This window comes from Halichoerus grypus, chromosome 7, assembly GCF_964656455.1.
Source record: "Halichoerus grypus chromosome 7, mHalGry1.hap1.1, whole genome shotgun sequence".
NCBI lineage: Eukaryota > Metazoa > Chordata > Mammalia > Carnivora > Phocidae > Halichoerus > Halichoerus grypus.
Window position 1 is genome coordinate 24,935,054 of NC_135718.1, and position 506,805 is coordinate 25,441,858.

The following is a 506,805-nucleotide window of genomic DNA, read 5'->3' on the forward strand; positions in this document are numbered from 1 at the left end:
AGGGACAAACATTTGGAACCCAAATAGTGAGGATTTCCTCTCAAGTTAGGAGTTGAATCTACAGTCTACCTTCTACAAGTCTGGATAGTTTACTTTCCCGGTGGTCTCTCCTGAGTACCTCACATACGATCCTGGGAAAAAACCTACCATTCAGCGTGCACTGAACTGCTGGCAGCAACACCCAGGGACGCACCGAACGTTGTGTGGTCCGCTGGCCGCCTGTTTCACAGCCTGACCACCACCTGCCGTGGATCATCATGGGGATTCTGAACAAGGAGCTCATAAGGCCTTCAGAATTTCAAACTTTTCACTACGTAATGAAAACTTCTTGGGTAAAATGAATGACTGCATCACACCTTTTAAACTGTTTAGCCTAAAAGGTGAATCAAGTAATAGTAGCTTCAGGGGCTCAAGTATTAGATCCCCTTTAATGGCTCTTACCTTTATTAATCAGACCTGATCCGAGTGTTCCTTAGTTACTACATTTACCTTTCCAAGCTATCCGGAGTCTTCAGAGTCCTATGCGCAACTGAATTAGGATAAAAGTCCAAACCTGCTACCTTCTCTGGACAGAATCAGAAAGGGGATGGGCAGACATGAGACATACCCTCAGCTGGATGGCAATGGGTCTGAGCCTGTTTCACTTAAAAAAAAAAGTCAAGAATGAGCTTGATAGTGTGTGATGCTCCTGGGTTAGAAAAGGATACACTGTGCCTCCCTCCAGCCAAGCTGAACACTCGCCAAATGACGGTGCCTAGTGTCTACTGACTCTTTCATGAACGTATCAATGATGGAAAGAGGTTATTTTTAGCAGAAGTGAGGTCATATGGTTAAGTGAAATGTTTGGTGAGAAAAATAATCCATCCCAAGGGAAGAAAAATTAAATGTCTATTTTTAATATATATTACATATAGAATACATATATGTTATATATATTTAATATATAATTTATTTTAAGCACCACCCAAAGGAGGGGTTTGTATGCTGAAAGACACCGCCCTCCGAGTTACCAGTAAAAACTACATTCTTGTGTGTGGTGATGAGTCAGGTAGGAACACAGGCAAGTCTGGAAGGGTCCGAAGGCCTGGAGGACTGTGAGGGTTAAAAATGAAACCAAAAAATGTTGCAAGATGTTCTCATGAAGGACAACCCAGTATCAAAGATTCTTAATAAAAGACTGCTTCCCAGAGTAGATTAAGAAATAACTTTATTTTTCATTTGTCAATCCCATGATTGAAAAGACATGTTGCTCCCAAATAGACAAGAGGCATAATCAGAAACAAAAGTCTTCCTGAAAATTTAGCTCATGAAGTTATTACACTGCAAAAATCAGCAAAGAATCACCAAAAGCTGCAGCCAACATTTAAAACTGGTATAACATTCTACTCAAGCTTAGCAGAAATTTTAAAGCCGTATCAAAACCACGTCAGCCACAGACTAGCAACAATGGAGGCATTAACTGTTGTGCCTTCAAGAAAAGCATTTAAAATAGCCCATTTCCTATAAAAGATCATCTCCCCAAAAAGAGTGATTTATTTCATCGGCAGACTCTCAGAACTGGTAAGTAACTCTCCTCTTCCACCCCAGTTCTAGGCTTTCCTTTAATCAACAATATCTAGAACTCATCTTGGACAGAATTTGGCTTCTCAGAAGAGTCTTTGTCATGTAAGCACAGTGTGGAATGGGAGAAAGTGTGTAGTTACCAGGGAACTAACAGAGTACAAAAGACAGTCACTTCTGAACTCGCTGATGCTCAAGAAATCAGAGACCCTCCATTAAAGAGGGTCTCATATGCCTGAGAGCTTTGTGCTTGAGGAAACACTACTTAGAGGTAGCTCTGGTTCTGGTTTATATTTAATTACAATTTGCTGTATCCTGTCACAGGAAAGTTCTAATATTTTCAACAAAGTATAAGCACTCTCAATTTTCTCTTTATCCCCACCCCCCATAGCTTCCCCATTGAAAAGGGTAGGAAAAAGCTTAATTGTGACTCCATAAAGAATAGCAGCTAACTCAGCAATTCACACCCAACTACGACTGACAGGACAAGGAAAGGCAACCTGGTGCGACCAGCTCTGCGAGCTAGGCCTGCAGAAGTGCAGTGCGTGCTGTGTTCACAGCATGCGGGGAGAAGAGGGAGGATGTCGTCGGGGCGCACGTGGAGAATTTCTTTTATGTGTTTCATAGCACATTCTGCCACAGCAACAAAACCACCACATCAGCAATGGATCCGATTGTACTCTTTCAAAGAAGTCTGTGCCCCTCCCCAACTCCCCACCTACACTTCATGCAAGATTAAAAAAAAAAAAAGAACAAATGATCACTATTATCTATTTGAATATAGGGCTCAAAAGAAGTGAGCAGGGATGGGTAAAAACAGCATATTCTATAACAAAACACTTTTTGAAAAGATTTGTGTAACTTTAAGCATTAAAATGAATGTTTCACCTCTACACATGTATCATTTTGCAGTCCTGCCCCCACATGAATATGGTCATATTTGAAAGAGAACTCCAGCATGAACACTGAATCCAAAAGGCAGTTTTATGGGTTTTCCAAGATTTGCTAATAAACTTACCAGAGTGTCAACCGTTCTACTCTGAGCCTCTTTTCTTTATTCAATACTCTCATGTCAAGTTGAAAGGAATAAAAAGAATCAAATATTCAGACCAAATTAATTATGTGCCACAAACTAAGACACAGGATTATCCTTTAAAAGATCCTGAAAAAGTGTACACTACCTGAAATAATTTTTTTATAAAAGCCAATGAACTGAAAATTTCAAAGGAGAGATTGGTATGAGAACCTTCTTCCTCTCTCCCTCTGTAAATAAATCATTAAATATATTGGGTAACATTATACTGTCATTTTTATCATAACAATATAAACAATTTCCATCATCATCCTGAATATTACTTTATAAAGATATATACTTTAAAAGGCTTTCAAAACATTTTCAACCCAGCATTTGAGAATAAAGCATTAAAAGAGTTTTGTATACAGTAACACATTCAATGTGATAAGTGTATGAATTTACAACCATATATTTTATATATATATATATATATATATATATATGTATATATATGTATATAAAAAACAAACTTGGCCAGAAGTTAAGGCTACCTACAGAGTTGTCCAAGAAATTATGCTTGTCAAAACAATTACAAAATTAAAATCACATGCATTTTCAAATCATCTAAATCACTGACAAAATAAGGTTCGCATTCAAAATTTTCAAATTAACTGCAAGAAAGTGCTACAGATATTTACATTTTCTTAATATGAATCAGTGTTCCCACAAAATTACACTTAAATTTTTCGCCAGCCTCAAATGTCAAATAACTAAAAACTGAAACGTCTACAGTTTGGTACTTAGTACTCTTAAAAGAGAATAGGTTGAAAATGGCAAACAGCAAGCATCATTTACAAATGGGCCATCTATTCAGCCACCAAAGTACATTGCATAATACTGTATGACCTGACTAGGACTTGGAATTCTGAGTCACAAGAGGGACCAAGAGTGAACATTTCATTAATAATTACATGTATCAGCAACCACATGATAAAGGTTTCAGGCTTTTCCCACTCAAATCAAAGTAAATAATTTAAACATGGGACTAAATAAAACCAAAATACAAATGACTTTCAACAACAACAAAGTCATTTCTGACATTGCCTAAATATTTTATTTAAATGCTTTTTTAAAAAGTATTCTGAACAAATGCCTCTTTTAAGATTAATTTCAGAAAATACATTTATAAGTATAACAGAGCCTGCAGGCCTCAGGCAGAGTTTTCAATGAACAAAATGTGCTAGGATGGGAGAGGTCACTTAACCAGATCACGGATTATTTTAGGCAATAAGCTAGGAACCTAAGTCTATACTTCTTTTAATTTGGTGTGTTATATTTCCAATTTCAATATCTAAAAACTACCTTTTTTTAAATCTTTTCAACTTTGTACAACATATATTTTAGGATGAAAATTTCTATCAAATGGTAATAGGAGCAAGATTTAAAACACAATAATGCTTAATGCTAAGGATGTTTGTCCCTGTTGAATCAAAAAAGGAAATCCTACTTTAGACTCAATTGAAATTTAGTGTTTTAGGCACTATTTTAATAAAATTAGCACCCTTATTAGCTCATGACTAAACAGGTTATTAGACAAATTATTTCAATAATGTTTCTTTTTTAAAAGAGTCTGTTGCTATTTAAAGACAAAATAGATTTATTTATTCAATCAATATGGTATTTTGAGCAACTCAGAGCTTTGTCTTGAGAGCTGATTCACCAAAAGGAAATTATTCCAACTCTCTACAGCAGAGTTGCAGCTATAGAATTTAGGCATCACTGAGAAGTTAGGCCAGGTAAAAAGATATTCACTAATATTCAGTGGCCTAACAGCTTTTTAAAAAAAAAAAAACTTCAGACATCATACTAACAGTTTTTCAGGTAACAGTGTCTAAAGAACACAATTTTTAAGATTAACATACAAAATCACCTTAGGGAATTACTGCAAGATGCCACTTTGCCAACATGGCCCAGCATCTGTCTTGGTTCCTTTCCCTTCATCTTTGCTAAACAAACAAACAAAATAAACAAACAAACAAAACACCTAGAAGGTGAGGCAGGTGATTGTCTTCATAAGCTCTCTGATATAGATTGTGGCAGAAGATGAAGAAAACAGAATGACATATTTAAAAAGCCAAACCCAATCACAGAATGTTTCCTATTGTTACGACCCAGTGGAATGCAAGCTAGGAATAGGATAGAACTTGGAAATCCGGCTCTGTGTTGATGGGTTAAGGCATTCAGACTCCCCAGTCATTTTAAAGAACACCTCCTGTTCCTGCAGTTTCCTGGCAAACTCTTCTTCCAGTGTCTTAAAAAGGAAGGGAAAAAAGAAATTATGTGCTAGTATTTCAAACAGAATTTACTCTGACAGCCAAGAATAAAACTATTTGCTCAAAACGCTCTCTCTGTATGTTATCCTAAGGAAGACCAGAGTGCTCAACAGTTAGATTAGGCTGTGCACAGCCCTAGATTGAAGCCTTTGGCTCAGCCATATGAATGTATAACTTGGGTCAATGACTTAACTTCTATTACAGAATCATCTCATTCTTCTGTTATAAAATAGGTAGAGTATCACCTACCTCACTGGGTTGCTACATGAGGATTAAATCATGATGTACTTAACACCTACCAGGCACTCAATAGATGACACCTATTATTAACTACTACCTTTCTCTCCCACATGGCACTTTCCATTTTCTGTTTATTTTCATTTTTGATGTGCATGTCTTTTCTTTCACACTGAACTATAAGCTGTTTGAAGGTAAGCCCTAAACCAGATTCAGCTTTACATCCCCACAATACAGATGGCATATAGTAAGTGCTGGATAAACACTTGTATCAGTGATTTTGCAGACAAGTGATTCAGGGATGCTGCAGAGGCACAAAGTACAGCAGAGGACTGAAAGATATAGGAGTGTTTCTCAGAAGAGGTGAAACATGAGCTCAGTCTTAAAGGGAAGAAAAGAATTTGATAGACAGGATGCAGATGGCATGCCAGACAGAGGGGGCTGAAACAATGCACACAGGCAGGAAACCACAGACGTGGTGTGCGTAATGGTGATTATACCCAATATCAGAATATGACCAGGGAACAAAGTGCCTTGTGGGAGATACTGCTAGAAAGTCTGATTGTGGCCAATGTACGGCACTATGACAGCCACAAAGTCAAACTGAGGCATTTCCACTTTATTCTGATAGAACTAAAGATTTATTAACACCACAATGCCAGTACCAGGGATGTTCTTGAATATAAATACTCTGGTGATGGCAGACAAGCAGGAAGAAAGGAAAAGGAACTTGAGATCAGAAGGCCCATTAGGACATTACTGAACATTTTTAAGCAGTAGAATGATAGTAATGGGAAAGAGAAATATTATAAAAAGAGAGTTAAAATTATTTGTCATCTCACTGAAATGGGATGTGATAGAAATGAAAGACAATTCAGGTTGTTAGACTAGATGTCAATTAGATGGACAGGGATGTCGGGAAGCACACTGATGGTGGGTGGGAACACATGGGGGAACAAAGTGAGATGGGGATGATGGAGAAAGGCTGTGAAGTTCAGTTTTATCTCCACTGAGCTTACAATCTTTAGTCAATATTCAATAGGTATGTATTGATTGTTACAATATGCCAGGAACTATTCTAGAAGCTGACATATACCAGTGAACTGAGAGATAACGCTCCTGCTTTCAAGGAGCATACATTCTTGTGGGAAAAGACAGACAATAAACAACTGTGTCTGGGGCGCCTGGGGGGCTCAGTCGTTAAGTGTCTTCCTTCAGCTCAGGTCATGATCCCAGAGTCCTGGGATCGAGCCCCGCATCGGGCTCCCTGCTCTGCAGGAAGCCTGCTTCTCCCTCTCCCACATCTCCTGCTTGTGTTCCTTCTCTCACTGTGTCTCTCTCTGTCAAATAAATAAATAAAATCTTTAAAAAAAAAAAAAAAAACACAACTGTGGCTGGTGGTGAAGAATGTTATGAAGGAAAACAAAGGTGATGGGATAGGGAATGTCTGAGGTGGGCATGGAAGCTATTATATATATATAATCATCAGAAAAAGGAACCTTTGGTGAGATAATGTTGGAACAGAGGCCCGAATGAAATAAGAAGGAATGGAACATCCAGGTGGGAAATGGGCGCTTAGAGCATGAACCAATAATAACAAAACAAGAAACAGTAAGAGCAATGGTAACTACTCATTGAACCCTGACTACAGCTCAGGTATTAGGAAATGCTATAGACACACATCACTTCTTTTAGGTCTTAACAACCCCAGTTGGGTACCTAGTGTCATCTTTGTTTTACAAATGAGTAAAACTGGGCTTGGGAATGTTAAGTAACAAAATTAATCATGTCAGCACTGAGATCTGAACCCAGATCTGTAGGACTTCAGAATTTGTACTTTATACAACCCCTACTTAATACAAGTGCTGGGACTGTCCTTAAATGTGCAGCAGATGAAGCCATGACTAGGCACAGGATCATCAAGGGTGTAAAGCTGTGAGATGTCTAATGTTTCAGGTGACTGGAAGACAAAGGAAAAGTGATAAAGAGCACAGAGAAGGAAGAGTTAGGTCATAAAAGTCGGATGAGAAGAGAATTTTTTTTTATAGATTTTATTTATTTATTTATTTATTTGAGAGTGAGAGAGAGCACAAGCAGGGAGAGTGGCAGAGGGAGAAGCAGGATCCCCACTGAGGAGAAAGCCCGATGTGGGGCTCAATCCCAGGACCCCAAGATCATGACCCGAGCCGAAGGCAGACACTTAACCGAATGAGCCACCCAGGTGCCCCGAGAAGAGAATTTTAAGAAACAAGATTTCTAATGACAACAGTTAGATAATACCATAGGATCTGGCTGTTAGCAATTCATACTGTCAATGAGTTCAACTGGGGAGTCTGAGGTGAAAGCTAGACTTCAAAGAGCTAAAGAAACCGGGAAAAGGCCCTTCTGTACCTTTTGAATTCCAATCCAATCCAGGAAGGCCAAGAGAAAATAAAGGTTTGAGTTTGAGAGCTAGCAAAGGGAGAGGATCACATAGTTATAGAAAAAAAATGAGTTGAAGTGGTTGACCAATTGGACCAGGCCAGCAGGGAGTCAAAAAGGAAGTACAAAATAGGAAGATGGCTGATAGCTGGATGGGGGGAAGGGAGACTTTCCTATTTTACTATCATATGAGAGCCTTATAACCTGGCTCCTGTCAACTTGTCCAGACTAAGCTGTCCTCCCTTCCTTCCCTCTCGCCCTCCTTAATGCCTACACACAGGCACACTCCCCCAGTGCCCCAATGGCAGGGCGCTACTTGCAATTCCTGTACACATCATTTTCACCCATTCTCTTCTCTGAACTTACATTTCCATCACACCCTAACCTGTCTGTATGCCTAGCCAGCTGTTACTCATCCTGAAGTCTCACTTGGCTTATAAGGCATCTTCTCTGTAAAGCCTCCCTAACTTCCCAGGCAGACTGAAGCACTCCTCGTCCTTGGCCTCAACACTGTGCTCCTGTCTCCTATCCTTACCTCCCTCACAGCAGTGTTCCTACTGAACTGTAATTGCTTGTCACTACATTCTGAACCTTTGGGGGAGAGGGACTTTGTCTCTTCATCTCTTACTTCCTGTCTCTGACACTGTACGCCACATATTAAACAGCCAATAACTGGGTGGACAAATGGATGAACACAAATGTATTTTATCTAAAGCTTTTAAAATTACCTTTTTCCTGGGTCTCAATTTCTCTCTCCATTCCTTTAATTCTTGGCTGTGCTCCTCATCCAACTCCTTCAGTTTCTGAGTCTCATGCTCAACCAATAGGTGGCATTTTTCATTCTGAAAATAAAATTTGGATTAAAAATTTTCAGATCAACTAAGCAATTTTTCACAAATGTAATTATCTTCCAATAATAAAGCATTCATTAAACATCAAACTATTTTTTTTTTTTGTTTAGATTTTATTTATTTTTTGACAGAGAGAGAGATAGCGAGAGAGAGAACACAAGCAGGGGGAGTGGCAGAGGGAGAAGCAGGCTTCCCACTGAGCAGGGAGCCTGATGCGGGGCTTGATCCCAGGACCCTGGGATCATGACCTGAGCCAAAGGCAGATGCTTAACGACTGAGCCACCCAGGCGCCCCTAAACATCAAACTATTACTGAGGTTCAGCCTCTTCCCTGAAAACCAAGGGCTCAAATGAATTATAGCTTCATTTCTGCAGGTTTAGAAGCTAGATCTCTTACTTACCATATGGAAAGAACTTAAATAGAGTTAGTTTGATCCTGTTTTTCCTTTCTAAGAAGGTTTGCTCATAAAATTGACACTTCAAAGGACACCTTATATGGATTTTACCCACTGGTACTAGAATGTGGGATTAGGAACTATTCTACTCTAGTAAATTAAGCAAATATGTAGAGTATCCATAATGTTTACACTATCCATAGTGTAACGGATAATAATGTTTACACTATTCTGAAATTTTAAACATTTTAGGCTATATAATAGATGGGCTGCATACTCTAGGTAAGGCCCCAAAACAGTCCCCCTAAAGTAACCTTTAAATTTCTTAGGAGAAAAATTCTCATATATTTAGTTTATCACTTTTTTCAAACACCTAGAAGAAAATGAACTATTTCTCCCTAAATAAAATTTTAAATTCAGAATCTGATAACAAAACCATCTACCTCATTTTGAAAACTTTGTTCATTTTCTTCGCAAAAGAGACTAAAAATACTCAATACTGCTTTTGAAAGATTCAACTTCTTAGGCTATAATTTAGCCTCATGTTTATATTAACCATGGTTATATAAAAGCTAAATAAGTGCCTATGATACTAACCTGATCTTTATTTGGATCTATACAGAAAACAAAACCTCTCAATCCCAGCATTTTCATGAGTAAAGTACAGTTTATTTTGGTTAGCTACTGTTCTCTCCAAACCAGCCACTCGTGCTGCCCCGTTGCCACCAGCTCAGTTTTCATGATCCTGTATCTGACCTGCAGCTGATGCAACTCGCGGACGTTGGCTTCACACTGCAACTGAAGATCCCGCATTTGATTTTCGTGTTTCTGATGCTGAGCCATTCTCTCATTTTTCTGCCTCTTTTCTTCTTGAGCAGCAAACTATAAATTAAAAAAAATATGGTTAACAAGCAATGTAATTTCTGCATCTTCCAAAGGAGTAATTAAGGAATTTAACAAGACTTAAAGTACAATAAACTAAAGTTGCAAGTAATAATAATATACTGTGACTTGAGCTGGAATCTACATTATGGCTTTGGTGGGGAGAGAGGGTGCTTCTGATTAAAACCTTGTTCCTCCCATCTGCTTAGTGACCGTAGTTCATTTGTGTGTGGGACCTATGACTATAGAAGCAAAGTGAAGCCCTATGTTTTTCAAAAGCTGTCCAAGTCACCTAATTCCCAGGACTGGTCTTAGGACCAGTCTAGCCCAAAATCTGGTGTAGGGTATGGGGCGGAGGGCTTTGCCCTCTGTGGCCACCAACCTACAAACACTAAGTTGGTATATGCCACATATCTAGCCCCAGCCCATAAAGCCAAAGAGAACATCAACAAGCCCAAGATGGCTTGAAATGTTTACAACACAATTATGTGACATTTCTAAAGGACACTCACATTTTTTAAATCTAAAAAAGAAGAGACTAACTGGCTTATTTACCTGTTTAATTTTGTCACGGTCCTGATCTGGTGTGGCCGTTGAGTTAATTCTCAAGCTTTTCTTAAACATGGCCATTCGAGTCTTGGCTTCACTGCGCTGAATCTTAGGCAGTCTTGCTCTTTCTTGAGTCTGTCTGTTTTTTAATTCCTCAATAAGTCGTTGATTGTAACGCTGCATTTGTTCTGTTTCCTAAGAAAGTATCAAACAGAGTCCAGTGATGTAGATATATTTTATTTTTATTATTTTTTTAAAGATTTTATTTATTTATTTGAGAGAGAAAGAATGAGAAACAGAGAGCATGAGAGGGAGGAGGGTCAGAGGGAGAAGCAGACTGCCTGCTGAGCAGGGAGCCCGATGTGGACTTGATCCCGGAACTCTGGGATCATGACTTGAGCTGAAGGCAGTCGCTTAACCAACTGAGCCACCCAGGCGCCCGAGGGAGATATAATTTAATACTCAGTACTCACATGTATGCTCAAACATGTCATTTTGTTGTTTCTCAAAATTGCTCTTTCCCTTGTTGCATTACCAACCAGCAAACTTTTACTCAAAATATAATTTATAATAAAAATATAGCTTTTAGTAATAAGAATCTTTTTTTTTTTTTAAGATTTATCTATTTATATTAGAGAAAGAGAGCACAAGTGGGAGGGGCAGAGGGAGAGGGAGAAAGAATCTCAAGCAGACTCCACGCTGAGTGCAGGAGTCCAACATGGGGCTTGATCCCACAACACCGAGATCACCATCCACAGACCTGAGATCACGATCGGTCACCCAACCAACTGTGCCACCCAGGTGCCCAGAATGAGTCTTATATTAAAATTCTTTTACTAAGTCAGGGAGTCCACATTTTTAAGATATTTGAACCATAAATGGAGCCACAATAGCTACCTTTGAGAGACAGGATGAAAATTATAATGTAGAAGAGAACTTAAAGCACTGTACTAGTCACCTTCCATGAAATTCATAAAGAAGTTTGCAGTCACGATAAGACACAATTAATTACTCCAAACTTCACCAAATAAATTTTAGGATTAAAAATATATAGAGAGAGAATTCATTCTCTAAGAAATAGTTTCAGAAATAACTCTATAAACTTGAACAAAAAGTAAACCAATTTTCCTTTCATTAACCTTCTCATGACGCTTAAGTAGCTGATGTCTTTGCATGAAATACTGATCTTTAAGTTGCTGTTTGAGCAGCTGGTGTTTTTCTTGTAAGTGTCGTTCTTCAAGCTCCCAAATTGCAGCTTCTCGAGCTAGAAGAAGAAAGCAATTTTCAAAACGTCACTTTGTTCTTTTTACACATGTACTTTGGTCTTCATTTTAATATTTACATTAAAAGTGTTCTATATACACTAACTTATACACACAATGACATTCTGAACTATAAATGAAATACTACCAGTGCACAGGTAATACTCATCACCACTTACCATTCTGTTCTAATGTCCTATAAACAGAGAGTGTCCCACCCCCAACACCAAAACTCCTTTTAATCATCTTAATGATAAAGAAAAAAATCTTAGCTTTTTATTAAGGGAAATAAGTGTTTAAAATCCCATTCCATTGTGTAGCCATTAAGTATACCAACAATTATAAGGCACAATGAGTATACCAAACTATTCAGGTAAAGTTCTAGCACCATCTGAACAAAAAGATGTTTTAAGAATTATATGTTTTTTGTTTACTTCTCCTGTCGTAAAGGCATTTATTCGATGTCTTACAGTATTTATAAAGAATTTTAAAATTTTTAATTCTTAAAATTTAACATAGTTTTTCCTCTTATTAACCTCAACTTTATCTTTCTACCACTCTAGCAAAGGAGAGCATTCAAATAATTTCCAATTATTTGATATTATGGGTATTAGATATATCCATATATCTCAGCAATGTTCTTCAGGTACCATTTTATATACACACATATGCTGCGTAATTTCATATACCTCTCATGAGTTGCTGTTTGTTATTCAGGCACTCTCTTTCAATATTGGCTAGCTCTGCCTTCTGCTGTTGGATGATCTTTTTCAGAGAGCCATCTAATTCTTGTTGTTGCTTCTGAACAAATTCCTGTTCCTATTAGACACAGTTAACCATCAGTTAATAAGCATCTACTGAGTGAAACATCCATTTATCTATATGACTATATTAGTGGTTAACAAGATTTCTAAGCCAAGTTTCTAAAAAAAAATCACCAATTATATAGCATATATAATATAAATGTATTAGTAACTCAAGCCCAGAAAAAAAGTACGAGAATACAATAAACTCACTATTAAAAATAACACACAGAGGTAACCCTCTCAGGTCCCCTCCCTCTTCAGGAGCTCTGTACTATCACTCAATAAACCTTACTAAGCTCTCAATAAACTTTGCTGCCCACCAAAGGAAAAAAAAATACACACAAAAGACTACAATTCACTCATAATTAAAATGCCTTATTACATGAACAGCTTTAGTAAAATAACAAATTTAGAGCTTCAAAAACTGACAATTCATTACACTATGGTGTGGATAAAACAAGAATAAACAAGAAATGCCTTTTAGGAAAAAGAGAATAAAGAGCAAATAAGTAAAACACATATCAGAATTTTAAATATCTCTATTTTTCCAAGAAATAAAGAGTTAGGAAGAAATACCATGGCTACACTAACAGAGAAAGATAGTTTCTATATCTAGTATTTGCCTAAAAATAACAATAGTTTGTAGACAATGAGAAATAGTACATTGCTAGAGAAATGTGAACTAAGAAGAGTAAAGTGAGTTACGTTTTATAAATATATATATAAAATTCCTTATAATCAGAGAATTCTACCAACATGTTTGGGATTCACTCGTTCATTCAACAAATATTTATTGAATACATACTATTTGCCCAAGTGCCAAATTTATGCTTAAAAAAAAAAAATCCTTCAATAACTGTGTAAGAAAAGGAAATGTTAAAGTGACTTATGGTCTTTGTGCTAGATCACACATTTACAGAAGGAAGAAATACTATCCAAATTGAAGAAATATGTTGAAATAATATGGAAAAATAAGTTTTGCCAGTAAACATTTGGCTCTCCATCCCTCTTGGCAGTTACAGCAGTCTGTGATTAGCAAAACGGATATTCTGATCAATTTGAGTGTGGATTTAGAGATTTAGGATTGAAGCAGCACTCCACCTATAATCCCTCCTCTTGCACATCCTAGAGAAGATGAAAGCCCAAGATCCATTTGGATCTATTCTTTATGCCTTGGGCAGAGTCTGACAGGATCTGGATCACTGCCAGCCTGGTTTTCAATACATGAAGAGTGAGTCTAGCTGTGTTCCTCAAGGTGCTTGCCTTACTACTATGTCTCTGGAGGGGAGAATCAGGTTTTATCATTCGTGATGTCCTGTTAAAGTAATCTGGAGCTATAAATACTGCTGTCTCATCTGTGTCAAAGTTTGTACTTTAGCATAAATACAAATATACACTAGTAGAAAGACTAATGAATTGCCTCTATAAAATACAACTGTGAATTGACTACAGTCACCTACATTATCACAGAAAAAAAAAAAACCCACAATGAATATTTAATTTCAACTATTTAGAATAAGGCCTTTTGAGTTTTAAAGAGATGCAAAATCTCCATGCCTATCTTGTAAGCAACTATAACAAAGAAAGTTGCTTAAGCTTTATATTTTCTTACAGTAAATATCACCTATAATAAAAATTACATTGTTTCTCTAATTTCATTGTAAAATTTCTATATGCAAACTTGTATAATAAACTTAATATAATCTGCAGCTATATCAAAGGGTTTTCTTTTGTTCAACATTTGTACCATTAATTTGCATAAAGGACTTTTAAAAAATATCTGTGTAGACAGAAACAATGGGCCCAATATTTAATTACTCTAAATATAAATATTACATTTAGACTCAAATCAAATGCAAAAGTGTAAGATGGGGGTGAATAAATATTTATGTGAAAATTAAAAAGGGTAAATATAAGCCAGTGCCACTAAAAAAGTGAATGCAATTTCTTGTCAATTCAATTCTTGGTTATATTAATATATGTATGTCTAGATTAAGCAAGATAAGAGCTGGGTTCAAAGAAAACCTTTACTAAGTACTTAGTAAATGTTGGATACTGTACTAGTTATGGGGTTACTAAAATTAAAAAAAGACAGTATTGCCTTTAAGGAGCTTCTAGTAGTTCCAAATTGGTTTTGTCTGTCCATATAGAGAGCAGTGGGCCCCTTCCCTTAGTATCACATTTTCAAAAGTTCAAAAGTAAACCATAGAAAACCAAAAGCTGGAATACAGGGTCTAGAAACCATGCCACACAATGAGCAACGGAAAGAACTACAGAAGTATGCAGCAGCTAATACATAAGGGGAAAAGAAGAGCTGAGACTATTATATAGGAGGAGGCAGAATTAGCATGTGCTGGTCCAGAAAGTAAAATAAGGATTAATAGGTAAGAGTCAAGGTAGGCTTCTGTATGCAAGTGCTTCCAACAGTGAGAGTTAGCAAAGACAGCAGTTGTCTTACAGAGTCACAGACTTAAATAATTAAGCAGAGTCTGGATAATTACGTAGTCAAAAATACTGTGCAAATAATTTTTTCTTTCTCTTTCTTTCCTTCCTTCCTTCACTTATTCATTTATTTAAGTAATCTCTACACCCAACGTGGGCTCAAATTCACAACCCCAAGATCAAGAGTTGCACACTCTTCCAACTGAGCCAGCCAGGCACCTCAAATAATTTTCTTTATTAAAGCTAAAATTTACCTGAAAGGTCCAGATCCCTCACATACTAATTCATATATTTTATTACCTCAAAAGAAATGAAATTTTAGTATTATTGAGCTTTCATTAAATTTCCTAAATTTCATTAAGTTTCCTAACAAAAGGCAAGTACAATATATTCACGTTGGAATTTTTCATTAGAAATTACTTTTAGGATCTAAAAGGAAAGTGATCTTACATTCCAAAAAGATTGAACAAATCACATTTACCCTAAAAAAAAAAAAGATGTAGTTGATCACTAAAAGTAACAAATAATTTTAAATGAACACATAAACTGTAAAATGAGCACCCTTTCAAAGTACAAGTTTAAATGCTGGTAAGAAATTTTATCATATTAATCAGATAACTATAAACATTAAAAATACAACTTTGGGTTCTAGAAAACTATAGGAAAGGTTTATGACATACTGAGCTATTTGTACAAAATTTGATTCTAACTCAAAAGAAAAGCTAAAAATGGTAATGATCAGAAAAGTGATCGTAATTCATAATTTCTCCCTCTCATTAAAAAAATTAATGTTTTGCCTACTCTTTAGAAAACTATAGAGCCCAGCAGCTGCCAATAATAAAAAAGAAAAGTAAGTCTAATTTCAGGAGAGGGGAAGGGAGGGGTTGAAATCAAGCTGTATTCTATCTACTCCAGTTGTGTATATCAAACATCACAAACAAAAATTACAGTTAAATAAGCTAGTCACTTCCCTATAGAAACTGTGAGAAAGAATACAGCCTGGAATTCCAGACTTAATTTAAAACTACAGCAAGGAGAAGAGCAACTCACTATTCATTATGGACAATTTGAATAGTGAAAACTAGAGTTAAATGGAACTACAATCACTACTTTTAATATGGCTTTTCTGACCATATCCATAATTAAAACATATATGTAAACATAAATGCAATCAAAATGTCACTTCACACAAAGATAAAAATCTAATCACAGCATTCAATTTCTCACATGTGCAAAGCTTATAAAATACTACTGGGAAGGTATTTCTCGAAAAAGATGAAAATCTCAAAATTTGTGGTGAAGGTAGACAGAAAAAAGAACACTATTATAAATATTCTAATTCCAGCTCTACCATTAATGTCTTTTTTGACTTTAAGTAGACCACTTAGTCTTCTGTGCCTTGATTTCCTTGCCGGTAAAATGGACACACTCCATCCCTGTATTAGGGTGGTGGCAGTGTGAATCAAATGTGAAAACTCTTTGAAGAATACTATACTATAAAAAGTTCGTTTCAGGTTATTACTATATTGTCATTACTGACATTATCATCTATCAATCTTCTAGATTTTAACAAATGAAGCGAACAATGAAAAGGCACATGTGAGCTGAAGAAAAAACAGATAAAACAAGAGAAGGCAAGGCATCCTCCCACAGACACGTGGGACTTACGTCCTGCAACTGGGCCTTGAAGACTGCACAAGATGACAACTGAAAAGACTGAATCATGACCTGAGCAATACCCTGTGGATTAGAATACAATGCACCGCCCAGGTGAGAATATAGCTGATGACTTTTTGTAAATGGAAAGAATAATTATACAAATGTTGAGTTTCAGGATGTGTAGAACAAGTTACTTAACAGAGAGGTCTCTTTCTCATCTGTAAAAGGAAGGTTTTGAACTAGATCGGTGGTTTCTGAACTCTAGTTTGTATTGTTTTTTAAACCAGTCAAATCCTCTTTTAAAAAATGTACCATAAAATTTATGAAACAGATGAAACGTCATGCTGCGTGACATGAAGCAGAAGCAGGGCCCTAAAGCCCTACAGTCCTCTCTTTCTGAAGGATTCTCGAGGTGCTTCTTCCAAACTCAAGAGCTCCTGGGAGTACAGCTTAAAAACCACTGAACTAGTTGATCAAATACATTCTGGCCCCATGACTATATAACTATTATTCACAAATTCTCAAAAAGTTTAAAATAGACTCTGCAAAGTTACTGTTTTAGCACCTTCACGAAAAGCAGTAGCAAAAGAGAAATACTTTTTAATTTGTTAGATTACTAAATTCTTCATTAAATTTACAAAAAGAAATTTACTATTGCTTTCAGCTTTAGTTGAAAATATAGGCTAGTCCCCAAAATTTTATGAAAAATCACCAGCAAAGGTTTTTTTTTTTTTGAAGATTTTATTTATTTTTTGAAACAGAGAGAGAGAGACACAGCAAGAGAGGGAACACAAGCAGGGGGAGTGGGAGAGGGAGAAGCAGGCCTCCCGCCGAGCAGGGAGCCCGACATGGGGCTCGATCCCAGGACCCGGGGATCATGACCTGAGCCGAAGGCAGACGCTTAACCGACCGAGCCACCCAGGTGCCCACCAACAAAGTTTTATTAAAGCATAGGATCACCTAACTCCTTCAACACTAAATTCTCAATTTCAACTCTAGCATCTGAAACATTACCTTTTGGAATTTAAAAAGTCTGTATTTCTATAGGAGGAAAACTTATTATTGTTCTTGTTTGAAATCCAAGTTATCCAAAATTAGATGTATGGCAAGTAAGGACTTCCTCTTCAATTACTCACAACATGACCAACAACCACTGGACTAAGCTGACAGGAGTTTAGATTAAACACAGAAATAACAGTTTAGACATGAGAGGCAGTACAGTGTGGTGGTTCACATGTGCTCTCATTTCCTCCCCTGAAGAACAGAGGTAGTAAGAGTAACCACCCTCATATGTTGTGAAGTTAAATGAGTTCATGCAGGTGAAGTACTCAGAATAGTGCTTTACACATGGTAAATGCTGTGTTTGCTATTATCACTTTATTTTTTTAAAAGATTTTATTTATTTGATAGAGAGAGAGCAGGCTTTTCCCTCTCCGGGAGAGGGAAAAGCAGGCTTCCCCCTGAGTAGAGAACCCAACACAGGGCTCTATCCCAGGACCCTGGGAACATGACCTGAGCCGAAGGCAGACACTTAACCATGTGAGCCACCCAGGCACCCCTTACTTTAACTAGTAATCCCCACACTAGGCCAAGACAAAATTTTTCACTGGCTCAAACAAAAAAAAAAAAAAAAAAAAAAAGTACTCAATTTATTAAAATAAGCTAGTTTTGTTAAAATTTTAAATTCCAAAATATTTTCTTTATTTTTCATGGTGTTAAAATATTCTTTCCTTTAAAATGATGGTGACAAGTAAACAGCACTTTAAAATATCCTTCTGAAAATAAAATATCCTCTGGACAAAAAGAAAAAATTTTTTAAATGTTATTCCATTTGTCATGGTCCCCAGTGGTTTTTGTTTCTTCTATCTTTTTTCACAGGTCCGTAAAAGTTTGGGAACCACTTTTTAATCACATAAAACCACATTAAAATGATAATGGAAAACAGTCATTAACATATAATCCATGTCTCTTCTTCCTTTGACATATGTAACTACAAATTGAGCTCACTTCTCTCTTTGCTTCCAAACTGAGTGCAAACTTAATTAAAAGAAAAATGATTCCTAGTATAAATGACCTTGTAGAGTCATATGAGATAATTCTAGAAAAATCTGCTTAAAATACTATCTTGTCTAGTTTTATAAAGAATTCACCCATCTTAATAGGCCCAGCCTTATCATAACCTAGAATCAAGATTATACAGGCAGTATTTTTTAACTGCTGGATTCTGAATCAAAAAGAAAAAACAACATACTTAATATTCAAAATCTGGTTTTAAGGTACTTATGTTGTTGAGTTAATAGTAATAAACATTAGATCTCCATTTAACATTACCATTTACCACTGTTCTTTTAACTTCCAACTATATAAAAATAATGGTCTTTTAAATAGGCATTCTTGTCATATGCACAAAGCCTATACACTCATCCTCTGTATTTTGTCATAAAGTCTTCTATCAAACACTGACATCTTCTACCAAACACTGACTACTTAAAAATATAAGCTTCCATATGATTATAATAAGAATACAGTGGATTACACATTAACATACTTGTTCATTTCATCTGGAGTCAGCTTTCCAAACATTCCACTTAATTTCATATTAGCAACTTAAATGTCACCATTAGTGTGATTTTAGTTTTATATAAAGAATGCCCTGGGAACCTTTGTATGAGCAGAAGTCAACATCATATAGTAAGTACAGCAGGAGTTTGCCCTTTCAACCATGGTTTACTGAGCTGTGAGAATAATGCTGCTTTCTGTTTTTAGTAGCATTAAGCTGCTGCTGTTACCTGAGCATGCTGGCTTTGTGCAAGCTCCTCTTTCCTGCGTTTCATGAGCTCTTTTCTCAGCTCTTTGGGTGCTTTCTCCACTTCATTTATAACCTACAGTGTATAAGCATGCAGGAGGTGGGGAAATAATACTTTCTCCACAGCAAGCATTTATGTGAGCAGACACACTACAAGTCAAAGATTAGAGCTGTTAAAAAGTTCCTTTCAACATGCAATAGCATAGGTGTTAGTTCGGTGAAAAAGAATGAAAGGATAGAACATGCTTAATCTCAGTGCAGAAAGGGACATCACACCATACAAAGGTTAATCAGATGCTTAATTATCCCTACATATTATTCTCTCTTAAAGATCCAAAACAATCAGTAAAGGATTACTAGCAGCACTGATTATGAACTAAAGATGATAAATTCAACTGACCTTCTTGAAAGATCATAAAACTATAAACATATCTATTGACATTGTTTGAAATGTTCAAAATAAGGAAAGTTAATGCCATTTATAAAAGTGCAAAATTTCATAATTGGCTTGATAAGACCAAAGAAATAACTCTACATTCATTTAATGACACCAAAAAAAAAACAAAAAAAAAAAAAGGAGAAATAAATGGATACTATGTTTTCTTTTCTCATAAAACACACCATTTTATACATGGTGTGATAAAAATGAACACATTTGATGATTTTGTGTTGGATCAGAATAACACTCTCCTTTGCTGACAATTTAAGCCAAACTTAATTGTCAATGTCAGTATCATAAGCACTCACAAAGTAACAGTTCAGTATGCTAGGATTTATTACACCAGATAAAGTATATAAGATGAAGTATAATTTAAAGCTCCTTCTTTTAATCATTTCAAAATCCTAGATATGTATTCCACCTAAGCAGATCTGTAGTCCAACTATGAAAAACAATCATGTGTTTACAAGTAGAAGCACCAAAAGCAATCAGATTCCAAATCACCGCATGCTACTGATGGTCTGTGAAAGAGACTGATTTTGATTGAAGAGAGTGTATTTAAAATTCCCCATCAGTAATCCCTCATGAAACCAAATCACCATTAAAAGGAAGAGATTCCCCAAATGCAAGAAATTTAGCGATAAAGAAGAAAATACATTAATAGAATTATTTAAAATACGCATATCACGACTCAAACATGTTCACCAGCTAAAAATCTCCAAACCCAAAACAGTAAAAATAACTACAGACTTTTATATATTTAGGATTAAATCATATATTTACCTATAAATTTTTAAAAATTTAATCTGATATTAAAAAATAATCTCTCAGTAAAAACTATCCATAGTTTCAAGAAAACTGACATGGAGCCTCACTCAAGTCATACATCATGGTGCAACCCTACATAAAATATTAAACAGTAAGCAACCCTACATAAAATATTAAACAGTAAGAAAACTAATTTTTAGAAATGGTAGCTACATCAAATAAAGTTATATACCATTTCATTATTTACCTAAAAAAATTATAGAATGCATTGTATTTATTAATGTTAGATCCTATGCTTTTAAAGTAGATCCTCAAGTTCAGCAATATCATTTCAGTTTTAAGCATAATTAAATGTTAAAGCCAACACGAACCTGGGTATTTTAGATGTACAACAAAAGTGAAAATGCATTTGCAGGTTTGGTTGAGATTTTTATTCCAATTCTAGTAGAACTAATCATACTTATTGTCCCTGGGGTCTTTTGTATCATGAAAAGGTAAATTCTTCCCCCACACCTTTAGTGTATTAGTATAAATCATAAAATCATATTTGCTAATATGTATAAAACTTTTATTTTAATTTGGGGGAGAAAAAGACATTAATACAATATACCAATCCTCTTTCTGAATCAATGACAATCTTTCACAGTAAATAACCGCACAGATTCTATAACAAAATGGAACAGTTTCAGGAAAAATTTAAAAATTCATTGTAAAGAAACCACTTTACACAGATATTTTCCACATGTGATTCTTTAAGTATCTCTCAATTTGATGAATTTACAGATATAATTTCAAATTTCAGGGTACTCAGCTTTTGTTTTGGCACAATGTTCAAGAAAGGCAATCAAGCTAACCAAGAAAAAAAATTTTAAGTATGAATTAAATATTACAAATAAATAATAAGATGAATTATTGTTGCCACCTGCAAACACAACATAGTAAGTTTTCTTCAAAGAAGTAATTTCTACAGAGGCCTTAACTATTGCATTAATAAAGAAAAAATGGTAGACTGGAAGGAAAATGAATTAGACTTAATTTGAAGACTTGGTTCAAGGTTTAGCTGGACATTTAATGGTAGTTTGTGAACTTGAACAGACCATTAAAAACCTCTTCTATTCCAGTCTTCTTGACAGTAAAATGGGATAACACCTGACCTTACTACTACCCTACATAACTGCTGGGAAGACCGAAATAAAGAATAAATGAGCACTATTTAACTCTCAAGTATTATTCCTAATTCTGTAGTTTTAAGTGTACATTAAAAAAACAGCTGTCGTAATTAAAAGCAGTAGTTACACTTACCTCCTTCTTTCGATTCTTTAACATATTCTGGAATTTGGACAACTCTTTCTCTTGTTCTCCTTTAATGCGTTTGGCTTCATCTCGTAAGCGATTTGTGTGTTCTTGTTCTAGACGTTCAATAGTCTGTTTCTGCTGTTTTTCTAGATTCTCAATTTCTTGATCATACTGTCGCTTTTTGCTCTGTAAAACAATGTTGCTCAATATCATTTAACTTTTCTATCATTCATATTAACTCATTATAATGATGATGTTTACTAAGAGTACATAACCAGCATTTAAATTTAGTGATGTGACACACAACATTTGCAATACTGAAAAAGTTGAATGCACTAAAATACATTATGGAATTTTTTTAAAAGGTGAGCATTTTGGGGTGCCTGGGTGGCTCAGTCAGTTAAGCATCTGCCTTCAGCTCAGATCATGATTCCAGGGTCCTAGGATTAAGCCATGCAACAGGGTCCCTGCTCAGCAGGGAGTCTGCTTCTCCCTCTCCCTCTGCCCCTTCCCCCACTCATGCATTCTCTCTCTCTTGCTCTCGCTCTCTCTCTCAAATAAATAAAATCTTTAAAAAATGAGCATTTCATTTTTTTCTAACACAGAAAATACTTCTTTCTATTATACAAGTAGAATGTTCAAAATTTTTAAACCATCGAGACAATATCCAGTTGCTATGAAGTACTAAAGTTAGAAAAATTTCAATATTTATCCAATAAATGTTTGATAAATCAAAGGTCTTATCCAAAGTCTATTTTAATAATGTACCATTATTTATCATATTCAGATTTACTCGTCCTCATTAAGATTCTTCTTTTTTATTTTTTTTTATTTTTTTTATTTTTTTTTTATTTTTTAAAGATTTTATTTATTTATTTGACAGAGAGAGACATAGCGAGACAGGGAACACAAGCAGGGGGAGTAGGAGAGGGAGAAGCAGGCTTCCCCGCGGTGCAGGGAGCCCGATGTGGGGCTCGATCCCAGGACCCTGGGATCACGACCTGAGCCGAAGGCAGACGCTTAACGACTGAGCCACCCAGGCGCCCCGATTCTTCTTTTTTAAAGATTTTATTTATTTGCAAGAGAGAGAGACAGAGAGACAGAGTGAGCAAGAGCACAAGCGGGGGAGGCAGACAGAGAGGGAGAAGCAGACTCCCCACTGAGCAGGGAGCCCAACACAGGGCTCAATCCCAAGACCCTGAGATCATGACCTGAACTGAAGGCAGACACTTAACCAATGGAGCTACCCAGGTGCCCTACCCCCTCACATTAAGATTCTTAAACATCCTATTTCACTGAGACAACTCTTTTGAAATTATAAATCTGCTCTTTCAACAAAAGATTCCTACTTATTTAATACTTGAGTATTATATAATTTTGGATATAGGTAAAGCTAAATATTTATAAAGGTATTTTAAAAACATAAGTAAAGGGGCACCTGGAAGGCTCAGTTTAATCATCCGATTCTTGATTTTGGCACAGGTCACAATCTCAGGGTTGTGAGATCAAGCTCCACATCGGGCTCTGTGCTAGGCATGAAGCCTGCTTAAGATTCTCTCTCCCTCTCCCCCTACCCCTCCCTTCAGCTCTAAAAACTAAAAATAAAAAATAAAAAAATAAAAAGCAAAACATTTCAGAAAATATTTGGGGGGAAAAGAGATGCAATTTTTATAAGGTTCCTGAAAATAGAATGTTGAGTACTATAAAAACAGTCAATGAGAACAAAAGTTCAGTATTTTCTTAAGAATTCTCAGTTATGGGGGTGCCTGGGTGGTTCAGTCGTTAAGCATCTGCCTTTGGCTCAGGTCATGATCCCGGGGTCCTGGGATCGATCCCCACATGGGGCTCCCTGCTCCACGGGAAGCCTGCTTCTCCCTCTCCCACTTCCCCTGCTGGTGTTCCCTCTCTCGCAGTGTCTCTCTTCGTCAAATAAATAAATAAAATCTTCAAAAAAAAAAAAAAAAAAAGGAATTCTCAGTTATGATCCAACAAATGTAATCAACAATGCCACACTTCACAGAAAACAATCCTTACTACTTACAAAAGAACTATAGTCAAAACATGAATACTGTAACATCTGAAATGATCTTTTTTCTAACCTTCATTAAGCTAGATGTTTCAATAAATTACTGAAATTTTATAACACATTACTTATTCCTTTTCCAACTTTGGACCCAAGGTAAAAATTGAAAGACTCTATGACAAGTACCCTTGGCTAGTCGGCACCAATTTCTCTAGCAGCTGTGAACAGGGATGTGGAAGCTTAACTGTAGGAGCCAGAGACACAAGCATGTTTTGAACAAGCCCCAAGTAGTTCTAATATTCAGACAGGCTTGAAGACAACTATTCTAGACTGCCTTAAAATCTTGGATCCTAAATCTGAGAGGTCAAATTGTAACACTGAAAAATTATCCAGAAATACGCACACCTAAGAACTTTACAGACCATCTACTGGCTTCATGATCCAGGTTTTCATGATAAATTTTAATCAAAGAAAACTGGAATACACCCATCACACTGTAAGTCAGTGACAGGAAGACTGAGATAGAAGATCCTTTCATGCAAAAGGAAAAAAGACATACTAGAACACCAAAGAGATAAAGGCCAGAAATACTAACAAAGTCAGAGAAAATCTCATAGTCAGAGAAAATCTCATAATCAAAGAACAAGTTCTAAAGGTGGGGTTTTTTTTAAAGCATTAAATTTCAGTATAATAAAATGGTATAAAATCTAAGACTTTACCATCATTTCTTGCTCAAAGCGCCGGAAAATTTGTTCTCGCTGTTGTTGCAGCTTGCTATTGAGCTGTTGTTGGGCTCTTTGCTCTTCTTTTTGAAGGAATCTTAACTCCCGAAGCTCCTGACGTCTGATAAAATTTAACAGCAATAATAGGGGAAGACAGCAAAAATTACACCTTTGAAGTAATGCTTTTTAAGAAAAAAAAAAACTTTAACAATAACAGTATTTTCAAATGATAAAGTAATAAAAATAATCCAAAATTAGCCAAGACTTTAGTCTTGTTTCTCTATTCTTCATACTTTGCAGAGACTGAAAGGAAGTCACAAAACCAGTTTTAATTATGTTCTCTACTCACCTAAGAAACCTCAACTCTTCAGTTTTGGAATCACTATCTGTAACTATCTTTGACGTTGTTACACTCACTTCTACACCATCAACAACAAATTTGCGTGTTTTCTTCAAAGTCTTCTTTTGTCTTCTTGTTTCCTGAGTGAGATTTTATTTTAGTTAGGCTTTATATGGAAAATACTGGAGACAGAAAACATTTTCTTCTTAACAAAACACAACACAACACAGAACTGTGCATGTGTGATTTTTATGATACCACATCATAATTAGGCACAAGTGGTAAAAAACAATTCACATAAATGTCTAATTAGTATAACTTTTACATGTTAATCATTTTTCTTCCTCTTTTGACCGTAAGTTCTCAGATACCTCTGCTTTTCAGTTTTAGAACCACTGACAAAACACTTAAAAATAAATGCCTGGGGCTCATCCCTTAAAGAATCTAAATTAATAGGGTGGCTGAGAATTTGCATTCTAGAAAGGCTCCCCAAGTAATTTTTACACACTACCAGGACTGGGAATCAAAATCCATTTCATCAGCAACAATAATATCAACAGCCCTCCTCCATCTCAGAAACAGAGGTGGACTTGTGATTTTAGAGTTATTAGAAAGATACCAACTTCTACTGCCTGATAGCTATTGCCTACCATTCTCTATCAAGACCAAATTCCATTCCTCAGCTGGTATCCAAATGCTTTTTAAATCCAAATAGAGGGCGCCTGGGTGGCTCAGTTGGTTAAGCGACTGCCTTCGGCTCAGGTCATGATCCTGGAGTCCCAGGATCGAGTCCCGCATCGGGCTCCCTGCTCGGCAGGGAGTCTGCTTCTCCCTCTGACCCTCCTCCCTCTCATGCTCTCTGTCTCTCATTCTCTCTCTCTCTCAAATAAATAAATCTTTAAAAAATAAATAAATAAATAAATAAATAAATAAATCCAAATAGAAATAACAGAAATATAACATGCCAAAAAATACAGTTGGAATACATAAGTATTGAGAATAATTACTTGGTTTTGATATGGGGGGAAGGGTCTGAAAGCAGAGGGAGCAAAAGTGGAATATGAAAATACTAAATTCAAAATGCATTAGGATTTTAGTTTGTCTCTGGCACTTTCCAATCACCTTTCTGCAACCTCTTAGTGTTCGACTCTCCAGGCTGCCAGTATACTCATGCTTCTCTTCCTAAGTCCTGGACTATGGCACCCTATCTAGCCAGGCTTCCCCTAAAATCTAAGGTGCGCATGCCACCCTGTAAATCCAAACTTTCTATTTCTTCAGTTCCTACTCAAGTATCTACAATTAATATCACCTTAATCCTCAAAAAAAGTATCTGTATTTTTTTAAAAGGCTATTAAGTCAGTTCAAATGAACGGAATTTAACTGAAGACAATCTAGGCAGTATGTGTAATAATTTGGTACAGACAGGCAGACGCATCAGTCATGCCCTGGAGTCCTGTTCCTAAGGTCAGTTTCCTAAGTTGTTCCTGCTTTGTACAGTCTTCCCTTCTGCTATCAACCCAGAGCAACTAAGTAGTCTGTGGCTCACCTGATTCAGAATTCCATGGGATCTTCTGTTACAAATACTGATCTTGGGCCCTACCCCAGACCTCAACATAGCTCTCCCTGAAACTCCTTTTCAAAATAATTTATTCATGCTGAGTATACTTGACATATAATAAATAGTATATTAGTTTCAGGTGTACAACGTAAAGATTCAACATTTGCATGTGTTGGTAAATGATCACCATTAGCACCATTAAGTCTCGTTTATACCCCTGATCATGTAGACCCCTGGTAACTCTTCAGTGCATTCAGGTTTGAGAATGGCTCTAAAGGCTCCAAGTGTTCTGTGTTCTAGTTTTTGATTTTTTGTTTGTTCTCCCACAGTGGTTCTCACGGCAGTATTAACTATGGCTGAGGAGGCAACAATGTATGGGCCACTGGTAAATCAAGGACCATTTATACTCTAAATGTGCTTAAAAAGAGATCATTCTTTCAATTCCTCAATTCTTTCATATATTATGGATTCTTCCTAAAATATATCTAAATATGTGCAATAAGAGAACGCAAACAAACCAAGTAACTTCCACTGTTTACATCAAGTTGGCAAAAATAAATAGGTATTACCAAAAAATTGAAAGATTATATCCAGCACCTCTCTCCTTGATTCTTTATAGTTGATTGCCTTCATAGGCCTTAAGAATTTTATAGGGTTAGTACTACACTGATTTAGTGCTGTTTTATTTTCAAAATATCTGTTTCACATATACTGTAAATTGCCAAAACGATGAAAAACCCAAACAAGGACCCACATATACTTACTTGCAAAGATATTGATCCACTGTCTTTAGTTTTGCTTAAGAAGCTAGAAATGGATAAATTCAAGTCAATGCTGCTATTATCAGCAGTGGAACCAGTGCCTGAATCAGTATCATTTTCCTTTTGATTCTCGGATTCTGGAAGCAGCATGGTTTCAGTTCTTGATAAAACACCTATTTCCCCTTTATTTTCTGCATCTTCAGAGTTGATATTAATACTGGGTATTGGAACAGGCTGAGGTTCACTGGGCTGTGAAGAGGGAGTCACTTGAGGTTCTGTTTTAATTGGCACTTCACATGGGATTGCTTTTTGCTCTGTATCTATCTGAGCAGGGGCTTCTTGAGCATCCCGAGTTTCACTTCCTAAGGCCTTCTGGTCAGGATGAGTTACTACACGTCTAACCTCTCTTTCTTCAGTGCTACTGGACTCAGTAATTTCCTCACCTTCGTTTGTCCCAGATTCCTCATTGGTCTTCACTATGTTCTCCAAACTGTTGATTAATTGTTCCTCATCTTTACCTTCCACAGATTTCTGATCTATCTCATTAGTTTCTACTACGTCTTTAATAGGAACTTCCTCAGTACCACCAGCCTCAGGACCCTCTGTGGGCTTACTTACTAATTTCTGGTCTACTTCAACCACTTCTTTCCCATCATTACTCTGAGCATCCTCAGCATTGTTTTCAACTGCCTTCTGAGCAACATCTCCTGCCTCATTTGTTCCTATCAAATGGCTTGTATCACTGATCACATCTTCTAGAATTTTGTCATCTTTTCCCAATTTCTCTTGGGTGTCTTCCTTTGGAAGCGCAACTTCATTTTCAACTGGCTGAATGTCTGCCTCTTTTTCTCCAGTCTCTTGAGAAACTAAATCCATTGTTTGAAGAGTGTCTTTAATTTCTTCAGATTTCATAATCTTATTTTCAAATATCTGTTTCTTTTCCTGATCCCCTTCTTCCACAGGTTTCAGAATCTGTTCAATATCTGTTTCTAAAGTCATCATTATGTTATTCTCTTTTCCTTCACTGACTGAATTAATGTCCACTGTTTCTTGGTCTTCTGTGTCAGGCAAATTTTCAAGCTTGGGTCTCTTCTCCTCTCTCCCATTTTCCTCAATTACTGTTGTTCTATTATGAGGTTCAGCCATAGCTTCTAAGTGAACATCATTAATATGTTCATTAATATCCTCTGCAGCTTTTTCAGGTTCATCAGTGATGAGTTTTTCATTAAGAACTTTGTTGTTAAATTTATCTTCAGAAGCATTACGTTCTGTTTTTTCTGAGACAGATTCCAAAATACAAGCATTCTGTGAAAGTTTATCTTCTTCAGAGCTGGCAATACTGAGGTCAGACGAGGCACGCTTACTTGCAGGTATTGGCTAAAAAAGATTTTATACAATTTTAGTGTTAAAACATAACTTCAAGATGGGGATCAAAACAATATATATTTTGTATCTAGATAAATACATGATTTAAATAATATATAATGATTTAGTATCTTAATTAAAATTTGATGAGGTTATAAAAATAATTTAAAGAACTGACAAATCTTCAAATAAATACAACAAAAATGGACAGCAAAGGGCAAACTTGTTAATCTTCACCCTTAAAATTAAATATTTTATACTGCTACCTCCCAATTAATCTTTAGACACAGGTGCAATTCCACCTCAAAACCTGACTCTAAACATTTCCTTTCTAAATACTGACCAAAGAATTTTCTGTTTCTTCATCATCATCTTCCTCTTTGCCATCTTCAACTTCTTCTGTTACTTCAGCCTTTGCCTCTGCAATCAGCTCTCGAATTGGTTTGTTGGAATCAACCGTAACAAAGGGATGCTGTTTGATCATTAAGAAGAGCATACTTAATATCAGCTGAAATGCTTGCTTATAAAATTTCAAACACATAATACACACGTTATTATGTGGTAAAAATATAAACACGTGGGTAACAAAAATATAAACAACTTCAAATAATGTTACATCTGGGCAAGGAAGGAGGAGAAGGGGACTGAGCAGGAATAGGGCTGCCTGCAACTATGTACTTTTTAAGAATCTGAAGGAAATATGTCAAAAATGGTAACACATTTCTGGGTAGTAGGTACATGTACTTTTCTGTATGTTTGAAATTTCATAATCTAAATTAAATTTTAAAGCAAGTTTCAAATTGACACAGTTTTAGTTCTTAAAAAGTAACAACAATATATATAAATCCTGGATAAAGCCTCAATAAAAGAATTATACAAAGCTTTAGAGTTCTGTTAAAAGTGTCTGCAAATAAGGGCACCTGGGTGGCTCAGTCGGTTAAGCATCTGCCTTCAGCTCAGGTCATGATCCCAGGGTCCTGAGATCGAGTCCTGCATCGGGCTCCCCGCTGAGCGGGGGGGCCTGCTTCTCCCTCTCCCTCTCCCCCCTGCTCATGCTCTCTCTCTCAAATAAATAAAATCTTTAAAAAAACAAAAAAGTGTCTGCAAATAACTGTTTTGACAAGGTTCTAATATTCTTAAGAGTAAGAAGCCATTTTATTCATTTTTGTACACTCAGCAGCACTGCCACAGACTAAGATCTTCTAAGGGGGGGTAATAAAATAATAAGAGAAAGTGTGTCCTAGGGATGTACCTCTTGCACAGAGCAAGGCAATTTTTTCTTTTTTCTCCTGTGATAAACAGATCAACCTAAAATACTACAATGCAGGAGTTACAAAGTAACTCAATCTAACAGGTAACTGCCTCAAGATTTGTCATTCTGTTTGTCTACCTGTAATATTATTTAACAAATTTCTCTTTCAGATATTACAAATAGGTCCTGCTATAAAACAAAATTATCCAATCACTTTAACACCATTTTTCAAAAAAAAGTCAGCAGTATTTACTGAATATTTATCCTCACTGTAAGAGATATAAAAAAAAATTAATTAGCTCATGACCCCTGCCCCCAAGGGGCTTGCTATCTAGTAACTGGAGAGACAAACTGGAAATAACTAACTAAGTGGAAATAATTAACAGAATAAAAAGAACACAATTAAACTGAATCGAAAAAGCACAAAAGGAATGCCTTACAAGCTAAATGCCTTTTGGTAACGGCAGCACGTATGTTTGTAAAGCAAATGCTTACTACTACAATGTATTCTGAGTTTCCACAGGAAAACTCAAGTGAAAAGAGAATACACTGAAATTGTATTCTTCTTAATGAGATGTTAAAACAATTACATGATCACTGTCGTCATATTACTCTTCTCTTACCTGCAGTAGCTGAGATGTACTCCACCTGGAATCCACATTCTTTTCCAAGCATTTCTTTAGAAAGTCCTTAAAATTTGAAGACCTTCAAAATAAAATTTTAACAATGACATTTCTATTTTATTTCCTGTTATTAAAAATCAAACAAAACTCTGATAAGTTATGGTTGTGTTTTATTATGTATGTTAATACTATTCAACATAAGAAAACTAGTTAATGAGACTACTAAGATTTCATAATAATAAGATGAATATTAAGATATCATCTGTAAACACATAATTAAATATATATGTATGTAGAGTCATAGTTTTAGACATTGAGAGACATAGTCATATATTCACAAGTATGCGAAAAATCACAGAAACTCTTCTATTAAATTCCACAAATATAAATCAATCACATATATACCTCACTTTCTTACAGTACAGAAAATACTGTATTATATACAGTTGTTTCCTGTAGACCTCAAATCACTGATACTTTCAAATTTATGGGAAAAGTTAGTTATAAGAGTTTGTATGGTCCTTAAGTCTTAAAAAAAAATTACCAAAAATCAGTTTTCTACTCATACAGTCTTTGTACCATGTAACTAAATTTAAATACCCTTGAAAAGCTGGGAGAATAAAACATCAAGTTTTGCTTCGTAAAAGGCTTCATTTAGAATATTTTACCATTTTGATGGCTGTGCTAATGTAGGGGGCTCTGATTTTGCTATTTTTAGCAGCACTCGCATTGGGTTTAATTCATGATGAGGTGGTTCTATCTCAGCCATTTCTATTAAAGTGATACCCAGGGACCAAACATCAGCTTTGTAGTCATAGGGTCTGTCCTTAGATGTTTCACACATGACTACTTCAGGAGCCATCCTATGAAGACAGAGAATTAAAACTTAAGATGTTTAACTTAAGAATTTAACGATTGCAAGCCACATTAAAGACAGTATAATCAATTATGTGGACAAAATTAATGCGTAATAGGTGATAAGAGCTTCTGACATAATACTATAAATCCATAAAAAGCTGAATACATACCAATATGGTGTGCCAATAAAGGAATCTCTTCTTTGAATTGTCCTTGTGTTTTTAGCTGATACTCCAAAATCCGCTTGAAATAAGCAATCATACAAAAGTATTAATAGTTTTTTAGCAAAGTTCACTGTATTTAACATAGGGAAAAGCATTTCAAGTCTTTAACAAGGCCACTCTTATTAAAGCGTAAACAAAACAGAGAGAGTAACTTCTCTACCATCCTAATTTTGAACACACTCCTTCTACCACAACCCCCCCTCCAAAAAAACTGCCAAAGAAAATATCCTATCATTAATACACTTAATACTACCATCTTTATACATATTCAGATCATGAATTCTTCAGAATTGATAAAAAAAAAAATAGTAACTTTAAAATAGACCAGTCTACCCACTTCAAAACAAATGCCAACTAGTGGTACATGCTATAATTAAATTGATAGACATAAACATTTTTTTCTATAGTGTGAAAAGCAGAAATTACAAAGTAGCCTTTATGACAGCATATGTCTTGCTAATTTCTTCATAAAATTATATTACAAAGAAAAAAACCATATTTTCTGATTTAAATTATAGAGAACAACAACATTATAGCTTTATCACTTGTCAACCCCACCTTTTCAGCTTAGAGCTTAGAGAACAATTAATAGCAACACAAATTTGCTCTTGCTGCATAATTACCTCATACCATTTATACATAACTTTTAGGTTTCATGTTGGACATGCCGTAATTCTCAAAATGAATAAATATCAAAAATCCAATATTTGGTGCTCAAACCGCAAGAAGTGGCACAGAATATATACTCAATAAATGGTAGCTACTATTAGTAGCCGTATCTATAATTTTAACCTTTGTGCTCTTTTGTTGGTAGAACTCTTAAAGCTCATAAAATCCTGACGGTATTCTAATTATTTGTGTCTATTATATGGTGGGGGTTTTTTTTGGACCACATAATTCTCCCACTTAAAAGATAGTGGTAGCTACCTATTGTCTGTGGAATGAATTTTAAGCTTCCTAATGTGGTGTACAAAGTCCTTTATTACATATTTCAGTAATGTTTTATAATGAAATTCATAAATGAGTAAGCAAATAAAACATACTAAACTTGGAAGATATATTTGTGGAAGATACAGTGTAAATAGATTTATTCAGGACTCTTCACCACTATCCCTCCCCACCGACCCCCAACCTCCTCAACTTAAAAGCTTCTCTTATGTTTTTGGGAGGAAGGACTTGAAACAATTTAAATTGCTGCAGAAGAGGTTCCGTACTCAGGTAAATTCAGCTCAGTACTTATTCTAGTGTTTTTCTAGAGCCTATTAATGCTCTTTTCAACTCTCTCCCCTCAGAATATGACTGGGGAAGGAGGTCCAGAAACAGGCCTAAACAACAACTGTCCCTTGTCTACATTCTTATCTCTCTAAGCACCCAAGGTAAACTAAAGATGGACAAAAAGGCACCATTAATTAATTGCTGTGCAAAGGGGAAAATTAAGGTTGCTATGTGCTTTGTAGTTCTACATATAATGATGCAGCATGTATATGTTGGTCTGTTTAAATAGCATTTTACACATTTATTTCCATTTGCAACAATATGACCTGATAAAATCATCATAAAAATTTTGTTACTGTAGTATATTGAATAGTTCTTGAGGATAGTATGGTTCTTTACAGCTGTGTACATGTAACAGGGTATCACAGAAATAGAAGGTTCTCTAAGTATTTACAAATTAATAAAACAAAAATTGCAACTGTCAACCGAGTCAAGACTATTTTGGCATTCCTAAATCTTCAATAATTGACTTAAAGGTATGCACTATTTTACACAAAAGTATGTTCCTATATTGAAGATTCTAAATACATTTATAGAAAAATGTGCACCAGAATGGATCAAAATGATAATGTACTATTTTTAAATGAGCTACCAGAGTTTAAAAAATGATATAAAACATAAAAGAGTAACATACATCAGAATTACAAAACCTCAATTATGAGGTAACAGAACTCAAGAAAAATTAGAAAAAATCATTTTAGAAACAAAGACTAAACTAGGAGAAATGCAAGAGCAAATAAACAACAAATTCACACCCATTACCACTTTACATTCATTAAGATGGCTATCATCAAAAATACAGAAAATGACAAGTGTTGACAAGGATGTGGAGAAATTGGAACCCTTGTGCATTGCTGATGGGAATGTAAAATGGTACAACTACTATGGAAAATGGTAGTTCCTCAAAAAATTAAATACAGAATTACCACATGATCCAGCAATTCCATTTCCAGAACATCCAAAAGAACTGAAAGCAGGGAGTCAAACAGGTATTTGTATACCCATGTTCATAGCAGCATTATTCACAAGAGCCAAAAAGTAGAAGGTAAAGTGTCCATCAATGGATGAATGGATAAACAAAATGTGTGTACATGTAAGTAACAGAACATTGTTCAGCCTTTAAAAGACCATTCATGGTCTTTAAAGCTACATAAATACAACATGGTTGAACCTTGAAGACATTATGCTAACTAAAATAAGCCAGTCATAAAAAGACAAATATTGTATGATTCCACTTACATGAGGTACCTAGAGTAGTCAAATTCATAGAGACAGAAAGTAGAATGGTAGTTGCCAGGAGCTGGGGGGAGGGAGGAATTGGGAGTTAGTGTTTAATGGGTACAGAGTGTCAATTGGGAAAGATGAAAAAAGTTCTAGAGATGGATAGTGGTGATGGTTGCATAATGATGGGAATATACTTAATGCTACAGAACTGTACACTTAAAAATAGCTGAAACAGTAAACTTTAAGTATATTTCACCACAATTTTTTTTAAATGAAGAAAGATAAAAAGAATCTGGGAGAAAGTTTTTAAATATTGATGACTGGAAAAGCCAACAAACAAAAAAGTCCCTAAAAATGATAGTCAATGCAAGGGAACAGAACAAATACTCAAACCTGTAATTCCAGAAAACCTTCCTGGAAAAAAAAAAAAAAAAAAGCCTTGAATATTATAAGAACATATTAGAGAAAAGTCTAGTCAAATTATTGGTACTTGAAGAAAAAAAATTCTTTGGCATCTAGGCAAATGAGCACATGACTTCAAAGAGAAAGAAAATCAGATTATCATCAGACTTTTCAACAACAACACTTTATAACAGAAGAAAACAGAGTAACGTATTTCAGATACTCAAGGAAAGAAATGTTAGCCAAGGATTTTCTATCCAGCAAAACTGACCTTCAAAGTATAAATATGGGTAGAACTGTTATCATTAGATAAGAACTCAGAGAGGCCCTCCAGAGTTATCTACCAGAGAATAAACTTCAGACAACCAACATGACCAAAGAGATAGCAACATAAGGACTAGTGGTGAGCATTAAATATAGAAAAGGGAACTAAAGTAAGTAATTATGGGATGTTCTAAATCTATCATCAATGTCCTTGAGAACCAGGACTCTCAGGATAGAAGGAGATACACATGTAATACCAAAGAGGTTAGGTTAAAAACAAAAACAAAAACAAACATCCTGAATTTGATTAGGAAATACATAGGAACTCATGAGAACCTAGCTCTGTCCTCTGGAAAGGCCTAGAATGATGGCCAATCCAGAAACTGTTAATCACTTCTAAATTCAGATGTAGTCTTGAAATACCATATCCTACTAAAAGAAACTAGGGCTTCTTAAAGAAATGGCTAAATTACAGGTTGGAGGTAGGAAATATATAAGATAAGCCTGAAACACCGCAACCTAATATATAGTAACAAAGAAGCTATCAAAGGTTACTAAAGTCATGTCAAAAGGATTAACATACCAACTTGAAGAGGCTCCCATTGATCAAAGATGGTATAATGTGAGCTTTAATAAGGATAAAAATTATAGATTTCATATCTATAAAATTAAATTAAATTCATGAATTAATAATATTTTTAAAATACCGGTTACCAACTGAGGATGAGAGAGAACCAATTCATGGTCTTTAAAGCTACATAAATAAAAAGAAGGAATCAAGCATTTTTCCTCTCTTGTCCATTTGAACTATACTCCTGAGTAACCAAACAGTTGAAGGGAGGTGTCATCTTATATAATTATTCCTAATTCTACAATGATAAATAAAAATAATGAAATAATTGGCAAATAATTATATCAAAATTATAATCAAAAAAATAAATGAAAACAAAGTGATAGAATTCATTTTGCAACTCAAACCAAAGAACAGATCTAGGCATTAAGCATCAAGAGCTGTAAAGAAAAAAAAAAAAAAAGAAAAAGGAAAAGGCAGACATGTGTCTCCCCAGTGAAAGGACACAAAACCACCTAAATATAGTCTGGCCAAAGAATCAAATTTGAGACTGATGAGGCCTTTGCATTTATCTGCAAATATGAAGGAAATAAAATGATCATGAGTATGCAATTGGCAAAATGCAGGTTGAGGGAAACTCTACAGGTCCAACACCCAGGTCTCATAGTTCAGTGCTTCTCAACGTTTTTTTCATCATCATTCTCCTACCGAGCCTCTTTAGACATTTTTTCCTAATCCTCCTGTCCCCCGTGAAATTTTAACACCACAGATATACTATCTGTTTGTGTACTGTGGGCCTTTGGAGGATTATTAAACACTGTAATATCTAAGATCTTTTTTGCCCCCTAAGAACCAATTTTGGCCCCCATGAAAATGCATGCCATAAATAAAACGTAAAGAAAAGAAAGAAATGGGGGGGGAACCTATAAATTAAGAGACTTAGAAGAAAAATCAGGTTTTAAATATGGGAAAGTCTAAACTGTAAAGTCAAGAGATGAACACTGGATGATAGAGACATAAAGAAACGCAAGGAAAAAAAAAACTCAAAGAAGTGATCACTATAAAGGTCAGGATAAAGGTTACCTGTGGAGAAGAGAGGGACAGTGATTAAGATGGGACACATGGAAGAGCCGCTAGTTCTATTTCTTGACCTAGGTGGTAGTTACAAAGCTATCATCTACAAAGCTACGAAATCACTAAGCTACACAATTACTTGTGTGGTTTTCTATATCTATATTATTTCACAACAAAAAGGTTAAAATTTAGTATATCAAATTATACCTGTTTATTTTTTTTAAAGGTTTTATTTATTTATTTGTCAGAGAGAGAGAGCACAAGCAGGCGGAGCGGCAGGCAGAGGGAGAAGCAGGCTCCCTGCTGAGCAAGGAGCCCAATGAGGGACTCTATCCCAGGACCCTGGGATCATGACCTGAGCTGAAGGCAGACACTTAACTGACTGAGCCACCCAGGCATCCCAATTATACCTATTTAGATGTCATGAAAAAAGTGAAATGATTATGATCAATGGTATCACAAGATGGCCTGTGAATATATTTTATCTTTTCATCCTTCCAAATTACAAAAATTTATTTATTTAAGATTTTATTCATTTATTTGTCAGAGAGAGAGCACAAGCAGGGGAAGTGGCAGGCAGAGGGAGAAGCAGGCTCCCCGAAGAGCAAGGAGCCCGATGTGGGACTCGATCCCAGGACCCTGGGATCATGACCCTGGGATCAGACGCTTAACCGACTGAGCCACCCAGGTGTCCCGACAAATTTAGACTTCATCACCAAATTTTTTTTAAAAATTCTTGTCTTGGATACACTTAAAGAGGACTGTATCTTCCATTTGTATGTGTACATTGGAAATTAATCAGTTTTCCATCTAAAATCTATATCTATTTGCTCCTTATGAAGTTATCATTTATTTCCTCAGTGTAAAAAACAAAATTAAAAATTCTAGTCCTTTATACTTATTTTAGACATCCTTTTCAGGCCTACTTTGTTAGTTTAGCCAGATACCATATTTATAAAATGGAGTATAAAACTAAACATGGGAAAAGAAAAGCACTAGACATGAGTTTTGGAAATGAAGATAAAACTAAGTTAGCTTTTTTATGTATTATCTCATTCTAAATGTATTACAAGTATTAAGTCTATATACAAAAATTTAGGAGTAAAAAGAATTAACCGGTCTTTCTAAAGCTTGTCTTTTTGAAATCCATCCTTTCTTACCTTCTTTTTAAAGTGTCTTTATATTAGTTGCCTCTACTTAGGAATTCTGGGAGTTAATGAATTATTTATCCAAGGCAGTATTTAAAAAATTAACATGGAGTAATTTCTCCATGTTTGACACATCTGAGTCATAACAAAACAATATTAAGTCACGTACATACAGGGGAAAATCTCAGCACAAATTCACATGTTTTACTTAAGGGAAGAAACTTACCCAACTTAATATCTCCATCTAAGGTAAAAAGAATGTTGCCAGCCTTTAGATCTCTGTGGATTATTTTATTATCATGCAAGTAGTTCAAGGCCTCTAGAGTCTGTTTACAAACTACTTGTATTTGGGACTCAGTTAATGGTCTCTCGAGTTCTATAAGGAAAAGAGTAAACAAATCTGCATTGTTATACTGTGAAAACACATCAGCAAGATGTATACCTTTACCATCAATGTCAAAGATCACATTTAGTGAATTATTTTAGAAGAACTAAATATCGACAAAGATTACTTTCTTCACGTATTATTATTTTTTTTAAGATTTTTATTTATTTATTTGAGAGAGAGAATGAGATAGACAGCATGAGAGGGGGGAGGGTCAAAGGGAGAAGCAGACTCCCTGCTGAGCAGGGATCCCAATGTGGGACTCGATCCCAGGACTCCAGGATCATGACCTGAGCCGAAGGCAGTCACTTAACCAACTGAGCCACCCAGGCGCCCTCTTCACATGTTATATTCAACATTTCATTTTAGAATTTTGTTACAATTATCTAAGAATATAAAATGTAATTAGGCTGATTTCTTAATTTATTGAGCTTCACCCAAGATACCTATTCAAGATATATATATAAGGTTAAATGTTTGAAATCCTTTGATTAAGTATAATTTAAGATACAAACATAAAGAACAAAAACACGTTTACCAAGCATCACAGCATCCACTGCTCCACCTGCACAAAATTCAATGAGGATCTGCAAGCAAACAAAAAAAGCATGTGTCTAACATGACACTGAGTTTGAGTATTTTTTCTTCAATTTAGCAAAAAAGCTAAAGGAATCACTAGGCTATGGAAACAATATTATGCTGATATCCTTACGCCATAAAGATTTTCTGTCAAAAGAGTTAAGAGTCTTAATGATACACATTTTGAGAAAGCACAAAGAGAACACATTGTAGACATATGTGCATTTTTTAATCACCATTTTTAGTGTCCCTGCTTCTCTAAAATTACTAGGTACACAATTTTTATTGAGGACAGTATCATATATCCATTTCATCACCACCGAAAGATGACACTCATTTTTATTTAATGTAACTACTATGATTTAAGTGACCAAATCTGTTTTTTAACTTTATTAATAGGAATAAATCCTCAAAATACTTAGACTTCTTTTAGTTAAAACACACATACCCCACACACAAAAGCTTCAGATCCTAGCTCAATTATCACATTCTGATGGATGCCTTCCCGGATCTCCCTGGGACAAACCACCATGTACTTTTCCATCTTACCCCATCACAGCTGTAATTTTATATATATAATTCCTTGAAGTATTAATTATAGATAATTAATTCTACATCTCTCACTAGCCTGTCCCTCACAGATGTCCAACCTTTTATTTTGCAACAATTTCAAGTAAAGATCTTACCTGTTTACTGTCCAGGAGTTCACTTTCATTATAATCTCTGAGAACACTCTACTAGACCCCTGAACAACTATATTAGAGGACACCACACAAAAATAATTATTAAAAATTACTTGTCAAATTATATAGCTTGCTGCTTTTTTCCCCTTTGTATATACTCTATTTTTTATAGGTGCTTGCCAATTACAAATTATTTTCAAATTCGTTATATCATTTGAAAAATAATTTGGAAGGTAGATCACTCATCTTATAGATGAGTAAACAGACTCAGAGGTTAACTGACTTATTCAAGCTCCTACCTAGCAGCACCAGGATCAAAAAATATAGGGCTTTCAATTTCCAAAGTATTACTTGCACTACACTACCTACTCTTCTCTCCTAACACTTCCATCATAACACTTTTCTTCAAGGAGAAAAACAAAAACTCCCATTTCAGGAAGGCGTCTTGGTTAAATTAGTGTCAGCAGAGAGCAAGTGACTGACCAATTATAATAAATATGATTTTATCTCTATATGTATTTGTGCCTAATATTTTCTACAAATGAACAAAATTTATACATGCAGACTTAGCCACTCTATCATGTACCAAAGGTGAGTCTGATAATATAGAAGATAAATATTTAACATTTCTAGTAAGTATTCTATACTTTATTACATGATTTACAAAGAGTTTAGGGTAAGAAATTATAAACAATTTCTAAGAAAACAAAAGAAATTTCCAAAAAAATTTTTAAGTAAATGCCTAAATTTAAATTACAAACAAGACCATTTAATTTCATAATTTAGGAAATTTAATATTCTTAACCAAGTTCTTCCATTTGGGTCCAATGTCAATCATGAAATACTGTAAAACTGGAAATACACATCGGAACATCTGTTGAAGCTAAGGATAATTATGTTGTTAATGACCCTCTCATCAGATAAATTCAAGTAACATAAGTAATTAAACAGAAGAAGTAGCAGGTTTTCACAACTTAATAAACCTCTTTCAGACAATTAACTCATTTTGGCTCTTACAGATCAACAGAAAATAGTTACCCAAAGATTGTTCTCATAATAGAAGGCATCCAGAAGTTTGACTATATTTGGGTGATCACAAGACGCTAATATATCAATCTCAACCATGTAATCTTCAAGTTCTTCTTCAGATTTCGTGTCAATCACCTTTGCAGCAGCTAAAACATTGGTCTCTTTATTCTGGGCCTAAAAATGAAAGCATCACAAGTGTCACACAATGCATACTTGATTTTTAAAATTTTATTTTCCATTTTTTTAAATAAACTTTATTTTTTTAGAGTAGTTTCAGGTTCACAACAAAGCTGAGCAGAAAGTACAGTGTTCTCATACGGTCCCAGCCCCTGACAATGCACAGCCTCTCCCACTATCAACATTCTGTACCTTAGTAGTATGCCTGCTACAACTGATGAATCTATAATGACACATCATCCCCAAAGACCATGGTTTTCATTAGGATTTACTCTTGGAGTTTACTCTACGGGTTTTGACAAATGTATGACATGTATCTACCATTATATCATACAGAAGAGTTTCACTGCCCTAAATATTCTCTATGCTCAGCCTATTCATCCCTCCCTTTTTCCTAAACCCTAGCAACCACTAACCTTGTTACTGCATCCATAGTTTAGCTTTTCCAGAACTCATATAATTGGAATCATACAGTATACAGCCTTTCCAGATTGGCTTCTTTCACTTAGTAACATGCATTTAAGCTTCCTCCATGTCTTATCATGGTTTGATAGTTCATTTCTTTTTGGGATTGAAGTGGATAGATGTGCCACAGTTTATCCATTCATCTACTGAAGGCATCTTGGTTATTTCCAAGTTTTAGAAATTCTGAATAAAGCTGCTATAAACAACCATGTGTGGGTTTTTGTATAGATTTAAGTTTTCAACTTCTCTGGGTAAATACCAAGGAACACAATTACTAGATCATATGGTAAAAGTATGTTTAGTTTTGTAAGAAACTGCCAAACTGTCTTCCAAACTGCTATGCCATTTTGTAATCCCACCAGCAATGAATGAGAGTTCCTGTTGTTCCACATCCTCACATGCATTTCGTATTGTCAGTATGAATTTTTTTGTCATTCTAATAGGTGTATAGTGGTATCTCCTCTTTTAATTTGCCATTTTCTAATAACATATGATGTCAAGCATCTTTTCATGTGCTTACTGGACACCTATATATCTTCTTTGGTAACTGTCCAGATATTTAGCTCATTTTTTTAATGAAATTGTTGATTTTCTAATTGCTGTGTTTTAAGAATTCTTCATATATTTTGAGTAACTGTCCTTTATCAGATATGTTTTGGCAAATATTTTCTCCCAATCAGTGGCTTCTCTTCTCATTCTCTTGACATACTTATTCTTAAAAGATAGCCTAAACATATATATATTAACTAATAAATGTTATGCACTGTGGTAAGTGCTTTATATGCACATAGAATAGTGTTTCAAATTGCAGGCTCTACCGGGTCAGACTGTTAAGGTTCAAACTGTAGTTCTACCACTTAATAACTGTGTTGCCTGGGGCAACTTACAAAATCTTTTAGTTTCCTCATAATAAGACATATTAACATCTCACAAGTTTGTGAGAATTAAGATATTATTAGCCGAGTGAAAAAAATACATATAAATATTTAATAAAATGCTTGCCATAGACAGTAAGGATTCAGTAATATTAGATATAATTATTACTATTATTTAATCCTCACAACAACTGCATGATATATTATTATCCTTAAAAGAGGATATACAAACTTGGAGAGGTTAAAAAGCTTCCCCAAGGTCATGTAGTAAGAGACAGAATCAGGATTCAAATCCAGGTTTGTTTCCAAAGGCCTTTCTTTATCTGAATCATTACCCTTTCCAGTTTTCCTATACTTCCATCAGTTATTTTTCTTTGCACTTAGTACTTTAACTTTTCCATTTTCTTTCTTTGGTGAATAACTTCTCATTTCCATTTATTATAAATGAAAGGCTTCCAAATACACTGTAGGAGCCAAGACCATTTGTTAAAAAGTTAAGAATCAGATCTTAAAAATACTAATTAGGTTTTTAAAAGACATTTCAATATTTTATGTTATCATCGTTTCAGCAAAACTGCATCTAATACCTTAAAAAAAGAAAAAATACCAAACTCTTAAAATCTAGTAAAAGTTTCAATAAATAAATTAATGTCCAAATTCCACTTTTAAGAATTTATCATAAGAAGAGGCATCTAGGTGGTGCAGTCAGTTAAGTCTCTGATTCTTGGTTTCAGCTCAGGTCATGATCTCAGGGTTGTGAGATTTAAGCCCTGCATCAGCTCCGTGCACAGTGTGGCGTCTACTTGAGATTCTCCCTCTCCCTTTGCCCCTCCCCCTGCTTGTGCTCTCTCTCTCTCTCTAAAATAAATAAAAAATCTTTAAAAAAAATTTTATCATGAGATAATTATACAAAATTAAAAATATGCATACACAAAATTATTCATCAAAGCCTGAATGAACCTAAATATCCATTAGCAGGAACCTGCTTAAATAATCAGCACATTTCTACAATGGAAAATGATACAGCCATTAAAATCAATAACTAATCAATTAATATTTAAGATGGAACAGTAGCTGTAACACAACACTGAATGGAATAAAAGGCAACTTACTACACACAAGAAGTATGTAATTTTACAAAAACCACAAATCTACTTTCACACATGAAAAGCTGCATGAGAAGTATCTGGAAAGACATCATCACCCCTGAGAATAGTGGAATTTCAGGTACTTTTGACTTTTTCTGTATTTTTTGTATTGTTTGAATTTTTTAAATGAACTTATTTTTATAGAAGCAGTAAAGTACTAAAAAATATCAGCGTATGGGAGATTTCTTAGGGACCTATTATCTAACCTTGGAAATGATGAAAAGAATAAACAAAGCAGGTATCAGGCTGTATACAGAATTTTCCTAAGTAGACTGTTGTTTTACTTCCTTAAGAAAAAACAAAAGTAAAAAGTAATACTAATTACTAATTAAGTAATTAAGTAACTCTCATGTTTAGGGTTCAGAAAATATGTTTTGGATAAAAAGATAACTTTATACTGGTCATTGCTACCACTCCAGAAGAATATTCTGATCTACCACATTTTGTCAACTCTGGGATGCACTACTATTGGGGCACCTGGGTGGCTCAGTTGGTTAAAAGTCTGCCTCTGGCTTCGGTCATGATCCCAGGGTCCTGGGATGGAGACCCACGGCAGGTATCTGCTCAGCGGGGAGCCTGTTTCTCCCTCTCCCTCTACCTGCCGCTCCCCCTGCTAGTGCTCTCTCTCTCTCTCTCTCTGTGTCAAATAAATAAAATTTTTTTAAAAAATGCATCATTTTATGTTCCACTCAGGAAGGAAAAATGCCAATTAAACTACAAGGTTTTATCATTTTGAATTCTTATGTTATATATTATTTATTTTTTTTAAGATTTTATTTATTTGAAATAGAGAGAGAATGAGCGAGAGCACAAGCTGGGGGGGGGGGAGGGGAAGAAGGAGAGGGAGAAGCAGACTCCGCACTGAGCAGGGAGCCTGATGCACAGCTCCATCCCAGGACCCCAGGATCATGACCTGGGCCAAAGGCAGACACTTAACGGACCGAGCCACTCAGCCCCATGTTATACCTTTTTAAAGAGCTCATTTGGACACATTTAGACAAGGATTGTTTAGACCAGTATTGCTGGACACATTTAGACAAGGATTGTTACTGTATATCTATTCTCCTTGTGCACAAATAAGAGGTTAAATACTTAAAAGTTTGACTCTTCTGAATCACTTTTTCACTCAGAGTTACCTAATGTCTGTGTTTTTCCACAGGATACCATTCTCTGGCCATTAAAAGCTTTGGTAAAAGACTGCTTCTCTACGACCGTCACCAAGAGTTTCTTTGAAACGTATTTTCTTGATCTTAACCAAGGTGCTAAAAGATTTTTAGGTAACAACCAGGTCTCACATTCTTTCTTCAAAAGGTACTTAAATAGTTTATTGATTGAAACATCAAGGGGCTGAAACTATATGACACTAAGGATACAACTAAGTTCACAATGCACAGGCAATGACAGATATATCACAACTGCCCCTCGGCCAACAATACTAAAACATCTATGGATAAAAGACATATCCCAATTTCAGAGATGTTAAAAAGTAAAAACTGTCATAACTAGTGAAACATGGTATCAAGTCTGTCTCTCAAAGAAAGAGACTACAGTTGAGCCAACAATAATTAGAACTCACCCTCCCCTGAGTCAGAGGAAATAAGCCAGTGAAAGATAAGCTATTCTCTCACCATTTTAATGTAACACTTTGGGAGGAAAAAGACCCGAGGAACTGTCCTTGAAGAGGAACACTATAAAATATGAGCCTTGGTAAGAGACCAAGTGGGGTTAAAAGTCATCCTGCTTCTGCATGCTTCTACTGATGTCCTTGGAGATTTTTAAGATATGTCATGTAAATGGATGACATAAAGGGGAAAAAATAATTAACACTAGATAATCTCTAAAGTACTTTATAGTGACAAACTCCATTATTCTAGTCCTCTGGATATAATGATTAAACCAACAACAGTACCATTTGGTTACTCTAAGTAATAAATAAAAGTTACATTAGAAAATATAATGCCGGGGCGCCTGGGTGGCTCAGTCGTTAAGCGTCTGCCTTCAGCTCAGGTCATAATCCAAGGTCCTGGGATCGAGCCCCACATGGGGCTCTCTGCTCAGCAGGAAGCCTGCTTCTCCCTCTCCCACTCCCCCTGCTTGTGTTCCCTCTCTCCCTGTGTGTCTCTCTGTGTCAAATAAATAAATAAAATCTTAAAAAATATATATATATAGTGCCTTTTATATAATTGCTTGAAAATGACTTGATTACTCTTCAGGATCTGGTTCTAGAGAACTCTGAAAATCAAAACTGAAATAAATATTGGCAAATGTGTGAAAATATCCTTTGAACAAATATAAAATGTTAAAAAAGAAATAGCTTCATCTATCTACTACCTAAAAGCACGAAAATTCTTCACATAAAGATTTAATGAAATAACTAAACAAATGGAATAATGAATATTGATTTAAAGAAGATATAACTTCTATTGATAAAGTTTTCAAAGATCAATCATGATCACCTAAAAATCTATGTTTTTTCTTTTTCTCTTTTCTTAACGATTTCATTTACTTATTTGACAGAGAGAGAGAGAGCACAAGCAGGGGGAGTGGCAGAGGGAAAGGGAGAAGCAGGCTCCCTGCCAAGCAGAGAGCCCGATGTGGGGCTGGATCCCAGGACCCTGGGATCACGACCAGAGCCAAAGGCAGACACTTAACCGACGAGCCACCCAGGCACCCTTCAATGTTTTTGTTCTCATGAATCATGAATAGAGTGTGGCCACATTACTACAGGGAAACATAACTTATCTGAGTTTCCTGAACTGGTTTCATGTTCTAAAAGAAAAACTATATCCTCTTATATTACCCTTGTTTTAACAGTTTATTTCTCGGGTGGTGAGAATATGAGTAATTTTTAAATCTTTATTTTCTTCCTACATTTCTATATTTTCTAAGACTAATATTTCCATAATGAGAAATATATTTTAATAAAATTGTCAGCTGGAAATTGAAACACCAGCACAGAAAATATAGATGACTTCTTTAGTACCAGAGAGGTGTTAGTTAATCAAAATGGGAAGGCCAAAGGAAAAAAAAAAAAAGGATAAATACAGAAAGAATCTAAAAGAGAAAGAGAAGAATTCAATCACTTTGATAATCACTGAGATTGATTCTACTGATTTGGATGATTTGAACGAAAAGGTTGAGAACTCAAAGGTATTCCTCCTACCACCAAGACAAGAGATAAGACCCTAACTGTCCAGTGCATAAGGACATGCAACCATAACAAAATATAAAAACTAAACAATCCAAATCACAGTTAATGTTAATCAACCACCTACAGACATTGGTCAGAGCTGTAGAAACACAAACACAGCACTCCACAAAAATCTGTATACGCAGTATACAAATCTATTAAAGTGTGCTCAAGAGTTATCTGCTAAAATTAATTCATTCTTTCAATACTTACTGAGTGCCTTTTATGTCAGACACTGTTCCAGATGCTGACAATGTAAAGAATATACAAAATCTCTCTGCCCTCATGGCACTTAAATTGTGGGGAGAGGACAGTCAATAGGCAAATAAAGAGTATATTAGTAATTAGTACTATGGAAAAAATAAGGTAATAAGATGAGGAGATAGTCGAGTGGGCACAGGAAAGAGGTTACAATTTAAATAGGGTAGTTAAGTTAGACCTCACTAAGAGGTGATATTTGAGCATATCGATATTAATGTGATTATGTTTTTTGAGCTATGTAAACTGGAAATTTTAGTATTTTGCAAAGAAAAGGCTATAAAAATCCCAAGTTCTTTCAAGTATGCTAGTCTATATAATAATATCCACTAAGCTATTAGATGTTTTTCATTGAGCAATTACCTTGCACCAAACACTGTTCTCTGCACTCTCCATTTATTATTTAATCTTTGTACCAGAAAAGGCCCAGCTACAGAAAGAAATCAATGTATTTTAACAGAATTCAATATCTTTATTAACTATGTTGGTATGTAGGTAACTAAAAAGATAAAGAAAGAACATGAGAGACAAGGGAGGTAACAAGTGCAGGGAGAAGCTACCACCCATAGGACCAGAGGAGCGAAGGTAAAAGACTGGAATTATTAAAACCTCAAGGCTTGCAGGGAAGGTTCTACACCACTGAAACTCAGATCCCTGAGGAAAGAGTGCTGCTTGGCTGGTGCCAACATCTCTGATTTTGGAAGAGGGGGTCCTGTTGAACTTGGGTGTCTTTAAAGGAAGAGCGGACTAGCCAAATACAGCCGGTGTTATGAAAGGCATTGATGAGGCCAACTCTTAAGTACTGGAAAACTACAAACTGGATTCAACTGCTGCCTCAGAGAGAAACCACTGTTGCTGGGGTGAAGAACTCCCCTAGGATGGTGGTCACACTAACACAAAAACAGAGAGACAAGGAGCCCACAGGAGACAAAGAGAAAGTCCATGCAAGCCCCTTCTTCCTCCTCCTCCCTGCAGCCTCCCTCTAGCGCCCTGTATATGTGAAACCTAAAAGTGAGCAGCTGACAAGGCAGAAATGTGGTTTGCAAAATCTTAGAACAGCATTATAAAGCAAGAGCAGAGAAGGGTGTGTTTGGAGCTGAAAGACAGTAACTTAATAGTTGTTGGCATAATCCTTCTAAAACTGACGAGGATAACAGATGAGAGAAGGAACGAACAGAGTAGTATGAAGTATTTGGGTAAAAAATACCCAGAGTTCCAAACAGCTGTCAAGTGAAAAGAAAGGAAACAGCACTGAAGGAAGCATATACTTTTAGACTATTGACACTGCTGTTACCTGTTTCCGTGATCTCTTCAGAGTCCTAATAAGATTTTGGTAGGAACAAGTGTCAGAATTAGAGTAAAATTACTAAACATGACTTAGTAAAGATATGCAGTTGATTTTCATTATTTGTGGTAGTTATGTTCTATAAAGTCACTGCAAACACTGAATTAGCAAATACTGACCCACTGCCCCTAGAGAAACACGTACACAAACATATATATCTCATATAGATTATAATCCTATATCCTAAACACAATTCATTCTGGTAGATTCTATCATTTTTATTGTACAAAAGAGAAAATGAGGTTCAAACGTATTACGTGCCTTGCTTGAGGCTGCCCCAAAGTAGGTACCAGAGTTTGGGATTCAAATCCTATCCAACTGGTACCAAAGCCAGACTTCACACTACACTGCACTGCCCTCTACTGTCTCCCATCTTCCAGTCAAGTCTGTGTGAGGGCTGAAAGAAGACAGCGTCAGTTTGTTCCATCTCAGCTGGGAACGTGCAGGTCTAGGGACTCGATTTCCCCAACTCTGCACATATATGCAAATGAATGAAAGCACGGAGTACAGACTTTGGAGCCACAAATAAATTTTAACAAGTAGACAAATTCACAAATACAGAATCTGCAAATAATGAGGACTGTACATGCTCTAAAATTTCTACAAAATATTACAGAAATCCTTTCTTAAAAAATCATTTTCATATTATTTTCTCAATTCTGCAGAAGTAAAAGGAATATACTTTATATTCTCTTTATATTCCAAAACACTATTTTATTTATAGTGTTCTGGTTACTTATTCAAAACTTAGTCATTGATCAGTCAAGATAACCACCAACAAAATTATGTCAATAATAAGTTAACACTGGCTAAATCTGCACTTTCCAAAATGTTTTACCAATTATCAGATCACACAGTCTTCCCACTTACTTCAAGGACTTGCTGATTCTGAGGTACATGAATAAACTAAAACATAATTGACAACTGTGTGATAGATAAGCTGATGGAATTTGCACAGATCCCACAGTTGAAAAGATGGAAAACTGAGAACACAAAAAGACAATTACAAAAAAATATTTAAAAGACAAAGATGTACTACTTCTGAAGATTCATTCAAGAAAAATAAAGGTGTTTAGATGGTAAAGAAGATCATTTCCACACAAATATTCTCAACACTAAAATTATAAAGGACCAAAACGCAAGGCTGTTAAGGTAAGAAACTCACCATGAATTTTACAAGGAAAGAAAAAAAAAAGCCAGCATGTTAAAGTTATTTTTATAGTCCAAAGTTTCAGCTACCTCTTTAAAACATAAAGGTATATGTGCTAGGAATTTGGACTTCATGTGGTATCGAATACAAAGCATAGTATTTAATAAATGCCAAATAACTTTAACAGTATAATACAGAAATAGTCACCTGCCTGAAAGGAGACTCTCTCCTTTCATAGAAAAAGAGAGAAAAAAAATGAATGAGTATATGGAGAGAAAAAAAACGTGAAAAGGAGAATTGTTAAGTGAAATAACAATGCAGAGTATTTAGAAGTATGACCCAGAATATGGGGGTCCATTTGTGACAACATAGATGGACCCTGAAGGCATTATGCTAAGTGAAATAAGTCAGACAGATAAAGACAAATACCGTATGATCTCACTTACATGCGGAATCTAAAAACAAAAACAAAAAACCAAGCTCATAGATACAGACAATAGACTCTGGTGATTGCCAGAGGCAGGGGGTAAGGGGTGGGAAAAATGGGTGAAGGAGGTCAAAAGTACCAAACTACCAGTTATAAAGTAAGCACGGTGATGGAATATACTGCATGGTGACTATAGTTAACAATGCTGTACTGCATATTTATTTATTTATTTTAAATATTTTATTTACTTATTTGACAGAGAGAGAGAGCACAAGCACGGGGAACAGCAGACGGAGAGGAAGAAGCAGGCTCCCTGCCGAGTAGGGAGTCCGACTCAGGGCCTGATCCCAGGAGAACCAGAACCAAAGGCAGACGCTTAACTAACTGAGCCAACCAGGTGCCCCTGTACTGCATATTTAAAAGTTGCTAAGAGACTAGATCTTAAAAGTTCTCATCACAAGAAAAAAAAATTTTTTGTAACTATGTAAGGTAACAAATGTTAACTAGACTTACTGTGATCACTTTACAATATATACACATATGGAATAATTGTGTTGTACACCTGAAACTAATATAATGTTATACGTCAATTATACCTCAATTTAAAATTGTTAATACAAGTATGACCCCTTACTTTATTTTGAAATATTCAAACCTACAGAAAAAGTGAATGAACTGAACAGTGAACGCTCATATACCTATACCCCTCACCTGTCACCAATTATTAACATTTTGTCACATCTGATACTCTCGCTCTCATATACACACACAAGCATACATACACGTATATTTTACATATAGATATGTACACACACACACATACGGGCATTTCCTTTTTATTATACCATTTGGAAAGTAAACTGCACTTCAATTCCCAAAACTTCAGCATGTGTCCACCAAGAACAAAGATACTCTCAACAAACGACAATTATCATGCCCAAAGAATTTAACATTGATATATCTAATATGTACTCCATATTCAAATGTCTTCAAATGTCTTTATCTTTTTTTTAAGATTTATTTATTTTAAAGAGAGAGAGAAAGAGTGAGAGCACGCATGAGGGGTGGGGCAGAGGGAGAGAATCTTTCAAACAGACTCCCCACCAAGCAGGGAGACCAATGACAGGGAGACCCATGACAGCTTGACCCCACGACCCATGAGATTATGACCTGAGCCGAAACCCAAGAGTCGGATGCTCAACTGACTGAGAAACCCAAGTGTCCCTCCTCAAATGTCTTTTAAAACTCCTTTATTGTTTACATTTTTTAAAAGATTTTATTTATTTGAGAGAGATTGTGATTGAGAGAGAGATTTATTTGGGAGAGATTATTTATTGAGAGAGTGAGCAAGAGCGAGAGCACGAATGGGGCAGAGGGAGAAGCAGACGCCCCTGCTGAGCAGGGAGCCCAACAGGGCTAGATCCCAGGACCCTGGGATTGTGACCTGGGCAGAAGGCAGGCACTTAACCAACTGATCCACCGAGGCACCCCTACTGCTTATTTAAAAGCCCAAACCATTTATCTGTAGAATATCCCATTATCTGGATTTGTCTTTATATTAGATTCAAGTTAACTACTTTTGACAAGAATACTACATTAGGTGATTATATATCTCCCATCGAATTACATCAGAAAACACATAATGACAGTTTGTCCTATTACTGGTGATTAACCTTATTTGATCACTTAAGACAGTACCCATCAGACCTCTCTACTGTAAAAAGTACCCTTATAGGGTGATACTTTCTTTTTTTTTTTTTAAAGATTTTATTTATTTGACAGAGAGAGCACAAGCAGAGGGAGAGAGAGAGAGAAGCAGGCTCCCTGCTGAGCAAGGAGCCCGATGTGGGACTCGATCCCAGGACCCTGGGATCATGACCCGGGCCGAAGGCAGCCGCTTAACCGACTGAGCCACCCAGGCGTCCCTAGGGTGATACTTTCAAACCATGTATATAAATCCTGTTCCTCCAAAACTTTTCACACAATGATCTTAGCATCTATCAATAATCTTTGCCTGAATTATTATCGTATGGTTGCAAAACAGTGGTTTTTCTAATTTTATCAATCTATTTGTATTAACTACCATTCTTCTATTAAGTTACTATTTTGTCACTGATATTTTTGTTCAAACTATCCTTAATCTTTGGCCTGTCCCCATTAGTTTTTGAGCATGTCCTTGCTTTCTGGCATATTCCAGGCTCTTTTGGGAAAAAAAAGGACTAGTGAAAAGGCTTTCACTTTTCAATTTTATCATTTCTGTACTTTCCTACCCTAGACCTGGATGAGCCATTTCAATGAGCTCTGGTTCTTTTTAGTGGGGATTGGGATTTAGAAGCCAAGAACTGGGAATACTAGTTATAGTATAATTATTTGTAGGCCATTTCAGAGAGAATGGAAATGTGTGTGTGTATTTACTATCTGAATAACTGAAACTGCTAATTCAAAAATCAACATCACAGAGTTCTTTCTCATCTTTTCCCCATTCTAAGTTTCTAACTCCTTTCTCCCAGAACTTCAACCCTAGTTTCTAAAACATCAATATATCATCTCATTTGCTCCATCCTATAATATATACAAAGGTAGTTTCAGAATTATATTAATATAACTACTAGTAACAAACCTATTTAACAAGAATTCTTTCCCATTTGGGAAAAAGAACTGGTGGGGAAGACTTTCATTTTTTAATCTTATCATTTTTGTACTGCTCAAATATCTAACCATATTAATATCACCTTGAGTTTTTTAAAAAACTGCTAACAAGGGCACCTGGGTGGCTCAGTCGGTTAAGTGGCTGCCTTTGGCTCAGGTCATGATCCCAGAGTCCTGGGATCGAGCCCCACGCTGGGCTCTCTGCTCAGCGGGGAGCCTGCTTCTCCCTCTCCCTCTGCCTGCAGCTCCCCCTGCTTGTGCTCTCTCTGTCAAATCAATAAATAAAATCTTTTAAAAAATAAAATAAAAAAATAAAAAACTGCTAACAAAGTTATCTACATGGTAAAATTATTTTTATATATTCTTTATACTTTGCTATATTTTCAAAACAATAGCATTTAAATTTCTGGAAATGATAAAATATACATTTTGGTTTTTTGGGTAGAAATAAAGCCTCATATCAATCCAAACAGAAAATTAAATTCCAGATGAACTAAAATTCCTTATAACTGAACTATTAAAAAGTCAAGAAGAATGTATAAATATTTAACTAATTTCTGGGTAGGGAAGGTTTATCTAAGCATGAAAGCAAAGAAAAAACAACAACAAAGTAACTCATTGACAGATTTTGCAGAATAAAGAATACTGTGTGTCTTTATATCAGAAAAACAACATAAACTAATAAGGTAACTATAAACTAACTGCAGCATCTATGATAAAGTGTTCATTTCCATAGTACATAAAAAGTACTTTCAGGGGTGCCTGGGTGGTTCAGTCGGTTAAGTGTCTGCTTTCAGCTCAGGTCATGATCCCGGGGTCCTGGGATCAAGCCCCCAAGTCAGGCTCCCTGCTCAGTGGGAAGTCTGCTTGTCCCTCTCCCTCTGCCTCTCCCCCCACAAGTGCTCCTCCCTCTCTCAAATAAATAAATGAAATCTTTAAAAACATAATAAAGTATGCTCAAATCAACAAGAAAACACTCTATTAGAATATGGATAATTAGATTATTTTTTAAAATGTGTAATCTCTCTAGAAATCAAAGAAATGTAAAATGAAATAAACTGATACTTTTGCCCATTGAAAAAGCAAATACCTTTTTTTAAAGGATAAGAACTAACACTGAATTCAGGTTAAGGAACAAAGGCACAGATATAGACCACTGTTGGGTTGTCTTAACAGGTAGAACTCATGTACAGATATAAAAGTACATACAAAAATAATCTGGAAACATATACATGAAACTGATAATAATAGGTACAACTATGGATATAAAAGAAGGAAAAGTAATTGGAGTAATGGTCAAGAAGACTAACTTTATTTCTAGTAAGTTAATTTTTACAATAAATATTCTTTAATTATTTGTATAATTAAAAATTAATTGAAAAATAAATTTGCACAACCTTTCTAGGGTAATTTCACAGTAAGCATCAATAAATGATCTTTATTTTGTCCTAACAATTCTACTTCTAGGAATCTGTCCTATAGAAATAATATATACCATGTATATGGACATTTGATATATGATGGAGGCACTGCAAAAGCAGTAAGGAAAGGATGGTCTTTTCAGTAAATGGTGCCAGGATAACTGGGTATCTATACAGAAGAAATGAAACTGTTGAGCAAAAGAAGCTAGACACAAAAGAACACATATATGATTACATTTATATGAAGCTCAAAACGCACCAATAACTTGCAGTAGTCTAGGTAAGAGGTAATGGCAATTTTGACTAGTATTGCGACAGTGAAGAAAGAAGATAATTCAAGAAATATTTAATAGGTAGAATTAACAGGCCTTGGTAATTACACTGGGTTTTGTGGGTAAGGAAGCAGAAGGTGTTAAGAATGACCTCCAGGTCTCTGGCCTATGTAACTGGTAGACAGAGATGTCAATTACTGAATGGAGAACGTAAGAGAAGCAAATATGAGGCTGACATCAAGAGATCAATTAGTTCGTGTTTTGGACTTGTTGTTTAAGAAAACTGTGAGATATCCAAGTGGAAATCTCTAATAGATACTTAGATGCATGCGTCTGGAATTCAAAAGGGAGGTCTTGGAGTAGAGACATAAATTGCATTTAGACTGTAATTGAAGCCATGGGAGAAGATGGACTCTTATTGGAAAAGAAAAAGAAAACAGGGCCTACACCCAAGTCCTGTGGAATCCCAACACTTAAAAGTCAAAAAAGGAAGAAAAGCCAGCAAAAGTCTGAGGAGTGGACACAGAAATGGGAAAAATATCAAGAGTGTGGTGATCTAAAAACTAAAAGATGAGCTTTTTAAAGAAAAGGATTGGTCAAATGTATCAAATGCTCCTGAGAATATAAGTATGGTGTAAGTATCCAGTGAATTTAGAAACATGGGAAATCCTGAGGCCACAGCAAGAACCATTGCCTAGGGGGCTGGTCCAAATAAATAATACATAAAAATGTCACAGAACCAAAGGATACCGGTTTTTGGATTGAAAGGACTAACCAAGAGGCCAGCAAAATGAAAAGCACAGGGAAAACTTATATCAAAGTTCATCACCACGAAAAGGGAGGGGATTAAAAGAAATCTTAAAAGCTATGAAAAGAAAAAGATCACAAAGAATCATAAAACAAAATGGCATGGGGCTTTTTTTTACTTACCATTTTATTTATTTCTTTGTCAGAAAGAGAGAGAGAGAGAGAGAGAGAGCACAAGCAGGGGGAGGGGCAGAGGACGAGGGAGAAGCAGGCTCCCCACTGAGCAGGGAGCCCAATGCGGGACTCAATCCCAGGACCCCAGGATCATGACCTGAGCTGAAGGCAGACGCTTAACTGACTGAGCCACCCAGGCTCCCGGCATGGGACTCTTAATAGCAACACTTGAAGATAAAAGGCAATGAATGGGAAAAGTCTATAAAATTCACAAAAAACTTATTTTTTAAATATTTTATTTATTTGAGACAGAGAGAGAGCACGAATGTACAAGCAGGGAGGAGGGTCAGAGGGAGAGGGAGAAGCAGACTCTCCACTGAGCAGCAAGCCCGATGTGGGGTTCGACTCCAGGACCCTGAGATCATGACCTGAGCCAAAGGCAGACGCTTAACCGACTGAGCCACCCAGGCACCCCAGAAAAACTTATCTCTGAACTAGAATTCTATAACCAAACTATACATCAAATATGACATTATAATAAAGATATATTCAGACAGGCAATGTACCTTCCATGGATCCTTTCTCAGAAGACTTACTGAAAACTGTATACAACCAAAACAAGTTGGAAACTCCAACAGGAAACACAAAGCATTTAAGACACTCTTGAAGTGCCTGGGTGGCTCGGTAGGTTAAGTGTCTGACTCTTGATTTCAGCTCAGGTCGTATCTCAGTGTTGTGAGTTGGGGCTATGTCAGGCTCTGTGCTCAGTGGGGAGTCTACTTGAGATTCTCTCCCTCTCCCTCTGCCCCTCCCCGCACTCATGCTCTGTCTCTTGTCCTCTCTCTTTCTCTCTCTCCGCCCCCCCAAATAAATAAATCTTAAAAAAAAAAGGGGGGGGGGGCGCCTGGGTGGCTCAGTCGTTAAGCGTCTGCCTTCAGCTCAGGTCATGATCCCAGCGTCCTGGGATCGAGCCCAGCATCGGGTTCCCTGCTCCGCGGGAAGCCTGCTTCTCCCTCTCCCACTCCCCCTGCTTGTGTTCCCTCTTTCACTGTCTCTCTCTGTCAAATAAATAAATAAAATCTTCAAAAAAAAAAAAAAATTAAAAAAAAAAAAAAAGACACTCTGGAAGCAGTCTGAACTCCCAAGACTTCTAGGGAGAAAAATTATAATCCATTATTGAGAAATACTAAAAAAGGCCTAGAGGTAAAACATATGCATAAATAGGAAGACTCAATATCAGAGATGTTAATTTTTTCAAAACTGATTTATAAATTTAATAAAATCTCTCCAAAAAAACACAGCAGGGTTTTGTGGAACTTAAGCCAATTCTACAATGTACACGCAAGCACAATGAGCCAAGGATATACTAGATACTGTTAATGAAGAACATGGGGAAGCTGTACTCTAGCAGAGATTTATTTTAAGGCTTTCCTAATTAAGACAGTGAAAAAATGGTACAGGAACAGAAACACATCAATGGAAAAAAGAAATCAAGATCACAAAAACAGGTATGTTATATAATAGATAGGGCCCTGTAACGCAGTGAGAAAAAAGTTTACCCCCGATGATGGGTTCTGGGATAATGAGGCATTCGGATGAGGAAAAAAATGAAATTAGACCCTTACCTCAAACCATTTACAAAAACCTATTCTAGGTGGGTTGGAAACCTAACTTAAAGGCAAAATCATAAAGACTTTAGAAGATAATACTAGGCGTTATCTTCATGATCTCAGGTTAGGAAATAATTTTTTTTTTTTTTTAAAGATTTTATTTATTTATTTGACAGAGAGAGACACAGCGAGAGAGGGAACACAAGCAGGGGGAGTGGGAGAGGGAGAAGCAGGCTTCCCGTCGAGCAGGGAGCCCGATGTGGGGCTCGATCCCAGGACCCTGGGATCATGACCTGAGCTGAAGGCAGACGCTTAACGACTGAGCCACCCAGGCGCCCAGGAAATAATTTCTTAAAACACAATACAAAAAGTATTAACTGAAAGGAAGAAACTGACAAATTGCACCACATTAAAATCAAGAACTTCCTGTTCATAGAAAGACACCATAAAGAAAATAAAAAGACAAGTCACAGAATGAGAATATATTTAGTAAATGGTTAAAATCCAGAATACACTACAAATAAACAAGAAAAGGACATCCAATAGGAACATGAATAAAAAACTTGAACACAAAAGAGGAAATCCATATTACCAAAAAAACTTATAAAAACAATTACTTAGCAGTCAGAGAAAGATGAATTAAAACCATAATGAAAAACGTAACATAAGATTGTCAAAAATTAAAAATTCTGACAATACCAAATGTTTGTTGAAAAGAAGATGCAGAGCAAGGAAATTCTCATACACTTCTTGTGGGAACATTGATAGTTTGGTATCACTAGTGAAATTAAAGTTACACTACTCTATAACCCAGCAATTCCACTCCTAAGTTAAGTCTCAGCAAAACTTATGCATAAATATACCAGAACTGGGTATAACAGCCCAAAACTGGAAATGAATGATATATCCATTAATAGTACAATGGTAAATAATGGTGATATAATCATAAAATGGAATTCCATGCAACAATGGAAATAAACTACAGCTCTAGGTGGTAAACATGAACCTCACATACATATTTCACTATTTTTTTTAAAAAGGCACATGCCCATCAGGGCCATAGAAAGAATCACTTTCATCCAGCACACAGTCAGGAATTCAGTTTCTATTCAATACATGATTTTATGTCATTCTTTTTTTGTTAAAAGCAACAAAAACCCAAACATAAAAAACCGTGAGAGATATTACATATCTTCGTTCGTAAGTCAAATAATACTACATTTAAAAGAGAAAATAAAATAGTGAAGATTTTTCAGGCAAGAAAGTAACTGTTACAGAGTTGTATAGTGCTGAACCAAGTGGAAAGAATATAACTGTATGATAGAAAAATGTTTCAAATAAACTAAATATATACATGAGATCGTTGCCTATTTACCATTTAATCTTTGTAACAATTACTAATTTTCACAAACAAATTAGACTCAATTTTAGAAACAGTTTTCTACTGCATACTACTACATACAATATTAAGGTTTGCTAGCTTGTTCCTCCACAAAGAGGAAGTCTATATATTTAAAATTTCTAGAGATCTTGGAAAACAAAAAACTTTTAGGAAAAAGGCAAAACAGGCCAGGTAAGCTTAAATTTTAAATTTTCTTTTTTTTTTTTAAAGGTTTTATTTATTTATTTGACAGAGAGAGAGCACAAGCAGGGGCAGCGGCAGGCAGAGGGAGAAGCAGGCTCCCCACCGAGCAGGGAGCCCAACGCGGGCAGGGACTCCGTCCCAGGACCCTGGGATCATGACCTGAGCCGAAGGCAGATGCTTAACGACTGAGCCACCCAGGCGCCCCTTAAATTTTCTTTAAAAAAAAAAATCTCAGAGCCCATTCCTTGGAAGCACAGAATACTGAAATGAAAAAGTAAAATGCAAAGAACTCATACTTTTCAAATATCACCCTAAAATAATCATCAAGCTCACAAATATTACCTTTGACACAATTTTATAGTGTTCAACTACATGGAGTAAGTCTCTTATTTTTCAGAAAATTTTCAATTTATGTTTCACTATAGGAAGTATATGTTACATTTTGTAGCAAGTGTCATTAAAAAATGAAATCCCCACAACCTGCCTGTGCCATGGGAAAACAAGAAAATGGTTTACTATCTTCGTAGGCCCCTTTTCCTGTCCCATCCCATATTTTGCTTCTGAGCTCTAAATGGAATAACAGTAATCTCTACCACTCGCTGAGCCCTTTCCACATGCCTTACATTTATTCCTTTAATTCCCACACACTGAGGACCAAGTCTTACTGATGAGAAAAGTGAGACATGAACAGTTAAGTAACTTGTCCAAGGTCACAGGCTGCTTTTGAGAGAGCCCAGATATAGTCCAACTCCAGAGCCAGTGTCTTAATACTACACTGTTTCTATTTGATAAAACATGTATACCATGAAAAGTGCCCATAATCACCTACTGCCTTCTAACTACTGGATTCCAGATGCCCTGAGGATTTATTTTTGCCCTTCTTAAATAACTGCATACTCACAGTACGATAATGAGTGAAGGAATCTGAACAAATGTTCAGGGAAATGCAGAATTTTTCAGCTAAAAAAACGAAGATCCAGAGAAGTGAAGTGTTCTGTTCAAGACCACAAAGCTGGTTTGTGACAGCCAGCACTAAGACAATTCTTGACTCCCAAAAGTGATCTTCCCACAGCACTAAAAGCTCTTCCCACCTTACACTGTACTGTAAGTTCTTGCTGCAACCCATACTCTACCCTCCACACAAACAATGGAGTTTATTTTGCCAACTTTGACAGCATACGATAGCTTCAATAGCATTCACCTGCAGGTAACAAACATTCTTTCAATTCAACAGAGAGAGAGATGTACTATGTGCTCAGGCAATAGATGAACCCAAACATATAGCACAATCCAGGGCCCTAGTTTCATCATTAACTACAATATGTAACAAGTGCTATGGTAGCCATGCGACAATGGGTTTTGAAAGAACACAGAGAGGAGTGGCTATTCCATCCTGAGTGAAAAAATGAGGACTGGGAGCTGTGACATGCATCTGAGGCAGGGCAAAGGCAAAAGTGTGATGATACTTAGAAGAAAAATGCTGTCATTTCCACCATAAGACATTAAGTGAAAAACGATAGCAAATACAGGGTCGGAAGACTGGAGTTCAAATCTGTGACTTAAGTGACTTTGAAAATTTTCTGAGTCTCAGTGTCCTCATCTGTGAAATGCAGATATTACTGACCTGCCTACCTCACAGGCATTTTTTTTTTGGGGGGGGGGGGGGGATTACGTGAAAGTGACTTAAAAACTGCAAAATCCTGTATAAACATAAGTTATTTATGTTTTCACTTCTAGGCAACCTTGTGGGTCCTTCCCCCGAACTGTGTCTCATAAAAACCTCACCCTTCAGGATGAAAATATTCCAATGACATCATTCATATACTGCTTATGAAATATAAACAGTTAACATTAATCCTTCATGTTGAGACATCAAAACTCTACTGAAATATACATAAAAATATGTCTGCATATATGGGTTTTGTTTTTTTTTTTTAATTTCTTAAGCACTAGTAGCGACTTCTAGTCAGTGCTTGCTGTAATTATATTTAGAAACTAGTACCAGATGCAGGTTTTCTTCTGGAAAATTTCTATCAGAAATTCCATTCCGTTTTGTAGTATGTTGTCAAGCAACCAACTGAAGAATAGCCTGCAAGTAGCAATCACTTTGCTCTCATCCCAGAAGACTGGTTATATATTAGCCATAAATAAAACCAAATACATGCCCTGGACCCTAAAAAGGGAACTGCTTTAGTACAAGCATGCATAAATGAATGCAAACAGCTAGCAGACAAATATAAATCCACTGAAAAGCACACTGAGTTTCTGATTTTAAAACCAGACCCCTCCTTTAAATTAACGAACACCCTCATTTCCTTTAAAGTTTGACAGAGGAGACTCTATAACCCTGCTTCCCTTTAGCTATCAGTCTAAACTACATGCAGGCCCCATTTTGTTCAACCTTACCCTCATGGTCTTAGCTACTCCTTGGATGATAACCTAAATAAAGTTCTAATGTACCTTTACGAAGTCAAAAGAAGGGGCAAGAGACGGGAAAGGGACAAGGGGAGCAAGAAATCCTCGTGCCACCCCAGACCAGTGGCTGTTTTACCTTACAAGTGCAACTTCCCGTTTTCTCCTTCTTACCTTGTACACTTTCCCAAAGGCTCCGTCCCCCAATTCTCCTATAATTTCCCAAAACTCCTCGGGGTTCAGATCCCTCTTCACATGTTCGTATTGCTTCTTCTTCTTGTCACTCCCCAACTTGAAGATCTTACGGAAATTGAAGAAGGACATTTTTCCTCCCGGCAGAGTTCCTTGCACTTAAGGACTAAAAGCAACAATAAAAAGCAAAGTTTCTCCTCCCTCTTCTCCGCGCGAGCCCGGCGGGCGGGCGGGCGGGCGGCGACGGCGGGCGCGGGCTTTCCCGGCTCCCGCCGCTCCGGCCGGGCCGTGCCCGGGGAGGGCGGGGCGCGACTCGGGCTCCGGCCCTCGGGACGAGGGGGGGTGCGGTTGCGGGCTGCACGGGCTGCCCCTCGGCTGAGCCCGGGTCACGGGCCGCGCCAGTGGGCGCTGGGCGCCCGGCCGGCCCTCAGGGGGCGGCACCTGCCCGGACGCTAGTCCCCACCCGGCCCGGCCCGACGGGTCCGAGCGGTCCGGACGTCCGCAGCGCCGCGGCTTAGGCCCGTGTCACGGCGAATCTCCTGGGGCGGCGGCCACTCCGGGCGAGGGACGCGGCGGCGGCCCCTGAAGCGGGCAGTCGACCGGCCGAGCTCTCTCGCCTCGGGCCGCGAGCCCAGGGTGTCCCCGCAGCCGTCTGCTCCCGCGGCTCGAGGCCCGCGCGTCCCTTCAGCTCTGAGGCGCCGCTGCCGCCTCGCTCGCTCCCCAGCCCACACAGCCTCGTCCTGGAGCGCGCGCAGACGCCGACGCCGCAACGCGCCCGCGCTCCCTCGGCCGCGCGCCCCGCTCACCGCGCGCTCGCGCAGGGGCGGCCCCTCTAGCCCTGCGCACGCGCGTTGAGCTCCGCTTGCTGGCGGCCGGGAGGGGCTTGTAGGCAGCCTGGAGGAGCGTGCGATATGGGCGCCAGAGCCTCTTGCTCCTTGACGGTCGCTCCCGGTTTGCCCTCCAAGCCCCAAATCCTTGGCCCACCGCTCTGGTGGCGTTGCCGGGTGGGCACGACCCTGTTGGTAGTGCTAGCTGATGTTGCCTCCGTTCTGGACCTGGAAAATTTGTAAAGAGTGAAAGCTGAGCCGGCGTTTGGAGCCCGAAAGTGGAACTTTTCTCTCTAAGCGATCCCAGAGTATTGTGAGAAGGGAGTATGTTTTGTGGCTGGGAACTTTGGAGCCAGAGCTTGACAGCTCTGTGACCTTGGGCGGGTAACCTCTCCGAGCTTTAGTTTCTTCATGGTGAAATGCAGACCTGGGGGAGTTGTGGCGAAGAATAAATGAGGCAATAGATGTTAGCCCTTAACAGGCTGCCTGCGCAAGTAAACGCTCAATTTTAGTTCTTGCTGTTGGTACAAGTGTGCAGGTAAGAGAGACAGAAATATATAAATACTGCTTAAGCCCACTTCTCAAGTGATGACAACGACACTCTCTTGAGGGTCCTCTGCCTTCTCCTATCCACTTCCACAGTCATAACCCTGGTGCCACCCTTCTTGACTCTATCAGAACCATTTACTAAGAACTTCACTTCTTGACCTGGCTCTGGCCCCCTTGGGCAGCAGTAGTGGAAGACTGCCTAGTGTGGCAGCGTGGGCGTTGGCTGGAATCTGCCGCTGGTGACCTGCCTTCCCCTCCTCCAGCAGAAGACAGCGCTTTCAGGACCGTGATTTGTTGCTCATCTTGGCATCCAAGAACCTGGCAACATTCCTGACATATAATGGGAAGGCAGATCCCAGGAAGGAAGGAAGGAAGGAAGGGCAAAGGAAAGGAAAGGAAAAAGGAAAGTTATCTGGAGCAAAGGTTGTGTTGCTATCTATATAGCACCCACATAACCCTCCCTAACCAATTTGCCTTCCAGCCCCAAAATGGCATAACAAACCCCTCTTCCAGTAAGTTTAGATGATTTTGTTTCTCAAGATCCTCTTGTCTTTTAAATAGTTTTATTGAGGTATAACTGGCATGCAATAAGTTGCACATATTTTAAATAAACATTTAATGTTTTGAAAAATATATATACCTGTGAAAACAATACCATAACCCATTCTAATTACTGTCATATATCTAATACCTTAGATATTAAGGTAACATACTCATTATGGAAAATTAAGAAATGCACAAGGAATAAAAAGTCCTATAAGTCTACCATCCAGAGATAACCATGGGTAAGATTTTATTATACACACAGTATTTCCAAATAGAATTTTTTGGCTATGCATTAACTTTTTTTTTTACAGGGATGAAATTGTACTGCATATAAAGGTTTACATCCTGTACTTTTCATATTCCAGTATTATTAGTAATTATTTTCTTCCATCATGAGATATTTAGATTACTTAGAACTTTTCTCTGTTTTAGATAAAACACTGATAAATACTTTTGTTCACAAATGCTTTTCCACATATTTGATTATTTCCTTGGAATAAATTATCAGAAGTAGATTGGGGTCAAAGGGTTTAAATCTGTTTCCTTTTTTTTTTTTTTGTTCTTTTCAAAACAGAAAAACCTTTACTGTTTTCTCAAAAGAGAGCAAGCATATCCTTGTTGTAAATTAATTCAAATAATACAGAAATGATAAAGTACAAAGCTGGCTGTCATTCTCTCCTCCCGCTTTCCCCTCCCCAACTTCACCCCCATCCTAGACACGGTGAAAAGTTAAGCCTATGAGCATGAGGGAACTTTGGGGGTGGGTGTGTAACCAGAAAGTTCTAAAACTGGATGGTGGTGATTTTTTTTAAAGATTTATTTATTTGAGAGAAGCATGTGCACATGCACACGAGCGTGGAGAGGGGCAGAAGGAGAGGGAGAGAATCCCAAGCAGAGTCCTCACTGAGGGCAGAGTGTGGAGATGGGAGCCCACAGGCCACCAGATCCCACGACAATGAGATCATGACCTGAGCTGAAACCAAGAGTTGGATGCTTAACAACCGACTGCGCCATCCAGGTGCCCCTGGATTGTGGTGATTATTGTACAACTGTATACATTTACTAAAAATCATTGGATTGTACACTTACAATGGGGAATTTTATGGTACATAAAACATAATAAAGCTGCTTTTAAAAAGTTAGACTTATACAGATATATAGAACCATATTTTTTCTATGCATACACTTTTTAAATATAAAAATGGTATCCAGTATGGATCATGGACATCTTTCCATGACAAATAGATCTATCTAATCCTTTTTTTTTTTTTTTTTAATTTATTTATTTTGACAGAGAGAGAGGGTCACAAGTAGGCAGACAGGCAGGCAGAGGGAGGGGGAGAAGAAGACTCCCTGCTGAGCAAGGGGCCTGATGTGGGACCTGATCCCAGAACGCTGGGATCATGACCTGAGCCGAAGGCAGACGCTTAGCTGACTGAGCCACCCAGCACCCCTATCTAATCCTTTCTAATGGGTGCGTAGAATCCCAGTGTACAGCTCTACCATAATTTATTTAAGAATTTCTTTACTGTTAGGCATATAGGTAGTTTCCAATTTTTTGTCATCATAAACATGCAGTGAGCATGCAAATGCAAACATCTTTGTATTTTTCGGATTACATTTCCTTACAACAAAATTCAAGTGAAATTGCTGGGTTAAAGACTGTATTAATATTAGAACTTTTTTTCCCCAAATTGGCCTCTAAAAGGTTGTGCTAATGTATACTCCTACCAACCATGTATGAGAGTACCAATTTCACCAGACCCTCAATAGCACCAAGGTATTGTCCCATATTCTTAATCTTTGCCAAGCTGATAACCCAAAATAACCTCTAATATGCAATTATCTGAGTATTAGTGGTGTAACACCTTTCCATATGTCCATTGGCCACTTTTATTTCTTACTCATCGTATCAATCAATAATATCAAATGATGTTAGTATTGTATCAATGAGGTGCTGAAGCCTAAAATATTTTGGTGAGATGATCATGGAGTTAATAATAGCTTATACATTTTTTCCATGAAGTTATAGCCACAGAAATTATTTAATAATACCAGAGGAGATGTCATTTAGACAGATTCAGATTCTCCCAGTAATGACCATGATATTGAGATGTTTGTATTATTTGTAAATTGTAATTCGGCTTCCTTGAATTTTTCAACCATTAAAAATGAAGTTTAACCAGTGGCCATGTATTCATATAGTACACAATTTTTTGGCTCAACCCACCTTAAAAATAGTTTAAAACATTCTCACTAACACCTTGGTGAAGGAAGACCTGTCTTCACAATTACACAATAAACTTCACAGATAACAATAAGGATATCATCGGGGCACTTGGGTGGCTCAGTCGGTTAAGCGGCTGACTTCGGCTCAGGTCATGATCCTGGGGTCCTGGGATCGATCCCCACGTCCGGCTCCCTGCTCAGCGGAGAGCCTGCTTCTCCCTCTCCCTCTGCCTGCCACTCTGCCTACTTGTGCTCCCTCTCCCTCTATCTGTCGAATAAATAAATAAAATCTTAAAAAAAAAAAAAAACCAATAAGGATATCATCAAAAATTGAATATGTATCGAGTGGTTACTACAGGCCAGGCTAAGGGCTAAATGGTTTTGACCCATCATCTCATTTCAACCTCCTATCAACCCAGTGAGGCGGGTGTTATTGTAGCCCTGATGTAAAAGCAAGGAAAATTGAGACAGAGTTAAATAACATGGTCATTGCCTCAAAGATAATAATGGCAGATTAGAACTTAAATCTGGGTCTTGGTAAACCATACTCCCTAGCATTTAGCAACTCCTCCTAAGACTCTTTCCTTAGCCTTACTGAGTCTCTGTAATAGCTATCTCACAGGACTGTTAACACTGAGATTTTTTTCTCACTGCCTCCACATTTTTAGCTCCCAAACACATGTGGATGGGAGTGTGTATTTGTGGGTGTATATGTGTTTATATGTGAATATGTATGTGAGTATGCATGTATGTATATTTGTGTATGAGCATGCATGCATATATTGTGTGAATGTGTGTATACATATGTGAATATATGTGTATATGGTTATGTGTGGGGACTTTTGTGTGTGAAATGTATATAGGTGAGATGTCTGTGAGGATGTATGTTTCTCTCTCTAGGCTAGGGCACTTTGAGGGCAGGGACTGCTTCTTGCTCATCCTTACATCCTCTGCATAAAACTCTATGTCTTCCAATCCCATAAATTTTTGTTGAATAATGAATGAAACTGAAAGAACTTTATACCTACTGAAAGTAAATTACATCTCAATTTCTTTTCCCTTCCTTATTTCTGATTTAGGCAGTAAATTTACTAGTACATTCTTTAAATGCTGCTGCGTAGATTACATGGAAGTAACAAATTCCTTTGGTGTACAAGTGCTCTGTGGTGTAAATACATTTTTCTGTCCTTGTGGAGTTATATTTTTAGGAAGCATTTTTTTCAGGTATTTTAAAGAAAGTAACCTGCAATTATAGCAATTATTCTCCTAAAATAGGATTGTGTGTCATTTCAAAATTCCAAATCTGATTCTTGGTTATTTTTTTCCTATTTTAAAGTAAACAAATCACGCGGCGCATAGGTGGCTCAGTCGTTTAGGTGGTGCGGTCATTAAGTGTCTGCCTTCAGCTCAGGTCATGATCCCAGGGTCCTGGGATCGAGCCCCGCATCGGGCTCCCTGCTCAGCGGGAAGCCTGCTTCTCCCTCACCCACTCCCCCTGCTTGTGTTCTCTCTCTCACTGTGTCTCTCTCTGTCAAATAAAAATAAAAAAAAATCTTTAAAGTAAACAAATCACCTGATTTAAGCTGTTTTTGTTTCAAAAGGGGAATCTAAAAATATCCTCCTTTCTACTTCATCTCCCTTTTTGCGTCATACAGAATTGGTACACTCACACTCCCACCCTCTCCTCATTCCTCGCTACTTCTGCTGAAATGAATCATAAGCATTTGGCAGTGTAATGACAAGTCTTAACATGTTCAAATCTTGAGAACTTAAAAAATGAAAACTGTATAGACATAGTTCTTTTCCAAGTGGTATTCAAATGCCAGTTTAAAAAATCCAGACACTAACATCTTTTGAACTGTAAGGACTTGAATGGTCAATATTGAATTTATTTCATTCAGACATTAACTCGCTGCAGCACTCAAGCAGCCAGTTCTCTGGGGTTGATAAAAGCCTTTGGGCTATTCTATCGCTCCATACTCTTATGTATTATATTTCTTCTGTCTTTGTTGCATAAGATATGTTGGATGTGATACGTTAGGGAACTGGCTCAAAATTGTCCTGTCGTTAACCGGCTCTATGGGCAAGTCACTACTCAACACTGAGTCTCTCACATGAGCTTCAGTTTTTAACAGAGGTGGCTTCAGGGAAACGAAACCATTCAGAATCACTCAGAAAATAGGCAAACTGCCCAGGTAAGATCTTTGTAGTAGTTTGCCTCTTCAAAATGATCATATGATCTCTAAGAGCCCTTGCAACTATAAAATTCTGTTTTCGTTGTGCCCCTAACTTTAGTTGCCTTATGTATGTGAACTTGTGTCCATTTTTCTGATATAATTGTGAATGAAGAGTAAATAAATGCAGCTGGAATTTAAGAAAGCAGGGCATGTCTGTCAAAAATCTTTGAGAATCCTATTTGCCCTGAAAAAAATTTTTTTTTGAGAGAGAGAGAGAGAGAGGCAGAGGGAGAGAATCTTAAGCAGGCTCCACACCCAGTGCAGAGCCCAATCTCATAACCCAGAGATCATGACCTGAGCTGAAATCAAGAGTCAGATGCTTAACCGACTGAGCCACCTAGGCGTCCCTGAAAATTTTTTGTGAGATGACCCTTAATAAATTTACCAAGTGAGGGACGCCTGGGTGGCTCAGTCAGTTCAGCATCTGCCTTCGGCTCAGGTCATGATCTCAGGGTCCTGGGATCGAGCCCTGAATCAGGCTCCCTGCTCAGTGGGGAGCCTGCTTCTCCCTCTTCACCGCCCCCCCCCCCACTCATGGGCACGTGCTCTCTCTCGCTCTCTCTCTCAAATAAATAAATAAAATCTTTAAAGAAAAAAAAAGAAATTTACCAAGTGAGATGGGAAAGCCCACTACACCCATTGTCCAGGGAAGGAGGGATGTTTTCAGAGTAAAGTCAATGCCTGTCTTCCAGAAGAAATGTTCAGGTTTTTGCTCTAAAGAAATAACTTCCCAAGTCCTTACTACCATCCTGTACTCTACCTCATTTCCTCTTCTAATCTTTCAGAATCTGGCACCTCACCCAGGTTTTTAATGAAAACTTTGTTACTGCAAGTTCCTGTTTCACAAAGCTATCACAGCAATTATAAACCACCGTTTGTAGCTTATTAGAGTAAATTATTAACACAAGCTTGAGACACTGTCCATTTGTCTGGAAAATCACAATCCACTTTATTTCCATGGCTCGTTTTTCATATTGCTACAGGAAGAAATTAACCAATATAGATTCCTATTAGAAGTATATTTATTCTCAATATATATCCATGTGAACTTCATTTCTAACAAAAATGGACAGATTATTTGTGATTGAGTGTTCAGCTGAATACAAAATATGTATTCCAAAGTTGACTCTTCTAATAACTATTTAGAATTAGGGACACTCAGGTGGCTCAGTCAGTTGAGTGTCTGACTCTTGATTTCAGCTTAGGTCTTTATTTATTTTAAGATTTTATTTATTTGAGAGAGAGAGAGCGCGCGCATGATTGGGGGGGAGCAGAGGGAGAGAGAGAAGCAGACTCCCTGCTGAGCAGGGAGACTGATGTGGGGCTCGATTCCAGGACCCTGGGATCATTACCTGAGCTGAAGGCAGATGCTTAACTCACTGAGCCACCCAGGCGCCCCTCAGCTTAGCTCTTGATCTCAGAGTCGTGAGTTCAAGCCCCACGTTGGGCTCCAGGCTGGACATGGGGCCTATATTAAAAAAAAAAAAAAAGAATTGCTACCTTTTATTCACTCCCTCACTCAACAGACAGTGTTGATTTTCTGCTATATGCCAGGCAGTCTCCTAGGGACTGGGGAAATCGAATCAAAACAGACCAAATAAAACAAAAACAAACAAACAAACAAAAATCTGTATTCCTTGGAATTTATATTCTAGATGGCTAAGTGGGATTTAGACAAATAATAAAAGAGAGATATTATCTTCTAGCCCAGTGATTCTCAATTAGGGGTGATTTTGCCTGTCCCCCAGGCCCCCAGGACATTTAGCAATTTCTGCAGACAGTTTTGGTTGTCACAACTGGGGAGTTGGATGCTATTGGCATCTGATGGGTAGAGGCCAGGGATACTGCTAAACGTCCTTCACAGTCTGCAAAGAACAGCCCCCACCTCACCCCCAACAAAAAGCTATCCAGCTGAGATTGAGAACCCCGGTACTAATCTTTAGTGTTAGAAGTCAGAATGTTGGTTACCCTCGAGGGCGTGGTAACTGGAAGAGGGCGTAAGGTGGGGGAGGCTTCTGGATGCTGATTACATGAGTGAATTTATTATGCAAAAATCTACTAAACTCTGCTCTTATGATTTGTGTTTTTCTGTAGGTATAATTTAACATATATAGCCACTACATACTTTGAGACTCCTTCCATCAAGACATGAAGTGTCTATGTCCCCTGCCCTTGAATCTTGGATCTGTGACGGCTTGACCAACGTAATATAGCTGAAGTAAGACTGTGCCCGCTTCCAGACCCAGACGTTAAGAAATCAGCAGCTTCCACTTGCTGTCACAGGGGACACCTACTCTTGGAACCCAACCACCATGCTCCTAAGAAGGCTGAACAACTGGTGGAGAGGCCCGTGTGGAGATACCCGTGTGGAAAGGAACAGAGGCCCCAGGCCCTCAGAACTGATTGACCTCCCCTGACAACCAGCATCAACCTGCCAGCAATGTGAGTAAACCATCCTGACATTGGTCTTCCAACCTCTAATCAAACTACCCCAGCTGAAATCAAGTGAAGAAAAGCCAAGCCTTAACCACTGAGCTCTGCCCAGATTGCAGATTCATGAACTAAATAAGTGACTGTTGTTAATTTAAGCCCCTAAATTTTAAGGAAGTTTGTCAAGCAACAGTCTGTAATGGAAGAGTGGTAAGTAAATCAAAATTTTACTTTAAAAAGTAGGACTATAGCCACATAATTTTGGGAACTTCTTGGTTAAATAAAGTTTTAAAGGTTTTCTTACTACGAAACTTTTAATGGGCTAATGTGCTTTGTGTTTTTGCCACAAGAGTAACCAGTGTTTCTCAAACATTTTAAACCCCAGAATCTGTATTTTAAGGCATCATCTTGCAGGATTGGGGCTCCATGGCCCAGACTTTAAGAAAACCACACTACCCTTTCAGTAATTCAGAGTTAATATCAGCATAGTTTTAACTGAATTCATATGTAATACAGTTAATTCTGATAAGGTGAAATACCTTTAATTTGCCTAATGAAATATTTTTAAATTATTTGAAAAGTTTTAATGGTAGTTAAAAAGGTTAGATGACATACCAGTAGCTATTTCAAAGTCCCTGAGGTCATAATCAATGGCTACATAAATTTAAAAAAACACACACTAAATTCTGTTTTACTTGGAAAACAGTAGTAGCAATGTATACTCTGATTGAGTTGTTGAATGTTATAAAGTGCTTTCCACGTTTCCTTAAATTCTCACTTGATATTAGGTTAAACTATACAACCTGATACAAAGTTGGCTGTTTATTTGTCTAGACCTTAAAAGCAACATTGGACTGAAGTGGATAAATTGAGAAAGTATATCCTGTCTCATGTCTAGTGGAATTCAAGTTTATTCTTCATGGTCATCATCCAAAATCAAATGGAGGTTTTGTTTTGGTTTTCTTATCGAAGACCAACAATCCCCAGTTCTCCCATGTCTCAGCTCAGACATTTCCTTTCAGCATGAGGGAACTTTGGAATAAAAACACAGTGTTAAAAGTATAGCATTATGAAGGCTAGGATACTGACCAGTTTCCCAGGAGTCCCTTTCCATCATTCCCCTTCAGCCTCTCAGACCCTTTGCTGGAAGCTGACCTCTGGAGGTAGAGTTCTCCAATCAGTCTTCTTTAGTCCATGCTCACCCTGGATCTACAGTGCTTTGCTCTCCATCCCAGAGCCTTACTACCAAGTCTTAGCCACCCTCCTCTACGCCTGATTGCTGGAAAAGTTATTGTCTGGGTGAACCTTCATCTTCAAACTGTGCTGACCATAATCACCATACTCCCAAACCAACTGAGTTAGGAATTCTTGTTTCTAGATTTCTCTTTGGCTTGTGGAAAGACCGTTTGTTTGGTTTTTGTGTACCACACAGAACCACACCACCAAAAGGGCAGGAGAAGGCTGAAATCCAGGCGACGCTTCATGAACGAGGCTGAGTGCCTGGGAGTCTGTTAGCCCAAAGGGACATCTTTTTCTGGATTTAACAAAGGTGATTTATAAAGTAGTGTTTGCACTGGCTTCTACCAAAGGCCTCTGGGATGTCATTTGAACATCCAGGATATTCTCTTCCCTATCTTTTCTGTTACCTTAGGTTCTGTCCCATTCTATAATATTTCAGACATGTCCTTTAAATATGAGAATTTGACTGAGTGACTTCTAAAACAGTCTGTGCTCTCAAGTTCTATGATTCTATATTCTGTTCTTGCTATCTCTCCTCTTCTTATGGACTTGGTGCCCTATCTCTCTACCTAAGAGGCTGTCACCTACCCCTGCTACAACTGAACAGACTCTTTAGTTCTTTCTGATCCTCCTGGACATCATCTCCTTTCACAACATTCTTACTTAGAGAGATGCCCAAATACCCAATTAAAATTTAAAGGTAAGTCCTATTGACCTCTATTACAACTTTTAAAATAGTTGAAAACTATGATCACTTTTTTTTTTTAAAGATTTTATTATTTCTTTATTTGACAGAGAGAGACACAGCAAGAGAGGGAACACAAGCAGGAGGAGTGGGAGAGGGAGAAGCAGGCTTCCCGTGGAGCAGGGAGCCCAATGCAGGGGCTCGATCCCAGAACCCTGGGATCATGACCTGAGCCAAAGGCAGACACTTAACAACTGAGCTACCCAGGCGCCCCCTATGATCACTTTTTAATGAGGTCATTTTTTTTTTCTCAGAGAAAATCTAAAATAATTGTAACATGTTGTGCATACCTCACCAAGGACAGGGGAAGATGGATGTCCCAGCTCAGAGAGCTGAAGTGCTCTTCCTCTGCGTTTTGGTTCTATATAGGCTCTCAGCACGTAGATGATGTCCACCTGCCTTGCTGACGGTGGGTCTCCTTTACTCACTCTACCAATTCAAATGCTGATCTTTTCCACAACACCCTCACAGACACAACCCAGAAATAAGGCTTTACCAGCTATCTGAGCATCGCTTAGCCCAGTCAACTTGATACATAAAGTTAAGCATCACACCATACCACATAACACTACTTGGCAATGAAAGGAACGTACCATTAGATGCATACATTGATCAAGAATTATACTGAGTGAAAGAAGGCGGACAAAAAAGAGTACATTCCATCTATACAGTAAATGGAAACTAAAATGCAAACTCAACTATAGTGATAGAAAACACATCAATGGTTGTCTGAGGGTGGGGGAGGGAGCAGTTACACAGAGGCACATGGGAACTTGAGGGGGACAGTAAATATGTACCTTAGTTTGATTATGGTTATGGATTCACAGGTGAATATATATGTCAAAACCTACCAAATTGTACATTTTAAATGTGCAATTTATTATACCAGTTATACCTTGATGAAACTGAAAACCTGGGCACCTGGGTGGCTCAGTCAACTGTTAAGCATCTGCCTTTGGCTCAGGTCATGATCCTGGGGTCTTGGGATTGAGTCCCGCGTTGGGCTCCCTGCTCCACAGGGAGTCTGCTTCTCCCTCTGCCCCTCCTCCCACACATTCTCTCAATTTCTCTCTCTCTCTCAAATAAATAAATAAAATCTTAAAAAGAAAAACTGAAAACCACATTTTAATCATGTTATCTAATCAAATAATTATCATCTAATCAAGGCATAATTATTATAATCAATTCATAATTATTGGGACCTTGTATCTTATTCAAAATCAACTCCTAGGTTTGCCTTAATAATAATAATAAACCCAGGTTTACATTATAGATGTGCACCTAACTAACGTTTACACTCAGGGCCCCTAAGCAAAACATTAAGAAGTGATCCTTCACTGGTAATTGAAAATTGAAAATCCATTTTCACGGAAAAGACAAATGGTAGCATGGAGGGCTGACCTGAGTGGGCTTTGGTAGCCCCATTATCTCTACTGGCAACCATGCCCTCCATTCTTTGAAATGGACAAATATTATAGACGTAGTTTTTCTCAACATTACACAAAATGCGATGTAAATAAAGCTTGGAGGTAAGTTCTCCGACCTCCAGTTCCAAATCAATAAGCTATCCATAAGCTTCCTGTCCCCACATACAATTCTGGGTCACCAATTGGAGAGACTTCCCCTTTTTGTGACCCTTCCTATAATACGGAAGCCACTTGGGTGGTTTTTATACCTGTGATTAGCACCAATAATCATGCTGAGATTCGTAGAACATTTTGCTTCTAAGCAGTATTCACTCCGTTTCTCAAAACATAGGCTTCGAGTGGAACCCTGCAAGCTCTTTGCTCCCATTGAAACTTCCTGCCTCACTCAGGAGACCATCCTAATTCCATTGTACACTTTGCCTTTCAAATGTTTGCTGGCTCACATGACAACGAGGATTAGGAAATTATTAAAGGATAAAGACTGCTTTGAAGCCAAGTATTACTGCCATCCAACCCCAGACCAACCGATCTTGCTAAACCCACAAAATCAGAAGCACTAGCTCTCTTTCAGAGAGCTTTCCTTGTCTTCCTCTCAAGTCCCATGATTTACTTTCCCAAAGGGAGGTTATGTTCCATTATGTTTTGATAGCATCCAGATTCTCCAGATAAACTCATTTACAATGTGGTACACTCCTGTAAACAAGGCCAGCTGAATTATTTTCAAATTACCCTTTTATTGAGCTAGCAAAACAAGCTAGCTGGATTATTAATATAAAAGCGCTGTAAGGTGATGTGCTTCTTTGGCTTCAATAAAACATCATTTTTATTAAAGAACAAGAGTTTCTGTGTAGTCAGAGTATTACTTTTTGCATGTTCTGCAGAAGCAAAAATCAGTCTTCTCTTAACGAAGAGCAGGTAGCAAATTAACCAGAGGATTTAAAACTGTTTCAGTAGTAGTCTCAAACAATGAGTGGGTGGAAGTAGGGTTTGGAAGGAAGGAAGGAAGGAAGGAAGGAAGGAAGGAAGGAAGGAAGGAAGAAGGGAAGGAAGGAAGGAAAGGAGGGAGGAAAGTGATGTTTCTGATATAGAAGACATTTCATCATTTACAATTTAACATGAGAGTTAAGAGCCAAGAAGACTGACAATTAAATGATGTTAGCTGAGGGGCACCTAGGTGGCTCAGTGGGTTAAGTGTCCGACTCGTGACTTTGGCTCAGGTCATGATCTTATGGGTCTTGAGATCAAGCCCCGTGTCAGTCTCCGTGCTCATCGGGGAATCTGCTTGAGATTCTCTCTCTCCCTCTTCCTCTGCCCCTCCCCCGATCTCTCTCTCTTGCAAAATAAATATAACTCTTAAAAAAATGATGTTGGTTGATATTTTAATCTGAGAAGCCAGAGTGGAGGACCAAGAGCCCAAAGCCAGTGCTGTCCTCAGCTGCATCAGCTGTCTTTGAAAGAGCTAACTGTGCGGGGTTTTACTGACAAATCTGAAGTGTCATCAGACCCGCAGAATATAGGCTCTGCTACAGAAATGGTGCTGAGCATGTCACCCATTTCCCTTTCCAGGACTGAAGGGCTTATTTCCTCAGGTGGTGGGAGTCAGTTCTCTCCAGAAATGGCTCCGCTCAAAAGCTTCCTCTCCCCAGGTCATGTGGTCTTCTTGAGATGGCCTCAGCCATTGTCTGGTTGCTGCCAGCATCCGTCAGGCCTGGCCCTTCCCCCTGGAGGCAGGACAGCTCTGAAGGGCTATCCCAGCCCCAGAGATCACAATGGATTTAGCTGAGGCTTTCGTTGAGACCGTTTCACGGTGTACCTTCTTCCCAGCTGATCCTGCTTCCTTCCCTTTCCTTCTCTTCCACGGATGTTGAACCCAAGAGGGCTTGCCAAGTAATAAACTTTCAGCACACCTATCTCTTTGAGCTGGCTTCCCCAGAACCTCCATTTTTTCCCCAGCTTTGTTGAGATGTAATTGACATGTAATATTGTGTAACTTTGAGGTGTACAATGTGTTGACTTGATACACTTATATATTGCAAAATGACTGCCATCATAGCCTTTAGCTAACACCTCCATCACTTCACATAATTACCATCTCTTTTTTTGTGGTGAGAACATTTAAGATCTACCCTCTTAGCAACTTTCAAGTACATAATGCAGTATTATTAACTATAATCATAATTCTGTACATTAGATCCCCAGAACATATTCATCTGGAAGCTTGTATTCTTTGACCAACATCTCCCCTTTTTTCCCACACTGCAGCCCCTGGTAGCCATCCTTCTAGTCTCTGTTCCTATGGGTTCAGCTCTTTTAGATTCCACATATAAGTGATATCCTACAGTATTTGTCTTTCTCTGTCTGACTCATTTCACTTAGTCCTTAAGTTCCATCCATGTTGTTCCAAATGCCAAATGTTTTTCTTTCTCACAGCTGAATAATATTCCATCATCAATATTGCAGTATTCCAATATGCCATATCTTCTTTATCCATTTATTCACTGACAGACACTTAGGTTGTTTCCATATCTTGGCTATTGTGAATAATGCTGCAATGAACAGGGGAGCCAAAAACTCTTTTATTTATTTTCATCTTATTTTCAAAATATAGTTAAACAACATAATGGGACATAGTTAAGCAACAAAATGGCGACTAAAATCCCACACCCCCACTCCCCTAGTTTCCCAGAAGGAACCACTTTTAACTATTGCTTATATATCCTTCCAGAAATGCCCTTTAAGTCTACAACCACATACACATATATATCACTTTTCTTTTTTTACAAATGAGAGTATACTATGTAAGCGTTGTGCAACCCGACTGACTTCATTTAAATATATTCTGTGTATCTTTTCATATCATTACAGGTTTCTTCAGAGTGGTTCCATATTATATCATTATATAGATAGACCATAATTTTTTTCACCAGACTTTTCTGCATGAATAGGTAGGTAGTTTTTGGTTTCCTCTTTCGCAAATAATATTGCAAGAAACATCCTTGAATGTTATCTTTCCCCATTTCTGTGGTGTATCTATAGCGTAAATGTTAGAAATAGAATTCCTAGATCCAATGCTGTGAGAATTAAAAAAAAAAAATTTAAGACATTGCCACACTGCTTCCCTAAAAAGCAGCCCCAATTTAAATTCTGAAAATTCCCCAAATCAATGCAAGAGAATGCCTCTTTCCTCACACCCTCATCAGCTATGGGCATAACAAAACGTTTTAATTTTTGCCGATAACAAGAGGTGGGAAATATTACTTCACAAGTCCCCTGCAAACCCATGGAGTGCCTCTGTGTGAATTTTAAAAAGGTGTCCCCTTGGGTGAATGAATTTTAAAAATTCCTTGCTCCCGGTCCTGCAACCTTTCAGGTAGACAGAAGCCAGGCCAGAACATGGAATTTGGCATTGAGAGCTTCATTTTCACCCCACTCCCCTCCTTGACCAGTCACCTTTGCACAGTGCTCAAACTAAACAACTATGCATGCAGTGCTGGAAACATAATGTTTGAAATTGCATTTCTTTAACTGTGAGTCTGATCCATACAACCCTCAGTATTTTTATTGGCCATTTGTTTTTCATTTTATCTTTATGGAGAGTTGTTCTGAGTAGCTGAAAACCCATCAAGGCGGTATTTTCATGAATCTGGGTAATACCACAATGGCACAGATGAATAGTAAATGATAATATCATTTGGTATTTGATGTACTGTATGAAAACAAGTCATGTTTACCTTTTGTCATTCCAGGCCATTAGCTCATCCACCTCAACTAAAATTGTATATCCAAATGTATGAAGTAATTCCTAGTTACTTGCTCTCTTTTAAGAGCACTAGAAATAATGATCAAAATAATAGATATCATTAATCCAGTGCCTAGTATATGGTGAGCAGATGAGGAGACAGTAGAGCTTAGAATCCCCACACCCTCACTAGCTGGGTCTAACCTAAGGCACACATTTTGAGGTCTCATTGACTGTAGTCTGGCCTCTGCTCTCTGCCTCTTACAACCTGGGCAGCTTGGATAATTTACTTCACCTCTCAGAAACTTAGTCTCCTTGCCTCTAAAATGGGGCTAACAATAGTACTACCTCCCTGATGAGGTTGTGGTAAAGATTAAATGATATAGTATATGAAAAACGCTTAATATGGCACCCGCTATCTAGTAAGTGCTCAATGATTGTGAGTTATGTTGACTGTGTGTTGTACGTACATTATGTGACTCTCCTGATTTAACTAAAAAACTTCAGTGATTCCCTCTTGCCAGCACAATAATGTTATTTTTGAAACTGTTCCTTGGAAATGTAGAGGTGCCCGGGGGCTGCCACAGGGAAAAGGACTATGAGAGAGATAGGCCAGTAAGGCTTCTAGACCCTTCTCTTCAATCAGAATAGTTCCACTTTTATCAGTCTTTTATACTGTGATTCCAAATAAAACTTAATGTGAAAAAGAGTTTCCTTTTTTTTTTTTAGTGAAACTTACTCTGAGCCACAGGGCTGGAGAGAAATCCTTGTTTTCAAGCTCTTCCATAGTTTGGTCTTAATATGCTTTTCCAGACTTATCTTCCTTGAGAGCTACAAACTTATCCTATTCACTATGATGGTTTGTTTGCTGCCTGCACATTAGATTACTAATTGCTTAGAGACAGTCCCTCTGTCATTTATCTCAGTATTTTCAGAGACTAGCAAAGGGTCTGACACCTAACAGACATTTAGTTAATATTCGTTAGATCAATAAACAAATCAGTAAATGAACCCTCCTTTTCAGTTAAATGTGTCTCCTGGACACCTCTCAAATGTGTCTTGTGTCTCTTTCCTGCCCTTTGCCCATGAAGATTCCCTTGTCCAGATGGCTTCTCACCATCTCACCTCCACCAAATTCTTAATTCAATCTTTAGGACTAAAATAAAATGGCATGTTTCCTACAAATCCAGTCCTGGTTTTGGAAACCAAAAGACCTTTAAGACTAGGTCTTAAAGTCTTTATTTTTTTCCTTCATTGCTTAGCCCGGTCTCATACATAGTATGTGCTCAATAAACATGTAAGGAATGGATTAACAAATAAATGTTTGATCCCTGGATATCCTAGCCAACATACCCCCAGAATTTGGGGATCATACAACAAGAAGTGAGAGTGAGACGTTTCTCAAAAGTTTCAAACACCAGACTCCTAGAAACGAATACTCATGCTTCCGGGGCAGGCAGATGAGGAAGTCTTCAATTCCATACCTACCAAGTGACAGATTTATATATAGCGTATATAGATTTATTGTAGCGTGAAGTTAAGTTTAGGTCACAAAGCAAAAATAAAAGGAAGTACTTTTTACTCTCTACTAACCACATGGTAAATTAGTATGTTTGGAGAGAAATCCCTTCTTTCTGCATCCCCTATGAAATATAAGTTGTATGCATGGCATCAGCATCATGGAGAACAGCGTTTCAGACATCTATTCCTTCATCACAAACCATCCCAAGACACGGTAACTTAAAATATTGATATTATGTTATGTCTCACAATCCTATGTGTTGAGAATCTGGGCTCCTGTATTTCAGGCTCAGCTGGGGTCACTTATGTGGCTGTAGTCATCTGACCACCTGCCTGGAGCTGGAGGGTCCAAGATGGTCTCACTTACGTGTCTGGCGGTTAGTACGGGCTAGCTGTTGGGATCCAATGGCTCTCCTTCATTGACGTTAAACCAGGCTTCTGCACAGCACAGAGTGTCTCAGGATTTCAAGACAGTAAAGGCAGAAGCTGCAAGGTCTCGGTTCTGAAATTCACACAGCATCGCTTCTGTCGCATTCTGTTAGTCAAAGCAAGTCACAAAGCCAGACCAGTTTCAAGTGGTGGAAAATTAGACTCCATTTATTGATGGTAAGAACAGCTAAGTCACATGGCAACGGGGCATGGACATTAGGAGGTGAGATTCCTCCAGGGGCCGTGATAATGACCTCCCTCAGGCAGCTCTATACACTTCATTAATGTTGCTCATCCCATTTATAGCCCCCATTATTCTAGGAAGTGAGAACCCCCTGAGTATTTTTAGTCAAGGAGGACTAACTTCTGTGTTTTTCTTATTAAAGAAAAAACTAATACAGGCTCATGGAAAAACATTTAGAAATCTTATCAAAGCAAAGGAAAAAAAATAGCAATCACTCATAATCTCACCACCCCCAAAATAAGCATTGTTAGGATTTAGGTATATATCCACCCAGACTTTGTTCCAAAATATTGATAATAATATATAGTCTACATAAACTGTATATAATTGTACACTTTCTTACCAGGCACTCTGCTATGTACTTTGCATAGATTACCTCATTTCACATTCACCACAATTGTATGAGATAGATACTACCGTTATTTCCATTTTACAGAAAAGGAAATTGAGGTTTAGAGGTGTTTGCTAACTTGCCTAATGTCATACATATACATACATGAATATATACATATATCATAGTGTCGTGAACTCCCTTTTTTGATATAATTTTATATCATGCAAATACCCTTACTTGATAGCTTTTGAATGGGCTAAATCAAAATTGAAAAGCAACAATGACTTTACAATATTTGAGATTTGGGTTCCTGGCCATGATTTCTTCTTGAGTCTGTCAGGTGGTTGCAGATTAGAGCAAAATTATGATGTATGCCTTTCACTGCAAAGCACTTGCTGTGAAATTTTAATCTTTTATAAGAGCCTCAAGGCTCGATTTTGGCAAAGTTGGTTGGTGGAGAAAATAGCATCTGACTTTTTCAAATGTTATGACACATTTCCTAAAAGCCCAGCAGTGGGAGTACAAAGTTGGAGAATGTCCATTCCTCTGAAGAGTCAAAGAGTAGGAAGTGACAGCCATCATCAGGACCACGGTGAAACCCAAAATCTTTCCAGGGTGTAGGATGTTTGTTTTTTGATACAAGGTATTAAGTTTCATTGATCATCTAGTTCTCAGTAAATGAACATGTCCAATGACATGTGCTTTACATTTCCATCTTTAATGTCTAAAGTTTGTATATTCTCGGGCAAAAATTGGCAGGGATTTGTGGTAAGTGGGAGGAAGTGGCAGGTGGAAATGTTTGGGAAGAAAAACTCAGCAAGGTCCCTTTTTACATGAAATCGTAGATTAATAACAGGAGAAGATGTGAACATAGGAAATGTAATATGAGAAGCAATATAAGTGTACAAAATAAAATTAAGTACTTTACAGGGGCGCCAGGGTGGCTCAGTCATTAAGTGTCTGCCTTCAGCTCAGGTCATGATCTCAGGGTCCTGGGATCAAGCCCCACGTTGGGCTCCCTGCTCCACAGGAAGCCTGCTTCTCCCTCTCCCACTCCCCCTGCTTGTGTTCCCTCTCTCACTGTCTCTTTCTATCAAATAAATAAATAAAATCTTTAAAAAAAATTACTTTACAATTACTTTGTAAGTTTGGCGCTCATCTGCTCTTGTTTGTGAGAGGATGACTGATTATGACTCATCTCAATTTCTATCCATCAGAAATAAAAGATTCAGCATGCTTTGCTGGAAGGATTTTTTAAGATTAAGTCCTTTAATCCAATTATGAAAATTGTGCTCACAGTTCTCATTTCCAACTAGCACTATAATAATAAAGATAAATTTATAAACAAAGCATTTACTAATAAAGAAGAAAAATTTGTATAAATCTGATGTAGCTTTTTATGTAGCAGATATGATTGTGTTTTCACCTTTTGTGGAAATGCACAAAAAGATAAGCCAATTAGAATGATCTTTCCATGTGCTGTTGGTTATGCAGCCCTCCTGTGGTTATTTATCTTTGGAAATGAGAAACCTTCGATTCCTGAATTTCTCTTTCATAATACTGTCATATGCCTAGGGTGCCTGGGTGGCTCAGTTGGTTAAGCATCTGCCTTCGGCTCAGGTCGTGATCCCAGGGTCCTGGGATCGAGCCCCACATCGGGCTCCCTCCTCGGCGGGGAGCCTGCTTCTCCCTCTGCCTGCCGCTCCCCCTGCTTGTGCTCTCTCTCTCTGACAAATAAATAAATAATCTTAAAAAAAAAAAAAAGGAAAATCAATACTATTTCTCTGCATCATTGATACTAACCAGAAAATGTAATAATAAAAAAACTCATTGTCAACCACAATAACAAAAGTATGCAAATGCAGTTTCAACCAGAATCCCAGTTTTGTTATTTGTGGAATTTGACAAGATCAACCTAAAGTTCATATTGAAATACAAAGGGACAACAACAGATAAGATAATAATGAAGATCAACATGGAGGGATGCTCACACTATCAGATATCAAGACTTACAACATTAGAGTAATTAACACAGCATGGCCAGAGACAGACAAATAAACCAAGGAAATAAACTAAAGAGCCTATTAAACAGATCCTTGCATAAACGGATACTTGATACATGGCAAAGTTGGAACAGAAAAGATGAACCACTCAATAAATGGTGTTGGGGAATCAGCTGTTTTTATGGAAAAAAAAATAATGTGCTTACATTACATCACACACACACACACACATTATTACAGGTGGAGTAAACACTTAAAAAAAATAAAAAACAAGTCTTTGAAACTTTCAAAATGAAATATAGAAAAAATGTCATTATGACCTTGAGGTAGGAAAGAATTCTTACATAGAGCAGAACAAAACTCATCCATTTAAACTTCCATTATAACAAAGATAATTTAAACAAAGAAAAATGATAAGCTACAGGTCTGGGAAAAGTATTGCAGGGAGTATAACTGATTAGTTTCCAAAATGTATAAAGTATTCCTATGAAACACTAGGATAACGAGTCCCACTACCACCATGGGCAAAAGATAAGAACTGGGACTCACAAAAGAAGAAACCAATGACAAATAAGCATTTGAAAAGATAAAAAAGATGCTCAATATCACTCATCAGCAGCAAAATACAAATTAAAACAGTGATTCCACACCATCAAACTAGCAGAAAAGCCTTAAAAGCAGACAAAACTCAGTGTTAACTAGGATGTAGAGCAAGGGAGATTCTCAAACACAGATCTAGGGGCACCTGGGTGGCTCAGTCGGTTAAGCGTCTGCCTTCGGCTCAGGTCATGATCCTAGGGTCCTGGGATCGAGCTCCGCATCGGGCTCCCTGCTCAGCGGGGAGCCTGCTTCTCCCTCTCCCACTCCCCCTGCTTGTGTTCCCTCTCTCGCTGTCTCTCTCTCTCTGTCAAATAAATAAATAAAAATCTTTAAAAAAAAAAACACAGATCCATAGCATAACTGGGGGTGGGGGTGGGGGTTAGTTGATGGAAACTCCAGTCTTCTTATACTGCCATTTTAAAACATGGCTTCCATGGCCCCTGCAGCTGGGGAAGACAGCACAAAAAATTGTCATTCTTCTTCTATGCTTACTTTGGGAGTAAAACACACCATATCTGCTTATAGCCCATTGGTAGATCTAGTCTCACGGTACCCATCTGACTGCAAAGGAGGCTGGGAGGTGCAGTCCTTTGTGTGCCTGAGAAGAGGAAAACGCAATAGGATTTGATAAACACATGGCATTCTCTCTGTCACATTTCACAAAATATTAAAATTTCATGAAACTTGGTGGTAGATAGATGTTAATTGTATTATTCTTCATATTCTTCATGTTCACATTTTTCGAATTTTTTCAAAGGAGGAAAATGAAGAAAGATGGAACCATCTGTCCAGGGTTGCAGAGCTAATACGTTGTGAATTGGCCAGAACTGGCTCTAAGAACCTCTTCTTTCAAGAGTCAATTCCAGATACTGCATTGAGATTCATTTGAGAAATATTTATTGAACTCCTATTTTATTCTTGCCTTTGAGGAGAGCAGGATCCAAAGTTAGAAGAGACAGATAATAAACAAATTATTGCAATACATTACAATTATTACAATGGGATGTGAAGAAAAATATGTACAAAGTGCTCCTGACCATTATAACCCGGTAACATAATCACTGGAAACTTCTTCATGATGGTTTTGATTCCCAGTAAGTTTTAAAATGTGTGCTAGCGGTGCCTGAGGTCAATGTAATCTTCAGTTATGAGAGCGGAACTTTTCTGGAGAGTTATTTCAGGAAATTCCTGAAGTAAAACTTTACCACAGACTCCACCCGATTCATACTCAGCCTGCAGAGACTTGTTAGGGAAAAGCTCCTAGAACAACATATACAGTCTTCTTTGACCTTGTGTCTTCAAATAAGTTCTTCAATCTCCCACACAAAAGCAGAATAGAAGCAATTCCCAATGGAAAGGAGGATTGTTCAATTTATTAATATTGAAGTCCTGTGCCTCCTTGGAGCATCTGGACTGACAGCTCTCAATGCCTAGCTCGCTTGTGGAAGTCAGAGTATGGGGCACTAGGCTGGCTCAGTTGGAGGAGCGTGTCACTCAATCTCGGAGTTGTGAGTTCAAGCCCCACATTGGGGGTAGAGATTACTTAAATAAATAAAAACTTAAAAAAAAAAAAAGACCTAGCATGTTTTCTAGACCACCTTCCATTACCAAGTATGCACTTGCTTCTGGTAAATTATCTACTTACGTTCTCCTCAGTGTAGTTTAAGAATATTCCCGTTAAATATACAGCTATGTCTTTCCAATGAGTTCCATAATCTAGTTCATTCACTCATTCAACACAAATGTTTGAGCTGGGGATATGGTGATTGGCAAAACAGTCATGGTCTTTGACCCCATGGAGCTTATAGTCCAGCTGGGGAAGTAGACATTAATCGAACATGCACACCAGTACAGTATAGGTAATATAATCAATAGCATTGTAATGATGAAATGATGATGGTGACAGATGGTAAGTATACTTGTCCACGGTGAGCTTAGGGTGATGTACGGAATTGTAGAATCACTATGTCATACACGTGAAGCTAACACAACACTGTATGTCAGTTATACGACAATTAAAAAAAAAACAAGCACCCCAAAACTATTCTCATATATGGATAAGAGTTATGAAGAAGACTAAGGAGTGCTGTGAAGGGGAATAGAGACCACTAGGGATTCTAATTGAGACTGGAAGGATTAGGGAATACCAGTCTGAGTGGTGAAGGCTTGGGTGAGGACCATGGGAGAGGGAAGTCTAGATACTCGTGATATCTTCTGGTGGCTAAATTGATAGGATTTGGTGATTCACAGATCTGTAAATGGAAGGAGTCAGAAGTCCAAGATGACTCCCAGGCCCAATCCTTAATATAAATATTTCCCTCAAACTGTCAGAATGCTTTCTCATCTAGTTTTACAAAAAAGCCCATATTTATCATGCACTGCATTCCTCACATAGGTGTCTGATCTTTGGACACAGATTATTTCCCTACCCGGCAGGGAAGTCATCAGGATATGGGCCACCTTTCATATTGCTATGCTCAGTGTCACTTGTCCTTTTTTTCTCCTGTAGCTAGGATGATGCCAAATCCAGACAAAAACATGGATTTCACCCCCCTCCATTAGTCTCTGCAGTTATTTTATACTCTTTAAGGATTTTAAATTTGTATTTAATTACTAATCTAATGTTAGTAGATTACTAATCTACTTGTATTTAATTACTAATCAACGATGTTAATAATAGAGGAAACTGGGTGCAGTGCATGTGGGAGCACTATGTACTATCTTTGCAACTTTTCTGTAAACCTAACACTATTTTCAAATTAAGAGTTTATTTAAATATAAAAAATAAGATTGGTCGATGGATAGAGGAATGGATAGATCAGTAATTGTGTGACAAGGCAAATATAGTAAAATATTATTGATAAGATTTAGGTGCTGCACATATAAATATTCACTAACTTTGCTGTATGTTTGAAAAATTCATTACAAAATATTGGGGAAAATAGGCTTATGTAATTAAAAGCAATATTATTAATTTTTTTTCTTTTTGTACTGTAATCTGTCCTTTTCCCCTTTCTTATTTATTTATCGCATGATTATAAAAGTTCAAAAGAAAAATTTCAAAAAAAAATTTGAAAAAAAGAAAATTTTCACTTCCGGCCATTGTCACTTTTCGTTTTGTTTCATGATTATTATTGAAAATAATTTTGTCATACAGAAGGATATTTAGAAATTATCCCCTCTGGGTTCATACCCACTAGAAATCACTAGGTATGCTACTGCTGAGATCAAGTGAGTGTGAGTCCCCAGGTTGTCCCCCAGCCCAGCTCCTGTCCTGGGGAAAGTCTGTGGGGGAGGGAGGTCAAGTCCGTGAAGGCGGTTTGGCTGGGGTGCTAAGAGCCCACGGGGCAGCAGCTGCAGGGGTGGCCTCCCCAGTGGCTTCCTCCCTGCCCTTGGGGCAGCAAGGGCACCTGCAGGATAAATTGGGCACTTTTGGCCCAGGCATTGGCTGCCTGAGACACAGACGGGAATCCCAGGGAGCTGGACCTGAGCCAGAGGAGGGAAATGGTGGCACCACCTGGTATCTGGGGGAAGAGCCAGAGAAACGGGATTTCATAGGGGGATCCCAACCTTACCTCTTCCTGGGCGAGCCAGGAAACGCGGGTTAAAGCTTCAGCAGCACCTCTATATTTTCTAGGCAAATTGTTCGAGGACAACAGTGAAAAGCATTAATATTTTGGTGCCTTTTATAACTCATTCGGCTCATTTTCAACAACCCCTTTCCACCTTCTCAACTTGTATAGTGATGAATTAGATGTGCAGCCCAGGCGTCAGCTGGGGACTCCCTGCTCATTTCATCTTTGGCTCCATTTCCCTGGTTTTCTGAAAGTTTTCAGGGTATTTAGGTTCTCCATGGCCTGGAGCTTTACACTTCCATAATTAGAACTCTATTTTGTTGCTCAGGAACCTGGACATGAAACCCTGCCACGTCTTCACTTAAGGCTTCAGAGAAGTGATGGGTGGTGGTGGTGGTGGGGGGGTGTTCCATGGTAACGCAAACAACTTCAGATGCATAGATCTGCTGGTTAGAAAGGCCCAAGTGGCAGGGCTGCTGTCACCACATCCTGGACTTGCTTCTGAGCTAGAAATCTTCTCAGTCAGCAGCAAAGGGGCTGAAGCAGTGTTTGTGAGTGTGGAAAATGCTGCCCGCAGAACCCTAACTGCTTACCAGGCTCTGTGCTTCTTTCTCAGTAATGGAAGGGAAGAAATGTAACAATTTGTCCTTTACTCTGGGGGGACGTCTCAGTACAGGCCAGCCTCTAGACCCCTAAACATTTCACGGATGTAGCAGAGCCCTGGATCTCCACCCTCTGAGGCTCAAGTATCTTACCGAGGCCTTCAACTTACGGACTCTTCTGGCTCACCTAGTGGGATTAACATGGTATCATTGGTAGAGCAGACCAATTTGAAGGGATGTTTTCTTCAAGCTTCTAAGAGTCATGCCAGCAGTGTGGTGACACCATCTCCTGGGGTCATTGCCAGGGTGAACTCCTGTATCATAGCAGAATGCTCTTCCCAATGAAATCTTCCTTTTTCGGGGCACCTGGGTGGCTCAGATGGTTAAGCATCTGTCTTCAGCTCAGGTCATTGATCTCAGGGTCCTGAGATCGAGCCCCGCGTCGGGCTCCCTGCTCAGCAGAGAGTCTGCTTCTCCTTCTCCCTCTGCTTGTGCTCTCTCTGTCTCTCTCTCTCTCTCAAAATGAATAAATAAAATCTTAAAAAAAAAAAGAAATTTTCCTTATTCAACTTCACCTTCTCCGCCCCCTCCTTAACCGTGCACACTTAGGATCTACACACACTCTTCCACTTTTGCTCGTTTGAGGCATCGTCTCGTTTCTCCTTTAGCAGGCCCATTGTTAATGTTGTGACTGAACCCTTGTTATCGGTTTGGGGGTGTGGGACAGGGGTTGTGCAGCGGGTTAAGATCCTCTGAGGGAAAATGGTGTTTTCCCATAAGGCAAAAATCTCTGTACCAACTTCAAAAGTGAGGAGTGCTAACTTTTAACCTGGAGAGTGGGTCCCTTCTGTAGCCCAGAGGATTTGGAGGAAATATGGGGGGTCAAGATTGGCAAAAACATCGACCCATATGTCCTTATCCCGTATCTCAGGATCTCATTCCTTCTTAATTAAGGCCATGACTTTGGCATAGCTGACTTGCTAGGATTGAGAATTCTGTCTTCACTGCAGCTCAGCTACCTTATACATGAAGTTCTGGGCCTCAGCCTCACAAGGTCTGGCCTCTTCAGTTGGTGATTAATCCCTCCCAGCCTTTCTTGTCTTCCTTCGATGTATTGATAGTGGCCAGTAACAGCCATGCCATCCCATCCCACGGTCCTTCAATCATTACCTTCCCTGAACCTCCAGATGCCTCAGATGCAGCACCCTCCAGGGCATTGCCTTCTGCTGGCATTCTAGCTCAGCTCACCACTGCTAAAAGTTTTACAGTGGTACCTCTACCTTATCAGGGACCCCACCTGCCACCAGTGAGGGCCTCTTATTACCCTCCAGTCTATAGGTGACCCAACTCCAAAATCTTATTTTAGAATCTGCTTCCAATGGAAAAAAAGACAGTCTCTTCAACAAATGGTATTGGGAAAATTGGACAGCCACATGCAGAAGAATGAAACTGGACCATTTCCTTACACCACACCCAAAAATAGTCTCAAAATGGATGAAGACCTAAATGTGAGACAGGAATCCATCAAAATCCTAGAGGAGAACACAGGGAGCAACTTCTTCCACCTCAGCCGCAGCAACTTCTTCCTAGAAACATCGCCAAAGGCAAGGGAAGCAAGGGCAAAAAAGAACTACTGGGACTTCATCAAGATAAAAAGCTTTTGCACAGCAAAAGAAACAGTCAACAAAACCAAAAGACAACCGACAGAATGGGAGAAGATATTTGCAAATGACATATCAGACAAAGGGCTAGTATCCAAAATCTATAAAGAACTTATCAAACTCAACACCCAAAGAACAAATAATCCAATCAAGCAATGGGCAGAAGACATGAACAGACATTTTTCCAAAGAAGACATCCAAATGGCCAACAGACACATGAAAAAGTGCTCAACATCGCTCCGCAACAGGGAAATCCAAATCAAAACCTCAATGAGATACCACCTCACACCAGTCAGAATGGCTAAAATTAACAAGTCAGGAAATGACAGATGTTGGCAGGGATGTGGAGAAAGGGGAACCCTCCTACACTGTTGGTGGGAATGCAAGCTGGTGCAGCCACTCAGGAAAACAGTTTGGAGGTTCCTCAAAAAGTTGAAAATAGAGCTACCATATGACTCAGCAATTGCACTACTGGGTATTTGCCCCAAAGATACAAATGTAGGGATCCAAAGGGGTATGTGTACCCCAATGTTTATAGCAGCAATGTCCACAATAGCCAAACTATGGAAAGGGCCAAGATGTCCATCGACAGATGAATGGATAAAGAAGAAGTGGTATATATACACAATGGAATACTATGCAGCCATCAAAAGGAATGAGATCTTGCCATTTGCAATGACCTGGATGGAACTGGAGGGTATTATGCTGAGCAAAATAAGTCAATCAGAGAAAGACATGTATCATATGACCTCACTGATATGAGGAATTCTTAATCTCAGGAAACAAACTGAGGGTTGCTAGAGTGGTGGGGAGTGGGAGGGATGCGGTGGCTGGGTGATAGACATTGGGGAGGGTATGTGTTATGGTGAGCGCAGTGAGTTGTGCAAGACTGTTGAATCGCAGACCTGTACCTCTGAAACAAATAATCCATTATACGTTAAAAAAAAAAAAAGAAGAAGAAGAAGAAGAAGATAGCAGGAAGGAAAAAATGAAGGGGGGGAATTGGAGGGGGAGATGAACCATGAGAGACTATGGACTCTGAGAAACAAACTGAGGGTTCTTGAGGGGAGGGGGTGGGGGGATGGTTTATCCTGGTGATGGGTATTAAAGAGGGCACGTATTGAATGGAGCACTGGGTGTTATACGCAAACAATGAATCATGGAACACTACATCAAAAAGTAATGATGTAATGTATGGTGATTAACATAACATAATAAAATTAAAATAAAAAAAAGAATCTGCTTCCTAGGACCACCCACTTCAATACCAACTATTGGAAGGCAGGTTCTTCTCCACTCTCAGACTCTGAGATTTGCTTGTAAGGGTGTATTACGGAGTGCTTTCAGGACCTGCTTCTCTGAGGGAGTGAGGGAAGCAGGACTGGGTAGAGGGAGAAGTTGAGTTGCAGAGCAGCTGGAGCAGAGGCCTCTGGGCCTCTGGGCCACAGGGAGCTCTGGAACTCTGGCCAATCTAGACATCACTGGCCAATCAGAGATGTCCTAAACTGAGGATTGAGGCTGTGTCAGTGAGTTATTGCTCTTGAGGACAGGGCATATTTTGAGTGAGGCAGCTTCCTGAGTAGGATCTCAAGGGTGAGCCGATGCTACCAACAGCTGGTGAAATGAGTGTCTTGGTTCTGAAATAGAGATCTGGGGGTACGCCATGACATCTACTACAGATAAGATGACCAGGGTCAACCAGGAGTAAGAGATAGCCCAGAACATGGGAATATCAGTGCTAAAACTGGACCAGTCCCAAGCAAGCTAGGACATTTGGTTGCCCTACAAGCCCTGGCCTTAAAATACTAATAGGAGCTGCAAATTTACCCACTACAATTTTCTCTATAACAATAAATGTGTATCTGTAGAATAGAAATCGGTAGTTAAGATGCTGGGCCATTGGATGAATATTCAAAGGGTAGCTTAACTATAAAAGTGTGCTAGAGTATTTGTGATGGTATTTGACTTATAATCTTCAGGAGGCAAGTCATGGAACAGGAATATTAACCTCTCTTATGTTAGGTCCCTGATAGAAAAACAGAATAGAAGTTGCTCAAATAAGGCCACTCTGAGGAAATAAAAGATTATATCAGAGAAACTACAAACATCCTAGACATCTTGACATCATGTCAGCTAGCAATAGTACCAGAATCACCTGGGGTTCTTCTCATTGTAAATGCAGAATCCTACCAGCAGAAATGCTGATTTGGCATCTCTAGGGTGAGGGTAGGGGACTTTGGGGAACTGCCTTTTTAGTGGGCTTCATTGGGATTCCAGTGCAAGTGACACTAGATTACACTTTAAGAGACACTGTACTCTTTCTACCATCCACTCCCTTTCAGCCCATTGATTAATCACCAATTACATTTTTAAGTTTCTAGTAAGTCAGGTTGCCGGGTACAATACAGGACACCTGGCTAAATTTGCATTTCAGATAAGCAATAACTTCTTAATGTAAATATGTGTCATGATAACATATAAAATAATATAAAAATGTAATATCAATATAATGTTATAATAAATAGTATATATGAACAATATTATAAGTTATATGATTAAATTAAATGGTGTGGAATAATATAGGATATTATGATAAAATATAAATTATGAATAATAAGAAATTATTCAGTGTTCATCTGAAATGCAAATTTAACTGGGCATCCTGCATTTTTATTGCTAAATCTGCCAACACGGCTATCAAGGGAATTCTCAAACACACAGAAGTAAAATGAATAGTAGAACAAACCCACATATAACCATCACGCTGCTTGGACAATTATCAACATGTTGCTCCAATTGTTTTTCATTTAATTTTTGTGCCTTTCATTATGTTCCATGCTGTGGGGGATACGGGAAAAAGTATTTTATCTTAAGTAGCTTATCTTCAAGTGCGGGGAGCACAATGAACATTCCCAAAATAACTAGTAAAGAAATAAGTGTTAAAGTGTATAATGCTGACTGTAAGGAACACAGGAGCCCAGAGAAGGGAGTGTCAATGTTGACTGGAGTCTTCTTGGATGAAGCAAGCCCAGAGCTGAGCTTGTTTTAGGCCCAGTAAAATCTGTATAAAGATGAGATGAGCAGGCTTTCCAGGTAAGGTAACAAGCATGACCAGATTGTATTCACTTGGCTCCATAAAAGTCTCTCTCCATTTGAAAGTACTCACTGCTGCCCTTCCCCCCCACCCACCCCCACCGCCCCCAATGCTTCACACTTTAATCATCAGGGTCCACAGCAGCTGTCACCCATCGGGCTAATATACATCAAGCACTGCTGCAAATTACATCATCAGAACCGATTAGCCCTTGAACATGTCAGCACAATGGCTGTTCAATCTTCTCTGGGTGACTTGTTAATTAACCTCTGCAATATGTTGTCTTTGACATCATTGGGGAGTTCAATTTTTCCTTGATTGAAAGTAACCCTGGGGAGAATTATAAATTGATAAGAGAAACAAAATTCTATTCAGATGGCCAGTTTTACGCTAATGCTTATGAAATGTCCTGGCCACTTGAGCCTATAGGTACATGTCCGATAATTAGAAAAAATTCAGGATGATGCTATAGCTCATATCTTGAATTACATTAACATTTAAAATGGTCTATTTTCTTGTGCACATGATAATGGCACAAAATCTGGGGTCATACTTTTAGTAAGTTTTTACTTTTTAATTCCTCTCAACTTCAAATGCCACTAATTCAAGTACTAGGGATGAACACTTGAAAAAATATTTTATTGAAATATAATATAGATACAGATCAGGAAACATTACATAACCAGTATGCCCAGAAGCCCCCTTCATGCTCCCATCTGGAAAGTGACCACCTCCACCCAAACAGTAGCCACTATCCATACTTCTGATACCCAGAAGGGTTTTGCCTGGTTTTGTACTTTATATAAATGTAATCATACAGTATCCACTCTCTTTTGCATCTGGCTTCTCTCAATCACTCAACACTGCATTTGTGAAAATCAAGGGATGCTAATTTTAAAATGACTTTTGTTATGAAATAGATAATACGTATCCCACATTAAGAAATTGGAAAACACACCATTACTTTTCATTCGTTTTAAAATGACATGTGTGCCTGTACACAATTTACTTGATCAAGGTTATAAGCTTTTATAAAGGTCCTGAGTAAAAAGAGAAGTTCTCATCTCTTTTTTGATATTTTTATTAATCCTCTTATCCCAGCCTAGTATTATGATTATGAATCCCATTTCTCCAAAATTTAATCCTTAGTCAGCCCCAAGTGCCTTACCATCTTTGCAGCACCTTTATAATAAGAAGAGAAATACAGGAATAAGACGCAGTTTATTTTCCAGCTGGTGTGCTCGCTGGTAGCTGGTGACCATTAGGGAAGTAGTTATGTTGCCAACTCTGCCCTGTAAGGACATCTGTCATCTGTCAGAGCGATACTCTGGGACTTTCTCAGAAGAGTGGGCATGTGCCCAAGACTTGCAGTGAAGAACCAAGGACTGGTTGTTTGCGCTCACCTTTTTATGAGCATGAGTCCGGTTGAAAATAACCCACTCATAAGCCACCCAGTAAGTAAGGGAACCTCCACCCTTAGCAAAACGCTTTCTAGATTTGTGGCTTAAATGACCAGGCATAATGTAGTGCACAGTGACTGTCATAGGAGTTTACATATCATTAACCACAAGTCATGCCCAGCATTGCCCTGAGATACATTGTTTTTTCAGTTTTTAAAATTATGGTAAAATACACATAACATAAAATTTAGCATCTTAATCATTTTTAAGTGTATAGTTCAGTGGTATGAAGTACATTCATTCATATTTTTGTGCAACCATAACCACCATCCATCTCCAGAACTCTTTTCATCATGCAAAACTGAAACTCGGCAGCATTAAGTAATAACTCCCCATCCCCCCTCTTTCCCGTCTCTGGCAATCACCATTCTACTTTCTTTGAGATACAGACTTTTAAAATACAAAATACAAAATTCTTTCTCGTGCACTCAATCCTGGCTCTTGAGACCCAAGTTTTCTTTATGAGAAAGTCACGCTCTGCTCTCCAGGAAGAACCCCAGTCCATTATCTTCTCCTCTTTTCATCTTTGTAAAGGTCATCATCCTAATCTCAGGATTCCCTTTGGTGTATCAGACCATTTGGGCAGGAAGGAGGAGTTCCTTGTTCTAAATGTAAGGACCTAGAGGGCGTCCCACCCTCAGCCATCTCTCTGGTTCTCCTCATTCTAGAAAGTGTTCCAGTGAGTTGCCTGCTGGTTCACACCCTGCCTCATGCTGACTTAGGAATCTTCTTCAAAGTCCATGAGGCAGGCTGGGCTGTGAGTGACTCTTTTCTCACACTAGGTAATTTCTGACCTTGTTCTATGATTCAGTCCCTCATCCCTTATTTCTTGAGCCATCTCACCTTTCCTGACCCAATGGCCCTTCTTAATAGAAGACCTACGGTCAGGGACTTCCAGCCATAGCTAGTTGAGAAGGCCAGCAAATAATCTCTCCAAAATGCAGCCATAAAACTGGACAAAATTGACCAGAACAATTATTTCGGTGTTCTGAAAGCAGATCAAAAGCACACAACAATCTGAAAAGCACTTACGTTTGGACTTCAGGTAAGAATGGTAGGAGTCTGTAGCCTTCTGGCCTGGGGATGCCCCCATTGCCCTCCCTGCCCCCGGGCCCAGGTTGGTCAATGTCAATGTTCTGTTAGGGCAGAGCAGGCCATGAGTACCAGCGCTAGCTCTGCCATGGTGGAAGGGGCTCATTCAATTTGGACTGCCCTTACTACAGGGAGACATGAAGAGCTCCACAGATGGTAATTATATGGGCTAATATAAAAGACTATAGTTATCTTCTTCTCATGTCTTGTCTTAACTTCTTTAAAAGACATACAGTTATATAAAACAATAATTATAACATTGTACTGTTGGACTTTTGGCATATACAAAGGTAATAAAAATGACAATAATAGCACCAAAGGGGAGAGGGAATAGAGGTTTATTAAAGCAAAGTTTTTACATTTTTCTAGAATTAAATTAGTATTAATCTGAACTAGATTGTGATAAATTAAAATGTGTATTGTAACCTTTAGATTACAATCCCTAAAAAAGTAACTAAATTTTTTTCAAGATTAACAAAGTAATTTAAACGATATATTGAACTATTTGACATAAAAGAAGCCAGTCAAGGAGGAGCAGAAGAATGAAAAAGAGAGTTGACATATAGAAAACGAGTAGAGAAAAATGGCATCTGAAAGTCCAACCAAACCAGCAATTGCCTTAAATGTGAAAGGTCTAAACACCCCAGTCAAAATGCAGAGATTGTCAGACTGGATGAAAACACACAGTCCAACCATACGCTGTCTTTAAGAGACCTTAGATTCAAAGACACAAATAGATTGAAAGTGAGAGGATGGAAAAGTTACACCACTCAAACAGTAATCATTAGAGAACTAGAGTGGTTTTATTAATAACAAAGTAGATTTAAAGACACATATTACTAGAAACAAACAGGGATGTTTCATAATGATAGAAGAGTCGATACCTGAGAAAAATATAACAATTATAAATATATATGCCCTTAACAAGTAGGTCTCAAACTACACGAAATGAAAATGGATGCCTACCTCACAGGTAACCCAGGTGAAAGAGGAGGGGACAAGTTTGCTGTCTCCCCATGCTCCCAACTCGGGTCCCCCACCTGTCCCGCCAAGTTGCACAGCATTTATCTCGACATGTTGTAACCACACATTTACTTGTTTGGCTCACTCAGAGCCTCTTTGTGCCTTGTATGCCCAGTATAGAGCAGTCTTTAGCATATGCAGTATATTGTAAAAATTAATCAATAACTGAATGGTATTCCAGGCAGAGGGAGAGAAGCAAAAGAGAACATGGCATATTCCAGGAACTCTAAGTTGTTCCAAATGCCTTCAGTAGCATTTCTGAAACTGAATTCCTTGAGCAGTTAATAGAGTTTAGTGCTCAAACTTAACCCACTCTGTTCCTTTCTTGGACATTCTCAATGCCCATTACTGTGTTGAATTTTGTTTGTATCCTTTCTCAAACTGGTTTGACCAGACTTTTACTAATATCTTGAGGAAGCGCTCCTCAGAACGGCATTGGGGAGATACTAACCTAGAGAGCAGGATAGCTGTGAGGGGTTGGTGGGAGCTGAGCCCGAAGAGGCAGGCAGCAGCCAGGCCATGAGGAAGCTGGTAAGAAATGCTAAGAAATTGGAACTTTATTTTGCAGACCACATAAAGTCATTGAATGATTTTACTTAGACAAGGGAATATCGCTGTGCAATTTGCATTTCATAAGGATCATCCTGGCAGCAGCGGAGACGAGGAATTGGAAGGAGGCCAGGCTCAAGGCAACAGAACTGGTTGGGAGAGTGGTGGCAGTAGTCCATGATGAAAGCCTAGACCAAGACTGTGGCAACAGGAGCAGGGAGGAGGGACTAAACTAAGACAACATATTTAGGAAGCAGAATTGACATGTCTTCGTGATTAATTTCATCTAAGGGTGAGAGAGAGGGAGGTGTCCATGAAACCTTCCAGTTTTCTGACTTAGATGATTGGTGAGTGGTGGTGACATTCACTTGACAGAGAAGAGAGGGGCAGAACTGTGGGGGCAGAGGTTTAGTTTGAGGTACTCAGGGGAGTTCAGTTGGAAATTCAGATGTGAAGCTCCAGAGAGAATTCTGGGGCAGATGTGAAGAAGTGAGAGTCATGGGAATATTGGTTCAGTGGAAGCCACAGGTTTGGATGAGGTGATTGAGAGGGAGTACATAGGGTGAGAAGGAAGTGGACAGGGGATTGATCCTTGGAAATCAATATGTGAGAGATTAACACAGGAAGGATTAACAGAGAAGGAAGAAATGGAGGAATAGAAGGGAAGCCAGGGGTGCCTGGGTGGCTCAGTTGGTTAAATGCCTGACTATTGATCTCAGCTCAGGTCTTGATCTCAGGGTCTTGAGTTCAAGTCCTGCATTGGGCTCCACGCTGGGCATGGAGAGGAAGAAGAAGAAAGAAGAAGAAGAAGAAGAAGGAGAAGGAGAAGGAGGAGAGGAAGAAGAAGAAGAAGAAGAAGAAGAAAGAAGAAGGAGGAGGAGGAGGAGGAGAAGAAGAAGAAGAAGAAGAAGAAGAAGAAGAAGAAGAAGAAGAAGAAGAAGAAGAAGAAGAAGAAGGAGGAGGAGAAAGAAGAAGAAGGAGGAGGAGAAAGAAGAAGGAGGAGGAGGAGGAGGAGGAGGAGGAGGAGGAGGAGGAGGAGGGGAGAAGGAGGAGAAACCAAAAAAGGATATCAGGAAGCCAAGGTGGGATAGGGAAAAAATATGATCAGATCAACCTAGAAGTTCTAGAAAATCAGAAAAAATGAAGAAGGGTAAGTAAAGTAGCCACTGTATTTGAGAATTTGAATGGAATTGCTAACCCCAGGAGAGAAGTTTCGGTAGAGTGATGGACTGGGGCAGTTAGTTGAAAGTTAAGCTGAGCCAGATTGTGGTCAGTCGAATGAGAGACAAGCATGAATAGGGGACACCTATTACTCTTGCAAGAAATTTAGCTTTGAAAGGAGAGAGAGCTTGAGGGACTGGGGTCCTCAGAGAGGCTGTGTCCTTAAAGTTGGATGACACTTAAAGAGTTATGTGCCAGAGAGAAGTCGGGGGTGGGGGGTGGGGAGGGTCTCATCCCAGGGGACTGAGCGAGGCTGCTGAGGAGGCAGGAGGAGAAGTGATACCGGTGAGGCCCATGGTAATAGGCTCAGCAATGTTTTACTACTCTAGTAGCTTCACCATCATTTGGTGAATATCCTTAAAACAGAACTTTTAGGGTAGATTCAGTAAATTAGGCAGAGAACTCTTCTTATATATTTTTGTATTCCCTACCATAGTATGTTAGATGGGGCAGGTATGCCTGCAATTTTTTAAATTTATTAAATCATTCCTCTGATCCAGAATCAACAACACTCTATTGCTTACAGGGAATGAAAGTAGAAACCAATTCAAGCCCTTCGGCATCTAGCTAACATGGAGGTCTGCACCAGTTTCCACTGCGGCTGTCCTCTCTGGTCAGGCCGCTGTGTTGGCTTGCCCACAAATGTGCCTCGTTCATCCCGCTTCCTTCGCCCTGCTCCCACCCTATCACAATATTATCCCCCTCTGTACAATACGGAGACTGAGAATACAATCCCAACCTATCCTAGCCTACAGGACCCTTAGGAATGTGCCATCTGCCTATCTCTCCAATTATATTTGAAACCACTCTCCCCCACGCCTTCTTTGCTCCTCCAACACGAGAGTATTTTCCTGCCGCCAGACATTCACCCTGACTCTGCTGCCTGGGATGCTCTTTCTTTAGCATTTTTCGTGGCTGGCTGCTTCTCATCCTTCAGGTCTCAGCCTGAATGTTGTTTCATCTCATGGGATGAAAGTCGATCTATGCAGAGTACATCTCGCACCCCATTATGAGCGATCATAATACATTTTTTATTTCCTTCAAAGCACTGAGAACTCTCTCTACTTATTTTATTGTCCTTCCCTCCTTCCCCCAACAGAATGGAAGCTCCATGAGGGCTCTTCCCAGTCTGTCCAGTCTCCTTCTTTTTTTTTTTTTTAGAATAACAAAAAATATTTTACTAAAACATAAGATTTACAGAAGTTTCCAGACAAGCCATACAAAATGGTCACAAGCTTTTTCTTGAAGGAAGGATTCTACACTTGACAGCAAAGTCACAATGTTATTAGTGAGGGCTGTGATGTTTGTTTAATGTTCCCATTTTGGTTCAAACAATCAAGCTTGTCCATCTACAGCATCTAAATAAAGTTAGACTTGGCTAGAGAGCATATTCTAAAGAACTGGTTAGCTGCTTTTAACCAATGCAATTAGATCACCATAGAAAGGGGGAAAGGAGCCCATAAAATTAAAATAAAACTACCTCTCCCCCTCAAAAAAAGTAATAAAGAAAAACACCCACACCCCTGCAGCTAACCTGACAGCTACCTTCATTCACAGTGCTTTATACTCAAACCATGAGGGGGGAAATGAATAAAAGCAGAGAAGGGCCACTGCTTTTAAACGTTTCACAATGATCCAGATGGTACTTCTAGCCTCTGCTCATGCTTTACAACAATGAATCAGGACAAGACATAGATTTGCTAATGTGCATTTAATCACCAAAGGACTGAAGATGTCTGGGCTTTTATTCTGTAATGTTTCTAAGTGTCCAGTCTCCTTCTTATCCCCAGTGTCCACTCTAGTGCTTGACAAGTGCTTTATGAGTATGTTTCGTGAGTAAACGAACAGCTCCTCCACAGTCTCAAACCCCAGCTTAAATCCCACCTCCATAGTTAATAATAATAGCTTATATGGATTGAGTGCTTCCTTTGTTACATATGTTAACTTACCTGATGGGCCCCCTTCCCCATTCACCTCCTGTAACTCATATGGTAGTTATGACCTAAGCCACACATTCTGTGTTTACTTGAAATTTAGCCTCCTGCTTTGTTATTTGATATATTACATGCATCACTCTTTTTTGCTCCAATGACATGAAAATTGTTGGTGCTCCCCCATAGCATTCAGAATGTTCAAGGTATGCTGAGTGACTAAAGATATTATACACATAATAAAAATGTTGATAAGGGGGATGCCTGGGTGGCTCAGTTGGTTAAGCATCTGCCTTTGGCTCAGGTCATGATCCCAGGACCCTAGGATGGAGTCCCACGTTGGACTCCTTACTCAGCAGGGAGCCTGTTTCTCCCTCTGCCTGCCGCTCCCCCCCGCTTGTGCTCTCTCTCTCTGACAAACAAATAAAATCTTTAAAAAAATTTTTAAACTTTGATAAGTTATGCTTATTATAAACTTCAGACAGAAGATCAAACCCAATATACAAGTGGAAAACTCCATTCTACCAGTAAAATGTCAAAATGGTTAAGGCAAGATAGTTTGAACTTTGAGGTAGGAGATATGCAGTTCGATCCCCTCCATTTCCAGAACAATTTGCTAAAATCTTAACTTTCTAGAAAAAAAATTGTCTAGCCTGGCAAAAATGCTTGCAAAACCAAGCTTCATTTCACACTTCTCAGTGCTGTGGCAGGTTCCATAAGAAAGGTTCCCAGCATGAAGCATTGACTATTGGGTTTTGAAATATCTGCTTTGCTGTGTTGTGGAGTCCCAAGCTGAAGGGCCCTCCAGTGTTTATGATCTCTAGGCAGTGGATTGGAGAACTTGGAGTCCATCTTGATGAAGATGGCAGGAGGAAGATCCTCCCAAACTCCTCTAGATTCTTCTGCAATCTGGAAATTCAGTCCCACATCTCACCTTGGGTTTCAGTTGCAACCTGCTAGCTCAAGTTTTGAACTCAGATCAAAAGAAACATCCCTGGTCTCCAAAGAATCCACCCTTCATTGTAAAAGATGACTTCAGGGGAAGTCTGCTCTGCTTACCCACTGGGTATGGCCCTCCCCAACGCTGTTAGTAAGCTTGGAGTCCCCAAGGGCTCTTATCGCTAGCACTCTACCCTTGAGTGAACCGCAAGAGTCACTCCTGAAGTCTTGGGCTCTGAGTACACACGGTAGTGATTTTCTTCTTGGGTTCCACCCTGGAGCAGATGTGTACAATCAGGAAAATGTCACCCAACCTGTCTCTCCTCATCTGACAGGTCAGCCAAAAGCACCCATCCTTCTGGGTGTCCTACTGGATGTGCTTCCTCGAAGAGAGCCTCCCTCCTATTAAAAAAGGTATCTTCTCTTAATTGAATCTTAAGCTCCACGGAAACAACTGCTCATTGCAATAGAATATGGGCAATGCTGTACTTTGCCAAGGATTCTGTTTTTCAGCTTCTTCAGTGGTCAGGGATGTAATTAAATGCCATCATTCTAATGACACACATTTTCCATTCCAGCTGCTTGAAGTTCCTTCTCTGCTAAATACTTTAGTAATTATCTCTTTGGCCACTACCTGCCTCCCCCAGGGAATGGCCTGCCAGAATGACCTCTACTCCTCCTTCCATTTTAGAGTCCCTATAAACTAGGAAGAACTCTTGCCATCTTGAGTGATGTCATGATGTAGCTTATTTATTTATTTATGGGAGTGGAATGTGGCTCTTTTCTCACTTTGAATTAGGACCACTGGGGACAAGCACCGCCAAGGTAGTCATGATTTACCAGAATGCCAGTTTTCCAAAATTCTTAAGTGCACAACATTCCAGAGTGTAGATGGAATAAGAGGAAAGAAGACAAAATTTATTGTCATAAACCTGTATGGCTAGCTTTGGGCAAAGCCAAGTCCTCAATATTCACGCAAAGGCTCATATTTAGATACTGATGTTATCTCCAAGTGAGACTGTAGAATCCCAATGTGTGTGTGTGTGTGTGTGTTAGCAGATCACTCACCAAGTGTAAATAAACATTTAAAATATGCCACACATACCTGCTCTATGCTTTTTTATTTGTTCATTTAATATATCAGGAACCAACCCCCTTCCTCCCCGCCCCCCCCCCCCCCGCAAGAACCAGTCCCAATCTCTTGGGGATCCTACCACTAGCGGGGGACAGGGTGAAAAGGAGACTTGGAGGATGGGTTTTTGGGCAGCAGCAATTGCAGAGTCAGATCCCAGGCCTCAGAGGTTTGGGCTCTGTGCTCCAGCGGAAGCCCACGAAGGCCGGACGGACGGAGGGACCAAAGCACCGCTTGGGCCACACCGACGCAAGACGGCCTCGCCGCCACCTGCAGGCGAGCTTGGGGCGGGGCCTCGCTGGGATGGGGCGGCGCGGCGGGCGCGGCGGGGCGGGGCGGAGCGGTGGCGACGCGCTGGCCGCGGGGAGGGAAGGCCCGGGCCGGGAGAGGTGGGTCGGTGGCGGGCCGGGAGTGGAGGCCAGCCCCCGCTGCGGCTCCGGAGGCGCCCTGGGCCCCGCGCGCCGGCGCCGGGCGGGGCCGTGGCGCCCGCGGCCTTTGAGCGCCCGGAAGGGCCGAGCCTGCGCGCTCCTGGCGGCCGAGGGCTGGCGGCGGGAGTGCGGCGGGAGGGGCTTCGAGCGGGTCGGCTTTTCGTTTCCGTTTTCCTCCTTTTCTCAGGCTCATCCCCAGACCGGAAGGTGCGGGGGCCGAGCGACGCACAGACCCACCCACTCTGACCCCCTGGTGTTTGGCCACGAGGGCGCCCATTCCTCTCCGGACCCCGCCCATCAAAGCGGTTTCAGGGTACGCCTGTATGGACGTAGCTCCCCAAGGTGAAAAGTTAGCATTTAGGCGTTTTGAAGTTGGTAGTTGGGGGGAAGGAGAAGCATTCCCGTGGGGCAGAGGAGATTCCAGAGGGAGAGCCACAAGGAACGCACAGGCCTTCGCCCGAGGAATGCCTTTCTGCTCTAGGCCCGTGGCGTGAGTTTGCCAGGCCCTGGACCCCTGCTTTCACCCCTCCCGGAGTTCCGCATAGCCGCCGGGGAGCAGCTTCGGGGCCATGCCGATGTGACCACTTGAAAGCCTTGTATCCTGATTTTTTTTTTTTTTTTTTTTGTCTCACATCTAGATCCTTGACTCAGTGACGCAGAGCCTTTCAGGGTTGGCTGCAAGCCAAACCCCAGCCTCCCGATGCAGCCTGAATCCAGCCAGTGTGAAGAGGAGACCCCTTCCCTCTTGTGGGGTTTGGATCCTGTGTTTCTAGCCTTTGCAAAACTCTACATCGGGGATATCCTGGACTTGAAGGAGTCCCGCCAGGTACCAGGTATGTCGCTGGTGGGCCTGGAGGATGCCCAGTGCTGCACCTGCACCTCACCCTTCTTTCTCCAAAGCTGCAGGAAGTTGGGGCTTGGTGGCTTTCAGGAGAGCCTTCCTTGCTGCAGGCTCTGAAAATGACCTAGCGTGGACTCTCGAATGAATACATTTCTGTGCAAGTTAAAAAGTCTAAATCTTATTTTTATTTTTAAAATAAATGCTTGGGGAAGTAACCTTTGTACCCAGGAATGGTTTTGTTTGTTTGTTTGTTTTTTGGGTTTTTTTGTCTGGCGTTGAGGTCTTTCATATTTTAACATGCTCAGTTATATTTCTTTCGAACAACTCTTGGTGGAAAGCTCACTGGACCAGACGTTTCTAGACCTTGTTCCCTTTCCTAACAGTGCCTCTTACCTGGCCTGGGCATGTGACTCACCTGCAAAGCTTAGATGTCATCTTTGTAAAAATGGGGATTAACCAGGCCTGATTTTCTTGTGGGGTTTTGTTTTGTTTTCAGTTAATCAGAACCAAGTAATATAAATTCATTGAGAGGAAAGACATATGCCTTATTCATCTACATAATTCCACTGCTTAGAACAGTGCCTGGCATGTGGTGGGCCCTCAAAAAAATAGTAATTGGAGCAACAAAGCATTATAAATGTAAAGTTAAAGAAATCACTTTTTTTTTGTTTGTTTTAAACGGTGGTTACTAAAGATAGGTTCTTCATACCTAAAAACGTAACAAATATAATTTGGGGTAGATTTAAATAATTCACATAGCTGTGTATGGATCTTCACATGCTTGTGCTATGTGAGAAGTTTGGTTAAACTCTTTGCTATTTTGAATGAATAGCAAGCTGTGAGTCAGTCAAGAAGCTCAAGTATGCACAGTTCTAATGAGAGGATGTTTTGTGTGTTTCCAGTTCTATGTACAAATATATTTGGATGACCTTATTCTAAAGCCTTTTGTGCAGATTTTTCACCACACCTTGGTTTCTTAATTATTGTTGGAAATGGTCTGTGTTTGGTTTTATGTTTTTTTTCTTGGAAGGCAGCCGTCCTCCCCCACAGTTGTCCATTTTCCAGAACAGGCTGGTATTCTCATAGCTCATCTCAGGAAGAAAGCAGTTCACACCAAATGCCAGCCTTGCATTTGAAATAAAGGTCTTATGGAGGTGCTCAGGGAAATATCAGGGCATGATAGGGGCTTAACTCTTCCTGTGGGTAAAGGACTTTATGATGTATTAACAGCCAACCAAGGAAAACGGATCCTGATGGTCTTTACTAGGTCACTGGTAATACTGTTTCAGATGTGCTTTTGTTGCCCGGTGGACTGGGGAGACTTGTGACCCTGAGGCCTCCATCCAGCCCTTCCCAGGGATGTTGCCAGAGGCTCTTGGTCTCATTGCAAGAAAGAATTCAAGGAGAGACCAGACACAAGGGTTGAGCGGTACAAATTGGAAAGTTTATTAAAGTGAGAGTACACTCTCGACAGGGAGACAAACCATAAAAGACTCTTAACTTTAGGAATCAAACTGAGGGTTGCCAGAAGGTAGGCATGGTGGGGGGGGATGGGGTAACTGGGTGGTGGGCATTAAGGAGGGCATGTGATGTGATGAGCACTGGGTGTTGTATGTAACCAATAAATTGATGAACTCTATCTCTGAATATAAATTGAATTTAAATAAAATTTAAAAATATAAAGTGAGAGCACACTCAAGATGTGAGAGCAGGAGAGCTCAAGGGAGAGCTGCACCCCAAGTTTTGGGTTCCTGTCTTTTACTGAAAGTTGTTAATTAGGGGGTGGAATATTTATTACTTGGGGAGGGATTTTTTTTGGAGGAATGGGGTTTTGTGCCTTTTCTCCCTTACTTGGCCCAGGTTTTTGGCCTTCTTTGTCTTGAGCCTGTCTGGTTTGATCCAGCTTCTTATGGCTTTGTTTTTGAAGGGCTGCCAGGAGAGGTCTCTGACCTTCCCCAGTAGCTAGCCATGACTCCCCCTTTGCTGGCCTCCAGGCATCCTGTTAAAAACCTAACTAACTGCTGACTCTAACAGTTTTTAAAATGAAACATTATGCCTGAAGCAGACAGCAACCATAAATTCACAAGAGTGATCCTCTTGAGATTATACTGTAGGGCTCTAGGGGTGGGAAATTCCCCTAGTCTGGGTTTTAATTTCTGTGTTGTTTTCATGGTTGTTTTTGGTTTGGTTTGGGGATAGGGGTTGTCCATGCCTGAAAGAACACCAAGTGATTAGAGGACTGGGATTTCCAGCCAGGTGACATCAGACCAACACCTTGGGAAAGGAGAGGGCTAGAGATTGAGTTGTCATTTGGCCAATGATTCAGTCATGCCTGCGTAATGAAACCCGAATAAAAACTCTGGACACCAAGGCCCAGGTGAATTTTCCTGGTTGGTAATCATACATTGATTTGTCAGGAGGGTGATGAGTTCTGTGACTGTGGAAGCTTTGTGCTTGGATTCCTCCAGACCTTGTCCAGTGCATCTCTTTAGTTAGTGAGTCCTGATTTGTACCCTTCATTTTGAAACTATAGTCATAAGTCTAGTACCTTCCTGAGTTGTGTCCCATTCTAACAAATTGCCAAAGCTGAGAGAGTTGTAGGACCCTCCGAAGTTGTAGCCAGTTGGTCAGAAGGGTGGGTGGCCTGAGAATGCCCAAATTCAGGGCTGGTGAGTGAAGAAAGCAATTTTGTGGGAGACTGTGCCCCTAACTTGAAATTTGACCTTACTCTGTGTATTTGCCATGCGTCAGAATTGCCTTGCAAAATGGTTGCAAAATGTCAACTCCTCTAAATTAATCTGCAGTTTTAGTGTTAAACAAATAAAAAATATTATGAAAAAATCTTATGAAGTTTGTGGTGGTGGTGGTTTTGGGGTCTTTTTTTTTTTTAAAAAAAATTTATTTTTGAGAGAGAGAGAGAGTGTGTGTGTGAGTGTTGGGGGAGGGGCAGAGGGAGAGAATCTTCAAGTAGACTCCCCGCTGAGCATGGAGGCTGCCGATCTCACCACCCATGAGATCATGACCTGAGCCGAAATCAGGAGTTGGCTGCTTAACCAACTGAGCCACCCAGGTGCCCCAGTTTTGGGGTCGCTTTTGTTTTATCTTTTTGTTTATGGCATACAGAAGTAGTCTTTATTATTCTAAATATCCGTGTCAGACTTTAATAATGGGATAAATAGTGAATCTGTTGCTTAAATGAAAATACAATACTTATTTAATTCTAGAGGGTCCAATGAAGTGGAAATTCATAAGAATTATATGAAAAATAGTATCTTAGGCATTTGAGTACTATCGGACATCAATTAAATAATGACAGACTAAAAAGAGATAAATCAAAAGTACTTTTAAAAGAGAGGAACCAGGCGAATGTCTTACCGTGGTGGTGGCTGTCCGGGGATGGGCTGATGTGAGAGCCGAATCAAACCTGCATGTGTGACCCTGGGTCCCTGAACCCTTGCCGCCTGACCCTCCTCCTTCCTGGGGACCTCATGGTCCGGGGGATCCCCGGGTATGTTTCGGCGTCGGGGGACGCTGCGTGTGGAACAAAGGCAGCAGGACCTGAAGGACCACGTGGGGAAGGCTGTAGCTGGAACTCCCCATCAGCCAGAATCTGTTGTTTGGGTGGTTTTCTTTTCTTTTCTTTTTTTTTAAAGATTTTATTTATTTACTTGACAGAGAGACACAGCGAGAGAGGGAACACAAGCAGGGGGAGTGGGAGAGGGAGAAGCAGGCTTCCCGTGGAGCAGGGAGCCCGATGTGGGGCTCGATCCCAGGACCCTGAGATCATGACCTGAGCCGAAGGCAGACGCTTAACGACTGAGCCACCCAGGCACCCCGTTTGGGTTGTTTTCTGTTCTTTGCTTCCTGAGCTTTCTTTCAGTCAACAAAGCCGCCATCCAACTTTTTTTTTTTTTAGCTCTTTTGTCATAGAAGAGAATCTTGTGTTGATAGGAGGAAGTGGTCCTCTCCAATTCTTGTCCGTGCCTCCGGCCGCCGTCTGCTCGGTTGCACTCCTGATACGTGTGGTTCATGTTTCTCTACACGTGGACACGTGTCTTCTCTATTCCCAGGCAGTGTGTTTTCTCCTCAGTTGATTTTCTCTGAACGTTTTTTTTTTTTTAAAGATTTATTTATTTATGTGAGAGAGAGAGCATGAGAGTGGGGAGGGTCAGAGGGAGCTGAGCAGGGAGCCCGATGCGGGGCTCGATCCCGGGACTCCAGGATCATGCCCTGAGCCGAAGGCAGATGCTCAACCAACTGAACCACTCAGGCATCCTCTCTGAATGTTTTGATTCGACCCATGTGTTATTTTCTTCTGAATTTGTTCTCCATTGTTCAGAGACGCTTTTGAGATGTTTTCTGCATCAATTCCTTGCGATTGGAAGGATTTTTTGCATCTTTGAGTGACTCTGTCTGCCCTTGAAGGCTGGCCATTGTCAGTCTAGAAGATAAAAGTTTAGGGGGCTCCGTTTTCTGTGCTTTTTTTTAGGAAGTCTGTTGTGTCCTCAAGTGAAGACCTGTTCAGATTTTTGTCGAGTGGCCCGGCACAGTTTGTAATGTTGGAGGATTGGCCTCCATCGCAGGTGACTTGAGGACCTCACTGGCTTGTGTCATTAGTCCTGTCTTATCACCTTTTTCGTGTGCTGCAACCCAGGCAGAACAGCTTTTGACTAGCTCTGTTTCCCTTCTCAAAGTGTGTCGGCTCTTTACTATAAAAACTACCATAGCAGCACATACCAGGGTGTCCCAGGGAAACCCAAAGAGTCCTGGGACTGTCTTGAGTTTCCAGACATCACCAGCAGAGCACCCTGTAGTGGCTCCAGGACCTGCTGGGAGACATTTCGGGATAGGCAGTGGGCTCTCCAGTGGGTCCAGGGACCTCCATCGTTCTGCTTCCTACTACTAATGTCCTGGGGGCCACAACTGACCACATGGAACTCTGTGGAGTGTTCTCTCTCTCATACCAAGAAACGCCTGGCAACCAGGACAGACCATCCATTGAGATGGGGTAGGGGAGGCCAGTCAGGTTCTAGAAAACAGTTCTCTCTAACTTTGCTCTGCCCAGTGCACAAATAGAAAGTGTTATTACCTGTCAGTGCATTTGGGGAAGCAGAAAGGGCTGGCTGCAGCCAGAGAACAGCCTGGAGCTCAGGCCGCTCCAAGCCCCCCCAGCCCTATAGCAGACCCGAACAGTGCCATGCCATAGCTCTTCTCTGCACATTAGCATTGGTCAGGGCACGGTGCTGGGGTACACTTTGGTAGAGGACTTCGTGCCCACATCCCTAGGGGGAGGCTCATTCTCCCGATTTAGACTTCTTCCTACGGTCGGGATGTCTTGAGCTTGCTTACAGCAGTCCTGCAGGGCTCTCCCTCTGAAGTCACCCTTTTTCCTTTGTGTTTGGTCAGGCAGGCAGGTGGTGGCAAAGGCCCCAAGGGCCTCACCAAAGGTAGTAACTAAGGGACCTGGATATCAATCTTAAGAACTCAGGAGAAGTCGATTGGAACTCTCCTGCTCTTAAAATTGCATGGATTTTCGGGCGCCTGGGTGGCTCAGTTGGTTAAGCGACTGCCTTCGGCTCAGGTCATGATCCTGGAGTCCTGGGATCAAGTCCCACATCGGGCTCCCTGCTCGGCGGGGAGTCTGCTTCTCCCTCTGACCCTCCTCCCTCTCATGCTCTCTGTCTCTCATTCTCTCTCTCTCAAATAAATAAAATCTTTAAAAAAAAAAAAAAAATTGCATGGATTTTCTGTGAAGCCAGTTTGAACCCACTCACCCTGTGTTCCTGGAAGGGGGTGACCCTCCTTCGGGGATGACTCAGTGACTCCGGCTCCTTCCCTTGTCTGGTCCTGCCATTTCAGCTCACAGCCCCCACGGTTGCCCTGTGCTCGTGGTCTCTAATCCAGCAAGTCATCGTTAGAAGGATGCCCTGCCAGGGAGAGGGCCCTTCTTTAGGCTAACTTTGCCACCATTGTTTTCCTTCCAACCACATCTCACTCTCCTAGAATCTTCACCTGGCTGAGGCTCAGAGCCTCCTTATACATCCTCTGGGACTCTCCTTGAGTGACTCGTCCCCAGCCCCTTTATCCACATGGGATACAAGAGAGCCGTCAGCGGAGGCCAGTCTGGGGATTTTGAAGGGCATCAGGGTTCAGGCCACAGGTCTGTCCCACCCCCCACCTCATGGATGTGGAGAAGAGAGGCTCTGACCAGGCTTGGTGGGGAGGGAGGAGGTGGCCAAATGTCTGTGCTGAGGAATGTTTGTTTACAGGTCAGATCTTTATTTAAAAAGGAAATTGCTTAACTTAAACAGTTACAGCCTCTTTCTGCAAGGAAAGAATTCAGCCATCATGGGGGGAAAAACAGGCTGGAGAAGATTTTAGTGTGGACTCATGAGCTGCAGGAGACAGATGCACATGCAAGTAGCTTACGCCAAAAGGGTCAGGGTGCTGGGGGGCTGCAGATGGGAAGCTCTGCAAGGGCAGGACAGCACTGGGACCTGGGGGTGGAATCAGGGACTCCCTGCAGCCCGGAGTCCCTCTGTCTGTTTTCCTTCCCAGGTCCAAAACAGGCCTCTGGGTATTAATGTAAGGTTTATCCTCTCAGGTTTCTCCCCTGGCAGGAACCTGCCTGCTGGCATCTGTCTGGGTTTTGAAAATAGTTTTAAAAACGAGAAGGGGGGGGCACCTGGGTAGCTCCGTGGGTTTAGCGTCCAACTTGACTTTTGGTTTTGGCTCAAGTCGTGATCTCATGGGTTGTAGGATCAAGCCCGGCATCAGGCTCCACACTCAGCGGGAAGTTTGCTTGAAGATTCTCTCCCTCTGCCCCTCCCCCCCATTCACTTGCACACATGTGCTCGCTCTTCCTCTCTCTCAAATAATTTTTTTTTTTTAAGAGAGAAGTTTTTGATTTGTAATCTGCTGGCTCCAAAGAGCAGCGTTTTGTAACCTAATTATCTTCTCTTTAAAAAAAAAACAACAAAATCACTGCTAATTCATAGAAATGATGACTGGCTTCCTAGAAAAGTGCTAGTAAAGAAGTCAAAGAAGCCTTTCTTGTGATTTCCTCTCTTTCCTTTTGCAGTCCCTCAAAATAGATTTCGTCTCAAAATCTAATGACTGTTTTCAGGCCCGTTGTGAGAGGTCCACAAGGAGGCACATTTCATTTTCACAAGTGGAAAGAAGATTAACCAAATCTAGTTGGACAACATTGGTTTTCTCTTTTCTGCATTAGGACAAACTTCATTAAAGCCAAACTTTCTACTTTGGACCCTTAAGGAAAAGACGTCTGAATTTCTTGGGGCCTGCCATTTGTCAAGGACTGATTTTTTTTTTTTTAATTTCAGGTGTATTTTTTTACAATGGGCACCCAATAAAGCAGGTAGAGATCCTGGGAACTGTAATTGGAAGGAAAGAAAAAGATGCTTTCTACAGTTACGGAGGTAAGAAAAATTGTGCCTGACATTGAGTTTTTGTGGAAGGACCTCACTTAGCTGAACATTGCATTTGAAGCAACTAACGCCTTTCAGAGCAGCTGGGGACCCACAGAGCCCATGCACTTGTCCTTTATTAGGAGCCCCTTCGAGCCACCAACATGGACTAAGTGTAAAATGAGGCAAAAGGTAGGAATGATGCTGATGAATACTGTCAAATGACAGCTGATGGGGAGTTAGAAAAATTAAAATACGACCATCTAGGATCTCTGGTTGGTAAGGGACAGACACCTGATACCCGAGGGTGTAGCTATAAATAGCAATGGATGGTAGCAGATGTTTATATTGATACCTTTAAAAATAAAAAGGCCAGATTAATGTTAAGGAAGACTCTTCAAGAAGACAGGGAGGTATGAAAAATAATTGATAAGATTTATATTCAGAACAGTATTTTTAAAGAGCCTTATGGTACTCAGGGGTGAATATCCATTATCAGAAAATTTCCCTTCCCTCGTGATGATACAAACTAAATAAAGGATTTCTATAGTTTGGACACGAGCCATTAGTGTCGTCTTGATTTTTGTCATTGAGTTTAATGTGTAAGCATTTTCATCTGTTGCCTTGTGCAGCCCTTAGAGTCTCTGGAGTTAAGAGGCCAGGCTAGATATTTTGTGGGAAGCTTAACTTTGGATCCTAAACCTTTGCTGTAATTGACAGTGTTGCTCTCTGTTGTGTTGCCCTGGGTTTGTGTCCTTGCTCTACTTGTGGAAAGAGAGAAGGCAGTTGAACTAGGGGACAAAGAACATTTCACTGGCGGTCTGCGCGTGATAGATAACGTATAGTATAGATGCAATGTCATTGCATGTCTTCAACACGTATTCATTTTCCTGAAGATGATTGTCTCGTGCTTATGAAAGAATATGTGAGGGGTGAGGTTTCTCATGCCTTCTTCTTTTCCCCAGCATATATTTTTTTAAACTCTGAAAGGGATCATCTTGTCAGGTATCCCCATACTGGATTTCTTCTCGGTTTTATTTTACCAAAGGTATTGGTTCTGTTTTTCTCCAGACAATTCAGTAAGTATTCACCAGTTTCCTAAAGCATACTCAGCTGTGGTCAAGTACATTTTCTGTAGTGTAACAAAGTACTTCCTCTCCAAATACCAGTGATGAAGTAATAATTTCAGGTTACAAAGCACTTTTACATGTGAAATTTAGTGCTATTCTCCCCCTTATGTTTTGAAATAGAAAGGACAGATGTTCTTTCCATTTTGTAGATGAGGAAAATAAGGCTCAGTCACTTGCTCAGGGTTCCGCTGATGGAGGTTTATAGGCCCAATCTATTTACTGATTCCATTTGTGGTGTATAGTCTCCATATAACTCAATTTGATTTTTCTCTCTCCCATCACCTCACCACCCACCCCTGCACCAGAAATCAACTTTGTCTTTTTTTTTTTTGCTGGGAACAGTATATTTTATTGATGGTACATGACAAAGTAGCGCTCCCCAAACGCTCCCCTTCTCATGGGGTTCTGGGATGGAAACTCTGTAGACGTCAGGAGATTATAAGTATGTTGGGGGATGAATTGGGGCGAGGACTCCCCAGCAGCTGAGGTCTCTCTCTTCCTCTTGCTCTCACTGGGGCTGCTGGTCCAAGGGGGCTCTTACTCCTTGGAGGCCATGTGGACCATAAAGCTCACCACCCAGTTGCTGTAGCCAAATTGATTGTTGTACCAGGAAATGAGCTTAACGAAGTGGTCATTGAGGGCAGCGCCAGCCCCATCATTCAAGGTGGGAGAGTGGGAGTCACTGTTAAAGTCGCAGGAGACAACTTGGTCCTCAGTATACCCCAGGATGCCCTTGAGGGGACCCTCTGATGCCCGCTTCAAAACCTTCTTGATGTCGTCATATTTGGCAGCTTTCTCCAGGTGGCAGGTCAGATCCACGACTGGAACATTGAGGGTGGGGACATGGAAGGCCGTGCCACTGAGCTTCCTGTTCAGCTCAGAGATGACCTTGCCTACAGCCTTGGCAGCACCGGTAGCAGGACGGATGGTGTCCTGGGCAGCCCTTCAGCCATCACACCACAGCTTCCCAGAGGGGCTGTCTGTGGTCTTCTGGGTGGCAGTGATGGCATGGACCGTGGTCATGAGTCCCTCCACGATGGCAGAGTTGTCATGGATGACCTTGGCCAGAGGGGCCAAGCAGTGGGTGGTGCAGGAGGCACTGCTGACAATCTTGAGGGAGTTGTCCTGCTTCTCATGGTTCATGCCCATCACAAGCATGGGGGCATCAGCAGAAGCAGAGATGATGACCCTCTTGACCCCACGCTCCAGCTGAGCCCCAGCCTTCTCCATGGTGGTGAAGACCCCAGTGGACTCCACTACAGACTCAGCACCACATCACCCCGTTTGATGTTGGCAAGATCTCACTCCTGGAAGTTGGAGATGGGCTTTCCGTTGATGACAAGTTTCCAGTTCTCAGCCTTGACTGTGCCATGGAATCTGCCATGGTGGAATCATACTAGAGTGTGTAGACCATGTTGTTGAGGTCAGCGATGGGTCATTGATACTTTGCCAGAGTTAAAAGTGGCCCTGGTGACCAGGCACCCAATAGGGCCAAATCCGTTTACTCTGACCTTCCCCATCATGTCTCAGGGATGTTGGGGCCCTGCGCCGGAAGATGCGGCTGTCTGTCGGATGCGGAGGAGCAGAGAGCCGATCTGGTCTTCGATTTTCTATTTTTCAGGTCACATGAAAGAGGCTGTTTGAGGATGTTCGTCCTGGCCCTGAAACCAGGCCAATTATTGTACCTGTGACGTGAAGGGGCTTCACTTAACCCCTTTCCCATTCTAAAAAAGATTAAGGAGATAGGTGTGACTATTCCCCAATAAATGGTCTCTTTAGGGTGGATGTTAGAAGAACAGGACACATCTGTGGGCAGTGGGAAACCGAAAAGCATCTGAAGGTTGGAGTAATTGAGAGTAGAAAGAACTTGAGTTCTTGTGAGGCCTGTTCAGGGGAGAGCTGCACCCTCCCTGCTATCCTCAGGGCCAGCTTGGCTCTTGGGCCACCGGCCAGGCGGCCACTCCTTGCTGTCCTGGGTCCTGCTCCACCTGACTCACCATCGTCCTGGCCTGGGGGCTGTTTCCTGTTCCCACTGACTCATTCCATTGCTGAAACAAAAGGCCAGCAGCCCAGGCAGTGCTGCCCAACTGGGGCGGATGTTGTGCGGCTCTGCAAGGATGCTCCCCTTCCGGGGCATTCCAGCAGCCAGACCTCAGGCTGCCAGGGCACAGCACCTGCCAGGAGGCCTTACAGACCAGAAGGTCTGAGGGTCTGGTGGCCGTGCCCAGAGCACTCAGCACGTGACAGCAGCTCAGGCTCAGACCTAGAATCCTGGGAGGCTACCATCAGTGTCTTCACATTTTCTAGAACAAATGTTCATGTGCTCATATTTTTTTACTTTACATGATAAACCAGAATTTTACACTGGCAGAGAAGTGGTGTGCCTAGAGGTGTCATACAGTTTGTTTGTTTTTTTAACTCAGAATGTCCTTACTGATTTATTTTAAAATGATACTCATTATAAAATAAAATTTAAAACTGGAGAAAATTTTACTGAAGTACATAAAAATTATATGAAACCCTATAAATAAGATAAAAACAATGTCAATGTTTGGGTGAACATCCCTCCTAATGTTTTTCCCTTGTTCCTATTTGGAGAAATATAGATATGTCTTATTTCCTTGTACTATTATGCATATTTCTTTCTCTTAATATTAACGAAATGAGGCTTACAGTCAGCATGTACATTCAGTGTGGAGTTCCTTTCCAACACTCCAAAAAAAACTGCTATTATCATTTCAGTGTCTTAAAATCATTTCTGTCAAAATACGCTATTTAATGTTTTACACAAATTAGATATAAGATTTCTTTTTTAAAATGAGGCATGAATATCTTTTAACAGCAATGAACATAAATCTTCACTATAACTTTTTATTCTCATATGGTATGCCATTGTAATTTATTTAACCAGTTCCATATTTATAAGCATTTAGGGTATCTCCAATTAACAGCATTATAAACAATGTTGCAGCAAACAGCCTTATACAAGGTGTATAAATCTGTGTGTGTATTCTGTTTTTCTCTTCAGGATAAATTCCTAGAAGTAATCACTAAGTCAAAGGGCATACACATTTAAAAATTCAACACGTTTCCAAACTTGCTCTTTAGAAATTTGATAGAAATTTACACTCCCACTAACAGCATATGAGGGTATCAATATTTTTAATGTTTGTCATTCTAATAGTTGAGAAATTATTTAAGTTCTTTTTCCGGTAACTAATGAGTTTAGTGTACTCACACATGTTTATTTGGCCATTTTTATATCTTCCGTAAATTATGTGTTCTTTTTCCTTGACATTTTTTCTCTGGTGGTCTTGGACTTTTCTTTATTCATTTGTATGAGCTATTTATTATTTATTTATTTATTTATTTATTTATTTGAAGGGGGAGGGGCAGAGGGAGAGAGAGAATCTCAAGCAGACTCAGTGCTGAGTGCAGACACGGGGCTCGATCTCACAACCCTGAGATCATGACCTGAGCCAAAATCAAGAGTCAGACGCTTAACTGACTTATCCATCCAGGTGCCCCTGTGTGAGCTCATTATACTTTAAGACACTAGCCCTATCATTTAGAAAATTGCTATACGGTATTAATTTTTAATTGGTCATCTATATCAGACTTTTAAAAATGAGTTCTGATTTTCAGGTCTGCTTAAAGAAGTCTCTTCCCACCAACTATAAGCCCAAGATTCAAAAGTATTTACCCATATTTTCTTCTTATTTTTTTAAGTTTACCTGTTTTACATTTAATAAAATCTATTTAGAATTTATTTTAGTATAAGAAATATTTTTCTTGGCTTCTGCTTTCAACTCAGGTTTAAACAAGCAATAAAAAATTTGCCTTACATTCTGTATTACATGTGCATTTACAACAGTCTCACTGATGATTTTTTAAAAAATCATTAAGCCCACTGATCTCTTTTTTTGAGTTTTCCGAAATTAGACAAAGAGAAAACACCTCTCATAGCAAACATCTCCAGTTCCTCTGCAGTTATAAATCCAAGTGCAATGGAAATTCTGTGTGTGTGTGTTGCACTAGGGATAAAATAAGCCAAAATTATTTATGTGATCAAAATATAATTATTTTCCATTATGAAAACAAAACTTTGCTCTTCTGCAGTATAGTTGGCTTTCCTTACGTCCCCTTCAGTGTTAAGGACGGGGCAGAAGCTCATTCACAAAGAGACGTGCGGGTCAGGAAATTTGGGATGCTTTGTCTTGGGAAGTCATCGAGCTAGTGAAAGAGCAGACAGTGAGAGAAGGTTGCGCCCCGAGTCCTCTCAGCCACGGGCTGTGTCAGCACACTCTTGCTTCACGGTGGGAGAGCAAAGCCGATTTTGTATGTGAGCATTCATTGAGATTTTTGTACTTAACTTCCTGAGGACACCGTTTTTTAGGAGAGGCAGGGTAAGTGAAATGTTGACTACCTTCCGCTAGGCTCTCGTATGCCAGCGACCCATGCAGACAAGCAGTTCCCAGACCGGGCTGTTGAAAAATGTCACTTTGGGGTATGGCCGAATGCAATGACGATCTGCGAATTCACTAACAGTGCCCAAATCTCTCTTTTGCCCTTTTCTGCTTCTCTTGCAGTAGATGACAGCACTGGAGTTATAAATTGCATCTGCTGGAAAAAGTCGAACAATACTGAGTCTTCATCAGGTACTTTTATTTGACAGTCCTTTACTTTTTTTACTCAGGGTGGCTCATCAGAACAGCTGTAGGGCTGAATGTTCGCATTTGTCCACGGGTGAAATCTGTGGATCAACTGCAGATCTGGCTCCTCTGCAGACTGACGTCATAGAAGAGCTAGTTGTGTTTCTTTCTCCCGTCTTCTCTGGTGCTCACTTCCTACCGAGCCTGCAGGAGCGTGACTAGGTTGCTGGGAATTTGAGCATTTCCTTTTTACCGTGGTAGTTATTACGGAAGTCAAGATGTTTTAGCCTAATTGCCAGTGAGGTCAGAATCCCCATGCTCCAGGCGTATCCCTTGACCAAAGAAAGTTTTGGAGATTTTTGCTTTTACGTGATTGCCCACTAACTTCTGTGCTGCCACAATCCAGATTTTCTGAAATCTCAAAGATGTCAGAAACTCTAAAATTGATGAGAAGGTAAAATAGGATTCCTTCGAAGTTAACCATTGAATAATATAAACTGAAAGGAAACTTTTTTTCTTAAAGATTTTATTTATTTGAGAGGGTGTGTGTGAGCGAGTGAGTGAGAGCGTGAGTGGGGGGGAGGGGCAGAAGGAGAGGGAGAAGCAGACCCCCCCGCTGAGCAGGGAGCCCGATGCGGGACTTGTTCCCAGGACCCTGAGATCATGAACTGAAGGCAGATGCTTAACCCGACTGAGCCACCCAGGCGCCCCAAAAAGACACTTTAAAATTGTATGTTGAACACATTGACTATAACTGAAACAGCATTTGGAATTCCTTGAGTACATTTTAATAGGCCTTAGGTAGTTTTTTTAAGTTCATAATAAAAAAAATACTGGGCAATACTGGTGATCATTTTTGGTTCTAGAGAAGCTACAGCAATTGCGACCTTGTCTTTCTGTTTGGCAGCATACACAGTGCGGTGCCATACACAGTGGCACATGAAATACTGTCTGCTCTTCTCTCTAACGTCTGGTGTCTGGCTCCTTGGGTGATAACGGTATCTTTCCTCTCCGCCATTACCTGCCAGAATCTCAGCTTCCTACTTTGACCATCCTGACCAGTGGAATGCTCCTTGGCTTAATTTTCTGACGTATTTACATTTAGAACTTGGCCATCAGTTTCCTATAACTTCAGTGTTCATTTCCTAATTTGGGAACATCTTAATCATTGGCACTGCTTTGTTTAGGATATTTTGTAGATAAAAAAAATTGAGAATGACAGCAGATTTTTTTTTTAAGATTTTATTTATTTATTTGACAGAGAGAGACACAGCGAGAGCAGGAACACAAGCAGGGGGACTGGGAGAGGGAGAAGCAGACTCTCCACTGAGCAGGGAGCCCGATGCGGGACTCGATCCCAGCACCCTGGGATCATGACCTGAGCCGAAGGCAGACGCTTAACGACTGAGCCACCCAGGTGCCCCTGACAGCAGATTTTTATGCAGCTGTCTCAGAGGCAAGAAATAAATCTATAGGACAATCAGATAATTGAATTTTCATATATGTCTAGGGTATTAAAATCATTTGCAGATTTATGGTTTTTGTGTCATCAAACCCTCAATCAGAGGGTGTCGTTTGAATATATGTACTTGTTTCAGGCTACGGAGCAGCAGACTTTTTCTGTACAGGGTCAGATAGTAAATGTTTTCTGCTTTGCGGGCGCTCTGGTCTGCACCTCAGCTGCTCAGCTCTGCCATAGTAACACAGAAGCGGCCACACACAGTACGCACAGTAAAGTAAAACTTTATTTACAAAAACAGATTGTGGATGGATTTGGCCCATGGGCTGTAGCTTGCAGACTCCTGTTTTAGACATTGTTTTAATTTTCAAAATCAACTTTTTCTTTTTAAAGAATGACATTAGGAATATTGTATAACTCTTATATTTAGTAAGTTTTTAGATAAAATGTCTACTAATACTGAGAGTAAGATTTTTAAAATATTTGTAAGTAGTTGAATAGGTGAACAGTCACAGTGGGTAGCCTTAATTGGAAATTGCTTTGAGAATAAAAAGAGAGGGTAAGAATACAAGGAAAAAGCCCGAAAATAATTCTCGTCATGTTATATATGAAGTGAGATTTTTAAATTATTCCCGACTAGCCCATTCTCTCCTTTTCATTTAATTGCCCTCAATTTAAAAGCTTTCCCCTGGAACGTGGCCAATGGAGACTAATTTTTTTCAACAAAATTCAGCCTGAGTCAAAATCATGTTGCAGTCCGTTAAGGTAATTGAGAATAAGCTATTAACTCCTATAAATGTCCTGTTGAGTGTACCATTTAGACTAGCTTATGAGAAAAGTTAAGAAAGCCTGGCCCTTGATACTATAACTTTAGAGGGGGTTTATCTTTCCAGCGTGGAATAGGCTACTTAAAATGAAATTCAGTCAGGCTCCAGCCGTCTCATTAGATTCACCAAATTACAGAACTTGAGCCGTTCTTTCGGCAGTTTGGGTCACCCTTTAAGTGAAAGCTGGGCCTCATTCTCAGACTGGCCGCCAGTCTGATCATTTCAGCAGTGCTGTAGGAAACATTTATTATGATGTGTTTTAAATTCAGCCTAAATACAAGACGGCTTGAGGGGACAGGAACACAGATGGAATAAACCTTTTAAAAAGTAACACCTGGGTATTTTCTGAAGAAAGCCGGTCAGCTGAGTACCATTAATGCCGATGGTATTCTAGATTCCTAGGTGTTGGTGCTCCGTGCTCCCTAGGTTGCTGTTTCCCCTGATAGAGTAGATGCGGTAAAAGAAAAGTAATGCCGTGGCACTTTACAAAGCCACAGTCATCTAAGTTGTATAAGATTAAAAAGACAATGGGATCAATAGGCTAATAGGGAGATTTGTGCATTCATTATAGGAACACTAAGTATATGACAAGCCAGAAATAAAACAAGAGCAGGAAATAAATCAGCATTTAACAAATGTTGGCTCAGGTAGATAAAAATATTTTTAAAAGAGGTGACTCTGATCTGTATCTTCCAGCTTACATGACAACGTAAAGAAGATGGAGTTGTGTGTTTATCGTAGCAAATAGGGGGTTTACGTGTTAAACTCTGATAAGTCCCTAGCTGTTAAAGCCCCGAAAACTACCATCAGTGGCAGTGGGATAGACTAAACATCTTTTCAAACTTTTATGTAGTAAAATGAAATCCAAAAAGCACAGAAAAGCAGTGGAATGGGGGGAGTGGATGTAATTAGCAGAACTGATAAAGCTGCCCTAAAAAAAGACATGAAGGATACATAGAATGCACAAGATGATTTCTCACACGTAAAGAAATGCAGAGAGCAGATCATCTTATATAAAAACACAGAGGCTGTCTGGTGTTTAAAAGCAAAAATAAAACATCATGGAATCATTACGTATTTTTTAAGGTACTAAACATCCACGTGACGGAAGCCGGTGTAGGAGCTGCAAATGCGCCTTGACACCTTGTCAAAACAGAACGGTTTGATTGTTTCTTTCTGGCAAACATTCTGACAATATGTAATGAACTGTAAACCTGTTTTTACTTTTCTGTCCAGTAATTCCCAACAAAAGACCCCAAGGAAAACACAATAATTTTGTCTAGAGGGCTTCATTATTCATTTTTACAAATAGCTGACATTTATAGACCATTTCCTGTGGATCTGACATCATGCCAAGCTCATGATGTAAGGGTTAACTTAGAGCATGTGCAACAACTCTGTGTGTGAGGTGGACTCTCTTGTTACCCCCAATTCACAGTTGAGGAAACCCTGGCGCCGTGAGGTTAACAGCCTGCCCACAGTCGCAGAGCTGGTAGGAAGTGAGTGGAGATTTCAGCCCGGCCTGTCTGACTCCATTACCCAAGCGCTGACCTCTAAGCCGCATCCAGTGCAGGTGATTAAAGCCGAAATAAAAAATTACAAAAAGGGGGGAGAATGGGATATTTAATGAGACTAGCTCATCAAACTGTGGTATATTAACATGCCAGTGCTCCATGATTTTTTAAAATGCTCGAGTTGTAAAGATTCTGTGGATACATGTGTGTATCTGAACTTGAGCCAGGCAGAAAATCAGAACGTCGAATTGTTTACACACACTAGCTGTAACTGGAAAATACGAGTATGCTCACAGGGCAGGCAGCAGAGAATAAACAGGAAGGTGCTGGTGTCAGAGACCACCTGGGTTCAAACTCCAGCTTTGTTGCTAGCTAGTTGTTCTACTTTGTGCAAGTTGCTTGACCTTTCTGTGACTCAGTGTCCTCCTCTATAAAATGGGGCTAATAATAAATAGGTGTAGTTGTGAGGATGAGATGTGCTAATGCAGCGTCAGGTCCTCAGAACAGCACCTATGGTTCCCAGATATTCTCGGCTATGCTTCTTACTATTTAATACAACTTGAAATTAAACTTAAGTGATAGAAATTATTTAGAATTGAAAGTGCATTGGGTTATTTTCACCATGAAGTTGCTTAAGCTTTCAGTTTTAAGTGGTATGAGAATGTGTGTGTGTGTGAGAGAGAGAAAGAGAGAGAGCGTGGGATTACCCCAGTTACCCAACACAGATGAGAGGCGAGAGATTAGGGTGTTGAGTACCTAGGTGGGAAATCAGCCTGAGGCATATTCGCCTTCCCCATAAACAACTGCAGATGGAGATCTGGGTCCCCTTTTCCCCTGTGCCAGACTTGTCTTCCTGCAAGGACACTTGAAAGGGTTGTTGAGAGCTGTTGCCACCAAACCCAGAACTCAGCTCAGGACCACGTAGAGCCCTTCGAATGCGCTGGCAGTGCAGGAGCAGGGGAGAACCTGTCGGAGCCCTGCCAGAACTTTCTCACTTGGGTTATCAGGCCTCCTAGACTCTGTTCCCTTCAGCCTACTTTTGAATAATTACAGTTTATGCCTTCTGTTCAGCAGAGGATTTCAGAAGGGTGTGCAGATTTCTGACAGTAGAGCCGCTAATCAGAAGTAGAAGGAATAGGTGTCTTATGTTGGTCTCAACCCAGAACTGTGTCACACATGCAGTGGAGTGACTGTGTTATGCGTTTGTCTCTTCCGGCCCTATAGCAACTACAGCTGCTGCAGCTCTAGGGGAGCTGAACTTAACCTCACAGCTTAAGAAGCTGCAAGACACCATTGAGCAGAAGACAAAGATAGAAATTGGGGACATTATCCAGATCAGAGGTTATGTCCACACGTACAGAGAGGAGCGAGAGATTCGTGTCACCACTTATTGTAAGCACAAGTTACCTCTGCCAAATGGGTGGTTATGCTGGGTGTGTGTCCAGTAAACTCTGGGTTAGCTGGAAGTCAAACGGCGAGAAAGTTCAGATAAGAAGATGTGACTCTTTACTGGACGAAATTATATTTCATAACAGGCTTTCTTTAGAAAAACAGCATTTTTAACTTTATTTTGAAGAGCAGTAACTAGAAATGGGGGAAGAAAACAAATGATTTATTATATATATCTGGCAAATTTATTTGGGCCACATCAGAGTTTAAAGTACTTTGAAGTTCTGTGTGTCAGTCCATTTAGGGCAGAGTGTTCATATTCTTTAAAATGATGGCGATTTCTTGAATACCACTGAGTCCATTAGCTTTGAAGGAAAACAGCTAATTGGAAATAACGATCGTCCCACATCCTCTGAGGGATACGTTTTGCAGGACTCTGGCTGATTTTGGTTGGAAATCCCACGGATGGCCCCTGTTGTTTGCCATTGTAACAGATGAGTGCATAAGCGAAAGTGCTTTCCCTGGTTCCAGTCTGCTGCCGGACAGGCCTGTGATGCTGAGGGCGTTGCATTCCCTCTCAAAGGATGACTGGGAACCATTTAGTGCATCTAGGATGTATGATCCTTGGGCACCCATAGGGAAGGAGACCCACTGGGCGCCTAGCAGCAGGTCCTCTCTCCAGGACCCTGGAGAGAGCTGATCTCATTGTAATTTCTATGGCATGTTTTCCCCATGGCTTATTAGATAAAGTAGAAGATCCCGTGTGTAACATTCAAATCGCGAGGATGCTTGAGCTGCCCAGTATCTACAGGAAAGTTTATGACCAGCCTTTCTGCAGTCCAGCCCTAGAGCAAGAAAGGTAAGCTGTGGCCTCTCACTGCTAAAGATGTATTGATGGCAGTAAGCCAAGCAGCGGGAGCCCAGATGCTGGGGTAGGCCAGGGTTCAAATCCTGAGCTGTCCACACTCATGGAGGGGCTCTGGGCAAGTCTGCTTACTCCCCATGTGGCTTCATTTTCTTACCTGCAAGGTGAAGATAATAATAGTACAGATATTCTAGGGTTCTTGGGAGGAAAGTGTATGTGTAATTGGAGTCCCTGGAGGAGTGCAGGGAGCAGAGAAAATGTATTTGAAGAAATAATGGATGAAGTTTTTCCAGGTTTGCTGAAAACTATAAATGCACAGATCCAAGGAGCTCAATGAGCCCCAAGGCAAGAAAGCTGCCATGAAACCTCATAGTCAAAATACTACACAATGACACATTATAACAAGAAACTGTAAAAAATGATACCCATCATTCCCAACCAGGGATGATTTTACTTTCTTGTGTGTGTGTGGGGTCGGGGGGTGCAGGAGGACTAAGAATACATGCATACTCATTAGTGTCCTCATCAAAGGACTCTGAGCGGGGGCAGAAAACCAATAATGGCCTCTGCCTACGGGGGGGAGCTGCAAGGAGGATAGAAAGGAGACTTCACTGTGTACCCTTTAATTTTTTTTTTCAAAGATTTAAAGAGGGAGAGGAAGAGAGAATCTGAACCAGATTCTGCACTGAGCAGAGAGCCTGATGCGGGGCTCTATCTCAGGACCACGAAATCACAACCTGAGCCAAAAGCAAGAGTCGGCCGCTTAACTGACTGAGCCACCCAGGCACCCCCCCACTTTAATTTTTTTAACATATATATATTATATATTCAAAAAATGTATGTTAAAAAAAAAAACCAAACTCTAGACCTGTAGAAAGTAACAAAGTGGAAGTTCCCCATTTTCCTGCCTCAGTACCATTACCCCAAGGTTGCCACCATTCGTAGGTTGATGCGTATCCTTTTAGACATTTTTCTTCTGTGCATATACAAGCATGAACATTCACCCATATATTTTATGGGTTGTCATTTGCTTTTTTTTTTAAAGATTTTATTTGACAGAGAGAGACACAGCGAGAGAGGGAACACAAGCAGGGGGAGTGGGAGAAGGAGAAGCAGGCTTCCCGCTGAGCAAGGAGCCTGATGTGGGGCTCGATCCCAGGACCCTGGGATCATGACCTGAGCCGAAGGCAGACGCTTAATGACTGAGCCACCCAGGCGCCCCATCATTTGCCTTTTAATAAAAATGGGAACACAGCTTATATACTATTCAGCTTGACTTTTTCCCCCAAATCTTTCATGAATATTATAGCTGCTGTAGTCCTGCCTCATCCTTTTAAATGACCGCACAGAGCTCACTGTACGAATTGCCCTTTATGTCAAAAACAAGTGTTATTATTGAACAGACGCATTACCAGTAACAAATTTAAATCAGTAGTCAGAACACTCCCAACAAACAAAAGTCTAGGACCAGATGGCTTCACAGGTGAAATCTACCAAACATTTAAAAAAGAGTTAATACCTATTCTCCTCAAATGATTCCAGAACATAGAAGGGGAAGGAAAGCTTCCAAATAAATTCTATGCAGCAGGCATTACCCTGACACTAAAACCAGACAGACACACTACAAAAAAAGACAACTACAGGCCCATATTCCTGATGAACATGGATGCAAAAATCCTCAACAAAGGGGCGCCTGGGTGGCTCAGTCGTTAAGTGTCTGTCTTCGGCTCAGGTCATGGGTTCTGGGATCGGGCCCCACGTCGGGCTCCCTTCTCAGCGGGAAGCCTGCTTCTCCCTCTCCCTCTGCTTGTGTTCCCTCTCTCGCTGTGTCTCTTTCTGTCAAATAAAAAAATAAAATCTTAAAAAAAAAAAAAAATCCTCAACAAAATACTAGCAAACTGCATTCAACAATACATTAAAAGGATCATTCACCATGATCACGTGGGATTTATTCTGGGAATGCAGGGATTGTTTAATATTTACAAATCAATCAACATGAGACACCACATTAATAAAACAAAGGATGAGAGTCGCATGATCTTCTCAGTAGTCACATGATCATCTCAATAGATGCAGAAAAGGCATTTGACAAAATTCAACAGCATTCATGATAAAAACTCTCAACAAAGTGAGCTTAGAGGGAACACAGCATAATGAAGGCCATATATGAAAAACCCACAGCTAACATCATACTCACTGGAAACAAGACAAGAAATCCACTGTTGCCACTTTCATTCAACATAGTACTAGAAGTCCTAGCCACAGCAGTCAAACAAGAAGAAGAAAGAAAAGGCATCCAAATTGGTAAGGAAAAAGTTAAACTGTCCCTATTTGCAGATGACATGACACTATACATAGAAAATCCTAAAGACTCCACCAAAACAAATTATTAAAACTACAAATGAATTCAGTAGAGTTGCAGGATATAGAATTAATACACAGAAATTGGTTGCATTCCTATACACTAATAACAAAGTAGCAGAAAGAAAAATTAAAACAATTCTATTTACAGTTGCACCAAAAAGAATAAAATACCTAGGAAAAAACCACGAGGTGAAAGACCTATACTCTGAAAACTATAAAACATTGATGAGAAAAAGTGAAGGTGACGCAAATGGAAAGATATTCCATGCTCATGGGTTGGAAGAATTAATACTGTTAAAATGTCCGTACTACCCAAAGCAATCTATGGATTCAGTGCATCCTTTTCAAAATATCAACAGCATTTTCCAAAGAACTAGAACAAATAATCTTAGAATTTGTACTGAACCACAAACGACCCAAATAGCCAAAGCAATCTTGAGAAAGAAGAACAAAGCTTAAGGTATCACAATCCCAGATTTCAAGATCTACTACAAAGCCACAGTGATCAAAACAGTATGGTACTGACACAAAAATAGACACATAGTTCAGTGGAACAGAATAGAGAGCCCAGAAATGAATCCATGTTTTTGTGCTCAATCTGTAACAAAGGAGGCAAAAATATACAATGGGGGAAGGTTTAAAAATCCTTTTGAAAAAATCAAAAAATTTAAAAATCAAAAATCAAAAAATTACAAATAGAAATACGATATGATCCAGTAATTCCACTACTGGGTGTGTACCCAAAGAAAACAAAAACACTAATTCAAAAAACACCTCCGTGATTATTGCAGCATTATTTACAGTAGCCAAGATAATGGAAACAACCTAAGGGTCCATCAAAGGGGAGGAGTGGGGGGAGCGGGGATGGACAAAATGGGTGAAGGAAAGTAGGAGATACAGGCTTCTAGTTATGGAATGAATAAGTCATAGGGATAAAAGATACAGCACAGGGAATACAGTCAATGGTATTGTAATAGTATTGAATGGTGACAGATGGTAGCCAGACTTGTGAATGTAGCATAGTATGGACTTGTCAATTGCTATATTGTATACCTTAAATTAATTTAAAATTGGGTGTCAGCTATACTTCAACCAATCAAACAAACATCAATATAGTGTCAACATTTCCCAGCTGAATTTCTGTTTTATGCACACCGAGAAGAAACAGAGGTGATAGTTTTCTGCAGGGCTTTTAAAAACTTTTCCCCCAGCAGCGATCCAGGTACCCTGGACCTTGCCAATCTCACGTGTTTGCTGAGTGAAAGAGCCAAAGAATTCCTCGTGGAGAACAAAGTGCAAACCTTTTACCAGCAAGAATTGGAAACTGTGGAATCTCTGCTGTCCCTTGCCAATCAGCCTGTGATTCACAGCGCCGGCTCTGAGCAGGTAAGTGCTGCATGCCCATGTGAGAATTCAGGTCCCCTGTCCCATATCTGCAGCTCAAGGGTATGGGTGAACAGGACTGTGGCATGAACACTCAGAGGGTAGACCCAGGGAATAGAGGTTCTGGTTCTAGTCCATGTTTCTCTTCTGGAAAGGTCACTGACCACTAAGAATTTGAAATGAGAATGCACCTGCCCTTTTGTCCTCCTCATTTAATCTCAGTAAACTTAATCTTTGGGTAGGGGAAAAAAGTAGTTTAAGGTTCATACTACTTCTTAGTGTTCACTGAGATGGGTATTTAATCTCAGCAGGAGCCAAATGAGAGGGAAATAAATGAGAAGAGGTAATTGTTTTTCCAAGATTATTCAGCAAGAGGATTTTTTTTTTTTTAAGATTTTATTTATTTATTTGACACAGAGAGAGAATAAGCACAAGCAGGTGGAGGGGCAGAGGGAGAGGGAGAAGCAGGCTCCCCGCTGAGCAGGGAGCCCGATGCGGGGCTCAGTCCCAGGACCCTGAGATCATGACCTGAGCTAAAGGCAGCCGCTTAACCACCTGAGCCACCCAGGTGCCCCCAGCAAGATGATTCTTGAACCAAAGTTTTTAATGACTTGCTGTCTCTTCGTCAAAATAAGGTTACCTTATTAGGATTTGAATAAAGACCAAGTTGTGTTCAGTCTAGTTTATAAGTAAAAATTTCTAGGAACAATCAAATAATTTCTTACTCCTCTGGGAAAGAGCTGTCCGTTTTCCCCCTCTCATGTTACAGGTGAACTTAAGTTGTTTGGTGTTTATTTATTTGCTTGGAATTAAGAGTTATTTGAAACTTTAATTTTAGGCTTTCCCTTTCATTGCAATTCTCAGGTTTTTTGTTGTTGTGACACCATTTATTTTTATTTATTTTATTTATTCCACCAGGGAATGATCTCTGCTGAAATGTCACCTTCTTGCCCTCCCCATATTTGCTCTGATAGCCACCTGCTTCCTCACTGTGTTATCACCCTGTTTTCATATCTCAGGATATCACTGGTATCTATTTGTTTGCCTACCTATTCCTCTGCCAGAATTTAAATTTTACAAGGGCAGAGGTCTTCTCTATCTTGTTCTTCGCTCTCTAGAACCATGGCCCAGAACAGGGCTGCCATAAACTAAGTTTTTGATGCTTATTTGTTGGTTGAAGGAATGAATAGTTTTTAAAAATTTAAATAGTCCCCAGAAGTATCTAGTTAAAAGTAAGTTTCCTTCCCATCCTCCCTCCTACCCTCTTTCCCCAGAGACAAGCACCATTACTAGTCTCATGAGTATCCTTCCAGAGACAGTCTGTGCATTTATAAACTAGGAGTAGTTATATTCCCCCCCCCTTTTTTTTACACAATTGGTAGCATGCTAAACTCTGATCTATACCTAGCTTTTCACTGAATTGCATGTCTTAGCCTTTCCTAGCCATACATATGGATTGCCATAATAATCTTTTGTTGTTACATGTACTGTAATTTATTTAACCAGTCTCTCCATTTCTGGACTGTTCAGAAGTTTTCCGATCTTTTGTCATTACCAGCAGGGCTGCCGTGAATACCTTGTTAGGTAACATAAGTTATTCCTCGTGATTCTGGTGGAACAGACACCAGGTCCTCATCCTGACCTCCTAGGCGACGGCCACCGCGTCTCAGTTTCATTCACGAACCTAATTATCTCCTGCTGGCCGCAGGCTGTGTGCCCGGTGACCCGCGATGTCATTCGCAGAGACAGGGATAGCGTGTCAGGGGACTCCCCAGGTGGAGAGGGCCCGGACTAGCCGCTGCCTTCTGCCCTCCTGGGCTCCTTCGCGGGTGGGGTCCCGCAGCTGTCCGCAGGATTAAGCTTCCTCCCAATTAGTCGTTCAGAGGCGGCTCACCGCCAAGTTAGCCTCCTAGCACTTGTGACCACTCTGTCGGCCTGTTGGGAAGGAAACTGAAGCTTAGCAAAGACCACATTCTTCCCGTGAACCCACTCTTCTGTAGGAGCCACAATTAAGTAGAGAGACTTTGAGGATTCTCTGAAGGCTCCTCCATTCAAAACGACCGTGGGGAACTTTTGGCGTGACATCTTTTTGAAAATGCTCAGAGCAGAAACTTGTTGTCTGCCCAGTCAGGTATGTTTAAAGAGAAATGAATGTGGCACTTTGTTTTGTCTTTGGAAACTTTTTCCCATCAATTATGAATTATTCCCTCACATGACTGTGGTTGGGGAGGTCAGCATCATTAAGTTGAATTCTGCTTAATAGAGCCTAGGAGACTAAGGATGCTTTACAGTGATGGTGAAACCCTAGATCCTTTGGCACTTTCTGTTGTCATACAGATGAAAGCTTCACAAAAAATCATTGTGATAGTGTTATATAGTTTAGAGGCCAGGGGAGAGAGGGTTTGAATGTCATCTCCCCGCCTTTCTTTTTCCGTAGTGGCCCTTCTTAGCAAATCCAGAAACATGATAAGCAGACCTTGCAAAACCATTGTTTCTTTGACAGCTGGATAAATGTAGAGTTTGTTTGAGAATGAAGACTATATATATATTTCAGAGATCCACCCAGTTCCTGACCTGTGGCTGGGAGAGGCCTGCTCAGGCTCAGCATGTTCAGCCAGTCACTGTTTCTCTCTCTGTGCAGTTTTGGTTTCCTGAATTGGATGAGCCTTGTCTTTAGAAAAAGACAAGAAGGACACAAATCCCAGGCCAAGCCAAGCTGCTGGCTAGCAGAGATGATTGGAGGCCTTCTCCCTGAGATTGTATCATTAGAACCAGTAGGGAGATATGTTCTGAGGTCAGCCGAGGCAAATGTTTTTGGAAAGGAAGTTTCACATACTGTTTATATTCACAGAGCCTTTTCTGTTGGGTCCTTCTTGTTCACAGCTGAAACTGTGTTTTTAGTCTCACAGTCCTAGCACACTGTCCTTCTGCTCCCTGAGCTTACAGAAATCTGGGAGGAGGAACTGAGCTTTTTGTGTGGTCTGGGGATAACCAGGAGTCATTTCTAATGATAGCAGTAATCACGCAACAATCATTTTTAGTCTCCAGTTTATTTCTATCTTGGTAAGAGCTGTAATAAACTCAACCCTTAGGATCCTGATATTAAATTTACTGAAAAGATGAATTTCCTTAGAATTATGAAGATTAAGTGGCTTTAACTGTTTCGTGGGAGAGTCTATTTTGGGTTGATTGTGCTTCCCCTAATAAATACAGCTTTTCCTGAAGGCCCCAGAATACAAGGCTGTGTGACTGAGTATTGCTAGGTGAGTTGTTTATTCTAAACACACTCACATAGATTTTCTGCCCGTGGGAGTCATCACATAGTTCTTGGCCTTATTCTGCCTTCAGAGAACGGATGCTGTCATAACTTGGAATGTTCGTCAACTTTCAGGCCATAATGTTCTAATGACCAGGTGCTCCAGCTTGTTGACTATTAATTTAATTAAGAGTATTAGATCACGATCCTGGAGTCCTGGGATCGAGTCCCGCATCGGGCTCCCTACTCAGCAGGCAGTCTGCTTCTCCCTCTGACCCTCCCCCCTCTCATGTGCTCTCTCTCTCTCACTCACTCTCTCTCTCTCAAATAAATAAATAAAATCTTAAAAAAAAAAAAAAATAACAGTATTAGACTGTCCTCTTCAGGCCAGGGGAGCGTGTTTGTGAAATGTCACTAGGATCCATTAGATTAAAACAGTGCCTCTTTGGAAGGCCTTTTCTAGAAAGAGAGGGTTTCTTTAGGGATGCAGTGGTCAACGCTTGAAGCCATTTGGGGGTTTCTTTCCTTTCCCTATCACGTGCAGGAAATGTCATCAGCAGATCACAAGCAAGCTCTCTCTTTCAGCATCTGTGGGTACTGTCCCAGATAGGCTTCATCAGCATTCTTTTTTTTTTTTTTAAAGATTTTATTTATGAGAGAGAGCGAGAAAGAAGAGAGAATGAGTGGGGGAAGGGGCAGAGGGAGAAGCAGACTCCCCGCAGAGCAGGGAGCCCAATGAGGGCTCAATCCCAGGACCCTGGGATCATGACCTGAGCCGAAGGCAGACGCTTAACTGACTGAGCCACCCAGGCGCCCCTTCATCAGCATTCTTCATTAGGGGTAGGACTTGGCCTTTAAATGCTTTTTTAGAAGCTTTGCCTTGTTTCTTTGGTGCTGTCATCTTTTAAGTATCTTGACAATTTTCTGTCACATTAAAAATGGGTGTGTACCTTGAAGGACAGTTGTTCACTACTTTGTTTCAGAAATGGACTGAAAATCCCCAGTGGAATAATAAAAAGGCTACCTCCTCTATAATGGGGTATTTACTCCCCATTCATTACACAGACGTCTTATTAGTTACCCACTGTGTGCCAGGGAGGAGGTGGCCAAGTTGAAATAAAGTCCCCAACTCAGTAAGCTTACAATTTAGTTAACCATGGTGGGACGTAGCTGAAGGCCCAGCTTCCTGGGGAACAAGAAATAGGATGAACTGGTAACTCTGCGTAAACCCATGTCTTAGAGGAGAAATACTGAAATTGAGGAGATAGAAAACTGAGAGCAGCAGAGGTTCCTTTCCATGCGGTCTGGGACCCCTCTGCCTTCAGCCCCATGGACCTGCCTCGGACAGACAGGTCTCCGTATGGCTGTTTGCCTCCATTTAAAATAAGGAGACTACTTAATACTTTGTACATCCTAGAATCCCCAACTTTATTTCAATGTGTGTAAAATTCTCTGAAGTCCTTAGGAAGAGATTATATATAGCTATAATTTTAATGAAAAAACTGAGCTAATATACACGTACAGTGTTTCGGCTCTGAATTAAAAAAAAAATCAAAGATTATCTTTTTGTTTAGGAAACTAATTCTACCAAAAGCAGCATGGGAATAGAAGTAATTTTAAATGTTCAAGACATATAAACTACATACTCCAAAGATTCTCTTCTTGATTTTCCATTTCATACTGTAAAATTGAACCGAATCACAACTAAGGTATGGAACAGTTATCAAGCATTATCCTACCCGAGCAAACTTCCCAGGCCTGTTTACATACCATCCTGCTGGGCCACACACCTGCATCATTTTGACTCAGCAGATAAAAAGCCTGTTGGGTGAATTCATAAACCAGTTGGTCCAGGGAGTTACTCTTAGATGCTGTAAGACGGGACTTAACTTCTTTTTCTTTTTCCTCTTCCTACAGGGGGATTCTAAGAAGGACACCACTTCCAAGGCAATTCATAGTATATTTAAGAATGCAATACAGCTGCTTCAGGAAAAAGGATTTGTTTTCCAGAAAGATGATGGTTTTGATAAGCTATACTATGTAAGAGACCTGCAACTTTTTTTTTTCCTTCGTAGCTTCGATCACTATATTCATTCGTTAGGAATACCTATTTACTATTTTTAAAATTCATTAAGGACGTTCATAAAATAAGGAGTGAAAGTCAGCCCTTCTCTTTCCCCAAGGTGCCATTTCTTTTTAAAGATTTTATTTATGTATTTTAGAGAGCACAAGCGGGAAGGGGCAGAGGGAGAAGGAGAAAGAATCTGAAGTAGATTCTGTACTGGGCGCAGAGCCCAATGTGGTGCTTGATCCCATGCCCGGGAGATCACGACCTGAGCCAAAACCAGTCGGACACTTAACCCGCTGAGCCACCCAGGCGCCTGCCCCCCCCACCCAGCTGCCATTTTTAACAGTATGTCCTTCTAGACGCTTACCTGTGCATTTACAAATGTACACGTATAGATGCTTCTGTGGCTTTTTTGTTTTCCCCCCCAAAAGTGATTATCCTGCAAATCAGGACTTCTCAGCCTTAACACTGGGCCAGATGGTTCTTTGCTGTGGGTGGCTTTCCTTTGCATTGTGGGAGGTCTAACAGCACCCCTGGCCTTTATTCACTAGATAGCAGTAGCAGCCCACCGACTTATGACAACCAAAAATGTCTCTGGACATCGCCAAGTGTCCGCTGGGACAGTTGAGAACCACTGCTGTAAATAATGCCTGGCAGTTTTGGGGGGTGGGGTATCAAAATAGCACATCACAGGCATCTTTCCATTTTAGTACTTCTAAATCTCCCTCAATCTTTTTGGCCTCACATGGTATCGTGGGTTCTTGCCCTACACTTCTAACCCCTTCTTTCTGGTGGACATCGGTGTTGATTCTGAGTTTTGCTTTCATGGATAGTGTTGCTATGGCTACCTTTGTGAATTCACGTAAGCATTTCTGTAAGATTTGCTCTTAAAACAGGAATTGCCGCGCAAAGGACATGTATCTTTAAGCATTTGGTCAGCACAGTCTGATTGACCTCCCAGAAGGCGATACTCACGGACATTCCCACCAGGGGTACAAGGGCCTGCTTGCCTCATACCTTCAGAGTTAAAGATTCACCTCTTGCTGCCTACCTTTAATACTCGGAGGGGCCGTGCTTTCGGTGACAATGGGCTTCCCCGTGACGGCTGATATCAGCAGCGTAGATGTGGCTTCAGTCACGAGTGATTCTCCTGGAGGCAAATCAGAATTCCGAGGAGTCCCAGAAGTCTCACTCTTTACAGACATGATGCTGGAGGGGAATCTTTCCTTAATAGGACATTTTCTTCATGTTGGTTTACTCTAGTGATTCCCCATTTTAGAGAGTTTTTTTTAAATTAATATATGTTTTAAGTACTATTTGAGTAAAACTTTTAAGTTTTTTGTTTTGTTTTTTTTTAATTTTATTTTTAGGTAATCTCTATACCCAAGGGATGCCTGGGTGGCTTAGTTGGTTAAGCATCTGTCTGCCTTCAGCTCGGGTCATGATCCCAGGGTGCTGGTATCGAGTCCCGCATCGGGCTCCTCACTCAGTGGAGAGCCTGCTTCTCCCTCTGCCTGCCACTCCCCCTGCTTGTGCTCCCCATCTCTCTGACAAATAAATAAATAAAATCTTAAAAAAAAAAAACCCCTACACCCAACGTGGGGCTTGAACTCACTACCCTGAGATCAAGAGTTGCATGCTCTACCCACTGAGCCAGCCAGGGGTCCCTGAGTAACTTTTGAAAAGGGTATTCTAGTCTGTGTACAGATGAGTGCAGACCACCTCCTGCTGGAAAGACCTGGTAAGGTTGGAGAAGCCTATGCTGGGCAGCAGCTCCCCTTCCCATGCCTCCCCAACCCCTCCCTGCCACGGGGCTCTGGGTTGGCCCCCTGTGTCTGTAAAACGTGGCTTTTCCTGGGCAGCAGCCAGGGCTGAGGTGTGGCGGGGCTAGGGCACTTCCTCCTGTGAATCAGTGTGAGCTGGAATGGGTGATCAAGCAGTAATAGCTCTTTTCCTCTGCAGAACCATCCCTCTTCTCTCCTCCCTTCCACCTCCTTCTCCGGGCTGTAGGTTTCTGTTTTCTCGGGGAAGTAGTTGTCATGGCGATGTGGATACTTCTGTTTGTGTAGCGCTTTCCTCCTTCGGCAGCTCTCACTCCCATTACCTTAGTTAATCTTCACAATAACCTTGTGAGTCAAGATCCCCATTCGTCCTAAAGTCTGGTCACACAATTCCTGATACATGTGTTTGTTTGCTTGCTTTTTTTTCCCCCTTCCTTCCTCTTTTCCTTCCTTCCTCTCTCTCTCTTTTTTTTCTTTTTTTGTTTTTAGATTTACTGTGGAACATGAAGGTGAAACGCAGATGGTTACTTGGCTTCCCTCAAACTGGAGCCGGTTGAGTTTGTTTGCCTTTGAGGCAAACATGAGGGAGGGGTTGGGGAGACATGGGAAGGGGAGCTGCCCAGCGTAGGCTTCTCCAACCTTACCAGGTCTTTCCAGCAGGAGGTGGTCTGCACTCATCTGTACACAGACTAGAATACCCTCATAGTTATGTTTGCCTTTGAGACAGAAAGTGTTTCTGTAGATGAGCTGGATGTACTCTCTTGCTAGCTTTTCTGACAGTTTTTATTTCATTTGTTTTTCTTTGGGGTTGGGAGAAAGAAGAATACTAATGAGACATGAGACAGGTATCAGGGCCCAGAGGAAGGAGCCCTGGTTGGAGATCGAGACTTTGATCACTTGTGTCTCCCTTTGAATATAAAGATGAGTAAGAGAAATGAATGTATGACGAATATTTGAGAAGAGAGTTGCTCCTTAAAAGTATGGAATTTCAGTTTTTCTTGACATCATGGTCCAGGTAAACCACCTTCCAAGGGAGTGTGCCTCTGGGCCAACTACAAAGCAGTGAGCTGCTTAGGGACAGAGCTGGTTTGACAATAGGCCAAGTATCAAAAACTCTCTTGTCCGTGTAGGGATGGTAATTACTGTGAAATTTTTAAAAACTATCCTAAATACTAATCTGGGAGTCTGGGTTACACAACCACTTCCTTACTTAAGAATGCTCTCTCTCCTGTCCTGTTTTTCCCATTTAGGTAACCAGAGAAGACAAAGAACTGCACAGAAAGATCCACCATATCATTCAAGAAGACTGCCAGAAACCAAATCGTAAGTGGCGGAATGTACATGTATGTGGCGTCCTGGTGCACTGGAGGGGGATGTTCCCTCCCAGAGAACACTGGATGGAGAGTCAGGAGACCTGGGGCTTTCCCCAGTAGTGACTTGGAAATATGATTGGTCCAGACACCTGCCCTCTCTGAGCCTCAGTCTCTTCTTCTGTACAGTGAGCGTTAGACTCTCACGGTTGTTCTGACCTTAGCTCATGTACTTGACCCTGGAGCTTCTTTAAACATGCAGTGCTCAGGTCCCAGCCCTGGGGATGCTGATTCATTAGGGGCTGGGATAGGAGCTGGCCGGGGCAGCGTCTCAGGTCACTGCAGTGCAGTGAGGTAAGCTACCAGGCTAGGACTTTTCTTGACCTTCTGGTTCTCATGTTCTCTCTGATTTGTCGTCTTCTACTCTTGCCCCTCATCTTTGAATGCAGATGAGGCAGTTTCCTCTCTTCTGACATCAAGCCTTTCTGTGTTAGGAGAAATGGTTCTAGACATTACAGTTTATGATTAGTGTAATTTAGTCATCTTGGAACCTGATAATTTGCAGAAGAAATGGTTTAAAATACAGTTGGTTTTAGTGGAGTTAGGTCAACCCCTAGTGGTTAGAATCTCAAACTGTAGCTAGTCTGACAACAGACATTACCGTTTTCACACTAGTTAGAAAGAGGAGAAAGCACTACTCCTATCTTTAAATCCTGTGTAAACTGATTAGACTTCAAGGTGACTTTTCAAAGTCTGTCTTTTGTCAAACATATGCTGATAATGAATGTTGGCTTTTGTCAACAAGGGAGGCTGGGAGAGAAGGGGAAAGACTTGTGGATGACTGCAGTTCTCCTCAGTCGGCTTGCTTTCTCTCCAAAGAAACCCACCCCCAGCCCTTTCAGCCCCTCCATCCCTGGGGCCTGGCCCTGCTCCAGGCTGAGTCAGCGGGCGGAGCTGGGCCAGGTCTCCGGCCCTGGTATTTATGGTATGCAGCCCTACTTAGCCTTTAAGAACCCATGAGGTCAGATCCCAGAATGGTGTGACAACAGATCTTAAAATAAACTGAAAGCAACCTATTATTTTAATGCAAAGTTTCTGGCTTTTGTTCACATCATTTAGAACAACAGGGATGAGTCTCCTTGAGTTGGGGGAGAACCTGTCCATCCACAATTTAGGGAGCTTTAAAGAGCAGTGAACTGTGGAGTTCCTCAACCAAGAAGAGACAAGAGACGAGAGGCTGCTCCCCAGATAGACTCCCGGCACCCATCCTCCTCCTCAGCCACCTGGCCAGATCCTTATGTTGATCTGCACTAGGAACAGGATGGATTGAAATAATCGCAGTGCCTGGTGAAGCGAATGAAAGGAACTCACACTGCATTTCTCAGGAGAGCCAAACTGCCTGGTGGCCTGAGAGTCTGCAAAAGTGGCAGGTTTTCCTTCCCCTCCTAATCCCCAGACCCGCCCTGGCCCTGGCGAGTGTGTGTGTCGAGGTGGACCCCCTGTGCCCCTCAGTCTGTATGTGGGGGCCTCTGACAGCTGTAAGCCAGGCCCCAGAACTAGGAAACTCCGAGGAGCTGAACTCTGGAGCATGAGGAACTGAGAATGCCAGGAAAAATACCTCCTAGGGACTGTCTTGGCATCTGTTGTGACCACTCGTCCTAGAAAATATCTGTGATATTATATATATATATATATTCTGAGTAATCATGTATGGACATGATAAAAGTCAGACAGTGCAAAGTGCACACAGAAAATCAGAATCCCTCCCAACCCCGAGCCCCAGGCTCTATGTTCCCTCGTCCAAAGCCAGTGGGTGTTACTAGTTTCCCACTTGTCGTTCTAGAGAGGTTATATACACGTGCAAGCATATTGGTATAGTTTCTTTTTTAAAAAGCCCCACAAGTAAAGGTTAGCGTGCGATACTCAGTGTTCCACACCTTGTGTCTTAAATCTAACGTTGGCTTCTAGAAGTCATTCAGCAGCAGCACATCCCACACGGCCTCAGCCTTAATACCACACAGGATTCCATTATACGTATAGATAGATCTTCAACCTCTCAGTCATTCCTCCTGGGCCTTTAGTGTGTTTCTGACCTTTTGTACAAAATACAGCATTGAGTTTTTCCTTATCAGGATGATCAGTAGGATGTAAACTCTTTAGTCATTTAGGAGTATTTCAGTAAACGGATAAACTTAGAATAAGGAAAGGACTATAAACATGAAACCTGTTTTCAGTCCCTAAAGCACTGATCCTGGGCTTGTTCAAAGACCGGCAGCATGGCAGAGTTGTGAAGAGCTGGGCTCTGGAGCCCCCTTGCCTGGGTTTGAATCCCAGCTCTATCACTTTATAGCTGTGTGATCTTGGATAAGTCTGTGCCTCAGTTTCTTTTTTTTTTTTTAAAGATTTATTTGTTTATTTGAGAGAGAGAGTGTGTGAGTGGGAGGAGGGGAGAGGGAGAGAGGGAATCTCAAGCAGACTCCCTGCTGAGTGCAGAGCCTGACACAGGGCTCGATCTCACGACCCCGAGATCATGACCTGAGCTGAAATCAAGAGTCGGATGCTCAACCAACTGAGCCACCTAGGCACCCCTCTTTTTTTTTTTAGTTAAGTATAGTTGACCTACAATATTATATTAGTTTGAGGTGTACAATATAGTGATTTGACATTTATATACATTACAAAGTGATCACCATGATGTCTAGTTACCATCTGTCACCATACAAAGTTATTAAAATATTAATGACTGTGGTCCTATTTACATCCCTGTGACTATTTTATAACTGGAAGTTTGTATCTCTTAATCCCCTTCACCTATTTCATCCATCCCCTCACTCCCCTCCTTCCTCTCTGGCAACCCCCAGTTTGTTCTCTGTATTTATCTGTATTTATGAGTCTGTTTCTGTTTTGTTTGTTGGTTTTGGTTTTTAGATTCCACATATAAGTGACATCATATGGTATTTGTCTTTGTCTGACTTATTTCACTTAGCATAATACCCCCTAAGTCTACCCATTGTTGTCGCAAATGGCAAGATCTCATTCTTTTTTACAGCTGAGTAATGTTCCATTGTATGTACACACCATATCTTCCTTATTCATTCATCTATCGACGGACACTTAGGTTGCCTCCATATCTTGGCTACTGTAAATAATGCTGCAGTGAGTATAGGGGTGCGTATATCTTTTAAACTAGTATTTTCATTTTCCTCAGATAAATACCCAGAAATAGAATAGCTGGATCACATGGTATTTCTATTTTTTTTTTTTTTTAAAGATTTTATTTATTTATCTGACAGAGAGAGACACAGCGAGAGAGAGAACACAAGCAGGGGGAGTGGGAGAGGGAGAAGCAGGCTTTCCACTGAGCAGGGAGCCCGATGCGGGGCTCGATCCCAGGACCCTGGGATCATGACCTGAGCCGAAGGCAGACGCTTAACGACTGAGCCACCCAGGCGCCCCATGGTATTTCTATTTTTAATTTTTTGAGGAACCCCCACACTGTTTTGCACAGTGGCTGCACCAGTTTATGTTCCCACCAACGGTGCACGAGGGTTCCCTTTTCTCCACATCCTCGCCAACACTTGTTATTTCTTGACTTTTTGATTCTGGCCATTCTGACAGGTGTGAGGTGATATCTCATTGTAATTTTGATTTGCATTTCCCTGATGATGAGTGATTTGAGCATCTTTTCATGTGTCTGTTGGCCATCTGTGTGTCTTCTTTGTAAAAATGTCTATTCAGGTCTTTTTTTGGGGCGCCTGGTTGGCTGAGTGGTTGGGTGTCTTGAGTTTGGCTCAGGTCATGATCTCAGGGTCCTGGGATCAATCGAGCCCCACGTCAGGCTCCCTGCTGAGGGAGCCTGCTTCTTCCTCCCCGTCTTCTGCTCCCCCCGCTTGTGCTCTGCTCGCTCTCTCTCTGTCAAATACATAAAATCTCTAGAAAAAAAATTGGATTGTTTGCTTTTTTGGTGTTGAGTTATATGAATTCTTTATATATTTTGAGTATTAACCCCTTAAAGATCTATCATTCACAAATATTTCCTGTTCAGCAGGTGCCTTTTTGTTTTGTTGATGGTTCCCTCTCTGTGCAAAAGCTTTTTAGTTCAGTTTAGTCCCAATTGTTTATTTTTGTTTTCGTTTCCCTTGCCTGAGGAGACAGATCCAAAAAATATTGCTAAGGCTGATGTCCAAGAGTTTACTGCCTATGTTTTCTTTTAGAAGTTTTATGGTTTCAGGTCTTACATTTAGGTCTTTATTCCATTTTGAGTTTATTTTTGTGTATGGTATAAGGAAGTAGCCCAGTTTCATTCTTTTGCATGTAGCTGTCCAGTTTTCCCAGCACCATTTATTGAAGAGACTGCCATTGTATATTCTTGCCTCCTTTGTCACAGGTTAAGTGAATGTCTACACGTGGGTTTATTTCTAGGCAGTGTATTCTGTTCCATTGATATATGTCTGTTTTTGTACCAGTACCATACTGTTTTGATTACTACAGCCTTATAGAATAGTTTGAAATCTGAGGGCATGATACCTCCAGCTTTGTTCTTTTTCAAGATTGCTTTGGCTGTTTGGGGTCTTTTATGGTTCTGTTTTTGTTCTAGTTCTTTGAAAAATGCTGTTGGTATTTTGATAGGGATTGCTTTGAATCTGTATTTTGCTTTTGGTAGTATGGACATTTTAACAATATGAATGCTTCCAATCCATGAACATAGAATGTCTTTTCCATTTATTTGTGTCATCTTCAATTTCTTTCATCAGTGTCTTAACGGTTCTTAGAGTACAGATCTTTCATCTCTTTGGTTAAGTTTATTCTTAGGTATTTAATTCTTTTTGATGCTATTATAAATGGGATTGTTTTCATAATTTCTCTTTCTGATAGTTCGTTTTTAATGTATAGAAATGCAACCAATTTCTGTGTATTAATTTTGTATCCTGCAACTTTACTGAATTTGTTTATTAGTTCTAATGGATTTTTGGTGGAGTCTTTTGGGTTTTCTATATATAGTATCACGTCGTCTGCAAATGGTGACAGTTTTACTTCTTCCTTAGCAATTTCGATGCCTTTTATTTCTTTTTTTTTCCTGATTGCTGTGGCTAGGGCTTCCAGTACTATGTTGATGAAGGTTTGCCTCATTGTCTTTATATGCAAAATGGGAATAATAATAGTACCCCCATGATGGGTTGTTATGGGGATTAAATACATTGGTAGAGTAGGAAGTACCAGCAATCTGTCTCTCCACTTAGACAACAATTGCATCTGCCTAATGTAACTATATTGGAACTCTGGAGTCTGCTGAAGGCTTGCAACTTCCAGGGGAAGGCTTGGAGGAGGGTAAATTGGGGATAATTTCAGTCAATTTTAGCTTTTAGTAGCAGGTACCATTTCCTCAAGAAATGCTCAAGGGCATCCAATGTGGTGAAATGAAAGGACACTAGACAGTAACTCAGAGCCACGTGAAGAAATAGAGATCTCAGTAATGGTAAATATGTGGACAATTATAAAAGCTAATATTATAGCAATGGTTTATAACTTCACTTTTTGATTTCTGTATGATTTAAGAGGCTAATACATTGTGAAAAAATAATTATTAGTCTACTTACATTATCGTTGCCTTGGTTTTTAATTCCACATTTTGTTTTCTATATAATTTAAGAGACTAATGAATTTAAAAGAATACTTAGTTTATGTTCTTGGGCAACACAGTGTATAAAGATGTAATTTTGTGACATCAACAACCGAAAAATGTGGGGATAGAGCTGTAAAGGAGCAGAGTTTTTCTGTGTTAAAGTTAAATTGGAATACATTCAAATTAAGATGCTGAGTAATCCCCGTGGTAACCACAAAGAAAATAGCTATAGAATATGCACAAAAGGAAATAAGAAAGGAATTTAAACATTTCACTACAAAAAAAAAAAACCAGCCAAACACAGAAAGAATTCAGTAATGCAGGAAACAAAGGACAAAAAGTTATAAGGCATATAGAAAACAAATAGCAAAATGACAAAAGTAAGTCCTTCCCACCCCCCTACCCCCCCAACAGTAATTAGTTTAAACCTAAATGGATTTAACTCTCCACTCAAAAGACAGATTGGCAGAATGGATTAAAAAAACATGCTCCAGCTGTATGCTGTCTACAGAAGACTCACTTTAGATCCAAAGACAAATGGATTGAAAGTCAAAGGGTGGAAAAAGATACCCTGTGCAAATAAAAGTAACCAACAGAGAGCAGGAGTGGCTATACTAATATCAGACAATACCAACTTTAAAACCAAAAAGTTTACAAGAGACTAAGAAGGGCATTATATATTATTAAAAGTTTCAATACAGCAAGAAGATATAGCAATTATAAACATTTATGTACCTAATGACAGACCATCCAAATAGATGGAGCAAAAGTTGACAAAATTGAAAGGAGAAATAAATAGTTCTACAATCATAGTTGGGGACATCAGTACCCTACTCTCAATAATGGGTAGAACAAGCAGACAGAAGATAAGTAAGGAAATAGAGAACTTGAACACTACAAGAAATAAGCTAAATCTAACAGACCTACACAAAACACTCTCTCCAACAATAGAATACACATTCTTGTCAAGTGTACATGGGGCATTTTCCAGGATAGACCATATGTTAGGCCACTAATGAAGTCTCTGTAGTTTTTAAAAAGTTATGATACAAAGAATCTTCTCTGACCACAATCGGATGAAGTTAGAAGTCAGTGACAAAACTGGAAAATTTAACAAATTTGTGGATATTAAACAACACTCTTAACTAGTAAATCGAAGAAATCACAAAGGACATTGGAAAATAGCTAGAGATGAATGAAAATGAGACTACAACATACCAAAATTTAGAGATGCAGCACTAAAGGGAACGTTATAGCTACAAACACATTAAAAAACAAGAGGGATCTCAAATCAAAACCTAACTTCTAACGATTTAAGGAACTAGAAAAAGAAGAACAAATTAAACCCAAAGCTAGCAGAAGAAATTAGAGCAAAGATAAATGAAATAGAGAATAGAAAATGAAACCAGAAGTTGGTTCTTTGAAAAAATCAACACAATTGCCAAACCTTTAGCTAGAGCGACTAAGAAGAAAGAGAGAAGACTCAGATTACTAAAATCAGAAATGAAAATGAGGACATTAGTACTGGTTCTCCAGAAATAAAGACTATGAAAGAGTACTGTGAGCAATTGCATGCTAACAAACTGGATAACCAGATGAAATGGGCAGGTTCCTAGAAACACGGAACCTACCAAGACTGAATCACATAAAAAAGGAAATTTGAGTAGAGCTATAACTAGTAAGGAGATTGCATCAGTAACTAAAAATCTACCAACAAAGAAAAGCTCTGGACCTGATGGCCTCACTGGTGAATTCTACCAAACACTTAAAAACTAGAACCACTCCTTCTCCCCATGTGACTGGAAGGTCCCTTGGTGAGCACCCTTCCCAAACAGCAGCATGGCCTTTCTGAAGAGATAGTTCAAGGCCTTCAGGGCAGTCAGGATCACTGCTTAGGGCCCCACATATGTCATATGTAAGTCCTCTTGAGCCCTGAGCTTGGGCATGCAGGCCCTGCAAAGACCGATTAAAAGCCAAGCGGTGGTGAGAGTCCTAGTGCTCCCCATCTGCTGTGTGCAGGCCCAGTTTGGTTGGAGCCCCTTTCCACCCTCCAGTATCACCCTTCTCAGGAAGAGCTGAAGCTGCTTTGGAGCAGGGACTAGGTTATGTGTATCATCTTAGGTTATGGAGATGACAACAGAATCATAGTCATTCCCGTGTAAGGAGCACCTGCCACAGGCCTCCTTTGATCCCCACAGCTACCGGTGGAGTAGGTGATTTTCTCCCCATCTTACAGATGAGGAAACAGACCCAGAGACGTGAGCCACACTGCCCCTGTCGGAGCCAGTACTTGAATTTGGGTCTGGTGGCCTCTGGAGTCCGCTCTCCATCTGTCATTTGCTCCTCCTTGCTCAGCACTACACACATAGTAGGTGTTCAGGAAGTCTTTATTGAATGAATGTTGAAGGAACAGCCTGGAAACCAGTGAAGGTGGCAAGTTTTTCAACAGTAACCCCAACTGGGAGGGATAATGAGTGGACAGGGCCACTAGAGGTCAGAATTTAGCAAGTCTTTGTTAGCTCTGGAGCATGGTTGGGGATATTCTCTGACCCTTAGAGCTGGAAGGAACCCCAGAGGTGCCCTCACCCCCTTTATAGTCCCTCCCCCTCCTCATAGGTGAGAAAACTCAGGCTCAGAGATGCTGTGAGTTGCCCAAGGCCACAGAGGTGCGCCACCTCCCAAACCATGCTTTGCCCAACACCACGATACCTCTGTAATCACCTTCCCGGAGCCTAAAGCATTTTGTTCCCTGAAAACAACCTTCGGTGACTGTGTGGCGCAGCAGGTGTGCCAGACGCTGGGGAGACAACAGAGGGGCCAAGCTTGGCCCTGCATGGCGCTTGAAGTGAATCTGGGGAGGCTTTGTTTTCAGTAATGAGGTTTGACTTTGACTCAGAGTTACAGATGCATTTCACATCATGACCCAGTACATTATATTTACATATATATGTACATACACATATAAAATGTATTTTATATATATAAATATACATATTTTAAGTATCTATGCATATATGAATATATATATATATATAAAGTTTCACAAAATAATACGGTATAATGCAATGCATTTTGTAATTTCCTATTCCCGTCTTTCTTAATCTGTTGGTAAGGAAACAATTGCTAATCACAGCCCATTATGTTGATTTCATGACCCTCCGTAGTGGTCAGAACAGCTCCGTGCATTCCACTACTCTAAATCATTGGTTTGAACTAGGAAAGAGGTTGCTAACCGTGAACTTTTATCATTGTATACCAAATGGTCTTGGGTTTTTTGGGGTGGAGGATAAGAGATTTCTAGAACACAACCATCATAGACAGGACTGCTTGGAAGCCTAGGCAGAGAAGAACGAGAACAGATCTGTGGTCAGAATCCCTTCTCTAGGCTGTTAGGTCAGTCCGGACTTAACGGGAAAGAATCCGGAGGCTGCCGTGAACCAGCTCCGCTCTCAGTCTCAGGAGGGCTCCCACCTGGAAAGCTATGGGCTCGGCTCTGAATAGGTGCACTTATACACGTACCTGCACTAGAGAAAAAAGATTAAACAAATCCACTCAGTTACAGATAATCAATTATCGATTAGCAGCCCTTGAAGATTGAAGGCCTGAGTTCCTGAGCAGCGGGTCCACGTCATGTGGCGAAATAAGGGGCCTGAGAACAGGGCTTTGGTTTTGTTTCTGCTGGTAATCTAAACCAGTGCATCTCCAACTTTACCGAGCTTAAGAATCGCCAGCGGATCTTGTGAAAATGCAGGCGCAGGGCCGCGGAGGGGGAGGAGGGTCTGACAGGTGTGCCGAGCTTAGCCAGCTGCCTTTCTCCAGCAGATGCAGAGAAGGGCTGCCACTTCCAGCACATCTTGGCGTGCGCTCGCCTGAGCGTGAGCCCAGACCTGAGTGACGGTGTGCTGCGGCAGGTGCTGGAGCTCCTGGAGGACCAGAGTGACATCGTCAGCACCACCGAGCACCACTACACGGCGTTCTGAGCAGAGGCCTGCCGATGGCGCAGGCCGCCCGGGCCAGGGAAGACGACGAGCAGGTGCTGGGCGCTCCCGGGCTCAGATCGGAAACATCACACAGAGGCTTATAGGTCTGGTGTCAGTGATCTCGTGATAAACTGTGAAATATGGTCATGTAAGGAATGGAGTTTGGTACAAATTCTGTAGGCTGCCCTCTAGCTGCCGTATCCATGGGATAAAGTAATTTATCTCAGCCATGACGTAGAAGAAGAAAACCCTCCCTGTTGACCTCCTGCCTGGACCGGGCCTTGCTCTTAGAGCAGAAGGGGGGGAACACTGTTGGTGGCTGAATTGGTGTGTATGTGGCTTGAGGCTCTGTCACGGTAAAGGGAGGTCACATGGTAAAGTGAAGTGAAGAGCATCTAGCCAGATCACACAGACCTAAAACATTTGAAAACTTCAGACTATTGCATATGTTCTTGTAGGCCTCTTTCAGTGGTTAAGAACCTAGTGTTAAGAACTCCTCCTTGGACGAGTATTACTCACCTATGATTTCCATGGATCAAGTACCAGAGGTGGGTCCTGAGTCCTGGGATGAATGTTGTTTATAGACCCACCCAGAGATGGGAATAAATGGATCCAAGGCATGGCTCTGTGTTGGTCATTTTCCTCCTTTTCCTTTTTTTTTTAAAGATTTTATTTACCTGACAGAGAGAGCACAAGTAGGCAGAGTGGCAGGCAGAGGGAGAGAGAGAAGCAGACTCCCCGCTGAGCAGGGATCCCCACTTGGGGCTCAATCCCAGGACCCTGGGATCATGACCCGAGCCGAAGGCAGCCACTTAACCGACTGAGCCACCCAGGTGCCCCTTTCCTTCTTTTCCTTATGAACTACGAGGTGTCTCAGTACATTTCCCTACACTTGACATACGTGACTAAAGACATTGTCCTTTAATGCCCTGAAGTCCTTGGAGGCTCTCAGCCAATTGCCTGGCTGGTAGACATTATTTTCAAGGTTACCACTGAATGTGCAGGGCATTCTGACCCCATCCAGACAGAGACTCTGTATTTGCCCGGACAGGTGATGGAGTCATGCTGTTGCTAGGAATGGCAAGGTAAAGGGAAAAAATCTGAGGTATGTGGTAGGCTTGTTCTAACAGCTAAATGACAAATCCAGCCAGCAAAAATAAAGTATGTGGAAAGATTTGGAGTTAATTACAGTCATTTCAAAAAGGCACATCTGCCTCCGTCTGCTACATTTGCTCTTGACGTAATAAGCTCTCAGTGGCTCTGCTGGAGAGCTTGCAGGCCTCGAGTTCTGCTCTATGTGGAAACGGAGTGGCTTTTTATACTTAGAATTTGGCTGCAGTTTCATATGTCAGGCTGAGAGCTAGTACCAACAGATTGCTTCCTGTCGTGGACTTTCCTGCCTTGATTCAAACATCTGCCCTATTTCTAACAGCCGTTTACCCAGATGGCTGCCCTGTGTCCTCCATGCATTCAGATGCGTCCCCGTGGCATGGGGTCTACCTGGAATAACACCCCAGCTATCTCCCTTGGTAGCAGCAGATGTTCCTTACTGAATACATCTTGAGTTATAGGGCTGCCCAGGAAGGAGTCTCGAATCAGCAATCCCACTTCCAGGGTTTATCCCAAGGAGATGATCAGACAGGTGTGAAAGGATGGATACAAGATTCCCATTGCTGCGTAGAGTTCTATAATTGGGAAAAATAGTTATCCATGAGGAAAAATTCATTATGATACACGTACACAGTAAAATACTGTGCAACTATTAAAAGACGGAGTAGACAGATACTATTGCTATGGAACACTCTTCCCAAGAAAACGGAGTTACAGATCTGTTTATGTAGTATACTAGTGATCTAAAACGCCTTGTAAGTGTGTATCGAGAGAGAGAGAGAGAGTTTCTGCATGTACATCGCTATAGATGTGGCGCGTGGATACACCTACATACAGTTGATCACTCCCCCCTTCTAGAAATACTTTCTGCACTTGGCTTTTGGGACACCACACCCTGGGTGCTCTTTCCCCATCTCCTTTTTCTGGTCTTCTGTCTCCCTGAGGGCTTGGGGTTCAGCCTCGGCCCTCGTTCCTGTGCAGCGGCTCCCTTGGACATCTTCACCGGTAGCGTGGCTCAGACCGTACATAGGCTGACAGACCCGCCGCGTTTTATCCAGACCCCCACGTGCGCAGCTTCCCACTGACCTCTCCGCTTCGGTGTCTGAAAGAGCCCACCCACGTGCCCACAACCAGATGCCTAGTCACCCCTGCCCGAGGACTTGCTCCTTCTGAAGATTTTCCTGATTCAGAAGATGGCAGCCCCATCTTTCCAGTTGTGCAGGTCAAACACTCCACATCCCACCTGTCCACCAGTCACCTCGTCTCTACCTTCTAGATACTTCTAGAATCTAACCTCTCCTCACTGCTGCTCTACCACTTGGAGTATTGCAGTTGCCTCCTGACTCAACTCCTGCCCCGGCCCCTCGTCACTTCGTTCTCCACACGTCCGCCGGAGCGATCTGTTCAACTGAAGCCAGATTCTCCCCTCCTGTGGGTCTTCACTTGAGCGTCACCCTCTTGCTAAGGCCTGCCCCGATCCCTCTTTGGCTAAGTAGAACCAACCCCTTCTCCATCCTTCCCAGGACTCTTCAGTACTTCACTTTTCTCCACAGTACTTGTCACCATGCAACACATTCCATATAGTTCTTCCTTGCTTTGTTTATTATCTGTCTCCCCGATAGAAGAAATGCTCCGTGAGGGCAGGACTCCCTCTGTTCTGTTTCCTGCCGTGTCCCCTGCATCTAGAGCAGTGCCTGGCATATCTTTCCAGCCATACCGCTCCTGTGTATGTGCCTGGCTGCCCTCTACCTGCAAGGATCTTCCTTTCTTTCCTGGGGGCTTTCTCCAATGTCTTGGAAGGCTGTTCAGGCTGGAAGTGCTCAGAATTAAACCCACTGGGAGCAGCTTCACCCAGTGGGACCTGGGATATAAATACCCCAGCTCCCTTGCCCTTCAAATGAGATCTCTGAGGCACGTGTTCTACACCATTTTCCAGAGTTTCTCTGTGGGATTAATCTCCATCCACCCACAGTACAGCTAACTTGACAGCCACCCTTAATTGGCTGCCTTACCCTCCCAGTCTTCCCCACTCCCCATTAGTATTTGCTGCACCTCCCAGATGAATTGCTTCCTTTCCAGTCCTTGTCTCACGGTAAGCTTCTGGTTGATCACAAATAACACCATGTTCCCAAGAACATTTGAGAAATGCTGTATGAATAATTATATATATATTTATACACATATACATATATATCAAGCAGAGATTACTAGAAAAACCAAAGTGACCCACTTGTTACTCCTGAAAGGTGACCTATCAGATGCTTTTTAAAAAGCTACATATCTCTACTTGATATTTTTACAATTAGCAAGTGTCGTTTCTACAAAAATAATAAAGCTGTTTCTCACTCCCCATCCCACACTCACACAACCTGAATGATGAGCAAACCAAAAATAAGATGGACCTTATACCCCGTAGCAACATAAGAACTCTGAGAAGATGAGGGGAGCCCTTGGAAAATTATCTGGGGCTAACTATAGTTGGGTCATTGCTCATGCGCTAAAGAGCCACCAAAGGCTTCCCCTGAAGAAGAGAGAAACTGAGCCAACATCCTGGCTCTTAGTGTGCACATTTCAGGAGGCATGAACACTGCATATAGTTTATGGAAGCAGGAAGACAAATAGTGCTACTGTCTTGTCGGGGTTTGTTTGAAGCTCTGTGATTCTCTCCATCTGGTAAGCCACCAGTGCTTCTCATCCCTAAAAGACACTTCTTTCTAATTATTTTCCCCTCTGATAGTGTGCCAGGACACTGGCCGAGAGAAAGCCAAGTGGAAAGAAGTCTATTCAGTGATGAGGAACCCAAGATGTGGTGCCAACGATTGAAACCAAGCAAACTTGTAATTTTCCGTCGGGGAAAGCATCCACACTTTCTTAATAGTGTGGTTTCTCCTCTACAAGTGGCCTCTACAGCAGTTCCCCAGAGAAGCATCTCATTGTTTCCTGACTAGATTAATGTGAAGCATATGGGCAGACTCCGAATGACCGGGATGAGGCTTGCTTGGGAAGCCAGCAGCAGGCGCCGGGAGGAGAGTGGGACCATCCCAAAGGGAAACGGTGCCCATGGATGAAGAACCTTGCAATAGAGTTCATATTCGATGACAGTCTACTCTAAATGCAAGCCTGAACTCCCACACAAGTGAGTTTTTATATAGTGCAGAATTTAGTTTTAAATACAGCCTATTTTTATTGAACTCCTATTAAATAAACCCAGACAGATAAGTCACAGCACAAGGCTGTGTTCACAAGAACTCTAAATCAGACCCCAAATTCCTGAAGAGACCGAAGTCTTTCCGTGTGTCAAATTAAAGTGCTAGGTTTTCATCTTGGAACATAGAGGAATTTTGAAGACCACATAATAGCTTTTTCTTTTAGATAGTAAAGTGGTATGTCATTAACTCAGACTGATTTGGTGAAAGGTTTATGTAAATTAGTGAAAAATCTGGAAATAGTGCTATGTTATTACTTTAAGTCTATGCAGTATTCCGTGTGACATCTGAATTACTATGAGGGAACAGGTTGGCTGCTCTTAGAAAACCTGTTTTAATGAATAAGAATTATTTTAATTACGTATCATTTAATTATTATGTGGTATGTGCTGTTCAATATTAATAGGTGATTTTAAAGTACTTAAACTTTGAGAACATGTACACACAAAAAATTCTATGTCACTGTTGACAACACTCATTCCTAATAACCAAAAAGTGAAAACAACCCAAATGTCCATGAAGGGATGAATAGATGAGCAAATGTGCATCTATACGATGGAATATTGTTCAGCCACACAAAGGAATGGAATACTGATACATACTCCACGGATGAACCTTGAAAACGTTATGCTAAGTGAAAGATGCCAGATACAAGAGACCACATACTGTGTGATTCCATTTATACGGAGTGTCTAGAATAGGCACATCCATAGAGAAAAAAATAGATAGTGGTTGCCAGGGCACGAGGGAAGGAGGGGATTGGATAGGACAGGGTTTCCTTTTGGGCTGATGGAAATGTTCTGGAATTAGTGGTGATGTTTGCACAACTGCGAATACACTCCAAACCCCTGAACTGTGAGCTGGCTTGGGATTCCTGGTGGAATGGTGACTGAGGTCCAAGGGCAGGCATCCCAAGAGAGAGCACAACCCTCGCGGAAGCCGTATGGCCATTCTGAGCATAGCCCCAGAAGCCGCAGTGTCACTCCCATGGTGTTCTTATTGCCAAAGCTGTCAAAGGCCCACCCAGTTTCCAGAGGAGTGAATAAACCACCTCCTGATGGGGAGTAACAAGATTCTAGAAGGGCATGTAAAACCAGGAATATTGTTCTGGGCATTTTTGGAAAGCACAATCTCTCACAGACACGTTTCAACTTTTATACACATATAGCCTCATTCATTTTTTTCAAGATTTTATTTATTTGACAGTGAGAGAGAGCACAAGCAGGGGGCGCGGCAGGCAGAGGGAGGGGGAGAAGCAGACTCCCCGCTGAGCAGGGAGTCCGATGCGGGACTCCATCCCAGGATTCCGGGATCATGACCTGAGCCGAAGGCAAGACGCCTAACCAACTGAGCCACCCAGGTGCCCCTAGCCTCATTCTTTAAAAAAAAACAAGAACAAAAAAACCTTTTTTTTTTTTTTTGGTATCAATAAGTACAAAGAATGGGGGAAAATGGTCTACCACTTCCCAGGTAGTCTCTCTTTTTTTTTAGATTATATGCATATTTTTAGAAAAATAACCATGTTAATATTTTGCCTATCTTTCCAGAAAAAAATATATCAGCATTTTATATGTATCCTGGTTTTTCAATTTATTTCTGTATATTCAAGGTTTCTTTCTACTTTAGCGTGCAAGATTGACCACATTCTTTTATTTATTTTTCAGTTGTAAAAAAAAAAAAATCAGTTGCATTTCTGTGTACTAACAAGCTGTTTTAAAATGCAGCTAAGAAAACAAACTCATTTAAAATAGCATCAGAAACAATAAAATACGTAGGAATAAATTTAAACAGGAAGGTAAAAGATCTGTACACTGAAATGTATAAGACATGGATCAAAGAAATTCGAGTGGGCACAAAGAAATGGAAAGATATTCCATGTTCAGGGATTAGAAGCATTAATACTGTTAAAATGCCTATACCACCCAAAGCAATCTAAAGATTCAAAGCAATCTTTATCAAAATTCCAATGGCCTGCTTTACAGAAATAGAAAAACCAATCATAAAATTTGTATGGGACCACAAAAGACCCCAGACAGCCAAAGCAGTCTTGAAAAAGAAGAACAAAGTCACAGGCATCACATTTCCTGATTTTAACCTGCAAGTGGCCCTTGAACAACACAGAGGTTAGGGGTCCTAATGCCCCGTGCAGTCAAAATTCAGGTAGAAGTTTGGGCTCCCCCGAAATGTAACTACTAATAGCCTACTGTTGACTGGAAGCCCTACCAATAACATAAACAGTCAATTAACACATATGTTGTGTATTATATATATTATATATGGTATTCTTTTTTTTAATTTTAATTTTTTAGTTTTTATTTTTTAAAGATTTTATTTATTTATTTGAGAGAGAGAATGAGATAGAGAGAAAGAGCATGAGAGGGGGGAGGGTCAGAGGGAGAAGCAGACTCCCCGCCGAGCAGGGAGCCCGATGCAGGACTCAATCCCGGGACTCCAGAATCATGACCTGAGCCGAAGGCAGTCGCTTAACCAACTGAGCCACCCAGGCGCCCTATATATGGTATTCTTAACAAAGAGTAAACTAGAGAAAAAAAATGTTATTAAATATCATAAGGATGAGAACATAAATTTATAGTACTGTATTTATCAAAAAAACTCTGTGTATAAGTGGAACTGTATCGTTCAGACCCCTGTTATTCAAGGGCCAACTGTATATTACAAAGTTATAGTCATCAAAACAGTGTTTGACCACATCCTTTTTCTTTTTTTTTTTTTTAAGATTTTATTTATTTTTTTGAGAGAGAGAGGAAGCATGTGAGCAGGTGGAGGGGCAGAGGGAAAGAGAGAACCTCTAGCAAACTCCCTGCTGAATCGGAGCCCAAAGCAGGGCTCTGTCTCATGACCCTGAGCTGGAATCAAGAATAGCGTGCTTCACCAGCTAAGCCACACAGGCGCCCCTGACCATATCCTTTTAAATGGTCACAAAACTCCCTTGTGTGGCTGTCCCTTAATGTATGTAACCATATTGTTATTGAGAAACGTTTAACTGGTTTCCAGTTTGTGTCTGTTGCCACCAATGCTGCAGGAAACATCCTTGTACATTTTTCCTTTCTTGCCATACATTTGCAAGTGTATTTGTATGGTAAATTTTTAGCAGTGCAACTACCAGGAAAGAGGGCATGAGCATTTAAGAATTCGAATAGACATTGACACATTACTCACTGGAAAGACTGATCCATTTATACTCCTATCAATGATTTATGAGTCTACTGTTTGCCTAAAGGCTCATCTATAATTTGTACTATCTGTGGTTTTAATCACCAACCATCTGAGAGGTAAAAATGATTTCCGGGTTTCCTTTGCACTTATATTTTTTTACGTATGAGTGGTGTTGAGCATTTGTCATCATTATAGGCAACCTCAAGACAGATGCAGCTTTGCCCTGGGAAGTAACCATTGATTGCAGAAGAGGCTGAGAATGGTCCTGGTCCTCTGTTCTGCAGTGGTATCAGCTACAGGTATTAGCCCAGAGGCCTGCTGCTGAGCTCCCAATCAATGCACAGCTGGAATAAACATCCCGAAGAACTCGAACCTCAAGGTTCCCATTTTTCTACTTCAAGTGCTTGGGTCCCATGCCTGCCCCAATATAACATATACTAATACACGAAGGCAGCAATCTTTTTGAAACCAGTCGCCATATTATCAATGCAGACCTCTCATAGACCAGAGGCTCTTCAGCTCTGGCTCATGGACACTAGATTAATTTGAAAACTAAGATCGTTTTTAAGAAAGTGCTAATTAAGTGGAGAAGATAGTTTTAGGAAAAGAAATAGTTTTAATACCACTTCCACTTTAATCAGCATTGCATAATTATTGTAATAAGGTGATGCTTGTATTTTCATAATTGACCGGATTTGGTACAATTAATGGGGCACTGGGCAGCAACGCTTTTGATAATCTTCTTGCCTAGAAATTGTTTCCTCAGGGAGAAGGGCTTTTATGTTTTTGTTCTCAGGACAATCAGTGAATGGGGGAAAGAAACCAGGGGTGAGGACAAAATATCCTTCCATTTTTTTTGTGCTCTACTTTAGAACAAAGCCATGGCGGCACCACATGAGCTCTGATTGCGGCACGGCTGACTCCTGATGAGTGCAGAATTTTGTCACAGACACAGATCTGTGAATGATCAGTTTATTCTAATATAAATTAGGTGGCAGAATAATATATTGAACTCTTAGCACAGGGGTTTGTTTTTCCTGTATTTTATTTCTTCTTTCTGAGCAAGAAGACAGCCCTGCCTCAGGGAGGTTGGTTTGGGGGCCAAATGCAGAAGTTGTTTGTGCAGACAACCTGGCTTATGTTTTCTGGAAGCCTGGAGCCTGGGAGGGATTGGAGATTAGTGGGCTCTAGGCATTGCAGACCGGAATGTGCTCCTTACGGTGCCTGAGGCAGGTGGGCAAGATGACAGGTCTTCCATGGAGAGGCTTTGTGGTGTCTTCCCGAGGCTTAGAGACTTGGCCTAGGATTCCCAGCTTTCGCCAAGATTCCCAAGCTTGGAACAGAAGCCATGCCAGCCTCCTCCTCTGCAGAGACAGCCCGGGGATATCAGCAGAAGACTTGGCCTCAGGAGAAGAGTGGACTCGTCTCCATTTTCCAGGGCTATGTAACCTCCTGGATTTTCATGCGTCCCCAGGGAGAGAGAGAGCCTGCCCCACCTGCTACCAACAGTATTATTTTCCTGCCTGCCCAGAGGGTGAGGTCTCCAAGCTCAAGGTAACTTGAAATAAAGAAAGGAATATGACAAGTCTCACTTACATGAGTTTTGGCAGTAAGATTCATATAACACTACAATTAGAATATATTCAAGGTGACTCTTAGAACAAATTCATGCTCCCACCCACTTACATTCCAGAATGGTCTCTTGAATGGGAGAGAAAGAGAGGACGCCACAGTACAGTTCCAGGGGAATTGCTTATGACCCCTCCACAGAAGTGTGCTGCCTATGAGAACCACCTGTCCTCTGTCACTGCAGAAATAATCGGCAACCTTCTCCAAGGATGGGGGAGGGAAACTGTGGTAAGAGTTTGTTACATATCCTCAGCGGGGCTCACCTTATCATGAACTGAGAATATTACCTTGTCCTGTGACCATCATGCAAGCCAGCTGGTCAGGGATCACCTAGCAAATAGGACCTAACTTAGGAGAAGGGCCCCAAACCACGTGAGCAGTGAGTCTTCTCCCGACATGAAGAAGCTTGAAAAGGCCTTAGTCACTCCAGCGGCCCTCCCAGCCCAGCCCTGCGCCCCAGGAGGAGTCAGCAAACTGCCCGGGCCTGTGCTTTCTGTCCCGTCCCGGCTTGCCTTGACCTGGTGCAGGGCAAAAAATGGAATCACCACTCCTGGGAATGAGCGCCGGCTTGGGAACACTGGTGTCAGCACAAGCAGAAGCCCGCCAGGGCAGGCCTGCGAGGGGGACGTGATCTGCTCTTTCTGCCCATTTGTCGCAGGCTCACATAACCAGGGAAAATGGGAGGGGGGCAGCTGTGAACCTACAGCCAGCTGAGTTCTGGTTGTTTCCCCAGGGCTGTAACTTACCTAGACTTAACTCACCGCTGTCGTGTTTCCTCCGAAGGTGCTCATGCCACAGTTCACCTGGAGATCTGTGGCAAGCCCAACAGTAGGCACAGAGTGGTACTTAATAAATGTGCAAATGGATGGGCACTTATTGAGTGCCAGCTGTGTGCAAGGCGTCATGCCAGCCATAGAGGGGGACGCCAAGACAAAGCTCCACCCCTGTCTTTAGGGAACTTTCAGTCAAGTGGGTCATAAGCACACGCCGACATAATTTATAACCCATGGATGCAAGTGTGTCTTGTTTGACCCTCAGAGTTTTAAAATTTTCTATCAACATAAAAAAAATTGGCTACCCTCTGTATAGAAAAAAAGATTGTGTGTGTGTGTGTGTGTGTGTGTGTCTGAATATGTATGTGTATGTTTGTGTGTGTGTGTCTGAATGTGTATGTGTATGTTTGTGTGTGTGTCCGAAAGGCTTCGGAAGCAACTGGTAACAGAGGTGGCCTCTTCAGTTAGGGAATTGGGGCCAGGAGTGGGTGAGAGACTTACTACAATGTTTTATAATGTTTTTAATGTGAAAATGTAATAACTCTAAAACTAAACAGAATGGAAGGGGGAATTCACATAAAAATCCAGATTTCTGGCTTTTCTTGACAACTCAGAATTCTGGCAATACTGGGAACATGGAGTCTGAAAACAGTGTGTGGGTGTGGGGAGGGGCAGCATTAGAGGATTTAAGCTGAGAGCTGGCATCAGATTTACATTTTGGCAGCTGAGTGGAGGAGTGTTGCATGAGGGCAAGCTCAAGGGCAGGTAGACCAGAGAGTTGTGGGTGCCGCAGGAAGTGGGAAGGGTAGGGAGGGCCTCAACTGGGACAGTGGCTGGGGGGACGGATTCAGAGACTATTAATGAAGTAGATGGGTAACCGATTTCAGGGTGAAGGAGAGTGGAAATGGCCGGGGCAGCTCCCAGGTTCTGCCGGACAGACCATAGTGCGTGCCACAGGAGTTTTAGGCCAGTGGCAGGGAAAGACAGCCAGCAGATCTGTGGGCCTTCTGAACTGGAGACAGCGGAAATGCTGGAAGAATGTATATCCTGAGATGCACGGAGAGGCCCATGTAGGAAATGCATGCACTCCCGGGAGTAATTAGCTCCTCTCCTCCATTCCAGGCACCAATAGTGTCTGTGATTGTCTCGGTGATTTACTCAGTGGTTTACAGCTTCTCCGGAGAACGCAGCATGGGATAACTGGAATTTCAGACAATCTTAATGCTTGTGGCTTAAAAGGCAAAGAAGCACCAACTGAGAAGTCGTTGAAATCATATTCCTTCAGGGAATGGATTTTCTTGGATCTGGGTGCATCCTTTACAGCTTTATTAGTCACTGCGAAAGCCCTTTTTGGGTCACAAAGCTGCCAGCGGGGTGCTGTTCCTGGGAGGAATATAATTACCTTGAGCAACAAGCCCCAAACAGCAACCCTGCATGCCAACCAGCCAGTCTGCCTGGCAACAGCACCATCCACAGGGAGGGGCAGGTGCCCCAGCCCCGAGGGCTCAGGCAGCCAGAAAATGAACCAGCCTGGGGCTTCCACCATCCTCTTTTCCCTTGAGTTTTGATTTAGCAGTTTGGGGTCTTTCACAAAGGATACAAACAGGTCGGTTCCTTGAAGGCAGGAAGTGAGGGTTCCCAGCCCCTGCTTCTGCAAACGGCATCTATGACAGTTTTTTTTGTTTTTTGGGGTTTTTCTTTTAAGATTTTATTTATTTTTTGACAGACAGAGACACAGCGAGAGAGGGAACACAAGCAGGGGGAGTGGGAGAGGGAGAAGCAGGCTTTCCGCCGAGCAGAGAGCCCGACGCGGGGCTCGATCCCAGGACCCCGGGATCATGCCCCCAGCCAAAGGCAGACGCTTAACGACTGAGCCACCCAGGCACCCCCTGTGACAGTGTTTGATCACATTTGCTATGTGAATCCGAGTTGAAAATACTCTCCCTTTGAGGTTTGGTGGTCACATATCAATTTCTTAATGCAGTGACCTCCGCTTTAATCCATGATGTAACAAAGACATTTGAAGTAAAATCACACTAACGTTAAGTACTTGATAATAGCTGGTGATTATTGAAAGTCGTGCACCCATCACTCAGCAAACTTAAATCTTCACATATACCCAGATAAGGAGATACTATTATTATTCCCATGCTGCATGTGAGGAAATTGAGGCCGAGACTAGGTTGCCTAAGAGGACACAGCAAGTAAGTGGCAGAGCCAGGTTGGTACCCAGTGAGATTCACCACTGGGCTGTCTTGCTTTCAAGACCAGAGAAGCCTATTCTGTGGTGGCTCTCACCGGTGAACACAACACAGTGTCTTCACCTGGATGCATAAGCTGTGTTTTCACTACACCTGAGGCTGGGCAAGAATGCCGCTTCTCCTGATAAAGTCATAGAGGATGCCACGCTGAGCGGGTGGGATGACATCACATCCCACACATGGCATGGGGGATGCAGGTATTTACTGACACATGTAGGACAACGGGATCGGGCCCGCGAATATTCTTTTTTTTTTTTTTTAAAGATTTTATTTATTTGAGAGAGAGAGAGAGAGAGAGCAAGAGAGAGCACGAGTGGGGAGGAGAGGGAGAAGCAGGCTCCCTGCTGAGCAAAGAGCCGGATGCGGGGCTTGATCCCAGGACCCTGGGATCATGACCTAGGCCGAAGGCAGCGGCTTAACCAACTGATCCACCCAGGCACCCCAAGGGCCCACGAACATTCTTATCTAAACAGCAATACAGCCCCAGAGCGAGACTAAAATAGTTCAGAAACCTCCAGAGGGTTTGGTTTGGCCCATACAGTATTGGTATTCTCAGGCGTTATTTTTTTTTTTTATTTAAAATCTTTAATTATGAAATATTTCAAACATACAGAACAAAATAAGGTAGAAAACCTAGACACCATGGAGACAGCTATTCATAATTTCCCGTACATGCTTCAGTTCTCTCTCTTTAAGGAAACATGATGTTAGAGATACAGGTAGAAACCAACCCCATTCCTCCCCTGCCTCCACCCCCACATGTGACCTTGAGGTTGATAGGCATCATTCCCATGCAGATTTTTTATGGTGGCATAAATTACAAGGAGGAAATTGTACAAATCTTAATCACACAGCTTGATGAATTTCTACCTATGTATATTCCCAAAACAAGATCTAGATCAAGAACACGTCCAGGACCTCAGGGGGCTCGTTTGCCTCACACTTCAAAAATAAATTGATGGAGTTGCCAACATTTAAAAGTTTAAAAATTTAGAGATTTAATGTAAAAACCCAAATTTCTAGCTTCTCTTGAGACTTTGGAAAATATGACCACACTAAGCTCATCTTCTGGCTCAGAGACCGAGTGGCAGCTTGCTCACATTAGACGGGGCGTGAGGTCCCCAGTTTACCTACTGTTATTATCCAGTCCATCTTATTTGCTTATATAATCTAACCTCATCCCCTGAAAGGTGCCTCATGTTTATAATATCTCAAAAGTAATGCAAATCAAAAAGGCTGAGAACAATTACCTTTAGCCATATTAAGGAAGGCAGAGTTTGAGGAAAAAAGCGCTCTTCTTCCCCACCCGCTCAGTGCTTTGGTAAGCTGCGGACATTGCCATCAAACAGAAAGGGACCAGATTCTCCAGGTCTTTGCTACTCAAAGTGTGGTCCTTGGATGGGCAGTGTCAGCATCATCCAGGAGCTTGTTAGAAATGCAAATTCTCTATGGGGCGCCTGGGTGACTCAGGTCATGATCCCAGGGTCCTGGGATTGAGCCCAGCATCGGGCTCCCTGCTCAGCAGGAAGCCTGCTTCTCCCTCTCCCACTCCCCCTGCTTGTGTTCCCTCTCTTACTGTGTCTCTCTCTGTCAAATAAATAAAATCTTTAAAAAAAGAAATGCAAACTGCCAGTTCCCTCCCCAGACCTCCTGTATTAGTCAGCTGGGGCTGCTATGTATGATAAAGTTCCACAGACTGGTGGCTTAAACAACAGAAATTTATTTTCTTACAGTTCTGGAGGCTTAAAGTCCAAGGTCAAGGTGTATGCAGGGTTGGTTTCCTCTGGAGCCTCTCTACTTGGCTTGTAGATAGCCATCTTCTCCTTATGTCTTCCCTCTGTGTCTGTTTATATTCCCCTCTTCTTATAAGGAGACCAGTCCTCTTAGGTGGATTAGAGCCCACCTCAAGGACCTAATTTAACCTTAATTACCTCTTTAAAGACCATATCTCCAAATGCAGTCACATTCTAAGGTAGTAGGGGTTAGGACTTCAACGTATGAGTTTTGAGGGAACACTGTTCAGCCCATAACACCCACTAAATCAAGATTTACATTTTAACAAGATCCGCAGGGAACTCACGTACACATTAAAGTTGAGGAAGCACTGCCCAGTGCCTGCTCCCTAGTGGACAAAACCCCAGTGGGTCTGTCGTGGGTACAGGCAAAGGAGGGGGGTGATTTTTTAGATGAACTTCCTCTCCATCCCATAGGCCCGGTAGGGTGGGAATACTGAGAAACCTAAGGTCAGTTCCTTCTTGAGGGGGAGTCCCTGTTCTCCTGGAGGAGCAATGTGAGCAGGTGAGGTTAACACGTGAGGCCTGATGAACCAAAGCTGATGTGAATATGACCCACGGGAGTGAAGAGCCTCCTCCTGAAAACAGGTTGGAATGCTGGTAATGAGCAGCAAAGAGGTCATTTCCATCTGGCTGCTATCTGCAGGCTTCTTCTATCAAGGTGAGAGGCATGTCTCTGGGATTTCCTGGAATGGGGACCAGGAAGATACCACACTGCATTCCTCCCCACCCTGTACGAGCTCATTTACCACCTCTGTCCTAGGCCCGATACTATGGTGACAGTTGCCATGGAGATAGATGCTCCTAGACAAGGTTGAAGCTAATCCCCACCCATACTGTCAATCATATGGTTTAAACTAGAGATTTCTCCAGCTGTATTCCGTGAAACTATAAGGTGCTTCTAGGGTTTTATAAACATTCAAATCTCAATTAAAAGTATTTTAAATTTGTTTTTTAAATAATGTAGATCCTTAGGAGAAAAAAAATCAAACAGTATACAGTACAGAATATATACTGAGAAGTGAATGTCCAAATTCCCATCTGACAGAGTAGCTTGTTCAAAGCTAATCCCTTCTACAAATAATGATTATGAATTCTGGACACACACACCCCCCCCAAAAAAAACAAACCCAGGAACCTACTTGATGGCACTGGAGAGCATCCAGACAGTAAAGGAAGGGAAACTCCACATTCGTATAGCTTTTCCCTAAGGCAATCATTCTCAAACTTCAGTGTATATTATTATCTCTGCAGAGCTTGTTAGAGTATAGATGGCTGGCCTCCAGCCCCAGAGTTTCTGATTCACTAGGCCTGGGGTGGGGCCCAAAATTTTGCATTTCTAACCAGTTCCCACATGATGCTAATGCTGCTGGTCTGAGGACCACACTTAGAGAGCCTCAGTCAGCTTGCACAGGGTAGGGGTCATTGAGGGACTAATGATTCTGAGAAGGAGTTTGCAAAAACAGTGACTGAAACTTGAGGAGAAAATTCTGGCAAGGAGAGAGTCACAGAGTGGAAAGCCCCCAAATATGTGTAAAAATTATTCTCAAATCCTTGGCTGATCCTTGAACTGTACATGTCCAGGTGAGACTCCAAGGATTCCAAGGGGAACACATCAGCTGAGGGCTGACAGAGATTGAGCAGAGATTGCTGCCATTGCCCATCACAGGGAAGACAGAATTTGGAGTTGAAAGTCTTGCCAAGCTATAGCAGTTTGGTAAACAGCCCAAGCTTTCAGTTGAAACCGTGGAAGGGCCACACTCAGAGTAAAGACTGTATCTCTGACTAAGGCATTCACCCTAGCAGTAAGGTTAAAACCAAAATAGACCCACCCCAACAAAACCTAAAAGCAAGTTTTTTTTTTCTTTGTTTTTTTTATTGTTATGTTAATCCCCATACATTACATCATTAGTTTTAGAGGTAGTGTTCCATGATTCATTGTTTGTGCATAACACCCAGTGCTCCATGCAGAACGTGCCCTCCTCAATACCCATCACCAGGCTCACCCATCCTCCCACCCCCCTCCCCTCTAGAACCCTCAGTTTGTTTTTCAGAGTCCATCGTCTCTCATGGTTCGTCTACCCCTCCAATTTCCCCCCCTTCATTCTTCCCCTCCTGCTATCTTCTTCTTTTTTTTTTTCCTTAACATATGTTGCATTATTTGTTTCAGAGGTCCAGATCTGAGATTCAACAGTCTTGCACAATTCACAGCGCTTACCAGAGCACATATCCTCCTCAGTGTCTATCACCCAGTCACCCCATCCCTCCCACCCTACCCCCCTAAAAGCAAGTTTTAAGAGACGTAATCCAACCAATAATTTCTCTGCCTATTGCAAGAAAGTGTTCATCAGAGGAAGATAACAGAGTCCAGTCTCTAGAACATATTCACAATGTTCACTATAAAAAATTACTAGATACGTGAAGAAAAGGAAAAATGTGACCCATAATTAAGACATAAGTCAGTCAATAGAAACAGACTCAAACCCAGACGGACAAGGACTTTATTTTATTTTATTTTACTTTATTTTATTTTAAAGATTTATTTATTTATTTTGAGAGAGAGAGCAAGAGAGCAGGGGAAGGGGCAGAGGGAGAGAATCTTCAAGCAGACTCCCTGCTGAGCACGGAGCCTGACGCCAGGCTTGATCCCATGACCCTAAGATCATGAACTGAGCTGGAAAGCTTAACTGACTGAGCCACCCCAGCACCCCAAAACAAGATAAATTCTTAATGAATATACTTTAATGAGCATAGAACAGATAAGCATGTGTAAACATGAATTATGTCTTTCTATTATTAATCTAAAAATCAGTTCTTAAATTCATAGCTCTAAATTCAAAATGGAAATGGCCATTAATGATTTGAAAGTCAGACAAGGACTTTAAAATAACTTTGATAAATATGTTAAAGAGTCTACAATAAAAATGCATATACTGGGTGAAGAGATGAGAAATTCAGGAGAAATCTGGAAACTAAAAAAGAATCAAATGGAAATTGTAGGACTGAAAAACACAGTATCCAAAAAGTGATTCTCCTGCTCTATATTCTCACGCCTAATCCAACTTTCTGCCCCAGAGTTAAATGTCTGTAGTAAGGTTCTTTGGTTGTAAATAAGAAAGTTTGGGGACGCCTGGGTGGCTCAGTCGCTTAAGTGTCTGCCTTCGTTCGGCTCAGGTGATGATCCCAGGGTCCTGGGATCGAGTTCCGCATCAGGCTCAGTGCTTCTCCCTCTGCCTGCCGCTCTCCCTGCTTGTGCTCTCTCTCTCTCTCTGACAGATAAGTAAAATCTTTATTTTTTTTAACAACTTTATTTTTTTTAAGATTTTATTTATTTATTTGAGAGAGAGAGAGTATGAGCAGGGGAGGGGCAGAAAGAGAACGAGAGGTAGAAACAGACTCCCCACTGAGCAGGGAGCCCGACACGGGGCTTGATCCCAGGACCCCAAGACCATGACCTGAGCTGAAGGCAGCCGCTCAACCAACTGAGCCACCCAGGCACACCATAAATAAAATCTTAAAAAGAGAAAAAAAAGAACAACGATAAAGTCACTAACTAGCTTATGCCAACGTGGTGATGTGTAGAGAAGTCCACAAACTGAACTATGAGGAGGGACAGAGTGGACCTGGTTTAGGATCAACTGTCCTAGGATTCAAATGCCACAAAGATGCTCCTGATGCTCGTCTCTTGCCTCTCTCTGAGAATTCGCTGTATACTCTCGCACTGTGAAAGGCTTCTCTGTGTGGTGAGAGAGATGGCCAAGGTCAGCTTTGGGACTTCATAGCTCTGAGAGGAAAGAGATTTTCTTCGATTAGCACCAGTTAGAAAAATCCCGGGAAGTTTTCTGGTTCTTCCAATGTGGGTTACATTCTCTCCATGGACAATCACAATTGCAATGGTGTGGGGTGTTATTCATGGCTTGGATCAGGTCCCCAGTTTCAACCAATGGCCAGGGAGGCAGTTCTTCTGGGGACAAGAACAGTTCTTCAAAAGGAAAGAGGTGGCCCAGGTGTGGTAAGTGGGAGAACTACTTTGCGTTGGACAGCACTTCATTTTGTGCCTAGCGCACCCTTATCAGTTAGGTGGGGATCCCTCTACCTCATTTAAGGTGCATGGCGTCTAACTGTGGGCTCCCCTCAAAGCAGTCCCATGTCAATGATTTGGATGCAAGTCATTTTAGAGGGACATAATCCAGAAAAGCGCGGTGAGGGCATGGGAGAAGTGAGACAGGAAGGGGAAAAAGCCAATGAAGGTATGTTATTGAGCAGGTTAGCACTTTGGGCAATTGGTGATCAATCCCACTGTGCCCCTCGAGAGACTCTGTGGACACACCTTGAGGATGGTCCAAGGAATGAGTTGGGGGATTTATTCACTAACTCTAGTTGCTTACTGGTTGTATGTTAACTCATAGGGGCTATAGCTTCTGGAGAGGACAGCCAGAGAAAGTTCTCAGACAGAGAAACACAGGTGCTAGAGGGGAGAGGTTGCCATTGGGTATGGAAAGTCCACGGAAGCTGCAGATCTCTGGGATGAGCTGAGGGGACATGAGCAGGACACCGCCAGTGCTTGATACACATCTATAAGTCTCTCCATAAACACAATTCGGCTACACATTACTCTGTGAAAATTAAAATTTCAAAACTATGTTTTAACTATGTTTAAAACTCAGGCAACAATATCCACATCCAAATGTGTTATAATTCCAAGTGGGAATACATTGGTGACCACAGGGCAACTGTGCTCTTTATCATTCACGTGTCAGTCCTGCAGTAACCCGTTCCCGGGGTTATACTTCTCATCAAGGCACGATCCTGCTATAGCCATTAGACACGAGTGCCTGAATAGCTATGGTGAAAAACAGAATATTTAAGAAGGAAATTTGAGTATGATGAGTTTGATCAGGACAAGATATCAAATATCCCACCTTAGACCAATTCTTCAAAGCCTCAGCCTCACTGATGAAAGCAACGTACTGGAAATCTCGTGCAAAGCCCACTCCAAGGCTAGAAAGAACGACGATATTTAGTCATTTGGGGAAGTCACCTTTTATGGCAATAAAAATTACCCAAGTCCTAAATGTGTTTTGTGTAGTAAATTCTGCAAATTAGCTTTATAGACCCTGCCAAGCTGCAATGCCATTTTGAGACTAAACACAGTGGAGCATGAAAACAAGGCTTTCCATTTCATTCCACGGAAATCGAACAGCTTCATGCTTTTGTAAAAACATATGCAAAGAAGTCTGGTGATGAACACGCACTTCCAGTGCCGCCCATAAATAACACATTGCACACGGAGGAGAAGAACATACTATTAAGGAGAAGCTTAGAAAACCTCAAGCCGTTATCAGTCGGATCTATCAGGAATCGAGCAACAAGCAGCGAGCACTTTGAAGGAGCAGGTCTCTGTGAAAGAGCGACAAGTACCATTGCCTGATCATTCCACCCGGAGAGAAATTGGCAAATGCACCAATCACACTAAAAAGGCAAGTTCCTTAAGGACAGAGCTCTGGTCTAGCTTGCTCCCAGAGTAAGCACGCAATCGTTATTGAATGAATCGATGAACCCAAGTTGCTTAATGTTTGAAGGTGAAGGTTATGTACGGTCTTCACAAACCAGCAGGACCAGAGAAAGATGTGCTCCTCTGAGTAATGATGATGATGATGGTGGTGGTGGCGGCTAACGGTTACTGAAGATTCACCACATGCCCACACTGTGCTGACCATTTTCCAAGAATTGGAAATGACCCCCCCAAATTAAGTTTTATTATCCCCATTTTATAGGCAAGAAACTGAGCTTAGAAAGGTTAAATAATGACTCACGCAAAGCTTAAAAAGGTTGCACAAAGAATAATGGTAGAGCAGGAATCCAAACCCTGACCCACACCCTTTCTGCATCGCACAGCTCTGCCGCATACGGTCCGAATAGCTATTATGAAGAAGATCTAAAAACACACACGGACCCTGAAATACTGGCAAAAATATAGTAGTGACATCAGAGGGTGAGAAAATAATGACTGGGGTGGGGGGAGTGAGGAAGTAGTGGCTTCTGTCTGTTTCTGTCTGAGGGTTCAGTGTCACATTGTCACCAGCCAGACCCCAAGACCTGACTTTTACTGCTCAGTTGCTTGGACCCACCCACTGACCTGGGTCCCACATTTTTCCTTAAGCTCTTCTTTGCAGTCTTAACTCAGGCAAAAGACCCCACGGGCAGAGCATCCCATGACGGAAACTGAAACTACCCCTTAAGCAGTAACAACTCCCCAGAGGAAGAGCTCCAGCAGACGCAGACCAATTTGAACTTAACCCCCCAACTCACGCCTGCGCAGGTGGACCATGAAGTGACCCATGGAGTCCAAGAGACCGACAGTTACCTTTACCTCCCTGAAATACTAAAATCTCCACCCAAGGAGGAGCATAAGCCTCATTTCCATAACATACAGTGTACGTATGGGCATGTTTCCTTAAGGCATAGTAGTAACCTTATGCCCGCCTTTACATATGATGACAAGGTTCCCCTTTCTAAATATTCATCTTAACCCTAAATAAAAGGAACCCATTCACTCTTGCCCAGGGAGTCACAGCTTCGGAAGTTATTCCCTGTGTTCTTATTTGCTGCAAATAAAGTTTCCTTTGTGTGATGACTCCACCTGGTGTAGTTTCTATCTGTGATTCACCGAGGAGCCAACTCAGCTTGGTTGCAATATAATACACACATTAAGCATTAGCCATTATCAAGAATACAGCATCTTAAAATGCATGATATGTGTCCTCTTAATGATGATGAAGTGCAGTCTGCACACTGAAGACTCAGACTTTTTTGGGGTTTTGTAATAATACGGGCAGTGAGATCTAGAATTTACTTTTTACTTTTCAGGCCAGGGGAAGATGCTGATGTGACCATTTCAAGTAAGGAAATAAATTACTGTCTATCTGGTTAAAGAAAACCTGTTATTAGGTAAATACTTCCTTTATTTAAATGAATTAAATTTAAATTTCATGTTTCAGCTGGTACTTTTACAAACCTAAGCAGGCTGAAGCTGCATTGCAATATTGGGATTTTATTTTATATTGAGAATTTAAAGTATTGAGCACTTTATCTTAAGATAAATTGTTAGCAAAAAAAAAAAAAGATAAAGTATTAGCAATGACATCAAAACTTAAGTCACAGCTCTATATTAAAAAGAAATACTTGAAATTTTGTGAGAAATGTGACACATTAAGACTCTAAGATATCAGATTTTTTGTTTTTTATTTTTTTTAAGATTTTATTTATTTATTTGAGAGAGAGAGGGAGAGAGAGAGCAAGCAAGCACCGGTGGAGGAAGGTAGAGGGAGAAACAGGCTCCCCGCTGAGCAGGGAGCCCGATGTGGGGCTCCATCCCAGGACTCTGGGATCATGACCTGAGCCGAATGCAAACGCTTAACCGACTGAGCCACCCAGGCGCCCCAAGATATCAGATTTTTTAAATGGCCCCACTGAACACTTTATAAAGTTACAAAGTATATCTGAAAGGTACTTTTTGCTGAGCAATGAAGGCAAAATCTAGCAGAGGAACCCTTCCTTGACCTCCTAGAAATGGAATCAATTTAAGAATGTGAGCAGTTGTTAGTTATTATTAGTAATGTAACTGAAACAGAAAATTCTTGCTATTCTTCTTGCAAGCTTCTGGAACAGTTTCATTTAAGTGTCAGACAGCTGCCAGACAAGTTGCTTAAAGACTGTTACTATTTGCAAGGACTGTCTCTGTGAATCAAGAACCACCTGATGCTGGGCAACAATAACAAAATACAGAAATAGATGTCTTTTTATGCCTATCAAAGTATATTCGTTGTCCCTACTGATTGATTTTATATTTCCATTTTAAATAATTTAAAAATTATGAATATTTCCAACATACTTCACAGTACAGACAGCAATATGAAAAATAAGTTCTCATCACCCAAGTTTAAAAAATATGAGCATTTTACCACATTCAATTCTTTTTTAAAAGACGTGTATTACTACAATTACAGAATCTTCTGGTTCCCCTCTCTCACCATTATCCTGAAGTTGGTATGTGTTCTTCCTGTCCATTTTAATATTTTAACCACAGCTGTTTATATCCCTAAACATATGTATATTATGTATAGTATGTTTTTTTAATTTTTAACATTTATGTAAATGGTATACTGTACATACCCTTCTGCAACATGCATTGTTTTCACTCACCAGAATCTTCTGGAGATTTATCCAGGCTGACTTGTTTATTTTTATTTCATTCATTTTTAAGAAAATTGAGGTCTGTCTTAGTCAATTCTGGCTACTATAACAAGAATTTCATAGGCCAAGTGGCTTAAACAACGGATGTTTATTTCTTTTAGTTCTGGAGTCTGATAAGTCTGAGATCAGAAGGCCAGCATGGATGGGTTCTGGTGAGGACTCTCTTCCTGGTTTCTTCACACAGGTGGGAGGTGGGGTAGGGGAGGAGAGAGAGAGAAGAAACAAGCTCTCTTGTGTCTCTTTTTATAAGGGCACTAATCCCATCATGAGGGCCCCACCCTCCTGACCTAATTACCTCCCAAAGTCCCCATCTCCAAATACCATCACACTGGGGATTAGGATTTCAACATAAGAACTTTTTGGGGGTGGGTAGAGGTGGGGTACACAAACATTCAGTCCATAGCAAGGTGTAATATATATAACACTGAAGTACTCAACTCTAGTGCATGACTTACAACTTCCACCCAGATCAAGATGAACACCATTGCCAGCACCCACAGTCCTCTGTGACCCCTCCCAGTTTATACTTCTTAGAGGCAACCACTAATATGATCTCTAGCAGCAGAAATTAATTTTGGCTGTTTTGAACTTTATATAAACCAATTCATACAGTAGGTGCCCTTTGAGTCTTTTTTTTTTTTTTTTAAGATTTTATTTATTTGAGAGAGAGAGAGAGCACAAGCCAGGGGGAGAGGCAGAGGGAGAAGCAGACTCCCCACTAAGCAGGGAGCCCAATGCAGGACTCGATCCCAGGCCCCTGGGATCGTGACCTGAGCCGAAGGCAGACGCTTAACCGACTGAGCCACCCAGGCGCCCTGGATCCGTCTTCTTTTGCTCAACATTGTGTCTGTAATCATCCAGCGTGTTGTCCATAGCAGCTGTTTGTTGTCACGGGTATATAGTATCCTATTGTATGAATGTAACACCATTTATTGATCCACTCAGCTTTGGTGGACATCGGAGTGGCTTTAAGTTTTGTGTAATTATGAAAAATCCTGCTTAAATACTTTAGTTCCTTTTTTTTTTGGTGGACGTATGCACTAATTTCTCTTGGATCTATACTAGGAGTGAAATTACAGGGTCATAGTAGGGGCATACTATACAGAGTTGAGTAGTTGCAACAGATCATATGGCCCCCAAAAGTAAAAAATATTCACTACTGTTTAGTTAATGAAAACTTGTCATGTGTCAGACATTATTCTCAGCACGGGGGTGTATCATGATGAGAAAATAGCCCAACATCCCTGTGCTTATAGAGCTGGCATTCTTATGTTTTAATAATATCATGACTTAATAATCAGACATCCTCTACATGATTTCTTGGCTATCCATTGGTGAGAATTTTCTATTTTGTTTCTAAAAATCTGAACAGTAATCCACCATGTGTTAAGCAGGGTAGACAAATAGCTAAGTTTTGGCCTGAAAGGGTGGGATTTTCCAAGGATCTGCTGGCACAAAAGGTCCAGTTCCTGCCACATTAAACAGCATCCTCCAAGTGGAAATTACAAATCCCTCCGCATGAGCACCTCCCATCTCCTGGAATATTCTTGCATTGGCCCTGTACAGGATGCTTTGCGCTTGTAGACTGGGCTGGGCCAGCTCTGACCCCAGCCAGCAGACAGCCCTGTAAGTCAGCAGGGGTCACCCCCAGCTGCAAGGTCAATGTGCAGCACTCTATGGCCTAGAGCTATTTCCTTGGAAGGAATGATTGGTTTTAAGTTAAGTTCAAACTTTTAATATGCCTCCCAAGAAGTTAACTATTCAGAAAACTTCCTCCTCTCCCCTCCCCCAAAGTTAAAAAATGAGAGAGAACTTCAAAAAATAGGAAACATTTGACCTCCATGAAAGTTAAAAAAAAAAAAAAAAAAAAGAAACTCTTAAAATGTCTTTTAAGAGTTTGAAGCTATATCCATGTAAGTTACTTTTACTCATAGGAAGTGTGTGAGTGACATTATCCAAGTATGGAAAACCATGAAATAAAAGATGATTCAGAAAACATTGCTTTCAATCCATGTAATAACGCCTTACTCTGAATGTAGAGGAAGAAGTGCACATGTAATAGAAAATTTATTTCTCCCAGCCCTCTTTAAATAAATGCTGAACAAATATTTAAAAAATAGAGATTGGAAGGGGTCCCAAAGTCTTGATTTTCCCTTGCCTATTTCATTGTTTCCTCCACCTAGACTGTGAACTCCACAAAGGAGGACATTCTTGTTTTCACTAAATTCCCATTTGTGGGGGCGCCTGGGTGGCTCAGTGGGTTGAGCATCTGCCTTCAGCTTGGGTCATGATCCCAGGGTCCTGGGATGGAGCCCCGCTCATCAGGATCCCTGTTCAGCAGGGAGTCTGCTTCTCCCTCCCCCTCTCCCCCTGCTTGTGCTCTCTGACTCTTTCTCTGTCTCTGTCAAATAGGTGGATAAAATCTTTAAAAAAAAATTCCCATTTGTGGAATAAATACACGAGCATGGTGCTCACTCAGCACAATTCCTGGCACAGCACACACTAGGGGCTTATTAAATAACTGCTGAGAGGGGCGCCTGGGTGGCTCAGTCGGTTAAGCGACCAACTCTTGATTTCAGCTCAGGTCATGATCTCAGGGTTGTGAGATCCAGCCCCATGTTGGGCTCTGCGCTCAGCGCAGAGTCTGCTTGAGATTCTCTCTCCCTTTGCCCCTCTCCCCACTCACTCATGCTCTCTCTCTCAAAATTAAAAAAAATTACTGTAGGGGCACCTGGGTGGCTGTCGGTTAAATATCTGCCTTCAGCTCAGGTCATGATCCCAGAGTCCTGGGATCCAGCCCCACATCGGGCTCCCTGCTTCTCGGGGAGCCTGCTTCTCCCTCTGCCTCTGCCCCTCCCTCCCCCATCATGCTCGTGCTCTTTCTCTCTCTCAAATACATAAAATCTTAAAAAAAAGAAATTGCTGCGATTACTATTGTTATTGTTACTATGATGATGATGGTGATGATGATGATGATAGCTAAAGGGAATTTTTGATATTGACTAGATCAGCCCCCATATATTATAGACTAAAAAAATTTAGAAAACTGAATAGCACCACCATTCCCCCAGTTGTGCAGGCCACCACCACCCTCCAACTGTCCTTAGCACCTCTGTTTCCCTCATCCCTGATCAACATCACCAAACAGAGGCCACTCTACCTCCAGCAGTCCCCTTCACCTCACCCCAACATCATCATCCTACTCCAAGCTATTGTCACCTCTTGTACTGCACTGCAGAATTTCTCGCAGTCCCCCTCATCCACTGGGCCCTTCACCAGGCGACTACAGTGATCCTTTTAAAATGCAAATTAAAAAAATATTATGACAGAAGGACATGTGCACTGTAGAATTTTTAAATTTTTAAATAAATTAATTTTTAAAATTTAAGACTTTATATTCCCACCCAAGAGACGACCACCATTCGTACTTTAGCATATGTTTGCCTCACCTTGATAACATTTGTCACAATTATAATTTTACACTTATTTGTATGATTCTTAAAACAATGTATACCTTCCCTAAAGGTGATAAAATTCTCTGAGGATAAGGACTTTGGTCTGGTTTGCCCCACATGTAGGCCCAGTTCCTGGCAGAGTGGGTGAACATGTTGATAACTTAAATATTCATTGAGTGAATAAATAAACAAGTGAAGCCCTTGAAAAAGTAAACAATAATTTAGTAGGTGTATTCTGGGGTGTGTGGGTCACTCACATCAGCCTTTTTTCTTAGAAGGTGGGTTGGCTCTCAAGAGAAATGTTTATAATACATGACTCCACCCCATGATAATTGATCGGGTCAGGGTGGACATATGACTGAAGCTGGGCCAATGAGATTGCATTTCCTGGGAAGTGGGATCTGGACTAAGGAGGCAGCCTGTGGGTCCCAGGTGTGTCTGGAATTGAGGGACTGGTAGATACTTGGACACCGGGGGACTCTTGCTATGTGGGTTAAGAAGCAGAGAAAAACAGTCTGCAGACAGAGAAGAATAAAACAGAGCACACAGTGCTAAGCAGGGATGGGGAAAATGAGCACGTTCTCAAAGATTTGCTACTTCTTGGTTCTACTGAGACGCCCAATGTCTGTGGAGAAGGAGACCCCACTGTATATTGGAAATAAAGCCCCTTCTTTTTTTTAGCTGGCCTAGCTCAATTTTTAGTACTTGTAAACCAGAGTCTTAACTAAGGTATGCACTATTCATATAGTAAGCAGTAAGAGTAATCAAAGTGATCATAGTAATCTGCCTAGGGCAACACCTTGTTGGCAGGCCAAATCCCTGCCAGATTCACCTAGGTGGGAAAACCCAAGAAAGCTTCCTGCTCTAGCCTATGGGGGTAAGCAGTGAATCAGCTATGGGGATATCTTCTGCTTCAGACAGAGAAGGCAGGACATAAGCTGGAGTCAGACATGACTTTCAGAGTCTTGAATCTTTCACCTGAAATAGATATGGGTTCAAACAGGATGAAGAACAGTAATTTCGATGACATTTTTGAATACGGAACTGAAAAAAAAGGAAAAAAAAGAGGGTCAAACCAAAACCAGACTCATATTTTTGGTTATTTGTGGCTTCAGGCTATTTAAAGAAACTGCCTTTGAATTCCCCAAGGATTTTTTTTTTTTTTTTCTGTTCTTTTTGTCATCCAGCGGCCAACTTAGGGTTTGCTGGCTTCTGGAAAATCCAGGGGATTTTGAAAAAGAAAATCTTTGGTGGTTTATGGTTAAATGGAACTATGCAGATTGATCTTTTATACAAGACAATGCTGGTAACCCTCTACCAGGCAGGAGTACATCTGAAGGCATATTCAGTAGCTGAGCTAGATGTACGAAACTGTCCACGCTCCCATCCTGAGGGTCTTAAAACACAATGCACTGGTTTGGGGACCAGATGTCTGGAGTTATAGAATAATACTATTTTCTCTCTGTGACTCTAATTGTGTCCTTGTCCTCCTTGGCCATGCAAGTTATCAGATTTCCCTTTGGTATTCCAGGGGCTTGGTCATTTAATAAGGCTGGAACTTGGAAGTAGTTCTACCAAAGAATTCTGCTGCCTAAGAACACTTACTGAGTCAAGGCTAAGACAGGAGGCTGAGGCTCTCAATGATACCACGAAAAGAAGCCTGTTGAGATTGTGTTGATATTGTTACTGTGTTGGGAGACAGAGAGAAAGTGGCTTCCCCCACCTGACGGTTTGGCAAGCAGGAGGGGCCTGTTATTATGGCTGCAATTATTGAATAGTGGGGTTGAACAGATAGGGCAGTTCCAGCACCTCATCCTGATCCCATTCCATGGCAAGCAAAGAGAGGCGAAGTCTGGCCAGCAATTTACCTTTCTCTGGAGAAAATGGAAGTTGGCCTCACTGTCTATTCCAAATTCAGGAGGGACTAACAATCCTTAATACACTCCCCAAACATAAGACTATTAGGGCTGATCTGAAAGAGAGAGAGGGACAGAAAAAGAAGGAAGAAAAGAAGGAGAGAGAGAAGCACAAATGCCCTGGATGCTCATAGTCTATAAATTGGCAGGTCATTCATGCCTGGCTAGAGGTCAGCTGAGGACTGAAAGGGATACCTTGGGGCCAGCTGCTGGAGTTAAAGGTGCTAAAACCACTTTGGCCAGGAGGGGGCCCCAAATTTCACTCAAATTTACACATCTCTGGGCAAGAGTCCACCTATACCTCACTTTACATAGTAGTTTTCCCACCATCCTATGGCATGGAAGGGACCAGAGAGATCATCAGAGACCCAGAGAAGGGAAGTGACGTCAGTGTCACCAGGCTGGATTGTGGTCGAGCAGGACTAGAAACCAGGTTGTGTAAGCCCTGCTCTAGAGCTCTGTTCAGCTCTTCTTAGACATCTTAGCACCTACAGGTATCTGTTGAGAGCCCAGAAATTTAAAAAGACAACTGTTTCTTGAGTGCCTGGAATGTATAGAGCCCTTGTGTTGGATGGGAGGGCGGGGCTGGCAGGTGGCCAGGTGCTATGGTGGGGGCCGGGAGGGAAAGGTGGTGCCAGGGTCTGTGTTCACAGTCCTCCAGACCTTTCCAGGTTTCTGACCGGTTTAGACGGCACCACCTAAGCACCACTAAGTTAGAGAGCAATAAAAAGATGTTGATACGTAGCAGTTGGCTGTCACAGGGCAATGTGTGATTAGTAGCCAAATGAGTGGTTAGCAATGGCCATAAACTTTCTGAAAAGGAGGGAGAGTGGTACTGTGCCTTTGTTTAGCATATAACTGTTTTCAGGGCTTTCCTGTGTTTGGCTTCTTTGGGTGGTCATGAAGACTACATGGGAGAGGAAGCAGGGTGGGCTCTGTGTACAGGGAGCTGAGGGGATTTCCAGGGAGACACACGGGGTCCCTGCCCTTGAGAGATGTCCTGCCTCGATGGGGGGTCCAGGCAGCCATGTGATGCTTGTGTGAATGGAGAATTGGAATGAGGGACTCGGGGTTCAAGGGGGAGCAACGGTCTGGATCTGCCGATGTTTGTCAGTGCACTGAGTGTGCTCTTTCAATGAACTCTTCTTGCCTGTGAAGAGGCTCCTAAGCATGCGGGGTGGGCTGGGCAGAGAAAGACTACTGGGCTGGGACTGCCTGGCTCTATGGCATTGGGCGACTTGCTTAGCTTCTCTCTGTCTCAGCTTGCTCCTTCGTAAACTTAGAGGAATAAATAACTTCTCGGATCCCTTCCAGTTGGAAGATTCTTTGTTCTAAGCATCTGACGATGATCTGTTTTTGAAAAATCAGATTTTCAGGTGTCTGTCAGGTTGCATCTTTCTTTTGAGTCTTCTTTCCCTTATTTATCCTAAACTTTTATTTTATTTATGTTTATGATTATACTGTATCATTTGAACGCACACGATATCCTTGGACTGAAGTCATCCCCAGTTCATAGATGCAAAATAGGGGTTTACCTGCTCTTCTCCAGCACTGGCTCCTTGAGCAGGTGTTTTCAACACAGACCAGCCAATGTACCTACTATGGGCCAGGCATGCTGGGGAGTTGAACAGGGGAGACACAGTCCCCTCTCCAGGGGGTCTTCGGCCGGTCTCAGTCATTTTTGGGGAGTGCCAGGCACTCAGGAAAAGTGTGCTGCACAGAAAGAAATGCCTAAAGCACTCTCGGGAGAGAGATCCATGTGAGGTTGAAATGACACTAGCAAGAAGGGAGAGCTGTACCATTTTACACTCACAGCCTCTTGAACATACAGCTCCAGGAGGGAAGAGATTCCCCCGCCCCGCGCCCCCCCCAGATCTAAATTACTTCTGCCCACCTAATAATGCCCAAAGACTTTGGCACCATGGAGTTGGGGTGGGTGCCGCCACTCAATCGCTCCCTTTTATTGAGGTAATTCGGGAGCACAGGAGGGAAGTGGGCAGTACTCAAGTTGTGTGTCAAGACCGTGAATTTCAGGCAACCCTCTCGGGTCCCCTCCCTCTTCAGGAGCTTTGTACTATCACTCAATAAACTTTACTACCACTCAATAAGCTTTGCTTTGCTGCCCACCAAAAAAAATTATAAATAAATAAATAAATAAATAAGCCCTGAATTTCAGAGATGTCAGGTTGCCTGGCGTCTCAGGCTGGGGAAACCAACGCCCTGTAGGCCAGCACTGAGTCACTAGGAGAGTGGAGGAGCACGGGGCCTTAGGTCTTCCTCCTTGTGCTTAGAGTCATGTTCAGTGTGGATCCTAGTCTAGAAGAAGGAACGCAAATGGGAAGCCACTGGTGCCTCTTAGGTGAGCCCACTACTCGGACTCAAAAGGGGACCCAGGGCAAGCCAACCCCTCTCCTCTTCTTTCCCTCCAACAGCCGAACACCAGCTCTCCTCACCAGGGGCTTCTCAGACTTACTTAGCACTTCCACAATGCCTCGAGGTCCACAGAGGAAGAGTGGCTGGGTGCCATTATGAATTCTTCTACAGTGAACCCACAGTCTGTCTTGATTCATCATCAGAGGCCCTCCCAGATTCCTAGATACCAGCCCTCCCCTTGAGGGGAGCTCAGCACTGAGGGCTTGTCACAGGTGTAGCTCCCACCCCCATGGGGAACAAGTCTTGCTCAGAGCAAGTGACACCTTTTCTCCTCTCCTTCCCATCACTGAGCATCACTGCCAGATCACCTTCTCCCAGGATGCTTGCCCCAGCATCCACCAGGGTTTCCAGCATCTCTGATAGAGAAGCCCTGGGCCTAATGTCAAGATCACTCACTGCCCGGACATCCCACACTCATTCCTCTCTCGATTTCCTTCTCCTGTGCCTGGCCCCCTCCCTTCACCCTTCCACGTGGTAGACACTGTCCTCTTCCTCTGCTGGCCTCTAGCTGGTTTGGGCTTCAGGTTACACATGTTACTTCTCCTCACTCCATCTTTTCTTTCTCCCCCTGATCATTTGCTCAACAGATTCTCATACAGTGACTACAAGGCACCGTGCTTGGCTATCTGAAGAGTGCCAAGGAGTATAAGATAGCTTACAGCTAGTCCCTAGTCATGAGGTGCTTTCAGAGGGGATGAAGTCTGTTATGGACAAATATGCACATGTCAAGACAGCTCAGGGCAAGGGCTGCTGGCCCAGAAGAGTTCAGAGGAGGATGAGTATTCCAAGGTGTTTCAAACCGCCCATCCTCCAGGGCCCAGCACAGGGACAGCCTCCTCCATGAAGCTCCCCTTGACTGCTCCGAGCCTCCGTTTTCTGGAGTCCTAATGCACATTTTATTAGATACTGACTTAATAATATCCCTGTTTCTCAACTGGATTCCCTACTCTGAGGGAAGGGATAAGCATTTGTCAATTAGATTCAGTTTTCAGTTCCACAAACATTAATTGAATTCCCTCACTCTCTCTTCTGTCTCTTAATGTCTTATAAACTAGCACAGAAGAGGTGCTTAGTAGATGCATTATTTATTTTTGAAATGTCAAAATCCATACCAGCTAATTATGAAAAACAAAGAACTCAAAACTATGCCCACAGGAGTTACTACTGCTCAGAGTTTGGAGTATATGGAGGAAGGAATCTTAAAAGACCATTTAGTTCAGGACCCACATTTGACAAATGAGAACCTTAAGGTTACTCTAATACCTGTGGCATTAAGTTAAGTGATTTGCTCAAGGTCAAATATTTAGATAGTGGCATCCCTTGGTGTTCTAGCATCCTTTATCAAGAAGGATGAATAGTGGGGTACTCTGTACCAAGCAAATGTGTGAATAATCTTAGACTGGTACATGGGTTCTGACAGTGCAGGGAAGAAACTGTTAATACAATAAGGTCATAAAACTCTTTGTCCCCATTTCAGATGTTTCACATTGGTCCATGGTCACAAAGCTTTATTGTGTTTGTGAAACAATAGAATTAATTGTGAAAATACTACCTCTTTAAATATTTGAAACTAGAATGAAAAAGAATAGATGAAATAGACCGGGAGAGGGTGTAAATTCAATTAAATAGTAATTGTGCTCCAAGTCCCTGGATGGACAAGTGGCCACAAGTCAGTTTTCCAGACCAGAGGGAGAAGTGGTGAGAAATCCAGAGCCTGGGGCCAATGATGAACAGGGGTGTAGGTGGGGGGGCCAATCTAGTGGATTTTCCCACCACTGGGTGGTCCCTTCCCTCCTCGCCCGCCTGGGGAGGGTCCCAGGGGAGCCCCGGGCTTAAGGCGGTGGTGTTATGCAGAGTCTTGTAACCTCACTGGTAAATGATGTCACAGGTTAGTTACACGGGCCCAGATCGATGGACGACTCAGGCAGTGGATCGATCACATTTCCGGGGAGAATTCACCCTTTGTGACCCGCAGGGGGGCAGGTGGTTTATCAAAAGAGGCTCTGGTTTGAAGGATTTAATGCCGGCCCTTTCCCCATTCCCGTCTCCTCCTCGGGGAGCCAGGGCAGTAACAGCGGGGTAATAAACTACTTTTCATTACAAGGATCTGGGGATATGAGTGGGAGGGGGACGTAAAGGTGGGGACAAAAAGGCACAGATCCGCTCCAAGACGGAAAGCCAGGACGGGGGCGCGCTGGGTTCACTCCCCCCCGTCCCTCCTCCCTCCGAAGCCACCTCGAGTTTCTGTGCCGGGCGAAGTAGCCCAGCGCCGTGCCAGGCCGCGGGCTGCGCTCTGCGCTGGGTGGGGGCGCGCCGGCGCACCCTGGCCTCCCCCGCCGGGCTGCAGCCCCCTCCCCGCCGCCCCGAGCCCCTCCCCCGGGCCTGGAGCCCCTCCCCGCGCTCTTCCCCTCTCTCCCCTCCCCTCCCTTCCCTTCCCTGCCGGCCGGGCCCTGCCTCCGCCTCCTGCGCCCACAGCCTCAGCCAGCGCCGAGCCCCCCGGAGCCGGAGCGCGGCCAAGGGGCGCCGCCAGCCCCTCCCCAGCGCGCTGACAGCAGGCTCCGGGGCCCCCGCCCCGTCCCCTCGCCGGCGGGACACACCCCCGCCCCTCCTCCGCTCCGCCAGTTCCCGCCGGACCCACGGGGCGGCGGACGACGGAGAGAGCGGGCGGGCGAGGCGGAGAGCGGCGGCGGCGGCGGCGGCGGCGGCGGCGGCGGCGGCGCGGGAGGGAAGGGGCGCGCGGCAGGCCCACGGGGAGCCGCCCGGGGCGCACGGAGCCCGCCTGCCCTCCCGGACCGTCCCCGCCCAGGGGCCGTACCTGGGAGCGCCGGGAGCCCGGGCAGCGGCGCGCCGGGCCGGAGTGGCGGGTGGCCCCGGGACCCGGGAAGCGGGACAAGAAGAGGGAGCCCGACCGGGATGAGAAGGTGACGCCGCTGGAGGGCGCCACTCGCTTTGTGGGGGGGAAGATGCTGGCCTACTGCGTGCAAGATGCCACGGTGGTGGACGTGGAGAAGCGGAGGAACCCCTCCAAGCACTACGTGAGTACTGCCCCTACAGACCCCTGCGGGGGGTTGGCCAGAGACACCCCCCCCGGCGGACCCACCCCCGGAGGGCCCCTCGCCCCACCGGCTAAGTCCCGGAGCTGAGTGCCCACAGGGCAGCCCTTGGCTGTGGAGTTTCTTCGCAGGGCTGTGATCTCCAGGGAAGCCTTCTCTGTCCTTTCTCCACTCCCCCCGCCCCCCGTTTTCTTTTTTTGGCATTGGAATTGGCAAGTGGCTGCCCTTGTCTGTTACAACGGTGAAGTCATCTGTCCGCCGGAGCTTTGATGGATGGTGGGGGGAGCTTTCGTCAAACCCTCGCTGAGAAGCTCGGTTGGGAAAGAGCATCTCCCTGGCCCTCCCTGGGGGCTTGAGTCGCTCACGCTGACACGGACCGTGATGCTTTCAGAGGCTCGCCCAGGGGAAGGAAGCCTGGCGCTGTGCTCCCACGTTTGCCCTGGGCTCTGCCTCCCTAGGCCTGGGTCTGCGGGCCGAGGGAAGCCGCCGCGCCCCCTGCCCCACCTCCACCCTCAGCCCCGAGCTTTGGTTTCCTTCTTAAAGTCATTGTGTTCGTCGGTGTGAGGAGAATTGTGGCTTTTCCTTTTATCCCTTCTCTGGACGTGACCCTTAACCGGGTTCATTTCCTCTTAAGTGATGCTCCGTCTCCAGACACGAGGAGGCAAATGTTTGCTGTGGTCTCCAAGGAACGGCCGGCTGCCCCTCCCCCTTCCTTCCCCACAATTAATGAGAAGGGGCTAAGGTTGATTGAGCTGAGCTCCGGGGTCTGTGTGACGCGTCCCCCTTTCATCTCAGCCGGTCCTGTCTTCCCATCCTTGGCACCTTGGGAAGTAAACATGGTGTCCTTAATGGCTGAGGACGCCTGTCTGAACCGCTTTGCTCCTGTACTTGAGATAGAAGAGACAGCCAGGCACCCAAAGCAGAAGGACTGCATCTTGTTTGCAAATTAGGCACTTAAAGGAGTATTTAGAATGCTCAAAGCATTAATTTAAACAATTAAAACAGCTTGTAGGTTGCTGCCCTAGACTGCCCATTGATCTCTGAGAAATGCCTTTCATTTCCCTGTTGGAAGAGGACTGGGGTTTGTGCCAATGTCAGCCTCAGGCTACTCTTTCTGTCTTTATCACCAATAGCTCTGAACTTTGGGTTTGTTTTTTGTTTTGTTTGTTTTGTTTGTTTGGAGTGGAGTAAATGGGCCTGGGCTCAGATTGGAGAGGAGGTAAGCTAAGGAGTCTGGTTCCTGGACCAGACAGAGAGGTGGGTGCCCATGGGAGAGTGGTCCCTTTTGTGTTACCTGGCTCAGCAAGCAAGCACCTTCAATTCAAGAAAGCTGCCATTTCAAGAAAGCTCCCTTTGGAGGACTTGGGCCATTGTGTGGTCACCCTACTCCAGGTACAGATGTCCCTTTGCACATCCCAGCACTTAGTATCAAGTCGGCCTTCCTAACCGTTTTTCTCAAATGTCACAAGCTAAGTTTTAGGGGTTCTGTTTTTTAGTTCTCAGTTAAGCCTGGCCCTGTGTTCAACAGATGGCACTCTCCGCTGGGACCCAGGCAGCTGCTTTCTCCCTGCTCTTGATTTTAGGTGAAACTGCACATCTTAGCTCTGACCAGTGATGCCGAGATTACAAGGTAGGGTACACTGGCAACAAGCCAGAAATGTTGCTAAAGCAACTGGGAACCCACCGCAGACAGTACGGAAAGGTGGTTAGCTGTGGGGCCCTGAGGCAGAGGGTCAGCCACTAGCTAGCTTTGGGACTTTGGGCAGGTTATTTAACCTCTGCGGGATTCAGGGTTCCTCATTGTTGAGGGAAGGATGATAAGAGTACCTATGTCATAGGGTTGTCTGGAGAATTAAATGAGATCATCCATGAACAGCACTTAGCACAGTTCCTGGCGTATTAACAGGCACTCACTAAATGGTAGCTTATTGTTGGTGAAATTCTGACTAAGAAAGCACTTTTGAAAAGCAGCTATTAATGGTCTGGCAAAAAAGAAAGAAAGATTTTGGGTTTTAAGATTGATAATAACTTGTTCTATGTGAGAAACACAAAAGAAGTCCTGTCTAATTCCCTTGAAATGATCATTTCCTCCCTTTTTATGGACAGTGTTTCCCAGGACATCTCTGCTTCCCATGTAAGAATCGACATTATGTTTGGGGCAGGGAGTGATGTCACTGAACAGCTGGGGCCATGCAGAGCTCTGAACTAAGGTTGTGGAAAACAATTAAAGGAGAAAGTGTTACATGTTGTGGAATTGTGGAGCTGGCAGGACTCCTCAGGCTCAACCCCTCATTTTACAGATGGGGAAACTGAAAACCAGAAGGGGTAAAGTCACTTGCAACACAGCTCTTAATAGCACCTGGGTTTGCCTGGCCTTTTGCCCATGGTGTGGGTTTTGTCCATCAAAGTACCCTAAGTCTGGTTGGAGTTGACTAGGTGATCTGGTGGATATCTGGTGATCGTCAGAGGTTCCTACATATTTGGGGCATCAATGGGACATAATATAAGGAGAGGGGGCCCCATAATAGAAAGTGTCAGCAGGGCTCAGAGGGGCAGGAGGAGCAGGTTGGGGGAGCTTGCGCCTCTGAAGCTTAGGATCTCCTCCTCTCTTGGCCCTTGCACGGTGGACACCACACACCAGAAGGTCAAGTGTTCTGGGTAAGGTACTCTGGTGCACCCAAGTCACAGATGTTCTGGAAGCCCTCTGCGCTGGAGAAGCATGCCCCCTTCCCGCCTCTCCTCCACTGACGGTGAATTCTTAGTCTGTGGTTTGGCAAATTGCAGAGCAGAGAGGTTTTATGGGATGTGCACGTTAGCTGGAGCTAGCTGGCTGATGGGAGGCCTGGGGCCCAAGCAGGAGGGGCTCTGCTGGCTCCAGAACACTGGGAACACACTGTGAAGTTTTTCTCAGGACATCCAGCAAAGGGTGTGCTTGTCTCCAGGACGAGGGGAGCTGCCTGAACACCAAGGGTCTGTTTATGAAAGACGGGCAAGTGGCTTCTATCATTTGGATGGTGCTGTCAGCCCTTGCTTCCTTCCTCTCTGCCAAGCCCCTGCTTGGGTGGGGTTTGGGGAAAGTGGGCACCTGCTGCTTAGGCCAGGCTTCCTGGCCTGGAGTTGGGTTCCTCTCTTAGCTCTTACGAGCTGCGCCTGGCTGGGGAGACCTTAGGTAAAGTGGCTTTGGCCTCAGGCTACTTGTCTGTCAAATGGTCCTGAAATGCTGGATGCAACCTGCAGATAACTTCATTTCAAAGTCTTCCATAAGGCTACTAGTGCAGGTTTACCATAATCCTTTGCACTCACATGCGTGTGTGGGCGTCTGTCGAGTCCTTCGGTGGTGGAGAGAAGTTCGTTTCTCTAGAACAAACAGATTGTTTGTTTGGATTTGGGAGGCATTGTGCTTTTAGAGTGGTTTCCTTTCCTGATTATTTCAGACAAGTATCAGTCATGAATGTTCTGATCCTCTCCAGGACTCTTTAGGGAATGTAAATAATAGCCGGTGTTAGTAGTTGCCTCGGTTGGTGGTGGCACATGCTTAACTTAAATGTGTGATTTCGTGGATTGTGACAGTTCATTGAATGTACCCCAATGCACCCTAACCCAGGGTAGGTTCTGTGAGTTCTTTAGACAGTTGGGTGAACTTGGAGAAGTTGGAGATTGCCCAGAGTCTCCCAGTTAGGACAAGGCAGATCTTCGTAAACTCAGGTTAGCTTGCCTCCCAAGGAGGATATGAATCTAAAATGGGGCCCTTTCATCAACTTGAGTCAGGGTGGGGAGGCCAGGCTCAGGCTTGCTTGTCCTCGCGAGAGCAGTGCGGGGTGTCCTGGAGGACCGCCTCACTGTATGGGACGTTCACCTCATACTACGGAGGTGAGTTTGTGAAGGCAGTGGAGGGTGAGCATGGTGAGGCGGGGAGAACGGAGCAGATCCAGGATGATAGCTGGTCCCCGCTATGACGGGAGGTGATAATTTACGAATCAACACTGTGGAAATAGTACATTCTCCTGTGTGTTTAGATCATCGAAGAATTTGGTCTTGGTCCTGGGAGTACATTTTTAGGAATTGGCTCCAGACCCATTCATTTCTCTACCCTTCAGTTTTTCTCTGAGCCCTTAGAGTGTGGATCCAGCATTACGGGAGGAAGGACATGCAGCTGCAGAAAGGGCCTTGTCGGGGCCGGTTCCATTCCCGAACGAGTATTGTGGGGCAGATCAGGGTTCGAATCCAGCCTCTGGCCCTTCCTGGCTGTGCCACCCTGGGGCCGGCCACTTTGGGCCTCAGTTTCCTCACTCGTAACCTCACAGGACTTTTGGAAAATTGAGATAATTTCAGGTAGAGTGTTCTACTTAGTACCTGGCCCCTATCAAGCACGTTCAGGGTACACTAGTTTCCATCTACTGTTCCTTCCATCTGGCGATCACCAGAACGCTAGAGTTCGCTTAGGACCTAGTAGGTGAAGCTGAGAGAAAAGGAAAGGCTGAGGCGAAAAGGAAGGACCAGCTGCTCATAGTGGGATGGGAAATTGGGCAACATGCCCTGTGGAAAACACCCAACACACAAGAGAAACAGATAAACAAGGAACAGCTGTTCAGACCTGGAGGGCTTCCTGGAGCCAATCTAGTGGGGCCTGCCTGGTAAGCTGGGCAGGAGAAGGGAAGGGACTTGGGTTGAGGGAGAGGAGTAAAGAGGTGGTTCAGTAAGGGCAAGGTCACAATAGGACGCTAGCCCCAAGGTCAGTGCCGCACATGGGTTAGCGCTCCTGCCTGCTCTCTTTTTCTCTCTTTGTCTCTCTCTGTCTCTCCCTCTGACACACACACACGCACAAGAACAGTTTCTTCTCCTTCCAAGGAGGCAAGTGATCCAGGGGTGATTCACAGGTCTGACGAAGCTTCCTGCTCATGGAAAACCAACCACATCCTACTGGCCGTTGGAACAGGGAGCACAACCAGCCATGTATTACGACCCTTTTGGGAGCTGAGTGAGGGTTTGGGGGGGACAAATCAGGATTGCAGTCACCGTGTGTGGTGGCAGGCAGAGGGGAGGTGAAGGGAAAGGAAAAATAAGCCTATTTGATGTCATAGGAGACTGATTCCAGCTCCAGAAATATAAGTGCCAGCCACTGCATTTTCCAAAGAGATATTCCGGGGCCAGCAGAGGGCACGAATTAGAGGAGTGTTGGGACTTTGGGATCGCACAGCAGTTCCCTGGAAATTGCCTTCTAATTTCCTCAGCCTGAGTCACTGACCAGACCAGTTCTTGGCCAGAAAAAAAGTCAAAGAGGCAACTCTGTTCCCTTTTGCCTCCTAATTAAACAAAATCAAACAAATAATAGAGTTATATGTACAGTAGTCACACTTACTCCTCTTGAGTTCTGAGAATCCAGGAAAGGGATAATGGTTTAGGACAGGGATCCAGGGAACAGGAAGGACAAGGGGTGTGTGTGGGAAATGAGGTGGAGCTCTGGCTTTGGAAATAGGTTCTGAGCCAGGGCCAGGGCCAGAGGTGTTCTCTGCCATGGCAATTGCCAAAAATAATGGAAGCGTCCGGTAGGGTGATGAGCATTTCAAGAGGTGATTCCCAGAGCTACATGTGACTGTTCGCCGGGGCCAGGCTTTTGCTGCCTGTAGCAGAGTCAGTCACAGGAAAGCAGGTGAGTGGAGAGGTCAAGGGCCTGGACATGGGCACAGGAGGGCCGGAGGGCAAACCGCAGGAAGGCCCTTTTCGCGCCCCCAGTAACTGCTAGGTGAGGCACTTTGGCAAGTGCTGAGCAGAGTCCGGTGAGGGTGTCAAGATGCACAGTGAGGAGAGAAGGGGAAGAATCAATATGTGAGGACCTACTATGTGCCCGGCAGTGTGGAAGGTACCTTTCAGACGGCCTTTTCTTTGAGCTACATAGCAACCGTGTGAGGTAGGGAGGTGTTCTCATCCCCACTTTGCAGATGTAGAGATTGAGGCTCAGGGTGTTTTTGTGACTCTCAGAGTAATTGGCAAGGCCGGGATTCTTACCCTGGTCTCTGACACGGAAGTCTGTGAGCTTGCGGCTCTCTTCCCCGTCAGAGCTGGGTCCGTGAGAGAGGGGGATGAAAGTAACTGAGAGCGGGTAGTTCCCCCTGAGAGGGTGACATGCGCATCTGGAAGGCTGCGTTGCGGGAGAGCACGTGGGCTCTGCTGTCCCTGGGCTGGAAGCCTGTCTCCACCACTGGCTACCATGGGGCCCAGCACAAGCTGCCTCTTTCTCCGCAGCTCAGGTTCCTCAAACAAAAAATGTGGGGAAACTAGGACCTAGCTCCTAGGGTTGTGGTGATTAAGTGAGTTAGTAAAGGTGAAGAGCTTAGAACAGCCCGGTGTGTGTGAAGCACAACATAGGTATTTGCTTTAATAATAATTAAGTCCTAAAGCTTTTCAGGAGAGGGAGTGCTCTCTGTGAACTGGGGTTTTCGGGAAGACCGGCTGGGGAAGGCAGGCTCACCATGGGCTTTGAGGAGGACTTAGGATTTGGCTGGGAAGGAGTAGGATTGAGGTGGGAAAAGAGGGGAAGGAAGGGCATTCCAAGAAAGGAAAAAGCCAAGGTGCTGGAGGTGGACCAGGCAAGGAAAATGTGGGCAAAACCCATGTGGGGGAGAAGGATGAGGAGGAAGGTTGGGGCCAGCTTCTGAGAGCCTCAAATACCGGGGGAGGTAATTGAATTTATTGTGTAGACTACTACACAGTAATCTTTGGGAGAATCCTTTTCTCCCAAGGATTGTGGGGGGGAGGGGAAGCTGACTGTCCCTGTGGGGTCCTTCTGGTGGGTCCCAGAGCTGGGGTTGTTCTTGCAGCAGTGGCTGAAACAGAGGTAAGAACTGGAGCCCTTTCTCTAGCTCTGCAGTGGGGACTCTAGTGGGCAGGCCAGAGCCCAGCCCTCTTTGTTTATAGCTCTTACGCAGAGGGGTCAGGCAGTCTCATAAAAGTTGATTGCCCCCCAGATGTCTTGCGGGGGGAAGGGTGGAGGAGGAGGTGGAGGAGACGAGGGAGCAGCATGGAGCGCAGCGTGGAGAGCTGCGGGCGGCTTAGGGCATCACCCGTGGAGGGCCCTGGCCTGCGGGCCTGTGTCGCAGTGGTGTGCCCTCTGGGGTAATTTCCGTCTGCATTCCCCAGCATTGCCGCGGACGCACCCCAGGGGACCGAGAGGGGAAACCCCTAACCTTTTTGTTGTTAAGTAACTTTTAGCTTTTTCTTTTCTTTTCTTTTCTTTTTATTTATTCTTTTTCTCAGTTACACTCTACCCCCAACGTGGGGCTCGAACCCACAACCCCGAGATCAAGAGTCTCTCACTTCACCGGTTGAGCCGGCTGGCTGCCCCAGGAAACCCCCATCCTTGTAGGGCCTGGGGGCTAGTCCTAAACAGCTTGCTGGGAGCCTAGGTTGTCACCCCAAACATTCACACTAATGTTGCCTTTGACTTCAACATCTCTTTGGTTTTATTTTTATGTTTATTTATTTATTTTTTAAGGTTTTATTTATTTTTTGACAAAGAGAGAGACAGTGAGAGGGAACACAAGCAGAGGGGAGTGGGAGAGGGAGAGGGAGAAGCAGGCTTCCCGCGGAGCAGGGAGCCCGATGTGGGGCTCGATCCCAGGACCCCGGGACCATGATCTGAGCCGCAGAGGCCTAACGACCGAGCCACCCAGGCGCCCCAGTTTTAGTTTTCAATACGATGCTTCAAACCACCTTTTGATTTAAACCTCCGCCACACTGCCAGATATTCCAGTAAGCCTGATTCTTTAGGGGGAATGTAATAATAAATATAACAGCTAACATTTCTGAATGTTTTCTACGTGCTAAGAGTTTTACATGGAAACTCAAAACAGCCCCCCAAATGCTGGCACCCACGTCGTACTGGTGAGGACGCTGAGGCCCAGAGAGCTTAAATAAATTGCCAAACACCATGCAGCTAATAAGCTGCATATGGAGAGGGGCCCACTGGCTCCAAAAGCTGCCCTGTCCCCACAGCCCCTCACGGCCCCTTAATCCCATGTTATACCAGGGGTGACCCGGCCCCAAGGAGATCCCACCTGAGGCGTGGCTGGTTGACTTCTGCAGATGTGAGAACTTCCACATGTCCCCTCCCCCTTCTAGATCTCCAGTTGTCCATCTAGAAAATGGGGTGATTGCTTCCTTTCTGGCCCGCCTTGCAGAGGGGAGGGTGGGTGTGACAGTTGCGTGGGAAAGGGCTGGGCCCAGGGAAAAAAAAAAGCTGTGGGGAGGGTCCCAAGTTATCCTCAATCGGACTTCTTACTCGAGTGGGGCTAGGGATGCTTTGCAAAGGGGAGCTGTTCCTGACCTCTGGGGAATTTTCATACAAGGTTTCCCACCCGTGCTACCTCCCCTGAGAAGCCTGGTCGCCAGGGTGGACTAGGTTCACCATAGGCCCTCATTGAAGACATCTTCTAGAAAACCGCCTCTGGGAACTGCACTTTGCTTCTTTCCACGCCTGTCCTTTTTGTGAATGGGAAGAGACAGAGCTATTTCCAGTCACATCTCCCCCTGCTGTTACCTGAGGGGAGGAAGTGACCTCAGGCGCTGAGTTAGCAAACGGGAAACAGCTGGGTGTTCTGCTCCTCCACTTGGCTCTTTCTCTGGCCCTTTGCTGTCATTTCCCTTTGGCTGGTGAGGAAGCCACCCTCCCCAAGCCTGGGTGGAGGGACGTGGTGGGGTGGGGACAGAGTCCCTTCCTCTGTGTGTGTCAGTGCAGCATAAATTATGCATGTGGGGCCCTCCAGTCTGTCTCTGGGATCCATGGAGCCTGGTGGAAATCGATCACTCTTAATTCTGGGGAGAGAGGGGTGGGGTATAGTGGACTTGCAGGGTGTGCCAGGTGGGGTACGGGGTCGAGTGGGTGTGGGCCTGTGCTTTGGCCTATCCCTAGTGGTCCCTGGTAGGGAGCCCTCACTCTTCCTTTTTTCCGGGGAATAGTCTCACTTGGTAATAAAGTAGACCTTGGCTTCTAATTCGTGGACATCATCATCCTACAGCTACCACCCACAGATTCCTGTTTTATGCCAGGCACTGCTAGGCATTTTACTTATAATCTCTGGTCCCCACACCAGCCCTGAAGGCATGCGTTTTTAACCCCATATTACTCATATGGAAATCGAGGTGCAGAAAGTTTAGGTTGCATTGTTAGTTGCGCACAAAGCCAGGTGTGTTGGACCCCCTGCCCCGGCCTGGGCCTGCTTCACGCCGTCACCGTGCTTTACACACTTGGTCCCTCTCCAGGGCTGCCCCAGGGGTAGCGGGGGCTTCTGCTGCCCGGACATGTTGTCCTTTGTGCAGAAGCGATCTTTGTGGAGAAAGCCTGCCTTGCTGCTTTTGCCCACCTAAGGGTTCTGAGCGCGAAGGGATTGTCCCTGGTGTTTGAAGTGGTTGCTTTGGAAAGTCTTTCATGGTAGGCCCCATTCCGACCCAGCTTTATTCTGTTTCCTGATGGCCCAGACCCAAAGGGCTATTTTAAGGGCCTTGCCTGTGTGGGAGAATTTCTCTTTGTAACAACAGAGAAGGCAGCCTCGCTGGCCTGGCACGGTGCTGGCGGCGGGACTCCGAGAGAGTGAAACTCTTTCCTGAGTTCTCTCTCCTGGGCTGGAATCGATTCAGTGAGCACTCAGCACGGTGCCCAGCACCTGGGAGGGACACGGTCACTTGGCAGGAAGGACAGGGGTTCCAGAGGTGACCACCCAGGGATTTCTGCTGCCCTGAGCCCCGGCGGATTGGCAAACAGGTCCTTCTGTCAGAGTTAAGGTCTATCATAGAACAATGTCTGAACTTTGGTTCAAGCCGGGATTAATCATTTGCTTCAGTCATCACTCATTGGCAGCCGGAGAAGGGCAGCCTCCTTTCCCCACGGTTTCTGGACGTCACGGCTCCCAGGCAGGGGAAGTAGGGAAGTTGAGTCAGAGAGTGTGTGTGAGTGGAGCCCTTTCTAGGTGCAGGTCCTGGGCCAGGGCTTCTCGCCCACTGTGTCCTTTAATCCGCACCCACCGTGAGCCCTGGCCCTGTTTTGTAGACAAGGCCAGCAAGGCTCAGAGAGGTGCTGCATCTTGCTCTCTCTCACACAGCAGTCAACGAGGTTTGAGCCCAGATCTCTGCAGCAAACAGAGCCTACGATGGGCGGGCGGTGGGGGGAGGGGGGGGGGGGGGTTGCTGAGCTCCCTGGAGATTTGACGGGTTGCCTCCAGAGGCCGGGTAGCTAGTTGGGAGTTCTCTTTTTGCTCCTGCCGCCAGCTGGAAGCATCCGTACGCGTCAAAACGAGCTGCACTTCCTCTGCCCTCTCTGTGCCTGTGCTTTGCCCTCTGCTGCGTGCACCCGTGGGGGTCATGGCCATGATTTGTGGCTCTGCCGGGGTATGGAACGCTGAGAGCCTGGCCCTGAGCCTGAAGAAAAGGAGTGGACCCAGAGGCAGTGTGTGGAGCGTGCGTTGCCTGGGAGGCTGAGGACCTGTGGCTTCGTACATGACTTCGTCTCCTGAGGACTTCGAGGCTGGGGGGCTAGGAAGCACACCACGTGGGTCCCCAGATGACACGTAAAGGGTCAGGATTAAACCCTTGGGTCCTCTGCCCCCTCTGACCTCCCCACTGAGCCCCTCCATCAACACATGATATGGTCGGAGCTGGTGGTTGGGATAAGATAACAAACCTCTCGCAGCTGAGACTGAACCCCTGGCAAGGTCTGGCTTCTATTTTGGGATTCAGTTTTTTATTCCCCTTGAACTCCTATCCAGAGCCACTTTTGGAAGGCCCAGCCCTTCAGATGCTCCAGCTGATGGGGGCTCTACATCCTGTCCTTGGGGATGATGGCTTGGTGGCCACGGCACTGTGGTTGGGAGAAGGGGGGGGTTTAATTCTGGGCACCTGCGGCCTGTGGATTGCTCAGGCTAGACTCGGCTCTGGCAGCCAGAGAGGGCCTCAGGTGCCAGCAGTGGGAATTTGAGAGCAAGAGGCTGGGGGCAGGGCAGCGATGGCCTCGGCTACATGGGCTCCTGCTCGGAAGCCTCTTAGTAGCTTTTCGTACGTCGCCAAGTTTCTGCACCTCTGTGGGCCTCAGTTTTCTGATCTGTAAAATGGGAATAACAATACTACCTAGCCCATATGATCGCTACTCTGTGCTGTGCCTGACGCAAGACAGCTGTTCAGTAAATGGCAGTTACTGTTATCATTATTAGCATGGTCTTCCCTCATGGTTTTACTTGGTTTCTGTCACCTTCCAGAAGCTTCCCTGACGTGTCCTCTTACAATATTTCCTGTGTGTGAATTTTTATGATGTTTATCATTTTTACTACGCACGTAACATTTAGCAAGAATGGCCTCGGTCGGCCAGCTTGTGGCAGGCCCCTGTCTGGGGTGCCTGGTGGATGGAAAAGCTCCTCGAGGGATGGACCTTGATGTGATCCTCGGTCATCCAGTCAACATTTCAATGTTGACCATGTCCCAACCACTGGGAGCACAGCAGGGCAGATAAAAATCCCTGCCCTTTGGGAGCTTACATTCTGATAGGGGAAGGGAAACAATGAGTAAACCTCTTTTAGGTCAAATATAGAGTGTGTTAGCTGGAGGATAAATGTGGTCCGGAAAGCTAAGCAGGGTGAGGCGGCAGGAGACGGCGGTGGTGGGAGTTGCCGTGCTGTTTCCTCGAGGGCGGCCAGGATGTCCCCACTGGACAGTGACTTTTGAGTCAGGTCTGAGGGAGATGAGGAAGGAAGGCATGCAGATATTCAGGGGAAAGTTGTTGAGGGAGATGCCACAGCCAGGGCTAAGTCCCTGAGGTGGGACTCGACCTGGCCTTTCCAGAGAGCGGACTGGCATGACCAAGTGGAAGAGGAGAGGGGGAGAGCCCTGGGCAGCGAGGTCTAGGTCAAGAGGGCCAGGTGGGTCTGTATTCCTCCTGGCAACGGGCACAGTGCTTGCTCAGGACTTGCTAAAGACTGAAACTGCCCAAAAAACTGCAGGGAGGTTGCTCCAGGGGACTGTGTTTGGGGTTTGACCCTGATCCCCTAAGAGGGTCTCTCTGGGGAAACTGAGCAGTGTCATGGACAGGAACTTCAAGACCCCAAAGGCAGTGCACATGTTAGGGTATTTCACTGACCTTGAGTTTGTCCCTACTGTGCACAAGGCACCGTGCTGAAAGCAGTTCCTCCAGCTGGGAGCCGGGGTAGGGGGGCGGGGGGTGGGGTGCTCCTGCTAAGGCAGCAGGCCCCGCATCCTTTCATCTTTAACACCTCCTCCCCGTGCTGGCAGAAGGTCTGGATCACAGTAGGTCTTTGATCAGTGGGACAAATACATGGACAAAGCTTCATTCTGTTAAAGCCCCTTTCTCCTACCCCACTCTTATTTTTTTTTAAAGAACCACAGCTTTTAACTTACAACTATAGGGATTGCTTGTTTGAAATTCAAAATGTATATATTCCTATCGATATAATATTGTAAGTGGTGTTAAAATTCTCAGGCTAGTCCGCCAAAACCTTTCTCATCTGTGGAGTAGATGGAATGATAGCCCCAAGAACCAGATGTCTCCAGTTCATCTGTGTATGGACTAGCCTGGAAACCTAAACTCTGTGTGTTCTATCCAGGAAAACTGGCTTCCAGTGCGCACAGTTCACAGGCTAAATGGGGACGATGATGATGATGACGATGTTGGCAGCAATATGTGCCAGCCACTTTTTTTTTTTAAGATTTTATTTATTTCCTTTATTTTGTGTGGGGGGTGTGGGTGGGGGGCAGAAGGGCAGAGGGAGAGGGAGAGAGAGAATCTACAGCAGACTCCCTACTGAGTGTGGAACCCGATGCAGGGCTCCATCTCACAACCCTGAGATCATGACCTGAGCTGAAACCAAGAGTCCGACGCCTAACCGACTGAGCCCCCCAGGCGCCCCATGTGCCAGCCATTCTTGTAGGCACTTTACTCATTTAATCCTTGCAACAACCCAAGGAGAAAAGCGCTACTGTGTTTCTTACGTTATTGATAAGAAAATGGAGGCCAAAGATCAGAGGCTAAGGAAGAGGCAGAGCAGGGCTCCAGAATTCTTCGGGAAACCTCTTCCTTCCTGGCCTTTCAGGGAATCCTGCCAGCCAGCCTTGCCACAGCCCAGGTCGGCCATCTGGAGAATACCTTACGTGCAGGACGTTTGTCATCAGGTGTCCTCTACTCGGCAAGAATGGAGTTAACGAGTGTCAGAATCCGGGAACCAAAGCCATGGGTGGCCAGCAGGAGTGGCCCCTCTTTGTTCCCAAGACAGGAAAAACCATTTGTCCCTGGAACCCGACCCTGCAGGGGGTGGGTTTGCTGTGTGTGGGTTATCTTCCTGGGCCATTTACAAGTCCAGCACATGGGGCTGGGGAGGGAGGGGAGGTGGGGAACACTGTGTGTGCTGGTGGAGGCCAGATTAGAGTGTCTGGCAAGATGTTTCTGACACCTAGACCATTCAACTCTCTGCAAAGCCCAGCAGGTGGCTGGGCTGTTGCTTTAGCTAGGAGGGGGGCACCCTCCCCACCCTGCCCTGCTGAGTGTATTGTTGGAATGACGTGGGTCCTAACCAGTCTGTTCCCTCCTCCCGGGCCCCAAAATAAACAGCAGCTGTTGGCTACATCACCTCTGTCGCCTGCCAGTCTGTCAACAGCGCCTGGCTCTCATTGGCCCTGCCCCTTCTGGGTATAATGGCCTGGGGCGTTGGGGGCCCATTGGCTTTGCCCTACTGAGCCTGCCTTGCTAGCCAGCTGGTGTGCCCTGGTGTGCCCTCTTCCCAAGCATCGCTGGCCTCTTGGCCACCCACTGGCACTCTCCCTTCCTGCCCTGCAGTGAGGCAGGTCCTCATGGTGGCCACAGACTCAAGCTCGAGTCTGACGTCAGTGTGGCTCCTGGCTCTGCCACTCAGTGGGTGACCTTGGGTAACTCTGAGCCTCCGTTTCCTTCTCTGTAGAACAGGTGATGGTCTGTGATCACAGCAGAGGGGTATGACCAGTGCTACAGCGGCAGCTCGAGTGGAATCACTGAAGCCAGATTGCCTGATTCGAATCACACCCTTGCCACTCAGGAGCTTCATGACCTTGGGGGAGGTGCTGAAGCTCTTCACACCTCAGTTTTCGCATCTGTACAATGGGGATAATAAAAACATCCCTCAGGCTGGTGGTGAGGAGTAAGTGGGTTAATATAGGTAAAGCCCTCAAATGGTGCCAGGCATTATGGTGCCTGTTCTTACTGGCAGGTAAGGCAGGACATCCCCTCAAAGAATCAATCCTGCGTGCAGATCCGAGAGCTGACAGAACTACTCTCCTTCTAACCTGACTTCTGTGTGGCGCTGCTAATTTGCTTGGCTTTGTTTCTAGCCTGAATTCGGCACTTACACTTGAGGGGCTGGGGGTGGGGGTAGAGCTGGTTATAAAGCAGGACGGAGGCTTGAAAATGGAGAGCTGGGATTTCTATTCTACTTGGCAGTGGTTCTGCTGATGTAATGTAAGAAATGGAAAGAAGACTGAGTCTGTGGCCAAGGACTGCCTCCAGCTGTGGGCAGATCCCCTCTGGGGTTGACTCGTTATCTCTGTTCATGTGTGAGCCCCAAGATGTTCTTCCATATGATCTCTACAGCCTCCCCACGGAGCAGCCTGCTTTGGCTTCGCCCTGGCTCCATACTCTGGGAAACTCTTGTTATCTTTGGCTTTCGCTTGAATGTATCCTCCCTTTTGGAAAGATTATACTAGGAACCCCCATTAGAGCATCTAGACCAGAAAGTCATCATTCTCCAAAAGAAGAAAAAAAGCACCCGATCCCAATTGTGTTGGGTTGCAGTGCCAGGTGCCACTGTGAGCGCACCAGCCCCCCAGTAAAGAGACCCCCACTCAGGATGGAGCATTTGCACTGTCTCCCCAGGAGCCTGCTCCTTTAAGAGAGGTGTCCTGTCTGGGTGTGGTACCCTGTCTTCTCCATGCTGCCTTTGTCAATTCTTGTCCAAGGAGTGAGGTCAACTGTGGTTTCATTCCCAACATCTGGGGATGTCACCTTCTAATAGGCAGTGAAGAGAATGAGTCCGCACCATTGAAAGGAAAGTAGCAAAGGAGTTAGAGCCGTGGCTTTGGAACCAGATTGCCCAAGTTCAGATTTTAGCTCTGCCGTTGATTTCTGTGAGGCCTTGGGCAAGTTGCTGAACTTCTCTGCTTCGGTTTCCTGTTCTGTAATATGGGGCTAGTAACAGTGCCTTCCTCATTGCTGGGGGGATTACACGAGACCATGATGATCAAAGCACTTCTAAGCATGCCTTGGAGAGAGTTAGTGCTACCTAAGCGTCCCTGTCATTATCTGAGCCCGGAAGTCGAGTCTGCTTCCCATCAGCCCGGAACCTCTGGGGCCTGCTGCGTATATATTCAGAGCCCGTGAGAGGCCCATGGTGTTTGTGATGGAGGCATCTTGGATGGGGTTTGTGGCACGTTCTAGAGAAAGAGGAGTGTAAAAATTCAGATCAGCAGGTGATTGAATGCCGGCCCCAGCATTCCCTAGCTGAGTGTCTGCGGACCAGTAGCTTCACCCCCCAGCTCAGTTTCCTCAGCCAGCAGTGCCCGTGCCCTCCTTGTCGGGTCACTAATGAGAACCCGAGATGGTGTAAGGTATCCAGTAGTCACTCCACACAGTAGCCACTTAAGCAGCTTCAAGGCTTGGCAAGATGGTCAGTCCAGGCTGGCTCTTCTGGCTGCGAGCCTTGTATTACACTCTTTTCTGCATCTCTTGCATGATGAGCAGCCTCTGGGTGTTTATGGCGGCCGGCAGGGCTGCCCTTGCAGAGTACCTTCTGCTGGTACCAGCAGTGTCCCGGCTTGCGGAGCTCACAAACTTCATCTCTGCCGCTGAGGGGCCCTCTAGGAAGCAGTATGGGTCTCCTGCCTGTTCCACAGATGACGAAAGTCTCAGAGAGGCTCATGGCTTCTGTAAGTACAGAGGACACTGTTGATGCCCCATCCGGTATCCCCTGGGCTCACCTGAGTTCAGCTGCAGCTGGGACCTCCTGTCCCCACCTCACCTGTTTGTGTGAGGGCTTTCTGCAGCCCGTGGCACCACAGAAGCTTGCTCTGCCCAAGCACGTGCACTTGAGGAGGGGCAGGAGCGGGGGCGAGTTATCATCCCTGGAGGTTGCCCTCAGGTGGTGGGGATAGGAGTTGGGGTCTCCACTGCCTGCTCTTCACTGGGAGGATTCTGAGGTGAGTTCCAGCCAGAACATCAGAAGATCCCCAGCAGGACTGAGGCTCAGATGCCCACAGCAGTGACCTGCCCATTAACCCCCTTTATTGGCCTTTATCCTTTCCTGGCCTCGCTTTCCGTACTTCCTCACCTGGGGTTTCTAGAATCGTCTCCCGAACAGGCAAGCTGCACCCACGGCCTTGTCTTAGAGTCTGCTTTGGGATGAACCCAAACTATGATAGCAAAACTTCTCCCGCTAGCAAGTGGTGGAGCTAGGACTGGAAACCTCTGTCTGCGACTCAGTCCCCCGGGCCATGCTGTCTTTCTGGAGGTTTCTGGGGTTCTTGTTATAGAGGAGTCAGAAAGGGTCCTTGTTTGATGTAGGTCTTTTTGGCTAATAAGAGGGCAGTTCCTGGAGTGAATCAGAGTGGACAGGGCTGAAGAATACTTATCAATACAACAGCTTCTAGAGGGGCTCATCAGGGAGGGAGCCCAGTCAATGCAGACGACACGGAGAGAAGTTTCGCCTTGGAGACGGGACTCTGACCTTATATGGACTTGCCCCAGGAGAGAGAGAAACAAACAAGGGACTTAGGGATAAATAGAAATCAAGTGTCTCTATCTATAGAGATAGGTCAGGCTGGGAGAGGCAGCATAAGTGTCTGAGGAAACAAGGTTGGGGGCTGTTAGCCTTTCTGCCGCAGGTGCAAGGGGACAAATGTGAGCGAGACACTCTGGGGTTTGTCGTCAGATTCCTGTCTGTATCTGGCTAGTTGTATCTGCTGTCATCTGGCTGGTTGGCGGGGATTTGGACATTATGAACATTAAAGCTTCTTGTGCCGATGTTTGAAATTATGGCAAGACTGGGTGTCCTTATAAGGGAGAAAAGGAGTGTGTGTGTGTGTGTGTGTGTGTGTGTGTGTGTATCTGTGTAGTGCATGTGTATTTGGGGATGTGTAGTATACCTGTGAGTGTTGGCAGGTGTTTGTGCATGTGGTGTGTGTGTGTGTTTGTTTATGTGTGCACGTTTGGGTATGGTATGTTTTGTATGTTGTGTCATTGTCCATCAGGCATATTCCTGGGCCATCTTTTATCCTTGAGAACTCCTTCCGGCCAGGCTAGGGGATCCAAGAAAACTCAGATGGTATAAAATCGTCTCTTAGATCCTCACATATACTTACAAAAACTACCTTTCCTCCTTTTTCCAGTGTCTCTTCTGTCAGGCAGGTTCCCACAGACCTCACCTCACTCTTGCAAAGGAAACATCAAGTTACTCCCATTTTATAGGTAAGGACACTGGGAATCGGGAAGTGTAAGTCACTTACTCAAAGGTGTCACAACCAGGAAGTGGCAGAGCTGGGAGCTGACCAGCCTCTTAAGTCCTACCTTCTCCTGCCTCCTTGATCTGAGAAGGGTGAGCTGGGAGGTGGGATTCTGTGGTGGCTCTGGCTCGGCAGGAAGGGCTGTCCTGTCCTCTGGGAAACATGCTCTGGAAACCTCGCTTCCAGCCTCAGCAGAGGCCATGGAGGAAGAAGCTCCAGAGCAGGACGGCTGGTGGGGGGGATGCTGCGTGAGGCTGGTGTAGACGTGCTGGGGGACCCAGTCCCAGCACGGAGGTGTTGTGATCTGTAGCAGGGTGAAGATGGAGGAGGGACTGCACAAAAGCCAGGGAAGGATGGAGAAGGGGCATGGAGGAAGTGAGAGTAGTCTTTGAGATCACCTCCCTGGGCCTCACCGGGAGGGTACTATAGAAATTTTAGTCCAGTTAGGAAACTGACACCTACATTTCATCCCCCAAGAGCCCATCCCCCTCCTGGTTGTTGGCAGTGAGGTTATGTGTCCAGACGAGCGGACATGGGGCAATGCAGATCTGTCAGTGTTACCTGCTACGTGATTGACCTGCTAACAGGCACAGGCAGGGTCTGGATTCCTGGAAGGAAAAGAGGGTGGACATTTCGTCAGTGCGAGTTCTTGGCAGACGGGAGGCCGTGGGGCCACTGGGATTTCCTGGTTGCTCTCGTCCACGAGAGCTCACGTCAGGACAGTGGGAAATCCCACGGAATCTGCAGCCCCAGATGCGAGTCTGTATGGGCCATTTGGGATTTACTCATGGGGCTCAATTCTCTTTGGTTCCCCAAGCTGCTGGGAGAGGACCCCCCCTGGTACCCAGCCAGCTCGATGACTCCAACTAGTTCTTCGGGAGCAGACAGTTCTGGCCAGTGTCCCTGAGAATCTTAAAGGGCCATCTCTGCCCCACCCACGTGTCCCCACATCAGCCAAGATGGACCCTGGGAAGCAGGCGGACTCACGCAAGCAGCACAAATTTTCCATAATCATCCTCTGATAACTTCCGAGCCCTAATGCTAGGTATATTAGGTATTATCTAATACAGTGTCAACCCTTGTGGATTTGTTTGGCTCTCTGCTGACTTGGATTAGGGTGTGGTGTAGTGCAGTAGTTAAAGGGACTCAGAGCCCCCTACAGGCCATGTGACTTTGGGAAAATTATTTAATCTCCCTGAGCCTCAGTTTCCTCATCTGTAACATGGGGATAATGAAAGTAGCACAAACTCCTAGAGTTGGTGGCATAGAAGCATTATTATGGTAACATCTCAGGCAGCAGTGGGAGCTCACATTGGTGCTGTTAGACCCCCTCCCTGTTGGGAACAGCTTTATTGAGATATATTTCTCATACCATACAACTGACCCATTTACAGTGTATAATTTAGTGGCTTTTAGCATATTCACAGGATTGTGCAACCATCACCACAGTCAATTTCAGAACATTTTCATTACCTCCAAAAGCAAGAATGCTTTAGCCATCACTTACAAACCCCCTCCTCCAGTTGGTCCCCAGCCCTTGGAAACCATGAATTTCTTTTCTAACCCTGTGGATTTGCCTGTTCCATGTGGTCATTAGTGATTGGCTTCTTTCACTAGCATAATGGTTTCAAGGTTCATCCACCATCAGCCCTTTCAATGGCTTGTAGGGTGAGCTGGGTTCATTCCCTGTGGTGCCTGAGGAGCTCTGTGCACAAACCCTCACCATGGTCTCGGCAGGGCTGGCCCGTGGTCCTGAATGCAGGATCCACTGGAGCATTTCCTCTCCCGACCCTGTGGGGCATATGGATTTTCTCCCCTACCTCCGCACCTTGAAGCTGGCTGAGGCTGGTTCTTGTAGGAAAATGTTGAACTTGCTTGCGGTTTATTCCCGTTACTTCCTCTGGCCTGGTCAGCAACTTGGGGGAAGGGTGGAAACCGTGCAAAGCCTTTACTGATCTGTCCCCCAGGGACTCTCTTTCCGGGAGGAATGGGGAGAGAGGATAAAAGCATCTCTTATTTGTTTTTAATGTTGACTGACTCCCCAGCCCCCTTACCAAGTTATGGTGAAAGTTGCCGGGTTTCTGATCAGCCTCTTCCCTTGAGACGTAGGGTCATGGGACTTCTCTCTTGGGGGCAGCTGACGGGGAAGTTGCCAATTGCTCTGGAGTATTCTGTGTGTGAAGTCAGACTGCATTTGTCTCCTCTAGCTAGAGCTGGTCCACTGCAAAACTGGTGAGTCTGGGAGGGAGGTGTTGAGCGGCAAGTAACAAAATCCCAGCTAAAACTGTCTTAAACCATATGGAAATTTATTATCTTACTTTTAGCAAAGTTCAGAAGTAGATAGCAAGAAATGATCTCTCCCCCATTAATGAACATTTGGATTGTTTCCAACTTCTTTTTGCTATTGTGAACAGTGCTGCCCTAAACATGCATAATATCTTTGGGAATTTGGGCTACTATTTTTGTAGGATACATTATTGAAGAGACATTGATAGGTAAGAAAATCTGGGGGTTATGTTTGGTAGGTCTGTCCACATTTAACCCATTCTTCTATTCCATCTGTATCTAAATCCATACAACGAGAACTGATATTTACAAGGAAGGCCCTTGTGCATTCCTGGTTGTGGAATTAATTCAAGAACATTGTGTTCTCTTGCAATTTTTTTTTCAACCTGTTGTCGGGTATCAGGCTAAAGTAATGTTTAAAAGCAAAAGATGCAAAAAAAAAAAAAAAAGGCAAAAGATGCATTATAAGGGGTTTTCTAACCAGAATATTTGGTATATTCTATACTGTTGAGTGCAGTTGGCAGTTTTATTCAGGAGATTATCTGATTCCCTGTTGGAAAGCACAGGATGAAATGTCTTAGCAATACCAAGTGTTGGTTAGACTATGGGGAAGTGGGAACCCTCTTATGTTGCTGGTGGAAGTTGATGTGCTTCAACCACTTTGGAAAATAATTTGGAAATATCTAGTAAATTTGAAAGTGCACATATGCTATGACCTAGGTTCCATTTCTAGGTGGATACCCTAGACTCAGGGTCTAGAGAAACTCTTCCCAGATGCACACAGAAAGACACATACACGGATTTTTATTGCTGTGTATTTATAAGAGTGAAGAATTGGCATATCAGTCAGGACGGGATGGGTTATGTTACAGGAACAAAGAGCCCCAAAGTTTTGTTTCTTACTTAGAGTCCCTGTCCATTGGGATGAATAGGGACGTCTGCTCCTTGTAGGCATTCCGCGTGTGAGTCTGACAAAGGCTCCAGGGTGTTCCCACAGTCCCTTGGGCAGGGGAAGTCAGTGCAGCAGTGTCTGGCCGTGGCAACGAAATACTTCTCCATGGAACATTATGAAGCCATAAAAAGGAATGAAGTGCTAATTCATAACTTCAGCATGGATGATGAACCTTGAAAACGGTATGCCCATTGAAAGAAGCCAGACACAAAAGACCACATTTTGTGGGATTCCACTAATAGGAAAGCCCAGAATAGGCAAACCCATAGAAACAGAAAGTAGATCAGTAGTTTTTAGGGGTTGGGGAAGGAGGAGTGACTGCTAATTCAGTTTCTTTTTGGGGGCTGATGAAAATGTTCTGCAGTTAGCTAGTGGTAATGGTTGCCTAAGTCTGAATGTACTAAAAATACCAATTATACAGTTTAAAATGGTGAACTTAATGGTATATGAGTTATATACCTCAGTTTTTTGGGGGGGTTCTTTTTTAAAATTTAAATTTAATTAATTAACAGATAGTATATTATTATTTCAGAGGTAGAGTTCAGTGATTCATCAGTCTTATATAACACCCAGTGCTCATCACATCACGTGCACTCCTTAATGCCCATCACCCAGTTACCCCATCCCCCCACTTACCTCCCCTCCAGCAACCCTCAGTTTGTTTCCTATGATTAAGAGTTTCTTATGGTTTGTCTCCCTCTCTGATTTCGTCTTGTTTTATTTTTCCCGGGTTTGTTTCTTTTAGTAACCAGAATCATGCTGTATGTATTGTTCTTTGATGTGCTTGTTGGAGATGTTCTCAGCTGTGCACAAACTTGAGCGCAGGGGCTGGAATTTGAGGGGGAGAGTGTCAGTTTGAGTCCTTGTCGATCTGAGGGGAAGGCGTGTTGACTTGGCATTGAGCAGGTGGCTGGCCGTGCATGGTGACTCAGGCAGGAGGGCGGCTGGACTGTGGAGTTGGGACCCACAGGCCGATGGCATCGTGTGTGATGGGGATGTGGCTGGTTTTGCTCCTGGTCATGAATTCTTGTAACTTTTGTTTTTCTGGGAAACGCTATCTCTCCTTCTATTCAGAATGAAAGCCTTACTGGATAGAGTATTCTTGGCTGTAGATTTTTTCCTTTTAGCACTTTGAATGTATACTTCAGTTTTAAAAAAAAAAATACATCTATCTGCAAGCAACACATTTTACTGGCCAAAGAAGTCACCTGGCCACAGGCAACCTCAGGTTGTTGAGGAAGCCCAATCCCATCACGTGCCTGGCAGGGAAGAGAACTGGAATATTATGTGAACTTTGGCTACCCCTTGGAATAATCCAAATGCCCAGGAGAGGAGGATGTATGGTATACAGTAGTCTTCCCTTACCCACAGTGTCGCTTCTTGTGGGTTCAGTTACCTGAGGTTCACCGTAGGAGATGAAGATGATCCTCCTTCCAACATTAGATCATAAGGTCAATATGTACCCTAACACTACGTCATGATGAGTACCTCATTCAGCTCACCTCACTTCATCTCATCACATAGGCATTTGATCATCTTATATTTTGTGATGGTATTTTGAGAGAGAGAGAGAGAGAGAGAACACATTCACGTAACTTTTACAGGCAAATCTTGGAGATATTGCAGGTTTTGTTCCAGACCACTGCAATAAAGCAAGTATCTCAATAAAGTGAGTCAAATGAATTTTGGGATTTCCCAGTGCATATAAAAGTTACATTTACACTATGCTGTAGTCTATTAAGTGTGCAATAGCATTATGTCTAAAAAAACAATGTATATACCTTAATTTAAAAATACTTTATCGCTGGGGCGCCTGGGTGGCTCAGTCAGGCGTCTGCCTTCGGCTCAGGTCATGATCCCAGGGTCCTGGGATTGAGCTCCGCATCGGGCTCCCTGCTCAGCAGGAAGCCTGCTTCTCCCTCTCCCATCCCCCCTGCTTGTGTTCCCTCTCTCGCTGTGTCTCTTTCTGTCAAATAAATAAAATCTTAAAAAAAAAAAAAACTTTATTGCTGAGGTGCCTGGGTGGCTCGGTCATTTTTGGCTCAGGTCATGATCTCAGGGTTGTGAGATGGAGCCTGGTATCTGGCTCCATGCTCAGTGAGGAGGCTGCTTAGGGTTCTCTCTCTGTTTCTCTCCCTCTTACCCTCCCCACCCACCCTGAGTCACTCTTGAAATAGCAGAGGTGACAATTAGATGCAAATTAGCCCAGAGCCCACCGCTCTGAGTGAGTCCTACCTGGGAGTGGAGTTTACCTGTTCATCGCCTTGCTGGAGTTTATTGCACATTAGGAAGAGTATAGCACCGACAGGGTTGTGGTTGCTTCCTTTGGAGTGGACCTCCCTGGTGCTGTGCCCAGCTCTCTTCACACTGCTTCGGCCCTCATTCCAGCTCAGGCCTTCGGTCCTGGACCCTAGGAGCTCCCAAATGGCTAATAGTCTAACTCCTAATTGTCCTGGCAGACCCACACCAGAGCTAACTTCTCTTGGTACTGCTCTGGTTGGATCACTTTCTTGCTCAAAAATCCTCAGTGGCTCCCTATTGCTTGACAAATTAACCTCTGCTAGGAAATTAGGGCTTCAGTAGGATGGAAGGGCTGGATAGGGGTGGGGGGAATGGCATCAAGACTCAGTCCTTGCCCTTGCAGAATTACAGTTCAAGAGAGAGGCCCCCACATGGGTGGCTAAGTAGGATGAAATGAATGCTCTGTGGGGATACTAAAGCATATGTGCACACGAGTGAGTGTGCGTGTGTGTGTGCACCCATGAGCAGGTGTTCGTCTGTTGTAGTGGGTGGCTTACTATGTGTCTGGCACTGTCAAGTGCTTTCTGAGTATTATTTCATTTAATCCTCACAACTGACTGAAGTAGGTATTAACTCATCCCTATCTTACCAAAGAAGGGAGAGACTTAGCCAGGGTGGTGGAGCCAGGGATTGGTGGTGCTGGGAGTCAGAGCCAGGCACCTGGTCCCCAGGGCTTGTGCTCTTAATCCTTGGGTTACTGTAAGAGGAAGGAAGGAAAGACAGGTTCTCCCTGGGGAGGCAGCGATAGAGCAGGTGACAGATGATGGGGAGCAGAGAAGAGCCCCAGGGTGGGAACTTGGGCATGGGGAGGGATTGGGGTAGGAGTAGAGCTGGACTGGGGTCCAGGGCTGGAATGTCGTGCTGGGAGCTCAGACTTCCGGCGAGCACGTGGAGGCATGACACGACCCAGTGTGTGTTTAAAGATGCAGCCCCACACGAGGTGTGAAGGATCGATGGGACGCCGGAGATGGGAGGAACCTGGAAGACCAGGCGGGAGGTGATGACAGTGTGGTGCAGCCTTGTCTGATGTGTGGCTCAGGTTCCCGAGGCGGCAAGGAGGGTCAAAATTACCTTTGAACGGCCCTTGAATTGCCCGTCCAGTTCAGTGTGGAGGGCACTGGGTCTGTGGTTCTGGGCTGCGCGGGGACCGCTGCAGTGGCATGAAAGAAACAAAAGGCAAGTCAGTAGCGGGTGCGGGCGTCCAGAGCAGTCCGCCTGCGATGGATCGGGGAGGGTGGGGTGCTAGCGGCTGCAGGTGCCTGCAAGGCCCACTCCGTCCTGCTCCAAGATGAAGGTGCCGTAACCTGCAGCCTCATTAGGGGGTTCGCAGGCAGAGGACGGACCCAGAGGGTGAAGTCAGCCCTAGAGGGGTGTGACACGACCGCTGCCGCAAGCGGAAATCGGCTCTGTGGCATTTCTCCGTGCGGGTTTTCCCTACTTCTCATCATCGCTCCTACCTCCTTTGATAACCCTTTCCACTTCCTAAACAAAGGTATTTTCCCAAGTTCTGTCCAATAATGGATCTTTGTGCTTCCATTTCTCCTCTCTGAACTCTGGTTCTGGACCTTCTTTTCCACTTAATCTGTGGCCACTGGGATGACTTGTGTCTCTAGCAGGAACTTCTGTCCCCAGCCAGCCAGACTTTCTCCCTAAGGACAGTCCCTCCCTCCCCACCCACCTTACTCTACCGCCTGATCCCCTGGTATTTAAATTAATGGCACTACCATTTTTCTATTTCCTAGAGTCAAAATCCAGGAGCGACTTTTGACTTCTCCCCTGACATTCATTGGTATTGTGTGTTCTATGGATGAGAGGTTCCCAGAGCTGTTGGGAAGCTGGTGACAGAATCCTTCCTTAGGGCTCACCTACCCCAAGCCTGGAGGCTGATTCAGGGAGCCTGGTATGGGGATGGGACCCAAAGTTCACATCTTTTTCAAAGCTTTCCAGGAGCTTCTGATGACGAGCCCAGTGCTGGAGCTTTTTGAGTGTCCAGGGCCTGCTCCTGCCCAGTCTCATGGATCCATCAGGCTTTTGCCTCCACCTTGGACCCCTTTCCCCATCACAACAATCCCAGGCCATGTGGCAGCCTAGACGGTCTTCCGCAGGGCACTGCAGACAGCCCGGACCAGAGCGATCACCTTTGGGTCACCCAGCATCCCTCTCCGTACCTTTGCCCTAACAGTTTTCGCTGCCTGGCCCGTGCCCCTCACCTGCTAAAGCCCCTCATGGTTCATCTCAATGTGTCTTATAAAGAGCCTTCCAGATCCATCTGAGGCAGACGGGCTTCCTCCACTCCTAGCTTGTGATAATTATTGATGTGTATGTTTGTTTCCTGGGCAAGGTTAATTGAACAAGTGTACAGGAGGCAGTGTCCCAGATGCTCGGGATGAGGAGAGGACAGACGGGCTCCGCTGCTTGAGCTCCAGACTGCTTACCAGACACCACGCTCCTTCAGACAAGGGCTCTTGTCAAGGTGGATGTTGAGTGTTACACTCCATCTTGCCCTGTACTGTGTCTTTCCCCGCCCCAATGGGTACATCCTATGCTGGTTTTTCTGACCTCAGGTGTAGCAAGTTAAATTCATCGTAGTTTTCAATCCATTGAGCATTAATCACTATTGCAAAGCCCTCCTCCTCCTTTATTTTCATTTTCCTCCTTCATCCCTAATCCTCATTCCTCTCCTTTTCCCCCATACACATCCATCCAGCCTGTTGAATATAAAGCCTCAGAAAACAGGCTGTGCTGTTTGTGTTTGTGGTTTATAATCTACATTAGCATTGTGCTATAGATTTTATTTGGTAGGTTCCCTTTTTACTCAGTACTATGTTTGTAAGATTGACTTACGTTGCTGTGTGCACCTGCTTTATCGCTTCCGACTGCTGCGTCGAGTTTCATACTGGCATATACCACATGGCACTTACTTGTTTCCCCTCCCAATGGACACTGAGGTTGCTTCCAACCCTCGCCACCACGGACATTGCTGCAGCAAACATCCCCGGACGCTGCAGCCCTTGCAAACTGCAGAGACTTCCCCAGGATGTACACCCAGGGGTGGGATTGCTAGAGCACCGGGCGGGCATACACAGACTGAGGTTAAGTAAGTACTGCCATATGGCTTCCAGAATGGCTGTACCATTTATACACCTGCCAGCAATGAGCCAGGGTTCTTATCTCCCTCCCACCCTCAGCAACACTTGGTATTGTCCAGAAGACTAACTCATCTCCCTGTCTCCCTTCCAGAGAGGACCTTCCAGGCTGTTGACACCTCTCTCCAAGGACCTATCCAACCTAAATTGGAAGACCTAGTGAATTTTCATGTCTTCATATCATTCCTTCCTGGCCTGTCTCCCTTGCCTGTAATGAAAGTTCCTTTTATAATTCCCTACCCAGTTCTCACTAATGGGACCAGAAACCTAAAACCTTCCTTCATTATCTTAAGAACTCAGCTGGCTTTTCAAAACTAAACCTCCTTTGTTTTTCAAGTTAATCTGAAATAAGCCCTTCTTATCTTGTTTCCCCCTTTGCTCAGGCCTCGAACCCTCAATGGCCATTCTGGGGTTTTACTCCAGGAACGGCCCCTGAAAGACATTACTTCACCTGCATCTGCAGGTGGGCCTGGGGCTGCAGACCTTCCCCGGATGTTACACCCATCACAAAAGCCAGCTTTGGGATTTAGCTCTGTCTCAGTTGTGGCCTGTAGCCTTGTTTGCAAATGGAATTAAGTTGGGCTCCTTTGCTGGGTATAATTTTAGGGAAAAGCATCCTACTACCTAATGCTATCCAAATTTTGGCTTGACATGTTCAGTTGATAATGAATCATAACTGTTCTGTGACCTTAGGTTGCTGGTGTGAACTGATACTTACAAGTCTTACAGCTTGCCTCGTTCCCGCAAGGCATAAACGTGGCTTGAGGTCCTATATTGGCTCCATGTTATGTGTCTGCCTGACTTGTCCATTTCCACCGTGAGCTCTGGGAGGGCAGCGGCCAGGACCTTTCCTCTCCTTCCTTCTTTTTATTTTTTTTATTTATTTAATTTATTTTTTTTTTTTTAAGATTTTATTTATTTATTTGACAGAGAGACACAGTGAGAGAGGGAACACAAGCAGGGGGAGTGGGAGAGGGAGAAGCAGGCTTCCTGCGGAGCAGGGAGCCTGATGCGGGGCTCGATCCCAGGGCCCTGGGATCATGACCTGAGCTGAAGGCAGATGCTTAACGACTGAGCCACCCAGGTGCCCCCTCTCCTTCCTTCTTGATGGAGCCTGGCCCCTCTCCACGGCCTCCCCTGCCTTCCTCAACAGAGCTTTGTGCTTAGCAGGTGCTCAGTAAATACTTGTTGGGTGGTTAACATAGGATTACATCTTAATCCATCATCTTCAAAGGCTAGAACCAGACCTATTAAAAAAAAACAAACAATCCTTCCTTTTAAAAGTGGCATTACCTTCTTACCCTCACATGTGTTCATTTTACTCTCATTTATTGCTTTTTGAGATGGGGGTTCTTGGGGGAGTGACTCGGAGAGCCTCTTTAACTTAAAAGAGGCATAATAAATTATGCTCTTTAGAGAAGCCTGGATGCCTGTATGTGTCCCAGAAGTGGGTTGGGAGCACAACATTCTAGATGATTCCTCTGCTCTCCCCCTACCCCCGCCTGCAGGGCTTGCCTTCCATAGCCGTGTGTGGTATCCTACAGATCACCATTAAATAAACAGTCCCTTGGAAACACAACATAAAAAAAAAAGTACTGTCTATGTATTGTATCAGGAGAGCTAAATATTATGGAAAAGGCCAAATATTTCCACTGTGTTAAGAAAATAAGAACCCGGCTGCATGGAACTTCCCACTCAGTGGGCACAAGATGCGGTGGAGACTTCAAAAGGAGGAAGAATGATCTAGACAGCATGAACTGCAGTGGGTGAGTGCACACTGAAGAAAGAGAGAGAGTGTGTGTATTCCATATGCGGCTGCAGCACCTTTCACCTGGGGACTTGATTCATGCACCCATGTATGGATCATGGCTCCCCCAAGCAATGGCCCAACTGTGGCACGCACGGGGGGTGAGGTAGGAGGCGGGCCAGCAAGGGCAGGACAGAAACCCTCTTTGTTCTCACAAGACCTGACAGGCAGATTCGCAGGAAGAGACTCCTCATCCTCAGTCTTCAATGAAGATAGACACTCGCAGTGAACGGCCCCTTGGGCTCTGGGCAGTGTCTCAGCCTGGGAGGCCTCCCCCCCGCCCCCAGCTGCCCCTGATGTGGAATAGCTGAGTGATGAGATTCGTTCTGGCTTCTCCAGCCCACCTCTCTTCACCAGGTCGAGCTCTGGAAGCTGAGAAAGCGGCAAGGCCAGGCGGCCTGACTTTAATTGGAAGGAGACCGGGAATCATCTTGCTTTTATTAAGATGTTAGGCTGGGTTATCTCAGGGCCACCCCCAGGGAGGGCGATGCTTCAGAGCTGACCAAGTTCTGAGCGGCTGGCTTGCCCACGTTAATGAGCGGGGGGAAGCTCATTTGAGGAGTGGCAGTAGAATCGCTCCCCGACTGGCAACGTGAGAATGTTGTTCTTACACCTGAGAATGTCATCCATGACTCATCAGGAAGAACTCCCAGGTGTGGAGAGTGGCCTCTGGTTCCTTCAGCTGACTGGACACCTGGCACTCTTCCTGCCTTGCAGGCTCTGTGTCCCTAGCACGAGCCTTCCCTCCCCGCGGGGGCGCTGACTGCCTCCGTCGGCTGCCCGGCTCTGCTCAAAATGGAGAAACAGCAGACCACAGCATCTTGTTCGGAAGACTGCCTTCCCTCACCCCCCGAAGATGTGCCAGGGCCCTTGTGCCCTCTGCCGGGCCCTGCTGAGGTGGTGACCATGGTCACTAGCATTCACTGAATTCTCGGCCAGGAACTGTGCAAAACTCTGTACACACAGGCCTTCATTTAAAGCTCACACCAACCCTCTACAAGGCAGGATAACTCTTATTATCAGCATTTTACAGATGAGGAAGCAGAGGCTCCGATTTGCCCATGGTCACATGGACAGGTGGTGACAGGTCTGGAATTCAAATGGAGGCCCATGCTTTTCGGCACTGCCCTCTCTCTCCGAGGCCCATGCAGAGGAGGCCGGGACACAGCTCTGCCCTCAAAAACTTCACAGTTTAGGAGCAAAGAGAACACTTCCTCGTGTGGGAAGATAATTCTCAGGCCCTGCAGAAATGGGGACCAGAAAGTCCATGCTGTTCTAGGTGGGGCTAGAAGGAGCTGGTGATGCCCTGAGCATGCCCTGTGCCAGGCTCTGCTATGGGCTTTGTATACATGACTTCTTTTAATTTTCACAGCAACCCTGTGAAGTTCATTTTACAAACAGGACTGAGGCTCAGAGAGGTTATGTTGCTTGCCCAACACCACACAGCTTACGTACAGGTGGTGGAGCTGGACTTGAACTCGCATGTCTAATTGCAGAGCACATTCTCTTGGCCCAATACCATGATAGAGGCTCCGTTTTAGTAGAGTGGTCAAGGAGGAAAGGCCTTGAAGTGGGGTAAGAAGTGAGAAGGGAGATAGGAAGGAGGGAGCATTCTGGGCTGGGGGAAGCAGAAGACGAGGAGGTCCTGAGGAACTGCAGACATGCCACCAGCCCTCCCCACGAGTGAGCGAGTGGCCCAGGCTTTATTTGCCACCATCCCAAATCCATCACTTCCGTATTATAGCTGATGACATACAGTGGCTGCTGAGGGCCAAGTTTCCTTGGTCCTAGGGTGGCGACACCCCCCTCCTGCCCCTCCTCCACCCCGAGCTCCCTGGGTAATTCATTAGATGTGGTCATCTGCAATGGGTGTGGACCTGTCAGGATGACATATTAACCCCGGGATATCCTTGTTTGGAAGGAACCAGATTCATGCCTTGGTCACTTCCGCGCCCTCTGTTTCTCCCTGCCTCTCGCCCAGTCTGAAATGTTCCCATTTTGTTGGCCCCCCAGGCTCCTCCGAGCAGCATCTCCTAGTTACCTAAGGCTGCCCCTATAAGCCCCCTGCACTGGCTCAGCCAAGCTGGCTTTGTGAAAAGCCTACCGATGTCCACTTTCTCATGTGATCTTCTTTCATTCATCCAACAAACATTTATTAAGGGCCCACTGTGTGCCCGGCCCCAAGTCAGGGGCAGCAGATTCCTGAGTGGATCAAAACAATTACATACCAGGAGAGGAGGCGCTCACAGACTGGCTGGGACGACCGGCATTAACGAGGGTGACATGCAGTTATCGTCTGAGATCAGGAACCGACTGGAAAGGAACAGGATGCTCTGAAGTACGAACAGGAGGCAGCTCTGCAAATTTGGAAGGAACGAGAAGGGCTTTCCGGGCAGAAGGAGGAACATTTGGCAAAGGCTCAGTGGTGGGAGGGAGTGAGGTGTTTCAGGGTCTTCACCACATCCCCGTGCAGGCAGGTCCCCATTGTTATTGTGATACCCATTTTATAGGTAGTTAGGGTGAGGCCCAGGAATGCCCCTTTCTCCTGAGCTTAGGGCAGGGCCTGCTTTGTCAGTAGACCCTGAACAGAAGTGGACCTGGGTTCTGAAGTGTGTAGTGGGGGGCACCAGAAGGAATTGTGCTCACCAAGGGGAAAAGCTCCTAGCATTGGGAGCCAATTCCACCAAAATCCTGGGCTCTTCTCTGTTTCTCAATGCCAACCATGTTCCCATAGGTCTGAGGCTGTCTGATTGCAGGAAGGAGTTGGGGAGCACACTGGGGGCCTGGGATTGGGCTCTGGGCTCGGTCTCCAGAAAGTACATCACCAAGTAGAGCCTTCTTTAAGAAAACCTGAGAGGTAGCCTTACTCGGTAGAAAGAACAGAAGTTTTGGAGTCCGACAGACCTGGCAGTGCATCTGGGTTTCCATCCATGTGACCTTAGGCAAGTCATGTGACCACTCAGACCCCAGGTGCCCTTGCTTGCAAAGTGAGAGTGACAATATCAGGGATGTGCCTTTATACTTGAAATGCTCAGTCAGGAGTCCAGTGCGGGGTGAGGCCTGAGCAAATGTAGGCCTCTTTATTAGCTAGATTTCATGAAACTCTAGGTGTGCAAAACAGGTCAATTTATGATTTATTTCATTTACAAGAGGATTTCTTGTTTTGTGACAAAAACTTGCTGGCAATTCTTTTGTATGGAGAGCTCCTCTTACGGTTTGAAAAATAAAACAATTTGTCATATACAACTGTGATTTCCCCAGGAGCACTCCTGTTCTCTACTTCATACAGAAGTAAACTATGTGTGTCAGCGTTGACCTGAAGGAAAGTCTCTAGGGGTGGGCCACAGGGCTTTGTTCTCTGTCTCTGACCAAAACTGTTTGTCCGTGACTTGGGATTGTGATGCCATCCTGCCCACATTTACAGGGGACACGGGGAGGAAGGAGAGAGAGCGCTTCAGACCACAAGCCAGCTTCCAAAACTACCTTGAAGAAGATTGCACTTGAATAGGCATTAATATGTTGGGGTTTTTTGTCCATGAAATCGGTGGGCCACGTGCAGGCAGCAGGAGGTTAGGTTTGCATGGGAGCAGGAGTGTGAGGTGTCAGGGTTTGGGCTGCCTGGAAGCTCAATGGAAGTCAGCAGCGTGAGGGACTCTGCACACCCCCTGGGCACGCATCCACAGGATTCATGATCTTAGGATGCACTGCCTAGTTCAGGGTTTGGGAAGTATAGAGGGAGGGAGCCAGGGAGAGCCTGCTTCCCTTCTCTCGTCTTAGTGTGTGTGCACCCGGCAGGGGTGGTTGGGCTCCAGTGCACTCTGTGGGAGAGTGGGGCACAAGGAGGGCAGCCTGGGTGGTGAAAGACCCAGGTGTGGTCACAGGGATCAACCAGAGGAAGCGGGGAGGTTAGCCTTGAGCAGAGGAGGCGCTGGGAGAGAGGGGGTGTGAAATGACCTCCTCTAGGAGAGTTTGGTCTGTGTTCTCTGGCCCAGGGGCAGAGCTAGTGGGTCTGGGCAGGAGTGAGTATGGAGCAGATTCAGATCAATATAAGGAAGAGCGTCCTGATGGTCTGATGCCCAGAGATGGAATGGATTGATTGCCTTACTTGTGACCTCCCCATGACTGCTGGAGATATGCAGGCACAGGGCAGGGCTCAGTGACCTTTTGGGTTCCTTTCTGGTCCTGAGAGTCTGATCCTCTTGTTCTCTGATTGGCCAATACTGGCCCTTTCCAGTTGTGGTTGACATTCAGGGGACATTGTTCTTGCGCCCTCAGCTCCTCTGTTGAGACTCCCATTCATGTCAAGGGGATAGCATCAGGGCCTGGGGGTGGGGACAGGGTGGGTGGTGGTCCCTCAGACCAGCAGCCTGTTCTCAGCCTTGCTGAATGTTTGCTTGCTACCCCAGACCTCCTCTAGAGCCTAAACATTTGTAGGGCCAAGGTCACAGAGCCTGTGGTGACCGAGCTGGACACAAAGCCCAGCCTCTGACCTCGAATCGCCTTCCCCTCCCATCTGACCCAGCCTCTGTGCTGGAAGCTGGAGTTGTGGGCAGCAGGGGCAGAGAGCTCCGGCGTGCCATGGTATTTCTTGGTTAAACCTCCCTGAGCCATGGAAGAACCCAGAGAACAGAGAATGGTAGAAGTGGAGGGAGATACCTGCGGCCATATCCCAACTCCTCCCTTTCCCTTGTCTTCCCATTTTATTTTATTTTTTAAAAGATTTTATTTATTTATTTGACAGAGAGAGAGAGAGAGAGCACAAGCAGGGGGAGTGGCAGGCAGAGGCAGAGGGAGAAACGGCTCCCCGAAGAGCAGGGGGAGCCCGATGTAGGCCTTGATCCCAGGACCCTGGGATCGTGACCTGAGCCGAAGGCAGTCGCTTAACCAACTGAGCCACCCAGGCGCCCCTTGTCTTCCCATTTTAAAGACAAGAAAACTGAGGGGGCGCCTGGGTGGCTCAGTCGGTTAAGCGTCTGCCTTCGGCTCAGGTCATGATCTCAGGGTCCTGGGATTGAGCCCCACATTGGGCTCCCTGCTCCGCGGGAAGTCTGCTTCTCCCTCTCCCACTCACTCTGCTTGTATTCCCTCTCTCGCTGTGTCTTACTCTGTCAAATAAATAAATAAAATCTTAAAAAAAAAAAAAAGACAAGGAAACTGAGGCCCGAAGGGTAAGAGAAGCTGGCCAGAGCCACTGACAGAACCAAACTCCATCCCTGCCCTCTCTGCCCTCGGGCCTCAGTGGACGTTTCCTCCGTCCTCTGCACGTTTCTGCAGAGGGAGGAGGGCATGTGGTCCTGGAGGGTCCACAGGTGAGAGGTTGTCCCGGAGAGTGCCGTGTTGGGCACATTCCACAAGGCTTCAAGCTTTCAAAATAGCCGGGCAAGCCTCTGCGTTTCTTCCTAGGGGCTGGGGAGTGGCCACCAGCTGGCTGAGGAAGGCAGGCGGGAGTACTCTAGGGTGGGGACGTCGGGGTGTGGGTGCTGATGTGTCTTTTCTCATCACTGCAGTAGTGAGTGAGGCCTTGGCGAGCTGACTGGCCTGGCTGGGCTGGTCCAGCTGAGGCCTGCCCCCCTACCCGCTCGCCCTCCTTCCCTCAGCTCAGCATCCTCTGCAGGCTCCTCCGTGCCTCCCTTTCCCTGGGCTCCCCGGACTCCCTCAGCTTTCCAGGAGTCAGTGAGGCATAATATAAGGCCTGAGGCTATGCCATAAGCTGGAAGGAACACAGGGGTTGGAATCCAAGCCTGCTACATCCTGGCTGTGTGACCTTGGGCGAGCCACGTAGCCTCTCAGGCCTTCAGCGTCCTCTTCTATTAAATGGAGACACTGCGCATGCCCAGAGCTCATATGTGTGTGGCTGCCTGCAGCATCACGCCTGCTTGGAACTTGCTAGGATGGCTTCCGTCCCTTCCTCAGGTGACATAAACCTTGCGGAACTCTGTGGCTTGGCCCACCAGCACCAGGATCCCAGCCCTTTAAGGGAAGGGTTAAAGCCAGGTGGATAAAGACCAGGGTAAGGAATGGCCCCTTCTTAGACAGAGCCAGCTCTGCATTAAGAGTATTTATGCAAAAAGGATTGATTCTCCTGGACCTTGTTCTTCTCCCTTCTCCCTCTGCCTAACGTTCCTATGGGCAAACCTGGATGATCTCGCTCTTGGGGCAGTTGCAAAGCATTTAATTCCGAGGATATCCTGGAACAACTTGATGGATACTGCCAACAATGTCCCTGAACATACAACTCAACACACTTTTGTGAGTTTATCCCCAGGATAAATTTCTAGCAGGGGAATTGGTGGGTCAAAGAGTTTGCATTTCTCATTTTAATGTACGTTGGCAAAGGGCCCTCCTAAAAGAATTCACATCCCTCCTACAGCGTAGGAGACATATCTGTTTCCTCATACCTTCACCAGCCCCGGGACTTACCAAACGTGAATGTTTTGCCAGTCAGCGAAAGAAAAATAATGTCTTGTAGCTCTGATTTCTTTTTTTCATTGACACATGAGGTTGAGTCTCTTTTCATGGATGGGTTGGCCATATAGATTTCTTTTTTGGTAAATGCCTATTTACGCTCTTGGCCCATTTAAAATTTTTCTGTCAGGTGGCTCAACTCATTACTCTGGATAGGGTTGTACCCGAAGGTGGTAGAATGGTCTCTAAGGGGGCTTGGAGACATTTAGATCTGGGGTTGTGAGTTGGAAGTGAGCCTCTTTGCCCCCACCCTGAGGGGCTGCCCTGGGTTTGCTCTGAGCTTCCTGGGGTTCTCACTGTTAACAGGTGTGGCAGTTCGGCTCTCACCTCCACCCCAGTGCTGGGCAGTGCATCAGGGCAGAGAGCATGTGATCAGATGGCTGGGCAGGGGGCTTGCTGCTGGACCCGCTACTTCTGTATTTAAGGGAGTGGGGTACATGGCAGGACGCCAGGCAAGAACCCATGTGCTCTTGTGGATGTATGAGAGCTCCAGAATTTCTGTGGGGAGCTTGGGCCGCTGGGGGTTACATCCACGTGGGCAGCACCCCATTAGAGAGGATATTCGAAATAACAAATTCACCCAAGTTGCTTTTGTGTGTAGTAGATATAATAAACAGAAAAGTTCAGTTGTCTACTTCCCGGAATAGATAAATGTAAAAATAAAAAATAAGGATGAAATCAACAGTAGAATCGTAGATTTACCACTGGTACTTGGAGCTGCCGATGGCCGTGGTGGGGGCAGGGCTGTCTCCTCTGGCCCCGCCCCCAGGGGAAGCCAGGAGCAGGAGGGATGAACCGCCACATGTTGGGTGTTTGCGGCAGGCCAGGCGTGTGCTAGGCACTTTGCATGCATTTCCCCATTTATCCTCACTCAGACTGTCCAAAGCAGTTTCCTCCATTTATAGGCGAGGAAATGGAGGCTCAGAGAAATTAGATGATTTGTGCAAAATCTTAGACCAAATAAGAGGCAAAGCTAGCATTTCATATGAGCAGCTGTTGGACACCACACACTGGGCTTCCGTGTCTCTCTTCCCCAGCCCTGACTCCTTGGTTGAAGCCGGAGGGCGAGTCCACACATAGGGTGGAAGCTGGGGGCTGCCATGTCTGGCTGAGCACCCCAACCCCCAGCCCCCCTCTGCAGCCAGCTGGCATCTCAGAAGACAGGGCTCAGAGGGACGGGCCCCGATTTGGGGCTCTGGTGTGCGGCCTGGGAGGGCTGGACTCTATAGCTCACGCCTTTCCCTGCATGGGCCTGGGTGTGAGTGAAGATGCGGGGAGGGGGCCTGCTCCCTGGAGGTGGGCTCTGGCCAAGTGAAACAGGCTGAGGTCAGAGGGAGGGGGCCGCCCTCCCCCCAGGGAATGCCTGGATGACGTGACTTTGGGGGGCACTGGGGGAGGAGGCCGGCTGTGTGTTTCTCGTCTCACCTCCAAGCCCGGGCCAGATGGGGAGTCAGCGCGGGAAGCCGCGCCAGATGCAGCCTCTGGCAGGCTTCCCTGGGTGCTGTGCGGGGCTCCTTTCCAGCCAGCTTGGCAGGTCCCTCCTCCTCCTTCCTGAGGGGACCCGGGAGCAAATGACATTCTGGACTTGGCTGTGGCAGAGAAGAGGGTCTCCTCTGGCCTCGCAGCAGGAGAGGACAGGGAGAAGCAGGTTGGGAGCCCAGAAGACGTGACCTGGTACTCCCTTTCCTCATTTCAGATGGCTCTGGATTCTGAGCCAAGTTTGGGCCGGGAGGGGAGGTTTATAAGGTTTGCTCTCCGAGCTGGACCCGGGGAGTGAATTGAGCATCAAACAAAGCCTCAGACTTCTAGTGCTTGGTCCCTCTCCTTTGCCAGAAGTTGCTTACACCTCATCTGTACCGAATGTCCCTAGGTGTCAGCCACTCTTTGCACTGCCCAGCAGTGAGCAGCAAAGCACCCCATGCCCTGCCAGGACCTGGGGTCCCCCCACTCCCAGCCCTGAGATCTGTTCTCGTCATTCCACTGCATCCTGACTATGCTCCGTCCCGGGTCTCCTGGGGATGTCTGGAGATTTCCCAGTCTCCAAGTGTCCCCTCCCCTCTTACCAGACCCCATGCATTTCCGTACCCTCATTCTCTCATGACCAGCCTGACCTAACCTTTGTGTCTTTCCTCCCCAAGGGCCCCCTCCGCTCCTTCCAGGCTCCTTCATCCTCATCTCTTCCTCTTTCGGACCTTAGATCTCCCCCACGCCCCTTCTTTCCTCCTTCTCCAATCCCAAACCACTCCAGGTTGCCCACCTGAGAAACACTCCGACTCTGACCCCTGCATCTCTGCCTTCCTCCCTTCCTGCTCTCCCCTGCCTGCATCATTCCCTCAAGCCCCAGAGCCAGGGACTCTCAACTCACCTCCTGGCGCTCACTGCCTGGTGCTCACTGCCACCCCAGTTATTTCTGGCTCTCCACCCAACTCAGGCACCCCCTGCCCCTGCCAGCCTTTGTCTGAGCCTGTTCTGCTTCTGCCACCCTCCCGCCTCTGCCACCCTCACCTTGTCACCCAGGTTACCTTCCTTATCTTTATCTTTCACCGTTCACCTCACCTCCAGCACCACCTCCTCCAGGAAGCCGGCTCAGCTTGGTGCCCCTCCTCCGGGTTCCCCCACGATTGTGCACATCTCTCAAGCTGGCTTCCATAGCAAATTATCTACCAGTGCTGCTCTTTCTCGCCAGTCTGGGAGCTCCCCTGGGGCCAGGACTGTCTTTTATTTGACTTTGGGTCACCAGTGCCCAGTGCAGAGCCCAGCACATGGTAAGCTCTCAATACTTCTTTACTTGATGGAACTGAATTTTATCAGACGACAGTGACAAGTCCTTACTGAGGATCTACCATGTGCCCAGCATCCTTAGATATTGTAGGGGAAGTGAGGGAAGTCAGGATAAAATACTTGCTTCAAGGGGTTTATGATTCAGTTGAGGACAGTTCTGGGAATGGTTTGGAGGAATGGGTACACGTGAAATTGGCAATCTGGGTCTCTGGTGCTGAAGTGGGTGCTGGAGCTGTATGTGCCCCTAAGGGTTTGGAGAGAGGGGGAAAAGACCCTGGGCTGAGATGGGGCAAGGGATGGGTGGGACCAGATGAAAGGAGGCTGGGCCAAACTCCAGGCTCAGGATCGTGAACAGACAGAGAAATATGTTGCTAAAGAAGGTGAGCAGATTTCATGAGTTCTGCAATTACTCTCCTGTGGACGCTTCCAACATCAGTGCAGGGTTAGCAGCTTTTAAATGCAGTTTCTCTATCCTGGAAGCCAAACAGGAGCTGATGGTATTCCCAGTTTTGCTGCTTGATTGGGAAAGTTTTACTGTACGCCAGGCTCTGCTGGGGCCAGCGAACTCTCTAGGCAAGGAGAGCAGGATGTTTCTGGCATCAGTTTTTTCCAGTCATCTGTGAAAGAGAACCTGGTTTCTTCTTACCTGGCCTGGGAAGCCAGGTGCATTTCAAGCCAGGCACACCTACTATGCCAGTGTTGGGGATCTGCAACATGAGGATCAGAGGCCCAGGACTGGTATTCTGTGAGACTGCTGGACATGACGCGATCCTTACCCACACAGGCTTGCTGTGTACCAGATGAAGGGGCAGAGGGAGTGCCAGGGCTGAGGCAGTCCAGGGAGGCTTCTAGGAGGCAGTGGGTCCTGATTGGGCCTTGAAGGAATTAGACACGCGGAGAGAATGGAGAAATGGAGCCCGTCTGGCAAGAACCCCTTAACTGAGAGTGACATCTTTTCTTTTCTAGTATTTTTTAAAACGGCTTTATTGAGATAAAATTCACATACCGTACAATTAACCAATTTAAAGCATACAGTTCAGTGGTTTTTAGTATATTCACGGATAACGTACAATCATCACCACTGTCAACTTTAGAACATTTTCATCATCCCTCTTTGGGGTAACCCCAGTAGTAGTCACTTCCTGTTTCCCCTAATGCCACCACCCACAGCCTCAGGCAACCACTAATCTACTGCCGTCTCTCAAGATTTGCCTCTTCTGGGGCGCCTGGGTGGCTCAGTTGGTTAAGCGACTGCCTTCGGCTCAGGTCATGATCCTGGAGTCCCGGGATCGAGTCCCGCATCGGGCTCCCTGCTCAGCAGGGAGTCTGCTTCTCCCTCTGACCCTCCCCCCTCTCATGTGCTCTCTCTCGCTCTCTCATTCTCTCTCTCAAATAAATAAATAAAATCTTTAAAAAAAAAAAAAAAAAAAAAGATTTGCCTCTTCTGGGCATCTTGTGAAAATGGGATCATATAAAATGTGGCCGTCTGTGTCTGCTTCTTTCACTTAGAATAATGTTTTCAAGGTTCATCCATGTTCATCCATGTACTTCATTCCTTTTTATAACTGACTAATGTTCCATTATATGGCTGTAACATGTGTCATTTTTTAAAAAAGATTTATTTATTTATTTTAGAGAGAGAGTGAGCAGGAGGAGGGGTAGCGAGAGAATCTCAAGCAGACTCCCCGCTGAGCACGGAGCCCGATGTGGGGCTCGCTCTCACAACCCCAAGGTCATGACCTGAGCTGAAATCAAGAGTTGGACGCTCAGCCCACTGAGCTACGCAGGCGCCCTGTAACGCACCATTTTATTTATCTATTCATCAGTTGGTGGACATCAGGTTGTTTTCACTTTTTGGTTATTATATATAGTATTTTATAGTGCAGTGCCGTGAACATTTGCATACAAGTTTTTGTGTGGATGTAAGTTTTCATTTCCCCTGGGCAGATACCTTGGGCTTGAATCGCTGGGTCATATGGTGACTCTGTGTGTGGTGTGTTAGAATTTCTCTACATCCTTGCCAACACTTATTAGTCTCTGTTTGATTATAGCCATCCTAAGTAGACGTGAATTGGTATTTCACTGTGGTTTTGATTTGCATTTTCCTGATGGCTAATGATGTTGAGCATCTTTTCTTGTGCTTATTGGCCCTTTGTGTATCTTCTTTGGAGAAAAGTCTGTTCAGATCCTTTGCCCATTTTTAAGTTGGGTTATTTATCTTTTTTCTTTCTTTTTAAAGATTTTATTTATTTATTTGACGGAGAGAGACACAGCGAGAGAGGGAACACAAGCAGGGGGAGTGGGAGAGGGAGAAGCAGGCTTCCTGCTGAGCAGGGAGCCCGACGTGGGGCTTGATCCCAGGACCCTGGGATCATGACCTGAGCCGAAGGCAGGCACTTAACGACTGCGCCTCCCAGGCGCCCCTAAGTCGGGTTATTTATCTTATTATGAGTTGTAAGAGTTCTTTATGTGTTCTAGATACAAGTCCCTTATCAGAGGTATAATTTGCAAATATTTTCTCCTGTTCTCTAGATTGTCTTTTCCCTTTCTTGCCTGTGTCCTTTGAAGCACAAAAGTTTTCGATCTTGATGAAGTCCAGTTTATTTGATTGCTGTTTTTGGTGTCATATGCTAGAAACCATTGACTAGTCCAAGGTCATGAAGATTTGCACCTATATTTTCTTCTAAGACCTTTATAGTTTTATTGCTCACATGGAAGTATTTGATTCATTTTGAGTTAACTTTTGTAGATGATGTGAGGGTGGGTTCCCTTCCAATTTTGGATTGAGTCAAACTGAGATCCCACCCACCTCCCCAGTGGGTGAGCGGTGCTTTGCTCTCCACATTTAGGTCTCAACTCAAATATCCACTCCTGAGAGAGGCCTTCCCTGACCATGTGTCTAAAGTAGGCACCTCCCCTTCCACCGGTTTCTATCGCTGCACTCGGTTTTATTGGACAGTCAGAAATGATCATATGGGGGCGCCTGGGTGGCTCAGTTGGTTAAGCGACTGCCTTCGGCTCAGGTCATGATCCTGGAGTCCCGGGATCGAGTCCCGCATCGGGCTCCCTGCTCGGCAGGGAGTCTGCTTCTCCCTCTGACCCTCCCCCTCTCATGCGCTCTCTCTCTCTCTCATTCTCTCTCTCAAATAAATAAATAAAAAAAATCTTTAAAAAAAAAAAAAAAAAAAAAAGAAATGATCATATGGGCGCCTGATGCTCCCCATGCAAACTCCATGAGGACAGGCCGTCTAGCTCACTGCCCATCTGTCCAGCACCTAGTTCAGATCCTGGCCCTCAGCTGGTGCTTAGGCTAGATTTGTTGAGAGTGGAAAACTGTTTGTTAAAGGAGCTGCATTCCCAGTAGATTTTGCTAAAACTTTGTGTTTCTGGCCTCAGAGAGTTGGAGGGCTGAGTGGGAAGGGATTTTCCAGCAACATCACGGACAGGAGGTCACTCATCTCCTGCCCTGACCATCCCATTACTTCACAAGATAGCCCCTGCCGTCCTTCGGCCAATCCGGCTGGAAGGTTCCTCCTGACATTAGGCAAAGACCTGCTTTCCTATAATTTGCGCTCATTAGCCACCACCTTCCTTTGAGTACAACTGGAGTTGAACCTCCCATATTCGTAGTCCTTTAAATATATGAAACCAGCTGTCGTGTGTCTCTTAAATGCCCTTTCTGGGTTCAGCACCTCTAATTCTTTCAGCTGTTCCTCCTGGAGCCAAAAAGGGCTGGACTCTGACCCCTCAGTCACTGATGTAGGTTCTGGGAGGTGAGGATGGTCACAGGCTGCCAAAGAAAGCGAAACACAGCCATAGCTCAGAACAAACGAGCCCCTTGTTTTCTTTTCCCCATTCGAGCTGGTGAATTCCAAAACTGGAGGCAGAACTTTCCAAAAATCACCGAGTACAGGCTCTCTCACTAGTCCTCTTGAAGGCAGAGGTGACTGTTAATAGTACAAATTATACTATCACATTGCTTTCTGTTTACTGAGTATTTTTTCCAGCTAGTTCAGCACTGTTTTTAGTATTGTTTCACCTTAGTGGTTCTCGATCTGTAACAACCAGTAGACTCACCTGGGGAGCTCTGCAAACTACCAAAGTCCACCCCATCTTTCAAGATTCTGATTTAAATGGTGTGTGTGGGGGGGTGTGGGGTGAGGCCCGGGGAGGCAGTGTTTTTAAAGCACTCCAGGGGATTGTATGTGTGCTCAGGGTTGCAGACCTTGGTTTCAAGGGCTCAAGATTGAACTTGAAATACCCTAAAACTCCCCAAGAATGAGCAAATGTTGGATTTTAGCAGAATATTTAGGAGCTGACATTAGCTAGCTAAGAGGACACAATTATTTTATAAGATGGAAATTTTGCTTTAAATTATGAAAGCCATACATGTTCAAAAGAAATAAAATAGAAATGTATAAAGTATAAAGTGAAATTAATCTGTTTCTCCTTCTCCTAACCCAAATAACCACTTATCAGTTTGTTGCATTTTTTTCCCAGACTTTTCAAATGTGCATGCACGTTCACATACACACACACCCCATACATACACCTCTCCCCAAATACATCTAATCGTATTATGTACGTACTGTTTCATAATCTGGTTTTTTTTTCCTTTTCTCAGTGTAGTGTGAACATTTTACCAAAATGACACAGAAAGAGCCACCTTCTCTTTAACAGGTGTATGAATCATAATTTATATGACTATTTTTTACATCACTAGACATTCAGTATTCCTTACTTTTTCCTTATTTTTACAAACAGGGCTGCCATAAACATCTTTATATACATAAACACATACAACACGTACACATATATGCACACCTACACATATCCACACTTGTGTGGATAAATTCTTAGAGGTGAAATTGCTAAGTCAAAGGCAATGTAAGTTTGGGATAGAGATTGCCAAAATGCTTTCCAAAACAATTGTCCGGTCTGTCCCTTGCAACAAAATTCCTAATGACAGCTATTTGCTCTGTGTCAAAAGTCGAGCTTTGCTGAGCACAGCAGAGAGGAAGGTGTGAGTGTGTCAGATGGTGGGGAGGAAACACTGGGGTCATTTCCCCTGCATGCTGTGTGTGGAGGAGACTGCTGGCCTCTGGCCTTGCCCGGCTGCTCTGTTTCCCAGGAAGAGGAAGCCAAGCTGTGTGTGTTAACCTTTGCCTTGCTCTCTAGGGTGTGACGAGGGAGTGGGGCACGTTCACAGGATGTGTGTGTCCAGGTCAGCGGGCCCAGGTCAGTCATTGATTTGAGAGTCAGTCATTGCGAACCCTTTCCTACACCCACTGGGCTGTGTCCAAGCCCCATGGAAGCTCAGGAGCACGACCCTCTTTATGGTTCAGGAGAGGATACGTTTGTTTAAGGTTTCCAGAACTCTAGTTCCTGAATGTCAATGTGCATCTAGAGTTTTTCTCGATTTTCATAATAGGGTGAGCCTCCTTCCCCTAGTTTAGGCACACTGCCACACTCCCCAGGGTCCTGGGCATTAGCCAAGATGTCCACTGCCCATTGCTACCTCTCCATTGGAGCACCTGCTGGTGCAAGGTGGTCAGACCTGTTTGCTCTGATAAGCTAGCTTGGGACCAGAGGGTGGTGGCCCAGTTGGAGGGACAAAGGTACAAAGGTTCAACCATGCGCCCTCAGGGACCCTGGAAAGCATGGAGTGAGGACCACGTCCAGAGCTCTAGAAATGAAAGTGGGTTCCTTTCAAGACCCAGGGCTAATTGGTGCCTCCAGAACTTTCTAGGGAAGAGGCTCAAATTCTAAGTGCCGAAGACCATGCCAGGCAGTTGGAAGGTGGTAGGGGGTGGGGGTGGGGGGATGGGAAAGGGAGGTCACATTTATTGAGCAGCTACAGTGTTCCAGGCGCTGGTGGTGGTTCTTGTGTTCTCATTAATCCTCACAGCGAGGCAGTTATTAGCACCCCTATTTTATGGATGGGGAGTGGGGCTGAGAGTGAGTAACACCTTTTCATGGAGCTGATGTGATGAACTCAGATCATGTAAAATAGTGCTGGTCCCCATGCAGACCTTCTTACCTGCCTGCCACATGGGGGACCTCAGGACACACTGATAGATCACCCACACGTGAAGCCACCCCTCGACAGAACAGCAGATTGAAGCATGAGGGCAGAGCCTTGGGGCTGGGACTCTGCCTTGTTCCTGGCAGTCTGGTGTAGTTATTAAAGAGGCTGAGGTGGTCTGGCTATGTAGTTAACGCCGCGTTTGATGCCGAGCTCTGCGACATGCCACCGGTATGACCTAGGTAGACCAGTTACCTCTCTAGATGTCTTCGTTTATGGACCAGAGATGACAAGGATTAAATGAGATGATCTGAATGAAGTGCTTAGCAATGCCTGGAATGCAGTAAGTGCTCCGTGAAGTGGGCATGGCTATTATTGTTCTTCCTGATGAAACCTATAGTTTGTGTATTTAAGAAAAAGATTTCTAAGAACAGACTCTTCTTGCTGTTTCTCTCCTAGTTCTGGTGATTATATACACAGAGCTTTGACAGCTGAACCTTTTTTTAAGGTCCATGGAGGGTTTGTAAATCCTGGGAGCTCCTACGTTAGACACTCACTTCCCCTTCCAGGAAACATGAAATAAAGGAGAAAAAAGCCTCCGACCCAGAGGAGCCTGCCACAGCTCGCCCATCCTTTCAGTGGGGGGCTCCTGAGGTCAGCCATTGTTTTCCTAGCTCCAGGCAGCAGTTAATGTTTGCCCTTCTGCTCTCCCAGGCCAGCGCTGGTTCCGCTACTGGTGTGCCCGCACACGTGTGCATGTGTGCGCACGCGTGGGTTCGTCCTCGTCCATCTGTGTCCCTGTTTCCCACTTCCCACTCCCCTCCTGCTCCAGTTCCTGGTGTCATGCTCCATGTCTCATGGCAAAGGGAAAGAAGATGGTTCACGCCCTCTCTCTTCCTGGACGTCTAAATAGCTAACGTTCGTTGGGTGTTTGCCATGTGCCAGGTCCTGTGCCGAGTGCCCCATGTCCGTCGTCACATTTAATGGGACGCTCCCATTATGAACCACACATTGCAGTTAGGGAAACCCTGACTCAGAGAAGCTAAGACACTTGCCCAAGCCCACACAGCAGAGAAATGTTAGAGCTAAAATTTAAACCCATCAAATGCTTTCAAAGCTGTCTTCCCCCTCCACAGTGCCCACACTGCCTTTGGTCCTTTCTGAGCCTCACTTTTTGGCACCCCATGACTCCATCTTGCACTGTTTCCCTACTTTGATTTGTCTGGCTGAGCTGTAAGAGCTTGGAGGTCGGGGGACTTTGCCTCGTTGTTAGCTTGGCACAAAACCAGGTACTAGGTAAGCACTCACTCAATGTTTGTCAGTTGTTTTGTTCCTTCACTCACTTAAGGGATATTAAGTGAGCACCTCTTAGGGGAAAGGTGTCCTGCTGAGCGCTAGGATGCCATCATCTGCCTTCAGGGCGCTTCCATGCTAATGGGGAGGTACAGGTTAGCTCACGGAATCCTCACAACAACCCCAAAGTAGGTCACTACTGTTATCCCCACCAGTAAGCAAAGATACAAATTATTATTGGAGGCTTTTTCCAGACCCTCTTGCCTACCCACTGCCTTTCAAGTTAAATCAACAGTCAAGGCCCGTGACCCATGCAAACAGTAGCAGGTACCCGCAGTGAGTGTGATGGGTACCCACTAAACCCTCTCGAAGGTGTCTGGTAAGGTACAGGAGCCCACTGACTGTCCCCTCTCCAAACCCCTTTAAAAAGCCCTTTATCCCAGATGAGGGCCATGTGGTGCAGGCCTGCAGTGGCGGCCGCTGTGTTTTGGTGACTGGTGGACAGGTAGTTCTGGGAGGGACATTCTGCCAGCATGCGCCCCTTCCCTCCCAGAGCCTTCCTGGGGTCGCATCAGCTGCATTTACTGTGACTGGTGCATAGACATGAGGTCCAGAGCGAGCCTGGAGGAGGGTGGTCTGAGCACGGGAAAGGTTCCAACACCTGGTCATCAATCCTGTGGTCAATCTGTCCGTGGGCATGCTGGGGTGGGGGGCACCCTCCACGTCCAAGCTTCTAGGTGGTGCTTCTTCCCCAAATCTGCAGCATCACCATCCTCCCCACCCCATGAGAAAGCACCCACCCTAGAGGAGGGCTTGGAATTTTAATAGGGTCGTACCCTGAGAGTGAGCAGAAACTTTAGCCAAGTAGCCACAGGCTATTAAACTTGATCTTGCCGACCGGGTTTTAGGTTGGCGCAAAGACGCTTGTACTGAGCCAGATGTATTTGTAGTCTACCCTTGGCCATTGGGGATTTGCTTCTGGGGGTGGGGGGGATGGTCCCCAAGTGTTGCTGTTTGTGATCTCGTTGGTGCTTCAAACCCCATGGATTTTCAATCAGTAGACCCACCAGTCAGTCATCATTTCAGTGTGCCCTGAGGACTAGCGGGGCTGGGGGAGACGTTTGCTGCCCTTGCTGCTGGGAAGGACATACTCAGTCATGTTAAATCGGCAGGGACACAGCATGTGTCCAGTGCTGGGTTGTTCTGAGCCAACAATTAGCAAATTAAGGCAGATATAATAACTGGCTAATTGTGGAAATCAGACTAGGAGCACCACAAGAGATGGACACAAGCTTGCTAGGCTAGTGGACCCAGGTCAGATGTTGGATTCTGGGCCTTTCTCTCTGGGTGCAGTCAAGATGAGTCTTTGACACCATGGCCTTCACTGCTTACTGTGGGACTCGGTGGGCCCAGCAGGGAGGAAAGGGGGCACTGGCCCAGCCTTTGGTTTAGCCACTTGGCATGGGGGTGCAGCAGCCTTGGGTCTTCTGCCTTGCCAGGTAGTTTGGACCTCAAGGATCAGTCTGGCCTGATTTGGAACTTATGTTCCACTTCTCCCCTCTCTGGGGTAGGACATAGTACGTGGGACCCTTTGAATGTAAGGTTAGAACTGATTGGTACCTTAGATGGGCTGGTGTCATCTTCACGGAAAACTTGGCATGATGAACTGCTCCTGCCGGAAGCCAGAGCAACGATCATGTCCCCAGATGTAAACTCCCCTTTACTGGCTGTGTTCATTCAGACTTCTTCGGTCCCAAATGCTAAGCATCCCTCCATCTAGAAGATTTGGGGGAGTTGAAGAGCTGGGTCCTGAGGAGGTATTGTGACCTCAAGGGCCCTAAAAAGCAGTGACAGCTCCCCCCCCCCCCCAGGGGCACCATGGCCTTCACTGCTTACTGTGGGACTGGTAAGGTGCTGTGTCCTGACCAGAAGCACTGTGCATGCATTAGAATAAGGCACCCCTTTCTCTGTGTGCCTGCAGCTTCCAGCCAAAGTGCACAGTTTGAGGTGCAGGGTATAGGTGAGATTTCAGCCCCTACTTGCCCCTTGGCTGTCTTTGGGCAGTGAACAACTTGTACTACTGTATGCAACAGCCCTAGTCCTAGCCACCTGATGGACTATGGTGTGAGCAGGTGAAGGAAGATTGTCATGGAGTTTCCATTTGGCCTGGGGCCAGGGGTAGCTGGTAGGGGTCCAGAGAAAATAAGACCTTCCTTAGTAAACCGAACCACAGTGCCATGAGGATATACGGTTTCTTCCACAGTTCCTAACTCCTTGCCTCTAACGTTACTTTTTGTCAGCACAGGGAGCAATAGGTATTTACTGGCCCTTTCTAATTAAACATGGGGCAGGTCCTAGGCCTCCTAAGAATGGTTGGGCCATATCTTTGGGTCATTCTTTGGTTGCGGCCCAGGTCCGATCGTGAAGGTCCCTCCACAGGAACTGGGCTGGGCTTCATTCTCAGTGCTCTGGAGTTAAGCCGTGGGTCTGATTTGCATTATGGCTGTTTTCTTGTTGAAAGGAGCAAGACTTGGAAGTATTGGAAGCTTCAGACATTTCTGGGCCTGATGAGCTGAGCGGATGGAAGGTGGTCCTGAGTGGGTGGGCTGGTCGGACCAAAGCATCGTGCTGGGTGTCTGCTGAGAGTCTCCACAGTTGTGTCTGTGGTGGAGACCCCTCTGTAGAGGATAAGCAGGGCAGGTGGACATGAGACTCTGGAGTTGCCTCCCCAGGAGAAACTGGACACAGTTGCTGGTCAATGGCGAGGTCTCCTAGATGCCTGCCATCTGCCCGAAATGGCCAGAAACGGGGGAAATAGAATCCCTGGGTTTTTAAAATCCAGAGTAAGGGAAACTCCACCCGGGAAACACAACCCCAAGTAAAGTGTGTGGAAGCAGGATGTTTTAACTGCAAACCTTTCTTGAGAACCAGCTGCGGGGTAATGTTATCTTGGCCGCTCCTACAGCCAGAGGAGAATTTATCTGGGCCCCTGACGCAGGCCCTGGAAACAGAGCTGGCTTTCTCAGATGACCTCTGCCCTGTCCCCCTTCCCCTCCACCTGCTCTTTCTCGGGGGGTTATCGCTAGCATTTCCAATGCTGGCAGGGCCAGCTCCGAGAGGCTTGAGAATCTAATGTGGGTGGGGGGTTGTATGGGTTGGGCTGGAATTTTGCATATCCATTGCTCATCTGGAACGCTAATCTAGGATATTCAAGGTTTGGAGGAAAGCAGACGAGCACTTGAAAGAGGCTGCCCAGATGAAAGAAAGGGGTCTGGAGACTGTCCTCGGACCTCTGGGCTTCTGTTTCCAGGGAGGTCTCTGATCATTTCCTCAACTCAGGATTTAGACGGTTTGTCCAGGAGGGAGGCTGGGGGGCCTCTGGTAAATCCTAAAGGTTTGGGAGAACCTGGGGTGAGGATTCATTTCCACACTGCCGCACCAGAGTCACTTCATGCTCACTTCATGTGCAAGCCTTTGCCCAAAAAGGAAAGAAATGAGTTTTGAGGGGAAGCACGCCGTGTTGCAGCCTGGTGGCTGTGGCCCGCAAGGGTCACTGGGCAACTTCTGCCACCCTACCCTCTGGCTTTTCTCCAGAGGTTGTCTTCAGTGTGGGTTCAGGTCAAGGGTTAGACAGAGATGGTTCTCTGTGAAGGGAAAGGACTTTTGCAGGGGGCGTGGTGGGGGGTGCTCTGGTTGTGTGCTGGTTAGCCCTAGCCTGGAATTGGGAGGTCTGGGCTCCTGTCTCAGCTCTGGCTCTAATGGGGTGAGCACACCTGCCATGGCAACCAGCATAGGGGGCAGGCCCGCCAGCCCCCAGTCTTGTGCCTATTGAATAGAGGAGGAGCCTGAGGGTCTGAGAGGCTGGACTGAGGTCTCACAGCCAATAGGGACGATCCTGAGAGTGAAACCCAGGTGTGACTGACTCCACAGTGTGTGCCTCTTTCTTGGCAAATCACCATCCTGGGTCTGAGTTTCCTCTGCAGACGGAGAGACCTCCCAGCCGCCGGAGGCTGGGAGCCTATAATTAATTCTCCCTGGGAGGTGAAGGGAAGCCCCTAATTACTGAAGAGGATGGAGCATGGGTCATGTTAAGCCCCAGTTAAGCCCTTCCTCCGGGCCCCGCTTGGTTGGCCAGGGAGAAAGGCTGCTGTCTAATGGCCTGCATGCTGTCTCCTGGGAGGGCACTGCCGCTTGGGGCCTCCTTATAGTGTGTCTGCCCAGGCAGAGGTCAGGAAGGGAGCACCTGGCCATGTACAGCATCTGCTATCTGCCCGGGACCTGCGGGAAGGGGAGGTGCAGGTGGGAGGGGAGATGTAGCCGGCAGGATTTGGGGGTCCAGCACCCAGGAGTCAGCAGGGGGGATGGGATGGGTTATAACCCCGGTGAAAACCCCAGAGCATCCGGCCACAGTCAGTGAAGCCAGTTGTGTGTGAGGGTTTCCTCTGCATTTCTCTGGTTTTGTAGCATTCCTGACCACTGACTTCTGTCTGGGCCCTGAGTTCTGCCTCTTCTTGCTCTCAGAATTGACATGACGCCCCCATGTCCCTCTAGGTCCATCCCCTATGCAAGGGGCACACAGACTTTTCAGGCCACCCAGAGATTTATTAAGAAAGGTGTCTTTCAGTCCTGATTAAGTAGTTCAATTTAAATATCCATACTCTTAAATTTACATATAGGAAGGTAGTCCAGTGTGGTTAAGAACATGGTGATTGGACTCGGCTGGACCTGGGTTCAAGTCCTTTGCTCTGTATTTTACTAGCTGTGTGACCTCCGGCACGTTATTTAGCTTCTCTGAACCTCGGCTTCCTCCTGTAGAGAATGGAGATAGCAGTGGTAGCTATGTCATAGATTGAATGAGCTAATGCGTGCGAGTGCTTTACGCTGTGCTGGCCTGAAGTGGCCGTTACCTGGATGGTTCCTACCATTAATTGTATGAGGTATTTGTTTATATATGATCTCAAGCAAAGCACACCCCTATCTATTATAATCATAGTCAATGGTTTATTTTGGGTTTGTGAAGATAGGGATGGCCTTTCCCTTTATGTTCTTTCTTATCAGGGTCACATAAAACATGTCATCAATACCCCATGTCAGGGTGGCAACCTTCGCTGTCTGCTTTGCTTTATGGCCCTCTCCTCGGTTTCCGGTCACAGAGAACACTGCCCTGAGCCAGGCGACCTCTCTGAGGGGGCTTGGGGGGTGGGGGGGTGGAGAAGGGACGGAGGAGTCAGAGCTCGTTTGCGTAGAGGTTAATTGAGTAGCCAAACATGAAGCCCCATATCCCTGGGTGCAGAGCCCTTGCTGTGGACTGAACGTTTGTGTTCCCCCAAATTCGTATGTTGGAGCCCTAATCCTTGAGGCGGGGCCTTTGGGAGGTGATTAGGTTTAGATGAGGCCATGAGTGGTGGGATGAGTGCCCTTAGAAGACGAGGAAGAGACTAGAGCCCCCTCTCTCCACCACATAAGGATGCAGCAACGGGGCGACCATCTGCAAGTCAGGAAGTGGGTCTCACTGGAAAGCTTGATCTTGGTCTTCCAGCCTCCAGAACTGTGAGAAATAAATGTCTGCTGTTTAAGCCACCGAGTCAGTGGTATTTTGTCATAGCAGCTCGAACAGACTAAGACAGCCCTGCTCCAGGCATCCGGTGAGTTCAGCTATCCTGAGGCCAAGGGATCTAAATGTTCCTCCTCTTTGCTCACATTCCTTCCTTCTCACAGTGGCTGAGACCCCTGGCTTCGCTGGCCATTTTCTTCTCACAGGTGGAGTCCCCCCAGACCTACTGAATCTGAATCACTAGGCAAGTGCCTGGAATCTGAGCGTTTATGAAGCCGGCCAGGAGATTCTGATGCACACCCTGGCGAAGGGAACCACAGCTGTGGGCATAGCCACTCGGTCTCTTGGGAGGGAGGAAGCAAGGCAGGGGTCTCACTGTGTCTCAGTGCTGTCCCTTAACCCCAGAGAGGTCACAGCAGGCACCAGAGGGGAAGTTCAGCAGAATAGCCCTGAGGGGGTTGAGGGGACCCCTCCCTCTCACTGAGCTCTCCCCCAGGAGGGTGTGCCTTTGGTGTGTGTTCAGGTGAAAGGGACAGCAGTGGTGGTGACAGTAGGCCAGATTGTGTGGCAAGGGACTTTCTCCTTCTCCAGCCAGCAGGCCTGCCCACCTCCCGGGCCAGGGAGCCTTCCAGATTGGCTGGAGGCAGCAGCCTTGGAGAGCCTGAGCCCCGGGAAGTGGGGTGACATTGGGAATGGGGTCCAGGAAATGCCTTCATTTCAGACAAGTTTACAAATCTTACATGTGCTCACTTCTGTCCTGCAAATCTGCCTCTCATCCAGAGGGTCTGTTTGATTGTTCATTGCAGCAAAACGCTTTCTGAATTCCCACTCCACTCTGTGCCCAGCCCTGAGCTAAGACGTAGCGATACTGGGATGAATTGCACATCTCTGAAATGCTTATGGTCACCTGAAGTGCTTTTCGGAGTGGGTTCTGAGGATCAACTACAGCAGAAGTGGTTTGTTAAAAAGGATAGATGCCCAATTTTAACAGGTGGTGGGAGAGGGCAGGGGGTGTATGGGAACTCTCTGTACTTTCTGCTCAATTTTGCTGTGAACCTAAAACTGCTATATAAAAATAAAGCCTTTAAGGGGCGCCTGGGTGGCCCAGTCAGTTAAGCATCTGCCTTCAGCTCAGGTCATGATCTTGGGGTCCTGGGATTGGGCCCTGCGTTGGGCTCCCTGCTCAGTGAGGAGTCTGCTTGTACCTCTGCCCCTCTCCCCTGCTCATGCTCTCTCTCTCTCTCTCAAATAAATAAAATCTTTTTTAAAAAAATAAAGCCTTTAAAAAACAAAATAAAATAAAATGCAGGGGCACCTGGGTGGCTCAGTCATTAAGCGTCTGCCTTTGGCTCAGGGCATGATCCCAGGGTCCTGGGATCGAGCCCCGCATCAGGCTCCCTGCTCGGCGGAAAGCCTGCTTCTCCCTCTCCCACTCCCCCTGCTTGTGTTCCCTCTCTCTCTGTGTGTCTCTCTCTGTCAAATAAATAAATAAAATCTTAAAAATAAATAAATAAATAAAATGTAGATGCTTGAGCCCTGAAACCCCAGATCTACTTATGTAGAATTTCGGAGAGTGGGGCCCCAGCATCTGCAACTTGGGAAGACCTCCTGTAGAATCTCATTCACTGTAAAGTTTGAGAGCCAGTGGAAATTTTTGACAACCCCAATGTATGTTCGTTGTATAAAATACATATAAATGAAAACCACTTGTAATCCTAATCTAAGATAATCATCCTTAGCAATTTATTGAATATCCTTCTAGGTGTGTGTGTGTATTTAAATAAATGTGTGTAGCATCTGGGTGGTACCTGACACACTGTGCTGGGTCCTGGGGACAGAGGTAGGAATGGTCCTGGCCACGGGGCACCCCCAGTCATGGTAAATGGTGTCTGGTACAGCTTGAAGCTCGACCTTCGTCACCCACTCATTTGCTCTTACTTTTTCTGCACAGGTGTACATCATCAATGTGACCTGGTCCGACTCCACGTCCCAGACCATCTACCGGAGGTACAGCAAGTTCTTTGACCTGCAGGTAAGTTGGTCTGAGTTCAGATGGTACCCAGTTTCACCTGCAGTGGCCTGAGTCTCCGGTGGGCTGGCCGCTCTCGTGTCCTCATTCATCTGGAGAACCCTTGTCAGAGCACTTGGGGTCTGCGTCTCGGTCAGAGCAGAGGGACAAATGAGGAAACCTCGCCTGGCTAGCTGGGTCTTGAATATCGCATGCAGACACCGGGCTTTGTTGGCTTCCTCTGATGGTCTTAACAGTCCGAGCTTTGTCACCGTCCTTTGCCTGGGGGGTAGGAAACCAGGGTGGAGAGGCAGGAGGATGGCCGTGGGTGCTGTGTGCATGAGCAGACATGTATCTGTAAACATCCAGGGTGAGACACAAGCCACTACGTCATTGCAGACAAAGAAAAGCAAACACACCGGAGAGACAGAAACAGAAAATAAGCAGTTTCTTGAACTACAGACACAAACGGGGCATACCACTGTGTCTGTCTGGTCTCTCACCGCCCTGTTTGTACGCGCGCATGTGTGTGCGACTCTCTAATATACACAGGCATGTTCACACAGCTCCTCCTGCAGACGCCTCCCTTGACTCCAGCTAACTCGGTTAGACCTTTCTGGGTTACAAGGGATGGTTTTACCCTCCTACTGGCTCAGACAAATAGGAGACGTGGTTGGAAGGAGATACCAGGGAAGATATGCAGTTGACCAGAGGGTGAAAAGGAGAGTGAAACAGTGGGCTCCAGGAACATCAGAAGCCACAACTGCTCTCTCTCTGCGTCTGCTTTCTGCTTCTCTCTGGGCACTGTCCTCAAATTCCCAAGGAGCGTGGCTGTCAACAGCTCCCAAATTTCATACCTGTTGGCTCCCAACACCAGAGAGATCGATTGACTCTCCTAGTTTCAAGTTGAAAAATCCCAGGTAAGACTCGGATTGGCCTGATTTGGGTCAGGTGCCCTCTCTGGACCAATCAGTGTGGCCCCGGGTAGAGGGTCACAGACACGACCAGCAGGGGGCCTAGGCCTCTTTATCCGAGTCAGGCACCAGAGAAGGCAGAATCACCATGAGTTGGACAGAAACCCTTCCTACATCAGGAAGGGGAAACAGAAGTTCTAGATTCTTCCTTAGGGCTATAAGCCTGGTGTTGGCCAATAAAAATACAAAGAAGAGACATGCGCTCCTGGCCCTCACAACCAAGGTCCAGTCCTTCATTTGTAGGCTTTTGGTGGTGAGTCATCTTGGAGAGGCCAGGCCTGCATGTTGCCCCTAAGTACCTGACTTTATCCCATTGTCCTTATCACTCTATTTATGAGATGAGCCAAAGATGAGCCAGCTTCCTGTATTCCAGTAAATCCTGTCTTAATCCAACAATGTGGGGTGGAAAGCCACTCCTTACCTTCCTGCCTCTTCCTCTCCTCACCTCCCCCATTCCTGTCCAATCTCCTTGGGTCCTTCTGGTATAAGCTGGTGGGATTTGCTGATACCCCATCAATGGGTGTAGTGTGCTGGACAGGAAATGATAAGTTGGTTGGGGAGAGGAAACCCTGAAAGGACTCATTGATGAGCCAGAGAGGGTCTGTGAGCCAGCGGAAACTCTCAAATCAGAGCTTTTCTTCCCCCCCTTCTGTTCTGGTCCCTCCCCCCCCTCCTTAGTTACAGAACCTCACGAGAAAGGAATGCTGCTCCCCCCACTTCTTCCTTGCCTGGAGGGCTTATTTCCTGTGTGTTGGGACACACAGCATGGAGCATCTTGTGCGATGTGCTGGCTCTCGCCATGAGCATGGCCAGGCCTGTCTACATGGGTCATCGCCACCCTGTAGATGCAGTTTGGAAAGGGGTTGGGATGGTTCTTTGGAATTTAACCTTTGCGCCAAGCATAGCATCTTTGTGAACCCATTTTACAGAACTCATGACATGATGACTTTCAGTGGCGTTCACGTTGGAAAGCCTTTCTTACTCATCGGGGTCGCTGATTTTAATATGGTGGCTCCTATAGAGGAAGAACGAATGGCATTGCTAACTCTGTCTCTGGTCCTGGTGCCCTCACAACTGGCCTTTCTGAGCAGCTGTGTGAGAGAGTGGCTTAGAGCTTAGGCACTGGGGACGCACTGTGGCTCTGTCACACTGTGTAACTCTGGAAACAGGTCTTAACTTCTCTAGGTTCTGTTTTCCCATCTGTGGAATGAAGATTTGAGTAGTACCCACACAGGAGGGTTGTCGTGAGGTTTACATGAGCAAATCTATGCGAGATCCTTGGTAATGGACAATCTCGTGCACACACCAGGGCATCCGGCCCTGAGGGGGCGGCAGGTCGGGGGAGGCAGGAGCGGAAGGACTGGTGCTTGGAGGAGAGATAGTGTCTTTTTGATGTGACCTGTGGCATGAATGAGTCCTCTGGTGAAGCATGGGGGAGCTAGCTCATTAATGGCACTGGGGAAGAGAACGCACAGATAAGCCGGTAACTGTGCATTCTACACTTATCTGAAGCCTTAGAACTTTACAGAGCTGGTCACTCATCTCCCTATTCCCCTCTCTCCCCCATGCCACCCACGCTTCTTACTAACTGGCTACCTGCTCCCTTTGAGGCCCTGGAGCAGGGTCACCAGATAAAATAGGAGATGTCCAATTAATTTTGAATTTCACATAAATAATGATTATTATTATTTTCTACTATAAGTGTATCCCAAATATTGCATGGGATATACTTATACTAAAAATGTGATTCCTTGTTTATCTGAAATTCACGTTTTATGGTGTGTCCTATATTTTCACTTGCTAAATCTGACAGTCTTACCCTATCTGTGAGTGGTGAGGGTGGACGTATAAAGATGAATAAGCCAGGCTGGCTCAGGGTAAGAGTGGACTGGCCTCCAACATATGTGTGCTTCTGCAGGACAGAAGTCGCACAGCCTGAGGAATGCTACGTTGAGAAGGACAAGGTCCCTTCCTTTTAGAAGTCTAGTGGGGGAAGTAGATTTTTAAGCAATGAAGTCCACTGGAGATGAAATAGACACTAGATTGAGGGACAGGCAACATGCTGTGGAAGGAGAGGAAGGAAAGAGCATTCCTCTTGGGGGGGGGAACAAAAAGGATGCCTGTATGGTTCTGATTGGGACAGCAGCCTGGAGTGATACAGCCCCACACCCCCACGTCCGATTGGGGGTCTTTGGTTGTTTTTCTTTTGAGAATTATAGTTATCAGGGTAAAGGATGTCCCTAATTTGTTGGTTAATTTGTTTCTTCATTTATGCTTGCATGCCTGCCTCCTTCTATCCATTGGTCATTGTCTGTCCATCCATCCGTCCATCCACCCACCTACCCACCTTCAATCTATCCAATCTAAGTGCCTATCCTCTATGTACCAGGCACTATGTTAGTCTCTGGGGATTTATTGATAAGCAAAACCAGATCTGGTTACTGCTTAATTTATGGGACTTATCCCTTAGTGAAATAAGATGGGTTTTAGTTTTAAAAAATTGCATATATATGGGACTCCTGGGTGGCTCAGTTGGTTAGGCATCTGCCTTTGGCTCAGGTCATGATCCCAGGGTCCTGGGATTGAGTCCTGTATCAGGTCCTTGCTCAGTGGGGAGCCTGCTTCTCCCTCTCCCTTTGCCCCTTACCCCTGCTTGTGCTCTCTCTCTCTCTCTCTGACAAATAAATAAAATCTTAAAAAAATTATGTATATATAATTTTATACTATTTCAAATGCTACAAAGAAAACTACCATAGAGATACTGCAGAGAAACCTTATGCTCTGGGATCAAAGCAGGCTTCCCTGAAGAAGTAAGTGGTATCTGACAGATCAAGGAGTTATTTTCTCTCCTTTTTGAGATCAGGGATTCTTTTGTGCTTCTAAGGAAAGCGAAAGACTCTCTGCAGACAAAGGCATGAATGTATATATATAATTTTAATAACCTTTTTGGTCATTCATACTCCCCTGAAATCCTCCCAAGGGCACCAGGATAAGACCCTCTACTCTGCTCCAAACCTTCTTCTCTCCCCGTATCTTCAGCCTTCAGCCCCAGTGGTTCTGCGTCTTCCACACACAAGGGGCTGTGCGCTGAACACGGCCCCTCTTCCTGCCCACTGGGAAGCACGGCTCTGGAGCCCTCACGCCTGGGCTGGTCACTGTGCTAGCCGCTAGCCACATAGGGCTATTGACATTTACATTTAAATTAATTAGAAAATTTTAAAGATTCAATTCAATCAGGTTAAATTAATTTTTAAGAATGAAATTAATTGGCTTTCTTGGCCATACTTGCTGTGTTGTATGTGCTCAGTAGCCGCAATGTCTAGTGGCTACGTACTGAGCAAATGCAGAACGTTTGTATCATGACTGTGCTCTTTTAAACCATCTGGGGCACATAGCAGGCTTGATCTGGCGTTACGCCCGCCCCGGAGGGCACTGCCGCCCTCCCAGACCCTCCCCCCGTTGCCCTCTAAAATCTTTAGGGCCCGGGGAAGGAGGAAGGAGACCATGTTCCACCGTGATCTGCCCGATCAATAGAGCAATTCAATTCAACGGCTATTGCAAACACTTCTTCTGGAAACCAGGTCAGTTGCTAGAGAGGGCTTCGAAGGGCATTTCGGATGTTAAGTTGGGAACAGGGAGAAGAGAGGTTCTTGGTCTCCAAGTGGAAATTGATTTCTTCTAAAAATAATCCACCACTCAGCCTATCTGACCAGGAAAGGGACGTGTCCCGGAGGGAGCTGTCGGGGACAAGGCCTGATGGTGAGGCCCGCTTGGCCATAAGGGGCTTGGATTACTTGGAGGTGCAGTTAAGGGGAGAAGGAGGACGGTAAAGGGCCGCAGAGGCTCTTCACTTGCCTTCGCTGGCACTGGACCACCTTTTCAGCCTCTGTCCATGTCCTTGCACAACTCCTTCACTGTTAAGTAGCCCCACCACGGGGGCAGGACCGGAAGGCTCTCTGAAGGCCCGGCTCCACCGAAGGTTGTTTCACAATCTGACCTACAAGACGGCGGGCGGCCGTAATTGCTCTGCAAACAGAGGCTCGGGGCGGCTGTGGCCCTTTGGTCTGAACTCCGGCCAGTGAGTGCAGAGGGTCAATATTTGGCAAGAGCCAGGAGAGGCCCTTGGGCATCCCCCATGCTGCTTGCAAGATGGAGTTAAGGAGGTTGTTCAGGATTGCTCCTGTACTCTGAAGGATTTAACTTGTTTTGAAGAGCTTTAATCTCTCTTCCTTATTCATCTCCCTGGACTTTCCATCCACCTCCCCCACCCAGGGTCACACGCACTTTCTAGCTCTCCAGTAGCCAGCCTGACATGGATGAACAAGACTATAATCCCCGAATCACGCGTTACTGGCCTTGGGACGTGTGTGTGTGTGGGGGGGTGTGTCCTGAAGTCATTTGTGTGTGTGTGGGGGGGGGTGTGTCCTGAAGTCATTTGTAATGCGTTATGGGATCACTGCCTTTTTAGGAGGAGAAGAATTCTATTCTGGGCCCCTCGCTTTGCAGGTCAGCATCTGTGTTCATCTTTCTACTTATTAGATTTATAATTTGGTTTGGTTTTTGTTTCGTTCAGCTCCGTTTAGTGCAGTTCATAGCTTTGCTTTCGTTTGGTTTGATGTTCAGAGCATACCTCAACTGAGGTCGAACTAGGGGGGAGTCCGCATGTGCGCCAGGGACCAACGTGAGAACAGAAAAGGGGAGGGGAGAAGTATCTCTCCTGCAGGCTCTTTTAATCATCCAGGCAAGCTCTGTGTTGTTTGAAGTCGTTGACCCTAGAGTAAAGGAAAGGGGGGGGGGGCCAAAGCCTGGGGAGGGAACTTGCCAAGTTCTAAGAACAGTTTCGTTCCAAGGACTGTAGAGAGTTCCAGCACCTGGCATGGCAGTGCAGGCTCAGTAGCGTGGTGAGCTGTGGATCATGGTGATGGCTTACACACCCTGGACAGAGGAGAGCACTGGCCTTGACTGAGGTCAGTCCCTAGTCCCAGGAGGGCACGGAGAACTGCACGTTGTTTGCCGTGGCGACAGTGGGAAGCACCGTGACCATCCACAGAGGGTCGCTAAGTAAACGGTGGTATTCTCATTGCACTTTGTACAACAGTCAAAAACAAATGAGATTGATCTCAATTCCATGGATGGATCTCCCAAGAAATGTTAATGAATGACCACTGCAGATTTCAAACAATATAGTATTTATGCCAAAACAACAGCAAGACATATTTGTTGCAAGTACATATACAGCATAAGTATGTAAATATTTTTTAAAGAGAGGCGCCTGGGTGGCTCAGTCGTTAAGCATCTGCCTTCGGCTCAGGTCATGGTCCCAGGGTCCTGGGATCGAGCCCCGCATCCGTATCGGGCTCCCTGCTCAGCGGGAAGTCTGCTTCTCCCTCTCCCACTCCCCCTGCTTGCGTTCCCTCTCTCGCTGTCTCTCTCTCTCTCTCTGTCAAATAAATAACTAAAATCTTTAAAAATAAATAAAATAAATAAATACTTTTTAAAGATCCGGAAGGATGCACTTCCATTTGGTAATAAAGTTAACTCTGGAAGAGGGTGGGGGGACATCAGTGAGAAGAAGATGTTGGTCAAAGGGGAAACTCAGCCTTATTTGTGATGTTTTACTTTTTAAAAAAAGAATGTATTCAGTATTATTTACAATGTTAATATTTAATAATTAAAAAGATACCTATGGAAGGAGGTAGGAAAAGTGGGAGGTCTACATTTAATATGTCTCTCCTGGTCATTATAGTATAGTGGGACAGAAAACACACCGGTTTAAAAAAAAAGAAAAATCAACAAAAGAAAGAAAATGACACTAATTGTTAAAATCACATTACCTCATACTTCCTGAGCCATCTCTCTAAATCATTCCTATGGAATGGTAACTGGTGAGAACCCATTACAACCAACCCCAGGGACCTGTCCAAATTATCCTGTCAAACTGGAATCTTGTATTCGAATATCACTCAAAACACATGAACGCCTGTTCATCAGGGTAAGAAGCACTTGGGTGGTGGGACTGGTGTCGCGACGAAACACACTAAGAGCTGCATGGTCGTGGATGCAGGGGCTACGGGCAGGGACTCCACGGCCAGGGTGATTGGGGTCCAAGACCAGCTGCGGCCCTTACTAACTGCATATCACCTTTGGTGAGTTCTTTAACCTCTCTATACCTTGGTTTTCTCATCTGTATAATGGGGGTAATGAAAATACCTGCCTCATGGGATAATACTAAGAATGAAATTAGTCACGTAAAGAAAGCCCAGAGTCGTGAGTGGCATGGAGACTCCGGACAGGGAAGCTGAAAGCTCAGCAGGTGGGCCCACAGGAACATAACTGCAAGAGGAAATAGCTGGAGATGCCCTCCCCGTCTGCAGGCGGAGGTTTCTGGCTGTGCCCCACTGTCCCATGGCTCAGCCTGCCTCCACGCAGGAGGGTCAGGTGGCAGTGTTAAGGGCTTCCTAGATAAAGCTCTCCACCTCCAAAGAGCGATTGCCAACCTTACCAAAGCACTGTCCTCCCAGCAACACTATTAGGAAAACAAGTTATTGGTCGCTGTTTTTCCTTGCTCTTGGAAGGAGGCATCTTTCGGATTCCTGATGGAGCACAGGGGGATTCCAGGGGAGCCCTGTGGGGATTCCAGTGGTTCTTGGGAATTCCATGACTGGCTTCCCACCCCCCCTCCCCCCAGTTGGCTCCTGCTTTAACTACAGCCTTTCATCTTGCCCCTGTGGCCTGAGGGTGAACTCCAGCTTCCTCTCTCTCCTGATTTCTCCTCTGCCAGGCTCTGCTGTTGGTGGGGCTTGGGGTGGGGGGCTGCTGAGGGTATCTGTTCTCCAGGGAAGGTTGGGAGGGGAGGGCCTGGTGACATGTTACCTCGAGGCCAGCTCAGGATGGAATCCTGGGGTTCCTTGGTCCCCAGCTAGTGACCCCTTCTTGTGCAGTTTCCCCAACCCTGTGGTTTTAGGAATAACCCTGTACACAGGGGCCTTGCAGGTCCAGAATAGATGGAGAAAGGTGGACGGGGAGAGGTGGTGGACTTAGGGCAGAATGCGGAGGGGGACAGCCTCACACATCTGTGTATAAAGGGAAATAAAAGGAGGGAGCTTGGGCTCTGGTGGAGCCTGCCTTCGGGAGAACTTTCCAGCCGGGCAAAGCCTAAAGATACAAAGAGGGGAGAGGAGCTTCTCTGACTCTCTGCAGCGCAGACTTACGGGATACTCACCATGCTGCAGCTGCACTTGGGAAACTAATCTTTTCCTGTACAGATGAGTACTCCATCTGTGAGCACCTTTCTTGGTACCTGCATGCATCTGCATAGACGTGGTCTATAGGTGACCGAGGCACATGCCTCCCAGGGAGCTCATGGACACAGGTCGTCTCAGATGAGACCTTCACTTGTGACGGCACCATGCAGCCGGGAGCTGTCTCTGCCCTTTGCTGATCGTTCATCCTCTTCCTCTGCCGGCATGGGATCTTCACACAGTGGGGAAGCTCCTTTGTAGACATGGGGAAAACTGTAAGAAAAGCTGGAATGTCCTCTGGGTACTAAATCTTGGCATTGTTTCCTTGTCTGTAACTTTCTGGATGAAATCTTGTGAGTATGGATGGATGGGGAGAGTTCAGGCGGCTTCCTGCCCCCCTAGTAACTGTCCTGCAGAGCTGATGAAAATGTCTCTTTCAAGTAGAGAAGTCATCTGTGTGCAAATATCACAATACGAGAGGTACATGCTTGCCAACCAGTGTTCACCATGTCTGCTGGGGAGTCAGGGGTGGGATTGTGAGTTTTATAGCCAGAAGGCCCTTAGGGATCACCTACCAGGATGATACATATCTGGTGCTCATGCTGCTGCTTACCAGCCTCATGCCCACAGCAGACATCATTAATTGATCATGGCATGTTCCTATCCTTCGTCCAGGGCAGACATCACTCATCAATCATGAGCCCAGACGTGGTCCCAGAATCCTTCTAAAAAAACAAAACCAAATACCTTCAGGGAGAGACTACCTGTCAATTGGCAAAGTCACCTTGAGTGAAAATTCTTGGCTACCCTCTGATATAGTCCTTTTCCTTTATTTGACAGATGAGGAAGTGAGGCCCCAGCAGGGAAGTGACTTGTCCAAATTACAAGGCCATTAATTGACAGCAGGACTAGAACTCAGGCACCCTAGCCTCTGGTTCATACGAGTCTGGAGTTCTGGCCTCCCATCCAGAAGGCCTCTTCTGGTTTTTGGCCGAGGAGGGCAGGAACGCCATGTTGCATCACCGAGTAAAGCTCCTGGTGGGAGAGGAGTCATCCACCCTCCCCGGGAGAAGATACCCTTGCAAAGGGCAGAAGACTTCTCTCGAGCTCCTGAGAGGTCAGACGGCAGATCCTTCACAGGATCGGCTGCTTCCTGGAGCTGAGCCCCCACGTCCTGCCCACCTCCGCCCATCTCTCTCAGTTAGTAAACCCCAGCTCCGCTTGCGGCAGCATCTGAGTCAGGCCACACGGCCTGCGTGACTGCTTGGAGCTGCGCGCCCTGTTTTCCCAGCACAGGTGTCATGTCAGGGTGTGTTCGGGTGGTGGCTCAGGGAGGCCCTGGAGTGCAGCCGCTGCCTGTCACCTCCTTCCTCCTCTGGCCTCAGACCCAATGGTCTGACCTGGGAAACTCAGCTCTGCCCCCGCCGGGCCCCCAGCTACCCACCTTCAGATAAGCAGCAGGAAAGTTGGCTGGAAAGTGGGTAGGGGACAGTGTCCCCCTCCAAACTGGAGAATGAAGGGAAGGAAGATCTTTGGTGGTGGCCAGGTGAGTGTGGTATGAGTGTGTATGTGTGTGTGTGTGTGCTCTCTGAAGCCTTCAGCTGGGGCCAAGTCACTCCCTTCCCTCGGGAGAGAATTTCAAGCCAATCCTGGCACCTGTGGAGGAGTGCCAGCTCCATGCCTGGCACTGGGCTTGGTACTAGGGACCCGCGGGGAAAAGTCAGGGTCGTCCTGGGCAGAAAGTCCAGGCCCACACCTTGGCCTTAGCCAGAGCCACGAGCTGGTGGAAGAGTCAGGGCAGGGCAGAAGGCACAGCATGAGGGAGCAACCCAAAGTGTAGACCCCTGCCATCAGGCCTGCAGGCTGGGGGCACCCTGGCTGGCTTGTCAAGGCAGCTCCCGGATCTGGGCCTGGAGGGCTTGGCATACTTGCACCCCCTCACCCCATGGCAACAGTTGGTTTTGCTTTTGACTCATGTGGAACTAGGCGTGTGGGACAACCAGGGTGAGCCGTGGGAGCCTGAGTTATGGGCTTAAGGGAAAACAGTTTGTTCTCCACCCCTGCCCCCCAGCAGGTGAACTGCCACCAGCTGGGTGACCCAGAGGTGCCATTTGCAGGGACCCCCCACCACCACCAGCTCCCCGCCACCCTGGCTGGACCTCAGCCTCCAAGTGATTTTAGGGGCTGTGATCCCTGCATCTCAAGGACATTCCCTCAGACCAGGCCATTGTAAGAGTTGTTGGAGGATCAACACTGTTTCCTTTACATCCTCGATTTAGCTGGAGCTAAGGAAGAAGGGTTTTAGATTCCTCAGAAACCTCCACAGTTGGGTGACATTGGGCTCTCCAAAAGAGCCTGTGGCATTCTTGATGCCAAATTCCTGCTTCTCTGAGTGGGGCAGTTTCTCGCGGTGAAGGAAAGCTCAGGCTTTGTTATCAGACTTTCGAAGTTGTGTGCATGGGCCCCACCTCTTACCAGCCAGGTGACCCTGAACAGTTACCAGGCCTCCAGGACTCAGGCTTCTCAGCTATGGAGGGGCCCTCAGTACAGAAGCAGCCTCAGAGCTGGAGATTTCCAGGAGGGCCCAGGAGGCCTTCCCCACTGAGCCTGGAGCAGCTACGGAGAATTGTCAGGATGGTGGTTATTCTTTTTTTTTTTTTTTTAAGATTTTATTTATTTATTTGAGAGAGAGAGAGGGAAAAAAAAAAAAAAAACCCAGCATGAGAGGGGAGAGGGTCAGAGGGAGAAGCAGGCTCCCCGCTGAGCCAGGAGCCCGACGCGGGACTCGATCCCAGGACTCCCAGGATCATGACCTGAGCCGAAGGCAGTCGCTTAACCAACTGAGCCACCCAGGTGCCCAGGATGGTGGTTATTCTTGATGTCGCCTCTGGCCCTTCTGGAGGAGGGCAGGGGCTCTGTGGACACCGTGTCTGTCCAACCTGGACTAGGGGCACATTTCCCAGCCATGAAAGGGCCTTGGGCACCCTGAAGCTGTGGTAAATGAATACTACAGGACTGGCCAGTCAACGGCCCCAAATGCCAGCCAGGCTCGGGCTCCATCTGCTAATTAGGGAGCGTTTATCTGGTGCCCAGTAGAACATAGTGGCCAGTTCAGCCACGCCAGAGTCTGAACTCCTTGCTGGCAGCAGGCTGGGGCGGAGGCTAGGAATGGGCGGGCACAGGGGTGTCCCTAGGGCTAAATAGACCACATTCAGATATACCTTAAGGAAAAAAGAAAACCAAACAGGAAGCAGGAGGCTGCTGTATGAGCTGGAGTTGAGAAGCTTGGTTCTGGCATATGACAAGCGACCATTCTTCCCAATGAGACAGTGCTGGCTGGTCTCCTGAGGGCATCTCTGGTGAAGGCCAGCCAGTCTGGCTCCTCAAGGAGATGGGCTCTACTCTTCTTCTTGGAACCTTGTGAGGAGGAACCCCCAGTGGGAAGGTGGAGGGGAACTCCTCTGTGTGTGCCCCTTGGGTACTGGGCCATGCCTGCACCTCGTTCCATCCTACGGCGCAGTGGGGCAGGGACCGAGACGGGAGACAGGCCAAGAGATCTACCAAAGGTAGGAGGACTCAAAACTGAGATTCTGTCCATCAGTGTATGTATTTTTTTGGTGCAGTTGGGACCCTTTGGGCTAGTTTGGAACGCCTGGGTTTCTTGGCTTTGTAGTTGAGAACCAAGGCGGGGGAGGGTAGAGCTGCAGAACCACCCTCTCTGCAAGTGGGGGAGTCAGGATTCAGACTGGGCAGTCTGGCTCTGGAATCCACGTGCTAGACCTCTTCTGTCCATCGCCACTTGTGACTTTGATGTGGCCCCTTCCTGGGCCAGAGCACTGCAGAGCCCACCTGGGAGGCCCTGGTGTCTCGGAGAGGAGACAGGAAGGCTTTGGCTACAGAGCAGGTGGGGTTGGGCTGCCCGCTGGAGGGGGTGCTGCCCTGACCCTCTGCCCAGGCTGGGGAGGAAGGCTTTAGGCTGAGCAGAGAGAGAGAGAAAAATTGTCAGTTTCTGTGCATATGCTCATTTTCTTTTCTCTGCTCTTGAGTCTTGGATTCTTCCTGTGGTGTTCTCTTGCCGTCTCTTTTTCCAGTTTCTCTATTTATCTCTCTCTATCTCTCCAAGGGTCTCTGAGTCTGAGCCTCTCTTGGCACGGCTCTGTTCGTCCCTGTAGCCTTTCCCAAGACTCTTTTCTGGAGGCGTTTTCTCTCGCTGTGGTATGTCTTTGTCAGTCGGGATCTGTCTTGTTCCTGTCCCCCTCTCCACGTTGCTGTCACATCCTGAGCAGGATTCTGGGAGAAGGGCAGGCCGGGACCTGACCCTGGTCTGTATGGGGGTCACTGACTGCAATGAGCCAGGGGCTTGACAAGTCTGCAACCTTGAAGGTAAAAGCTGGTGGGGGAGGGGGGCTGCTTCTCCTTCTCAGGGGAGTATGCAGCATCAGGCATTGGCCTCATAATTAACCTTTTCAAAGGCATTCCTTTTGGTATCAGGTGACAGTCTGGGCATGCTGGTGGGAGGCTGCCCTGCCTCCAAAGGGCACCCCTGATGGCCAGCCTTTGGCTCTTCCCCCTCGCAGAAGAGACCTGACTGCAGTCTCCCTTCCCTGGGCCGGCTCTGCCCGGGTCCCATGGCTGCGGGGGGCTGCTAGTGCTCTCAGCCCTCACCCCGGCTGCCCTAGAGGGTGGAGCCCTGGGTTCCTGTGGGTAGGGCTGGGGACATGGCGGGCAGGAACCTCAGGCTGGCTCTTCCCCTTCTCTGGCTGGAAAGAGGATCCCCTGGGTCTCATCTGTCTGTTCCATCACTTAATCCTTCCCCACCCCATGCTAGCTGTTCTTCTAAGGTCACACCTGCCCCAGTGCTCTCCCCGCTAGAAATAGCTGGGCAGGATAGGGAACCGCCCTGGTAGGGTCAAGCTGGTCCCCAAAATACCTCACCAGCTGTCGGTGATCTGGGTAAGGTAGAGCATTGGCGTAGGCTCGGGGCAGGGCTCTGCTCTCCCTTGGACCTCTTCTCTCAGTGAGGGGCTGTCCTCTGGTCCAAGTCGCTGTCATCACCTAGGGGTGGGTGGGGGGTGAGCACCTGTCATGGGCGAGTCACTGGGTTCAGGGTGGGGCTGTCTATGAGCTGGCCCACTGGCTGCCCTACAAGACATCTCCACTGATAAGCCACACATATGCTTGCCCCTCAGCATGTATGAACCCCAGCTCCTATCTAGACCCCTCCCCGCATTCTCCCCCCACACCCCTCCCCTCCCTTCTTCCTCCTCTCTTTCTCTGCCCCACTTTCCCCCCTGCACTCTCTCTCAGCATGCCCAGCCAAGCCCTCCTCATTCCTCACCTGCATCCATGGCGTTCTTCCCAGGACTCCCGGGGCTCCCGCCTGGCCCTTCCCACTGCTTCTCTGCATGCAGCCAGTCAGCTTTTCTGTTCCGTTGTTTATGTTTAGTTATGAAATGGTTTAATCCTACAGAAAATAATATAACCTCTCAGTGGACCTACCTCCCAGATTTAACAAACGTTCAAGTGTTGCGGCATTTGCCTGATACTTTCCTTACATTGAGGTGTAATTGGCCTCAGATACTCTCTGACAGAAAGACAGACAAAGGAGGTGTCTGGAAAATGCTAAATTCCCTTCCTCCTGCCTTGGGTTCTATCTATGAGGTGGGTCCAGGAGAAAGGCGGGCTCTAGGTAGACTGGGAAGGGGGTGCGGGCAGGGAGAGGAGTATGAGCAGAGGCTGGAGGCACGACTGCCTCGGGCCCGTGTGAAGGTCAGGGGGAGGCCTGCTTCTGTGGAGGGAGAGCCCGAAAGGCAGGCAGACCCGCACACAGGCGCCTGGCTGTCCTCGAGCAGCCGGCCCCTTCTCTCCTTGCACTTCCTTCTCCTTCTGCACCTACACTAGGTGGACAGTAACAACGTTTATGGGGTCTCCCAGGTCCCCGGGACGAAGGCATCACCCGGTCACAAGCAGCCTACAGCTGGGCACCAGGGTGGGCTGGAGGACACCGCGCCCCTCTTGCATTTTCTGGTTCCCTGGCAGGAGTGGAGCTCTCCCCACGGGGAAGCCTGGTTAAACAGGGCCGCGGAGCCGGGGGAGCCCGAGGCCGGCCCTGTGGCTTTGCCTCGCTGCGTGGGCTGCTTCACTGGCCTCCCCCTGGCAGCTCTGCCTGAGTTCTCATTTTTGCTGTGCGGATTTTTCTTTTTCCATCTGTGCTCCACCTTGTCCTCCCCTTCTGCAAATGTGAAGGGACACCAGGAAGCCCTGGGCCTAAGGAGAAGTGCCAAGAAAAGACTCCTGCGGGCTGAATGGCCAACCTCAGTGACCAGGGAGGAAGCTCTCAGGACAGAGGATGCAGCGTCAGCCCCTGGGGCCGTGAGGCCAGGTCAGGGTACTTGGACTGCCTGGCTCAGCTATTCGGAGTGCCTGAAGTGCCAAAGGGATTTAAACCAAGTTGGGATCACCCCAAACCTGGCCAGTCATGTCCCATATCCGACCCAACAGCAAGTTAGTATGTCCCATATGACCTCCCTCAAAATGCAGCCAGGCTCTGCCCCTTCCTCTCTGTCTGCTCTGTCCCCACGCTGGCCCAGTCCTATCACCTCTGCCCAGGACACCTGGGCAACTGAGCTGGCCTCCTCAGGGGTCTCCCTACTCTCACTCCTGTCTTCCCACCAAGCAAAGTGATCCTTTAAAAATATAAATCTGATCACATCACACCCCTGTTTAGAACCTTCTAGAGGTCTCCCTTTCTTTTGGGAATGAGTTCCCAACTTCTTACCCTGCCCCCAGGCCCTGGGTGGTGGGCCCCCACCCCCGTCTGCCCTTCCTGACTTATCCCCTGCGTCCTCCTTTGCTGGCTCTAACTCACTGCTCAGCCACTTTCTCCTGGGACACCAAGCATAGTGTTGCCAAGCGTAGGGCTGCCTTTGCCATTGCTGTTCCCTCTGCCTGAAAACTCTTCCCCCAGATTTTTTTTTTTTTTAAGATTTTATTTATTTATTTCACAGAGAGAGATAAAGCGAGAGAAGGAACACAAGCAGGGGGAGTGGGAGAGGGAGAAGCAGATTCCCCGCCCAGCACGGAGCCCGACACGGGGCTCCATCCCAGGACCCTGGGATCATGACCTGAGCCGAAGGCAGACGCTTAACGACTGAGCCACCCAGGCGCCCCTTCCCCCAGATTTTCAAGCAGCTGACTCCTGGACACTCTAGCCTCAACTCACATGACATATCCTAGAAAGGCCTTCCTTGACCACTTCCTCAGAGAGCCTGCCCGCCCTGTCACATTGTCACATTTTATTGTCTTCAGGACACTTATCATAATTTGTCATTATCTTGTTTGACTCTTTGTCTACTCCTTTACCATCTCTTCCCCACTACAGTGTGAGCTCTGTTTTCCCAGGGCCCAGAACAGTGCCTGACACATAGCAGGTGCGCAGGAAGTTGTTGTTGAAGAAATACATGAATGCACAGCGAGCTGGTGCGAGTGTAGGGCGTGGGGTGCAGACCTGCACCCCCCTTAAAGGCAAGTTCTATGGTTTAGCTCCTGTTCCTCCTCCTGTGTGTCCATCTTTGCGGATAGGCTGGACTTGTGGTGGGAACACTGCTCAAGATTAGCTGGGATCCTTATAGCAAAGAACAGCGAGGGCTTTCCAATTCTAATGTGCACACAAACTACTTAGATGTGGTTAAAATGCAGATTCTGATTCAGTAGGTCTGCCTGGGGCCTGAGATTCTGCATTTCCACCAAGCTCTCAGGTGATGATAGGATTAGTCTCAGATCACACCTTGAGTAGTGAGGGCCTAGGGTGTTGGAAAGATACATTTGAAGTCCTTCTCTTTCTTTTTCTTCCTTCTGTCCAAATGTGACCTTTTTCCCATTTGGGCTCAGGCTTTGTGACCACGTGGGAATTTGGCCTGGCAAATTGGGGCTCTGTATGAGGATTTCTGTTCCAGCACTTCCCCGAAGCTGCCAAGGGTGGTTGTTGTGGGCTGCCTCAGAGGTGGTGGGTTCCCATCATTGGAAATGTTCCTGTGAGCTTGAATGGTCGTGTGTCAGGGGTATAGATGCCTGTGTGGGTAGAAGGAGGCCCCTCCCTGCTGCTCAACTTTGTGTCTCGGTGTGCCTTCTACAAACTTGTGGAACCAGGATCTCAAGTTGGGGCTCATTCACCTGTGGTGACTTTTACGGGTCATCTGGCAAGTCCTCAAGCCCCACCCTAGTTGAGCCACCCTTCCTTAGTGCATGGCATTCTGAATGCTGTATGTGTGATTCAGTGGATAGGGTAGGGGGAAGAGGGGTGATGGCTTGGCTTCGGGAATAGTTCAGTCATGTAGGGGATGTAATGCTTGACCTGATTGGATCCGTGGCAGGGGGCAGGGGTGGGTGCATTTTATGTTAAGTCTTCCCTCTTTCAATTTGGTTCACCAGACCATGACTGAGCTTTGTATTAGTCAGGACAGGCTAATACTATGTAACAAACTCTCAGTGACTCGTTATAATAGAGGATATTTTCCTGCTCATGTCATACACCCAAACTGGTTCCTGGAGGGCTGTGCTCCAGGTTGTCATTCAGGGACCCAGACTCTTCCATCTGGGGACTCCACCCCCCATGGATCTCTGTATCCAGTCAGCAGGGGAGGGAAGAGAGAATGTGGAGGATTGTAGGAGATTTTATAGGTTGTCTGGAGGAGGCGGACATCATCCCTGCTTATATTCCATTGGTCAGAATTCAGTCACATGACTGTACCTCCCAGCAAGGGAGGCTGGGAAATGTAGTCCAGTTGTGTGCCCAGCTATGAGTCAGATGCTATGATGGAAAGTGAGCATATCAAGGCACAGATGTTTACAAGAAATGTATAACTTTTGAAAGGAGACAGGTGTATAAACAAATAATGACAATATAGTGGTAAGTACAGTTCTAGAAATATGACCAAACTATAGAAGCAATGTAGAAGAGGGAGTAAATGAGGGATAGACCTGTGCAAAGGCCTCAGAGATGTTGACAGCAAGAGATCACATGGGGTATGGCATTCTATGCAAAGGCACAGAACAGCATCTTATGTCCAGGGAGGATTGCAGGCAGGCCGTGCATTGTGGGGGAAAGGGGAAGAGCAGAGGTAGCAGGACATGTGACTGGAGAGGCCACTGGAACAGAGGTCATGAATAGGCTTGTGTTCCTGGGAGGCAGAGAGCCAACAAAGGTCAAGAAGCTGGAGATAAAACCACTGAATGGGAACAGATAACAGCAGAATTGGAGATGGTGCAACTTAGCACTCCCTCCGTTGGAACCCTCAGAGGAGTTTCACATGTTTCTGTCTCTTAGGCTGTGAAGTTTCTAATGGAGGAGGAAGCTGGGGGTGTGGGCAGGTGATCTACCCAAGTCATCGGGTCTAAAGTGCTCCTGCCACGACTCCCTGGGCCCGCCTGGCTTTTGCTGGGTCCACCTGACAGCCCAGGGTCTTTCTGGGGCTTCCAGCACCTTTGAAGAAGCTTTTAGCACCCTTCCTGAGTTTTAGGATGGCCCACCCAGTGTTGGTGCTGACCAACAGCACTCCCAAGCACAGGAGAGGCGAGCTCTTGGGAAGCCGGGGTTGCATACTGACCAGGGCAAGGCCATAGGAAAGAGGTGGACTCTGCCCAGCGACCCCAGCCTTCTTCTTTAGCCTATTCTTTTGTTTTTTTCCTTTTGCACAAGACTTTATAGGGGTGGGGAAAGATGAGGGTGGGTCTGGAAGTACCCTGACCCATTTGTATTCCAACAAAATGGGAGAAGGAGAAGCTTGGAGAAGGGGATCGAGGAAGGGAAGGACATTGGATTGTCGATTAGAAGCACCCCACTTGGCTTCTCTCCAAAAGAATATTGTGTCAAGGGAGCGTGTTGGGGACCAGTTCTGGAATCTCACTGTCTAGAACAGTGGCCTGGGTTTGGGACCACCAAAGGTCTGCCTTGGTCTCATCTCTGCCAAAGAATGTGCTGTCTTTGTCCCAAACTTTGGCCAGAATTTGATCCCATGGTGGCTAGAAGGACACTTTGGGGACCACCATTCTGGGCCACTTAGAGGGATGATTAGAATAAAAAGAATTGACAAACACTGGGTTTGGGCATGTGGTTCAGCCAGAAAGAAGGTCAGTCAGAAGGTGGGAGTATGTTTTCTCCTTCTTCACCTTCTTCAGGGCCTCTCGCTTTGTTATGGTCCTTGGAGGTGGGTGTCGGGGGGAGGGGAGTGTTGGGCAGCTTAGGGGTGGGGGAGGGGGTTAGAAACTTCAGGAGGGTCTTTGGTGAGGCCAAGGGATAGATAGAGACCCCATCCCCACTGCAGGGGGGAGCAGGGTGACCTCAGCCAGGACCCTGCTGGAAAATACACACACATACACTCACATGTACACACACCCCAGTGTGGGCAGGCTCATCTTAGGCTGGCCTCATCCTCTGTGGGGAGGCGGATATCTTTGGCAGTCTGTCCCACACACAGATGTCTCTTTTACCATGCTTCATCCCATGTACTAGCCAGATTTATCTTTCTAGAATCCTACTTCCACAGGGTTGCTCCTGCTCCGCACCCTCCAGGGCTCCCTATTGCCTGGAGGAGGAAGTCCAAGCTCTTCCTCTCGGTCTCAGAAGACCCCTCCAGCCCAGCCCCCTTGCACTGCCCATCACTCCCTGTCCCTGCCCTAGCACCTGACTCCTCCAGCCCCACACTTTCCTGGGGACCAGAGGAAAGAGGGATGACAAGCAGCCAGGGGCTGACGCACTGTGGGATTGGGAGGGGCCAGGGGTAAGCTCCAGCTTCACAGTAGGAAACCATACCTCAAGCTCAAGTCCAAGGGAAGCTCTACCCCTCCTACCTGAAGCCTGACTCAGAGCTGACTGAACCCCGCCCTGGCAGCCCCCAGCTTTCCAGGTGGTCAGCTGTCCTACAGTCACCCCCTTCCCCCTTGGCCAAGGGGAGCCTGAGCGATCTCATGTTGGGACAAAGTGCAAGAGCCTCAAGTGAACCTGTGAAGTTCTTTCAGCCGTTGTCAGGGCAGAATAACCTGGTTGATGGCCCTGACCAGAAGCAGAAAGGGCTGTGGGAGATAGGAAGGGAATGCCGGAGTCTCTTCACCTCAAAAAAGGTGACCGCATTCATCAAGCACCTTCAGTGATCCAAGTACCATGCTCACCTATGTTAGCTCATTGAATCCGCACACCACCATGGGTTGGCTGTTCTTACTCACCCCCACCTTACAGATGAGAAAATTGGGTCCCAGAGGGGTTAAGTGACTTGGCCAAGGTCACCTAGCTAGGAAGGAATGATTTGGAATTCTGACTTCGGAGCTCAAGCATTCCATCACTAGCTAGAGTATTAATAATGGCAAAGCAGTACTGAGAGAGGCGACTACTCCTGATGGTCCCCTCTGTGCCTGGCATGTGTTAAAGCACTTTGCAGATGTATTTTCCCTGTTCAACTTCGCTTTGGTCCATGAGAAGGAGAAAAATGGACTTGACCCTGTTTCATAGATGAGTAGACTGAGGCTCCGAGAAGTTAAGTAGGAATAATTGTTTGGCATTTGGCGGCACTTTCTCGTGTGTCTTCTCTTTGGATCTTCACAACACCTATGGGGACAAGACAGGTATTTCTACTTAACTGCCCTAGTCGCCTACAAGCCTCAGCAGGCTGGAACTGGAACCCTCCTCTCCTGACTCCCATCCAGTGCTCTTTCTCACAAGGCTGTGGGTCAGCATTGTGTGTGGGGGAGGAGGGTGCATGGGATGAGCCCACTAGGAAGTTTCAGGGGGAGACAGAGCAACCACCAGTTTGGATACCTTCTAGACTTGAGGAGGTTTCCCCGGGCTAGTGCCACCCTGTACATCTTTGCTTTCGTCACTCTATGCGCATCCTGCTGCGGGTATTGGGCTGTCAGCCCAGACCCCACCACATTAATGTCTGACATGTCCCAGGCAGCGCCCACGCACCTGATGAGCTGTTGGAAAAGCCGGAGGCCTCCTCCCCAAGCCCAGCCCATGCACACCAGCTGGACAGCTCCCCCGGGGCCCCCGAGATGCTCCTAGCCAGGCCTGTCTGTCCCCATGCTCTCCCTGCTGCCTCCCTGACCTCAGGGGCTATAGCTTTCCCTGGCACTGGGGACCCAGACTGGTGTCAACAATGAGAGTGATAATAATAGCTAATGTGTTTGGGGCCCTTAGTCTGTGCCAGACTGTGTGCCCAGCGCTTTACACACCTTGTCTCCTCTTGCCCATTGCGTCAGGCAGCCTCCGTCACTGTCCTCATTTTACGGTTGAGGAAACCAATTTGAATCCGGATCTGACTGGCTATGCACCATTTGTTACTATTATTCACATTTTCCAAAATGTTGTATAGGTACCACTGTGAATTCAGGAAGAGATTTTGCTGGCGGGGGGGGGGGGGGGGATGCTTTTATCTTTCAGTGATTATGTATTGTTTCAGTGTGTGTTGGTGTTAGGGGTTGAAGTCTTATGTGTCCCCCCAAATTCATATGTTGTAATCCTAATCCCCAGTACCTCAAACGTGGCCTTATTTGGAAATAGGGTTGTTGCAAATGTAACTAGTTAAGATGAGGTCATGCTGCGGCAGGGTGGGCCCCTAAATCCAGTGACTGGTGTCCTTGTAAAAAGAAGAAATTTGGACCTAGAAACACACACAAGGAGGATATACTGTGTGAAGATGAAGGCAGAGATTGAGCTGATACTTCTGCAAACCAAGAAACACCAACCATTGCCCACAAGCCATCAGAAACTAGGAGAGAAGCGTGGCCACAGCCTTCAGAAGGAGCCAACCCTGCCAACCTCTTGATCTCAGACTTCTAGCCTCCAGAACTGAGACAATAAATTTTTGTTGTTTAAGCTACTTTGTCTGTGGTACTTCGGTACCGCAGCCCTGAGCTAATACAGTTAGAATACACACACGCACGCACGCACTCGTACGCTTACGACTTTACAGATACTATTGCTTTGGATGTGACTTATGATGGGATGAATAATGGCCCCCAAAGATTTCCATATCCTAATCCCCACAACCTGTGAATGTTACCTTAAATGGTGAAAGGGACTTTGCAGATGTGATTAAGGATCTCAAGGGGAGAACATGGGGCACCTGGGTGGCTCAGTCACTTGAGCATCCAACTGTTGGTTTCAGCTCAGGTCATGATCTCAGGGTCTTGGGATCAAGCCCCATGTCGAGCTCTGCGCTCAGTGGGGAGTCTGCTTGAGATTCCTTTCCTCTGCCTTTCACCCCACTCACTCTCTTTCTCTCTCTCAAATAAATAAAATCTTAAAAAAAAAAAAAAAGAAGAAGAGGAGAATATTCTAGATCATCCAGGTGGGCCCAGTATAATCACAGGGGTCCTTATATGAGGGAGGCAGGGGCGCCAGAGAAGGAGCTGTGACAACAGAAGCAGAGTTTGGAGTGATGTGCTTTGAAGATGAAGGAAGGGGCCACAAGCCAAAGAATGTAGGTGGCCTCTAGCATCTAGAAGATGGCAAAGAAACAGATTCTCCCCTGGGATATTGGGAAGGAAACCGTCCTGCTGACACCTTGATTTTAGCCCCTGAAGACCCATTTCAGACCTTCAGACCTCCAGAACTCTAAGAAAAGAAGTTCATGTTGTTGTAAGCCACTAAGCTGTCATTTCTTACAACAAGAATAGGAAACTAACATCCAGCTTCAATAAGCATTCAAGCTTTCCAGAAAGGAACCCAAAGAAAAACAATAGATAAATCATAGTAGTGGTGGTATGGGTCCTGTGTGGGCAAGGGGCTTGTGCACACATTGGGGGAGACCCTGTCTGCACTGTCCTGCCTCCAAGGGGGAAATGCATAGCTTTGGGAAGCCCGGTGGTCGGGGCTTCACTCTTGCCTCAGTCACTACCTTTTGCTGTGTGTTGTTGAGCAAGTTACCTAACTTCTCTGTGTACCTGTCTCCTCATCTATAAAACACAGGGCTAATCCTACCTACCTTGTGGGTGGTGCATAGTAATTGCTCAATATCAGAATATTGAGGAATCTTGTTGACTCACACTACAGCCTGGAGAGGCTGGCGGGGGAGGGTCAAGTCACTGGGCATTCTTGAGCATGCGGTTCCTGCCCCTGCGTGGTGGGTCATGGTGGGGGTAAAGGCCAGGGCACTCGTGAGAGCCTGGGTCTCCTTAGTCGTGAGATTTCAGCTCTGGGAGGGCAGGAGTGATCCCGGTGCAGGGTCTGCGGAGTCAGACTTGGAGTCAGGGAACCTTTGTGGAGAGTATGCTCCAATGGCCTGTGTACGCAGGTAGCCAAGCTGGTGCCTTCTTGAGAGCTTACCTTGGAAATGGACCTGTGTGGGCTCCCTGGAGAGGCTGATGATTTGGCGCTCCCGGCAGACTGGTGGTCTTTAAATACGTGTTTAGAATGTCTTCAGCATCTGTGGGAAGCTGGCTGGGGAGAGTGAAGGACTCCGGGGGCACCCCCAGCCTCCTCTGTTGTCCTGGGTTGTTCATCTCAGACTCACAGCAAAGCTAAGAAGTCACCAGACCCAGCCGCTGTAGACAGTGGTTTGGTGAGTGTTACTTCCCGAGCAGGCTTCTGGAGTGTCTCACCTGCCATCCCCACCCCAGAGTCTCCAACTACCTGTGGCACGACCTTCAAGCTCTGGAAATGACTCTCCATCCCATCACATTTCCAGTGATACTTGCGGGTGCCCAGTGCCCCGTGGAGTGGCACACCAGACATCAGCCCTTACCCTGCTCTGATGCCAACTGTGTGGTCGTCCCCAAATCACTGGAATAAATTATCCGGGGCCTCCACCCTGGATGGCACCACTTTCTCTGACACATAGCAGCATTTCCTGGGATTCATGAACAAGTCCATTCACTCCGATCTGACTGCTTCGTCTAGAAAGGCTGACACTCCCACTGCCAAGCCTTTGTATTTGCCTTCCTCCCTCCTTTCTGCAAGGCCTCCCTCTGCTGTGTCCTCCTCTGAGAAGTCTGCTTTGCTCACCCCAGCCACACTGATCTCGTCCTGCCCTGAAATCCCATTCTGTGGCTTTATACACTTCTCAGGCTGACACTCATCTAACGCTACTAGGTGAATCCCTTGTGCCCATGTGGCTCTCCCAGCGTCCAAACAGGTCATGGACCATGACTTAACACTCTTTCTGAAATGCGCTAACGCAGTGCATGGGACATCAGATAAAGGCTAGACCGGGAGGGGATTTGAGGTAGTGCAGATTTGTGTTATTTTCCCGAAAATGGTCAAGGGAGACTTCTTTGACTTGTTAAGGACTTTGGGAGCTGGGTTGGGCCCCCTCTTGAAGTTGGGGTGTGCTGCAGTGCCCAGTGTCTTGGCTTCAGCACGGTGTGGGCTCAGCAAATGAATGCATCCATTGCAGGCAGCTCCTTGCCTGGGTGGATGGGTCCGCTCTGCCTTCTGTCTTTCTCCCTGGCTGTTGCTTCAGGGATCCGTGAGGTGTCTGTTGCCTGAAGGCTGTAGTCGTTTTGATAAGAGAGCCTCTATCCCTCCTGTCTGCCCACCCTCAACCTGACCTCATCCTGGGGCGTTCTGAGCACCTGCCATGCCGCCGCATGCCTGCACTGCCCCTTTCTGTTTCTAGAACACTTCTGCCACAGCATCTTATCTGGGCTCTCCTATCTCCCTGAGTTGCATCATCTTCCCCACTGCACAGATAAGGATAAGTGCCTTGCAAAGGGTCACTCGGTCAGCTGGTGCAGTTTGGAGCCCAGGCTCCAGACTCAAGGGCTCTGCTCAGTGCTCTTTGAGTGGCTCCTCGCGGGCCGACAAGGAGAGAACTTTAATGATTCATCTCTAGTTCATGTCCACACTCTGCTGGTTGTCCATACCATAAAGCCATGAGATCTTATTGTCTCTCTTTTTTTATGACAGTAAAATATACATAACATAAAACTTACCATTTTTTACGTTGTGATAACATACACATAAAATTTCCCATTTTAACCCTTCTAAGTTTATTGGCATTAACAACACCCACACTGGTGTGCAATCCTCGCCACCGTCCTTCTTCACAGCTCTTTCATTCTTTTTTTTCCTTTAAGGCCTAGTGTCTTATACCTTCTGGGGATTAATTTCTTTTTATTTCTTTTTTTTAAAAAATATTTTATTTATTTACTTACCTGTTGATTTAAAGAGTGTGAGCTGGGGGACAGAGGACAGAGAGAATCTTGAGCAGACTCCCCGCTGAGTGCAGAGCCCGATCTCGTGACCTGAGCCGAAACCAAGAGTCAGATGCTTAACTGACTGAGCCACCCAGGCACCCCGTTAATTTCTTTTTAATAAGGGTGTTAGAAATTTCCAAAGTCCAGAGGTGTGGATCTCTTAAAGGTTCTCTGATTTGGTGTATAGTGTCATATTGGTTGTGAATACTGATGGTTTTATTTTTTCCTTCTGAGTCTCTCATTTCTTTTTCTTGTGTTAATGCCTTGGCAAGGACCTTGGCAAGGATCATTAGTATAATAATGGATAGACATAGTCATAGTGGGCAACATCCTTGTTTTGTCCCAGAGTTTCTTCCCTGGGGGTTATTTTGGGTAGATAAACATTTTCAGATTAAGAAAATGTACTCCTATTTCTTATTTGCTAAATTAAAAAAAATCACAAATGGATGTTGAGTTTTATCAAATACTTCATCTACCTGTATGAGAATGATCATTTAGTTTTTATTCTTTGGAGGTTTTTATCCATTATTTGATGAATGTGGTAAATTACGTTAATAGATCTTCTGATTATGTGTTGTTCTTACACCTTTATGAATTTTAATAAGAATGTAACCCTAATTGGTGGAATTTCTGCATTTTCTTTCTTTTACTGAATTTATTCATTCAGACCGTGGTAGTTGAGAGACCAGGGTTTGAAGCCAGAATACCTGGGTTTGAATCCCAGTTCCACACTTTGCTAGTTTGGGCAAATTATTTAATCTCTCTGTGTGTTGGTTTCTTTCTCTGGAAAATAATAATACCTATTTCAAAGAGTTGATATGGGAATTAAATGAGAGAAGCCATGTGAAAAGTCTTAGCCCAGTGCCTAACAGAGTTCTCAATAAATGTTATTTTTATTATCAAGCATTTATCGAGCACCTGCTTTATATCAGGACCTAAGCTAGATGCTGGGAACTCATAGTTAGGGTAATCACAAACCCATTAACCAGCACAGCTGTGTAAGTCCTGTTTTATACCTGTTATCCTGACATAATTGTTATTAGCACTCCCTTTTGTTCTCAAAATTTCCCAATTTGGATGATAAATTATTTGGTCACCAACTTATAGATGAAAAGATCTATGTAATGTGGATGTGGAGGACCTGCTGAATCATTCACAACTGAGGTCCCCAAACATGGAGCAGAATTATGATTGTAGTCATGGTAGATGTTCTTCGGGGCCCTGCAGATGTCACAAGCCTTTCCCTAGTCTTCTTGTTTGTGTTTTTGCCAACAAGAAATCTGCTGCCATCATTACCTTTGTTTCTCTGAATGTAATGGATATTTTTTCTATGGCTGTTTTTAAGATTTCCTCTTTATTACTGATTTTGAGTCATCTGCTTATGATGTGAATTGGTGTAGTTTCTTTATGTTTCTTGTGTGATTGAGTTTCTTGGGTTTATGAGTCCAGAAGAGAAATCACAAAGGAAATTTTAAAATTTAGGAATGAATTTAATGAATGATGTGCAAGACCTCTACATTGAAAATTATACTACATCGCTGAATGAACTGAAAGACCTAAATAAATGGAAAGATTTACCATATTCATGGATTAGAAGTCTCAGTATTGTTAAGTAGCTATTCTCCCCCTAAGTTGATCTATAGAGCCCATGCAATTACAATTTTAAAAATTCTAGGAGGGATTTATTTATTTTATTTTGTAGAAATTAATCAATTTATTCTAAAATGTGTTTGAAAATGCAAAGAATCTAGAACAACCAAAACAATTTTGAAAAAGAAAAAGTTTGATTTTAAGACTTAACTAAAAACCTATAGTAATCAAGAAAGAATGGTGTTGGTGTCAGGATATATAAATCTGTCACTGGAACAGCATAGAGAATCTAGAAGTAATAGACCCCACACATATATAGTTAATTGATTTTTGACAAAGGAGTCAATGTAATTCAATGGGAAAAGGATAGTCTTTTCAACAAGTTTTTCTGGAATGATACGTTCTCTGTACTCCAAGAATTACAATGTATGAAGTTTGATATTAGATTTCATTTGAACAGAGAACCCTGCTGAAACTTCCCAAAAAAGGATCTGCTAATAATTGTTTTAGGGGTGCTGTCCAGTTCCAAATCTATTGTTTTTATATCTTCACGTGAAAGTTCAGATTTGTGCCCAATTTTGAGAATCGGTAGACACCAAGAGTGTGATGACCCTTGCCCCAGATGGGTAGCCAGCACTGGACCTGGTGCTTTGGGGTGGGGGAATAGAGGACCCATGAAAGGAGATGACTTTTAGAATGGCTGTACAATGAGCTCTGTGAACTCTGTCCCCAGTGAAACAACCAAAAATGGTGAAAATCATTTTTTTAAAAAATTTAAATCTCTGCCAATTGTCCTAAACGGACAGTTGAAATGGCAAATGGAGAAGTTCTACTTCTGCTGTATGCAGCCCACAACACAGTGCTCTCCTTCCCCCCAGCTCCCAGGCTAGGTAGTAATCATAACAATTATTGGATTTATAACATATTTAAATGTAATATATATAACAATAATACAAAAAAAGAGGAAGAGAATGTAGTTATATAGGATTAATGTTTCTCTCTCTCAAAAATTTGATAAATGGAATTAAGGTAGTATAAATCTAAAGTAGGTTCTGATAAGGTAAGATATATACCGTAAGCCCTAGGGAACCATGAAGAAATAACTAAAAAATATAGTGAAAAAATCATTAAGGGAATTAAAATGTTATACTAGAAAACAAAGGAGCTGTAATGGCTATATTGATATCAGACAAAATGGACTTTAAGGCAAAAATGTTACTAAATAAATGGAGAGACATCCCATGTCCATGGACTAGAAGACTTAATATTGCTAAGATAGCAGCACTCTGCAAATTCATCTGCCGATTCTGCCCATGCACTCCTACCACATCCCAACTAGCTCCTTTGCAGAAATTGACAAGCTGATTCCAAAACTCATATGAAAATTTGAGGGGCTGAAAATAGGCAAAATACTTCTGAAAAAGAAAAACAAAGCTGGAGGACTTACATTTCCTGATTTCAAAACTTAATACATCAAGAGAATAACAAGACAAGCCACAGACTGGGAAAAGATATTTGCAGAAATTTGATAAATGGCTGTTACGCAAAATATACAAAGAATTCTTAAAACTTAGCAAACAACAAGAAAGAACAACCTGGTTACTAAATAGGCACCTCACCAAAGAAGATATATACATGACAAATAAGCACATAAAAAGGTGTTCAGCATTGTATGTCATTAGGGAATTGCAAATTAAAATAACAATGAGATACTACTACATACCTATTAGGATGGTGAAAATCCAAAACACTGACAATACCAAATGCTTGTGAGGATGTGGGACAACGGAAACTCATTCGTTGCTGGTAGAAATGCAAAATGGTACAGTCACTTTGAAGACAGTTGGCAATTTTTTACAAAATTAAACATATTCTCACTATACAATTCAGCAGTCACCCTCCTTGGTGTTTACCCAAATAAGCTGAAAACTTGTGTCCCACACAGGGTGGCTGGTGGCTCAGTCTGTTGAGCATATGACTCTTGGTTTGGGCTCAGGTCATGATCTCATGGGTCCTGGGATCGAGACCCGTGTCAGCCTTCCGCACTCAGCGAGGGGTCTGCTTGAAGATTCTCTCCCTCTGCCTCTCCCCCTACTCTCTCTTTCTATCTCTCAAATAAATAAATAAATCTTAAAAAAAAGAAAACTTATGTCCACACAAAAATCTGGACAGGGATGTTTGTGGCAACATTTTTCACAATCACAAAAACTTGGAAGCAACCAAGATGTCCTTCAGTAAGTGAATAGATAAATAAACTGTGTAATCCAGACAATGGAATATTACTCAGTACTAAAAACCAAAACAAACCATCAAGGCATGAAAAGACTTGGAGAGACCTTACATGCATGTGAAAGAAGTGAAAGAAGCCAACCTGAAAGGGCTATGTACTGTATGATCCCAACTGTACGACATTCTGGAAAAAGGGAAACTACGGAGACAGTAACATGATGAGTGGTTTCCAGGGGCTGGGGGGAAGGGGATGAATTAGGCAGAGCACAGAGGATTTTTAGTGCAGTGAAACTATTCTATGTGATAGATAATAGTGATACATGCCATTATAATTTGTCCAAACCCATAGAATGTACACCAAGAGTGAACCCTAATGTACACTATGGACTTTGGGGGAGAGTAATGTATCCATGGTAGTTTCATCAGATGAAACAATACACCACTCTGGGCTGGGACTGTGATAGTGAGGGAGACCAGGAGTGTGTGGGATCAAGGGGCATATGAGAACTCTCTGTACTTTCTGCTCAGTTTTGCTGTAAACCTAAATCTATTCTAAAGAATGAAGTCTGTTAAAGAGAAAACAACTTAGCACAAAGCTACAGAATCAAGATGGGGTAGTACAGCTGGAAGGATAGACATATGGATCAAAGGAATAGAATTGAGAGTCCAGGAATATCTTACATGTTTATTGTGAACTGATTTTCTGTAAGGGGCACCAGAACCGTTCAAGGGGAAGTGTGCTTCCTCTTGGGCCATGAGATGAATTTGAACCAAAAAATCACAAAACAGTGTGTGAAGTACTGTAATGGGGAATACAAACCAGGAGTGCTGTTAGAATTCAAAGTAAGGTGGTGGTGAGCTTCATCTGGGATGGTCAAGGAAGGGTTCCCAGGGCAGATGGCACTTGGTAAGGCCATTGGTTGAAGAAGGGAAGGGGGAAGTCCATTTCAGGCCACAAAGGATGGGAACTTTAAGAAAAGCCACGTGTATTTTTATTTCTTGTCCCTCTCTGTCTCCGTGATCCTCTGCTGTGTCCCCAGCCTCTAGCCCAGGGACCGATACGCCCTCAGCCAGTGGAATGGACAAACCAGTTCTGAGGTTTCCCTTGATCCCTCATGGTCCCCAGACATACTGGGTGGCCTTGTGTCTTTTTGAGGGGGATTGCTGGGTTAGGGAACCCACTTCTTGTAGTAAAGTCCCCTTCGTTCCTGAACTGGAAATGGTGACGAGGATTAAGGCTTGAGGGTTGGAGCCCCACAGCAAGAGTGGCTGGGAACTCCACCCTCTCGGAAGGGTGAGGAGTCGGCCTCTTGGGTTACACATGTGCCCCAGCTGGGCTCGGGCCCACCCTTCTCTTTCCTCAGCGTTTATTGCTGCTCAGCCCTGCCCAAGAAGAGCTGCCGAGTCAGCTTTCTCTGGCTGGGCCGGCTCTTGGGGCTGAGCTGCTCTGTATCTCTCACAGTATCCACCCCTTAGATAAACAGCCCACGTGTCCTCTGCACACTGCGGAGTTCTGATGTGGCTACGAACAGCTCCATTAGCCAGATGCCTCTCGAAGAAGGACCCTGGCAATGGGCCCTGCTTTTCTTCCAGCTGAGTCAGGCCCTTGCTGGAGTGACAGGGGAATCCACTTCCTGCCTGAAGAGGTGGCCGCAGCAGAACTGCAGGCTGGGCGCAGGGCCTTCCTGCCTCCCTGGCCACGCACCCGGGCCTGGGCAGGCCTCTGCATGAGGCAGCCTCCTCGACCTTTCCTGTGAAGTTTTTATCGCTCAAACCCAGCCCTGCAAACTGAGCACCACCCAGGCTGCAGAACCACTTTGCAGCCTGCCTGGCTTCCCGGGTCGGGGGGCATTTGGGCTGCGTATCCAGGGCCCCAGACGTTTAGCCCATCACCCGCCACTCCGCCCTGCTGTGTGTGCACCAAGACACTGAATCACGCAGCTGCGAGAGCCCCGCATGCTGAGTAAACTCAGCTGGGCCACCTTTGCTTGGTTTGCTCTGAAGTCTGAGCCAGGGGATTTGCTTTCGTTGAAGGATGACCTATAGGCAGAGAAAATGTCACCAGCGGCTGGTTAGTGGCACTTCCTTATCCCGTGGCCAGTGGGCCTTGGGGATGACAGGGAGGGCAGATGCTGAGGCTCTATGGGCTCAGCCCTGCTGGTCGGGATTAGGTGACAGGTGTGGCTGGACTCAGCCCCTGAGGGCTGGGGGTGGGGGGATAGGGAGAGGAGGGGTGCAGGCCAGCTGGGTACTCATGGCTCTGGAGAGGACCCATTGACCCAGTACTCTCAGCAGATGGGCTTGTCTTGGCCTCAGGAGGGCCCAGACAAAGCCAGAGTGGGGGAAGAAGAAAATCTGTTACAGAAGGAGGAGGTGGGAGAGAGGCCAGCTGTAAAGCATCCTCCAACAGGCCTTTTGAGGGAAAATTCAAATCTGTGGGGCTATCAGATGACCCCTGCCTTCCAGGAGACACGTGAACCCGTTGCAATTCAGACCGTTCTTTGGCAGGGAGGACCCAGGGAATGTGACCGTCACTGCCAGGACAGAGCTGTCTTCATCTCCTACAGGAAGCCTTCCCTGACCTCCTCCTTCAGCAACTTCAGGATCCTGTGCATATGTGCTCGCCGTTCCCTGTCACTCCAGAACTTGCTTGTCGATCTCTAGCTCCACAGCAAAACTTCACGAACTTCCTCATGAGGCCCAGGAAACTGCATTTTTAACCAACACCACCCCCCAAAGATGATTCTGGCATGTGCAGACTTGAGACTACACTTTGAGAACCATCTTGCCCTAGAACAGCCTCTCGAACAAAAATGTCATGTGAACCCCATACGTAATTTAAAATTTTCTAGTAGCCACTTAAAAACGTCAAAGAAAACAGGTGAAATTATTTTTAAAAGTATTTTTATTTAACCTGATAGATCCAAAATGTTATCATTTCAATATACAACCAATACAAAATTTGTTAATGAGATGTTTCACATTTTTTTCATACTGAGTCTTTGAGACCTGCTGCATACTTCACACTTACAACACATCTTAATTTGGACAGGCCACATTTCAAGTGCTCGACAGCCACGTGTAGCTAGTGACTGTCACGCAGACGGAACAGCCCAGAGCTGTGTGGTGAGTATGAGCCACGGGTCAGCAGTTCCAGCATTGCCTAGGAGCTTGGTGGAAATGCAGGTTCTCAGGCCCCTGCCTGGACCTACTGAATCAGAACCTACATTTTCACCTGTTGGCAGGTGCTTCAAATGCACGTTGAAGGTGTGAAGCCCTGCTCTACAGCTAGATTGTGAACTCCTTGGTGTAAAGACTATGATTTAACTTATTTCTAGCATCTAACGGAGGGTCTGGCATCTGGAAGGCACATAGCAAATGTTTTTAGAGGAAAGGGATGAATGTGTGAATCCTGCCTGCCCCTACCCACTCCTGTTGGTCCCTCATTCCCTGTGCACTATTCGTGAGAATCTCAGAATCTGGGGTCTGAAGAACAATACAGGAGTTAGAACCTAACTCCTTCGAGCACCAACTTGGAAAAGTCTCACAGCTTGTTGGGTACGGCTGGCCACCCTCTTTTGGGACAAGAATGGTTGTTTTGTTTTGTTTTGTTTTAAGATTTTTAAAATTTATTTGAGATAGGGAGAGAGAGTGTGTGTGCACACGAGTCGGGGAGGGGCAGAGGCAGAGGGAGAAGCAGACTCCCCACTAAGCAAGGAGCCCAATGCGGGGCTCGATCCCAGGACCCCGAGATCATGACCTGAGCCAAAGTCAGGTGCTTAACCAACTTAGCCACGCAGGTGCCCTAGGACAAGGGCGGTTTGATGAGGGCAGACCACTCCACAGCAGGACACATTGCTGGGCCTGGCTTCCTTCTCAGACATCTCTGTACTCATCCTCAGAAATTCTATGGAGCCATTGCTCAGAGATCTTACGCCTGGCTTATACATGTTAGTTAGCCATTGATTTATTCTCAGTCTTCTTCTAGAGAAGATTTAAGGTGCCTCTAAATATGCGTACATTCCAACAGAATGAAACAAAAATGGAAATAGTATTAAGGAAGTGTGCATAGATGCACGGATAGGGATGTTCACTCTAGCACTATTATATAGAGTAGAGAAAAGTCAGAAACAACCCAAAAATCCAACAGTAGGACAGTAGATAAATAAACTATGGCCCATCCAAACATTGACATTCCATGTCACAATTAGGAGTGCTAATATGGAAGTATTCACTGACATAGAAAATTGTTCATTACATAGTGTAAGAGTATTGATGAGCTCATTTTATTTACATGCATGGACGAATGTCTGGAAAGGATATATACCCCAAAAACATTAATGTCACTTTTTCCAGGGGAAGAATTATGAGTGATTCTTACTCTTTTTGTTCATCCACTGCTTCTGTGATTTCTGGCTTTCCCCTCAGAGAACATAAATTCTTATGTAATACAGAAATGAAATGTACAAAACAGAATATGGGTGAGGAAAATGGGAAAAGGTGAAGACGGGAGTGCTATTCTGCATTGAATTTGTTTGAAAATGCATTAATTCAAAAAAATATCCTAAGCACAAGTTCATAGTGTTATGGCCCAGTGGGTATATTTACATGAAGCAGGCAGTTATTAAATGTTTGAGAGATGGACTTATAACACTAGGGTTTGAAAACTCATGAGCCAGCTTTTGTTAAATTTCAGTCTGTACTCAGGAAGTGAAAGTTAATAATGGTGCAGTCTCTGCCTTGTTTTGAATCGAGTCCGACAATGACCCACCCTTCACGTGTGGGCTCTAAATAGCCTGTGCATGTTGGGTAATGACTGTGCAAGAGAGAACCCTAAAATCATGTGTTAGAGCTGGGTGGGTGGGTGCGTGGATGGGAATGCGTGCAGGTGCGCACACACCCGTGAAACCTAGCGCAGGACTACCTTTCACCACCTTCAATGCCAGCTAGCACTTTGGTCCCAGCCTCCATCCTAGGCTCCTACTTGGTCTCCCTGCTTCCACCCTCCGGCCCATTCACGATGCTGAAGCTAAGCCATCCTCCCCGTGATCTGGCCCATGTCTCGGATCTCACTTCCTGCACCTCAGCCCTTGCTCACTCTGCTCCACAGCAGCTACCCCGGCCTTTTCAAGCTCTTCTTGCACTTCCCATTTCCCCTGCTGGAACATTCTCCGCCCTCCTTGAGGCTTGCTTCCCCACCTCCTGTGGTCTCTGCTGAGTTGCCATCTGATTCCTAAGTCCTTTCTCAGCACGCTATACAAAGAAACAATCTCTGTTCTGCTCCAAAACCTTCCCCGACTTCGTTTTTCTTCATAGGTTTTATCAATACATATTTATGTGTTTACTGTTTGTCCCCCTCCACTAGAATGTAAATTCCCTGAAAGCAGGGACTTTGTTGCTTTTCTTCTTTTTTTTTTTTTAAGATTTTATTTATTTATGAGAGAGAGAGCGCATGAGCGGGGGGAGGGGCAGAGGCAGAGGGAGAAGCAGACTCCGCGCTCAGCAAGGAGCCCGATGCAGGGCTCGATCCCAGGACCCTGGGATCATGACCTGAGCTGAAGGCAGACGTTTAACTGACTGAGCCACCCAGGCACACCTGTCGCTTTACTGCCATTTTCTTGGTGTTCAGTGCTCCAAGTAGGTGCTCAATAAATATTTGAAGGAATGGACTTCAGATATCATGTGACTGATCTTCCTCATTTGACCAAGGAGGTGCCAGAAGCCCTGTAGAGAAAGCTTCCACGCCTTGCCAGGGTCACACAGCTGGGGCAGCAGGGCTAGATCCTGCCCTGTCCATTCTGCTCCTGCTTCTGCCTGTGGCTTGGAAGGGAGATTAACCACACACACAGGGGCCGTGGCCTCGTCCATCCTGTCTCCGGCGTGTTTTTCCAGCTTATACAGAATCTCAGCCCAGAATAGCAGAAGGAAAAAATAGTTGTTCCTCCAAAACCCTGGAAACTCTTCCGATGGGTCTGTCCCTGGAAAAACAGCAGCAATCTCAGGGTGGGAAGGTAGGAAATGGAGGAGGGGTCTTACAGCAGTGGGCGCGGTGGGCTGGGTTTGGTTTTACAATTAAAATAACATCTGGGTCTGTTTCTGCAGAGCGGTTCTGGAAGGTGGGTGGTCTGTCTGAAGTATCAGGTGGGGCCTTCCCCTGTCCTGGCCCAGGAGGGTGTGAGATGGCCAGTGGCTAAAGGGTTTACCCAGCAGATGACGTGTGAAGGAAGGTGGGCCCAAAGAAAGTTCTGGAAACCCCACCTACGGAATGCCAGAAAGCCTGCTGGTCTCTCCCGAGGCCTCATGAGGGGGCATCTTCAGACACTCCCCACCCCGCCCCCGTGCCTCCATGCCTCCTTGAGATTGTTCAGACACCCCTTTGATGCGTCCAGAGCTCTGGCCTCCTCTCTCTCATGCCCCATGTGGTTTATTAATCATCTGTGAAATGAGGGGTTGAGGCGCCACTCATCCAGATGAGGGCAGTGGGGCCCTGAAGCAGTGGCGTGGAGTGGGGAAGGGACTCTGAGGGCTGTTCCAGTCTTCTGAATCCTATCCCTCTGTCTGTCTGGCTTCTCAGATGCAGCTTTTGGATAAGTTTCCCATTGAAGGTGGCCAGAAGGACCCCAAGCAGAGAATCATCCCCTTCCTTCCAGGTAAGCTTTGGATGGCCCCACTATTGGAATGGGAGGCAACCTGGGGAGAAGCATTTCTTAGGCCAAGAAAAGGCTGGCTGCTGGAAATTCTGGGCAGGGTGGGCCTACGAATCTACATCCTAACAACTCCCCAGAGAAGGGGAAGCCCCTGACTGTGAAGGCCACTGCCCCCACAGGGGCCTCTCCCACCATTCCCAGGCCACCTCTATTGGCCATGTAACTTCTAAGGAATTTCTTAGGCACTGGGACTTAGGCTTCCTCTTCACGGAAAGCACAGAGAGATCAAGTTCTTCTGTGAAAGGATGAAGAACTCCAGGCTGAACTTTTCCCACTAATCCCACTGCAATCATAGACACCCTTAAATTGAGCACACTCCCCATGTCCGATTTTGGATCCTCCTGGCCCGTTACCCAGCCGAGGCTCCGGAGCTTACGTGACACAGCCTATGAGTTGGCAGGGTTAGGATTTGAACCCATGTGTCTGGCAATAAGGGCCATTAACCACTGCGCCATTTGGGAACATGTTTACAGCAATTGGTTATGTGTAATTTAGAGAAAAACTGCCCCGATGTGTCCTAATCTGCTATTGCTATGATGTTTTAAATTGGTGTACGGTTTATAGCTTACAAAGTGCTTTTTTGTTATCATATACAAATCTCCATGCTGAGGTGTGTATTCTAATTTCTGCTTGGGGGATGAAGATGTTGGGAGTTCAGAGATGTCAGGTAACCACTCATAAAAGTGGCCAATCTGAGGTGTGAACCTTGGTCTTCTGCTCCAGTCTGGGCTCTTAGCCCTGAACCTGTGGGTGATGCTGCCTCCTGGCTTCGGATCCTCTGCCTTTCCCCAGGCCATGGAGCTGGGCCGGGTCACAGTGGGCCTCACCCCCATTATTGCTGGGCCCCAGCAATGGCAATCAGTGGGACCTTTGCAAGAAGCAGCGTCCTTGTCTCATTAACTCTCTGGCACACCTTCACCCCATGGTCAGCACCTGCTTGGTGACTTGCAAATACACATGGGGCCCTGCCTTCAGAGAGTGGGTCCTCTCTGAAAGGTGCTCCTCACACACCCCCATCTGCTAAAGCGGGGAGAGACAAGAGCACACATTGCTGCCTGTTCTCTGAGTCTTATGCTAGAATTGGAGAGAATTAATTTAGTGACGAGGAAAAACTTCCATATCCCACAGTTTGGGCAAGATTGGAACCAGTCAGTGAGGGTATAGAGAATCTCACCCCTGTGCTTCTTCCATGAAGGCAGAGGACTACTTCTCCATCCCTGGCCTAGGACTTAATGTGGGGGGACTTTCATACCCTACCTGGCTTTGCACTGAGTCCTGAGGGAATTTGGAATGTCCAACACCCAGGTTTGTGTGACCTTCGATGTTGCCCCAGTACAGTCCAGATGCTCTGCCCAGCAAGGGCTTGGGAGCCCAGCTGGGATGCTGTGGACACAAGTGTCCCAGAGCCAACATGAAGCCAGCGTGGCGCCCTGGTATCAGGAGTGGACTTGGCCTTGGGGGCATGAAGGCGGCCTGTTACCTCGAGAATGATGGGCTTTTTCTCCCACTGGTGGCCAGTGCTCCAGGGAAATATCACCTCGTCATCATACGGACAGCGGGTATTTATGAGGGGCTCAGCCTGTGCCAGGCTGGGACTCAGTACCTGGGGCTGGGGGCTGGGATGGCCTGGTGAGCCAAGGGGGGATGTAGATTTGTTTCCTTCATCTAAGGAATCCTCAAGCTACTAGGAGAGATGAGAGTCAAGACCTGCTGCCTAATCAGGGAATCAATGAAGGCAGGATGTGACCCTCTCTACCACAGTGCAATTCTGAGTTTGGAGTGTGTCACTGTGGGCTGAGGAAGGCAGCAAAGACCTCCTGAAGGAGGGGCGCCTGGAGCTGACCTCCAAGGACGGGAGGGCTTGGACTGTGCGGGGGAAGCACAAGGCTTCTGTCCTGCTGCTACCAAAGCCCAGCGTCTGGGGCATCACGCTGCCTGGTTTCCCCCCCTGCAAAGTCTGGCTTTTATCAAGTGCGTTACCTTCTTTGTGCCTCAGTATTCTCATCTGGAAAATAGGGATGATAATAGTATCTACTTCATGGGGCTGTTGCCGGGATAAAACGAATTAATACCTTACAGGGGCTTAGAACTGTGGCTCACCTCTAGCAGGACTTAAATAAATGTTAGCCCTTAAGGTGACCAATTCCTGACACATGCCTAGTGTTTCACACAGCACGCTCACACGTGTACTCTCACTTGCTCCTCCCAGTGAGGTTATTATCCCCATTTTACTGGCTAGGAAACTGAGGCCAAGGGAGGCTAATAGACTTGCATGGGCCACACAGCCAGGAGGTGTAACCAGCACCAGAACCTCTGGCCAGGGCTTCCCATGAGCCATCTCAGGGGAGGATACCCCAACAGCTGCTGCAGGACTGGGGCCCTCTCTGAACTTCAGCTTCCTCTTATAGGCTTGTGGTGAGGATGAAAAGAATTCATGGGAAGCACTTTGCACAGTGCCCATCCCATAGTAAGTGCTCAGTGAATGGCAGTTTTAATCAAGTCACCTGCCCCCATGCCGCCCCCAACTCCTGGGAAAGGCCAGCCCAGGACCCCCTCCAGCCCCAACGTGATGGGACCTGGGCACAGTGTGTGATATTATAGAGAGGAAGGAGGTTGACTGGCCCCCATCCCATCCAAAGGAAGTTTCCTTTCCCCTGTTTTGCTGTTTTTCTCCTCCGCCCGCAGTAGGGTTTTCTCTCTGATGCTTCTCTCTTGCTCACTCACTTTCCAGGACTTCAGAGTGAGTGCTGCTGGCCATGTGGAATCCCACCCTGGGGGCTCCCAGGCCTGTTCCTGGTTTCCCCCTGCCCCCTAGAAACTTCCTAACCCTTTCATACTTTACTCACTCCCTCACTTGAACGGAAGGAAAATAGAAGCCAACAAGATCGGAACCAAGCTAGGGAGAGCCGCGTGGGCATGAGGGTTCCCAACCTGCCCCAAATCCGGGATCGAGGGGGATCCCCCAGGAGGAGAGGGGAAGGGAGAATGGCAATGATGAATGTTTCCTATCTTAGGTCAGGGTCCCTAAAAGCAGAGCCTGAGATGAGGATTCTTACACAAGTGACTTGGGGGGCCGCTCTCAGGTGAACATCCTAAGGCAGTGAGAGAAGCAGGACAGGGCAGGGGAAGAAGCCCAGGGTGGGCTCCAGGTTGTCCCATGGTAGGAGACACCTTGAGTACTCCCCATAGGTCATCCTTTGTCTGGAAGCCGCCCCTCCCCCAGAGGGCATGCAGTGTGGGCTGAGGGCTGAGGGCCTGCCTTTGGAGAAGGGGCAGCCATGAGCCCCCAGCACCAAACACTCATAGCAGTGAGAGGTGGGAGCGTGTGCTGGTGAGGGGGTTCTGGGCCTCGGCCAACATCTACTGGGTTATCTAACACCAGTTAAGTCTCTGTTCCTACCTACCTGCCTCTGGGAAGGGTGGCTGAGGTCACCTCCTGATTCCCTCAGGCTCAGCCCTGGCAGCGTGACTCAGCAGCACCTGAGTCAGCTGCCTTCGCTCTTAGAAGCTTCGGGAGGGCTAGCAACCGGCCTCGGGAACAGCTCTGCCAGCCCTTTGCCTTGCCTGGAATTTTGGAGCAAGGAACACCCAAGGGGAGAAAGCTGAGAGCACCAATTATCTCCAGAAGGGTCTCAGTGTTAGCTTCAGAGGTGCCGGGATGTGATGAGCCTTTCCGCGGCCTGGCATCTGGGGGATGTGTTTGGAGTATTACCCAGCTGCTTTGCTTTGGCCTGCCTGGCCACAGGCTTGGGCAGGGGGCTCATAGAAGTTTGACTGGCTGGTGGAAGTGATAGAGAAAAAGCAAAGGAACTAAGAGAAAAGAGGGAAACCAGGGCTTCATAATGTTACAAGCTCCCTCATCTGCCAGTCAAATCCTGGCCAAAAAAAAAAAAAATCCCACATGTGAGCCATAAATCTTAGGATCTAGGACACAGGCTTGCGGTATGTCTGGGTGGTGTCTGGTCTGAGTTCAGGGTCAGCCTGCCGGTTGGAAGAGTGGTGAGGGTCTGGGGCTTCTGTGGCCAAAGGCAGAGGACCCATCCCAGAAGACTGAGGGTCCCGCAGGACGGCTGGAGTGGGGGTTGGGGCAAGGACAGCTGGGAGCAGGGTCAACAAGGTGAGGACAGAGAGCCAGTGCAATGATCAGGCCAGTGGTCTGACATTTGCATATCAGTCAAATCCTGGATGAGGTTTGTAGGGGAACTGTCCTCAGTGAGGGCCCCCCCAACCCAGTTGTTTCCCCAGGTCTGAACCTGCTTTCTGGGCCTAGGGGTGAAGATCCACTATGCCCAGGCCCATCCGTGTGTTTGTGAGTCCTGCAGAGCCCACAGGAGGGACACGGAGGAGTTATGACCTTCATGTGGGACAGGTGCTTCTCTCCAGCAAGGCAGCTCTGGAAGGAAAACCCAAGTGGTTTTTCAGGCAGGAAGAGGCAGAGAATTATGCCAGGGCCTGATGCCCCAGGCGTCGGGGGGAGGAGAGAAGGGGAAGGTACTCCGTCCTGTCTCACATTATGGGAGAGTGAGGCAGGTCCCCCCTGCTGTTTTTGCTGACCTTGGAGACAAGGCCCCTGTCTACTCCTCCCACATTTCTGTCACGGCGCTAGACACATAGTGGCTGTTTTATTAAGACCCCCTGGTTGATCACGAATTGGGCATTCTCCCTTAGGTATGAGCTCCCTTTTATTGAGCTCCTACTGTGTGTCTGGCCTTGTGCTGGACACTCTACAAACCTTTTCCCCAGTCCTCACTGCAGGGTGGGGGGCATTATCCCATTTGAGAGAGAAGTCAAGTCACTTTCCCCCACCCCTGGGCCAGTAAGTGGTGGATCCGGTGTCCTTCCTCCACGGCCTGCACCTTTCCCTGGGCAGGAAGGAATTACCCCTGCCAGCCTCAGCTAGAAGCTTTCCTCCACCCACCCTGTTGCCGCCACATCCCCCAGGCGAGGGACCTGGGAGTTTGTGCCCGAGGACCCAGCACCCCAGCGGTCCCTGCAGCTGCCATTGCTGTCTTGTGCTTCGGGAAAACACTGTGTGGCGCAGGGAGGTGCCCTGAGCCTCGTGGGGACTCAAGTGACCTGTGAGGGCTCTCATTCTATTGAGTGCCTGAGGTCACTGCAGCAGAGGAATTGATTTGTTTTTTCTTCACTTAAACCGTTTAGTTTATTATTATTTTAATATGACCACAAACAGGATAGGCCCAAGGCTTTCAGAGCACTGTCTTCATTTAATTATGAGTCTAACGAGATGACCTGTTTGGTTCCCTAAGTCATGGCATTTTTTTTTTTGAACTTTTTATTTTGAAATAGGCTCCCAAGACATTGCAAAACGACTAGGCACTCTACATTCCTCCCCTCCCAGTTCCACCGCCACACTGCAGGGTAGGTGGCGTTGTTCCCGGTTCAAGGAGAAGTCAGATCACTTTCTGCCGTCACAGAGCCACTGAGCGGGGCACCCGTTGGTCAGCTTCTCCCAGTGGTAATGTCGACGGTGACTACAGGTCATGATCAAAGTCAGGAAACTGATATTGGCAAGAGTCAGTTACCTAAGCTACAGACCCGAGCAATTGACTTTTCTTGTAAGGGGTTAGTGAGTGTCAGTGGGCAGTGCTGGTCTTTCTGAAGGACACAGAGGTTAACAGTTGTCCCTGAGAAGCTCCACTCCCAGGCCTGACCTCTTGGCGTTTCCACCTCCAAGAGAAAAGCAGAGGTGAACCTTGTTTTACATGAAGGCCTATTCCTGACAACCCCTGCAAATTCAGTCCTGTGGGACAAATCACACCATCCTTTAGGGGTCCTAAGTACGATTCTATTTAAGAGTCATGGGATCCATCCTTTTGCAAAGCAGAGCACTGCTTTTTTGGGGGGGGGGGCAGGAATCTTCTTTCTGTGATTTTTATATGTTTTGATAACTTGGGACTTCTTCTGAGCTTGCTGGACACAGGACAGATCTGGAGCATGGGGTTGGGCAGCAGCATTGACCCCAGGAGGAGCAGAAGAACAATGGTCAAGAACTGCTAAAGATCCAAGACTTTATCCTACCTATCAGCAAGCCAGCCAGTTAGCTTAGCCTGCTTCCGTGAGTGCCAGCAGAAAATAGGAGACTCTGAGTCAGACAAAAGACTTTCTTAGGGCCCATTTGCACCAGTTCCCATTGCCTCCAAGTCCCCTGGGGGTGAGCCGTGGGCCCAGATGAATGGCGGTGGGTTACATTATAGGAGAGAACCCAGACCTTAGGGAGACCACACTTCTTCCTGCGTGCAGGAAGCAAACCCACCCAGTTTGCTTTGGAGAGTCGCACTGTCTTTGTGTCCCAAGGCAATATGCAGACCTGCTGTTTACTCCAGAGCAGGATACTACCTCTCTCCTCTAAGCTGTTTCTTCACAAACACCTCTGAAAAGACAATTCAGAACAAAAGGCAGTCAGTGCCTTGTCGACAGGACATGCAGACATGCAGGAGAGCGGGGAGATTACCTCACCAGTGTATCTTTTGCTTTCTGGGGTCTCCTGCTTTTTGGAGGGGCGGACAGAAGTGATGTTCTTTAGGACAGCGGGCCAAGCACGGTGGGCTCCGCAGCCACTCAGGGCAGCCTACTGTTTACATAGAACTTTCTGCCTTATTTTAAAAGACTGTTGTGGAAAATCCATCTCCTGTTGCCCATCCTGGGATTGGAGGAGATTTCCTGTGTATCCTGAGTGTGTCAGTCCAAGGAGGCTCCCTGGGAGGAAATGGCCATTACAGAGTGAAGTAGACTGTGGAGCTAGCTGCTGATGCAAAAAGCAAACAACCGCGGCCAGGGACCGAGGCAGCTCAGAAGCCAGGAGGCGGAGCAGAAAGAGGGGAATTCACCCTGCAGAGGCTGCGAGGTTCCCTCCCGCTCACAGGCGGTCGGTGTCCCTGTGCTGCCTAGGACTGGGCCTCTGAGCCTCTAGAAGGCCACTTCATCCCAACAGCTGAGTCAGTCCCACCCATAGGCATTGGGGCTCCTGGGTTGACGGGTCCCAGAGAAGCTGGATAGCTTAGGGAAGCAAAGTGAACCATAACCGAAGTAGGTGCTGCCAGCCTTGTGACCTGGTGCGCTCGGAGGCGTGTATTTTTAGACAGCGGCACGCTCGGTTCCTTTGTACTAGCTCACCAGTTTACATACCGGCCCCTCCACAAAGAGGCGGTTTGGAGCCACAGGGCAGGAGGGTGCTGGGTGAGTCGCAAGCACGGCGTCCGGGGCCTTCCTCCCCCTGCGCCCCCCAGGGCCCTGCGCGGCAGATCCGGTGTTTGTTCAAGCACAGAAGGAAGCAGGGGGAAGGGATGTCTTTGGCTAGAGCTGGTCCGTGGCTGTGGCGTGGGGCACAGCTGGCTCTCACTCCCAGGGCTGGAGGCATTTCTGTGTGTCTGCACCAGGCGCCAGCCCGGGAGAGCCCTCCGCACAGGGCCTCGGAAGCCAGGAGGGAGGCAGCCGCTCGCAGCCCCTGAGGGAGAGTGCCCGAGAGGTTTCTGAGCCTCACTGATGACCTGAGTGGCAGGGAAAGACAGACCTTCTCCGTGATGGAGAAGGACAAATAGGGTCTGCTGGTAATGCCAGGGTTTTAAGAAGATCGACAAGATTATAGGCCTAAGAGGCGCTCTGTACTTTCCTCTAACCTCCCCTGGAAGTGCTGGGTCCTCTCTCGCTGTAATTACTGCCCCCATCCCAAAAGTCATTCTCTCACTCTGTAATCTGGACTGGTGGTTCTTGGGGGCCTGCCGGTGGCCGCTAGTCCTGAACGCTGCGTGAAAGAGCTGCATTCACTCATTCCTGCCGTTGGGATTTCTTGAGCACCTACTGCGTTCCAGGCCTAGCCAAAGACATCCCTTCCCCCTGCTTCCTTCTGTGCTTGAATAAACACCGGATCTGCCGTGCAGGGCCCTGGGGGGTGCAGGGGGAGGAAGGCCCCGGAGGCCGTGCTTGCGACTCACCCAGCACCCTCCTCACCTAGGCACTGGTGAAGGCGCTGAGGGCAAGGCAGACCGGGCCTCTGCCCTCAGCAAGTTCACCTTCCAGTGGGGGGGTCAGAAAGCAAAGAAATGAGCAATTTCCAATAGTGATAAAAGGGCCAGAAAGAAAAATAACCAGGTGTCGGGACTTGGGGCATGAGATTAGTGGCCAAAAAAGGCCTCTTTGCAGAGATGACACCGAGCTAGGCATGGGCAGATCAGGGATTGGGGTGCCGGGCTGAGGGGACAGCAAGGTCAGTGACCTGAGTGCAACCGAAGGTGTGCGTTTGAAGACCAGCAGGAGGATGAAGCCTGTGGGGGACGTGGGGGGCCGGAGTCAGCGCAGCGAGCCGGGCAGACAGGAGCTAAGGAGCGGAGAAGCTCCAAGGCGTGTCTCCTGCCGCACAGCTGCCCAGGAAGGAGAGGGCTCCACAAGCAGGCGTAAGCTGTGTGGCTCGGGCCCAGGCGCACGGCCTCCAGGGTTGGTGTCCTCATCTGTCTAATGGGTTAATGACGGTTTGGGATGACGTTCCAAGCAGTTGTTGCAGAGCACGCGCGGTGTGGGCCGAGAAGGAAGCCAGGCTGGGGCCTCGCCTCTGCCCCTCCTCCAGGCGGCCAGTGGGCTGCCCTCTGCCTGCCCTCCCGCCCTCTGCCCATTCAGCTCTGCCCGCCGCCTCTCCGCACCCGTGGCACTTCTTGCTGCTTCTTGCCTGGGCTACCTGGGAGCTGTAAGGAGCTGGTTGCTGAGGAGTTGACGGCCCACCCAGGGGGCTGATCTGGGCTGAGAGGTGGGGAGGGGCCTGAGCAGCCCTGGCCCGGTCGCCATGATAACACAGCGGGCCGACGGCTTTGCAGGCTCTCCCGCAGCTGCCAGTTCTCACTGGGAATAAGGGGCCGTGCAGGGGAGGCAGCCACTCCAAGGCCCCTTTGACTTTCATAAGGAAATGTGGATCAGGTCCCTTGGCCATTCCCCTGTGTCACCCCCACATTTCAAGACCAGGGAGAGGGTCAGGTCACTTCATTACAACTTGTCTTCCTTGTCCAGAGGTAATTCTAGAAGGGAATCAAACTTCTAAATACCCACCCCAAACCCTCAGCCCTGAAGGGAGTGTCACCTCCCACCAGAGGCCTCTGATCTAAGCAGAAATGTGTATCTTTTCATGGTCTAGTCAGTCCGTTTCATTTCACCTGCAGGAAAATGTGCCCAGACCCGGGCATCCAGATGCTGGGTTCAGGCGTAGCTCTTGCTAATCGCTGAGGCACGAAATTGAATTAGGTTAAACCAGAGCGATCAGGGATCGCCCTGCATGTTGGCAGAGTGACCAGACACCCGTGATTTCAGGTCACTGTGACATTCCTGGTCTCTCCCCCTGAAAACAAATCTTTTCCTTAGCTGATGCCTAAATGTTCTTTCACAAGGGTTAGATCCTTTCAAGCCATGCTTCGAAGGGACTGCTGGGTCCCAGGAGCGGCACCGTCACTAAATACACATTCAAGTGTGGATGACTGACAGGCCAGTGCCCTGATCCCAGGTGTGACAGGAGAGAGCAGGAGGGACGCTGAGGCAGGAGAAGGAAGAAGGTTGTGGACCTCTGGGGCACGTGAGAAGCCTGGTCGATGAGGCTGTGCGAGCTTTCGGCGTGGCTGCCGGGCCACGCGGGAGGGGTGAGGATTTGTCCTGTGTACAGTGAGAAGCATCTGAAAGGTTTTAGGCTGAGGGGCCATGGGATTGGATTTCTGTTTTGAAAGGCTCCCTGAGCCGATGTGTCAGGGGCTGGAAGGGCCCCCAGGAAGCAAGCATGGAGTGGGAGGCCCGGGCAAAGAGGGGCGAGGCATGGTGAGAGATGAGGGTGGCTTGGCCGCAGCTGGACGATGGCATGGAGAGGAGCTGGTCTGAGACCTGTTTTGGAGGAACAGCTGAGAGGACTTGCTGAAGGATGAAGGTGAGGGAGAGGTGGAGAATGAGGATGCCCATGGTTCTGCTGGGGGCAAGCCCGGCTGAGACAGCCGACCCAGCGTTTCCCAGCTCCAGCCCCAAACCCCCACCTTGGACTTCACCCCAGGGAGTGAAAGGGAATGATGTCCTCCCTCCTCCCTGAGATAGCTGAAGCCTTCGGCACAGTGAAAGATGCTTTGTGGCGGGGAGTGCCTGCCACCAGCCTCCCTCCCCAGGAGCCTCCAGGCACTAGACACTCTGGTTTCTGGGTCTTGGACTCAGTGGGGGGATGAGGGGGGTCAGCGGGTGGTGGTGGAGGAGGGAGAACACTGAGGTCCATTGACAGGGAGCTCAGCGCCGCCCCCCTTCTTCAGAGGTGAGGGGCACTGGTGGCAGATCTCCACAGTGTCCCTGGCCTGACCCTTCCACTCTTTGCCAAGGTCACCCCAACTGGACCCAGGCCCAGGGATGGAGCCCCAAGCCGGAGCTCTTCCCTGGCAGGAACTGAGCTGGCCCTTGGAGACTCCCCAGGCCCTTATGAACTGATGCACCATTCATCCAGAGGCTGCCTGGCTTCGAGCAGCACAGTCCCCCTGGGCCCAGCAAACACCTCCTCTCCTCCACCTCCACAGTTCCAAGGCCTGATGTCCAGTGAGGGGCCCCCAGAAGCCAGGCCACCTGGCCTCCAGACCACAGTGGGCCTGAGGGACTGGCATGGCCTGAAGATGGAGTCTGTTCCCCTGAATGCACCTTTAGAAGGCAGGAGAGGAAGTGCGTGCAGTGAGGAGGGCTTGCCCAGCAGCACTAGCTCTTCTCTACCGTCCTGGGGGCAGGGGCTGAGGGAGAGGGGCTGCGCTTCTGCTCCTCCCCGGGCCAGAGCAGAAGGGCCCGATTTCACCTTAGCGAGAATGCAGCGGGGCCGATCCCCAAGGAAGCCGTGTGACTGCACAGCTCTGCCAGCCTTCGAGGCGCCCGGTGGTGCCGACAGACCTGAACCCGGCTTTGGGCTCAAACAGATCTGGAGTCACACCGGGGATTTCTACTTGGCACTAGTTGTCTGAACTTGAAACGGTGCTTTTTTCATGGCGGAGGCAGGTAGGCATTGCCTTTCAGCCCTGGGGGCCTTAGAGCCAGAGCAACCTGAATCGGATCCCTGCCAGCCTCCCAGTAGCTGCCTGACCCTCGCCAGCCTCACTCAGCATCTCCGCCCCTCCTCCTAATCCTCCTCTGTGTAAGTCTCCCCGGGCTGCCCAGAGATCCAGTGAAATGTTATCTGTTAAGCACACAGCAAGCACTTAATACGTGCTGGTGATTTGGTGACTGTTGGTATGGGGCTCGAGGCAGAAGGGGGAGCTCTCTCTCTCTCTGGGAGCCTTTCCAGGAGTGAGGTCTTGCATGCGGTCTTGCACGTTTCAAGGTCTGCTGCTCAAAATTTGGTTCACAGATGAGTCGCACGAACATCATCTGAGAGCCTGCTAGAAATGCAGGGTCTTGGCCCCACCCCGGGCCCCCTAAATCACAGCCTGCAGTTTACTTACATGCACAGGAAAGTTTGAGAAGCACCGTTTGAAGGTCCAGGGAGGCCCTTCCGTAGGCTGTCTGACTCTGTCTTCAGGACTTCCTTGGTGTTGGGTCATGTTCAGTCCATCCATGTAATATAAACCACTGAACCTGCCCTGCTGAATCAGTTTCTGACCCACGCTTCACGCAGGTAACTTGGTAAGAGCTGGCTCATTGGCCTCACATCCCTACGCAGACCTGAGTTGCCCACCTGTTTCTGGCACCCTGTGGGAGGGGGGCATAAGTCACAGCACAGCCTCTGTCGCCCCCCCCCCCCAACACCCACACACACCAGCCTAACCAGGAGGATGCTCGGGCCCCAGCCACACTCCCTTATCAGCTGTAAGCCAGGACATTCTTTCTTTCTCCCTGTTCTTCCAAGATGGGGTGAAGTTTGGGGCCAAGGAGATTGCAAAGGTTTTTATTTCAGAAGTCTCTCTGAATTGGAGGTGGGAGAGGCCGGCCTGCGAATATTCTGTGGTTTTGAAGACAGCATAGCACGAGTATGTCTGAAGTCTGTGTGTCCAGTTGCATTGCACAGTTAGGAGGGGGACAGGCTTGGGTCTCTTTTAAGGAGTCTCTGGCAAAAGGGTTAAGACCAAAAAAAAAAACAAAAACAAAAAAGCCCTCGATTTTTAAAAAGGAGCATCTTTTGCTCTTCTGTATAAAACAACTATTGCAAATCTAAGCTTCAAAATAAGGGAGCCAAGAGAGGAGGGTTGAGATGAGCCAGTGACTGGTAACTTGGTGCCTTCTCTGCTTGGCACAGTGTTTACTCTTAGCTGCTTCTTCCTGATCTCAAAGATGAATTTACACCTTTAATAGTTGGTAATCGGTGAAGATGGCTTAAGTAAGGCCTATGGGGTCGGCAGAGCTGTTCTCTCTTACTAGCAAGTGGCCCTATAGCCAACTTTTTGCGGATTTGGCTATAGGGGAAAGTTGCCAACAGCTTCCAGGGAAACCGTGTGAGGCTTGGAACTTTTAACAGATTAAACAATTGTAAAGGAAAGACTCCTCCCTAAGCATTATAGCTATCATTTAAGTACATACTCTTGCCAGTACTGTGCAAAGGGTCTCGTGTGCTTAGATCGCCTCATTTGCTGACAGTAGCCCCACTTTACAAATGACTTGCCCAGGGCCACTCAGCTAGTAAGCAGCAGAGGGGTACATGACTTGCCCAGAGCCACTCAGCTATAAGTGGCAGAGCTGGGATTCAAACCCAAGTCCTTCTACTTCTAAGCCCAGGCTCTTGAACACTGTTCTCTGTGCCCTGGCTGTGCTTGCTGCAGAGTAAGACTGACCAAAGATGGACTGCCTGGAGATTAACAGGTGAGGGTTGGTGTATGAAATGGTGGGTGGTGTACCAGAGTGTTTGCATTTATTTAAACTTCGTTTCAAGTTTTGTATGTTTTTTAAATTATATCAGTTAGAGGTTTATCAATGTTGTCCTTTTTTGGATACTTAATAAAGTATCACATTCTTACAGTTAAGGGCTTGTCTAGTTAACACTATTTTCTGTTACCTTTCACTTCACCTACCCAAGGTGAGCCAGCCACCTAGTGGCCAATGCTGGAATTGCAGGTATAGTGGCCAGAAGGGAGTAATTGACTTCCAGAAGGCAGGCTTTGTAAACACACACCTATAAAGTGACCATGTAGCGACAGTCATCACAATTGCCTAAACCAAAGCTCAACAAGGGACTAAAAAAGAGGAAGAAAGAAATCCCACTCTACCTTTGATTTTCTACGTGGCCCTAAAACCAGAAAGTTTTCATTTGGGACACCAAAGAGAACCTTAGGAAACATCACATGGTTTTACTTGTTCATTCCTAAAACTCGGTGTGAGAGGAATTCTGAGCCTGCTCTGCTGTCCCCAGTTTCTTTCACTGTGCCTGACAGTTCTTCCTCCAACACCTGTGCATTGTAGGAGAATTCAGTGTATTCATTCAGATGCCTCATTCAGGACCTCAGATGAGAAGAGGTCCTAGCTCTCTCTGAGGCTGAGTTGCCGCATCTGGGAAATACTAGGATTGGACTTGATACTGACTAGGTTTCCTCATAGTCCCAGTATTTTGTGTTCTAATAGCTTTTAAGACCAAAGGAATAAATGCCTAATGATGAAATATCATACCAAAGGTAAAACATTTTGGGGAAACAGAGGTCTTGTAGGCCCACCTCAAATCCCACTGCATTGGCTGTCTCTGTATAAGGCCAGCTTTGTGCCCTTCCCCCCACCCCCCATTTCCTTTGGAAAGTGCAGAAAGCCCCCTTGTCTTGAATGCTTCCCTGCAAAGGGCTCCTGCTGAAAGACTGCACACACAGCCAAGACTTTGACCTTCACCTTTGCCCCTGACTTACTTGGTGAGAAAGAGTTTTTATCCTCCTCTCTCTAGGTTTTGGGGGGTTGGGGGGAATCTAGCTAGGGTTAGCAAGAATTCAATGAAAATATAAATAGAAACGTGGTCTATAAATAACACTGCCCCCAAAATATCTGGAGGCATGAATACCGGCAGGCAGCAGACGGTCACAAATCATGACGGCCTGGACAGTGAGTGAGCCTTGTTCATTTGCTTTGGGATCTCTCAGGATACTTTAGATTTGCCAATGGGGCCCTAGAGAAACCCTCTGTCTTTCTGGGCTCTAGAAATGCCTTCCTTGTTTGCTGCCCTCACACCCATCTTCTGCCAGACCTGCTTTGTGAACACATACAGTGGGGCAAAGTAATGCAGCCTGGAATCAGACCTACCTTTTAGTCTCAGCACTGGGTGACTTGGGGAAATTCAGAAGATATCTCTGGGCTTCACCTTTTCCTCTGGGGTCATGGGGATTTAAAAACTGGGGTTTTGACTTTTTTTTTTTAAGAGAAAGAGAGCGAGAGAGGTGTGGGCAGGGGCAGAGGGCGAGGGAGAGAGAGAATCTTAAGCAGGCTCCACGCCCAGCATGGAGCCCAGTGTGGGGCTCGATCTCACGCCCCTGAGATCATGACCTGAGCCAAAATCAAGAGTCAGATGCTTGACCAAATGAGCCACGCAGGCGCCCTAAAAACTGGAGTTTTATAGAACAGGAACCATGCCTTATTTCATCTTAGTTAAGAGGGTGGAGTCTAGTGCCAGATCGCCTGGCTTCCAATCCCTGTTTTGCCCCCTACTAGCTGTTTGACCTTGGGAAAATGACTTAACCTCTGTGTACTTCAATTTCCTTGTAAAATGGGAAGAATAATGGCATCTACTTTGTGCAGCTGTTGTAAGGACTAAGTGAGTTAATATTTTCAAAGGGTTTAAACTAGTGTCTGACACATAGTGAACATATATAAATGTTTATTAAATAAAGAAACAAATCCATAGATCCCCTGTGCCTGGAGTATTACCTGGGACATAGCAGCTGCTCACAAATGTGTCCAGTGAAAGACTGAATGGGTAAGGGTAATGTAATAAGATTGTTCTTATTGAGTTCTTTCTAAGCCCAGAATGCTATAAAATGAAAGTGGGTTTTTTATTCTTACCTACTGGGGAGACAGGAGCTCAGTATACTCCCTCTTTGTCCTCATCCATCGTTTCTGCCTTATACACACTGAATTTTGTTTGCCCGGGAGGAATGCCTGGCTCTGATGCATCTTGGTGGGTAGAAAGCATGCTCATTCTGATGCAGTTTTCTGCAGCAACACCAGCCTCTCTACCTAGCCTCATCCCCCATATCCTTTTTAGCGTTACATCCACATTTTGCTTAGTGCCAACAAAGTTCTTTGCAAGCCAAGCTAGCTGTTACATAGACAAGTAATTGTGTAGCATTTTGCTAGGTGTGCACTGTAAATATAAATAAGAGAAAAAAAACAGAAAGCGCACTCCTCTCAGAAAGCAACCTGAAATGGACAAAGGAGGAAATAAGTATAAAGAGCACTGAGCCAGGAGTCCAGTGCTGATTCTAAGCCCAGGCCTGCCTCGGCTTAGGTGTGTGGCAAGGATCATCCCAGCAGCTCTCTGAGCCTCTTCAGATCTGTAAGGGGAGTTAGATTAATTCAGTACTTCTCAGTTTCAGAGGTGCATGGGAATCATGAGAGGGGCTTTATGAAAAATGCAGGTTCTCACCCTGCCCCCACCATTCCCTTACATTCTAACTCAGGGGTCGGGGTAAATCCCAGGAATCTGCGTTTGTAACCAACACCCCAACTATCTGTGATTAAGGTAATCCAGGGGCTTTCTCAGGAGCATTGCGGGGGGGGTCGGTTACCTAGTGCTATGTAACAAATTACCCCCCAAATTTAGCAGCTTAAAACAACAGCGGACATTTATTATCTCACTGTTTCTGTAGGCCAGGAATTCAAGAGCAGCTTAACTGCACGGTTTTGATTCAGGATCTCTTGTGATGTCACAGTCCAAACGTTGGCACAAGGCATAACTGGGGACTTGCTGGGCAAGACGGCTCGCTCACGTGGCTGGCAGACTGGTGCTGGCGACTGGCAGGAGGCCTCGGGTCCTCGCCCTGCGGACCCTTCCATAAGGTGCTTGAGTGTCCGTACGCCGTGGTGGCCGGCTTCCTGCAACGTGAATGATCTCAGAGCAAGACGAGAAGGGGGCTGCAGTATCTCTTAGCACCTAATCTTAGAAGTCACCCTGTCATTTCCCCAGTGTCCTGCTGCTCCACGGCTCAGCCCCGTACGGGCTGGGAGGGGACTGTGTGAGGCGAGGGACCCATCACCAGGGGCCACCTCGGAGGCCGACTACCACAGGCTCCTTTGAAATGGTGCCGATGGTGTCAGTCTTGTTGTGGGGTTAGGATTGGGGTAGAAGTTAGAGGGAGGAAAGACAGCTGAGTTGGGGGCCCTGGGGAACGTAACCTGTAGGTGCAAAAGCTGCAAAATCCACCCCAGAACCAGGCTGCCAGCCCCAGTGCCCTGCCAAGCCCCGGCCTGGCCGCTAACTTGCTGTGTGAAGTTGGGTGAGCCATGGCCGTCTCTGAGCTCAGTCTTGACCTCAGAGAGAGAGGGGGCTAGACATGATGACCTCCAGGATCTCCTGGTTTTAACCCCAGGATCCATGTGGACTGCAGTGGGCGTCGACACTGGTGAGAACACAGGCTTGAGCTCGTGCCGGGTCCGTGCCCGGCCAGTGACCAGGCCCAGGTGTGTCCCCCATCCTCTGACCCTCAGGGCTAAGACTGGAGGGAGAAGTACTTCAGAAGGGGCTGATGGTGCCCGGGTCCGCCCCCGCCCGGTAAAAACCGTGGTCCTTGGCCTTGACGGTTCAGGAACTCAGGGTGTTTCTGAAATAATACAACTAGAATGGCTCTGCGTTGCTCTGTGTGGTCTGTGTGATCAAACCCTGTCACCCATTCGGCATCTTCTAGTACCACTCGTTACACCCCGTAACCTCCCAACACATTCATTTCCTTTAGCTGGGTTCTAGTATCTCTGGACCTTTGCTCAGGCACTTCTCTCCTTCTGGAACATTCTCTCCGCTTCCCTTGTTCTGGCTCATTCCTTCCACTTTGCAGGCCTGTCCTCCCTCCTGTGTGTCCTGCTGTAAGGGGTCACTCTGCAGCACAGGGCTCCCGCAGACGGCGTGCCCCGCGAGGCCTGGGCCGCATCTGTGCTGTGTGCTGTCACCGCGCAGCCCCCGTTTCAGCGCCTGCATTTGGGAAGGCTGGGTTACTAGTGAGTGAGTGAGTGAGTGGCGCTCGCTGACCATGCTCATGGGGGTGGGCTGAGATGTAGCTCTGGGGAAGGCAGGCCAACCGTACACACAGAAAAAAGGTACCGGAGAAAAGAAGGAATAGAGCAAAACCATTAAGGGCCTAGGCACTTGCAGGCAGCCTAGAGAAAGGCCACAACACATTAAATTCCAGCCCGGCCACTGACTAGCTTTGTGATCTTGGGCAGGTCACTCAGGTCACTTTTCCAACATTCAGTTTCCCCAGCCATAAAATGGGAATGACAGTGGAACCCGGTACCTAGATCATAGGTTGTGATGAAGATCGAATAAAAGAATAAATATAAAATACACAGCATGGTGCTTGGCACGCACCAAGTACTCGGTGATGTTACCTATTACTTGTATTATCCTCACCACCCTTGGAGGAGCAGGGGGGAACCCACGGAAAGTGTTGCTGGGAGGTTGCTAAAGAGGGTTGACTGTCTGGGCTCGGTTCTGCCAACAGAGCCAAAGCTCTAGAAAAGCAGGCTTTGGGGGACTGTGTCCACCCAGAGAGAACCAGGCAAACTTCCCTCTGGCTCACATGGCCAGGCCTGTGGTTGTGGGGCCGCTTTCCAATGGGCCTCTACATCCTGGGGATTTTCCTCTGCTTCAGACCATCAGAAGTCAACGGTGTCTTTCAGCATCACCCTTGGAACCAGGATGGCCCCTGCTTGCCCACAGCCTCCTCAGCTGGCTGGGCCTTTTCTGTTGTGTCTCTGTGCCCCGGAGGCCCTGTATCCCTGGCCTGCCCCCTCCCCCCCCCACTGGCCCCCCGCTGTGGGCCAGGCCACAGGGAGAGGCTGCCGGAAAGTTCTGCCCAGCGTCCCACCGTCCCCTTTCCTGAGGGCAGCCTCCTCTGGGAGGGAGGAGCTGAGGCTGCAGGGGCTGAATGGGGCCTTTTATACTGCGGCTCTCACAGGGAGGGTGTGAGCCGCTGCCCACCACGCCCGCCACACCCACATCCACACGGTGGGGGACAGCCTGGCCCTGATGCTGGGCTCCAAGTTAACCACACTCTCTGGCCCCGCTCTGTCTGGGTCCTGCAGGGCAAGCCAGCAGCCCCCAGCACATGCAGAGTGAGCTACATTTACTGGTCCCCTTGGGTGTGTGTGTGTAAATGAGAGACACAGTCTAGAGTGAGAGGGTGTCAACACACTCACACTTACCCATTCGGTAAACATCAACTGGGGGCCACTGTGCACCAGTCCTTGTGCTGGGTCCTGAGGATACAATAGCAAATGAGACATCATACAAAGAGGTAAGAGTATTACAAGTCACAGTGAATTCTGGGAAGGAGACAGTGGAGGGCTGGGAGAGAGGTGGAGAGGCCCCCCCTCACTGGGATGGCCTGCTGAGGCCTCCCCATGCGGTGATCTGAAGTATGGAAGGCATTATGTGCCAAGAGCTGGGGGGGACTGTGTCCCGGGAGAGGGGAGAGCATGCACACAGACCCTGAGTGGCAGGTTTGTGACCCTCACCGAGCCCAGCATGGCTGGCAGGCTGAGACCAGAGGGCAGAGGGAGGGGTGAGTCAGACCCTGCCAGGCCTCTCAGGCCACTGAAAGGAGTTCCGATTTTGCTCTCAGTGCCCTGGGAAGGCACTGAAAAGTTTAAGCAAAGGTTTCATTTTAAGAATGTTATTTGGGCTACCGGGTAGAAAATGGACTGGGAGTCAGAGAGAAAAGGTCACCGCACAACTCGTGGGCTATTTGCCACACACAGAGTGAGGGGGCCTGTCCCTTCTCCGTGACAACAGGCACTTGGTGTCAGACGGCTCCCACGCGCCCAGCCGTGTGCCTGCAGTCCCCGTCTGAGCTCTGTAATCCCACCCGGCATCGGAGAAGGCGGACACCCAGGCCGGTTAATGCACCCAGGACACCGGGATTGAAAGGCCGGGGGCCTCTCAACTCTGCAACCCACCCTCTGATCCTGTGCTGGCAGCTGAATGGCGCTAGATTTTTATTTTTTATTTTTTTAATTTTTTTAAACCTTCCCACTGGACCAAGAATGGAAAGGTGAAATCTGGAAGGTGAAATCAGACTAGCGTGACCATGGCCGAGAAGGTCAGTGGCCTCAGCCTTTGCCACCGGGCCCCCCATTAATGTAGGTATTACACGGGTTTACCAAGCACCTCCCCAGGCTGTGCTCAGCCCCGTCCAAGCTGAGCTCTGAATGAGACCACAGCCTGTGCCTTAAGGAACCCCAGTGGCACCCAAGTGGCGTTTGGCCTCAGCTGGCCACTTCAAGTACTGTTGTATTGAATCCCAAAGCCTCTCCCTTCCCTGGGGCTCAGGAGCACGTGGGAGGTCAACCACAATGCCCTGTCTACCTCCCGGGGTTCGGCTGGGCCAGCCTACGTGCCCTGCCAACCCATGGTGCTGCCGTAGCCAGCATCCCGCCTTGATCTGCTATTTATTGGGAATCCCTAGATGCCGGCTACCTTGTAGGGGATTCATAAGACCCAAGCTGCTATTGCCTGGTAGCGTGTAATCCACAGGAAGATCGTACAGCTAATGAAGTATCTCTGGTCTGTATCAGGGCTAAAGACCAAGGCTGGGCATTCTGTGAAACAAGACAGAACAAGCTGACAAATTCAGGGGTTTTGTTTCTGTGAACACAGCTCTTCCCAAAGCTAACACTGTAGGTAAGCATCTACCCCCTGTTTACCACAATTAATAAAAGTGTTCACATTTCATAGAAAAGGGACTACATTCCAAGGATCCAGACTCACTGAACTTAAATTTGCTGCAACTTGAATCAAATCATAAAGCGTGTATTTTTAAATAAGCCTGGAGAAAACAAAAGTAGATACCACTAAAACAATAAACGTGTTAGTGGCCCTTCTCTGCAACGTATATCACCCACTCCAGAGTTCTAACATTGATACCAGGACAGAAGTGCTAACAAACCCACCTAAAATCTGCTCTGGCGCGATCAGGGTCTTCTGGGTTCACGCGACTCTCTTTCTTGGCCTGGGCGCTGGTTACCTAGGGTGGGTTCTGTTTGTGAAATTCATTGAGCTATACATATGCATGTGCACTTTTCTGTATGTATATTATACTTCAAAAAAAAGGTTTTTTTTAAAAAAGAAAGGAAAAAATTGTTCTGATCACAGATGGCTCTACAAGACTGCTCAAAAAGACTTCAATTCCGTTTGATTCAGTAAAGATGAATTAAAACCTCTGCTATGCCTGCCAGGCCTAGGTGCTTTCTTTCTAGCAGACACCCAGAAATCCCACCTGGCCCCACTGAGGGCGGGGGAATGAAAGGCTGTGTTCCCTTAAGCCTGGCTCTGCCCTGGGGATGGGACCCTCCAAACCAGAACCTGGAAGATCATTTACCTCCCCTGGAAGTGGTGGGTCTTACTGTAAGCATGCTGTGGCTGCAAGAGAGTCAAGGTTGCCATCTCTGGAAACCCCGGTGGATTTTTGCGAGTCTGTTTCCCTGAGTGTGTGGGAGAGGGGGCGGAGAGGGCCGCGTGGGAGGCTCACCTGCTGAGTCACCCTGGCGCCCCCAGGTGGGCGGGTGGAGTAATGGCTGCCTCTCGGCTGTGTTCTGCTCTCTGCTCTTGGAACTGGGCAGACGGAAGAGCGTCCCAGAGGAGAGCAGTGGGAGCTGCGTGGGACACAGTGTTTTCAGGGGGCGGGGGTTTGAATCAGGAAAGGTGGCTGCAGGCTGAAGGGAGCTAGTGTTTGGCCTTGAGTGGGGAAGATAGGTGATGGAGGGTGCTGGGGAAACACTATGGTGCTCAGATCCCACTGGCCGGTGAGGAGGTGGGCGGGGCCAGGTTGTACCCCCACCCCCACGCTACCCCACCTACTTGACCTGGAATTGTCAGCTCTTAAGAGATCCCATTTGCTCAACGTTTATTATGGGCTGGGCTCCGTGTTCAACGATTTTGTACACGGGTTCATTGACGCCTCACAGTAATCCTTTGAGTTAGGCATTAAGAGGCCCATTTTGCAGTTTGAGGAAACTGAGATTCAAATAGGCAGTGACTTGTTCCACATCACACAACAGTAAATGGCAGGGCCAGATGTACTAGTCAGGAATCTATAGGTGACAAGGAGTAGACCCATCTCAGTCTGGTTTTAGAAAAATCGGGGAAATTTATTGGCTCACATAACTGAAAACTTCACGGGTAATGATTTCAGGCATGGCTGGATGCAGGTGACCAAATCGTGTGTCTCTCTAGTTCTTAGCTTTGCTTTGTTCTCTGGCCACTCGGACAGGCTTTCCCAGATGGTGACAGAGATTTGCAAAGATCCTTCCTAGCAACTTGGGTCTACAGTGTCTGAGTTAGCAGCCCCTGGAGAAAGAGTACTTCTCTTTCTGGTGGTTCCGGCAAAAGTCCCGGGCTAATTCTCCTCGGACCGACTTGGGTCACATGCCCCAGGCTGGACCATACTGATTGGTAACGCCAGGAGTTTGGGGTGAGGGGAGCCCTACTGAAATCAGACAGACTGAGAAGGAAGGAGGGATTGTCCCTCACAAAGCTCGGGGCACTGCACTAGAGATGCTGGTGGGCAACCCCACAGATGCCTGCCCTGCTAGACTCGGAGCCAGAGCCGTGGGGGTGGGAGCTAATTATTCCTTTTCCTGCCCACGGGCAGTGCTTGTGTCTGTATCACCGTCTCAGTCTGGCCGGGCTGCTATAACAAAAACCACAGACTGGGTGGCTGATAAACAACGGAAATTTATTCCCGACAGCTCTGGAAGCTGGAAGTCCGAGATCAGGATGCCAGCGTGGTCGGGTGAGGGTTCTCTTTCTGGTTGCAGATTTCTCACTGTATCCTCACAGGATGGAGGCCTGAGGGAGCTCTGTGGGGTGTCTTTTATAACAACACCAATCCCATTTGTGAGGCCTCCGCCTCCCATCTCCCCTCACCCCCCCAAGGCTCCACCCCAATACCATCACAGTGAGCATTAGGATCTCAACATGAATTTTGAGGGGCTCAGACATTCAGACCATAGCACATGCTATGAGCTTACATGCATGTCATTTTTTTCAGGGGTGGGGAGGTTCCTCTGGTGACCTTTGCATCTTCTCTCCCCAAGTTGGTTTGGCAAAGAAGAGGCTGTCTTGGGTGCCACATCAGTCAGCAGAGCCAGAGAGGCCCCCCCCAATACTTACTTGCTCTCCGACCCACACAGCTTGTCTGTTCCCTGTTGGGCTCCAGAGACCCTTGACACACTCTCTCCAGACAATCCTCTGACCCTCCTGAGGGCATCAGGCAACACCCACATTCATGGCACCCGGCTCCGTGCCAGGGATTGCCAGGGACAAAGGGAGTTATAGAAAGTCATCCCTGCCCTCAGGGTGACTGCAGTCCGGGGATACAAGACTGTCACGTGTCAGGCCAGCTCTGTGGATGCTCCCATGACCCCGTGTAGTGGGTTGAATAGGTAGCCCCCCAGAATATATGTCCACATCTGAATCCCCAAACCTGTGAATATGACCTCATGGAAAAAGGGTCTTTGCTGATGTAATTACATTAAGGATCCAGAGATGAGATCATCCTGAATTGAGGGTGGGCATGAACCCAAAGACAGGTGTCGTTATGGGAGAAAGGCAGAGGGAGATTGAGACACAGACGGAGGCAGGAGGCCATGTGAAGACAGAGGCAGAGACCAGAGTGATGCTGCCACATGCCGAGGAACACTCAGAGCCACCAAAGCTGCAAGAGTCGGGGATGGATTGTCCTCTAACGCCTCCAGAGGGAGCGTAGCCTTGCCCATGCTTTCAGACTTCTGGCCTCAGAACAGGGGAGAATAAATTCCTGTTATTTTAAGCCACCAACCTTATGGTATTTTGTTATAGCCTCCCTGGGAGGCTAATGCACCGCCTTCCCTTTTTGTCCTCAGATCCAATTAGATGGGTAGGAGTGTCGCTCGTGGAGAACGAGGTCTCTCTGCCATGTGGTCTGGGGCCTCCGGGCCCTGCTGTGGCCTCCCCTGTTTCTTAGGCCAGTCCCCTGTGACGCTCCAGGCTCTCTGGGCTGCACGGAAGGGAGAGGGTTGGGAGCATCTGTGCCCTGGGAGACCGGGGTGGCCTATGTACCAGGGGGCCCTGAGATGGTGGCTCCCTGATAAATTTTCTGGGACAGCAGGAGATGGGAGGTGAGAGTGAGGTGACTGCCAGAGGGTCCTGGAGGCTGGCAAAGGAGGGCAAGGCAGGCAGTCAAGGAAGGCTTCATGGAGGAGGCCTTGGGATGGGGAAGGGGGCCCAAGGTGCTTCAGAGAAAACCAAACTCCTTTCTGTGGCTTGCATGACTGCTACATGGCTTCTTTTCTGTCTTTCAGCTTCCGTGTGTGGTTGCGTTTGGCTGAGCACTCTTGCCCTAGAGCTCCCTCTCCTCCTCAAAGTCTCCACCAAACTTCCCTGACCACTAGCTGAATTCTCCCCGCCGCCCCAGGCATGCCCCTTCCCATTACCCTGCTTTATTCTCTTTTAGCGGTAGGGGGAGACACATTTGTAACCAAACTACTTACTAGATAGGAAAATTGTGTACTGTATCCCTTCTCTGCTTATCCCCTCCCCAGTTCAAATGTAAACTCCTTGAGAGCAGGGTCCCCATCTGTCTTGTTCTCTGTGGTGTTCTTAGCACCTGGAGCTTCAAGACAGTGATGGATGGATGGATGGATGGCATTCCAGATGGCAGAGAAAGCAGGGGAGACGAGGTTATGGGAGGAAGTATACATGCCCACGTGCACACTGCGAACTTGGAGAAGAGAGGCTGCCAAGAATAGATCAGCTTGGAGGGACCAAAAGAGGCCCCGAGGCGAGTCCTTTCGTACTAGCCAGTGCCCTGGCTAATGAAACAATTCATTCTCTAGAAGCCAATGCCAATTACTAAGACCCATCAGGTACCGCTGAGATGCCTCATTGGTATCCTGGGCGGGAGGAAGCAATACATCTGCCCCCCAAGCATGGGGACCTTCCTGAGTCAAGGCCCCATCTGTGTGTCCTGGCTCAGAGTGGACACTCCTGGTGAGAAGCTCAGGCCACACTGGGGACTGGGGCAGAGATTGACCTCTGCCAGGCAATGCCCACCAACCTGTGGCTGATACCTGCCCCACCAGAGCAGGGTGGGGAACAGGAAGGACAGGGAGATGTGCTGTTTCAGGAAGCTCTTTCTTTCCAGAGCCCACCAGACACTGGGGTCCCCTCTCCTTCCCACTTTGTTGGTCCATTCCACCGGTCCGCTTGTATCGGATAGGCAGAGACCTCAAGATTGTTTGTACGTGGTACGCCATGGCGTATCCCACCATCCACGGTTACTGCTTACACAGTTCTCAGTCAGCCCCCAAAGCAGCTGTTCCCCAGACCACAGGGTAGCCCCTTGCAGGGTGGAGATGTTGATAATGCTCCCATTACACACAGAATAAAATCCTAAGTTCTCACGATGGCTCTCAAGGCCTTACTTGATCGGACCCCAAAGAACTCTGGATTCATTGCCTTCTCTCTCCCCCTTGCTATGTGAGCTCCAAGATCCCAGGTTGAAATCTCCATTCAGCCACTTAATAGCTGTGTTACTTTGGACAAGTCCTTTCTGAGCTACCATCTCCTGTGCAAAGTAGGGATAATAAAAGTACTTGCTTCGGGGCGCCTGGGTGGCTCAGGTGGTTGAGCATCTGCCTTTGTCATGATCTTGGGGTCCTGGGATCAAGCCCCGCGTTGGGCTCCCTGCTCAGTGGGGAGCCTGCTTCTCCCTCTCCCTGCTGCTCCCCCTGCTTGTGTGCTCTCTCGCTCTCTGTCAAGTAAATTAAAAAAAAAAAAAAAAGTGTTTGCTTCAACGTCGTGAGGTTAAGCAAGAGAATCCACTGGAAAGCTCTAAGAATGTGCTTGGCCCATAGTGAGCACTTGGCTACTATTTCTGCTTGTCTCGCTCCTCCTCTGTCCCTCTCAGTCCCACCACCCCCACTGTGCACATCTTAGGGCCTTTGGAGGGAGAGCGGTGGAGCCCCAGGCCTTCCACCTCCAGATGAGACTGCAGAGGCCACAGTGGAGGAGGAACCCGCTTCAGGGTCACACAGCCAGCCTGTGGTCCAGGTAGGACTTGAACCCAGGACTCCTGCTGAGGCCCCCTGCTCCTTCTGCTTGTCCTCCCTTCTCACCCCAGCCCAGAGCGGCAGCAAGCAGGACCTACACTTATGTGCTTGGACCCCATCAGGCTCAACAGCGTTCTCCAGTTTAAGGAATGAGTTACATCCTGAGGTCTGTTTCATGGCCCGTGTGTAATCTTCCTTATGATGCTTTATCATATTTCTGGGGCAGCATCTGCGTGGCTTTGAAGACTCTGGCAGGAGCTATGAACAGGCTGAATTACATTTACAAGAGGCCTTTAATGCCCTGTGGTCTTGGCTTCTATAATGGGGATTTTCCTCCTCCTCCTCTTTTTCTCTCTCCCTTTTAATCCAGTCCCCGGTGTGGCTTTCCCAGTGTGGTTTGGATTCCTAACAGAGAAGTCAAGACCGAAGAATCCCTTCCAGATCTTCCCTCCCTCTTTCCCCTTCCTACCCTCTGCGGCCTGTGCCAAAGCCCCAAGAAAAGAAAATGTTGCTCCTGTCAGGATTTCAGTGGGAAGGAGAGAAGCCCTGTTGGGGTTCCAAAAAATCAGCCGGGAAATGGCTGCTATGGAAATTCTCCTCTGCCTTTGCCCCTGAGCAACAGACCCATGAGCTTTGTGTGTGTGTTGGGTCGGGGGGTGGAAGGTGTCCGGCGCAGAGGCAGGGCAGCCTCACTTGCAGGGGGTGGGCGCGAGGGGCAAGGTAGGGGTGCCGTACCAGTGTGGGCGGGGAGCCCATGCACTGTCTCCCCACCTCTCCCACCACCATCCCTCCCTTCTCCCAGCCTTCTGCACCTTAGGGAGGCTTTCATTGTCCTTTAACTATTGGTTTTCTGCTGGTTCTGCCTGCAGTGGGATCAGGTCTTTTGTGATCTATGTACCTATCCCCACATCTCGGGGACACCAAACTCAGAGGAGGGGTCAGCCTTGAGATCGGGGCATTGGAGAGGGAGGCAGTTTGTCTCCCATGTGCCTCCTTTCCTTTCCGTCGCTCGCCAGGATGGGAAGGGACAGGAGTGCTATTTTTGGAGAATGGATAGGTCATGTTTCCTCTCCTTTCAGGAGGAGCGCAGGGTAGAGCCAGGTCTGCGGGCCTGGGTCCCCGCTGTGGTCTCCCCTTCACTTTCCTCCGCTGCTCAGACGAGTCCTTCAGGTGGCCGCGTGGCCACGGGCAGCCCTGGGCCGGGGGAACCTCCAGCTCCCGAGGAAGGAGGCTCAGGCAGAGGGCTCAGAAAGCCCACCCAGGGCTGCCTGGCATCTGGTCCGGCCCAAGAGCAGGTCTCCTGCTGCTGCCCGTGTGGTGCCCACGCCGTCCCCAGGGCTGTGCGCATACGCCCCCGCGGCATGCGGGGAGTAAGGCGACAGGCAACCAGAAAAGGGGTAGGAGGCAAGGAGGCCAGGAATACCAAATCTGTGACATCTTCCCCCAAGGAAAAGAGGCCGTCTCCCGTGTCTTGATAAATCGTGTTTTATCTCCTTTCAAAAGGAACACACATGGCAGAGCCGATTTATCTTGATGACGTTGTCCAGTCTGCAGAGGATCGTGCCTCTGTTGGGGAGATGGCCCATGTGCTGGGCTTCAGAGAGGAAGGCAGGGGAGAAAGCTGGAGGGACAGTCCAGGAGAGGAAAGTGAATGGGCCAGCGGGTACCTGGGGGGCACCTTCTGCTGTGTGCAAAGCCTTGTGCTGAGTGGAGTGTGGTACCAAGGGGAAGAAGGAGCTGGTCGCACCCAATGTGGGGGGGCGTGAGACACAGGGCTGGTGACCGGGAGCTCAGGCGAAAGCAGCTTCCTTCAGTGCCCCTCACCCCTGGGCCCCTACCCTTCACCTCTATCTCCAAAGGCTGCTCATGGGAACAGCCGGGGGCTTTGTTCTAGCCTCACAAACCTACTCGGCTGAAGTGCCAGAGATGGGATGCTCTCAGATGGTCCCAAGAGGGGAGCTGGTGATAAATGCTCCTCGCTCGCCCTCAGTCAGGATACCTCTGAGGTATAGTCCGTTTTACTATCCCCTGGAGTTCCGCAGCGGACCTGAGCTGTGGCTCCCCGTGGGGATTAGCTGGCTGGGTACCACTTCCTTCCCTTTCCTGCCTTCCTTTCCACGCCCCCCTGGTATCTTCCAGGAACGGCTCCCAAATAAACCACTGATGCACCTCATCTCTGGGTCTGCTTCTGGGAAACAGCCTAAACCACGACAACGCTCAGTACCTCCCTAGGGCCTCGAAAAAAGAAGCTCACGTGAATTGATATACAAGCTACATATTTGTTCACATGCAATGGCAATTATCTTAATTAGAACTCCTTTGATGCAAGTGATAAAAATCCATCTCCAACTAGTTGCAATAAAAAATAATTTTTTTGCTTTATACATGTGACAGGTACCAAGTAGACCTTGGGTTCAGAACAGCTATGTCCTCCAGCTGCTCAAATGATGTCAAAGGAATCTGCCCTTTGTCATCTCTTTACTCTGCTTTTCAACCGTTCAGGAAGCATTTATTGAGCACCTACTTTGTTCCAGGCACCGCTCCTTTCTCTCAGGAGGTTTCCTTCTCAGGCAGTAATAAAGATGGCTACGAGAAGCTCCAGGCTTTCATCCTTCCAGCTCAGCGACTGTGGGAGAGAAAGGACTCTAGCAGAAGTCTCAGGGCTGACCCTCCTTGGGGCAGATCGGGTCCCCTGCCCATCTCTGAGCCAATCACTGTGACTCTGGTTGGCGGGGCTGGGTCACATGCCTACCCTTGTTGCCAGGGAGTGTGGTTGGCCCCTTTGAACCACAGGGACTGGGAATGGAGGAGAGAGGCTCTCCAGAGGGAAATTGGGCAGACAGGGACAACAGATGCCTATTACACCTCTAGGACCAGCACTTCGCCACTTGTTGAGCCATGTGGGTTCTAAGATGTGCCACACAGGCCCCTGATGGAAGGAGGCTGTCAAATACCTGTAACATACAGCAGAATGGGGCACATGCCTTAGGAATGGACAAAGTGTGTGGATGTTCTGGAAAGAGGGAGATTACTCCCAGCTTGGCCAATCAAGGTAGGCCTTCTAAAAAGGGGGCATTGACCTAGACATTGATGGCCACGGGGCACAGTGTTAGGACTTGAGAGTCAGACCAAGGAGTTCAAATTCTAAGTTGAACCGGTGGAAAAGGACTATGCATTGATCTAGTTGTTAAAATGGAATTGGGCTAGCTCAGAAGAGCCTGCTGGGAAGGTTTGAGGGGCTGGCATTTCCTGTAAGCCCCGCCCACACCTGCGGAGGGGTGTACCAGCCCATCTGCACCATGGCCTGAACTGCTAGAGGCTGTGTGTACACAGAGGCTGGAGAAAAGTCAGGCTGGGGCCGCCGTGCTCCCTTGGCGTTGGCCCGCACCCGCCCTGGAAATAGCCACCCACCTAAACTAAGACTAGGAATTCCTGCCTGGCTGGCAGGAATGAATGTCGATTTCTCAAGGAGGGAAGGGCCTGAGAACAAAACACAGCGTGTGGGTTGGGCCGTCCTTTGTATTTATTCGTGAGGTCACTTGGGAGCCACGCCCACGTCAGGCCATCGATCCTGCCATTAGACCCAGACAAGGTGATTTGGCCAAGATGGCAGCCTCGGAGGCTGCTCCCGTGCCCCAGAGGTCCTGGGCCCTCAGCCTCGGGCGCCTCCTGCCCCCTGGGAGAGGTGACTGCTCCTCTCTTGTTTTCTTGACAAGGGGCAGAGGTGGTGGCACTTGGTGGCCAGCTAAAACGCTGAGAAGCCGAGGGAGAGGGGAATGGGAGGGCAGGAGGCCCGCGCCCATGGCAGCTTTCCCCAGAATCACCCGGCTCACAAGCGTCTCTCTTCCAGGCAAAATCCTCTTCCGGAGAAGCCACATCCGGGATGTAGCTGTGAAGAGGCTGAAGCCCATTGACGAGTACTGCCGGGTAAGGCTGTGTCTGGAGGTGGGGGGCGGCGGGGGCGGTCCATCTGCCGGAGAGTCTGTGCATCTGTGAAGGAGGGCCGTCTGTCCCAAACCTCCTGCTGTGGTCTAGCAGGTGTGGCCTGACGCCCAGAAAGGCCAGGGCAGTGTCTGAGTGTCCCTCGGGGAGGGGTCACTCGTGACTGGGCCACCCTCTGGGGCACAAGGGCCTTGGGATCACAGCTGAGACTTGACTTCTTTCGGGACATGCCCATGTTTACAAAACACTATTTTAAATCACTTCCAGCGGCTTGGGAGCTCGGGTCTCCCGCCGATGGGATGTTCTGTATGTGACATTTTCCTGGACACAGGAGAGCTGTTGCTTTGAATTACTTTTGGGACCAGAATTGTTGGAATCAGTTCTGAGTTCAATAGCACCTGAAACCTCTGAAATGCCTATTGGTTTATTCACGGAAGTCCTGATGGTTACGGATGTTTATGTACACATTTTTAGCCGTGCAAGTGCTCACACTTACACTCACACACACAGAGAGGCGCGTGTGCCACAGGAGCATGAAAACAGCCAATGCCAAAGAAGAGATGGGAGAGTGTCAGCAATGTCATGAGGAAGAGCCCATTTGTCTTTACAGTTTGACTAGAGCCCGGGACCCCCGCAGTGAAGATGACAGGCTCCCACTTCAGTGGCCTTGGCACCTGGCCTCCAGATGGCTAGGCTACCTGGGTTCAAAACCCTCACGAGCTCTGTGAACTTGGGCAAGCCACTTAACTTCCCAGAGCCTCAGTTTCCACATCTGTGTCATAGGGAGGAGAAGAGTAGCTCCCCACAGAAGGCCGTCGTGGGGAGGAGAGGAACTGACTGACACAGGCCAGGCGCCAGCAAGCGTCCGGCACAGAGGACGTATTCAGTCGACGCCAGCTCTTGATTATTATTACTACAAGGCGTAAACAATTTAATGTTCCCACTGGCTTTCATGGAGATATGATTTCTTAGTTAAATGAAACCCGCTGTGGGGTCTGACTCAAGAATCCTGAGGAGAGGCAAGTGTGGGATTGTCTTTGGTTGCAAGTGCTGGTATTAGGGTGGGAAGAGCTGGGATCGAATCCCACTGCCCCCCACCCCCACTAGCTCTGTGACTCTGGGCAAGCTAGTCTACCTCTCTGAGCCCCAGTTTCCTTCATCTATAAAACAGGGTAAAGACGGCTCCCTTGTCCCTACGCAGAGTTGTGACTGCAGGGTCTCTTTATGTGCTAATACTTTATGATTCAGAAACACTATGTTGGGCAATAAAAATGTTTAAATAAGAAGCAAGTTGCTAAATGTATTAACTGGTGCTCCCAAGCCAATAGGAAGACGAGCGCTCCCATAGAGTCTGCATTAACCCAAGTTTCAATTTTGTAGCTGTGCTGATTATACTTGGTCACATTTTCTGCCTTAACCTAAAAAGAATTCCCCATGATAAATCCCTTAACGCGAGAAACTCCTCTTCTTCAGATCAATATTCATTTTTCTCTTTAAAGCGCATTTGCCATTTCCAGTTCAATTGACGGCTGCCGCCTGAGCTCTTACTTCTCTTTATTCCTTTCCCAAGAAGTTAAATAAATGGGCACAGCCCATGGAGGAGGGGGCGAAGGGGGGGAGGCCTCTCCCAGCTGGGGATTTATGGCTCACATCAGCCTCGGAGGCTGGTGGAGCCCGAGGCATCTGCAGTCGGTGTGTCCTGGGCCATCTGGAGGAGGAAACCGATAACATCTTATCTCCGGGGATCAGGCTTTGAACAGGACTCCTGAATCAGGATGAGATTCAAGGGGGCTGTGGGGCCCCAGTGGTGCTGCTGCTGGTGGCCGGGGGCGCCATTTAAGTGGGGTCTGCAAGAGGCGGGGCCTCCTAACCTGATTAGCCCAGACAAGAGCTGCTCAGAGCCAGGCAACAAGGAGCAGCGTCAGGGGTTCGGCAAGCAGCCCGCCGTCTCCGAGGCCTCTAATTTACTCTGGGAATGGCAGGGGGGCAGGTCAGTGCAGAAGTGACCTTTCATTCTGCTGAACTAGAAAGCTGGGATCTGTGCTCTGATAGTCAGAGACCTTGGAATGACCTTGGAATGGCCGTTAGGGATAAGCCAGAAACAGTCCTTAGCCACTGCCCTCCGCCCACCCCCACCCCCCCGGCATTGCACATCACAGTTCTGCCTCCTGATGGTCCAATCTATGGCCAATAGGGATCCAAGTTTCGCTCAGCATCACTGGCCCCCTCTGTGAATTCCATGATCAGTGCCATGTATGGTCTACTCCATGGCCAGCCCTTCCTTTGTCCATGTCTGTCCTTGGACACACCGCTGAGAACCTCTGGGGTTTTTATTTCCAATACCCTGAGTATGCAGCTCTGCTTGGCTGGCCAACGTCTTCCTTGGACTGCTAGACAACGTGGACTCCCAGGCCGGGATTTGCTGGGGATTCAAATGCACCCAAGATTGTGAAGCTGGCTCTGCACGCAGAGCGACCAGCTCCTCTGCCAGGACTCAGACGTGGAAAGTCTGACCGTGCGGTAGACCTCCCCAGACTTCGGGCTCCCTGCCTTTGCCGGCCAGCCGGTCCCTCTGCCCAGAGGTGGTTTCACAGCCCAAATCTCAGTGTTAATTTTAAACATATATGGAGCAGATTGGATGGGCGTCACGGAAAATTTACCGAGCACCAGCCAGGTGATTGTTTTATGTGGCACTTGAGGGCTGGGTGTCTATCAAGAGGGGTTCCAAAGGCATTTCTTTAACTCCATAAATTAATTTAATGGGCAACATGGTTATGCGGTTAATATTTAATGGTTCTGTGGCCTCAAAAAGTCGAAGACTTTCATCTCACTAACAAGCGAGAGCTATACTTTAGGGGCTCCGACTAACGTTTTATAAGTGACTCCATTTACCCCGTTCCTGCGTGTGAAATACATGTTTGCAGTGTTTGTCTGTGGGATAAAATAAATATCCCGGGCAGGGGGTGGGTGGGGGGCAGTGAGAGAGAGTGTTTGAGAATGATCAACTCGCTCTTTGCCATAGTAATGACATTTATACAAGTCTCCATTTCCTGGTGGGTGCAACTAGAATTCTTTTTTTTTTTTTCTCAAAAAGCTGAGATTGCTTCTATTATTCTGCTGTCCAAGATAGACTTGCTTTCAGGATCAATGGCTTTCTTTGTGGGAGGGAGGAGGGGTTGGTTGTAGTCAGACTGGGGGAGGGGGGTCAGCCCTGAAGGACAGCCTTGAAGGCCCACCCTCCACATCGCCCAGACTCATTCATTTTTATCCCCACTTCCCAGATTCAAAAACTGAGACTGTTTTGGGGTGGTGGTTCTTAGTCCCAGGCATCTCCCTCCCACCATGCATGGCCCATCATTGGCTCTCACCTTAATGGAGAGAAAGGTTCATGTCCCAACCGAAACACACTCCTTGAAGAAGCACCATGGCTTCCTGTTATACTCAGTCCTGGATATAGGATTGACTGTTCTTGTGGCCCTCATTCTAAGGGCTGGCCTGGGCCAGGAGTGTTGCTGGTGGTGAGACTGAGGCAGAGAGCGAAGATTGATGTTTTCATGCCTTCCAAGTGGGCTGGTACTCTGGGGAAACCCAACTGGTAGAATCTCTCCATCTCTGTTAGCCCACATAGACCCAGGAAAAGGATTTCCAGCCTGGGATAAAGCTGATTGTGTCCCTTTTCTCCTTAAAGACCCTCAGAGGAGCCCCCATTGCCCACAAGAACCTGTGAGGGGTTTGGCTGGGCCCTCTGTGGGCTCGTTCCAAGTGCTGCTCAGGCCTCAGCACCTGCCTCTCCTCCCGCCCTGCAGTCCAGTCCATCAGAAGTGCAGCCGTTCCCAACTAGCCAGAGTCCCTTAGGCTGCCACCCCTTTGCCCCTGCTAGTCCTTTTCCTGGGGATGCATTCAGTTCCCATGGTGCCCCTCCTAGAAGCCCCCTGACTCCCCAGGGAAAGCCGAGCACCCCAGAAAACTGTGCATGCCTCCAGGCAGGACACCTATCCTCCATAGGAGGACAGTTTCTGTCTCTCCACCTTCTCCGGACCAGAGGCTCCTTGAAGGCCACATCTGTTATCTTTGTGTCTCCAATAACAAGCAGGAAGCCTGGCCTCATGTGGGTGTCCAGCCAATATCTGCCGACAAGATACAAAGATCACACACAAGCAGAGGACACCTCCCATGAGGGTGACATGTCCCCAAAGCCCCGATGTACAAGGAGCCCTTGTGACAGGGCTTCACTTGCTGCTGCGAACGAGACGCTATTTCCATTTCAAAAGGATTTGCAGCTCCGTCCTTCAAAAAGAGAACTCCTGTGTTTGAAATACTGATTTACAGAAGTTCCGTGAGCCCAGCTTCCTAGATGGGGATCCAGGAGAAACAGTCCAGGCAGGCCAGAGGCAGCCCAGGGGTGGGGCTGGGGGCAGGGAGTGGGCGGCCAGATGGATGGGACTCCAGCCCCCTGTGCCACGCCCCCACCCCACCCTTAGTCCCTGGGCTTTTACCCAGAAGATTTCCATTGATCAGAAATCAAAATGATGTTCCTAAAAAGAGGAAAATATTTGATCCCGTGGAAAGAGCAGGATGCCCGCGGTTGTTTTGCCAAATGTAAAACTTTTTTGTCCTTGGACAGACCTACCCAGAGTGGTGGGCTTTGTGGAGGGGGGTCCTTTTGAAGAAGGTCTGAGGACAGTCTGCCTGGGGCCCCCTCCCATGCCACCGCACTGGAGAAACCAGACTTGTGCCAACCGCATCTGGGTGGAGGTCTCAGAGGTACACAATGCAGCCACCCTCTCTCTTATCCGAAAATGCGTCTTCTAGAATGATGACATAGTGCAAATGGTGGCCCATGTCAGTGGCTCCCAGAAAATGGTGTGGGGCAGGCCAGGAGCTAGAGACCTCAGGGCAGTTTAGCACTGGGGAAGGGGGGCACTGGAAGGACTGGCTGATGGCAAACCTGGGTGGCTCTTTAGCACCTCTTCACCAGTCTCCCCCAGCCCTAGGCACCCACTGCCCTCGGCTCCTTCCCTTGCCTCGTTTCTCCAGATCTGCCCTTAGCCAGCTCACGGACCCCCTGGACCATAGAATGGCAAGGTCAGAAAGGGACTGAAGTCAGCTCAACTGACGTGGGACAGGGGCCTGCATACTCTAAGCAGCCCCCCGGGGCAATGCCCCCTCCCTAGATGCTGAGGGCTGGGAGGTCATGCTCGTTCCAGCTTTTCCCACATAACCTGAATCGAGAGGCTCGGTCAGATTGAATGATAGGTCAGACACTGAATTGACTCATAACGGTGCTGTTTGCAGTGCTGGAGCCGTGGGCTGTTGGAGCTGGAAGAAATTTCAGAATGTCCGTAGCCTGGATTCGTCCCAGCTGTGTTCCATGACTGTTAGTAGGACTTGTTGGAGGACCTGCTCTATAATCAGAGACCTGTGGGTAGAGTGCTGGAGGCAGTACAGACCGGAAGATCAGACGGAGCACAGGCTCTGGACTCGGATGGCCTCACTGAAAATCTTGCTTACTGGCTGTGTGGCCTTGAGAAATTTCTTAACCTCTCTGTGCTTTATTTGCTTCTTCTGTAAAACTGGAATTAGTCATAATGTGATGATTAAATGAGCCAATCCCCCAGCATGTCAAGATTATTAATAAATGCTGACCTAAACAAAGCCCGATAGGTTTCTTCCCTGCAGGACTTCTCAGAGCCTTTGCTATACTAATGAACATGGTGATCTCCATGACCAAGGTGGGCATCTACAAGGCATCATTTCACATGTGCCCACAAAACTCATTTTACCTTCTCAAACAGGTGTTCCATGAGATAGCGTGAGATTCCAGAGCTAGTCTGCTTTATCCTAGAAGAAATGACAACCAGAGAGGTGAGGTGAGCTCACGTAGCAAGTATATAGGGGCAGGATTAGAACTCGAATTGAGGTCTCCCGACTCCCATGCCAGTGTTCTTCCTAGTATGCCTCACTGCAGTCGCCTAGAGAACAATGACAACAAGGACAATAGTGCAACAACTAAAATTTACAGAATGTTTACTCAATGCCAGGCACTGTGCTAGGCTCCTCCTCATTATGGTCTCACTTAGCCTCCTAACAGATAGTGGCATGTCAAACCCATTGTACTGAGCTCAGAGAGGGCAAGCAACACGTTCAGAATCACACAGCCCATGAATGGTAGAGCCAGGACTCAAACCTGGCTAGCCCTAAGGCCCCGACTTAACCACCCCACGGCAGAAATCCTGAATGTCCAATGGCAGAGTTTTAGGCCTGGGTGGTGTCCTTGGAAATACTCATGTATGGCCCCCACCTGCTCCTCTCAGAACGGCTGGATTGGGGGGTTCCCCAGCTCTGGCAGTCATCACCGGCCCAGGCCCCGGGGACTGACTGCTCAGCATCTAGCCCTCCTGCCAAATGATTTTGGCCAGAGCAGTCCTTGGCGGCGGCGCGGATGGGAGCTGCCCTGAGCTGAGAGCCTCTCGTCAGCCTGAAGTCAGGATGAGCCCTCCATGCGGCTCCCTCCGGGGCTCTCTGTTAAATAAAGATGCCTCGGTGGTTCGACCAAAAGGCCTCTTTGTCTGAGGCCCTCACGGCCCACACGTCCTCTGCCCCCGGAATGCCGGTCTCTGTCGGCATGAAGAGCCCCTGTGTTCACTGCTGGGGCTGCGTGAGCCCTTGGCCGGCCGGGGCCCGCGCCACCGGTGGGTGGCAGTGTGCTCAGCCGGGAGGGTGCTAGCGCTCTGGGCCGGCTGGAAACCTGCCCTGGCCCCCTTCCCTCTTCCTTGCAGGGAGGTCACCCTGGCAGTGAGTCTGCACGCAGCCCGGGTCCCTGGTCATGGTTTCCCTCCTGCGTCCTGCCGGCCCAGCCCAGCCCAGCCCAGCCCTTAGGTTCTGCCTCGTGCGTACAGGCCTGATTTTCCCTCTGTCCCTGTCTGTCGTCTCTCTCTCTGTATATCTGTCTCTCCATCTGTGTCTCTACCTGTCTATGTCTCTTTGTCTCTCTCCCTCTCTCTCTCTCTGTCTGTGTCTCTCTATCTTTCTCTTTCTCTCTCCTTCCTCAGTTTTTCTTTTCCTTTTCCCTCTACCCTCCCTGGGGGAGAAAACAGGTTAGGTAGGTTAAGTGAAAACCTGGACGCTTTGGGGGCAGTTTGCACCCATTCTACCTTCTAATTCTGCACATTAGCACAATAGCCTCAGTGTCCCCGTCGTAAACAAAGGCAAGGATGTCTGCCTCCAGGACAGAATGTCTACCTCCAGCGACCCGTCATCACACGCGCTCTGGCAAGGGCAGAGGGGCTGCGTCTGACTCATCCCTGGGACCCCCGGCAGAGCCCCATGTCAGATGCACACACGGAAAAGCCCTCACTGTTTGTTGGATGAGTGGGGTCAAGGGGCCCAGGATGGTGCCTGAAACACAGTAGTTGCCCATTAAATATTCATTTCCCTTCTTTTCTGTTTCCTGGCTGTTCGTGGGGATGGGATGTGTTAGAGACCCTTGGAAAGCCATGGGCTCTAGAAAGAACAGCTGTGAGTTGCCTAGTGTTGTCTTACCTGCCACAGTCGGGTCTTGTCTCATCTTGCCCAGGTGCGGGTATGACATCAAAAAGGACCATCGTGGTGGGATGCCTGGTGCTCAGTGCCACACCTGCATGGTTTCCTGACCAGCTCAGAGAAGAATTGAACAATGCTTCCCCGTTCCTTAACATTAGACTTCTCTTCTTACAGTCAAAGACCACATGTGCTTTTTTTTTTTTTTTGCCCCATTATCATGTCCCACTACTATTGGGTATTGGGCTTGGCACAGCAAAACCCTTCTTCATTCATCCGTTTGAGCAAATACTTCTTGCCTGCCTGCTCTGTGCCAGGCACTCTTCTAGGATCTGGAGACACACAGTCAACAGAACAGAATCCCGACTGCATGGAGCTTACCTTCTGCAAGTTCTTTCCCACCTTTGACAGGGCCTGTGGGCAGGCCACGTGGCCTCTCTGAGCCTCCACCTCCTTATCAGTAACATAAGGTTGAGGTCTGCCCTCAAGAGGACCATCATGAGGTTCCCAGTGACTCCGCACATGGAAGCCCCAGCACGTTCCTCGGTACAGGGGAGCTGCCAGATCGGGTCACGGCACCTGAAGCGGCCCCAGTGAAGGGGGCCCAGGGAGGCACAGGCACGTGACAGGCTCCTGTTCAGCTGACCACTTACCTGGAGCCTCCTAATGAGCAGTCCTTTGCAATTCCCACAGTCCCAAGTTTCCCTCTCCCTTCTCCTGGCCCTGTCCCAGAGTTCCCTTGGCCCGGGCCCTCAGCCCGGCTTTGGCAGCGACTTCTCCTGTCTGTTTGTACTAAAGAACCATTCCAGTATCTTCTCTGAATACGGAATGGAGTGGCCAGGGGCAGGGCTTCACCTGGTCTCACGACAGCACCCCCACCCCGCCTCCATGTTGGGCAGGTCAGGGGTCCCCGGTGCCCCAGGCTACGAGGGGTAGAGTATGCGCTGGTGCGCTGCAGGAGCTCTGACCACCTCTGGCTGTCACGGCTCACTTTCCAACAGCAGATGCTCAGGACTCCCTGGAGGACAAGCTCACAGCCGGCCCATGCTCCTACCTGGACAGTTATCCCCACCCGGTGACCATCTTCTCCTCTCAGTGTCAAAGTGTCTTTCCTAAACCCCCCTCTCTGCTAATCGTCCTAGGTCCCGTTGGATTCCATCACAGCCCCCTGTTGTCCTTGCTAGAATTATCTGCTTGTCATTAAATAATTAATTGTGCAGTCAGTATTTAGGGACAGTGACTATCTGGCGATCCTGGAATGTGGCTAATGGGAGATGAGGTTGGTAGAATAAGATCTTGGGTTGTCAGGCTAAGGATCTTGGGCTTACTCTGTGGCCAGGAGAGAATTCTCTCAGGGTTCATGCAGAATGACTAGCTCCTGAGGGCCCTGAGACCTAGGGATCAATGGGCACTGTTTTTGGTTTGGTTGGCTGATTGTTTAGTGGACGAACTGGCTGGTTGAATTGTTGGTTGGTTGAATTGCTGGCTGGATGGTTGATAGATTGACTGGGGTTGACCGATGAGTTATTTTTATTAGTTGACTAGTTGGTTAGTGGATTAATTGGCTGGTTGGCTAGTGGATGGGATGGATGGAGAGCTGTTTTGTTAGCTAGCTGATTAGTTGATTTGTTGATGAGTTGTCTGGTTGGGTGGGCGGCTGGCTGGTCGACTGTGTCGTCCACGGCACCGTCCTTGAGCCTCTGCCATCACACTGACAGCCCAGGGTGACCCTGCTTTGGGTTTTCATCAGACCTAATGCCCTTTTTTCCTGTCTTTCCACAGGCACTTGTCCGGCTGCCCCCCCACATTTCACAGTGTGATGAAGTCTTTCGGTTCTTTGAGGCCCGACCGGAGGATGTCAACCCCCCGAAAGAGTAAGTGGTAGCTCAGGTCTCTTCTGTGTGCTTTGAGGTGTGGGCCAAAGCTGAGGGCAGCCTGGAGAGGCTCAGGATGTGGAGATACAAGGAAAAGGAGATTGACCAAAGGGATATGGACCATTATTCCCCAGGCTCTTATTGCAAAGCTTGCTCCTCATTTCCCTTGACCCCAGGGCTGGCAAGTAAGGGTGTCTCTGCATTTGGGGAGCAGGTTTTCCTGCACACTCATTCTAGCTCACATGTTACCGTAAGGATCAGATGAGGTAAAAGAAAGTCTAATGGTCCCTCTGCTCAGATGTCCAGGATTAGCAGTCATTGCTCTTAATTGTTGGTGCTACCAAGCTCCCAGATGCAATGCAGGCCCGGGGAGGCATGTGCTGTCCAGGCTGAGAACTCGCCTGCTGAATAACTCCTGGGCTAGTTCATAATAGACATTAGTAGCCATGTTTGCAGAGGAGGAAACTGAGTCCCAGTGAGTTTAGGTGATTTCCCCACATCACACAGCTGGTTGGGTATGTGACAGGCAGGAGGCTTGAACCCAAATCTTTGATTCCCAGTGGCCCCCATGCTGGCTGATATTTCCATGTTTGGGGAGAAATGGGGAACCAGGCAGGTGTCTCTTCTCTGGAATCAGGATGCTCTGGGTCTGGTGTCAGGATGATATACCCAGTCATGCTGGTTTCTCACACACGTGACCAGACTCCATTGTGAGGGCCACCCTCTCTTGCTCAGAACAGTTCCCTCACCTGACTAGGTTCTCAGTGGAGACAAAACTCTGGTTTCCACCAGAAGCTGATGAGCAGAAGAAGGCAGGCAGGGAAGTGTGTTGGCTAGAGGATGGGGGGAGGACTGTCGGGGGTGCTATTAGATCACCTCACTCAACGTCTCTTTTCCCCTAAAATCTTAAAGTACCAGGATGGGTGGCAGAGACGCAGAGGCGGTGGGTACTCCAGAGGGAAGGGGAAGAATTGTACGGAGGAGCGATGTGGGACAGGTGGGAAGAGGCCAGAGGCCATCTGGTGACGGGGAGGAGAAGTCTGAAGACAAGGGTGTGCATTGCGTGGCTCTGGGGACACCATTCACTGCACTGGGAACAGCGTCCACGGAGGTTGTAAAGCGCGCGGTCTGCACACCCACACATGGCGGTCCTGCAGAAAGGGGCCCTTCTCTTTTCACTCGTACTAGAAGACCAAGAGCCTGGAATGGCCTGGGCCCGCTGGGGGAGAAAAACCTACCCAGCCCAGAGGCTTGCCATCTCTCTGATGGCCGCCATGGGCTTAAGAAACGAGCAAATGCTACAAACCATCAGAAACTCCTCAGTGACTGGCTCACAAGGCAGACTCGTTGAAAGCTACAGAGAATAGGATGAGTTCACACCCCAGCTCTGCTGCTTACTAGCCACACAACCTCGAGGCAGGCCACTCCCATGGCTTCCCTGAGCTTCATTTCCCTCACCTGTGAAAAAGGGAATAGTGATGAATCCCTGTTCTTGCTACCTCCAGGGATTATCTGTGAAAGTCAGAGGACATGAGGGCTGGGCAAGAGCTTCGTAAACAACAAAACGAGATAGAAATGTGTGTTCAGCAGAGGGAGAAGCACTGCTCTCACTGCACCTGCTACGTGTCAGGCTCATGAGAGAGGACTTAGATTCTTACCCCACATTACAGATGAGGAAACAGAGGCTCACAGCAGGAGCCCAGACTTGAACCCAGATTCTTCAGGTTCATACAGAGGCCCGTACTCTTTGCACTGCTCCCGCCTGCCTCCCTGGTTTGGGAGGGGTCAGGGGGACTGGGGTCCTGACGCCTCTCTGTGTCGCTCTCCGTGCTGCTGCCCTAGCCGTCCTCACTCTCCCAGGGCAGAGGAAGGCTCCTGAGACCCCAGCAGTGGCCCCGGCCCATCCGGCTTTGATGGTCTCTCACAGCCTGCCCTTTCCTTTCCATTCTTCCTTCCATGGGGAGAGAAGAGATGTCCCTCCCCAGGCGATGGTCCCTGAAGTCCCATATGATCACGTGCCCACCGGAGGGGAGAGGGATCGTTGCTCTCGGGTGAAGTAGCAGGTCCATCGCCACAAAATCACTGACCCTGCCTTTGATCCGTGCCCCTCAGCCCCATTCTCTGCCAGTCAGCTACATAAACTGGTCCTATTTCACCTCTCCACCTACGCACTCATGGCAATAGGTTGGCCTTTTGCCTGTTTCCAGAAGGCCCTCAGGAATGATGCTAACCAGGCGTGGGGAGACGGTGGGGCATTGGTGAGGCAGTGGGCATGGCCTTGCAGAGCCAGGCTCTGGGGTCAGGGCCTGCCACTCAAGGCGGTGATCTCTGGCCATTGGCTCAACTTCTCTGTGTTTCTGTTTTCCCATCCCTAACACATGATAACACGGGACTCATGGAATGGTCAAGAGGGCTGACAGAGATAACAAGTGGATGAAGACCACCCATAGGAAGGCCTCAGCAGTTTTGTTCATGGAAGGTTGTAGAACAGAATGGAATGTGGCTCAGTGCACACTCCCCCCTGCAGATCACAGCCTGGCTTTTGCAGGGAGGGGTCATAAAGCATTTGCCTCCGAGTCACCATGGCAGTGGGGTTATCGGCCTCTTTCTTGAGGTGCTGCCAGCCACCTGGGCTGGTTCCCAGCTGGCCTGGCAAGAGACGGCCCGAGACCAGGAAGCCCTCCAGCACGAGACAGACCCGAGGCTCAGGAAGTAGGGTCAGCTGTGGCAGACAGTTCTGAAGGGCTCCTTCTCCCTGGCCGCGCTCAGCCTCCAGGAACCGCCAAGAGAGACGTGTGTTCCAGACCACGGTGTGCTTGCCGTTCAGAGCCCAGACCCGTAGGTGACCCTGGCCTGACAGGCTGACGATTTATCAGCCAAGGGCCCGCACCCCCCTGTCTCGAGCTGCTTGCACCTTCCCCGCCGGCCGCAGTACACCTCCCCCTCCATCCTGAAACATAAACACGGGATCAAGTAACAGTGTATTTTGACTCGGGGGGCGACTGTAGAGCGGCTTATCAAATTATCAAAGCCTGTGGATTTAATTGGAATTTTGCAGATAACCCCCTGGCTCTTTCAAGTGTGCTGCTGCGGGAGCCCTGCGGTGTGCACAGGGCCTGGGGGCGGGGGGAGCTGGGTCCCTTTCGCATCTTGCTGGGAAGGCAAGGCTGTGGCAGCCCAGCCTTGGCGGGGGAGGCGGAGCAGGCCCGCGCCCCTCGGCTTTGACCCCAGGCCGCTCAGGGGCTTCTGTGGGGGGAGAGCAGGGTCCTCTTCTGAACAGCTAGCCTGACTCTAGACCACCAGCCCCACACGGAAAGGATGCTCCTTGTAGACGGACACTTCAGGTGAGCCTGACCCAGCGCAGCCACGGTAGCGCCCCGTCTTCGTGCAGCCACCCCAGGAAGGCAGCTCCCGTCCTCCCGCCTCCCGCGACGAACACCGGCTGCTGGGCCAACCCCAAAGCCTGGTCCAGATTCGTCCCTTCCCTCCGCACCCCGCCATCCACTCAGCACGTCCGGTGCATACTGCCTTCGGAGTGTTTCCGGACCCAGGCTGCCTCTCAGCATCTCCCCTGCTGCCACCCCGAGCCACCCTATCACCGGTCCTCCCACGGAGTCCGGCCTCCCTGCCTCTGCCCGTGCTCTCTCTGTGGTCCATTTTCAACATAGCAGAAGGAAGGATCATTTAGAAAGATGCGTCAGATTGTGGCTCCTCTGCTGAAAATCCCCCATGCCTCCCACGTCCCTCAGAGTCAGGGCCCCCTCAGCCTGGCCCTCCCTTCTCTCCGACGGCACCCTCTGCCGCTCCCCCACCGGGCTCCTCTCCTGCTGCCCTGGCCTGCTGGCTGCTGCCCACTCCTGGCAGCCCTATTCCCGCCTTGGGGCCTTTGCACTGGTTCTTGCCTCTGCCTGGGCCCCTTGGCCCCTCTCCAAGTGAGCCCCTTGGCCTGTTCCCACACCTCCTTCCAGTCTTTCCTCAAACCGCTGCGCAGCAGGGCGGGCCCTGGCCTTCGGCTAAAATCCCCCGGCGCTTGCCCTCCCCTTCCTGGCTTCATCCTTCCTTGGGGAGAACGCATCACTTCCCACACATGGCCTGTCCACACGTGGCCTGTCCACGCACGGTGGTGACTGTCGGTCCCTGTCACTGGGACGTCGGTTCTGGGGGAGCGGAAGCTTGTACTCGTCCTCTTCACGCTACATCCCCGGCGCCCGGAGCAGGTGCTCAGAAAACATCTGCCAGAGGAAAGACTGATCGTTCAGCCTTTGTTACAGTCTTACACGGGAGACAGCCCGTGACGGCCCTCCGCGGAGGAGATCGAGGCCCAGAGAGCCGGCGTAGCTTACCTCGTCAGCCAGCTGGCAGGCGGCAGGGCCGGGGTCCAAACCCGGCAGGCCGGCTCCCGGCTGCCGCGCCTAACGCGGCCCTAACCCCGCACTCGGCTCGTGCTTCCTAAGTCGGCCCCCTCCTCGAAGCGCCCCCTCCTGGTCCCCACCTGGCCAGGGCACATGGAGACCAGCCTTGGCCCCTTGGATAATTGATTTCTTTTTGAGGAAGATGTGTTCTGGGGAAGCCCAGTGGTTGAATAGGAACACCCACAGGTGTGTGTGTGTGTGCGTACATATGCGCGTACGCATGTGTATGCATGTGTGAGTGTCCTGATGGGGGGGCAGAAAGGAAAAGGAAGACGTTAGCTTTCTTGGTTACTTCCTCTGTACTCTGTGTATTATCTCATTTAAATCTCAGGCCGCCCCTGAAGTCAGTAATATTGTCCCTATTTAGCGGATGGGGAAACAGAGGCCCTAGCGGTACATGGCTTGCCCCAGGCCACACAACTGAGAAGCCGGGGAGGCAGACCTTGAACAGGCCCGCTTGCCTGGGAAGGGGGGGCACCGTCCTGTCAGCCACCCCCCCACCCCTCCCCCCACACACACCTTGGGAGGGAACTGAGCATCTCCCCCTCCAGCCCGCGGCACATGGCCCCAGGGTAGTGAGGGGTCGGGGGGTAGGGTGGGCGAGAGAAGCTAGTGATGATGTTCTTAGCATCCTCTCTGGGGACTCTGGGACAGCCTCAGTCACCACACCCTGAAGGAGGCAGAGAAAGACGCACCCCTGGAGCTCGAGGGACTCCAGTGCCACACAAATCCTGGGTTAACTCCGACAACCAGCAGAGCTTGGCCTCCTGGCAGCTACGGCTGGTACGCCCGCGGTGCCCGAGGTGACACCCGGCAGGGCACGGGGCCCGCCTGGCAGGGTCCTGGGGCCACACCTGCCGTTTCCGCCCTCCCAGGCTTTGCTGTGTTGGAGCCCCCGGAGGACCGACCCCCTGCTGGGCTGGGGGGCCAGGGATCCGCGGGTCTGGCTTCCGCTGGTGCCGGAGGCCCCCCAAGCAGTGGGTACCTGTGCTCTGATTCCCGTGTGGTGTCCGCGATGGCAAAGGGGAGCTAAGGCAGGCCCAGGCCGGCTTGGCAGGACTTCCGGCAGAGGCAGCCACGTGACCCAGCCAATGCCTCTTTTCACAAGTTTAAATTCTCATTTAATTTAAAGGGTGAACCCAAAGGTTCTCAAAGGCACCTCCATGAGGCCTGCCTTCAGGGCCCTGGGTTGATGCACATTCCTGTTGGAAAGGGTCAAACCAGGGAGAGGTCCAGCCCCATGAGGACCCCCCCTCCACACACACACACAAAGGCCTGAGACCTGCCTTTGCATCTCTCTGGCCTCCTGGGCCAGCAGCTCTGCCCTTATTCTTAGTCTCCTGTCACCAGAGCGCAGCCAGCTACTGCCAGCCTCCAAACCCAGGCCTGCTGTCCCCTCCACCTGAAGCAATGTCCTGCCCCCCTCCCCACCTGCCACAGGACTAAGTCCTACTTCTGGAAAACCCGACCTATAGGCTACCCCCGGCTGCCACAGGGGTGGCACTGACCATATCCCATGCGTCTGTTCCTGGGTCCTTCCCACCATGGGAGCTCACGTCTCTGGGGCCTGGCCCTCTGTGGCTGGGCCACAACAAAGTTGAGGCCATTTAACAAAATTGTCAATAAAACTGCCCACAGTCATGGGAGCAAAGTGAAGAGCATTCTTGATCCCTCTGGAGTCACTGGTCTGGGTTCAGGAGCCAGCTCTACCTCTTGCTTCTCTGTACCTCAGTTTCCTTATCTGTAGAGTGGGAATCACCATGGCACCTGCGCCCAAGGGTTGTGGGGAGGTTGACAGTCTGGCACCAGTGAGTGCGGTCAGCCGGGGCTTGCGTCATCCTCCCCCGGGGAGGGAGGGCACGGCTGCCAGAAGCCAGTCGGTCACTCACGGTCCCCAGGCTGTGTTGCAGCCTCCTTGTGCCACCCAACTACGGTTGACCCTCTGCTCTCTACCCAAGCCCACGGCAGGGTGAGCATACGCACATTTGCCCCCCCGCCCCCATCACAGAGGGAAAGCAGAGGCTAGGCTGGGCTGCTGGGCTTCTCTCTTGTCACACGCTTAGCGTCCCACGCGTCTGTCTGCTGCCAGCTCACAGCCTGTGGCCGGCAGGGCTCACCGCTTACACACCAGTGGCATGTGGCGGGCCCACGAGGCAGGCTGAGGGTCTCCTGCTCCCTGCTGCCCCCTCTCAGCTCTAGGCTCAGGCCTGTCTCCTCAGCTTATTTCTTCCCAGGAAGCCAGCCCGGCTCCTGGTCAAATTCTTGAACTTGCATGGGAGGAGCAGAGCCTCGCTAAACAGGTTTTTGTTCAGCCCCAAGGCCACAGAGCCACCCTCTGTTTTGGACTGGAACAATGGAACAATGGCCCAATGTTTGGAGAGACCTGGGGTACAAGGTTGTGGGCCCAGAACTGTCCTTGCCCCAGCCTGCCCGGAGCGCCGGCTTCTGGGAGGCCACCTGCCATGGGGCAGCCCGGCAGACCAGCGAGAAAGGGAGGCTGTCCCACCAGGAGGCCTGCTCCGGGCAGAGGCCAGGGGTTGTGTCCGGAGTGGGGGCTGACCCAGAGGGCGCTGAGCAAGGGTTCCACGAATGGAGGACAGGGAAGATCAGAAGCAGACAGAGGCTCTGGGGCTGGGGCAGGCGGGAGGGCAGGCCCAAGAAAAGGCATTCCTCTGGGGGTCTCCCGGCCTCCTTCCCGTCTGTATCTTGGAAGGGGTGGAGGCTGTGGCTGCCCTCCCCCGGGGAAAACAGGCCAGGAGGACAGGAGGAGCTTTGCCAGCCCTGCCTTGGGGACCCAGGAAGAAGACAGAGAGTGTGGGGGTGGTGCAGACAGGCTGGCCCTGAGAATTTGGGGAGGCTCCTCCAGGGGGCACCCCGTCCTCTGTCCCAGTTGAATTCCAGGTCAGGCCCGGAGGTAGGCTGACTGCTTTGCTCCTGTCTGACTCCTGATGTCTTGAGTTAGAATCCAGGCTCCGCTGCCGATGGCAGGGTGACCTCGGGTCGATGGTGGCGCCTCCTCTGTAAGTCACACCCACCTGCCTAGGAGTGGAGGAGAATTAAAGGAGATGATGTGCGCGGAGCACACAGTAGCTGCTTATCTTCTCTCCTCTTCCCTGGGAGGCAAAGGGAAGGTTGTGACAAGAGCCCTGGAGAGAGGGTCTCTGCTGCGCTTCCCTCCTCAGCACGTATCCACTGAGCACCTACTATGTGCCAGGAGCTCATGGGCCGATGGACTTAAGGCTCAAGGTCGAAATTTTGAACAGACTTAAATTAACTCCTGAGACAACAGTCAGAACGCCCAGCTCTGCTTTGGCCTTGAATTAATCACTCCACCTCTCCAAATCTGTGAAAGCCTCTGGGTCTGTGAAAGTGGCCAACGGTACCCACGTGGTGGGGTAATGGGAAGGTTCAGGGGGCTAATGCCCGTAAGCACCTCGAGAGCGCCTGACCCAGCGCGGCTCGTTCACAGGAACTTCCGTTCTCCTTCCCTTTCTTCCAGAGCCCAGGCCTGGGTGCAGAGGGGCCGCTCTGGAAAGGCTGGAGGATGGAAGTGGCCAGCTCTGTGAGCACTTGCCAGGGTTGGTGCTGATGGTGGGGTGCGGCTGCCCCCCTCCGCCCCCAGGCACCCCACTGGCAGTCGAGAACTCCGAGGGGTCTGTGTTCCTGGCCTTCCCCGGGGGCACGGTGGCCTGGGAACTGGAGTGGAGAGCCCACTCGCCCTGTGCCTTGCTGAGTCCCGGTTAGAGCCTTGCCACTAGGCTCTGCCCCCACCCACCTGGCCTGGGACGTGGCCCACGCTGTCCTTCCAGCCGCTCTGCCGTTGGCAGCTGTACAAGTAGTCTCTTTATGTGGAGGTGAGAGAGCCAGCTGGATGGAGGGACCGTGGGTCCCCTGGGAGCTGGGGGCTGGAACAGCACAGAACCTTATGCAGGCAGACCGTGCCCACCCCCTGCCGGGGCCCCCTTTGACCTGGGTGGGCAGGTGGGAGGAAGGTGCCCACAGGAAGCTGATTCCAACCCACTTGAAAGGGGCATTGGCTCTGGGGAACAAGAGTTTCTGGGGCCCCGACGGTCGTGCTGGGTGGGAAGTGCAGGGAGGCCAACTAAACAGCCCAGCTCAGAGCAAAGGCTCTACGGAGAGAGGGTTATTCCGTTTTCAGGCCTGGCGCAGGGATTCAGCTCTCTCGAGTGGGAGTGGGAAGGAGGTGGTGGGATAGGAAAGGTGGAGGGGTCCGGGGGGGTGTGTGTTTCCCTGAAATCTTAGCCCCAGGAAGACGGTCCCCCACGGGCCCCTTCCCTTGCTCCCAAGGCCATAGGCTGAGCCCCCCATAGAGCCCTGGAGGCCTGCTTTGCAGTTATGTCATGTTCAAGGGTGTCTATGTTCCCCCTCCCTTGTAATTATTACCCCTCCATTGTAACCAGTCCTCTGGTTAGCTACCCCTCCACTGGGAGTCCATAGCAGAGCTGACCCTCGAACCCAGGTCTTCAGCCTCCTAGCCTAGGGCTCCCTCGGTTGGCATCCAGGCAGGAGGCATTCGCTCATTCAGGCATTTTTGATCATCTTCTTGGCGTGAGGCACGGGGCCATGGAAGTGGACACAGCTCAGCCCTCCCCGTGGGGAGCTTGTGGTCTGAGCGGAGAGACGGCACAGGCAGGGCCTGGCTTGCCTCTGTGGGGGGCAGCAGAGCACGATAGGGCTCTGGCTAGTACCCTGGCTCCTTCCCCACCTACTCTGTGGCCTGAGAATTACTTAAACGCCAAGACCTCAGTTTCTTCACCTGTAAAATGGGGCTTATAACAGCTGCCAATCCCGTGGAGATGGCAGAAACCAAACAAGTGATCATGCAGGTGCTGGGCCGTCCACAGCAGTGGGCTAGCCTGGTGAGGTGGTCGGGGCAGCCTCCCTGGAGAGGTGAGGCCAGAGACACCCACTGCAGGGGAATGGGAGACAGGGACATTCAGGTCAGAGAGAGTCCCTGAGACTGGGCAGTTTCAAGGAATTGAAAGAAATTCTGTCTTCCTGGAGACTGAGAGCGTTGGCTAGGGCTAGGCCAGAGGAGTTGGGCCTGAGGCATCCAGTGTCCAGGGGGTGACCTTGGACAGTCATTAACCCTTTCTGTGTTTCAGCGTCAGGTGAAGGAGCAAAATTTGAGGTTCTCTAGGGTCCCTCCTGGCTCTGACATTCTGTGATCGTATCAGAACCCGCCGGCTATTGCAATGCTCCAAGCATGTAGCAACTGGAATCTGCAGGGGTGCCTGATGGCTGTGGGAAAGAAAGACTTTCATAGACACAGTCAGATGTGGAAGAGACAAGCATTCTGCAGGTCATGTGACCGTTCCCTTTCACAAGCCCTGTAGATTGGAGTTTAGGCACCTCTTAACTTTGGGTGACTTAGTACTTGGGATCTGTGTGTATCTGGCTCCACCTTGTGGAAATTTGGGGCATTACAGTTGCCTGTGGGGGGGGGCAGATGCCGGTAGATTTGGCTGATACCGCCAAAAACTGTGCTGGGTCCTTGAGCATGATCTTGTTTAACCAACAGTATAATTCTGTGAGATTTATGCCTCCTTTTCTGTAGATGAGGAACCTTAGGCTCATGTTGGTTAAGTTACCTCTCAACTAGTCAGTGTCAGAGGCTGGATTCAAACCCTTCCAACTTCAGATCTACACCCAGCTAACCACACAGGGGTGTGTGATGGAGAGAAGCATGGGGACCATGGCCAGGGTGACTAGCTCCAAATTGCCAGTTGGGACCTGTATCTGACCAGAGGGCAGAATAGTTGAATTAGGACTCCATGGTTGCTGTGGTCACAGATGGGGGCTGTTGAAGGTACAAGATGAGGGCACTTTCCATATGTGGGGACTCTTTAAGGGGAGCCCAGGCTTCTTGTCAGCCCACATCCTTGAAAAGATACCAGGCTCAGGAGCCCCAGGGCCAGTTCCGGGTACCCTCCCTGAGACCCCCGCCCCCAGCCTCCAGAGCTCCCAGGAGGGCCTTCCTGCTGTGGCTCAGACCTCTGACATGCTTCCAGAACCAGCCTCACTCTGTCGTCCTGAAAGGGAAGCCAGGTGCTGCCCAGACTGATACCTGATTTGGGCCTTCCTTGGGCCCAGCTCTGACCCCAGCATCAAACCAAGCCCTTAAGCCCCCCTCACTCCCTCTCTGTCACGTGGCCCATTTATCACATGAGGAACCCTGAATTAATGGGAACCCCCTTCCCTTTGCCCCACCCCAGGACACACAGCCTGAGGTTCTCCCTACCTGAGGCTAGGCAGGAGATTTTATTTTCAAATAGCCTTATTGAAATATAATTGACATGAGACAAAAACCACTGATTTTAAGTATACAATTAATCCAATGACTATTAGTAAATTTCTAGAGTTTTGTGCAACCATCCCCACAATCCAGTTTTAGAACTTTTTTTTAAAGGTTTGATTTATTTATTTGACAGAGCACAAGAGAGCAGGGGGAGGGGCAGAGGGAGAAGCAGGCTCCCCACTGAGCAGGGAGCCCGATGCCAGACTCCATCCCAGGACCCTGGGATCATGACCTGAGCCGAAGGCAGATGCTTAACCAACTGAGCCACCCAGGCACCCAAGTTTTAGAACTTTTACGTAACCCTAAAAGGATCCCAGAGGGAGGTTTTTAATTCTTCCCCAAAAGGAGCCCCCATTAGCATCCCTTCCCTTGCTGCTGTCTGGGAAGAGGAGATACATGTTCCTGGAGACTGGGTTCTTTCCTCTACTGTATTCTGCTCTGATTTCTAGACCTTCTGTTAGTTCTGGCTGCTTTGGCCCTTGCACAAATTGTTCAGTAGCCCGCGGGCAAGGCCTGCTTCACCTTCTCAGTGCTGCTCTGAGGTGGACTGGCCGTTGAGTGGGGGCCTCGGGTGGAGGGCTTCGGGTGCCCACCTTGCACTTCATCCCCATCCCCAGGAAGTGCACACACAGTTTCGCCCCACAGGGCATCTGGGAAGGCCAGTGGGCACAGGCAACAGGCCTAGGGGCTAAGCCACAAGATGAGCAACTCTCTACTGGGGCAACCTGCAGGCAGGGCAGGGGTTTAGCAGAAAGCAATGTATGTGTTTTAGCTCATTTAATTTTTGCATCTATCCGTGAGGTGGGCAACCTTATTTTCCCCAATTTCCAGTTAAACCCACTAAGGCAAAGGGACGTCATGTGACTTGCAAAGCTGATGCGTGGCAGAGATGATGAGAATCCGGCAGTCCGGTGGGAGAGCCTGGCTCGCACCCTCAGTAAAGCTCACCAAGTGCTTAGCACACTGCCTGGCACGTGCTCATAATCCCTGGGACCTATTACTGCCGCTGCCGTTGTTGGGCTGCGACGTGCTGAGGGAGGAGCCAGAGGCCTGGCCAGCCAGTGCCCTCGCGATGCTCAGCGCGCAGCCGTGTCAGTTGGCCGTTTCTGGAGCCATCCAAACAGCCTCTGCCGTCCGGGTCCAGGTTGCATCCCACTGAGGGGCAGGAGGGGAGGGCTGCCCCCAGCTCCAGCCTTCAGACGGCCTCCAGCCCTGCCCTCACGTTGCACTGACAGGTTCTGCAGGGTTGGGGGGTGGGGTGGGGCGATGATTTGCCCAAGGTCACCCAGAGAAACTGGACCAGCACCCCGTTGTTTGACTGAGTCCAGTGTTCCTCTGGCTCTCGGAAACTTCCCCAGCCGATTTCCAGAGCATCCTGCATGCTGGTGCACAGAAAGGCACCTGGTGGCCTGAGCTCAACCTTTACGGAGACTCGAATCGAAGCCTACCTGATGGGCTGGGAGGAGGGGCCGGCGTCTCTGAATGGCCAGGGAAGTGGGAGCTGGACTGTGGTCAGGTCCGATCTAATTACGCAGAAGCAGGCTCCCAGTTACAGAAGGCGGTGCCTGCCAAGCCAGAGAATTTAAGGTTAATGGCAGGAAGTGCTCTGGCCCCCACTTCATGCAAGAGAGGGCACCTGTGAGACTGTCTGACTGGTCAGAGCCTCCCAGAGGCCGGCAGGGCTGCAGGCAGCCACGCTGAGAGCCAGAGACAGGGGACGTGGGTTGTCCCCATGTTGGCATGTCTGGGTAAAGCCCCCACTATGTGTTGGTCATGTGCTAGGTCCGGCAGACTATGAGGATCTTGGTGGGCAAGTGGGGTGGGGGGGAGTGGATACTTCATGTCAGAGACAGGGAGAACCAGGTGTCTCGGTTCAGAATACTGCAGAAGCAGGTCTGGGGAGGATTTGAACCCAGGCAGTTTATTTGGGAGGTGATACCGGGAGACGCCAGTGAGGGAGTGAAGTTAGGCAGGGGAGGGAAGGCAGCCAAAAGTAGTGCATGATCAACCAGATGCCCTGTGGGCCACTGGGGCCTCATCCCATAGGGAGTTCTGGGAGCTGGCCAAGGACTGGTGGTCCCACCCAAGGGCAGGGCTTTTATGCACCCACTGAGGTTTCTTCCTCCAGCTCTCCTGCTCCCCCCTCCCCCGTCCACCTCCAAAGAGCAGCCAGAGGGGGCTTTCCAAAGAGCCCGTGTAAGCTACCACTGACATGGCTCTCCACGGTGCTTAGGATGACTTCCAAGCAGGTTCGAGGTGGCCTGGGCCTGGGAGGCCTGGTTCCCTACCCATCCCCAGCCTGAAGGCCCCAGCCCCCGCCCCCCATTCCATCTGCTCCTCATGTTCTCCTAGAATCTTCACTCCTCAGAGAGACCTCACTTTCTCTCCATCTCTGCAACCTTTCCCTTTTCTTCATAGCTCTTACCCCAGGTTACCAGTTTGCTTGGAGGGAGAGGGCCTGGGCTGATGGAGGCCCATGAGTGCTGGCTTGGAGGCTTCTGAGCGGGAGGGTGGGAAGGCTGATAGACAGGAAGGATAGAAAGATCAGGATCGTGACGGTTCCAAGCACTGGCTTAGGAGTCAGGCACTGGGTTCAGATCCTAGCTCGCTACTGAGCTAGCCTCTTAAACAGGCCGCCCTTCCTAAGCACACGCGTGCCCTTGTTCTCAGACTCGGGCCCACGGGGGAGCCAGGCAAAGGAGGCACTGTGGTCCAGCTGGGGAAGGGAGGGGCCCATGTGAGGCAGTAACACATCCCGCAGCAGAATGCAGGCTGTCAGCAAGAGCCTGCAGCCTCGCCGTGCTGGCCCGGTAGTTCCCATGGCAACCCTGCATGACGTCACAGCCAGGGGATGGAGCCCAGGACACCGAGGCCATCCTCACCAATGGAGGGGAAATGCACTGAGCCATCAGGGTGAACTCTGTGCACAGAGACTGTCCAAGTACTTCGGCATTTTATACACACTAACATCCACATTTGCTGACCCACCCATAGTCATCAAGGAGGACCCCCCTGCAGGAAGCAGCACTTCCACTGGGCTTTACCAGGGAAAACGGAGTGGAGGGTAGAGACCCAGGGTCTGCCCGAGGCCAGCTCAGGATCATGCCGCAGCTCTGGTCAGCCCCTCAGAAGCCCCCGGCAGCCCCGAGCCAGGTTGCCCGTGGTCAGGACATTGGTGCCTTCATTCAGCAAACACCTGCTGTGCCTTGCCCTGGGTGAGGCCTGGGGAGACCGGGCCTGCCTCCTGCGGCCTGCCGTGGAGGGGAGGAGACAGCAAAGACATCGTAGTAATGGAAGAACTACAAAGGAAAAGAGGGTGCCATGCCAGGCCAGGTTCTGGAGGCGTCAGAAGGAGAGAAAATCAGAGGGAGGCAGAGCCCGGGACAGCATCAGGCCAGCGTCTCTGTTCCCAGAATTCATGACAACTCTGCCAAGAGAAACAGCCCCTCTGGAGACTGTCAACCTGCCCTTGCGTGAGGCCGGGCTGTCCTCGGGCTGCAGACCCTTCATGGCAGAGCCTCCAAGAAACTGCCCAGGGAAACTCGTCCGCCAGGGCGCTCTGGATAGGCCACATTAGGGTCAGAAACCACCGCCTCCCCGAGCGGGGGGTCGGGGACACTGCACCGCATGTCCTAGCCGGGGTCCCCTTCCTCACACGAGAGCTGAAGTTGTAACCTCCCCAAGGAAGTGTCTACAACTCGATGGTGTTGTATGGTGTTGACCCCAAGTCTTTGCCTCCATCTTACCTTTTCCCTACCTACTCCTAATTTAGCGTATCTGGATTTTAAGGTGTCCTTACAGCCACAGGTGGTAAATGATTGGAGCACTAGACTAAGACAGCTTGGGCTCACTAGCTGTGTTACTTTAGGCAAGTTACATACCCTCCCTGATCCTCCATTTCTCTTCTGTAACATGGAGGAAATAAGAGAATCTACCACATAGGAGTGTTGTGAGAATAAAATGAGCTGGTAGCTGGTCTAATGTAAATGCTTGAAAAAGTACCATTCTTGTCAATTACAATATAATAATAATAAGAGCGATAATAGCAGTATCCCCCCCCTCCCCCAACACACACACCCACACACATCTTTGGGAAAGAAGGGCTCACTCAGTGTGGGAGGGCTGTTCAGTGGTGACGCCTACTAAGGCCTGACCCACCCCCTGCCTCCCCCTCCCCATTCCCCTCCATGCTCTGGGGTCCTGACCCACCCCCTGCCTCCCCCTCCCCATTCCCCTCCATGCTCTGGGGTCCAAGGGCTCAGGCCTCCTCCAGGGCCACAGAGGACTTCTTGGCAGCAGACGCTCAGGTGTCATTACAAAGCAGAGGGTGAAGGTGGTGGCCCAGGGCTGGCCCACAGGGATCTGTAATGGGTGTCCTGGAGAGCAGTGAATTCACTGGTTGGAGCCCGGCTGACCCAGAGGAGAGAGCACGTTCAGTGCCAGTAGGAGGGCTGGAGCAGGAAGCCGGTACCCAGGGCTCCGGCTTGCCCGTCCGTGGCACGTGGCGTGCAGGCCTGTCTGGGGCCCGGAGCTGGAGGCCTCTCTGCAGAAGTTAAGAGGGGCCCAGTCCTTGATTTTTTCAGTCAGGGAAACCAAGGCACAGAGAGAGGGCCATCCCCCAGGTTATGCTCTGGTTCAGATAGAGTTGAACCTGAAACCCAGGTCTTGGGACCCCCCCACCACCACGTTGGGCAGCCCGGTTTGGTATCTTTCGAGACTCCTGGGTCCACCCTCTCTCTCACATGCTGCTCAGGGGAGGCAGTAGTTGAGGAAGTGCCCTTGGGAAGCCCCCAGCCTGCCGTGGGCCCAGGTTGGCCCGGAGCATCCCAGGTTCCCTGGGCCCAGAGTGTGCTGAGTGTGGCAGCTGCCTGCTCCTTCATGGAGCAACACTGCTTGGTCCAGCTATGAGGGGGACCCACACTTGGCTGTCACCCCTGCTGCCTCCAACCAATGAGGGCCAAGGCCCCCGGGAGGCCTGGCAGCCTGGCAGCAGCTGGGCTTCCTGGGGAATAGGAAAATCTAACAGCCACATAGATGGGGCTTGAACCACTCAGCTCTGCCACCCACCAGCCACATGGTCTTGGCGAAGTGGCTTTCCCCACCCTCCCTCCCCCCCAAGCCTGGGTCTCTTCATCTCTAAACAAGCACCCCAAGCCTTGGCCCACCCCGCTAGGGCCAGCCAGGCCCGTCTCCCCACATCCTTCCCAAGCTGCTCTGCCCCCACCCCGAGCCACTGGGCCTGTGCGGGGCTCTGTGACTGGGCGGTGGGGCCAGTGGGCTGTGCAGGGGGCTCAGGCATTCTCGCCTTTATCGAGCCTGCTGGCCCCCAGGTACTTCACAGGCATCAACTTCTTTTGTCCTCCAGTGATCCAGTTAGGCGGGTGCTATTGGGTTCTTCAGTCTGCAGAGCAGAAATGAAGACAGAGACCCTCAGAACGATCTGGCAGCGCTGGGATCTGAAGCCAGGCAGCTGCATACATATGTATCTCCCGCACGAGCCGCGTTCAGCTCAGTGGTCTAGCCCGCACTGTCCAATGTACTGGGCAGTGCACTGTGGCTATTTAAATTAAAATTTGTGTTAAATCAGATTATCAGTTCTCGGGTCATACTAGCCACATTCCAAGTGCTTGACAGACACAATGGTAGTGGCCACCAGATTGGCCAGTGCAGATGGAGGCCATTTCTATCGGTGATCACCATTCTATCAGGCCGCTCGGGCTGGGGCACCACTAGGTGTTGGGGACAGAATTGGGACACTCGGTGCCATGGGGGTCAGAATCGCAATGGACTTTCTGGGCTGGAATGTTGTGAAACACTGGAGAGGGTGGGAGGGCGCGTGAGGAGGCCATGAGCACAAATAGCCTTGCTTCCCCGCTGCTCACTGTGTGGCTCCAGGCAGGAACAAGCCCAGCTGGGCCTTGGAGGCTCCTGGGCGTCTGTGGGAAGCAGAGAGCCCTTGGCCTAGCTCGAAGGTAGGCCAGGGCTGGGGAGTGAGTGGCCTACAGCCGGGGCCAACCTGGAGGTCTGCTCAGCAGTGCGGCCCCAGTGTGTATCTCACACACACACACACACACACACAGATCATGCACACTTCTGCAAAAGGGGCCACTATAAAGTGGACCGAAGCAGTCTTCTGTCTTCCCTGAAACAAGTGCCCATCCCACGGGCTACACAGGGAAAAGCAGAACCAGATGGAAACCGGACTGTCTGTCATGGAGCTTGGTGCTGCCACCTTCTAGGGGAAGACCTTTTGTTACACGCATCACCCCTGGGTTTCTCCCACCAAGTTTCTTCTAAAATCTAAGCCATGTGCCTTCACTTGAGTCCAGCCCCAGGTGCAGGTCCTGCCCACCCCCGCCCCAGGCAGACAGCCTCCCTGAGGTCTCCTCACCCTCTGCTCCTAGCACACACACGAGCACACGCCAATACACACACATACACCCCCCCACACGCACGTAAGATCCCATATCTGTTCCTGCCCCTGCACCTTTGCTCACCTCCTCCTTTCTACCTAAACCTCCTTCCTGCCTCTGCTCTTTCTAATATTCATCTTTCAAGGCTAGCTCGAGAGCCCCCTCTTCTAGACAGCCCTTCCCAACTGCCCCAGACCACTCTGACCTCCCCTTCCCAGGAAATTCCTATACAACAAATCCTTTTGACCGGGATATCAAATCACAAAGTGACCGTATGTTTTCTTTTCCCGCGTGTTTGTCTTGTCGCTCCCAGCTAGACAGTGTGCTCTGTGAGGGCAGAACTGTTGTGTCTTCTGCTCAGACACAAGACTGGGTTGGGTCTCACTCAGTTAAGACATGGACGGCTGGGTGGACAGACAAATGTCCTTGGAGACAGACCGGGAAAGCCTGCAAACATGGAAGACCCCCTCTGCCCTCCTCTCTCCAGGACCTTTGCAATCGAACCCCAGCACAGCATTTTGTCACTGCCCCTTCCAGAAGTCCAGGGAGACCCACAGCCAGACAGCAGAGGGTGCCGAGGCTCAGGCAGCCTGTGGGAGGCTCACAGCGCTCTGCAGCCAGAGGGCTGAGCAGCCTCATTTTCCCTTGAGGAAACCAGCTTTGTGCCTGCACCCCCGCCTCCCCCTCCTCCACAGACTGCTCATCAGCTGCCATCCAGGTGGGACTTCTTGGCATGCACACAAGTGGAGACCCAGGCCCGTTGTTTTCAGGGTCCTGAGCTGGCCCCCTGGGCAATAGGGCCAGATCCTTATGAAGTCCATACCCACAAGGATGGGCCCGTCAGCAATTCCTATATCCTGGCCGCCATCCACACTCCATCGAGCCCCTGCTGTGAAGCCAGGCTCTCGGCCAGGGTTCTCTCCACGTGCCAGGTTCTGTTTTAAGAGCTTTGCACATGGTCTCACGTCATTCCCACCACAAAGGTAGGGTATTTGTGTCTCCCTTTGACAACTGAAAGTCCAGAGAGGGTAAGTGACTTGCCTGTGTCACCGAGTGGCAAGTGGCTGAGCCAGGCTCCACCCCACCCACACTCTTAACCCTCTGCTCCGAGGCCTGGACACAGTGGAACCATCCGTGGGCTGGCAGCATGCTCAGGGCCTTTGCCCAGAATGGTGAGTCCAGCCAGAGAAGACAGATAGACAGCGCTTTGTCTTTTTGCTGTGGGTAGAGCTGCGGCAGAGACGCTCTGGGATGTTCGGCAGATAAGCACAAGGCCGGGGAGGTTTCTGGACTGTGCCGTAGCCCTGGCATGGGCCTTTCTGAGACTCAGCCTGGGGGGCCCCCAAGACCCTTTCCCTCCCCAGGAATTCGGCTTTTTCGCCCAGGGCAGGAATTCCGGCCTCTCTGGACTAGCCACATGGCCACAATGGGGCCCATTCTCGGGACCCTGGAAAACACATCCTATGGAGAAAGGACGGATTCTTGTCGGACACAAGGGCCCTCAGTGCCCCAGTTTACATCAGGGCACAAATGGGGGCAAAGAACAGCATTCATCCCCCCGTCTGCCTTCCCTAGAGGTCGCTGCCCCGCAGGACCATTCCGTTCAAAGGCTCTGAAAAGCCAGAACAGAGACCCAGCTAGGAGCTAAGCGGGGTGGGAAATTCCCCCAGCCGTCCCCCGACCTCAGCTGACCTGAAGTGCCTTTGCCCAGACCCTCCTCCCTCAGCGTCTGGACCAACATGCTCTGCCCCACTGCATTGGTTTCACAGAGAATCAACGGGCTGAGCGGACACCTGGGAGTACCCTCCCGTGAGGGCTGGGGAAACGGGCCCGAACCTTCATTGGTCACTGTTGTCAGTGTCACTTTTTCTGCCATAGTAACACATTTCCCATCACAACCCAATACAGATGAGTAAGGAGGTGGACATCTGAAACAGGTTTCACAAGACAATACTGACCTCACCATGACGGACGTCATCGTTTCGTCTATATTTTTAAAATGCTTATTGGGACACACCAGGTTGGTTTCAGAACTCAGTGAGGGGTCACAGCCTGTGATTTGAAAGCCGTTAGCTTGAAGCGGCCTGCCCAGGTGCACCAGCCGCTGGGGCAGAGCTGGGCCCAGAACCGGGATCTGTTGATGTCAGTGCCAGACTTGGCATTAGCTCTTTCCCCTCCTGCCCCCCGACCACCTGCCTCGCCTCTTAACAAAAATCTTCCTCCAGTCACACTCTGACCACATCCCTCCCTGACTCCGAAATCTTCTGGATTTCACGGAGGGACATCGACCCCACCCCACCCCTTCCCCCACCCCCTCCGGCCTGGCCTTTCCCTGCCTGTCCATCTGCTTACCCACCCTCCCCAGTTCAACTCCTCCTGTTTGGAGCTGCTTGTTCCTGGTTCTAGAGCCTTCCACTACCCTCTGCCCTCTCCATGGATCCAAATACCTCTGATCCTTCAAGGCTCAGCTCAAAGCCCACTGCTCCTGGAAGCCTGTCTTAGATGTTCCGTGACTCCGGGATCTCTCTTTTTTCTGCACTTGGAATATAACCACTCCTTTGCCTCTTGGAATGTCTCAGAGTGTTAGGTTTCTCACTGTGCTGGTTAGTTCTGTTCCCCCAACTTCACCCTAAACTCGCAGGCCAGAGCAGGTCGTTTCTCCTGCGCCTGCCCAGGCCTTTACAAGCAGCCTACGGCAGGAGCTGAAAACATGCTCAGTGGCAGATAATGTCAGTCAAGATCATTGTTACACATCTCACGGGCTCCATGTCACTGCCCTGGCCACGGTTGCATACCCTCACTCCAGCCCCCCGAGTCCAGGCCCCACCCAGGCCCCCTGAGACCCTGGGCTCTCAAGGTCACCCAGAGCCAGCCGGCTGGCCAGCCAGCAGGCCTCTCACGCAGTTCCAAGCAGCAGCAGGCCCTGCAGACGGGCGTCCTGGGCCGAGCGGCCAATGTCAGCCAGCAGACAGGAGGGTGAGAACATCAGGCTGGAAGTTCCTGCGTGCGCGTCCTCCTCTGTCAGGGCACTCTCTAATGGAAGCAAGAATGGGAGGGAGAGGGGGTGGCAGGCAGCAGAGGACTCAGAGTTCCACCTGGCAGGGACTCAGCGTCCTTCCACAGAGCTGGCCTGGCCAGACCCTCAGCGGCTCTCCTACCCCGGGGGATCCCTGACTGGCAGGACGGCCACCTCCTTTCCCCAGCAAGAACCTGTCCCTGCTGCTCCTGCATCCCTTCTTGCAGCCCGCTCCCCGGCGGGCCTCAGGGTGGGGAGGACCCCATCAGCAATGTCACTTCAGCTTCGGGAGGCTGGGCAAACCACAGAAGCCCTCAGGAGCTCGGTCTTCCTATTCATAAAATGGGTTACCACCACCCCTGCCTGTTTCCAAGCCCTGAAGGTCACATGCGTTCCAGGAACTCTCAGGGGAGGGCAGAGAGTGGGACGGCGTGTGCCAAGATAGGTGACCAGTAGGTAGGAATTGTTAACTGCCTTTCCTGCCCCCCACCTCCGGCCTCATGCGCTTTGCTCTCTCCAGCCCAGCCCCTTCACTAGAACGTCTGCAGGAGGAGAGCAGCGTGTCTCACCCAGAGAAATTAAAGTGGGAAAAAAGGGGGGGAAAGTAAGCTGACCCACCTTTCAGCCATAGCATGAAAATGCAGGACCTTCATGTCTTGTGGCTTGGGGCTCAGAGAGTAGGCCATTCTGGGAGGTTAAAGGCACCTGATAAGTGAGCCCAGGCATGCCAATTCCTGGGGGTCAGTGTCTCCCTGAAAGTATGGTTGTAGCCAGACGAGCCCTGTTCAGACGTTCATTGTGTGGAAAAGGGCTCTTCCTGGGTGGACCGCGCTCGGCAGAGAGCAGGCTTGTTTGGTGTCTGCGAAAGCGCAAAACTCTGCAAACGGGGCTGGAGTTGCCCCTGCTTGGTACTGTGCTGCCAGCAACATGGTGACGTCCAAGTTTAAACAGGATTTTGCCATTTGGCTAGCAACTGAGGTGGGGTCAGTTCCAGGTGTGAAAGACTAGTAACAAGGACAATTTATATGGCATTTTCTGGGCCGGGCACTACGCAAGCCCTTTTATGCATACTGTACATTTCATCTTCCCTAAATCTTAAGGTACTGTTATTATCCCCATTCTACGGATAGAGAAACAGAGGCTCAAGATGGCCACCCAGCCAGCAAATAGCAGAGGGTTGAACTGGGCTCTCTCTGCTTCCGGAACCTGTCCCCTGCACCCTAGAGGCAGGGACAGGAGATGAACTGTTTATATCCCGAGATTGTGGGGGAGGGGATGGGGGAGGCCTCAGGAGTCTGAGATGAGGGAGGGGTACAGTGCTGTGTTGGAGGAACTCCACCCCTCTCCCCCCCAGCCAGGCCAGACCTATGGACCAGAGGCTGGCCAACTGTCCCAGTCTGCCTGGAATGGCCGGGTCACTGTACCTGGGGGCTTAGTCATCCTCAGTACCAGTTGTGGAGAAGGCTGAGTGGCCTGTTGGGACCAGGTCAGGATACAGCCTGGGAGCCTTTGCAATTACATTAGCTTCTGGCGGCACTAGAGGGAGACTGGCCTTCCCCTCCCCTTCTGCTTCCTGCAGCTCCCTGGGATATAGTGATTCAGCAGCAAGTTGCAAGGAGACTAGACTGTGACCTACCTGAGTGGAATCACCAGCAGGGTGGGGGCTGTCAGCACCAGCTCTGGGCAAGAATTGGAGCGAGGAGGGGAAGAATGGGAGGGGGTCTTGAGTTGTTAGGGAGCTGAACCCCGGCAGAGGGTCCTGCAGTCCTGCCCAGGCCAGGACTGACTGCAGGGCAGCTGGAGGTGGCCGGGCCCTGCCATCCCCCCGCCCGTGCCCTGATATGTGAGGGATGGGGGAGTCCCAGCCACTGGGTACCTAAGCCGCTTCTCAGCATATCCAGCACCTGAAAATACGAAATGGCTTTGTTCAAAGGTGCCCAACCAGAAACTTGCAAGAGGTTCCCTCTTAGGGCCAGGTCTGCTCGGGCCGGAGGCCAGGTGCCCTGTGCCGGCCACTCCCACCATTCAGTCAGAGCTCGGCCACCCCCACTGACCCAGGTGCTTCTCTGGGTCAGACGTTCCCCTCCCTTCCTTGCACCCATGGCTCTGGGGTGGCAGTGTTTGAGGATCGGAGCGCCAAGACCTGGGTTCTCCGTGCCTAATCCCAGCCTTGCCCCTACTCATTGTGTGACCTTGAACAAGTTGTCACTTCTCTAAGCTTTGCCCTCCTCACCTGTAAACCGTGGAAGCCACACCTCCTGCAGAGGGGTCCCGGTGGAAAGGGCTTATACTTCCATTAAAGGACAGGCCGGCCGGGGCTCTGTCTGGAAGCTTCTTTGGCACTGCAAGCACATCGTTCTTAGGAAGCAGAAATGTTTCTTAGCGGTGGCTGGGGTCCTGATGGAGACTGCAGTGCCCCCTGGTACCACTCCTGCCTGCCTGTCAGGGTTGTAGCGAAGGGATGGAGTTCTCGGCCAGCACTTGTCAGAGATGCAGACAGTGTGGTTGGCTGGAGTGGGGCTCCACGTCTGAATTTGTAACCAGCTCCCCAGATGAACCTGTTGAATAACCAAGCTGAGTATTGCTGACCTGGGCACCTGGAAATTACGTCCCTCTCCCACTCCCAAGCCTCGGTGTGCTCCTGTCACCCGAGAATGACCTGCCTGCCTCCCTTCTTGGTGCTGTTGACAAGCTCAAAGCAAATCCTGGGCAGCCGGCAGCTGCACAAACGAGAGAGGAGGAAGGTAGGTGGCTATGGCACTGTGAGGAAGCCACATCCGCCTGGGCCACCGGCAGCCAGCAGATGGTCAGCGGGCCATTGTGGTCCCAGGGCCCCGAGGGCTTCTCCTGCAGGACCCGCAGGAACATAGCGGAGCAGGGAGGCACCTTTCCCTTTCCCAGGCCTCCCTCACTGGACAAAAGCCTGAGAAATGAATTCCTCCCCGGGAGTGGCAAGTTGGCTGAGCAGGACATAGCCACCATGTGAGCTTCAAGGGGCCCAGCCAGGCACTCTGGGACACAGTCTCTCCTGGTCTTCCCTTCTGTCCTAGAGAGATGAGCATGCCCAGATTGCCAGGTCAGGGTGGGGGGCGAATGGGAACTCCCCACCTTCCTAACTCCTCTTGGAGGCCACAGATTTAGCAGGTCCTCCTCTGCCCCATCCACCCTGCCATTTCCATTCTTGGCAGGTGGGTGTATATACCACTGCTCTTTCCAAGTTGGATGACCTTGGGCAGTAGCTGAACTTCTGTTTCTTCATCTGTAAAATGGGGGTGATAGGACCTTCCTCTTAGTGTGGATGTGAGGATTGAAAGAAGCATGGAATACTAAGGGAGTTCTCAAACTGAGATGGGCAGGTAGGGGGAAGGTATCAGAAATGCAGGTTCCTGGGCCTCAGCCCCAGCTTTCTGATTCACTGGGGGTCTGAGCCCAAACTTTAGAAAACTTAGGAGCCTAGGAGAGGTGGAACCCCTCACTCTTGGCTGTGCAAGCAAATCACGTTGGTGCTTAACTCCCCAAAAGCTCAGGCTATACCCCTAGGCCTCCAGAATCAGAATCTCAGGGCATCTCCATGAGGTTGACCCTCTTTCTTATGAACCTGCTGTTCCTTCCTCCACAAAATCATTTCTTTCCAGCAGACCTAGCCGGCCAGTTCGCTTAGACCAAAGTCCAGCAATTGGCATTTTCTTTGATCCCCCAGGGAAAATAAAGGCATTTCCTCTAGTCTCCGGATAGACCCCCACCTCTCCTGAGCCCTCCAGGAGCCTTCAGCCTTTCAGAGGCCTGTAACGCTCGGCTCCCCGAGGATTGGTGAATGGAAGCGGTGGTGGGAGGGGCCAAAGGCAGAAACAAGGGCAGGGTTTGGGAAATAACGTGATCCTGAGTCTGGATTAAGTCCTTGCTGGAGGGCCGGGCAGGCCCCAGCCTGGGGTAGTCCAGGGCAGGTTAATGGAGGCTGGGAGGTGTTGAGTTATTGCTATTAATGAGATCTGAACCCAGTACTCACTCAGAAGCTCAACCTCCATTCTTACTATTCCTAGCCTCACAGTTAACCCTTGCATTTTGCTGTGCCCTCCCTCACCGCTGCTGAATCCGTTTCCCAGCCTGAGCCTTTAAGGTGAAAGACCTATCTGTTCAATATTCAGCCTACAGCCAATATATATCCGCACCTACACCGGACCCAGGGGAAGTAATGGGAGGAGTCAAGCCACAGTGTGACTTCAGGGAGCCTGGGGTCTAGGACAGGGGCAGACTTTAATTAAGGGTCACACAAATCTGTAATTATGCAGAGGAGAGGAGATGGGGAGGATGTTGAGGAAGACACGCTGAGGAGGTGACATTTCAGTCGTGACTGGAAGTCTGAGTGGGCATGAGCAAGCGTTGCAAAGAACTGGGAGGGGAAGCTTCTGTAGGGGAGGGGAGCGGGCGCCCGGGGCCTCAGTTTCCCTATTTACGAAGTGTGTGAGAACCTGCCCCGCCCTCCCCCACCCGCTGAGGACCGGGAAGGTGCCCACCGAGCCCCTCCCGTCTGGCCGGCCGGGGGCGGGGCGGGGTCCGGGGTGCGGGCGGCGGGCGGGGCGGGGCCCGCGGCTCGCGCCCGGGCCCGGCTGCCCGGGGGACCAGCGGGTTGGCGCGGCGCGCAGTGCGTGCGGCTGCCGAGCGCGCGGCTCGCGGGCAGCCAGGATCACATGAGCAGTGGTGCCGGGGACCGTCTGCAGCCGGCCCGTGGGCGCCCCGCAGCCGCAGCCCCGCAGCCCCGTAGCCCCGCGCCCCTGCCCGGCCCTAACCATGTCTGTCTGTTGTTGCTTCTTTTTCAGGGACTATGGCAGTTCCAAGAGGAAATCAGGTAAGGGAGCCTCCGGGCGTTTTTCCTTCCAACCTCCCCTCCCGCTTCGCGCTCGCGCTCTCGCATCCTGCAGAGGACTTTCTGGGGGCTTGTCCTTGCCGGCCGCCCCGTGGTCCCGCGGGGCGGTGTTCCCTTCAGGTGTCCCTCTCCCCAGCCCATGGCCCCTAAGCTCGCTGGTACTCATTCCTTCTCCCACCGAGCCCCTCAGGCTCTCCCCGGGTTCTCCCGGTGGGAATGCGGGTGGGTGCATGGGAGGGTGTGGGGGTGTCTCGTGAAGGGCCCCCGCAACGCTGGCAGCCAGATCCTACTCCCCCTCCCCCCGTGGGCTGCGGTGCCTATTGCTGGGCACTGCTGTGACTTCTCCTTGGGTCCTTCCGGTGGTGTGGCGGTGATGAGGGGGTTAACAGAGACGCAGGGTTTTTCCCTTGCGAAGGTGAGATCCTGGACTGAAAAGGGGGTCCTACTTGAGTGGCTGTGAGTTTTTAACGCCTGCAACGCAAACCTTCTCCTTTTCCCCCAGCTCTGAGCATTTTCTCATTGCTGCGAGGGTGGGGGCTCTACGTGGTGGCAGCAGAGGCCTGGATGGGAGGGGGCCGATTGGCCCTGGCATTGGCCTGACAGGTGCCAGGGTCCACCCAGAGTTTGCGAAAGGGGTGGGAACAGGGAGAGAGGCGGGGCAAGTGTTCGGACGCTGTGAGCTGGGCGCTGGGCGATGTCGGCTGGGGTCAGAGAAGGATTCTCTCCGGGTGGGGGAGGCGGGGTTCTGCACGTGCCTGGGTGTGGGTGACGCACAGTTCATTGGGGGAGGGTGGTCCCTAGGAGTTAGGGCTGTGTGTCTGGCGGCGGGCGGTAGGGGGGAGGGCGGCAGACTTAAGCAATCTGTGTTGACATGTACGTGTTGCCCTTATTTATGGGGGTGGTGAGTTATGGGACCAGCAGCCATCTGGGGGTTCTTGGCCCTCGGGGATGTGGGAGTATGTATAAACACGTGGCTCAAGTTATTGGTTCCCGTGGGGAGATATCTGTTGAAGTGCCTTGACCTGTGGATCAGCAGAGGTGTGTGTGCCCATGTATGAGGGATAGAATGTGAATTGGAATAGGTGTAATTGTATGTTGTGTGTGTTTCTGAGTATGGGTTGCTATGTTTTGTGTGTGCAAGTGCTTGCTTATATGTTTATAGGGACCAGGAAAGTTGTGCCCTGGTGTATGTACTGGGGGGCATGTGTGTATAGGTGGGGTTGTGTATGGACATGCTTGGGTCTTCATAGTTGTATGCCGTGAGGGTGTGTTTACTCCTTAGGGCACACAGGTATTGAAGTGTGTGTGCCAGTGTGTTGGGATATATCTTCTTAGAGTCTGTGTTCATGTGTGTTTGTGTCCCTGTTTGGGAGGTGTCTGGTGTGGGAGGAGACGTATGTGTGCACGTTCCTGGCCGCTGGGCAGGGGGTGTCTCAGGTCTGCCCACCCACTGGTGCAGAAGGGTATTTCCTGCGTGAACAGGATGGGGAGGCTGCATTAGGAACCTGAGGAATTGCGTACTGCATATGGGCCCCAGCTGTCGCTTGCAGTCAGAGCCCTGGGAGGGAGAACTGGGAAGGAGGGGCACACTTGGGATTGTGTCACATCACCCCCCACCCCCACCCAAGAACCTTGCTTGGGCCGCAGAGGTATAGTGTCCTGTGCCTGGGCTCAGATTCTGCTCTGTGTGACCTTGGGCAAGTTTCTAAACTCTGCCTCAGTTTCCTCATTTTCTACAAAGATGACAATAGTATCTACCTCACACGTAGCAGTTTAAGTAAGTTCATGTGGAATAGTCCCTAGGACGTAATAACTACTATACAAGTATAAGTTTGTCATCATCAGTATTTTCTAAAGCCCTGGGACCTTGGGTGAGTCCCTTCTCTACTCTGGGCCTCAGTTTCCCCTCTAAAAAGTCAAGGGCTGGCCCAGATAACTTCTCAGGTCCCCCTACCCTGCATCTCCAAGGCTCAGGTTCTGTGCTGCTTCCTAAATAAGGCAGGGCCCCACCCAGGCTGCTTCACCCAGGGCAAGCCTGCCCCGGTTTCTCTGCCTTCTACTCTCAGGCCAGGAAAAGGATGGAGAGAGAAATTTAATTTATGCTGGCTTATGATAATGGCCACTTAGTGTCATGGTTAAAAGTGCAAGCTCTGGAGCCAGACAGCAGTAATATCCAGTCTTGCTTTTCTCCTCTGAGACCTTGGGCAGATTTCTTACCCTCTCTGTGCCTGTTCGCTCTTCTGTACATTGGGGACAATATTCATACCCACCTTGTAGTGGTTAATTTTATGCGTCATTGGTGGGCCATGGTATTTAGATATTTGGTGAAGCGTTATTCTGGGTGTTTCTGTCAAGGTAGTTTTTTTGGATGAGATGAACATCTAAATCACTGGAGTTTGAGTCAAGCAGATTAGCCCTCATAATATGGGTTACCCTCATCCAATCAGTTGAAGACCTTAATAGAACAAATGCTGACCTCCCCTCAAAAGAAGGAATCCTGCTACCAGACTGCCTTTGGACTTGAACTGCAACTCTTCTCCGAGTCTCCAGCCTACCGTCCTATCCTACCCCAGATTTGGGCTCACCAAGCCCTCATGATCACGTGTGCCAATTCCTTAAAATAAATCTCTTTCTCTCTATATATATACACATCCTGTTCTGTTTCTCTGGAGAACACTGACTAATACACACCTCATATGGTTATAATGAAGATTATACAAACTAATATACGCAAGCATGCTTAGAACACTGCAACCTAGAAAGCTCTCCCAAAGTGCTAGCTCCTATTATTTATTGAGGATCCCCTAGGGGCTGGCAACTTCACATATGTTTTCTCATTTGCTGCCCAAGAGGCTCATTGCATATGGGCGGTGGGATTCCCATTTTACTGATGAGACACTGAGGCTCTGAGAGGGTGGCTGCCTCCAGTCCGTGGCCAAGTGAGGATCTGAGTCCATGTTCAGGGCTCCAGCCTGCTCTGTAATGAAGTTCGCGGAGCTTCCCAGAGTCACTCCAGGCAGCAGTGTGTGCACAGAGAACATGGATGCTGTTCCCTGGTCATCCCTTTTCACCTGTTAGTTCCCAAAGCCCCAGTTCCTCCTCCTCTGAGGGGTCTCTTACTGAGCGCAGATCCAAGACTTGAAGCCAGGCCTGGGGAAGGTGGAGTCAACAGCAAGAAAGTTCTCAGGCAGCTTACAGCCTCTTAGAAGAGGCAGGACCGGTGACCCTGAGACTGGCAGGCAACGTAGCCTCAGTCTTCTCTCTGCTCCCTCCTTCCCTCCGCTGAACCTGCTCCTCCCCGCATCTCCACCATCCATGCTATTGCTCCGGCCCAGCATCAGGAAGTGGCCCTTGACCCCTCCCTTTCTCTCCCCTGCCAACCCGACCTCCTCCGCCATCACACCATGATGGAAGCTCCCTTCTCTTCAGGAAGACCTCAGCTTCCTTCTGGGTCTGTCTGCTCCCACCCTTGCCCCTCCACATTGTTCTCCACACCACAGCTAGAGTGAGCTCTTCAAAGCAAGTATCAAATCATGTGCTTTTCTACTTAAATTGCCCCATCCCACCCAGAATAAGCTCTTTAATCCGGCTTACAGAGCCCTGTGTGCTTTAGCCCCTCGCCTGCTGTCCCGCCCCAGGCTCTACCCACCCCCAACATGCCCGCCCCTGCCCCCTCTGCTCTGTCATACCACTCAGCTTCCCTTCCTTAAACACAGCAAGCTCGTTCTCTTTCACACAGCGCATGCTGTTCCCTCTGCCTGGAATGCCGTTCCCTGATCTTTCACACGGCCGCCCCTTCTTAACATTTCAGCTTAATTGTCACCTCAGAGAAGCCCCGATTCTCTGGTGTTTAGCTGCCCCCTCCCATCACTGTATGCATCATGGACCACACTCTCTCTCGTGGGTGTTCTTGTGTATGATCTGCGTCCCACCACCTTGAGAGGGAAGGCCTTGCCGCAGGGCCTACACTAGGAGCGGGGTCCCCTCGTGCTGGCTGAAGGAGCAGCTGGGTCAAGGAGCTCACACGTGCGTGGATGAGACTGCAGGTCTGGACAGAGGGCTCCCTGCAGCCTCAAATCAGGGGAAATTATCTGGGAAGAGGAGCAATTTTGCTGGTTGGGGGCAGAGAACAGGCAACTTTGGTGATCAAGGGACAGCACTTGGGCAAAGGTGGGACAGCAGGACCGAGCATGGCTTGTTCGGAGACCAGAGACTTCAGCTGGCCTTATTGAGCACCAGCAGCTGTAGGTTGGGTACTGTGTCGGGTGTCATGGTTATAGGGATGGGTCTTTCTGTCCTCGAGAAGTTTGCAGTCTGCTAGGGTGATGAAGTGTATATATCTAAGAATGTCCTGTTAGAGGGAAGCAAAGAAGTGACATGGGTACCTGAAGAAGAATACTCCAGGCCAAAGGCATAAACAGTGCAAAGGCCCTGGGGTGGGAGCATGCTTGCTGGCCTGCTCGGGGCATGGCAGGGAGGTTTGTGTCTGGGGTGGAGAACAGTGGAGGGCAAGGTGGTAGAAGGTGAGAGCAGAGAGGTAGCTCCGGGTGGGGGAAGCAGCACAGACCATGTAGGGCTTTGCACGTAGGGCTTTGCAGGCCATTTCAAGGGTTTTGACTTTTCACTGTGAGTGAGATGAAGAGCCATTAAGGGATTCTGAGGAGAGTGGGGGCATGATGTGACTTAGATCTCGGAAGGATTCTTCTGACTGGTGGTGAGTGGAGATGGACCAGGAGAGGAGATAGGTGAGAGGTCATGAGAATTCCAGCAGCAACAGAGGGTGAGCTGCGTGGCTGGATTTCGATGATTGTATGAGCGATTCCTGTGGGTGCTGGGGAGCGGCAGTCAGCCCCGCTTGCCAGTCATGTGGCCTTGGGCCAACCCCTCCAACTGAGCTCGGCTGCCTCACCGGTCTGTTGTATTGGTCAGGGTGCAACTAGAGAAACCGACCCAGGGGGAGCTACGCATCAAGAGGTTTCTCTCAAGGACTTGGCTTACACGATGGTCGGGGCTGGCTTTGCAAGTCCGAGGTCCAAGGGCAGACCAGGGCCATGGTCTACAGGTGAAATTTCCTCTTCCGTGAAGCCTCGGCTCTGCTCTCAGAGCCCTTCAGCTAATTGACTCAGCACCCACCCCCCTGCCAAGTAGCTAGGATAATCTCACTCAAAATAAACTAATTACGGACTTTGTCACATCTGCAAAATACCTTCCACAGCAACACCTAGAATAGTGAGTGGTGGGGTAACCGGGAACTGTAGCCTAGCCAGGCTGACACATAACAAGTGGCCGTCATGCCTGTAAAATGAAGTCGTAAGAGCCCCATGCCAAGTGCAGAGGGTCCTAGGAGGTGATGCAGTGAGGGGGCTTTGGGCCGGGTGGTAGGGAGGTCCTGTTGCCAGAAGTGGTGCTTGGCTTCCTCGACGAGCTGAGAGGGGGCTGGAGCAGGCTCCCCAGAGCACAGGGTGCTCTTCACACCTGAAAACGACCCAATGCCCCCCTCTCACTTCTGGAAGCTGCGTTTCTCCCCAGCCCGGCTGTGGAGTTCCGAGTTTCGCCGCCAGGGGGGGCAGGCGGCCACGGATCCCGAGGTTTCGTCTTGGCCCCGGATTGTTGCCAGGCAGAGGGCCTGATGCTCCATCCCATCCAGCAGTCCTGTGAGGAGCTGCAGCTCGTTTGAACGCAAATGAGGTTACTCAAGAGTGTTGCAAGTTTGTTCTTTTGGGCGAGTGTTGATGTTCCTCCTGAAATCCTGTTTACTTTATACTTCTCCTTGGAAAATTGGTGAGTTCGGTCCGACTTCCATTTTATTGATCATAAAATCTGCCTTACTGGACGGAGTTAAATGAGATCAGTGTTACTCCGGTGGGCACAGAAGCATGTTGCGTGAACATAAGAGTTCAGGTTTTGGCGTCAGACGGACAGGGTTGGAACCCCAGCTCTGCCGTGTGTTTGCTCTGTGACTGGCAGTTTCCCTAACCTCTGACCCCCTTATGCCTTTACCCCCCTTAAGGAAAATGGGGGTAAAAATAGTGTCTGTCTCATTAAATGTAAGGATCGAAGTAGCAGAGGTCCTGGCGCATAGCGAGGTCCCCATGATAGCCACTGCCCCTGTTACTGGTTTAAGTATTGATGGATTCTGGAAGGAGGGGAGAAGTTGGTCTTACCCTTGGTCCGTGAGTTAAAAGACCCACTTGAAGCATTTATTTTCATTTTCCAAGCCCGAGGCCTGGCCTCAAGAGGAGACAGAAGCTAGACCCGGCCACTGCAGAGTCGTTCGTAGAGTTCAGAACCCGGATTCTGGAGCCCGAGTGCTTAGTTTCATGCCCCAGCCCTGCCAGCTGTGTAGTCTTAGGCGAGTCCTTAACTTCCCTGTGCCTCAGTTTCCTTGTCTGTGAAATGGGAATGACGATTCATCAGGTTGTTTGAGGCTTGAATATGAGTTACTACCTATGAAGTGTTAACTCCAAGACTGTGCCTGGCACAGTAAACGCTCGCTGAGGGTTAAGCCATTTTTGTTATGAATAGGAGACAGTATCATAGGTATCCAGCTCTCAAACAGGAGAGACCCCTGGCTTTGCTCTTTGCCCTCCTCCAAGAAGTGAGCCCTCTCAATCAGACAGGAGAAGGTGGAGTGTGCACCATCTCATAATCACTAGTAAATCTTGCAACAACCTGGGCAGATGGTCTTGTCCCCATTTTATAGACCAGGAAAGGTAGGTTAAGGGACTTGCCCCAGGTCACCTGGCCAGGTAGACACAGGATTTGAATCTGGCCCTTCTGATCCACACCTCTTCCACTGAAGTCTGTTCCATCCTGAGCCAAGGCCCAAGGGTGACCAGGACTTGGGCTCTGAAGGCTTCTAGGAGGGAGGGTCCGTAGACTGGGATGGGGCTGCCCCAAGAGAATACCACTGAGGCATCTAGAGGGACATTATTGGTCGTCAGGTATTCTTAATTGGGGAAAAGGCTTCTTTACAGGATGCGACCACTATCCTCTTCATTTATCTTTTTATGAATTTGGTTTTTAATGAAGTGGATTTGCTTAAAGCCCATAAGTACTGGCTACTCTAAAGTTTGTCTACCCTCCTCCTGTAGAGAACGCCAAGAGAGGGGCTCTGCCTGTCCAAGGTGGGAGTGGGCAGAACTGGTCCCCTGCAGGTCACACTGCCCCAGGCCCTGGAACTAGGCAGAGGTGTGAGTAGGGCCATTACGATGCATGTGGAGAAAGTGGGGCTGTAAGGCTTCTGGGGCTGTCCTCCCCCAAGGTGAAGGCCCCCTAGGGCAAGGAGCCCTATCCTGGCCCCAGGCCTGACCTGCTCCCCAGCCACAGGGGGAGGGGACAGAGCAGACAGCAGCAGCCTTCACTCCCCTCCAGAGGGCAGCTCTCCTAGAGGCTCTCATTTCTCTTAAGTGCTGTCCCTTGCCCCATAGAACTCGAGCTTCAACTGAGAAAGCAGGGATAGTGTCGGGGACTCATTAACAAATGCAAGACAGGCTAGGTTGCAGATCCACAGGCTGTGGGAGTCAACCAGAAGGGGACAGGGCTAGGAAGATGGGGGAGGCTGGGGATGAGCAGAGGGGTGGGCACTCTGGTGGGAGGGCTGGGCATGAGTGAGGACTCAGAGGCTGGAATCAGGGTGAGGAATTTGAGGTAAGGAGAGGTGTCCAGCCTGGCGGGAGTGGAGAGAGGGCTGGGAGATGAGTCTGGAAAGGAAGCTTTGGAGGCAAGATCAGCAAGACTTTTCAAAGCAATTTCCAAGGCTTTCTTGTCTGCCCAGGACACCCATCCTCAGTGAGAAAGGCCCAGGCTGCTTGGTGAACACGGCCAAGACATTCCTGGCACCCTCCGACAGCCCGTTCCAAAAGTGAACGTGTCTCGTGAAGGCATTGCCCTCTGGCACATCTCACCGGGGCTGGTGTTTTTAAACAATTCTCATTTTCGTGGCTCCGGGTCCTCAGCCTGATGTCACCCCCGGAGTTCAAAGCCAGCTAATTGGAAATGAAAGGAGGCGGATTGATCTGGCAGCTCCACGCGCAGCCCATGTGGCAGTGATGAGATGGAGAAAGTGAACGCGCTGCTCACGTGTGTGTGTGTGTGTGTGTGTGTGTGTGTGTGTGTGTGTCTGCGCCACCCCTCCCCCAGCCAGAGGGAGCACGGCCCCACTGCCCCACTGGCCTGGACCCGGAGCCCGGGGTGGAGGCACGCGGAGGGCTCCTGGCATCCCCCGGCGCACCCCAGATAGCCCTGCTCCCTCGGCCCTGCTTGCCGAGCCTCTCTCTGCCCCGCGCTGCAGACTCGCAGCTTCCTCTGCTAGGAAAGTAGAAAGATGGTCCTAAATTGAACAGCAAGTGAAAGGCTGGAGGTGTGCTCAGGCTGCTCGCTGAAGTACGAGATCCCAGGCCCTGCCCAGACCCACCGCATCAGCCTCTCTGTGGGCGGGGCCCGGGAGTGTTGATGGGCTCTCCAGGGATTGTGAGATCAAGCCAGGCTCGGACCTGAGATGGGCCATCCGCGTGAGTTGATGGCGGTGTTCGGGGTAGAAGTGCCTGGGACTGATGGGGCTGGCCCTGAAGGTGCCCTCAGCTGTCTCCCAAGTGGGTAAGAAGGCCACCAGGGGGAAGGGGGACCCGTTGGGGGACAGAGAGTGATGGTCCAGCAGTCCGGGCTTGGAGAACGGCCCAGGGGCCTGCCCAACCACTGGCCTCCCTGCTGGCCTCATCAGGAGGCAGTGACGAGACTCCGTCTGCCTTTTCTTTCCACAAGGTTGTCTTCTTGGGGGTAGGAAACACCCACGTTGTGGTCCAGCAAAGAAAGGCTTCCCACCGCAGCCCTCGGCCAGAAAATAATGTGTTCCTCCCTTCGGCTTTCTGATTTATGGGCATGTGACAGAAGAGCAACATTTCCAGTAACGATGAAGCCAGCGGAAAAACAAAGATTTGGGGGAAATGTTCATTACTTATTGTTTTAGCACCTTTTTCTGATCTAGGGTTACTTTGTTTAGAAACAGAAATGTGGCGTGTGTGATTAGTTGGCTCATGGCCTTTTTATAATTGGTGAGTTCTGAAATGTGAAGGCAAAGAAAAATTTTCCAAAGTTGCAGTAAAAATTAGACTTTTGCGGGGGGGGAGGAGCCTTTTTCCTTGACTCCTTCTGCTTTGTTCCCTGGATCTTGTCATTGCCACGCATGACCCAGGCAACTGGGACGAAGATGTATTTGTTAAGGTTAGAACTGGAGTCTTGTACCTCGGAAACTGGGCCGTGTCAAGGTCCCTTCACATCCCTGTGCTCAGAAGGAAGAGCCGTCATCTCTCGGCAATCCTTTCCCCTGACCCTGTTTCGGGGGTCTAACGGGTGCAGGGTTGGAGGAAACCCCACAGGGGTGTGGGGGCTGCCTCTCCCCTCGTGTTGGATCCAGGTCAGGGTTGGGTGCATAAGTGTCCCCAGCAGGAGGGTGAGGTCCTTATAAAGCTGTGATGACAGACTGGGGACCAGAGGCCAAACTAAGACTGTCTTTGTACCTTGGCAGTGGCCCCCTGGGGAAACCGAGCAAACATGCAGATGTAACACCCTTCAGGCAGATCTTTCAGGATGGGACAAGTTCTTCTGGTCTGTCAGCTCCGTGCCCTGCACCATCCCTCCCTGGGGCCTCATGGTGCCAAGAGCTCTTCACCGCTTCTCACTTGCATTTGATTACAGGGTTGTGCAGAAAAGGGCCCTTTCCTCCGCTTCCCTGATGACCTTGGTTTCTCTCTCTGCTCTCAGCGCACAGCTTAGTGGACACTCAGGGCAGTTCTCCCCGGGGCCGGGGGAGGGGGATGCGGGGGCGGGGGCACCCTTCCAGGCTGAATCGATAGGAAGCTGGTTTCTGAAGGGATGCTGGTTCCTGGACTCCCTGCTGGGAGGAGCTCATTCCTGCCAGACCCGTAGCTGACCTCCCTGGCTCTGCCCTGGCCGCCTTGTCGAGTTCTCTAGCGACCATCCGCGCACCTGCTTTGCCAGGCCCTGCCGTGGAAGGCGTGGGGTACCAAGACGGGTAGGATGAGGTCCCCGTCCTCAGGACTGTCAGTTGGCTGGAGGAGGAAGGAAAGTAAACAGCAGTTACGCTACAACGTCCAAGTGCTGTGGCGGAGGTGGGGCCGAGCGCGAGGGAGCCTGCCCGTGGGAGGCACACAGCCCTGCCTGGGGGAGCCGAGCAAGGCTTTCCACCCCGGTGCCTGGAGGTTTTTAAATGAGTCAGCCTGGAGAAGAGGGAGAGTGGCCGTACAGAGGACATCTGGCCGGTCTCAGCATTGGCGGGGCCGCGTCTTCTAAACTAGGCTGAGGCTCGTCTTCCATATCCCTGCAGTACCTACTGCTGGTGCTATTTCAGAGATGCTGTCGCAGATGGCCACTCGATTGCTAATGTCGCTGAAGCTTAAAAAGCTCTAATTATAAAAGTAATCCGTGTGCCTGGGCTGGAGAGAACTTGCTGGCCACCTCTGACCCTTTCCTTATCATCGGGAGGACTCCAGCTTCCAGCTGTTCCAGGGGGACACACACCGTTGCCTGTGGAAAGAGCATACAATTCCAGGGCCATGCTCGCCCTAGCCAGGTGCCCGGGACCTCAAGGTGCTCATTAAAATCCGACTAATTCATCTCTGTTGGGGAAGGACTCTCCAGCCAGGGAGTCTCCCCAGTGGTTGATGATTGACCATGATTGATAGGACAGAGGAAAAAGCAGGCCTTTCATATTGCAGGTGAAGATGAGGGGGACCCATTTTCGCCCACTTGTGTAATGAGCCAGGACAAAGCCCTCTGGGCACCAGTCTCCTTCCTGGCTTCTCCTGGGGAGAGAAGCCCAGCATTAGCCAGAGATCCTGAGCTCTGGTGCCAGAGGGTTAACTCTGTGCTCCCCAGAGAGCTCACACACTCCTGACCCTCTGCTGTCCTCCAGGCCCTCCCAGTTGTGCCTTCTGGGAACAGCTCGGTCACATGTGAACCAGATGTGGGGATTTCCCAAGCAGTGATGTATGCACAGACACACACAGACACGCACGCACAGACACACACTCACACTGTTCCGTTTACGTGGCATCCGAGGGCTCAGGGGATTGGTCCAGACCCACGCAGAGCAAGAGAGGGGTGGGGGTGAGGAGAGGCCCAGGGGTTGCCGGCACACACTATGAGGGGCTGCTCCCAGCCCTGCTGAGCCCTGCTCCCAGCAGACATGAGAGATAAGCCCGTTGTTCTTGCTCAGACTCCCATTTCCTGCAACATCCATCTTGCCATAGACCATATTGGTTATGGATAAATTTTTTAAATAATCTCTTTGAAGGGCTTTACAGCAGATGCTGGACCAGAGCCTTCCAGGGACGTTCTGCTGGGCCTGGGCCGGGGGGCTTTCCATGAGCCTGTCTGCCCAGCACAAGCGAGGCTCAGGGTCTTACCCTGGCCTGAGAAGGCCTGTATGTGGCTCAAGGGGCAAAACCTGGACGAGAGGATATGCAGGGCCCTGGGTGCCCAGAGGACCCCAGGGCAGCGGGGTAAGCTGGGCCTCAGTTTCCCCACAATGCCCTTGGGACTGAGTGTAATGAGTATGCACCCTTCCATCAGCCACTAAAAATTTATTGGGCACCACCTACTATGTTCGGGGTGCTGTGACAGGGTTAAGAATGTGAAGGAACTTCAGATCTGATTGGAGAGACTCAGCACATTTTGATTAAGCACCTACTGTGTGCCAGATACTTGCTAGGACTGCAGCGCTAGCCAGACATTCTGGAGTCAGCTGGTGCAGTCGGTGAACAATACAGAGATCCCGCCCAGGGCAAGATGAGGGAGGCTGGCAGACCTTGGAAAATGGGGCAGCCTCAGTCTCACTTCAGGAGTGAACTCTGCCCCTAGCCCCTGCCCTCTCAGCCCCACCCACGTTCCATTCCAATGGAGAGCAGTGTCCAGCCAGATGTCAGCTGAAACATTGTGAGTCCTGCCCCAGAGGAGGGTCTCATTACAGATGTGAGGCCTTTGGGACCCCTCCCTGCTTCGTCGCCCCCCACAGACCCTCACCTGAGGTGCAGCCTGCTGTGTCTGGCCTCAGCGTGCCCTCCAGTTGGGTCTGGGCAGCCTCGGGAAGTGAGGATGCACTTGAGGTGCCAGGCAAGTGGGTGAGGGCGCCTCCCTCCCAAACCCCCGTGACTCCTGACATAGACAGGAGCGCCTGGGTAAATATGCGTGCCTCTGTGCCCCAAGCTTGGAGACAGATGGTGGAGAGTCAGTTTGTCATAGCCAAGGGCTCCCTGCTGTGCTCATGGTAGATGCTCATTAAATTATTGGCCGTTGATTCACTGATAATCAGATCGCAAGAGTCCAGTCTGGAGAAAACAAGACGTTGCGCTTTTTGTAGCCCTGGGATGGGAATGTTGGTCCTGGGTCCATTGCTGTTGATCTCCATCACTCACTCAATCATGGCTCTAGTGGAGACTGAGCCAGGGAGACAGACGGACCACAGGACTGGGGGGCTGGGGGGCCGGGCACCCTGGGACCCGGGGACGCAGCAGCTGCTCACCTCATCCCACTCCACTGGCCCCTGTTTCTGTTGCTGCCTCGTCCTCACAGAGCCTGGCTTTGGCTGGGGGAGCTGGTGGGGGGGGATGGGAGGGGGATATCCCAGTAAGTGGGAGAGGACCACCAAGGCAGACCACCCCAGGGAGTGGGGAGGTGGCTAGGATCCTGGAACTTGGAACAGTGTTAAGTTTGTCTCTTTTCTGCACACCACCGCCCCAGCATGGGGCGAGGTGAGAACCTGAGAACTGAGAGGGAGACCCAGCCCAAGGGGCTACGGTGGGGTCAGGCAGCAGCTGCTGGGAGTGGGGCTCGGAACCCCGCTGGCCTCCCCGCCCAGCACCCCTCTGTCCTCTGCCCACCCACGGCTCCTCTGACTAACCGCAGCACCTGTCTTTAACCAGGATGCTTTGGGTCTTTTCAGCAGCAGATCTGCCTGCCACCCTCTGGCAGGGCAGCCCCCTCTGGGCAGCTGCAGAGTTCCCGGAGGCATCCATGGCCCCTCTGCCCACACCCACTGGCGCTGCAGGCCCCGGGTGGTCTAGGTGGGTGCCCTCAGACTTAGTCCCTGAGGGGCTATGGGAGGGCTCCAGGCACAGTCCCAGCCCCCACCCCACCCCATTCCCCACCTGAGCAGGGAAACTGTTCTCTGACTGAACAGCTCAGTGGCCCGAGGGTCAGTAATACATTCCTGCCCGGGGTTGGGCTGCCCCCACACAGACTCTGGATTCCCGGAAAGGCAGCTCCTGGGGAAGGAGGCAGACCCCTTCTTATTGAGAGCAAAATGAGTAGGAATATGGCTGCATGTACAAAGAGAAGCCCAACAGAAATAATGAGCCTCCCTTAGCCAATGGCGGGGGAGAATCCAGAGAATGAAGTCCCCTATTTTAGGCCCCTTTGTTCCCAATTCCCAGCCAGCCAGCCTGCCTGGGCTCAAGTCTGGCTCAAGTCTTACTGTTGGGCCTTGGGAAGAGCCTCACTTTTTGCATCTGTAAAATACAGAATGTTATAAGGATTAAATTAGTGTTTTAAAACATTTTAAATTAAAATGTTAAGCACAGTGCCTAGCACGAGTGTTACAAAGTGGGAACTGGTATAAATTTTCTAGCCCCAGCCCTGCCACTCACTTGCTGAGTGATCTTGGGCAAATTTCTTGCCCTCTGTGGTCCTGAGTCCCCACATGCTCCTTCTAGCCTTTGGGATACCACCAAGAAGCCAGAGATGTTGGTGGGGATGGGACCTGGAGACAGACAATGGCTGGGTCTTCCCACTTATGATTTGCCTTCTGTCTTCAAGATGATATGCATCAGAAATCCAGCCCTACTAAATTTATTCTGGAGTACTTGTATTTATTTAGCTCAGAGTTCTGTGGCCCTGAAACCTCAGACCCTAGGCAGGACCAGCTACATAATTATGGGGCCTCTTGTTCATAAATGATTCAGGACTTCAAATGAGGGACAGAAGAGCATTAAACCGAGCGCAGGGCCCTTCTCAGTGTGGGGCCCTGTGGGGTAGCCTGGGTCACATGCACCTGAAGTGAGCCCCGCTTTGGAGGCTGTGAGAGTAGGAGGCAGGGCCAGGGGTCTGAGCTGCCACCTTAATCCCTCACTGCTGCAGTCCAGGGGCATGATTTTTTTTTCATGCCGTAAGTATTTCTGATGAGCTGGAGGCTGCCCCTCACCCTGGATCAGGTGCAGGAGTTGACCATGTGAGCGGGAGCACACACGCCTTACCATCGTACACACTCCCAAACTCGCATCCATGAGGCTTCGAATTGGAATTCATGTTTGAATTATTGCTTGTTTCCTTTCTTAGCCATCTTAATTCGTGCCATGCTTTTCCCGAACCTATTTCAGGCCCCCTCAAGTGAACACATCACGTAGGCCACACTACTTCTTCTTTGTAAAGGAACTATTCTTTGCGAAGGACTGTTAGCCTGGGAGGGCTGCTGTAAAGACCTGAGCTCCTTCATGCCTGTGACCCGTCAGTGCCTCCGACAGGGGGTATATTCTGCTCCTGGCCAAGTAAGCACCTCCTGCTATGGCCAAGCGGCTTAGTCCAAAAGGAAAAGAAATGTGGAACCTATAGGAAATTCGAAGATTAGTTGTATAAACGGGGAGGAAAGACTAGGCTCCAGCAGATCTCAAGGCTACAGTGAAGGAAGAACAATGGAATTCCCAAGGAGGTGGAGGTCTTGGGAGCTCAAGGACACGGAGATCTTGAAGAATGGAAGGACGTGGAGAAGACGGGGGTGTTCATTCCACTCGGGGCCCCTGGCGGGGTCCCTGCTTCTCCTCCCCTCCCAGGGGCCCTGGGGCTTGGGCTGTGGAGGCCGGTGAGGTGAGTGACCCTGCCCTGGTCCCCTGAGCTCTTGCTTGGCTTTCATTCTCCAAGGAGTTCATGCTGTTCTCCTGTCTCTCCCACCTGGGCTCACAGCCCACTCTGGATTTATTAGTTTGAATGGGTGGGACTTGCTTTACACCAGGGAAGGATTCCTGGAAACGTGGTTTGAGACTAGATTTGGGCAAATTGAACTTACTTCTCACTGCTGTGGAGTTACTCAAGGTTAAAAGAAACCATATTAGGACCCAGGCCCTTTGCTAACCTGGCTCTATCCAGGTGTGTTTTCATGTAGTACTTGGGTGTCTCCTGTTTGGGGGTTCCTTCCAGGCAGGGGCACCTGTGCGATTGTTATGTGATTTCTCATACTCACCTGGACCTGACAAGAAGCAGGTTCAGCATCTTAGAAGTATCCTCGGGTCACCGCATGTGGCCAGGAGCTGCAGGCACCTGGTCTTCTCAGGGCCTGGATTCTGGCTGATCTTGCGAGGGAGGGGAGTGCTGTGGGAGGGCCGGGAGTGCCGTGGGAGGGAAGAGAGTGCTGTGGGAGGGCCGGGAGTGCCGTGGGAGGGAGGGGAATGCTGTGGGAGGGCCGGGAGGGCTGTGGGAGGGCCGGGAGTGCCATGGGCGGGCCAAGGGAGGGGCCTCATCTCCACACCTCCTGCCCCCCCCACACTGCTGCAGTCACCAGCTTGTCCCCATCACCCACTCCCTCTCTGTCCTCGTTCCTCCCCGTCCAGAACCTTTCACAGGCATTAGGCCATTGCACTCTCAAAACAACCCTACAAAGAAGACGAGGTAAGTATTTTTATCCGCATTGTACGGAAGGAAAAGAGGCCCAGAGAAAGGGCTAAATGCCCCAGGATCAGGGAGCTGAGTGGCAGGGTAAACACAAGAAGCGAGATTTTATTTTATTTATTTATTTATTTTTTAAACAAAGGAGAGATGCCTTCTTTTTTTTTTTTTTTTTTTAAGATTTTATTTATTTATTTGACAGAGAGATAGAGAGAGAGAACAAGTAGGCAGAGAGACAGGCAGAGGGAGAGGGAGAAGCAGGCTCCCTGCCGAGCAGGGACCCCGATGCGGGGCTCGATCCCAGGACCCTGGGATCATGACCTGAGCCGAAGGCAGCTGCTTAACCAACTGAGCCACCCAGGCGCCCCAAGAAGCGAGATTTTAAAAGAATTCTTGCCTCAGTTCTCTGCCCTCTGTGCCTCTTGAATGAATTGCTTTTTTTTTTTTTTCACTTGAGTTTCCATATACTGAGTATGTGTTTAAGTGGTTTTCCCTGGAAAGGTGGTCTAGTTCTCTAGAAAGATTCATTTCAGCTGTGGAGCACTTGCATTATGGAAACTAGCAGGTTTCTGCTGGGAGAGCCTAGAACATCACACAAGGACCTCGGTTGTTGCTAGGCCCAAATGTTTGATTTTACAGATGTGAGCACTGAGGCTCAGAGAAGTTGAGCCACTTGCCCCAGGTCACAGAGCTGGTTTTCAGCAAAACCAGTTGTGCAGATTCCCGGTCTGGAGCCCCTGGCTTTCCACTGCCCTGCCGCTGCTCTGTGGGGCCCTTGGTTCTGTCACCAGGGGAGGGCAGGAAGCCGTTGGGTTGTGTTGGTCACAGCTGCTCACTTGGATGTGCCTGTCCCTTGCTCCCTCACCCTGTCCCTCTGTCTCTGCTTTCCCAGCCCACAGCCAGCAGCCTTGTCTGCCTCCTGGCTGGAGGGCCAGGGTGTCTCCTCTGTTCATTGTAAGGAGGTGGGGCGGGGGGAGGGGGTGTCCTTCCCACCCTGGGTGAGGGCTTGCTCGGGTGGGCTGGAGACAAGACACTCCAAAGTGGGGAGAGATTTGGGGTGGGAGCAGCGGAACTGGATTAATTCTGCAGATCCAGGGGACTGGGAAATAAATCATGTTTTTAAAAAGACAGGCTCGTTTCTGGTCCACTTCCCATTTTCCTTTGGAGAGCGAAGGGAAGGCCTGCTTATGGGGGGTGCAGGGGGTGGGCATGAGCTTGGGTTGTTTCACACTTAGCGGTGGGGCTCAGTTTCCAGAGGCCGAGGGATTTTTTCCTGTCCTGCTCCACAACCCCCCCCCCCCGCCCCCTCCACCTTCCCAAATTCCCAAACCCCAAGGGCCTGGAAGGGCATCAGGCCCTTCAAGATAATTCTTGAAAAAAATCCTCCAAGCAGCATAGACCTTGTGAGCCTTTAGTCTAGGTGGGCCAAGGGTCCCCACCTCTCTCTCCTAGGATTTGGGGTTATCTCCCCATTGAGGAAGACGGCAGCTCCCCCTCTCTGACAGCCCTCATCTTCTAGCATGGAAGATGATGGCAAGCCCCTGCTCATGGGCCAAGCCCAGCCCACCATGTAGTTTTGTAAGTAAAGTTTTATTGGCACACAGCCCCCTCACTCCTCTACAGATTATGAGGGGCTGCTTTTGTACCGTAACAGCAAAGGTAGTAGTCTTGACAGAGACCTCATGGCCCCCAAAGCCTAAAATAGCGACTCTGGCCCTTTACAGGAAAAGTTTGTTAACCCCTGTTCCAGCAGAACAAGTAAGTCTTCCTCGGTTCTCCAGGTCTGAGCCAAATAATTTCCCTTGGCTCACTGAAAGAGGTTAGCATTTTCCAAAAGTTGTCCTTATGAAGAACCCAAAAGAAACCAAAATGGACAATGTGCAAAGTCACCAAGCCAGCAGAGACGGATAGAGATGTGGACCCTCTTAGCTCGGTGTGCATAGGGCTGCGTGGGGCCGGGTGGTAGAGTTGGCGTGGGCCTGGCACTGGGCCTGCCCAGGGTGCTTAGGATGGCCTTGCTGGCTGACAGCCCACTTGGCCACCTTTGGGGTACAGCAGCGGGGAGTTATCGCCCCAGCTTCAAGCCTCCGAGGGCCTGGGTGTGTCCACCTTGTCTCAGCCCTACCAGGGCATGAACGCTGGGCCCGCATAGCTCCTGCTGCCCAGGGAGGCTTCGGGCTGCGAGTCCTGGTGAGAGGCTCCGGCCATAGGATGATTGTTTCTGGGTGCAGTCTCCAGGGTCTCTCTACCCCCAGTCCCACCAGTGACCTGGTGTTGGGGGTTGTCTACAGGAAGGCATCTGCGTTTTCTTGGCACATCTGGTATCCAACACTCTGGTTCTCAACCTTGCCGCCCCAGGAGGAGGATTTTCCTGGTAGCCCCAGGGTTGGTTTGAACCAAGCTCACAGGAGATGTTTCCGGTGGTGGCTGTCATTGAGCGCTGACTGTATACGAGGCACTATGCGAGCACTTACTGCATATTACCTCATTAATCCTCGTAGATACCTAGAAAGGAAGTATATCGTCTCATCTCCATTTTTGCAAGCGAGAGAACAGGTTCAGGAGGTTAAGGAAGTCCCTCATAGGGGAGAATCCACACAGTCAGACTCCAGAGGCCTTACTAAACCCCTCTACCAGACCCCCTCTCCGCTGGCTACAGTGAGAGCTGGAAGGGCTGGGCTTCCCAGTTCTGCATGGGGAGCCAGCCTGCAACTGGTAGGTGACTTGCTGAGCAAGGGAGCATTAGGTGCTTTAAATGATGGGTGGCATCCACTGATCGCCCGAAGTCTGTGGCCCCACACGAGATGGGCATGGTACTAGCTGTGTGACCTTAGGTGAATTACTTAACCTCTCTGGTTCATTTTCCTCATCTACGAAGTGGAAGGAGTACCTTATCATTTCAGGTTTATTCTGAAAAGCAAATGAATTACCGCATGTATGTGTTCAGCACGGTGCTTGGTGTACAGTAAATGCTACGTAAACTTTTGCTGCCGTTACGGTTATCTTTACTATCTGCCATTGGGTCAGGCAGCTTTCCTGGCCAGCGCTGGGTGCCTCTCAGACTTGCATCTCAACGTTTCTTTCTTATTGTCCCCACTGCAGCCAACACTGTGCTCCTTTGGAGGCAATGAGAAATTCAGTGGAGAAAGCACCCGCCAGGGCTGATTCCAGACCTGGTTCCGTTTCTGACTCTGCTACTCTGTGCTTGTGGGAACTTGGGCCGGTTTCCCTTCCTGTGAAATGGGGTGAAAAATGCAGATCCACCTCAAGGGATTGTCATAGGCAGTAAATGAGTCTCGGTGTACTGTCAGTGCTTATTACATGTTGATCCTCTGATATTCTAGAATTGTTCACGCCACTGATTAAGCTGAGAGCTTTCTGCCTCATCACATTACTATTATCACATCTCACCATCGTATGTTCTTTTAGGTTCTTTGACTTCGCTCCTCCCTCTTGGCAGGAAGACAACTTCTAACCTCATTTCACAGATGAGGAAACTGAGGCCCAGATCAGACATGACTGTCTGAGCCTGGGACAGAGCCCTCATCTCTGATGGTCACTAAAGGTCCCCGTCCCTCTGGGTTGGAGTCGGGGTGTTTTAGAGAGTCCAAAGTGAGGCTTCCTTCCAGTCTACCCCGACCTGTCTTCCTCATTGGGTAAAGGCTGGACAAGACATCAGAGCCCAGTGGTGAGGTGCCCCATGACTGGAGACTGGCCTTGGGCTCTCCAGCCCTGATGTTTGAGGTTCCAGGTGCATGCTGCTGAGCCTGCTGTCCTGGTGAGGATCCTTAGAGCCACCAGGCCCTGTGGGGCCAGCCACCCACCCACATGGCCAGAGAGAAAGGTCCAGGCTGCTTCCTCCAGGCAGTGATAACCCATGGGCCCCGTTCCAGGCAGGGATTGTGTAGGCTTCTCTGTGCTCCAGAGGATTCCTGCGTTTCGGCAGACACCTCATTATCCCCATCCCGGCCGGCTGTGTCCCAGCGCCTCTGTAATCACTCGGGCCCACGCCCAGCAGCCAGCCCAGGGCCAGGAAATCACTCCCCTCCCCTCCCCCGCCTTCCGCCGCCAGCCCAAAGCGGCGCCTGCAGCCACTCGCCTGGTGGACCTCCTGCCTGCCTAACGGTTCTCTCTCCTCCTCTGACTCTCCTCTCTCTCCTGCTGCTGCTTGCTCTCGGGGGACTCGGAAGTGTGGCTCTCCAGCTGGGCTGAGTCTCCCAAGAAGGACGTAACAGGTACTGCCCCGAGTGCATGTGTGTGAGCATGTGTGTCCCGGGCATGCACATGTGGGAGCTTCTGGCCTGGGATGGATCGCAGTCCTTCATCGGCATGCCGGCCGGCCTCCGGGTCCCCCCTTGCCCTTCCCTTAGCTGTACTCACTGCCCTCCTTCCAATCCTCTCTAGGCCTCAGAGCCAACCTCGGAGCCTGCAATGGGTGATGAGCACATAGCCCGGTGTGTAAACAAATACACTCTGGACCCAGAGCGTGCGGGTTTGACCCTGGCTCTGCTGTGTCCTGGCTGTGTGAACTTAACCTCCCTGAGCAGTGCGCTGCCACCTCCCGGGGAGCCCGGCATGCAGAAAGCACTCAGGTGATGGCGAGGCGGCCGTCATCTTGTACAATCGCTCAGCTGGCCATCCCTATGAGGTGGGCCAGCCAAAGACGGTCAGTCTCACTTCAGGCAGTTAACCTGAGGCAGAGAGCCGAAGTCCCAGACCCCCACCACCCCCCCAGCCTGGTTTCCAGTGGTCCTCACCGGGGAGCTGCAGCATGGCGGGGAATCCTGTGACTGATGTTGCGGCCTCCGTGCCCCAGAGCTCGGAGCCGCCTCTACCTCAGCAGCCTTGCCAGGCTTTGGGCTGCCTGGCCCAGGGTGGGCCTCAGGGACTCGGGCCTGTGCCTTGTGTCTAGGCAGAGCTGGGCCAGGGGTCAGGGGCTTTCCTTTAGCCTCTGGTCTTGCTGAGGCTGTCTAGGGCTCTCAGCTGCTATAGGGAGATGGTAGCATGCAGAGGGGTGGGATTTCCAGAAGGGGCTTCTAGGAGCCCCTCCATTTCTGAGAGTGCTAACACACACACACACACACACACACACACACACACACACACACACACAATCCCACCCCACCCCACCCCCCCATCCCCCATTGTGCCCAAACCTGAGAGCAGAGATTCAGGTTGGGGAGTTGGGGGACAAGGCAGAAGGGTCAGAGGTCAGAGGGCCTGGGCTAGCCCCTCCCCACCACAGCTGTGGGCAGGGAACTGGAGGTGGATGTCCTGGGAGGGGGCCAGAGGAGAAAGGCAGCAGGCAGGAGGACCCCCTTGCCTGTCCCAAGCTCCTTGCAGTCATCCTTCTGGTGTTGTCTGTGACGAGGGCCTGGGCCTGACTAATCACTGGGCTCCTATCCCTTTTTCCCCTCTCCACGAGCCAGTGAGCCAGAGCCCACTTGGCCTACAACAATACATTTTATTCACAAAACGTATAGCCTGGCCGCCCGGGGGCCTATAGAGAAGCCGGCAGGCCAAGTCCAGCCCAGGAGGAACCAGTTGTGAGGGGCTTGGAGGGACCTTTGGTGGGATGCCAAGGTTTGGGGGGTCAGTGAGAACGTGGGGAGCCTGGGGCGGGGGCCACCGCAGGGCTTGGCTTCTCAGGATGAGCCCAGCTGTTTGGAGTGAGAGGCTGAGGGGAAGCAGTGTGGGCCGGGAAAAACCAGCCAGAGGAGGAGTTCAGGGCTGGAGTCTTGGGCAAGCCTCCAGCTCTCTCTGGGCCTTGGTTTCCCCACCTGGAATGTCAGAGAGGGCATGAGGCAGGAAACTCAGAGGTAAGGGGCTGATGTGGGGGATCCTCGTAGATAAGAGTCCTGGGGCTGCTTAGCCTGGCATCCTCCCCAGAGTGGGCCCAGGGGGCTCTGATCTGGCTCTCCAGCTGGCAAGGATCCACTGCCTGCCAGGAGGTGCGGTTTGAGAGAGGCATGTTTCAGGGACACAGCCGCAGCCGCCCTTTTCCTGGCGCCTGTGGCCCTTGCCTTGAGCTGCCTGCTTGTTCTGAGGCTGCAGGGGAACCTGAACCCCTCCTGCTCCTCCCCACATCTCCCATTTCCTGTTTGCTTTATAAACAGTGTCTACAGTTTACATAGGGCATTAACCCTATCACATAGTTGCACGCACAGAACAACCCACTGAGGGTAGTACTGGTACTGTACCTGTTTACAGATGAGGAAACTGAAGCTCAGAGAGGTTAAGTGTCCTCCCCAGGGTCACAGAGCTAGTAAGGGCAAAGTAGGACTGGACCTCAGACCCTCAGACTTGAATCTTCTGCTTTTGCATCTTGAGTCACAGGCAGCTGAGGCCAGTGCTCTGTCCTATGGCGCCAGGCCTGGGGCAAATACTCTCATCAGGGAGATTCTTGTCTAAAGCACACGGCTGACTAGGGCTCAGTACCCTACAAACAAATCCAGCAGAGGCCAAGAGTGGGCACCATGGCTAGAGTAAAATCAGGCAGCTCCTGGAGGGTCAGAGATGGTTGGGTAGAACTGGGGTTGGTGGAAGAAGCGAAGGCATTCCAGGCAGGGGGAGCAGCTAAGGCAAAGGCTTGGAGGTAAGAACCCACATAGAACAGTGTGGTGGGCACATGGTGCCCTCAATACATATGTTGACTCATGAATGTGGCCTGGAACAGGAGGGTTATGTCAGGGAACTTGGAGAACTCAGATTGTCAGAAAGACTGAGCTTGAATTTGGCCTTTATTCTGTAGGCAACAGGGACCCAATGAAGGTATTGGAGCAGGGGACTGACTTGGCAAAAGCCTCATTTCAAAGTTTAAGTTGGCAGGCAGAATCAGGCAGGAGCCAGGGGTCCATCCAGGTGGTAGTTGGAGGAATGCAGGTGTGGGGAAGGGCTCCAGGGACCTGCCAGAGCCCTAGCAGATCCAGCCAGGGGCTCTGAGTAATAAAGGGCCCATCCCTGGACAAGACTGTTACAAAGTCCCCTTCCAACCTGGGAGGGGCTCTCCTCTCTAGAAGGGGTACACCCCTTCTCCGTGCCTCTGTCAAACCTGTCCCGTCTAAAGACTAGAGGCTTCATCCACTGCCCCTCCTCCTCCTTTGGGCTGACTCCTCCAGCCTCCAATTTTCCAGGCCTTGGCTGGGAGGGGATCCAGAGCAGCCTCTGTAGGATGACATCACCTACCGGCGGCCCGCCTGCCGAGTGGTTTCTCATTTGGATACCTGCTCGCCTCGCACGCCTGCCGCCTGCCCGGGCAGCCCTGGGCAGGCAACATCCTGAGAGGCAGATGCCAGAGAGAGGGAGCTGGGAGCCTGCATGTGCTGGGGGAGGGGAGTGCAGCCAGGAGGGCAGAGTGTCTGTGTGTCCATCTGTCCATCCCACAGCCTTTGGAGCAGCCTCCAAGAGGTGCCACCGCCTGTCTTCTGTGCTCTGGAATCCCTGGAGAATGTTCTCTCTTCTACCTGTGTCCCAAAATGTCAGTCTTCAGAAAGCTTAGGCCAGTTTTCCAAGGGGCTCGGGGGTCAGGGCAGTGGGGGCGGCATTTTTCCCCTCTTTGAAATTTTGCCTCAGATTCCCTTGGCTTGGATTAAAGTAAGCTGAGCTCTCTCCACTCCCCAGCACCCCAGCTTATCCTCTCTAGCAGCTTTTGGCCACAAACTCATCGCTCCTTGCTCTTCTGTGCCTCTGTTTCCCCATCTCGCCTTTCCCCCTTCCACAGTTGTCCAGTTTTCCCGAATGTCAGAGGCAAGGCCCTGCCTGGTTTAGCTCTAGTGACTTCTGGAACAAACCACTAAATCACTCCATTCATCTGTTTGCCTATTTGTTCATTTCATTCATTCATCTTGCAAACACTTACTGAATGCCTACTACCTAATAGGCCCTGTGGTCTGCTTAGCAGATGTAGCAACGGTCAACAAGGAACCCACACTCCAGTCTTTATTAAATGCCAACTGTGTGCTGGGTTAAAGATAGGGTGAGGCAGGGTCCCTCTGGGAACCAGGGATCAATGGCTCTCTGTAGGCGGCATATAGTAGAGAAGTTCAGAACACGAGCGACCCCCTGTTGGTGGGTGTGGGTTCAAGTCCCAGCTGTGTGACCTTAGGAAAATTGCTTACCCTCATGAGCCTCAGTCTGCCTATGTATAAAATGGGTCTATAACAGAACCTACCACAAAGGCTTGTTGTGAGGATCCAGTGAGACAATAAAATGACTCAGGTGCTTGGCATCGTGTTGACTGAGTGAGCTCCTGAGGGTCTGCTGTTAATTGTCAGTATAATCAGGGCTCTTGGGATTTGGAAGCTCTCTGACCTGCTGGGAGCTCCTCTTTTCTGTTTGTAGCCTGAGTTTTCCTTTCCCACAAACTGAAAGGAAGCCCCTGTATCTCACAGGGCAGGGGCTGGGCCTTTTTGTGTTAGGTTCACTGAAGAGGTGCTCTTGGCCACCGAGGCACTGCCGTCCCCCCAGGGGCACAGTGGGAGGTAGTCTCTGTCAGCACCATGCCCAGTGCTGCCTCTGTCCGGCTGGCAGGGGCAGGCGCAAAAGCTGGCCCCATCTGAGTGCAGAGTGGGCTGGCCCTGCTGCCCAGCTGTTGGTCGCATTTCTGCCTGAAATCCGATCCGGGCTTTGGTGGGGCTGCCTGGGGCTGTGCGTGTGCGGATCCATGTGGCAGGGCTCTGCAGGGACAGGGTCCCTTCTGGGGCTCCAGAGGGCTGAGCTGGGGCTGCAGAGCCCACCCCTGATGGGAGAAAACCGTCAGGAGCAGTAGGTTTCTTTCCATCAACCCTGCCCTGGGTTGGATGGGGCCTTCCTCATGGAAAGACCCAGAGGTCTAAGCGGTGCCTCCCTCCCCTGGCTGCACCTGGGAACCACGGGGGAGGAGGGAGTGTCCAAAAAATACCGACCAATTAAATCTGGACCTCTGGGGGTGGGGCCCAGGCTTCGGTATTCTTTCAAAGCCCCCCCAGGCAATTCTGTGGAGCCAAGTTGAAGATCATTGTGCTGGAAGAATGGGTGTCTGGAAATAGAAATCCAAGAGGCAGTTCTTTAATGGAAAGAGAGATGGGCTTGAACCTAAAACACTGAGTGAGTTTGGTTCTCTTCATAGCAGCTGTGTGAGCTGAGGCAAGCCTCTTGCCCTCTCTGGGCCTCTGAGTTGTCTTTTGTGAAATGGGAAGGTAGAAAGGTTGTGGTGAGGATAAAATGGGACAGGGTACGTGCCTGACACAGGCCATGGGCCGAGTTAGACTCAGGCGTGTAAGGAATGTGGCTGTAGGCTCAAGCACCAAGGGAGCCGTAGGGAACCTAGGGACCCTCTCAGCCATTTCTATAACCATGCAGGTGGTGGGTCCCCTAGCCTTCCAGGAGATTGACAGATGTATAGGGTGGTAGACACATAGTTAAAATGTGGTAGGAATTCCCTTTGGGCTGCGGGTGGTCTGAGAAGGCTTCCTGTAGGAGGTGACCGATAGGTCTCTGGCTTGTGGTTTCTTTCAGCTCCTAGCAGGGCATGCCCTGTCTTAGGTGTTTTGTCCCCACCTCTGGGAGTCTACAGCCCATCTGCCCTCCTTCTGCAGAGCCCCACCTTTTGACCGCTCAACTGCCAGAGGGTGGCTGGAGGCTTCCCAGAGCCTGACCACAAAGCCCAGCACTAAAAGGTAGAGGGAGACTGAATCAGTCTCCATGTGGCCAGAGGGCAGCCACCAAGCCAGAGTGAAGCCGGCCTAGGGCTGGTCTGTCTGCACCAGGCCCCCGGGCTCAGTGGCAGCGCCTTGGTGAGCCGAACTTGAGGAAAAGTTGGCGGGGGGCGGGCTGGGCTCGCCTGGTTGCTGGCGCTGGGACTTTCTTCTTGGGTTTCAAGTAAACAGTCTCGGCCCTCCTCCCCCTCCCCTGCCTCCACCCCTGGCTCCTCATTCGATGGGTCTCATGTGTTTCTATTTAAGGGTTGCGAGTAAACCCCAGTGATTGGCGGCCTCAAACCCTCTTGACTTCTCGCCTGGGCCCGGGCTGTGGAGACTTCTCTGCTGCTCGCTCCCTCTCCCTCCCGAGGGGAGGACCGCTGCTTCTCTTTCCTCTGGGTTCACAGAGGCTGGGGGGAGAGGCACGAGCCCTCCTCCTTGTCTTGCCTTGCCTTTCGCTCTCTCTCTCTCTCCTCCGCTCGGCCACAGCCCTCATGGGCGGCCCTCCTGTCGCGCCCCTGCCAGCCGAGGGGTCTGGGGAGACCACGTCCGCACCAGGCCTCTCCTCCCGCTCGCTCGTGCTGGTGCCGGGCTGTGACTGACTCATCGCAGCGGCGGGCTCTTCCTCTCGGGTTCCCGGGCCTCCGCTCGGCCCCGGCTGTCCCCCCTCCCCCCTCCGGCCCGGCTCCCCATGTCCCCCGGTCCCCGCGGCGCAGCGGGCCGGTGTGGGGCCTTGCTATATGGCCTGTCCTTGGGGCCCAGCGAGCTGCGAGCCCCGGCTGCGGGCGGCCCCTCGGAGCGGCAGCGGCGCTGGCGACCGAGCAGCCTCCCCCGATGGACAGGGGGCGCCCCGGCCGCGGGGCCATGGCCGGCCGCTGGCTCACCGCGTGCTTTCTGCCCTCGCCAGGTGCCGACACCAACGCCGAGCCCATGATCCTGGAACAGTACGTGGTGGTGTCCAACTATAAGAAGCAGGAGAACTCGGAGCTGAGCCTCCAGGCCGGGGAGGTGGTGGATGTCATCGAGAAGAACGAGAGCGGTGAGTGCCCAGATGGCCGGCCTGGCTCCTGGGACGGACAGACGGCCGGACGTCTGGCTGGTTTTGTTCCCTACCTCCTCCCCCACCTCTGCAGCTGTACGTTATTTCCATCTGGTGGGGGAGAGGGCTGAGGAGGCCGAAGTTTCCCCTGTTGGTTTGGGCTGCAGGCCAGCACTTTGCCTGGTGGTGGAAGAATGTCTCCCCAGCCCCGGGGAAATGAACCGGCTTGTGTGCATGCGAGGCCAGGGTGGCAGAAGCCGGTACAACGGCCCAGCCCCTGTTCGGGGTCCCCGTGCCCACTGAGGCCACAGGGAAGGTGGCTCCTGGCTCAGGGGGCACCTTAGGGCAGCTTCCCCTGTTGGCGCCAGCTTCCAAGCCAGGGTCCGGGCAGGGGCAAGAGAAGCCGACTAGCTGGTGGGGAAGGCCGGCCATGATGTCACTGTGGGGGGGCCAGGGTTCTTGCCCACCCCCCCCCAACGGGTTGTCTCAGGAAAGGCTAGGCCTGTGGGATTTGGCTAGTGTCTGGGTGGTGAGCTGACTGCCCCCTGCAGAGCTGAAGGCCGCCAGGACCTGGGAAGAGGGCCCAGACAGGGGGAGAAGGGCCAGGGAGGGCCCTATGGCAGCCGCCCTGTCACTGGGAGCTGAGGCTTTGTCTCGTCTGGGGCCCTGCCCATGGCTCTCCAAGGGCTGCTGGTTCCACGGTCCTCACCGGGACCACAGGTGCGGCAGGCATCTCTGTACGTGGAGGGAGGAGCGCCTGAATCAGTCAGTCTGAGGTGCAGGGCCAAGACCTCCATCAGCAGTTTGCCTGTATCCCGCTGGGGCTTGAATTGGTTGCTGGGGTGTTTTGTTTTGGTTCCAGTTAGCTGCAAGGGAGGGTCCCTTGCACGGGATCCTCTTTGGGCAGTATTTGGACACTCCCAGAGGGGAGGGGCCTGGTTTTCTTTTCCTGTCCTGCTCAGTTCCCTTCCCTTCCAATATTTTGAGCCCTGAAAGGAGGACAGACCAAAGGATGACTGTACCCATTCTATAGATAGAGTAACCAAGGCACAGACAGACTGAGGGGAAATGAGTCCTCTGAGGGCAAAAGCAGAACAGGGACATTCCTGGGCCCCTGAGTCCTATGCCTGTGGGCAGCAAGTAGCTGTAGAGATGCTGAGGAAATCCCAGCAGACCTCCTGGGGGAGGTGAGCTCAGGCTCCTGCTGCAGGAGGCTCAGGAACTGTGCTCCCTGAGAACAGAGCTGTGATGCCAACATAGGTCTGACTCCTGGCCCTCCTGGGTCTGGGGTCCTGACAGACCTTTCAGAGAGGTCAGGCTTTGTCTTTGTGCTTGGAGTCATTGGCAAGGTGGTTGGCAAAGGCCGTCCCCACCCGGCAGAGCCACACCCCTAGCCTAAGGCCTGAGCCCTTCACCCCAGGTCCCCACACTGGTCTGCTACCTGCATACCTTTGCCTTCAGCCTTTGTCCTAGTACCACCCCTACCTACTCGTCCCCACCCCTCACCCCGCCTACCCCCCAGGAAGCTGGCATTGTCACAGGGGCCTGGCTCTGGAAACCCTGAGCACCTCCAGACCCAAAGGAAGAGATCTCTGATGGTGTTGGAGGCACCTGCTGAGGCAGACGTTTTGGAGCGCGTTCCGAGGGGAGAGATGTGCCCACTTCTCTGTATAAGGGCAGGGCTGCTCAGAAGTAGAGTTCTGGCTTAGAGACCCTCCTGCCACCTCCCCAGCCTTGTGTCACCAGCACAGCTATATAACCCCCATGGTTCTGGGTACCACCACTGACCAGGATGGAAAAGACCCCACACGAAAGGAAGTCAGCATGCTCGGAGACTCTGATTCCCAGGGACGTCCTCCCTCTACCTTCCCACCCCATACCCAGGATTCTAGGGATACTTGGAAGTCCTACCTAGCGGGGGAAGCCCTGACAGTGGGGGCCTGGAGAAAGCGTAGAGACACCTCCGCTCCTGAGGACTCCCTGATGGCTGTGTGACTCCCCCGTCTGACGGAGCGACTGTCCTGGAAGCAAGATCCTGCCCACCACCTACTGGCTAGATGGCTGCAAGTCCCTTAATCCCTCTGGGCCTCACTTAACCCTTCTGTAAAATAGAGATAATTTGGTGGCTGCTTAGAAGCAGAAGCTGGAGTAATGACCTTCCTGAGCCTTCTTCCCAGGTCTGAACTCCATGGCTGGGAGCCCCTTTAGGGCCCTAGATGTCAGGTGGAGAGAGCCTCCCCAAACACGGCTTTTCTCTTTCTCCAGGACTTTTGTATCTTTACTTTTGGTGGAGAGAGCTGCTCAGCAGCGCATGTTTGCACCGGGACCCTGGAGTGCGAGGTCTGCCATGCAAACCCACACTACAGCCAGTTTAACCAGAGAAACTAAGTGGGTGGAGGGGAGAGAGCAAGAGGACCAAAGTGCAGATCCTTGGGACAGTGGTTGCCCAGTTCAGGAAGCTGGACGGCTGAGGTGGGGGAGGGGAGGTGTGTTGTGCATCCTGTAAGCTGGCTTCGGAAGGAGTGGTGAGTGAGGCTTTTGAACTCTCTAACAAAGACCCAATTGTTATGCCTCTGACCTTGGGACATGGTGGGCGTGTTAAGGCATTTCCACTCCAATTGTTGAGGCAGTAGCCCCAGTTAGCACCATCCCCACCCTGCAGGGCCTTGCCTTGCCCACTGAGAGCAGGGACTCTGCCTGTGTCCCCTTCTGTCTTGGCTAGAAGTCCCTCGAGTAGAGTGTCCATGGAGGGGTCCACCAACCTCTGGCTCTGCCTGCTCATCCAAGCCCTCTGCCTGGGACCATAGACACCGAGCGATTTGGAGGTGTGGTTTTGCCAGGGCTCTGTAATTTCATTGGTCTAAAGAGAGATGTGTCTGGAAGGCAATTCAGAGTCCGTAAACAGTAAACACTGGTGCCATGTGATATGTTGTCATTTTATTAGAATCAGGAAATGACCCCATGCGGTAGAAGCTCTTTAAAAATTTTGTGGCTCAAGTAACAGACTGAGAGGTTAAGTCATTTTCTTAGAGTCCAACAGCTGAGATCTCTGCCCTCTACAGAGGACGTGGGGGGAGGGTGAGAATGGGCTCATCCCGGGTAGGATCACCACAAGCTGGTGACGCTGCAGGTTGGGGAGAGACATGGGCTGGGTGAGATGACCACAGGTATCCCTGGAACATCAGAAGGATGACTCTGCGTCCCACCTTCCAGCATGGTGGTCATAGGTTGTGGGAATTCAGGTTGTTAATTGTTCCTTTGAACTTGGGGCCAAGCAACAGCTGAGAGGATCTGATGTGTACCCAGCACCGAGGACAAGCCTGTTCCCGGGAATGTAGGTGGACAGAAGTCAAGGACTCCCAAAGTGAGCTGAGTGGCTTCAGGGAAACCCTTTTTGATCAAGCAGTGGGCCTGGGGCCAAGCCAGAACGCACTCTTTTTCTCCATTCGTGAACAGGGACAGATCCCGCAGAAAGATTCAACAGCTTTGCTTGCTTTGACAAGTCACTGTGATCTTGTCCTTGGGAACCCCTCCACTCTTCCCATAGACAGCAGTACCTGAGACCCCGCCTTTGTGGGAAATTCTTATGCCTCAAAGACCACATTGGCTTCGCCTTCAAGCAGGTATAATCTGGTCTGACTTCTGGCAGCGTGGTGATGGCAGGATCCCAGTTGCTCTGGTCTGTGTTGAGCAAAGCTTGTCTCCAGCTTTCCAGCATTGCTTCCTTCTTCTTAGGACTAGAGGCCCCAGGAGGACGTGGGGCTATGAGTCACCAGATGCTCATTCTTTTCCTGCCTCTGCTTTCCTTCTCTGAGTCTCTGTTTCTTTTCTGGCCCCAGCATGATAACACTGGGAGTTCTTACACTTCCTTCGAGGCATGTAGCTCTAGGACTAAGATCATAGCGTTGTGCTGGCAAGGAATTTTGAGCTCCGTTGGTCCATGCAGGTGAGAAATTGTCCAGGTGAGAACACTCAGCCTTGGGGAGTTTGCACATCTCAGTCCCATCCAAAAATCACTGCTTTAGTCCCAACTGAGTAGTGAGCAGAGGACAGAAGTCCACTCAGACTTGCTCAAGAGACGCCTGAAAGGCTGCAGAAAAATCTCACCGGACCTGAGGATGTGAAGTACATCCCAGCCTCACGGGCAGCGGGGGAACCAGAGAGTCGGCCCGAGCCAGATCAGCCACGCTTGTCTCTGTCTCGCTCTTGGGTGTACCCAAGATGTAGAGCCCCCCGGGATCTTCTCCCTGCAGAGCGGCCTGACTTCGCCTCCTGTCCCCTTAAAACAGCTGCCTATTCACCTGCTGTTGGTCTGTGGCTTCTGGTTCTCTGAGTTCAAAATTTGAAGTTCGAATCTGAATCTGATTGGCCAGCCAGTGACTCGGCAGACCTTAGGTCAGATGTCCCGCCCCGGGCCACTCAGCTGCGTCCGGGAGAAGCCCTGCGGGCTAGAAACATGGCTACCTAGCCAAGCACCTCAGCAGTGGCTGTTGGAAAGCAGGTTTTAAAGAAAGGAGATATAGAGGGGTAACAAAAACGTGTTGGGCTGCAAACTGTGTTACTTGTTTGGCAGCTATGTGTGTAGTGGAGAAACAAAGAATCTGGAATCTGAGCACTAGGTTTAAGATCTAATGTTACCCTGACTTTGTGATGTATGTAGGAATCCCTCGGTTTCCTCACGAGTGTAAGGGGGCAGTGATGCACACTGCATGGGCTTTTCTGGAGGGGGCATCAAATGTAACCGTTTATTGTTTGACAGAGAAGACAAACTCATAAGCTTTCCTCTCAGATTTGTGTGTCGTGATGATGATTTTGTACTGTCAAAGGCAATCCATTCTCCAGCCATGTGTTTTTGTGAGTTGGAATCCTTTTAATGTTGAGGGATGTATCTCTTCTGTTACTTTGATATTTCCTGATGAACATTGTTGTAACTGGTTCTACATGGGCTTTTTATAAGGGAGAAATCTACTTATCTAGTATTCATTTATCCACCCATTCGTTCACTTCACAATTCTTGAATACCTCCTTTGTCCCAGGCCCCATGCTGGTTGGGTGCATACCCATAACGTTCCTGTCTTTATGAAGCTTAGATTCACCTCGATGTGAGCGTTCTGGGTAGTTAAGGGGTGGACTGTATTGTGAGGCTGGGGCAGCTTCTCAGACTTGACGATGTCTTCAGTGGACTTCTCTGAGGTAGCTTCTGTGTCATCTGCTTAGATGATGTGCTTACTAAGGAACCCCCTGATCGCTAATGCAGACTGCCAAGCTACCCTAGAAAAGAGCTATCCCGATAAAGAGAGGATAGGCTGTTTCTAGAAGGGCAGGTTTATCGTAGCCTGCATTGCAGATAAGTGAACTAACACTCTTAGCTCTGCCACAGCCTTTTAAGAGTTTGGTTGCACTGAGCCAGCCGCCATCTGCATGTGGTAACTGGCCGCCATGGGGTGCTGTCCCAGCTGTCAGACAGCCTTGGTCCTCTGACCTCTCTTCTCTTCCTAAGTATAGCGTGTGCATGTTCCTGCTGTGTCAGCCTAATCAGCAACTTCCAAAGTCCATTCTGGTCTAAGACTATCTCCGGCATGCAGTTGTTCTCTGCCTCACGTCGCTGGCTGGAAGGGAAAGGGCCACAGGGCATAAATCCTGGAGCAGAAGCTGGTATCCTAATTCCGCCTGGGGCCCCTTAGCCCAGCTTTATTCACTGCAGGCTAGAGATTGTTTTGAGAATGAGAATGCAGTATAGCCTAGTGAAGACAAATAGGGGCTTCAGCTTAGATGGGCCTGGTTTTCATCTTGACTTGCCACTTGCTAGTGGCGAGCCTGGGAAAGTTAGTTGGGGCTTCTAAGCATCCGTTTCCTTACCTGTAAAATGGGGATAATTGTACCCACAGCCAGAGGGTTGATCTCTGCCGATTCAGAAGGAGTTCAGTGCTGTCTACGGCCATACCACCCTGAACGCGCCCGATCTCGTCTGATCTCGGAAGCTAAGCAGGGTCGGGCCTGGTTAGTACTTGGATGGGAGAAGGAGTTCAGTGCTTGGTGCAGGGCCTTGCACACAGTAAGTGCTCAGGACGTGGTGGTCGCCAGGAAGACCGCTGGACGAAGGCAGCCCTGCCGAAGGTTGATCTTGGGGCCCACGGCAGGCCAGTTTTCCTCCTGTGGCCTCCGTTTCCCTGCCTGGCCAGAGAATGGGTTGTGCTCAGTAGTGTCTGAGGATTCTCTCAGCCCTGTTGGTTTGTGAGGTGGGTAGGGCAAGTGGGGAGCTTCCTGCAGGGCAGTGAAGCCCCCAAACCGTGTTGGAGACCAGAGTTGGACCTTCGGAGCCCTTGCTTGGGTAGATGTCCTTGCCCCAGCCTGTGACAGGAAAGGAGTTGGAGACAAAAGTCAAGTTCCCATTGGTGACCCAGAGGCAGTATCCTCGCAGGGTCGCGAGCTGTGAGCAAGGCTGAGGGAAGAGGAGGGGCTCACCCGTGACCCCTCATGCTGGCTTGACGTCACTCCGTGGCCCTATTGCATGGCACAGAGCTGAAGTACACGAGGTGGGGTGGGGGACTCACAGAGTCAGGGAAGGCTGCCTGGAGGAGTTGGAGGCATCGAGCTGGGCCTTGGAGAGATGGGGTTAGATAGGCAGAGAGGCGAAGGAATTCCACGTCCACATGAGGGGATACCAGGTGGGGGGCTGGGCCTGTTGGGGCTGAGACAGCAAGGCAAAGCGTCTGGCCGCCTCTAGCAGATGCGTCCTGATGAAGAAAGTGGACATTGGGCCGCAGTGGAGGGGCGAGGAAGGAGGGGGCCGTGAGGGACGTGAGAACAGTGGCACTTGAAGCAAGTGGGTCCGGCTGGGGGGGCAGGGGAAGGTGTTTCTGAGAACTGGAAATCGCTCTCTCCTCGAGCGAGATCGGCACGGGCTGTTGTCAGGGAGGAGTCCAAGGGCTTGTCGCACTGAGCACGGCCAGGGACTGGCCACCTGCCTGGAGCCAGCGGCCGGACGGCTGGGGGGCTGGTGGGGGGGGGGGACCGTGGCCGCCAGGATGCCGCCATGTCTCGCCTCCACCTGCTCAGGTGGGGCAAGCGGGGTGGCTGGTCGCTCCGACCTCACGCTGGCTCTGCGGACCCAGCTCGTCCTGAGTTGCCCTTGAGCAGTCGTTTCTGAGCGAAGGGGGTGTTTTAGCGGTGACCTTGGCAGTCCAGCTCCAGTGCCAGAGTGAGGCCAGCTGCTCCTCAGGGCAGCACCAACTGCCTTCTGTTCTGGGGGGCAAATAGGCTTACACTGAGTCTGTTCATGGGCGTCTCCAAAAGGCTGCTTTTCCGGGCTTGGACACCAAGGGAACACTTAAACCACACAGCGCCCAGCCCCTAGCAAGGCTAATCTTCACATGACCTGTCGTCCCTAAATCCGTATTAGTTGACTGAGTGCCAGGCTGGGGTCAGAGGTGATGAGACCCACAAAGTCCCACCCCCCTGGGACTCCCATGGAGTGCTGAGACAGTCACAAGGAAACCAGGAAAATAATTTGAGATTTTGAAAAGTGCAGTGCAGGAAACGGGGCCCTACGACGGTGAATAAGCCGGGGAGGAGGTGATAGGGCATGGCCAGGGAAGGGCTCTCTGAAGGCCTTCCCTGCTGATCGTGCCTGGAGCTCAGTGAGCAGAGGAAGAACCAAAGGCCCCAGCTGGTCTGGGGAGGGTGGTGGTGAACAAGGGCAGAGAAGTAGGAGAGGCCAGGTGGTACCGGGTCTAGGCGTGTGGTTCTAGGTATAACAACCACCACATCCCAGGTAGGAGTCTTGCAGTGTAGCCAACAGGTGACCTCACTCCCCTCCCCGGACATACCCCAGCCCAAGGGCCCAGGGAGCGGGCACCGCTAGATGCCCCCCGCCTGTTCCCAGCACGCACGCACGTACACGGCCTTTGTCGTTGGTAGAAGTGACAGGTCTCCCTGCGTGGCTAAAGTGCAGGGGAAGAGCTCCCCACACAGCATTCCCTCCACCCTTACATCACAGATTTCCACCCTGCGATTGTGGCACTTTCTGGGGAGTATAATTTGTCAGGACCTCAGGGAATTTGGGTTGAGAAATCGCCCCTTGGTTTTTCCCCAGATGACCCCGCGGCTGTGTGATGCTATATTCTCAGCACTTGGGTTTCCAGTAACCACTCATGGTAGCGGGGTTGACCGCCCTCCTCTCTATCAGCATCTTTTCAGATTCCATAACCTCATCCTCTGGGTTCCCAGTGCTGACCCGCACTCCCTGGTCTCATCACGGGGGAAAGCCAGGGTAACCCAGTTAAACCAGTCGCCCTGTGAAGCTTGGTGGGACTAAGTGGAGAGCGGCTTGTGGCTCACGTAACCCCCAGCGTCATTTCTACCTACACTGAAAATGTGCTATATGGAATTCCTGGGGGGTTTTTTGTTTCATTTAATTGTTTCAGTCCCAACTCCACATTTCCCTTCTGAGGCAGGCACTTTTTAGGCTCATGCTAAAATATATTTGCCTCCCCTAAGCTTTTATTGGACTAAATTGTGGGGAAGTGGCCCAGGCTCCACGGGAGGTGAGAGAAAGCCAAACTAAGAGAAAGAGTCTGCCAAGAACTGGCCATAAAGTGAGCAAGCCACGAGTAGGTTTTTGAAATTGGTACACAGATCCCTTTCTCCTGTTACATCTGGCCCATCAGCCTTGCCCTGAGTGGCCCTTCGATCACCATGTCCCAGAACCTTGTGTTTTAAGGGTCATTCTAAACACAGTGGCCTGAAGCCTGCAAGTCTGTTCTCTTTCATACCCTGCTGGGGCCGGGTGAGCAGGGGGTGTCCTTGAAGAGGTGAAGGCCACCTGGAGACTGCTTGCTCACGCCTGCCCTCCGGTAGTGGATTTGGGACATTTTTTCAATGTGACTTGTTTCTGAATCAGAATATTTTATGTTTAACAAGATATAGAACCATGCAGTTTGTAAAACCTATTGGTAAGACGAAGGGCAGATGTTGACATTGTCTCTCAGAGGCGGAAGTTGAAGCCTGGAGAGGTTAAGTGACTTGCCCCAAGGTTGCACAGCTGGGAGGTGGGGTGTGGACTTCCAACACATGCTGTTTATCCAGTGTTTGGAAATATGGTTGTTTGCATATCTCGTGCTTGTGGATTTTACTTCTTTAGAGAGCGAAGCCCCAGAGTGCTCTGCTGTGTGAGTTCCCCAGGCCCCAGAGAGCAGGAGAAGAGGTCAGTCTTGTTAAAGCCCTGGCTGGGATAGGAGAAAAGTGGTCAAAAGGGAAGCTTCCTGCAGAAGAGTTGTGTGCATGTTCCAGCGTTTGGCTCGGCCTGGTCCATGGCCGGGGCTGGACTGGACGGGTAGATGGTTGGGGTCATTTGTAAGACCGGCTCCCCAGGGCCCTGTGAGCGGGGCTGAGGGCATGAGGGCAGAGGCTGGGCAGTGCTGGGCAGGGCCCTAGCCCACTCTGCTTTCCCCTTTGTCCAAATAAATAGACCTGTCCCAGCCCCTCCCCGTCACCTCGCCAGACCCAAGGAAGAGCTGCCATCCTGCCTCCTTCCCCCTCCCCCACGACCTCTCTAGTCTCAGCCCCGTTTGAGTGACCTCCTCCATGCAGGGAGTGCTTCCACATGATGTGGTTTGCTGATTCAGTCGACACACATGGAGCCCCTCCTGCACCAGGGTGCAGCAGTGGACAAGAAGCAGCTGTCCCTATCTTCCTGTCACTCGGGGGATAGCATTCTAGGGCTCCCTCTTACCTGCAGGATAAAGGCCCAGATGCAGTGCGTCGATCATTTTCATAGCGTATCTGCCAAGTGCAAGGCAGACAGCACAGTGTTGTAGGGGTTAAGCAGTATTACGGAGGGGACGGGAGGGCAGGACCAGAAGGCTGTGGGTTTTTGTGTATGCTGTCGGGTTCAGAGATGGGACAGTGCCTGCGTCCCTTGGTTAGGAAGGTCTCCTGGGGAAGATGGGCCTTGAGCCAGTTGCTGAAGGAGGAAGGGGCTCCAAACTGGGTGAACCAGAATGCCACCTGCCAGGGCGCAGAAGGCGGGCCTGGACAAGCGTTATTGGGCCACAGCGTCTGAGGCGGCCTACGAGAAGGTGTTCATCCAGCAATAGGCAGGATAAGGAGGTGTGCCAAGGGCCTTCAAGGGCCCCAAATGTCAGGTGAAGGAGAGCTTTCCCCCTTCCTTTCCCACCAAGCTGAGGGAGACATTTCTGACCGTCTGCCTAAAGCTCTCCTTTGTCAGAGGAGGAAAGAGCCTGGAAAAGGGAAGCCACCTGCCTAGTGTCACATGGCGAGTTCAGGGCCAGGTTGTGGCACGGCCGTGGACCCCTGCTACAGAGGTAGCTGTCTCTGAGGACTCCCGGCATCTCTCGGCCTCACTGAGGCGTTGCCACCCTCTCAAGGCTGGGCACATCCCAACTTGCCCCCAATTGACTGAGGCTCCCCGACCCTGGGCCCTCAGCCTGGTGCTAAAGTTAGAACCTGGAGGCTCCAGACTCAGAGGTGCTTCCCTCACAGCCCCGACCCTGTACCCCTATACATTCAAACAGACTGATTTTTCACACATGGTGACTTCCCTCCTGCAAGATCATCTTCAGATACCCCAACTTGAGAGTACGGATTCCCCGCCGTTTAGCAATGCCCCTTCTCTGGGCTGTCCCCCTGGCTGGCTGTGGGTCTCCCCCCACACCAGAGGCTGTGCCTCCTCGCCCTTCTCATTCCTCCCCAGGAAGGTGGTGAGGCTGCTATTGAGGTTGGCCAGGCCTCCAGTCCCGGGGTTTCTGGACACTCTCTCTTTTTGTTTGTTTTCTGTACTTCTAACTGGCGCCCTTGTAAGGCCCCGGCCTTATCTCTGCTCAGTGTGCTCACCATCTTTTGAGCTGCTGTGATCAGGATGTATCCGCAGCAAGGCCTGGGGTCTTGGACCCCGCACCAGCACCTGTAGTGTTGGCTATAGGCTTGTCCAAGGCCTGGCCGGGCCACGTGATCTCCCTGTACTCGGGGGACTCTCCACCAGTTCCAGCCACCCACATCTTACTCGAGCCACTGGGTCAAGGGATTGCGCTTGGCACAGTGGGAATGGGCCGGGTGGTGGTGTGCCCTCATGGAAGGAATGCCAGGCTCTGGAGAAGAAGATCTCCGGTCAGTCTAGGTTCCAAGCTCAGTTACCCACTAACCAGGTGACCTCAGGCAAGTCACTTTAGCTCTCTGAGCATCATCTTTCCTACTTATAGAATGGAAATGTGATGGGGAGTGAAGATAGTGCCCACAGTTGTGTTCAGATACCAAGCACCCCATTCCCGTGACCATCACGCTTTTACCAAAGCCAGGCAAGAAGCAGGCCTTTCATCTCCATAGTTCCAGAGCTTCTAAGGTCCCTTCTAACCCCTGGGGCTCCGAGAAAAAGCGTTTCAGCTTAGAGGGAGCAGGTGAGGGGAATATGACCATGTTGGCAAGCCTTCAGCCAGCTCTCCGAAGCAGCCAAATGGGTCACTGGCTGCAAACATTGCTGGGTTTGTAATGATGATCACAGGGTTCATGGGCTCCTGGACACCTTTGGAATGGGTTTTGTGAGGCCAAATGCTTTGCAGATTAAATTTCCGGAGAAAGAACAGCTGAGAAAGTCTTGAGCTTTGCAGAGCCGTTTCTGTGCTATGGCAGCAAAAAGGGGGTGTATGTGTATATGTGTGCGTGTGTGTGTCTTTTCTCCCCTAATAAAAGGGAGGGGGGGTAGGCAAAAGAGGAAGATGGTCTGATCCCTCCAATCCCAATCCTCCCTCTCCCCTTCAATTTGCATCAGCCAGTGGGACTGTGGGTGCTGCTGTGTTTTCCAGGCTGGTGCTGGTAACAGAAGGAATATGATTAGTATTATGGAATTTCATGATTGGGGTTGGGGGTGGCTTCTTCCCCCCCTTTTTTAAATAAATGTTTTGAAGAGTTGCCCTGGAGAACTGCTGAAAGCAGCGGCTGGTGGACGTTTTTGGTCATGTCAGGCGAGGACAAGATTATCCAAGTGAGCAAGGGTGTCTCTCCCCTTCAGCCTGCTGCCGGGTTCCAGGGCCGTCCTGCCAGAAAGCGAGCAAGGGGCCGTAATCACAAACAGGCCAGGATCAGTTACAACCAGAAGTATTACTTTAGACTCTTGGCTTTGATGGGGAAGAATGCAGTTTTCCTTGCCCCTCCTCCCCTGTCCTTCTCAAGTTAAACAGGACCTGTGAAAGCAATAGCTCTGGGATGTAAAGAGAGGCCAAAATTCAAGGCAGTGAGGGGTCTCAAAGGCCCAGGATGGGAGGGCTCCCCCAGCCTCTGCTGATGTTGGGGCAGGGGTTTGCCTGGCCCGTTTCTTCTTGGGTGAACTGGAGAAGCCCAGAGTCTTTCTTGTCTACCTAGGGCATCCTCACCTCCGTTTTGCTCACCAACCAAGTGTCCTTGACCCTTCTGCATATGTAAGCTGGCATTTTCTGCATGTTTGCCATGTACCTAGCACTGTGGGGTGGAGGGGGGCAAGTGGGAATGTAACGACAATAGCTTAAAAAAAAAAAAAAAAGAAACTAATGGAGCTCTTACCACTTCTAGCCCCCACCTAGCCCTGGGGGACCTGCATCTCAACCCTCTCCCCTCCCTCAACCAGCACCTCCTAGGTGAACATCAGATCTATCCTTCACACTTAGAGATAAATAACACTGCTCCCCAGAGTAGGGACACCGTCGGGGGCGTGCTTCCCCCATCATTGGTAACGGGAGCAGAACCAGCGTTGGCCAATACCTAGACCTCCCTGCCAACCGGGCAGGATTTTAACTGACTGCTCCTTGGAGGAGAGGAAGGAAGTTGACCTCATCCTTGGGGCTTTGCACAGGGAGAATGAGCATCCAGGGCACCGGCCCCAGTGCCTCTCTTACAAGTGTTAACCCCATTCTTCTGCCTCACTGTGCAGCCAGATACAGACTCCCCTCCTTGGACTTCAAGGGCCCCCACTATTGGTGGGGCCAGAGCATCTTGTCGGCGCTGCTGTGGCAGGTGACAGGAGGATTCTGTACCCCAGGGTCCTAGCCTGCCTTCCATACCCCCATCTCTCAGCCTCTGTGGGGCCATCCCACCACCTCAAAGCCCTTGGATGAGAAACTTCATTCTAGAGGTGGCTTCTATGTTTGGGAGCCTGAGTGGATCAGAGCCTGGTTGGGTGGGACATTCATATTCTAGGCTAAGGGATAGGCCAGAGCCGGGGGTGCTGGAAACAATGACGATATTACTCACTTACTGGGGAGTGTAGTTCTACCCTGCCATGGCTGAGGGTTGAGTCTCTGCTGAGATGTCTTGGGCTTGTCACTGCCGAGACTTATTCTGTTAAAGACAGAGATTTTCATGGCCCACCTTGACCCCCAGATTGTTACCTTACTTCATACAGGCCTCCCCACCTGAGAACCACTTGTAAGATGGAGTCTGTCCTCCAAGGGCCCTGAAGTCAGTAGAGTGACCCCATGGAGGCTGGGAGAAGACAGTATGGAGGGCAGGCTAGGTCAATGATTTCCCATCTTCCTACCCCATCTCTCTGCCGTCAGCTACCATGGTGGCACATTGATCAAAGACTGGCCCTCATGCAGATTGGAAAAACCAAGGCAAGCAAACAAGCAGAGCTGAACAAGGAGGACTTAATCATGGAGCTGATGGTCTAATGGGGAAGCTTCCCCGCTTCTGACCCAGCTGAGGGGACTGTGGTCGTTGCTGTGTCGTGAGGCATGGTGGTGACTGTCTTTGGGTACTGGGGCAGGCGGCACCAGAGACTGACAGGAGAAAGGTAGGAAGAGCTCCATCATTGATTGGTGCCCATTGGTGTCTGTCATACTGCCTGAGCAGTCACTAACTGTGCGAGTCTAGAATGACACACCTGGACCTGGGTGACCTCTGGGGCATCTGGGCTAAGGGTATATCTGTTTGGCGTGTGGCCTTTTCTCCTTGGATTTGAGTAGGATCTATACTAGACCAGATCTTAGGAACTAGCAAGACAAGATGGTACCCAGAGACAGGAGAGAGACCGAAAGGGAAACGGGACAGGAAAAGCTCAGGGAGAGAACCTATTCCTAAATCACCACAAACCTGGCTGGGGCTCCAGGATGGTTACCCCAGGATCAGAGTATTTGGGGCTCAAGTTAACCTATTTGCTGCTTTCTAGAGACTCTTAATATCGGAAGGTATAAGAAGAGTGAGAAAGCGATTGCTAAAGCATCTCCTGTGTGTCAGACAGTGAGCCAAACCCCTTTCTTCCTGTAGTCACCACCACTGCCCTATAAAGCACAGGTATCATGACGTCCATTTATGAGAAAGCTGAGGCCCAGAGAGTTCAGGAGATTTGCCAGCTTCCCTGCACACTCTGTTGCCTCCTGGCTAGTTCTCTGGTTCCTCAGGCCCTGAGTAGGGCACCATGGTGAGGGAAGCTGTTTTGGGCATAGCCTTCTCCCCACCCACCCTCTGGGGGTTGGCGCAGCAGATCTCTGGGGCTGCCCCTTCCAGAGCTCCACGTTGTGCCCACCAAGGAGGAGGGCTTTGTGTTTTCTGAAGGAGAAGCCATGACTCCAAGTGTCCCAGCGGAGGCCCGCACCAGCCAGTGGGGCTGCTTCGAATGGCTTGGGGAAGGGCTGCTGGTGGCAGCCTGGCCCTCTGCATTCCTCCAAGAGCCTCACCCAGGGTGTGGGCTGGTCCCTGGTGCCTGGCCTGTGGGATCTCCCTGAGCTTTGCTCTTCCATTCCTGTGAGGGGAGAGGCCCAAATGAAAATAGCCCAATCAGGTATACAAGCGGACTGCAAGAGAGCGCTTCCGGGTGGGAGTGTTAGCTTTCTCGAAAATCTTGGGCAAGATCTGCAACAAGCCACAAAAATCTCTTGGTCTCAGGTCCCTGTGGGCAATTTAAATCCTCCTAGGTGAGCTGTGAATTTGGGGGGCTGGAGGAGGGAATGCCACCTAGGGGCTGCATCACACTACTGGACTTGAGCAGGGCAGAAGGCCCCAGGCCAGAGGGAAGAGTCCTGGAAAGAAGCCCACCACAGACCCTGCACTGACTCCAAGAGCTGGACTCGAGAGCTACTTGAGGATAAGGAAGCAGAAGAGACTGCAGTGTGTGTGTGGAGAAGCCAGGGAGGGAGGAGGACGTCTTATGCCCGGGTGTCCTGGCATTTCATTTTCAACTATTTGCTGAGCCCCTTCTTTGAAAGACGAGGCCTGGGCACAGCGACTGATGGTTCCGGGAGATCCACACTTTTGAGGTCTGCTGGGTGTGCACAAAAAAAAAGGCAAGATAGAGGGCATTTCCTCCCAGGCTGCATGGAAGGCTTGTGTTCAAATTCTGCTCTGCCGTTGGGGAGACAGTATGTGGTCATTTTGATCCTCTGTTTCCAGATCTATAAAATGGGGGTAATATTTGGAAACCCATATGGCGATTAGGAAGGTTGAAAAACAGTTGTGAAGTGGTGTATTCATTTTCTCTTCCGTGGTAGACAGGGGCGGGCCACTGTCCATTCCGGGCAGTGAGTTGTATTGGCGGGGGTGGGGATAGGAGTCCATCAGGCTCCTGAGATCGCTTGGAATAATAACCCATCCACCCCCATCTACCTACAACCCACAGACTTCTCAAAGCATTTTCCCATCTGTTATTTCAGAGTGGTTCTCTAGGGCTAAGTAGGCCAGGCGGCTTTGTTTCCGTTTTTCAGAAGAAGAAACTGAGTTTCAGAAGGGTAAATGGTTGGCATGAGACTTCAGAGCTCGCTAGCGGCCAAGCTTGGATTTGAATCAAGGGGCTGCATATTCTTTTTTTTTTTTTTTAAAGATTTTATTAATTTTTTGACAGAGAGAGACACAGCGAGAGAGGGAACACAAGCAGGGGGAGTGGGAGAGGGAGAAGCAGGCTTCCCGCAGAGCAGGGAGCCCGATGCGGGGCTCGATCCCAGGACCCTGGGATCATGACCTGAGCCGAAGGCAGACGCTTAACGACTGAGCCACCCAGGCGCCCCAAGGGGCTGCATATTCTTAACCCAAGGCTCCTTCTGCAAGCTCAGTGTTTCCCAGAGAGTGGGTCCTAGACACATGTGATGGACACAGCATTAAATGGCATGGAATCCTGTCACGAGAAGGTTATTAACTTTGACTTCTCTTTTACTCCACGTTGGGTCAAAGCGTCTGTTTGGGGCCTCTACGTTTGCGGATGTTGTTGCCTGCTGGTTTCATTGTGTGTTAGAAAATCTGGCCCTAGCTTTACTTAGTGTCTTGCCTAGAGCTCGTCTTACTATCTTACTGGAAGTCTATAGCATTGTGTATGCATTTTTCCAGTTATCTTCTGTTTACGCCAAGGGATATTGGCTTTCCTTGTCGTGTAGCATAGGAAAATGCCTTTTTGAAAAACCAAAGTATTTCCATTTTTCTCTTAAAGCAGACGCGAGTCCAGGTACCACTTGGATGGTTGCACCGATGTCTGGCACTCACTGGTGCCCGAGGTTCGGGATACGCAGTTAGAGGACCCCAAGCGGGACACTCCTGGGTAACCTCCTTCCCCACAGTCTCCGAGAGTGACACCAGCGGCTCCCAAATCCCAACTGGGAAAGGAGCCTGGAAAAGCATCCGTGTCGGTGGGGCTGCTCCCCACACGGCGACGAGAAATCCACGTTGTCAGAGAGCTCTTGACGTCACGCGGTCCAGAATGTTGCAAGGCCCCTACTTAAAATTCCCCAGGAATTAAATAAGGAGGGTTTGGACGGAGGAATGCCCTAGACAGATTGTGGAGTGGGTTTGTTTTGTTTATGGAGATGGTCTTTAAAGTTGAAATTGCCCCCGTTTTATTTTTGCCCCAGTTGAAGAGGGGCTGAACTCAGCTGGAAGTGACGGGCTGGTTGTCAGCCTAAGGCTTTTAGTTAGAGCCAACTCAGTTCTGGGGCCAAGAAGCTTCCATCGTTGGCAGAAAGAGAAAAGCGAAAAAATACACAAACTCCTACATCTATACTTCTCAGGCGCTGGAGTAAGCTAGTGTAAAAATACAGAGGACTCCTCCTATTTCCAGCGACGGGTGGCAGCTACAGAGAGTTCTCTCCGGGCTGGAAACACACGTGTAAAGTACCAGACACCCTGCCAGGTGCTTTCCATTCTTTTCTCTTTGATTTCTCACCACAACCCTGGTTAGCACATGCTTTGTCATACTCTCGTCTCACTAATAAGGATGCTTCCGCCTCTTTCTTCAGCTGTTTTGAATGACCAAATATCACTGTAGCCCAAAGTGGGCTTCCTAAAAATGTTGACCATGTAACACCACGGTACATGGCATGACTTAAGACGATACAGAGAGAGAGCGTTAAATACTACTGCAACACACAGTGAACGGAGTTTGTCCTGTTCCCATTCTTGTCCAAGCCTTCTGATTTACCTCAGCTTGATGGTCCGCTGTCCTTGACCCATCTCCAGTAAATCTCTTTTTGTAACAAAGGGGAACAGGCTATAGGCGTAGCCCTCTTCAGACCCAGCACAGCTCGAATTTCCTACATTGCTTTGTTCTCTGTAATTTTATGGTTGGGGCTGGTGGTCCTGTTTATTCATGCTGGTGAGCTGAAGTTTCCTAAACAAATTATTTTCTTGAAGTTAGGGGGGGAAAAAAGGCCGTTGCTTTAAATACATATTTACTCTGTGAACCACAGTATACGTACGTAGCACAAGGATATGGCAAAAGCCCTGCAGAGTACAGAGACCTCTGAGGTTGAGAAATGCTGGTCCAAAGTCACTCTCTCCTGGCAAAGCCTTTGGGTAAGATCTCACGCCAGAAAACGATCAGCCTGAGTGCCCTGCCTTGCTCTGCCATGTGGGCTCAGGGAGGGTGAGAGAGAGAGAAGTAACCTGGAGATGGGGCCTGAAACCACCTGTTAGCCCCCTCCTAGGTTGGGGGGGTGGCAGGGCAAGAATGGGGGGAAGTGAGCCACACCCATGACTGATGAGAACTGAGTCTGATTTGTAGACACTGATAGAATGGACAAGAAGCAGAGAAGTTTCCCTGGCTCATCGGTCAGGTGGAAATTTGGGGAACTAATGGAGCAGGTGGTGTTGGTCTTCTTCTGCAAAGGAAGTGGCAGCTGGAGTCCTTCTTAAAGGGAGCTGTGTGGTTGCTGCCCTGGGAGTCAGACCCAGGTGCTGATCCTGCCGCTGTCCCTTCTAAGCCTGGCACCTGGGGTAAGTCACCCAATCCAGGGGTTTCCTCATGCAGCCTAAGATTTCACAGGCCTGGAGACAGAGGACCTCTAGAACTTGCAGTCTGCCCAAACCCCAGGATCTTCCTCATCCTCGCCATCAAGTAGGGACACCCACGCTACCCAATTGCCTGGGACACTCCCAGTTGGCACCTAATATTTTGGCTGAGTTGTGAATAGCACCCTCCTTTCACGCCAGAACTTTGCACAGTATAAGATGATAAGATCGCCTGTCCTCTGGTTTATCTACCCCTTTTCATCTTGTCACAGTTGACCTGTCATTACCATCTGTTCAGAATTTGGGGGGGGGGTAGCTTCTGATCCTGGCACAGCTTTCAATAAGTGTGATGGTGCCCCCTGCTCAGCCCCGCTGCCCTCATCTTGGGACTGATTAAAACATCCAGCAGGACAGGCTCCCGACAGACCCCCTTCTAGGTTGTAACCAGCGAATCATCACACGCTCTTTGGAAGTGGTCCACTCTCAGCTGCGAATTCTCGGCACAGCCCTGCAGCCCCCAGGGGGGTCATGAGAGCCCCAAGGCCTGGATGGCTCAGCTATGACACATCCCAGACCCGCCAGGCCAGCGGTTCCCTCGTTATCAGAAGCCAGCATGGTCTGGCCCCCTTCCTTCCTGTTGTGTCTTTCTGCTCAGCGCTGGCTTGGGAATGCTCAGAACCCCCTTGCAGGCTCTCCGGCCATCCCTCGAGGCGTCCATGTTTCACTCCATCAGAACCAGCCTCGAGGTTGCTGATCTCTACTGTGGAATTCACCTTCTTCTTTGGAAGGTGGTACTTTTGCCCGTGCTGTGTCCTCTGGCCTTACTCCCCTGCTGGCCTTACTCCCATGTCCGTGTCTACCAGGACCCCTGCTGGTGGCCTGGCAGGCTCTCTGTCAAGTGATCTCCGGACCTTGTCTCAGCACCAGCCAATGAGAGCTTGTGGAGGGCAGCCTCTCAGTGCGACCTCCATCCCCACCCTGGGTCCGTTGGCCCACCCCCCTCCCAGTCAGCACTTCCCAGCGTGGGTGCCCTGCTGCCTGAGAGAAGATGCTGGGCCGTGGACAGGAGTCCAGCAGACCCCTTCTCGTCTTGAGTTGGCCTCAGAGTGCTGTGCCCTCTCGGTCTGCTTCTGCTTACCTCCTGCTCTTGCCTGGGACAGGGGAACACCCCTTCTGTTACCCTGAGCATTATTTCAGGCATCCGCTTGTGAGGCTGTAACCTTCCTGATGGGATTCTCAGAAGCTCACCCCTCCCTTGTGACGTTGAAGATGAGCACCCCTCTCAAGTTCATCTGGCAAGGCCCGCACCCTGAAGCATCGTGCGCATTACTGGGTTGGGCCACACGTGCTCGCACCACTCTGCCTGTCCTGTTCCCCCCACCAGGATGCCCCTTCCCTCCCCTCCTCTCCAGATTAGATCTGAGGTTCAGTTCAGGACTCAGAATTCTTCCCTGGCTACTCGGTTTCATCCCTGATGTCTGTAGTTCTTCAGCAAACGTTGTAGCAATGACTGCCGCGTCTGGGGCCCCGGGCTGTCTGGGTCACCCTGCTGTGCTGTTCCTGGAAGGGCCTTGTGCCATCTTGTATTCTCTGCTTCACCCGGCCCCCCATCCCCACCTGTGTCAGGCACAGAACCAGACTCCGCTTTCAGTAGAGACCTGCCAAGGTCAAGGGCCAATGACAGGGACACCAAGAGACACTCTGTCCTTGACTCCAGACACCCAAGACCCACCTGCCTCCCTGCCCAGCCCTACCACTAGTCACTGAGGGGCACCGAGGTCATGGTTCCTTCCTTAAAATCCCTGCAACTTACACTTCAACTTGAATAATAGCGCTTTGGTGAGCCTTGCCAGGAACCAGGCCCGATTCTGAACACTTCTTGTAGGTTAACTCCTGTACCCTTATAACGCTGGGAGATAGACCTACTATAGGTCCATTTTACAGATGAGATTGAGGCAGTTGCCCACATTCAAACAGCCACTTAGTAGCAGGGCTGGGATTGAAACCCAGGCAGCCTGGCTCTAGAGTCCTTGCTTAAAACCATGGTTCTCTTCTACCCGTCATTTTATCGTGTGCCCCCTCTCTGCTTGCGAACGTTCGGTAGTCAGGCTTTCTCCTGGGTGCCTCACCCATAGCCTCAGCCTTCTGGGCCCGTCCAGTGAGGTGGGCAGGCTGGATCCGAGTTGGGGGAGGGGTGGCAGCAGTCCAGTGCTTGCTGTCTTCTTGCCCTGGACTCCACGGAGCCTTCCAAACTGACGTAGCAGCCTGTGCTAATGGTCTTGGAATCCAGGCCTCAGGCGCCCAGGGAAGGTTCTGGGGCCCCGGTGGCCTGAGAGCCCCATCTGGGGGAAGGGAAGGCCATGGGCAGCAGAGCAGGGATAGGTGCCAGAGACAGAACAAGAAGAAGGGGTCAGGCAGGAAGGCAGGGGCTGTGGGGGGGCATTGGGAGAGACTGGGGGAGCCCTTACCCGCTCCTGTTTGCTTTGGACTGAGGCAGCCGCGTGCTGTGAGCTGGAGTGTGTCTTGGCAAGAGGCCTCAGTGACAGAGCCTTCTGGCCAGGGGAGGCCTGGCCGAGGGTGGGCTGCCTTTCGTTGTTCTTAAAGGCACAGCATGATTATAGGCAGTCAGCCTTTCCAATGTCTCTGGTCCCTCTCCGGTAGAAACCTCAGATCTGCCCCAAGGTCATGGCAAAGGGGTCAGGGCAGGTCCAGGGCAGAAGCAGTCCCTTAGGGCCCAGCTTTGTGCCAGGTGTGGGGTGACCAAGTGGGCCACGCCGTCCCAGGTGCCTGGCCAGGCCCCCTTCAGCACCCTTCCCCTTCTCGGCACCACCCCTGCCCCCATTCAGGGCTCACAAACCCTCGCCACCTCCCCTTCTCCAAAGCACTGCGAGGGAAGAACACGGGAAGGCCTGGACAGAGCACCCCTCAAAGGAGCCGGAGTTGGAGCCGGTGCGCGTCGTGACCGGAGGCCGGCGTTGGAGGCCTGGGACCGTGCCTCTGCTGTCCCTAGCTCCGTCCCCTGCCCTGCCAGCACACCCTTCCCCTCGCCGAGGCCTGGGCGTGCAGGAGTTCCACAGACGCTCCGCTCTGCATTAACCGGTGTCAGACCCTGCGAAGGTCCTGGAGGAAAGGGAAAGAAAAAAGCAAGGCCCAGAAGTAACCTAAAGTCTGCTGGGCTCTCCCAAACTCAGAATCTCATCCTGCCTGTTACCCTGTGGGGGGAGCCCGGCCCTCTCCTGCCGGCCTCAACGCCAGTATCCTGGCTGTACTTAGGCCCATCCTGTGTGCAGGGCGGGGGGGAGGGGAAGAGCGCCTGAGGCCTGTGTGTGCTCTACAGCGTCCCCATGCCTGGGACGCCAGCACATAGCAGGTGGTGGTAAGCACTTGGTTATTGAGTGCACCACGTGTCCCCGATGTCGGGCAGCCCTGTAGGCAGATCATAGTATCCTGGTATGATGAGGCCCTGGGGAGGCCAGCAGCCTGTTCCAGGTCACAGCTAGGACATGGTGAAGCCAGGATCCAAACTGAGGTCTTGGAAGAGGGACTAAGAAGTGCCCATGGGCTGAATCCTGGGGTGAGCAGGGCCAGTAGCATTGCGGGGGCAGGGGGCAGTCAGGGAAGGCCTCCTGGAGGACAACACCTTAAAGAACAGAGGGGAACCTCAGAGTGAGAGGAAGGAGCAGGGTCCGCCTCCCCCACCAGCTGTTTTGTCCTAGGCTGAGCTGTGACCTCAGAAGACTTTATTAACATCCTAATTGTGTACAGCTGGCCTCCTCTGGCCCTAATGAGCTCAGCATCCTCTCCCATTAAGGAGACCATTGTGGCCTGGTCAGCCTGGGGACAGCAGTGGCCTGGGAGTGCCCGTCACTTCCTGTTGGCCTTGGCCAGGCTCAACCCCCTCTTGGGGAGGTTAAAGCCCCCGGCCCCTGGCCCAGGTCCTCCCATCCCCACCTTCTGTCGGTCCCCACCTCTGACTCTTTCTCTCTGTGTCTCCATTTCCTCTCCCACTCTTTCTATCCCTCCCCCAATGCCAGTGTGCCAAGCCCCAGTTAGAGTCCATTTTAGAGGGCTTTGAAACTGGCCCAACAGCTGAGGATTATGCTCAGCCTAGAAAGAGGGAGGGTCTGGCTTCTGGGCCTGAGCTTTTCCCTCTTGGGGCTGGGGATCCCCTTGGGGCTGGGGATCCCCTTCCCCCGCCTAAGATGGGTGGTCCCCCTTCCCTGCCCTGAGCTGGAGGTGCAGGCCAGGCTGCCCCGGTGTGGCCTTCTCCCCCCTCAGCCCCTGGGCCATCATGAAGTGGGTTCTTACTGAGGCCCACAAGCAGGGTTTCCTGCCTCGACAAGTGACATTGCTGTTCTTTCTGGGCCTTTGCCCTCTGGAGAAGGCTGGGCCCCAGCCTGTTGCCCAGCCTGGCTGAATTACATTCTTCTGGCACATGTGGAGACATGGCCCTCAGAGAAGGAGCAACCAGGCTCGGGCAGCATTCAGGGGACTGGCCAGCTAGGGATTCTTCCAGATAGCTTCTCCAGTCTGGGGACTTAGCTCCAAAGATCACAGCTAGAGCCCCCAGAATGAAGGCTTCTCCTTCACATCCAGTGTGGGGGGGGCTCCCTTTTTGGGGCCCCTCTGCAACAGTTTGCAGTTTCCCATTCAAAGCAACGGGCATGGTAGCCCCTCTCCTGCCCCTTGCCGGGGGTGGGGGGACATGTCAGCATAAGGGCACCCCAGGTGCCCGGCTGCCAGGCTGGAGTGCAGGGGTCTGCTGAGGGGTCTCCAAGGCAGCCCGGGCCCTCTGGGGGGGTCTCTACCATCTCCTGTTCCACTAAGTTATCTGTTCCCCACCTCCTTCCAAAAAAGAACTTCCTCCCCTTTTGCCTAGAAACAAGGGTTGACTTCTCAGGGCAAGGCCGGGTTTGGCAGCCAGGCAGAACGGCCATCCCCATCTGAGCCCAGCTCTGGCCGCTTCATCAGTCCAATGATGAGTCCTCTCATGAAACCTCAGTAAATTTCCTCTCCCAAGAATGAAGGCTGAGAGGATGGGAAAGGCTAGCAGAGGCCAGCTTGGAGTGTGGACCCACTTTCCTGGGGACATGAAAAACGCCAAGGCAACTCAAACTGGTCCCTGGGCATCCGTGAGTGCTGGCCACCTGATCCTCCACATCCTGTGGCTTGAGTCCCCTGGTAAAGCTCATAGCTTCCGTTTAGGGGGCACCTATGTGCCAGACCCTCTGTGATGTTCTTGGTCTTCTCCATCCTCCCACTAGCCTGCAAGGCAGATGGTAGTCTTAGCGTTTTACAGATGAAGTCCTTTTACAGCTTCAGTCCCTTTCCTGAGGCCACAGGGCATGGAAGTGGCAGAGATGGGATTCAGACTCAGATCTTTGGCTCCAGCACTTAGGCTCTGTGCCTCAGTTTCCTCATCTGCCTGGCTGCTTGCTGCAAGCTCAGTTCTGCCCTCAAGACAAAGCAAACGCATTTATAGGCTCAACAAGACCAATACTCCAAGTGCATGAGCCGCTGTGAATTGTGGGGTTGACGCTTGGGACACTGTTGGGATTTGGAGATCAGTTAGGGAGGGCTTGCCGAGGCGGTAGGACAGGAGAGAAGAAGCTGTTGGACCTCTGTTCTGGGGGACTGTGTGAGCTGAAGGACAGGAGCCAGGCTGAGGATAACCCTGACATGTATGGAGCAAGGAAGGAAACCCCAGGGACCTCTCCCCTCTGGCCCCATTTTCCACCATGCTTGCTATCACGAATTGCATCAGCTAAGGAAAGAGTAAGAGATCGCTCCTCCCATTCTTCTGGAACCCCTGAAGGCAGCCACCAGACTCCATAGATTATAACTACATGGACACACACACACCCACACCCACCCACCCAAGTCCATTCACCAAGCTGTATTGAGTGTCTCCTGATCTACTCTGCAGGCAAAGATGCCACCTGGCCACCCCTGGGTGCCATCAGTTTAGGAGAATACTGAACAACCACCACCATATTGGTAACAGCTCAAGGTTTTTGACCTCTAACTCTGTGCTAGGCCCCAAGCTAAGCTACTTCTATCTCATTTATCCACTTCAACAACCTTAGGAGGTAAGCGCCATTAATTATCCCCATATCAGGGGAGGGGAGACTGAGGCTCAGAGAGATTTACTGATTTGCCCAAGATCACACAGGAAGTAGCAACCCAGGACCTGAATTTATGTCTTTCTGACCCTAGATCCCTAGTTATTACCCTCTACTTCCAAAGGACCCTCCCGTCTACACACTCAAGTACACACAGCCCCGCATCCCTACTCATCCTGTACACACACAAATGACATACGAAGCGACATGTATCACGTACCAGTGTCCAGGGGCACACGTGCTCAAGGAGTCACCTCTACCCTCGTGCACACAAGGCAGATAAATTCCTTATCCACTTCCATGGTGGTTAAGAATGTGGTTCCTGGAGCCCGACTGCCTGGGTTCATTGGGGTCCAGCTCTGCCTCTTCCCAATCATGATCTCTGCCTCAATGTCCTCATCTGTAAAGTGGGGATGATGATGACAGTAACACTTCACAAGATTCTTGAAGATTAAATAACGTATGTAAAGTTAGCGCCTGACCGTAATCATCATCACAAGAACAAAGGCACACACCCACGTGGTATGCACATGGGCATAACGCACCTCCTGTGTACTCAAAGATACAAAGCCTTGTCCACACCTACCCCCACATGCAGCCCACACACTGTCCGCCTCTGTGGAAAAGAGGATGCCATGGGCACTGGAGGTGAGCCTGCGAGTCCCATAGGGCTGGCTGATGCCTGAGCCCTCTTGGCCAGCTGGGCCACCCCCAGGGGTTCAGACTCTAATTGCTCCTTGGGGGAGTAGCAGGGACTTTGGTCGGGAGCCCCGGTTATAGCAACTGACGTCTGAGCTGCTGGCCTCTGGGAGAGGCTTGTCAGCAGCTGTTGGTGGGCACGGGCCCAGGGAGCCCAGGCTCCAGGAACCACATTCTTAACCACCACGGAAGTGGATAAGGAATTTATCTGCCTTGTGTGCACGAGGGTAGAGGCGACTCCTTGAGCACGTGTGCCCCTGGACACTGACACGTGTGACCCGTGCCAGGGCTCCTGGGAGGTCTGCATGGAGCTGGGGTGGGCCCCTCTGCCCACATTCACCCATGCCCACCTGGGCGGTGTTTGAGCCTGTCCTTCTTTGCTCGGTGGAGGTGCCCACAGCCGGGCCAGCAACAGGCAACTCTCTGCAGGGCCTGAGGCAGGAGGGACCTGAGACTCGGAGCCACTCAGCCTAGCTCTGCACATTTCAGGGCTGGAGTGGAAGCCCAGGCCAGTGTTCTCAGCAAAACTGTCAAGGACTCGGGGGGAATGGAGGGAGCAGGATGTACAAGGAAGGATTCTCGGAGGGTGAAATGAGATAGGGGAGACAATGCCGGCAGAAGAGGGACCTGAGCCCTGGGATTATGAGGCCCTTGGATACAAGGGGAAAGGGGCTGGTCCCCAATATGGCCCTGGGGGGAGAGGGAGAAAACAGGAGGTCAGTAGGCTGATGGACTCACTTCACGCCAGATGAGGACAAAGGCAAGCTCAGTTGGGACTGATGGAGAAAATCTCTCCCTCCCACCCCCTCCTTCCCCCACCCCAGCCCTCCTGGTGCCCACAGAGGGGCTTGCCTCCTTTGCCTTGATTAAAGATGACTTTGGAGCCCAAATTCCAGAAACAGAAGGCTTTGCGGCCACCCAGGAGACCACCAAGTTGCCTGCTTTCCTGGGAAGCCCCGGCTCACACGAAGAAAGAAGGGCACACTCTCCTGGTGGAGACAGAAAGGGACTGTTTCAGAGGGTGGAGTTGGCAGTGGTACACCTTGGTACAGAAGCAGCCGGGAGGGGCTGCGAATGGAGGGGTCTTGGCAAATCCTCACCAAGACACATGCTTCCCAGTTCCACTGTTTCTCGGGCACATCCCCGTTTTTTCCGATGACTGTAAGATCCCTGGCTCCAGCCCAGGCCCATCCTGGGGAAGCCCTCTCCTGGGAAGCAGAGCTCCCCTTTGAGGGCAGGCCTTCAGGGTATGTCCTTAGCCCACTGGGATTTGGCTTGGCTTTGGGGGCAGAACTGGGGGTGGTCAGGTCAGTGAGGGCCTGGAGGTATGGGGACCAAAACCCGTGTGCTTTTGGCGCTGGGGCCTGGACCTGGGGAGCACGGGAGAGCCTCAGTCTTTAAGACCCTCCTGAAAGTGACTCCAAGTTGGGAATTGTGACTGTTCTTTGGCGGCTCTTGGAGGTTATCATGGTGAGTGGGAATTTGGGGAGGTACTGGTTACTGAGAGTGGCTCAGAGGGCTCTGTCCTACTGGCTGAGGTCTGTGGTGGCAGGTGCCCCGTGGACTTGGCATTTCATCTCCAGATTTGACTCACCATGGTGGACCTTCAGTCATGAACCTTGGTGGTTGCTGGGTAGAAATGGCATTAGTGAGGACACTCCGTTCCTGTGATTGAAACCTGCTCTGGCGTAAATAACACGGAAGGTCACCGGCTCACTGCAATTAGGGAGTCCAACAGGGTGGTCCAGCTTCAGCCCACTTAGAACCTGAAGCTCAAACAATATTAATCAGGACTGACTTTCTCCATCTCTGGACTGTGACGCTGCTTCACTCTCAGGCCATCTCTTCCCACATAGCCCTGCATTTCCTGGTTTACAGGGGACTTAGCCTTCAGATTGCCAGAGCACCCGTGTCGGTACTTGAGAAAGCCCCAGAACCGTTCAGTGTGCAGGGAGAGGACAGATTGGTCAGAAGATGATTGACCGGGCACGCCCACTCCTGCAGTCCAAGAGGCAGAGCTACCTTTGTGGTAGAAAAGCTCTATGAGATGGGAACCCTATTCCATGGCCTCTGGTCAGGCTCTGTGGAAGAGCCCCCGGGGCTGGTGCTTCTTGACAGAAATGGCTGGAATTCCAGACAGTGCTCCCTCAGAAGCCAAGAGAAGGGGAAAAGACCCCTGCGAGTTCATGCCTTCAGGTTTCTTTGGGGCTTCCATCAGCTACCGCCTTGGAAGCAGCCACACGGCTCTGGCCTGGGCTCCTAGGAGAATAGCAGTGCTGCCCCAGGGAGCCCCCTCAGTGGCCCAGAATGTGCACGTGCCCCCCCCCCCCCCCGCCCCGCAATCCCACTCTGGGGAAAGACCGACTCTGGCAGGGGAGAGAATGGAAGGGGGGAAGGCCTCCACCCTGGGTTCCAGAGGGGACAGTGACCCAACAAAGGCCCCTGAGCTAAAGAGGCCTGGGCCTTGAGCTTCCAGACTGCTCGTCCAAGGCTTTTCCTGTTTGTTGGTTAAAACTGGGATTTTTTAGAGCAGTTTTAGGTCTAGAGCAAGACTGAGCTGCAGAACAGAGGTTTCCTGTATGCTTCCTGCCCCCACGCATGCAGAGACCCCCCCCTTCAGAGTGGTTCACTTGTTATGGATGAACCTGTGCTGACACGTCCCAGTCACTCAGATCCGTAGTTTACATTAGGGTTCACTCTCGGTACTGTGTGGACAAGCATGTAATGACACGTATCCGTCATCACGGTATCGGACAGATGTTACCGTGTCTCGTGGGCTTTGCAGAGCTGCAAGCAGTGTTGAGCTCCTGGGAGGGCGGGGTGCCATGGGCATTCGAGACTGGATCACAGGCTGTTCACTCTCCCACGCCTGTCCCATGGGGCAGTGGGGACCTAGTGGAAGACCTAGGAGGTGGCTCAGGGGGCCGAGGGCCTGCGCAGGGGTGGCACTGTTTTCCTCTGTCCCTCAGGCAGCCGCCTCTACCTCCCAGTGGTCCCCCTTCCTGGGCAGCCACTCCCTGCCGTGGGCAGCGATGGGGTCACGTGCTGCCGCAGGAGAAGCCCAGGATCTCTTGCCAGGGCACTGTCCATATTTGGAAACGGAGAGCTCAGTCATGGACAAAAAAGAGAATCGGTGCCAGATCGCTTTGGGGGTAGAGCAGGATCGGAATGGGATGGGAGCGAAGACAAGATCCTGTGAAGAGTACCTTCTGGGAAGAGACTGAAGGCAGTGAGTGGAGTCCCGGGACCTGGGTACTCAGAGTATTTTGCTCAGTCAACATTTGTTTAAATGATAAATGAATGAACCAACGAATGAGAAAGAAAAGGAGTGAGCTTTTATCATTTGGCCGCGACCGTCAGGGGTCATTCAGGGGTGCGGTGCCCACTTAGTGTGACTGACCTGTCAACACAGTTAAGGGCAGCTGTGAGTAGCACCAACGTGTAAATGCCACTGACCCGTGATGGGGAAAGGGGCACGGCGACCACCCACAGGTCACCGTGACACATGTATCTCTGGATCCCTCTGAAAGCAGAGAATGCCAGACTCCCAGCCACACCAGGAGTCCTGCTGGGTTTCAGAGACCTCGAATGGTCTCTGTGTTTAGCCGGAGCTTCCTTGGCCTTTCCTGCAGGGTGATTTTCACACAGTTGACATATCCCTGTTTCATTTTCATTGTTAAATTTTTCCATCGAGCATCGAGTGTAAGTGTGGATCACTCCTCTCGAGGAGTGCCTTGGCTTCTTCTTAGTGTGGCTCAGGCTTCTCGAGGCCGGACGTGAGCCAGGCGTTTGCCGGGTGCCCAGGCCGTCTGGCTCTGTGCCCTGGCCCCTCCCCCACCCACCCCACCCCCATCCCGCTGGGCGCTCATGACTGTGTTCTCTCTTGTCTCCTCTGCAGGCTGGTGGTTTGTGAGCACCTCTGAGGAGCAGGGCTGGGTCCCTGCCACCTACCTGGAGGCCCAGAATGGTACTCGGGATGACTCAGACATCAACACCTCCAAGACTGGGGAAGGTGAGGGCCTGCAGGTTCAAGGGGAGGGGGGAATAATGAGGCACATGTGGGGAGCAGGCTGCCTCGAGATCCTCAGGGATTGGTGCCCACCCCATTTCTGGCCCTTGGAGTGAACCCACTTCCTCTGGAGGTAGCTTTCCCACTCTTGTCCCTAAAATCATCAGAACCCCTCAAAGGAGTGGGGCCATGTCCCAGGTCTGTCCCTGCTGGCCCTGCATGGGACTCACATTAGAGGGGAAATTTCCCTGGAGTGTGGATCTCAGGCTTTGGCAACTTTGGGGCAGAGACTGGAGAGAACAGTCTTAGGACTAGACCCCAAAGCTCCCTTTCCCTGCAGAAGCCCTCGGTTCCTCTGGGGGACCCCACAGAGACCCCCACCTTTGCCTCCCCGACCCCACATGGTGCTCTGTGCCACAGGGATGACCCCACAGGGCTGTGTGCACACAGCTTCTGCTCTGGGTGTCTGTTACCCTGGCCAAGAGTGCAGACACAGAGAGCAGGTCTGAGTCATTTCTCAGTGTAGCAGGAACCAGAAGGTGGCCCTTACACCACTAGCCCCTCTGATTAGCTCTGGCCTGGTGGGGTTTTTCTGGAGTTTTCTCCTTGCGTTTCAAAGAGCCTGCCCCACCCCCACCCCCCCCACCCCCACTGCCGGGCCAGCACTGGCCTGGTCAGCCTGTCTGTGGACTCCGGTATTCGCCAGAGCAGGCTTCCTGAGCCACCTCCAGTTCCTGGCTGCCTGCTCCTAGTAACTGCCAACCCCCCCCCATGTCCTGGCAGGAACGCTTGCCCTAACGGTCAGTAGGGATGGTCCAAACGGGCACATCTGAGAGCCAGGGCGATGGAGGCCTGTCACCCAGGGCTCAGGCCACCTCCAGGCCTGTACCCCCCCCCACACACACACACCCCCTCCCTTCCATGCTGCCCAGGCCAAAATAAGCAGCCTGCCAAGCAAAGCGCCAGCTCCCTCTTCCGCCTTCCCCTGAACGTCAGTTACTGCGGGCGGTTGGAACCCCACCCTGCTGCCCGTGGAAATGCTTCATTTCAGTCCCTTGACCAGTGCTGCAGCCCCTGCTGCCTGACAGGTTTCCAGGGATCAGGCTCCATCCGGAAGGGTTTGCATGTTCAGGCTTGGGGCTCGGTCCTTCCTGGCTGCTCCAGAGCCCTGGGGCTGGGCCTGCACCCAGTCTCATCTCTGGGTCTCTGCAGTGGTGGAGGATTTTAGCCCCTGAGCTCCTCCTACCCACTTCCACATGCTGGGGTCACCCCGGGGTCTCTCAGGAATAACAATCCCTAGGATGTAGGGTGAGGTCTTATTCACTCCCAGGTGTGTGGCCTCGTACTTTAAAGGCCTTCCCCACCACCCTAGGAGGCCCTGTTATCATCCCCTTTTTCCAGATGCAGGAACTGAGGCTTCCAGACGGTTAGCTACATGGTTGTCCTCGTAAGGCTTGAGCCTCGGTCAGCTTCCTTGGCCCAGTGCTCTTCACCACTGCGCCCTAGGCCTGTCCATGAAGCATTCTGCTTGTAAGCAACTCTGAGGGGTATGTGTGTGTGTGTGTGTGTGTGTAATCGGAGCCCCTCCTGAAAAGCCTATGCTAAGATTGTCAGAGCAGAGATGTCAGGAGACAGAGGACAGGACAGAGTAGGCTGGAGAGGTGTGTGTGCACAGAAGCCTGCCTGGCTTGAAGAGAGGGCTTTGCAGAGAACAAGCAGTAGCAGGTTGTAGAGGACTTGGACCTTGCTGGAGGAAGAATCAGGCGGCCAGTGCAGGTTTGTGTGTGTGTGTGTGCCAGTCTCCCCTCCCCCCCCCCAGCAGTGTTTGGGCAGCTGGGAATTTCATCATCCTATCTTGGGCATCTCCACACCGCTGGACAGGAGGGCTCGGGGCTCAGTCTCCCAGCCCAAGGCCCCAGCATCTCTGTGGTGTGTCCACCAGTCTCTCTGTACCCACCTCCATCTCTCCTCCAGGCCTTTTGCCATCCCATCAAATCTCCCCGAAGGACTCGTGTTTCCTTGCTTTGGAAAGAAGAGACAGTTGGCTGTTTTGGTTTATTTCTGTTATCAGACATTCTGGTATCTGCTCGTATTCCTCTGAGAGGTTAACAGTAGGAGGTAGGAGGACTGGGGTGGAGGTTGAAGACCCTCTTACCCACTGATGATGATGGGGGCCACGCCCAACACTGGCAAGGTGCTTTTGTGAAGCACTCGATCCATTGCCTCTGAGAGGTCCGGACAGGTGTCACCTCCCCAGAGCCCCCGGGTCAGTTTGTGGCAGAGGCAGACCCGGAACCCGGGTCTCTGCCGGTGCCCCCATGCCCTGGAAACTTCCTCCCTGGTGGGCTTTGCATCAGCACCAGCCTCTTGTTGGGGCCTTTTCCCTTGCTGGTGGGCTAAGGGGCGCAGAGTCAAGGAGGAAGAACATCATCTGGCCGAGAGTCTGGGCTCCAGAGCCAGACCATCTAGATCTGTGTGCTCCCCCGACACTTAGGTGTGTTACTCAGAGGGTTTCTTAACACCCCTGCGTCTCTGGCTTCCTGTTTCTAATGTGGGGATGGTGCCGACAGCTCAGGGCTTTTGTGAGGCTTCAGCAAGACAGTCCTCGTATGTGGTTGAAACTAGAGAGAGACCACTTATGGCTAAGGGGCCCCCGGCCTGGGCATCAGCCGAACTCCTCCGCCCCCAGGGAAACCACGGAACACACCTGCCCGGGAGGTCAGCTGTCAGAGTCCCTCCCAGTCTGGCCTCAGACAGGACCTCGTTTATTTTCCAGAGCCTGTTGAGTCCCTTGTCCCCTCCCATGCCTGGGCAGGTGGTGTCAACCCCCGTGACAGATGAGGGAACAGGCTTAGAGAAGGACAGAAGCCTGCCCCAGGTGACACAGTAACCTGGCAGTGAGACCTCACCTGAATGCATACCCCCAACCTTTTGTCCAGGCCTCCTGCTTACAAGAGGCAGGTCAAACAAGACACTGCTCCTCCCTCAAGGAAAGCAAATACTTCCCAGGAGGCTTGGCTCAGATGTGTCTGGACAGTTTTCCCTTGACTCTGACGGCTGGCCTCCCTCCCCTATACTTGGGCAACCTGCCACCCAGCTTCTGCAGTGCCAGGAGGTGGGGGCCCCGGGGGTGCTGCCCCGGTCTGGGGTCCGTTCCACCAGGGCAGCCCAGAGGAAGGCAGGGGGCTGGTGGAGCTGGGCCACAGCAACCAGCGGAGTGGCACAGGATGCCACCGCAGAGACGGGGGGCTAGACGGAGGGGTCTGCAGCACTGAGAAGCTGGGGGGCGGGTCCCCTGTTGTTGCAGATCCAGCGGGCAGTGTGCAGTGAAGGAGCAGAATCAAGGCCCATGGCATCCATCCCTGTGTGCATTTCACTCCACAACATTTCCTAGCTACCGGCCGCGTGCCAGGCCCTGTGCTGGGCCCCGCGACTGCCTGGAGGGCTGTCCCTGTGCCAGGCTGGGGCCAAGGACCCTTTTCACCTCTCAGGTGCTAGGATTCGAAGTTCTCAGCCCCTCCCGGGCTCACGGGTATAAACCACGGCCTTTCCCCCGGTGCCGGTGGTGTCACCGGGCAGATCTGCCCCCGTCCGGCAGGTGCGTGCCGCTGGGTCCCTGTGATGAGGACCTGGGAGTATGAACCTTCCCTCCCGCCATCCCTGCCCTGCCCCATCTCATCCTCATCTCCATTCTCTCCGCCGGTTCCGTCGGCCGCGTGTTCCATTGCCATCTCCCACACCAGTATCCAAGAGACGCAAGGCCCATCTGCGGCGTCTGGATCGCCGGTGGACCCTGGGCGGGATGGTCAACAGGCAGCACAGCCGAGGTGACCGTGGGAGCCGGCTTCTCGTGACCCGCAGCGGCCGCCTCTCTCCCTCTCGCTCGCGCGCTAACGCCCTGCCTCCTCTCTCAGCTCTGCTCCTCTCTTCCCTGTGGCCTCCTCACCCGGATTCGGCAGCCAGACTTGCTCTCACATTCTGCGGCTGGGGGCCGTCGGGGAGGAGGGCACAGGGGGCTGCCTGGGAACTGGGGGTGGCTCTGGCTTCTGCCAGCATCCGGCGGGTGGGGGTCATGGGACCCACGACGTGATTGTGGGGACAGCTGGACTAAGAAAGGCCGCATTTGCCCTGGAAGCTTCAGATGAAGAGAACTGGGGGTGCGTCCGTCCCTGCAGCGCTGTCCTGCTCGTCCTTCACCCTTCATTGCCCACTTCCTCTCAGAAGGTGCTCCCTCAGCCGAAGCTGCTCTAGCCATTCCTTAGGCACGGAGTGGGAAGCAGGACCAGCCCACAGCCCCCCTCCTTCAGCCAGCTAGCTCCAGGGAAATTAGAAAGGGAGCAAAAGCCAGTCCCGCTTGGTCCCGGGGCACGGCCCCAGCCAGCTCTGAAGGCGGCGGCGGGTTCAGCCAGGAGCCTCCAGAGTCTTCAGCACTAGGCGTTGGCACTTGGTGAGGGCCCCGATCAAGAAGATTCCAGGGAGGCCCCTGGCCTGCCACCCAGGCTGATCGGAAATCAGGACATTTGTAGGTTTAGGGCCTTTCCAACATCTAGGAGCTTGGGAAGTAGGATGTTCAGGGGCGAACCTCTGAACCCCTAAACGTCTCCGGAGCCCGCAAGGCAGCGGGGGCCCATTTCTCCTGTCCCGCAGAGAGCACAGCTGGAAGGGCATGTTCTAGCGCAGCAGGGATGCCCCGTGACTCTCACCCCCACCCCCAAAGCTTGTTCCTCAACAACCCTGAGACCATGTTTTGGTATCTGCCCCAAGCCCCAGGCCAGCAAGCCTGGACACCAAGGTGGCCACCGCCTGTGGCTGGCTCGGCGTCATGCTCAGAGCCCTGGTGGTGGGAGCCCAGCTTATCCTGAGGGTGGAGCAAGGGTTGGACCCTGAGGGCTGGAGCAGGGCAGGAGGCCAAGTCATGGAAGCAGCAAGAACAAGCTTGAACGTAAAGCAGAGGCACCCTAGACCTAGGAGTGGTGGGGCAGCGTTGCTGGGGGGCCGGCCTGGGACACCGCCCTGAGCCTTGGCAGCAGAGGAGAGTGGGATGCTGGCCTGGAAAAACAGCGGAGACAAAGGTCTGGCCTTCCCCCCATCCCCTCCAGCATCTGCTCCAGACTCCATCGTACACCAAGCCCCACACACGACTCTCTCCACAAGCTCACAGCCACTCACAAGTGACGAACGCGCCTACCCGTGCACCCAGCCTGCACACACCGCTCACACGCCCACACACACAATTCCACTTGTGCAAGCACATGTAGACCGTTCCACACACACATTTACGCTCACAGGTGCGCCAGCTGGCTGCTCACGGCCATGATGTACGTACCCCTCTGCAGCGGCGGCCGAGTACACGTACGGCTTCGTATACGGCCTCATACGTAACCCCCCCACCATATGTACACACACAGTGCGACACATGGACGCACATGCCCAGCGAAATGCGTAGTTCTATAGACAGCCATGCATATGCAAATACGTAAGCAAACACAAGCCCACAACTTCTCTCCCTCCCTCCCTCCCTCCCTCCCTCCCTCTCTCTCCAATAAGAGACCTAAACACGCATTATTTCCCAGTCTTAGCCCTAAGTTAAATCAGGGCTAAGTTAAATCAGGCAGCCAAGACAAACTTGCAGAAAGTTGGCTGGGAGAAAGTCCGCTGCTAACAGCGGAGCTGATGGGGGGAAACAGGCGGTGGGTCATATACAACTAGACAAGAGAGAAGCTGTGCTTCCCCAGGGCCTCCACTCCCCAGCCCCTCCGCCAACCAGGCCTTTGGAAGCAAAAGGCCTCTTGCAGTGGGGTTGGGTAGGTTGTGGGGGCCGGGAGGGGAGCCAGGGAGACTGCTGACGGAGGGGAAAGCATTTGAAAGAGGAGGCGTCTGTGGTTTGGAAACTGCAGGGCTCTCCAGCCCCCGCCTCCAAAACCAAAACAGGCCTGTCCACCTCCCCCAGCCAGCCACCCACCCACCCAGTGGGCGGCCTGGTCAGCCCTCCCTAGGGCGGAGTTGCCACCAACTCCTTTGATGGCACGTCAGAGTGACCACGGCCCCTCAGTGCTTCCCAGAAACCCTGAGGTGCCCCCCAGGGCTTACAGCGCCCCTCTCCTCCACTTTGATTCCTAAGGGTCTCTTCTAGAGACCCGAAGCACCCCGAATGACTCAGCCCCACCCTGAGACCATTTCAGTCTGTCCGGGCATCCTCCCTACTGGCTCCCCACCCCCCACCCCTGCCCCCAGGTGGGGTTGTGGCCTGGTCCACTAGAGGGGCCAGCTCTGCTGCTCCGTCCAGGGAAACCTGGGAGCTGGGAACCTGAGACCCACGTGGCACGTGTCTACATGGAGGTAAGCCACACCTCTGCCACCGAAGCCACCACGACAGAAAAGTCAGCCCCCACCCAGACCAACTGGAAGAGTTGCCCTCTGAGTGCTCATCATCTAGAACCTGCACCGTGACGGGGCAGGACACACCTCAGAGCCGGCCAGACCTCTTCCTGGGACCATAAACTCCCAGACATCTGTGTTCATGGCAGCCTGAGGGCCACCAAGCACAGGGCATTTTGCAGGAGCAGCTCAGCTTTCCTGGGTAAGACAGAGGTGCTTGGCTCTGCCCTCCCTGAGAGGGTCAAGGGAGAGTAGGGCCCCTTTGTGGCCCTTGGTGCTCTGTGCTCAGCACACACACCGGCGACTGCAGAGGCTGCTGTTCGGGCCTGACGGCTCCGGGGCCTGAGCCCACACGTCCTGGGGAGGCCCTGTTCGCTGCCATGCAGCAGGGCAGGGCCCCTCTGATCTTTCTAAGAGAAGGCCTGTAATTTTTCCCTGCAAAAGCAACTTTGCCTAGGAAAACTTTAATGATGGCTTCCTGCTGGAACCACAGGCTTTTTAAAAATAGCCCAGCTGAGCAAAGGCAAAATGTGGAGCCCAGGCCTCGCCTCACCCTAACCTCAGAACCCTAGATCCCCGGGGCCTGGCGCTGCCCTTCTGGCCACGGCCCGGGCCAGGATTGACCGTGCCCCACTGGAAAATGGAGTGGGCCCAGCAGCAGGCAGGAGCGCCGAGGCTTGGCCCGCGCAACACTGCGCTTCTCAAAGGCCCGAGTCAGAATCTGGCTGGATGAGGTTCTCGGGCAGTGTTGGCAGCTCTCCTCAGCGTGGCTGGAGGGGAATCTGAAAGCTTCCCGGAGCTAGGCGATGGTGAGAAAGGCCTGCCTCTGGGAAGAGCTCGCCGTTGAGAAGAGCATGTTGAGGAATAGTGGAGGCTCCCATGGGTCGTCACCTACTTTTGCCTTTGGCGACCTTTTGGATTCAGCCAGGCCCATCAGCGCAGCCCCTGCAGCCCGGCAGGGAAGCCACCTCCACCCCGGACGGAGCTGCTACCTCGGCCCAGTGCCGGGCTATAGGCGGGACCCCGGTAATCCAGCGTGAACAGATGGGCCTCCTGCCGCAGGGGGCTGGGGTGGCAGCCGCCCCCCTCCCCCACTCCTGCCAGAGGCTCAGACTAGGCCGCCCATCAGGGTCCCGCTAAGGCGTCCAGGAGTTACCCTCACAGTTGGGAGCTGGGAGGAGGGGGGTAGGCATCTGAGAACCCGGCCTCCTGCTATTTTGAGCTCCTAGAAAGCCTCCCACTTAGTGCCCCTGTTCAGACAGCCTTGCCCTTCAACGATGCACTGCCTAGTCCCTTTGGAGCCCCCATTGTGTGCCGGGCACAGGCTGGAGGGGCCAGCATGAGTTTGGGGTGACCCGCTCAAAAGGTGTGGCCAGGGGGCCAGTTCTGTCTAGCTCAGCTCCTCATTCTCCCAGACGGTGAGGGTGGGGATATGTGTGCTCCTTCCTGAGACCTGAACGTTCCCCTGGGGAGGCGCTCCACCCAGGAGGCGGGGTGTCCGTGGCCGGCAGCTGTGGGTCACAGGAGAAGCACCTCCCTGGAAGCCTGAGCTAGGGCCCAGGCAGAGGCAGCAGGGCCCCTGCAGGAGAGAAGCCGAAGGAATCCAGGAAGCTGGAGCTGTCCCCACACCTGTCCTCCCAGGCTTTTCCTGAGTTCCCATAGGGCGCCTCCTTCCCAGTACCTGGGGGGACCCTGGAGCAGGCAGCTCCGCACACGGGCAATGCCAAGCCGGGCGGTCAGCTTGGCACTCCGGGAGGCCCCGCCTGGTGGCTGCACTCAGTGCTGCCATCGATCCTTTGGCCGCCAGACCCTTGTCTTAAAACACATGTAACTGTTCCCATAGAACACGTGTTCCCCACAATCCTCTGGGGGAAATGATGTGATGAGGCGATCGAATTAGTGGTCAGGGGAGCCTTCACCAAGGAGGTGCCCCTGGAGCTGCCGGAAGGTCAGACAGAGGCAGGACCTAAGGGGTAGAGGTGGGAGAGGGACTCCGAGAACCAGTCTAGGGCACGGATGGAAGCATGGCATGTTCAGGGAAGGGGAGGGCATGCCGGGGGTCTCCAGACATCCCAGGGACTTCCTGCCTCAGGCCCCACGAGGAGCAGATTCCTCTAGCTGTGCCCTCCGCTGGGGGAGCTTTGGGGGCCCTGAGGACCCCCGCCCCAGCACCCGGCGGCTCTTAGTGGGCTGGGAGGCCGGGAGAGCCAGCACTGTACTGCCAGGGCTGAGCCAGGCCGCCCGGGGCCCCGGCTGGCTTCTGCACACACCGGGAGCAGCGGTGAGGCGCCCAGCTGAGCAGGGCCAGGCCAGGGGAGGAGAAGACAGGAAGGAGGGCCTGCACTCCAGCCTCAAATAACCGCGCCTCCTTGCTTCGCTCCCTACAGAGGAGAAGTATGTCACTGTGCAGCCTTACACCAGCCAAAGCAAGGACGAGATTGGCTTTGAGAAGGGCGTCACTGTGGAAGTGATCCGGAAGAATTTGGAGGGCTGGTGGTACATCAGGTAGGAGCCTCAGCGGAAGAAAGAGCTACCTCTGCCCACCACCCGCCCCCCCCCCGGCCCCGAGCAGCAGGGCCGACAGCAGAAGGGCCGTGGGTTCCAGTGGCAGGCAGATGCTGATGGCGGCTGTGCGCCCACAGCCCGGGCTTGGCTGCTTCTGCACGGCTGAATGGCTCGACCAGAGCGCTCGTCTTGCAGCTTCTCCCCTGGGACACGGAAAGCAGAGCCAGAGTTGTGGCTCAGCTCGCAGGCCATGGTGCAATCCCTGACCCGTGCATCTGCCAAGAGGGTCCAGCACATCTGAATTTGGTTTTCTGTGTCCGGCCTTGGCCTCCTGGTGCGCTCTGTAGCTCAGGCCGCCCGAAGCGCCGGCATCCACAGGCCTTGTTGAGGTCCTGGTGGGCAGCCCCTGCTTCCCATAGCTCAACACCGGGGGCCCCAGATGCCAGTTCTGCCCAGGCCGTTCCCCTCTGCGGGGCTGGCTCCTGGGGTTGAGAGAGCCAGGGCAGAAGCCAGGCTTGAGCCCAGGCCTAGGTCAGAGGCCTCCTCCCCCTGCCCCTCCCTCTTGCAGGGCCAAATCACATTTCCCAGCTGAGACACGCATGTGGGAGTGTGGGAAGGGGAGTGGGGAGCTTTCTCAGCAGTCCTGGAAGCAAACTCAAGCCTGTGGGCTTCACTCACCTCTCCCCTACCAAATCCTGCCCTCAGTCCCCTCTGCCCTGGGGCTCTGAGGCCAGCCAGCACCCTCCCGGGGGGGCCTTGTTTGCAGGAAATGTTTCTGGGTGCTTTAGAAGTGGCTCAGCTGTGGTGATTTCACCCAGTTTCTGACAGTCCCGCATCTGTGGGCTCGGGACCACTCCTTAGCCCATCACACCTGGGAAGCCCAGACCCACTGTGGGCAGGATGTGAGCTCTGAGCCATTTCCCACAGTGGGAACAGGATTGAACAAGGGACGTGGACACTCATGAGACAGTATCTCGGACCACAGCAGACCATGGTGTCAAGATTGGGTGAAGGTCACTGGCCACATGGGATTCAGCCTTAATGTGACCTGACAAGACGTAGCCGCCCCTGCCCTTGGCCCCATGCATACCAGTCAGGAGGGCTGGGGGTTCCCTTTCTGCTCTGTTGGGTGAGACAGGACCACGTGCCTGGACATACGTTACCCAAAGCCACTGCCCCTAGACTTTCACGTTCTCTAAGAAACTAGACCCAACCCCCAAATCCAGCAACCACAAGTCAACATGGGAAGGCCAGCAAACATTCTAAGGCAGGCTGGTAACCTAAACCACTTGCCTGGGGGTTATCTACAAGGCTGCTGGGGTCTTTTAGTTTCTTAAAATGCCCAACAAGGTCACTCCAAGCTGTCTCTTCTCGTCAACTCTTGTCCCCATGGCCTAACCCTTTAGCTCTCAGTGGGAGCTTCAACTGAGAAAACCCTCCTGAAAAGATTCCCCCTTAGGAAGGCTGCCAGACACCCCCTGAAATATGTCATTTCCCACCATTCCAGGCTCTATGTTGATCCTCATTTCCTGCCTGTCTTCTCCCCTCTCCCCTCACACACACATACCCTCCCTCTCTCTCCCTCCCTCCTTTTCCAGTTTGCTTCCCTCTGGAGTCATTCCGTGCTCCAGAGCTGGGAAGCAGATGTGAGAGAGCTGGACCCAGACACACACAGCCGCTCCTGATTCCCCTGAATCTGTCTGCCCGGAATCTAATTTTATCCATGTAACACCGGAGGAACACAACGGGGCTTGAAATGCGAGCACTCAGGGCAGTGAGCAGGCCTGACCATCACTCCCACAAGACCCCGCTCCCCATCTCCCCAGTGTTCTTGTAGGAAAACACCTGCAACAGGCAGCAGGTTCTTCTTCATCTTTTCTGTGAGATGCGGGAGCACCAGGTTCTGGGCCAGATGCTGCCAACAGCTAACCTCGGGCCCTCTGCTGCTTGCTTGGCTTTTCTGAGACTTGCATCTTGACTCATCTGTAAGATTAGGCATCTTTACATCTTTTGTTTCCATCCACCCCTGAAATTTCTGTGCTTCTCTCTGCACCCATTACCTTGGGAAGCCAGGCCAGCCCCTTAACTTCCATCCATTTGTTAACTGATGTCTGCCTTCCAAGCCCCAAACAGGGGCGAGGGCCAGGCCAGTGAGCTTGGGACAGCCTGCCTGTACGTTCCAGTGGTGTGGACATAAGAAGCCACCTCCTACCTAAGCTTTCCAGCAAAGCTCAGACGTGCTGATAGAAACTTTAGCTTTCATGTTCCTTTTTCTCTCACCTAATGAACACCCAACAAGGTCAGATCAGGGAGGCAAGAGAGGGGGGACTGTCAGACATCTGGCATGGAGGAGCCATTCCAAAGAGCCAGATGTATCCCAGGGAGCAGACAGGGACACTGCAACCCAGACTCAGGGGCATTGGCCAGCAAGTGCTGGCCCAGGAAGTAAGCTCTTCATGGGCTTGACGAAAAGCTCTCAACACCATGGGGAAAAAAGGAAAAAGCTGCTTTTCAGAAGTCATCAAATCACCTCAAATTAAGCCAGCCCTATCATTTGCCTTTTGCTCTTGTTTATGGGTTTTGATTTTGTTTTGTTTCATTTTGGTTTTGTTTTGCCATACCAAAGGTTTTCATGTTATCCAGTCATGTGCTTTTAGTCTTTCCATTTATGGTTTTGGCTTTTGGAGTCCTATTTAGAAAGATTTTCTCCCATCCAAGTATTAACCAGGCCCGAACAACCCCCAAGATTAAGCAAATATTCACAACTTGCGTTTTTTATTTTGCTCTATGGTGTGAGGCCAGGATCGCACTTGCTTTTCCTAATTGAGTAATCAGTCATCTCCAGGTGGGTTATTGATACCTCGTCCCTACCTAATTTGAAATGTTACCTTTTTTTTTTTTAAGATTTTATTCATTTATTAGAGAGAGAGAGAGAGCACGCCTGCAGAGAGCAGGCATAGGGGCAGAGGGAGAAGCAGACTCCCCGCTGAGCAGGGAGCCCGATGCGGGGCTCGATCCCAGGACGCTGGGATCATGACCTGAGCCGAAGGCAGACGCTTAACTGACTGAGTCAGCCAGGTGCCCCGAAATGTTACCTTTCGCACCAGTCTGTTTATTGACTTGTTCTGCGAACTTGATCTGTCCATCACCCCTGCAGTTGCACTGATACCTTACCCACCGGGTCACTCTTCTTTACAGGCCGCTTCCTAATAGGTCTCAATATATCCTATCTTTCTGGATAATTTTTTTTAAAAGATTCTATTTATTTATTAGACAGAGAGATAGCAAGAGCAGGAACACAAGCAGGGGGAGTGGGAGAGGGAGAGGGAGAAGCAGGCTTCCCACTGAGCAGGGAGCCGGATGCGGGGCTCAATGCCAGGACCCTGAGATCATGACCTGAGCCAAAGGCAGACGCTTAACGACTGAGCCACCCAGGCGCCCCTCTGGATAAATTTTTGCAGCTACTCTATCCCTACAGGTTGCAGAAGAGAAAAAAAAATGAGCTCCAGGGTAGAGACTTGTCCAAGGGACCAGAGACCAGAAGTCGGGGCTCCTACCTTTTCTTACCTATGCTGCTTCTTCACCTCTCTGATAACACTTCCCTTTGCCAGGGGGTACCCAACTAATGCACCACATTCACACCTGCTCTTATCTTCTCTCTAGTGTTGCTCTCTCTGTTGTGAGGCAGCAGGCTACCGTGGAGTCTACCTTTTGGGCACCTCCGAATCTGAGGGGTCTTCTAATCCTGACGTCCCACATTTGCCTGACTTTGCAGAGCATGAGAGCCCACACCAGGAGGGATCAGGCAGAGAGCAAGGAGACAGAGAGGAAGAATTGGTGTTCTTTTCCACCGGCCCTCAGTTCCACTCCCCTCCAGAGTAGTGGGATTGCCAGGTGTCGGAGAACACGGTTGAAAAGGCTCAGCTGGGCCCAGCCAGACGGAGCCTGGTGGGGTGTGAGGTCAGGCAGCCGTGCTTGGGTGATGCCATGTTCCGCCCCTTCCCCCTGCCCGCAGGTACCTGGGCAAAGAGGGCTGGGCGCCAGCCTCTTACCTGAAGAAAGCCAAGGATGACCTGCCAGCCCGCAAGAAGAATCTGGCAGGCCCAGTGGAGATCATCGGGAACATCATGGAGATCAGCAACCTACTGAACAAGAAGGCATCCGGGGATAAGGAGACTCCACCGGCCGAAGGCGAGGGCCCTGAGGCCCCCGTCACCAAGAAGGAGATCAGCCTGCCCATCCTCTGCAATGCCGCCAGCAGTAGTGGCCTGGGCGTCCCTGAGCGGAGCGTCTCCAAGCTGGCCCAGGGCTCGCCAGCCGTGGCCAGGATTGCCCCGCAGAGGGCCCAGATCAGTAAGAACCTCCCTGACCCCCGCGTCCTCCCTGCACCGCTCTTTGGAAAGCGGCCACAGGGTGCAGGGAGATCTAGACTGACCCCAACCCTGGCCTCACTCTGTGGACTTGTTTCATGCTAATCGTGGGTGGACAAGGCAATTCCTCACAACTCTTGCACTGAAGATCAGTTACAGGAGTACGTAAGCCGCTGGCATTCCTGCCTTTGCAGATCAGTGTGTCCCCCAGGCTGGGAAATGGGGGCTCCCTGCGCAAGGCTGCTTTACAGACTGAAAGCCAGTAGAACATCTTTCCCCCCCTTACCCCTCCTCCCCTCCTTCCCTGTGGCCTCCCGCCAGTTACCGGAAGCCTAAAAGACTTGGGAGGAATGGCTTTACCCCTCCCCAAGCCGTCTGAGAGGGCATTCTTTAGGAATATCCTCCATGCTTATAAGAGAAACCCGCTACCTGGTTCCCTCCAAATCTCTGTCCTTCCCTGGCTCAACAGCATCTTCAGTTCAAGGTTAAATTGTCCTACGTTATGAGACCAGCTTCTTTTTATGTCCAGCCATCCTTAAAATCTGGAGGAAAGCTGTTTTTTAGTTTAGTTCTGAACTTGGTTTTAAGTTAGCTCTTGTACTTGAAACCTTTGGGCAAATCAGTCGGGAAGTGTGTCTTGGGCACCCACTCTTGCCTGGCAGCGTGCCAGCTTCTAAGGATTTGGTAGTGAGTGAAAAATAGACATGGTCTCTGCTCCTAACTTTTGAAAATCTGATAGAACTACTTACCCTTTTTCCTGAAAAATGCCTCTTTGTACATTTTGAAATGTGCACATCATTTTAGAGGGTTTGTGGATCCCCTGAAACACAGCCCAGGAAGCTTAGAGGTCTGTGGTTTCCTAGTGAAGAAACTATAGTGCCTGAGAGCACGGGTCCTTCCAGAATGTGGGACAAAACCAGGAACGTCCCAGGCTCGGGAGGTGGCCATACCTAGGTCGGGCAGGTTCCAGCACTGTTGCCTATTGTCGGGCTGGGCTTTCTGAAGCCATGTGTCTTGTTTTAGGCTCCCCGAACCTAAGGACAAGGCCTCCACCTCGCAGAGAATCGAGCCTGGTACGTGCGCTGAATTTCTTCTCCCAGTTTTCTTCCTGTCTCTGGGGGTGCAACCTAACGGCCCCAGCTCATTGGTGGTCTCATTTCAGTGCCTGTCAGTCCAGGGGTTTTCCAGGGCCCTGCTAGGCTGCCAGCTTTGTGGGGCCGGGGGCAGAGAGGAAAGCCTGGCGATCCCAGCCATCCCAGGGGCCTCACTGGACAGTTTATATTCAGAACCGCACTGCACTCCAAAGCTAAATCAGTCCATCCCAGCCACTCCACTGGCAGACATAAACGTTTAGACTGGCCAGGGCACTGCCAGGGGCTGGAAATGGGGCAGCCATTCATGTGCGCCTGGAAGCCTTTCAGCTCCGCCTTCCTGGCCCAGGAGTAGCCCGTGGTTGCGGTGGATGCCAGGGCCTGCGAGGGCAGAGGGGAGCCCGGGAGCACCCTCCGGGGAGCACCCTCCGGGGAGGGGTAAATAGCCAGGACTCGCGAGTGCTGAAAGCGAGAGGCTCAACCTGCGGGGGTCCCTGGCTCCTCGGGGTGCGGGTCCCGGTGTGCTGACCATCGGGGAAGCAGATACGCACTTGGGGTACGGGGCTTAGGTGGCCGTGATGCCGATGGCAGGCCGGAAGCCCTAGTACAGAGAACTCTCCTCAGGGGCAGCGGGGTGCAGTGGAAAAGAGTGGGGCTTCGAGCCTGCCGGGCGTGGATTCATATTCCACTTCTGACACTCAGGAATAGCAAGACCCTGGGCAAGTCCATTACCACCCGCGAGCCTTAATTTCCTCCTAAGATGGGGACAATGGCAGCCGTCTCCTAGAGCTGCGGGAAGGAGGGTATGGGATGACGTGTGAGGGTTTCTGTTTCCCGTGTCAGCTCTCGGAGGGACTGCCTGCCACACCGTGTGGAGAAAGGTCCCTGCAGTCTCGCTGGGCTTAGTGGTAAGGGTCACCGTGATCCGTGACCTCTGCCCTGGAGAGGGGGGAGCAGCGTCCCAGGAAGAGCGGGCCGTCAGTAAACAGGGTTTGAGGATTAGGCCCGTGGGGATGAGACCACCCCTGCCCTGGCCAGAAGCCCCAGGGGAGCTCCTATGTCATTGTCCCCTCGAGTTTTCCATGACTAAACCATGAGTTCTCCTGTCCTCCCATCTCTCTCAGTCCCAGGGGATTATTTTCAGACAGACTCGAATTTGGCAAGAACGGGGTCGTCCTTCCACACAGACCAAATGCGGGGCTGCTAGACGCGGCTGAATCCCACCTGGCGGGGGCTCAGGGCTGGGCTGGGGCCTGGGCCGCATCTGCTCACACACACGCACCTGCAGGGCCAGGCATCAGGGCAGGGCAAGTCCCTCAAAAGCAGCTTCCTCCTGCCCTTCGCTCACTGCGACCCAAGGCAGCTGGGCTGTGACTGGCAGGATTAGGACAGGCCGAGCCGTGAAGGATGCAGAAGGTTCTAAGGAATAGGGTGGTGTTTCAGAAGGAATGGTCAGCTCTGGCTTCTATTTGTGGAGCTCGTCCTGTGTCCCTGGCTAGACCAGAAGTTATGTATATATCTCAGTAATCCTCTCATGACCCATTTTACGGACGAGGAAATTGAGACTCAGAGAGGTCACAGGCTTTGCCCAAGGCCGCACAGCTGCTGAGCTGCCGAGCTGGGACTGGAGCCCACACGTGTCCAGCTGCAAGGCAGAGGTCTTCTGAGGTCTTCCTGTTACACCCCAGTGGCTTCCCTCTCCCTACCCGCTCCCTCCTCCCCCCACACACTTTTTTGTTTTGCTTTAACCCCTTTGTGTGATACTGGGACCTACTGAAAGTAATGGGGCGGCATGAAATCCGTTTTGACCAGAGTAGAGAGGCCAGATGAAACTAGGATGTCCGCTTCATGAGGGCAAGGGGGTTGTCCTCTTGCTTCACTGTTAAATGCCCAGTGCCTTTGACCGATGTCTGGCACCCAGAAGACGCACAATAAATGTTTGTGCAGTAAATGAACAAGGCTCAGAAGTGATGGCCACAGCCAAATTCTAAATGTCCTTGAATGTCATGCTTAGATATTGGTGTCACCAATCCAGCATGTTCTACCCTGCCCACAGAACAGAGGGTCTCGAGTTTTGTTCAGTGCTTGCCTGACCATTTGGCAGCATCGCGATGAGCCACCTGGGGCCCTCCTCACCCACCTCCACGCCCCCTTCCACCCCTCCCCGTCCCCGAAGAGATGCCAGATGTCACCCCTGCGGCCCCTCGCCTCGACTTAAGGACGTGGCTCTCCTCCCACAGGGCAGTTGGCACAGGCTTTGTTACAACAACCTCTCTGCTTTTTAATTTTCTTTTGGGGACCTAGCCGTTGAAGCATCTATAAACTGGACCTCCAGCGATGTCGGGGTGGAAATTACGGTTACTAACTGATCATTGTGATAGTGCAGAGGAGTTTCAAGTGAATCAGAGGTATTAGTGGAAAGTCTGCTCGGGAGAACAGTCCCTTGGGGGAGACAGCTTGAGCCGCATGTGACAGATCCTTCCTCAGGCCGGTGACACCCCCCCCCCCCCCCCCCCCCCCCCCCCCCCGGCTGGTGTAAACGCCTTCTGATAGGCGGGTTTTGCTGACTGAGCCCTTCTCTGCCTTAGGGGTTCCAGCTGCCCAAGCCGCCAGAGCCCCCTTCTGTTGAGGTGGAGTATTACACGATTGCCGAATTCCAGTCGTGCATCTCTGATGGCATCAGCTTTCGGGGTGGACAGAAGGCGGAGGTGAGTCTCGGCCATGAAGCTGAGGGCTTTAAGTCATGCTGCTCAAAGACCTGCCATGTTTCCCATTTATGCCTTGCTGGCAACGTGGCAGGGGGGTGGGCGGGAAAGACACAAAAGCAAGCCCCCCGGGGATGAGAATTTGCCTTGAGCCAGTAAGTGCCCCAGTTGGGACGGGAATCCAGGACTCCTCCCCACCCAGTGCGTCCCTCACAGCAGCGTTTCCCAAAGCGTGCGGTGGGCGCTGCGGATGGAGGTGCCTGGACGCAAGGGGCTTCTGTGCTTGAGGAGGTTTGAAGGACAGCGGGTTAAACGAAACCCACCCCAGTTACGTGGTTTCCATTGCAGAACTTGTCAGAGCCTACGCTATAGGGATGTCACTGTGCACCTCTACGAGGGGACTAGAATGGCAGCATTGCCCAGACCCATTTGGCCCCAGCACACTTTGTCTCCCGGGAGCACCTTGGGGGCCGAGATTCTGAAGAACTCCCCTTAGTGAGTGGTGCTATTGGGAGAAGGTGGTCCACGCAGCCAAAGTACTAAGGACCTGGGTTCTGGCCATGTCCACACCGCAGGCGCCTCTGGCCTTGGATACAGTCCCTTCTCTCCCCAGGCTTTATTTGTCTCTGCCAAGTGGGGTAACAGACTCTGTGGTGCGCCCCCCAGCCTAGCATTTATGAGACTCTACTCTGTGGCTGTTGCAGGGGGCAGAGATCTGTGAGGCGGCTCAGTTCTCCGGAGCGGCTCGTGTAGTAACGGGGTAAATCCAATTAACAGCTGTCGGAAGAGCCCCCGGGCAGCCTCCGCCTGTGGAAATGATGTCCCCAGTGTGAATGTTTTCCATCACATGTCTTGGATTTGGAACTAAATTTCCGAGAGAAATCATTCTGTCAGTGGTGCCTAGGTTTCCAGAAGAGCCTCCAAAGCTCACCATCTAACCAAACTGTCGTACTTAGGATCTACCCAAGCTTAAATTTTAAGTATGGGGAGGGCAGGGCGAAGGAAGGACTATAGAACCAAAGGAAGGAGAAAAGTCCTTCCTCTTTGGTGGGGTCTGCAGAGGGCTGGTCTCAAGCAGAGCTTGCCTTCGGCAGTCTCTCTCTCTCTCTTCCTTCCCTGCCCCTCTTCCCCTAGTGCCAGTTTTTTCATGCTTCCCCACCCCCTCCCCAGTACCTCTTTCTCCAGGAGTGTCCCACAATCCAAAATTATCTTCCCTTTATTTTCCCCAATCCAAATATAGCAGCACAACCAGCACCACACTCCTGGCCTTTACCTGATCTCAAATTGCAGTTAAGAAAGAAGCTCTTTGAACTAATTTATACTAACATGGAAATGACTGAAATACCCTCATCCTTCCCACAGGAAATCATTTAACACAAAGAAATCCTTTCAGCCAGTGGGATTTTATTGGGATCCCACATGCAGCAAAATGACCACAGGCAGTGGGGGCACCAGGGAGGTGCTCTGCAGGGAGGCTCTGGGCTCAGGCCATACTTCCCAGTTCGGCTCACCTGCATCTTCCCATTCTCTTCTGACCTGAGACACCCTTTCCATCGTCACCGACGAAGGACCTAGCAATACTGGGGGTAGGATGAAGGGCAGTGGAATTGCATTTTTTTATACCTATGGATCCTTGGCGAGTTGGGTTCTGTAGGGACAGAAGCATAGCCTAGTGGGAGAGACAGGGGTCTATAGATGAGGCTGGCTCGACCAGGGTGCTGATGGAGACTTGGGAGGACCAGGGGAGAGGGTGTGGGGGAGTAGGAGGTGATAGGGACCCGGGTTTGAATTCCAGCCCAGCACGTATTACCCTGGGCCACTCACTCAGCAGCTCACTTGGCTCATCTGTGAAATGGAGACCCTGTGTCCTAGCCTGGCACATTGTCGTAGGGTCCAGCGATCCTCCCAACTCACTGGCCTGCCCTCCCCCCCTTAGGTCATCGATAAGAACTCGGGCGGTTGGTGGTACGTTCAGATCGGTGAGAAGGAGGGCTGGGCCCCTGCGTCATACATCGATAAGCGCAAGAAGCCCAACCTGAGCCGCCGGACGAGCACGCTGACCCGGCCCAAGGTACCCCCACCGGCACCCCCCAGCAAGCCCAAGGAGGCTGAGGAGGGCCCGGTGGGCTCTGCCGAAAGCCAGGACTCCCCGCTGAAGCTCAAGTACGAGGAGCCAGAGTATGACATCCCTGCCTTTGGCTTCGACTCAGAGCCGGAGCTGAGCGAGGAGCCCACGGAGGACAGCGGCTCGGGAGACAGGCGGCCCACCCAGGCCCACAGGCCCTCCCCTGCCTCCTCGCTGCGGCGGGCCCGCTTTCGGGTGGGCGGCTCTTCAGAGGACGTGGCCGTGGAGGAGGAGACCATCTATGAGAACGAGGGCTTCCGGCCATGTGCGGAGGACGCCCTGTCAGCCAGACGCTCCTCCCGGGACAGCGACTCCCCCGGGGGCTCCCCTCTATCCCTGGCCAGGAAAAACTCCCCCAAGTCAGGCTCCCCCAAATCGTCATCCCTCCTGAAGCTCAAGGTGGAGAAGAACGCCCAGGCGGAACTGGGGAAGAACCACTCCTCAGCCTCCTTTTCCTCGTCCATCACCATCAATACCACCTGCTCTTCCTCCTCCTCTTCCTCCTCCTTGTCCAAGAACAGCGGTGACCTGAAGCCCCGCTCTGCCTCGGACGCAGGCATCCGTGGCCCCCCTACAGTCGGGCCAAAGAGGGATGCCGACCTGAAGGCGGGGCTGACCTCGTGTGCCCGGGCCAAGCCGTCGGTCCGGCCCAAGCCGTTCCTGAACCGGGCAGAGTCCCAGAGTCAAGAGAAGATGGACATCAGCACTTTACGGCGCCAGCTGAGACCCACGGGCCAGCTCCGGGGCGGTCTCAGGGGCTCAAAGAGCGAGGATTCGGAGCTGCCCCCCCACACGGCCTTTGAAGGTCCCAGTGAGGGGTCCAGAAGAGGCTCTGCTGACCTCATTACCCCCCCAGCCGCCACACCCCCGTGTCCCGCCAAGAAGGGACGCGAAGGGCAGGCCACCTCCTACACGACATGTAGCGCCTACCAGAAGGTCCAGGACTCGGAGATCAGCTTCCCCGCAGGCGTGGAGGTCCAGGTGCTCGAGAAGCTAGAAAGCGGCTGGTGGTACGTGAGGTTTGGGGAGCTAGAGGGCTGGGCCCCTTCCCACTATCTGGTGCTCGGCGAGAATGAGCAACCCGACTCCTCTGGCAAAGAGCCAGACGCAGTAAGCCCCAAAAGCAAGCAGAACGAGGGCAAGTCCGACAGCCTGGAAAAGATCGAGAAGCGGGTCCAAGCATTGAACACCGTCAACCAGAGCAAGCGGGCCACGCCGCCCATCCCCTCCAAGCCCCCCGGGGGCTTCGGCAAGACCACGGCTACCGGCGCCGTGAAGATGAGGAATGGCGTGCGGCAGGTGGCGGTGAGGCCTCAGTCGGTGTTCGTGTCCCCGCCGCCCAAGGACAACAACCTGTCCTGTGCCCTGCGGAGGAATGAGTCACTCACGGCCACCGACGGGCTCCGAGGCGTCCGCCGGAACTCCTCCTTCAGCAGTGCGCGCTCAGCTGCCGCCGAGGCCAAGGGCCGCCTGGCCGAACGGGCTGCCAGCCAGGGCTCGGACGCGCCTCTGCTGCCCGCCCAGCGCAACGGCATCCCCGTGTCCCCCGTGCACCCCAAGCCCATCGAGAAGTCCCAGTTCATCCACAACAACCTCAAAGATGTGTATGTCTCCATCGCGGACTATGAGGGGGATGAGGAGACAGCAGGCTTCCAGGAGGGCGTGTCCATGGAGGTCCTGGAGAGGAACCCCAACGGCTGGTGGTACTGCCAGATCCTGGACGGGGCGAAGCCCTTCAAAGGCTGGGTGCCCTCCAACTACCTGGAGAAAAAGAACTAATGGGAGGCCGTGGGTCCTTCCAGCCTGGGTGTGGATGAGTGGTGAGATGAAGACAAAGGGGAAAGGGAAAGTGGGAGGGGGTGGGGGGGACGTTAAACCCTGCAGAATGCGTGAGCTCAGCCATGCTCCCCTCCGGGCTGTCCCCCGGCTGGCAGGTAAGGTCTGGCGGGGGCCCACACTGAGGGGGGGGAGCACCAGGCCTGGGACCAGAGGCGAGAAAGCTGAGCCCCGTGTGGGCACCTCGGTGACTTGGCTGATGCATCTGGCACCATTTGGGGCAGGCCAGGTGGGAAACTCTTGATTGTGCCTTGGCTGCAGATCTGGAAAAGATGTGATGGCAGGGGCCTCCCGCGCCCTGCCCCTGCTCAGCCGGGTTTCTGTGGCTAGCACCTCGCCACCGGAGGTGGTCCTTGGATCATCCTAAACCTGTATTCGTGAATTGTGCTGGTTTCCCCGGGACTGCGGCCGCCCACCGCGGGTGGCGCTGGGGCTTGGAGGCGTCTCCTGGGAGCTCAGCCCGTCCCTGGGCCGGGCCGCTGTCACTGTCTGTCGGTTGAAGAGAAAGCAGTTCCACAGGTGCCAGCAAGGACCACCTCGCTTACCCGTCACTGTCCCTGGCCTTGAGAAGGGAGTCCCCTGCCTGGGGCACCCCATCTGCGTTGGACCCGCAGCCCCAGAGTTTACAGAGCGGGTGGGCTCTTCACCGTCTGCACAGACTTTATTTTGGGTGTTTCTGGGTGGGCAGTTCTTTTGCATGTTTTGGGAGAGGTTTATTGATTTGGGGCTTCTATGTCAGCCCTTGGGTTTTGGTCTTACTTTAGGGGTTGTTTGGGGGCCCAAGGGCGGTCAGCCTCATGGGGGATGGGACGAGGAGCAGATGGGGCTTTTCTGTCATGCTCTTGCTGGGAGGTTGTTGGTTGTGTTTGCGTTTCACTTTCTTTCCCTCCACAAGCCAAAGTCCCTTCATTTGGTTCCCACTGTTGCCGACAGGACCCTAGCATGGCGCTTGCTGGGGGGGCCTGGGGGCGGAAGGCCCAGGTCCCAGACGTGGCAGAGCAGAGACGCCCCAGTGGGGGCAGAACCCTCCCCAGGAGGGAGGAGGGGCTTGTCCGGGAGAGAAGGCAGCTCTCAAGCTGCTGGATGAGCACCGTTCTGCGTCCGTTCTCCCGCCTGGGCAGGACCAAAAACCCCTACCTGTGAACTGTGGAGAAGCACCCAGCGCCCCCACCAAGGGCTGAGGGGACCCCAGCTGGGCGGCCACCAGCCACCCCCTACCTACACATGATGCCACAGGTACCCGAAAAGATGGAGGACCCCCAGGCCGGGAGCCAACCCGGTCTGCCCAAGGGGCAGTGCCCCCGTTGAAGAGAGGAGAGAATAAAGTCCCTGTCAACTTTGGGTTGTCTTTCGATCGTTGACGTTTCAGAGGGGACCCTCTGGAAGCCTCGGCTTCCCCAAGGACTCCCCCTTTGCTGGGAGTGGAATTCCACACGTGCCTTTGATTGTGGACCGATGGGGCTTCACGGCCACCAGCTCAGCTGCCAGCGGCCCGGACTAAGAGTTGGTGTTTTCTACAAAGGAGGAAAGGCCCTCCCTCTCCCCCTGCTCCCCCCGCCCCCCAAGGCAGTGTATGTTGCCTGAAGATCAGCACGGGAGCCTGGCCTGTGTTCCGTGCCTTCAGTACCCCACCCACCCACCCCCCAGACCCGGGGCCTCGAGTGGGGACCTCCCCAGCCCTCCTCCCTCGCCGCACACTGATGCCTGGCAGCTCCAGCAAACCGCTCCTGTTCTTTGTTGAAGGGCCGTGGTGAGATTTTGTTTCCTTTTGTTTTGTTTGTGAGTTTGTTTAAAATTGAAATTAGTTATTTTCTTCTGCTGGACAGTATTAAATAGAGCAGGATATTGAGTTAATCTGCTAGGTTGCAGTACTAATGGTAGTGGTTTAGTGTCTTCATATTAATATTATTTGGACTTATTTGAACAATAATGATAAAGAAGTGGTTCATTATTTTTTAATTAATGCACTTTAATAAGGTGGACTGGGAAGAAACCCAGAGAGCAAAGTGCATTACTTAAAGATGCAGTATATACTTTTCTCATTTTTAAGCAGCACATATTTATTAAAAGAAAAAGAAGTAATTTATGATTATTTAAAATAAAATTTAAAAGTAGAGTGATTATTGGGTGAAAGGACCTTCCGCGTAGCGGTCTTCCAGGGGGAGGCCCAGCGGCCTCGCTCCTCCACTGTCCGCACTGAGCCAGTTCAGTCAGTAACGTGCCAGCCAGGCCAGCGGGGAGCGCAGGGCGCGTCGGCCAAGCACAGAGCAGCATCTCAGTTGGGACTGGACCGCAGTGTTCCCCAGAGCCTGCCTTTCCCTGCCCTTCCTCACTGTCTGCGCTGCCCCGTGGGGCTCTCCAGCACCCACGAGGCCCGCCTTCTCTGCACTCCCCAAGGACCCTCTCTCCTTGATCCCCAGTGCTCTAAGTGATGGTCATTAAAAGTGACCTTCAAGGTCATTCCATCCTATCCCCTCCTGTTACTGCAGCCGAAGGACAAGAAACTACTTTCCCGAAATCATGGAGCTAGTTAATGGCAGAGCACCCCACTGTACCAATCCTTGCACTCCTTCCCAACCCCATTGTAGTTTATCGCGTGGTCATCATGTTTACATTGTGACATCCAGCCCTCTCAGGATGGCTGGGAGTTGCTCAGGCATCTAGGAAAAGTGGGGAATGCTGCCACCTGGTGACAGCATGTAGATTTAGGCAGTGAACAGGGATTGCCATGCCCCGTCTTCGCACCTCACCCCCTCACCATCACCCCCTGACTCACAACACAGCACAAACCCTGCAAACCCAAAGAGAATATGAATACTTGAAGCAAGAAGGGTGCATGCCAGTCCCTCTCAGACACGGCCAGGGGGTGCCAGGCCTTGTGCCCCTGGACTCCCAGCCCCACCCAGGGCAAGAGGGCCTTTCCCTAGAGCTACTGAGCTGCTTTGTGTTGCTGGAGGGTCCCGCCCGCAGCAGGTGGAGGAGGGAGGGGCCTGCGGCTCTGACCCATCTGGAGGAAAACCAGATCGGACTAAAAAAGGAAAAAGAAAAATGAAATCTCAGCAGTGTCCAAACCCAGTTTCCCATTAGTTGCGATTGAAAATGTGAAATGGCATTGTATCGCTGTATACTGCAACTTTAATCATAATGAGCCCTTCTGAGGTCATTATTGAGCTTTATATAATGCCTGAAGATGCATCATTTGGTGCTTTTTCTTTCAGTTTAAAGACCTTTTTCTTTCATTACAAGGGGGAAAAAATGTCTTCATCTCTCTCCCACTTTGAAACAGTGGGCCTGGCTGGGGTCCCTGGCCCTGCCACGCTGTTTCCACCAGGCCAGGGGATGCCAGGGGCAGCAGGAGGGAGCTGGAAGGGGCAACTCTGGACGGCAAGCGTGCCATCTGCCCCTGGCTGTGGCCGGGCCCTACCTTGCCAGCTCAGCACTCCACCCCTAGCCTGGCCCCAGAGGCTTCTCTTTCTTACTCTCGATTCTCCATCTTGACGAAGGCATTATATAGAATCGTTTTAATCACTTTCAGATGTTAGAGCAGCATATTTTACTGGTATTTATATCCATCGCTTTCCTCAGCAAGGCATGTTACAACTTTTATCATCTAAGGAAGAAAGACAAGGGAATTTCGGTTGAGCATTATTTTCATATTACTAGTATTTGCAGAGTAGGCGTAGAACTATTTAAGTTTAGACCTTGGTTTGGTAGTTTGTTTTGTTTTAAGGAAAAAAGAAAAAGATAAAGTAGCCCCTACTTTTCCTGTTTTGGTTTTTTTTTTGTATTTAACTAATATATTATTTCTTTAAGGTTACTCACTTCCCTTACCCCTCCGAATACTTTGCATTCTCAATCAAAAATGAAAACAATCTGAGAGACAGGAAAAGTGCAATATTACCGAGGGCTGCCAGGGCTCGTTGGGACAGAGGTGGGAGACCCAGTGGCCCGGTGTGTCCGTAGGAGGAGGTGGGGCTGTGGAGCAGACAGGTGACCTTCTGGGTGTTGATCTTTGACCCCTCCTCCCCCGGCAAGGTGGCAGAGGGCAGCCCCTTTTTCTGTTGGGTGTTCTCCACCCAGGAGGAATTCAGGGACGCGGGCACAGGGCTCTTGACCTCCTGGGGCCCCAGCCCTCGGAGCAGAGCAAGGGCATCCAGGAACAGTTCCTTGTTTTCATTTCCATTGCTTTTCAGCTAGCTGCCCAGAAAGACCGGTCTTAAAAAATCAGCCCCAGCAGCCCTGTCTCACCCCAGTCTCCTGATGTGTGGGCCATGATCTTTTGATGTATGTTTGAGTCTTTTTAAAACTATGTAACCTCAGTTCGGTTTATGGGCAGGAACCCTAGATGTAACCAAATCATCTTTTTCAGGGATGTGGGTGCCTTGAGCCCTACATACCCCAGTGAGACACCAATTCCCACAAGCCTGCAGCTAGGCCTGGTGCTAAGCTTGGGCCACCCATTCATCTCAATGACTTCAGCCTGAGGAGGGAGCCCTGCCTCTTGCTTAACACCCCAACAGTTCCCAGAGGGCCTTAAGAGAAGCATCTGAGGGGCCTACTCAGGTCTTTGTAGACAGCTTCCACACCAGGTACCAAGCCGGCCTCCTCCTTACTTGGCGCAGGTCGAGAAAGCAGCAGGATGGGAAGTCTCTGGGTCCAAGCCCTTGGAGCTCTGCCCTTCAGGGCTCCAGGGATGTCCTCGCTGGCTTGTCCCCTCCATCTCCAGTACTGTATGCTTGCTGCTCCAACCCCTCCATTTGGTGAATTTCTGTACAAACGTGGATCTGCGTGCCCAGAGTGGGACCGTGCCCCCGTGTGTGGGTGTCTCTCCTTGGAGTATATACGTCTGTATGTCCAATCTTTGAGAATCTTGATGCAGAGCTCTCTGGAAAGAGAATCATCCACACTGCTAAAGAATTAAGATTCCCTCATTTTTTTGAGGGCTGTGTGTTGAGAGAGAGTGAGTTAGTGTGTGTGTGTGTTGGTAATTTCCCACTTGAACTAAATAACACGGGGTTAGAGAACAAATACCGGGCAAGCTGTCTCCATTTTACAAGTCCTTGGCATTGGGCAGGCCCCATGGGACTCGCAGTTTCTGGCAGCAAGTGTGTTATTATTCACACGTACTTCTGGCTGGAGAGTGCAATGTGTCTTTTTTTTTTTTTTTTTTTGTAATTATTTTATTATTTCGTTGGAAACTTCACACTGGCATTAACAGATCTAGCAGAAGCAGCCTAGGCCATCATCCCGGGCTCCAAAATGAAGCTGTGGAAGAGAAGTCACTGGGTGTGGGAGCGCTGGGATGGGTGAGCCGGGTCACCACCTGCAGACGTGCCGTCCAGCAGGCTGAGCCCGCCCCTTGCCACGCGTGCCACTGCTGCGGGAGGCCCGAGCGTGAGAGCCGCTGGTCCCCGGTTCCTGTTTCTGAGGGTGGCCAGGCTGCTGGGGGCGAGAACGTGCTCACGGTGAGGTCAGTACACCAGACTGCACGGCCCAGCTGAGCATGTCACGGGAGCGGTGTGGGGCGCTTTCCCTTGACCTCACTGAGCTTTTTGCCTGAGTCGTGATCCCTATTGGAGGCAGCCTCAGTGGTTCTCAAGTTCTGTGACCAGAGACAGTGACAGGATGGGGTTACTGCCCTACAGCCTTGTTTCAAAAGCAGCAGCCTCATTGATTTTCGCTTCCCTCTGTTTTGTCCTGTGCACCTAGATCCACAGCCAGAAGTTGGCATCACTGGTGCTTACAGACCGGGTAGAGGGCTCTGCCTTCTAAGGCCTTGATCCCAACCTGCCTGTAAGGTTGGGGTTACCATGCGATCTCCTTTCCCCAATCCTATCTTTTTAATCTTGGGTTTACACTTGACCTTTGACAATCAGCCCCCTCTCCCATCCCAGTCCTAGAACTTAGTGGCCTTAGGGAATGGATTTCTGAGGTGAAGGTTCCCTCCTTTGTTTCCAGTTCCACCCTGGCTAAGGGTTGGACCTCAGGAGGCGAGAGGAGAGAGAGAGTGCGTGAGAGAGAATTGTTTTAAGGCGGAAGGATGGCTCGAGCACGTTGGAGGCAAGCAAGAGGCAGGTTGGCGTGAGGAGTGTGTGCATGTTTGGAGTGGCTGGGGCTTACCGTCCCCTCCCTGGGAAGGTAGCTTCCAGAAGAGGATGTCTTCTAGGCAGAAAGGGAAAAGTGTGAGAAGGCGGAGAGAGGGTCTGGAGGCTGGAGTTTAGTCTTTATTCAAAAGAAGGAAGAAGTCAATTCTGAGTGTTTCAGGAGGAAGAGGACAGGTACAGAGGGAATTTACTGATGCAACACCCAAGGGTCCAGTCAGAGCAGGTTGGAAAAGCCCTAAGATTGGCCACAGAAGCAGCTGACCCGAGGAAACAGCTACTTGCTGGGCCACAACCTGAGTCCCCAGCATGTTGTTAATGAGTAGTCACGGATTTACTTAGTGGGGATGGGAAGTTGCTAGCAGCAAACCCATCTTTGAGTCGGGGGGCTCTGGCTCCAGAACATTCCTCCATCTCTCAGGTTCCCAGCATGTTTTGCCCACATCCCTTTGTCTAATCCAGAGCTAGCCTCTCAAATTGCTGGAATTGGTTAGAGACCAGTGACCGTAATGGGTTGTACAGTAATGACCCACGACCCCCAAACTGGAACCTCAGGGTCCAGACACCACCAAGCATGTCTGGGAGGGAAGCAGCCTCATTTCTTCTGTTGACACCAGTTGTTCTTGAGTATCCCTCCTGAGACCTGTGGCAACTCGGTCTGCTGAGCCAGCCACGCAGGTGTGACTCAGAAGACGGGGCCACGCACACTCATCCACGGACATGCCCTTTCATTTTCGGTGGCCCGTCACCAGGGCACCTTTCCATAAGCACCTACTTCGGAGAGAGAAGGGTAAACAGAGCCACCATTCTTGGATCTGCAACTTGTTCTCTGCAACAGGTTTTCTTTAAATCCAGGACATAGGCTGGGAAAAGGGTTTCACTGACAGTTCCCGAGAGGTCTGCAGGAAGGTGACTTCTGAGTGAAGATGTGAGTGGCAGGTCCCTCAAGTGTGGTTTGGGGAGCGCATGGTTGCCCGTGAAGTGCTGGATGTCTTTGGGGCTCCAGAGCTTTGGGGGATTCCTCATGGTGTCCACTTAACCCCTCCCAGCTCCTAGCAGGCTCTGTGGGGTCAGGAGGAGGTTGTGCCCTCTTCTGCCCTTAGCAGAGAAACTGAAGGACAGTGAATTCAGCGCAGTTTGAGTGCTAAAAAAATTTCCAGGATAAATGGTGGTGCTAAACTATCTCCATGTTTCTAATATTTTTAATAGTGGGTTTTTTTTTTAATTGTTCTCATCACAAAAATGCAGTGTCCTTGGGGAAGGGACCCAACCCCTTGGCCTGCCACTTTCCAGGTGTCCTTTATCATGCTAACGGGACTCTTTGGTCTGCAGAAAATACTCTGTCTTGGCATGCTTCTAGACTGTAAGATTTGGGTTGTTTTGTTTTATATTTTGTTTATGTTTACATCTTGTATTTCCCTGAAAACTAAATAAAGTTTTTGGCCTTTTTAACTGAAGAGAATCACCTCTTAATTCTCCCTGCCATCAGAAAAGCCATCCAGCTGCATAGCAAAAGGCACCTTATCCAGAACGCAGGATGCAGGATCCGGGGCCCCTCTGAGGACACTGGAGGGGCGGGGGGAGGCAGTTAAGTTGCCACTTTTGCTGGTGAGAGCCATGCTCAAGTTTCTCCTCCCTTCCCCCACTTCTCCCCTTCCCCACCTACAGGAAGCTTTCTGGGCAGTTGCCAAGGCTTTGAGAGAGAGAAATGCAGATCTTGGGGCAAAAGACCCACATCCAGCAGGCCTGGCTAGCCCCTCAGCTTGGAGCCCTGGATGCTCCCCTGCTTTTGCTGGACTCCAGTAAACAGGGCTGGGCTGTCCTGCTGTAGGGACCAGAGCATCTTCCCAGGGGAAGGGCAGGAAGGCAGGCATGCTCTGTGCTGGAGTCCCAGCCCCACCAAATAAGCATGATTCCCACGCTGTGCCTAGACTCGCTCCACCACTCCCAGCTTCTACTGTCAACCAGATAGACTCAGCACATCTAGAAGGTTTCTCTAAAGGCCCCGGGCCAGAGCCCTCCCTTTTCTGTGCTGCCCTCACCCCTCCTGACCTGTGTGACGGGTTTATCATCCTCCCATGAGCCCCTAGGGGGCAGTGCCACCCCATAAGGGTTTGGAGCCAGGTTTGGGCCCACCTCCGCCTTCATAGAGAGCTGAGCAGGCCTCAGGGACTCTGCTCCTGCCCCAATGAACACTGCTCGGCAGGGATCCAGGGATTTGGGGGCACCACAGGGCAGTGGCTTCTCCCTTTCTCACCTGGCATTCTGGCCCCTGCTGTCCAAGCCCCAGGTCATGCTCCCGCCCCCCCACTCCAGGGAGTCTCCCCCGACTATTGACACCTGACCCTTCACCTTCACCCCCCAACCCCACCTCGGTCCTCCCTCCCCCAGCCCTCCACACAGCACAGCACAGCCCTCAGGCTGGTACGAAATCACCTTTATTCACAATCACAGCGACCCAAGTTCACAAAGGAGGCAGCAACTATCCCAGCACTAAGAGAGACAGTGGTACGGATGGCTTCCTCGCCCCAAACCTCAGGCCCCGCAGCCCCTGCATTTAAGACCTTCCCTTGCCTCTGACATGAGACTCCTGACGAGATGGGGCCACCACCTCCCCCTCCCCCTGACCCCACTCCCATGGAAGGGGTCTTCAGGGTCCGGGACTGGGGAGTGGAGACCCACCGTGGAACCATGACTTCCTGGAGGCCCTCTGCAAGGCAGGGGCCAACAAAGGCCCAGCCTGGCCTTCTGACCCTCAGTGCTGTCCCACCCAACACCCCACAGCAGCCGTCATCAAAGAAGTCCCAAGAGTCACACAGAGTCTGCTCTCCTCCCCACACAGTCCTTTTACAGAGGTGGCAGCTGAGGCTGAGAAGGGCTATGACCCGGCCAGGGCCACACAGCTGCCCAGTGGCCAGGTCCAGAATCCCACTCTGCCAGCCACAGGGAGCAGCAGTCTCTGATGGACGTGAAAAAGCCATCGGAGGGGGCAGAGGGTTGGGAGGCTGGGGGGAGACTAGGCCAAGACTGTTGAGAGCGGGCGCCAGCCCATGGCCTATCAGGGTAGGGCAGGCAAGGCTGGGACAACTGCAGCCTAAGAGCAGGGGCGGGGGGCATGCCACCCCGGACCCAGAAATAACCCAGAGGTGCCAGGAGCCGGTCCCTTCCCTCCTCATCTTTCCTGAGGGGAAAGAGCCTTACTAAGAACAGCGTCCCCACCCCTACTATGAGTAGGCCTTCCCAGTCCCGTTCCCTGGCCCAAGCGGGGCTCCCCTCCTCCAGCCTTCCCCGAACTTTGTATGTCCTCATGGAAGGGGGCACTCCTCAGCCTCCTGACGTCTTTGAGCCAACTATGATGACCCTGCGGCAGCCCAGAGAGCAATGGCACTTTGTGGCTCCGGGTCATCCACCAGCCCCAGGACACTAAGGAGGTTCAGTTTATCTCTCCGTAAAATGGATACAATTTGATAGGAGGCCTCCCAATTCAGCCTCTTTTTATGGCGTTCTAATTCACGGTAAGCAGAGATGGCTGTGGACTTTGGGCTGGAGCCTGGGGAAGATTTTGAGAACTACCTCTGCAGCCCTCTCTCGCCAGGCACGCCGCACACTGGGGCAGCATTTCTAGGGGCCCCGGGGGATGGCAACTCAATCCCCCCCCAAAAAAAACAACCCACAAACCAAATAAATAAATAAATAAAAATAAGAAAAAAGGCTGGTTTTACCCCCAGGGTACCCCACTCCCACCCCCACTCCAGGGTCCTGGCCTCGCCTGGGGATACCACAGTCTGAGTATCAGCCAGGCCCCCGACAGCACTGAGATCCGGGAGGACAGGTCTCAGAGCAGAGATGCAAACCTGCTCTTAGAGAACCTTCCAGAAGACGAACACTGCTCTCCAGCCCACACCGAGGCTGTCCCTGGGCAGCAGCATCTAGCGAGATGACTGGGGCAGAAAGGCTATGGCCAGGAAGGGGCCCTCTGCACCTCAGCCAGGGCGCAGGGTCAGAGACCCAGAACCTGCAGCCTTCTGTGGCCCGTCCATCCACGCGTCCTGGGTGAGTGGGAGAGGGACAAGGCATGGGGCTGCCGCCTGCCCAGGGTGAGAGGTATCCACCAGCCTTACGCCTGGCTGCCAGGCCTGAGGGGCAGGGAAGAGAGGAAGGAGAAGGTGGGTAGAGGTCAGAGTCAGGCAGCAGCTCAGGGGCTACCTGCCTAGGGCTGCTGTCGGGCAGGCTGTACACTGCTCCAGGATGGCTGGCTGAGAGAACAAACGGAGACTGAAGTCCAGGCCGTACTCCGAAGGCCCTAGCTCAGGGACACATCTGCCCAGAGGAAGGGACATGTTTTCTAATTCTCACATGGACTAGAGGACTGCCTAGCAATCTGCCCCAGATGGGGAAGGATTAGGATAGGCTGAGACCCCCGTTTAGCCCCTCGGCATGCACGGCAGAGTGGGTGCAGAGAAGGGAAAGACAGGAGGAGAGCAGACTCCTCCCACCCTCCCTCTGCTGGGCAATTTGTTTCTGCCCCTCACCTCCCTGCCTTATACTCCCTTTCTTCCCAAACCTTCGAGGGCCTCAGTTTCCCGTGTTTAATGAAGAAGGGAAGAGTTTCCCAAATGAGGAAGAAGAGAAGGGGCCCTGTGGGCTTGCCCCTCGGCTGGAGCGGCCCGAGCCTGAGGCGGCAGGCATGCAGGGTGGGGCGCCCCAGGCTAGGAGCTGCGGTAGGTCTTGATAATGTCCTTGATGGGGCGGCGGCAGATGGGGCAGCAGGCGTGCAGGGCCTTCTTGAGGCGCAGGCCACAGCCGTAGCAGAGGCACATGTGGCCACACGTGTAGATGACCGTGTCCACTGCGTGCTCATAGCAAATGGTGCACTCATCGCTCCACTGTCCTGTGCCCGGGGCCACCGGCGACTCAGGCAGGCTCACTGGGGAGTTGGGGGCCGTCCCTGGGGACAAGGGGACACCAGTCAGCGGAGACATGGCCCAGCCTGGCCCCAGGGTCATGGGAAGAAAGCCCTCTGGTCTCTCACTCCACTGACTGGGGTCTGCCTGTTTCCCTTGACGACCCACTTCCTGGGTGCTAGGAGGCACCCGATGAGGGGCCAGGGTGCCCACGAGGCAGTGAGAGAAGGGGGGGAGGAAGGGAGGGGCCCAGAGTCTTTTAAGGAAGGCCTCTTCTGAGCTATCCTTTGGTCTTCCCCGTGTGCTAAAGAGTGCTCTGGAGAAAGGTGCCCGGCTGGGGGACAGGGTGGGATTCACCCCAGAAATCACCACACGCAACAAGGGTTCACTGAGCCTGCCTCCAGGTCCTCCAGCGCCCAGCTCTGACCCGGAGGCCGCACGGCCGCCTCAGCCAGGGGGTCTTGGGGTGGGGAGGCCGCCGCGGACACCGCGGAACCCGAGCGGCCAGCCTACTTACCCCCAGCAGAGCTCCCCAGAGGTCCGGAGCTGCACGTGCTGAGCAGGGGGTCAGAGAGGCAGCTGCCCAGGGCACTGGGCGAGGTTGGCGTGGAGGCAGGGGAGCAGGAGAGTGACGGGATGCCCCGCTCTGCCAGGATGGTGGAGCCTGCGGGAGGGGAGGGAGCGACGCACTAGCCACCGAGAGGCCTACGGGGAGGAAGCTCGAGTCTCCGCCCCTCCTAGAGGCTCCCAGGAAAGTGCTGACACAGCACTACCAGACAGCCCAGCCACTGGGCGGGCTCAGGGCAGGACCCCATCGGGAGGCCCAGCGCCCTGTCCCCGCTGTTTCCACCGACCAACGGGAGGGCGACTTCCTGCTCTGCTGTTCCTGCATCAGCAGTCTCCAAACACGCCCTCTGCCTAGAATCCCACCTCCACCCTTCCTACGCATCCTCACCTTCAAGGTTTCCCATGCCAGGGAACAAAGTCCCCCTCCTCCCACCTAGCGTGGCCCTCCTGTTCCAAGCCCTGTGCTCTCTCCGTCACTGCCCCCAGATACCACCCACCATCTCCTCTGCAATAGCACCTTTCGGAGGCCTTCAGCATCTCCCAAGCTCATTCGCTCATTCTGTGCTACGTTCTCTCCCTCCTTCCTCCCCTCCCTCTCTTCTCTCCCTCTTCCACTCCTCTCCTCACCTTCCTCTTTTCTTCCTCCCCTCCTTGCTTCTCCCTTCAACAAGGTACCAGGTACCTACCAGGTACCATCCCCTGTGTAAACATAACACTGAGAACAAGACCAACAGAGCCCTTGCCCCCAAAGAGCTAACTGTCCAGGGAGCCCCTTGGGGCTGTCCTCAAACCCCCTCCTCTGGGCAGCTTTGACCATCCCCACAAACCACATTACTTTATTTAGCACTGACTGGACACACACACCACATACATGGGCCTAAACCACAGAGCTGGGGTATTATTTGTTCTTTGCCCAGGTATGCAGCTTTGCTTTCCCAGGTAAACTATGAGCTTCCTGAGAGCAGGAAATGGTATTCACCTGTGACTCTCCCAAGGCTCTAACATACTGCCCTACACATAAATGCTCAATGAAATCCTTTTATCATCAGGTGTTCTAAGTCAATCAATAGTCACTGTTTCTAAGAATATGCATTAGATATCCACAAGGTTTCTCTGGTGTTAATAGTTTTCAAAGTTAATTAGCATCTTCTTTCAGAAATTCACACCTATTTCGTTTTCTTGCCTTATTGCACTGGCTAGTATTTTCAGAACAATACTTAAGGCATCCCCCTATCATATTCCTGACTTTAATGAGAATGTTTCTCATGTTTTGTCATTAAGTATGAAACTAGCAATGGTTCTGGAGTAAAGGAAATATCCTTCCATTCTTAGTTCATTCAGGCCTTTCACGAAGCACAGCACTCCTCTGTAAGGTAAATAATTACCCCTCACACACTGTCACTGGTTTGTTTTTCCTTTGCAGTCCATCAGGATCCCCAAACACCAATTTGCTGACTGAGATGCCCAGTTCTCCTACAGCCCAGGTGCAGTGTTTGGCATACATTGTTTAGCATATATGTGGATGATTATTCTTAAACACCCACCTTGGCCCACTTACATTTAAGTCCTGATTTTTTTTAAGCTTCCCCTGTGTCTAGTAAGCTTCTTTGGGGAACAGAAGTCTCAGTGGAAAGCTACTTATCTATTATTAGATGGTGCTGAGGCAGGATAGTACCCTCCCCTTATACAACTTCCTTCATCTGAGGAGCAGTGTCTCCCAGTGAGTGTAGCCAAGTATTTTTTTTTTTAACCTCAGCCTGAATTTTTTCTGCACCCCAGTCTGATTTCTTTTTATCCCATCCTGAATTTTCACCCCAACTTCTTTCCTTCCTGATTTCTTTTCATTCCTTCCTGATTTATCTTCTCTCAATCATAACTTCTTAGCATCTTGCCTCATTTCTTTTCATTCCTTTTCAGATATTTTTCACTCCATCTTCATTTGGTCTCTTTCCAGAGTAGGAAGTCCCCACTTATTTTATCAGATTTCACAAACTCTTAACACACAACCACCAACAACATTATACACACAAATATGCATGCAGTTAGTTACTCACGTGTGCCTATACACAGACATACCCATCTTAGAGCATAACACACATTCACTTACATACACACACACACACCCTGTCCACAAAGTCTCCTGGGGTGAGGTCTAGGATGGGGCTATGAAGCCCAGAGGTCTCCACACCTGCCTAAGCAAACCTGCTTAAATAAAGATTTCAGACGGGTGCCTGGGTGGCTCAGTGGGTTATGCCATCGATTCTTGATTTCAGCTCAGGTCATAATCTCAGAGTCGTGAGATCAAGCCCCGCATCGGGAGCCTGCTTGGGATTCTCTCTCTCCCCCCCTCTCTTCTCTCTAAAAATAAAATCTTAAAACAAAAAATCAGATGCCCAGGACTTATCCAACATCTACAGGATCAAAATCTCTGCAGGTGGGATTCAAAAATCTGTACCAGGTCCTCCTAATGACTCTAATGGAATTAGCCCAGTGTACTGCACCTGCTTAGAAGGCCAGCTCTTACAAAGTATGAAACCTGTGCACTCTGGGGAAACAGAGGTCCCTGGAGATGCTTTGTGAAAAAAAGATTTCTGGTCAAATTAGTTTAGAAAAAGCTGTACATCATAACCACCTCCACCCCCCTCCTTAAAGATTCACATTGCATATTAAAGGGTCTGAGAAGTTCTGCAGTAAAGAATCCCCCACTTTTCCTCACAGAATACTCTGAGAAACATAACTTTCACAAGTCCACGTCCACCAGTCCATTCAAACTCTGTCCATTCAAACCCAGGAAAGAAAGGCCCAGACCTCTGCAACCCCATTTCCTCCAAGGCCCTCTGCTCAGAGATTCCCTATAGGCTCCCAACCCCCACACTGCACAAACACCTGGCTACGGACATACCAAACTCTTTTTCTTATCTAGACACACAGCCATCCTTAAGAGGCAGAGACTTTAATTCCCATTTTGGAGAAATGGAAACTGAGCCTCAGAAAGTTAATTGCTGGTGGAAACCTTTTTTCTCATTTTTAAGTGGCCACTGGGCTGTTTATGCATCTGTGGGGACGTGGTTAATCAGATTCTGAGAGTGAAACTCGGTGATCCACACTTTTCTGCCCGCCCCCAGGATGCGTCTGGGAGGACTGGAGGCAAGGCCTAGGCGATGGAGTCCGGCCCACAACTCATTTCGGTGCCTGTGACTCGGTGGCAAGACCCGCGCGAGGCAGTGGGGCGGGGCGCACTCGCCCTCTTTCCTTTCCCCGATTCCCCGATTCCCCGGGGGCAGGTGCTGGGGCTGTGGGAGGGGCGCTCGGGGGAGGCACTCACCGAGGATGCGGATCTGCGTGACGGCTCCGTGCAGGCCGAAGAGCATCCAGAGCGGCTGCGTGGCGTCCACGCACAGCTGCATGCCCGCCGCGGCGCCGTTGTGGCTGAGGTGCAGCTCGCCGTCGGCGTTGACCACCAGGCCCAGGATGTCGCCGCTGTGCAGGGGCCCGGGCACGCGGCACACGGCCCAGAACTCCTTGCGGTCCACCAGGGCCTCGGGGCTGAAGGGCAGGTCCGCGGGCCGCAGCGTGCCGGGGTCGCACGTGGTGACGCCGAAGGAGAGCGCGCCGGGCCGCGCGCCGCCCGAGCGCGTGACCTTGACGAAGATGGTCTCGGCCACGCGCACGGGCCGGCTGGTGAAGACGAGCGCGCGCTCGTCGCGCCCGTGCTCCAGGCGCGCCACGGTCTGCTCGTCCAGGATCCGCACGTGCGCCCCGGCGCGCAGCGCGTGGAAGCGCAGGTCGCCGTCGAGCTGCGCGGGCAGCGCGCGGCTGTGCTGCGAGTTGAGCGAGTTCTGCGGGATGGGGCAGCCGGCGGCCGGCGCGGCGTCGTCGCCGTCGGCGGCCGGCACGTTGAGGTCGCACAGGCTCACGGAGAGGCGCGCCTCGTCGGCGTCGCGCCGCAGTGACGGCCGCCGCAGGGCGGTGAAGGAGCGCGGCCGCAGGCAGTCCGGGAGCATCAGCTCGCTGTCTGCGGCCAGGGAGGGGGAGAGACAGGGCGACCGTCACGCGGGCCCCGCTGGGCCAGCGCGCTTCCTCCCGCCCGCCTTTCCAGTCTGCACCGGGAAATACCGAAGGCCTCGTGAACAGCATGGAAGAGGCTTAGGACGGAGGCGCAGGGGCAGGGTCGGGAAACAAAGTACGCAGGACATCTATTTGTTTAAGCAAAGGATCAAGGCTGGAAGGAAGGGCACCAAAATTAAAAACATTCCTTCTACATGGCACGCTTATAAAAGTTTTTTTATTGTTATTATTAACTCCCTTTTGATCCCCGAGCACTTGAGTCGACAGCAGTAAATATTAGTTGAAAGCACTGTGGACATTCTACCCCTCTGGAAGGTCAGAGGGAACCCCCTTCCCCAGAAAAACTTTGCATAAATGGTCTCATCTTACCCTAACAATTACCTCTTGAGTTATCATTGCCACAGAAGGACACTGAGGCTGAAAGAACTTAAGTAAATTTATCCAGGATTTCCTTTTGAAAGTGACTTAACTGGAAATCAACCCCTTTCTCTTCTTAATCATACAAGTAAGACTATTTTGTAGAAAAGACCGTTAAACAAACAAACAAAAAAATCACCTCTCGGCCCACCATCTGGAGAAAAATATTCTTAATACTTGGGTGAAGACCTTCCAGCTTTTTTTCCCAATATATTCCTGTTACTTTTTCTAATACAATAACCGAATCATGCTATGTAAACTCCAGTAGTTTTTAACCTTTTATGGGTAACAAATCCCTTTGAAAATGTGATAACCTTGACCTATGTCCTCAGAAAAACACCTGTTCTTCCTAAATTCTGTGGATAATTTCAGGACATCTGTGAATCCCATAAAGCCACCCATGGGCATGGACTCCAGGCTAAGAACCCTGCTATACAGATTTCCTTTTCAAAACTAGCTTTTCCAATATGTCCTGAACACCTTTTCATGCCAATAACCATGTTTCCAACACCATATTTTTGTAACGGCTGTGTTATGTCCCTACTTTATGGAGTCCTATCTATAATAAAAGTCATCATGCATGATGAATTACCCCGCATTTCATCCTTAAAACATCCCATGGAAGTGTTCCCATTATGGAGATAAAGCTGAGAGATGTGATGTGACAGCCACCAAGTGGCAGATCCGAGACAGAAGCAAGGTATGTCCAACTCCTGACACCACATTCTTCGCTTTCAGGCCCTCCTTATTTATTATTTAACTCCCCTCTGTGGGAGTTATAGTCCCCAAATTTGGCTATTGCTACTGTAGACCACATCATGAGCCAATCCCTCCCTGGGAGCCTTTTCTCTGAGCCTCTGCAAGGGAGAATCTGCTTTCCCTCCAGGACCTGGGTAAGGATGGCTGGGGTGCTCGATGTGGAAGCAAAGCTTGGAGGACTGGACTGATATGGGCAGCTGAAGCCAGAACTCAGCTCCTGCTGAATCTAGAGACAGTTTCTAAAGCCTCTTTGCTTTCGTTCTCTCCCTGCCCCTTCCAGGAACAGTGTTGTTTGGGTCTCGGCAAGGAGAGGGTGCTGGGCCCTTCCCCCAAACCCCGTGCCCTCTCTGGAGAAGCCTCTTGGGGCCTGGCTGGTTGGGATTTCCCAGCATCGTGCTTGGCAAGAAGAAGGGAGCCAACCGGAAAATGCAATTATTCCAGGGAATTGACTCTGTGAGCGCGATGGTGCAGAGAGGCTGGGGGCTGCAGAGAGGCAGAGGCAAGGAGGCCCAAACAGGAGGAGGAGGCCTGAGAGACAGTCGTGGGGACCTGGGAGAGGCTATGGGCTGACCTGGGCCACCAAGGAACAGCCCCTGCTCTCCACCCCTCAGGGATTGCAGGCACTGGCCTTAGAGGACTCCAGGGTTGGAGATGGAGAGGAAGGGGCAGTGACAGCAGGGTGGCTAGAAAACAAAAGGTTCAGAGATGCCCAGCCAGAGCCCACAGGAAGAAGCCCGGAACACGGCTCGCACACATATATACCCCCACACTCCTCTCCCCACCCCACACACACTCCGGACAATCAGCCCAGGGCCCATGGAGCTGGGCAGACCATCAGCACAGACTTCTGAATGGGGCTGGATGCGCGCTCCCTTGAGCTCTGTCCCTTCAGGGGTCTTTCTGTACTTGAATAAGCCCACTACTGGGCCTCCCAGGCAACCCGAGCCACTGCTGAGCTCCTCTAAGACAGCGGTTCCTTCTCTTAGACTGAAATCTCCCTCCCTGTATCCAAGGATATCTTGGATAGATTTACGTAACTTCGCAGCTTCAATGTCCTTCTGTGCCAATACTACCTCTGGGGCAGCCCCGTGGAGAAAACAACTCCCCTCAGGGAATACTCAGACCCACCACACACCTTCCCACCTCCTGGACAATAAACAGAACCAGACTCAGTACTCCAGATGTTCCCTGACCAGCTCAAGGCACAGTGTGGCCACCACCTCCCTTGATATTTACACTATAACTCTCATAATGTAACCTAAGGGTATTTGGGGTTTTTTAGTAACCCAAATCCATATACTGGTAGGCAGGACAGAAGCATAGTTAAGTGTAAAGATTTTGAAGTCATCAGCCTGGGTTGAAATGCTGGCTGCACCATTTCCTGGCCATATCACCTTAGATAAATAGCTTAACCTCTCTGGGCCTCTCTTCTTCAGCCATGAAATCAGCATTTACTGAGGTGCATAAAATCTGTATTCTAATACTCCGCTCAGAAGGGATGCTGTGAAGTCCAAATGTAGTCGGCTACAGAGGGCACCTGGAGAGTACCTGGCCCATAATAATCACGAGGTTAATATGACCCACTGTTATTGTTTACATGCCCTGGGGCTCAGAAGAAAGTGCATGGGCTCTGGGGTGATACAGGCCTGGGTTTAAATGTCCAAGCCAGCACTTGAATCAACTTTCCTCCCAGCCTCAGGTCACTCAGCTAGAGAATGGGGGTAATCACAACTGTGTTGTGATGGTGACGCGGGGGTCAGAGGCAGGCCGGGGGGCCCCTGGGACCTAGGTACTTGATAACTTCAGGTACCAGTGCTTACTCGGGTTGTTTGTCAACCGAAGTCAGGTCCCCCTGCACCAGGCAATGAACGTCCTGCACCTGACTGTAGGACTTCACATCGGTCCTGAATGGCATCCCTGACTGAGGACCAGGAAGGAGAAGCTACAAAGCGGAGATTAGAGGAGAAAGAAGAGAAGGAAGGAGAAACAGCAAGGGGTGGGGAGAGAGGAGGAGGGGCAGGAAAATGACCCCTTTGGCCGTGCTTGAAATCTTGGAGGAGTAGAGAGAAAAGCTACAGCAGATGCTGGGAAACAGCTAAAAATGGAATCCCCGGGGCCAGTGCCCAGCCCAAGTATGTCTCCTCTCCCAGCCAGGCCACCCCTCGGGGTCAGGAGCAGCTGCAGGCCTCCAGCAAGCTCCAAAATAACCACCCCCTCAGCGCACCCAGCTGTGCCGGGTCCTGAAATAGGTGACACCGGAGACGGGGGAGCTGGGCAGGACGCCCTCCGCAGAAGGGTCAGCAGAGGTCAGAGCTGACGGAAAGCCAGGCAAGGGTCCAGGCCCCCAAAGCCACGGGCGAGAGCCCGGAGGCCAACCTCAGCCCAGGGTCACAGCTTGGAGAAAGGGCAGAGGGCAACCTGTCACCCCAAGCAGTGGGGTGGCCCGTTCGGAAGCAACAAATTCTACCATCCGGGCCAGGGACCCAGGGCTGCCCACTCTGGAGGTGTTTATGCCGGGCCTGGAGCGGGGAGCGGCACAAGGCCACAGGGGACGCTGCTCGGCTGGCTCCCCTCTCGGTGTCCCCTCTTTCGGGAAGGAATTTGTCAGTCTTCAGCTCCTGGCGGCGGGGAGGGGTGGCCGGCAGATCCTTTGCGCCAGGGCGGAAATAACCCACAAGGGCAGCGAGGCCCGGGCAGGGTTTCCTCCCCTCAAGGTGGCACTCGGGTCACCCACTCACTGACGCGCTGTATGCCCAGGCCTAGGCAGTGGTAAAGACAGAAGCGAGCACCTGGGCCCCAAGGAGCCAGTCGGCTGTGCGGGGATCAAAGCTTGGAGGCATGAAAATATTTGAATATAATTTCCCTACCAAATTCTTAGTGTCTCCAGAGGAAATCCATTTCTCTCTGCCAAGTTCTCACCCAGCCTTGCCTAGAATGCTCCCGGGGACAAGAAGCTCACCACAGCCCAAGGCTATCTGTCCCCTATCTCTGATCAACTGTAACTGTTAGAAAAGCTGTCCAGGCACAGATCCAGAGGTATCCCACATCCGCTCCGTGGCGCCCCCTCTGAGCCTTCTCTTCTATAGGATAAATGCCCCCGTTAGGATAAGGCTCTCCAACCAAGGCGGAGGTCCCCTTCCTGTTTCACAGTGAGTCACACAGCCTCTTGGAAGAAACAAGATTTGACCTGGGCCCTGACAGACAAGAGAGTTCGAACTGACAGGAGTGAGAGGCACTCAGTGGGAAAAGTGCACTAGCAAATGCCCGGGACAATCTGAGGCCAGTGGGGAGAAAGGAAGGGAGAGGAGGAGAGGAGGGGCCGGACTGAGGGCACCGGGGCCAGCTCTGGCCAGTGCAAGGCAACCAAGGCAGGGCCTGGGCACTGGTGCCGGAGCCCTCAGGGGCAGGCAAGGGGCTCCTTTGAAGCAGGGCCTGCCATCAGCCCGAGAGTCTTGTTTGTTCAGGAGAACATCCGGAGCGCTGGCTAATCTTTAACCATGGGTCGGCCCACGGCAGCAGGCTGGCTGGCGGGCATCTGCCGGCCCCTGTTTGGAAGGCGCTGGAAGCCCATTTACTCTCTCCATAAACATCCTCCTGCTGGTCAGCACCTGGCGTGGGGCAGGGGAAGGAGCCCCGAGGGCGGGGACATGGCTTGGACGGGTAAGGGGTTTCCCCACCCCTCTGGGCAGCGCCCTGAAACCCACACTGGCCTCCACCCTCTGCATATAAACCCAACCCCAGGAAAGCTAGGAGAAACAAACACTTTGTGAGGCTCATGGAGGGAGGGGTAGAACGTCCCAGAAACACTGGGAGTCACACATAAAACTTAAGATTTATGGAATCTCCAAGACAGAGGATCTTAGACATATAGATTCTCAGACTCCTCTGGTCTAGTGGTTCTCAAACTTTTTCTTTTTTTTTTTAAGCAGTGAAGTCCTTTTCTCCAACAGAAGCAAAAGCTCTGGTCGAACTCTAAGAGGAGGCCACAGAGCCCTGCCAACTCAGCTGCCTCAAAAATGCCTCTGGAACCCCAGTGTCTCAAGGAACCCAGCTGGAGAACCATAGATCTTGTTCCAAGAAACAATTTAGATAGCATGGTTTGAATTTCACCCACATACAGGGACTTGGTTTTAAGGCTTCCTCTTCTAAGGAGAGGACTGGCTTGGGAGTTGTCTATTTGGTGGGATTTTTAAGTTAAGTATTCCTTTTTAACCTACAAACAACAGCACTTGCCATTTATGTAAACACTCTTACACATCCGTGAACCTCACGGACTCTCTGAGAGATAAATGGCACATGTATAATTATGTCCAGATAACAGATGGGGTGCTCGGGGCACAGAGAGGCTGGAAGGCTTGCTCACAGCTAGTGAGTGGCCATGTCAAGTCTTGATTCAATCAGGTCTCCTGCTTCTGAAATGAGGGCTTTGTCCCCCATGCTGCAAGGCCCCAGCTCCTCTGCTCCCCCCCACCCCCTGCCGCCCTGGGCCCCCCAGGTCTCTCCAAGCTCCTCAAAACTGTATCTTGGGCCAAAGAGATAGTAGGTGGAAATTTTGAAACTGCCATCTCTGGATATTAGACACAGTCTAATATTGCCAATCATACATGATTGTACTTTTCATATATTCATTCTGGTTAAAACAACAACAACAAACAAACAACCAGAGTGCACTGCGAACAACAGAACCAGACGAAGCCCTCAGGAGCCTTCAGGGAACTATGAGGCAGGCAGACTCACCGCTGAATCGGGATGCTGGGCACCCCCCCTTCCCGAGCCAACACTGCTGGGGCCCTGGTGGCCTGTCTGTGCCCAACACGTGCCACTGATCCCTGACACCCTGAGCTCTCCTGAGCTCCACCATGGAAGATGCAAGACGGCCAACTCCCCACCCCTGGGAGGTACCCAGACTTAGCAGGGGGGCCAGGGGGACTCATATTTAGAGAAGCTAGGAAGTATTATAGCCCACGTTCCTGGGCCCAAGGCCCAGTTCTCCCAAGCTGTGTGACCTTGGGCAAGTTATCAGACCTCTCGGAGCCTCTATTTCCATATCTGCAAAATGGGTACAATAATAACTTTCTTTATAATATATATAAAGCGTTTATGCTGTCTTCTTAAAAGAGCAGGACAGTACATGATGCAGAACTGCTGGTACCACCTAGACCTCCACGTGCCTCGGGTGGTCAGGAACAGGAAGGGTCAGAGGAACAGGGAGGTCAGGGAAGGCTTCCTTGTGGAGGGGAGGGCTTGGTGTTGAGCCCTGATGTGATTAGCAGAATTGGGCGGTGAGCAGAAAGAAGTGCCAGGAAGAGTCTCTGAAGCAGGAGGAACAACAAAATTTTGTTTTAATCAAGAAGAAATGAAAACTATCAAAGAGGAAGAAATCGCCAGCAGCATCCTCAGCTCTTTCCCCCATCCCCAGAGCTTCACTCAGCTGCCTTAAACTAACATTTGCCTCAGAGCCCCTGGCAGCCACGGCTGAAGGTAAATATTGGTTTAGCCTGGGAAACGGAAGCCCCAGATGGCAGTGTGGTCCTCTGCCGGCCAGCACGGTTCACGCTCCTCGGGCCACCGAGCCGAGGCACACCCTGAATGGGAGACTAACGCAGGGCCTTATCTCCAGAGAGGGCCCAGGCTCCTCACTGCAGGGAAGTCAGGCTGGCCCACCAGCCCACAAACCAGCCCAGCAGCAGCCTGCCCCTCCGAAAGTCACCCTCACTGAAGGTCTCTCGACATCTCCCTCCTCAGTAGGCGGCTCTATTACCAGGACTTGGGAACCTGTGCCTAGGACAGGATGAAGCAGAAGGCCATGAGCCCTTGGGAACCACCCTCAGTGGTCCCCTAATGCCCCCCTGAGCTCAGCCACTACCATTCTGACATGGTCATGTCTTCTCACACTGACTTTATGCCCAGATGGGCCTGGGAGATATGAATTCCACGCCCAGCTTGGCTTCTGACTAGCTGGGAGAATTTGGGCAAGCCCCCTCCCATCTCTGGGCTACATCTTCTCCTTTTGAAAGACTTGATAGCACAGAAGCTGCCAGAAACTTTCTGCTGTCATGGCTCTCTCCCCTGTGATGCATGCACACACGCCCACCTGTGCACGCCCCCTTCTCCACAAGTCACCTACCACCTCTTCACTTTGCTCCCTCCCCTGAAGGTTCTGTTCCCTGACGGCTGATTCCCCACCTCTGTGCCTATGCACACCCCTCCCGTCCGGCCTGAACCGCTCCAACCCCAACCAGTCTCTTCATTTCACCTTGTTTGGTTCTTGACTCGAAACTCATCTCCTACAGAAAGTCCTGGATCGCTCCCCGGCTGTACCACCCCTGACACACGGTTTTACTCTTCAGCCACATTTCCCTGCAGAACTGGATTTAGGTCACCTCAGAGCAGTTAGATGGTGTGTCCCCCAGAATAAACACTCTTCAAGGAGAGGGGCTGGATTTTCAAATCTTGTGCCTCCCCTCCCCCCGCCCTGCACAGTACCCAGGCTGTGGTGGGCACACAGGGGTATCAGGGGACCCTAAAAGTGAAGTCCTGGTTCACCAGCTTTCTGCCAGGACCCACACAGCTGCTCTTCCCGAGCCAACATTTCTGAGAGCAGGGAGACCTTGAAAAACTGGGATAGGACCTTATCTCTCCAAGTATTAATCACCCCATAAAACTTGTGTTTATTTGGTTGCTGGCAGGTCCCTCTTCCTGGAGGTAGGAAGCTGTTATTCTTGGAAATACCAGCCCAGGCCTGGGCCAGGGCACCCCGAGGCAAGAGGTGATCTCCCAAACTCCAGCATATCAGGGAGCCTGGAAGGCATGAGGCAGGCCTGCAGGGGCCATGGTGTGGACCCCGGGGGGCCTGGCTTATGTTAGGGCAGTGGGGGGTGGGACGGAGCACCCGCCTGGAGTTGTCACTCGGCCCCTGCCTGCGCTCTATCAGGAGAGACAGTCAATCTGTCCATGGCCTGACTTGCATATCTGCTAGGTGCCAGGTACCCCAGGATATCTCTGATCTGAAGAGCAGATATGGGCCAGGCAGGGTTTGGAGGGTTTTGGCCATAGGTCCCAGAGACAGGCAGGAAAGGAGGGGGCAGGTCTAGCAGGAAGTCCCTGTAGATGAGACACTGGTTTGGGAGGTAATCACCAAAGGAAAGAAAGCCCGTCTTCAGAGCTGCCAAGGCAGAGAGCGACCTCTCGGAATGGAGAAACTCAAAACTGGCTGAGGAGGGAGCACAGGGAAAGCCAGAGGCACTGAGGGATCCGGGCCACGGTGGTGGAGGGTTGATGGGGGGGTAGGCAGTGAGGAGGACAGGGAAGGACACTGACCCTGGGACGGGGCAGCAGGCGGATCCCAGAGGGGAGGCCACCGAATGAGGGTGTAGAGCAGCGTGCCTACCTCCAAAGATATCTTAGATGGATCTCTTTTGTTTTTACACAAAAAAGAAATCCGTTTCAGAAGAACAAAACAAAGAGATATTTTAATCTCCTAATTGAATTCAGGGGCCATCATCAGTGTTTGAAAATGCCCAGGGATTATGGTGATTTACAGCTCGGACAGGAATCTGCTGGGGCCTCGGCCTTATCCGAAGTACCAAGAGGAGCCTGCTGGGAGATCCAGATGCAACTGAAAATACTGCCTGAAAACCCATTTATAGTCCAAGAGGGGTAATAGGGCCAGGCCCAGTGAGACCACCTGGGCTGTGCCCCAAGGTGGGACCCGTCAGATCACTCTCCAGGCCACTCTCTAGGCCCTGGAGGTTTGGAAGCCCCATCTCACCTAGCATGTCCCCTTTACCACCCCCTTCCCAGCCCTTCCTGGAACTTCTGGACCCAGCCTAAGCCCCCTTCTCCAAGAAGCCTTCCTGGCTCCAACCTCCCTCACTGACCTCAGCCTCCTCTGACTTACTGCCTCCCTCCATACTAAACCTGCTGGAGGTTTATTGGGGAAGGTACTGCTTTTGGCATCAGAACACCCAGTTCAAATCCCAGCCCCACCACCTCCCTACCTGGGCAAGCCAAGCCTTCCGTGGGTCTCAATTTTCTTCTTGACAAATGGGGATGAAAAACACTCTGTCCAGGGCCAGCTGCTGAGGTTAAATGACATAGCTGGATGGAAACCATCTCGGCAGATGGAAAGGATCCTATGACTACAGCACTAAACAATTTACTGTCTTCTCTTGGGTTATGCTCTGATTGCGTCTGGAGCGCTTGCTTTGTCTCCCTAATTTCCCAGTGAGGCTGGGCTATCTGTGAGCGAGGCTGGGTCTACCTCACTCCCCACCACTTTCCTTCATCTAACAAGTTACCCGCCCTTCCCACCACTCTCCCCTACCGAGCTCCCAAATAAGCCTTGGTGTCCTCCACACACCAGACACAAGGTTCTACTCTGGAGAGACATCCAGCGGGGTAAGACACGGTTTCACCCTCAAAGCCTTTCCCCGTCTTGTGCAAGACCTATGGATGGACCAAAAAGCTCAGCCAGCACCTCAGTGCTGAGAGAAGCCCAGGCACCATGTGGTGGGACATAAGAAAGAGAGAAAAGAACTCAGCTCCAAAAGGCTTCAGGGAGGAGGTGGCTCTTGAGCTGGGCCTTAATGCCGGAGTGGGATTTTTGACCTTTGGGGACTGTAGGAAAAGGCATTCTTTGCTAGGAAAGGGGAAAGCAGGAATGCTGTCCCTACTTCCTTTACCCCCGTCCCAACAAGCCTATAACTTTTTTTAAGAGCTGAGATACTTCTGTCTCCTGCCACGTGGCCCAGCCCTGGGCGAAGTCACAGTATTCACGACCTCTTTACAGAAGAGAAGCCTGAGGCTCAGACAGAAGTGTCCAGGCTGGAGCATAGACTCAGGCTCTGGAACTCCAGTGCCTGGAAGTGTGAGGCCCTGAGGATATCAGAGCAGCTGAAGGTGTTCACTCGAACCTTAGGTTAAGCTTCACCCTCTCCAGGATGGGTAGGGAAGACTGACGGTAGTTGAGGACCTACCTGCTTCACATAACTCGGCTCTTTAAGCCTCCAAAAGAACCCTGAGGGGCGCCTGGGTGGCTCAGTCATTAAGCATCTGCCTTCGGCTCAGGTCATGATCCCAGGGTCCTGGGATCGAGCCCCGCGTCAGGCTCTCTGCTCCTCAGGAAGCCTGCTTCTCCCTCTCCCACTCCCCCTGCTTGTGTTCCCTCTCTCTCTGTGTCTCTCTCTGTCAAATAAATAAAATCTTAAAAAAAACAAACAAACCCTGAAACAGTTATTTATTATTACCTACCCCTTTTTACAGATAAGGAAACTGAGGCCCCACAGCTATTACAGGGTGAGGCCAGGAGCCCACCTAGGGCATAACCACTGCCCTTTCTGCCTCCAGGAGGTAAGAGGCCCCATGGGAGCACCCATTTCACAGAGCGAAAGGAAAGCAGATCCTTCTCAGGCAGCCTGGGCTCCCTTCTTCACTCAGTAAGACTTGGAAGAGCCTGCTTTCAGGCTCTTAAACTTGTCCACGTGAATGCAGAAACACTTGTATTGAGTTGAAAAACAGAAAGTTCCCAAACTATTAATTAATAAAAATAGCCTCCTGATGTTTGGAAGTCAACAGAAAGGCTTCTGACAATTACTCATTTGTTTTTACTTTCACTGTCTTTTTTACTCAAATGAAGGTATTTTGAAAAGAGCTTCACTGTTTCTTGACTCTGAAGCCAGAGAGGAACAAAAGGAAAAAAAAGGGTTTTCCACAGCCTCATGGCGTTTTTGTCCGCGGGGAGAAGGGGGCAGGGATGGGAGCTGGGAAGAGCAAGCTCAGGCCAGACATTGACTGTGCTGGGTGCTTTACTTACAGCCTCTTGAATTTCCCTTCATCTTCCCACCAACCCATTTCATAGATGGGAAAGCTGAGGCTTCTACAGGCTCTGCCTGGAGATACAACCACTTTGCCCGTGAGCTGATGTGTACCCAGAGTCTGCGTATGCGCACGCACACACACTTGTCAGCACGTGCACAAGTGAGCAAGCTGAGAGTGATCTTAGACTGGGAGTCAGGTGACCTGGATTCTAGTCCCAACTCAGCCACCAAGTCCGTGTGTGACCCTAGGAAGCCTGAGACTCTCCAAGGCCCCTTCCAGCCCTGGCACTTTAGAGTCACATGTGCCCTCGCCAGGAAGCACGGCACCTTAGCACCCCAGGCTGCCTTCTGATGCCCCTCCTTGCCTCCCACAGCATGGATGCCCTCTCACTCCCCTGAAGCCGACCTACTCACACTGGGCACCCAGGAGCGGCCAGAAAAGTCTTAGCCACCCTAGTGCCTTCTGCTCTCCCCCCGACCCCTTTCACTACATCCTTGCAAGAAGCATTAGGATGGGGTTGGGCCTCCTGGGGGGCTGCCAAGCCCAGGGGCCAGGGGCTCACTTGTGACTGAGTGCTAGCCCCCCCCCACTCACCTGCTGCGCCTCCTGGGGCCAATGACTCAACCTCCCTGAGCTTGAGTCTCGCCTCCACGGGCCCCACTAACAGAGTCAGCCTCCCAGGGTTGCTATGAGAACAGCAGTAAAGAAAGGCCTGGCCCATGGTAAGTGCTCACTAAACTGTGGTGTCAATGATTAATATTCATTTCTTCCTGGAGGTGGAGGGTCTTTGAAGCTGCCGTTTCTGATGACGATTATGCGCTGCTTGAAGGTAGGAACCCCACCCCGGAGCCCCTTGTCCCAGCTGTGGGCGCGAAGGATGGGTGCGCTCTGCAGGGCACACGAAGGCTCCCAGAGCTGTCCCTGTGCCCACTTGGCCTTGGGGCCCTGACAGTGGGGGAGAGGTCCCTGTGCCTGATGGAATGGAGCTGCGTCAGACCCCAGCACCCGGAGGCGCAGGGAGCGGGCACTCACCAAGCAGCTGCACGCCCCGCGTGAGGCCGTAGACGTCCACCAGGGCCCAGAGCGGGTCGGCCGTGCGGACCCCATTGAAGAAGAGCATGGCAGCCGAGTCGTTGATGCGATAGAACACACGGCCCTTCTTGTCCACCCAGAAAGCGATGATGTTGCCCTCATTGGCAAACTCCTCGGGCAGCGCCTTGGCCCAGAAGCCGCTCTGGGACACCAGGTCGGGGCAGGCGTACTTGGGCAGTGAGTCAGGGTGGATGCGGGACGGGTCCTTGCTTGTGAAGCCCAGCCGCAGCGCCCCGCTCCAGCAGCACTGCTTCTTGGTGATCTGGATGGGAAAGAGAGCCTCAGAGGGCACTGTCCGGGCCAGCAGGCAGGGAGGGAGTGTGTCCTTCCCAGCAGACCGCCACCCCCCTCCCCGCAGACTCCCCTGGGGAGTCACACCCCCCAGCTGGCCTCCTTTCTCTCCTCTGGGAGCCTTCCCACTGTCTGGTGACAGCTCATCGTGGTCCCCATGGCCACACCCCTCCCCCATCCCTTCTTTGTCCCACAGGGGGAAGAGGGCAGAGCACGAGGAGGGGTGAGGAAGGGCAGAAGTGGCAGCACAAGAGAAGGGCAGGGTGCCATAAGGGCCAGAACAGAGGGCAGTGCTGAGCCCTGGGGATGCGCAGAGAGCAGCAAGGGAGGCCCCACCTTCAGCCTGACTTGCTCGTAGATGAGGACTGGGCGGTTGCTGAAGGTGATGGCATTGCAGAAGCTGGCCTGCCTCTTGACGGCCTTGTGGCTGAGGTCCATGAGGATCTGGGAGCCCTTGGTGTGCGGGTGGAAGAGCAGCGGCGTGGCCGGGGGCCCCCCGCCAGGCAGCACCGGAGGGCAGTGCTTCTGCTTTTGGTGGCATCGGTGAGAGGTGACAGGGAAGGGGCCGCCGATGGAGTCTGCAAAGGAACGAGCCGTGAGGTCAGAGTGTGGCAGAGAGCCCTGGAGCGGCAGAGGGCTGGGCGCGGCGCAAGGCCCAGGACATCCACCACCATCACAACTGGCCCCCATCTCTCGCCGTGCCCCCCTTCACCACCTATCACCGTGCAGCATCCATCACCATTGGCACTGGTCCCCCACCTGTCACCTCCCACCACGGACTACAGCTGCGGCCACTCACCAGTATTTCCCACCATCTACCCTCCACCGCCCACCTTTGTGAGAAATCAGCATTTACTGCCCACACCCACCACCATACCCTGCCACTCACCACCACCATCATTTATTTTATTCAACAAATACTCATGATGCATCTACTGAATACCAAGCCCTGCCCTAGGCACTGGACATAGAGGCATGAAGCATACGTGGATCCGTTCTCAAGAAGACAACAGTCCAGGAAAGGAGAGGACATACCCAGGAATCACAACAAAAATGGCAGACAGTGATTAGTGCCGAAAGGACGGGACGGCAGGTCCCTTCTCAGGAAGGCCTCCTGGAGGAGGGGAGAAGGAGGAGAGGGCATGGGAGCTGGGCTGACAAGGCTGAGCTGCCATGAACTGGTGACCTGGGAGCTGCCCTTGGAGACCAGCAGGGCGGGTGGGGCAGCCTCTGCAGCTTCAGCCCCAGGAGCACGCCCGCTGCTTCCCTCCTTCAGGGCCACCCCCCTCCCCCTCAGGCCGCCTTCCTGCTTTGCACCACCCAAGCCCACATCTTGCACACAGGTGGGGCTCTGCATCCAGGCTTCCTAACGGAACTTGGGTCTGCCTCAGGAGCCTCTGGCCGGGGAGGCACGCTGCTTTCTTCTGCAGATAGCTCTACCGTACCCAAATAGGACAGAGTACAGGACAGGGTGTGGTCCGGGGGAAGGCACGTTACAAGCATGTGGGGTTGGTGTCCAGGAGACAGGGCAGAGAGAGGAAAGAACATGGCCAAGGTGTCAGGTGGTTTGTGTGTCTGTCACTCATCGGCTGTGTGACCTTAGGGAAGTCACTTCCCTGCTTCAGCACAATGGGTAGCTAGAGCCCTAAGACATGTCTCAGCAGCACTGGTAGTGTTAATGCAGTCTTGGCAGCTGGGGACAAGGAGAGATGTTCATTTCCTCCCCAAGATCTGTGTCCTGTCCATCAGGAAGGGCAGCCCCTGCCCTATGCCATCAACTTGAGGAAAGAGAGACATGGAGGATGGGGAAGGTGGGGTTGGGGAAGTAGAAAACCATAGAACATGACAGAGGCCTTCTGGAATGTGTCAAAAGTTTGGCTCCTCCAAGGTAGCGACTTAATAATGCAGAAAGCACAATCAGCACCAGGCCTGCTCAGAGGTCTTCCACTCCCTAAAGAGGAGGAGAGTTTTCCAGGAAGGAGAGGAAGACAGGAAGGGAGGAGAGATGGAGAGAGGAATGTCCTGAGCTAGGAAGACCCAGACTTTAGTCCAGGCCACGTTTGCATCACTTTGCATCACTTTTCATCTTTGCTTCCTTCTTCCCAAAGGGCCCCAGACACCAGTGTCCATGGTCCATGGCCAGCCAGACATCCTGTGTGTGGGAGGCGGGGTTGGAACAGGAGGAGCTCCCCTTGCTCTCACTAAGGAGAAAAGACTAGAATCACAGAACAGTACTCAAGGCCTTTAAAGCCACCAAGCAATGAAGGCTGGAATTGCTCAGAGGAGACCCAGTCAGTCTGGGAAGAGGCTGAGTGGTCCCTGGATAGTGCAGAGCAGGAGAGGTCATTCCAGGGAAGGGAATGGTTGGGGTGAAGGGCAAAGGGTGGCCAAAGGGAACCTACAGGTGCCCTGCCTGGGAGAGGTGCTCTTTGGGATCAGGCCAGCCTCAGGCACAGCTTGACTGCTGGTTTCAAAAAATATCTGCTGGGTAAATGGATTAGAGATTGTGGCACGGCTCTACAGTGGAATATTACTGATCAGTAAACGAGGAATGAACTACTGATATGAGTGGCAACATGAATGAATTTCAAAATAATTATGCTGAGTGAAATAAGCCAGTTTTTAAAAAATAAGCAAACGTAATCCATGGAGTAACTGCAGGGCCTCTGTTCCTTTCAACCCCCCCTCCCACCTACACCCTGTTCCATTTGTCCAGATCTAGGAAATGCACACTAAGGGCTAGTGATAACAAGTAGATTGGAGGTCACCTGGGGATGGTGGGGGAGAGAGGGAGGGATCGCCAAGGGGCACAAGGGAATGTTTGGGATGATGGATATGTTCACCATCTGGATCGTGGTGACAATTTCATGGGTGTATACATATGTAAAAACCCACCCAATTGTACACTCTGAACACACGTGGTTGAGCGTATGTCAACACACCTCTTAAAAGCAGTTTTTTAAACCTGCTGAGCCCAGCAGCTGATTACAGCCTCTCCCATGGGACTCTTCCCCAACCTCTACTTGGAATCCATGGACCAACCGCAGGACCTCAGCTTCCTTCAAAATGCTTCCTCTCCTTCCCACCCATCCTGGGTGGGGTCCTAGGGTCCTGCATAAAGACCCAGAAAACACCGGCTCTGGGCAAATATGGTGGAGACACCCAGGGGCCCGAGACCCAGGCCCTGGCAGGACCATTCCCCCAGGCCTCCCTTCCACAGGCAAGGGTAGCACAGGCCCAGCCACCCTGGCTGACAGCAAAACAGATGGAGAAGGAAGGTTAGGGAAACCCTGGACCCTGGGGACACAATGGACACCCAGACATGTGGCCTCAAAAAGGCACATTCATCGGCACACACAGACACCTATGGGCACGTGAAGGTACTCCAGACCCTAGGAGACATAGACTTAGGCCTTCCCTCATCCCTTGGGCCAGGAATCACACATGTACACACGTACTGTGCACACACACATACGTCCACGGGGATGAACGGAACAGCACGCGTAAGACACACGCCCAGCCACATGGGCCACACACATCTAATAATAACGGCAGTTGGGGCGCCTGGGTGGCTCAGTCGGTTGAGCGGCTGCCTTCGGCTCAGGTCATGATCCCAGGGTCCTGGGATCGAGCCCCGCGTCGGGCTCCCTGCTCAGTGGAGAGTCTGCTTCTCCCTCTCTCTCTGCCTACTTGTGCTCTCTCTCTGTCAAATAAATAAATAAAATCTTTAAAAAAAATAAATAAATAAAATAATGGCAGCCACTTCTCAAATGCCGCTGCAGGCCCTGCCCCGAACGGGGGGTTGACTACACTCAGCGCTTTCAGCCTCACGGCAGGCTCTAAGAGGGAGGGAGGGGCATCACCAGCCCGGACGACTGGTGGAGGAGCCGAGCCGCGGAGACACTGAGTGGCTTGCCCACGGTCACCCGGCCGGCACAGAGAGGCCCCAGCAGTCGAACGCAGGCTTAGCCATGAAGCGTCGATAGCCAAGACAGCACGGCTTTGGTGTGCTGGACACACTCTTCTAAATGCACATTAGAATAGACTCGCGACTGGTAAATCCGCGAGCCATGTAAAACCATTTCAAGTAGCACACTGGGGGAGACTCGGCATTCTGCCACGCCGCTTTCACGATACCTGAGTGTGGGCCGCGAACACACTCAGCACAAACCATGCTGCCCACACTGCCCTCCTCCCCCGACACGGCTGGATATGAAGTGTGGGGCATGCACACGAGGCGTCCCCCTCTGCGATCTCAGTGAACGAGCTATGGCGTAACGAGGGGGAACCTCAAAACCATGCTGAGTGAGAGAAGCCAGCCTCAAAGCCTACCTACGCTCTGATGCCATTTGTAGGACTTTCTGGAACAGGCAAAACTACAGAGCTCGAAAGCTCCGTGGGAACTGGAGTCTGGGGAAGAGGAGGACAGGGGGGCACAAAGGGAGCTTTTATGGTGATGGCAATGTTCTTTATCTTAACTGCAGCAGTGCTCCCACAACTTACGCATTTGTCAGGACGCCCCAAACTGTACACTTAAAAAAGATGAGCTTTATTGTCTACAAACAATACCTCCAAAGCAACAACAACGGCTCACAAATCAGGTCTCCACCGAGATGGAGGAAAGCGAGGCTGGAATCTCTGACCACCACAGCCCCCATCAACCCACGGCCCACAGTGCCCACGAGGTGGACCATTTAACAGGAGACCCCGAAGCCGGGCTGGGCTTGCCACTCTCAGCCTCAAGCTTCTGAAGCGGGTGTGAGGGGAGCGTTTTGGCAGCTACAGAGCACCTTCACTGACTCCTGGACCTGCAAAATCTTGTGCCCGCCTCCTCCTGCCCACAGTGTGGCTCCCGAGGCTGTCCCCGGAGCTGTCCTCGGCCCCTTCTCTCTGCACTCAGCTCTGAGTAATCACCGCCCACCGAGCCACCTCTGTGGAGATGATGTGAAAACCCCCTCTGGCCTGCTGGGTATCTCGAGTGACCATGGTCACCTGCCTCTTGGCAGGCCCCCAGCTCAGCTCCTGACCCTAGCCCACCAACCCCCCATGCTCCCAGGCCCCAGTGGAATCATTGAGCACCCCACATCCAACCAGCCAATCCCACCTAAGAAATAAGCCTGCCTGGGCTCTGCCCGCTCCCGTCCTCCCGGCCTCCACCCGAGGCCCTGGCCTGGCCTCCACACTTCTCCTTAAACAAGGGCCAGGGCCACCACTTAAAGCCACGAAGGCCCTCCCTGCCTGCCTCCAGGGGGCGCCATTCACACAGACTACAAGAGGAACGGTGCCCTCTGAGGCATCCAACATGGTGGTCCTCACCAGGATGTTTGCCACCTCCCCAACCCCTGCTGTCCTTGCCCACCATCTTCCTGCTCCACCTCGGCTTGCGTTATGGTCTGGGGGGAGGGAGGAGAGAAAGCAGAATGAGAATTAACCTGAGCACAGCTCTGATATCAAGGGCCAGAGGGGCGGCTGAGCGGGGGCAAAGCTTTTGCTGGGGCAAAGCTTCTTCCCTACACCATCCAAAAGGGCTCTCTCCCTGCACTTCAACAGACACTTTGACCCTTAAGGTCTCCATTCTATGGATGAGTTACGATTCAGACTGGTTAACCAACTTGCTTGAACTCACACAGCAATTAAGTGGCAGAGCTGGGGCTTGAACCCTCATCTTCCAATGCTGCTACCCTAGTCAGCATCTAATACTAGAGCCCATTTTCCCCATGAGTCCAAGATGGCAGGCGTAGTGGGGAAAGGCTGCATGGAGGAGGCTCTGGCCAGTCCCAGCCGGGCCAATAGCCACGGCAAAGGGCCTCAAGACGCTGGGACGCTACTCCCTCAGCAGCCAGTGGTCCTGGATGGAGCCCAAGTCTCCCCATCCGGCTTCCAGCAGAGCTCTCGGGGAGGCCCCCTTTAGTGACAGGTTTGCAAGCTTCTCGGGAGCCACAGTGGGGGCACCCCCCCTCAGGCAAGGCTGCTGCTGACACAATGGAAACTCCCCCATAGAGCCCATTCCTCCTGGGCATTTATGAGGTGCCAGACACCAGCCTGGCCAGCCCTCCAGGTGACCCTCAGCTAGCTCTGGACCACATTCCTGCTTCTCAGTGGGGTCCCAGGGGGAGATGCCGAGACACAATGCAGCCTCCAGAGTGACCTCCCCACTGCCCCAGCCAAGCTCTACCCCAGAACCATCCTGGCAGAGCCCTGAATGCCCAGGCTGGACTGAGCTGGGCTGCCAAGGAGAGACAGGAAGAGACAATACTAGTGACAATGACCAAACTGTATGTGACTTAACAGGCGGGGTCTTCATTCTGTCCCCAGAGCCACTAGGACACAGGTCGTCAGAAGTGTAGTTACCCAGCCAGAGTAAAGAGCCCTGATCTGAACTCTGTTACTAACTGTGAGACGTCTGGAGCCTCGCTTTTCTCACCTGTAAAATGGGGGTCAGGGCAGACCTTCTTCATGGGATTCTTGTCAGGATTAAATGAGATGATGTATGTAAAACTAACCCAGTAAGTGGTTGCTATAATAATGATGATTATTATAATTATTATTATTACATACAACAGCTAATAATTACATTAATAATTAAGAATGATTAGCTTATTAATACTTATTCTATAACAATAATAATTATTCATGCTACTGACATCGATCTGTGTTCTCGTACCTCCACACCTCTGCTCAAGCTATTCGCCCCTCCCCACCACATAGCTTCTTTCCCTGCCCCACCTCCCACCTCCACCTCTCCGAGTCCCACCCGTCTTTCAACACGGAACCTCACTGTGTTCAGGATCGCCTTGCTCTGAGTCTGTGACCCCGACCCCCAGTGCTGCCATGCTTGTCTGCATCTCCTATGAGGAGGGATTTCTCACTTTCTGGACAATGGGCGTCGGGAGGGCAAAGGGCATGAGCCCTGGAGTCAGGAGGCCCTAGGTTCAAATCCTGGCCACGCCACAGACTTGCTGCGTGACTTCGGGCAAGTCACTTCACCTCTCTGGACCTTGATTTCTTTCTCTGTAAAACAGGGTCATCTTAGCTGCCCTGCCCACCTCTCCCGGCTGTGTGAGGACCCAGGGAGTTCATAGATATGAAAGAATTTTGCAAACCTGAACACCTGATCCCAACATAAGGTCTTATTTTTTCTTATAAAAGCAATAAACACCACTGTAGGAAATGACCAGCTCTTTTCAGCCCAGTGGGAGGCCAGACACTCTGGTTTTATCTTATCCCAAACACCCTAATCCTGGATTGCCAAGGTAGTCCTGATTTAGACTAGCTTACATGCATGCATGGAACAGGACTCTCTCTCGGGGGTAAATACTGTGGGAGCCAGTTTGAAGGGTGGGAAAGCAGGTAGGGAGGGGGTTTCAGTGAGAGAGATGATAGTAAAACAGGGCACATGTGGCCTTCTTTGAGGTCCTTAAAGGGGCCCACTTCCCTCATGTGCCTCTTACCTCCAGGCTTGGTCCAAGCTCACTTCTCTGCTGGGAACCCTTCTGTCTTTCCCACCTATGTACCTGCCTTTCACTCATCCTTCAGACCTTGATTTTAAAGCCCGCTTTCTCCCAGAAGTCTCTCTGGCCGCAGACCAGCTTCAGGGCCCTGCTATGGACCCCCAGGGACTCCACCCATACACCCCTAACAGAGCCTCCAGCATCCAAGCAGCCTCTCTCAACTCTGGTTCCTCCACAGAATTCACTGCAAAGGCCCTGGGTTACCCACTGTACGCAGTGCACTGATCTGTCTTCTCCACGCCCAGAATGGTTGAGAAGAGAGTCAATGGGACCATTTTCTGTGCTCTGTGGTGCAGCTTTCTGGGGAGGAAAGGCTGCAGGGTTATTCGTGTCTGTCTCCCTGATGGACCCTGAGCCTCCCGGGGGCAGAAACACTTGTCTTTTTTACTGCTGTTTCCCCAGTGCCTAGCTCAGAGACGGAGCAGGTGCTCAATATGAGTTGTTGAACGAACTGCCACTGTTCGATTCTTCAATCCACTGACCAACTGGCAAGTGTCCAGGGAGTACCTACTCTGTGCCTTGCCCTTTCTGGTGTCCTGTGCAGAAATCAGAGAAAGAGGGAACTAAAAGGACAGCTTCCTTCATTGCCCAGCGCCAGGATCCCACCCACACCGCATGCCTAAGAACCTGTTCCCCACTTGCCTGCAGGAAAAAGGAGAAAAGGAAGGTCGTGACAGTTGATCCTTTCTTTGGTATCAAATACTGCATCAGATGTCCTTCACATGCGACCTCACCTCACCCTCCCAGTCCCTGCAAGGCAGGTGTCTGGAGGAAGCAGCCTCCAAGATGGCCCCAATGATTCCCACTTCCCCCCTCCTGGCAGTCATCCCCTATTGCAACCCTGTCCCTTTGCATAGCGAGTAGACCTAGCAGCTATCTATGGATGAATGGAATACAGCTAAAGTAATGGGATGTCATGCCCAAGACTGGGTATCAAAAACCTTCAGCCTCCATCTTGGTTACTTTCTCTTGCCTCTCTTGGGTTTCTGTCTCTGGGGGGAAGCCAGCTGCCGTGTTGTGAGGGAACCATGTGCAGAAGCCCATGTGGCAAGGGACCAAGGACTGCCAACAACCACGTGAGTAAGCTTGGATATGGATCCCCCTCCAGACAACCCTTCAGATGAGACCACAGCCCCAGCCAACAACTTGACTGTAACCTCCCAAGAGACATTAAGCAGGAGGTACCTAGCTAAACTGTGTCAAGATTCCTGACCCACAGAAACTGAGATAATGGAATGTTTGTTGTTTTAAACCACTAACTTTTGGGGTAATTTGCTGTACAACAATAGTTGTGCTTTGCAACAATACAGTATCAGTTAGTCCCACTTTATAGATGAGGAAACAGAGGCTCTGAGAGATAATAACTTGCCCAAGGTCACATAGCTGGCAAGTGGCAGCCCTGGGTTCTGAATTCAGGTAACACACTGTCCAGCCACCCTCAGTGAGCCCCACCTCGCTGGCCAGCCTGCTAGGTCCACTCTCAGCTACATGAATCCTACGGCCCACCCTAGTTGGGTTCTCCATGCCCACTGCAGTCCCCACATATATCCACCTTTGTGATTCATGGTTAGGGGCCATGTTAGGCCTCTCATCGCCCCTAGGGCCCTGGCTATGCATACAGCAGGCCTTGCTGCTCCATGGAAGACTGAACGAATCTATGATGACGAGCTGGGTGAAGGAGGATGGTGGGTAGTGGGCAAGATCGGCACCTTCATGACCAAGTTAATCTCCACACCTTGAGCCTCCTGCTCTCACTCACTCTGTGACATCCCAATCTCTGACATTTCCAACAGCCAGATGTGCACACAGCTGTGCCTCCCCACAGCCTCACTGCTGGGAGGGGACCAGCCCTCCTCTTCCCCCTCCCGGGTCCTACCCCAAGATTCCAGAAGGGGATTCCAGATGATAACTATTCTGGGTTCAGCTCTGGGCCCCTGTCTTCCCAGCACCTCCCCAAAGTCCCCAGGCCAGGCCTGAGAGACTACAGAGTGGAGGGGAGCATGGCTCAGTCACATAAATCCATACACCACACAGACCATCACCCTTAGCTTCCCTTACACAGATCCATGCCCATGCATGTGTACATGTGTGCACACACACAACCAGAGAGTGTGCCTGATGGTGGACACAAGACCCATCAGGGCTGGAGGAGGCAGAGATACTCTTGGTCCCTAGAGGCGGCCAGGTGCACGTGTGTGTACATACTCACGAACATATAGGAGGAGCCTCCACGGAAACCTTCATAGAAGCACACACATCCGTTTTACAGGGTGTTTACTATGCACAAGGTCTACTTAATACCCATGAGCTTACTTAATCCTTTCTACCATCCTTCAGGGTAAACCTTACCATCCCCAATGTACAGAAGAGGACAATGTACAGGTGAAGGAACTGACCCAAAGTCACACAGCCAGTGGATCTGGATTCAAACTCTCACCAAGAACACCTGCCCCACCATCCCCTTCCTCTCTAGCCTTGCCTGGCTTCACTGCCCAGCTCAGGTAGCACATCCTCAGAAGCTGTCCCTGACAGCTCCATCCCACCTTCCCCCAGGCCATCTGCAGCTCCAATTGCCACATGGCCCAGCCACCCAGGGCCTCTACCCCTCACTCCTCCCTCTTACTCAATGACCAAGAATCCACTGGGTGCCCACTGCGGGGCCAGGCACAGAGCTGGGTTAAGAGAATAAGACGGATCAAGCTAAGCCACCATACCTGCGAGCTCACCTTGGCCTAAGCCTCTAGACCTGCTGTCAGGAGACAGGCAGCACCCTCTGTGCTAATCCCAGGTCTCATAAGGCCATGGGACGCCCTTTCCCCGCTGCCTGTTACGGAACCTGAGAAGGAGAAGTGGGAGCCAGCTGCAGAAGGGGCAAGGCCTGACTTCCCACCTGAGCCACCAGCTCCATGACCTCAGCCAACCATTTCCCCTTCTGGGCCACAGAATCCCCCTCTGTGAAAGGACAGAACTGAGGACCAACTCTCAAGTCTCTGCACGCCAGCATCTAGGGTGTGTTGATCCAGAGATCAAGCTGGGGGAGTTGCCTGTATCTGAGGGAATATGTGTGTGCCATCCGCACGTCAGTCCCTCAGCCCTGGGCCTATCCTTGCTGGTGGGGGAGCACTGAAGGAGGTAAAGGAGGAAGGCAAAGAAAGAAGAGGGGAGGGCCGGGGAGGGGAGGCCTCTCAGTAGAGCTGCTGCCTCTTTCTGTGCTCTCCACCACCACCCCCCCCCCGCCACCATCCTGCCCTCAAGACTGGGAGCAGCTCTGGAAATCTGCCCGATGAAAGACATCAAGCATGTAACTGCCGAAACCATTTTCCAAATGGTTTTAATTTCTCCCATGGGTCTCCTGCCAGGCTGGTCCCAGAGGAGCCTGACTCCTCACCACCAGCCCTAACACACACACACACACACACACACACACACACACACACACACACCCCTCATGCAGAAACACTGACATCTATCTACAGAATAACAAGGACACGTCCCACACACAAAGTACACGTCCCACACACAAAGTAACACAAACGTGGCTGCTCACACACAGAAACGCAGGCATAACACGAAATCCCTTAAATATTAGACAGATCGACACATCCCGTGCTACACATCACATGGTACACACACAGAGAGGCCCAAACACAGGTACACCGTCTGCAGACACCAGAAACACCGACAGCCAAAACATGCCCACAAACACCCCGCTAGAAACCACCCCTATACACACCGACAGTCTGGGGTCACTCTGTCACATCCCTCTCATCTCTGTCACCCAGCAATCCAAAACCTTCAGTGTGCACCAAACCCAAATCCCAAGGCCCCCAGTGAAATCACAATCGGGAACTCTGTGAGCATTCTCATGGAGTCAGGCTGTGGGCTGAGAGCACCACCAGGAAGGAGCCATACCCTTGTAGCTCCCACTTCCCCTCACACACACCCCGGAAAGAGGCAAAACCAGAGCCACTGAGGCAGCCAGGGCATGGGTGTGGGCATGAGCAGCCGTGGATGTGGGGAGGACGTGTGAGGACGGGCACACAGAGGTTCCAGCTAAGGGGCTATGTGACACAGGCAAAGACAGCTTCTCCACAACCCCCAACTCCCCTCTCCTACTCGCCTTGATGGTAGGTTGAGGCAGGGGCTAGGGCCAGCTTGGCAGGAGGCCCAGCCTATGGAGGGTGGTCCCGGCTGAGGGCGGGGCAGGGAAGGAGGGCAAAGCAGATGAGGCATTTGATTAGCGTTCACCAATGTCCACGCAGCACCAATGTCCCTGCCAGTGTCCATGCCCAGCTCCTAGAGTTCTCGGCCCACCCCAAATATCATGCTGTCCCAGGCGGGAGAAGGAGGGAATATGACCCTGGCCTCAGAATGCTTTTCCAAGCCCTTGTGGTTCTCCCCATGTTCAGTCCTTATTCACATCCCCCGAAGTAATCCTCACGGTAGTCCTATGAGGAGGGCACTCCATCAGCCCCATTAACAGATGAGAAAACCAAGGCTCAGGAAGACACTTGCCCTCACTAGAAGACGTGTCTACGGACCCTGGAGCAGGAGCTCTTGCAGGCCACGTGCTGTCTCGGGCGGTCGCAGGGTCCTCACTCCCCTTGGAAGCCCATGCTCCAGACCAGCTGGAGGATCGTGTGCTGCATCCTGGGCCTGTTCTGAGGGCCTCTCTGTCCTTCCCAGGCCACAGGCTTGACTAAGTCTGCTTCCAGTGGAAAATGCCAGTCTGCTCCAGACCCTCTGCCAACAGGCCCTGCTGGGGCCAGTGGGCCCTGATAGGAGCCCCTGCCCCATGGACACGCAGGGCCAGGCCCAGGTCAGCCCAGTCCGAGTCTCGGGCCAAGTCCCAGGCCACTGTTCGGCTCCGGATTATGTGTCTTCCAGGAGCTTCCATCTGTCACTTAGCCCTCCAGGCCCAGGACAAAATTTATTTCCTTTTAAGAGAGCCAATGATTTGCTTTTCCCATGTCTCCTTTCCTGCCTTTTTCTTTTTTAATTAGAAATCACTCTCTCAAAGTCCAGAGCCTGGAAGGGAGAAGCCACCTGGTCACCAGTCCCCGCCACAGCTTCCCAATTGCTCCTGCCACTGCCCTCCCTCCTTCCTGGGCCTCGCCCAGGTTCTTTAGTGCCCACTGGACTCAGCAGATGGAGGCCGCCCCATCTCCTAATGCCCTGTCTGAGCGGGGAGCAGGGGACCCAGGGAAGTGTGGCAGGGACTACCCAAGGTCAGCCCACACTGCTCTGGCCCCAGCCGGTTTGTACAGAAAGCCCAGCTTCCGGGGCCCAGCGATGACAAAACAAGTCCCTGGGAAGTCTTTCCCTTCTGGGTCTGGTGCCACATCGGCCATGTTACTCCCAAGACCACGGCACCTGAGCCGGGCAGATGGAGGGGCCAGGAGCCCGGGCAGGCAGCAGCTCTGCAAGTAGGGAGCCAATTCAGTGCTCCTCCCTTCCACCCCTTCACCTGCCTGCCCAGCGGTCTGTCTGACCGTGGACGTAAACCCCAGGGGTCAGAATTTCACTGGCCTCCCCCACGGAGCGCACGCTTTGAGAACCAAAGTCAGGCAACGTGGGGGGTTGTCACTTGCACATCTGGATGTTGAGGCATAAGCGGACACAGGTACACACCCACAGACACCTCGAATACACCTCTGTGAGCACAGACACACACACACGCACTCGTGCACACAAGCGTGTGCCCACACATCTCTCCACGTCTCCATCATGGAACACGGCGCTGACCTCCGTGGCCTGCATTCCAGGACCTACAAACAGGTCCCCCCAGCTGTCTAACTATGGTTGCCTCGGTTCTAGGAGAGGGGGATATGGACACCCAGGACCTCACAACCCATGTGGGGGCTGGTCAGCACCCGGGGAACGTAAGAGGACAACAGACTTTGTGGGGAGACTTGGCTGCCTGACCTCTGATGGCTACCAGGGAAAGCCCACTTCTTCCCACTTTCCCCAGCTCCCCTTGCTTTCCCCCACCCCAGTGCCAACCACCCAGAAACAACCCCTCCCGTGACCCTAGAGTCCACCAAGGAGTAGACAGGGGGATGATCATGCCCTCGCCCGAGGGCCCCCCCTCCGGGCCCCAGCCTCCCCAGGTGGTCCCCAGGCTGGGAATGGGCAGACCCCCTGGCATCAGCTGGGGCCTTACCGTGGAGGGTGCTCCGGGTGATCTGTCCCCCCATCGCTGGCAGCGGGCAGCACAGCCACCTTCGTTCGGCCGGCTGGTCTCCTCACCAAGCCACCCTAGCCGCCAGTTCCCCTCCTCCTGCCCCTCCTCCTCCCCCGCGGCCGGCAGCCGGCATGGCAGGGCTGAGCCCGCCCCTCCCGCGTCCCCACCAGCTCCCTCCCGCACACCACACGGCTGCCTGCCCGCGAGGCCGGCCACACACACACATGCACACGCACACACACGCGCGTGCGCGTGCACATACACGCACTCACGCACACGCAAGCACACCCCTCTGGCCCTGCCCGCCGCCTCCGGCTCCCACCCGCTCCCAGAGCCTCCCCCACCGGCCCCCACTGGTACAGGCAATGGGATCTGTCATGTTTATTTACATAAGGAGGAGGAGACTGGAGGCTTCCTGAAATAGCCGAGCTCCAGAAAGCACTGGAGATGCCCCAGCCAGAGCAGACACACGCACGCACACACACACACATGCACACACACACACATGCACGCACACACACACACACATGCACATGTACACACATATGCTCATTCCCCATCACACGCCTCTTCACAGACACCCGCATGCACACAACCTCATTGTTCCCCCAGGCTTACTGCCATCCACATGCCATGAGGCACCTACTACATGCAGACCTTGGACAAAGACAATGAGGGCACCATGGTGAGCAAAACACACACTGTCCGATCCGCAAGGGGCTTACAATCTGGCTAGGGGAGCTTACCAACAAGCAGCTAACATGGCTTCTATCTTCTTCCAGGCTCTATTGCAAATGCTCCAGGAGTATTAACCCCTTCAGTCCTCACCGGCTGAATGAAGAGGTCAGTAGTATTGTTTTTATCAATAAGTACCATTGTTATTATTATCTCACGGATGAGGAAAGTGAGACAAAGAGAGGTTATCAGCCTAGAAAGTGGCAGGGCTGGGAAGCAAACCCAGGGATCCAGGTTTTTACCCGCCCCCCCCAGCACAGCACCCCTTTAATCGTAACATATACAAGCACACACCAACATATAGAGACCTCACCACCTGTCTGTGCCACGTCACATGTATGTGCACAACACAGGCTCTCATGAGCATTCGTCATTACGCACACTTCCCCACCACTGCCCACCAGACTCTGTACGTCAGGCACTGCGTGCACTCTCACTTGATTCCAGATGGCAGAGGCCACTGTTAGGTCGATTTTACAGAAAAGTAAGTTGAGGCTCTGAAAGGCTCAGGAAATTGCCTGAAGTGACACACCAGGTCGGAGGAAGAGCCAGGACTCATGCCTCAGTCTGTGAGATAATCTCCCAGTTCGTCACCCTTTTGCAGGCTCTCCACAGGACAGGGGCCTCTCCCAGGCCCTGGCCCAGGCCCCAGCCCCTGTCCTCAGGGTCAAGGATCTGGGTTCCCAGGGAGAGATCTGGATGGGGAGGGAAGGCCAGTGGGTAGAGGCGTGGGGGCTGGGGAAAGAGCTATGGCAAAGGCAGGGGCTGCCCTGTATCAGATGGGACTCAGAGGCCTCGGCACTAGGAGGGGCTGTGCTGGGCTCCGAGCCTTCACCTCGGCACCCTGCTGTTACCACCCCTGAGTAGGTCCGGGGGAGGGTCATCCAGGCCTGATCTGGGGTCATCAGCCAGAGGGCAAGGCAGGCCCTGGGTGAAAGTGGCCCCAGACCCAGCACGCTAATCCTCCTACTAGACCAGAGGCATGGCTGAGTCTTCTCCCTGGAATAAGAGGTGACCCCCAATCCACACAAGGCTGCCCCCTTCTACAGGCACATCGTGCTCGTGGCTGTGCATAGCCCCGTGTGCATGCACCCGCATGTTCCGGGGCACACACACCCAGTTCCTCTGGGAAGGACGCTAAGTCAAAGTCTAACAGAGAGGAGATAACCCAAACTCCTTTTGTGGGACAAATAATCATAATAATAGCAAACACGGGACTGACTGTGTGTCAGGCAGTTCTAAGCACGTTACATACATTAACTTGTTCAATCCTCATGACAATCCTAAGGGATAAGTTGCATTTTTATGCCCATTTTACAGATGAGGAAACCAAAGCAAAAAGAGGCTGCTCTGGAGGCTGTTCTTGCAGCAGCAGAGTCCACCCCCCTCATCCTGCCTGCCTCCTAATGCACCTGCCTGGGCCCTTCCCAACTAACCCCTTTCACATGCCCCCCCTCCAATCTTCCCACTCCCTGAGCACTGGGAACACCTCTGCCGAGAAGCCTCCCTGGGACGCTGCGTGCAGGGTGAGTCCCCCTTCTTGGAGCTCGTCTCTCCTCTGAGCCCAAGGTATGCCTCTCCCAACCCCTCATCTTACTCTGCCCTGCCAGAGACGGCTATGCCTAGCTGTGGCCTTGTCTGCCTGCCCTGGGGGCATCTCAACAGTTCAACTTGACCAACATTTATGAGCACCTACTATGTGTCAGACACTAAGTTGGGTATGCAAGGGTGATCAATAGTAGACAGGCCCTGGCTCTCAAGAACTTACAGTCCAGAGGGAAACATATTTATCAAGTCGTCTCACTAAGGAACATATCATCACAATCCTAGAAAAGTGTGCTGAATGAAAGGAGCAGGGTTCTCAGGGAGGCTCAGGGTAGGCATTCCTGAAAAGCAAAAAGGTGAAGGATAAGTAGGTATGTCCATGTGCTGTGGAGGAAGCTTTGAAGAGAGAGAGCTCCGGAGAGTGAGCACAACACGTGCAAAGGCCCTGTGGCTGGAGGAAGCCCACACATTCAAGAAACAGGGTCGGTACGCCTGGAGCAGGGACCGCAGCAGGAGCCAGGGGAAATTTTTCAGTGGCAAGCCAAGGTGGTCAAAGCACACCCCAGGAGGGCCTTGAAGAGCAGGATGAAGAATCTGGCCCTTTTTCTGAGAACAGGAGGGAACCTCTGAGAGGGCTCAGCAGAGAGGCAACAAGACCAGACCTGCATTTCTAAAAGGTCATTCTGCCATCTGGTGTGGAGAATGCACAGAGGAAGAAAAGGTGCCAGGGGGAAAAGCAGCAGGGTGAGCATGGGCGGGCCTGGACCCGACTTGCCCTCACTCCCCTCCAACCTAGCATCGGGCTTGCACAGAGAAGGTGCTCAGGGAAGATTTCCCGAATGGAACTGAGTTCATGTAATTTTCTGGAAGCAGGACTGGAGGGTCAGTAACAGGCAGGAATGGGGACAGAGTGAAAGCTCAGCTGACCAGAAATCCTTCAGGTGGGCCGTGGTCCTCACTCTGGCCACTCCCAGTGGACTGGGAGGTGCTTGAGTGCCCCCAGCCTTCACAGCACCACTGTCTGAAGGGGTTTCCTGGCAGACCTGGGCCCTGTTCCCTACAATCCACTTCCCCAATTTAAATAGGAAGTGGCAGCATCCTGGGTCTGAGGGTCCCCCTACCGCCACCCAAGAGCGGTGGCCAGGCCAGCCAGCGCTGTACCCTTCTCTGTTTCATTCATTGGGGCATCACATAAAATTTCATTTGGCCAAAGGATTCTGTTTCTAAATGGGGGAAAGAACCACTGACCTACGTCATTCATTCACTCATCAAGCATTCGCAGAGTGCCCACTATGGACCCACTGGTGAGCAAGACCCAACTGGCTCCCTTCAGAAGCCAAGCAGAAGCCAGGCTGGGATCAAGGAATGGAGTTCCTCTGGTTCTGACTGAATTATTTCAGTGTTCTGTTCTCTGGCCGGAAAGGACCTGAAAGGGGACATGAAGGGATGGAAAGGATGTGAACGGGAATGGAGAAGCTATAAGCAAATCTACAGCAGAGGCTATAAATGCTACCATTTATTGAACACTTCCTGTGTGCCAGGCACCATGATAAGTATCTCACACACATAATTCTACCTGTTCCCTACAACATCCCTGTGGGATTAGAGTCATGCCCATCTTGCAGGCTATAAAGCTGAGCTCAGAGAGGCTACATGGAAGGCAAGACAAGCTGGGGCTCAAACCCAGACCAGCCTGAGTCAAAACTCAGGCTCCACCCAGAAAAGGTCAAAGGGCAGGTGCTCCTCCTACCTGGAAAAGAGAAGACAAGCGAACAATGGACCTTCTCCTTAAGGAATTGTCTTGGGAGGCAGGGCCTAGGAGATTTCCAATGGACAGAGGGTGACATCCCAGGGTGGAGCTTAAATGAAGGTGGGGAGACTGGACTGGCATGAGACTGGACTTCCGGTCTGCTAGCAGGAGAGACCATCCTGGAAATCTTGCAGAAAGTAGACCCGCCCATGACCTGCATGGGGGCTGCAAAGCCTCAGAGCCCACAGGCAGAAGGCAGAGCTGGATGTGCCCTGAGGGAGCAATTTGGTGTGGCAGAAACCCTGCCAATCTTCAGAAAGAAGCTCCTCCCTTTCTGCTAGCATCCTGCTGCCTCCAGCTCTGGCTGCAGGGAACTTCCGTCCCCTCGGCCCTCTGAACCCATTCAGCTCCCGAGACCCTCCATCTCCTTGTTTTCTGACTCCTTTCTGCCTGCTCCTCTTCCCTCTTGGGCGCCATCTTGGTCTCCATCCCACCTTTCTCCTCACCAAGTCCTTCCTCATTCATGTCCCCCAAGGCCCAGCACCCACATCCCCAGGTGAACCTGCCCGCTCAGAACTTAAAGTCGAGGGCAGACCTAGCAAATGCTGAACCAAGCATGGAACAGTCACTGGACAGTAGAAACCATCACAATCATAGACTCCAAGATCCCTGAAGGGAAGGAGCCTCAAGAAAGCTCTGGGTCCAGCCTTCAGGAAGGCCAAGAAGTAATGTGCCCATTTTATAGGTGTAGCAAATGAGGCCTCATAAGCTGTCGACTTTCCAATGGTCACACAGTGGGTAGAGAATAAGGAGGACTTAAACTCAGGTTTAATGTCTTCTGTTACTTAATATGACATACGGGTCAGGACATCCAAAGGCAGGGGAGACAAGACTGGACAAGGAGAGGGGTAACTTCTCTTTATGAGGCAGGGGCAGAAGGGGCTCAAGCCCGGAGAGGTCCATAAAGAGAGGTCAGAAAGGGGAGGCGGCCCTGCTGGGGAGGAACTGGGAGGCAGTTCCTGGTTGCTATAGTATCTTTGTCGTCAAGAACAAGGGATAATTTGATCGAGCTGATGAGTCACCTGGCATTTGAGGCATAAGGCCAACTTACCAGGGCCAACCTCCCGACCCTATTAGACTAGGCCTGGTGCTGGAGAATGGGGAGCAGGGAGCCCCACCCTAAAGCTTCCTCCCATGCCCCGAATCAGGACGAGAGTGCGAGAGAGAGAGCAGTGTGCATGGAGATGAGGATAAAAACACAGGGACGCAGACAGAGAGCACGAGCCGTGTGCTGCCGAGAAACCAGAGCCAGGGAATCTATAGGACGTCCTCTGGGGCTGGGACAGGTGCCCCAGCAGTGACAGCTGCCAGCCGCCCAGGATGATGGGAACACAACAGGTGCAGAGGCGGGGGCGGAAACTGAAAGGGAATCTGAGAAAACAGCCTGGAGTTGGCCGCCCCTCCCAGACCCTGGGCTCAGCGCCAAACAGCTCTTTCTCAGACCCTCCGAGACACAAACACACCTACGCCAGCTTCCCAGGGCCAGCCTGGCCAGCCTGGACTGGACAGAGGGGTCACCGTCCATGCCAGACAGACAGGACAGAACAAGGAAGAAACCAGGTTTCAAATCCCAGGACAGAGTGTGCCACACGGAGCCCACACCCACAGAGCCCCTACCGGGAAGCAAACGTTTGCCTCTGATAAGATTTATGTCACCGGCCAGGGAGGGTGGATGGATGGGCCCACCCCACCCTTGTGCAGGTTGGAAGCTGAGACAGGCAGGCTCTCCCACCACATGACTGAGCAAGCTACTGAGCTTCTCCGAGGCCCCGTGCTTGGCTCAACCAGTAATAGTAACTAGTGCTGTTGATGTTGTTGTTCAGAGACCCAGAGAGGTCAGGAATGCAGGTAGTACCTAGAGGGGCTAAGGTTGCTGCCCCAGCCTGAGAGAGGAGAGACGCAGGATGCAGGGTATGAGTACAGCGCTAAGTATAAATGTTACATCAAGGAAAAGAAAGAGACAGGCTCATGTTCCCACCATGTTAGCAGCACTTAGCCCCGCTCCCCGGCACCCAGCACCCGGCACCGGCTGACTGCACGCACGCCCGAGATGCAAATGCCGTCTCAGAGTGCTGAGTACCAGGAGGTTCTTCCAGGGAAGCAGATTCAACATCGTCCCTTAGGCAGTGCTCTGTTTCTGTTCAGGGGCAGAACGAATTTTAAACTTGAAGCCGGTCCTTGTCCCAGTGATCACAAGTGATAAATGGCCAGGGCCTGAATTCGTAAGGTGCTCCCTCAATTATAACCTTGCTGAGGAGGGTGAGGAAGCGTGGACAATGAGACATTTAGGGGGGAGGGGAGGCAGAGAGATGAGACCCGAGGTGACGTAGGAGACAGGCCACATGCGCTGGAGCAAGACATGAGCCTCACGCGTCCGAGATGCGTACACATACCCGACTGATCCTGCCGGGCCTGTCCGGATTATGAGAAAAGCCGGCAGCTGAGAGCAGGAGGTTAAATCCTTCCTCTGCCGGCAGAGACCACCCTCCCCCACCCACCCACACACACACCCCCAACACACACACACACACGCACACACACACCTTTAGACCCCAGGACTCAGCCAGAACTCATGGTGCCCAGCCCTTCTGGTACCCAGCCCCGAAGCCAGCTGAAGCCATGCCCGGTCGGGGAGGCCCCCCTGGGCCTCCTTCAGCGCCCCCTCCTGCCTCTGAGGAGTCTCTCTCAGGCTCTCTTCTGCTTCCTGCCCTTCCCAGGTCCAGCTTACGCAGCAATGGCAGCGCCCAGACCAGCTGGCTCAGCCCGCACCTCTACTTCTGTGCCCTGGCCCTGCCCCCTGCCCACTGCTGGGACCACCCACTCCAACAGTCGGGTTCCGACCCGGGGCACTAGCGGGTAGGAGAGTATGACGGTGCAGGACCCCAGGGGCCAGGCCCTGGAGCTGGGGCTCTCCCCGCAGGGCCATCGGCAGCCAGCTCCCCCCAACGACACTCAATGCTACTCGCTGCCACCCCTCAAGGGTGTGCGTCTACACTAGGCCGCTCCACAGCTGGTGGTTAAGAGCAGGCTCCGGAGTCCGGCTGCTGGGTTCAAATCCTGGTTCTAACACCTACGACGTATCTATGTCCTCTTCTGAAAACGGGGTTGATGATAATAGTGCCGCCTCAGAGGGCTCTGGGCGGGAGGGGCTCACACACATAGTATGCTCACGCACCTTACAGGTGAGAAACTGAGGCACAGGGTGGGAAATGGTGGAGTGGCATCTGTCCTCGGGTCAGCTGGCCTCCAGAGCCTGCACTCGGCACGGCATGGTGCTCCCCCCGAGAGGGTGGGCAGTGCATGCCGGCCAAGCCAACAACGGGTACCGCCTCGGTGAGGACCGGTCTGGTGACCACACAGGGCCCAGGCCAGGTCAGGGTGCAGGAGGGAGGCTAGTGTCTAGAAAGCCATTCAGCAGAGCGGAGAGAATGAGCTGAGTCCCAGGGGCCGTGTGAGAGCAGGCGAGGCCCAAGGCCTCAGAATCCCAGCCCAGGAGAGAGGCCTCTACCAGAGGTGCTTTTCCAGCTGCCCCTCAGGGCTCCTTCGTCCCACCAGGCCGAGCTGCCACCCCCCGCCCACCGTGATTTCCGACCTGGCTCCCCTAAAGAAGCTTTACCCCTTTAGCACCTCTTCCTCCTATACAAATTAGGCAGGAATTAAGACAAACAAGTACCCAAGTCAATTAAGAAAATCACATCTGCAGCCAGCATCTTGAAACACCTGCTCGGGGCAGGCAAAGGAAAGCACTGGAACTCAGTACCGTAGATGGGGCAATGGAGGCTCAGACAGGTTGGCCCCCGTGCCCCAGTCACACAGCTAATATGCAGCGGGGCTGGGATCTGCCTGCACAGCCACCAGACTCCGGAGTCCAAGCACTGGTCTCTCCGCCCTGTGGCCTCTTGGAATAATGACCCAGCTCATCACTTTCACCAAAATCTTACTGGATTTGCAAAAACATTTGGTACCATCGGGCAGACACTCATTCCTTTTAAGAGATGAGAAAAACAGGCTCAAGGAGATGGAAATGAACTGCCAAAGCCAGAAAGTGCCAGAGCCAGCCCAGAACCTAGATCTCAGACTCAGGAGCCCGGGCTCCGGGGCTTTGTCTACGACACAGAGCTGCCCTCAGAAAAGCCCCCTTCAGTTAAATAAACATGGCGTCAGTCGGAGGGGCCCAGGGTGGGCGCAAGCACAGATGTAAAATTCCCTGATCCCAATTTCAGCCGCCTCTGGACTTTAGCAGGTGTCCCCGCTGTACATCTAAGCTCTCGCCCCCACCAGGGTCTGGGCCCACTCCCACACTGGGGGGCTCTGAATTCTGGGAGCCCAAGCTTTACACCACATACACATCCCAAGGGGAAGTGCAGATGGGTGCAAGGAGGCACCAGGTCTCTCAGGCCCTGAGAACCAAATGATCTGAAAAGACAAAGGGAACGGCAGGTGCTTTGCAGCCGTAGAGGGGCTCAGCTTGGCTCTGCAACAGGAGCAACAATGAGTGACTAAGCTGAGGTCCAGCCGCGGAACTAGGCCAGCTCTGTGCCCACCCCCCAGGGGTCCTGCCCTGGAGCACAGCAGACATGGGCCACACTAGCTGCAGGGTGGAGGGCGACAACCCCAGGCCTAGAGGAACCTGTGAGTGCTGAAGTCTATTCAGGGCCCCTCGGAGAGGCTGGTGGCTTTCAAGCCCACTGAGCCCATGAAGGAATTCTATTCCCCGAGGCTGCACCTGCAGCCCAGGCTTTGGGGCTACTTTCTCCCTCCCTCCCTCCAGCTGCTGGAGCCCAGGGTCAGGCAGGCCACCAGAGACCCCAGCAATGCACAGGGTGGCCTCTCCAGCATCGAAGTTTAGAAGAAAAAGCCCTCCCTGGGAGTCAGGGCTCCTGGGTTCCGGGCAGGTCCCGTGGCCTGTGGGAAAACTTCACAAGGCTCAGGAAGATCCGCAGAGGCCTGCTTGGATTTGGGAGACTCGGGGAGGGTGGCCCCTTTTAATGTCGTAGAGGTTCCTCCCTCCTGGCAGGAGTAAGGACTCCAGAGGTGGGTTAATGCAGCTCCTGGGTTGGGGCCCACTGCCAGGTAAATGGGAGCAGGGATTTCTCCCTCCCCATCAACACCCCTCCCTTCTCTAAAGCCCCGCCCCTCACACCTTCTACCCTGCTTAGCCAAACCCACTGCTCCTGCCCAGGGGAGAGCTCCTTGTTCTCAAGGCCATTGAAGGGAAGTGACTACATTAGCCTTTGTTGGGGGGTCTATTTTTACTAGTCCTGATGCCACCTCCACAATTTACCCTATGACATTGGGTCAATCAATCCCCTCTCCGGGCCACAGTCTTCGCATCTGTAAAATGGAGGCACTGGACACATGCATCTTTAGCTCTGAACCAGGATTTTCCTGAATCAGAGCTATGGGTGGGGAATCATTTGGTGGAAGGCAATTAAGAATTCCTCCCTCTCCACCTTTTCCACCAAGGTCTGGTGGAGAGCGACGGATGGGCTAGGATGCTCTCGGCTGGGTGTCACTCTTTCTCAGTTCTCTTCCTGAGCCCACCCGACATGGGTACATCCCCCAGGTTCTGTGGCCTGGTTTCCCCCTTGAGCTCTACTAGCCAGGCCAGAAGTCTGGTGTGATCCTGGATTCCTCCATTTGAGCAGTCACTGTGTCCATCTATAATCCATCCTCTGGCTACTCCCAAAGTTCAGGCCACCAGCATCATCCTGATCTGCACAATTCTTCCCACAGCCTTTAGCCTCGCATTCCTCTTCCTCAGGGCTGCCAGGCTGACCTTTCTGCCTGACTAATCTAGTGGGGTCACTGCCCAGCTGAGAGCCCACAGTAGATAAACTTGACCCTCCTTTGGGAGCATTCAAGGTCTTCTGTGAACTGGCCCCAGTGCACATGTCTGACCTCACCTCCTGTGACATCCCCCCCCCTCCAGACCAAGTACCTACACTCCCTGCACAAGAACCACATGTAGGGGCGGCTGGGTGGCTCAGTCGTTAAGCGTCTGCCTTCGGCTCAGGTCATGATCCCAGGGTCCTGGGATCGAGCCCCGCATCGAGCTCCCTGCTCCGCGGGGAGCCTGCTTCTCCCTCTCCCTCTCCTGCTCATGCTCTCTCTCTCTCTTGCTCTTGCTCTACTCTTGCTCTCTCTCTCTCTCAAATAAATAAATAAAATCTTAAAAAAAAAAAAAAGAACCACATGTCTACTAGAACACGGCTGCCCCTCACATGGCCATGGCTCTTCGAACACTGCTCCTCTACCTGGAATGCCCCTCACCACACGAGGCACTCAGAAACTCCTACCTCACCTTCGTCTCCCAGCTCAGAGGGCCCTTTCCCTGAGATCATCCTAACACGCCAGGGCAGACGGGACCTTCCTCCTCCAGGGCATGTCCAGCCCTTTGTGCAGCCCAGCCCTGCAATGATGGGAGAGGTCCCCTTCCCATATTGGGAGCAACCTGAGGGCAGACGTTTTAGCTCTAGCTCCCCAGCACCTCACATGCTGGGCACTGGGTAGCACTCAAAGTATATTTTATGAAGGAAAAACAAAAAGAAGGAGAAGAAGAGGAGGAGGGAGGAAGAGAGGCCAGGGCTGCTGGTGGGTGGTCTTTACTGGGCCGCATCTGCCCCTTACCCAGGCTCCAGAGAACAGCTGTAAGGTCACTCTCCCAGCCGTGAGGCCCCGGGGCCCTGTGGACACAGTGGTAGCCGAGGGTAAGAGATTGCCTGGCCCCTGATCTCATAGCCCTCCTGAGGGTTCCCTCAGTACACCGGGCAGCACCAGCCAGGGTGCACTCAGACAGAAACAGCTCAGAAGCTGAGCAGCAGGCTGTGTCCCGGGACACTGAGGAACCAGAGCCTTATCTGACCATCTTCCCTGGAGGCAGCAGGGGAGGATCCGCCAGCCCCCAGCCGCCCAGACAGGACTAGAGGAGAAGCTGCTAGAAGCCATGTGCCTGGCTGTCTCCCAGCAGCTCGCTCCCGGATTCAGGCGGCAGGGGGATGAGCCCCTCCAACTCGTTTGCATAAACCATTTATAGCAGCACATTCAAACCCACGCCTTCCCAGAAGAAAAAAGCCCACTGCGATTGCCTCTGGCTTCCTGGTCTGTCGTTTTTTTCCTTCTCTTTCATTTTTTATTTTAATGGCAGGAAGCCGTGCTTAAGAGAAATCGCTACCCTGCTAAATTTTCCCTCCAAACCGAAGGAGGAGGATGAGCAACCAGCCCGCGGGTGTCAGTGACTTCCAGTGTGCAAAGTCTGTGAGCAGCCATGAGCTCACTCAGGCTTCCCAGGAATGGTGGGAGGTGGCTCCGGTCAGCTCCCATTTTACAAATGGGGAAACTAAGGCCCAAAGAGGTTGTGACTTGCACGAGCCACACAAAAGTAGTAAGTGACTGTAAGGAGCATCGTGGCCACCTCCCCAGCATCCATTCTACTCCACATTGACAGTGGTTCTCCACGCGGGCCGCACATCAGCATCGCCTCAGGAAGGTATCAAATGCCCAGTTCCCACGCCAGACCAAGTAATACAGAAACTCTGAAGACAGGCCCAGGCATGGGTGTTTCTAAAATCTCTCCAGGTGGTTCTATGTGCAGCCAGGGTGGCAATCCACTGGTAAAAACCGATCACAATGGTTCCGATCCCTTTGTCAGTGACTGGGTCAAGAATGGCCATGTGGCCCACTTTGGGCCAATGAAGCTTAGTGGAAAGTCTGCCAAACCCCTCTGAAAAAGATGTCCTTGTTCCTCACAAAGAAGCCTAAGAGAGAGGTTGTTCTTCTTCCTCTAAATATTGTTGTGTCTAGTTGTGATTCCTGGGACTGTCATGTCATGTCACTACCAGTCCAGAAGGATGCCAACCCATGGATGGCAGAGCAGAGATGGCAAGTACCTCATCCTTGACCACATCCTTGACCACCAACCTTGAAATCCACCCACCCCTGGACTTCCTGTGATCTGAGATAGTATGGCTCCTCATTTTTTAAGCCAGTCTGGGTCAGCATTGCTACTTGTAACGACAGCCCTAAGACACAGCACTCACCCTCCTCGTCCCCTGCCTGTCATCCCCTCTTAGATCTCCCACCACAGGAAGCACAGCCCACTGAGGGCCCCAGCTCTGGAACTCTGAAATCCATCCCAGTCATTGCTCCATGGCCAGGCTTCCCACCACTGCTCCCAGCCAATGATGGAGTGGGACAGGGATATTAAGGCAGGCTCATTCCTGGGCGATATGGCACTCCTCTGACCAGTGACTGTGGCTGGGGCTTGAGGACTCCCCAAGGGTTTGCAGAACTTTCCTGAGAACTGACTACAGTCTAAAATACTTCCATCAAACTTTCTTCCACTCCTCTCCTTCACTGAGGGCCACATTTGCATTGAGGTCTGATGACTCACCCAGGCTCTCCCCACTTCTTCCCATTTTTCCTCACACAGGTATTTCCTCTGGTAATTTTTTAAATAATTTTTGCATGTTTAATCCTCTCTTGATGTCTGCTTAACTGTTCAATACATGATCTGCCTAACACTTAACTTTGACCACTTCTCGCCCTTTCATAGTGGTATGAAAGCCTCCTAAGTGGCCCACCCACCTTTGAGTACCCCCCGCAATCCTTCCTATACAAACCATGCTACTTCCCTACTCAAGAACCTTCACTTGTTTCTTATTTCTTACACCATCAAGTTTAATTTCCCCAGCCTTTCTTTACAGGCACTGCTGACTTTGACCTGCCCCACAGTCCAACCCTGGCAGAAGACTGAAAAACATCCCTGTTGTTTCACTTACATCCCTGGAGAGCTTCCCCATGGGGGACAATACTGGCTATCTGCATGGCAGAAATGATTGGCATGGCCCGTGACCAGTGAACACTGAAGCTACCCTAAATCTGATTACTAACTCCACCCATTTCCACAGATGCTCCTCAATGTCAAAGCTTCCCTTAGTCTCCCCTTCCTTTACCCTTCAATGGAATATATACCAAGAGAAATACATTCCACATACAAACAATCCTCCATCAACAAGAAGTGAATTCTCTCAAAGATTGTTATAATAATGAAAATTATTATTATCCATGCAACAATATGAAGAGGAGGGTGATAGAGGTGAAGATGATTATAAAGATGGAGGAAACAATAGTACTGATAAAGTAAGTAGGAAGAGAAAAGCAGGAATAAAAAATACTGTAACAGTATGATCTCAATGACATAAATATATATGCAGAAGAACTTGGGACGCCTGGGTGGCTCAGTCGGTTAAGTGGCTGCCTTTGGCTCAGGTCATGATCCTGGGGTCCTGGGATCGAGTCCCGTGTTGGGCTCCCTGCTCCATGGGGAGCCTGCTTCTCCCTCTCCCTCTGCTGCTCCCTCTGCTTGAGCTCTCTCTCTCTCTCTCAAGAAAATAATAATAAAAAAAAGAACTGACTTCCCCTTGACCCACTGCCATATTAACCAAATTCCTTTAGAAATTGCATTTGGTTGATAATTACAAAAACCAGAAATAACATGGATTTTTAAACACTGAAGGTGTTTTCTCTCACATAGAAGAAGTCTGTAAGGACATAGTCCAAGGCTAGTATATCAGTTCTGTAGTCATCAGGGAACGAGGCTTCTTTTATCTTTCTACCTCACCATTCCACATGACACTTCAAGTTTGCTTCATGATCCAGGATAGCTGCTGAAGCTCCAGCCACCTTGTCCACATTCCAGGCAGGAAGCAGGAAGATCATGGAAAACCAAAATCAAAGGATCTACACCAGCCTCTGCCCCTCTTTAAAGGAACCTTATTTGAAGTCCGCCCAACAAGTCAAATTTACACTCATTGACCAGAATATAGTCACATGACTACCCCATGCTGCAAGGGAAGCAGGGATATGTAGTCTTTTCATTGGACACATTGCCATCTCAAATAAAAACAGGGTCCTTGGCCATTATGATGAGCCCTGCTCCCTCTGGAAAATATTATGAATGATGCCCCCAGCACATAGACTCTTCAAAACAGGTGGGGGTCTTTCCTGGTGTCCCTGCACATCCTTCCACTCCCCCCAACTGAACTGTATGCTCAATATGAGCAGATGCGTTGTCCCTGAACTTGTTTTGACAGGTTGGTATGCCAGGAAACTATGTAATGTATTTAAATATTACATAAAAAGTATCAAAAGTCTCTTTAAAGAGAATGAAAAGACAAGTCAGAGACTGGGAGAAAATGACTGCAAAGAACATATTTAATAGAGAATCCAAAATATATAGAGAAGTCTCAAAACTCAAAAATAAGAAAGCAAACAACCCAATAAGAAGTAATGGGCCAATGAGAAAGAAGGAACCCCTGCTTTTTGCGGTAAGTTGGATGAACCTTGAGAGCATTGTGCTAAGTGAAATAAGTCAGACAGAAACAAAATACAGTACTGTATGATATTACTTATATGTAGAATCTAAAATAGTCAAACTCAAAGAAACAGAGAGTAGAGTGGTGATTACCAGGGGGTGGGAGGTAGGGGAAATGAGGAGATATTGGTCAAAGAATACAAGCTTCCACTTATAAGATTAACAGGTTTGGGGATCTAATGTAGAGCATGGTGCTTACAGTTAATAATACTGTGTTATATACCCGAATGTTGCTAAGAGAGTAAATATTAAATGTCCTCACCACAAAAAAGAAATGGTTACTATGTGATGGGATGGTGGTGCTAGCTAATGCTAGGGTGGTAATCATTTTACAATATATAAATGTATCAAATCAACACATTGTATACCTTAAACTTATACAATGTTTTGTGTCAATTATATTTCAATAACACTGGGGAAAATTTCAGCAGGTTCCAAAGTAGATATACAGATGGCAATTAAGCATATGAAAAAAATGTTCAAAATAATTCATCTTTAGGGAAATGCCAATTAAAGCCCTGGTGAGATACCACTACACATCTATTAGAATGGCCAAAATTAAAATGATTGACCATACCAAGTGGTGGTGAGAATGTAGAGAAATTAGAACTGTCATACTCTGCTGGTGAAAATATAAATGGAACAACTATTTTTTTGTCAGTTTATTTTATGCTAAACACACACCTACCATATGATCCAGCCATTCCATTCCTAGGTAGTTACCCCAAAGAAAAGGAAATGCATGTCCATACATAGACTTTATGCAAAAGTTCTTAGCAACTTTATTTGTAATAGCATAAAATTGAAAACAACCCAAAAGTCCATCCACAGGTGAACAGATAAACAAATTGTACATACATACATGGAATACCGCTAAGCAATAATAAAAAAAAATGAATTATTAATACACACCACAATATGAACGAGTCTCAAAATAAGTGAGTGGAAGAAGCCAGAGGACAAGAGTGTACATGCTCTATGATTCCATTTATACAGAACTCTTTAAAAAGGCATCTTAATCTACAGTGACAGAGAGCAGATCGGCGGTTGCTTCAGTATGGGGAGGGGATAGGGAGGAGTAAGACAGCAGGTTATAAAAGGCACAAGAGAAGTTTTAAGGGTGATGGAAACTTTCATTAACGGGATGGTGCTGATGGTCTCAGATATACATGTCTGTCAAAACACATCAAATAATACATTATAAATATGTGTAGTGTATTACATGTCAATTATACTTCAATAAAGCTACTTTTTAAAATCCATTAAATATGGGTGTGAGAGGAGACGATGAGGAAAGAAAATTACAGGGTTTTTGGTAAAAACTAAGTTGAATCAGTTCCTCAAAAAATTAAAAACAGAATTACCATATGATGTAACAATCCCACTTCTGGGTACACACCCAAAAGAACTGAAAGCAAAGTCTCAAAACACGTATTTGTGCACCTGTGTTCATAGATGCATTATTTACAACAGCCAAAAGATAGAAACAACATTAAGTGTCCATTGACAGGTGAATGGATAGACAAAATGTGATATATAGAGAGACAGATACACACATAATGGAATATTATTCAGCCTTAAATAAGGAAATTCTGTTTCACGCTACAACATGGATGAACCTTGAGGGCAATAACGCTGAGTGAAAAAAGCCAGTCATGAAAGGACAAATACCATATAATTCCACTTATATGAGGCACCTAGAGTAGTCAAATGCATAGAGACAGGAAATAAAATGATGGCTGCCAGGGGCTGGAGGCAGGAGGAATGAGGAGTTAGTGTTTATTGGGTACAGAGTTTCAGTTTGGGAAAATGAAAAAAGTTCTGGAGATGGACGGTGGTGATGTTGCAAAACAATGCGAACGTACTCAATGTCAGTATACTGTACACCTAAAAATGGTTAACAAAACAAAAACAAGGTTGAATGCTTTGAAAGCGTGCTCTAAAAGCTAGTACCCCCAAAAATGCTGTCAAATTATACACAGAAAAGACAAGTGCAAAATACTATCCAAAAAAATTAATAAAACAATCCCATCAAAAAGAACAAAATACTGTGGGATAAATTTAACCAAGGAGGTGAAAGATCAGTACACTGAAAACTGTAAGACACTGGTGAAAGAAATTAAAGAAGACACAAATAAATGGAAAGATATCTCATGTTCATGGATTGGAAGAATTAATATTGTCACAATGTCCATACCACCCAAAGCAATCTACAGATTCAAGGCAATTCCTATCAAAATTCCAATGTTATTTTTCACAGAAATAGAGAAACAATCCTAAAATTCATATGGAACCATAAAAGATCCTGAACAATCAAAGCAATCTTGAGCAAGAAGAACAAAGCTAGAGGCCTCACACTTCCTGATTTCAAATTATAATAATGCTATAGTACTCAAAATACTCTAGTACTGGCATAAAAACAGACATATAGACCAATGGAATAGAAAATAGAGCCCACAAATGAATCCAAGCATTTATGATCAACCGATCTTTGTCAAGGGTGCCAAGAACACACAATGGGGAAAGAAGAGCCTCTTCAGTAAATGGTACTGAGAAAACTGGATGTCTACATGCAGAATTATGAAGTTGGACCACATACCACACCGGATACAAAAATCAACTCAAAATGGATTAAAGACTTAAACGTAAAACCTGAAACTACAAAAGTGCTGGAAGAAAACATAGGGGGAAAGCTTTACGTTGGTCTTGACGATGATTTTTTTGGATATGATTCCAAAAACACAGGCAACAAAAACAAAAATAGGCAAGTGGGACTGCGTCAAACTGAAAAGCTTCTGCCCAGCAAAGGAAGCAATCAACAGAGTGAAGAGACAACCTACAGGTGGGAGAAAATATTCACAAACCGTACATCTGAAGGGGTTAACATCCAAAATGTACAAGAAACTCAAACAACTCAATAGCAAAAAAACAAAACAAAACAAAACAAAAAACAGAACAAAACAACAACAACAAATAACTAGATTTTTTTAAAAAAAATGAGCAAAGGACCTGAATAGTCATTTTTCCAAAGAAGACATGCAAATGGCCAACAAGAAGATGAAAAGGTGTTCAACATCACTCATCATCAGGGAAATGCAAATCAAAACCACAATGAGATATCAGCTCACACCTGTCAGATGGCTATTCTCAAAAAGACTAGAGATAACAAGTGCCAGCAAGAACATGGAAAAAAGGGACCTGTTGAACAATGCTGGTGGGAATGTACATCCATTATTTAAAAAAAAAAAAGTACGGAAGTTCCTCAAAAAATTAAAAACAGAACTACCAAGTGATCCGGCAGTCCCACTTCTGAGGGAAATAAAATCACTATCTCGAAGAGATATCTGTGCTCACATATTCACTGTAGCACTATTCACAATAGCCAAGATATGGAAAGAACCTGAGTGTCCATCTACAGATGAATGGATAAAGAAAATGTGGTATATATATACAAAATGAAATATTATTCAGCCTAAGAAGGAAGGAAATTCTGCCATTTGGGACAACATGGATGAACCGAGAGGGCATTATGCTAAGTAAAATAAGCCAGACAGAGAAAGACAAGTCCTGCATGATCTTACTTATACATAAAATCTAAAAAAGTCAAATTCATAAAAGCAGAGAGCAGAATAGTAGTTGTCAGAGGCTGAGGGGTGGGGGAAATGGAGAGATGTTGGCCAAGAATATATTACTCACAATAATTTAGGCAATAAACTGTTTTTAAAGCATCTGTTGCTGGTGATGATAGAATTTAAAATGGTGACCAAGGGGTACCTGGGTGACTTAGTCAGTTAAGTGTCTGACTCTTGATCTCAGCTCAGATCTTGATCTCAGGGTCGTGAGTTTGAGCCCCGCGTCAAGCCCCATGCTAGGCTCCATGCATGGAGCCTACTAACAATAAATAAAAAATAAAACGGTGACCAAAATGATGAGAAGGATGCAGTGTTATGTCTGAGACAGGGGTCCAAAACCACACGCATGCTCTAGGAGGGTTTAAGTTCCTCTAGATGAGTCCTTACAGGGTTCTCTGATCTCTATGGAGGGGAACCAGACCTACCCAGCCTCCAGAGGCATGAGAGTTGGAGCCTTGTCACTGACTCCCAGGGGCTCCCAGTAAGGGCAGTGAGTTCAGGATTTGCTTGAATTTCATCCATTGCCATTATGCACTTTTGAACACCTAGCCCTGTCCTGGGCACTGAGGGGGAAAAATTAAGAGAAGGAAAAGGAATTTAACCTTTATTAAGCACCAGGCAGAACCACTGGCCATTATATATCAAGAATCTCATTCATTCCTCAATACAGCTTGCCAAAGCAGGGAGTTCATTCTGTTGACCACCCTCTCTTGGGGGAGTGGGCAGGGATATAAAAGTTCATTTTTAAAAAAAGTTTGAAGTATAAAAGCACTACATGCTTATTATTTAAAAACAAACAAAACCATACCAATTAGTGTGGAGTAAAAATAAAAGCATCCCATTCTTCCATACCACTCCATCCCCAGCCTATTCTCCAGAGGTAGCCACTGGTAACAGCTGGGAGGGCATCCATTCAGCCTTGGTCTGTGTTTGTACAAAGAAAATATGGATGGGCAATGAACAGATGCATAGATAGATAGATAGATAGATAGATAGATAGATAGATAGATATAGATAGATAGATAGATAACAAAACATCAAACCACAGAAGAGAGAGTTGTTCCTCTAGACATCTACATTGATCACTCCTTCACCTCCTTCTGGTCATTTTCAAATGCCATCAGGCTTTCTCTGGCCAATTTATTTAAAGTGTAAACACCACCAGACTTCCCACCCGTAATTCCATCCCTGCCACAGCCCATGATTTATTTCTCTCCAGAGCACTTATCACCATCTGACATCCCATATGTCGTCTTTTTCTTTCTTTCTTTCTTTCTTTGTGTGTGTGTGTGTGTGTGTGTGTGTGTGTGTGTGTGTCTGTCTCTCCTCATACTCATAAGAATGTAACTCCATGAGACAGAGAATTTGTTCACAGCTATATCCTAATGCCTAGAACAGTGCCTGGCACATAGTAGTCACTAAACAAATATTAGTTGGAAGGAAGGAAAGAGGGATGGGAGGGAGGGAAGGAAGGAAGGGGAGAGAAAGGAAAAATATAATACTCTAAACACAAATAGGATCATAGGATGCACACTAGGCATACCGTGCAATTTGCTTTTTGCTCTAAACAATGTGGTGCACATTTTTAAAAACAGTACCACTGAATATTAAAAGTTGCAAAGTCATCCTGTGTATAGAGGTACCATTGTGGACTTACCACACTCCCTCCTTCTTGAAAGCCTGTGTGGACAGTAAGTGGGGAATGGGCCACAATGAGGTGCCTCCCCAATGCACTTGACAATAAACTGCCTGATTTTCAGTCTATGAAATCGACTGGCCATGAATCAGAGCATGCAAAGTTACCCTCGAGAGACGAAACAGCCCCAGTAAAAGAAACCTGACTGGAGGTATTAACAAACCTAAAGCAAAGAGGTGTTCATTGGATGCCAAGGAAAAAGAGGAAAGGGGTGTCCCTGAAGCAAACTGTAGTGGGGCCCATGGGAGCACAGCCAGGGCTGGCCTAGCCGTTGGGTCCACCTGGTAGGCATCTCCCTGTTGGTGAAGTGGTCTGGGTGGAGTTCAGGGCCCAAGGGCATTAAAATCTCAGATTGTAGCCTCAGCTCCCTGGTCAGATGCCAGGTTCACCCAGCACTCAAGGAGCTTCCTGCAAGGGAAGAAAATGGCAAGCAGTTGACATACTGCCCGGTCCATCTGACAGTAAATTCTCACTGCCAAATGGTAAATTGACTTCTGATTTGATTCATGAGTTTTTGTGGGCTTGATTAGATGAGCCAGGAGCCCCCCAGTCCTATCAACTCAGACAAGACACCTTGGAGATGGAATCTGGGGCCAGCTAGACACTAGGCAGGGGAGGACTCCCATTAGGCTGAACCCTGTCCCATTGCTCACTATCTTCAAACTTCTAGTTATGAACAAGAAGTGCCTACTGTTGACTGACATTTTACTATGGACCAGGTCCTGAGCCACCCCAGTTAATCCACACGATCACCTTGTGAAGTGGGAACTAGTATGCCTACTTAACAATAGAGAAACCGAAGATTTGGAAGATCAAGGGACTTGCCCAATGTCAAGACCCAAGAGCCAAGATTGAAGCCCAGATCTGACCGACTCCCAGGGAAGCGTTTCACAATGGGTGGTCCACAGATCTCTCACATCCGTATCACCTGAGATTCTTGTTTAAAAAAGCAGATCCCAGAAGCCCAACCCCAGACTGACTAAGCCAGATTATCTGGATGTAGGCTCCAGGAGCCTGCATGTTTACAATCTACAGGCAATCCGTAGGCTCATTAAGGTCTGAGGACCACCTCACATGCCACACCACAACCTCTAAACTCTACCCCCATGACCTCCGTCAGCTTCTCTGGCCAGCTGCCTTTTCTTGATTTTCCCTTACTCCTCGCCCAACTCCTTCACAGATTTGTTCTGTCTGCCCTGGGATCCCTCACTCACCTTCAAAGTTTAAGTGGCACCCATTGCTGACAACAGGTTGCAGTCATGACTTCCCCCACGATCCTGGAGCTCACACATGGAGCTGCTGACCCAAGTGTCTCCCCCAGAATGCCTCAACGCTCCTCTGGCATCCCAAAACTCAACCCACCAGCTTCCCCTCCAGTCCTCCCCTGCTGCCTGGGGTCTCGATGGAATTTCCATCCTCCCAGCCACCTGAAAACCTGGGCACCATCTTGGATTCCTCCCTCTCCCTTATGACCCCCGCCAGGCACCCCTGCTCAGTGTGTCTCAAAAGCTATCCCTTCCTCTCTTTCACCAAAACTGCAGTTCAGGCCCAGGCATCCTTCCCCGAGACAGCTATGCTTGCATTATAACTAGTCTCCCTGCCCCCATCTTGTCCCTCTTAAATCCATCCTCCACAAGGCAGCTAGACTGATCTACCTAAAAAGCAAATCTAAAACCTTCAATGGCTTCCCACTGCCCAGGAATGCCCAGGGCCAGTGTGGTTTTGTTGGTCTTTACATCATCTCCATTCACTTTAATGCTGAGTTTAATGTTTGCTAGGGTGTGATGTGCTCTTGGCAACGAGATGATCTTTTGTAAATGAGTGCCTCGCCAACCATCTAGAAGCAGACGTTTAACGTACCTTTACACACAGCCTTGGATACTAGTACTAGTGTTACTGCTAAAAGAGCAGCGCCTGGAATGTTCATAGTAAACAAAGACAGTGTCTCCTGCCCTGGTTTCCCCAGCACCAGGGCCTTCCGGTTACAATTTCTCAGGCCTGCGCTTCCTAACATCTTTCTTTCCTTTTTCAGACCCGGGGATTCCTACACTGGTCAGTTGCAGCTTCCTACGTCCCAGCTGTGTGATCTCTGTGAAAAGAATCAGTGAATAAATGAGAAGTTCTTTTTAAAGGATTTTAAATGGGGAACTCCCTCTAGAAAGAATATCTAAACATGCGCTTGCTGTTCTTCCAGTAGGGGCCCAGGAGAGAGCAAAGGAAGCGGGGCCACAGGGAGCCCCGAGGCGGGCCTGGGTAGGCTGAGCAGCTCAGAGGCAACAGCCACCACGCTGGCCTGCTTCCTGCCCCACTCCCCACTCTATTTGTTGGGCACTCCGGGATAGACGTTTTGGGGATATGAGTTCATGTCCTTCTTGCAAAGACCCCCACTGCTCCCTGTAGAGCCCCAGGTTTGGAAGCCTGTGTCCCTCATGAGTAGCCCAGCTAAGAAAGTATCAGAGGCAAGACCGAGACCCGAGTTCTGCCTCTAAGACTCATGCTCTTGCAGAGGACTCATGAAGGGTCCACACCCCCCTTTGCAAGGAAGGGGAACCTGGGCCCAGAGAGGGATAATGACCTGCCGGGTGAGCGGGGTCCCACAGCCCATCATTCCCTGGCCTGAGTTCATCCAAGGCATACTCTGGGAGAGGCACAAAAAAGGCTGAGCCTCTAGGACAAGTGGGGAAGACCGAGGTCAAAGAAGGCATCTGAGAGCCCGAAGTTACAGCAATAGCAGCAGAGTCAGGACCAGAACCAGTTCTCCTGGACCCTCAGCCACCTCCCCCTTCCCTCACACCACCCCCTGCCTTCCTTGCCCTTCCTTCTCTCTCACACCCGGGGGGCCCCCCAGCTCACTGCCCCAGGCCTCTGTGTTTAGCCGCTAGGCCGGAAGCCTTGGAAGATGCCCAGACTGAAAGGCCTCTTGCAGCTAGATTCACCAGCACCCCCACTCCGCACAGCTCCTAGGCCAGAGGCGTCCTGGCAAAGCACAGAGATCTGAGAGCCAGAGACTCGGGAGCCTTCTAGACCTCCGTCTGCTCCAACTTGCCCTGGGACTCTGGGCAGGTCCCTTCTCTCTGAGCTTGTTTCTCCCCTGGGAAAGGTCAGTGCCGGACAACATGACCCCAGGCCCTCTCCATCCCTGAGGTACTGGGGGTAACTGGTGTCCTAGGGCCAGGCTCTATGTCACAGACACCTTGGTGACCTTTGGAGGGGCCCTGCAGACCACGTCCTAAGGAGGGGGCACAGAGGGGCTTCCCCAAAGCCCCCACTGCCTCCCCGTGAAAAACAATGAATTTCATTCCAAATAAGGGAACTTACAGCAAAGTCCTCACCATGGCCCAGTTCCGGCTGGTTTATGTTAGCTGGACAAGACTAAACAGACCTTCACGTTCTCTGTATCAAGCACTACAAATGAAAAAACGACTGCTTGTCTCTGGAGCATGGGGCGAGGGAGAGGTCAGTGCTTCCCTGAGGCCCCTGAGCAGACCTAGGGGGTCGTGCTGGACGCAAGGAGGTGGGGTGTTTGGGAAGGGCCACTGGGGAGGGAGAAGGGTTTCAACAGGCAGCAGTGAGGCAGGCACAGGGTAACGGCGCCAACGGGCCTGGGGCCTGGGGGTACAGGGGGCAAGCGGTGAGAATGTGAAGGGGAACCAGACAATGACAAGGTGGAGACAAGGAGGGACAAAGAGAAATGCAGGGAAGGAGTGACAAGGCCAGAAGACCCTAGAAGACTCCTTACTGCCATGACCAGGGGACTGGGAGAGAGGGAAAAGGGCAGGGGAGGGACTCCACCACTTCCTGGACAACACAGCACCTTGTTCCCAGCGGCCCCATCTGCCTCCTGCAGCGTGGGCCCCACAAACCCGAGATAAGAATTTAATTATTTACAAAACAGAAGCCTGAAGCAGGACTGCCTTCCTGTTTTCCCACGTAGCATCCCCCCATACCTGCCTCCTCGCCTGCCCCTCTGCACGGCCGCTCCGTCCCTCCATTGCCTGGGCCGTCTTCTTTTACAAAGGGGTTTGCCACGGTGGGCTGACCACCCTGAGTGGCGGCCACCACAGCTCCCATCCTGCAGGTGGGTACACTAGCCCTCGGGCCATGCCATGACCTGCCCAGGGTCACTTGTCTGTGGACGGCAGCACGAGGATCAGTGGTACCCACAGCTATCTTTAGCAAGATAGCCAAGGCCCCCACACCCTCAGGCCACGACGTCATTGGCCAGCTTTGCCTTATTGCCATATATCAGGCAGCTCCATCTTCTCCAGCTGCTCTGTGCCCACCCCCAAGAGAAGGCCCATCTGTTATCTACCCAAACTTCCCCATCATTCTGCAAAACCAATCTCTCCTCCTGGAAGCCCTCCCTGACTCTACTCAGCCTAGCTGACCACCCTCCCCTCCTCTGACCTTTCTCAGCCCCAGGGATCAGCACCAGGAGTGCTGTAAGGATGGGGGCACATCCATCCCCAGAGGCCCGGCACCCCCGAGAACATCTGTGTCATCAAGGCATGAATGGATGAACCGACAGTCCCACATCACTCTTCCCTTCTCTTGTCTTGGCCCCAGAGCCTGGTATTTGGGAAATGTCACTTCAACCAAGAAAAGAAAGTGGGCTGTTGCAGCGCTGAGGGGCCGGGAAAGAAAAGTTTGACTTTCCCAGAATCAGCCCATTCTTGCCTTTATTTCAAAATATTTGTTGAGCACCTACTGGGTGTGCCGGGCCAGTGAGCGCGCAGGCCGCGCGGGACACCGACAGCCGACCAGGCCCTCAAGCCTGGTTGGCTCCGTGCTTGTGCGGGGAGCCCAGGGCTGCAGTGAGGAGGACACAGAGGCCATCTAACCCAGCCGGGGGATGGCGGTGGGGGGTCAGGGAAGGCTTCCCGGTAGAAGTGATGTCTAAGTTGGGACCTGCGGGCTGAGCCTCAGGATGACAACGACTAGTATTTATGGTGCACTCCTGACTCGTCAAGCATCATCTCCGATAAGGAATGCAGGTATGCAGGAGTAAGCCTCTGGCTCCGGGCGGCACACGCAGCAGAGACGAAATCTGACTCCAGAGTCCGTTCCTCAACCACAGGGCCTCTACCCTGCCTGCTTTCTTCCTCCCTCCTCACCCCCTAGGTTCCCCCGCCCCATGCCCTTGGGGAACTCCAGAGGCCTGCTGGACCACGCCAGAGTCCACTGTCTGGGTTGAGTTTCCTTAGCCCAGTGGGATCCCCAGGCTCCTCAACCTCCCATGTACCTTGGCCAGGCCCAGACAGGGGGGCTCGGAGGGTCCCTGCAGACCCAGACAGAGCACCCCCTACATCCCTGGGACAGAGCTAGTGGTGGAGAAAACTCCCCCATCTTCTGTGGTGCCTGAGTTTCCTGGGCCATAGGGAAGGGGCTCTGTCCTAAAGGAGAAGTTCTTCTGGAACATTAGAGAAATTGCCCCTGAGCTGGAAACTCCCTGCATGGCCTCACCCTGACAGCTCTGCATTACTCACTGCTGTCTCCCGTTTGGGTTGAACAGAGGAGGGCCTCTGAGACAGGAAGGTCCACCTGCCAGAGGGGTGTCGTGGGGCTAGGAGGCCACAAGGCAGGCACTCGCGTTCAAGGCCCACTGGCCAGTTCTGTGACCCTGGGCAAGCGGGTACAGGCATCATTGAGGGTACCCTGGAAATGTCCACCCAACTGGACCTCAGTTTGTTCCTCCAGGAAATAAGGCCAAGACCACCTGTCTCAGCAATCTCTAGGAGATGTGGAGCAAGATCCAGGAGGGCTTCACAAAGCTGAAAGTCCCAGACAAACACAATGGGCTTTTTTGTTCCCAGCAACTTCGGCTGTCTGAGAGGATCCACATTGGAGTAACAGGAGAAAGAAATGAGAGAGGGGAGTTAGGGCGGTGGCCCTCTATAGAAGCAGATGTTTCTCAGCTGGGCGCTAGCCAGGCTGGGGGCAGAGGACAGAATAATCCCCCCGCATCCCAGTCACTCTCCTCCACAGAGCACAGTGGAGAGAGCCAGGCCCCTCAGATCACAGTTTACGGTATGTCTGCACCCACCGCCTGGGCTATGTGAGAACTGGCCCACTAGGAGGGAAGCTGTGGGCCCAACCCAGCCCAGCTCCCGCCTGCCAGAGCCACACACCAAGCCCCAGGGCCCCAGATTTAACATATCCCACTCAGTGTTCGCTCCCTTGCCCCAGGGCCCCTCAGCACAAGTTAAGATCCAATTGGCACTAATTGGACCAAGCTGACAGTGCCCAGGGCAGCTTGAGCGCTGTCATCATGGATTTGACTCACCGAGCAATGGCCATCGGTGCCTGTGGAACCCACCATTAGTGTCATTTTGGGAGGATCAAGAGAGCTTGGATGGTGTTTTGTGAGTCAACACTCCTGCCCGGCCATGCTTCCAGCGAAGACCTAATGCTTACAAGTGATTTATCTTCAGTCTCACATCCAGGCAGGGGCTGGACCCCAGGCCTCCTGACCATCAGCTCATGAGTCTATTGGCCCATTCCTCTGCTGCTGGTCCCAGAAAGTCTTCTCCAGAAGTGAAAGGGAATTCTAGTTCTTCCCTTCCTCCCAGGGCACAAGACCTGCAGCCTGATAATCAAACCCCAAGCCTAAGAATTGAACCTCAACCCAATCCTAGAATATGGAAGGCCAAAAAGGATTCTTGGCCCCAAGACTCAAAGCTCAACTGCAATCATGAATCTGCGACCCTGAGGTGAAAACTCCCCTCCAGAAATGGAACTCTCACCCCAGCATGGAAATCAGACCCCCAAAATGGGCACCTCAATACCAAGCCAGAATCTTGCCTACAGAAATGGTACCTTCACCCCAAAATAGAACCATGTACCCTAGGATCGGAAACTTAGCACTAGACAGTAAACACCCCACTTTCAGAACAAGCCCTGAATCTTGGGAAACCCTCTTCACAACAACTGATCTAGGCTCTTGTTATATTTTGTTTCTTTAACACACCCTCAACTTGGGGACCAGACGAGGAAACCCAAACTCCCTAAAACAGTTTCCTTTACATTTTACAGTGAAGGAACCAGAAGAATCTCATGCAACCAGAGCCCCAGTTTCTAGGAGGGCTGTACTCTGATGCAGAAACTTCCATGTGAGTGGCATTCTGGTCACTCACAGCCTCATCCCACCACTTACTCCATGCTCTTGGCTCCACGCCAGGGTCTGGGTGGCTGGCTGGTTTCCTCAACCCCAAAGGATCTGCCAGCCCAGCCCAGGAGATGGAAAACCCCCTCTGCACCTCTCAGGCCTAGCTAGGCTCTCTCTGCCCTGAAAAGAGAAGATTTCCTCGCTCATTATTGGTCTGTTCAGATTTTCTTTTTTTTTAAATTTTGATTTATTTTTTTAATTTAAATTCAATTATTAAATCTATAATGTATTATTGCTTTCAGAGGTAGAGGTCAGTGATTCATCAGTCTGATATAATACCCAGTACTCATTACATCACATGCTCTCCTTAATGTCTATCACCCAGTTACCCCATCCCCCACCCCCTCCAGCAACCCTCATTTTGTTTCCTACGGTTAAGAGTCTCTTGTGGTTTGTCTCCCTCTCTGATTTTGTCTTGTTTTATTTTTTCCTCCCTTGCCTATGATCCTCTGCTTTGTTTCTTAAGTTCCACATATAAGTGAGATCATATGATAATTGTCTTTCTCTGACTGACTTATATTGCTTAGCATACCACCCTCTGGTTCTATCCATGTCATTGCAAATGGCAAGCTTTCACTTTTGATGGCTGCATAATATTCCAGTGTGTGTGTGTGTGTGTGTGTGTGTGTATGTGTGTGTGTGTGTGTGTGTACACACATACACCACATCTTCTTTATCCATTTATCTGTCGATGGACATCTGGGCTCTTTCCATAGTTTAGCTATTATGGACATTGCTGCTATAAACACTGGGGCGCTCAGATTTTCTATTTCTTCATGATTCAGTTTTGGTAGGTTGTATGTTTCTACAAATATATCCATTTCTTATTGGCAACTTGTTGGCATATTATTGTTCACAGTAGTCTCTTATGATCCTTTGTATTTCTGTGGTATTTGAGTCTTCTCTCTTTTTCTTAGTCTAGCTAAAATTTTGTTAATTTTATGTATCTTTAAAAAAAACCAACTTTTACTTTTGTTGGTCTTTTCTATTATCATTCTAGTCTTTATTTATTTCTACTCTGATCTTTGTTATTTCCTTCCTTCTACTAACTTTGGCTTTAGTTTGTTCTTTTTCTAGTTTCTTGAGGTGTAAAATCAGGCTTTTTATTTGAGATCTTTCTTTTTTCTTAATATGAGCATTTATCGTTATAAACTTCCCTCTTAGAACTGCTTTTGTTGCGTCCTGTAAGTTTTGGTATGTTGTGTTTCCATTTTTGTTTGTCTCAAGATTTTTTTTATTTCCCTTTGGATTTCTTCTTTAACCAATTGGTTGTTCAGGACTATGTTGTTCAATCTACACATATTTGTAAACTTTCCAATTTTCCTCCTATAATTGATTTCTAGTTTCACACCATTGTGGTTGGAAAAGATACTTGATATTATCTAAATCTTCTTCAATATGTTAAGACTTGTTTGTGGATAACATATGATCTATCCTGAAGAGTGTTCTGTGTGCACTTGAGAAGAATGTGCATTTTGCCACTGTTTGATGGAATGTTCTGTCTATGTCTATTAAGTCCATTTGGTCTAAAGTGTAGCTCAAGTCCATTGTTTTCTTATTGATTTTCTGTCTGGATGATCAATCTATTGTTGAAAGGGGAGGACTGAAGTCCCCTATTTTTATGGTATTGCTGTCTATTTCTCCTTCCAGATCTGTTAATATTTTGCTTTATTTTACTTATGTGCTCTGAAGTTAGGTGCATATATATTTACTATAGTTATTTCCTCTTGATGAGTCGATCCCTCATCATTATATAATGACCTTGTCTCTTATACCCCCTGCTTTCTTTGGTTTCCATTTGCCTGGAATATCTTTTTCCATCCCTGCATTTTCAGCTTAGGGGTATCCTTGAAGCTAAAGCTAAAGTGAGTCTCTTATATTTGGGTAGTTCATTGGATCTTGTTTTTCTGTCTATTCAACCACTCTATGTCTTTTGACTGGAGAATTTAGACTATTTATATTTAAAGTAATTACTGATAGAGAAGGATTTACTACTGCCACTTTGTTCATTGATTTCTGGGTATTTTATAGATCCTTTGCTCCTTTCTGCCTCTCTTACTGTCTTTCTTTGTGATTTGATGATTTCCTATAGTGGTATGTTTTCATTCTTTTCTCTTTATCTTTTTTTGTACCTACCATTGGTTTTTGCTTTGTAGCTACCATGAGGTTTACATAAAACATCTTATCGCACCCAGGGGTGCCTGGGTGGCTCAGTCTGAGTCTTGATTTCAGCTCAGGTCATGATCTCAGGGTCGTGAGATGGAGCCCCGAGTGGAGCCTCAGCATGGAGCCGGCTTGGGATTCTCTCTCTCTCTCCCTCTCCCTCTGCCCCTCCCCACCCTTACGTGCGAGCATGCACGTACTCACACACAAACATACACACTCTCTCTCTGAAAACAAAACAAAACGCCAATATCTTATCACAGTCTATGTTAAGCTGATAGCAACTCAACTTTGTTCATATACAAAAGCTCAACACTTTTACTGCCTCCCAACCATTTTATGTTTTTGATGTCACAATTTACATCTTTTTATATTGTATATCCACTAGCCAATTATTGTAATTATACCTTTTTAAAATAATTTTGTCTTTTAACCTTTACACTAGAGTTGTTAGTGATTTATACACTACCATTAGAATACTGGAGTATCCTGAATCTGACCATACATTTACATTTACCTGGGAATTTTATACTTTCATATGTTTTTATGTTACTAGTTAGTATCCTTTCTTTTCAGCTTGAAGAACTCTTGTAAGGCAAGTTTAGTGGCTGTGAACTACTTCAGCTTTTCTTTTTTTATCTGGGAATGTCTGTATCTCTCATTCAATTCCAAAGGATAGCTTTGCTGGGTATTCTTTTTTTTTTTTTTTTTTTTTTTTTAAGATTTTATTTATTTATTTGAGAGAGAGAATGAGAGAGAGCACATGAGAGGGGGGAGGGTCAGAGGGAGAAGCAGACTCCCTGCCGAGCAGGGAGCCCGATGTGGGACTCGATCCAGGGACTCCAGGATCATGACCTGAGCCGAAGGCAGTCGCTTAACCAACTGAGCCACCCAGGCGCCCTGGGTAAAGTATTCTTAAATCTCCCAACAAAGGACGCCTGGGTGGCTCAGTCGGTTAAGCATCCACCTTTGGCTCAGGTCATGATCCCAGAGTCCTGGGATCGAGCCCCGCATCAGGCTCTCTGCTCAGCGGGGAGTCTGCTTCTCCCTCTCCCTCTGCCTGCAGGTCCCCCTGTTCGTGCTCTCTCTTTCTCTCTGTCAAATAAATAAATAAGATCTTTAAAAAAAAAAAAATCTCCCAACAAAGAAAAGTCCAGGACCAGATGGCTTCACTGGTGAATTCTATCAAACATTTACACAAAAATTAATACCAATCCTTCTCAAACCCTCTCCAAAAAAAAAAAGAAAGAAAAAAAGAAAGGAAGGAACCATTCCAAAGTCATTTTATGAGACCAGCATTACCCTAATACCAAGGCCAGATAAGAACACTACAAGAAAAGAAAACTACAGGCCAATATCCCTGATGAACATAGATGCAAAAATCCTCAACAAAATATTAGCAAACTGAATTCAACAGCACACTGAGGGGATCTTACACCATGATTAAGTGGGATTTATCCCTGGGATGCAAAAATGGTACAACATATATAAATCAATAAATATCATATACCATGTTAACAAAATAAAAGATAAAAAATCATATGATCATTTCAACAGATGCACAAAAAGCATTTGACAAAATCAACATCTTTTCATCACAAACACTCAACAAATTAAGTATGTATGGAATGTACCTCAATAAAATGAAGGTCATACATGACAAGTTCACAGCTAACCTCATACTCAATGGTGAAAAGCTGAAAGTTTTTCCTTTAAGCTCAGGAACAAGACAAAGGGGCCCACTCCAACTGACAGATATATAGATCAATAGAATAAAATAATGCAGAAATAAACTTATGTATATATGGTTAACTAATTTTCAACAAAGATGCGAAGAATACACAAGGGGGAAAGGATAAATGGCGTTGGGAAAACTGTGTATCCACAAACAAAAGAATTAAACTGGACCTTTATCTTACATCATATATAAAAATCAACCTAAAATGGATTAAAGACTTAAACATAAGACCTAAAACTATAAACTCCTGGAAGAAAACATGGGAAAAAGCTTGACATTGGTCTTGACAATAATTTTTTGGATAGGATCCCAAAAGCACAGGCAATGAAAGAAAAAAAAAAATAAACAAGTAAGACTGTATCAAACAAAAAGTTTCTGCACAGCAAAGGAAACAATCAACAAAATAAAAAGGCAACCTAAGGAATGGGAGGAAATATCTGCAAATCATATGTCTGATAAGGGGTTAACCTCCAAAATATATAATGAACTCTTAGAACTCAAAAACAAGAAAATAATAATAGTAACTCAATTTTAAAAAGGACAAAGGACCTGAAGAGTAATTTTTCCAAAGAAGACATACAAATGGCCAATAGGTACAAGAAAAGGTGTTCAACATCACGAATCATCAGGGAAATGCAAATCAAAACCACAATGAGATATCACCTCACACCTGTTAGGATGTTTCTTATCAAAAAGACGGATAACAAATATTGATGAGGACGTGAAGAAAAGGGAACTCTTGTGCACTGTTGGTGAGAATGCAAACTGGTACAGCAATTTTGGAAAGCAGTACGGAGGTTCCTCAAAAGATTAAAAGTAGAACTACCAAGTGATTCTTGCTTCTGGGGATATATCCAAAGGAAATGAAATCTCTATCTTGAAGAGAAATCTGCACCACCTGCTGCTTCATTTCTCAGCCCATTCTTCTGCATTCTGTTTTACTATATGGCCATCTACCCAGTCCCTTCCGCTTTCCCCTCCCTTGACAGTTTAATAATTTAATAAGCACTGAGCCCCAGGGTGAGGGTCTGGGGCTTTGATCTCACTCTGGGAAAACCAGAGCAACCTTGGCCTGTCCCGGCTGATTTATGGCCACCTTTCATGGTTTGTGTGCTTCCGCTGGGAGCGAGGAGCCACCTGAGAAAGCCTGGCTACATCAGGACTGAAGGCCCCTGGCTCAGGGGCCAGCAGAAGCCAGGTGCACATCACCCCGCAGGTGCCAGCGCCCTGCCTCTCCCACCCCCCTGCGGGAGCCACCTATGACAGGCAGAGGTAATATTAATTATTGATGGTTTCCCAAGTGGTAGAGATGGAGTTAAGAGCCCAGGGCCAGCCATGCCCTGCCCGCCTGTCTCTCCTCCAGGCTCTAAGACCTCAAAGCTTGGGTGGGACACAGCACTCAAGGGAACACCCACACATCGTACACACCTGACCTCCCAAGAGGCTCACCCTCCCCCGTGCATGCAAGCTCTTCCAAGCCAGGCCACTGGGTGTTTCCCTGACCACTGCCCTGGAGGTCAGAATCCCCAGAGATGTATCCGCACAAGCAGCTCCTCCGTATCTCCCTCGCCACCTCCAAATCTTCAAGCTGAAGTCAATCTCCTGGCCTCACTGCTCACTGCCCCCTCCTGGCAGAAGCCACAACTGTCTCCTCCCCTGGTGGTCTGCAAGAGGCTCCTGGCTGGCCCTGCCCTGCTCCTCTCCTGCCCCAGAATTTTCTAAGACGTCGAAGTGATTTTGTCACTGTTCCATCTAAAGCCCTTCAGTAGTTCCCCTATGGACAGCACATAGCACGGCAGGGGCAAGCATTCAGGCTGTCCCTCTGGAGTATACTTCTGCCAACTCTGGAAAGCATTAGCATCCTGCAAGGTCAGAGCCGTGAGACCACAATACCACCTGGTCCAATTCAGCTGTATGATCTTGGTCAAGTCACTTTCCCTCTCCAGGACTAAGAACCCCAAACTGGGGCTGAGAAAGGAGGCAGGAACAAAACAGTCTCTATGGTATATTTGGGTTCTGATGTTCAAAATCAGGGGTCACCGGCCCTTCCTCCTGACCACCTGCCAGTCTTCTAGCCTCAGGGAGAATGTGTTCCAAGGAGCATTTGCTGGGAAGACCAGGGAAAGAAAGGGAAAGGAAAAGAAAGCAGACACAGAGGAGAAAAAGGGCTCCAGGACCCTTCTGTCTATACAGATGGATATCTGAATTAAATAAGGCTGAGCTGTGAGCACCTCAAGGGCAGACCCAATGCCCAGTATTCACATCTCAGTTCTCCATACCCAGCTCCATGTCGGGCGCCAAGAGGCACCAGCACATGAAGTAAATCAGCTGGAGCATCCTTGCAGTTTTACTTACTCTGATCAAGGCAAAGTGCCTCCTCCCCTCACTCTCAGAGGCACCTGGATGGACACACACTCTAGACTGACCCCTGGAGCAGACCCACCTTTCAGTGGATGCTGGGGAGAAACCAGGGCAAGCCATAGGGGAAAGACGAAGGTGAAAGCCAGGAGCATGTGGACCTGCCACCACCTTTATCGTAAGACAACACCTCCTCCTGGCAATGTTCTCCCTTTTTGTTGTCCCCTCCCCAGCCTCTGGGGTAGCCAGGCTGGCATTCTGGGGCAACCGAGGCAAAGAAAACCACACAGATAAGCCAGCAGACACACTTCCCTCGGCCCTTCCTGCAGCCCAGGAAAGACCCTCTCTCCTCCTGCTGTCCCAGCCTTGCACAGACAGCCTCTGTTACCATGGCAGAGAGACAAGGCAGTGGTCTTTTAATGATTTTTCTGCTGAAAGTTCCTTGGCCCAGAGGGTCAGGATGACACGGGCCTGGGCTCATCGCCCCCACAGTTAGCGGGAGCCAACTCTAAACTCTGCCCTCAAGCGCAGGGGCTTATGCTAGGCCCCCTGCCAGGAACCGTCTTCACTGCTGCTCTCCACACCCAGCTCAAAGCTCTCAACTGGGGGTGGCACTGCCCCCTTTGGGGTGCTTTTAAAAATATGGGAGATCTTAACTTGAGAGAACAAACAGATGGTTACCAGAGGGGAGGTGGGTGGAGGGATGGGTGAAGAGGTGAAGGGGATTAAAAGTCCGCTTATCTTGATGAGCACTGAGTAATTCTAGAATCGTTGAATCGTTATATGGTACACCTGGAACTAATATAACACTGTATGTTAACTATACTGGAATTAAAAGAAAAAAGAAAACCTTGGGAGAGCTTTTTTTTTTTTTTATGTCACAGTGACATTTAAGGTGGCCAGTGGCATTGAACAAGCAGGGGACAGGGGTGCTAAATGAACAGTTCCACACCCAATAGGCCAGGAGCACCCCTCTAAGAACATAAAGCCAAGCCTTACTCATCCTCAGATCACTTCCCTAGAGAAACCTTCCCAGACCCCAGGACCACGTCAAGCTCCCCCATTGGCTCCACAGTCTTCTCTTTCACAGCCCTTATCCAGATGTAACTGATGTTATAACTGACCAGGTAACTAAAGAAACAGGTGACAGTAGTTAAAGTAGTGCTTGCGGGAGCGGGGGGAGCACCTGGGTGGCTCAGTCGGTTAAGCGTCTGCCTTCGGCTCAGGTCATGATCCCAGGGTCCTGGGATCCAGCCCCACATCGGGCTCCCTGCTCAGCAGAGGAGTCTGCTTCTCCCCATCCCCGTGCTCATGTGCTCTTTCTCACTCACTCTCTTTCAAATAAATAAATAAGATCTTTTTTAAAAAATTAAAATAAAATAAAGTAGTGCTCGGGCCTCAGGGAATGAAGTATAACTCCCACCCCTTAAGTGAGGGCTGTGCATGGGGACTTTCTTCCAAAGAGTTCAATATGGAAAGGGGAGAAAAGTATAACTTTAACTTTACAATGAAGAAATCAGACAAGCACTACCTCAGCCAAGTGATCAAGGTCAACTTCACCAGGGATAAATCATGTTGATTGCATGCATTGTTGATATGTGATGAAAATGGCACTTCACCTCTACGGTCTATCTCTCCAAAACCTACACAGCAATCTAATCACGAGAAGAACATCAGAGAAATCCCAAGAAAGGGGCAGCGTATAAGATACTTAACCAGTAATCCTCATAACTGTCAAGGTCACCAAAAACAAAGAAAGCATGAGAAATTATCTTAGGAACCTAAGAAAACATGACAACTAAATATATAAGATGGTACCTAAAAATATAATGTGATATCCTGGATGGGATCCTGGTACAGAAAAAGAACACTGGGAAAATGAAGGCAATCTGAATAAAGTATAGACATTAGTTAATAACAGTGTACGGATATTGGTTCATTATTTGTCACAAATTTTCCATACTAAAATGTTAATAATGGGGAAACCAGATATGGGGTATCTGGAAACTCCCCATATTATTTTGCAATAATCCTGTAAATCTAAAACTGTTCTAAATAAAGAGGTTACAAGCATACCTCGTTTTATGGTGCTTCACTTCACTGCACTTTGCAGATACTGAGGTTTCTGTACAAATTGAAGATTTGTGGCCACCCTGCATCCAGCAAGTCCACCGGTGCCATTTTCCAACAGTATTTGATCACTTCGTGTCTCTGTGTCACATTTTGGTAATTCTCGCAATATTTCCAACTTTCGCATTATTATTATATTTATTATGGTGACCTGTGATCGGTTACCTTTCGGGGGTGTCACCAACCACACCCCTATAAGACACAAACTTAACCGATAAATGTTGTATGTGTTCTGATTGCTCTACCAACAACAATATGGAAATTTGGCCAATTGACAACCTGCATTGGCCTCTAAGTGTTCAAGTGCAAGGAAGAGTCTTGCACCTCTCACTTTGAATCAAAAGCTAACAGTGATTAAGCTTAGTGAGGAAGGTGGGAGATAGGGAAAGCAAGGCCTCTTGTGCCAAACAGTTAGCCAAGCTGTGAGTGCAAAAGAAAAGGTCTTGAAGGAAATTGCAAGTGCTACCCCAGTGAACACACGAATGATATGAAAGCAAAACAGTCTGATGGCAGATATGAAGGAAGTTTTGGTGGTCTGAACAGATGATCAAACCAACCACAACATGTTCTTAAAGCCAAAGCCTGATCCAGAGCAAGGCCCTGACTCTTCAATGCTGTGAAGGCTGAGGAAGGTGAGGAAGCTGGAGAAGAAAAGCCTGAAGCTAGCAGAGGTGGGTTCATGAGGGTTGAAGAGAGAAGCCGTCGCCACGACATAAACGTGCAAGGTGAAGCAGCAAATGCTGCCGTAGAAGCCGCAGCAAGGCATCCAGAAGATCCAGCTAAGATCATTCTCGAAGGTGGCTACACTCAACAGCAGATTTTCCATGTAGACGAAAGAACCTTCTATTAGAGAAGATGCCATCTAGGACTTTCACAGCTAGAGAGGAGAAGTCAGTGCCTGGTTTCAAAGCTCCAAACGACAGGCTGACTCTCTTGTTAGGGACTAATGCAACTGGAGGCTTTAAGCTGAAGCCAATGCCCATTGACCATTCTGAAAATCCTAGGCCCCTCAAGAATTATGCTAAATCTATTCTGCCTGCGTGCTATAAATGGAGCAACGAAGCCTAGATCTGTTTACTACATGGTTTACTGAATATTTTAAGCTCATTGTTAAGAACTACTGCTCAGAAAAAAAGATTCCTTTCAAAATATTACTGTTTGTTGACAATGCACCTGGTTACCCAAGAGCTCTGATGGAGACGGACAACGAGATGAGTGTTGTTTTCACGCCTGCTGACACAACCTTCGTTCTGCAGCTCATGGAGCAAGGAGTCATTTTGACTTTCAAGTCTTATTATTTAAGAAATGAATTTCATAAGGCTGTAGCTGCCACGGATAGTGATTCCTCTGATAGATCTAGGCAAAGTCAATAGAAAACCTTCTGGAAAGGATTCACCATTCTAGATGCCATTAAGAACATTTATGATTGATGGAAAGAGGTCAAAATGTCAGCATTAACAGGAGTTTGCAACAAGTTGATGCCAACCATCATGGATGCCCCTGAGAAGTTCAAGACTTCAGTGGAGGACGTAACTGCAGATGGGATGGAAACAGTAAGAAAACTAGAATGAGAAGTGGAGCCTGAAGATGGGACTGAATTGCTGCAATCTCGTGATAAAACTTTAACAGATGAGGAGCTGCTTCTTATGGATGAACAAAGTGGTTTCTTAAGATGCTGTGGAGATTGTTGAAAGGACAACAAAGGATTTAGAATATTACATAAACTTAGTGGATAAAGCAGTAGCAGTAGGGTTCAAGAGGATTGACTCCAATTTTGAAAAAAGTTCTCCTGTGGGTAAAATGCTATCAAATTAGCACCACATGCTACAGAGAAATCATTTGTGAAAGGAAGAGTCAATTGATGCAGCAAACTTCATTGTTGTCTTATTCTAAGAAACTGCCACAGGGGCACCTGGGTGGCTCAGTTGGTTAAGCATCTGACTCTTGGTTTCAGGTCATGATCTCCTAGGTTGTGGGATCGAGCCCTGTGTCAGGCTCCACGCTCAGCAAGGAGTCTGCTTGAAAATTCTCTCCCTCTTCCCTTCCCCCACTCATGCTCTCTCTCAAATAAATAAAATCTTAAAAAAAAAAAAAGAAAGAAAGAAACTGCCACAATCACCCCCAACCTTCAGCAGCCACCACCCTGATCAGTCAGCAGCTATCAACATCAAGGCAAGACCCTCCACCAGCAAGAACACAACTCACTGAAAGCTCAGGTGATGGTTAGCATTTTTTTTAGCAATAAAATATTTTTAATTAAGGTATGTACACTGTTTTTTTAGACATAATGCTACTGCACACTTAATAGACTACAGTATAGCATAAACACAACTTTCATATGCACTGAGAAACCAAAAAATTCATTTGACTCACTTTATTATAATATTCACTTTATTGCAGAGATCTGCAACACAACCCACAATATCTCCTAAGTATGTCTGTATTAAAAAGAGAAAGAGAGAACAGTAGCTCCAAAATCAGAAAGATTTTGGCCAGAATCCCAGCTCCACCTCGTATCAGCCATTTGACTTTGAGCAAGTTGCTTAACCTCTAAGCTTCAGTTTATCCATCCATAAATGGGGTTAATAATCATACTTCCTTCACAGGTTTGTTTTAAAAATTACATGAGATAAGGGGCGCCTGGGTGGCTCAGTCGGCTGAGCATCTAACTCTTGATTTTGGCTCAGATCATGATCTCAGGGTCGTGGGATCGGGCCCTGCGTCCAGCTCTGTGCTCAGCGCGGAGTTGGCTTGGGATTCTCTCTCTCCCTCTGCCCCTCCCCCCACTCGCGTGCACACGCACTCTCTCTTTAAAATAATAAATAAAATCTTTAAAAAAAATAAATGAGATAATAGGTGTAAAGAGCTTAGTACAGACTCCAGCACATAGCATGTTAGCACTTTTATCGTATTCCGATTCATTTTTGTTCATTTGTCATTTTTCTTCCCATCTGCCTCTCCACTGGAGGGGAAGCTTCATGGCAGCCGTGGCAGTAAGCCCTCATCTATTTTGTACCCCACTGTATTCTCATGCCTACGAGAGTGTCTGGCCCATCGTCAATGCTCAGTATGCATTTGTTAAACAACAGAATGAGCCCTTCCCATCAGAGCATTCCTGGAACCCCAGCTCTCACCCTAGGAGAACCTCAGTTCCAGAGCCCAGTGCAGAGCCCCGCCCACCCCCCAACTGCAGCTAGAGCAGAGAGAAAACCAAGGCCTCCCACCTGCCTGCCAGTGACTCTCATCTATCTCCTTCTCCTCCTCTCCTAGACCTTCTTTTCTCCCCGCCCGGCTCCCCACGTGCGTCAGCACCTGCTCATTTCCCAAAACAGTAGGATCTGGGTAATGACCTCTGATAAGCATCTTTTAATAAACCCTGTAGCTGGATCTGTCATCCAGAAGCTATATTCTACCCCCCTTCCCACTCTCACCCCCATCTCCTCCCACTTCCTGGGCATTGGTGCCTTTGGCGTCGCCAGGCAGGCCCCCAGTTCCCCTGGGCCACTGGACTCTGGCTTGCTGGGGAATAGCCACCAGGCAGCCCAGGCTATTCCATAAGCCTGACCCTCCCCAAAGGCCTTTGATCTCAGCAGCCTAGCCCAGCTCTGCCTGTGCCACCCTGCCTGACCGCTGGCCAGTCCACTTCCCTCCATCCCCATAGGCAGGTTTCCCAGGCGTTACCACGGAGACCACTTGCATCCTGCCCAGGGTTGCCAAAGCAACCAGTTCAGTGATAAGCAGCTCCTAAGCCTCTAGCCCTTGGGAGAGTCACAGACCAACAAGAGATAGGCCCAGGCAGCAGGCACACCAGGATAGAGGCATCCCTGGCATCCCCCGGGCAGTGCCCAGCTCCTGCCCTCCTCCCCCCACCCTTCTTGCTCTTGCCTATCCAGACTCCATCTTGGCCTCTGTGATTGAGAGCCAATGCCTGAGCCTCAATGTGCATATCTTGGCATGAGCATGTGCCATCCCAGAGGGTCAGGGAAAAGAAAGCCCTAATGTGTTCTCCCCCATGGGCTCTGGTGTTCTGGGTAGAAGTCCCAGTGCCACCACTTCCTAGGTCAGTGTTTCTGGGTAGCATTCTTAGCCAAGGATTCAGGGGAGGGGGTAATGGGGAGTGACTGCTTACTGGGTACAGGCTTTCCTTTTGAGGTGATGAAAATGTTCTGGAACTTGATAGAGGTGGTGGTTGCACAACACTGTGAATGTACTAAATGTCACTGGACTGTACGCTTTAAAATGTTAAAATGAGGGCACCTGGGTGGCTCAGTCGGTTAAGTGTCCGACTCTTGGTTTTGGCTCAGGTCATGATCTCATGGGTCGTGGAACTGAGCCCCACGTTGGGCTCCGTGCTCAGCAGGGAGTCTGCTTAAAGATTCTCTCCCTCTGCCCCTTCCCCCACTCTCTCTCCTTCTCTCTCTTTCTAAAATAAATAAAACGAAAATAAATAAAATATTAAAATGGTAGATTTCATGTAAATTTCACTACAATTTAAAAAAAAACGATGGGAAGTGGCCCATCCAATCCTCATCTGTAGGTAACCACTGGGGCTGGATAGCCCTCCACAGGGTTTTCCTAGTTACCTTTCCCTCAACACATACACCAAGCAGGCAGGCACTCAGAAAGAACTGGGAAAGGAGGAAGTTCTTTATTCTCTGTATTTGTCTCCATGAAGCATGAGCCCCTTGCCCCAGTTACCCTGTGCCCCTCACTGAGAATATATACACACAGCTACCGATTCCCACCTCCAAGCCTCTGCTGTATGTCTCTTTCCCAACCCTCCTCCCCGTACCCAGCACGCCTACTGCACCCCTTGTCACCTATCCAGTTTCTGCAGTTCCCTCCATGTCCAGCTCAAATCCGCCTTGCCTTTTCAAATAGATCTTCAGCCTGTGAATGTACAGGGGTGTCAGAAGCCCTCACCTCTAGGCCAGGCACATAGCAACTCCTTGTAACTGTCTGTTGGTCCTAAGCCCAGAGCTATGCCTTGGATCTCTCCCCTGGACACTCCTAGACCAACCCTGTTCAGACCCCAGTGGGAATCACCAACAATGAAGTCAGTGTGTCTCCAAGGAGAACACCAAAGTCTACCACCTGAGAGGTGATGGATGAGCTTCATTTCATGTCGGACTGACAGCCAGACCAATCTTAGCTCTCCAATGTGTCCCAGGGTCCCTATTATGCCAGACCCCTTCCAGTTGTTTTAATTAAAATGGTGAGAAATCAATAGAGATTGCAATTATAGAAGGAGAGAAAAAAATCGAGAGTTCCTCACCCCTAGCAAATTTCTAAGATAGACACTGATATGAATTAGAGCTGGATTCAGGGTGAGTACATAAGCAATCTGAGCAGAAGTCTGGGTGGACAGGCTTAGAATCACAGCCAGTATTGAGGTCAACACCAATAGAATTGAAATGGAATTCTGGATGACCAGTGATATATCAGAGAAGACTACTAGGTCAATGCTGCTACAGTTAGAAGGGAATTTGGAATGGACACTAAAACAATCACAGAATAAAGCTGATGGCTTTATTAGGGTCTGGAGAAGTCAGGATCAGTGGAACCTGGGCAAAGGACAGAGGGCACCCATAGGTGGCTGTCATGGGCACACTCTAATCCTCATCTCAGGCTTGGAAGCAGCAAAATCAAAATTCTCATGGCCACCTCCTATAGGTGTGTGGGAAGGGAGAAGAGAGTGGATTCTGGTAAATCAAGCCTGAAGGGAGATGGGCAGAGGGAGGGAGACAGTTAGGGGGAGAATTTCACCACAATTTAGTCCCCTAGAAGAAGAAACTGATCCCTGTAAACCAGGGAGGCAGCATAAGGGAGGTTTCCCAGGCCACATAGGTGGGGAGTCAGGCAGAGGAGGAAGTTGGGGTGGGGACAGGGAGGTAGGAGGATCCCAGACCCTCTCCTGCCCCTTTTCTCCCTTGCCGAAGACCCCAGCCACGGAGACCTCACATCCCCACAATCCCACATTTTAGGTAAAAAGGGGTACAATTACCAAAGCCTTCTCTGGGCTTCCCCAGGGTCAAGGATGGAGCAGGCCAGCCTTCTTGGGGCAGTTTGTGAGCAGTTAAACCCCAAGTCAACTCACTGGCCCAGCTACCCTATCCTTGAAGGGTTCAGCCCGACTTTGCCATCTGATGCACTGAGTAACTGGGCAAATCACTCTCCCTTCCCTTCATTCTTCTCACTTGTGAGGGAGGACATTGAACGGGAGGATGTCCACAGGTTCCTCCATCATTAGGAATCTGTTTCCAATACTCAGAAATAGTCTTTATCCATGTTAATACTTACAGCTTATTTCTGATGATAAAAAAATAATACTTGCTTATTGTAGAAATTTTTTAAAAAGAGTGAAGTATAAAAAAGAAAAGAAAAAATCTTACATGATCCCATTTACCAGAGGAAAACCATTGTTACCATTTTGGACACTTTCCAAGGTTTGATTTTTTTTTTTTTTTTGCATTCATATTTTTTTTAACAAAATTGGGATCTCACAGCCTATACAACTTTGTATCCTGCTTTTTTCAACTGTCATTATGCTGCACTGAGCATTTTCCCAAGTCATCAAATATTCTTCAAAAATACAATTTTAAAGATTGCATTATACTCCACCGAGAGGATATACCATGATTACAGGGCATTGAGGTTGTTTTCCGAGTATAAATAACACTGCCGTGAACATCTTCACCTGATGCATAAGTATTTGCCCAGATCTCCATTTTGCTGAGATCAGTTCCTCTAAGGAGAATCACAAGGCCAATGAATGTGTTATTTTAAAAAGATTGACATGTACCACCATATTAATTTCCAGAAAGACACAACAAACCCACTGAGAGCGGAAGTTCTGAAAGGTTTGGAGTTAGAACGCTGAGCAGTGGTCCTGTCTCTCCTCTCTCCCAGTCTGAAAAGTTAACTGTCCAGTGAAAGAGAGGACAGAATTCCAAGTCAGAAGACACAGCTCTGCAGCCTCCCTCTGCCTCTCGCTGGCTTCAGGAACATGAAACAAGCATTGGTTCTCCTCCACCATAAAATGGGTTCGATTAGTTTTGCTGACTACCCAGAGCAGTTTCCTCGCTCACATGAACAGGTGTTTGTGAAAGTTCTTTGTAAACTTTAACACTTTGTCAAGGGGTATGACTATTATCCTTCTCACAACCCAAGGGACTGAAGAAGTGGGTGGTTCTTTGTGGAAGACCAGGGGCTTCCCTTCGTAGCTCTTAGTCATCAGAACGCCCAGGACAAGTGCTAGCTCGTTCTAAGGGGTAGAAAAGCAGCTTCCTGAAGGGAATCAGTGGGGTCTGAGGGCCTGGGAGGACCCAGTTGGGTCTTGCAAAGGTCAGAGACAGCACTGGAAGCCTCAGGGCTGAGGACTGGGCCTAGGGCCTCCCTTCCGGTGCTGGGTAGGTCTGGGGATTTAGACAGCAAAGACATTCCTGGTAAATGTTCCTCTCTTTCAAGGCTCCCAGCCTTTCCTTTCTAAGGTTCCAACTGGACATCTGGCCTTTGGAGGAACCAGAAAACAAGCTGAGTCTGTGGATGCAAAAAGTCAACAGCTGCAGAGGACTCGAGAGGCCATCAGCTTTGGCCCCTTCTTCCAGGCTGCTGTAAGTCAGTCCTGGATCTTTAAGATCGTCCAACTGGAAATGCAACTAGTACTTCCAGCGTGACCTCTCCAGCCCTGGGCAGATGAAAAAGGAGACTGAGATGCCTCCCTTGAAAAGCACAGCTGGCCAGCCTGTGCATCCTGCCACACTTCCCTACCCACTGGGCAAATGCCCTTCCCAACGCCTGCACGCTAGCCTAGCATCATGGCCTGAGTTAACTCCAGTGACGTTCCCAGTGCTGGCAGGGAAAACTGCGCAGACCCCACGGAACGCCATCCTCCCGGTTTTCAACATCACCACCAGCAGCCCCCCCACCCCAGCCCACCTCTAGGGCCAGATGCGCACCTCGAGTCTCCAAATACGCACAACAGGTGGCACCTGCCCGTGCTCCCCAACTACACCTGTCCACATCTCCCTGCCCCTCCACCTGCGCCCCAGTCCTCCGGCTGCGCCCGGCCCGGCGGAGCCTTCCTTACCTTTGAGGGCTTGGGGGTGGCCCCGCGGCGCCCGGCTCGGGTTTCCTCGGGGCAGAGAGGGGATACTGGAGAAGTTGTTACCCATGGCATCCGGCCCCAGGGGGTTCGGCACTCGCGGGGGGCAGGAGAGGCTGGGCAGGAGCCGAGGTACGGTGTGCGAATGTGTGCGCGCGCGGGCGCGCGCCGCCGGGGGAGGGCCCTGCCGGGGCTGCGGCCGGGGGCGGGCGGGCCGCCGCTCTCCTCCCTCTCTCGGGGCCGCGCCGTCCTCGGCCCGTCCTGCCCGCCGCGGGGGTCCTCGCGCCAGCCGGCTACCTGCCTGCCATTCCCCGCGGCGGGGGCGGGGGCCGCGGGCGGGCCCCTGGGCCGGGGCCGGCGGCGCCCGGGGCTCCCCTGTTCCTCGGGCTGGCGCTCGGGTTCCCGCCGGTGATGGGCGGCGCGGAGGCTCCGGCGCGCTCCCCCCGGGCCATAGAGTCAGGGCTCCCGGCGCGAGCGCCGGGCGGCTGGGCGGCGGGCTCGGTCCCCGCCCGCGGGGACGGCCGCTGCGGCGACGTGCGTGGCGCCCTCCCGCCGGCGGGTCCGCATGGAGCGGGGCTCTGTGGAGCGCGGGGCGTGCTGGGCGCCCCCGCCGGCTTCCTCCCGCGGCCGCCGCCCCCGCCCCCCGCCCGCCGCAGTCGCCAGGATTCCCTCGCTCCGGTTGTTATGGTGACAGCTGCGCCGGTGAATGAGCGTCTTAGTGACACGCGCGCGCCCGCTCAGCCAGATGTGGCCCCGGGGCGCGCCGCGTTCCCGCTGCCACAAGTTCTCCGCGGCGCTGGGGGCCCGGCCCAGGTCGGGGGAAGAGGCCAGGCAGATACCGGGGCTCCGGGAGTTGGGCTCATTCCTCCCACGGATAGTGGAACTCGGGGTTGAAAACAGAAACAGCAAGAACGTTGAGGTCCCCGGGTGCCGGGCGCAGGGCGAGGTAGCTCTACTTTACAGTCCCCTTGGCGCCAGGTACAGGGCCTGGCACACAGTAAAAGCTCAAGAAAAAAAATTTTTTTTTGATGAGTGACTGGTTGATTCAATGAGTGGGGTGAGATTGGAAACCAAAGCACTTGACCGTCGGCCCTCAGTTACATCTGAGGGTGCGCTGGGGCAAGGGCTCAGGACGAGAAGCCCCGGCTATCCGGTCACTGCACACATCGCACTGGGGGCCTTTGGGTGAATACAGAGAGGACCTAGGAGACCTGGCCAAGCTGGGGGAACAGCTCTCAGGGACAAACCGTGAGAGAACCACCAACTCTGAACCGACTGGTTCTGTCAACTGTAAGAGGTGGGGCGAGCCGAGCCTCTGTGGCCCTTAGCAATCAAAGAAGGCTTCCTAGAGGAAGGGGCTTCAGCAAGTTATCTATTCACATGACTCTTTTATCCTCCAGCTCAATACTGCTACCAGGAAGCCTGCAGGAAGGGGTAAGGGAGCCATTCCTTCTACCTGGATGTAGGGTATCTCCTTCTCCCTGTCTGTTGGGGTAGAAGATGAACCGCGGTCCCCCCAGAGAGAGAATCTGCCTTCCTGCTCCTCTAGGTCACCTCTAGTTCTCTGGCTTCAGCAACTTTGATCCAGAATCCAGTGAGGGTGTGAGCTGACAACAAGCATCTCATCCATCCTCTTATGGAAGGTTCTTCTCTCAGGTCTCCATGTGATGGCTCCTCATTATTCAGGCACAATTCACGTGTCACCACCTGACCTTCCCTGCCAACCCCAGCTAAAGAACCCCCACCACCTCGGCCACTTCCCATACCATTATTGGTTCTTGGGGGGAAGGGGAGATTACGGTGAAAGTAGCCTTTCCCCCTTATTTATGTTCTGCCTCCCCCCACTAGAACATAAGCTCTGTGAGGCGAGAGGACAGGTCACCTCTATTCACCATGATGTCCCCAGTCCATAGGAGAGTGCCCGGCACGTGACAGACTATCAAAAAATACTTGTGGAATGGATGAATCTGCCTGGCTGCCAGCAGAACTCCACTAAGATCCCTGGGAGTGAAGCTCTTTATGTCCCTCCCCTGCCCCCTGACCCCCACCCATTGCAGGCATCACATCCATAAATGTCTGGGACTCCAGGCAAGCTAGAAATATCCATGACAGCTGCTCTGTGGGGTCTGGAGGGAAAGACAGCCCCCACCCCCGCCTCCAGCCTCTTAGATGCCCAAGATCACGTGCCCAGTCAGCTGCAGAATGGACATGGAGGTTAGGGGTGCTGTCTTATTTATGGGCATATCTTCTCGAGGCTCACTCCCAACCCATGACTCATGCGTCAGAAATCCATGGGCTCTGAATGGCAGCACACTCACACGTTTGCACACACACCTCTGCACTCTCGCACACTCATTTCTACACAAGCGTACACAGACTCTCACACATACACATATACCCTGAAGTCTGCTGCAGTGAGGTCAAGTGTGAACTGCTGCTGGCCTGAGAATAAATCTGAAGGCTCTGTCTAGACCGGACTAATGCCCCTGGAGTGTGAGTGAAGTGCAGGGCTCTTGGTAGGACTTGCAGAGGGTGGCTGAGGGGCGGCTCAGGCCTGCCCCGGAGTCCCACCCCTCCCTTCCTCAGGGAGGAGGAGCTGGTGCATGGGCCAGGGGGTGGGGCTGGGGGGATGGAGGCCCCAAAGGGAGAAGACAGCAGGGATGTCACAGGCCCCACGTAGTCCAAAGCTGGGACTGTGGGCAAAGCAGGGGAGAGTTAGAGAAGGTCAAAGGGAAGAGGAAGTGAGGGCCAGAGACTAGTGCCTGCCAGGGGGGTCCAGAGGCAGCTACGGGGTCTGCAGCCCGATCCCAGGGAGTCCCACAGGAAGGTGAGAGGAACTGGGGGCCCAGGCGGGGAACTGAGGGCAGGAAAGAAACCTCTGCTGCCCCAAGAGGGTTGAGGAGGTAATGGGAGCATGAGCAGAGCCAGGAGAGGATGAGGCAAGCGAGGCATCCCTGGTGTAAAATGCAGGGGCGTGCTGGCTCTCGCGGGGTCACAAGTGAGTGCCTCTGAAATGTTGCACCCCACGCCCCCTCCCTGGCCTGGCCCTAGCCCTTCCAGGGAGCTCTATTCTGTGGGAAGGGAGGCCACTGTCAAGTGTCAGCTGGATGCAAGTGTTTAGCCAGGCAGAAACCTAGAGAAGGCAGACATGACCGCATGGGACCCCGAGAAGCTGAGAGTGAGCCCTCGGAGGGCTCCTGTGTCTCAGAAACCCTTTTCTGGCAGGGGCTATGGTTAGACTCAGCTCAAAGAATCAAAGAACGCCAGCAGTCCCCTTCCCACTGGACATTGGGGCAGAATCCCTGAGGCTTCCAGGACATTCTTTACCAAGGCAGCTGCCAGGAGGCAGGGAAATGGCCTGTGTGGCCCCAAGGGTCCTGTCTAGCCCCATCCTGGAAGCGAGGAGGGAGAAGGAAGCTGCCAGGGAGACAAGGTTGGATGAAATCACTGTTTCGGTGACTTCAGTGGAAGCTATTAATACCCATGAGGTGGGGCTCCAGTACCTGTCGCCGTGGCAACCCCGCCCCCCCAGTGGTAGAGATTCTGAAGGCGGTGCCCAGGGGGATGGGTGTTGGTGCATGTGTTTGCATGGATGTACACGTGTGTCCTTGTGCATGCATGTGTGGGTGCTGTGAGTGCTCACACCAGCATGCAGGAGAGGGAGGAGCCCAAGCAGGGATGTCCAGCAGAACTGGGGCTCCTTCAACAGCAGCTCTAGCCCCCTCTTCCCCCTTCCCTCTGTCTTCTTTCTCTCCCTTAAGGCTGACTCCTTTCTCCCTCTGTCTCTGTCTCTTCCTCTTTCCCTCCCTCCCTTTGTCTTTGTCCCCTTCTCCACGCCCTTCTCTGCTTCTTGTCACTTCCTCTCCTGGCCGTCTCTCTTCTCTTTTTGTTCCTTGCCTGTCTCCTCCTTCTGGTTCCCCTCCCTCTTCCCAGCTCCCAGATCAGTTCAAGTCTTGAAGCGTCTCCACGTTGATAAATAATAAAATATTTGACAGAATAACGAATTCCTTCCCTGAGCACCTGGATGCTGAGCCCAGAACCAGCCCCAGGGAGGGGCCCCACCAGGTAGGCAAGCGTGGGGTTCATCTAGGCCACGATGGGCTTCCTGCAACTTGAGACCACCCTAGTCCATACCGTGATACCTTCCTCCCTGTCAAGAAACTAACCTTAAAAGAGGAAAAAGCCACAACCATCCCTAGGCTGGGAGACAGGACCCCCCGCCATCCCTCAAGGCCCAGTCCATAATTATCAGGCCATCAGAAAATCTATGCAGGGTTGTCCTGTCTGAATGGCAGGAGGTGGCTGGACAAGCTAGAGGGGGAGATCTCTGAGTGCCTGATACATAATAGATACCCAATAAATATTTGTTCAATGAATCAATAAAAAATAAATAAATCAGCAAATTCCCCTATCGGCACAGCCGCCCTGTCAAGAGACTTGCTCGGACCAGTCCATCTGGCCTGTTCTCTTCTCAACAGTGCCCTTCTCGCAAAGTTTTCCCTGAGGCCAGGTCTTCCCTTGGAGGGATGGGAGTCTGTGCTACCCATCTTAGCATGGCATGGGCACCATATGACCCAGGCGCTTTGGAATTGAGCATCTCTGTTGCCCCAGTGACCATTTATTGAGCCCTACCTGTATGCCTGGCACTGTGTGAGGTGCAGTTTCCTCGCCAGCACCATAGAGGGAGCCTCTCCTGTGCTTCTGTGTGTTCCAGCTTCCTACCTCCCAGGGCTGAGGTTAGGGCCAAACACACAGTAGGTCTCAATATCGTCAAGGTAGCAGTTCTTCTCGACTTGATCTATAGAGTCAACGCATCCCAATAAAAATTCCAGCAAGTTATTTTGTGGGTGTCAACAAACTGATTCTAAAGTGTGTATGAAGAGGCAAAAGACCTGGAATGACCAACACAATATTGAAGAACAGGGTTGAAGGACTGACACTACCCAACTTCAAGATTTAGTATAAAGCTACAGTAATCACGACAGTGTGGTGTTGGTGAAAGAATAAACAAACGGAGCAATGCAACAGAATAGAGAGCCCAGAAATAAACTCACACAGATACAGTCAACTGACCTCTGACAAAGAGCAAAGGCAATACAATGGAGCAGAGGTAGGCTTTTCAACAAAGGGCACATGAACAACTGAACAGCCACATGCAGGGAAAAAAAAAAAAAGGATCCAGACTTTACACCCTTCACAAAAATTAACTCAAAATGGATCACAGATCTAAATGAAAAATGCAAAACTACAAAACTCCCAAAAGATAATAAAGGAGAAGATCTAGATGGCCTTGGGTTTGGTGATGACTTGTCAGATACAATGCCAAGGGCATGAGCCATGAAAGAAAGAATTCATAAGCTAGCCTTCATTAAAATTAAATTTTTCTGTTCTGCAAAAGACACTGTTAAGAGAATTAAAGACAAACCAAAGAGACTGGGAGAAAATATTTGCAAAAGACGTATCTGACAAAAGACTATTATCCAAAATATATAAAGAACTCTCAAAACTGAACAATAAGAAAACAACCTGGTTTTACAAATGAGCCAAAGACCTTAATACACCCCTCACCAAAGAGGATATATGGATGTCAAATAAACATATGAAAAGATGCTCCACATATTATGTCATCAGGGAAATACAAATCTAAACAACAAAGAGATACCATACACACTTCCTAGAATGGTCAAAATCCAGAACACTGACAACACCAAATGCTGGTGAGGATATGGAGCAATAGGAATGCTCATTCATTGCTGGTGGGAATACAAAATGGTACAGAACCTTTGGAAGACAATTTGGTGATTTTTATAAGAAAACATTCCCTTACCATACAATCCAGCAGTTACAGTCCTTGATATTTACCCAAAGGAGTGGAAAACTTACGTCCACACAAAACCTGCACAAGGATGTTTATAGCAGCTTTATTCATAATGCCAAAACTTGGAAGCCACCAAGATGTCCTTGGGTGGGTGAATGGATAAACAAATGGTGGTACATCCAGACAATGGAATATTACTTGGTGCTAAAAAGAAAAGAGCTATCAAGCCATGAAAAGACATGGAGGAAACTTAAATATGTATTACTAGATGAAAAAATATAATGAAAAGGCTACTCACTATATGATTCTAACTATATGAAAGTCTGGAAACTGTAAAACTATGAAGACCATAAAAAGATCAGTGGTTGCCAAAGATTGTGGGGAGGGAAGGATGAATAGGCAGAGCACAGAGGATTCTTGGAACCATGAAACTATTCTGTATGATAACATAATGGTGGATACATGCCATCACACATTTGTCCAAACCCCATAGAATGTACGACACCAATAGTGAACGTTAATATGAACTATGGACTCTGGGTGATACTATGTCAATGTAGGTTCATTGATTATAACAAATGTACCACATTGCTGGGGGGATATTGACAATGAGAGAGGCTATGCATGTGTGTGGGTATATGGGAAATCTTTGTATTTTCCACTCAATTTTACTGTGAACCTAAAGCTGCTCTAAAAAATGAAGTCTGTTTTTTAAAAGGATCATCTTTCCCTCCTCCTGTGGTGCACACACACTAGACTAATGATTCTCAAACTTAGCATACATCAAAATCATATACAGACCAGGGGGGCGGGGAAGGGGGACATGATTGATAAAATGCAGATTCCCAGGCCTCATCCCAAGAGATTATGGTTTAATAAAATCTGATGCAGGTCATTAATTGACCCCACTTTGGGAAACTGTTCCATATGGATATGTGTTCTAGTTGAGAGGATGATGTTTAAAGAATGCCTGCAGGCTCTCCCAGGGAAAGCCAGATATCCAAGTGAGTGCAGGCTGCTACCCAAGTGGGGCTAGCCACATTGGAAGATGGGGCAGGAGGTGGCTCTGCAGGGAGGGGGAACTCCACCCTTCCCTCTGCTCCACAGACAGACCTGTCCCCTGGGAGGTAGCCCTTAGGTCCATGACCAGTTGTAAGATCTTCATAAACCCCCAAACTCTTATCCTCGGAGCTCAACTGTATCAGGTCAAACACACTAAAATATACTACATCCCACATTAAACATAATTTTCCTGCCTTAAACATTTTGAAAATGTTTGGCTTTTGGAATCATTGGACTACAAGGAACTCATTGAATTTACAATTGGCTTTATTTCTAAGCAATCATGCATGTGTTGGATTTCTTGCCAAGTGAGAAAAACCTACAATTGTCTTTAAACATAATGAAATCTTTATGAGTACTCATGTAACGATTAATGAAGTTGGTACAACATTACTTTGTAGTCAAATAAGTAAATATTTATTAATTTTGATTTTGAAATTTTTCCATCATAATTTGGAGCCAATCATTTTTTTCCAGTCTTAAGCAGACCCTTAGAAAACTTGTAGGTCTAAGTACTGAGCCTATCATGCCCATGTATAAAATCCAGGGCTGAGGCCAAGCACTCCCAAGGTTGCATCTAAAAGGACAGTGGAGGGGCGCCTGGGTGGCTTAATTAAGCGTCTGCCTTTGGCTCAGGTCATGATCCCAGAATCCTGGGATCGAGTTCCGCGTCGGGGTCCCTGCTCAGCCTGGAACCTGCTTCTCCCTCTACCTCTGTGCTCTCTCTCTCAAGTAAATAAATAAAAAATAAAAATCTTTTTTAAAATAAAATAAAATAGGGGCACCTGGGTGGCTCAGTCGTTAAGCGTCTGCCTTTGGCTCAGGTCATGATCCCAGTGTCCTGGGATCGAGCCCCGCATCGGGCTCCCTGCTCGGCGAGAAGCCTGCTTCTCCCTCTCCCACTCCCCCTGCTTGTGTTCCCTCTCTGGCTGTCTTTCTCTCTGTCAAATAAATAAAACCTTTAAAAAAAATTAAAATAAAATAAAATAAATAAAAGGAGAGTGGAGGTCCCTGCTACATGCAGAAAGGAAAATCCCCAATACCAGAAAGAGGAGCACAAGTATCCCTGTCTAGGAAACTTGTCTAGTGACTTCAAAGGAGTCCAGCATCCCTCTTGACCCATCCCGGAGCTACTGGCTCAGTAATAGTGGCCGGTGATGCTTATGGAGCACTCAGTCATATGGACCAGGCCTTAGTCTAAGCAATTAATCTGTATTAATTCATTTAAACCTGGTAACAACCCTGTGAGGTAGGTACTATCATTATTATTATTATTATTTTATCTTCATTGTCCCCATTTTACAAACGAAAATCTCAAGGCTTAGGGAAGCTGAGACGCTTGGCTAGGAGCTGATAAAAGAAACGTTGAGGTACAGCCCTCCAGTGGTCTGAATCCAAATCTCTGCGATATTGTGCCTGCCCTACAATGGGATTCCTCCAAGTGTCCAGCCTAAGGAAGACTGTCCTCACTGAGTTCCTGAGCCTGAAAACTTCTGAGAGACCCTAAAGACGCCCAGGTGGTTTGGCTCAGCTCTCTGGAAGTTGGCCAGGGAGCACACGACCACTAATGAGCACAAAATAGATTGAAAATAACTAAACTGAAAAACATTTTTAATTATTAAAATGGTGGTAATACCCCAGCATCCTTTTGCTCTCATGGATGTTTACTTTTTCCACACTGGCAGTGAAGAGCCCAACTCAGGGCTTGAACTCACGACCCTGACATCAAGACCTGAGCTGAGATCCAGAGTCAGACACTTAACCAACTGACCACCCAGGGGCCCCAGGTAAGGGTCATTTAAAACATCTATGAAGCCTGGGTGGCTCAATCACTTGAGCGTCTGATTCTGGATCTCAGCTCAGGTCTTGATCTCAGGGTCCTGAGTTCAAGCTCCTCATTGTGCTCTGCACTGCCCATGTGGAGCCTACTTAAAAATATATATAAAAATAAAATAAGTGACCTTTACTTGTCAGGAAAGCTTTTCTAAGAATGTTACAAAGACTAGGGGCACCTGGGTGGCTCAGTCGTTAAGTGTCTGCCTTTGGCTCAGGTCATGATCCCAGCATCATGGGATGGAGCCCCGAGCCCCACATCGGGCTCCCTGCTCAGCGAGAGCCTGCTTCTCCCTCTGCCCCTCCTCTGCTTGTGTTCCCTCTCTCACTGTTTCTCTCTCTCCATCAAATAAATAAATAAAATCTTAAAAAGAAAAAAAGAATATTACAAAGACTAGAGAATCATAAAGGAAAAATTTGATAAATATGACTACATAAAAATTTAAAATTCCTAGCTGGCAAAAGTTGAAAGACAAATAGGAGTCAGGAGGCACATGTCCAATAAGCCAATAGCCTTCAGTTATTTCAAATGCCCCTCACCCCTAGACCAGGAATGGGAAACAGACATCTCTCCGCCATGGCTGGCGGTGTGACATCTGTCTCCTATCCACCTTTTCCAAGAGAGGTGCCAGAGACACTCACTTGTTCCGACCTTCACCAAAAGACCCTTCGGGGGAGCCTCTCTGCCCACTGAGGGTAGCCGGTGGGAAGTTTTCTCTCAACAGAGTGAGCAGTAACCCTGTGTCCCCAGCTCTCCCCTCCTCATCCCTCCCTCTCCAGCCACCGCTAGGTAGCGCTAGAACTCCATTAGAATCCCCTTCGTCACTGGCAAACATTTTGGGGGACCCTCAAGTCAATCAAAATACCTTTAAAATGTTAATACGTTGCCCTTTTTCTCTCTCAAAACAGAGAGCTTTTTGGGAGGTGGGGGTGGGGAAGATACATATCCTGATGGCTTCCATTAGCGACTTCATTGTAAAGAAAATATATCAGTGAGGAAATCAGCCCTACTCTTTAGCCACTGAAATATTACCCTCTGGGTATTATTTGCTTCACTAAGGCCACTTTCTCATCTTTCATCCTGAGATTGGACCTCCCAAGGAGTCCTCCCCATCATGGTGGCTAGACCAAAGAAGGTCAAACCTACCAACAAATACTCTCTTCCAGGACTGAGGGAGAATCTCCCCAAACCTAAGCCAAGTGGAGGTTCTCTCCAGAGAGCTCCAGTTCACACTGAGATGCCTCACTGGCTGCATCTGGAACCTGATGTGGGCACCTGTGTATGCCCAACACCAGCACAGCGCCTGGCACTGGGCAGATGACCAGTGAGCAGCTGTTGTCGTGTGGCTAGAACACGAGGGTGTGTGGCCAATAATGCGGGCGCTTCCTAGCTTAGCCCTCTGAGCACCTGATCATGCTCAGAGCTGGGACTTGCAACTCCCAGCCCAGCTGTCTTCCCACAAGACCTCTACATCTACTCAACCACAATGGGCCATCTCAGAAGTCTCCGGAGTTTGTGTGGGTAGGAGACAGGGGAAGGGGGGCCCTGGAGCCGCTCTGGCTTTGGTATTTATTGAGTAGAATCCAGAAAATCCAGCTGGAGGGGTTCCCCTCTCCCCAGTTCAAGCCACCTGTGTTTGTCCCCGAGTCTCTGCATTTGGCCCAATATCTAGGGTCGGATGTCACCCCTGGCAAGATCTCCATGCCAGAAAACCAGCCCTCCTCAGCAGGGCTTAGAAACAACATCATGTCAGTTTGGTTAGAAAATCCATGTTCACATGTTGTTAGTCATGTGAAAAAAAAGAGAGAGGTGAAAATAATATCACAAAACCAGGCTTATCTCTTCTTCTGAGAGGAGTTAGAAGTGTATTGTGAACCAAGGAAATTATTCCGTATTCCATAACCTGTGGGGTGAAGACCAAAAATTTAAGTGGAGAAGAATATTAATATTTGAACTGGGATCTGTTATTTTGTGTGTGTCATATATTTTAATCCTATTTTTAATAACATTTCTCAATTTATATATGGAAACGTATTTTTTAATTCCATAAATCCACTGCCCAGATAGCCTCTTCTTTTTTTCTTTTTTTTTCTTTTGGAAGATCAAAAACAGCCTTTTTTTTTTTTTTTTTAAGATTTTATTTATTTATTTAACAGAGAGAGACACAGCGAGAGAGGGAACACAAGCAGGGGGAGTGGGAGAGGGAGAAGCAGGCTTCCCGCGGAGCAGGGAGCCCGACGCAGGGCTCGATCCCAGGATTCTGGGATCATGACCTGAGCCAAAGGCAGACACTTAATGACTGAGCCACCCAGGAACCCCCAGGCTTGTTTTTTTATACACAGAACAACTTATTTACAACCCCAGGAGTGGATATGTACATAGAAATACAGGAGGCATTTGCTTCCATGGTAGGCACTATATAAATTAAGATTATAAATATGAGAGGTAAGCCCCCTCAAGGGCACAAAACAGCCTCTTACTGATCTCTTAAAAATAAAATTCATATGTACACATTGTTTAAAAAGTCAACAACAGGGGTGCCTGGCTGGCTCAGTCAGTTAAGTGTCCAACTCTTGATTTTGTCTCAGGTCATGATCTCAGGGTCCTGAGATAAAGGCCCTTGTCGGGCTCCGCACTGGACGTGGAGCCGGCTTAAGATTCTCTCCCTCTCCCTCTGCCCCCTCCTTAAAAAAAAAAAAAGTCAACAACACAGAAAGGTATAAAATGGAAAGAAAATAAAAGTGCCCTCTCTCCTACCGCCCAATAACTACCCATATCTGTTGTGTATCCCTCCAGCAAAAAGTGTACACAATACCAAAATTTTTACATATTTATATCATTTTTACTTAGAAGGGATCATACTATGCACAATGCACTAACTTGTTCCTTTTTAACCTACCCAAAGATCTATTAAAGGTTTTTTCATAGGAACACACATGGATTTGCTTTGTTCTTTTAATAGTTGCGTAAATCCCATTTTATGGCTGTGACATAATTAATTTATTTAATGAAATTTTGGTTGTTTCCAGTTTTATCACCATTCAAACAAAGCTATAAGGAGTACCCTGTTCGTTTATCTTGGCTACTTCCAGGCAAATCTATCCATAGGGCAAATTCAGACCTGTGTACTTGTTAGGTCAAAGGGCATGTGTATTTAAATTTTTGCTTTAACTATATTGCCAAATTGTCCTAGAAAATCCCTACAAATTTGTACTCTAACCAACAGTTTATGAAAGCAGCTATTTCCTGAAGTCCTCATCGACATCAGATACCATCAACCCTTTAGTTTCCAACAATGTGGTGTTCAAAGAGGCACCTGGTTGTTTAGATTGTATTTAATTATAGGCGAGAATTGGAATCTTTGCAGGATTTGGGGCCACTCGTTTTTCTGTGAATAGCCCATTGACATCCTTTGCCAGTTTTCCCATAGGATTGTTCACCTCTTTTATTGATCTATACGATCCCTCTGCAAATTAAGGACCATAGGCCTTTGTGTGGCAAATGCCTTTTTTCAGTTTGATATTTTTACTGCTTATCGGTATTCTGCCCACAGGAGTTGGGGCCTACATTAACCCTCTTCTCCTTCAGAGCGGCTGACTTCTGTGCTTCGTTCACCAAGGCCTTACCTAGCCTCTGATCATGAATACATTCACCTACATTTTCTTGTAGAATTGTTATGATTGTAGTTTTTATGTTGAAGTCTTTGAGCCGTTTGGAATGGATTCTGGTATAAAGAATGAGATAGGAATCCAGTTGAAGATTTTCTCAGATGGTTATCCAGCTGTTCCCATGCCATTTGTCAGACTCACGCCCCCCCGCCACCATGTTCATCCTCTTTCCAGTCCTTGAAGGGCCACATGGCTCCATGGAGTCACCAGAGCGGAGCCCATGTAAGTACCATATTGATTTCCCCCAGGTCTGCCAGAGACAACCCGAAGGTCATCGTCAGGATCCTGCAGAGGCCTCTGTCATCAGAGTGGAAGAGCAAGTGGGGTGTCAGAGGTAGAAAAGGCCCCACTGCTCTGCTAGACACGAGGGAACAATAGTCTTCCCGTCCTGAACGACAAGTGGAACACGCTTCCAATGTCTTCCTTTTGAAGGAAAAAGAGAAAGAGAAACGTCAGGGGAGAGTGTACTCACTACAAAAAGAAGAAACAGAGCCACACCTGTATTTCTGAAGACACACACACACACACTCTGAATGCATACCGCACACACGTGTGTGTACCCACACGCACCCACAAGTGCGTATGCAGCCTGACACACGGGCATGTGCGGGCTCACACACACTCACACTCACACTCCACATATGCTGAGTTTCTCCAATAGCAGCACCTAGACCTAAAGAACCCTTCAGTCGCAGGAACCCCAAGAGCAGTAAAGCCAAGGTTTCTCAAATAATATCCAGATTCCTGTTAAAGGGAAAAAAAATCTGGAAGACCCCCAAGATACATCTGCAAGACCCTAAGGAAAAAAAAAAAGAGAGAGACAGAGAGAGAAACCAAAGACTTGTTCTATACAGATCTTAGGATTGCAAGTGAACCCATGTTGCAAACCCCTAAAAAATTTAAGTCACCATTTAAAATGAAAACGTGCATTGAAAAAATTTCCCCAGAATGAAAAGACCCAGAAGAACATAGCCACAGACCCCTGGGGTGGGGTAGGGGTTTAATTAAGAAAGGCTGCTTTAGGGGCACCTGAGTGGCTCAGATGGTTAAGCATCTGCCTTCGGCTCAGGTCATGATCCCAGGGTCCTGGATCGAGCCCCGCATCGGGCTCCCTGCTCCGCGGGAAGCCTGCTTCTCCCTCCCCCTCTGCCTCTCCCCCTGCTCATGCTCTCTCTCTCTATCTATCTCTGTGTCTCAAATGAATAAATAAAATCTTTAAAAATAAATAAAAAAGAAAGGCTGCATTAAGGCCTTATCATGCAGCAGATCTGCAATTTGATATGTCCCACACAGCAGAGTAAAGTCAGTCTCTCTCCGATTCTGTGCTCTATCACTGCCTCTCCCGTTTCAGCAGGCCCGGGGCTCCTGGCAACCAAATGTGATCTTCCTCCCCTTTTACCTTGTTCCATAACCCTTTTGAGTTTTTCTGATAGAAATAGTTGATGATTTTATTGAGAAATTTCTAAAATCGTTACTATAAAAGTAGATATTTAGAAAATACAGAATCTGGGGGGATGCCTGGGTGGCTCAGTCGGTTAAGTGTCTGCCTTTGGCTCAGGTCATGATCCCGGGGTCCCTGCTCAGCGGGGAGTCTCCCTCTCCCTCTGCCTGCCATTCCCCATGCTTGTGCGCTCGCTCTCTCTCTGACAAATAAACAAATAAAATCTTTAAAAAAAAAAATTAAAAAAGAGAAAATATAGAATTTTTTAAATGTAAAGCTACACCCACACTCTGGGAGATAATATCTCTTTAAGTCGTGGTAGGCTGACCAGGGAGCTCTGTCTCACCTCTCGGGTTGGACCTGTGAACATGATAAACTAGGAGAGACCTTGTCCCAGTTTCCTGCAATGTTCTCCCAGAAAGATTGTTTGCTCTTTTCTGGAGACTCCCTAGGTTATCAGGGGCTAGGGGCTCTTAGGGTCAGGAGCCCAGCAGGTGAGTAGGGCCTGGGAGGCATGGAAGGAGGATCCCAGCTTCCTTCCTGGCTCTGTCCCCACCAGGCTGTGTGACCTCCGACAGACATCCAGCCTCTCTGGGACCCACACCCATCTGAAGAATGTGGTGGTGATGGCGGTTCTCAGCTACATTAGGAGACTGAACCAGGCTAGAAGAGTTCCTCACTCAGGGTCACACTTGTGTGCCCAAGATGGCCCTCCCACCTCCTCCAGCTCCCTCCCCATTTTCCCTCACACAGTAATCCTGTCTCAGGACCCAGACTAACACTCTCATTATGTAAAATACAAATAATAAATAAGACCCCGGTTTCTGTCTGTCGCTCCCTCATTATAGGTATAGACCGCACAAATAGTTACGAAATTTGCAGGACATATTTGGGATGGTCTGACTTAAAATACGGGCTAAGTGACCGACGCAAAATTTATTTTGCAGGCCCAGGGGTCCCTCAAACAGCTGGGCTGTTATCCTTCAGAAGGCTGGAACCAAGACACAACAGCAGACCCCGGGTGGGGTGACGAGTGTCAAGAGAAGAAACAGACGCACCTCAGAGCTGCGGCCTGAGCTGGGGGAGGCCTGAGCTGCCTCTCCGGGGCAACCCCACTGCTGCGTGACCAGCGGCCCCCAGTGGCCAATTCACAGTGGGTAGCGGTTCTCCCAGGGAATACCAGGCAGGCCGGCGGCTTGGGTCGGCGTGGGCCCTGCCACAAGTCTGGAGGGACGCACACTGAGGCAGGGGCAGGGAGACCCTCTGGGGGTTGCAGGGATGGGGACACGTTCATGTTCTCTATTTTTAAAGGTTTCATAATGCTGTGATTAATCAGGAAAACCGGAGATTTTTCTCAAAGTTACTTGAGAATAGAGAAACAAGGCTGGTCAGTACCACTGCAGTAGTCCAGGGGAGCTCCCTGGAGATGGGAGAGTTGGGCCGGGTCTCTGAGGATGAGAAGGATACGGAAGGATGCTCACTTCGTGTGCCCTACAGGGTCGGTGTGAAGTGGCACTCAAGACTGTGAGGACCCCGGGTCTGAGGAAAGGACACCAGGGCTGATGCATGAACTTGACTGAGGCCATCACTTGGAGCCCAGGGTGACTGCTGGTCCAGGATGGACAGAGCAGGGGTCAGTGGGATTAGGGTCATCCCAGTCCCTGAGGTTTTCCCTATCTCAGAGGTCACCCTGGCCTGAGGGAGGGAGCCAGAGAGATGGTGAGTAGCTGGGGTCTGGCCACCTCACCCACCCCCAGCCTACGCTCCAGGCCCAGGGCCCACTGACCCGTGACCCCAGGGACAGACCCCGGGGCTTCTGTGGCAGCCTCACTCCTCTCTCCAAGCCAGGTGGCCAATGGCAGAAGTGGCGGCCAGTAAGACAGGGGTGCTGTGGGTGGACAGCAGGCAAGAAGGGAACGATAGAAAGAAAGAGGCAGCAACACAGAGAGAGGGACAGAGATAGAAAGACCCCAGAAAGACCCAGAAACACACATGGAGGGACACAAAGAGTCACACACACACACACACACACACACTAAGGTAGAGTCAGAGAGACAGAGAGAATGAGAGACAGAAAGGGAGAGAGACTGACAGAAATTCGGGCAGGACATACATTCCACTCATTGGCTTCCTAGAAGCAGACAGGGAGGCAGGTGCAGGCTAAGTGGTCGGCAGAGAGGACAGAGCTGGAGATGAAATAAGGGGGTCTGGGCGTCAATATCCCAGAGAACAAACGTTTGTTGTCACTTGCTGTGCACTCAGCACCATGCTAGATGCTGCAGAGAACAAGGTTGCAGACCAGATCCCTGCCCTCATTGGGAGATGCACCCCCAACCCCTGAGAAGGATTAATAACAGGCTGAGGCAGCCTTTCGGGGCCAAAACGGAGGTAGAGGCTCCCCCAGAGCTGAGGTCACCAGGGAGGCCTTGGTGACAGGGCTGCATTTGAGCTGCCTCTTGAAGAGCAGGTGGGAGGAAGGGGCAAGGCAGTTCGGTGGGGAGGATGGTGTCAGCAAAGGTGTGGAGGTAGGAGGGCATGTCTGGGTACATTTAGGAGGGCCTTGAATGCCAAGCTAAGGAAGCTGAGGGAGCCCCTGGTTACACCCGGGCAGACGAGTGACGTGCGGGAAGCTGTGCTTTAGAGACCTGGGCTGATCGGTGGCCGGACCTGGGGACAGTGGAATAAAACAGAGAGGAAGGTTGCAGGCACCCACTGACCCCTCCAGCCCCCTCTCACGACACCCCCTGTCTGATACTACATTCCAGCAACCCCAAACTCCTGGCCCATCCCAGGCTGCTTCTCACCTCCTTGCCTTTACCTATGCGGCGCCCTCTGCCGGGAAGGCCTTCCCCTTCCACAACCCCTCACCCAGCAAACGCCGAAACATCATTTAGACTCTTCGCAAGGGTCAGGCAGCCTTCAGGCAGGGGGAGGTCCCAGCATGAAAGTCAACACACAATCTCCCTGAGCTCAGCTGAGTCAAATTGTGTTTTTGACCAAGACCAGAAAATATCATTGGCCCCATCAACATCGTTGCCTTACCACACCCCAAATTTGCCTATCCCCCACAAGAAGCGCCACCAGCTGCTAAGCCTCAGGATCCAAACCCTGAAGAGAGGAAGGAATGGGCTGGGGAGGGTGGCGTGACAGGGCAGGGAACATTTGCCTAGAGGTGCTTTGGGCTGGCGGCTCACAGAGCAGTGACTCTTTCCTTCAGAGAGCAGGGGAGTGGCACTGGGGGACAGTCGGGGCCAGGCAGGGGAGCCTTTGCGGAGAGAGCCTGCCTCTGCCTTAAGTCCGTGCCTGGGCCCCAGGAAGCTAGGCGGGGAGCTGACCATTGCCCCTTCCTTGTCACCCCAGGCCCTCGGAAGACAGGACCCTCTTGTGCACCCCAGGCTTGCCCCCCCACCCCAATTTGGCCGGGAAGGCATCCGAAGCCTCGGTGCTCCCCCAGACCCACGGCTGCCCACCCCCGCCAGGCCGGGACCATGGAAAAGTTCCGCATGTTCTTCCAGCGCTTCCAGTCCAGCTCAGAGTCGGTGATGAACGGCATCTGCTTGCTGCTGGCCGCGGTCACGGTCAAGCTGTACTCCTCCTTGGACGTCAGTTGCCCCTGCCTGGCGCGCTACAATGCCCTCTACGGCCTGGGCCTGCTGCTCACACCCCCGCTCGGCCTCTTCCTCTGTGGCCTCCTTGCCAACCGGCAGTCCGTGGTGATGGTGGAGGAGTGGCGCCGGCCTGCGGGGCAGCGGAGGAAGGACTCGGGCATCATGAGGTGCGGTCCCACACCACCCAGCTACCCGGGGGCACGGTCAGGGCCTCCCCCATCAGACACTGCCAGGTGACTCCCCAGGCCCGGTGATCCTCATGGGTATCGGCAGGGCTCTCCCCGCCACCCCCATAGGCCCTATCACGTGAGCCCCTCCTTTCCCCAACTGGGGTAACATTAGGTCACAGAGACTCCTCAGCCACTTTGCACTCTGGAAACAGGCATTTCTGTTCCAGTCATCTGTCACCCTTCGGTGGCCAGGGCTGGAGACCCGCGGATGATACAGGATTCCCAGGTTTTGCCCAGGTCACATCTGGTCGCTGGCCGGGAATTATAACTCAGCAAGCACATACATGAAGGGCCATCCCATGACATGCACAGCTGGCTCGCACGTGTAGTAGGAGGCGTGACTGACTTCAAGGCTGCGTTCCCGCTCCCATAAGCTCCCCCGGGGCCAAGGACCTCACCTGCTGTGTCGCTGGGTCCTCAGAGCCTCTCACCTGCTCGGTGCACTGCGTCAAAATCAGCTGATGGAGTTAGCAATGTGTAATGCTCCCTGACCGACACCGAGCACCCTCTCGGTGCCAAGCTCTATACCAAGTGCCATGCGTGCACGGCCTCTCAGTTCTTACCTCGGCCCCCGGTCTGCTCCAGGAGTAGAACCATTTTTAACGATGAGGCACCTGATGCAGAGAGGTTAAGTTTGACTCAACTGAGCCCCCACAGCTTGGAAGAGGCATGGCCCAGATTCAAACACAGGTGGACTCCCAGGCCAAGCTGCCACCACAGCCCTTAGGGTTTTAGACAAAATGTCTAAGTGCTCTAGATCTGTGGGTAGAGGCAGGCGGGGCTTGGGTTTCAGCCTGCTCACCATCTCCCCCTTTCCCCTATTGTTTGGTATGGACAATCGCGGTGTTCTCAAGCGTATGTAATGTACGTCCGTAACAAGTCCTCAGTTCCACCTTCTAACCACAGTGCCCCTAGAAAACACCAGAGCCACCCCGATCCACGATGTATTAATAATTCACTGCTGGGTAGGCCATGCACCCATACACACACCCCCAACATACACTGTTTTACGTTTTGCACGCGGTCCAAGTCAGAAACAACATCTGCATGCGGTTCTCAGCCGCCTCTGCTTCCTACTGCACTGGGGTCCCGTGCTCCCTGTGATTCGGCCTCGCGGCAAGGGTCGCACGCACTGGCTGTGCCCTTTGCCTTTTCCTCTGGGGCCCAGTGAGTACAGCTCCACGGGGCTCCTGTCCTGTGACCAGCACCCAACCTCCAGAAGGGCAGAGGGCTGGAGAGGCCCCTGGCACAGTGGGGTGGGGGGCTTCCGGACCTGGAGGGAGGGGTCTGAGGCACTGCCTCTGGAAGGGTTATTGGGCAGGGCTGGCTTAGCTTAGCCCTCCCCCCGCCCCCCACCCCAGAAGCGGCTCTGGGGAGAAGGTGATAATGAGTGGGCCACTGGGGTCTGTCCTTCTGGGGACCCTCTGAGAACGTGGGTAGAACACACTTCAGAATTGTCCCACTGAGAGTCTAGGAAGCTGGGGTCCCTGTGGATGGAAGGTTGATTGGGGTCCTTAACTCTCCTGGCTTCCAGCGCCCCCCTCTGGGAGCAGAGGCTCCTCCAAAGCCCTCAGGCAGAGCCAGGCAGCTAGCTGAGGTCAGAGGCCCTCAGTCCTGCCACGTGAACAGAACTAGTCACCAAAGATCTAAGTGCCTCTGGCATGGGCAAGGAACCAGCAGAGCCTGCCCCAACGGTAGGAGTAGGAGGCACACCAGCCCGCAGTGTTCCGGTCCTGGGACCGCTGGTCGGACTTTCCTGACCTCCCGGGGCCCCAGCCCTCTGGCCTCCCTGCCTCTGCTGCTGGGACCTCTGCAGTGGGAGCCACAACCATCTCTTTGACCCAACCTCGCCAGGTATCTCCCAGCCCTCCTGGGAAGTCCATCCTTGCATCCCTCCTGTGGCCTTCCTGCTGCAGCTGAATCCCAGCTGCCCTTCGTGACCGCTCCCCCCCTCTACCCCTAGGTATATGTGTTCCGCTGCCCTTCGTGAC

At 48.8% G+C, this 506,805-nt stretch overlaps 5 protein-coding genes across 22 annotated transcripts in view; 3 read left to right on the forward strand and 2 right to left on the reverse strand.

Moving 5' to 3' along the window:
- Nucleotides 1-1,190: 1,190 nt before the first annotated feature.
- SLK (STE20 like kinase) lies at nucleotides 1,191-60,921 on the reverse strand. 3 transcript variants are annotated; one of them, XM_036111074.2, is made up of 19 exons: nucleotides 60,160-60,921; nucleotides 40,090-40,254; nucleotides 38,328-38,376; nucleotides 37,631-37,780; nucleotides 31,393-31,465; nucleotides 31,033-31,227; nucleotides 30,365-30,446; nucleotides 28,833-28,961; nucleotides 27,128-28,501; nucleotides 24,815-24,945; nucleotides 24,463-24,586; nucleotides 21,727-21,906; nucleotides 19,201-19,293; nucleotides 12,194-12,323; nucleotides 11,382-11,506; nucleotides 10,249-10,437; nucleotides 9,568-9,693; nucleotides 8,295-8,408; nucleotides 1,191-4,886 (listed from the first exon to the last, which is right to left on the reverse strand). In XM_036111074.2, the coding sequence occupies exons 1-19, from the start codon at nucleotides 60,307-60,309 to the stop codon at nucleotides 4,740-4,742; spliced, it is 3,726 nt and encodes a 1,241-aa protein (XP_035966967.1). In that variant the 5' UTR covers nucleotides 60,310-60,921; the 3' UTR covers nucleotides 1,191-4,739. The 3 variants fall into 3 exon arrangements, with proteins under 3 accessions (XP_035966967.1, XP_035966968.1, XP_077933272.1); XM_036111075.2 differs by lacking the exon at nucleotides 19,201-19,293 and having other exon boundaries at nucleotides 60,160-60,920; XM_078077146.1 differs by lacking the exons at nucleotides 38,328-38,376; nucleotides 40,090-40,254; nucleotides 60,160-60,921 and adding an exon at nucleotides 33,961-34,021 and having other exon boundaries at nucleotides 37,631-37,775.
- A 38,799-nt stretch (nucleotides 60,922-99,720) lies between these two features.
- Nucleotides 99,721-142,472, forward strand: STN1 (STN1 subunit of CST complex). 11 transcript variants are annotated; one of them, XM_078077147.1, is made up of 11 exons: nucleotides 99,721-99,831; nucleotides 100,171-100,325; nucleotides 100,622-100,816; nucleotides 108,168-108,263; nucleotides 113,971-114,039; nucleotides 119,058-119,225; nucleotides 119,967-120,081; nucleotides 123,663-123,837; nucleotides 129,008-129,130; nucleotides 132,190-132,262; nucleotides 141,692-142,472. In XM_078077147.1, exons 3-11 carry the CDS (start codon nucleotides 100,684-100,686, stop codon nucleotides 141,850-141,852), a joined length of 1,113 nt encoding a protein of 370 aa, XP_077933273.1. In that variant the 5' UTR covers nucleotides 99,721-99,831; nucleotides 100,171-100,325; nucleotides 100,622-100,683; the 3' UTR covers nucleotides 141,853-142,472. The 11 variants fall into 11 exon arrangements, with proteins under 11 accessions (XP_077933273.1, XP_035945835.1, XP_035945837.1 ...); XM_036089942.2 differs by lacking the exon at nucleotides 99,721-99,831 and adding an exon at nucleotides 99,885-99,944; XM_036089944.2 differs by lacking the exon at nucleotides 99,721-99,831 and adding an exon at nucleotides 99,885-99,944 and having other exon boundaries at nucleotides 100,171-100,296.
- A 31,968-nt stretch (nucleotides 142,473-174,440) lies between these two features.
- Nucleotides 174,441-409,542, forward strand: SH3PXD2A (SH3 and PX domains 2A). Of its 5 annotated transcripts, XM_078077149.1 has the most exons (15): nucleotides 174,441-174,896; nucleotides 226,993-227,073; nucleotides 261,849-261,924; nucleotides 291,038-291,114; nucleotides 300,451-300,542; nucleotides 325,520-325,548; nucleotides 345,429-345,473; nucleotides 351,823-351,954; nucleotides 380,869-380,982; nucleotides 384,723-384,806; nucleotides 389,745-389,862; nucleotides 393,878-394,215; nucleotides 395,256-395,305; nucleotides 397,912-398,031; nucleotides 399,965-409,542. In XM_078077149.1, the coding sequence occupies exons 1-15, from the start codon at nucleotides 174,825-174,827 to the stop codon at nucleotides 401,930-401,932; spliced, it is 3,396 nt and encodes a 1,131-aa protein (XP_077933275.1). In that variant the 5' UTR covers nucleotides 174,441-174,824; the 3' UTR covers nucleotides 401,933-409,542. The 5 variants fall into 5 exon arrangements, with proteins under 5 accessions (XP_077933275.1, XP_077933277.1, XP_077933276.1 ...); XM_078077151.1 differs by lacking the exon at nucleotides 384,723-384,806 and having other exon boundaries at nucleotides 174,442-174,896; XM_078077150.1 differs by lacking the exon at nucleotides 345,429-345,473 and having other exon boundaries at nucleotides 174,442-174,896.
- A 970-nt stretch (nucleotides 409,543-410,512) lies between these two features.
- On the reverse strand, nucleotides 410,513-487,323 carry NEURL1 (neuralized E3 ubiquitin protein ligase 1). 2 transcript variants are annotated; one of them, XM_036089961.2, is made up of 6 exons: nucleotides 487,139-487,323; nucleotides 430,344-430,585; nucleotides 429,657-429,978; nucleotides 416,887-417,576; nucleotides 413,512-413,658; nucleotides 410,513-413,038 (listed from the first exon to the last, which is right to left on the reverse strand). In XM_036089961.2, exons 1-6 carry the CDS (start codon nucleotides 487,221-487,223, stop codon nucleotides 412,800-412,802), a joined length of 1,725 nt encoding a protein of 574 aa, XP_035945854.1. In that variant the 5' UTR covers nucleotides 487,224-487,323; the 3' UTR covers nucleotides 410,513-412,799. The 2 variants fall into 2 exon arrangements, with proteins under 2 accessions (XP_035945854.1, XP_035945855.1); XM_036089962.2 differs by lacking the exon at nucleotides 487,139-487,323 and adding an exon at nucleotides 443,682-443,812.
- A 17,141-nt stretch (nucleotides 487,324-504,464) lies between these two features.
- Nucleotides 504,465-506,805, forward strand: part of CALHM3 (calcium homeostasis modulator 3) — a 5,829-nt gene continuing 3,488 nt past the window's right edge. The window contains exon 1 of the mRNA XM_036089940.2: nucleotides 504,465-504,751. Coding sequence (XP_035945833.2) covers nucleotides 504,465-504,751 — 287 coding nt within the window. The remainder of the gene's footprint in view (nucleotides 504,752-506,805) is intronic.

What these genes read in the sequence shown, in the direction of transcription:
- SH3PXD2A (XM_078077149.1), top strand. Translation starts at nt 174,825, where the DNA reads ATGCTGGCCTACTGCGTGCAAGATGCCACGGTGGTGGACGTGGAGAAG. An exon ending in TCCCAAGAAGGACGTAACAG is followed by an intron (nt 345,474 to 351,822) that starts GTACTGCCCCGA and finishes TGCCCTCGCCAG; the next exon opens with GTGCCGACACCAACGCCGAG. An exon ending in GGGGTGGACAGAAGGCGGAG is followed by an intron (nt 398,032 to 399,964) that starts GTGAGTCTCGGC and finishes TCCCCCCCTTAG; the next exon opens with GTCATCGATAAGAACTCGGG.
- SLK (XM_036111074.2), bottom strand. Translation starts at nt 60,309, where the DNA reads ATGTCCTTCTTCAATTTCCGTAAGATCTTCAAGTTGGGGAGTGACAAG. An exon ending in ATTATGAGAACAATCTTTGG is followed by an intron (nt 38,377 to 40,089) that starts GTAACTATTTTC and finishes GTTTGCTTGCAG; the next exon opens with ATCCTCATTGAATTTTGTGC. An exon ending in TTAGCACAGCCATCAAAATG is followed by an intron (nt 30,447 to 31,032) that starts GTAAAATATTCT and finishes TTTATTTTGAAG; the next exon opens with GTCTTCAAATTTTAAGGACT.
- NEURL1 (XM_036089961.2), bottom strand. Translation starts at nt 487,223, where the DNA reads ATGGGTAACAACTTCTCCAGTATCCCCTCTCTGCCCCGAGGAAACCCG. An exon ending in ACGAGCAAGTCAGGCTGAAG is followed by an intron (nt 429,979 to 430,343) that starts GTGGGGCCTCCC and finishes TTTCCCATCCAG; the next exon opens with ATCACCAAGAAGCAGTGCTG. An exon ending in CACGCAGATCCGCATCCTCG is followed by an intron (nt 413,659 to 416,886) that starts GTGAGTGCCTCC and finishes CCCCTCCCGCAG; the next exon opens with GCTCCACCATCCTGGCAGAG.
- STN1 (XM_078077147.1), top strand. Translation starts at nt 100,684, where the DNA reads ATGCAGCCTGAATCCAGCCAGTGTGAAGAGGAGACCCCTTCCCTCTTG. An exon ending in CAATACTGAGTCTTCATCAG is followed by an intron (nt 114,040 to 119,057) that starts GTACTTTTATTT and finishes CCGGCCCTATAG; the next exon opens with CAACTACAGCTGCTGCAGCT. An exon ending in GTTTTGATAAGCTATACTAT is followed by an intron (nt 129,131 to 132,189) that starts GTAAGAGACCTG and finishes TTTCCCATTTAG; the next exon opens with GTAACCAGAGAAGACAAAGA.